General features: G+C 44.4%; 2 protein-coding genes across 2 annotated transcripts; both read right to left on the bottom strand.

The window, feature by feature from the left end:
• Positions 1–12,444: 12,444 nt before the first annotated feature.
• Positions 12,445–226,980, bottom strand: LOC138265295 (cytochrome P450 2J4-like). Its single transcript, XM_069212901.1, has 9 exons — positions 226,600–226,980; positions 211,231–211,393; positions 175,506–175,655; positions 153,361–153,521; positions 98,122–98,298; positions 86,298–86,439; positions 73,010–73,197; positions 56,844–56,985; positions 12,445–14,498 (listed from the first exon to the last, which is right to left on the bottom strand). The coding sequence occupies exons 1-9, from the start codon at positions 226,783–226,785 to the stop codon at positions 14,320–14,322; spliced, it is 1,488 nt and encodes a 495-aa protein (XP_069069002.1). The 5' UTR covers positions 226,786–226,980; the 3' UTR covers positions 12,445–14,319.
• Positions 226,981–333,639: 106,659 nt separating this feature from the next.
• On the bottom strand, positions 333,640–575,396 carry LOC138265294 (cytochrome P450 2J4-like). The gene is made up of 9 exons (XM_069212900.1): positions 574,978–575,396; positions 544,970–545,132; positions 511,343–511,492; positions 498,960–499,120; positions 412,121–412,297; positions 408,943–409,084; positions 388,847–389,034; positions 374,114–374,255; positions 333,640–337,048 (listed from the first exon to the last, which is right to left on the bottom strand). The coding sequence occupies exons 1-9, from the start codon at positions 575,146–575,148 to the stop codon at positions 336,870–336,872; spliced, it is 1,473 nt and encodes a 490-aa protein (XP_069069001.1). The 5' UTR covers positions 575,149–575,396; the 3' UTR covers positions 333,640–336,869.
• Positions 575,397–576,716: the final 1,320 nt, after the last annotated feature.

The raw sequence follows: 576,716 nt of genomic DNA, 5'->3' as shown, positions 1-576,716 counted from the left end.
ATTATTCAGAAACAAATCAAAGAAACCTTACAATATTAACATAATATCCAACATGGATGATGTTGACAAAGCTGACATTCCCATGACTGAAGCAAAATGTTGGTTTATTCTCTTAAGCCCTTCTTATCCATCTTGGGTCTTTGCCCCAGTAAATCATTTATCTTTTCCCCCCAAATCAAAGTTTGTCCCACTCACTTCAAAAGTATTACTTAAGGCTTCATCTTGTCTAATCATATCTAACACTAGCAAAGATAACTGGGGTGAGGAGAAGAGTTTTGATTCCAGCAAGTACTTATTCCAATCCATAAGATCTAGATCATTTATGCAAAATCAATCTTCACATTGGATTAAGCATTCAGTACTCTCTTAGTCAGTTCCTCCTTAATTTATAATATCATCCAGTGATTGAGTTTCATCTGCTTGTATAAGAATCTTCTTAAAATGTTTCTCCACATATTCTTTTATAGATTTAGTTACTGACATATTATTAGATCGGCCAGAGTCACGCTGGGCTGCTTAAACTTCTTCTTTATTCCTTTTATAGAGTAATTTATTCCTACCTCAATCTGATCCACGGATTCTCCAATGAGGTTTTCTGACCCTTTTCCTCTTCTCTTTCATTGTTTAGGCCATTCTATTGACTTATATACTCCTTCCTTACGTAAAATCCTTCAGCTGGTCTTATTGCAGAGGTGCACCAAGTAACCAAGGGCCAGAGTTATATTCGGACAGACTGAGTATTCCCCATTGGCCAGAAAGAGGACTTTACACCACCAGGCAAATCGTCGCAAAATGTTCAAAACTAGTTTGTTGCTCAATTCAGCAGCTATCCTGAACGTCTTCAGGTAATTCACCCCTGCCATGCACAATGTTCTCACCAATAATTTTATTGCAAATGTTGCAGTCAGAATTTCAATGATGCCATAGAAGATGTCATAAATGATGTACTGTATGTGGTAATTCGCAGTTCATGGTTAGGGTGCGAGTTACAGTTACCTTAGGACATGAGCTCTAGTTACTTGAAATAACATCAACTACAAATGCTGAATTTCATTGTTTTTTTACGAGTAAATTCAGAACCTAACTTTAACATCCCTGTAACCTTTGTTTTTTTCAGTGAATTTCTAAGGTTTTCGACGCAAAGTAATTTGAATTACTATACGTTAATCCAACTATCACCCTGTGCGTCCGGGGTTAGCCGTAGGGTCTGGCTTGTGGCTAGGCCCTGCAGCCAAGCCCTTATAACCACCTAATCCCACGCTGCTGTGACTTTTGGCCGTACGCAGAGGGGTTGGACAAAGGGCATGTCTCTGTCAGTGGATCTGTGATTGGTTGCATGAGTGTCTGAGTAAGTTTAAAAGTGGGTGTGTGAGTCTATGAGTGGATCTGAGTGGGTGTATGAGAGGGCGCATGAGTCTCTGAGTGTATGTATGAGTGAATTAATTAGCGTATGAATGAGTAAGTGAATGTTTTTTAAAGTTTTTTTTGCATATCCTCGAATATTTGAGGACATTCATGAATATTGTGCATAGTGAAGAAAAATCATTTCAAACTCATAATTTGACACTAAAACACACCCGCTTTATCCCTATATCACACCCCTTGAGTCAGGGCATCTTCACCCTGACCCCTTATACCACTGATCATTTCTATTGTCAGCCCCATGGACCCATTTCCATAACATAAAATGACGCCTGCAATTTTCTAGTCAGATTGTGGCCAGCCAATTACTGAACGTCTATTCGCATGTGAATTCCTGAGAATTCGTGAATATTTGCAATTTATTGGATTGTAATTCCGTCCAGCGGTTCGAGCTGTAGTCATGTCTAAATGTCCTATGGGAATTAACATGGGAAACACAACTTTTTTAACCCCCCCCCTGTTTTCTCAGCCCCTGATTAACAGATCACCTGAAATTTTCCACGTGCAACAAGAATCACCGGGGCCCTTTTTTTTTTAAGAAAATTGCCTCAAGGGTCATCAAACGGTGCCAAAGACGTAGGCAAGTGAAAAAAAATAAAAAATAAAAATTCAATGGAAACATGGTCCTAGCTATAACTATCTACTGGCAACCGACAGTTGGGAGAAAAAAAATAATAATATGTATATATATGTATATATATATATATATATATATATATATATATATACATAAATATATATATATTTATGTATATATATATATATGTATATATATATATATATGGCCTCATTACAAGTGTGGCGGTCCAAAAATCGTTGCACTCGAGCTGATGGTCAGACCGCTGCAATCTGGCAAATCCAGCTGCCCAATTACATCTAAGGTGGGCGGACCAGCTTAAAGCTCCCCATCCCAGCCAGGATCATAGATTCCAACAGGGTGACTGCGGTGGGGCTTGTAACCAGCCATGGCATCGCTGAACACAGCAACGCTTGGCTGATTACAACCCCACTTTCCGCCAGCCTTTTCATGGCGGGACCCTGCCATGAAAAGGATGGCGGAAAGTGAGTGCCGGGGGCTTCCTGCCCAGAACCACCTGGATGTGAACTGTCTGCTTTGCAGACAGTGTGCATCCCAAGGGTACTTGAGTGCTAGGATATCGGCCTCAAAACACTGTTCCCACCCATCACCCTAATGGGAGCATTATAATATGTGCTGGGGGGAACGCCACCACCCCACTGCTTTGGTGGGACTGCTAAAGTTGTAATCAGGCCCCTAGTTTCCATAGAAGGCAAAAAAATTCCATTGCAAATAACTTTGGCGCCGGCTGATTAATGTTCACAAAATTTTCAAAACTAGTTTGCCCATTACTTCAGCTGCTGTCTGGGAAGTTTTGGGGTGATCCATCAAGCTGGGTCCAAGAAAGAGGGCAGAGTCCCAAAATACATTTTTCCGTGCAGTTTCCAATAGAGACTTTCAACACAACTACTACCTGAACCACTAATGGGAATTACACCAAATTTGGCAGAAAGCTATATCTTGGTCTAGATCTCTGTTCAGTAGTTTTTCAGTTATTAAAGTAAAAAGATGTATGTATTTGGAGAGACAGAGATCCACTGTGATCCACCACAGCAGATCCATGGGTCCATGCAGCAACAGCAATGCCATAATTGGTTGGCAGCAACCTAAGAGGAAAGTTCAGCCACCATTTTGTGCATCAGGACCCAGTAGCCAGCGGGGGAAACAACATTTAAAAGTGATAGAAGGGGTCAGGATAGAGGTACCCTGACCCCATGGGACTGATGGAGTGGTCTGTGAGGAACCCCGCATGGGCAGGAAGTTGTGCACAATGTTATTGTTTTAATTGCTTGAAGATCCACCGCAGGTCTCAGTGCGACCCCCTGTGTGTTCCACTGTGGATCTGAAGATGTAGACCACAATTTAAAAAATACATACACCAACATAACTACTCACACACCCACTTACACACCCACACAATCAGTCACACACCCACTCACACACCCATACAGTCACTCACACACCCATACAGTCTCTCACACACCCACAAAACTACTCACACCCCCACACAACCACTCGTACACCAACTAACACAACCACCTACACACCCATACAACCACTCACATAGCATACAGCCACTCACACACACACTCAGACCCACAAAACCATTCACACAGCAACTCACTGACACACACAGCCACTCACACACCCACTTACATACCCACACACCCACTCACTCATCCATGCATCCAATCACACAACCACTCATACACTCACACAGCATGAACATACCAACAGAACCAGTCACACACCTACTCACACACCAATTCAGCCACTCACACACCCACTCACACACCCACACAGCCACTTTCACACCCAATCACACACTCTCTCATACTCCCACACAACCACTCACATGCCCATACTGCCACTCAAACACCCACTCACAGACCCACAAATCACTCACACACCCACTCACAGACCCACACAGCCACTCACACACCCATACACATAACCATTGCACACTCACATCGCCACTCACACATCCAGACAGCCACTCACATACCCTCTCACACACCCACAAACAACCCACACACCCACCCACACACCTACAAACCCACTCATACACCTACACACAGACCCACATAGCCACTCACACACCGATATAGCCCCTCAAACACCCACACAGTCACTCTCACCACTCACACACCCACACACAGGTGGTGATACACTTACCAAAATTACAGTTGCATTGGTTTGTATTAAATGTTTTTGTTTTAGTATTTAATGTGGGCTTTTGGTTGGTAACAGATCTGTAGCTCGGCCACAGATCATCCCACAATATAACCGATAGATGCTTATTAGTCCTAGGATTTGCGACGGATCCGCAGATCCATAAAAAGATAGACTTGGTCCATTGCTTTTATAGAAGGACTAGGTGAATTACATTGACTTACTCTTTCTTTTTTTTGGTTTTTAAAGTTATAATAAGAAGGAACATGTGAGTAAAGTGTATTTATAAACTTGTGAAAATGTATATTAGAAAACTGAACTTATGGCTCAAATTGTAGTACAATGTACACATACAAGACTGTGAAATTCACTAAAAAAGTAAAGGTCACATGGGCGTTATAGCTAGAAATAGCATTAAAAAAGGCTACAGGAACGCTATAGTTAGGAAATAGATTTAAAAGAAACTTTATTTTACAGATTATACACACAGAAAAACATAGAAATTTAGCAGTTATAGTTACATGAGCTAACTATAATTTACCTCCCCTGCCACCACCAGCACCCCACTCTTAAAAGTGTTCCTATTCCAGATTCCAGTAAATTTCACCAAGTTTGATGGACAGATTAATATGTTGGGCATAGTCACATATCAACAAGTGTGGTTAAGGTTTTGATGTTTACAGACAAATGCTGTTATTACATTAAAAAAATCTCCCATCTCATGTCCATTAAAGCTAGATGGATCACAAACGTTTGTCATTCTAAAAAGTACAAACATTTTGGGAAACAGTGATTAAGGCCATATGTTTTTCTATTTTCATATAAAATATTGTTCTTTTAGTTGTGGATACTATTAATTTGTGAATGTGTTTTGGCAACAGGGATTTGATCCGCCTGCTTTAAAAAGTGTGATACTAACACAACTAATAAAAACCTCATTTGTTGATCCAAAACTAGTTGTGAGTTTTACACCTATTTTCAATTTCTTGTTGCATATCCCTAAAATTATAGTAGTAGGACAACTGCACAATTATCTCTCAAGCTGTGCCGCTTTATACAATCCTCATTTCTTACATCTCCACCAAGTTTGCCACCATAGAAAGGGTGCTACGTCTGCCCTTTGCTGAAATAAATCTTATACATCTGCAGGATGGAGAAAGGGTTAGATCACAGTTTATGAATGCATACACACATGCATTTTAGTGGGAATTTACAGACATGCAAGGCTAACCATGCGCCTTGTTCCACCCACACCTCATCCCTTCTGCACATTTATGGCATACATTTATACATTAATAACAATTGGAACTATCAGGAATCCCTCTGTGAATTAATGACAAGCATAAATAAAGGGGTGCTTGGCTGAAAATGGCTGAAAATATCTATCAATAAATCCCTTGAATTCTAGTTGTTAATCAACTCTGCTTTTTAGTTTAATGTATTTTATGAGCTGGTTTCAATTTTTTACAATAATCTTACAATATCTATGGGACCAAGACTCTGCTTCTGACCCCAAACGTACACTCTCAACACAGAAAAACGTTTGGTGCAAAAAGGGATGCCTTGCCACCTGGACAATATTATCACACTCATAAAATGTCATACAAAATTTTTATGAGCTACCTCTTAACCTGCTTTAGCATTTTGCATAAAATGTATTCATCTGGATGACGTTTAGGCTAAATTGTGTATTTTCCCATTTTGACTAATTATTTAAATATTCTGTATGCCATGTGTTCACGGTGTTTTGAAGCATGTTTTGCCACAGTTTTATAAAACAGAAAATACAAGCACAGATTTACTGGATGTTCGTTGTCCTCCCACTCCATCGGAGGCCTGGAGAAAATGAAACATTTTTGTGCAAATACTTGTGAACTAAACTGAAGAAGTAGTGTGCACAGTTTTTAATAGGGAGGTTCACTAACCTTGTCGGAGCAGAAACCATTCATCATTGTTCTGTGAAGCTGTGCTATTCTACTGCATTATTGTACATCCATGATATTCCAAACTGGGGGGCCTATTCACAACCTGCACTTTGTAGTATGTTTAGGATTACTGAAAGGAAAACGAAAGAACTACAAAATACTATTCACTAACATAAGAGTGTAAGTATAAATCTTTACCTCCACGTCTTCTATTTTTTTCTTTGCACAGATCCTCATACATGTGAGTTTACAACTTAGTAGTAAACTTGGAAGTGGCCAGGGGGAGTGGCTGGAAAAAGGGCATATAAAGTAAATGGGAGGGATTTAGGCAAGGTTAGGGAGGGAGATGCATTCACCCACAAGAAAGTAAGGCCATGGCTATTTGTTAAATTGCACTTCTGAAGCTCAGAGCTGGTGTACGTTCAGCACCACACATGGCTAACCATTGCACTACATCACACTCTCGCTGAAACAATAATGGCAACATGGGGCTTAAATTACAACCCCAGGAAAAATAATGTTAAATTAAATTACATTATTGAAAATAGTTAAAATCTAAATAAGGATAATTTAATGTTAAAATAAATCTAAAAATATATCATTTATTATTTAATTCTAAAATATTTTGATAACCTTTTTGAATGTATTAATTTACTTAACAGTATTGTTTATTAAAACACAATTAATTTACTTTGAATTAATTCTATACAACAGCTTTCATAAATATAAAAAAATTCAGACAGCAATTGGTTTAATTTAGATGGCAATTTATATTTAATTCAAACTTGAGAAGATAAACATTTATTTAATTGAAGATATTTGAATGGATTTCATATTTTATAATATGTAAGGGGTTGCTGCAGCATTGTGTTAGATAATATGCTATGCTATGGTGAATTGTAGTGTAAATGGTGCTTATTATTTAATTTAGAAAAGAAAAAAATGATACAGCAATATTAACTTATTTTATATTATTTGTATGTAATTTAAATAAATTAAATGTAATAAAAATTGTTTTTGAAGTTTTAATAAAAAAATACATTCCCACCTGAATTAAAAATAGTTTTCTTATCTTCTAATAATTATTGAAAGTGATATAAAGTTATAGAAGCAACTTAATTATATTTTAGTAACAAATATTGTTACATTGAAGTATAAAGTCAAACAAGATTGCTAAATCCTACCACAAGGTTACAGCTGCTATAATTGTCCAGTTTCCTTTCTATAAGGGGTGGAGTGGGGCTGCAGATTTTTTCTCTGAATTGTTTAATAAAAAAGTTGTTATAATAGTCTAGAATTGAATAATAAGTATGTTTTACTTTTAGATTAAAATGTTTATTTATAGTTTAGCTATTTTATATAATTGTATATAATCTAATTTAATTTATTTTAACATTATTTCCTATGGTGTTTCATTTTAAGTCCATACGTCATTTTATTTTCTTATTAGGTGTTGCATTGCCAATGGTTGGCCATGTGTGGTGATGCAATTATTTGTGTTTTTTAGCCATACTTAAAAGTGGCACAATGCTTACATTGTGCCACTTTGTAACCCCTTGCACCACATTATTCCTGCGCCAGGCATAATGTATGCAAGGGGGTGTGCCAGCACTAGGAGGGCTGTAAAAATGGCGCAAAGGAATCCATGAGATTCTTTTGCGCCATTTTTATTAGCATTTTTTAAAACCTGCTAAGTACAAGCATTTCAAAGAGGCTCCCATTCTTTACAATGGGCCTCTGGGTGCTTTACAGGATTAGTGTCATAGTTTTTTACACTAATCTTGCAAAGCACTGGACTAGCATAAAAAATCATGACGCTAGTCCCCCTGACTACCGCCATGGTGCGACGTATGTTAAATATTGCGCACACATGGTGGCATTAGGGGGGCGCTAAGGGGCGCAAGTACAGTAGTGCTGTACTTTGTGCAGCGCCACTTTTCATAAATCTGCCCCATAGGGTCTGATGTACGAAAAGTCAAGTCACAAACAGGGATGCTGTAGTGCTTTCCTCTTATTTAGTTTCTAAGCACTAACATAACACAACAGAAATGCACTTCTGAGGTCAAAGAAGACTTTTATTGTTGTTATATGAATGACGAATTAGTAGCTTTCAAGTCCGCGTTAATCAAACAAAATATATCAGTTTGCAATATACACAGCAGGTTATATTTATAAGATATTGAATGCAAAGCAAAACAAATACTTCACCGTGTAGGAACTATTTACAGCTACATCTTTCTAAGGTCTGCAAGCTGATGACCCCTGTCAGCCACGAGAAAGAGTGTCATCTACCCACACGGGATGCTGGCAGCTGGCGCCAAGCTCCAGCACGAGGTCCGGCAGATTCGAATCTGCCGGACCTCGTGCTGGAGCTTGGCGCCAGCTGCCAGCATCCCGTGTGGGTAGATGACACTCTTTCTCGCGGCTGACAGGGGTCATCAGCTTGCAGACCTTAGAAAGATGTAGCTGTAAATAGTTCCTACACGGTGAAGTATTTGTTTTGCTTTGCATTCAATATCTTATAAATATAACCTGCTGTGTATATTGCAAACTGATATATTTTGTTTGATTAACGCGGACTTGAAAGCTACTAATTCGTCATTCATATAACAACAATAAAAGGCTTCTTTGACCTCAGAAGTGCATTTCTGTTGTGTTATGTTAGTGCTTAGAAACTAGATAAGAGGAAAGCACTACAATTGGTACCAGGAGTGGGGTCGGTCATTAAGAGGTGATGATTAAGAAGGGGTTTGACGAGTTAGTAGATTTCTAAGTGCACACTTTAAAAGTGTAATTGTTTTTTGTTGTTTGGAGAATTACAGAAATTGTTTTCTGTTTGGGGAATCACAGTAGCACGGCAGACCATGTCTGAGAATACATGTGTTGATGAACTGCCTGATGGTGCTAAGAAAAACTGTGAATTGTTTTCTGTTTGGGGAATTACAGAAGAAAATGCATGTGTAGCTAAAAGGCCTGATAATGTTTTGAGAAATAATTCCTGTTGTATATATGTAGAAAACGTGTCTTTTGGAAGTAATGATGACAGAAAGGTCTGGATACCTTTATCTGCTTACAGAGAAATGCAGGAGAAATGTAGGAAGTTGGAACATGAAAATAGGAATTTACGTGAGCAAATTAGCCAGGATACAATAATTCAAAATAAGACTGAAAGTTATAAAAGGGCTGTTTTTGAAGAATCTTTCTTGTCCCATTCCAGTAATGAGGGGGTTAAGACAGCTCCGAGCTGCACTGAGTTTCCATGTGAGCCAGGGTTTTTGGCAGACAATATGCATTCCTTAACTGATAACATGGATGAGAGAGCTCAGAATGTGATTTACGAGTTACCGTTGCAAAATGCACAAGTAAAACGAAGGATTTTAGAGCAAGACACCCCGAGTTTCATTAGCTTGTTTGATTTTTGGAAAAAGAATAGCCCTCATTTGAGAGAAATCCTAACACTTTTGTATATGGTCACTGTGAAAAATAATATGCAGCTGCGCGCTTGTGATTTGGCAAATGAAATAATGCAGACTTTAGGTTTCTGCGCAGTGCAAGAAGGAAATACTTATGTACATGTAATTCAAGAACAAGGGAAGAAAATACTGCCCCTAGCTAGAATCATACAATGGATCTGGTACTTGCAAGACAGGGCTAGAGTACCACAGATAAAAGAGTTACCAATGAAATTGTGTGCACCATTTGAATTCGTGTCTACTGAAGATAAAAAGCATGTTTGTTTTACTAATGATTCATTGACTGAAATGTTGCTTTCTGGCACAGTAGAAGGAACAGCGTTGTATAATGTGTGTCAGATTTTAAAGCAAGAGCTACGTGAGATGTGTCATTTTTATGCTGATTTTTGGTTCTTTGATAATGTTTTAGCCACATGGCTTGTACCTAACTGGTTCAATTACCTTGCAGATGTTAATGAGAAAAATGCAGAGAGAGAAGTGTTCACCCAGAATTCTGCCTTAGTGGGGATGGCTATGTGGGTGCCCCAGAAATGTGAAAAGGCCACTTACAGGTGGGCAGAGATGAGAGAGATGCCCATTCCCCTAGATTTGATAAAAACTGTGCAGCATGCACAAAAGCAATCTGTCATGCAAGCAGTCACAGAGCAGTTGGGGAGAGGAAAGTTACCAGGACAGAAATGGCAAAGTGATCAGGTTTTAGGGAGAGTGATTGCTGCAAATTACCAAGGAAAAATCGAAATTATGCTGATACCTAGAAAAGAATCTGATTTATTCATACAAATTGGAGACAGAATGGCCCAAATTGGCAAAAGTGCAGTGAATGGAGGTTTGGTAAAGAATGAGTCTGCCCCAGCCCTTCTGACAGTGCAAGAAAAGGGAAGCTGTGGCGCAGCAGATAAAAACCTCAGTACTGATGTGTGGGCTGAAGCCCCAAGTGACCCTCCAGAACCTGCAGAAAATATAACAAAGGGCCCCAAAAACGTCCTGCTGATTATAAAACAGGGAAAGAAAGAGGAAGGGTGCAGTTTAAATGAAAAATGTTATTTGCAAGAAAAGTCATACTTGTTTCTTTTGCAGATCCGACCACGTTTCGCCACTGTCCCTGAGTGCGCTGTGTGGTCCCCCTTCCGGTGTGTGCGTGTGGGGTCGGGGAAGGGACCGAATCCCCAACCTGAACCTGGCTGAGTAAAGTGCCAGCACCATGGATCCATTTTGCGCAAACTGCGCCTTCAGTTCAAGTTCAACTTGTTTGCTGTGTTTTTTTTTTTTCCCCTCTCGTATGGAACTCTGACTTTTGCTTACCTTCCAGAAAACCTTTCAGGTGGACCGTGCACCTTTACATGAGCAGAACTCATGCCACATCAAATTGCTAACACTGTTGAATTAGAGACTCATTCAGAAAAAAAAAAAAAAAAATTGCCCAGTCTTTTCTATGTAGATGTATCTGATGTGAAAGGTTATGAAACCAATGTGTTAATTCACTTCTATTGCTTTACAGGGATTGCTTTGATCATAATGTTTTTTTTTTGCTGATGTTTTTTTTTTTTTTTTTTTTTTTGTTTGTTTGAAATATGAGATATGTGAAACAAAAATTCATTGGTCAAAGGGCGGAATGTCCTGCCATTTGATAAAGTTTGTTTTGACCAATGACTTTGTGTTTCACCACTGCGCATATTAGTTGCTCAATGTTCACCAGTAGCACATGGTATGTTTTGTTCAGTTGAGCCGCCTATTGGCTTTGACATGCTGTATCCAGTCTAGCCGCCTATTGGCTTTGACATTGCATGCCTATTGACTTTGACATGCTATTAGATATTCTGCCTATGGGCTTTGACATGATATTATATATTGCATTTTGTATTCAGCTTAACTGCCTATTGGCTTTGACATGATATTCAGCTTAACTGCCTATTGGCTTTGACATGATATTATATATTGCATTTTGTATTCAGCTTAACTGCCTATTGGCTTTGACATGATATTAGACATTGCATTTTGTATTCAGCTCAGCTGCCTATTGGCTTTGACATGATATTATACATTGCATTTTATATTCAGCTCAGCTGCCTATGGGCTTTGACATGATATAAGACATTGCATTTTGTATTCAGCTTAGATGCCTATTGGCTTTGACATGACACTAGACATTGCATTTGATATTTAGGTTAGCTGCCTATTGCCTTTAACATGACATTGCATTTGATATTTAGGTTAGCTGCCCATTGCCTTTAACGTGGAGTTAGACATTGCAGTTAAGCTGTATTTTTCCAAGCTGTGTTTTTGCACCAGAGAACCAAGATGTTTTGCTCTCACAGTAGACTAGACCTGATAAGAGAGAGTACATGGGCGTTGTTTTTCCTCGCTTGAGCTTGGGAACAGGAGTAGTCTTGGAGACCTGGCCAGTCTCCAAAAGGCTTGCTCAGTTTCCCTGGTCTGAGAGGAGGGGGCACACCTTTGTAACGAATGTAACAGGCTGCAGAGAGTTAGATTCAAATCTGCCGGACCTCGTGCTGGAGCTTGGCGCCAGCTGCCAGCATCCCGTGTGGGTAGATGACACTCTTTCTCGCGGCTGACAGGGGTCATCAGCTTGCAGACCTTAGAAAGATGTAGCTGTAAATAGTTCCTACACGGTGAAGTATTTGTTTTGCTTTGCATTCAATATCTTATAAATATAACCTGCTGTGTATATTGCAAACTGATATATTTTGTTTGATTAACGCGGACTTGAAAGCTACTAATTCGTCATTCATTCATAAACATTGTGGTTGGGGAAGAATAAAATAACAATAAAAGTCTTCTTTGACCTCAGAAGTGCATTTCTGTTGTGTTATGTTAGTGCTTAGAAACTAAATAAGAGGAAAGCACTACAGATGCCAAATGCTCAATGACTTTTAAATACCTGCCATTCATTTTACTATGTGACCAATGCACTTATAGGTCATGTCACAAAAGATCGAATCAAAGTGGTCGCTGAATGACCCGCCTAGTGAATATTAATTAGGCAGATCACTATTTGCGACCGCCTGTGAAAGGCTACAAACACAGGACTGGTGAACTGCAAGGAACAGCGAACCACCATCTCTGTATTTAAAGACACCCTGGCAGCCTTTAAAAAAATATTTCCTTTTTGTAAAGACAAAAGATTGGCCCGTCTGACCACTGCCTACTCCGTCTAAGGCCATCTGACACAATTCTCCATGTGGATGCTGTCCAACAGGGTCGACTTTCCTTTCGTGAATCAGTTGCTATCTCTTTGAGGAGTTTTTAGATTTTTAATGGTTTGGGGCCTTAATTGCTGTTGCAAACCATTAATATATTTCATAGTGAATTGCAAATAGGAGAGGATGCCCTTTTTCATTCACCATCAAGGCTTTTTCAAGTTGAAAAATGGGTTTCATACATGGCAAACCACCATTTTGTTGTTGCAAACCCTATGATTTTGCAAATTGATGGGCTTCTTTCCATAAAAGGTCTGTACTATCAATCCCGGGGTCTATTTTATCCAGTCACAATCATAACACCTTTCTCTGAGGCGGCTTTGCTATATTCTAAAGGTGACAAACCTTAGCCACTGGGGCAAGGTCAGTTGGGATGCAGACTCCGTGCTAATAATGTGAAATATAAGCCTGGAACTGATGGAAATCTAGTTCTGATCAAGGGATCACAACATTACCATCTCCCTGGCCCAATTCTCCCATACAAAGCCCTTTGTCTTACCTAAAACAATGTCAGAGTTTACTCTGATGTACACAATTCAGTTGCCACTGTCTTCTGCTGTGTTGTAGCCCCGCATAATAAGCAGAGAAATGACACAGAATTTAGGCTAATACAGCTCTGAGTTTGTTCATTCCTTTATTCAAGTACTTCTGGATGATGAAATAGCTGTTTGACAAGCAGTCAATGCCTGAGTAGTTTGTCTTGTGTGTCAGTCTCTTTTACGCTAAGAAAATATCTGCCTGGTTAAAGCAGGGTACCCCTAAGTAAGGCAGAGGTAAAGCCTATTTGAAGGCCCTTTCAGTGCTGGGCACTGTAGAAAAATATGGGGGCTTCAGTCATTCCACTTTTTTAAAACCACCATTGTCTGGACTCTAAGGCTAGGTATAAAGAATATGTATCAGCAAGGTACTCGTCAGCAATTAATAGTTTAGCAGAATGACTGGCTCATTGATGTTCTCAGACACTCCCCCATAGTATACATTGCTGCTTGAGGGATCTTTCTGTGGATGAGCAAGCAGGAAACAGACTTCAGTTGAGCAAGATACTTGTCCTTGGAAATCGTGTTTTTTATTTGATCAATACTTTATCATTGTAGAGATTACCCCTCTGAGAATTATACTTGGTGCAAATATTTCGTGACACATTTTTCCATGCGCTTTGTAGAGATTTAAGGTAGAAACAATATCAGAGTTGCAGGAGGCACTTTTTGTAAAGTTACGTGCTAGACTTGTGACAGATAGGCATTCACTGCAACCACGTTTCTATGAATTTATTTAAGTATTACATGAGCTGGTGCCTGACTGACAGCACTTAACATGTTCCAGATCTAGACACATTTGTATATTGCTCTCACAAAAGAACCTTTGCATATCTAATCTGTGAGAAAAAGAAGTAATCATCAGAAAAAAGTCACCAAGGTTAAGTAACCTTATAAATTTTTGCAGGAACCTATGAATCCAGCCTAAACATACTAGTTTTCATAAACTGTTCCAGTCTTATGGGAATTTATGAATACTTCAGGATTCCCCACTTCTTAGCGGGGTATGGCACAAATCTTATATGGGTATGGCTTCAGTATAGAACCGGGCATGTAGTCCATGTTGATATCCACCACCCTCTCCGGGATCCTGAAGGTGAAGCCCCGGAGCAGACTAGTGAAGAAGATGAAGATTTCAGGCCTGGCAAGCTGTTCCCCCAGACACATACGATGTCCTGTTAAAAGACAGCAAGTGAGTTTAAGTAATTATTCTTCAGTGTAATATTGAAGAAGCAATATATTTAAGATTATGGGATGAAGGACACCATGAAAGAAGTAGGAGAAATTATAATGTACAATTTTCGTATTCCAAAGATCTAAAGGGAGGTTAATTTTAAATGTCTAATCCAGGACCTAAATAATGCAAATAAGAAGCCCACACAATCCCACCTCTATGCAGGCTTGGACAAAGCCTAGCTTTGATGTCATGCAATGAAACTTGTTTATCAGGACAACATACACAAGCTCTTTGAGACACTGTCAGCAAGATCTTGCTGGCAGTCCCAGAAGAATTTAAGGCATCACTGGCTTAAACCTTTAGGATGGTGAAAATGTGGCAAAATATGTGATTCGTGTTGGTCTCGATACTACTGATTGGAAGAAATGGGCAGTTTGTACTGGTGTGGTGCTTTTTATAAATATGTGGATGCGAGCCACAGTATCTGTATCATAGAATCCTGACTAAAATCACAAACAGAGAATATAATTGTGCATTTGTGGGGATCGAGAAACACTTTTTCTTCAAATATTGAAAGTCATTATTAATTAGAGGTATCCATCCCAATATTCATAGAATTGGAGTAACCTCCATTAAAAAAATGCAACAGGCCTGCTTTCATAAAAGGCATCTAATCAACAAAATGTGACCACATTGTAGCATTTGATAGGACACAATCCTGATTTTAAATCTACAAAACTCATACGAGCACATACAGAGGAAGAAAAATGTAGTAAAGGAGCTTGTCAGGTCAAATGTTCAAGGAGTGCAAGGAAAATACACTGTTTCTTTAAGGAGCCAGTGGCTTCTCTTCCCTGCGTGCACGGTACTGGCACTTTGCATTACAGCTTCAGTTCTTTTTTTCAGGCTCATGTTGAGAGCATTTCGTAACACGTTAGTGTTTCTTTATCCAGTGTTTTCATAACTTTTGTTTTATTCAACATTTTCTGAGGCTATACTAAATTTGTCACTAAATTTCCTTGAAAAAGTGATTAATATTTTTCTCAAATGCGAAATGTGAAATTCCCTTCATGTGGGTGAAAAAAGGCTGAATTGGACCCACATTCTATGTATGTTGTCAGTCTTTCTGCCTCTCACTCTGTTAAAGAGTGAGACGTTTGTCCGAAAATGACCAAAAGAGCCCTATAAAACCATAAGAGCATTCGCCTCCAAAGGAAACCTAATCACCTGTGTCAGTAAGAAGAGAGGAAAAAAAGGAAAAAGAACACAGAAAGGGCTTCTTCTTCTGAATCCAGAACCTTTTTACTCAAAAGATCCCCATAGAGAAAGATCTGGAAAGGGAGAACATAAAAAATATCATCATCACTCTGGGCAATCTCACCACCCTCAAGAATATTGGTCGATGTTGAGGCAGGTGTTGGCACCAACTTGCTCGCTTTTGTGGAGTATGACAACAGCACGGCCCATGACGACACCTCTGGTACCATTAAGTTTACCTTCGACATTGATTGCAGTTACAACACCACAACCGACAAGATTGTGGAGGGTGGAATACTCAACACTGATGCTTCACTGGACAACATCAAGGAGATCTGCCTCATTGATGATGATGTCAAGATTGCCATCAAAACAATCAACATCAAGGAGATCGATGTTGAGACAGTCAAAAATTGCAATTTTTCTCAGTTTTGGATACCCATCAACCAGACTATGGACACTAGACTAGAGCAACTTTATTAATCCCACAGGCTGCTTTGATTCAAGAACACAAGAGGATGGATGCTGTATGAAGAAAAATATGCATCTCTGCAGCTGTCACTTTTAAGACCTCTAATGAATTTGCCCTATTAGCAAGTACAATTGAGCCCAATGGGAGTCTCTCGCTGGATTTGCATGTGATCATCCTAAAAATAGGAGACAAGATTTTATGGAAATTTTAGAAGAGGGACAGACTGTCTCAACAGTCTATCCGCATAACCATAGATGAAGCAGATTTGGCCATTACACAATTCCATAGTGGTATACGTCTTCACAGGTTGTCTTGGCTAAGAGTGACCTCCCTAAAATCTGATGCTCAGTTGAAATTCATGAACCTTCCTTTCACTGTACAAGTCATTTCTGCCCTCACATGGATGAAGAGATGGAGAAAATGAAGAAAGAGGCATAAGCCATTAAAGCATGGGGGTTTAGAGGAAAGGAAGTAGTTACTATTCTTTCCACTACCATAGTAGGGACTTTAGATAGTAGTCCAGGCAGAGGGTTCTATCCCTTCAAAGGTCCTTCTTTTCTCAGTCCCAAAGTTGTCAATACCAACAATGACAATTTCATCCTAGGAATAATCGATGAAGAGGTCAGTAGCAAGAAAAGCAGATGCACCACCAGTACTCTTCCATATCACAACCAACATGAAAACACTGAGAATCACACTCCCCCTGTTCTGTTTCCCCCAGTGGGTGGGAGTGTCTCTCATTATCTAACAAAGTGTAGACTAATAATCACCAACGATTGGGTCCTACAAATTATCCAAAACGTCTAATCCATCCAGTTCAATCAAGCTGCACCTTCATTACCCCCAAAGTCAGTGCCAAAATAGCAAATGCTACAATTAGAAAAAAGGGTAAAGTCTTTATTCCAAAAACAAGCAATAGAACTAGTCCCTTTCCTCAAAAATAAAAAGGTATCTATTCAAGATGTTTTTGCTACCCAAGAAAAGCAAACAATTGGAGTTCAAATCTATACTCGACATAAGACAGGCAAACAAATACGTCAAGAGACAAATATTCCCAATGCTAGGCTTGCATTAGATCTACCCACAATTGTTGAAAGGAGACTGGATGTGTTTGGTGGCTCTCCAAGACACATATTTCCACAAACCCTCAGCAAAGAAACTGAGAAACTTCTTAAGATTTTTGGTGTCAAAAGCTCATTTTCAGTACAGAGTTCTTCCAGTTGGTTTAAAGTCTGCTTCCAGAACACTCTTTAAGTGCATACAGTGGTTGCTGCTCACCTCCGGAGGAAGACGATTTACATTTACTCTTAACCAGATGATTGGTTGATAAAGGATACCCTAGTCATCAAGCACAGCTGTATGTCTTCATAACTACTAAACTCTTGACAAGACTGGGCTCGCATATCAATCATGAGAATTCAATCAATTCACATCACCAACTTCTTGATTACCTAGGAGCCACGCTGGATACTATAAAGGGAGAAATATATCTTTTGGAGAAAAGAGTGTATACCATTTTTTGAAAATGTCACCTACTGCTTCAAATGTTTAACAGATCTCAATTAAGGTCCCCAGTGTCCTGCATTTACCTACTTCTGAAGGCAAGTCTACAAATGAGACCCTTACAGCAGTGCTTGAAGACTAATTGTCACAATGGAAGGACACCCGGGAAGACAAGCTCTTCCTCACCACACAAGCCAAACAATCTCTGATGTGGTGGTGCAAGAGAAGCAATTTACTGAAAGCAATCCCCTTTTTCCAGAATCTCCCAAAATAGACAGTGGTCACAGATGCCTCCCTGACAGGATGGGGAACGTATTTACAAAATCTCACAGTGCAAGTACAATTGTTGCTAAAAGAGCATTGTCCCATATAAGTATTCTGGAACTGAAGGCGGTCCCATGAGCCATGAAGGCTTTGTCACCATCTTTAAAGATCAGTAGGATTACTTTTCTAATTCTATGGACATTGAGGTGGTTACCTCCAATTAATAATGGCTTCCAATATTTGAATAAAACTGATCTGGGATCCATGGAACTGCACAGGAATATTCTAAGTTTATGACTTCAATGGGGATACCTATGATGCAGAACTAGGAATACATGTTCATAACTTTTCCTTTCTCAGAAAACAGACAGGCCTCCCTTATGTATATGCCTTTTGATGGCTCATGTATATTCTGCAACAAAGCTGTTGCAGGTTTAGGTGCCTTTAAGGATTAAGGAGTGTAAGGCCAGGGCAAGGTGTCTGGGTCTTTCGAACCCTGCAGAAAACGTCCTCACCAGTTCTGGAAACTCCAAGGCTGCTCCCTAGGGTTGGTTTATAGATAACACCAGTCTCTGGAGCCCCTCTGGAGTTACCACAGTCCTTTCTGTAATAAGGATGTAAATCTGACCGGAAGTGCACAGGCCATCCTGGACATCACCCTTCCCTGTTCCCCCCTCCAGCGACAGCCTCCAAACCACATTAGCTTGGCTTTAATGGCACACAATCACTCTGTGAGGGTCAAAATTCAGTACTTTTTTCCAGGATGTCAATTCATCACATCTGACAAATGGGTTCTTCTAATCATTCAGCATGGCTCCACCCTGACAATTTTTCCTAACCTAATACAGCTCCCTCCCTCACCAGACTGGCATTTGGAGGAAAACCTGCCCATTCTAATGAAGAACGTATTTGTTTTATTCTCCAAAGGAGCCATCAAGAGGGTTCTGGAGTCAGAAATAGAGAATCCCTCTATCCTTCTTCATTAAGAAGGATAGACAGCATCAGCCCATCTTGAATCTTTTCCTCCAAATTACTTCCTAATAAGGACATATTCAATCAATCAATCAATCAATCACTGCATTTGTAAAGCGCGCTACATACCCGCAAGGGTCTCAAGTCGCTGGGGAGGGGTGATGCTACTGGTCGAAGAGCCAGGTCTTGAGGAGTCTTCTGAAGGCCAGCAGGTCCTGGGTCTGTCGTAGGATGGTGGGGAGAGTGTTCCAGGTCTTGGCGGCGAGGTAGGAGAAGGATCTGCCGCCGGCGGTGGTTTTTCGGATGCGGGGGACTGTGGCGAGGACGAGGTTGGCTGAGCGGAGGCTTCGGGTGGGGGTGTGGAAGCTGAGTCGGTTGTTGAGGTAGGTGGGTCCGGTGTTGTGCAGTGCTTTGTGTGCGTGGATCAGGAGCATTCAACATGCTCATCCCCGTCCCAGATTCTGTCTGCCCTGGACTCGGATGACTGAATGGCAGTCTTGACCTGTAGGATGCAGATTTTTGTGTATTTGCCTTGCAGTCCCACAGATGTAATCTGCAGTTCAAGATAGGCAGGATCATTTTCAGTTTGCAATGCTTCATTTTGGCCTCACCAGTGCCCCATTGGATGTCCACAAAATTGATATAGCGGTCATCGCCCATCTGTGGAGGTTGGAGATGCCATTTTTCCTTTACCTAGACAACTAGCTGTTGAAAGCAGTCACAGTCAGTCATAGGCCACATTTAGATGATGATGAACACCATGACATTATTTTTTAAATTATTTTTATTGTAAGCAAAATAACATTCAAAAATTGACTAAATGATTTTGTGCAGCATCAAAATGGTAATCTTCCAAATAGTTCCATGTACCCCGTTGGTTGGGAAGTCCCTACTTCTGTAAATCTCTCTTACCGCCAACATACACCAGTCCATATAACACTCAGAAGTGGTGCCTATTCTGCTCTCCACTTTTGGGCAATGTTGAGTTTGACATTCATTAATCACAGCATCATCTATAGCTTATCCATGTGGCCCAGATCAGTAGTGTCTCAGATGCTGAGAAGACACTACTTTGCAGAGAGTTCCACACCACCACCACACGTCATTCAAACATTTCACCATGCTTTCCCAGTATTGTTGCATTATTGGACAGCCCTAGATCACGTGAAGGAAGGATCACTCCTCGCATACTTCCTAAGGCACATAGCGGTGTCTGTCTTGCCCATTTTGGCTAGGGTGGCACAGAAATAGTAAGATCTATGTTGGATTTTAGGTGTATGAGGCGGAACGTTAGTCTTATGGCCAACTCTCTTGGCGAGGCCAGGGCCTCGAGACATTCGTCGTTTTCAATACCATTGAGGCCATGTGCCCAACGTTCCCTGAGACTGATCAGTGTCTGGGGAATTATTTAGGAGTTTACGATAGGTGAGTGAGATCACTTAGTTGGACAGATAGCCATCTAGCAGTCTACCCTCAAGTGGAGATGATTTAGGAAGATCAACGTCCTGGGGCAGCATGTGCTGTAAGGCAGACAATGTTCTGTTGACCCCAGTTGATATTCCCTCTGTAGATCAACAAGGGAGATCATCCCATCTTAGGTCCAGAGGTCTCCCACTCAGAACAATCATATCAAGTTCCATTTACTGAAGCCTGGTTGTGTAACGAGAGTGCCTAATTGCACAGAGTCCCACAGGGGAGTGTCCATGGTGATCTTGCCCTCTCAGCCCAGGGTCTTCTGCGTGGTGGGCCAGAGGGTGAGAGTCACTGTGGTGGGTTCATAGAGGGAAATTATGTGAGCATTAACATAGAGGGCACTAAGGTATCTCCCTGGGAGCATGTTACATTTGTCCATTCGGAAAACTGGCTCGTCTTCTAGTGTTGTGTAGCCGTTTTAGTCATAGCTCCATGCACGTTATTTTAGCATACTAAGCCTGCCGCTGTGCACTTTAACCTAGATATATTTTATTCCGCTTTGTTTAGTATTCTTATAATAGCCAGTCTTGCGTTCTTGTTTTATTTCTCTAGCTGTTTTTGCCTAGGCCAGCACTATGTTAAAAAACAAGACATTCTTGTTCACTCTGTGCTTCTTTCAAGGCTGCAGTTAGATAGGTTGCCGTGAACGTGGTACAAGTTTTGTCTCTGACATTCATAGAAAAACACACATCTTTACTTAGGGACATTTTCTCAGAACATCAGCTGTTTTATTATAAAAACACTTCCTTGTCCCTTACATATTAGAGGGAGAATCCAGACAGAGAACCAAGACTGTATGCTGATTGCTGAACGCTTCGCTACAGCTGCTTATGCAGACTTCAGGCTTTTGCTCAGGTATGGGAGATGATGTCTTCCCATCGGAACCTGAAGGGCAGAATTAGAGCTTAACATACTGTGCTCTAATATAGCCTAGGTAGGAATTAGTCTATTGACTATAGTGACAAAATGGTAGAGTTATTTCTATGCTTTAATCTCCTCGTCACAATTTTAATCTTGTCATGCTGCATCGTCCTGGTTATTTCAACACATGCTTTGCTATCTAAGATTCAGTTGCTTTATTGAAATCATATTGAAACATATACTGCCTCTGTTTGTCATTGTGTTTGTGAGACTAATGTAACAGAGTGAAACAAATGAGACCTGAGTGACCACGGTTTCCCTGAGAAATCAATTATGTCATGTGCTCAGCTACCCAATCATCCCTGCCTTTGGGTAGAGATCAGTCACTGCTAGTTAGCCGGAGCAAAACACAGATTGGGGTGACAGGTGTCACCTGTAGTGGGTCAGACTCAGTCTCCCACACCGCAGGCAATTCTGTTGCTCAAAATCCAGTAGTCTCATTAGAATAATGAGAGCCTACACAACACTGGCAGGTATTCCCAGTAATTGATCATGACCAGTTGCGATGCACAGTAATATTTTTGCATATCTGGCAGGGCTATCCCATCCTCGTACCAACCCCTAGTCAACTTCTTAACGGCTATGCAGGGAGTGGCACAGTCTCACAGCAAAGACCATATTGTGTCATCTAGCATTCAAAATTAGCTAAGCGGGATGGTGTAAGGCATGTTCTACAGCACGTACAGAATGTGGGGGAGGGCTGTCATGTTGTAAAGGGTCACCCTCCCTAGGAGGGTTAATGGTAAAGTCTGTCAATGGTGTGCGTCTCTGCGCAAACACATGAGTTGAGGCTCAAGGTTGTGTGTAAAGAATACTTAGGGATCTTTGGGAATGTAGATACCTAGATAATGGAATCCCAAGGGTGTTTGTGGATTCCCTGTCTGGGCCAGTTTGACAGTTGGGCTGTTTGCACCTCTCCTCTAGACAGTGACACAAATGGAGCTGGGGTGTAGCCTGCGTATCCTGATGGGCCATCTGGGCTGAGGAGAGGGGGGAGTGGTCACTTACACCTGAAAGGAATGTGCCTGCCCTCACACAATGCAGTCTCCAACCCCGTGGTGTGTGTCTGGGCAAAAAGGGGTGTAAGAAGAGCACCCAAAACCCATGGAAATCAGATTTCCTCTGGAACCAAGAGAATCCTCTGCCAAGGAGAAGAGCTGAAGAAGCTGGAGGAGGAGTACTGCCCTTTGCCTGTGACTGTGCTTTGCTGGGTTGGCCTGCAGTAGCTGCTTCTGCATGAGAGAGGACAAAGGCTGACTTTTGTGTGACCTCCCACTGGTGAAGAATCTCCAAGGGCTTGAATTGAGCTTGCCTTCTGTTGTTGAAGTCTCAGGGACAACAAAGAGTTCTCTCTGCCAGCACTTGGGCTTTTTGCTGAGATTCCTGCTTGCCAAGCGGTGCCCTAACCTGTCTCTGGACCCTTGAAAGGTGCAGATGGTGGAAAAGGACAGAATTCCACGCAAAAACCGCCGTGCGGGGAAACTTTTGAAGCACCACCCGCCTTGCGACTGAAAAACTATGTGCCGCCGGCCTCGCGGCTAAAATCGACACTTCACCTGCATTGTGGCTGGGAGATCAATGCAACGTGGCTGGGGAAGTGACACACAATACCCACAGAGGCTGCTGTTTATAACACCAGCCCCCACGCATCACGGTTTCTTGACACTGTGCAACCAGATTTTGACGCAACATCACTGGGCATGGAAAATCAACACAAAGCCTGCCAGGATCCTGAGGTGCCCGACCGAATCAATGCTTCGCTCTCTTGCGGGAGAGAAGAAACGACACACACCGACCGAACCGGAGGAGGAACAACGCGCGCTCTCATTTGTGAGTGAGAAATTAACACATCGCTGGCCTTTTTCGACACACACTCGCCTGTGTGGCTTTATTTTGATGCTACCCAGGTACTTTTGTATGCTAACAACGTTCTCACTGTTTTAAAAAAGATTTAAGACTTTTGCTTTTTAAATTCAAACTTGACTTGTGTATGTTGAATTGTTGTTGTTTTGGTCTTGTTTTGTTTAGATAAATATTATCTACTTTTCTAAACTGGTGTTGTTTCATTTTGTAGCATTTTCAATGAGGTACTCTGTGTGTTGGTACAAATACTTTACACCTTGTGTGAGAAAACAGGGCTGATTGCAGAGGCCCCATAACTTTTTGCCCCCATTTTCCTCTTTTTGCTGGTGTTTTCCTGACTCTGATGGTGCCCTGAGTACTGCTAACCAGTCCCAGGGCCTGTGCTCTGTGTAAAATGGATATGCAAATTAAGCTAATTATAATTGGCTAAGTTAACCTACCTATAAGTCCCTAGTATATGGTAGGGCATGTAGGTTTAGGGACCACAGCATAGGTGGTGCACACCTAGGTGCACTGCTGAGGTGCCCAGTGTCATTTTAAAGGCAGGCCTGCCTTGCTGGCTGCTTTTAAATTAAAATTATATGCAAATTCGACTTTGGAATTAAAGGTACTTCCAAAGTCTTAAACTACCTTATTTTTACATATAAGTCACCCCTAAGGTGTGCCCTATGTGCCCCTAGGGCTGGGTGCCATGTAACTATAAGCAGGGACTTTATAAAAATAGATTTATAAGCCCTGGTGAGGTAAAAACAGCCAAATTCGTTTTTCCCTCATTGAAGTAAATGGCCTTCATAGGCTAGAATGGGCAGACTTTATTTTAAATTTTAAAGTCTCCTTAAATGTTGCATACCAAGAATTTGGTATCAAATTAATTGTTGTAATAAATCCTACAACTTCCAGTTGTTGGATTTAATATAACTTGTTCAGGTAAAAAGTTTAGACTTTACCTAAAAAGTTGCCAATTTCAGCTCTGCATTGTTTTTGCTGCTGTGCTCTGATTGGCCAGCCTGCAGCAGCTTCTGCCAGGCTGCCTTGATGAGGTGTGAAGTGGCCTGGCTTCACACAAAGGAATGTGCTTGGGGGAGAGAATCTCCCCTCAGCAGATGGTGAGGCAGGAAGGGGGAGGGCGGCCAAACTGGTCTTCAAAGGCAGAGAAGGACATTTGGAGCACCCAGCAACACCCCCACATCCTGCAACCCCAGACAATTAGGTGCCCCCTTGATTAGATTAGGAGAGGGCAGGAGAGGGGTGTGTTTATGATTTTTAGCCACACCAGTGGGTGGGCTCAGCCAGATGTAACCTCCAAAAATCAGATTCATCCATGTTGGATTTTTAGAGACTGTTGCCTTCTGGGATGGATTTTTGCCACACTTCCCAGGAAGTGGTCATCACAGGGGGACGACCCTGTCCCTGATTGGAGAACCAGGACCCCCCCTGCTTTTCATCCAGGAGCAAGGATAAAACTGGCAGACCTGACCCCACACCTCAGATCCCTGCCAGATTTCAAGAAGAAAAGAACTAAAGGAGAAGAAGGACTGCCCTGCTGGACCCCTGACCTGCACCTGGAACCTGCACTCAGAAGGACTGCACCAGCTGCACACTTGGGCTTCACCACAAGAAGGACTTTGCCTGGCTTCAACTGGTTCAAGGAGGGACTCCCTGTTTGCTACAGGTGAAAAATTGCTAAACCAGGGTCCCCTGCACCAACTCCTGAAGACAGCGACCAGCTGACCACTGCCCAGTGGCCAAAAAGGAGTTTGCGCCAGGTGCATTCTGGGAGTTGAAGTCCGCACCCCCCAAGGACCATCACAGAACTTCTGGACCCTTGGGGTGAGCTGTGGACCCCAAAAGAACCTTAAAAGAACATCTGGGTGAAGCCCCAGAAGTTTGGAAAAGATTCGAGAATTTTTGAAAAAAAGCTCCAGAGAGGGACAGACCCGCCGCGGAAATTCTAACCGGCTTGCCTCAACCGCGACCCGGCCTGACTTGGTGGTTCGTCCCGGTAAAGAAAAACCTCCGAAAAAGAGACTAAGTCCGAAGGTAAAGAGTTGACCGGGATCTCCCAGCCATCGTATCCGAGAAGGGCTCCATGGACGTCGGATCAAGATCCAGGTTTACCCCGTTCGAAGGATTTTCACCTCGAAAAAACGAATAAGTCCGAAGGTAAAAATCTCCACCGAAGAATCCAGCATCGCGTATCCGGACAAGGGCTCCAGGAGGTCGGATTCGACTGGCAAGTTCGTCCCGCTGAAGAAAATCTTCAAAATAAAGACTAAGTCAGAAGGTAACTTTTTAACCGAGGCCTCCCGCGACTTGTAGCCGAGCAGGGCTCCATCGCGGTCGGCCTGAAACTTTGACTTTGCCCCGGTCGAGGTGCAACCAGATGACCCGATTGGCGTTTTTTGTTTCTAAGCGCTAGAAAAATAATAATTCTTTAAAAATTCATATCTCCGGTTCCCTTTATCCGATTTTATTCGTTTTTGTGTCATTTTAAAGATAAAAATATAAACTATTTTTATAAATTGGTTTTGGATTTTTAAACTGTTTCCTGTGTTTTATTTAATTACTGTTTTGTGATATTTGAATGCTTTACACACTGTCTCCTAAGTTAAGCCTTGACGCTCGTTGCCAAGCTCCCAAGGGTTGAGCTGGGATTAATTTACTGAGACCTAACTGTACCTAGGTGGAGGTTAGTGGCTTGTTGCTAGGTGTAGGTACCTACCTGCCCTTACCAATAACCCATTTTCCAACACCTTGCTTCTGAAGTTAAGCCTGCCTGCTCGTGCCAAGCTACCAAGGGGTGAGAGGGGGGTTAACTGAGGGTGACTAGAGTGAGGGTCCTTGCTGGGACAGGGGGTAAACTGACTGCCAACCAAAGACCCCATTTCTAACAGTTGCAAAGACTTTTGAAATTTCCATTTTGCGTACTATTCTGTGTCCCTCAGAGTCTTTGATCATGGAGTCCCACCAGTCATCCGGCTCTTTCAGTCCAGCCAGGTCAGCAGTTTCACAGCCCTAATACCCACCTCGTAGAAGCAGTGCCACGTGGCACGGTACCTGGCCTTGGCTGCGTCCGTTACCACATCTTTTTATTCCTTCTGCTTCAGAGAGAGTTTATGTTGACAGTGGTGTGGGAGTTTAGATTCTAAATCTAAAATTTTGCGCTCAAGCATATCTAGGTGGGCTATAGTATCTTTTTTGTGTCCCACTATTCATGCCTGACTTTGACCTCTGATAACCGTTTTGTATGTCTCCCATAGGATTTCAGACGGGGCTACTGAACCATCATTGTCTTCAAAATAAGTGCCTGTGACCTCCTGGAGCCCGTGCGGATATGTGGCAAACACACTGACATTGTTGAGCTTTGCGATCAATAAGCTGTAGTCACATCTAACTCGTTTGGTTAGGCTCTTCTTCATTGGAACTTTTCTAAGGCAACTGGTCAGATACTAGCCAGGTTTAACTGCAGAGTTGACTGCACATAATCTGCTGTGGTGTTTGCTTGACCACAACTGGACCTCTGACAGACTCCTCCCTCAGAATCCAGACGGTGGTAATGGATGCGTCACTGCCAGATTGAGGAGGTCACCTGGAGGAGGTGATGATCAGAGGTCTCCAGCAGAAGCCCAGCTCTCTATCAATCCTTTTGAGCTGTGGCTATTCATCTTGTGCTGGTGGCGAAGACCTTCCTACTGTCAATCAAGGGGTGTCTGGTACAGGTCCTCATGGACAACACCATCACAATATGGTACTGCAACTAGAAGGACAGAGTGGGGTCTTTGGTCCAGGGCCAAATGGCTCTGCAATCCACGTGATACAGTAACGTCAGGGCATATTCCTGATTATCCATCACCTGGTGGGATCTTTAAACACCAGTGTGCACAGTTCAGCTGGTACCCTGGTGGATCATGAATGGCAGCTGCATCCAGGTGGTACAGAGCATCTTCGGCCAGTGGAGAAGACACTTGCTAGATCTCTTTGCCACCGCCTAGGATTTGCAGCAGCACAACATTTGCGTGTTGGAGTTCCTGCAAAAACTTTCACTACAAGATACATTCTTGCAGGAATGAAAGGTGCTTAACAAAAAATAATTTGATCATCAATTATGTCATTCTGTATTTGTCACGTTATTTGTTTAATTTGTTACTTTTCATAGTGGTGATTGTTTGGTTTATAGAGGAATAGGGTTAAAATGTATTGATAATATATATATTTTTAAATAATGATGATTATGCATATTATAAATAGTTTTTATCATTTAAATTAGTTTTTAAATTTTTTTATGTATTAATTTATCATTGCTTGTGTTTATATTTGTAAAAAACAATTATTATTTCTTCATTGTATTAGTTTAATTTAAGTAATTTTTAATTTAAATATGTTTTATTTTTATGGATATTAATGTTTTGTTTGGTTGGAGGGAGTGAAATTAATTTAGTTTTAATTAATTCACTTTTTTAAACTTTTTTTTTCTTTTTTAGTTTTGCATTGTGGGGATCTTTTAAATAAAAAATATCATTTACAAATGAATTGTGTATATATATATATATATATATATATATATGTATATATATATATATATATATATTTATATATAAACACAATATATATATTAACGTTTTTTGTGTTAATATTTTTGTGTTTTTTACTTGTAATTTTGCATTTTTGTTGAGAGGAGAGCAAGGCCGCCAGTCATCATTGCAGTTGGTGCCTGCGGATGCAGGGGAGTGACTCATTCACTCCAAGGGAGATTCCTTCTTCCTTCTCATGCAGACTGAAGACTTGCCACCCTCAGAGGATGCACAGCCAGCGAAATGTTGCAGAAGCTGAAAGGAGCCATGGAAACAATGTTGCAAACAGAGGCCCTCATTCTGACCCTGGCGGTCGGTGATAAAGCGGCGGCCAAGCCGCCAACAGGCCGGCGGTCTAAAATATGCAATTCTGACCCTGGCGGGAACCGCCAACACAGCCCGCCAACTTAACACTCCGACCGCCACAGCGGTACAAACAAACAGCGCGGCGGTTCCCGCCAACAGCCAGGCGGCAGACAATGTACCGCCCACCCTATTACGACCCACCAATCTGCCACCTTTTCCGGGGCGGGAGCACTGCCGATAAGAACACGGCGGAAACAGACTACGAACGGGAAAACGCTCACCTCTACGCACTCCACGCGAGATTCCGGCAGTATGGAACCAGAGTTGCAGGTCATCCCCGCACTCCTATTCCTGCTCATATACCAGGAGCACGCCCGGCGGCGCGGAAGACATCGGTGAGTACTGCACCTACGACACAGGGGAGGGAAAAGATTACCGGCACACACCCACCCACCCACACCCACTACAACACACACATCAATGCATTCCCACAGATCACTGTCACAACCCACAAACCACCCCCCTCCGAAATAATGCAAAGACCAAAAGAAGAGATCATAAACGGCCAGATATATTGAAATATGTACACCAGTAATCCCAATAAATAAATAAACTATGTACAAAATATATACAGCTACTAAATGTAGTCCAACCACTGTCCGTGGATCACAGGGGTCCTGTGTAAAGGGGCAAGGCCCAGTCCCACGACAAGAACTCCACGGAGAGAACACTGCAGGGGCATCAGAAAGAAAATAGGACAGGCACCTCAGGGGGAAGGGAAGGGGGGGCACCTCAGCCACTTGAGTACACGACGCCAGATCCACGAGGGGACTCCATGACCACTGGCCCATCCTGGGGAGAGCAAAGCCACAGTCCAAACAGTCCATACAGTGGGTGGCCTGCCCACTGGGCCATCCTGGGGAGAGCAAAGCCACAGTCCATACAGTCCATACAGTGGGTGGCCTGCCCACTGGGCCATCCTGGGGAGAGCAAAGCCACAGTCCATACAGTCCATACAGTGGGTGGCCTGCCCACTGGGCCATCCTGGGGAGAGCAAAGCCACAGTCCATACAGTCCATACAGTGGGTGGCCTGCCCACTGGGCCATCCTGGGGAGAGCAAAGCCACAGTCCATACAGTCCATACAGTGGGTGGCCTGCCCACTGGGCCATCCTGGGGAGAGCAAAGCCACAGTCCATACAGTCCATACAGTGGGTGGCCTGCCCACTGGGCCATCCTGGGGAGAGCAAAGCCACAGTTCATACAGTCCATACAGTGGGTGGCCTGCCCACTGGGCCATCCTGGGGAGAGCAAAGCCACAGTCCATACAGTCCATACAGTGGGTGGCCTGCCCACTGGGCCATCCTGGGGAGAGCAAAGCCACAGTCCAAACAGTCCATAACAGACCCCACTGCCACTGGAGGAGGCAAGTTGGCCAGAGGACATCCTGCAGCCCTGCCCGAGATAGATCCTGCCCTGCCACGTCTGCCAAAGGGCCAGCGGTTCTTGCCTTGAAGGGCCCAGTTCAGCGGTTCCTGAGACGGCGGGGCCCAGTTCAGCGGTCCTTGCCCTGAAGGGCCCAGTTCAGCGGTCCTTGCCCTGAAGGGCCCAGTTCAGCGGTTCTTGAGACGGCGGGGCCCAGCGGAGCGGTGCTTGAGACGGCGGGGCCCAGCGGAGCGGTGCTTGAGACGGCGGGGCCCAGTTCAGCGGTTCTTGAGACGGCGGGGCCCAGTTCAGCGGTCCTTGCCCTGAAGGGTCCAGTTCAGCGGTCCTTGCCCTGAAGGGCCCAGTTCAGCGGTTCTTGAGACGGCGGGGCCCAGCGGAGCGGTGCTTGAGACGGCGGGGCCCAGTTCAGCGGTTCTTGAGACGGCGGGGCCCAGTTCAGTGGTCCTTGCCCTGAAGGGCCCAGTTCAGCGGTCCTTGCCTTGAAGGGCCCAGTTCAGCGGTTCTTGAGACGGCGGGGCCCAGTTCAGCGGTCCTTGCCCTGAAGGGCCCAGTTCAGCGGTTCTTGAGACGGCGAGGCCCAGCGGAGCGGTGCTTGAGACGGCGGGGCCCAGTTCAGCGGTTCTTGAGACGGCGGGGCCCAGTTCAGCGGTCCTTGCCCTGAAGGGCCCAGTTCAGCGGTCCTTGCCTTGAAGGGCCCAGTTCAGCGGTTCTTGAGACGGCGGGGCCCAGTTCAGCGCTCCTTGCCTTGAAGGGCCCAGTTCAGCGGTTCTTGAGACGGCGGGGCCCAGCGGAGCGGTGCTTGAGACGGCGGGGCCCAGTTCAGCGGTTCTTGAGACGGCGGGGCCCAGTTCAGCGGTCCTTGCCCTGAAGGGCCCAGTTCAGCGGTCCTTGCCCTGAAGGGCCCAGTTCAGCGGTTCTTGAGACGGCGGGGCCCAGTTCAGCACTCCTTGCCTTGAAGGGCCCAGTTCAGCGGTGCTTGAGACGGCGGGGCCCAGTTCAGCGGTTCTTGAGACGGCGGGGCCCAGTTCAGCGCTCCTTGCCTTGAAGGGCCCAGTTCAGCGGTGCTTGAGACGGCGGGGCCCAGCGGAGCGGTGCTTGAGACGGCGGGGCCCAGTTCAGCGCTCCTTGCCTTGAAGGGCCCAGTTCAGCGGTGCTTGAGACGGCGGGGCCCAGCGGAGCGGTGCTTGAGACGGCGGGGCCCAGTTCAGCGCTCCTTGCCTTGAAGGGCCCAGTTCAGCGGTGCTTGAGACGGCGGGGCCCAGTTCAGCGGTTCTTGAGACGGCGGGGCCCAGTTCAGCGCTCCTTGCCTTGAAGGGCCCAGTTCAGCGGTGCTTGAGACGGCGGGGCCCAGCGGAGCGGTGCTTGAGACGGCGGGGCCCAGTTCAGCGGTTCTTGAGACGGCGGGGCCCAGTTCAGCGGTCCTTGCCCTGAAGGGCCCAGTTCAGCGGTCCTTGCCCTGAAGGGCCCAGTTCAGCGGTTCTTGAGACGGCGGGGCCCAGCGGAGCGGTGCTTGAGACGGCGGGGCCCAGCGGAGCGGTGCTTGAGACGGCGGGGCCCAGTTCAGCGGTTCTTGAGACGGCGGGGCCCAGTTCAGCGGTCCTTGCCCTGAAGGGCCCAGTTCAGCGGTCCTTGCCTTGAAGGGCCCAGTTCAGCGGTGCTTGAGACGGCGGGGCCCAGCGGAGCGGTGCTTGAGACGGCGGGGCCCAGTTCAGCGCTCCTTGCCTTGAAGGGCCCAGTTCAGCGGTGCTTGAGACGGCGGGGCCCAGTTCAGCGGTTCTTGAGACGGCGGGGCCCAGTTCAGCGCTCCTTGCCTTGAAGGGCCCAGTTTAGCGGTGCTTGAGACGGCGGGGCCCAGCGGAGCGGTGCTTGAGACGGCGGGGCCCAGTTCAGCGGTTCTTGAGACGGCGGGGCCCAGTTCAGCGGTCCTTGCCCTGAAGGGCCCAGTTCAGCGGTTCTTGAGACGGCGGACGGTCTATGGCCAACTGCTAATTGCCTGGTGGTGCCCTCCTGGGCAGCGGGGATGGTGCTCCTTCACTGCCCACCTGGGCTGTGGGTGGTGGGGCCCTCCTGGCCAGCTGGGCTGGGTCCTCCCTGGGCAGCGGCTATGGGGGTGGTGGGCTCTCCCGGGGCAGCTGTGCCGGTTCCTCCCGGGGCAGCGGCTATGGGGGTTGTGGGCTCCTCCTGGGCAGCAGGCCTGCTGCCTGACCTCTCCGACTTGCTGCCCTTGCCCTCCTTAGTCGTGGGCCTGTGGCCCTTGCCTCCCTTTGGAGCTGTGGCTGGTGACTGTCTCTGGGTGGTGTCCGGGGGGGATGTAGAAGGCGGGCTCCTGCGGCGCCCCTTCCGCCTTCTGCTCCTCTTCCCAGGGGGTGGGCTGGCTGTCCCCTTGCTGCTGGGCGAAGATCCAGACATGCGGGCTGCGGGCTCCAATACCCCTGCACCCTTGTCAAGGGGGCTGCAGGGCTGGTGGTGGCTGAGGTGCTCTTCTTACCCCGACGAGAAGGAGGGGGGGGCTCAGGGTCAGGAAAGAAGTTAGTAGTGGCGAGGAAGAGCTTCTTGGGACAATGGAGAGTGGTAGGTACAGTGGGAATGGGAGTGGAGGGAGAGGATGTGGTTGTAGGTGAGTCACGTTTGCTGTCTTTGGGTGCAGGTGCAGGAGGGATAGGCTGTCGTGAGGTGGATGGCTGTTGGGTGGGTGGGTGGCTGCGTTTGTGTGGTGTGGAAGAGGGGGTGACAGACACAGTGGGAGAGGACACAGGGGACGTGTAAAGGGCAGTGGGGGTGGTGACTGCACGTGTGCGGACTGGAGTGGAGGGTGTGCTGGTGATGGAAACACTGGCTGATGGTGAGGTGAATGGAGGTGTGAGTGTAGACGTCACAGGGAGGGAGGAGGGAGACGAGGAGGTGGGGGTCACAGAGGTGGTAGTGACTGTTGGCATGTCTGCATCGGAATGTTGCGTGTGTGAATGTCTGCGTGATCTGTGGTGCTTATGTTTGGATGAGCTTCTCTTGGGTGTTGAGGTGTGTGCAGGCTGGTCTGATGGTGTGGGTGGGACAGGCAGAGGAACAGGAGACTGGGAGGAGGGAGTTAGTAGAGGCAGGCAGGAGACAGGGACAATGGCTGCCGTCAGTGCTGAGGCCAGAGCCTGGAACGATCGCTGATGGGCAGCCTGACCCGAATGAATGCCCTCCAGGTACGCATTGCTGCAATGAACCTCCCTCTCCACCCCCTGGATGGCATTCAAAAGGGTAGTCTGCCCAACAATGAGCGTTCGGAGGAGGTCAATGACCTCCTCACTGAGGGCAGCGGGGGTAACAGGGGCAGGGCCTGAGGTGCCTGGGGCGAAGGAGATGCCCGGCTTCCTGGCAGAGCGGGCACGGGGCGAACGCTGAGGGGCTGCTGGGAGGGCGGTGATGGTGCGCTGGGTGGCGGCTGTACCTGTAATGGCGGGGGGCACGGATGGTGCCACCCCCGCAAGGGAGCCCCCTTCCGAGGACGTGTCCGTGTCGCTGCAGGGTCCAGTCGTCCCCGTCGTGGAGCTCCCCTCGCCCTCCGTCTCACTGGTCCAGTCTGACTCTGTGGCATGGCCCTCCTGGGCCATGTGAGATGCAGCTCCCTCCTGCCCCGATGCCACTTCTCCTCCGCCTGATGATGCTGATGCACACAAGCACAGAAAGACAAACAAAAAGGGGGGGGGAGAGAGAAATAAAGGGATATTGATTACATGGATCTCCGGTACAGTTAGCGGACATGACAGACACAGATGCCCCCTGCACTAAGTTGCGCACTTGGGGTCCGCTACGCATTCCGTGGAACATGCCCTACACACCTAGAGTTGACAACTGCACCCATGGATGACACGGCCCAGGGATGGCTGTACTGACAAACTACTGAGGGTGGTGGCTGGGGACACAGGGGCTTACGGGGGTGCCCAGCCTACAGATATCGCCCTGGCCTAGGGGGACCCCCAGCCCTCCTCCCCCAACCAGACACCTCCACTGCGCGACAACAGAGTAGATAATGCTTGTACTCACCCCCTTGTGTCTGCTGTGCTGCCCTCACGCGCCCATCCAAATCAGGGTAGGCCACCGCCAGGATCCGGAACATCAGGGGGCTCAGTTGACGGCAGGCACCCCGCCTACGTTGGGAGGCCATCCCCAGCAGAGACTCGGCGGTCTTCTTGGTCCCGCGGCGGATGTCCTCCCACCTCTTGCGGCAGTGGGTGCCCCGTCGATGGTGGACCCCCAGGGTCCGGACTTCCTTGGCGATGGCACGCCAAATCCCGATCTTCTCATGGGCGCGGACCTATGTGACACGTACAGGGAGGGAGAAATACCACGTTCAAGTTTGTCAGCATTTTCCTTGCCAGTGGCCCAACATGCCCCCCATCCCCGCCAGGCCCCCCGCCAGGCCCCCCGCCAGGCCCAACATGCCCCCCATCCCCGCCAGGCCCCCCGCCATGCCCCCCGCCAGGCCCAACATGCCCCCCCATCCCCGCCATGCCCCCCGCCAGCCCCAACATGCCCCCCATCCCCGCCAGGCCCCCCGCCATGCCCCCCGCCAGGCCCAACATGCCCCCCATCCCCGCCATGCCCCCCGCCAGGCCCAACATGCCCCCCATCCCCGCCAGGCCCCCCGCCATGCCCCCCGCCAGGCCCAACATGCCCCCCATCCCCGCCATGCCCCCCGCCAGGCCCAACATGCCCCCCATCCCTGCCAGGCCCCCCGCCATGCCCCCCGCCAGGCCCAACATGCCCACCCATCCCCGCCAGGCCCAACATGCCCCCCATCCCCGCCAGGCCCCCCGCCATGCCCCCCGCCAGGCCCAACATACCCCCCATCCCCGCCAGGCCCCCCGCCATGCCCCCCGCCAGGCCCAACATGCCCCCCATCCCCGCCAGGCCCCCCGCCATGCCCCCAAGCCAGCCAGTGGCCCCAAATCCAGATAGAATTAAACTCACTTGTTGGTCTGGAGGACCGTAGAGTAGCGCATACTGGGGGATGACCCCATCCACAAGTTTCTCCAACTCCTCTCCAGTGAAGGCAGGGGCCCTTTCCCCAGGTGCAGCAGCCATTGTCCCTTCCAGACCGAGGTCACAGCAACACTTGCAGTATAGGTCCTCTCCTGTGAAAGTTCAAGTCGCAAGTGGATAAGTAGATAGAAAATGGTGGTCACGTCCGCGGCGGTGCGTACCGCGGCGGTGCGTCCCGCCACCGCCGGCGGCCTTCGCCATTGGCTCCTGAAACCCATAGGCTTCAATGTTAACCAATGCGGCTTGGCGCCACGGTCTTGGCCCGCCGCGGTGTGCCACGCCAGCGCATTGACCTCACATCCCATTGTCACACTTCACAGGTCAGGCAGCCGCCATTTCCAGGGCCCACATGGCTCAATTTCAACTGCGTCACACAGGCCTAGGCCTTGCATAGCCACTCAGACACGCCATTCACTGCATAGAGAATCGTTTACTGTGCTAGCTGTGAGTACGTACCTGTGGGTTGCTTGACTGTGTGCTCCATGTTGTCCTTCCTAGGCACCGTCCGCTGGGTTGGGCGAGGAGACGGATGAATCCTCCCGTGTACCGACCGCTGGTGGACCTGTCGACAATGGAAGAACGCCACATTATCCTGACCTACCGTCTTAACCGTGCCACTATCCATGAACTGTGTGCCCAGCTGGAGCCCGACCTGATGTCCCCCATCCGCCAACCCACAGGGATTCCCCCTCTGGTGCAGGTCATGTCAGTACTCCATTTCTTGGCAAGTGGGTCATTTCAGACAACCGTGGGAATTGCTTCTGGCATGTCTCAGCCCATGTTTTCGAAGGTGTTATCCAGAGTGTTGTCTGCCCTGATGAAATCCGTGAGGAGCTACATCATTTTCCCTGAGGTGGGCGAATTGGCTACAGTGAAGGGTGATTTCTACGCCCTTGGACATATTCCCAACGTAATTGGTGCCATTGATGGGACCCATGTGGCTTTGGTTCCCCCAAGAGACAGGGAGCAGGTGTACAGGAACAGAAAAAATTACCATTCAATGAACATCCAGGTGGTGTGTTTGGCTGACCAGTACATCTCGCATGTAAATGCCAAATTCCCAGGGTCAGTGCATGACGCCTACATCCTCAGGAATAGCAGCATCCCTTACGTGATGGAACAGCTACAGAGACACTGTGTATGGCTAGTGGGGGACTCTGGGTACCCCAACCTGTCGTGGCTACTGACCCCAGTAAGGAATCCCCGGACCAGGGCAGAGGAACGGTACAATGAGGCCCATGGGCGTACTAGGAGGGTGATCGAACGCACCTTTGGCCTCCTAAAGGCCAGGTTTAGGTGCCTGCATATGACAGGTGGATCCCTAATGTACTCACCTAAGAAGGTGTGTCACATCATCGTGGCCTGCTGCATGCTTCACAACCTGGCTTTGCGTCGCCAGGTGCCTTTCCTGCAGGAGGATGGTCGAGACGGTGGTGTTGTGGCAGCGGTGGAACCTGAGGAGAGTGACGAGGAGGAAGACGACGGGGCTGAAACAGACAACAGGGACAGAATCATTGAACAGTACTTCCAATAGGACACAGGTAACATTTCAAAGATAATTTAGTAAATGTTAACTACTCTCCTGCATCTCTGCTGCCTGTCTATTTGCCCCAGTGTATGATGACTGAGTTTTGACTTTTCCCTCCCTATTTCAGATCTGGGGTCCCCACTACGAGTCCTGTGCTTCGTTTCCCCATGGACTACAGCTTTGTGGCAGCTGTTTGTTGACTTCACCATGTACAAGGACATATTTGCACTGTCATGTCAATTACAATCTATTGAAATCACAGCCAGACTCCAGATTTTTTGGTGCAAAATAGGTGTTTATTTAAGTGCTCAAAATGGGATGGGTGGTTTCAAGTGGGTGGGGGCTATGGTGAAGGAATGTCCATGGCAGAGTCCAGAGTAACAGTCACACAGGTGCATTGTCCAGAGGCCTGTGGAGAGATGGAGCATGGGCAGTTCAAGGATGGACAGGGTGACAATGTGGGACAGTGGGATGACATCAGGTGGTATCCATTGCTGGCGGGGGTCTTGACATCCTACTCTGTCTTCTTGCGAGATCTCAGGGCCCTCTTGCGGGGTGGTTCTTCTCCTGCAGGAGGTGGGGGTCTGGTGGGCTGCTGCTGTGCGGGGGCCTCCTGTCCACTAGCGCCGGCGGAGGTGGTTGGCTGTTCTTGGTCCAGGCTAGTGGCAGGGGCCCTTGGGTGTTGTTCAGTGTCCGCCCTGGTGTTGACGAGGTCCTGCAGCAGCCCTACCATGGTAACCAGGGTGGTGTTGATGGCTCGGATGTCCTCCCTGTACCCCCGATAGTGTTCCTCCTGCAGTGCCTGGATCTCCTGGAACCGGGCCAGTACCGTCGCCATCGTCTCCTGGGAGCGGTTGTATGCTCCCATGATGGTGGTGAGGACCTCGTGGAGAGTGGGTTCCCTGGGCCTCTCCTCCCCCCCCTGTCGCACAGCTGCCCTCCGAGTTCCCCTGTTTCCCTGGGCCTCTGCCCCCTGGCCGGTGTGCCCACTACCACTGCCCCCAGGTCCCTGTTGTTGTTGGGGTGGTGGGTTATCCTGGGTGCCCTGTAGTGGTAGACACACCGCAGATTGACGCGCCCTGGAGACAGAGGCATGGGCCCGCTGGGTGGGAGCTGTGCTGGTGTTCCCAGAGGGGTTAGGGTCTGTAGTGGCCTGGGCCTGTGTGAGGGGAACCGACTGTCCAGAGGTCCCCGATGGTCCGGGCTGGTCATCGGTGTCCAGGTCGACAGAGCTGCTGTCATCGCTGACGGCCTCTTGGGTGGGGGGTGTGGAGAATTCTGGCCCCTCCGCCGCGGTGTGTTGACGGTCGGGTCCTGCAGGGGTATAGAGGTATGGTTATAGTTTCAATGTGTGGCATATGGGTGTATCTGTGGGTTCTCGTGTCCCCAAGTGCTGGCATTCGTGTGTGGGGGCTTTGGTGAGGGTGGCTTGTGGGGGGGATGTGTATATGCATTGGGCATGCTTTGGTGATGGGTGTCCATGCTTAGTGGACGCATGCAGGCCTAGGTTTTGGGATGTGTGGGTTGTGATGGTGAGACATTGGCGGGGAATAGGTGTGCTGGGGGTGGGGGTGAGGATGGTGGTGGGGGTGAGGATGGTGGTGGGGGTGAGGGTGGGGGTGAGGATGGGGGTGGGGGTGAGGGTGGGGTTCGAGGATGGGGGTGAGGGTTGGGGTCTGATTTGGCATGCAGGTGGGGGGGAAGCAGTATTGAAGCTTCAACTTACCAGTATCCATTCCTCCGCCGACTCCTGCGAGGCCGTCAGGATGCAGGATGTTCAAGACTTCCTCCTCCCATGATGTGAATTGTGGGGGTTGAGGTGGGGGTCCTCCGCCAGTCTTCTGCACGGCGATGTTGTGCCTGGATACCATGGAACGCACCTTCCCCCGTAGGTCGTTCCATCGCTTCCTGATGTCTTCCCGATTTCTGGGGTGCTGTCCCACTGCGTTCACCCTGTCGACAATCCTCTGCCATAGCTCCGTCCTCCGGGCAATGCTGGTGTATTGTATCTGTGTGCCGAACAGCTGGGGCTCTACCCGAACGATTTCCTCCACCATGACCCTGAGTTCTTCGTCTGTGAAGCGGGGTTGTCTTTGGGGTGCCATGGGGTGGTGTGTATGATGTGTGGGGTGGAGTATGTGTATTTAAGTGAGTTGAGTGTGGTGGTGTGTGTTGTTTTGTGTGTGGATAGTGTGTGGGTGATGGTGTTGAGTGGCTGTGGCTGTTATTTTTTGGATGCTGGTGTCTCGCTCTTGCCTTCTTGACGAATTTTTTAGCGTAGGGGTTTGTGGGTGATGTAGGTGTGTGTTTTATATTGTATTGTGTGTGTGGGAGTGGTGTGTGTATGTGTATCAGGTGTGTGGGATTCAAATCGTCCAATGTGGCTGAGTTTTGTTCGTTTGCGTGTATTCTGACCGCGGCGGTGTGTCCCGCCAATGGAATACCGCGTTTGAATGACCGCCGCGTGGATTCGTGGGTCGTAATGGCATGGGCGTATTTCTGTTGGCGTGACGGTGGAGGTTTTGTGACCTCCACCTTTCCGCCGACCGCTGGTCTGGCGGTCTGTTGTGGCGGTCGGATTTTCGGAGGTTTGCCTTCTGCGGGTCAGAATGACCGTGGCGGGTTTCCGCGACCGCGGCGGGATTATGGAGGATTTCTGACCGGCGGTAGGCGCCTTTTACCGCCGAGGTCAGAATGACCCCCAGAGTCTTCGTCATGGATGCAGATTGTTGGTTCCTGGAGGGTCCAGTCGCGGTTTCAGTGGTTTGAAGTTGAAGTGGAGGTTGCAGAGGAATCCTGCTGGAATCTTGCAAGCTGAATCTGAGGACCCTCCCAAGAGGGAGACCCTAAATAGCACTGAAAGGGGGATTAGTCACGTAGCCAGGTAACCACCTATTAGGAGAGGGCTCTGACGTCACTTGCCTGACCTGGCCACTCAGATGCTCCCAGAGGTCCTTGCCAACCTTGGATTCAAGATGGCAGAACCCAGGGACCCTCTGAAGGAGCTCTGGGAACCCACCACCCCTGAGTGGTAATGGGCAGGGGAGTGGTCCCTCCTTTTTCCATTGTCCAATTTCATGCCAGAGCAGGGATTGGAGGTCCCTGAACAGGTGTGGACTGGTTTATGCACAGAGGACACCAAATGCGCCCTTCAAAGGATGCCAGTGGCTTGGGGGGCTACCCCTCCCAAGCCAGTTAACACCTATTTTCAAAGGGAGAGGGTATTACCCCCCTCTCCCAGAGACAATACTTTGTTCTGCCTTCTTGGGCTTGAGTTGTTGAAGAAGCGGGAGGGCAGAAATATGTCTGAGGGGTGGCAGCAGCTTGAGCTGTCTGAAAACCCCAGAAGGCTTGGAGGAGCAATGTTGGGGGTTTTCTAAGGAGCCCCCAGAGTGCATGGAATCATACTTCCAATACTGGCAAAGGTATTGGGGTATGATTCTGACATGTTTGATACCAAACATGCCCAGGTTCGGAGTTACCATTATGTAGCTGGACATAGGTAGTGACCTATGTACAGTGCATGCATAAAATGACATCCCAGCACTCACAAGGTCAAGGAAAATGGAACTGAAGTTTGTGGGGGCACCTCTGCTAGTGCAGGGGTGCCCTCTCACACAGGTACTTTCACCCTGTCCTCTGGGCTAGGAGGGCATGCCATAAGGATGACTTACAGTGACCTGGTGCACGGCATGTACCCTTTCACGCAGGCTGTAATGTCAGGTCTGCAGATACACTTTGCATGGGCCCCCAAAGGGTAGCATAATACATGCTGCAGCCCATGCGAATCCCCTGGTACACCAATGCCCTGGGTACCTGGGTACCATATATTAGGGACTTATGTGGGGGCACCAGTATGCCAAATGTGGGATGTAAGTGGTTGAAGTAACCAAGTATGAAGGGAGAGAGCGTAATCTCTGGTGTCCTGGTTAGCCGGATCCGAGTAAATACAGTCAAACAAACTGACAACAGTCAGAAAATGGGGGTAGCAATGCCAAGAAAGAGGTACTTTCCTACACGCTTTATATAAGCAAGGCGCACATCACTTCAGGTCAGGATTACGCCCCTGAGAGCCAAACAACATTACCACCTATCAGAACGCAGGGGTACTACTCTTACAAAATTTCTAGATCCAGTCAGACATCTGGAGATAATCTTAAGGGAAGGAATCGGCGGATAGGTAGAGTCTCTACTAGATAAGGTGTTACCAAAGGGAAATAACTTGTTCTTTGCTATCTGTAGGATTATGAATCCTCCAGGGATTGCTAAGGTCATACGTTTTGTGTAGATGTGTCATCAGTCTGTGTGATTTGTTTGGTAAAAAATTAAAGGCTTAGATCCTGGCATTTATTATTTCAATTAGAAGATTAAAATCACCCCATAGTATAAAGCCTGCATAATCAGGAAGCCTAGTAAGTGTTGTGTTCAGTTCAATCCAGATGTTTGGGCAATCACACTTAGGGGCATATCTATTGAGAAAGTAAAAGTCAACACCAAGTATGTTTAGTTTAGCAAATAGCTGTCTTCCAACATTATCGAGAACAGCTTCTACATAGGAGATCTCTGTTTTTTTAGATCAGTGTTACTACTCCATTTTTATCTAAACAGTCTGGGAGCAGTATCCAATATCAATCCATGTATTGCTCATGTGTATAACCTTCTTTAAGCCAATTATTATTTCTGGAGAAGGATAATGTCTCATTTAAGTTTTTGACATTAATCTAAAATGTGTCTTCTTTTTATCGGATGGTTAAGGCCTTTGACATTGAGAGATTGAACTTTTACAGGACTAATAGGCAGGACTCTCTCTGCATGATATTAGTAGATTGGTCATCAATACATGTAGATACCCTTTGGTTGATATAACATCCAGATAGATGGGGAGACAGTGTAATAGAAAAAATGAAGGAAAACAGAAGAGAAAAGGTAGAAATAATTAAAGATAGGAAAGCTTACAAAATATGCACCCTTATTTCCCACCTCCATCCCAACCCACTCAAGAAACAAGAGAGCAGTATAGGCTACTGAGGGATGACCTGCTGAGATCCAACAAATAAGAAACATTGTATTAAGATGAAATGAATAACAGAACATTACAGAAATCACTAATGTGCAATACATTCTGAGTCATAGGAAATAGATGGGCTGGATATGCACAGTCATGGATTTTGAGTATAGAGACATTAGCGTAACCTAACATAGCCAAGTATAGTCAATTACAGCCTCATTTGTCTTGCATAGAAACATCTCATCCTGAATGGAAGAAAGTATAGACCAATTAACTACAAGCACTTTGCAAAGAACTACAGTTTGTGATAAGGACCTAAGAGATACTTTATGAAAGATGGAATATTAAACAAAACCCGGATTCCTTAAATATGCAATGTCTCAACATATTAAACGTTCTCTTCTTTATAGGTATCATGTTACAACTGTTAGCAATATTTGAGGAAAGGACATATATATGAAGGTATATTCATTGAATATAGTCTCTCTCAATGACTTAACATTCACGTAACAGTACATATCTAGTTATACTTCCTGCATCCTGTTGCATCTTAATCGAGCACCAAAGACACACCGGAGGCACTGACATAAGTGAGGAGGGAGTGGAGCTACTTGCACCAATACGATTATAGTGCATACCAACCTCCAGCAATGCAGGACTTCCAGGAAGACATTTGGACATGCCTTCCCGGACGCACTCTCATACAACCGTAGACAGCTTCTTGGTTTGTGCCATGGATGCCATCTCAACAGAGATTGAGCTAGCAGATTGTAGGCTATCTCTTACATCTGTAGAGCCTTGTGACTCTTCTACACTTATGCCCTATCCGCTGAGTCTTGTGGTGATATTCGAGCTGTTGGTAACAACAGCAATCATTTGCTGGTGGACTCCTCTGGGGTCGTGCATGCTTGAGGCAACAATCCTATTGAAGGTCCTCATGAGGAAGAGGATATCAATGGGGCTTTCAGGGCAGCTTACTCCCTGGACCGTGCCCCTTTGTCTAAATGGAGGAAAGGTTAATCCAAATCCTAGTGGGAGGGCAGGGCAAATCTATAAATACTAGCAATCAACAGCCACCCTCAACATATAGTCCATCAAAATCCGTCTCAGCTCCAGGGGACCCTTCGGAACGCATTTATGGGAGACTAAGCAAATTGTTTGACCAGAAGCATCACCCACCTCACTAGCGCCTACCTGCAGTTGAGGAACACCCAAATACTCACAGAAGAATATCTGAGGAATGGCCACCAGATCCCCCTAAGGACCAGCCTTGTGACCAGAGAAGGTTATCATGTTCCCCAACCTTAACTGAAGCAATGGTAGACCTTGACAATGGGGATGGTCAAGAAAGGTGCCAGGCAAATTCCTAGCATGGGCCTATCGCCCCCAGAGGTCCGGTCAAGCAGGAGCCAGGGATTGCAAGACCCCCAAGTAAGGATGGTGGCCAACCCCTCTTTCAGTAATAAACCTGCCCCCTGCCACCGGCCCTTATGTGGTAGTGTTAGCAAACATTCCCTTTTTACCACCTGAGGCTACAGAGCCCTCTGATTGGAAAAACAAGGTGGCACACTGGATCCACAACAGTGGTTCACCCCATAACCTTCATGATTAAATTATTTTTGTGTGTAGGGTGGGGGGATCGGGCCATTACCCAATGTGCACAAGGGTGACTGTATCATTGTAAACTTATGGAGACCTTCAATTGTGGGAGAAATTTTGTTCCAAGCCAGTATAGGTGCCCCTAAATCTGAGGCAATAAATGCTTTTCCTCTGGGCTTTTTCTATCAACACCGGGCCTTGCCTAACACCCAGGTCAAATGGATATCATTTCCAACATCATCCTGTCACAATCAGCCTTTGCTTGGGAACAGATATGTGGTTCTCGCTAATCTTGAAGATATTGACGGACAGAGTATGGAAGTGTCCACCTAGGAAGGCACTGAATCCGAAGCACACTTATGTGGCTACCCCTCAAGCAGCAACCCAGTCAGTAATGCCATTCAACCCTAGGCAGGGCCTTTCTGAGCAGACTGTTATTGCATCTGAATTAACTCCTGAGCCCAGTAAGCCTAATGAACACCCTGCACAGCAGTTGAGGGTACCACAGGATCTGTTTGCCGTCATTTTGCACCTGGGATTAGCTTTCTCCACTGCAGCAACCACGGGATCTCTGATCCTGGCAGTTTCTGCAGTCTTGTAGTGGTCCAACTGCCAGCATGCAAATCTGGCAGTCGGACCAAGGATGTGGCGGTCGGACTGCTACCGTGGGTGCAACAGTCCTAGGACCGTCATACTCAAAATTTGGCCCTTAGTCACTGTACCAAAAATGTGGGAGAGAATGTTATTGACGTGTTTAAGAGTCATCTCCATTAGAGGGCTCTTATGCTTCACTCAAGGCCAATTTGCCCACTATGCATTGCTTTAAATGGGCCGGTACTTTTTTATTGTGGGAGGGAGAGTACCAGCACTTCTCAAGAAAAACATAATACTTTTAATTGGAGAGTACCAGCACTTCTCAGAAACAAGCTGATACTCTGGTACAGAGTACCTGCATGTGAGAAGCTGGCCTGGTTTGTAGTGGGTACCAGAGGTACTTACAACATATACCAGGTCCAGTGATCCACTTTAGTGAAATGTAGGCAGTATCTAGCAGCTTAGGCTGTCTAGAAGTAGCTGTAACACAGCAGCCAAGGCTGAACTAGGAGACATGCAAAGCTCTTTAGATACTACTATAGTCACACAATACTTATACACAAGTAAAGATAATACTCAGTGTTAGCAAAAATAAAGGTACTTTATTTTAGTGACACAAGGCCACAAATATCTTAGGGGCAATACTTCTTCTAGAGGTAAATGTTATACACTATATGTAGACTAGTAACCAAAATCAGGTAAATATGCAGTCATAAAATAGTGCAAACAGTGAAAAATACAATAGGTTGCAATGGGCCTGGGGGCAAGACAAACCATGTACTAAAATAGTGGAATGTGAATGTCGGATTCCCCCCCAGGCAAGTGTAGTGTGTAGAGGGGTGCTGGGAGTGTAAGAAAACACGCAAGGTATGTAAAGTACCCCACCCCAGAGCCCAGGAAAAAAGGAGTAAAATACAGCAAGTTTCCTCAGAACACACTAGAAGTCATGATAAAGGATTATGCAAAAACCAAGCAAGACTGCAAGAAGCCAAAGATGGATTCTTGGACCTGAAGATCTGAGGAGAGAGGAGACCAAGTCCAGAAGTCGATGAAGAGTCAAGGAAGAACAGGAGACCCTGCCAACCTGGATCAAGGTGCAAAAATGGATTCTCTGGTTAGAAGAAAAGAACAGAAATGCTCCAAAGTAGACAGCTATGGGTTCCTGCTTGGTGCATGAGATGTCCCACATCAAGTCATTGGATGCAAGCTGATTTTCATTGAAGGATTCCGCCGACAAGCCTTGGCTCACGCAAGGATGCGTTTTGCAACAAAGAGGTGCTGCCCGGGCCCAGGAGGGACCTGGTGGTCTCGACTCAGACTAAGGAGACAGAGGGGGCTCTCAGCACTTTAGAGAGCCCTCAGAGGACCAGGCAGCACCCACTGGAGTCCCAGGACACGGGGACAAAGGAGTTGCAAATTGCAGTTGTTGCAGCTTTACACAAAGGGTACCCACGTCGTCGGAGAACAACTCAGGGAGCTGAGCGTCACAGGATGGAGTGCTGAGGACCCGGGCTATGCTGTGCACAAAGGACTTTTGGGAGAAGATCACAGAAGCCCAAGGAGCTGCAGAATATGCGATGCACAGGGGTACTGTCTGGCACAGGAGGAAAGCCCTTACCTCCACCAAATTTGGACAGCTGGACCTTTAGACAGCCAGGATCACTTCAGTCCACCACCTGTGTTCTAGGGATCATGCTCATTGACAGGAGAGGAGTCCCAGAGTACCGGTCGTCATTGGAGAGAGGTGCCTGCTGAAGCAGGGAAGTGACTCCGTTCAGTACTTCTGGTGCAGAATGAAGACAGGCAATCCTCAGACCATGCACAACCTGGAAACTGTTGCAGTTGCTGGCTGGAGCTGAAGTTGCAGGATCACAGTAGCCTTCTTAGATACTTTGTTGCAGTTACAGAGTTCCTGGAGCAGTCTGCGGTTTATCCGACGGTCAGAAGCTGAAGTAGGGGATGCAGAGGAGTCCCGGAGGAGTCTTGCAAACCGAATCTGAGGAAACACCCAGAGGAGAGACACTAAATAGTCCTGAGAGGGGGATTTACTACCTCCCTACGTATTCACCTATCAGGAGGGGTCTCTGATGTCACCTGCTGGCACTGGCCACTCAGATGCTCCCAGAGGGTCCCCTCACCTTTGAATCCAAGATGGCTAAGGCCAGGGACACTCTGGAGGAACTCTGGGCACTACCCCTGTGGTGGTGATGGACAGGGGAGTGGTCACTCCCCTTTCCTTTGTCCAGTTTTGTGCCAGAGCAGGGACTGGGGGTCCCTGAACCAATGTAGACTGGATTATGCAAGGAGAGCACCGTTTGTGCCCTTCAGAGCATTTCCAGAGGCTCTGGGAGGACACCCCTCCCATTCCTGTAACACCTATTTCCAATGGGACAGGGTGTAACACCCCTCTCCTAAAGGAAATGCATGAATCTGCCTTCCTGAGTTTGAACTGCAGAAACCTGTCTATGAGATGGCAGAAGCTGGGGCTGCACTGGAAACCTCAGAGAGCTGGTTTGGCAGTACTGGGGGTCCATGGTGGAGCCCCCAGGGTGCATGGAATTGCCCCCCCAACACCAGAATTGGTCCTAGACAATGTGGGGGCATCTCTGCTAGTGCAAGGGTGCCCTCACACACATTAACTTTGCACCTAGCCTTCAGTAACTGAAAGTTAGACATATAGGTGATTTATAAGTTACCTGGTGCAGTGAAAATGGCTGTGAAATAGTGTGTGCACTATTTCACTCAGTCTGCAGTGGCAGTCCTGAAGGAGTGTTTGTATGAGCTCCTTATGGGTGGCAAAAGAAATGTTGCAGCCTATAAAGATCTCCCAGAACCCCGAATCCCTGGGTACCTAGGTACCATATACTAGGGACTTATAAGGGAGGTCCAGTGTGTCAGTCTTAATTGGAATATGGAGTCACTAGACCATAGTGACAGATTTGGGAAAAGAGAGAGCGTAAGCACTGGAGGTCTGGTTAGCAGAACTTCAGTGACACAGTCAAGCATACTGACAACACAGTAACACACATTGACATATAGAGCACACCCTATGAGCACTGGGGTCCTGACTAGCAGGATCCCAGTGAGACAGTAAAAACACACTAACAAAGAGGCAGAAATTGGGGATAACATGCCAAGACAGATGGTACTTTCCTACACTGCACTTCTATTTTTCCATTTCAATCACTGCCCCTATGATATGTTATCTTGCCCCTGTAACGAGACATACCCGCCAACCCTACTGCACTTTGTCTTTTTCTGGAAATTGTATCTCCCCTTTCCAAAAAGTTTTTCATCCCATTACTGAAAAAATATAAGTATAGCGAATGCAGAGTCACGCTGATCTTTTTGCAGCAATTGGAAGGCCCTCTTACTTTTCAGGCAGTAGGATCCTTTTTAAAGCACTCACTTTATCTGAGGAAATCTATGTTGTTCTGGATCATGATGTATTGATTATTAATTGAGTCCTTTGTATTTCTTTAGCACGTTTGCACTGATCATGCTGATGTATTATTTTGCCTCTGAGTGCTTTTTATTATTCGTTTTTTAACTTGTTTTTATTGGTCTCCTATATCTTTGTGATGTTTTATACATATTTCTTTCATGATCTTTTAGATCGAATAAAGAATATTTTGACTTTGACTTTAGAGCTGTTCTTACTGTCCGGACACCCTTTTGCCTCACTATGTGGCCTTGGCGTAATCTTGGGACATAACTATTTTAGCGCCATTCCAGTTGATCACTTTGATTCTCCACATACAGCTAAGAATCACCTCTGCTATCTGTGCAAGGGAAAGATAAACGGCCTTGTTGCTCAGCAATTAAGAGTTTGGCTAGAGGGTCCTCTGAGTGCACATTCAATTTGAAAGTTCTTCTGGAAGGCAATGCCTGGGGCCTCACAAGGTTGCTGGATGGTGGCACAATTATGGTCATTTGCATCAGAATTTTCTGGTAGACACAATTTTTTAATATTTCTTTGTCTTTTTTTGTCTTCTAATTCAATGAGATCTCTTTCCAGAGTTGCTTTTCTCAGAGACAAAAGGGAGGTTCGCTTTCCTTGCTCAGTTTGAAAATCACCAATTTTACTTCTTCTCAATTCTGCTTTTTCAAGGGAGCTAGCAAGAGATTTAACCAGTAGTGACTTGTGGGAGGGAAAAGGAGCAGGGGGAATAAAATAAAATCATAAAAAATAAAAACATACCTTAACTGCATGCTGCGCTGCTCCTCTGTCGTCGGTCCAGGCTGCAGGCACAGGCTCCCAGCCTGCCCTGCGGCCAATCGTGACACTGCTCAGAGCAGCATCAGGATTGGCTGGAGAGAGCCCTGTGCACATGTGTGCTTGGCCAGCCCAAGACGGCCTGCTAAACATACATGCACACTGAGGGGAGTGCTCATCACCCCCAATGCACTGCCCCTTTTAATACAAAACAATAATAAACATAGTTTTTTATCATTTTGTATTAAAAGGTTTGCAGCTGCTGCTGGCTTGGGGAGGGGGGGGGGCTTGCGACGCTCCTCCAGCCTAGCGGAGGAGCCGCACCTGGCTTTAACTTCACTTTGAAGATCTGGCATTTTTGTTTGCAATGTGCCAGTGTTTGTTTTGGTTGTTAACATTAGATCATGCAGCAAGTTCATGCGTTGTAAGATAATTTCCATATTTGTAGCCATATCTTGTTCATTTTTTAATGGGAGAAGCAGGTAATGGTGGTTTCTGTTAGATTCTCTTTGTACCGGATTTCTGATCTTTAAGAACTTTTGCAGTTTTGTGACTCTCATTTTGGTGTCCGCCATTATTACATTGGGAACAATGAAGTTTCCAATAAGAACTCAGAGGTTGAGGGGTCCTCAGGATATGCAATGAGGGAATGACTGGATCTGGAATATGTAAAGATAGGATAGTGAAAAAGGGACAACAGGAGTATCGACAATGAGGTCTGAGATTTTGATGTTGCTAATTCACCAATGGTAATTCACTGATGGCAATAATCTGTATACATTATCCTGTGGAGTAAACATGTGATGTAAAGAAATGCTGCTGTGCCTACAAGCCTTCATAGTGAGCAAAGTCATATACTATATAAATCAGAAGGATATTTAGGTGAAGTTTGGGAGCAATGGAGATGTCTTCAAGTATTGTGCATTGTATAAATTATACTAAGTGACATGCACGCTGTTTCAGCATAATATGGTGTAGGCAGATACCACAGTTCTTACAAGATTGAGTTGTAAGTAAAGTTCTATATTTATCCAATCTTAATGACCAGCCAATCTTGCAGTGAATCAGTGGATACTGCCACAAATATTGTGATGTGGTAAAGCCAGGTTACTTGGGGTGTATACTGTTCCATATCCGAGAGGCTGCCAATCTGAAATCAACAAGTATGATCATAACCAGAGTTGGAGGCAGCATATTTGCGGGTGTGAGAGATCAAAAGCCCACCATTGTTACATCGGAGAATGCTTCTGGGAAGGGATCCAGGGTGCATGTTTGCAAAGAGGGCCTCACTGAATGCATGAGAATCACTGGCATACATGCTTTACATTGTGAAGAAAGCGAGGTCAATGATACGGTATGGCTATAGAGTCAGGAAAGGCCGTAGAGTGCATTTTTTGTCTCTGTTTCTCGTCTTCCATGTGTTGCTCAGGGTTGTAGGTTGCGCGGTGTTGCACAGTGAAAAAACCCCGAGCGCGTGGGGCTGGTACGTTGGTTCGAAGATGGCAGCGTCAAAGTGCAGTGGAGAGCCAGGCGGATCAGATTCTCACTGCAACATTCCCTGACCCCCAAAACTGCAAAGGTCACCACTGCTGGGCTGAGGAGCGTTCTGCAGCATCGAACCTTCACTTAGGTGAGATTCTGTACAGATGTTCTCCAGATCATTCCCCTTCGTTGGAGTTCCGATCCTTGGCAGCCATTTTGCCGAGCAGTGGGCACGTGCCAGGCTTTCTATTGCTGTAAATGGCAAGGTTTAGGTAGCAGTTTAAATAAGCTTTTGCAATGCAAAGGGTCTCGCGTTTGCTCGAGTTAGAGTTATTAGTATTGTAAATTCTGAACTGGACTTTTCTAGCCACATAAGTTGAAAATGAAAAGTAGAATAGTTGACATAAGCGACCGAATTCAAAGCACCATCTCCACCATTAGCGTGAACATGAAGGAGACACACAAAAGGAAGAAGAAGTTCGCTCACAGCCAAACGTATTGGCAAATGTGCAATTATCCATGTAACAGGGTCAATCTCCAAGGCGGTAACAAAACTGCCCCAAGGAGGAACAAAGGTAAAGTATTTAACAATGATAACAAAGGATTATTGAAAGGCAAGCCCACGAACGAGTGATATTGATGGGCGTGCGGTGGGTGTGGTTAAAAGCCCACAGATAGATTACAACAGGCCACAGCGCTTGTGCACTCGACCTAAAAAGCTCTACCAGTCTGCAGTGGCAGGCAGGGCGACTTGCTTTACTTTATCACGTTTGTGGAGCACAATAAGTGCTGCAGTCCATGAGGGACACTGTAACTTACAGGCCTTAGTAACAGCTGGTACTGATAAGTAAGATATCCCATGGCAATTGGGTTTAAGCCAAATAAACATACACTTTTAAGGGTCGAGCACTGGCACTGAGTAGGGCCCAGTGCATCACAGGGTCATCACACCAGTACCTAATAGTCAAAAAATGCAGTAAAAAGTGGAGGTGAACCTGCTGTAAGCCATTTCCTCACATTGATTTTGGTATTTAAATTTAAACGGGAGTGATCTGATAAGATTATGCCTGCATATGTCATGTCTGGCACCTGCTGTGATTACTTGTTAACTACCAACTCATAATCTATTCTGGTGTATGTACCTGTTGCATGTGTGTAACTTGAGAATTCCTGTTTGTGCTAGTGCTGATCTTTCTGAATGTCTAACATGTCAAGGTCTACCATGGTCCATGATAGAGATTTTCTTATTCCTTGCTTATATGTTGGACTTGGAGATATTTTCTCCAAGGTGCCCTTTTTCACACAATTAATGTCCACCATCAGTAAGAAAGCAGATCCAGGCGAAAAGCCTGCCTATGTTTGTATAAAATTCTGTGTTAGGGTCATAACGGTCTACTATTATCAGGTTTCCTTCATTTAATTGTTAGTTTAAAAGGACATATCGCCCCTATGTGTCCGTTACAATCGTTTTCACAGCATTTGCTACTTTTGGTGCTAAGCAAATGCTTACTGCTTTATCATGTATCCCGTAGCCTGCATGTACCAATTTACGATTTTCCTCCCCACTTCTGTCATAGTTTACCTGCTTCCTCTGGTAATATGTCGGTCTCTTATAGACAGGCAATCTGCATGCGCCATTTACTCAAATATGCTCCCACCATAGCTCTATAAGTATAGTAATTTAATCCCTGACATTCCATCACACCATCAAAATAATGTTTGCCATTTTTGTATTTCTAAGTCTTTCCTCCACCATTCCTGCCCCTAGTCCTTTCCTGAGTATTTCCTGGCTTTTTATATTCTGTCCTGCTCTCTGACAGCGAACTCCAAAATATGTAACCATAATCTTAACACTAAACTGTTTTGCACACTAGCTCTCACCCAGGAGCCCATGCAATCATGACAGAGGTGTCCCCTCCCTTGGGTGCACCCTCGACCATTACTTTCAGAGATGCCACAGCTCAAGACCCCCAACATAGTTATCCTCTCTAAGTTTTGTTTGAATACTTGCTTTTGCTCATCCATTGGCATCCAAAGTCTTGTGACCATTGGGATGGGTCGCTTGTTTTGTGTTTGCAAGGCATTTACAGGCCCCTAAAATGTCACAGCTAGACTCTGAAATGTTCCCTTAGATCCCCACTCCCAGCTCACCCTAATACATAACCAGCTTAGTATACGCTGATTGTTACTATGCTATTTGTTCCACTTCTTAACTTCTGTCATCCTCTATAAACTCTTACTAGTATGTTCATTATATGTAGCCAATCCCTTGCCTGCTGGGCTGTCACAGAGAGGTATAAACCTTTCCTGTGTAGCCAGTGGCGGCTGATCCGCTATGGCGGAGGAGCTTCACCCCCAAAAGCAGCAGCAGCTGCAAAACCTGAAAAATAAAATGATAATACACTATGAGCTGTATTTACAAGAAAGTGGCGCATGACTAGTGATGCGCCACTTTTCTTGCATCTCCCTTGTGTCCCCTAATGCCACCATGGTAGCACTGTATTTAGAATACAGCGCACCATGGCACATCTTAGGGCTAATAGCATGATTTTTTGACACTATTGTAACGCTATACTGAATTAACGTTAAAAAAAAAGACATTAATCAAGTATAGTGTTAAGAGGCCCATTGAAATCAAAGGAAGCCTCCTTTTAATGCCTGCTTTAAGCAAGTGTTAAAATGAGGCTAGAAATGGAGCAAAGAAATCTTGTAGATTCTATTGCGCCATTTTTAATGACCCTCTAACGAGGGAACGCCCCCTTTGCATACATCATGCATATATTATACAGGTTGTGAAGCAAAGGGTTTACAAGGTTGTGCAAACCTAGTTTGCACCACCTTGTAAATATGGCACTATGGTAGTGGCCTGTTAGTGTCACATTTGCTGCAAAACCTTTGCTACAAGTGTGGTCCTAAGGGTCCCAAGGGCCTTGTAAATCTGGCCCAATGTTTATTATCATTTTATTTTTCAAGGGGGCAGGGCCATTGGGGATGACAGGCAGGGAGGGGGAGTGGTGTGCACTCTCCTCAGTGCACATGTGTGTTAGGCCAGCTGTCTCAGAATGGCCAAACACACATGTACACTGAGGTCTCTCCAACCCGAGCTGCGTTGCCGTGTTGGAGACAGCAGGCACAGGCTCCAAATCTGAATTGTCACACACAATCCAAAGTATCCTGTGACCACCCTCTGATAGCTTGGCACTGAGCAGTCAGGCTTAACTTAGAAGGCAATGTGTAAAGTATTTGTGCAATAAATCATCCAATAAGACAATATAACACCACAAAAATACACCACACAGTGTTTAGAAACATATAGAATATTTATCTCATTAAATGCAGGTCAAAACGATAAAGATTTGATAAGTACAGATTGAATTATCACTGTAGAAAATGGAAAAAGGAGTCTTTAGTCTTTAAAAAGCAACAAGTGTCTCTTGCAAGCACAAAGTACCTGGTTTGCGCTAAAATTCTCTGCAAGGGACCCCAGAGGAGGAGATGCGTGGAAAATGGGGAGATGTGCGTCGATTACTCCAGTGCACACAGACGATGGGTCTATAAGTCTTCATGCAGGGCAGGCTATACGTCAATTTCCGGTGCAAAGACTTGGATCCTCTTCGGATTGCGGGGTATTCGGACACCCCGGAGACGGTGCAGAGAAATCCTCAGTGTGTAGGACGAAGTTGCAGGAGCTGCGTGGATCCGGTAGGCGATGTGGGGAAATTTCTGTCCCACAGCAGGCGCTGTGTCAATGTTCCTCGCAGAAAGTCGGGCTATGTCATTCCGGTTTGGCTATGCGTCGATTCCGTGGGCTGTGCGTCAAAGTTCCGGTCACAACGCTGGCGCTGCATCGACCTCCACTCGCGGAGCCGGGCTACGTCATTCCAGTTCGGCGTGCAGTGATTTTCTCACCGTGATGCAGGCTGTGCATCATTTCTGGCTAGCTATGTGTCAAATTTTCACCACACAAGGAGTTCTTTTGCAGGAGGAAGTCTTTTTGCCCCTGATACTTCAAGGAACAGGAGTGAAGCTCTATCCAAGCCCTTGGAAGTACTTCTCAGTAAAGCCAGAGGGCAGCAAGGCAGCAGAGCAACAGCAGGGCAGCAGTCCTTTGCAGAAAAGCAGTCAGGTGAGTCCTTTGGGCAGCAAGGCAGTTCCTCTTGGTAGGTTGCAGGTTCTGGTGCAGAGTTTCTTGTCCAGAAGTGTCTGAGTTGGCCCTGTTTAAATACCAAAATGTGCCTTTAAAGTGGGGGAGACTTCAAATAGTGCACGAGGTCTCCTTTCAGTTCCATCCTGTCTGCCAGGGTCCCAGTAGGGGGTTTGGCAGTCCATTGTGTGAGGGCAGGCCACTGTCCTTTGACATGTACATGTCAGGCCCTCCACCCTCCCAGACCAGGAAGACCCATTCAGTATGCAGATGTGTGCAGGTGTGACTGAGCATCCTGTGTTTGGGGTTTGTCTGAGTGAAATGCACAAGGGAGCTGCCAACTAACTCAGCCAGACGTGGATTGTTAGGCACAGAAGGATGTAAGTGCAGAGAAATGCTCACTTTCTAAAAAGTGGCATTTCTAAAACAGTAATATTAAATCCAACTTCACCAGTCAGCCCCATTTTGTATTGTCATTCTGTCCATACTAAATGTGACCTTGTTACTCCTTTCAGATTAGAATCTACCACTCAAACAATATATGAGGGTAGCCCTAATGTTAGCCTATGAAAGGAGCAGGCCACACAGCAGTGTAAACCGAATTTAGGAATTTTACACTACCAGGACGTATAAACTACACAGGTACATGTCCTGCCTTTTACTAACATAACACCCTGCCCTATGGGTTACATAGGGCCTACCTTAGGGGTGACTTATATGTAGAAAAAGGGGAGTTTAAGGTTTGTCAAGTACTTTTAAATGCCAAGTCGAATTGGCAGTAAAACTGCACACACAGGCCTTGCAAAGGCAGGCCTGAGGCATGGTTAAGGGGCTACTTAGGTGGGTGGCGCAATCAGTGCTGCAGGCCCACTGGTAGCATTTAATCTACAGGCCCTGGGCACATGTAATGCACTTTACTGAGGACTTACAAGTAGATGAAATAGGCCAATTGGGTGTACACCAATGTCACCATGTTTTAAGGGAGAGAGCATATGCACGTTAGCACTGATTAGCAGCGGTAAAGTGCGCAGAGTCCTAAAACCAGCAAAAACTGTGTCCAAAAAGTGGAGGGAGGCAGGCAGGCAAAAAGTTAGGGGTGACCACCCTAAGGGTGTCTGGTCTAACATTCTTTGTTTCACTTTTTGCCCCATGGTTGCACATACGTTTGAGTACTACACCTTTTTATCAATAGTAATTAGGACTCTTAATAACACCTGGGTAAAAATACCAGATGTGCGTAAGATGGAGAATGGTTCGCAATGTTGAGTCATAATCATCAATACTTTTCCGTACTTCTCTAACACTTTATTCTCTCTTTGGTAAAGAAAGAACACTGCTGCAAAATGGGCAGAGGTGGTTACTGCTATTTGTTACACAATAACAGTAGAAATAGAAAAGAAAATAGATCGGAAAGCAGGCTGCATGGTTACAAATATTTCTTCAAGGTTTGTTAGTTAACATGCAGTCATTTGAGACTGAAGCATTGACTGCTAGGAAATGTCAATAAAATTTGATTTTTTTTTAGGTTCCACATGTTCCATATATTGTTATATTTTGATAACAATATTACTGTGTCAAGATTTAGACTGATTTAGGAGTTCACCTAATTTTGTGTGCGTCCCTTTCTGAAAACAAAGTTTTTACTTCAGTATTGTAAGGCATCTTGAAGGCTTAAATTAGTTGAAAATATGAAATCTACTCAAAGCTTTTCCAGAAAGGGGGCTCCAAAAAATATCAGAGGATCAAAAGTCTTTAAGATGGCACTGTTTGGAATAGAGTGGGACAGGGTGACCTCAATATGTTGGGACTTCAATATGATGGTTTGGCATTGCTTAGCTATACTGTTCTGTACAGGAAGTTGACCTGTTTTGCTGTGCGGCATGTTGATTTGTTACAATCATACATGGTCCTTTTTGTCCTCGATGTGCCTGTCCCACGTACTTACAACCACACTGCCCTTTCCACACAGTTGCTCTAGTCCACTACACCCTTTCCGACCATGCCACAGTGCTTCCTCCTTCTGAAGGAGCCTAATCCCTTTTGCTTTCCTAACTTTCCACCACCTGAACGGAGGCAAAAGCCCTATTTATGGCACCTAGGCTGTCAAGCATCTGTCTCTGCGTAGTATGAGCTGTGTTGGTACAAGTAACAAAACAAGCATTGGCATAGCCAATAGATCTTGCTTTTGAGATGTTATGAGTATTTAACCATGCAGCACATTTTCCTGGGCGCTACAACATCTACTGTTACTTCATGTGCCAGTGGTGAATACTTTTCTGTTATGATAGGCAAATTGGAGAGCAAGATGAAGACGTACGAGTTAAAGCTGGGAGGGAGGGGGAGGGGGAGGTGGCATTTACATCTGCACCAATAGCTAGGGCAGTCTAAATCTTTTCTGAATAAATGCGAAATGGGACATGGCTAAGAGATTCCCTCCCAAACAAACACCATCTCACTACAGCCTACAAAAATGTATCTGCAGTTTCTAACACAGAGAGTGCCACATTCCATTGACTGCACATCCCTTCTGAAAGCACAAAATCACACCTTCAGCCTATATAATTCCAGCTGGTCCAGCCGTGGCCCGTCCATTGGGGCGAAGGGGCCACACCCCCACACCTTTTGCCCCTCAAGAAGAGTGACTGTTAGGCCGAGCAAAGGTCAGCCTGACAGACATTCTTCATCTTCACGTCAGGCAGCCAGGAGCTAGACTTGCGCAATTTGTGCAGGCTCCTGGCTACTTGAGCTGAACTCTACTGGGCTGAAGAGGTGACAGCTCCTATGGGCATGACTTCCTCAGCTCTGCATAGGTGCCTCGAGGCCCTCCCTCTCGTTGACGAGGGGAAGCGTCACCCATTGACTCCGACTTGTGCGCTTCAGGTTTAAGCCCTGAAGCACCCAGGACAAGTGTCAATCAGTGACACCTCATCACAGAGTGGGGTGGGGTCAGAAGTCTCTTTGATCCCATTCCACTCTATGAAGAAGTTGGGACTGCTGCCTTCCCTCATTGGCTGACCTAAGGTGGATGATAAGATTGGCAACTTTCTCCTACAGATTTGTTACCCGCAAATAGAGGATTTGTGTAGAGACGCTAGTGTGTCTCATCGTGTAATAATGCTTCAATAAAGTTTTCCATCATGGGAGCTAATCAGATTTCCAGAATGTGTGAATCCTCTCTGGATCTTCACATGTTGAAATGGCCAACAAGAAAGGTTTTAGGTCCAATCACATTTGTTCACTTTTATAACCCCTGTTCCTTCTTGAATACGATTAACAATTGAATGCCCACAGGCACCTTCTAGTAACACAAGCATCTCAAGAACTACTAAACGGAGTTACACCATACCAGAAAAATAGTTTTGTGTGATTCAGTGAAGCAGAGCAAAAAATCCTGGATGATTTATTTTGGAAAACCAATCAGTGCAAAATATGTGATCATAAACTGAGCTAGACTTACCAAGCAAGTTCCAAATTTTGTGTAAATCTGTCCACCTCTGCCAAAGTTGTTACCAAACCACAAAAACATTGTTTTTTGAAAAATACACCTTATAAATATCTACATAGTCACTATTGCTTAATCTGTAAATAATTATAGATTACTGATTTATTGTGCAGAAGACACCAAGAATCAGTAGGGGCTGCCTATATAATGGGTATTTTGAACAAGGCCTTTTTTGTTTTTGACTGGATGTACCTGCAGAAAAGGGTAAGAAGGCTTCAGTGGTCACAAATTGTCCCTCCTTATCCAGGAAATTGGCTGGATTGAACTGATCGGGTGTCTTCCAGTATTCGGGGTCATTCATAGCAGAAGGTAGATTAGGAATAACAATGGTACCCTGCAAGAAATAAAATCACACCAGGTATCATAATTCTGATCATTAAAGTATTGCCCATTGTTATTTTTATATATGATGGCCAGCAGATAGATTTGTTTTTCATGTAACCATGTGAAACCACCATGATCTCATTTTACTCATAACCACCCTGTCCCTTCCTGACTGGTCACAAAAGGATTCTCAACTTACCAATCAGGTTCCAATAATATCTGGTCCAACTACCTAACCTAAGATGGATGCAGGGTAGTAGTCCACTGCCTTCCATAGAGGCTTTTTGCAATAATGGGCAACATTGTCAAGCAATAACTTCCTTTGCTAAAGCCTAGACACTTCAGTAGTTATTAGTGTACATCTGAGAAACTGTCCGTTACAGAGTGAAAGCCAATGCATTAAAGGTACCCCTCTAGGCACTTAAACAATTTGATGTATATGTTACTACCTCTCTGAATGTTAACACTAAGATTTAACAAAAATAGTTATACACAGGGCAGCTAGAATTGAGGGGGAAATGGAAGAGCATAGCATTCAGTAGGGGTGAGCAAGAAATTCCTAATTATGCATCATAATGTGCACATTCTGTGGCAGTATTATTTCACAATTTTTTACTTTGACATGCACTAACACTGTGTAAATGTTACAAATCACTAGTACCCATTTTATGCCCAAAAAGAAGCAACCACCGGAGAGGGGAATAGTTAACTTCTAAAAACAGTCTGCCACTATTAGGCACCGTGCACTGCACTCTTTTGTATGTTTTGAAGGGTTTCTGCTAGAAATGCTTTTTAAAAGCTAGAAATAATACAGTGAATTGTGGATAAGGTGGCAAATGCAGTAAATCCCAAATCATGAGGAAAAGTTGTCTGTCACTACAGTACACCATGCATGGCATTCTTTTTTTTGTAACTTTTGAACATTTTCGCTAGAAACATTTTTATGTTGTTAAAAGCTGCAAATTATGAAGCAAATGGTGGATTTTGTGGCACATGTGATATATTCAAAATTAGTCAGAGAATGCCACAGCTGCAGAATTGCAGTTGTAGATATACTTCAAGTATGGAAGCATCTCTTCTCAATTGTGCTATGGACCCTGCTTCTTTCACTGCAACAAAGAGAAACCATGGATTGTTAGATTAATTCCCAGCCACTCAATGCTGGTGTGAATGACCATGAGACCCCAAACCCTAATGTTATGGGCTATGTCATGGTAGTTTTTCTTAGAGTTTCTCGAACAGTAGAATAGAATGACAACCTAATCTAATTTCAGCTAGAAGGATGGGATGAACCCGATGAGGAGCACCTATTTGGCACTGTGTGCAGTATTAAAAACTGCTAAACCTCCCTTTAATTTCTGGTTAAGGATGAGCCGCCTTCAGTTTAGCAGCCTTTCCCTACTGTGATTGCCCCTACTGAGGTGTCACACTGCACCAAATCCATGTTTATGTAGTGGCTGTATTAAAAACTGCTAAACCTCCCTTTAATTTCTGGTTAAGGATAAGCTGCTTTTAGTTTAGCAGCTTTTCCCTACTGTGATTGTCCCTACTGAGGTGTCACACTGCACCAAATCCATGTTTATGTAGTGGCTGAAGGATTGGCTGGGCTATCAAACGTTGTGTGCGCACTGCCCTCACATGCTTTTGACATCAAGAGCCAGGTTCAATTCACATTCCCCACTGAGAGTGCCATGTTTTGTCGGAGGGTTACTGTGCCTTTGCCTGTGCCATCGTTTTTAACAATATTCATGTACCTCATGAAGCATTCAGCATGTATGGAAGTATAAAAGTATCTTTCACCATGCTGCTTTGGCTTCTGTGTCCAGCCCTGACAGACCCATGGATTGTGGCTGTGCTAGCTCCCACTTTGCCTTTTCTACTACTAGATGTTCCTAAAGTAAGTAAGATAAACAAAGAAGGCACAACATTGGATGATTTGATTGTATTCTTCTTTGGGATTGGGTTAATCTCCTGAGTTTGTTGAAAGCTAAGAGTGAGTATCATATTGGCTGATTCTCCTAGAGCAACTTTGTTGTAAACAAAGTTTGTGGGAGCTTAATTGGTGGACTTCCCCTTAATTTTATTTTCAAAAGCATTCCTTCAGGAACCAATTCTTACACATGGGGCTGATTTTTGCAAAGGTGGTAGAAAGCATTGTTTTATGATCACACATTACCATCAATCTATACTTGTTTAAAGTATTGTACACAGTCAACACTATTAAACAAACTATATCTCATATAATGGAATCCATAAAGTGAAATTAAAATATTCCATCCATTTACTTAGCTGAACCACACATGCAGAGATTAAAGTAGAAACAATGGTTAGGACTTTAGACAGGTATTTGATTGCCATTGATTGTTTAGAAAAAAAGATATGCTATGTAATTGCTTAAGAACAAAGGATCAAAACATTTTTTTTAATCCTTTAACTGTACTAGTTCCCCCAGCCCAAGATTTCTGGGATGAGTTTGAGGAAGCAGGGACCGGTTAGAATAACACTTCAAGGATGATACTAGTATAATAGTGGAAGGACACAGATTTTGACATCCCAGTAAGTTCAACATGAGTCCACTGATGGATTCTTAGCAAAACTGAGAATCCTTATTTCCACTTTTCAGTTCAGCTGAGCACTGGATAATTACTTAAGGGATTAGATTGTAGTTAACTGTTTTGATAGAAGAACACAGGGATGACTACTGTGCTGCAGGAATCCCAGTTTGGAAGAGATATTAGAAATTGCGAGAGGAACTGAACAATCAATAATGGCATCCAAGGAACTAAGGATGTGCAAGAAGTAGAAATTGTGAATGCTGTTTTATCCCAACCTAAACATCTGGCAAGTTCAAATATTGAAAGCATTAACCCTGAGATCTCTGGTTCAAGTACGGAGGAAACTTGTTTAATGTGTTGGTCACAAATCGTTGTCCTGCAGTAGGGAAGACTTGCATGAAATGCAAATAAGTGCATACTTTTATTGAGCAAATAACAACATGCAGGCAATTGTATTTGTAAAGGAGCAATGTCACACCATAGAAAGGTTTATTGAAATATGTGCAGAGAGCAGCAAATTAGTGTTGCGTGTCAGGATGGCCCAGTCTGTAGGACTGTTGGACAAGCATGGGGATCAAGCTTGCAATGTAACAAATGGTGATGTGGAAACTGAAGTCACTGTAGACTCAGGATATTCTGTCAGTGGAGTGACTGACAAGTTGTATGAATATGTAATGGAAACACATAAGCTTGTTGCCACTGGCATTCATGCTTCAGCATTTGGAGGGTTTGAAACTGATTTGGTGGGTTATTTTAAAGAATGCGTTAGGTATAAGGATTGAGGTTTGCACACCATGGTCTATGTAGCAAGGAGAAGTTACAACATACCACACTGGAGGGACCAAGGGGAGGTTGGTACAGTTTTGAGACCTTTGATGGCTTGCTCTAGCTCACTTGTTGCCAATAGTCCCTCAAACCTTATCTTTGAAGCACCTTTTTGACACCTAATAAATCATTATTTATAGATAAATTTGGAAAAGTGAATTGTTATGAACATAAAATTGACCTCAAACTAGGGGCTATTTCTATGTTTTATAAGGTGCAGAATGCTCTGTTGAGTATTAGGGTCAACTAAAAGAACATCTGCATTAAATTGTGGAAGGAAAAGGTGGTAGAGCCAGTTGACTCCTCTCAGTGGATCTCTCCTCTTGTTGTGGGAAAGAAGAAAATACGTTATAAGGTTATGTGGGTGTGTTAGACCTGACAGCCTTAGGGTGGTCATCCCCCAACTTTCTGCCTGCCTCCCTCCACTTTTCTGACACTGTTTTTGCTGGTTTTAGGACTCTGTGCACTTTACCACTACTAACCAGTGCTACAGTGCATATGTTCTCTCCATCAAACATGGTAACATTGATTCATACCCAATTGGCATATTTGATTTACTTGTAAGTCCCTCGTAAAGTGCACTACATGTGCCCAGGGCCTGTAGATTAAATGCTACTAGTTGGCCTGCAGCACTGGTTGTGCCACCCACAAAAGTAGCTCCTTAACCATGTCTCAGGCCTGCCATTGCAAGGCCTTTGTGAGCAGTTTCACTGCCACTTCAACCTGGCATTTAAAAGTACCTGCCAAGCCTTAAACTCCCCTTTTTCTACATATCAGTCACCCCTAAGGTAGGCCTTAGGTAACCCATAGGGCAGGGTGGTATATCGGTAAAAGGCAGGCCAAGTACATGTGTGTTTTATATGTCATGGTAGTGTAAAACTCCTAAATTCGTTTTCTACTACTGTAAGGCCTGCTCCTTTCATAGGCTAGAATTAGGGCTACCCTCATATATGGTTTGAGTGGTAAATTCTGATCAGAAAGGGGTAATCAGGTCATATTTAGTATGGCCAGAATGATAGTACAAAATCCTACTTCTTGGTGAAGTTGGATTTTATATTACTATTTTAGAAATGCCACTTTTAGAAAGTGAGCATTTCTCTGCACTTAAAATCCATCTGTGCCTTACATCCTGTCTCCAATCCACATCTGGCTGGGCTGGTTGACAGCTCCCTTGTGCATTTCAACCAGACAACCACAAACACAGGATACTCAGTCATACCGGAACTCATCTGCATACTGAATGAGTCTTCCTGGGCTGGGAGGTGGGAAGGTCTGACACTTACATTTCAAAGGCTAGTGGCCTACCCTCACACAATGAACTGACTAACCCCCTACCGGTACCCTGGCAGTCAGACCTGTACTGAAAGGGGACCTTGTGCACTTCAAAACTGCTCTTTGAAGTCTCCCCCACTTCAAAGGCATCTTTGTGTATATAAATTGGGTCTCTGACCACACCAACTCAGACACTTCTGGACCTGAACCTGCACCCTGTCAAGAGGAACTGCCTGGCTGCTGAAAGGACTCATCTGGACTGCTTTGCTGTGAAAGACTGCTGCCCTGCTGTTGCCCTGCTGCCTTGTTGCCCTCTGACTTTGCTGAGAAGTGCTCTCCGTGGGCTTGGATTGAGCTTGCCTCCTGTTTTCTGAAGTCTCAGGGCAAAAAAAACTTCATCTCTTCAAGGAACTCTGTGTGTCTGAAAAATCATCGCACAGCCTGCCGGAAACATTGCACAGCCCGTCTTGTGCGACAAAATTGCTACACAGCCAAACCGCAACAACGCAGTTCGACTTCCTAGTGAAGAATCGACGCAGCGCCTGCCTTGTGGCCGGAAGTTTGACACAGAGCCCTACCGGATCGACGCACATCCCTACCGGATCGACGCACAGCCGAAACGGGACAAAGCAGCCCGACTCCCGAGTGAAGAATCGATACACAGCGCCTGCCGTGCGACAGCAAATTTGATACATTGCCATACTGGATCGATGCAACACCTGTGACTTCGTCCCGTACCCCCAGGATTTCCACGCATCGTCCCTGGCCGTCACAAGATCCCCACTGGAAATCGATGCAGCGTGAAAAGAAACAACGCATTGCCTGTACCACGCAGGAAAATGTGACGCACACCCTATTTTTCCACGCATCGCCTCCTCTGCGGTCTCCGTGCATGTTATTTTTTACGCAAACCAGGTTCTTTCTGCTAACAATAGACAACTGTTGATTTCTAAGATTTAAGACTCTTTAATCTTGCAAAAGTGATATTTCAATTTGCGCATATTGGATCTTTATTGTTTTGACCTTAATTTAACCAGATAAATATCTTATATTTTCCTAAACCTGTGTGGTGTATTTTTGTGGTGTTTTCACTGTGTTACTGTATGATTTATTGCACAAATACTTTACAAATTGCCTTCTAAGTTAAGCCTGACTGCTTAGTGCCAAGCTACCAGAGGGTGGGCATAGGATCATTTGGATTGTACGTGACTTACCCTGACTAGGGTTGTGGTCCCTATTTGGACAAAGGTGTATACCTCTGCCAACTAGAGACCCCATTTCTAACAGGGTGGATCTGAGGTCCCTAAACAGGACCATCCCTAGATAAGATCATCCTGGTAGACTGTTTCCCCTTACCTAAGATTCGAGTAATCAAAGCGTAAGTAGGGGCCAGATGTAGGAAAGGATTTGCGCCTCGCAAACAGCGAAAAACACCGTTTGCGAGGCGCAAAAGCCTCTCTGCAATGCAGAAAAGCATTTTGCAAGTCGGATCCGACTCGCAAAATGCATTTCCGACTCGCAAATAGGTAGGGGTGTTCCCTTCCTATTTGCGACTCGCACGCTATGCAATTTCATTTGCGAATGCGAAAGCGGTCGCAAATGAAATCGCAGTTACCATCCACTTGAAGCGGATGGTAACCCAGTCACAAACGGGAAGGGGTCACCATGGGACCCCTTCCCCTTTGTGAATGGACCACTGCCTGCTCTGAAAAAAACCGAAACTAAAGGTTTCGGTATTTTTTTCCAAGTGCAGCTCGTTTTCCTTTAAGGAAAACGGGCTGCAGATGGAAAAAAAAAACTGCTTTATTAAAAAGCAGTCACGGACATGGTGGTCTGCTGTCTCCAGCAGGCCACCATCCCCGTGAGTGCCCATACTCGCAATGGGGTCGCAAACTGCGACCCGCCTCATTAATATTAATGAGGTGGGTCTTTGTGACCCCATTGCCAGTTGCAGAAGGTGTCTGAGACACCTTTCTGCATAGCAAATTGCGACTTGCAATTTGCGAGTCGCATGGATTCGCAAATTGCAAGTCGCAATTTGCTTCTTTCCTACATCTGGCCCTAGGTGAAGCAAAAGTGTTTGCGACCTTAGATCTGAGAGCTGCGTACCACTAGGATCAGCTCACTGAGAAATCTTTCTGACTAACAACATTTAATACCCCATTTGGATCATATAGATTCCTTTGTATGTCAATTGGCCTGGCCTCATCTGCCTCAGTTATCCCAAAAATTTATGTTATATACCTTAGGAGGAATTTACGTGTTGGCCTACTAGGATGACATCCTCATTTTTACTGATACTGAAGAGAATCTTTTGCAAGTATTGCACCTAGTTCGATACTTTACAAGCTCATGGTATTACACTTTGAAAAGAAGAATGTAAATTTTTGTTAAAAAATGAGGAATATTTAGGACATCACGCTTCTGTTGAAGGTATCAGACTGAAAACAGAATTGGTAGGGACCATAACGGAAAGCCCAACCCCTAAAGACAAAGACTAGGTATGATTTTTCCAAGGTCTTGCAAATATTATTCACATTTATGAATAATTTTGCACTACAAACAGCACCTTAAAGGAAATTATTATGAAGTGCCATTAGAAATTATTGCGGAAAAGAAGCACATGATACTTTTAAAAACCTGCAAGGATTAATTGTGAATACTCCTGCATTACATGCCTATAGGTTTGTCATATCTTCGATTGTAGCCAAGTCAAGTCATAGTACTTTATTCAGCTACCTTGAGCAATGAAAGTGCATGTCATAGACGAAACAATACATTTCTTACACAAGCATTAAACAAATAAAACAAATAAAATATAATGTACCATGAACAATACAATAAAACAAAGCTTCAATATTATCAGTCCAAATCAAAATCAAAATCTCTTTCTAATTGACATGGAGAATTTAACAAAATTAATCATCACTTAGCACACCTAACTACTCCCTAATTGCTGTAAAAATGCAGAAGCCACCTTATAGGATTATAGATTTAAGTAAAATTGGGATGAGAAAGTATTTGCTTTATGAGGTGTAAAGTGTACCGAATAATATAAGGTGCTTTGTGCTTTGCATAGAGATACCATCACGGGGCACGTAGGTAGTGATGCATACCGTGTCCCTGGAAAGGGAAAGGCAAACAAAAAAAAGAAATAGATGAAGCATCATCTAGTGAGGAAAACCCAAAGCCGCTTGCTAGGAAATAGTTTGAGAGGCAATGCTAGGCATGGCATGTGGAGTGGGTATACCAGAGCCCCTGCCCGGGGGTCCGTCCTAAGTACAATATGACATTGCTTATAAAATAGAGATTTCACCGAAGCCGGGGGCATGGGCAGGGGGTTGTCTGGCTTTAAAAACAATTGAGGAATCCCCCGTGCATGGAAACATTTCAAAACATAGGACAGTCATAGTATGCACACTGCATTATCTAGGGCAAGACAATCCAACATTTAAGATCTAGTAAAACAGGCTTCTGGGTTCCTCCAGATTTTTAACCATAATAGCAGGGGTTGTAATTTAATATACTTCTCCACAAAACCAAGACCTACCTTAGCATGACAGAATATAGTGGATGAGGATTGTGGGAATGCCAAAAGACTACATATAATTTTGTTTTCTACCTTTTGTAAGGAACAAACATTGGAGTACCCAAACATTCCCGCCCCAAATCTGATACCAATAAAGACTTTTTAAAAATCTGGACTAATTCCTACACTGGCTTGGCCCTTACTTTTTAGAAAAACGAAAATTAGAATCAAGAGCCCTTTGAAACTGCAGCACAATAATCTTTACCAAACATTTCCAATGAAAAGCAACGTAGAACGGAATTCCTAAGTATGTACAATTTTGGACTTTAGTGATTTCCTCTACAGACAGACTAAGGGCTTCATTTACGAGGAAGTGGCGCAGAGCTGCCCTTCATCAAAATTGGCAGCGCCGTGCTGCATCAATTCAGAAACGCATGGATGCAGCGTATTTACAAAAATATGGTGCACCCCTGTTTTCCTCTACCACTGGGGCAAAATGTAGCTGCCTAGTGCCCACTGAGGCACCCTTGCACCACACTGTAAGGATGCCTGCGTTGCAGGGAATAATTGTTTATGTGAAGGAATGTGTCCCTTCCCACCCATAAATAATCAATAGCGGCTATTTGCTGGTTCTATGTGTGTGCAGCACACATAGAAGTAGCAAATCGTCATTATTTAATGATTATTTATGTGCAGGAAGGGACACCTTCCGCACATAAACAATCATTCATGGTGTTTTATTCTTTCTATGTGTGCTGCTGTATTTCTCCTCATTGTGCATGCTAACGCCACCACTCAGTTGGCATTAGTTTTTGGCGCTGCCTCAGGCTTACGATTCCAAGCAAATCTGGGACAGCGTCAAAATGCAATAGGTGTTGCAGTGGAACGTCCACAGCAACATTCATTGCATGCCCCTTCCACGCTAAGTGATGCATGTCAAGAGGCTGTATTTACAAGGCATTGCACCATCGGAGCGTCACTAAAAGTGATGCTTTGTTGGTACAAGGGCCATGTAAATGAGGCCCTAAATTTCCGATATTTGGAGAACCTCAGTCCACACTTCATTGCAAATGATTTTGAGAGATTTGTCTTTAGCTCAAGGGTATCCATAAAAATTTTAAAGGCGTCCACACGAGTCTGGAGCCATTGGCAGTTCTATATATAAGGGCTGCGGCGTCTACGTACAAAAGTATGGGTATATGACGAGTGCAAATGTTAGAGAGATCGTTACCTCTAGATCTAAGAAAATATACAGCCCTGGGGTACCCCCATTAGAGAGTTAATTTTAGGTCTCCCTCGCTAGTATAGTGTATCGTGGCTGACGTTTGCCCATGTAGCCGGTGAAGTATGTCAACTAAGGCCCTATCTATCCCAGACCTTCGATGATGTGCCATAATTTGGGCCACTGGATAAAATGGAATGTGCATCTGAGGTCCATAAAAGCCAGGTGTATAGACCCCTTCTTAACCTGAACATATTTCTGAGTAAGAAGATAGAGATTTGATACACTCTGCCCAAGCCTGGACAAAACTCTAAATGTATAGCAAACAATACCTGGTTCTGTGTGACCCAATCTCCGAGTTTGAACAGTATTACTCAACTCATTTCTTCTCATCACTTCCAATAAATGGTCTTTCTCAGGAAATGCTCCAAGGATTTTGAACTCACTTACTAAGGAGCTCCCTTGTAATCTCTCCTATACTTGTTTCAAAGGAACTCTCAAATCTCTATTGCTGAACAGACTTCAACTCGCTCCATGATTTCGCCACACCAATAGCATCACTTGACATGCTCTACCCAATTCATCATCTAAATCCACCGACCTAGATTGTTTTATTATTCTATACCTTTTGATATATGTTATGATGTTTACAATGTTGCATTTTTTCCCCTCTGGACATACTATGCCAACCTTAAATCCTTGTATTAATTCTATGGACTCTGTTCACATAACGTGTAAAGTGCTCTGATAACGTTGGGTCTAGGCAGCGCTGTATAAAACTCTCAAATAATAAAAATAAGAATAATAAATATTACCCAATCTAGGATTTTAACACTACTGTCCAGTAACATGATGGGGTGATAGAAGCAAGATTAATTTTTAACACCCTATTTAAATATGGGTACCATTACTGTCTCATGCAAAGTTGGTATCAAAGGCCCTACAAAAGCTGCTCTTAAAACTTTTGTGATCAAGAGTGCCCCAAATCAGATATGCTTTTTAAATAAATCTGAGGTGATTCCGTCAGGGCCGAACACTTTCCCGAGGAACTACTTTTGATAGCCGAGATAACATCTGCAACTTCAATAGACTGACTCAAACGGACAGCCGCTTTACAATCATAAGAGATTTCTTCCACCAGAGGAGGTGCATGCGTCATGTTTTTAGGATCAAACTCATGGAAAAATCCTTAACTCAGACGTCAACTGATATGAGGGTGTTTATCTGTGGTTCATTAAAGCTAGTCAAAAAGGGATAACTTACTACTTTCAGAGGGCACTGGGGTTATTTAGACTACTTGATTTCTCCAGGTCCGCCCATGATGTAGTCCGGATCTGCTCCTTCCTAGCTAAAATGGCAGTTTTGTAGGCTTTCCTAGCAGCAGTTCTTTCAAACTTATCCAAGGGCATTTCTCCAATGCTGACTTCAAACTTTGTGCACCTTGGAAACAAGTTTGATTAAACAGGCCAGTTCAGTCAGAAATATAGGCGCTTAGGGAGGTGAATGCCTGAACAATATCTTTGGGAATGCCATTCTGCTGTAAACATTGGTTAATTAATACCTGATTATTCCTGCATAAATTGTTGACTATTCAGTTGGTTCTACCTAATGCAGACTCCCTTATTCTTGGCGTATTTAAAAGTTTTAAAAGAGACATGGGTATTTTTACTGGCAAGATCAATTGACAGCTGTAGTATTAGCGGATTATGGTCACTAATACTGCTAACCACCACCTCGTAAATCGGAAAAATAGGTACTAGTAATTAAAACAGCGTGTGATCACTTGTGGTGCAAGTACCATTGCCATTAAAGATCGTACTGGTTTACAAAATACAGAATTAAAATCTTGTGCATAAACCTATCTATTTGGTAAAATTATCCTGTTCAGAGCATCGCCATATGGGGTATGTCTGAACTGGGGGAGTGGTACATTGAAATCATCCTGAAGCCCACAAGCTGCCATTATTTTAGAATCACATGTGCAAACATTAAAATGTCAAACCACATCATCAAAGTCCCCTTTTCAGTTTGCTCTCTGCTTCCAACAGCTGGTTCTCCAGATCATCAGCATCCTTTGTCATAAACGGGCCAAAGATATTATGAAAAAAGTTTATCAATATAAGATCAAATCATTCTCTGAGCATAAACAATAATATTTGATAGTATGGGGTATGATAGAGCGCACAGTCAAGTTAACTAGTTTCACTGAAATAAATATTGATAGACCACATTTATCCCTTCCTGCTGGTGAAGGAATCACAGGCATAAAACAGGTGCAGTACCCATTAATGTGCTGAGGTTCTAATTTCCCATGTCTCCTAGCAACAGATGATATCATACTGCTTTTGTAAATACAGTCGGACAAGATTGTACAATTTAGATTGTAAACCAGCCACATTCCATAGATTACTTTAAGGCATGATGATTGTGGTCAGAGCAGGAGGATCACCCACATAGGGAAAGCAGGCTCCAGATGAGTGGGAACAATCCAGGTAGTTCTGTGTCATCAGTGCCTCAGGTCTAGGGATGAGAGGACCTCATACCTGTTAGACTGCCCAATGGGGTCACATTAGAATCACCAGGCTCCACAATTGAGGTTTGTACAGGTGATGATCTGAAAAGGCCACTCAGGGCCCATAAAAATAACCCTGAGGTTGTGCTTTGATGTTCCCATGCATAATTGTTAGGGGATGCAGGCATTGTAACATAGCCTGTATGAAGATGGATTTTTAAAAATTGTTTACTTTACAGTCCCTAGGAGAAATCTTCGCTTGTTGGCCAACCCAGGGGACTCTTCTTACAGATATTATCTTAACCTACAGGGTAGAAGTCCAGCCCGAGTGCATCTTGAGACAATTAACTACTTTGTTTAATAAAGAGGCATGGGTTTTGGGGTAAGAATTTGCCAGTTTAGGAACATTTTCCAAAACACTTATATAAGGGATACATTCTGTCTATATAGATATATATATATATATATAAGAGGTCCACCTGCCTATAAGGATGACATATCTCCAATAGTAACTGTAGATCTCAGTTCATTTGGTGTAGAGGTGATTCTGGTTCAGATGGAGGATGATAAAAAAAATACTATTACTTTCTCCTCAAGATGTCTGCCAAATACTGAACACAACTACAGTTCTATAGAGAGAGAGGTACTAGCTTGTGTTTAGGTCAATAATTATTTTTCAACAAATATGTGTGAAAGAGAGTTCCCCTAAGCCACAGATTATTAGCCTTTAATATGTTTTCTTAGGTGAATTAAGCCGATGCAAAGCAAGTCTATGACTATTCAGGATCCTATCTAACTGTACAAATGTATTTCTACTGGTAGACACGTTGCTGGAGGAAAGAATTTAGAGCAGGTTTTTTATCAAAATGCCCATTAGATACAGTTTCTCATGATAATGTTACTGAAGATCTGGAATGTGTTGTAGGGTCCATTCATATAGTTTTGCTGTCAGAGGATATTATCTCTCAAGAAGAATGGGAATTGTGTCTTGATTTTGTCATTATTGAAGATGTTATTGCTCAAGGTTGGCCCAGCGAGAATTCTTTGGAGAGAGATGTTAAACTCTATTCCAAAGATGAAGGAGGATTGGTACTGAGAGTGAATTTACTGATTCCTCCATCTGAGGAATCAGAAAGAACATGAATGATAAAGTTTGCACCTATTGGGGATGGTGGTTTGACAGGAACAAATAAAAGACTCTCTACCTATTATTGTTAGCCTAGGATAGATAGAGAAGCGGAGGTGTTAATGGCTGGGTGTACAGAATGGATAGTGTCTGATAACTCGTTAAGCACCTATAATATCTTGTTGTCTCCGGTTGACTACCCCAAATTTCCTTGGGAGAAGTTGGGAATTCATTTTATTGGTCCTGTGCATACATTGGAAGAAAATATGAGGTCTGCTCTAGTAATAGTTAAGTATCATTCCAAGTCGGTGGAATGCAAGTTTATCAGCGAAAACAATACTGGTATTGTCATTAGCTTCTTGAAAGATTTATTTCACATGGAAGGTCTCCTGAAATATTTGGTGACAGACAATGGAGTACAATGTAAATCTCATTCCATTCAAACCTTTTTGTCTTCTTTCGATGGCAAGCATTTTCCTGTAGCCTAGTATATTTATTTATTTATTTTATTTATTTAGATAGTTTTCTATAGCGCTGGCAAGACCCGAGGGTATCAGAGCACTTTACAACAGTATTGGTAATAAACAAACAAGTTCAAAGAGACAGTTATACATGTAGGTTTCACAGGGTCAAGAAGATAAAGTGACGGCAGTGGTGGGGTGGGGGGTGAGAGATTCTTTGTGAAGTGAAGGTTGGTTGAGGAGGAATTCTTTTAGTTGCTTCTTGAAGATCTGGTGGGAAGGATTGGATCTAATGTGGACTGGTATCGAGTTCCAGATTTTAGGGGCGTTGCTTGAGAAGGAGCATGTCCACGTTTTTTGCTTCTGGGTTTTGGGCAGGATGAGGAGGAAGGTGTTTGAGCTTCTTAGTGATCTTGTTTGACCTGCTTTCAGGAGTTTATTGGCGAGGTATTCTGGTTTCCCGTATGAAGGGCTTTGTGGGTTAGGCAGGCAGTTCTGAACTTGCAGCGGGCTTCAATTAGGAGCCATTTTAGACTCTTCAGAGCAGGGGAGATGTGGTCAAATTTTTTAATTCCAGTCACCAGTCTGGCAGCTGCATGAAGGATGGACCTCATGGGGGCAAGTTGGGATTTGGCCGTGCCGTTAAGGATGGAGATCCCATAGTCTAGTCTGGAGAGCACCAATGCTTGTGTGGCCTGTTTGAGATCGTCTTGGGGAATGAAAGATTTGATTTTGTTTAGCAGTTTTAGGCTGTGGAAAGCATTGTTGGCGTTCTTATTGATATGGTCCTGCCTAGTCAGGTTGGTGTCCAGAGTGATTCCCAGTGACTTGACCGTGTTCGTAGGGGTAAGATTGCTTCTGAGAGCGTCAATGGATTTCAGCCATTCTTGCATCTGGGGGAGCTGATTAGTTTTTCGAAAGGAGGAGTATTTCTGTCTTATCCTGGTTGAGTTTCAGGTGCTTGTGGGATAGCCAACATTGAGCTTCTTTAAGGGTGTTGTTCAGGCGGTGAATGTCTTCTATAGAGGATATTTCAATGTAAAGTTGAGTGTCGTCAGCATAGAGATGGAAGCGGATGTTGGCTCGGTTGAGGATGGTAGTGAGTGGGTCCATGTAGATGTTGAAGAGTGTGGGAGAGAGGACGGATCCTTGGGGGACTCCTCTGGTGATTATTGACGTGGGCAAGGTCATGTAGGAATGGAATGGTGGAGAGGGTGAATCGTATGTTGAAAGAAACCATTCCATTAGGGTTGTTGTCTGGTTTGAGCATATCAGAACTGGTCTTTTGACAGGTTATGAAGTTACCACAACAATCCTCATTCCACCACAGATGTATCTCTTTTTGAATATAGATATATATAGATATATACATATATTTAGAAGACTTTGAGGTAAATTTTCACATTGGGAATGTGGAAAAGATTAGGAAGACTCCGAGCCTCATGAGAGGTTCCTTGAAGTTTTACCCTAGTACACAAATTGTTCAGATCTCTAGACATGCCATTTCAGTGGAAAGTGGTAAATGGTGGCGTAAGAGTGGTAAGAGTGGTACTGCAGCAGTGAAAGCTGGGAGTGAAGAGGAGGGTGCTAGTCCATCCACCTCTAGGAAGTGGTTGGGTTTCTCTTGTTCTTCCAACTTCAGGGAGAGTTTGGCTTACTGGCCTTTCATTATGGCAGTACAAAGAGATTGGGCAGCAGAATTCCGAGGAAATCAACAGGTCTGTCAACACACCTTATCTGCCATTACGATTCCAGTGAGTTATGTTCACGGTTAGTTGAGCCACCAGCTGTCACGACTGGAATGGATAAGAGACATATTCAGTTCAAGCTATTTGTTTAACTATTATTTATATCTTCATTGAAAGTGTCCACAGTAAGTTTTTTTTTGCAAGTGCAAGGATGGGACGTGTGTTATGGGCTATGTCTTGGTAGATTTCCTTAGAGTCCCTTAAAGAATGCGATGTTTTGGTACATCTCTTGATGAGTGTTCCAAGCTTGATTTTTACTGCATGGTGGGGCTTGGAGTATGCCAAAATGATACTTTGTGCTGTTCTTTTATTAATTTATCATTAAACCTGATGCTTTCTTCTGCTTGTATGGATTCATTAATTTGACAAGCTAACACATACAATCAATGCCATTATGTCTCATGAAGGTGGTGTATCTATATATAAACCGTGTCAGATGTATGGGGTAGCAAGGGGACATATCTGATAGCATTTGTTTTGCACTTTTGTATTTCTGGGCATTGGCCTTTCTCTGCCATTTCTCAAAAGCCAAGAAGTCATCAGCAGGAAAAGAATGTAAACATGGATTTTAAATATCTGCAGTGTCTGCCCCGTGCCCTTTCCCTAACCCATCAACAACAATTGGGAGTTGCTAACGATGGGACCAGGGGCCACACAGTACTGTTATCTGAGATTAGGATACTTGATGTCACATCCACTTGCCCTGACATTTTGGTGATTGATCTCCAGAGATAGATAAAGACCCTGCAAGCCTACTCCATGGCATCAATTATCAACATTCTACCTTTTCAATGGTATATCCCAGCAGTGAGACTTCCTTTAACACCTGTCTAAAAATGCCAATTCCCTGAATGTTGCAGTAGCGATGGATCTCGTGAATCACAGCATTGGTATACGGAAGCCTCTTCCGGTCTTCGTATTGGATGGCCTGGGACTCATCAAGAACAGCATCCAACTCCTTCTGTACTTTTTCTGGGGAGGAATATTTTCACAACATAATCAATTTGACTTGGTTTTGAAGAAAAGATACAAAATAGCCCTTTCTGATATTTAATGACAAATCAGACCAAGTGGCAATAACCAAATAACATTTCACAAATAACTCTCAGTTATAGGGAAAAAATCTAGCTAGTTGTCCAGCATACATCCTTGCATAGAGTAGTGTACAACAGAGATACCTAGAAAATAACGATTATAGGCTCACTTTGAATGCACAAGTTTTGCGGGTTTCGAAATCCAAAATCCGATGCAGTGCAGTAGAATGCAATCCTATGCGGGGATACCAGCATTCCTTCAAAATTACATTCACATTTTCAATTCTAATGGGTACTCTGGCACCAATGGCCAGTCTGAATGCCAATATGACTTTTAACTGCATTCAACAGGCAAAAAAGTTTAGATTCTAATAGTACAAGTAATTTCCAATGAATCTATTTGTACTAGTAAAATCTGAATTCTTTTCAAATTAATTGTAAGATTAAAATATAGTTGTACAAGGACATTAAGTATGCCTGTTGAATGAAGTGTAAAATGGATAACTAATTAAAATACAGCTGAAATAAAACTTTCTATCTAGATACATGATTTCTTTTGTCCTTGTGTTATGTTACATTTTATGTTGTATTATGCTATGTTATGTTTTATATTTTGTTATGATTTGATATGTTATACAGAGTTGTAGAGTGCGTTATCACTCAGAAGGGTATCCTGGTGCTGAGCAAGTGTGAATCTAGCCACACCTAGAGCTTAGTGACTACTCAAAAGCCAGGTCTTCAACTAGTTATGGAATTGAAAAATTGACGAGGGGGCTCTTATGTGTAGCGGAAGGTTGTTCCACACTTTAGGAGCAATGTAGGATCTAGTTTTCTGTGTGTGTGCAATTTGTGAAGTAGCAGTCCAGACGAGCAGGGGTGTCTGGTAGGTTTAGAAAGTGGATGTTAGTATTGAGGTATGCTGGACCAATGTTATGTAGTGCCTTAAAAGTTTGGCTGAGGAGACTGAATTATACTTGATTGTGAATGGGTAGCCAGTGGAGCTCCTTCAGGTGTGGTGTTATGTATGCGCGGTCGGTGGTTTATTAGTCAATTAAAATGATAAACCATTACAAAATACATAGACATACCACCAATAAAATCCAATTGCAAACTCCTCATCCATAATCCATAATACTTCCATTGGTAAAAATCAAATCTTCTAGGTACCTATCACAATTGAGGGGCTAAGACAATCCTCTTTCCTGCCCAAAGCAAGTTATGGGTGCACTTACTGCTGCAAAGCAACTCAAGTAGGTTAAACCAAGTTCAAACTCGCATTGCTATGCTCCTAGACACACTAGCAGTCAAATCAGTTTTAAAACAAGCTAAGCCATCTAAGCCATAATCAAAAGTGTTGTGCGCATAGCTAATGTTATCATAGGTCAGCTGGCTAATCGAGTAAGCGCATAAAGTGCTGGAGTGATAGTGCATTTAGTAGGGCGCATAAAGAGCAGGAGTGCTAGTGCATTAAGTAAAGTGCAAGTGGTACATCTTGATTTTGACTTTAACTAAAGCCTTAAGGAAGCGAGAAAGGAAAGCTAAAGTGCAATTGCAATAAGTAGGTGCAAGTGATACCGCTTAAACATTTTTTTACTAAGTGCCCCAACACAGCGAGACAAGATAGGGGCCAGTTGATACTCATAGCCCCTAGCAACCTGTCTTGACTTTGGGGCCCTTCAGCTGATACGTTTTAAATAGTTAACCCTGGTAAGGAGAGGGAGGGCACAGGGTTAAATACATTTTACTAAGGGCCCCAAAGCAGCAAGATGGAATCAGGGCTGAATAGCGCTCATAGTCCATAGCAGCCCGACTCATCTAATGGCCCTTCAAGTGATGACTCTTCTATTATTGACCCTGATACGGGGAGGGAGGATACGGGGTTGAATGGACCTATTACTCCTCATTTAAGTGACAGAGGCAACTGACTTCCCGTTGTCCTTCTACTAAGGAAGTGACATCACCGGTTTGTGCCAAAACTATCTTTACAAGAGGATGCCAGGGAAGAGGACTTCATTTCTCATGATCTACCTGCACAGGAAATGACATAACTCGTTTTCTGCCAAAACCATGTATAAAAGCAGAAGCCAGCCATCTTTAATCTGCACATATAGTGACACCACTAGTTTCCTTCAAAATCAACCTTGCCTCACCCAGAACCCCATAACATCAATCCCCACAATCACACCCAGACCTAGAGGACTCAAACCCTCACATAGCAGTTTCTTATTTGAGACTTTGGTTGCAGGTGGGAGCTCATCTGCACTCATTTTCAGAGATAGTAACTTATTTTTAATCATCGGACTTTGACTCAGAACAAGGGAGTGAAAAATGTTCAGACTCCAATAGTACTAGTAATGTCCCCTGAAATTAGTTGCATTATTGGACTCTGAATGCTTTTCAAATAAATTAAGTAATAAATATACAGTTGTGCAAAAACATTATGTATGCCTGTTGAAAGAAGTGTAATATGGATTACTACAACTGCAAGAATACGTTATATCTATGATTTCCTTAGTACTTTTGTAGAAATATTAATCACAAATGTTTGTTGGTGCTTCAATTTTCATATTTACTTTGCTTTCAAACTTAAGTCAGAGAGGTAACTGACTTCTCATCGTCCATCTACAGAGGAAGTGGTATCACTGTTTTCTGCTGAAAACCATTTTGAAAGAAGGAGCCAGGCAAAAGGGCTTCATTTCCCATCAGTCACCTTCACAAGAAGTTGCATCACCGCCTTTCTCATCAGTCATAGAAACAGGAAGTGTCATAACCGGTATCCCACCAGAACCATCCTTAAAAGAAGAATTTAGCTATGAACACTCTTTTTTCTTCATCCAGCTGCACAGGAAGTGATATCACTGGTTTTCTGAAAAACTGTTGTGTAGCCATTTTAGCTATAGCTCCATGCACGTTAGTTTAATACACTAGGCCGCTGTGCACTTTAACCTAGATATATTTTATTCAGCTTCGCATTGTTATTTTTACAATAACCAGTTTTACAGTCTTGTTTTAATTTCTTCTATCTAGCTGTTTTGCTTAGCCCAGCACTGTGTTCTCAAACAAGACATTCTTGATCACTTTGTACTTCAGTCAAGGCTACAGTTTGGTACATTGCCGGTGAAAGTGGTAGAAATTTAGTCTCCAACATTCATAGAAAATACACATCCTTACTTAGGGACATTTTCTTAGAACATTAGCTGTGTTATTATAAAAAAACTTCCTAGTCCCATTACACGTTAATAGGGAGATTCCAGCCAGGGAACCACGACTGTATGCCGATTGCTGAATGCTTCGCTGCAGATGCTAACGCAGATTACAGGCCTTTGCTCAGGTATGAGGGTCTATGTCCTCCCGGGGGAACCTGAAAGGCAGAATTAGAGCTTAACATGCTGTGCTCAAATTATGACCTAGTCAACCTAGTCATTCTGGTTATTGCAGCTCACGCTTTGCTATCTAAAATGCAGTCGTTTTATTAAACCAGTCTTTAAAACTCATACTGCTTTTATTGTCGTTTATATATGAGACTGAATTGCGAATGAGAGAACCGATGCGACCTGAGTGACGACGACTTCCCTGAGAAGTATGATATGTCATGCGCTCGGCTGCCCAATCATCTCTACCTTTCGGGAGAGACAAGGCACTGCTAGTTAGCCGGAGCAAAACACGGATTTGGAGCGACAGGTGTCACCCACTGTGGGTCAGGCTCAGTCTCCCACACTGTGGGCGATCTTGCTGCTCAAAATCCAGTATTAGCCTACGCAACAAAACCATATTGAAAAGAAGAAGTCAGGCAAGAGGAATTCATTTCCAACAATCCATCCCCACATGAAGTGACATCACTGTTTAACCTCATAATCACATTTTAAAGACAGAACCAGACTAGAGGGAGTCAATTCTCATCATCCATCTGCACATGAAGTAACATCACTGCATTGCCTGTCATCCATATAGCTAGGAAGTGACATCAATCGTTTACCACCAAAACCATTTTCAAAGAAGCCAGGTAAGAGTGCTTTATTTCCCTTCATTAATCTACACAAGAAGGGACATCACTCGTGTCTCCCAAAATCATCTTTGTCTCACCCAGATTCCCATACTGCCGATGTCCACAATCACACCCAGACCAACACAACCCAAGCACTCACACAGCATTTGTACCAGTGTTTAATTTAGGCAGGTGGTTTCAGGTGGTACTCATTCCCATTAATTTTAATCACCTGACTTTGACCTAGAACAAGAGAGAGAAAGGTAGTAAATGGGGAAAATAAGGAGGAAGAGAACAACAGACAAAAAGTGGCAAAAGGATATAAATGTACCAGGAAGAGTAAGGGAAAGGGGCAGGAAAAATGTGTTAGTGGTTGAAATAAGTGAAATTAAAACTTTACAGGCTTGGTTTTTGGCAGTGCTGACATTCTGCATTGGTGCTGTGGGCTTCTGAGAAACATTTGGGCACTGCCACTTATACAAATTAAGCACACACCTCTTAATCACAAAACATGGTTTGCTCACACATCCTCCTAAATGTCCTTCTTCCCTCAGGCTACAGCATCCATTGTGTGGACGGCACACATAAGAAGGGAGAAACCCTCGCTGTCATCCATAAGTGCTCCTGGTCCTCTACCCTAGGCAAGCAAATAACACTCAACTCCATGAAGCTGCTTATATGCCATTTCCTACTCTCTGCAACTCAGTATGCCACCTTCCACCTCATCCAAAGGTCTCTGAGGCAGAACAAGGACTTGTCAGATCTCCTCACCCCTTCATCCGCCTGACATGCCCACACCACCCTCTAGGGTGACTTCAACCTACCTGAAAACACAAGCTTAAAAAAACAAGAAATGCCCTCCTCATCAATATTCTTAACTTGGTACAGCATCTCATACAACCAGTGCACTTCAAAGGCCACATCCTCGACCTTGTCCTTACCAACAATCCAATACAAAGCACCCATACCCTTGGACTGGACAGACTTCGTCATCACTATCTCCTAGATCAGTTTTGTACCCGCAAATACAAATCCATTGCAAACAACTGGCACCCCTGAACTGGGAAGACCATCCTTTTCTCCTTGCCTAGCGGTCAACTAAAAAGTGAAGACCCAACTTTCAGATCCTTCAGACTCAAAGATACTAACATCCAACTAAACAGCTTCAACATTTTTTTTTTAAATTGTGCGAACATTCACATCCCAATTAAAAGAAGGGAGTGTGAAACCCTTGTACTCTAAAGACCTTGCTACCAATAAATTATCTATCAACAGACAGGAAAGAAAATGGATGAAAAACAAAACTCTAGATGACTTGATAATACTGATGTCACCCTGCACATCACATAGACAGCTTTTTGCAGCAACCATAGCAAAGTATTATACCAATATCATTAATGAATCCACCAACAAAAGCAGCACACTTTTCAAAACCGTTAAACACTGCATCAGCCCCCTGCCAGACTCACCTATTTCTCACTTCACAAAAACGTGGAAATCCATCAACTTCTTCTTCAGTGACAAAACTGGGGCCATTACAAGTTTCTCGCTGGGTCACTGGGTGGAAACTAAGTTTCAGCCCACAGCATTGTCTCCGGCTCATAATAGAGTTGGTGGCAATGCTGTAGTGGGTAGGGTGCACCAGCACCCGTCTGAATGTTCACTGACTGCAAAGCAGACAGTGAACATAGTGATGGGGTTGGCCGGGGGAACTCTGAACTGCCCATGCCAAACAGAAGCTATAGAGAAGACAAACGAGAGTCTTTGTCGAGCCTCTTGTTTCATGATACAACTTACCAATTTTATTAAGTTTCATCATAGTGACAAGTATAGAGCAAACACAACAGTATTATTGTAAAATACATATGAAGACTGTATACATACTTATTCTTATAATTGCATTGCAAACTCATAATGCCAACAGGAGTCTCTTGGTCCAGATCTTACAACCAAACACTAGGAAAATTGTACAATAACCAGTCATGCAGTGGTATCAACACAATATGAATTACTCCAAATGCAGGGCATATGTTCATTTAGTTCTGAACGTCCTGCCTATATGCATAATGTTGCCACATCCAAGGCGGAGGTAATGCATGTTTCAGTAGGGCAATATTCATAGGTGGAAGCAATGTTGTGCATGCATATGGGAGAGGGGTGTACATTATCTGTGAGTGGGGAAGAAGAAGGATGATCCTGGACTCAAGCTTCCAGACACCTAAGTTAGGTACCGGCGTATACTCACTCTCAATTGGTAAGACCCTCTTTGTATAGGCCTATAGGCCCTACAGTAGCTTCCCAGTCTTCTGCTACGGGGAGCTTGCGCAATCCACAAATCTCCTCAGTGCTACTGCCTCCACCCTTCCCCACTTAAGCACAGCTGCACACCAGTGCTTGACATCCAGTAATACCTGCTTTTTCCAGTGCATGGGAATAAGCCTGCGCACCTTCAGTAATGCCAAGTCAATGAAACGGTTTGCAGCTGTTGCAGTTGATGAGTGCTTAAACAGAACCAGTAACAAGCCCTCTATCATGCATATGCCTCTGCGGGCAGTCACCTCCGCCAGTGCTTTAGAGACATCCTCCCACAATACAGAGGCTGCTGGGCAGCATCAAAACGTGCATCATATCTGCCTCGGCTTGGTGACAGCGTGGACAATCAGTGGATGATCCACACATCTGGTGGAGTGTTTTGGATTTGAGTTATGCTCTGTGCTAGAGGTTATAACTGAAAGTATAGAAGCTTTAAAAGCATTCCACACTATCTCAATGCTGGCACTATTATTATTAGTTTTAAAATAGTTCTTGATCTCTGTCTTCCTTTCTTGGACACTGGATTAATTTTTAAGTTTTACGCGATTAAATTACCACCTATGAGCGAGCGAGACTATGGCCCTCATTCCGACCCTGGGGCCGGGGACAACGGAAGCACCGCCAACAGGCTGGCGGTGCTTCCCTGCCCATTCTGACCGCGGCGGTAAAGCCGCGGTCAGAAAACCGGGTCCGGCGGTTTCCCGCCAGATTTCCCCCAGCTGGGCGAATCCGCCATGGCGGCGATTCTGACCCCCTTCCTGCCAGCCTGTTTCTGGCGGTTATTACCGCCAGGAACAGGATGGCGGGAACGGGTGTCCTTGGGCCCCTGGGGGACCCTGCACTGCCCATGCCAATGGCATGGGCAGTGCAGGGGCCCCCTAACAGGGCCCCAGCCTGCTTTTCACTGTCTGCCTAGCAGACAGTGAAAAGCGCGACGGGTGCAACTGCACCCGTCGCACACCTGCAACACCGCCGGCTCCATTCGGAGCCGGCTTCAGTGTTGCAGGCCCCTTTCCCGCTGGGCCGGCAGGCGCTAACTTGGCTAGCGCCCGCCGGCCCAGCAGGAAAGTTGAAATGGCCCCAGCGGTCTTTTTGACCGCGGAGCGGCCATATGGCGGTTACCGCATGGTGGGCGGCTACTGCCGCCCGCCGCGGTTAGAATGAGGGCCTATGTGTCTTCCAATACCCAACACAGTGATGTCTACTAGCAAGTGATCCAAAAAAACATTCAAAAATGGTGATATTTATTGACAAATAAATCAGAAGTAGTTAAAAAAATAATCTAGTCTAGCGGCATACTTTAACCTCTCTGAGATGCATGTGTATTTTCGTTGTGCCTCATTAACGTTCCTCCATGGATCAATAGGATTCAATACCTGCATATATTCAAGCATCATTTTGGCCTTTCGGGACTTATTTCGTTGAGTACCTGAGGAGGAGCCTAACCTGGGATTCTGAACAAAATTAATCTCCTCCACGGATTAATTTACCCGGGATTGTCATTACCAATTGAAAGAATTACATAAGTGAGGCCAGTTCATCTGCTAGGGGTTATAAATAGTAGCTAGAGTTATACAGGCCCAATTTATTTGAACGTTGACCCAGGCCCACCTGCCATCCTTATCGTTAAGGTAAGTACTCATTTCACACTTGACATTCTTGTGAATGTATAGTGCTACACACCTGTGGGCCACCCTCGATTTCGAGCTGCACTCATATCCAGCCCAATTTTTAAACATAGAAATCTGCTGATTTATGCCTTCCTTAAAATCAGTCTGTTATATCATAAAAATGTCAGGTGAATAAGTTTTAATCCAATCTTCAGTTGCTCTTGCTTTTCGTTTATTGTTCTGGCGATTAGTATTAAATGAAACAAGGCTCAATTCTCTGCCCTGATTCCCCTTCATCTTTGTCTGATGACCATGAATTTTACTAGCCAGCTCTGAAAAGAAAATCTCCTGATCTCCAAAGGGGCGAAAATTCTGGGTGTCAAAGCACTTAAATGCAAAAGCATTAAAACAGTAAAGTGTCTAAGTGCGTATGCGTTGCTGACCCTAGGAAGTCGTGCAATACCAATAAGAAGGTAAAGTAACAAACGTGTTTAACATGCTTAATTATGCCCTGCATACATAGCATTGGTAAAAAGTACCTATGATCCAGCAGCCTAAAGTGACATGTGCAAAAATGCACTAACACTAAGATGCCTGGGTACATGCATTATGCCTACTTTCTATGTAAACCATACTATTCAGAGTATTTTGAAACAAAGCCTTACCATAGTAAACTCTTCAATTTTTATCTCTGCAATTCCCCCCTCAACACTTTCAACCCTGCTCCTTCCCACCCAACTGCTGTAAGCCCCACCTGCTTTGCCCCCAATGCCACCCCTCAGTTTTCATTCGCAGGACTCCCTCCTTACCTCCATACCCCGCCCAATTAAATGATCTAAGCAGGGTCTCCTTGGCCTAATGACAGCTCTTTCAAGCCTCATTTGGCCTCTTCCCGGGTTGCAAAGACTTGGAAATGACCCCTGTGTATTACTTTCAGCTTTGTCGGTTGTATAACAGCGACCTGTGCACCACTTGGCTGGAAAAGAGGAATCATAGACTTGAAATCCTTACATGAGCACACTGAATAGATTGTCAAGTGTATGAAGACTTTGATTGAAAATTCTTTGTCAGTATCAAACGTTTTCTGTTGAATAGCCTTGCTAAGAATCCTCTCTTTGATTAGAAAGTCAGTGAAATTCACTAGTGAGATATGGGAACACTTCTCATTCGGTGGGAGATGGAACGGGACTTGATGCACATGCACAATGGTCAGGTCCTGGGTAGAATCCAGGAGGACAAACTTACAAATCATCTCATTCACATAGTTGTTGGTCCCAGTGGTGTCCTCCTTATGCTCTGGTATTCCTGTAATCCTTAGGTTAGATGGCAAGAATAGTTTTCTAAGTCTTCTTGCCTGCTCTGGAGGATCATCAGCTGTTTTTCTATCAGGTTGAGATACGTTGTTGCATTTTGTCCATTCTCTCCAGCGCCTGAGTTAACTTCTCTTCTAAGCTGAATTGGCCATTAACTTGGCAGCTTCATACTGAGTTTTCTTGATCTCTTTCACCTCCCGCAATATTTCCTGAAGATTTCGTTGCAAAGCCAGCAGGAGCTCGCAGCCGGGTGTCCCATTGGCAGTTCTGAAGTTTTGGTGTCCCCTGGATTTTGTGTAGCTGCCAGTGCTACGGAGGGAGCGAGTGTCTCTCTGTATTTGGGGGATTGTTCCTCCCCTTGGAATAATTGTCCGCCAGTGCCACAGAATCTTCTAACAAGGTCTGATCAGCTATGTCATTCAGGAGAGGAGATTCTACATCAACAGCTTCCCCAGTGATGCTGATTGTGTTTGCCCGGCTAGAAAAAAGGGGAAAGAGCTAAATGGTCTTGAAAGTCTTACTGTTCTTGGTTGTTGCCATGGACTTGGGCCTCCCATTTTCTGGTCTATCAGCCAACTTGGGCAACCAAGCCATTGTTCCCCTATTTCCCTCTGGGGAAGCACTCTGTGCCACTGGTAAGTCAGTGTCCAAACTGGATAGGATTCAAGAGATCCTTCCATTGATTTTGCTTTCCATTTACTGTGGTGGCTCCCCCGCTATCTTTTGGAGAGTCCCTTGGACTGGCCCTAGAGAGGCACACGTGGTTCCCCAAAGAAATGCCTTTGTTCCAGCAGGCCCCTCCTTTAAAATTTGCAAACATAGTAGGTATAGTTTATCTCCCTAGGAGTCAATTGTATTTAGGAGACCTTGAATCACCACAATCAGTGTCCAGGTGGCAACTTATTATAGATGATAGATCCCACATATCAATAGGCTTGAGTACGCCATCAGTCAGTATATAACAAAGGTGAAGGGCTAAACTGCGCTCAAAAAAGCTTCACAAAGAAGTAAAAAATAGCATCAATCCATATGGGCTGCGTTATGATTACCGGTGTCAGGCAGCAATCAACAGGCAATAATAAGAGATGGCCCAGGGGAGCCTGGGGAAGCCGAATAAGTTCTCTCACAATCTTTAAAAAAAAACAAGCAGGAAAGGGGTTTTCAATAATCATCACTGGTGGACCCCTGCATCTCTGGTGGACTGTGACGTGCCAGGTGTAGGATTCTCACTGGCGCCGAACACAGTCTTTCATCGGAGCTTTGGCGCCCAGTGCACCGTGTCCGCCATACGAGGAAGGAGGAGCAGAACGGGGGGGCTCTATGTGTTGCATCCACATGCCATTGTCCAACTCACTAAACTTGTCTCTTCAATTGTAACACCTAAGAATCCTCTGTTAACTGCCCCTGACTCAAGTCGTTATACTGTTATATCATAATTGCTATTGAATTTTTCATAGTTACAGACTGTGATCCTCTGCTTTTATACACAGCTGTCCCTGATTTCTACACTGTCAGTGAGCCTTCATCTGCCTAATCATGTTTGCAGCAATATCCATATGTATGATGTTGTGGCACTGAACCTACTTGGTATGTACTGAAACTGTTTTTATTCTCTACAGTGCTCTGCCACTGTCGAGGTTTTGTTTGCATTAAAAAATGCATAAATAAATGGAGTGTTTATGAGAGATGAGAAGAGTGTTTAGTGCCACAGCTAGTGCTGGGGCAATTTACTTAGGGATTGGGGGACCTGGACTGGGTAAGAGACTTCATTAGTAGTTGGTGCGGGAAACTGGCTCTAAACATATTTATGAGTACAGTTTTAATTACAAGGTAGATTGAGGGTGTTTCTGAAAACAATGGTGATGATATCACACAATCTGTGGGAAAGAATAGGCATTATCCAAATATTTTCTGTATTCATAAGCTCTTTTATTATCTGTCAGTAATATATTTATGGGGATATAAGTCTTGATTTTCCTGGAGAATTAGATGCATGTATCTCTTGTCATAAGGTATTTGTGGAAATGTTAGTACCTTTAGTAGCAAATTTTCTGGTTTTAACCATACAAAGCTCCTCATTCCTCTTCTTGTTTCCTTTTTTGATCGAGCCTAGGCAGCGCATGCGCTGTCTTTGCGAGACATGCTGTGTTTAGTATATGGGTTTTAACCACGCCCCCTCTTGCCATTCGTTCTTTGTTGTGCTTGTCTTAAATGCTTCACTTTTATTGGTGCATTGTGCTAAATGTCCCTCCGTTGCGCACAAAGTTCCCGCACAGGGAGCATTCAGTAAGACAACATTTTTGCTTGCCATCACACTATGTCAAGCTTCCTCCAACGTGCGATGGCCCTGCCTACCTCCTCCAGTCTGGTTTCGGTATTCCCTTTAGTCCAAGCCGCGATCCTTTCCCCTCATGGCTCAGTTCCATGCTTCATGTTCAATGGTATTATTTTTTAACAGTTGAGCCTTGTTGCAGAATTCCGTTCCTCCCATGTTGCTGTCATTTGTTTTGGCTTTATTCCAGTGCTGTCCTCATTTACTTCTGTCTAAAATAAGCTTATTTTACAGAAGAAACACCAGGTTGTTTAGCTCACTGCTCACAAAACCACAACATACCCTTTCTGGTAGAATGTAGCTAAACCTAGAAGCAATGATATGAAACTTGGCTAGCCCCACATCGCTTCTCAAGTCTCTCTCCAGGGCCCCTTCCTGCCAGCACTCATGACATGGCACACAGGGCTTTGCTTATCTCATTTATACAGGCCATAAATCTTCTCAGGCTGCTCTGCTTCTTGAAATGCGAGGCAAAAAGGCTTGCAAGACTTTTCATTCTGTTAAAATAAAAAGAAAATACTTTTCAGTCTTATTTTCCAATTTCAGTTCAGGCATTTACACAGCGCAAGGTAGTGCAGTCATCTTCCCACCTCTCCTCAAGGGCTTGTGATTTCTGATTTCAGTAGCTGCCAGTGACCACCAAAACTTGGCAGGAAAAGATGAAATTATGAGACAGGGTTAACCAATTTATGTGGCAAGAAAAGTCAATTTCTGAATTTACAATGCCAATAGCTTACTCAAGAAAATTAGAGACCTAGTGCATTGTAAATGCTTGTTAGGTCTTGTCTACGGACTGCCTTAGCTGCCTGTTGGAGAACTCATTTCAATTGCAATACATATACTTAGCACGGGCTTTGGTCATTCCTCGCACATACTAGATGGCTTTCTTGCCTGACTTACTTCCCTGGTTTGTCAAGCCTAGGAGCTTTTGAATCTCAGTTTTTTTGAGTGGATGATATATTTTTCCAATGCGGCTTGCTCTCAGCGATCGGCCTTATTAACATATTTTGTTTTATAATTACAAAGTGGCCATATGCACATATGCACACATACTCGACAGGCATCTTGTAATGCAAAGTTTTTATATCTGAACAAATCCCATTCAAATGTGGCTGCCTTGTATCCATAGTGGCTTTCGTTGAAGAGGCTGGCTATGCACATCCGTGGTGGTCATCTATGAATGAATTTTGTTACATTTGAACAAATTAAATTCCAAATCGGCCACTGTAAATGTGGGTGTGGGTGCATCAACCGCAGTCATCTTTATTTTGGGATTCCTAAATAGCACAATGTGGTGCATGAGTGATTAAATGGACAATGGAAGAGGCGATGGAGAAATATTGAAATGATCTGTTGTAAGCCTTTGATCAATCCACAGTGTTTAGATTAGTTTCAGCATTGTATAGTTATATTTACAATGATGATTAATTTTATATCAAGCACCATAAGGGTGTAAGGATATTTGTTACTTTCGCAGTTGCTCACCTTGGATATCTGGTTGAGTCATCATATACAAGAGGGCCCAGAGCAGGGTGGATGTGGTGGTTTCCATACCGGCCCCAAACAGCTCTATTACAAGGTACATCAAATTGTCCTGGTCAAACGTAGAGGTGGCATCATCAGATCCCTGGATCAGGTGGCAAGAGGCAAGTTTAGGATAGTGAAAGTAGCTTTGCAACATTTCACTTCTCATTCCATTGCTTACAACTCTTCAAAGGAATTTAAGATAAAATCTCATTATAACTTGCACTTTCATGTCTTCTGCATCAGTTCTCTTAAATACTACATCATCATAAAACCCTCATAATAGATGGTATAAACCTTTGGCTTTAGAAACACAAATGATTTTAAATTCCTAAACTAGTATCTACCATGCAGCATATTGGAACTGGTCCTTTTTACAGGGTCATTCCCCAAACTTTTTGCCTTCTCCTACTTATGCTGATCCTTGTTGGCTGACATTATGACTCTGGGCACTTTACCACTGCTAATTAGTGTTAAAGGGCATGTGCTCTACCTTGTAAACTTGGTATGATTGGCTTATACCTAATTGGCATATTACTTCTACAAAGTGAGCATTTCTCTGTGCTTATGACTCTGGTGTGCTCCAGCTTGACTCCAATCCACGTCTGGGCAGAGTGACAGGTGGACTTTGTGCATACTTTTCAGACAGCCTGTACACAAGGAGGGTGGAGGTGGTGTCACAGAGGTGCATCTGCATACTGAATAGTCTTCCTGGGCTGAGAGAAGGTTGAGCCCTGGTCTTACACAAAAGGGTTGTTTACCCCCAACTAATGTTTGGAGCCTGTGCTGGAGGAGAGAGGGGACACTCCCAGAACCAGTTGTAGCTGGTTAAAATCTCCTCTCCTCTCTATTGGAAACGCTTGACAAAACTGAGTATAAGTACAGGGGATTTTTCCCCACAATTTAGACATTGCTGGGACAAGGAACTTACTTGGAACTGGACATGGGACGCTGCTGAATAGGACTCACCAGGACCCACCTTGGACTGCTGCTGCTGTGCTGACCTGTGGCCTGCTGGGTCTCTAGAAGGTCCTGCCACCACCTGCATCCCTTGTGCTGGCCTGTTGTTGGGGGTCTAGTAGCCTTGTGCTCCCCCTCCTACTGTCTCCAGGCACAGGGTGTTGTGGCCCCTGACGCCTGTGACTACTGCAAGCACAAGGAGTGCTTTATTTTCCTGTTCTGCATAGCGCTGAGTGCAGCGCTGTGTTCCTGAGCCGCCAGGAAGTTCACAGCTGAGACCCGGCTCTGGCGAGTTGCCCGCAGTGGGAATTGTTCCTCGGGGCTTGGCACTCACCGCCACGGCTAGGGCGGATCTAGCACGTCTATGCCTCTCCGAATTGTGCCCCTGGGGGAGAGGAGCACTCTGAGTATCGCCCCCGGGGAACTACCAGGCTCCTGCTCGTCAGCCTCATCACCGCTGCGGCCTGGGAGAAGGGCTAAGGACGGGCTTGTGCACCATATCATGTGCAACTGATAAAGCGGGTGGGAAGCCTCATCAGAGGCACTTGCTCCACCAAGCCTCCAGCAACATCGAGGAGCTTGGGGTGGTGAAGGAGGCCTCAACTGAGGATCTCTGCCCCCCCCCCTTAGTGCCACAAGGAGATCGCAGGCGTGTGGAAGCCTCATCTGAGAGGCCCCCGCACCGAAGGGCCTCTCTGTTTACCCCCTTGTTGGCAGGGTTTCATTCTTCTTTCCCCCCTCCCTTGTCGGAGGACCCATAGTGGCCAAGGAGGGAATTCCGGGAATCACAGAACCCAGGAGCGGCCCTGATCTAAGAACCAGCGGGGGAGCGTACCGCCCCGCTCCTTCAGGATCAACACGTGACCCCTGATTTTGCACGTAGGAGCACCAAGGGCCCCCGGTTTGAGCTTCCTGGCACAAGGAGTGCCTTTTTCATCATAATGTAGGTACTTGTTGGGTCATACTCATGCTTAAGTCTCTGATGTGGACAGTATAGATTGAAATGTTGACCTGCTGAGTTTATGATGTGCTACATGTATGTGTTGAAGTTCCTCTTATGGGCATGGCATGTTAATGTGTGTTTACTACTTGCCAGATGTTTCTATACTGTTCCTGATATGGGCATTTAAGATTATTTTACGACAAGTGCATTTCTTTCTTTACTGTGATTCCTGACTACTACTTATGTTGCAGAATTCTGAGTACTTACATGTTCTAATGTGACTACTGCTTATTCTTGCAGAATATTAGTAACCTTTGTAACATTCTGACAACTGCTTAAGTAACAGGGCATTTCTGACATGTAATGTTTGGTCTAATTATGTTTTGTGCAATACAGTTTTTTTTACACAGCTCAGTGTTGTTTACTTTGTGGTGCATATATTTGGTCACGTTTGTTGTGCGTGTTGTGCAAACGCTTTACACATTGCCTCCGGGTTAGGCCTGACTGCTCGTGCCAAGCTACCAAGGGGGTGAACAGGGGTTATCTTGGACGTGTAACTCCCTTGCCCTGAGTAGAGTGGGTCGGTTCTGTCGGGCTTAGGTGCAAACCCTAACCAACCAGAAACTCCAATTCTAACATTGGTTGTCAGCGGTGAGAATAGGACTTGCGCTTGCAAAATACCATTGTGACTCATTGCTGCACCACAAATTGCATTTAGACCACTATATATTCTAATTCTCTCTTTTTTAATTACTCTCCTGTTCTCTCGAACCAGTCATTTTATTTAATACGCCTTTGTCATATACTTGCACTTGGGACTCTTGTTGTTGTACACCTGTGTTGCATTAATCAAAATGGAATCCCCCTTTGACATGGATGTGTTGTGGGAAAACACTCCAGAAGAGTTAGAGGGATTCTGCAGGGAAAGAGGTATAGCCATATGTGCAGAATCCAATATAATGGTCCTCATGAGAGTCCTGTATTATTTTGAGCAGGCGCACTGGGTAGCAATAGGAAAGGAGGCCCAAGAGGGGATGGTTCTGAGGGAGACCCTGAAGAGACCCATGAGAGTAGTGAGGACACTGAGAGGGAGGGTCCCCAGTCCACACCCCAGGGGGACAGTGACCCAGAGAGATAGACACTGAGGGATAAGATGACTGGGCAGGGACACCAGTAGAGAGATAGGACCCCATAGGTAGGGAGTCCCTTACTGGGTCCTTGCCTAGTAGGAGCACCAACCCTGATTCCCTGTCACCTGAGCTCAGAGATAGGCGGGGAAAGAGGGACCTGAGGCTTCAGTTGGCCCAGCTAGCTGTAGAAGAGAGACGGGTTGAGGTAGAGAAGGCCTTAGTCCAGGAGAGTATGGCAGAGGCTGAAAAGGCCTCTGCCAGGGAATGAGTCATTCTAGAGCGCAGTCAGACAAATCTGGACTCACAAGCACTGCAGGTGGAGTCCAGTGGTGGCGAAAATTGATTGTAGTGTTAAGCACAGTCCCTACATACCCAAAGACTTAGCGCCTGGGTTCTAGAAGGGGGACGACATACTTCAGTTGCTGAGGGACTATGAAGAAGCTCTAGTTGTGTGCAGGAACCCTGAGAAGGATTGGGTGACTAGCCTAGAGAGCTATATTCCTGAGATAGGAAGGGATGCCCTACTGGCCCTAAAAGGGAGTGACAGTCAAAGTATCCCCTCATCAGAAAGGCCCTGATAGAAAAGTATGGTCTCACCCCTGAAGACTACTGGTTGAGATTGAGAAGCAGCAGAAAGCAGACTCACCAGTCTTGGGAGGATTTTGTGGGGAATTTTTGCAAAGCACTAGAAGGATGGGTCGAAAGTAGCACAGCAATCACTTATGAAGGGCTGTTCAGTCTCATTGTAAAGGGGGCACATGATCCATTGCTGTTTTTCAGGGCTACGCCAACAGCTGTCACACAGTAAGTTCTCTGACCCCAGGGAACTTGCAAAGGAGGCCGACCTCTGGCTGAGTGCTAGATCAATCAATCAATCAGCGGATTTGTAGAGGGTGACTAGTCACTCGCTAGCGTCTTAAGGCGCTGGAGGGGTGGGCAGCAAATAAACGGTCGTCAATGATCAGTTGTGGGTCAGTTGAAGAGCCAGGTTCTGAGGTCTTTTCTGAATTGCGATAGAGTGGGAGATCTTCTAAGGTCGATGGGGAGGGAGTTCCAGGTCTTGGCGGTGCATTGTGAGAAGGATCTTCCTCAAGCTGTGGTCTTCAGGATGCGTGGGATGGCGGTGAGGGCGAGGTCGGCGAAGCAAAGCTGTCTGGTGGGGGTGTAGAAGTGGAGTCTGCGGTTGAGTTATTCTGTTCTGGTGTTGTGAAGGGCTTTGTAGGTGTGCGTGAGATGCTTCAATGTTATTCTCTTGTCTATTGGGAGCCAGAGCAGGTTTTTCAGTAGGGCAGAGGTGTGGCTGTGTCTGGGGGTTTTCTTGATGAGACGAGCGGAGGCATTCTGGATGCGTTGCAGTCATTGTGTACCTTGGCGGTGGTTCCGGTGTAGAGTGCATTGCCGTGGCCTAGGTGGCTGCTGACGAGGGCCTGGGTGACAGTTCTTCGGGATTCGGTTGGGATCCATTTGAAGATCTTCTGAAGCATACACATGATGTGGAAGCAGGCAGAGGAGACTGCGCTGACTTGACGGTTCATTGAGAGTGTTGAGTCCAGGATGAAGCCGAGGTTGCGGGCGTGGTTGGTAGGGGCCAGAGTGCTTCTGAGGGCAGTGGGCCACCATAAGTTGTCCCAGGCGGAGGGGTTGTTTCCGATGTCGAGGACCTAGAGGAACTGGTAAGGATTTGGGGAGTGACCCGAAAGGGAATGGTTTAGGTTCACCCCAGCAAGGGGGGGGGGAAGGTTCTGGGTAAACCAGGCCAAGTTCTGGCCGAGGAGAGTGCATGGTCTAGATGGGCCTGTACCCCAATGCTAGTCTTGGATGGTACCAAAGGGGGGCCCCAGGGCAGGAACTTAACTGACCCCAACGTGGTTCTGAGTAGGGAAGGTGCAGGCCCTAGATGATCTTGTACCCCACCGCAAGTCTTGCACCGCACCCAGAGGGGGCCCCAGGGCAGGAAACTACTCACTACCAAAGACCAATCCACTGAAAGGGATCCCCTAGTGTCAGAAGGAGTGGGAGGGAAGGCTGGAACCAGTGTCCCGCCAGCTCTGCTGACCAGCAGCACCACCCCGCAAAGGGGGGTGCGGATGCTTCCACTGAGGGGTTTGCGAGAGGGTGCCAACTTCTTCCTGGGTGGGAAGACCAGGTCCAGGGCAACCCCCTAGATCTGGAAAGTAGAGACTGCTGTCCTGAGCATCCCTACTGTTTTGTTCCCTAGGAATACCACTTTTGAGGGGAAGAGTTTGAGGGAGAGGGAGGACTCTCCCCTAATTCATGACCAGCCCAAGGGTACAGACCCTAGGTTGGAGAACCAGCTCCAGGGCAACTCCCTTGACCTGGAGGTAGAGACAGCTGTCCCCAGCCTCTCCACCATTACTTCTAGGGGTATCACTCCTGGTGGGAGGGTGCGCAACTCTAGAAGGAGGGGCAGGAGGAGGAAGGACTCTTCCCTGACCCCAGCTCAGCCTGAGTGGGAGGACCTTTGTTGGGAAGCCAGTTACATAGGGGCCCCTCTGAACTGGTAGGTTAGCTGAGCAGGACGACTGACACCAGTGCCCTGGCAGTTCTGGATTCTGGGGTTACCACTCCCAAACGGAGAGTGTGAAACCCTACAAGGAGGGGCAGGGGAAGGAAGGACTCTCCCCTGATCCCTATTCAGGTTATGGGACCAGTCCCTAGGCTAGAGGACTATAGGACCAGTCCCTAGACTAGAGGACCAGTGGAAACCAGTAGAATCCCAGAAATGGTGGGAAGTAGAGTGGAGAGAGGATGCTATGCACGTGGGGCTACTGTCCCCCACTCAGAGAGGTTTCAGAAAACAGACACCCCAGGATGGCCTGGGACCTGGATCTGGCCACAGACAACTGGGACACCTCCATGGGTTAGCTTAGATTGGCTGGGGAGCATAGACAGAGGTTCAGATTGCCATAGAACTAGATCATGCCCCTGCAGTTGCAGTGCCAGGGACCTTGTTCTATCGCCTCAAGCAGGGAAGTCCATCAAGGTAATGGATTGGTCACACCTGGCTTTAGGCTGGTAGGGGGTCTTGTTGGATCTGGCCCTTTTTACAGGGTCATTCCCCAAACTTTTTGCCTTCTCTTCCTTATTTTTCTGACCCTTCCTGGCTGACCTTATGACTCTGGGCACTTTACCACTGCTAATCAGTGCTAAAGTAGATGTGCTCTCCCTTGTAAACTTGATATGATTAGCTTATAACTAATTGGCATATTTAATTTCCCTGTAAGTCCCTTGTAAAGTGGTATCGCTATACCCAGGGCCTGTAAATTAAATGCTACTAGTGGGCCTGCAGTGCTGCTTGCACCACCCACTGAAGTAGCCTTTCAAAGCTGTCTCAGGCCAGCTAGCGCAGGGCCTGCGTGCACAGTTTTCTGCCACAGGGACATGGGATCTAAATTTACTTGCCAGGCCCAGAACACCTCTTTTACTACATGTAAGTCACCCCTAAGGTAGGCCCTTGTTAGCCCTATGGGAAGGGTGCTATGTGTGTAAAAGGCAGGACATGTGCCTAGTAATGTGACCTGTCCTAGTAATGACTAACAGCCTGTTTGGTTTCTCACTGCTGTAAGTGCTGCCTTTTCATAGGATTGCATAGGAAATACCCTGTCTTATGTCGAGGGGGTATTGTCTGATTTATGAGGGGTAGCGTAAGCACGTTTGGTATGGGTATAATGGTGGTAAGAAATGCTTTCTGGTGTAAGTGGATTTCTTATTCCTATTACAGAAATGCCACTTCGAGAAAGTGAGCATTTCTCTCTGCTTATGACTCTGGTGTTTTGCAGCTTAACTCCAAACCACATCTCGGCAGAGTGACAGTTGGGCTTTGTGCATACTTTTCAGACAGCCTGTACACAGGGAGGGTGGAGGTGTCACGGAGGTGCATCTGCATACTGAATAGTCTTCCTGGGCTGAGAGAAGGGAGAGGCAGGGCACACCTGCATCTCTAAAGGCTGTGCCCTGGCCTCACACAAAAGGGTTGATAATCCTCAACTGATGTTTGGAGCCTGTGCTGGAAGAGAGAGGGGGCACTCCTAGAACCAGTTATAGCTGGTTGAAACCCCCTCTCCTCTCCATTGGAAATGCTTGACAAAACTGAGTATCAGTACTGGGGATTTGTCCCCACAATTTAGACATTGTTGGGACAAGGAACCTACTTGGAACTGGAGGTGGGACGCTGCTGAATAGGACTCGCCAGGACCCACCTTGGACTGCTGCTGTTGTGCTTATCTGTGACCTGCTGGTTCTCTAGAAGGATTTGCCACCACCTGCATCCCTTTTGCTGGCCTGTTGTTGGGAGCCCTGTGCTCGCCCTCCTTCTGTCTCCAGGGCCAGGGTGCTGTGGTCCCTGACCCCTGTAACTATTACAAGCACAAGGAGTGCTTTATTTTCCTGTTCTGCATAGCACCGAATGCAGCGCTGTGTTTGTGAGCCATCAGGAAGTTCACCGATGTGATCCGGGCTCTGGTCAGTTGCCCTGCGCTGGTTAAATGCTCATCGGGGCTTGGCAATCACTGCCACGGCCCGGGCGGATCTAGCAAGTCTAAGCGCGCTCTGGATTATGCCCCTGGGGGACTGGAGCACCCTGAGAAGTGCCCAGGAGCTTGGGCTGGAGAATGAGGCCTCAACGGAGGCTCTCCGCCCCCTCCCCTTAGTGCCACACGGAGATCGCGGGCAGGTGGAAGCCTTATCAGAGAGGCCCCCGCACGACAGGGTCTCTCTGTTTCCCCCCTTTTTGGCCGGGGTTTAATTCTGCTTCCCCCCTCCCTTGTTGGAGGGCCCGTAGCGGCCAGGAAGGGAATCCCTGGAATCGCGGGCCTCAGGAGGGGCCCCAATCTAAGAATCAGAGGGGGAGCTTACCATCCCCCTCCTTCAGGATCAACAGATGGTCCCCGGTTTTGCATGTAGGAGCACTGGGGGCCCCCCGTTTGACCTTTCTGGCTTGAGGGGTGCCTTTTTCATCATAATACAGGCACTTGTTGGGACATATTAATTCTTAGGTCTCTGATTTGGACAGTATTGAGTGAAACGATGAACTGCTGAGTTTACGATGTGCTACATGTATGTGCTGATGTTCCTCTTATGGGCATGAATTGCTAATATGTGTTTACTAGTTTCCAGATGTTTCTATATTGTTCCTGATATGGGCATTTAAGATTCTTTTATGACAGGTGCATTTCTTTCTTTACTGTGATTCCTGACTACTGCTTATGTTGCAGAATTCTGAGTACTTACCTGTTCTAATGTGACTACTGCGTATTCTTGCAGAATATTAATAACCTGTGTAACGTTCTGACAACAGCTAAAGTAGCAGGGTATTTCTGACATGTAATGTTTGGTCTAACTATGTTTTGTTCAATACAGTTTATTTTTACATAGCTCAGTGTTGTGTTTACTTTGTGGCATATATAGTGTGTCATGTGTGTTGTGTGTGTTGTGCAAACGCTTTACAAATTGCCTCTGGGTTAGGCCTTACTGCTCGTGAAGAGCTACCAAGGAAGTGAACAGGGGTTATCTTGGACGTGTAACTCCCTTGCTCTGACTAGAGTGGGTGGGTTCTGCCTGGCTTAAGTGCATACCCTAGCCAACCAGAAACCCCATTTCTAACACAGCACTATTGATCCTCCTTGTGAATGGGGGTCAAACTTGATGCAGCATTTGTTAATACTATACATTTTACATAGTCTGAACCAGTCTCATCATTGTCACCAGATCATTCCAGCAGTGAGCCAGGCATTCAAAATTTTCTAAACACCCAAGCAGCAGTTATTTTATGTTTGATTATCTTTGTAAGGATTTTCAATACTCACAAACTCACAGTTTCTGATATATATTCTTATTGTATCAAGAGAACCTCAGAGGACAAACTTTGGGACCAATTTATATTTTGGCAGATGGAGGCTTGGTAGTCAGGGTGATGGAGTAATTGCCTCCTTTGCTTGCCCAATTATGAAGAGAACAAAAAGCTGGTGGTCATTTCTCAAAGTGTTGCCAGAAGCAACGTTCACAGTGGCTCCTGTCAATGCTTTACGCAATTTGAGGCACTGTACGGCAAACTGTTTTGTGTTTATATTAAAAAATAAATCCCAAAGCAGGATTTTCCTTTTGAAACTAATAACGTCAGTGTTCCCCTCACCATGTAAGTCTCCTCTCATAGTGAGGGGAGCGTTTTGTAGTTTTCACTGCCCCTTATCCAAGTTTATGGGCAAATAAAAATGATCTCCAATTGTAACATCGTGGATGGAATTAGAGGTCAACCTCCATCGGATTTTGGTATGTTGGGCCGACATATATTAATCTTGGCAGAAATAGAGTAGTATGTGCCTTAATTAAAGCAGAGTCCCCCGCCTTTAAATTGGGTGAGCGGACCACAGTCATGGTGGTATAGTAGCATGACAGTCCTGGCGGTATGACAGGATGGAGTATCCAACCTGCCAAGATATAAATCAAGCCTTCTGTGGTTTACAAATAGGCTAAAATGAATACAATTTGTGGTGTAAGTCAAAACGATATGTATCCATATTACGTACACTTGTACTTCTGCAAAAGGTAAGCAAATGCTCTTTTTGCACTATGTTTGCTCCTTGGAGAATTGAAAACAAAGCAAATTGCAGCATCATTGACACCAAATGTTTAAAACAAGATATGGTTCCTGGAGGCATACTACATTCTGGAAGACAAGATCAACCAGAAGGCAACAGCATAAAGAGACAAACCACATAAATAGCCACTGAAAACCTCAGAGGTTGGTCCATTGAGAAAATCGGTGGTAATTTTCTCAATACCACAGATAACCATCCATTAATGTTACATGTTCGTTGTGAAGTCAATATCGACAGAGGCAGTCCTTGCCATAATAGAAAAGATGCAAGTCAGCAACTAGATGCCCAACAAAATCAAAGCATATTATGGCAACCATGTCATGGTAAAGCATTTCCTAAATACCTCGTAAATTTAGCATCAATCCATCACACGCTGATGGCCATCAGAAAATAGAGAATTGGGCCATATTTATATTCCTGCGAAAATAACTGAGAACACCTCACACATGGATAAGTTTGGGATAGAAGTTACTTGACCTGATTGTAAAGATTGCAAGTGTCCCTTGATTCCCAAGGACTGAGAAAAAGCAGAAGTCTGATCATGGAAAAGTAAGCCAAAATCAAAGTGTCCTGACTTTCAGCCATAAACCCCTATGATCCAGCATTGGTTTAGATCATATATCCGGAGATAGGGGCTGATTCACAAAAGTAAAGTTAAACCAAAAGTCTAACTTTTGACCTGAAGTCTCAGTTTGGACCGAAAGTCAAAACCCTGAAATCTAAGTTTAGACCTGAATACTAAGTTTAAGCCAAAAGTCTAGTCTATACCAAAAGTCTAACTTTACTACTTTTAGGTATTCACAAAGGTACTACTGGTAATTTTACAGGTAGTAACTTTACAACTAGTAACTTTATTATTAGTAAACCTACTAGCAATAAGTTAGCTTTATGAATACCTAAAAGTAGTTTACTTAGGGGCATATTTACAAGTAAGTGGTGCATCATAGATGATGCATCACTTTTCTTGTGCCCCCTCTACTGGAGCCTAACGTCACTGTGGTTGTGCCATATTCACAATACGGTGCACCAAGGCGGTCGTTAGTACAACAGCGTTGATGCTAGTGCAGCAAAGCACGGGGAGGCCCATTGAAAATAATGGGTGCTTCATTTTAACGCATGCTCTGAGCAACAATTAAAACTGACAGGAACAATGGCGCAATTAAATGTTGTAAATTTCACTGCGCCATTTTTTCGGGCCTCCCTTAGCCGAAACGCCCCCCTTGCATACATTATGCCTGATACAGGCATAATGTGGTCCAAGGGAATGCAAAGTGCGTAATGCTTGCATTGCGCCCCTTTGTCAATATGGCGCAGCAGAAAAGACAAGTTAGTGTCACCTTAGCGTACAAAAATGACACCATGGCAGTGCTAAGGTGGCGCAAGGGGCTCGTTAATATGCCCCTTATACTTTTTATCTAAGTTACACTTTAGGTTTAAACTTAGACCTCAGGTCTAAACTTAGACTTTAGGTGTAAAGTTAACCTTCAGACGGAAAGTTAGACTTTAGGTCTAAACTTAGACTTCAGGTCTAAAGTTACACTTTTGGTCTAACTTTACCTTTGTGAATTGGGGCCATAGTGTTTAGGACACATTTTGGACCTTGGCCACTGAGGGCCTTGGAGAAAAAAGGTATGGGGTGACAGCCACACATGTCAATTGTAGAATTACCAGGAATGTGTCTCCATTCAAAAGTTCAACATGAAAGACCAGCAAAGCAGGTTAGATATGGAGTTAAGCATAGGTGACTTAAAGAATGAGCTGGGTGACTTCCATAATCACAAGCAGGATCTAACACGGTGGACTTATATCGATTGACACCCATGACTTTGCAATCACAACTGAAGGTGAATCCCAAAAAGATTTCAGAGAGAGGCTGAGTCACAGCAGGCTTCAGAGATTCCTTACTGTTACCAAGCGTGTGCTTCACCATACGTATTAAGTGGAAAACTGTATAACATAAATTGTGGAGACCCAAAGGCATCTAGGAAGGGAATACATAGTATAGTTGTGCACTAGGTATTATTTGTATATTGGGTCACATATGGAACCTTCAAGATTACTCTTCCATCTCCCTGATAAAACCTCCTGTTTGGACCAGAAGTGGATCCCGCTTCCTTGAAGGCACCAATACTTACTTTGGCTAACTGGGTCAGGTAGAAATCAATGAAGTCTTGAGGCTCCTCAGGAATTCCGTTCTCCCTGTGTTTTTCAATCTCTTCCTTCACAAATCTGCTTTGAAAATCGATAAGCTTAAATACAGTCTGATGAGGTCCTGGAAGGTGCTGCATAAGCCAGGGGAAAGCATCAAAGAGCTGGAAGAAGAGATATTAACAAACATTGTCAGTTCCATCTCTCAATAGAAATGTCAAGTTAGACACATGCTTAGGAGTGGGCAAAATTGCAAATTTTGCACAACATTTTGGGAACTGTTAGACCTGTCAGCCTTAGGGGCGTCTTCCCCTGAACGTTTTGTCTTACTACTCCTAGTTCTGCTGAATTAAATATTGTTGGCCTTAGGACTCTGAGCACTTTACCACTGCTAATCAGTGCTAAAGGGGTTTTGCTCTCTCCTGTAAACATGGTAACATTGGCTTACACTCAATTGGCATATTTAATTTTCTTGTATGTCCGTTGTAAAGTGGAACTAGATTTTCCCAAGGCAGGTAAATTAAATGCTACTAGTGGGCCTGCAGTGCTTATTGCCCCCTCCCTTCCCCCCTTAAGCAGCTCTTTATCTCAGACCTGCCATTATAGCCTGTGTGTGTGTGCAGTTGTAAAGTGCCATTTCTTTTATTAATTTTTAATTTTTTAATATTTCTTGGAATGCAATACAAACAATTATCTTGGTGTTAACCACATTCACAATTTAATGCTGCAAACGCCAGGGCCCATATTTATGAAAAACAACACACAGCTGCGCTAACACAGTTGTGCGTCAAAAAATGTAGTGCAAGCTAACGCCATTCCCTAGCGCCATCCGTGCACCATTTTTAAAAAACAGACGCACAATGGCGCTAAGTACTGCCTAGCATCTGAACAAAAGACGCTAGCCGGTGCAGAATGACGTTAGGGAAAAAGGTGCTAGTGAAGCAAAAATGACGCTAGAAAATCTGCTGCTAGTCAGCCTAGTGTGTTTTTTTAACAGCCACAAAATTACTCCTGTCTAAGTATAGACAGGGGTCATTACCAGAACCCTAATGCCCACCAAAGGGGACCAGTGTCCCCAGGACTTCCCCAACAGACCCAGTGTAGCCAGGGGGCATGTAAGGGGCCCCTAGTGGCACAAAACACACATACTCGCAAATTTACTTGGGATGGGCTCCCTCCTCCAGTAGTGTCCCTGTAGTGTGGGTGGTGGTGATGCTTGGGGTTAGGGTGGGCATCTATGTGCCCATTCCATGGTGTTTCCTCAAGGAAATGTGCCTAGCAGCTCTTTAATGGCTGGTCTGACCAGGCGTTAAAATTTGACGCTATTCGGCCTTAGCATCATTCTTTAGGTCAGCCTCCTTACTGTGCATAGTTTTAACTTCGGGGGATAAATATGGTGCTGGGGGGCTTTCTTCATTTTTATGAGGGGAATGCCTACCTTCCATATCATTGTCGCAATTCGACACAAAATGGGTTGCCGATTCCTAAAAATGGCGCTAACTCAGGTATTTAGATGCTAGACAGGTTTAGCATCAAAATATAAATATGGAGTTAAATTAGCGCCGCTTTTGCGCAAATAAAATGACGCTAAGGCGACTCTAACTTTCCATAAATATGGGCCCAAGTTCCTTGCAACAAGGTCACAATTCATCTTAATCCAGAATTGTCGGTTTAAAATTCTCAATCGGCGAGCCTATTCGCAGAGCACCTATTTCCACAATTTTCCCATTCCCAAAATGTGAAGCAATAAAATGACAGTGCGAAGACAATACTTAAAATATAGCTAGACAGACAGCACCTGCTTAAACTTACAGGGCAACGAATTGGCTAATAACAATGCAAAACAAACGATTAGCGGTCTTAATCCTAATCCTTTGATTAGTCATAATCGCATATTATCAAATTGTCTTCCACTTTATATGTAAATACACAATACAACAAACCACAAATAAAATAGATTGCGCAATATTATGATAGTGCAATAACAATTTCAGCATCTAACTGACAGATACTAAAGTGACATATGCCAAGCGGGCCTTATAGCCCCGCCCATTACAGAGTACATAACCGAAGTAAAGTGAAGGTGCAGGCCATTCTGTTTTTTAGCAATTTGGGTGCCCGCTACTAAAATCAGACAATGCCCCAAAAGTGGACATCCCCCAAATCACTAAAAATATAAAGTGACAATGCAAATAAAGGGTCTGTGCTGACCAAAATGCATAAAATAATTCAGTCAAAAGGCCCATGATTAATGACAAAAAGTGCCTTAAAAAGCAATGGCACCCAGTAGTCTGCCGTTATAAGGTGACTGTGCAGAGAATAATGAATTGAACTCTTTTTACCTTTTCAACTAAATAAACAAAGTAACAATGCGAATAGCTGTGTCTAGTGATCCAGCAACCAACCTCAGAATAAAGTGCATGTGACATAGCCATTCCCATCTAAAATATATACGAAAATGCCAGAAAGTATAAACCGGGAATCTATTTCAGTTTTCAATCCCTTCGTCTTGCGCTCCTTCCCCCCAAAAAAGCCTTGAAATTCTTTTGTACTGATGTATCTTATTAAGGTGAGTGACATTGTATTTTGACCAACTCTTGCCATTGATCTCAGTCTGAGCACATTCCACTTTATATTCCAGATTTTAGATTGTTTGGATGAATTTCTTTGTACCAGAAATTCATTAAAATTACCTGCCTGTAAAAGTTTCCCAGCCATCCCACCGAGTGATATACGTCATGTGGTGGGAGACTGTTAAGAACAGAGACCATCTGTCTATAGGGAAAACTGAAAAAGGCTGTTTACATGGGACTGCGAGAGCAAACCTCTGCCAGCGTCTTTACTGTATCTGAGGCTCAAAAATCTCTCATCTTACAAATTTGAAACCTTGCCCATTTCTTAATGAACACTGGCTGAAAACAAAGGGAAAGATTACATCAAAAATACATAGGATAGCGAGATGAATCGTGGGTATTTTCAATTTCCGAAAAAAGTTTTGCTTCATAGCCCTGTACATCAACAAGATCTTATTCCTGAATTACTTTGGCATCTTAGGTTCATGGATAACACTCGGGAGGCTTGCTATCTTTTAAAGATCTAACATATATCACCAGAGATTTATCAAACTGAGATCCCTGCATGGGAAACTGACACAACTGTAAGGCGATGGATGCGAAATAATATGCCCAAAACCAGAGATGGGCTAATTCTCTCCTCTGTCTTGGGGAGTTGTAATATTTTCAAGCTAACCCTTGGGGATTTACTTTCTCATATGAATGATGAAAAAATATTCCCCAGCTTGCTAAAGAAGCCTTCTCTAAACTTGCAGGGAACATGTATTAAAAGAAAGAAAAGAAGAGTTAAAACCAACATTTTTATGAGCGATATCCTCCCAATCATTAAGATTGGAAGTGATTTCCAGAAAGAGAATCGAGATTGGATCTTAGGCAATTAGAGGACGAAGTGCAAATAATAAATGTCCAGGGCAAGACAGGTGTTGGGGCACGGTGTCCTTAACAGATCTTAGGAACACCCTACTGGAGTCACAACCAGTAATTTAAGGATCAGTGTTGGAGAGTGACAATGCTATTAAGACGTGGCTTAGGATGGCAGCTGATTCAGTAGCCCGATCAGCAGCCCTATTAAGAAGGTTACTACCACTCTCTCCACACGATGGGTTTCACATGATCTAGCTTGGAAAGAGCAGCATGTAAAAAACTTGAAAGAGTCTGGCAGTGGCACTACTTGGAACAAAATAAGGCTTGTTATAGAATGGCCCTGTAAAAAAGTACCATAAGAACATTAGGAGAGCCCACTGCATCTTTTATACGCAATTTTTTGAGGAGGTGGATAATGACGGGAAAGTGATCTTCAAAATTGTCGCCAACTTTAAGTATCCCAAAGTTATGTCTCACCCATTAGAGTCTAGCCAGTCTCTCTGTGTCTGTCTTAGCTATTATTGTTAAGAAAATCAATCTAACCAGGTTAAATAACTTTTCTAGGCAGCCAGAGACTGGAGTTGCAACTGTTACCACAGCATACTTCAAACTGATGTCTTTTCAGTTCCCGTCAGTTTAAGAAGTGACAACTTCCTTCGCAAAATGTAAATCAGCATCTCCTACTGATCCCATACCACTTCATGTCCTGAAGTTGATAGCGGATATTGTTGGCCCGATATTCTGGGAGGTGTTCACTACCTTTCTTGAGTCTGGTACTCTATTGGAAGTAAGCCAATGCGATTCCCTTACTTAAAAAAGCCAACGCCAGTCTGAAATCCGTGTCTAACTTTAGACCTGTCTGTATACTAACAGCAGCCACGAAAGTCTTGGAAGGATTGGTAAATCAAAAGCTTACCTTTTCCACACTGATAACAACTTGCTTCATTTTTCCCGGTCATGTTCTAGAGCCCACCACAGCCAGAGACAGCTCTATTAGAGGTCTATAAGTCCATTAGGTGCAGCTTGACCTTGGGCCTCAATGTGGCCCTGGTGCTGTTGGACCTGTCTGCAGCATTTGACACAATCAGTCATAACATCTTGCTGCATATGTTAGAACATCTGAGAGTGACGGGATCTGCGTTTGGCTGGCTGGGCTCTTTTCTTGAGAGATGTGAACAGGTGGTCTGGATGAATCCATATGCCTCAGACACCAAGAGGTAGAAGTTGTGAGTGCCACAAGGCTCCTCCCTAAGGCCTACACTCTTCAACATTTAATATCCCCCTTGGCATATTTGGTGGACTCCATTAACATCAAAGTTATCTCATATGCAGATGATACTCAATTCCTCCTAATTCAGTGTATGTTTAATACATACAAGTTATCCATAGTACAGGCCCTAAACAGCCCATGTGACAGAGTGCTGTGTATTTGAAAGTGGATCATGTGCTTAACTTTTACATTTCCTGATAATGAAACACTCTTAATTTGTTTTTCACAACTGCAAGGCCTTCCTCTCCCACAGAACAACATTGAGTAACCTTATTAAATTTAATAAGTGACAACTTTCAATCAAGAGCAGGTAGGAAAGTCCAGGTTGTTCTTTAACAATTGTAATTTAAAACCCTGTTTAATAGTAAAGTTGGATTTTAAGTCACAATTCTGAAAATGCCACTTTTACAAAGTTGGCATTTTCATGTCCTAACCATTTGGTGCTTGCAGCCTGTATCTTCAGTTATACTACTAAGTATAGCCGGCTGGTGGTCGTTGTGTAATACTCCCAGACAGTGAGACAAACAGGGAATAGGTTTGGGCATGATGGGCATTTCTGACGAATGGGGGGTAGGGGCAGATAAGTCACCTATCACACTCACACATCACAAAGACTTCACCTCAGCACATTCACAAACTGGTTCCCACTAGTATTTTGTGCCCTAAAATAAGCTGAGTCCAAGAGGCAGGACATTCCAAACACTTCTGTAGATGGAGGAGTCTAAATTCTACTCCCACTTCAAAGTTGGCACCAGATATAAATAATGGACCATGAGATCCAGCTATTCAAATCACTTCAGGACCTATGGACTGTGTCAGGCAGATGGACTGTCCAGTTGTGAAGCGCGCTCCGCTGACCAAGCTCTGCTCTGCTAACCATAAACTGTTTTGATAGCCAAGGTTTGCTGTATGTTGCCATGCTGAATCCAGGTTGCCTGTGTGGACCCAGGACTCCTAGAAATCTCTTAGGGTCATGGGGCTTGCCCCTTGTTCAAGCAACAGGGACATATTAGGTTCCTTCGATGTAGCCGCAACTCCATGCATCTTGAGGCAGTGCAGCTCAACACCAGCACTAGCCCAGCTCAATGCATCTTGTCCTCAGGACCAATGCATCACAGCGCAAGTCTTAGCAAGCCCCAGTGGTTCCTTGGAAGCTGCTCAACGCTGGCAGTGGTCAGCGCATCTCATCTTGTCGTCAGCACCAGCGCAGCAAAGCTCTTCGCAGCTCCAATGGTTTCCTTAATGACGGATCTCACATCGAAAGATTCACCAACTGTCATCGACTTAGCTGCTCCACAATGCATATCAACGCCAGACCTCACATTGCAGCTACTCATCTACGGCTCTTCAATGCCAGCCCATGCAGCCCGATGCAAGGACTTCGCACCTCGATGCCCAGGACCACAAGATACTTTTCAGCTGACTGAATTTAGTCTCCATCACAATCGACCTGAACTTGCGACTTGGACCCAGTCTACTGTGACCAGATAACTGTGGTTGGCATTTTTCGCATCTCAGCACTTGAATGTTTCAAAACCTTTAATATCGTACATCTCCTGTTCCACTAATTGGATTTTTGTAGTTTTGATGTCAGATAATTTATTAAATTGTACTGTATTTTTCTAAATTGTTGTGAGGTTTTTCTTATGTTGTATTTTCACTTTGATACTTTTGGTGTGCTGCATAAATACTTTACATGTTGCCTCTAAGTTAAACCTAACTGTTTTTGTGACAAGTAACTAGAGAGTTGAACACAGGTTAATTTTGTGGTTTGCTTGTGTCTCACCCTGACAAGAATTGTGATTGCTGCTTAAGTAGGGTTTCATCCCCCTCAACCAGGAACCCAATTTCCTACAGTAATATTACACTAAATTAAGCAACATGTGATTTTCCGGTACCTTGATTGAAAACGTCATGCAAGGGAAGTTATGTAAGATACAAGCTGGACTATGGTTAAAGCATACATTTCTCTCAAGCAGGACATTTTCTGTGTTAACCGCTCTTTCGTTAAATCATGTAATGCAAAATTTTAGTAGGATTTTCTATTTTCATGTAACTGCCTTACTTAAAAATTCCTGAGTTCTGCACATGAGGGCATGTGCTTAAAGGTCTACATGTGAGGTATGAGGAGGATACATATTTGAAGGCCATGCTTCCTTTCACAAACATTTTATACAATATTTAGATAATTAGTACCCAATTAAGAAATCTAGTTTATTACAACAACTGTTTTATGCCAATATATACCTACACGTCTATCCAATCAGTATGTGCTAACAAACCTGGCACGTCACAATATACACTAGTGCATTTCTGCTGTGCTTATTCTCACCTGCACAGTAGTAGTCCTTTGCAAAGGAAGTGATACACTTTACATGAGACTAATGTCTCTTGTTGAACTAAACATTTTATACGATAGCTGTTAGACCTGGCATCCTTGGCATGGTTTCCCCTGACTTTTTGCCTTCTTACATGTTTTGCTGACTTTGTTTTTACTGGCTTTAGGACTCTGGGCACTTTACCACAGTTGATCAGTGGGAAAGAGCACATGCACTTTAGCATGCTAAAGCATGTGCTCTTTCCCAAAAAATGTGGTAGCATTGGCTTATCCTCAATTGGCATAATAAATGTACTTATAAGCCACTAATAAAGGTCACTATCTATGCCAAGGGCCTATAAATTAAATGCTACCAGGGGCTGGCAGCACTGATTGTGCCACCCACATTAGCAGCCTTTCAAACATGGCTCAAGCCTGCCATTGCAGAGGCTATGTATGCTGTTTTAAACTGCCATTTTGACCTGGCAAGCTAACCCTCGTGGCAGAGATAAACCTTCATTTTTAATAAATATATGTCAACCCTATTGTACGCCCTCGACAGCCCCAAGGGTAGGGTGCAGTGTATTTAAAAAGTTGGACCTGGACTTTTAAGTTTTTAACATCCAGGTAGTAAAACACTCTTAAATTTGTTTTTCACTACACCAAGGCCTAGCTCTCCGATAGGTTAGCACTGGTATCGTTAGCACTGGTATTGTATTAATACACTTTATAAGTGTAATTTTCAATTGGGACCAGATAGATATTTTGAGTTTGTTGCCTCAGGACTCACAATTATGAATCCCAACTTATGGTGAAGTTGGATTTTAAATTGCCAGTCTGAAAATACCACTTTTAGAGAGCTGGCATTTTCTTACTTTAACCATTCAGTGCCTCTGCCTGTCTCTGAATACGTCTGGGTGGGTGACAGCTGGGCTCTAGTGCATTCCCCTTAGACAGTCACACACAAAGAAAGCTGAGGTGTGACATGTACATCCTGATGGCTCATCACCAGGCTGATGGGTCTTCCTGGGCTGGATGGGAGGGAGGAGCTGACACTTGCACCTGAATAGGGCTGTGCCTGAACCCACACAAAGAGCTGCATAACTCCATGTAGTGTGTCTAGAGCCAGGGGAAGGAGGGCATGGAACTTGTGCCTCTCTTTGAAGTCTCTCCCAATTCAAAGGCACTCAGTATAAGTACTGGATCCCAACCTCACCAAGTCAGTGCAGGTATGGACCCAAGGACATTCTGCCTGGAAGAAGGACTGCTGTGCTGCTGAAAGTATTGTCACTCTGCTGGACTCTAACAGACTTTGATGGACTCCTGCGTTGCTCTACCTGCCCTGCTGCCTGCTGCCATCCTTACGTGGGAGTGAGAAGGACTGGTCCTGTATCTCTGTATCACCAGAACCAAATTGATTCTTAGGGCTTGCTGACTTGCCTCCTGTTCTGCAGTCTCAGGGACATCAAAGAGTGCCTGCAACTTCCCTACAGCACCAGGACTCTGTCACATGTCAGTCCTGCTCTGGCAAGTGGTGCAATTTTAGTCCTGGGGCCTTGGTAGTGGATTCATTTGTGCTGCAATCCTGCACGTCTATGTATCTCTACCAGTGTGCTGATCTGAACTCCAGCATACCTCAAAGCCCAATCATCGCCACTGAGGAAGAGGACTTTTCATCACCAATTGCACTGCTCTAGCTCAATGCATCGCCACCAGTCATAACGCATCACATCCGCATTGCCGGCTGCGTGGCTCAACGACAATGCATGGCCTTCATTGTATAGGGTTTAATGCAGAATCTTCAGGACATTGCATCAACTGCGCGGCTCAACAACAACACATCCCCTGACTGCATGGATTGCAACCTATGCATCGTCTCCTCTGATCCTCGCATCGGATCCTCGACATTGAAGCAAAGCTCCAAACAAGGTCCTATTTCACCTGGACAAAGTTGTTTCCTGAAGCAGGCCTGTGCTCCATCGCGGTGGGCCTAAACTTTGGATTTTCCCCGGACTGGTGTGACAGATCGCCTCGGTTGTCACTTTGTGGGGCAGATTTATGGAAAGTGATCTTCCCTGCGCGCTTTAGCGCCCCCCTACTGCCACCATGTGTGCGCCATGTTTAAAATACAGCACACCATGGCACAGGGTACGGGGAAATAGTGTAATTTCTCATAACGCTATTGATGTACTTTGCAGGAGTAGCGCTAAAATATTGACACTACTCATGCACAGTACATAGGGGCCCATTCCAAAGAATGGAAGCCTATTTTAACACCTGCTCTTGAGCAGGCGTTAAAAGTGCTGTAAGAAATGGCGCAAGGACATCTTATAGATTTCCTTGCACCATTTTCCAGCCTCCCCTAACAGGGGAATGCCCCCTTTGCATACATTATGCCTTGAGCAGGCATAATGTAGCTCAAAGGGTTACCGAGTGGCTCAATGCATGCATTGCATCACTCTGTAAATACTGCGCAAGGATTTTCAGCCTCGTTGGGCCACATTAACCTAAAAAATGATGAAGTTAATGTGGCACAAGGTGGCTCTAGGGTATTATAAATATGCCCCCAAGTTTCTAAGCACTACAGTTGCAGACATTCTGTATAAATCCAAATCTCGACTCCTACTTTCTGGATTTGTGTCATTTTAGTATTGTTTTGTTCATTAAATTAAGATATATTTATTCTAACTTGGTGTGGAGTATTTTTGTGTGGTGTTGTCACTCTTTTAAACTTTGCCTCTTGAGTCAATCCTGACTGCTCTGTGCCAAGCTACAGGATGGTGAACACAGATTAATTTGGGTATGCAACTGACTTACCCTGACTAGGATTGTGGTTCCTACCTGAACAGGGTGCATGCCTCTTCCAATTGAGACCCAATTTCTAATAATAGCTGACTTATGCTGTCAAGTGAGACTTTTATTATGGGACAAATAGCTACCTTTGACCGTCAACTGTGAGAAGAATGCAGCCAGGCACATCACTTAGAAGTGGGGAACATCTGGAACCCCTGGAAAACCAAGTACATAAATAGAAAGAGCCGATTTTCATGTGAGGTACTGACCTCTTTTATTGAAATTCTGATTTAGTATTTGCAACGGGTACTGAGCAATCTAAACACTCGGGGGCAGATTTACACTTTTTGCCGCAAACCTGCGCTAACGCAGGTTTGCGGCAAAAAGTGTTTCGCCGGCTAGCGCCACTTCTAGACGCCAGCCAGGCCCCATATTTAAGGAATGGCGCTATCCGGCACTAAGGCCCTGTTAGAGTCCTTTGAAAGTATGCAAACAGGGCCTGGGAGGCGTAGGGGGAACCATGACTTGTGTGTCGAATTATGGCACTACACTGTTTAGAGGCAAACAAATTGCAAACAAATTGCCTCTAAGCAGTGTAGCTCCATTTTCTGGCACACAAGCCCCATGCCCAACACCCTAGTGGCCATGCCCAGGGGACGAATGTCCCCTGGGCATGGCCATTGGGGCCAGCGACGTGCAGAGGGCCCCAAGTCAGGGCCCCTGAGTGGCATTGGATAGAAAGAAAAAAATACCTACCCGGACTTACCTCCGGATGGGTTCCCCCATCAGTAGGTGACCTCCTGGTGTGGGTAGGGGTGGATTGGGGTGTCACTGGGGACAGGGAAGGGCACCTGTGGGCAATTTCCATGGTCTACGACCATGGAAATCTGCCTCCAGATCCCCTTACGCCTGCCCATACCCAGGCGTTAAATAATGGCGCTAAGCAGGCTTAGCGTCATTATTTAAGGCCCTCCTCCTCCCGTGCGTGATTTTTGCATAGGAGGATAAATAAGGCGCTAGAGCCTTTGAGGCATTTTTTGCCCCGGAACGCCTACCTTGCATCTCATTGACGCAAGGTAGTTTTCCGCAAATCCGGCACAAACAGATTATAAATATTGGCCTATGTGGTTCAGGCCTCTTTCTGGTACACATGATGACTTTATTACTGTAAACAAAGAAAGTAAATGCTACATTGTCTTGTAGAAACAATGCTACATTCTAGAAACTAGCTAATATATTCATGCCATTAAAGATTTCGATAGTGTCCATCAGATGTCATAATCTCAAATTCATGGCAATTTAGGAGCCAGACAGCTGCCTCGTCTCCCTCCACTCCTTGCCAGAGTAGACAAGGGTAACTATCGTGAGCCAAAAAAACTGAAAAAAAATAATAAGGGATTTGGATACTGGAGGAAGCAGAGGGAAAGAGATCACAGAGGGATGACGACAGGGACGTTGAAAGTCTTTAGGGAAAGATGGGGTTGAACACCCTGTAACCTGGTGGAGAACAGTGCAATCCTAGTGCTCCATGGCCCTCAGTTATTCTCGCCTCACTAACAGCCCTGCCAAGTATCAGGGGTTGAACTGTTAATGCGTCCCAATCTGATTAATTTATTCACTCTGGGACTCGTTTTAGGCCAATGAATCTTTTGACCCTGATTGAAGACACCTTAGGACGAGATAACTGATCAACATGTCAATCAATATGTCAATAACATCATCAATAAGACTCAGGAACCACCATGACCGTGCAGTCATGAATAACCACACCAGATTAGTACAATTATATGGAGTTTATTCCCTAATGATTACAATTCTACTAGCAAGTTTATTAGTCTCAGGACCATAAAGCACATTAGCATTGTCATAATATGGCAACCCGAATAAGATTTCATCAAAGCAAAGATCACAAACATTAGTACATAGCACGAAGTCAACATTGGTTACCCTTAGCAGAGTAACATTAGCTCATCGGTCATCAAAGCATTGAACCAGTCATTTGTCTGATTTCATCCGTTGTAGTGAACCCCTTATCTAACCTCGAATTAGCACTGGCATGTTGGGCTTCATGCAAAACAATTTGGTAACACTAATTTAGAAAACATCAAACTATGGTCTCTGTCAAAAGAAGCAGTTGGTACCTAGAAAGAAAAGGCCATCAGACAATTACAGTTCATCATCATATAGTTACCCTCCATATTGGGTCAGCATACAGATTCAGTCTTCGTCTCAGGACATCAGTTGATTCGCCATCAGCCAGGGAATTCAGCAAGAACGGGTAAGAAGGGACACTTCCCTCATAAGGAGGAAAAGTATATAACGGGCAAGTAAGGCACGGATGGTTTGAAGAACCAAACAGCAAAGTCTCTATGCAGAGTGACAAAGTGTCTGGGTCATAACAAAGTTCGCAACGGCATCTCCTAATGGTTCCCCCTGTCAAAGGTTTTTATCCCTTTTCTGTTGTACAGTCCCCTAATTCTTGATTGGTTGGGTTTGGCACCCCACTATCTCCATCCAATAGGTTTGCAATGAGTACATCAAAATTGTCACCCAGTAACAGTTCTCACGTAGTTTATTGGTTCTTATGATTGACGTCTCCAGCGGGCAGAATGTCTGGTATGATTTCATACTCTCGTGGTCCTCTCGCATCTTCAGTCAGTAGGTCCATTGTCTGTACCGGTTCAAGCGACCTTGTACCTGCTATCAGTCTACAGTGTTGCATCAGCAAAAATGTTTCTTCTAACAAGTCGAATTTCATGAGAACGGATCTACTACGGTTACATTCATCCTTTAACTTTGGAAATGTACGAGTACATGTCCTTCAGCAAGTCAGCATACTGCACGTTAGAAAAACACATTTAATATGAAAACTGGGCAGCTAGGCCTCGACTCATGCTAACTAAGCCTAATGATTTATTAACAAAACCTTAACATATAGGGGGTCATTTCGACCTCGGCGGTCTTTTGACAAGACCACCGAGGGTCTGCCGTGCTGAAGACCTTTTTCGGACGGAGAGCCGCCAGCAGCCATACTGGCGGGTGGCGGGGAAGTGGAGGTTGCTCCACCTCCACCGCCACGTCAACAGAACACCGTCAACCGAATCACGTACTGTGATTCGGCATGGCGGTGTTCTGTTGACGGTGTGGTGGCGGCGGAGCAGCCCCCATGGCTCCCGCCCCCTCCCAGGGGATCAACGGACCAGGTAAGTTGATTGTCTTTTAGGGGAGAGGGTGGGGGGGTTGTGTGTTGTTTGCATGCAAGGGGGTGTGCGTGTGTGTATGTAGAGGGGGTGTGTGAGTGTGTGTATGCATGCGGGGGTGTTGTGTGTTTGGAAATTAGTGCGTGTCTGTCTGTATGGATGTGTGCATGTATGTCTGAATGTGGGGGTGTGCGTATGACTGTGTGTGTGGCTGTTGGCATGTATGTTGGTGTGTGTGCGGGTATGTGTGTTGGTGGTGCCTGCGTGGGTGTCAGGTGTGAATGTGTAATGTAATGTTGGTGGTAGGGGTTGGGAGGGAGGTCCTGCCACCTTTGGGTGTGGCAGGGGTGGTGGGGGGTTAAGGGGAAGGACTCGGTGGGGGTGGGGGAGACCCCTATCAGTACCAGGGAAGGAATTCCCTGGCACTGATAGTGCTCACCGCCATGGATTTCATGGCGGTTCCAAACCCCATGAAATCCATGGCGGTCAGCCAGGTCATGATACAGCCAGCGGTATTGTGATGACTGCCAGGCTGGAGACCCAGGTCTCCAGCCCAGCGGTCGTCTCCACCCTGGCGGTCGAATCGGAGAAGTGGCGGATGACCATGGCGTTAACCGCCATGGTCATAGTTCCAAAATTTTTACCGCCACCCTGTTGCCTTCTCCGCCAACCGCCAGGGTGGTAATGAGGGCCATAATTCTTAATATTAGTGTAAAAGGTATATTTTAACATATTATCTTTCATTATTAGTCAGTTTCATTATTCATTGTATACATTGGCGGCCACTACCCGTGGGCACATTTCAAGCGCACGTTTAGCAAAAACACATTAATAAATTTTCTATGCTGCATTATAAGGCATTAGTTCATAAACATTTCATGTTATTTTTTTAGTATAAGTGCTAAGCTCTCTCAACACTAACGCGAATCATTAATCATCTCTGCACTTAAAGTTTTTGTCACACAATATTGCGGGCTCCTTTGAGCTCAGTAATAGTTCTTTGTTTACCACCCAGTGGAAAAGGAACTTATTTGCCAGTGCACTGGCTATAAGTGTCCGCAGCCTGGATAGATAATATGGGGACAGGAAAAGTTAACTGTCATGGTTACACCCCCGAACAGTGTGTACTATTTTTTAAGGCTAATGATGGAAGTCCCTGCACTCTAGAGAAGCAGGTAACTTTAAATTCAGTGGCAGTCTGCTGCCAGAGAGCAGCACAATCTTAGTGCAAACAAAAGAAATTGAGCAAAAGCAAAGTGACACTCACTTCTACATCTTCGTGTTGCGCCAATGAGGATACTTTCTGATATGTATTTTATTACAGGGATTTTTCTGCTTGTTTTTAATCACTATTAAGTTTAATTTTAAGTGTTACACAAAAGGCATGGAATGTGACGGATAATGTCAGCGCACATACCTCACTTGGAAACTCTGCAGCTTTGCACTAATGCATGGCTCCAACAACAAAATTAACATTGCATTTCCTGGAGATGAGACATAGAGTTGAGCACATTATATGGACAGCATTGGATAAGCCAGAAGACATAAAGAATTTCCTATTCAGACACAAACAAAAATGGATAGACCGCATCCGACGCCATGAGATAGAACTGAACCAGAACACTCCATGGCATCAGTTGAGCTGTTGTTGAGAAAATAATCAGAAGGAGGGACAAGAATGCATCTATTTTCCCCTCCCCTTACAGCTACCAATAGGGGTAGCCCGCTGCCCCCTCCTTTTTTATCTGAGCGCTCCTGTGGAGCATGATTTAGGACCACCCCGGGTTGAGTGATAAATGTGGTGGACGGTAGAAGAGAGTAAACACACCAGGATTACATTATGTATACATCTATACTCCTCTTGGGCTAAGTACTATATGATAAGAGATAAATGTATTTGAGGATAGAAGAGAGTAAATGCATAAGAACGACCTCATCTACACAGCCATACTCCACTGGGGTTAAATACTCTGGGGTGGACTGAGAGTTCTCATCAATACATCTAAGCATATTGAATCAGATCTAATATGATGGCGCTGGACTCACACATCACAACACACTCCATCTCACACATCACCCACACCACATCATGGCACCTCAACAACACCCCAGGTTCTCTGACGAGGAGCTCAGGGTCATGGTGGAGGAAATCGTCCGGGTAGAGCCACAGCTATTCGGATCATAGGTGCAGCACACCTCCATTGCAAGGAAGATGGAGCTATGGCGGAGAATTGTCGAAAGGGTCAACGAAGTGGGAGAGCATACAAGAACACAGGATGACATCAGGAAGAGGTGGAACGACCTACGGGGGAAGGTGCGTTCTGTTGTCTCGAGACACCAGATTGCAGTACAGAGGGCTGGCGGTGGACCCCCACAACTAACAACATGGGAGGAGCAAGTCCTGGCAATTCTGCATCCTGAGGGCCTCGCAGGAGTAGCAGGAGGACTGGACTCTGGTGAGGCAAATCTTTACTACTTTATCACCACCACCCCACCTGCATGCCATCACATACCCCACCCTTACCCTCACACCCATCGCCCCAACAACCCACCGATACGCCACCAACACAACCCACACATCCCAAAAACAAGCCCTGCATGTAACACCAATGCATGGACACCCATCACCAAAGCATGTCCAGTACAGATACCCACACAGACCCCAAACCAACTATCACACAAGGACCAAGCCAATAATGCAAGCACTGGAGTAGAGTGGCACTCACCCATTGCACACAATGGCACACACAGATACAATAATTATGCATTTACACCCCGACAGGACCCCTAGCCAAAGTCATCGGACAGGAGGTGCCAGATATATCCAGTCCCCCCACAGAAGAGACCCACAGTGATGACAGCAGCTCTGCAGGCCTGGATCAAGAGGACCAGCCCGGCCCATCAGGGACCTCGGGACATTCGGTTCCCCTGACACAGTCACAAGCCACCACAGAGCCTCTCCACTCAGGAAACACCAGCACAGCACCCACCCAGCGGGCCCATCCCTCTGTCCCCAGGACACGTCAATCAGCAGTGTGTCCCCCACTACAGGGAACCCAGGCAACCCCACTAACACAGGACGATCAGGGACCTGGGGTAGTGGCAGTGGGCACACGGTTCAGGGGACCGAGGCACAGGACAACAGTGAAGCTGGGAGGACTGCTCTGCGACGGGGGAGGACAGGCCCAGGGAACCCACTCTCCACGAGGCACTCTCCAACATCATGGGAGCCTACCATAATTCCCAGGAGACGATGGCAACAGTACTGGCCAAGTTTCAGGAGACCCAGCGGCTGCAGGAGGAACACTACTTTGGGATCAGGGAGGACTTGAAGTCCATTAACAACACCCTGGTCACCATTGCAGGGGTGCTGCAGGACCTTGTAAACACTAGGATGGACACAGTGGCACAACAAGGGACCCCTGACACTAGCCTGGACGATGAACAGCCTTCCACCTCCGCCGGCGCTAGTGGACAGGAGCCACCGCCACAGGAACAGGACACCAGCACCCCACCCCCTGTAGATGGAGAACCACCCCGCAAACGTTCCCTGAGATCCAGGAAAAAGACAGAGAACATTGCCAAGACCCACGCCAGGAAATGAGACCCCCCTGAATGTCACCCTGAATGTCCCACTTTGTCACCCTGTCCATCCTTAAACTGCCATTGCTCCACTTCCTATGCCCCTTTGGACAATGCACCTATGAAAGAAATAGACAGGACTCTGCAATGGACATTCCTCCACCATCCCCCCAGCCCATTTTACAACCTCCTCCACTTATTAGCACAGAAATAAACACACTTCAATCACAAAACAATCTGGAGACAGTCTGTGCTTTCACAAAGGTGTAATTGCAATATCCATGGAATATAGCAATGTAAATTTACTTGTGCACATACCAATGTAACACAGCTGTAGGCCAGGAGGAAACATAGCAGAGGGCACAAAGTGGGACCCACATCTGTGAAATGGAAAGGCAAAGTGACAAGTCAGGGCCCATACACTGAGTGAAAATGACAGACTTATGCTAGCTCCAACAATAGTATGAGATGTGGGAGGCAGTGACATCCTCTTACCTGTGTCTCACTGGAAGTATTGCATGATTATGTTGTTTCGGTTGTCGATATCCTCTTCTTCTGCCTTCTCTTCTTCACTGTCCACAGGCTCCACAGCTGCCACAAGACCACCATCTGTCCCATCCTCCTGCAGAAAAGGCACCTGCCATCGCAAAGCCAGGTTGTGCAGCATACAGCAGGCCACGATGATCTAGCACACCTTCTTTGGTGAGTAGTATAGGGAATCACCTGTCAGATGGAGGCACCGGAATCTGGCCTTCAGGAGGCCAAAGGTGCGTTTGATCACCCTCCTAGTTCACCCATGTGCCTCATTGTAGCGTTCCTCTGCCCCTGTCCTGGAATTCCTCACTGGGGTCAGTAGCCATGACAGGTTGGGGTAACCAGAGTCACCTGCAAATATCGAGGGACAACTGTTAGACACACAATAAACCTTACGGGCAACCCCAGACCCAGACACCTATTCACACTGTAGTGAGTCCTTGGCCTCACCTATTAGCCACACACAGTTCCTCTGGAGTTGCCCCATCACATAAGGGATGCTGCTATTCCTCATAATGTAAGCGTCATGCACTGAGCCAGGAAACTTGGCATTCACATGGGAGATGTACTGGTCTGCCAAACACACCATCTGCACATTCATCGAATGGTAGCTCTTCCGGTTTCTGTACACCTGTTCACTCCTGCGTGGGGGTACTAATGCCACATGTATCCCATCAATGGCACCTATGATGTTGGGGATATGTCCCAGTGCATAGAAGCCATCTTTCACTGAGTGTAAATCCTCCACCTGAGGGATTACGATGTAGCTGTGCATGTGTTTCAGCAGGGCAGAAAACACTCTGGACAACACGCTAGAGATCATTGGCTGAGACATCCCTGATGCAATGGCCACTGTTGTTTGAAAGGAACCACTTGCCAGGAAATGGAGTACTGACAGGACCTGCACTAGAGGGGGTATCCCTGTGGGATGGCGGATAGCTGACATTAGGTCTGGCTCCAACTGGGCACACAGTTCCTGGATTGTTGCACGATCAACTCTGTATGTGATAATTATGTGTCTCTCTTCCATTGTCGACAGGTCCACCAGGGGTCTGTACACTGGAGGATGCCGCCATTTCATCACCTGCCCCAGCAGACGTGCCCTATGGAGGAGAACAGCGAGCAGAGAGTCAGCCAACACTGAGGTATCACAAAATGTTATTTGCTGAAAACTTATTAATCCCCAATGTGCCTGTAACTGTGTGTATTCCAGTCCTAGATAGGTACGCATCGCTGCGGACATGACCGCCATTTTCTGTCTGTTCACTCACTTGATACCTGACCTTCAACAGGAGAGGACCTACACTGCAAGTGCTGCTGTGACCTGTGTCTAGAAGCGACGATGGCTCGATTGTCTTGGGAAAGGGCCCCTGCCTTCACTTCGGAGGAGTTGGAGAAACTAGTGGATGGGGTCCTCCCCCAGTACACGCAACTGTACGTTCCTCCAGACAAACAGGTGAGTACACTGTGGGCATGCAGATTGGGCAATGCCTGCTTTGAGTGGTGTGGCTGGAAGAAACATGGGGGGGGGGCGGCTGAGGCCTACATGTGCGGATGGTGAGTGTATGTGCGTCATGGCATGGGTGGGAACTGGTGGACAATGAGTATGATGGTCCGGCCGGGTGAGTAATGTCCTTTCCCCCTGTACCATTCCTCTAGGTCAGTGCCCACCAGAAGAAGGCTATTTGGCGTGCCATCGCCAAGGACGTCCGGACCCTGGGGGTCTACCACAGACGGAGCATCCACTGCCGTAAAAGATGGGAGGACCTGCGCCGCTGGAGCAAGAAGACGGTGGAGGCCCAGCTGGGGATGGCCTCCCAGCGTGGAAGGGGTGCATGTCGCACCATGACCCCGCTGATGTTCCGGACCCTGGCGGTGCCCTTTCCGGAGTTGGCTGGGCGCTTGAGGGCATCACAGCAGCCACAAGGGGGTGAGTACACTCTCATTCAGCTGACTCTGCACACATTACGAGGTGTTTGAGTGGGGGAGGTGGGCAGTGGGTTCCCCTAGGCCAGGGCGATCTTGGTAGGGAAGGTCCCTTGTGAGGCAGGCTATGTGGCACCCCAACCCCAAGAGCCATCTACACCTAGTCAGGCTCCTGTGACTTCCAGGTGTGCAGCAATTGGGCTTAGGCCTCGTACCCCATGGGCATGTGAAAAATATAGGAACTGTAAGTGCATGGCATAGTGCAGAGGGCTGCTCACTGTCTGTTGTGTCCGCCAACTGTAGTGGTGTTGCATGCACTGAAAATGACTTTCTTCTGTCTCCCCCCCACCTTTATGTGGTCTCCCCTTTCTTGTGTGCAATTGCATCATCAGGCATAGGAGCATTGGCACCGGAGCAGGAGGGAGCTGCATCCCACTTGGCCCTGGAGGGTGAAGCTACGGAGTCTGAAGCCACCAGTGGGACGGAGGACGAGGGGAGCTCCACGACAGGGATAGGAGCAGAGACCAGCGACTCCTCCTCTGATGGGAGCTCCCTTGCGGTGGCTGGCCCCTCTGTACCCACCGCATCAACAGGTACAGCCGCCACCCCCCCTGCCAGCACCGCCATCCCAGCAGCCCCTCAGGGTGTGTCCCGTGCCCGCTCACCCAGGGGGGTGGGCATCTCCTTCACCCCAAACACCTCAGGCCCTGCCCCAGTCAGCCCTGCTGTCCTCAGTGAGGAGGCTATTGACCTCCTGAGATCCCTCACTGCTGGGCAGTTTACCATTGTGAATGCCATCCAGTGTGTTGAGAGGCATTTGCAAAAAACAAATGCATACCTGGAGGGCATTCATTCTGGGCAGGAAGACCAACAGAGAGCATTTCAGGCTCTGGCCTCAGCACTGATGGCAGCCATTGTCCCTGTGTCCACGCTCCCCCCTCCAACCTCCTCCACCCAGACCCAATCCCCTGGACCTCAGCCTATCCCAAGCACACCATCAGACCAGCATGCACACAAATCAACACACGACTGGCTCAGGCAAACATAAGCACCACACATCCCACAGGCACTCACACAAGCACCATACCCATGCACACATACCAACATCCACTTCCTCCACTGTGTGCCCCTCCTCCACGTCTCCCTCCTCCCTCCCAGCCTCGTCTCCACTCACACCTACATGCACTACATCCTCAGCCACTACCTCCATCACCAGCACGCCCATCACCACACACTGCTCATGTGCAATCACCACCCCCACTACCATTCACACTTCCCCAGTGTCCTCTCCCAGTGTGTCTGTGAGCCCACCTCCCAAAGTACACTAACGCAGGCACACACCCGCCCAACAGCCATCCACCTCACAACAGTCTCCTGCACCTTCACCCAAATTCAGCAGACGTACACCTCCTACAACCACTACCTCTTCCTCAACTCCCAAACCCCCTCCATCTACCCATCCCAGTGTGTCTAAAAACCTTTTCCTGGCTAACATTGACCTCTTCCCTACATCTCCCCCATGTCCTTCACATAGGGCCAGGCTTTTCAGGTCCCAGTGCAGCACCTCAGCTACCACATCCCCAGGCACAGTGCTGCCACCAACTGCGGGGTCATCGAGTGCGCCACCCATCAGGGCTGCCAGTGTGCCACGGAGCGAGGGCAAGAACATTCCGCCTCCTGCCAAGGTGAAAAAGGTTGCCACATCCCGGAGGGGGAAGCCGAAACTACCAGCCACCAAGGGCTCAGCGAAAACAAAACGGGATAGTGGCTAGACAACTGAGCTACCATCAAAGGTGGGGAGTGGCCAAAAACAGAAGGGAAGGTCAGGAGAGGGCATGATGGCACCGACTGAGGGACCAGTGTCACACCTTCTGTCCACGTCCACGCCAACCTGTATGGCGGCGAACACCGCTAGCTGCACCACCCTCTGCACTGCCACCTGCACCGCCTCTGGCACGTCTACAACCGCTGTGACAGTCCCCAGCCTCTTCCCCGATGGGCAGCCGTCCGAGGCTGCAGGAGACATCCTGCTTTCTCCCTCAGCAGGTGCTGACCCATGCACCGCCGCCAGCACCGCCACCACAGAGTCGGCCACAAGCCCACCGCCAGAGACACAGCCGCAAGCACCGCCAGTGGCCCCGCGATGTCCTCGGACAGTGGCACCACCGCTGACATGCCTACTAACCCCAGTGGTCAGTCGTCTGAGGCTGGAGGAGAGTTCCAGGACCCTGGGCAGCTTCCATGAAGCAGTACTGTCATCACTGTTGGCACCTGCAGGTGGAAGTCTAAGCCGCAGCAGTGTGGGGTATGTCGCTGCCTCCATGGCGTATCATACTACCTGTAACTCGCCAATGTCGTGCCACGCACACCCAGGTGAGTGAATTGTAACGGTCACACTGCACGTGAGCACTCTGGGCACCATGCCCCCTCCAGAACCAGTGGAGTATCACATCCACTACCTCAGTCCTTGGCAGGATGAAGCACTCTAGGCACCATGCCCCCTCCAGAACCAGTGGAGTATCACATCCACTACCTCAGTCCTTGGCAGGATGAAGCACTCTGGGCACCATGCCCCCTCCAGAACCAGTGGAGTATCACATCCACTACCTCAGTCCTTGGCAGGATGAAGCACTCTGGGCACCAGGCCCCCTCCAGAACGAGTGGAGACTGTTACCCACTTGAGAGACTGTGGCTTTGCACTCCCCAGGATAAAGCAGTGGGCAAACCACCCACTGGAGAGACTTGAGAGACTGTGGCTTTGCACTCCCCAGGATAAAGCAGTGGGCAACCCACCCACTGGAGAGACTTGAGAGACTGTGGCTTTGCACTCCCCAGGATACAGCAATGGGCATGGAGCCCCGTCGTGCAGCAGTGGCATCGTGCGTTCATCTGACTGAGGTGCCCCCCTCCCCCTGAGGTTCCTGTTCCATTTCGATCTGATGCCCCTGCAGTGTTCTCTCCGTTTCCAGTCAGGTATCTAGTGTGGGCTTGGCCCATGAATTTTGGGCCCAGTGGTCCACTGACAATGATTGGTGCACTATCCTGACTTGTGTAGTTGGTGTACATAATTGTATATACTGGATTTTGAACTTTGATAATGAGATTTCACAAGATTACATTCGTTCAAATAACTTCCTTTTGTCCTTGCGTTCTTCTAGGGGGTGGGGGGAGTGTATATGTAATGTTGCTGTATGTATTTGTCTGTATGGTGTTGTGGGTGAGGGTGGGGGTGTTTCGTGTTGCGTGTGTGTGTGTCACTCTCTTTTCCCTTCCCCCTCCCCTGTGTTGTAGGTGCAGTACTCACCGTGGTTGTGGCCGCCGTCTTTGGTGCTCCTGATAGAAGAGAAGGAAGACCAGCATCGGCAGTATCTGCAATTCAGGCTCCATGGCGTCCTGGTTTCTCGTGGGGTGTGGAGAGGTGAGTGTTTTTCCTTCTGTGTACTGTTTCCGCTGTGTTTTTGTTCGCGTTGGTTCCGCCCCGGAAAAGGTGGCGGATAGGAGTGTTGAAATACAGTGGGCGGTACTTTGTCTGCAGCCTGTCTGTTGGCGGTTACTGCCGTTGTGTTTGTTCTTTCGCCGTGGCGGTCGGAGTGTTAAAGTGGCTGTCTATGTTGGCGGTTTCCGCCATGGACGTGATTCCATTTTTTTTTTTCGCCAGACTGTTTGCGGTATTACCACCGCTTTAAAACCGACCGCCAGGGTTGTAATGAGGGCCTATGTCTTCTTTCTTGAGAAATTCTTAAACTACCAGGATGATGTAGAGCGCCAAACACATCACCCTGAAATAGCCACCATCTGACATGGCCTTACCTATGCTACTGCCATTGTCCATGACAACAAATCAAATTCAGAGATCTCTGGGTTTTAGCTATTCAGACACCTTGCTATTAAATTCATTCAAGAAGTTTGCATCTGTATGTGATTTCTCCATGGCAAACATGACTACTGTTGATTGCAGCCAGGCACTGTTAAAGATTTCTTCAGGACTAAGACCTGTAGTTAGCTTTTGCTTTACCCCTAAAAAGAGATCCAGTGTGCAGTGATGCACATGTAATCAGTTGCCTGACAACTGGTCCAAATGTCTGTCATCAGGTGGATGGTGTGGTCAACACTTGTCCAACTTATTGCAGCACATCTTTATGCAGTGCTGGAACAGCAGCTCTGGTAAAATAGGTCTGACTTGGAACCTTCCATTTCACGTAGATGGCTGCCACAAATTCTAAGAATTTCACTCCTTCCACAAAAGAAAAAGGGAGGAGGTCCAGCACTACCATTTTCAGCCAGCTTCCCATTCTATAAATTCGCCGTTGGGTGGTTGCAGTCATAGGGACCCTCCTGCCAAAACATGCCCATAATAAAAACGTGGATTTTCTTCTTTTGTGTGACCAATGATTCAGGTGACTATTGAGATGTAGGTAGTGGTAGACTCAATGTGTGTTGTGGTACGGTCACCGTACACCGTGGTGTCTCCATCTGACTCAGAGTCTTCCTGTGCCATTGTGATGTCGCTGAGGCAGGTGTATCTGGTGCACTGCTGGGGACAGGGCTGCTTTTTTTGAGGATGTCATCCTCTTCTTTCTCACCTGCTACTGGGATTTTTCCAGTTGTAGCTGATGTTTTGCCGCTCTGACCTTCTCCACTGCAACCATATTCAGGAATTTTTTTATGGTGGTCATACCACTGGATTCCATAATGTTTTTTCATATGGGCCATCTGGCCTCCAGTACCACGATGTTAACCAGGCTTTCTCGACGAACATTTACATGTCAAATGGAGCATATCACAATGTTCTCCACTTGTTTGCTAATCATATGGGGAGGAGTACTTTCTTACTGGGCTGCTGCCAATTCCTGCAGAAGATTTGGAGGTAGGTTGGTATGTTGATCATCTCTCTGAAGTGCATACTTCTTGAGGTACGGGTTGGTGCAGGTCTCTGCTGGTGTCTTACAAATATGGGAACTGGCGGTGCTGCCTGTGCCACATCCCTCGAAGCAGGTTGGATAGTAATGTCAGACTGGTGTTCCAGGGGAAATTGAATAATCATTAAAAACAAATTATGCTGCTGAACTATTTGCAGTGTTTTGCAGCCGGGGTATCCAGGACAAAAAGGAATTATTATACAAGTAAAGAAATCGAATGCTGTAGCACAGCTGTGCATCTTTGGTGGATGGATAAATGGATGGATATGGATGGATGGATCAAGGCAAAATGCAGAACTAAATAAAATGAAATAAAAATGAAAAAATAAAAAAATAAAATGACAAAATAAAACAAGAAATAGAACAATTAAAATAAACTATTCAATAAAATAAAAATATTAAATAAAAATAAAAATAAAAATATAAAACTAAAAGTAAACAAATTAAAATAAAAAACAAAATTAAAATAAAAAAATTAAAATAACAAAATAAAATAAAAATAAAAATAAAAAATGTAACTAGAAAATTTAAATGCAAAATTAAAACATAAAATAAACAAATGATCAATAATTGCCAATGTTTGTATACAAGCCTTTGGCAAAAGCACGCTGGCTGAATGAACAGAATGGCTGCCAGCTACATGGTCAAAAAACAGCAAGGAGGCATGGCAAACAGAGAACACATGCAAGCCTAAGGCTCAGACACACTGGCTGGATGCACAAAATACCTGCCAGCCACATGGTCACACAACAACAAGGAGCAAGGAGGCATGGCAAACAAAGAACACATGCAAGCCCATGGCAAAGGAACACTAGGAGGATGCACAAAATGGCTACAGGCCAAATGGGCAAACAACAAGGAGCATGGAGGCATGGGGCACAAGGAACACATACAAGCCTATGGCAAAGACACACTGGCTGGGTGCAGAAAATAGCTGCCAGCCACATGGTCAAACAACAGCAAGGAACAAGGAGGCATGACAAACAAAGAACACATGCAGGCCTATAGCAAAGGGACACTGGCTGACTGGAAGCCACATAGCCGAACAACAATAAGAAGGAGCAAGGAGGCATGGGGAACAAGGAACACATGCAAGCTTATGGCAAGGACACAATGGCTGAATGCAAAAAATGGCTGCCAGCCACATGGTCAAACAACAAGAATGAGCAAGGAGGCATAGCACACAAAGAACACATTCAGGCCTATAGCAATGGGACACTGGCTGGATGCACAAAATGGCTGCCAGCCACATAGTCAAACAACAACAACAAGGAGAAAGGAGGCATCGGGATCAAAGAACACATGCACGCCTATGCCAAAGGGACACAGGCTGGATGCATAAAATGGCTGCCAGCCGCATGGTAAAACAACAACAAGGAGCAAGGAGGCATAGCAAACAAAGAAAGCATGCAGGCATGTGGCAAAGACACCCAGGCTAGATGCACAAAATGGTCGCTAGCCACATGGTCAAACAAAAACAACAAGGAGCAAGGAGAACAAAGAACACATTCAAGCCTGTGGTAAAGACAAACTCGCTGGATGCACAAAATGGTTGCCAGCCACATGGTCAAACAACAAGGAGCAAGGAGGCATGGGGAGCAAAGAAGAACCCATGCTAGTCTATGGAAAAGAGAAACTGGTTGGATGCACAAAATGGCCACCAGCCACAGGGTCAAACAACAACTGCGAACAAGGAGATTTGGAGAACAAAGAACACATGTAAGCCTATTGACCTAGACTACACAAAATAGCCTCTGGCCACATGGCATGGAGCACAAAGACAACTGGTGGATGATGACAAACACACAGACATACACACACACACATGTATACATATGTTACCATCCTTGTGGGGACTGCGGTGGAAGGAAAAGGCTGTCTGCTGAAGTCCCGTGGTCAGGTTGTGGCAGGGTGTGGCTGCCTTCCCCCAGGCCCCATTAGGAGTTTCTCGCTGGGTCAGAGGCCAGAAAAGTTGTTCCCGCCTGCTGACACAGTGGGAAACAGCCCACAACTTTGACGCTGGCTCATAATTAAGCCGGCTGCAATGCTGCAGTGCGCAGGGTTAACCAGCACCTGTCGTGCTTTTCGCTGTCTGCAAAGCAGGCAGCGAGAAGCGCGATGGGGCTGGCCCTAGGGGCCCCTGCACTGCCCATGCCAATACACCCTGTCTCCATCAGCCTTCAGGTGACAGTGCTACCATCATATAAAACCTGGCAGAGAGGTGGGTTGTAATCCCCAGGGCAGAGTTGCTAGCAGAACTGCCCTGGAGGATTAGGATCGCCGTCCGTCCAGTGGTGAAAACTGGCAGTGCTGGCAGTCCGACATTTGTAGTGTGGCTGTTAGACTGCCACATTGACGGTGGTCCGACTACCACCAGCGACCTGCCAGGATCGTAATGAGGCCCTATATGTGGATACCTGCCTTGGGGGGACTAACCTTTCCCAATATTTTCAAAATATATCAATAACAGAAAAATGATAGGAAAAAATCATGATACCGGATCATGCTTCAATTGGACGCATAGAACCATGAACAGGTGCTACAATCCTTATGAGGACCTACTACATAATGACCATTGGTGATTGAAAAAAGTCAGAGACACACATCTAAATATTTATTTTATGACTAATATATCATCATATTTTATATATATATATATATATATATATATATATCCTAGAAGTGCACAAAAGATGAATTATGCAGCATAATACAGCATATTTTCTGATAGTACTAATTTAATATTTTGTCTTTTTTATACATGGTAACAATGTCTGGGCAAAGATTTCACCTCATTAGTGTCAATTTCACAACTAAATAAAGAAATAATCAAATGAGCGATGACTAGTTAGCATTTCAGAAAGGTCTTCCACTTAGCGTGAACACATGTCACTTTGGGGCAGATCTACAAGAAAGTGGTGCATCCGTTCTGATGCACCACTTTTCTTGTGCCCCACCTAACAACACCATGGTTGCGCTGTATTTACAATATGGTGCACCATGGACCTTGTTTCCACAAAAGCATCATAATTTATGAAGCTATTGAGGCACATTGCTGGATGATGGCATAAATTATGGTGCTAGTTCAGCAAAGCACTAGGAAGGCCCATAGGTTACTGTGGGCCCGTCACTTTAATGCCTGCCCCGAGCAGGCATTAAAAATGTCACAAAAAATGTTGCAGTGAAATCTTTCACTGCTCCGTTTTTTGCGGCCTTCCTGCGTGGGAACGCCCCCTTGCATACATTATACCTGGTGCAGGGGTTACAAAGGCTACATTGCACTACTTTGTAATTATGGCATGGGGCAACGGCCTCCTTAACACCACATTAGCATAAAAAAATGACGCTAGTGCGGCGCAAGGAGGAGCAAGACCCTTGTTAATCTGACCCTGGGTCTTTAGTAACTTTTGATCCATTTGAGCTAGAAACAGGTTTTTTGGTTAAAATCTGCAGATCATGCAGCAGATCATGGATTATGTGGCAAAAGTGACAAATCCTCAATTATGTGAAAAACCCACAGCCACAGAAACACAAATTCCACATACCCTGGCGATAGAGAAATTAACAGATGGAATCAAGCAATGTGGTCTAGTGGAGCTCAGAGTTGTTAAACGTACATGTTTGTTAAACTAGCTATTTGACCGCATCTCTCCATCCCTATCTGATATATATTGCTGTGATCTGCATAAGAATGTTGTGTAACCATGCTCACAGAGGTGATATGGGATGACTGCATAGGTGTGGAGCATGATGATGCCCACATAAGTGGTATGTGATCCCAATAGCACCATGGTCTCTACAGAGTTAAAGGCTACAGCTGTGGTAGAGGTAAATACAGAGGTAAAATGTGAGGATAATTATAGTTAAGCCCCCACAGCAGTAATGTATGTTATGGGCATGTACAAGTCCTCACATGGTGTATGAAGACAATTAAGTCCCAACAGAGATATTGTTGAATTACAGCACTGTTCACAACCCCACAGGGTTAGCGTGTGGTGATTAGGATGTTCAAGTCCTCCCAGAAATAGTGTGTGTAGATGAATGCTTTCAAGTCCCCAATGAAATAATGTTTAAAGACAATGCCCTTGGCATCATTTGGTTGTTTGGATAACCCAATTTCAGAGCTGTTGAACTACTATTCCTAAACTACCGGGCATATTTGCAAGCCCCTAGCACTACCGGAGAATCACTTTTTGTGGCTCTCCGGTGACCCTGTGCACTGGACCATATATACAAGGCAGCACTAAGCCACTTTTTGTGGTTCAACACCACCTTGTAAATATGGGTCCCTCTGATTCAGTTTTCTGAGGCAGAGGGATGGGCAGCGGGTGTTGCTGTGGGTGATCCGCTGCAATACCCATTGCTTCTGATGCTGCCCCAGATTAACAAGGAATCATAAATCTGAGACAGCGCCAAAAACTAATGCCACCCCACGGGTAGCCTTCGCATGGTGCAACAAGGAGAACTTTTATTTCTCCTTGTTTTTGTTTAGTTATGTGTGTTGCATTGTTGTATAGCTATTTTAGTCATATTTTAGACACGTTATTTTAGCAAACTAGGCCTGCCGTTGTGCACTTTAGCCCAGTTACATTTTATTAATCATCGCTTTATTTTTTGCGCAATAGCCATATTTGTGGTGTTGTTTTATTTCTCTCTCTCTAATTGTTCTTTTGCCTAGGAATGCATTCAGTTCTCATTAGGACATTCATTTCATTTTGGGCTACACTCAGATAGGGTTGCCAGCAAAAGTGGTATGCTGTGTCTCCAAAATTCACAGAAATATACACAATGGGGATCATTTCTTAGAATGTTAACTATTTTATTATTAAATACTCCCTTGTCCCATACACGTTAGAGGGAGATTCCAGCCAGATGACCACGACTGCATGCTGATTGCCTCACTGCAGCTGCTTGCTTACATGGCCGAACCCCTGACCTACATGGGGACGGTGTCTTTCTAGACTATAGGCTTCCTTACTCAGGTATGAGGTATGATGTTTTCCCAGGAAGAAAACTGAAGGGGGGAATTAGCGTTATTATGCTGTGATCGAGCATAGCATGCGTATCTGACTCCTAGTGACAGTATGGTGGGACTGTTTTTGTGTTTCACTCTGCTTGTCACCTTCTTGGTTTTACTATGTTTTATCATCCTAGTTATTACAATACATGCCATTTTATCTAAGATGCAGTTACTTCAATAAAAAAGATTTGATCGACCACAATTCCCTGAAGAGTCTTCCTTGCATGCACCCAGTTGCCACAATCATCCCTGCTCTTGGGTAGAGATGAGGAGCTGCTAGTTAGCAGGAAAACCCAGATTAGGCCGACAGGTGTCACATGCTGTGTAATTGTTCTTAGTACCCCACAGTCTATGCGATTCTGCTACCCAAATCCAGTAGCCTCATTAGCATAATGAGAACCTACGAGACAGCATTCTACAACACACATAGAAAGAGCAAAAGGCCATGAATGATTGTTTATGTGCAGGAAGGTGTTCCCTCCTGCACGTAAACAGTCATTCAATAATGACGATTTGCTACTTTTATGTGTGGTGCATTCTGCAGCACACACAAAATTGTCAAATTGTCATTGCAGATTGTTTATATGCAGGAATGGACACCTGCACATAAATAATCATTCCTTTTGAAGAAGACACCCTTGCACTATGGTGCAAGGGTGCCCACATTGGTGCTAGGCAGGTACATTTAAAGCCAGAGCTATGGGAAAACACAGGGGTGTGCCATATTTTTGTAAATATGGCGCATCCCTGCATTTCAGATTTGACACAGCATGGCACTGCTAATTTTGGTGCCGCACCATGCCAGCTCTAAGTAAAAATGTCCCTAAGTATCTTGTTCACATTTAAAAATGCATAGGTTTCCTGTAGACCCATATGTCATTCATTAGGAATTACCATATACCTCATAAATTGCTCTTATGGTTGATGTTCAATAAAACATCCCTGTAAGCTGCAACTCAGTTGTTGATTGTTTTTTTTGGAAAACTAACAAACACTATGGCGGTCATTCTGACCGCGGCGGGCGGCGGTTGCCGCCCGGTATGCGGTCACCGCCGAATGACCGCCCGCGGTCAAAAGACCGCAGCGGCCATTCCAACTTTCCCGCTGGGCCGGCGGGCGCCCTCCAAAAGAGCGCCCGCCGGCCCAGCGGGAAAGCCCCTGCAACAATGAAGCCGGCTCCGAATGGAGCCGGCGGAGTTGCAGGGATGCGACGGGTGCAGTGGCACCCGTCGCGATTTTCACTGTCTGCTAAGCAGACAGTGAAAATCTTTGTGGGGCCCTGTTAGGGGGCCCCACGACACCCGTTCCCGCCAGCCTGGTTCTGGCGGTGAAAACCGCCAGAAACAGGCTGGCGGAAGGGGGTCGGAATCCCCATGGCGGCGCTGCAAGCAGCGCCTCCATGGAGGATTCCCTGGGCCAGGGGAAAACCGGCAGGAAACCGCCGGTTCCCCTTTTCTGACCGCGGCTTTACCGCCGCGGTCAGAATAGCCCAGGAAGCACCGCCAGCCTGTTGGTGGTGCTTCCGCTGCCCTCCGCCCTGGCGGTCAGAGACCGCCAGGGTTGGAATGAGGGCCTATATGCCTGTAACCAGAATGGCCCAACAGAAGTAACTGTAAATTATTGGTGTAATTCTGCAATCCTTGGTGAATATTATAACTCCTTTCAAGATCTCCTTAGTCTCCTATGCAGATGGCACCCAGCTCGTTTTCTCCCTCACCTCTGACCCCTCATCTTCTAACTACGGATTGCTTCTGGAACGAGTTGGTGAGTGGATGAATAAATCCTGGCTCAAGTTTAATGGAGATAAGACAGAACTAATGATCCTTGGGAGCCTTTCTTTTTGTCAACGAGCCCTGGGGTGGCCAGCCTGTCTTGGGCCCAAGCATGCTCCCAAGACAATTATAAAAAGTTTGGGCATATGGCTAGATCACAAAGATCCTGCCAGCCCTTTTCTTCTTGCTCCTCTACCAGGAGCACGAACGCTGGCGGCGAAGACCACAGTGAGTACTGCACCTACGACAGAGGGGAGGGGGGAGGGAAAAACAGTGACACATGCACGCAACACGCAACACCCCCACCCCCACCCTCACCCACGACAACACACACACTAATACAGCATGATACATTACAGTTACACCCCCCAATCCCCCCGGGAATAATGCAAGGACAAAAGGAAATGTAACCATTGTAATATATTAAAATCCAGTATGCAAAAATATATCTATACACTATAAACAAAATATACACTAAGAATAGTAGTCCAGGTAGTGCTCCATTGAAGTCCGTGGAACACTGGGCCCACATGGTATGGGCGAGGCCCACACTCAATCCCCGAAATGACGAAGAGAACACTGCAGGGGCATCAGATAGCAATAAAACAGGCACCTCATGGGGAAGGGAAAGGGGGGGCACCTCAGCCGGTTGAGTGCACAATGCCAAATCCACGAGGGGGCCACATGCCCACTGTTCCATCCTGGGGAGTGCAAAGCCACAGTCTCTCAAGTCTCTACAGTGGGTGGTTTGCCCACTGTGCAATCCTGGGGAGTGCAAAGCCACAGTCTCCAAAGTCTCTACAGTGGGTGGGTTGCCCACTGTTCCTTCCTGGGGAGTGCAAAGCCACAGTCTCTCAAGTCTCTACAGTGGGTGGGTTGCCCACTGTTCCATCCTGGGGAGTGCAAAGCCACAGTCTCTCAAGTGGATAACAGTCTCCACTGGTTCTGGAGGGGGCATTGAGCCCAGAGTGCTTCATCCTGCCAAGGACAGAGGTAGTGGATGGGATACTCCACTGGTTCTGGAGGTGGGCATTGTGCCCAGAGTGCTTCATCCTTCCAAGGACAGAGGTAGTGGATGTGATACTCCACTGGCTCTGGAGGGGGCTTTGTACCCAGAGTGCTTCATGCTGCTCGTGACAGACTCAGTAGCGTCAGTGCCCTTGGCGCTCATGGGCCAGCAGTGCTTGTTGCGGCGGTGTCATTGGCAGCGGTGCTTGTTGCGGCGGTGCTTGTGGCAGCGGTGCCCTGTTCAGCGGTGCTTGTGGAGGCGGTGCCCTGTTCAGCAGTGCTTGTGGCGGAGGGGTCCTTTGCAGTGACTCAGCTGCTGGTGGTCCTGTCTGGTCCAGCGGGGCTGGTGCTAGCGGTCTTTCATGGCCCAGCGGGGCTGGTGCTGGCGGTCCTTCATGGCCCAGCGGGGCTGGTGCTGGTGGTCCTGTCTGGCCCAGCAGGGCTGGTGCTGGCGGTCCTTCATGGCCCAGCGGGGCTGGTGCTGGCCGTCCTTCATGGCCCAGTGGGGCTGGTGCTGGTGGTCCTGTCCTGGGCAGCAGGGCTGGTGCTGGCGGTGGCCTCCAGGGCAGCAGGGCTGGTGCTGGCCTCCTGGGCAGCGGGGATTATGGCAGTGGCCTCCTGGGCAGCGGGGATGATTTCGGTCGCCTCCTGGGCAGCGGGGCTGGTGCTGCCGGTGGCCTCCTGGGCAGCTGGGCGGGTGGCGGTGGCCTCCTGGGCAGCAGGGATGATGGCGGTCTTCTCCGCCATGCTGCTCTTCCCAGACTTGCTGACTTTCTTGTGGGCCTTCCCCACCTTGGAAGGTGTCGCAGCTGACTCCACACTCCCACCTGTACCCCTGGGAGCGGCTTTGGTGGCTGGAGTCTTCCCCCTCTCCCGCCAGGCACTGGCCAACTGTTGATGCTTGACAGGTGGGGGACTGTCTGTGCTGCGGGTCCATGCCACACTGGCAGCCCTTGTGGCCGGTGCACTCCAGATTCCGGTAACTACAGGCACCACTGGTCCCGGCGATGTTGTGGCTGAGGTGCTAGGTTGGGACCTGGAGAGTCGGGCACTAGGAGATGGACGGGGTGGGGGAGGTGAGGGAAAGAGGTCAAGGATGGGCAGGAAAAGTGTCTTGGGAACACTGGGACGGGTAGCTGGAGGGGGTTTGGGAGTGGAGGAAGAGGTTGTGGTTGTGGGAGGTGTTTGTTTGGTGACTTTGGGTGAAGGTGCATGTGCTGAAGGCTGTCGTGAGGTGGATGGCTGTTGGGTGGGTGTGTGCCTGCGTTTGTGTATCTTGGGAGGGGGCGTCCCAGACACACTGGGAGAGGACACAGGGGACGTGTGAATGGTAGTGGGGGTGGTGACTGCATGTGAGCGGGGTGTGCTAGTGTGTGTGCTGGTGATGGAAGTAGTGGCTGTAGATGTAGTGCATGCAGGTGTGAGTGGAGACGAGACTTGGCGGGAGGAGGGAGACGAGGAGGAGGGGGACACAGTGGAGGCAGTGGATGTTGGTGTGTCTGCATGTGTGTGATACTTGCGTGAGTGCCTGTGGGATATGTGCTGCTTATGTTTGCCTGAGCTTCCCTTGTGTGTTGAGGTGTGTGCATGCTGGTCTGAAGGTGTGCTTGGGATAGGCTGAGGTAGAGGGGATTGAGTCTGGGTGGAGGAAGTTGGAGGGGGGCGGCTAGACACAGGGACAACGGCTGCCATCAGTGCTGAGGCCAGAGTCCGAAAAGCTCACTGAAGGGCCGTCTGACCAGAATGAATGCCCTCCAGGAATGCATTTGTTTGTTGCAACTGCCTTTCTACACCCTGGATGGCATTCAAAATGGTAGACTGCCCAACAGTGAGGGACCTGAGGAGGTCAATGGCCTCCTCACTGAGGGCAGCAGGGGTGACTGGGGCAGGGCCTGAGGTGCCTGGGCGAAGGTGATGCCCACCCTCCTGGGTGAGCGGGCACGGGGCAAAGGCTGAGGGGCTGCTGTGAGGGCGGTGCTGGTAGGGGGGGTGGCGGCTGTACCTGTAGATGCGGGGGCACAGATGTTGCCACCACCACAAGGGAGCTCCCATCAGAGGACGAGTCCATGTCACTGGTGTCAGCTCCTGTCCCCACCATGGAGCTCCCCACGCCCTCCATCCCACTGGTGAACTCCGAGTCCGTTGTCTCGCCCTCCAGGGCCATGTGGGATGCAGCTCCCTCCTGCTCCGGTGCCACTGCTCCTCTGCCTGATGAGGCTAGTGCACTACGCCGCGCACTTGGGCTCCACAGTTCAATCCCTGGGACATGGCCTACAAGGCTATGGCCGACATCTGCACACATGGATGACACAGGAGCCTGACTAGGTGAACTTGGCACTGTACCAGGGGTGGGGTGGGGTGCCACAGGGTCTGCCAGAACAAGGGGACCTAACTAGCACACTCGCCCTGGCCTAGGGGAACCCACAGCACCCCCGACACCTCCCCTGCGCGCAAAATCAGCAGAATAAGAGTGTACTCACCCCCTTGTGGCTACTATGATGCCCTCAAGCGTCCATCCAACTCCGGGTACGCCACCGCCAGGATCCTGAACATCAGGGGGGTCATGGTGCGATTGGCATACCTCCCACGTTGGGATGCCATCCCCAGCTGGGCCTCCGCCGTCTTCTTGCTCCAGCGGCAAATGTTCTCCCATCTCTTACGGCAGTGGGTGCTCAGTCTGTGGTGGACCCCCAGGGTCCGGACTTCCTTGGCGATGGCACGCCAAATATCCTTTTTCTGGTGGGCGCTGACCTACATGAATTGTACAGGCGGGAAAAGAAAAGTTATTACCAACTGCACCATCACAGTCATTGGCCCCCATCCCTACCCTTGCCATGTGGCACATGCACTCACAGTCGTTTCATGTATGCCTCAATTTCCCCCCCCCATCTTTCATCCACCTCACTCCACAGAGGCATAGACCATACAGCATGCTCCCAGTGTACTTACCTGTTTGTCTGGAGGACCGTAGAGTAGCGTGTACTGGGGGAGGACCCCATCCACGAGTTTCTCCAACTCCTCCGATGTGAAGGCAGGGGCCCTTTCCCTAGACGCACGAGCCATTGTCTCTTCCAGACCGAGGTCACAGCAGCACTTGCAGTGTTGGTCCTCTCCTGTCGAAGATCAGGTATCAAGTGATTGAACAGATAGAAAATGGCGGTTACGTCCGCGGCGGTGCGTACCGTCACCGCCGGCGTACATCGTCATTGGCTCCTGGGACCCATAGGGTCCAATGTTAACCAATGCAGAATTGCGCCGCGGTCTTCGACCGCCTACCGCAACGGTGTACAACGCCAACGCAGTTACATTACATCCCATTGTCCCACTTTACAGGTCAGGCAGCCGCCATTTCAGGGGCCCACATAGCTTAATTTTTAACTGCGTCACCCATACCTAGGCCTTGCCTCAACACTCATACAGGCCAAATTTTGGATTATGATTCGTGTTCTGTGTAAGCTGTGGGTACGTACCTCTGAGTTGGTTGACTCTGTGCTCGCTGTTGTCCTACATAGGCACCGTCCGCTGGGACATGTGAGGAGATGGCGGCATCCTCCGGTGTACAGACCGCTGGTGAACCTGTCGACAATGGAGGAAAGACATGTGATCATCACCTACAGGCTTGATCGTGCCACAATCCTGGAACTGTGTGCCCAGTTGGAGCCAGACCTGATGTCAGCTATCCGCCATCCCACAGGAATCCCCCCTCAAGTGCAGGTGCTGTCAGTACTCCATTTCCTTGCAAGTGGGTCATTTCAAACAACAGTGGCCATAGCATCAGAGATGTCCCAGCCTATGTTTTCCAACGTGTTGTCCAGAATGTTGTCTGCCCTGCTGAAACACATGCGGAGCTACATCGTTTTACCTCAGGTGGAGGATTTGCCTACAGTAAAAGGTGACTTCTATGCCCTGGGACATATCCCCAACATCATAGGTGCCATTGATGGGCCACATGTGGCTTTGGTACCCCCCCCGCAGGAGTGAACAGGTGTATAGAAACCGGAAGAGTTATCATTCCATGAATGTGCAGATGGTGTGTTTGGCAGACCAGTACATCTCCCATGTGAATGCCAAATTCCCTGGCTCAGTGCATGACGCCTTTATCCTGCGGAATAGCAGCATCCCTTATGTGATGGGTCAACTCCAGAGGCACCGTGCGTGGCTATTAGGTGAGCACCTGAAAGCAAGTCAGTGGGAATGGTTGTCTGGGTCTGGTGATATCCCTACAGGTTAGTTTGTATCTAACAGTTGTCCCTCGCCATTTGCAGGTGACTCTGGTTACCCCAACCTGTCATGGCCCCAGTGAGGAATCCCAGGACAAGGGCAGAGGAACGCTTCAATGAGGCCCATGGGCGAACTCGGAGGATAATATAGCGGACCTTCGGCCTCCTGAAGGCCAGGTTCAGGTGCCTCCATATGACAGGTGGATCCCTATTCTACTCACCAAAGAAGGTGTGCCAGATCATCGTGGCCTGCTGTATGCTTCACAACTTAGCTTTGCGACAACAGGTGCCTTTTCTGCAGTTGGATGGTCCAGATGGCGGTGTTGTTGCAGCTGTGGAGCCTGTGGACAGTGAAGATGAGGAAGCAGAAGAAGAGGACATCGACAACAGGACCTCTGTGATCCTGCAATACTTCCAGTGAGACACAGGTAAGAATACAAACCTGCCTACTACATGTACTTTAACACTAACTACCTCCCTACTGTCTGCCGTTTTCACCCAGTGTATGGTCACTGAGTTGTCACTTTCCCTTTCACAGATGTGGGTCCCACTGTGTGACATCTGCTGTGTTTCTTCATGGACTATAGGTGTGTGACATAGGTATGTTGACATTAAATTAAAGAGCATTTTGACACTGTAATTGCTAATACACTATTTTGAAATCACAGACTAACTCCAGATTGTTTTGTGCTTCAAGGGTGTTTATTTAAGTGCTCAATATTGGAGGGGGTTGTAAAATGGTGAGGGGTGATGGTGGAGGAATGTCCATCGCAGAGTCCAGTCTATTAGTCTCACAGGTGCAGTGCCCAAATGAGCATAGGAAATGGAGCTGGGGCAGTTTGAGGATGGGCAGGGTGACAAAGTGGGACATAAGGATGACATTCAGGGTGGTCTCATTTCTTGGCGGGGGTCTTGGCATCGTTCTCTGTCTTTGTCCTGGATCTCAGGGACCGTTTGCGGGATGGTTCTCCCTCTGCAGGGGGTGGGGTGCTGGTGTGGTGGTCCTGTGGCGGGGCGTCCTGTCCACTAGCGCCGGCGGAGGTGGTGGGCAGTTCATCGTCCAGGCTAGTGTCAGGAGCCCCTTGTTGTGCCACATGTGATAGCATGCAGGTAGGGTGGGGGATGTAATAGTTAAGATTTGACTTACCAGAGTCCATTCGTCCATCTACTCCTGCGAGGCCCTCAGGATGCAGAATCACCAACACTTGCTCCTCCCATGTTGTTAGTTGTGGGGGAGGAGGTGGGGGTCCGCTGCCAGTCCGCTGAACCGCAAGGTGGTGTCTTGAGACCACGGAACGCACCTTCCCCCGTGGGTCGTTCCACCTCTTCCTGATGTCATCCCTATTTCTTGGGTGCTGTCCCACTGCGTTGACCCTATCCACTATTCTTTGCCATAGCTCCATCTTCCTAGCTATGGATGTGTGCTGCACCTGTGATCCGAATAGCTGTGGCTCTACCCGGACGATTTCCTCCACCATGACCCTGAGCTCCTCCTCAGAGAACCTGGGGTGTCTTTGCCGTGCCATGGGGTGGTGTGGGTGATGTGTGGGGTGGTGTGTGTAGTGATAAGTGGGGTGATATTTAGTGGTGTGTTGTGTGAGGTGCGTGAAAGTTCTGTGGGTGATGGTATTGTGTGCCTGTGGATGCTTGGTAGTTGTTTGTGGTGTCTCTCTCTGGCCTTCTCTCGGTGATTCTGGTCGTCGGGGTTTGTAGGTGATGTGGGTGGGTGTTTTATATTGTAGTGGGTGTGTGTGAGTAGTGTTTGTATGTGTATCAGGTGTGTGTATTTTGAATTGTCCAATGTTGTTGTGTTTTGTAAATGTGTGTGTATTTTGAGCGTGGCGGTGTGTACCGCCAGTGGAATACCGCTGTTGAAAGACCACTGTGTGGATTCGTGGGTCCTGATAGTGTGGGCCTATTTCTGTTGGCGTGACGGTGAAGGTTTTGTTTTCGCCAGTTTATCACTGACCTTTGGTGTGGCGGACTTGTGTGGGTGTCTGAATTTTGGCAGATTCCGAGCTGTGGGTAAAAAAAGCTGTGTGGATTTCCGCAGCTGCCGCGGTGTGTTGGCAGTCTTCTGCACGGCGGTAAGCGGCTTTTACCGCCAATGTTGTAATGAGGGCCTTATTCTTTAAAAATTCATATCTCTGGTTCCCCTTAACCGATTTCAATCGTTTTGGTGTCATTATAACTTGGTGTTGGATTTTCATTTTGTTTTGAGTTTTACTCATTTACTGTTTAGTGATTTGTAAATGCTTTATACACCTGTCTCCTAAGTTAAGCCTAACTGCTTGTTGCCAAGCTACCAAGGGTTGAACTCGGATTAATTTATTGAGACCTAACTGGACCTATGTGGAGGTCAGTGGCTTATTGACAAGTATAGGTACTTACCTGCCCTTACCAATAACCCATTTTCATACAGGGGTGTTTTTAGAATTGCTAGCCACACCAATGGGTGGGCTCAGACAGATCTAAGCTCTAAAAATCAGTTTCAGCCATGTTGGATTTTTGAAGAATGTTGCTCCCTGGGACTGATTTTTGCCACACTTCACAGGAAGTGGTCATCCAAGGGGGAAGTGACCTGCCTGCAACTGGACAGTCGCCCCCCCTGCTTTTCACCCCAGGAGCAAGGATAAATATGGCAGAGCTGCACCTACACCTCAGATCCCTACAAGGAACAACAACAGATGAAGGAGGACTTTCGTGCTGGACCCTGCACTCTGAAGAACTGCACCAGCTGCACACTTTGGCTTCACCACTGAAAGGACTCTGCCTGTCTTCCACTTGTTCAAGAAGGGACTCTCTGCTTGCTACAGGTGAAAAATAGCTACTAGAGTCCCCTGCATCAAAACCTGAAGGAACTGATCAGCTGATCAGTGGCTAGTAGTCATTTTTGGATTTGAACCAGGAGCATTCTGGGAGTTGCAGTCCTAACCCTCAAGGAACAACTCAGAGCTTCTAGCTTCGGGTGAGCTTTGGACTCCTAAAGGACCTTCAAAGACCTTCTGGAAGAAGGTCCAGAAGTTTGGATAAGTTTGGAGAACATTTTTGAAAAAAGCTTCATAAAAAGACCGACAAACTGTCGAGAGTCAAGCCGGCTTACGTCAACCGCAACCCAGCCTGACTTGCAGGTTTGTCCCGCTTAAAAGCTCTGTAGTCCCAGACTTCAAGGATTTCACTGGGGGCTCCTTGAAAGGCAATCCAACGATATCAACTTGAAAATGGCTTGCTGTGGAGGTTCGCCCAACGTTGGTGAGAAAAAGCTCCAGAAAAGTAACTAAGCCCAAAGGTAAAAAGTTGACCGGGCCTTCCCTCGCAGCGTATCCGAGGAGGGCTCCAGGGATGTTGGATCAAGATTCAGATTTGGCCCAGATGAAGATTTTCGTCCTGAAAAATTGTCTAAGTCTCAATGTAGATTTCTTCAACCAGGTCTCCTGCAATGCGTAAATCTTCAAGAAAAAGAGTACATCTGAAGGTAAACTCTTAACCAAGGCCTCCCGCTTGCTGTGGCCGAGCAGGGCTCCATCGCAGTCGGCCTTAAACTTTTACTTTGCCCCGGTCGAGGTGCGACCAGATGACCAGATTTTCGCTTTTAGTTTCTATGCAATAGAAAACACACATTCTTTAAAAATGTATATCTCCGGTTCCCCTTATCTGATGTTATTTGTTTGAGTGTCAAAATAAATATAAAAATATATATATATTTTTTAATTGACTTTTGATTTGTAAACTGTTTCCTGTGTTTTATCTTATTACTGTTTTCTGATACTTGAATGCTTTACACACTTTGGTGGTCATTATGAACCTGGAGGTCTTCTGATTGCCAGGTTAAAGAAGGCGGTTTTGAAGACCGCCACATTATGATCTCTGACCCGGCGGTCCACAGAAGACTGCAGGCAGTCTTAGGAGCCGCCTTTCCACCAGGGTTTCTTCGGCGGTAGCACCGGCACGAAAACACTGGCAGAAAGGCTACCAGTGACAGGGAATTTCTTCCTTGTCACTGGTAGATGACTCCCCCCCACCTAGCAACCACAAAACCCCTCCCCGTCCAAGTACAGTACCCCTCTCCCCCCACCCTCCACCCCCTCCAACTACAGCACTCCCCCACCCCGGTCAGTGGTGTCCTTCTGGCAGGGCCGGTGCTGGAATCGCCCATGCGCTCCCACCGGCCAGCACGACTAATGCTGGATTTCCACCAAAAGTGTGGCAGAAATCCAGCAGTACCCATAATATGGTGGGAGGAAGACCACCAGTATTGGCGGTCTTCTGGCTCCCGCAGCTTTGGCGGTCTTCAAGGAATGTGGTTAGGGCAGGGGTCAGATGGTGAGCCGAAGTGGGTCATGATTTCGATGGTGTTGTTGACGTGGGTCCAGGAATGCAGGGGGCTGGTGGGTGGTGAGTCTGTGGTGTTGGTGGTTGATGGGGGGGGGGGTCTTGGGATGTCTGCGATCTTGCGGTAGAAGAAGGTAGCTAGGGAGTCGCAGAAGTCTTGTGATGGTGGGATGTCGTTGACGTTGGAGTCCGGGTTGGAGAGCTTCTTCACGATGTTGAAGAGTTCCTTGTAGCTGTGTGCGTTGTTGTCGATGCGTTTTTGAAGGCGGTTCGCTTGGCAGTTCGGATGAGTTGGTGGTGTCTGCGGTTAGCATTCTTGAAGGCTGTGTGGTTGTCCAGTGTCCGATCTTGGCGCCACCTCTTTTCGAGTCTTCGGCATGTGTGCTTGGATTCTTGGAGGTCGGCAGTGAACCAGACGGACTTTCTGTTGGTGCGTCTGTTAGAAGGTTTCTTGATCGGGGCGAGAGTGTTGGCACAGTTGTCAATCCATTGCCTGAGGTTGTGGGCTGCTGTGTCTGTGTCTGTGGTGTCGATAAGTGGGTTCCGGGAGAGGGTAGTGATCAGTTGGTCTTCGGTGACCTTGTTTCATCTGCAGTGGGGAATCCATTGCGGGTGACGGTGGGTTTCTTGAAGAAGAAGTGGATGCAGCGGTGGTCGGTCCAGTGGAGTTCGGAGGTGTGGCTGAAGGAGACGTGCTTGATGGCAGAGAAAATGGGGTCGAGAGTGTGTCCTGCGGAGTGGGTGGGTATCGTGACGAGCTGCTTGAAGCCGAGGTTGTCGAGCAGGGTGGTAGAGTTGTTGTTGCTGGTGTTCTCGAGGTAGAAGTTCAAGTCCCCGAGAAGTATGTAGTCTGTGGATGCGAGACCATGCGTGCTGATGATGTTGGTGATGGAGTCACTGAACTGCTGTTGGGGGCCGGGGGAGGTCTGTAAACAAGAGTCCCTCTGAGGGTAGTGTTTGGGTTGGTGTGGATCTGGAAGTGCAGATGTTCAGCAGTGCTAAGGGTGTCTTTGGTGCTAGTCGTGATTCTGAGGGCATTCTTGTGGACGATGGCGATGCCTCCTCCTGGTCTGTTGGTGCGGTCCCTGCGGGTGATCTTGTAGCTGTCTGGGATGGCTATAGCGCTGTCGGGTGCTGAGGAGAGGTTCATCCAGGTCTTGGTCAGGAAGGTGATGTCTGGGGAGGCTGAGTCGAGTAGATTCCAAAGTCCGACTGCGTGTTTGTGGACAGAGCGGGTGTTGAATAGGATGCATCCGAGATGGTTGCGTCCTGCCTTGGAGGGTGGGTCGTTGGTGTGGAGGCTGGTGAAGGTGCAGTTCCGGCAGGTGAAGGGTCCACTGGTGAGTTGCGGGGCAGCTTGATGGCAGGTGGATGAGCAGCCAATGTTGAGTGCGTGGAGGGTGGTGGTGTCGTATCGGAGTCGGGTGTAGCGGCGGTGGAGGGCCAAGAACCAGGGGTTCTGGCTCTGGGCTTGGTCCAGGCATGGATGGGCGCAGACGGGCTTCCCTTAGGCACGGCCACACAGCGGCCGCCATTAAGTAGGGGGGGGAGGAGAGGACACCTGGGAAGCGGGGGTGAAAAATGACAAGAAATAAGGGGACAGGCCGCGGGGGCAGCAGTGGTGGGAGTGCAGCGCGAAAGAGAGGAGGGGGCAGAGCCACAGGGCAGCAGCCGCGGGAAGAAAGAGAGAGGGGAGAGAGAGAGCAGAGTGGAGGGAAAAGCAAAGAAAGAGTGTAAAGCAAAAGGCAAAAGGAGCACTGTGGAGAGCGAATGGCAAAGGGGGCACAAAGGGAGCAGACACGGAAAATAAAGCTCACAGTCAGCAAAGCAGATAAAAGGAGGAGAGAGGCAGAGGGCTGCCTAGTACGAAAGCAGAGCTCTCCCACTAGACACCAGGGATGAGGTGCAGGCAGAAGCCTGCGGGTGGAGGAGGGCCTTGAACTCCTGAAAGGGGTCAGGAGTTCAGAGGAATGAGGGTTCTACTTACAGGTGGAACTACGGGAGGCAGAGCAGTTCACTGACCAGGTCAGTGGCTCAGCCTTAAAGAGACCTGTCAGGATCCATCTAAGTTTTGAAGTAGACTGTGCAAGACCGGCACTGGTGGCTGCTTGACCAAAAGTCAACATGCATCAGTCCCCTCTTACTGGAGTTGTGAGCAATTTGCTTGGTGCTGAAGAAGTTTTCTCCGACCATCAAAGAGGAACAGATCCACACAATCCACATGATCACCATGTGGTACTGCAACAAACAGAAGGGTGTTGATTGAGGTCCTTTGTCATGGGGTTCTATGTCTCCAAAAATGGCTGAATGGTCAAGACACTTCCCTGACATCGCCCTGATAGCCCAAATACAGGATCTTTAAACACCAGGACGGACAAACTCAGCTGACAGTGCTCAAAATATCATGAATGGCAGTTGGTCTCGGACGTGACATAGCATCTTAACAGTGGTGACCACTGGCTTGATCTATTTGCCACTGTAGAGAACGTGCAGGTTCAAAACTTTAACATGTTGGATTTCTCAAGGTGTTTCTTTCTTAGAGACACCATTTGTCTGAACTGTGGTGCTGGACTCCTGTATGACTTTTTGTTCTTAACCTTACTGCCTACAGTACTGCAAAAAATCATGATACACCCAGCACAAGTTATCCTAGTGGCCATGAGAATTTGTTCTCTGAACTGGCTACTCCTTTGGCAGGACCTCCTGTTGCAGGGCCGTGTCCTGCACCCAAGCCTGCACACCTAACACCTACATGTGTGGAGACTCTCGGAAGGTTGTACTGTGACAGGTGGGGGTATTCAATCTTCCCCTAAAAATGGTTGGTGTCATCTGGCAAGCCAAATGTCCTTCTGCCAAAACTGCTGATGCAGAACGCTTTGGGAAGTTTCTGGTTTGGTGTTCCTCCTGTTACATCTTGCCCTTGAGTGCAAAGTTGTCATATATTCCCTTGTTTTGTCTCTAACTGACTCAGAAAGGCCTTGCAGTGACAACATTTAAAGGATACACTTCTGCCCTTTCGGCTTTTTTAGGTTTGCCATGTAAGTCCCCCCTTCCAAGTTAACGATCTGCACACTGGTATTCTGTTTTATATTGGATCCAGGCATCAGACAGAAACTAATGTCAACATGGAGTTGGCACAGATATAGTGGACCCAAAGTCACATCCGGGGTGGGATGGATCTGTGGGTGCAGCTGCATAACATCATCTGCTGATAAGCAAGGAAATTGCTTTCAAAGTTTCTAGGTCTAATCTGGCACCTGGGGAAATTAACAAGGTGAGGAATATGTGGTTAGATATTGTTTCTACCAGAAAAGGCATTGCCCAAGTTAAGTAACTTGCTCATCGAAGATTTTTCTTGCAACTTAGTGTATTCTCATCAAGGCATTCGGACAAGCAGTCCAGTCAGTGAGTCTCTTTTGTCATCTGAGCTCCTCAGGCTACCACTCATTTTCTTGAGTATGTCTTTCACGTCCTTTTCTTTGCGTCATTGCTAATAGCTGTCTTCTTGTGGCTGCTGTCTCTGTCCGAAGCCTATCCTGCTCTCCTAACTTAGATTGGGAGTTTTACTGGCTTGTGGTCCGTCTTCCTCAAGTTATGTAATATGCTATTAATTTATGTTGGTTACTTGTTGCTATGTTTCCTTGTATGCCAACCATGGCATCAATATTGCCAGTGTTGCATTGTGTCTACAGCTCCATCATTTTACTCTCTGTCAGCAATGATGCAGCATTTATATTTCTGTTATGCTGCACTCATGATGGATTGACTGTTTCAGTCTTTATGTGGTGGATTCTCGAATTCATATTCACTCTCTCTGTCTCTCTGTATTTGCCCTTGGCCCCAGATTACCATTAGTGGATGTGCTTCGATGCAGCACATCCACCAGAGACTTTAGCTTAGTCACTCCTCTGAATGGAAACCCACCTCGGAATCTCCTTGCTTTCCTGCACCACCCCCATTGTGCACCTAGTCCTGTCAGTTTCTTACTGCAGTCATATCTTCTTTTGTGGTGCATCTTATGACAGGACCAGCTCCTCCATCATGTTCAGTGGTGGCCAGTTGTTCTTTTTATGTCACTAATAGCCACAGTGATGTCCTTTGTCACTTTTGTTTTCTTCTCTGTACCAAACAGTGCAGTGCTTTGATTTGTGGTTTCTGACTTATTATTGCAGAATTTAAGGCATATTTTGTCAGATTGTTCAAGGTGGCTTTGAGAGCCACCACCATGCTTGCCTTTTAAGTATGTAATCTGCCAGCCCACTTTGAAATATATTTCATTTGTGAAGGTGGCCAGGGATCTTTGGTTTTCTGACAAGGTGCCATCTGGGAATTGGATGGACATCTCCTTGGAAGACACATTCATTTTGCATACATAGTCACAGGTATAGGTTTTTCAATAGAGCAAGACCAAACAATCAAGGTTTTAGATCAGTTGGCTACTTCCAGGGAGGTGTTTTCTTTAACAGGAACCCCATAAATCAGTCGAAACTTTAGGTTCATAGTGTTGCACTTATAGCCTTTGTCGTTACCCAATTGCTGGTTTCTCCATCTAAAATTATGTTTATCCCATGCATACCCAGCTTTGTTGCTACAGTCCTCTACTGATGAGCCATAATACATAACATTTGGAACAGACCCAGTTAAAAGGATTAAGGCCCTTAAAGTTGTGTTGCCTACTCATGTAGCCTCTTCCACAGGGTATGTTTCTGTAAAGAGTTTTACTGATGGGACAGAAGGTATGTCTTCTAGAAGGGGGGTACCCTTACTTCATGAAGATAAGGAAGTGATTTCTAGGCACTGGTAGTCACCTGGCCTCATTTTCTCACATCTCTGAGGCTGCAAGTGGTCTGGTCTACCACCCTATAGTAGTAAAGTTCCATAAGTTTTCATGAAAAAGTCCAATAGACTGGAATGGTGCTAAATACATGTAGAGTGTGCAAAGCTGTGAATTGAAGACCTTTAACTATAACAAACTATAACAAACTGTTGTATTCATGTGTTCCGATGGAGGCAACCTGACCCAATATAGTTCAAACTCTTACAGGGCCAATCTTTAACATAGTTTTGACAATTAAATGGCTTTCTGCTTGGCTTGTCAATTGCTAATAACTCTTCTGAAGTTGTGGGTCTCTTCTGGACAACCTAGGATTTCCTAACATCAGTGTTCAGTTGGCTACAGGAATAGATGTACAGCACACTGGCACAGACCAGACAGAGTTCTCCCAGTCTAGATTAGGAATTATCATACCACAGGCTACTCATCAGGATTCCCAAGATTTATGTGGAAGTGAAACAAAGATCTTCTATTACTTCTCACCAAGGTTAATCCTTAGTATCAGAAGAGAAAATTGACACCAACAACTGACCCTATGGCATGAAATGAGCAGAGCAAGAAATAGAGGTCTTTCATTTGTATAATTAGTCAGCAGCCGGCGTACAAAGAAAAACAATATTACAGACACTCCATTAGGAAACAAGGATGGTGGAGATAGAGGTCTTTGATTGCTCATCAATGCATGCTGTATTAATAGAAAATACAGACATGTACTTCATTAAACAGACTTGCATATAAACTTTAGTGCATAGCATGTCTCTTTAATTAAACACTCAGTAAAACATGCAAACATAGTAGAGTATATGGCAACTGCCTAATTAAAAAATGGTGATGGCAACAGGGAACATACAGCACAAGCACTCGAGGGTATGGCAGGAACTATCACTTGCACACAGCATCTTATTATTTACAAACCATGTAAAAATACCTACTCTTTGTAATTTCCATCAGCACTACACGCAGTGACTTTGGAACGGAAGCCTACTTTGGACATAAGCTTCATGCTAACCACTATCTCATAATAGCTGTAGAAGCACAAACAATAACGCACCAATAGCAACATCTATTTGAAGAAAGCATCTGGCTTTCAGAAGCATATCTCTGGCTTACAACAATATAACCTTATATGTTATGGGCAGGATCTTATTCCACTAACTCCACGTAAGGTATGTCAAACTGATTCTCATTTTCTGCATTCTCCTTTCCTTAATAGTATGCTGTGCTCTAGCTACAATCTGGAATGCTATCATTTGAGAGAATCTGGTCAATTGGCTCTGGTATATTCTGGGTCAGAACTGCTGGGTTATGGGTTTCTGTAATTTGCCATTAAACAATGACTTTTGCCATATTGCCTCCCTCCTGGCTACAAACATCACTGGGATAACCCCACATTCGTATGTTGAGGACAGTATGTTGTATGATTTCTCCCCTTGTCTGTTCTTTTAATGGTAATTTTGCGATTCTGCACAGAGGTATCAGCATGGGAGATTGCAGTGATGTATAATGTCTGTAGGAGGCTGGCCTGGTTTGTACTGGGTACCCTGGATACTTACACCTTATACCAGGTCCAGTTATCCCTTATTAGTGAAATATAGTAGTGTTCTAGCAGCTTAGGCTGATAGAGGTAGCTGTAGCAGAGCAGCTTAGGCTGAACTAGGGGACATGCAAAGCTCCTGCAATACCACTATAGTTACACAGTACTTATACACAGTAAAAGACAATACCCAGTGTTACCAAAAATGAAGGCACTTTATTTTAGTGACACAAGGCTAAAAATATCTGAGATGCAATACTCCTTCTGTAGGTAAGTATTATACACAATATACACACTGGAGACCAAAATCAGGTAACTAAATAGTCACAGAATAGTGCAAACAACAGAAAATACCATAGAATGCAGTTGGAATACGGTTGGAAGAAGTCTGCAGAAGGACACCAAAGAAGATGGCTGCAGGGTCCTGCATGATGCAAAGGACGTCCCATGGGGAGATGTTGGATGCAGGTGAGTTGCAGTACTGGATTTGCCTAACAAGCCTTGATTCAAGCAATGTCGCGATTTGCATCAAAATGGCTCTGCTTTGGCCCAGGAGGGACCTGGGGGCCTCAGCTCGGACAGAGGAGGCAGAGGAGGCTTCCAACACTGAAGGGAACCCACAGATGACCAGGCAGCACCCACGGAGGTCTCAAGACACGGGGACAAAGAAGGTGCAAATTGCAATTGCTGCAGCACTACAATAGAAGGTCCCACGCCGCCGGAGAACAACTCAGCGAGTTGAGCATTGCAGGATAGAGTGCTGGGGCCTGGGCCAAACTGTGCATGAAGGATTCTTGCAAATAGTGCACAGAGGCCTCAGGAGGTGAAGATGACGCAGTGCACAGGGGTACTATTGCAAACTGGGAAGGCAAGGTCTTACCTCCTCTAAATTTGGACAGCTGGACCTTAGGACAGTCTGTGTCGAAGGGGTCTACCACCTGTGCTCCAGAGAGCATGCTCATTGCCAGGAGAGGAGTCCTGGAGAACCAGTCGTCGTCTTAGAAGGTGCCTGCTGCAGCAGGAAAGCGACTCCGTCATTCCACAGGAGATTTCTTTGGTCCTTCTGGTGCAGGGTGAAGATATGGAGTCCTCAGAGAGTGCACACCTTGGAAACTGTTGCAGTTGCTGGCTGGAGCTGAAGTTGCAGAGTCACAGTAGCCTTCTTGGATACTTTGTTGCAGTTACAGTGGGTCCTAGAGCAGTCTGCAGTTGATCTGACGGTCACAGGATGAAGCAGGACTTGCAGAAGATTCCTGGTAGAAACTTGCAAGCCAAATCTGAAGAAGAACCTAGAGGAGAGACGCTTAATAGCCCTGAGAGGGGGATTGGCTACCTAACCAGGAATCCACCTATCAGGAGGGGTCTCTGACGTCACATGTTGGAAATGGCCACTCAAAGATCTCCAGTGTCTCCACACCTTGGAAAACAAGATGACTCATGCCAGGGACACATTGGAGGAGCTCTGGGCACCACCTCTGGGGTGGTGATGGACAGGGGAGTGGTTACTCCCTTTTCCCTTGTCCAGTTTCACGCCAGAGCAGGGACTGGGGGTCCCTGAACCGATGTAGACTAGTTTATGCAACAAGGGCACCATCTGGACCCCTCAAAGCATTTCCAGAGGCTCTGGGAGGCTACCCCATCCCAAGCCTGTAAGACCTATTTCCAAAGGGAGAGGGTGTAACACACTCCTCCCAAAGGAAATGCTTTGTTCTGCCTTCCTGGGACTAAGCTGCTCAGATCCCAGGAGGGCAGAACCCTGTCTGTGAGGTGACAGCAGCTGTAGCTGCAGTGCAAGCCTCAAAGAGCTGGTCTGGCAGGACTGGGGGTCCATGGTGGAGCCCCCAGGATGCATGGAATTGTCCCCAATACTAAATTTGGAATGGGGGGACTCCTGTGGGCACTGCCTGGTCTTCTGAGGACTCTCTAGAGTTCTGAGAGTCCACTCTGTCTCCTCAGTCCGAGTTGGGACTCCCAGTCTCCTCCTGGGATCGGGCAGCTCCTCTTTTTTAAACCACATATTTGCGTGAACTAAGGCTTGTTGGCAGAATCCAGTGACACAAACTGCCTGCATCCAATGACTCAACATGGGACATATCCTTCACCAAGCAAGAACCCACAGCTATCTTCTTTGGTGCATTACTGTACTTTTCTTCCAACCGGAGAATCCACTTTTGCACCCTCTTCTAGGTTGGCAGGGGCTCCTATCCTTCCTGGACTCTTCATCATCTTCTGGACTTGGTCTCATCTCTCCACAGGTCTTCAGGTCCAGGAATCCATTGTTGGTTTCTTGTAGTGTTGCTTGGTTGTTGCATTATCCTCTATCACAAATTCTAGTGTGTTCTGACAAAACTTGTTGTACTTTACTCCTGTTTTCCTGGGCTCTTGGGTGGGGTACTTTACTTACCTTTAGTGTTTTCTTACACTCCCAGCGCCCCTCTACACACTACACTTGCCTAGGGTGGAATTCGACATTCGCATTCCACACTTTTAGTTTATGGTTTGTGTTGCCCCTAGGCCCATTGCAATCTATAGTTTTTCCCTGTTTTCACTAATTTATGACTGTGTACTTACCTGATTTTGGTTATTAGTGTATATATTGTGGACAATGCTTACCTCCACAAGGAGTATTACCTCTAAGATATGTTTGGCCTTGTGCCACTAAAATAAAGTACTTTTATTTTTGGTAACACTGAGGTCCATATTTATACTTTTATAGCGCCGCATTTGCGCCGCTTTTTGACGCAAAAACAGCGCAAACTTGCAAAATCCAATTCTATTTTGCAAGTTTGCGCCGTTTTTGCGTCAAAAAGCAGCGCAAATGCCGCGCTAAAAAAGTATAAATATGGGCCTGAGTAGTGTCTTTTATTGTGTATAAGTACTGTGCAACTGTAGTGGTATTGCAGGAGCGTTGCATGTCTCCTAGTTCAGCATTGGCTGTTCTGCTACAGGTACCCTTAGACAGCCTAAACTGCTAGACACTACCAACATTTCACTAATAAGGGATAACTGGACCGGGTATAAGGTGTAAGTACCTTAAGTACCCACTACAAACCAGGCCCGCCCCCTACACACAGGAATGACAGTTGAACATTTATTAGCTTCACTTAATCACATGGGTTTTTTATGGGCCTTGTAAGAAGCTGGCCTGGTTTGTAGAGGGTACCTAAGGTACTTACTCCTTATACCAGATCTAGTTATCTCTTATTGGGGAAATGTAGGGAGTGTCTAGAAGCCAGGCTCTCTAGAGGTAGTTTTAGCTGAGCAGCCAAGGCTTATCTAGGAGATATGCAAAGCTCATGCAATACCACTGTAGTCAAACAGTACTCACACACATGAAAGAAAATACTCAGAGTTACAAAAGTAAAGGTACAAATGCTAAAAATGGCTATTCCAGCTTTCTGAGGCTTTCCAGGCAGCCCCAGCTGCCGCCACCTCACAGAAAGGTTTCTGCCCTCCTGTTGCTTGAGAAGCTCAAGCCCAGGAAGGCAGAACAAAGGATTTCCTTTGGGAGAAGGGTGTTTGTAGGAAAGTACCATCTTGTCTGGCATGTTACCCCTATTTTTACTTCATGTATGTTTGTTTTTGCCTGTGTCACTGAGATCCTGCTAGCCAGGACCCCAGTGCTCATAAAGTATGCCATGTATGTGTTCCCTGTGTGGTGCCTAACTGTATCACTGAGGCTCTGCTAACCAGAACCTCAGTGTTTATGCTCTCTCTGCTTTTAAAATTGCCACTGCAGGCTAGTGACAAATTTTACCAATTCTGATTGGCACACTGAAACACCCTTATAATTCCCTAGTATATGGTACCTAGGTACCCAGGGTATTGGGGTTTCAGGAGATTCCTAAGGCTGCAGCATTTCTTTTGCCACCCATAGGGAGCTCAGACAACTCTTACACAGGACTGCCACTGCAGCCTGAGTGAAATAACGTTCACTTTATTTCACAGCCATTTTACACTGCACTTAAGTAACTTCTAAGTCACCTATATGTCTAAACCTCACTTAGTGAAAGTTAGGTGCAAAGTGTGTGGGCACCATGGCACTAGCCAAGGGGCCCCCACATTGCTCAGGGCAAATTCCCCGGACTTTGTGAGTGCAGGGACACCATTACACGCGTGCACTACATATAGGTCAATACCTATATGTAGCGTCACAATGGTAACTCCGAACATGGCCATGTAACATATCTAGGGTCATGGAATTGTCACCCCAATGCCATTCTGGTATGGGGGGACAATTCCATGCATCCCCGGGCCTCCAGCATAGAGCCCGAACACTGCCAAACTAACTTTCCGGGGTTTTCTCTGCAGCTACCGCTGCTGCCAACCCACAGACAGGTTTCTGCCCCCCTGGGGCCTGGGCAGCCCAGTCCCAGGAAGGCAGAATAAAGGATGTCCTCTGAGAGAGGGTGTTACACCATCTCCCTTTGGAAATAGGTGTGAAGGGTCTGGGAGGAGTAGCCTCTCCCGGCCTCTGGAAATGCTTTGAAGGGCACAGATGGTGCCCTCCTTGCATAAGCCAGTCTACACTGGTTCAGGGATCCCCCCACCCCTGCTCTGATGCGAAACTGGACAAAGGAAAGGGGAGTGACCACTCCCCTGACCAGAACCTCCCAGGGGAGGTGCCCAGTGCTCCTCCAGTGTGTCCCAGACCTCTGCCATCTTGGATGCAGAGGTGTGAGGGCACAATGGACAGCTCTGAGTGGCCAGTGCCAGCAGGTGACATCAGAGACCCCTCCTGATAGGTGCTTTCCTTGATTTGTAGCCAATCCTCCTCTGAGGGCTATTTAGGGTCTCTCCTGTGGGCAACTCACCAGATAACGAATGCAAGAGCTCACCAGAGTTCCTCTGCACTTCCCTCTTTGACTTCTGCCAAGGATTGACCTCTGACTGCTCCAGGACGCCTGCAAATCTGCAACAAAGTAGCAAGAAGACTACTAGCAACATTGTAGCGCCTCATCCTGACGGCTTTCTCAACTGTTTCCTGGTGGTGCATGCTCTGAAGGCTGTCTGCCTTCACCCTGCACTGGAAGCCAAGAAGAAATCTCCAGTGGGTCAACGGAATCTTCCCCCTGCAAAATCAGGCACCAAACTTCTGCATCACTGGTCCTCTGGGTCCCCTCTCATCCTGACGTGCGTGGTCCCTGGAACACAGGAGCTAGATCCAAGTGTCCGCGACAGTCCAGTGGCCCTTCTGTCCATATTTGGTGGAGGTAAGTCCTTGCCTCCCCACGCCAGACAGTAATCCTGTGTACTGCAGCTGCTAGGGCTTCTGTGCACTTTTGCAAGACTTCCTTTATGTACAGCTTAGCCCAGGTGTCCAGCACTCGATCCTGCATTGCCCAACTCACTGAGTTGGACTCCAACTTCGTGAGACTCCCTTTTGTTGTGCTGAGTTGACTGTCGTCCTCAGATCTTCTGAATGCCTGTTCAGGTGCTTCTGTGGGTGCTGCCTGCTTCTGCATGGGCTCTCTGTGTTAATGAGTGCCCCCGCTGTCTCCTCCTCCAAGGGGGGACCTCCTGGTCCTTCCTGGGCCCTGGCAGCACCCCAAATCCTCAACTGCGACTCTTGCAGCTAGTAAGGCTTGTGTGTGGTCTTTCTGCGTGCAAACAGCTCTGCATCCTTCAGCACGCCATGTGACATCTTCTGACCAAAGGATTAGTTCCTGACACCTTCCGTTGTTGCAGAATCTTTGGCTTCTTCCACCCAGAGGCAGCCCTTTTGCAGCTTCATCCGGGGTTTAGTGGGCTCCTGCCCCCCTGGACACTTTTGTGACTCTTGGACTTGGTCCTCTTCCTTTACAGGTCCTCAGGTCCAGGAATCCGTCTTCAGTGCTTTACAGTCAGTTGTTGTCCTTGCAGAGTCCCCTATCTCAACTTTACTGTCTTTCTGGGGTAGTAGGGTAACTTTACTCCTACTTTTCAGGGTCTTGGGGTGGGGTATCTTGGGCACCCTTAGTGTTTTCTTACACTCCCAGCGAGCCTCTACACACTACACTAGGCCTGGGGTCCATTTGTGGTTCGCATTCTACTTTTGGAGTATATGGTTTGTGTTGCCCCAAGGCCTATTTTTCCCTATTGCATTCTATTGTGTTCTACAGTGTTTGCAGTACTTTTCCAACTGTTACTTACCTGATTTTTGGTTTGTTTGTCCCTGGTCTGGCGCGAAACTGGACAAAGGAAAGGGGAAAGACCACTCCACCACCACCCCAGGGTTGTTGTGCTCAGAGCTCCTCCATAAGGTCCCTGGGTTTTGCCTTTTTGGATTCCAAGTTGGCAGGGAACTCTGGGAGCATCTGAGTGGCCAGTGCCAGCAGGTGACGACAGAGCCCTCCCCTGATAGGTGCTTACCTGTTGAGCTGACCAATCCCCCTTTCAGGGCTATTTAGGGTTTCTCTTTTGGGTGGTTCTTCAGATTCGGATTCCAAGCCTCCAGCAGGAATCCTCTGCATCCTCTACTTTACCTTCTCACCAAAGATACTGCATCTGGACCCTCCAGGAACTCTACAAAATGCAAATAAGAAGCAAAGATGACTTCTGCAACATTGTATCTCCAGCTCCTGCCAGCAACTGCAATTGTTTCACGATTGTTCATCCTCAGAGGACAACCTGTCTTCAGCCTGCACCACAAGAGCGTCAGCAGGTATCTCACTGCATTGACTGGCTGCGTGGATCCCCTCTCCTGATGAGCTGCGTGTATCCTGCATCACAGGTGGTGGACTGAAGTGGTCCTGACAGTTCTGACTTCCTACTGTCCAACTTTGGTCGAGGTAAGAGCTTGCCTCCCCATGCAAGACAGTACCCCTGTGCACCGTGTGTTTTGCAGTTGCCAAGGCTTGTTGGCATCTTTTCACAAAGTTCTTCGTGCACCCTGCAGCGCCGGCCCCCTGCATTCTATCCTGCGATGCACATCTTCCTGAGTGGTTCTCTGGTAGCATGGGAGCCTTTGCTGTGGTGCTGCGTGGGCCTCCTTTTGCACCTCCTTTGTCCCCATGCTGTGGGAATCCTGTGCGCGCTGCCTGGCCTTCTGTGGGCTCTCTGAGTTTCTGAGAGCCCCCTCTGACTCCCCCTCCTGGGTAGAGTCCATCAGGTCCCTCCTGGTCCCAGACAGCACCATTTTTTGCTAACTGTGAGCTTTGCGTGTGCCAAGGCTTTTTGGTGGACTCCAGCAACACAAACCAGTCTGCAGTCTTCCATCTGACATGGTGCATCATCTGCACCAACCAGGAGCCTGAATCCATCTTCTTGGGTGCAGTACTGACTGTTCTTCTTCACCTGTGGTTCTTCTTTTGCACCTTCATCTGGGTTAACAGATTCTGTTCTCCCTGGACTCTTTTGTGCTTCTTTGACTTTGTCCTCTTCTTCCACAAGTCTTCAGATCCAGGAATCCATTGTTAGTGTGTGGTAGTCTGTTCTGGTTCTTGCATAATCTTCTTTCTCGTGTTTCTGTGTGTTCAGGGAAAGTTACTATACTTTACTCCTACTTTCCTGGGCTCTGGGGTGGATTCTACTACTTACCTTTGGTGTTTTCTAGTACTCCCAGCACCCCTCTACACACTATACTTACCTAGGTGGAAAACCAACATTCTCATTCCACTTTCTTAGTATATGGTTTGTGTTCCCCCAGGCCCATTTCTAACTATAGTGATTTTTACAAATTGCACTGTTTTATGCACATTTGTGCATACTAGTGTGTATAATTTGTGAATTACTTACCTCCTACGGGAGTATAGTCCAATGGTATAGTCCAATGGCAGTCTTGCAGAAGCCTTTGCATGGGCTCTTTATGGGTGGCAAAAGATATGCTGCAGCCCATAGGGTTCCCCTGTAACCCCAATGCCTTGGGTATCTAGGTATCATATACTAGGGAATTCTAAGGGGGCACCAGTATGCCAATTGTGGGTGAAATACTGGGTTACAAGTATGCAACAACCAAATTTAGAGGAGAGAGAGCATAATCACTGGGGTGCTGGTTAGCGGGATCCCAGTGAAGAGTCAAGCACACTGACATCAGGCAGAAATTGGGGGTAACCATGGCAAAAAGAGGGTACTTTCCTACAGGCCTCCACCAAAACTTTGGTGTTTGAGTAGCTGCCTAGGCAATTCGTTTTTGATAATAACCTTAAAACCTTGACATGATTGAGACTGTGATACCAAATAGCTGTGGAGGTCCAAATAGGTGACATAGCTGTACGTCCCCTTGAATATGAAGTTCCTAGATGAGCTCCAGACATTTAGACAGTGAACAGAGTTACTGGGGGAGGTGAGAAGCATTTCACTCCAGGGATGTGTGGAGTACAATGCACCCCACTGGCGGAAATTTACCTTGCTGGCATTAAGGCCAGGTACTCCTTTGCTAAGACACTGCCACAGAACAAAAATAGGGCATCACAGGAAGAATGAATATTACTTTTTGTAATGTATTTGACTGGCTTCTTCACTCCCTTGGGTCAAGGTTTGAAACAGATTATGCAAGCTTAGCAACTACAGTGAAGTGTAATCATTTATTACAGGTAAAAGGTACTCACCCTGGCCCACATGGAACCTAGTAATCTTGCTGCAGAATTAGTTCCTTTAATGAATTGGTGGAAGCCTTTGTCGCCACTAGAGAAGCGGTGCCCAAAAACAACAGCAGAGATCACACTGGCAACTGAATGGGTGAGGATAGGTGCAGGATCCATGGCTTTCCCTGAGAAGACAGAAGAGAGAGCCATAATTTACAGAATAAGCCTAGTGATTATATGTGTATTAGAGATAGGGATCAAGACATGAAGTAGGACCTGATTCACAAAACATCTGAGCTAAAAGTCACACATTCACTCATGTGGTCTAATGCCTACTTTGTGAGTAAATATATAACTTGTATGGAATTATAGAAGTACAAAAGTACTGCTTGGAATCTGTTACTGTCACTTTTCCTGGAGTGATTACATGCATGGATGTAATTTAGAGGTTTCCTAAGGTAGGGCTGTGACCCCATACTGTCCCCTTGTTACCCTTGGCACTGCCTTTGCGTTCCCCGGGCTTCAAAGGTGGCAAAACAGAGTCAAGAACACCGGGGAGGCTCTGCATTCCTTATTGTTCTCTGACTTTTCATTGTACCAATAGTGAATAATATGTTAATATTGTCTATTAGTAAAATAAAATATAGAGCACATTTAGCTGTTACAGGGCCTTTGGTGGCAACTGTGGTAAATAAAAGTGGTTTTATATGTATGTTTACTGTGTGTGCTTCCATGTGAGAGTGCGTTTATGTGAAAGAGAGTGTGTGTTTGTGTGAGCACGTGTGTCTATATATGTGAGCATGTGTGTGAGTGGGAGTCATTGACAGGTAATAAGTGAAATTGTGTGAGATTGAGTGTCGGTAAGTATGAGTGAGTGACATTAAAAGTGAATTGGTGAGAATAAATAAGAATGCATTTAAAGTGGTGTAATGGAGTCTGGATGAGAGAGTGTGAGTAAGAATGAATGGATGAGAGTAAGTGTGAGAGAATAAGGTTCTTATTACGACTTTGGCGGATGGAAAAGACTGTTCACGAAGTGCCAGTGCGGTCCCCTTCCCGCGGGCCCCATTACGAGTTTCCCGCTGGGTCAGCAGGTGGAAACAGAGTTTCAGCCCACTGGCCCAGCGGGAAACAGCCACTACATTGACGCCGGCTCATAATTGAGCCGGCAGCAATGCTGTGGTGTGTAGGGTGCACCAGCATCTGTCGCACTTTTCACTGTCTGCAAAGCAGAAGGTGAAAAGCGTGATGGGGCTGGTATTGGGGTCCCCTGCACTGCCCTTGCCAAGTGTATGGGCAGTGCAGGGCCTCCCATGGGGCACCCTGTCTCTGTCAGCTTTTACATGGCGGGGCTACCACCATGTAAACGTCGGCGGAGAAGGGACTCATAATCCCCAGTGCTTGCAGCGCTGCCCTGGCGGATTAGGACCTCCAGCACCGCCAGGCCCTCCAGTGGATGAGAAGTAGCAGTACTGGTGGCCAGACGGTGGTGCAACTGCTAATGTCATAATGTGGTGCGGACCACAACTTAAGACCGCCAGAGTCGTAATGAGGCCCTAAGTGTGAGTAAGTGAATGTGAATGTGGCTGAGAATGTGATATAGGCCCTCATTACAACCCTGGCGGACGGGGGAGAAGTGGCAGTATTGCCGCCAACAGGCTGGCGGAAATAAAATGGAATTATGACCATTGCGGTTACCGCCATGGTTATCTGCCACTTCTCCACTCCGACCGCCAGGGCGGTGACGACCACTGGGCTGGAGACTTCGGTCTCCAGCCCGGCGGCCGTCACCAGACTGCCGAAGGTATCAGGGCCCCGCATACCACTATGGATTTCAGTTGGTTTGGAACCGCCATGAAATCCATGGCAGTAGGCACTATCAGTGCCAGCGAATTCCTTCCCTGGCACTGATAGGGGTCTCCCCCACCACGAGTCCTCCACCCACACCCCCCTGCCCCACCAAAGGTGGCAGGACCCCCATCCCCCCCACACCCCCAACACCAACATACGCACACCCCCTCCCCCCCACCCCCAACATGCACATACACACACCCCTACACGCACACATACACTACAACACATAACCGCACACATACAAACAGACATGCACACAGACCGACCCTTACACATTTCCCATACACACAACACACCCCCCACATGCATACACGCACTCACATACCCTTCTACACACTCACACGCACACCCCCATGCACGCACACAACACCCAACACCCCCCAACCCCTCCCCTAATGGACGATCAACTTACCTTGTCCGTTGATCCTCAGGGAGGGGACAGGATCCATGGGGGTTGCTCCGCCGCCAGCACCCCATCACCAGAACACCGCCACACCGAATCATGGAACGTGATTCGGTGGGCGGTGTTCTGATGACGGGCGATGGAGGTTGAGCAGCCTCCACTTTCCTGCCGACCGCCAGTATGGCTGCTGTCGGCTTTCTGTCCAAAAAAGGACGGAGGGCTGTCAGCAGTCATAATACGCTGCGCTGAAAACCGCCTGCACTGGCGGTCTTCATCACGACGGTACTTCGGCGGTCTTTCAAAAAGACCGCCGAAGTCGTTATGAGGCTCATAATATTTGTGGATTTTGTGCTGCCCTGGCATTCTGAATGTAATTATTGTCTTATAGAGACACCCGGAGTAACATTCTGGCACTGGCATAAATTCTTAGCATGATAGACACATGTGACAAAATACTGCCTCAAGTACACTAGGGGTCATTCTTGACATAAAGGGCGCTAATTGTAAAAAACTACTGACATACTAGGATTAATTAATGGCATAAAGGGCTCCCATGTAAAGATACTGACATACTTGTGGAAATTCTATCATGCTGTCCTGCCATTTGATTAATTTAGTTTGACCAATGACTTTGTGTTTCACCACTGCGCATATTAGTTGCTCAATGTTCACCAGTAGCACATTGTATGTTTTATTCAGTTGAGCTGCCTATTGGCTTTGACATTGCATTAGCCATTACATTCTGTATTCTGCCTATTGGCTTTGACATGCTGTATCCAGTCTAGCCGCCTATTGGCTTTGACATTGCATTAGCCATTACATTCTGTATTCTGCCTATTGGCTTTGACATGATGTATTCAGTTTAGCTGCCTATTGGCTTTGACATGCTATTAGATATTCTGCCTATTGGCTTTGACATGATATTATATATTACATTTTGTATCCAGCTCAGCTGCCTATTGGCTTTGACATGATATTATACATTGCATTTTATATTCAGCTCAGCTGCCTATTGGCTTTGACATGACATTAGACATTGCATTTGATATTTAGGTTAGCTGCCTATTGCCTTTAACGTTAACTTAGACATTGCAGTTGAGAATCCAAGCTGTATTTTTCCAAGCTGTGTTTTTGCACAAGATGAACCAAGATGTTTTCTTCTCACAGTAGACTAGACCTGATAAGAGAGGGTACATTGGTTGTTTTTCTCTGCTTGAGCTTGGGAAGAGGAGCAGTCTCGGAGACCTGGCCAGTCTCCAAAGGCTTGCGTAGTTTTCCCGAGTCTGAGAGGAGGGGGCACACCTTTGTAACGAATGTCACAGGCTGCAGAGATTCAGATTCGGATCTGCCTGACTTCGTGCTGGAACTAGGCGCCAGTTGCCAGCATCCCGTGTGGGTAGATAAATCTTTCTCGCAGCTGACAGGGAGTCATCAGCTTGCAGACCCTAGAAACATGAAGCTGTAAATAGTTTCTCACACGGTGAAGTATTTGTTTTGCTTTGCATTCAATATCTTATAAATATAACCTGCTGTGTATATTGCAAACTGTGCATTAACGTGTGCTTGAAATCTACTGATTCGTCATTCACGATATTGCGGCTAGAAAAGAATTAACAACAATAAAAGTCTTCTTTGAACTCAGAAGTGCATTCCTGGTATGTTATGTAAGTGCTAAAAACTAGATAAGAGCAAAAGCACTACATTTGGTACCAGAAGTGGGGTCGGAGAGGTCGTTAAGGGGTCGTTAAGAGGCGGTTAAGGTGTTGACGAATTGATAGATTTCTAAGTGCACACTTTAAAAGTGTAATTGTTTTTGTTGTTTGGAGAATTACAGAAATTGTTTTGTGTTTGGAGAATCACAGAAGCACGGCAGACCATGTTTGAAAATGCATGTGTTGTTAAACTGCCCGATGGTGCTATGAAAAACTGTGAATTGATTTCTGTTGTTTGGAGAATTACAGAAGCACGGCAGACCATGTTTGAAAATGCATGTGTAGCTAAACTGCCTGATAGTGCTTAGAGAAATATATGTTGTGATAAAGCATATTTAGAAAACGTGCCTTTTGGAAGCAATGATGACAGAAAGGTTTGGATACCTTTATCTGCTTACAGAGAAATGCAGGAGAAATGTAGGCAGTTGGAACATGAAAATGAGAATTTACGTGAGCAAATTAGCCAGAATACATTAATTCAAGATAATGCTGAAAGTTATAAAAATGCTGTTTTAGAAGTATCTTTCTTGTCCCATTCCAGTAATGAGGGGGTTAAGACAGCTTCCAGCTGCTTTGAGCCTTTGTGTGAGCCAGGGTTTTTGGCAGCCAAAATGCATTCCTTAACTGATAACACAGACGAGAGAGCTCAGAATGTGATTTACGAGTTACCGTTGCAGAATGAAGTAAAAAGAAAGATTTTAGGGTTGTTTACTGTTTGCACTAAGCAAGAGACACCGAGTTTCATTAGCTTGTTTGATTTTTGGAAACTGAATAGCCCTCATTTGAGTGAAATCCTAACACTTTGGTATATGGTCACTGGGAAAAATAATATGCAGCTGCGCGCTTGTGATTTGGCAAATGAAATAATAGACTTTAGGTTTCTGCGCAGTGAAATTGAGTGTAAACACTGATGTACATGTAAATCAAGAACAAGGGAAGAAAATAGTGCCCCTAGCTAGAATCATACACTGGATCTGGTACTTGCAAGACAGGGCTAGAGTACCACAGGTAAAAGAGTCACTAGTGAAATTGTGTGCACCATTTGAACTCGTGTCCACTGAGGATAAAAAGCATGTTTGTTTGACTAATGATTCATTGACTGAAATGTTGTTTTATGACACAGGAGAAGGAACAGCGTTGCACAATGTGTGTCAGATTTTAAAGCAAGAGCTACGTGAGATGTGTCATTTTTACGCTGATTCTTGGTTCATTGCTAATGTTTTAGCTGTTTGTTTTTCCAGATGGCTTGCACCTAACTGGTTCAATTACCTTGCAGATGTTAATGAGAAAAATTCAGAGAGAGAAGTGTACACCCAGAATTCTGCCTTAGTGGGGATGGCTAAGTGGGTGCCCCAGAAATGTGAACAGCTGGGAGAAAAAGACACTTACAGGTGGGCAGAGATGAGAGAGATGCCCATTCCCCTAGATTTGATAAAAACTGTGCAGCTCGCACAAAAGCAATCTGTCATGCAAGCAGTCACAGAGCAGATGGGGAGAGGAAAGTTACCAGGACAAATGTGGCAAATTGATCAGGTTTTAGGGAGAGTGATTGCTGCAAATTACCAAGGAAAAATCGAAATTATGCTGATAACTAGAAAATAATCTGATTTATTGATACTAATTGGAGACAGAATGGCCCAACTTGACAAAAATGCAGTGAATGGAGGTTTGTTAAAGAATGAGTCTGCCCCAGCCCTTCTGACAGTGCAAGAAAAGGGAAGCTGTGGCGCAGCAGATAAAAACCTCAGTGCTGGTGTGTGGGTTGAAGCCCCAAGTGACCCTCCAGAACCTGCAGAAATTATAACAAAGGGCCCCAAAAACGTCCTGCTGATTATAAAACAGGGAAAGAAAGAGGAAGGGTGCAGTTTAAATGGCAAATGTTATTTGCAAGAAAAGTCATACTTGTTTCTTTTGCAGATCCTACCACGTTTCGCCACTGTCCCTGAGTGTGCTGTGTGGTCCCCCTTCCGGTGTGTGCGTGAGGGGTCGGGGAAGGGACCGAACCCCCAACCTGAACCTGGCTGAGTAAAGTGCCAGCACCATGGATCCATTTTGCGCAAACAGCGCCTTCAGTTCAAGTTCAACTTGTTTGATTGCATTCTTCCACTGGAACTAAGCTGTGTTTTTTTTTTTCCTTCTCGTATGGAACTCTGACTTTCACTTATCTTCCAGAAAACCTTTCAGGTGGAACGTGCACCTTTACATGAGTAGAACTCATGCCACATCAAATTGCTAACACTGTTGAATTAGAGACACTATCAGTCTTTTCTGTGTAGATGTATCTGAGGTGAAAGGTTATGAGATCTATATGTTAATTCACTTCTATTGCTTTACAGGGATTGCTTTGATCATTCAAATCTGATTTGCTGATAAAGTTTTTTTGTGCTGATGTTTTTTTTTTTTTTTTGTTTGAAACAAGAGATATGTGAAACACAAATTCATTGGTCAAAGGGCGGAATGTCCTGCCATTTGATTAATTTAGTTTGACCAATGACTTTGTGTTTCACCACTGCGCATATTAGTTGCTCAATGTTCACCAGTAGCACATTGTATGTTTTATTCAGTTGAGCCGCCTATTGGCTTTGACATTGCATTAGCCATTACATTCTGTATTCTGCCTATTGGCTTTGACATGCTGTATCCAGTCTAGCCGCCTATTGGCTTTGACATTGCATTAGCCATTACATTCTGTATTCTGCCTATTGGCTTTGACATGATGTATTCAGTTTAGCTGCCTTTTGGCTTTGACATGCTATTAGATATTCTGCCTATTGGCTTTGACATGATATTATATATTACATTTTGTATCCAGCTCAGCTGCCTATTGGCTTTGACATGATATTATACATTGCATTTTATATTCAGCTCAGCTGCCTATTGGCTTTGACATGACATTAGACATTGCATTTGATATTTAGGTTAGCTGCCTATTGCCTTTAACGTGAAGTTAGACATTGCAGTTGAGAATCCAAGCTGTATTTTTCCAAGCTGTGTTTTTGCACAAGATGAACCAAGATGTTTTCTTCTCACAGTAGACTAGACCTGATAAGAGAGGGTACATTGGTTGTTTTTCTCTGCTTGAGCTTGGGAAGAGGAGCAGTCTCGGAGACCTGGCCAGTCTCCAAAGGCTTGCGTAGGTTTCCCGAGTCTGAGAGGAGGGGGCACACCTTTGTAACGAATGTCACAGGCTGCAGAGATTCAGATTCGGATCTGCCTGACTTCGTGCTGGAACTAGGCGCCAGTTGCCAGCATCCCGTGTGGGTAGATAAATCTCTTTCTCGCAGCTGACAGGGAGTCATCAGCTTGCAGACCCTAGAAAGATGAAGCTGTAAATAGTTTCTGACACGGTGAAGTATATGTTTTGCTTTGCATTCAATATCTTATAAATATAACCTGCTGTGTATATTGCAAACTGTGCATTAACGTGTGCTTGAAATCTACTGATTCGTCATTCACGATATTGCGGCTAGAAAAGAATTAACAACAATAAAAGTTTTCTTTGAACTCAGAAGTGCATTCCTGGTATGTTATGTAAGTGCTAAAAACTAGATAAGAGCAAAAGCACTACACATGCAGACACTAGGGGCAAAATGCTAGTGCTAGCACACGGGAGCTATTTTTTATTATAAAGGTGGGCAACCCGCCACATGGATGGGTGGCAACCACAACAAATTTCTGGCCCTGACATGCTCAGGTATTTTTGACATAAGGGTCTTCTGTGCATGGACAGCATATATTGCAACATTTTGGCGCTAGCATATTTGGGGTCATCTTCATATAGAAGCTCACCCATGGCATTGGCGGCCATCCATGACAATTTGCTGGCTCTGGCACAGGTGAAGTAATTTATGACATATGGGGCACCCACAGAACATTTTTTTTAAATGTAGTCAACTCCTGGGGAACGTAAGGTTTTATTGACTTTGCCTACTGTGAAAAGATTTGAATATTTATTCAGTGCTCTTTCAGCTCCAATAGCATTTTAGCTAACCCATGTGAAAATTGTGCTTTGAAATGCAGTATTTCACCACATTCTTTTCAAATTTTTCTTGTGGGATAAAGCACCAAAAAGATGTTTTGCATACAGACTTCACTCGCTCTCTACCATTCATGATATCATTCTCCAGAACTTTCAAAGATCTAGTGAGCACCATAATATAGTTGATAACCCAAATAGATATTTGTTTGTGTCATGTTATACTAACATTTAAGCCAAAATGGAACTTAAGCGATATCATTAAGTATGATGTTAGTGTCTTGTGGCATTCCATCCTGGAGGAAGTAAGGGTCAAGGATTATATGATGTCACTCCCGCCAATGTTGTTAAGCACAAGGGATATGTGATGTCACTTCAACTACCCCTGGCATTCTAAATGACATTTGCATCATCTATCTTTATTGTTTTTGCCTGCACCCCAGATCCCAGTTGTTCCTGAGAGCAAACCACTTCCTGATGGACATGGCCCTTCTTAGGGGATGTCCCTGAAACTTTTTGATTTCTCCTCCTGTTTTTTTTGCTAACTCTTTTTGCGTGGCCTTAGGACTCTGGGTACTTTCCCTCTATACTGCATTGGGAAAGTGTTACCGCCCTTCCTACACATGCCAGGCAGTGACTTCTGATCCATGATTGGTTTAGGTGCTGTACACAGGAGTGCCCTGTAAAAGGCATATATCTCGCGCTCAGGGCAGGTATGGTCCTGGCTAGTGGTGGGATATATCACTCAATGGGCTCTCCACCACAATAGCCTGTCAAACATGTATCAGGCCCACCATTGCAAGCCTGTGGAGGCACAATTTTACTTGTTCATAGGGTGGCATGACTTACGCCTTAGCCAACTCTGAGTGAGCCTTCCACTATCCATAGAGAAGAAGGCAGAGCAAGTGGGAAATGAAAAGCCAATCAGGTTCACATAGGTGTTCCATGCCCCGGTAGTGAGGAACTCTCACATGGTTTTTCTCTACCTAGGAGATCAGCTCTTCTCATAGGTATGGCTGATTCTCTTTTAGTGGCCTTAGGGCTCTGGGAACGTTCCCACTATAAGTACAGTGTGAAAGTGAGCACACCCTTCCTACAGGTTAGGAAGTGGCATTTACCCGAGCGTGCACACTTGTACCAACAGTGTTTTCAGATGTATGCCAAGCCTGCAATTCCAGGCCTGAGTGTGAATGTTTGCACCATGGTGTTGTAAAGATGTGTCCATCCTGCCATTGAAGGCCAATGTGTGCACACTTGCACGAAGGGTGTTTTTAAACATGTGCTAAGCCTGCTATTGCAGGCCCGAGTGTGTGTGCTTGGACCATGGTGTTTTAAACATGTGTCCAGCCTGCCGTTGCAGGCCTGTATGAGCGCCATTGCACGTATGCTCAGGTTGACCTTTCTAAATCCCTACCCAACCCCGAGGACACCTTTCACTGCCAATGTAGGGCACCCTTAGGGTAACTCGTTAAGGAGTGAAGCCCGTGTTAGGTGAAAGGCAGGGCAGGCACACAGAGATGTTATCTTCCCAGCTAGTGAAGAATACCCATGTGTGTTTTCCTTGTCTCTGAAGGTTACTCTCCCCATATTGCTAACATGGGGGACTGATTGAAATCACTCCAAACTGCAAAAGTGGATTACCGTGGAGCAACCCCATAATTTTTCTTACCATTGGATTCACAATGACAAATCCCTTCATACGGTAAATGTGGTTTTAACATTACTAGCTTAGAAATGCCACTTCTGGAAAGTGGGAAAAAGAACATTTGAGGGCCTGGCTGAATAAAGTTAAGGGAGAGGTTTGGGCAATTGGCATGTGGGAGCCAGATCATGGCCCCACTAAAGATTAAGATCTTCATACCACAGCCCCATGGAAGGCAGGGCTGAAATTTAGGGGACACATCTGTGGTTCAAAGCAAGAACCGCTGAACCACCCCCAGCTTCAAAGGCACACTATGGTTTAACTACTGGTGCCATACTTCAGCAGGGCAGAGATACACTTGTTGGGACGTGGGACCGGAGAACCTGGTCCGCGTGGTTCACACTGCCAGAGGAATCTGTTGTGCACAAGGAGGATTCCTGCTATTGGAAGGGACTGAACACCCTTCCTGAATAGTGGCTGGCCTGGATGGACTACCTGCTACTGTGTGACGCCCTGAAGTGTGCTCTCCAAAGGTGTGCTTGCCCCCTGTTCTCTTGTGAGGTCTCAGGGACATCAAAGACCTCCAGCGAGGGACCCACACTGACTACTTGTGACATCTGGAGAGCAGTGCCCTAGTAAGAGGCCACATCATCTGCTGAATCCCAGCAGGTAGCACAGTGTGAGCATGGAACTAAGAACTGTGCCTGGAGACCAGATTGCCTGGTGCAGAGCCCCAAGAGTAAACACACATCTAAGGAGTGCGGCCCCCACATTTTGGGGCCTCAACACACATAAGCCTTGTAATGGTGGTGAGCGGATTCACTGGTTGAGGTTACCCCTCGTGGCCTGCTTCATCGAATATGCCACATCTCTCTTGTACGACACGCTGACTGCATGCTCATTGTGCACAGTGTAATATTTACAGGCAGCGACCCTTGGGGGTGAGGGCACACCCATAGTAGTGCCTCATTCTATCTCATCTGGCACTGCTGAACTTGCGCCTCATTTCCAGGGAGGCACGAAATCTTCATTTCTTCGCTGTGTGTTATCAGAAATGTCTGGTGCGAACCACAGCAACGTGCACTAGGTGTTGTGTCTCATTTCCCTTGAGGCTCGGAATTTATAACTCTTCGTTGTGTGTTATCAGAACTGTCTAGTGGGTCCTGTATCAGTGTTCACCAGGCATTGTGCCTCATTTCGAAGAAGGCACAGAAATAATAACTCTTCATTGTGCATGATCGGAACTGTCGAGTGCAACCCGTATCAACGTGCACCAGGCATTGTGCCTCATTTCCAGGGAAGCACTGAATTTATACCTCTTCATTGTGTGTAAACAGAACTGTTTGGTGCGACCCCGGTCAATGCACACCAGGTGTTGTGTCTGGATTACCTGGGTGTGACTCTGATCGACGTGAACCTGACAGGGTGCCTCTCTCTTCCAAGAGGCTCCCCTACTACATTCCCTTTTATTGTTAGTTCCTTTTGGGCTTCCTCGCGATGAACTATCTGCCCTCTTCTCACCCCGCACTGATGACATTGGGTTGCTAGGTAGTATTGCCTGGATTGGGCCTGGGTGGTGAGAGCAATTGACTGCGCTTTTTAACTGATGTGTGGGAACTTCCCCGAGGATATAAAAAGCTTATCTTCAGGTTGATGGTGCTAGGTTATACATCCACTAAGGATCTTTAAACGTACAACGGAGTGCGTGATACGTATTCAGCAAGACAAAGCGTGAAAATATATGTGCCTATGAAGCCTTCCTGGGGCATTTAATTTTATTTTGTGCGTAAACTAGATGCCAAGACGGGTGACCTCAGAGGTTGGAAGGATTGTATCATCAGGCCCTGACTTGATTTGGAACCATGTAGCATGTGGCAATCCTGAAGAAGGCGATTGACCGAAACGCCTGTAGATATATATTTAATGAGCTATATTAAGAACAAACACTGGAGGACTCTATAGAATATGATGGGGTTCTAAATGCTGCTGTCGGAAGGGACTCTCCTTCCCACAAAACATCGCACCAGGAGGCACTGCCATCTGGGGGAGGAGCCATCGAACTGCGCTTTATAGCGCTGATTGCACACCCACTACGCAGGTTCTAATTACTGCTGTTAGAAAGGACACTTGGTCCCACAAAACATTGCACCAAGTGGTGCTGCCATCTGGGGGAGGAGCCATTGAACCGCGCTATATAGCGCTGACTGCACACCCGCTGCATGGGTTCTAAGTACTGCTGTCGGAAAGGACTCTTGGTCCCACAAAACATCGTGCCAGGAGGTGCTGCCTTCTGGGGAGGAGCTATTGAACAGCGCTATATAGCTCTGACTGCACACCCGCTGTGCTGTCAGCAACAGGAAGAGGCAGGGCAGGGCCCCCACTGGTGCTTTTAATATTTTATTCTTCCATTTGACCGAGCCCTTAGTGTGAACATTGTTTGCTAACCATCGCTAGTGAAAGCGTTTCACATGTCAATGAAGTCAAGTGTAGACAGACGCTGCCCGGCGATCTAGTTGAGTTCCGAGCTTGTCATAAGTCATAGGAGTTGTGCTTCCTGATCTTTCCCCATTTGTGGATCCTACTACAACTTAAGAAATGCAGGCCATTCCTGCTAGCTTAAATGCTGTCTATTGAAACTAGGGCCACTAGTAAAAGATATTAAGGGAATGCGCAACAGGAAGGCATGTGATAAAACAACTGGAATGGATGGAGCTAGAAAGACTCCCAGGAACACTGCGGAGAACTGTACTATGTCCCAAATTGACGAACTAATAGAGGAAGTGGAAGGTTTGCTCGTCCCAAAGACTAAAGATATCGTTGGGTGAGGGAGGGCGGAGGGGCACCAGCAAAAGGCATTAAGTCTTAGAGTCTTTGACCCCCTTGACATCCTTGAGTCCTTCATCGGTAAAATTCACTTTGCTTCATTGAATTTTGATGGAACAAATGAGACCCCTGTTTACGGTGGTAAGACGCAGAGAGACTAGTAAACATACGTTGCTGAGGTGGTTTTCAAAGACTTGCCGTCATGTAAAATCCCTGCTGTTAGGTTCATTGGAAAAGGGGAATCTGATAGAGATAAGAACAGCAAGGGTGGGGGTTACAAAAGAATGCTAAGTGATGCTAAAAAGAAGTGGGAGAGTGACCAATGGGATAGTCGAACTGCCGCCTTGCATGAGGCGGACTCTAAATTATTTTGGAAATTGGTAGCAGACAGGGAATATGCCAAAATCAATGATTGTGATCCAACAATCCAGCCTGAGAGATGTGTTAACCATTTCGAGGATCTCTATAGGGAATGGCCCAGCAATGAGACTCAGGAATTAGTACCCAAGGGTAGAAATTATATCCTATATCTCAAGGACAAAGAAGTTAGACCATATGGCATAGAGCTGTCCAACTTCACCACTGGGGAAACTGCCCAGGCTTTACACTCATTGCACAAGGGGAAGGTCCCAGGCATTGAAAGTATCCCGGTAGACCTGTTCCTGTCTCACCCTGAGGTTTGGGTACCATACCTAAATACTCTGAGTAATGCCCTTGTGAGGGGAGATGGTATCCCCACCTCGTGGCGGGGAGCACTTATAGTCCCAATATATAAGAAGGGTGACAGAGATATTCCAGGGACCTATAGACCAATAGGTTTAATTGACATCAGTCAAAAGGTGTTTTGCAGACAAGTTTCAACTAGGCTGCATTCTTGGATCACCAAACACCAGATCCTTGTAGAATGGCAGGCGGGTTTCAAGAAGGGGTTTAGTACGGTGGATCAAGTACTCAGGTTTAAAGTACTGTGCTGGAAGTACATAACTTAAAAACAAGATCACCGTTATGTCACCTTCATTGAGCTGAGGGGCGGCATTTGACCTGGTCCCAAGGAAAAACCTTTGGAGAGTCTTAGAATCCTATGGTTTAGATAACGACCTTCTAAGGTTAATAAGATTCCTTCACGAGGATACCTATGCCAGGGTTAGATGGTCCACAGGGGGCAACCTTAGTGCCCCAATCCCCATAGCAAGAGGGGTTAGACAGGGGTGTGTTTTGGCCCCAACCTTGGTCAGACTCAACATTAATGGTGCGGTGGACCAGCTAGCCCAGTGCATCCACAATGCTCCTAAGATAGCGGGAGCCTCCGGACCTATTTTAATGTTTTCTGGCTTTACTCTCCTTATCTCACGTACCCCAATGGGCCTCCAAAATGCTTTAGACTGCTTTGCAGCATTCTGTGTGAGTAGGGGACTAGAAATAAACCCAGAGAAATCCAAGTTTATGGCATTAAATCCTCATACATCTTTTAGGGCAAGATGGTCGTAGGGGGAGTCCTTATCTAACAAGTTAGAAAGTTTGACTGACAACCAAACCTACCCCCCCCCCCCCAATTGAGAAAAGTTCCACCATTTTTCAGCAGCGGTCAGCAGCAACTGGGAGAAAGTGTAAATCCTCTGTGGGATGGCCCCTCTCTCCCACCCTAGCGGTGTACAAGGTTGCAGCAGTGACAGCTGCAATGTTTGGTGCCGAAAATACGTTTATCCGATCTTTGCTAAATTTGTCCACTAGTACGCCTCTTATTCCCCTTAGATTCGATTTATCTCTTAATCAAATCCATGGTGCAATCTCCCTAAAACCATTATTATACTGGGTATGTCTATGGGCCTTTGAGGAATTGAGTTCCTGTAGGGTTGCTTTGTCAGAATTACAAACAATAGACAAAGCGGCATCAGCTCCCTGGCTTAAGCACATTAAGATTCTCTGGCAGTGGATTAAAATGGACGATGTATGGCACTCCCCCCAGGAAATAACCAGAGGCATTGTACACCGTATAAAATGACTTTACTGGGCGGCACTACTGCTCCAGATTTGGCGTTCCCAGGGAATAGGTAGTAGAACTGAGATATTTTTCATTCACAAGTGTTCTCCCAAGTTTGAGCAATATTTGGACAGCATCCACCCTGCCCAGGCCAAACATTTGTTTATAAAATTTAGATTGGGTATTTTACAGTTGAAATTTGTTACTTCCAAATGGAAAATTGATGTTTGTAATAGCAGCATTTGCCCACATTGTCCTTTGGAAAATGAGTCCATGGCACATTTAGTTTTTTTTCCTGCCCAAAGTATCTAAGGCCTAGCAGGAAGTGGATTATGCCACTGCGCAGGCTTTTTGGCATCCAGAACCATCAAGAGACGCTTCGGATTTTAATAAGTGACACAAGCGAAAGGGCGGTGTTTGCAACCACCCAGTATTTGCAATGGGCTTCGACTGTGAGAACAAAAGAGATTTCTCCTCCTGTTGACAGTGATCTGTCACACCTTGGCACTTAGTTGAATGGTAGGAGATCTGGTCAGGGTTTTCCATTCACTACCCCTAAAGATTTATAGCCTTTTAATTTAACAGCAGGAGACTAAGCTGTATAGGAGATTTACCTGTGATAGAAGGATTATCTTTGATGTGAATTTCAAATCCAAAAACTGAACTGCTAAAGGGCACACTGCAATTGAAAATTTTAACTAAACAGACGCATTTCATAGTGCAAAGAATTCGATTTAACTATACATTTTATGAGCTGTAAATATGCTTCTTTTGGGATATTATGATACGATTTTATTCTATATATGCTGCTTTTATGGCTTACAGCCGAAATAAAGAATGTATTGATTGAATGGCTGCGCTGAAGGAAGGCTTCCGATCTCGATCGAAGCGGGTCAAGAGATGGTGCGCCCTCCTTCCCCGGTGCTTTGAGGAACTGGGCTGGTGCCGGAAGGACACTACAGAATCCTTGGGTTTGAACAAACTATTGCCCTCAGCCGCTTTTGCTCTGCATCCTAGGTATGAACTTCCTGAGTGGTTGCGAAACCCCCCATTTGTCAGCTGCCTCCTAATTAGCCCTGCTACCTACCCCCACCTTCTCCCCAGAGATACTGACTAAGGGGGTCATTCCGACCCTGGCGGTCCATGACCGCCAGGGCGGAGGGCAGCGGAAGCACCGCCAACAGGCTGGCGGTGCTTCCTGGGCTATTCTGACCGCAGCGGTAAAGCCGCGGTCAGAAAAGGGGAACCGGCGGTTTCCCTACGGTTTTCCCCTGGCCCAGGGAATCCTCCCGCCAACCTGTTTCTGGCAGTCTTCACCGCCAGAACCAGGATGGCGGGAACGGGTGTCGTGGGGCCCCTGGGGGCCCCTGCACTGCCCATGCCACTGGCATGGGTAGTGCAGGGGCCCCCTCATAGGGCCCCATACAGATTTTCACTGTCTGCTTAGCAGACAGTGAAAATCGCGACGGGTGCCACTGCACCCGTCGCACCCCTGCAACTCCGCCGGCTCCATTCGGAGCCGGCTTCCTCATTGCAGAAGCTGGGCCGGCGGGCGGCCTTTTGGCTGTCGCCCGCCGGCCAAGCGGGAAAGTTGGAATGGCCGCCGCGGTCTTTTGACCGCGGGGCGGTCATTCGGCGGTAACCGCATGGCGGGTGGCGACCGCCGCCCGCCGCGGTCAGAATGACCGTCTAAGTGTGACTCTGGCCGTGATCGGCCGAGTGTCAGGAGGAAGGGTGATTTCTCTCCAACTTGTGGGTGTGGGGTACTTGGGGTGAGCTGGAGGGTGGAGAAGGGCTTGGGCCACGGGGTCTGCATTGTGCTATCAGTTGACCTGCTGAATATCAGCTGCACTGCATTACAGTGCTGCATGCGTGTGTATGGAATTGTGCTCCATAGTAACCTGTCTGATAACTGTGTCACTGAGTGCCATTGTTAATGATTACATCAGCCGGCCGGTGCTGCTTTGCACATTGTTTTCTTGCCAACAGAATACCACGTTTGACATTGGTTTTACCCATGAAGCCTTCGCCCACAGTACTACTTAAAAGTGTTGTCAGTGTCTCTGTGTGCACATTTCTGATATCATTGTGATCAGGGGTGCACCCTAAACTGTGTGGTATTGCATTATAGTAATTGCCAGGGTGGGTCCAAGGTTGACAACGTTACGCACTGTATGTTGGGGGATAACATAGGCTCTCTCCCCAGTGTGCATACTACTGATGTCATTCTAACATGGTTTGGTCCTAGTACTGCTAGTAATATTTACGAGTGTGATATATGCCCAGAAGTTCGCAATGTTCATTTATTGTTAATCAATGTGTGCGTTGAATACACCCTTTATTTACATACCACATGTGTAAAGTCTCTTTTGTGGCGCTCAGTGTATTTATTGTGGGAGTGATTTGCCAATGCTCTACACATTGCTTCTGTGATAAGCTTGACTGCTCAGTGCCAAGCTTCCCAAGGGTGAGCGCACATTATACAGTGAGTGTAATTACCCACCCCTGATGGGAGTGGTAGGTTCTGCCTGGGTAGGGCACAGCCACACAGAACAGGCTGCTGCCAACACTTCCCTAGTGCCTCATCATTATTGTGAACGTTCCCACTGAATCCCACCCTGAAAAAGGTTTTACACTAACTCCTGTTACATGCACACACATTTGGTGGATACCCCAAATCTTGAAAGGGCGTTCACTAACTTCTGCAGATTTGTTTCTCCACCTCTCTGAATGCATTTTTGAATCAGACTCATACTGATTATGCACTCGTTCTTCATTAAGCAGGTTATACATTTTCTTATGGTGAAATAAAGCAGCGGCCGGACACTGCGACGATTAGGTCAGCCAAATTAAACCATAAGGCCCCAAATATGCTTTTTTGATAGATTATGGATACTTTCAAAGGCAAAATGGCACATGAAGCGCAAAAACTCATTGCAATGATTCTGTGACCATTTAGATCTACGGACAAATATGTGAGCTATTGTAATGATCGTAACAGTATGCGCACTAGGTGACCAAATGATAAAAAAATATCCCTAACTACTTTCTGGGTATGCTGTTCACGTAATTTATATTATTGTATAAGCAAGAACATACAAAGGAAACCAGAAGTATTACATTGAGCAAATCTTGTATAAATGCGTTATAGATGAGTGAAGTGGGGCTGAAAGTTTTTTAATTTCACTACAAAATTGATTCTGTGTAAACCAGTGGTTCCCACCCTTTTGACTTCTGTGGACCCCCACATTATCATTACTGGATCCCCCGGACATCATTGAATAATTATTGGAATCCAGAGGGCCCCCCCCAATGAGTCATTACTGAAAGCTGGGGACCTAAACTGCTAACCTGATTTAATTTTCTAAGTAGTTGCGGACCCCCTGAGGAGGCTTTGCGGACCGCCAATGGTCCCCGGACCACAGGTTGGGAACTAATGGTGTAAACCATCCAGGCATCTCAGTTTAGTTGCTTCTTTTCCAAATTTAACATCAACTCCAATTTCCCTAGAGGTTACATCTTTCACCAAACGTCTCTTCGATGATCATGGAGGGTTATATTTACTAAGGATTGGCTCAAGGCAGCGCCACTTGCCTTTCTGCTGCGCTACCCTATGCCAACTCTAGAAAGAAGAAATGCACCATAATTACAAGATAAGGTGAATTTATGTCCTTTCCTCCTGCGCTAGGACCAACGCAGGCACCCTTTCACCATTGTTTTTGTGCAGAAAGGGACCATGTCCTCACCAGAAACAATTCTGAGAGGCATTTGCCTCCTTTTATAGGCGCTGCATTCTGCAGCACACATTGAAAGAGGAAACAATGAGATGAAATAAAGGTATTTCTCTTAGTTTCACCTGCCCTGGGGAGGTGTACAGTTTTGACGAATTCCCAGGTTTACAGATTCTTGTAAATCTAGGAATGCATAAAAAGCCATGCAGCCACTGCAACACCCATGGAACGCCTCCCTGATGCAGTGTAAGGCAATGACTTGCACTGCGTTGCCTTACACCATAACTACAAGGCCACGAAAAGCCACACAAAATGGGTTTGCATGGCCTTGTAGATGTGGGTCTGCACTATGCACCACCAGTGCGTCACAAAATGTGATGCACCATTGGGCCCTGGCCTTGGAAATATGCTCCCAATTGTTGTCTTTGCTCAATCCCAGGATCAAGCATCAGAAATCTAGAATTTGTTCAACACAGATCAGAAAGTACACAGAATCAAGGCCAGAATTTGGAAAGGCTTTTTTCTTACAGCTGTTTCATTTCTGACATTACACATTTCGATTGACCCTACCATCCATATGTTCTATGATACATGAATGTGCTATAAAGTAGACCTTAACCTGCTGCAAAGGTTGTCCTAACTTGCTTTTTTAAGTGTTGAGCAGGTAAAACCCCGGGCTCAGAAACTGTTGCCTTCCGAGAAGATATCAAAAGATCCATTCACCATGAAAACTATGAAAAATTAAGATTCTACCATTTCTCGGCCATTTTTGAAGGGTGTGAATAGCTCTCGTCAGCTAAATGATGTCAGGAAACAGTATCTGAAGATAAATGTTATGCGAAAGAATTCAAACTGTACCAACGATGCAAATGATCATAAGACTTGTAGGGAACCTTTCATCATTCTCCAGATGCTACAATGGTATTGTCTGCAATCCAAAATTGGAATAATTGGTGCTAGGTTTAACACGAATTCACTTCTAAAACTCAGATTAGAATGAATAAATGGAGCTTACCATTTCATATTATTTTTGTTAGCTTTCCCAAGTTCTATTAACTATATTAGTTTTTTTCTAATCTTGCTATTTTAACATATTTATTTGTTATTAGAGTAGAGTGGAATGAAGTTGCAACAAATATATTTCTACATTTATGCAAGTAATAAATGTACACAATGGGGCCTGTTTACAAACTGCACTTACCATTATTATCACTACAGTAGTACTACTCGTGTCCTACAAATCTAGGTGTTGAGATCTACACCTCCATCTCTTCTACCATTTTATGTGGAGCTATCTTTTCCAGATTGTGGAGACCTCTGTGCATGTACGCCTACGTTATTGTAGTAAATGTGGAAGGACAAGAAGGAGTAGCTGGGAAATGGGACATACTTATTACAAAATGGGAAGGGCTTAGAAGGGATAAGTATGGGTTAAGTGAGGGTTAATGAGGGGTTTATGGGGATACAAGTACCCACACACAAAAGAGTAAGCCCACTACTATTCGTAAATTACTCTTCTATAGGTACTGAGGGCAAAAAGGTCCCAAAACAGTAGCACATGTACTCCACCTCTGATTAAGTCCAGAACAACACATGGCCAACCACTGGTACTGTAACACCCTACCTAAGAAGATAATGAAAGCAGCAGCTTAGTTCAACACCCTTTTTGAAATGACATTAAAAAACTATGTTGACCCTTGAAAATAGCTAAAAATGTAATTGAATATTACATATATCTATCTATTGCTATATATCTATATATAGAAATATATGTATGTTTTAGCGTAAAATATTTTAATTATATTTTTATCATTTTAAAAGAAATGTTACTTCAATTAAAACAATAATTGAATTAGTGTAAATGAATTCCATACCTAACTTAGCAATGTAATTGCTACTACATAAGAAGAAAACACAAACATTTTACTTTCCACATATATTACAATGATATAAAAGTTAATTTACATTATTAACTTAAAAACATTTTTATTATTTTTTTAAAGTAAACTAAACATTTTAAAAATGTCTACTTTTTACTATGGGGAGATCATAGCCCTGGGGAGGCAGGGGACTCCATGTGAAAAATTACTAGTAGTAAATTACCACTTGTAAATTTGGCTCCAAACCCTGTTTCCATGGGGCAGGGATGGGGTTGCCTACACTTTGCAGTAAATTTACTGTCAGAAATAGTGAATAGCGAAAAGCAGCAAATTTACTACAAAGTTTGATTACATTTGCACTTGTAGATTTGCTCATGTGTAAATTTACCTTTGTGAATAGGCTCCTTACACTTTGAATGTCATCATCAGATCTTAGCTAGCTTGGCTTAGCTTCGAGATAGCTGTTGGCTGGGTCGCAGTGCAGCATGACACAAAGAGGCTTGACTAGGTGTTTCTCCTAGTTTGCGTCCATACACCGTTCCGGCACGGTCTGAGTATCAGGCCCAAATTTTTAAAAAAGTGGTGCTGCATTATATGCAGCTGGACTTTTCTTGAGCCACATAGCACCCCCTTAATGTCATCATGTGCATTGCTCCACTTTGTAAATATGGTGCAGCAAATTTGGCCTTGTTGAGTCACATTACCGTGATAAAAATGATGCTAATGTGGCGCAAGGAGGCGCTAGGCCCGCTTAAATTTGGGCCTCAATGTCTGGGAAATACCGTAAACTTGCACTGCTTCCACCTTTCCTTCTTGTTTCTTTTGAAAGAGTTTGCTGGCGCATGCAACATTTCCGTAACATTGCATGCAACAGGGGAGCCTTGTTATTTTCTTCCTCATCATTTTACTTTCTCCACTGATAATCCAGTCCTGATTTTCTTTGTTGCCAATAATGCCTAAAATGCATTTTTTCTTACTTTCAGTCCCTAAGCAGCATGACAGAAATCACTTTCATTGTCTCTATGGCTAATATTCCTGTTTTAAAATTATTTATGGAGACCTGTGACGTTTCTTTGTTCAAGGTGCTCACTCGCAGTTCCTGTTTAAAGTCCTTGATGCTGATTTTCTGCTCTTCATCCTGAATGATTCCAGCTGTTCTACAGCCATTCATTGCACACCCATGTCCTTTGGGTTGAACCTTTGAAGGTTTTTTTTCTGTTACTTTTTTATCCTTTCCAAGAAGTAATGCCTGGAGGGATTTTGTGCACATACAGTCTAAATCTGGTGCCAGAATTTGCCACTGGTAGCTATAGACTATACCTAGACTCCTTTCTCAGTCTGTACCTAGATTCCTTTCTCAGTGGCGCAGGGCAGATCAACCATGTACTTGCTGTGCCGCCCTTAGCCACCGGCCTTACAAATGAGCCCCTACATGCAACAGACATCAATGTCAAGGGCTGATCTTGGTGACAACTTGATGGGTCTCTTGGTACATAGGTATAGACTCCTTCCTGCACACAAACAATCACAAGAGGTGGATATTTCTCCCTGTTGCATCACACTTACCCCACCCATGAGGTGGCATAGGAATCTAACATATTCCCAGATTTATAAATCTGGGAATGCGTCAGATTCCTTCGAGTTCCATGGGTGTTGTGTGGGACCAACCCAAGCAACACCCATGGAAATGCCCCCTTCACGCAGTGTTGTGCATGAAAACGGTCCATATTTACAAGGCAATGAAAAGCCACACAAGATGGCATTGGGTGACCTTATAAAGATGGGAGCATCAAAATAATTGATGTTCCAGTGGCACAGTGTGCTGCTAGGGCATAGAAAATGAGGCTCCAAGTGTGCTACATACTTATACAAAATAAAATCATCTGCTCATCTGGAAACATTAGCATTGCAGTGCTTACTCCTGTTCACTTTTGCAGCTATTTTGCCATCATGTGTATTGCTGTTTTAATTCATTATGCTGCGATATCCACAACTATGGGTTCCTCTTCAAGACTTACAGCATGGATAGACACTTAAAATACCACATTTCTGCATTTTTGTATTTTTAAAAAGTAACTACAAACAGGGAACCAGGTTGTTTTCTACCCCTTTTATGTTTGAAAATCAGTCAAAATGGTAAACTTAGACCCTTACCAAAACTATTTACCTTTATTTGAAGCTAAAGACTCCACCAGATTTTGCACCTCTTCCTGTATCCGCCTTTCAATCGGTGTCTTTCCTAATCCCAGGTTCCGCAAAGTCATCAGGCAGAAGCGTCTTTGTTGCTTCCATGTCTGTCCAGATGAAAAAACTACACCTGAGAGGAATAACTCAGGTTAATGTTTCATTAGAGTGCATTTTTACATATGATTCACTTCCATCTACTGACATTAAAACACTCTGTGATGCACAAGTTATTCTATTTTAAAAGATATGCTGCTACTCACTTCTACTGGCACAAAAGTCAATCATTATTAATTCAAAAGCGAAAAAGTAGGAAAGATAATGGGTGATAAATTCAAGAACAAATAAATCTGCTGCTTAAGGCACCAAAGAGCTTTTTGGCATATGAGATCTGTGAGTGTTTGCGTTACTTACCAGTAACCTTTATTACTTTAAGTCTCCCTTCCGTACTTCAGTATTTGTCAGTGAGAAGGTATCCATCAACACAGGGTAGGAATTAATATAGGAAGTCTCTAAAAATGTCCTAATTTTTACATGGTTAAGTTTTACAGATGGCCCTTCCCACTAGCTTCATCTCATAGAAAGTGTGGATCCATTACACCAGCAGGAGAAATTGAATGAAATACAGGGTTCAGCAAGTTAAAGGAGTGGAGTAACTTTCCTGCAGGGGGTTTCATGGATGCTTCTCCCTTGCATGGCTGCCTGAAGGTATGGCGAGTTCCAAACAGTACACAGAGTGTGGCCAGTGTCAGAAAACACCAGTATGGGCTAAAAATGCAGGCAAAAAGTGAGGGGCTGCTTTAATCAGTCCAGTTTCCCCACACAACCCCACCCCAGCCAACACACCCAGGAGACTCAGCCCAACCCTTGGAGAGTCTTCCTGGCTTGTCAGGCGAGGAATTCAGTGAGGAAAACTGCCTGCATAATTGAGGGGCCTACTCTGCCTCACAACCTCCTGTCAGGGTCAGTCCCTCTGGGCAGTTGACACAACTCAACAGTGAATAGACCCATTCCAACTTGAAACCTCACTCTAGGGTTGTCCTTCTCCTCTCCCTCTGCTGGTTTGGGTAGTGAGATGCCCACCTCCCCATCCCTAACTTTGCTAGGGAAACACCTAGCTTACCCACAGAGGTTACCCAGCACTTGAGTAACCACACCATGACCAATAGGGTCTGTGGGCCAAATTTGCTTTTGGCTATGGGGTCTACCTCTTATACCAAATGCAGTGTTGCCATGAAGGCCAGCACCCAGCAGATGCTAGTGACAGGTGTCAGAATCGAGGACCATACCCTAAGCCCTCCAATGTCATGTGGGTGAGCTGCTTTAGGGGCAACTGTGGGATCCTGGCATCTCTTTGCTGTTCAGAGAGGGGGACTACCACATCTTGTGGCAGATACCCTTCCTACGCACTCCCTTCTGTCAGAGCTTCCTGGGAGTCTGGTGAAGCCTTATGAGTGCCAACTCTGGACTGGGTAAGTAGGCCCATGGCTCACTGAACCTCTGTTTAAGAGTGGCCTACCCTTCTTCTTCTTGTTTTGCCTTTTCTTGTGACCCCTGTCTCCTATCTGTAGGGGCTGGCTTCCCAGAAACGTTGGTTGAGGGGAGCACCCTGGGTGACCGCCCCATCTGGGATCAGACTAACCACTCGGAGGTCATTGCTCAGGATAAAATCTAACAAGAGGTCACCACTGACCACCACCACCTTGTACCAGTCAAGGGTACCCTCCCTCTCTAGGGGCACCATCGGCACAGGTTTGGTTGTGACCTCACCTGAGGTTACCCTTACCCTCCTTGTTTCTCCTGCCACAAAAATGTCTGCGGTCAATAGCCTGTCACTCACAATGGTGTCCCTCAGGCCAGTGGTAGGGATCCCATTCACCTGATTCGAGTGAAAGTGCCTACTCCCACCCTCAGGGATCACAGGCTTACCATCTGGACCTATCTCCCAACAAGGCATCATCATCTGAGGAGTCCTCCTCTATGGCTACATTGGACAGCCCAGTGCTAACCACCTTCTGGGAACAGGCTGCCTCACCCCTGAAGTGACCTGTATACTGACAGACAAAGCAGACCCTGTTATCCAAGGTCTTTTTTAACAGCGGGTCCATCTGCCTCTGCCTTGTCAGAGTGGGGATAGGATCTACTCCTCTCCTTTTTATGGTTCTGGGGTACTGAGGGAGTTTCTGTGATAGGCCTACTACCTCCTTCTTTGGGTTTTGTGGGACCTGATTCCCTCTTCTTAGAGTCTCCCCGGGACTTGGTAATTACTCTGGCCCTCAACCTCTCCCAGATCTCTGTATAGCCCCCTCATAAGTATTTACCTTGTTACCCTGTATCCAGCCCTTTAATGCCTTAACTAAGGTGTCTACAAAGTCAACCGAAGACTGGGTATTGACCTTCTGGATGTCCCTAAACGTCATCCTTTACTGCTCTATCTATCCTTGTTCCTCGAGTGGGAAGCAGGGTGGTGCATCTGTCCAATGGGGTGCAGGCCAAAACCCTCTGGGATGACCACTTGCTATGAAGTGTGGAAACAATCAGTGCTAGAAAGCAACATTCTTTGAAATTCTAACATGGAGGAAATCTCTCCTTGAAGGTTACATCTGGCTGAGCCCACCCACTGGTGAGATCAAGTTTCCCTATCTCACCTCCTCCAGTCCCTCTCCTGTCTAATTAGTGGGGCTCCTATCTGGCTGTGGAAGCAGGAAATGGGGAGGTCAAGTTTCTGTCCTAGGTGGCTTTCCCCCCACTGAAAGCCAGTTTGGCCACTCGCCCACATCCTGCTTTGCCATCTGCTGCAGCAGTTTCTCACCCACCAGATACCTCCTTTGTCTCAGCCCAGGCCACTTCACACGTCATTAAGGTAGCATGGCTCAGTTTGCCAGAGGCTGACCAATGAGGAAAGGGCACAACAGGGATGAATTTGGTAACTTTCAGAAAAAGTTCCAAAACTCTTTCGCTGGGTTAGGTATATTAAATTCAACATTGGCACATTGTTGGATTTATTATAACATTTAATTTGTTACCGAATAGGCTATATTTAGATAATCTCTATTGAAAATGAGACTTTATTATTTTAGCCTTTGGTGTATATTGACTACAATGGGGAAAAACAAATGTGGCTGTTTTTTCCCTCACCAGGCTTATAAAACACCTTTTATAAAGTCCCTGCTTATATTTACACTGCACCCAACCCCTAGAAAACCTAGGGCACACCTTAGGGATGACTTATATGCAAAAATAAGGTAGTTTGGGACTTTGAAAGTACTTTTAATTCCAAAGTTGAATTTGGGGTTAATTTTAACTTAAAAGTAGTCGGCAAGGCAGGCCTGTCTTTACAATGCCACCAGGATTTAAACAAAGTTTACATTTACAATTACATTTATATTTACCAGAGACCACAGAAGTGCCTAAATCTACATGTCTTACCATATACTACGGACTTATAGGTAGGTTGTCAGAGCCAATTATGCCTAATTTGCATATTACCATCTTACACAGAGCACCTGCCCTGGGACTGGATATCAGTGCCCAGGGCACAGTCAGAGTCAGAAAAGACCAGTGTCAGCTAAAAATGGGGGCAAAAAGTGAGGGAGCTTCAGCCTGGTTTCCCAACATGGATGACCCCCGGAGAATTGTATTTCCCAATCAACACAATCGCTAAACATAATATACAGCACTGAATCATTCCATGCTTGAAATGCATATTGCGGAAATATACCATCCCCAGCGCTCCACAGATGGTTCTTGAATAAATCATATCTAGGTTAAGAGTTCTGGGTTGCAGAAATTGTAAAACATTTTTGAGCAAGCTCGGATGTAGGGTTGAATGCATTTAATGCTATTATAATGGCGATCATAACATCTAAAGATATTATAAGGAGGGCAAACTCCAAATGACAAAGGGAACGTTTAGTGAACCAATTAAAACAAGATAAAGGGCTCTAATTGTCAGCATCTTGAGCAAGAAAATAAGAAGATTTGTGAGTATTACTAAAAGGAAGTTAATCAATGTAATATATGTGTCAGGTCTACTAAGAGAGTGAATATTTGGGTTGATTTTTTGCATGAGAAGTGCACAAAAGAGCAGCTAGAAAAGTAATTAAATCACTTGTGGATACAGAGACCATTATCTGGGTCACTGACATCAAAAGGACGCAAAATAGAGTGTTTCAATATTATAGCACTTTGTATCAGCAGCAACAATCTTTGAAATCCATGAAATTACAAGTCTTTTTTAGAAAATCTTTCAATTTAAGCTTTAGGTCCACAAGTTGGGGAAGTCTTGCTGAATATGGTTTCGTTGGAAGAAGTGGCTAATGTTATTAAATCTTTATAAAATGGAAACGCATGTGGAGAAGATGGCCTTACAGCTGATCTTTTCAAAGTTTGTGAAAATTTGAAATCCATATATTTTACAGCTTGCAAACCACATTTTACAGGGAGGAAGCATTCCTTCTTCCTTTAATACTGCGGTGGTTGTAAGCTTTCATAAAAAGAATGAAGACCCAGAAAAGTTGAACTCTTATAGACCAATCATTATAATGGAATTGTTGGTTGACAGAATAGATCAGAGGGCGAGTCTGCTGATTGATAACTGCAAAACAGCTTTATAGCAGTAGAACAGCTGTTCTAATACACACTATAAACTTGAAGCCTCACATTCCTTTAAGAGTTAGTTGATCCCAACTCATATTTTATTTCTAGATGCTGAAAAGGCTTTTGATTTAGTTGACTGGGTCAGACTCTTAAATCCAAAAAGATTTTGGATTTCCATCACAATTTAACTCAGTATTAAGGCATATCTATGAAGGATCACATGCCCAATTGGTTGTAAGCGCTAATGAAGCAGGGTAGTGTAAAGTCAATCGATGCACTAGACACGGTGTCCATTGTCACCAATTTTATTCACTTTTTCTATTGAACGAATTAGCAGTTGTTAATCAAAAAGATAACTGAATGAAGACTTCAATTAACAAAATGGCCAAAATCAAATCAAATCAATCTATGCTGATGTCATTATGCTTTTTTAGGGCCAGAGTTGGATGTGCAGCGTATAGATTTTGAAGTTTTTGGGGGATTTCAACAGCTAAGTGGTTATAAAATTAAGAAAGTGAAAACTGAGATTTTATTAGCCAATTGCACTTTAGGCACTTTAACCCAGGATCTTATACCAATTGGTGAATTGAGCCTGAAATGTTATTCAGGGATATGTACAACAGCTACTTTTGAGGAGGATTTGAATTATCATCTTTTAAAAGACAAGATTTAGGGCCTCATTCGGACCGCCACATTCATGATGATGGTCGGACTGCCGCACTCCATGAGGTCTGACTATCACATTACAACCCTGGTAGACGGACCCACCAGGGGAATGCCATCCCTACCAGGAACATTGTTCCTGATGAGCTGACAGCGGTGCTGAACTCAGCGTCACCTCACTGATTACAACTCAGCTTTCCAACAGCCTTTCCATGACGGGTACCCCGTTGCGGAAAGGCTGGATGAATGCCGGTTTCTTGGGGCCACATGGAGGCCCCTGCTGTGCCTATGCTCATCGCATGGGCAGTACACGGCTCCCCCTGGCTCAAAACCATTAGAGTGCTAACTGTATGCCTTGTAGACAGTGCACATCCCGATAATGCTGGTGTGCTACTAATAGACCTCAGGTTCTTTAAAAGAGCTGAGGCTAATATCTTATCACTATTCCCACCGGTCAGCCTGGCGGGAACACATAATACAGTTTTCCCGACGGCAACATTGTAATACGCTTGGGGGGGTGCCACCGGTATGACGGTGGTGTCCTCCCTGCAGCTTTGCCGGTCCTTTGGTGGGACCTCCAAAGTCATAATGAGGCCCTAAATCTTTGTTTTCCAAATGGATCACTCTTCCAATTCCAATTCTAGGTAGAGTAGCACCAATCCGGATGTGGATATTATCACTTTTTCATTTTTCATTCTCCTCACTTTTGTGTTTGTAATTTGTTTTTTGCCTGATTTTTTACCCTACTCAAATTACAACACTTTCCCCAACTTGCAAAGATAGAAGTGGAATAGTAAATCTAGAGCATCAAAGTTCAACGGTTTCCCTATTGTGACTTAGATGGGAGGGGAAGAAGTACAGCTAACCTCCCCACCATTGATTAGATTGGAGTGGGAATAGTAAATATAGTCCACTGAAAGTGCACCTCTTCCTCTAAGGTGGTTTAGGTTGGAGTGGAAATAGTAAATGTGTAACTTATTTGTATTTTAAATAATGAGACAATGGTTTTGGTAACAGAAGGTGTATTTTTACAAAAGTAGCAGATTTTTTTCAAAATCATTCATTGTTACCAACAAACATTTTCCACTTATTATTTTGCATGTTTGATACATTTTCATATTTTACATGAAGTGCATGTTCTTCAACATATATGTTTACAGTTTGCACATATTTTAATATTTTTGAAACATTTTGAAACAGTATTTTTTCAAAAACTCATATTTTTAACAAATATTGTTATAGTTTTTATAAATCAGTAATTTATTCTCATGTAATAACAGGTACCATAAATGAATAAGGTTAATTTCTATAGTAATTTATAACATATTTTTTCTGCTCATAAAATGATATATTTTGCATGCATCTAAAATGTAATTTTATTCATTTGTTTAAACATTTTTATCTTAAATAAAGGTAAACATAAACAATAAGCTATCATTTTCTATTATTTTCCTTAGGGTGTTAGGGTTTTTTTGTGTGTCAATTTAGCAGCAGTTTTCTCTAGCACTTTTATTATTTTTTAGTCTATCTCCTCAATTTGGGTTGTTAAAGCTTCTACTTTGTTGTGGCTTCATGTTCCTGCTCCCCGTGTTAGGTAAGAGTAATTTTAAGTTCATTTTTGGGGGTTAGTACGTGGGGGAAGTGTTTATGTTCAATTTAGTTAGTTTTTGGATACAGCTGCCACAATCACAGTCATACAATGACTTTTGCAGATCTTAAGGGCAGATGTTTGATTTGTTAGGCCCATAAGTGGACATAGAGGGACAACCCACCTGACTCTGGGTTTGGCATATTTTGGACAAAAAAACAAATGTTTTTCAGTTTCACCCAAAAGCCTACATGATTGACTCAGAGTAAAACCAAATTTCACGGAGTCCCATGATGAAGTGTAAGCAGCAATTGGAAGAGTCCCATACCTTAACTGCAAGAACAATTAACAGTCACACATAGGTCAGATGTAATTTAGAAATTCCTCTGCCATAGGCACAAATTTGTGCCATGAACAACATCTTGTAAGGCTCCCTGTGTGGCTAGACAATTCAAGTTGAGCAGCCATTCGCTCCAAATATCTAGATTTAATCACTGCACCCACCGCTGCCGCGATAGATGATGGGTCTTCAAGGAAATTGGCTAGGCCTAACTCATACCATGTTGTTTTAACATAGACCAGCCACTTGATCTTCCTGGAACATTGTATTTTAATGAGACAAATGAGGCCCACTCAATAGGGGCGTAGCTCTTTAGTGGCCCAAATGCACACCTAGTAGAGTAACAGTCTTTGGGCAACTAGCTCAGAGGCAGGGTTAAGGTAAATGTCAAGTGCTAAATACATCAGAGGTGTCACCCTCCCTAGACCAATGAGGGCTCTGATAAAGTTGTTTTTCCCAGTACACAAAATACATGAATGGCAATATCCCCATAATTCAGAATCTTGGCTTGCTTGGGTCTTGTAGATCTCCATTGCAGGAAAAACTGGGAACTATGAGGCCTTTTTAGCAAACCTGAGGATTGCATCTGCTCCATTACCAGATGCAAGCTTTTGGGATCTGCGGGGCCCAAGAGCCAGAATCTGCCAGATGGAACCTGAGGTAGTCAAAGTCCATGAACATTTCTAGTACTTTCCTTACCAGGTGTACAGTGCCCTTCACCCTTTATTTACTGGAATAAGTCATTTGCTTTGTTTTTGAAACATTAATGTCAAGACCATGCTCAGAGTAAAACAGATTAAATGAGTCCTCAAGATGTTGGAGGGCCATCCTAGTTTTAGTCAATAAAAGGGTATCCTCTTCTAAGAAAAGACTCAAAACATTCTGTCCTGAAAAAAGTGGGGCAATCATTACCAGAATTAATCAGAAACATGACACAATTGTTGATATAAATGAGAAAAAGAGTAAGAGACAAAACACAGCCCTGATGCATACCCTAGCCAATAGAAATGGGCCAGGTTAGTTCTCCTTTCGAGCTACATCAGATCCTAGTAAAATTCTCCTTGCGGAGGTGCATAATAATTAGCAAATTACAGGGAATCCCCATACCAGAAAGGACCTTGCATAATTTCTTCCTAGGTACTAGGTTGAAAGCAGCACAAAGATCAATAAATGCTACAAACAATTCTACCCCTCCAATATCTACAGTCTTCCACTTAACCAAAAAGAAGCAGAAGACCTAGTCAATCACCTGGTCTTAGATTTAAATCCTGCTTGGGGTTTTCGTTGATCCAATCCTAATGTATTTCCATGACATGTTTGCAGAAAACCTTTCACAGGTTATCCAAAAGGCTAATTGGGCTGTAGTTAGTTGATATGCTTGAGCTTCCCTTCTTGAAGACGGGGACAAACTCTGCCTCTTTCCAAATAGTGGGCATTCCTGCCCCTGCTGCATTTGTGTTTGTGACAGTATTAATGTAGGGTACCCATATATTAGGGTCAGATTTAAGGTCAGCTGGGATCTTCTGCATGTGCAGTCGCCGCTAAGGTAAAAACTAAGGGAGTAGGAGCGATGTACGTACATTAGCTCCCTCTGTACTGGGAAAAGTCTAGTCAATTTCATGCAGACATTGGTAAAGATTTGCAAAATGGGTGACTCACTCATAGGGCAAAAATGGACGTCTAGGCTGACATCCCTAAGTACCCACGGCTTAGACTTACTAATTGCCAAAATGTGTTTGGATCATTACTAGAAGAGGTGTGTAAAAGGTCAGACCATTTTTTATGCTCACCTGCTTGTTTGTCTTGCCTTACTTCATGCCGATATGGTACTCTACAGGCCCTTACCTCCTGGCTAGCTCCTTTGTTGATTGCTCTAAGTAGATTTTTCTTAGCTTCTCTACAAGGCTGTGTAAATCAGCGATTCATAGGACCCCTTATAGGAGCCCTCCTGGGCTCTTTGAGAAAAAATCTTTAAGCCCATCAAATAAGCTACAATCATTTTGTTGATCACTCAGTTGTTGGACATAAACTCCATTTGCAAAACAACAACCACATATATATTCGAAAGTACCTCTGTTGAAGAACACCCCACCTCCCATTTCAAATTCTTCCGATTATTTGTGACCTCCAATTGTTGAACATGCAGCTGAAAAATAGGGGGTGAAGCGTGGGAGACCAACGTTATCATAGGCAATACTAGGACATTATGGTTGCTCTTGTCCTTCTCAGACCCTTTTCATATCATCCATCAGCCTCTATAGTTTTACATCTAAAATGATATAATAGATAATGCTTACATATAACTGTCTTCTAAACTTGAGAACAGGGATAGCATCAGAAGGTGAGCGACTATTGCAGTCTCACAATCCATGGGCTAAACTGAGGTCTGCCACTTGGAGAGCAGCCCTTGTAAGCTTTCTGTTCTCTGGAGAAATTAGTTCAGGGATTCCCCATATTAAGTCGTCCTCATGGCACAAATTCTGAGTTTTACCATTGGTTTCATGTATGAGATTTAAATCACCTGCCACAGTAACATACCGGGACTCTGAGTGATGGACTAATATCTGGAGTGGTGGAGCAAAGATAATTCTTGCTGATTACTAAAACTTTGATTAAATATTAACAACAGAGAAGTGGCTTTAGTGAAGGAGAAAATTAGCCCTTGGATATCTGGTGATCCTTTTTGAAGTTGTACTACAGAAAAGGAAAGTGTAGTGTTCACCACGACAAGTACCTCAGCCGGACGGTGCCCTGCTAAGGACCTAATTGCAGGGACACAGAAACTCTTGACACCACTTCTGTGAACATACTCAGTCACCATGTTTCCTTGAAGAGACAAATTGTGTGGTTGTCAATAAATTGACCCCATGCAGGGTCACAAGCTTTGGCTTAATCCCAGCAATGTTCCAACTAACAACAGCCATGGAATTGGGAACCAAACTAGCAGAGGGAGTACATTTTCAGGGTAAAACCAGTAGCTGCTGGACAGTAATCATATGTTAAGCCTTGTCCTTAACTGACTGCTGGGTGACAACAGCTGGAAGTCGCACACTGTCAGCTATGGATTTGGGAACATAATCAGCAGCTGTCGATAGCCGAGTTCTAAAAAGAGGAGTAAGAGTGTTAGGAAGAGTGACCTTGGAAGGAAATACCAGCTGTATGGACAGAAAGGCACAAGGTATTTATCAAACAATTTTCTACCTGCAGTCAGTCAACCTCACAACGGATCGAAGGGGCCTGGTGATGGGTAACTCTATTGCTGCTTGGGATCAATGATCTAGATAAGTGGTTCCGGGTACAGACCTTGGCCACAGATGGTGGTAAAAAAAAACAGTGGAAGAAGAGAGATATTAGAACAGGGTTTGTTAGGGAAATGGCGACTGGCCATTTACATCCGCACAATAGCAGGACACATGAAATTAACAATACCGCAATCGCCCAAGGAACTTTTTGCAAAGGGTCCAACCCAACCCATCCCTCCCTCCCAACAATCAAGATATCAGGTGTGTGTGGCAGCATGATAAGTGGGCACTAGTATATAACCAGTAGAGGACCTTGTTTTTGAGCTGGGCAAAATACTCAAAATTGTTGGGTAGCAAGCACAGCACATTTGATAGTACAACCACATGGTACAAGCCTTGGGTGGAAGATTAATTGAAATGGAGTTGGATAGCGTATATAGATGAATGTCCCACTGGCCTTCCTGGTTCTCCTCTGTGCCCTTCGGAGGCCCCACCTGAACAGCCCATTAATTTTCCAAGGATTCATTATTAACTTGCATAGATTGTTGCTTTGCCACCCTTTCCAGTAAGCAGTTTTGTACAAAGTTAATGTTGCCTTCCCTTGTAATGAAGGGGTTGGTGGAAATGATTTTTACAAGGCCATGAGTAACAGATAATTACTTGTTTGGAGGCTGTCCTTTTAATACCAAGTTTAGTTACATAGTTCAGCCTCAATTACACCCAACGGCTGATAGACTACCTTTAGTTTAACATCCATGACATCAACAACTTTATTGTAGAAAGCACCCATCATATCCACAAAGCTGTCCTCATCACGGTCAACATAATCCCTACTAGAGCTATTTGGGGTTAAGCGTGAAAGTTTGGATATGGTACACACTCCAATCTGCTTTCCTTTTGCTGCTGGGCCATTGGCTATGGAACTTGGCAATTTAAGATATGGCTGCAAAGGCACCATGGGCACTAAAATAGTACTGGCAAAAGGACTGAAGGAACATGTTCCCAGAGTAATAGCAGTATTTGTGCTTCCTATTTCAGTGTCTGTTAGAATGGAAGGAGGAGGGTGAACAGGAGAGGAAGAGGTAAGGGATAAAAGTGCTCTGCCAGTTCGAACGCTTTATTTAGGACACCTACCGCATGCTGAAGGAATCAGTCAAGGAGGTGCCAGACTGGGGTTTGGATGAGTTTGCAGTTGATGTATGCTTCCCGATTTTAACGGTCTAGGCAAAAGTGGACTGACAGTACCTTGCTTAAATACAAGTAGCTGGTGGGGATGTAGGTCCAGGCGAAAGAGAGGTGGTCCAGCCCAGCATCTTTTGGGCGAAGACGGGCCTACTCTTAGCGTGGTCTTCATGAGGCTGTGCACATCCTGCACAGTGGTGTCTCTCCTTACGCTAAAAGCACCTTTTTCTTAGCACCGGGCCAGCAAGGGATTGTGGGCAATGGAGTGACCTAGTCTCCTCCAGCAATAACTTAATATCTTGTGTTGATGTATCTTCTGTAGTTTCGGCTAGAACGTGCCTGAAGCTCTGGGGTTTAGGAACACTGCTACAGATTTAGTTTTTTAAGTAATTTTTTGTAATTTGTGATGTTTGTGGGCTACTTTTGCTCTACTGGCCGGGACTTGATGTTTTTTGAACAGGTGTTATGTTTGAGTACTCTTTTCAATTACTTTTTTAAGGGAAACAAGTTTGGTGATATAATAACCACAATTCTTGTTAAATGTCCTTCTTATTTCATTTTTCCTGTCTTTTGATATTTCATTTTTTAGTAATATTTATAAATACATATATTTTATGCTTTTGTTGTTCAGGGTTATTGTTTGTATTTAGTTTGTTAATTTAGATTTTTAATATACAGGAATAATGTCCTAGCTATAGAGTCTAGGTATGTTAGGTCTGGATTATTTGGAAATAGTAGAACTTTGCATTGTCAAATATTGTGCATTTCCTTGGTTTGTTTTGATATTTTAGGTTTCAGTTGAGGTATTGATTACATTACTCTTACTTGCTGGTGGCTTTTGTTTCTTTTTTAACATTTGCAGAAATTGGTGGAAAGCAGGGTCACTTTGTCCAAATGTCCCTTGGAAAAGAGCTGTGCCACCCTTGTTCTGTGTTATTCATTTTTTCTTATTGTGTCATGGTTATATGATACTTGGGTTGGCGCCAAAGCCCATGTCCGTGTAGTCTGGCAACCCAAGTATCTTCAGAGTAGTTCTTTAGGGGACCCAATTTGTCTTCTTGTTTTTTATAGTAGTGTACTGTTTTTGCTACTCTACTTTAGTTACTGGGACAGTACTCAGCAATTTTTTTTTATTTCATGGGCAAAATCAGCATTTGGCGAGTAGTCAACACTTAGGGCCTCATTACGAGTACAGCGCTCCATGGACTGCCGTACCCACAATGGCAGTTGGATCACCGCAACCTTGGTGGTCCAACCTCCTCATTATGATGCTGGCAGTTGGTCCACTAACACACCACAACCAGGATCATGGATTACGATGGATTTGTGGCGGTGCAAGTTGTGGTCAGCCACAGCGATGACAAGTTCGGCACCGACATGCTGATTATAATTTTCCTTTCCACTGGCCTTTCCATAGAGGGACCCCTTTTGTTTTCAAACCAATGTTCATAGTAATTCATACATAGATACACCTAGCAAGACATTGAGCCCACCCCCTTCAGCCATTGGTCACTTGAAGTACCACAGATGTGATTTTTCAGCCCTTAGCGCATCATATTTAGAATGGGGCAAGGGGCTTGTCATCTTAAGCTATTAATGCTGTTGCCACTGTCACACAACATCTGGATCAGCCCACTAGGCAGTTTTGCTTGACAACCTGTTAAAGTGATAGCATGTTGCCTGTCTACTCAAACACACTCTAGCAGCACCAATAAGCAGAGTATTACGTACACAGCCACCACCACAGTAAATGTCATACATGCCCGCTAGGGTTCTATTGTATAGAGCGATGGTGGTGGAGAGATAGTCACCGGAACTTCACAGATACTTTGTCATTTATGATGCTTGCCATCGCTGCAGCAGAAAATAAAACTTTGATTCCCATTAGGTGGAATAGGAAAGGGATGGATCCAAGAAGGCTGCCTTTGGCTTACTAGTTTCATCGTGAGCCTATGGAACCTAATTTGTGGATCTCCTACCGCTGGAGTCTGTTCCTTGTGATTCCTGGGCATGTTATGGTTTTGTAGTATGTATTTACAATTGTGCAGTTACCTGACCCATGGATGTACTACAGTAATCACTTGTCTGCATTAATATTTTTTTTAAATATTTTGAACACTGCAAATCTATTCACGTACACAGTGTGTAGTTATTAAACTTGTTATGAGATCATTCTAATGAAGCATTGTTTTTTTCCTCATGCATTGTATTCTTGGTGTTTTTTTCCTTTTCCACTTACTTTGTGGCATGATATTCCAAATTGGCTCCACTTAAAGATGATTCTTCCTTCTATTGCATCTGGGTCTGATTCTGTTTTCTAAGCTGCTAACCACCGGCCCTCAACCACAGCACCGTAGTGCTTAATTTGAGCCAGTGCTTTCTGGTGCATGGCACCAGCACTTATTTTGTAAGGCGGGCACTTGTATGGGAAAGATGGAGGAAAAGAAAAACGAAAAAGCGTCACAAAGGAAGAAAGCAAAAAGGTGCAAGAATGAGCTAAAGGGGCAGGAAGTGGCTGTAAATGGATAAAAGAGGCTCAAGATGGATTTAGAATTACACTGCCTCGTACATTTAACTGCAACAACCACGTGTTTCAGAGGAGAGCTTTGGGCACTGGCATGCTTTCATTGACAAATTAAGTAGAGCCGCACCTCCCCTGTATGCACATTACCACACACGGTGCATTTTAGGAAACAATGATTGACGGGGGTGTGATTGCTCAGTGTGGATGCTGTTCCTTTTTGTTCACCAAAACTTTATAAGGTTGCAAAAATGAATGTCAGACACTGCAGTAGATAGCAATTAGATATAAGCATAAACTCTTCCTAATGAGACTCGTCTCAGAGATAAAAAACAATTAATGTTAGAGATTACATATGTCATCCTAAAAAAGACAGAAAATGACTACATTGTATGTGGGCACTTCAGAAGATTCCTCATGCCTTGTAACTACGGCTTTGAAAAAAAAGTCTTTATTTCCTAAAATCATCTTGTAATTTCACATTTAATGTTAATACACATTTACATTTTTGTGGTTTAAACAGCTGAATGTGTGCATTTGTCACAACTCACACTACTAACTTTGTTAATTCTGTTTTTATCATCCACGTCTTTCACAATTCTCACTCTACTTACGTATCTGACACCTTGCATGACTCACACCACTTACATAACTCACACACCTCGTATCACCTGCATCACTGACACCACACTGATTAATCTCTTCACCCATAACTCACACCATTCACATCACTCCTAGCACATGCTCTTTCACTAATGCATTTTGTTAGAATTTCAAAAGTGTCACCCTTTTGTGTTTAGTATGTTTGTCTCTATTTCCCAATGACCATGCTGGCAACAGAGCTATTCAGAAGTAACGCTCATCTTTTCCAGTAACTGCTGCACCTTTATGTTTCCGGATTTAGTATAGCACTGACATTGCATTGCCTCTAGACGTGAGTCTGGAACCTCCGAATACCAACCTAAGAGACCCTGGCCATAGTAGGAGCGAGAACAAATTCATTGGTGGATTTAACTGTCAGATCTAAAGCATGTGCAAAGGACTTACACATTTCTTCCCTTATATTTCCCATTAATTTTCATGCCAAGTTGGGTAAGGCTGGCTGCAGCATTTCATCCATAACATGAATACAAGAGGTGTATATGAGGAATGCATGCTGACAGATGAATTTGTACTGATTATGATGATGAGATTTGTAAAGTGCTCGAATACCTAAGGGCGTCTTGGCGCTGTGTGAGCAAACTAGGAAAGAAGCCTGTTAGTAAGTGGGTGATCTCAGTAGTGCCAAAAAGTATGCAACGTGGTTAGGAGCTAAAGAGACAGGTTTTAAACATCTTTCTGAAGGAGAGTAGAGATGTGGCCGAGTCCAGCTTGGTTGGAAGGATATTCCTTTGCAGAGAAGTGCACCTAACAAGCCTCTGCTCCACACAGAAGAGCGGTTAAAAAGAGGAACCGACACATTGTTGTTAAAGCCAGAAAGTAAAGTTCTTGTAGGCCTATACTAAGTAAACCTTCTACGCACATATGCTGGGACGTTTCCATCTAAGGCCTTGAATGCAAAACATAGCGCTTTGAAGATGATACAATGTTTGACAGGGAGCCAGTTCAGTTTCTTCAGACCCAAACCTGCAGATTGAAACTTTGGGATCTGAAATAGAAGCCGAGCTGCTGCATTCTGCAGGACTTGTAATTTAACAAGCCGGTGAACATATTCTGATACAGCCCATTGCAATATTCTAACCGGCCAAAATTAGCGCCAAAATCACTGTCTTCTGTTGTTCAGAAGGAATGAACTGCATGATCTTCTTTAAGGTTTATAGCATCCTGAAGAAAAAGATGATTGCATTGACCTGATTATCAAAAGTGAGTTTGTCAGCAACAATGACACCCAGGTTTTTTATCTTCATAGCTGGCATAGGGAGAATTCCGAGATCTTGAGGCCACCAGTCTGGGGACCTGAACGAGATGTTGTTCCCTAAGAAGAGCACTTCTGTATTAGAAGAATTTAATTCCAAACAGTTGCTGCTCATCCAATTACTGACTGCGGACATACAGTACCAAAACGTCTCCCCCATAATCTGAATGTAGTTAACGAGGGAGACCACAATCTGGGTGTTGTCAATTTAAGAAACCAGAGAAAACCCAAATGACTTGATCAGAGAGGCAAGGGGTGTGGCATACAAGTTAAACATGGTTGGGCTCAGCAACGAGCTCTGAGGAACCCCCCAAGGCACAGAAAAAGTCTCAGAAGTGAATTCCCCTAATGAAACCTTTGCACACAGCCAGACAGGAAGGAGTGAAGCAATTCTAATGCCGTCCCTTTGATTCAAAGTTTACCTAGCCGGTCAACCAGGAGGTCATGGCTGACCGTGTCAAAGACCACAGACAAGTCAAGGAGGATAAGAGCTGTTCTACCTCCTATATCCAACATAGCTCTGATTTCCTCAGTGGCCATGATCAAAGCTGTCTCTGTACCCACCCAAGCATACACTTCTTTTCTAATTCACTTTTTTTCACATTCACCAACCACTTAAGCCCCACATTTCTTGGCTTGCCTGTTCATACAATTACACACAAACATACACATAAATTCACTCATTATTTAAGGACTTTCTCTCAGAAATGGCAACATATATTGGTTTTGCTAATGCTTTTTTCTTTATTGGTATTGTCATAGAGGAAAAGTACATTAGTGTGTGTTAAAATTACATTTTCAGGAGAATTATACCTTGGAATTTTTTTCAAAGCAACACTGATTTTCTGTAGTGGCTTTTCTAGTTCTAGCAATGAATACTTTAAAACTCCAGATACCTGGAGTTGACCTGTAGTGTAATCATGAACATTAGGTATTATGTTTTTTAAAACCTATAGGCTCTTGTGATATAATGCTTTCTGATATCAATTTCCATAATGTTTTGGGGATGATTGCGCTCTCCAGGGGTTTCAATCATTTAATTTGTTCTTCTAGTTTTCCCATGCTATGAATTAGAATAGTACTTTGTACCTTTCCAGTGCTTTCCTTTATGATTTAATTTAATTTTCTGTTCTGAGATTTGATATATGTGTCTCTTTACCCCATGCGTGGGATTTAAATTAATAAAATAATTATTATATTTGAATATTTTCTTGTGTAACATTATTATTTAAACATGCATTACGTTATTGTTACATTCATAATAATGAATTAGATGTAGATGTATATTTTCAGAGATGTTTGCTGAGATTTTCATTTGTGCAGCGTTATTATAGTCTAGATAATTGATGTTTTCTATTGATAAAGTTACATTTGCTAATGTTGCATTTGTATTAATTATATGTATTGTTTTTAGGGTGTATGCTCTTCTAGGTTAATTGTTAAACTACACAGTGTTTTTTTATTTTTTATTAAATTAGTTATTTACGTACTGTTTTAAGTTATGTCGTTTGAGCTTACCGTTTTGGAATGGTGTTCTTTTTATTTTATTATTCTTGCAATTTGTGTGTTGAGTTTGTTTTAACTATATTTAAGAAACATGCGTAAAACATATATTAAATATTTTGTTGAATTATCAGTTTTGACCCTTATTTTTAAATAGTTAAGAATATAATTATAAGCAATCTACTTTATTTTATTTATTCCAGAAAATCAGTTTCTGTGTTTTTGGAAGTGTTTTTCTTTTGTGTCAATAGTCTGGCAGAGTGTCACTTTCATGCAGTTTTGATTTTTGTGCTGTAATTTCTTGCACATTTTGTGTTTTTTTTGTAGTTGACTTTTAATCAGTAATCCATTTTATTGATGAATTAACTTTAAGCCTAATTACCTTTCTTGTTTGGGTTGGTATTTTAAAGACCAAATACACAAAAGGTGATGGGAGAAATGCTTGGAGTCTGACTAACCACTAGCAATTGCATCCCATCAGTCTTTTGCTCTCCATGCCTCCTCAGGTTGGACCCAGCCATATGCAAATCAGTTTTTACTTTGTTCAAGTAGGGAAAAGTCCAGCCCTAACTGCCAGCCAGGTCCTACCTGGAGCAGAACGCAAACAAACCTAGACCTAATGGACTGTTCCTGTATGGCTGTTTTCAAACTCTACACCAGGTCCTACATTTTTTACCTTTCACCACAGAGATCTGGGTTAAACTCCCCAGTTTGTGACTGGAAAATTGTTTTACCTACTTGTTCTTCAAAGTGTAAACATATGTGATGTACTGTAAATATGTATAATTGTGTAATGTATAAATACATGTGATGGTAAAAACAAACATGTTCCCATCCCCCCTCCCCGTCACATTCTGGTCTGTGTAATGTAGCCTCCACCATGCTGCTCTACTTACACCTCCTTGTGTTTGAAAGCCTGTAATAAAACATTCTACATAAGGCACCCACTTCTCTTGGAGCTAGGTTTCCACTATATGAAGTGCCTAAAATGAAAAAAGAAGCCATGACCTTTGTTGGACACTGTCTAGTTGGACTATGCATGTGTAATGAAAAAGTAGGATCAAGATTTGTCTCCCAAGAAAGAGCGCTGAACAAGGTAAAAGTTGATTTCTTTAAGACCATGACTTTTTCACTATTCTGTCCAATCAACAAACATCCGTGAACAACAGGGCTGACAAATCAGAGCAATGGAGTCCTGCGTTTTCTCCCTCGTCCCGTTACAGCCTTATCTGTTTGCATCACTGGCCCTGGAAGAGTACACCACTACCACTGGTTCTGTGAGCAAGGTCAGTACATCCTGATGTAACCAAGAGGCACTTTCTCAAGTTACTGCTCACAAACTGCAGAGCCCGATGCAACTGTTCTTGTCTCCAACAGCCATCATGGATCTGCACCCTTCAGCAATACTATATTAGCATCTGTCATTGATGAACTCATGCACTATAAAGGGATTCCCCGCAATATGGGGAGTACCTAGTATGCACCAATGAGAATAGACTTTAGGGTATACAAACTTGGTTAAGAATTGCAAACAGCATGAATCATCAGTTTATTTCCCCAAAAACTACTAAGCCACACATGAGGCTGGCACAAATTCCAATCTCCCAACACGCTCAACCCACATTGAAAGTGGTAGCAGCTGCTATCTAGTGCACGGCAAACAGTCTGATATGAAGGAATGAGCCCCTCAATCTATCTCAGTTAAAATATTTGGCAAAATATTTGGCTTTGAGAGTTGATGAGCTTCTGCATATGCTAGGAGAGGACAAAAATGACTGTTTGGAATGATGACTGAATGGGTCTGGAGTTACTGCTGCATTGTTAAACGAGCCAGATGCCGTATAGGCAGCTGTATGTTATAGTAAAAAGGACTATATATATATATATATATATATATATATATATATATATATATATATATATATGTATATATATATATATATATATATATCCACTTGCCCTGCTTTATACAAAAAATGTTGCTGACCCTGTGAAAATGCTGTCAATGCTAGTTCTATTCATTACCTCACTATATACCAAATCTCTAGTCACTAAATAAAAACAAATATTGTAAATACATTTTTCAAATCTTAAAGTCACGACACAGCCACAAGTTGAGCATTGGCTCGTTATTCAATGCAAGCTTGGCATGTATTCCATTCAACCCGGAAAGATATCATTGTATGACTGCTAAATTATCATAATTATCAAAACCCGGAGGGAATTGCATGTATTAATTCTGTAATTAATTCGTCATCACAATTGCTCATATGGCTTTATTTCTCCTACTGGTGATTTAGTGTTCTGTGAAAAACTTGTCCTACTTCAAAGAAGATGCTGGGCACAAAAATCAGACCCACTCTTCAGTTCACTTTCTGGAACAGCGGAAAGACTTTCAGAGGACTGTCCGCTGTAGTGGCCTGCTTTGTATTTCAGAAGACCACTTTGCTATACCTGGAATGTTTGCTTTGCTGTCTAAAGCCTGCTTTGAATCCTCAGAGGTCTTTCTTGCTCCTTGAGTCCTCTTCCACTGTTTGAACCCATGACTACCAGAGTGACTCCAAGGGCTAGAGGGCCGGCCTCCTGATCAGAGCTGTCATCATTTAGGCCCCAGTTTTCTCCTTAAAATTTAAAAATTCATAACTCCGGTTCTACTGGTTGTTTTGGTGTCAAATAATTTATTACAATTTACTCTATGTTTCTAAATTGGTGTGGGATTATTCTTGTGTTGTGTTTTCACTTTGTTACTGAGTGTGTGTTGCATAAATACTTTGCACCTTGCCTCCAAGTTAATCATACTACTTTTGTGCCAAACAATTAGAGGGTTAAGCCCAGGTTAATGTGGTGCCTTGTGTGGTTCATCCTGACAGGGAATGTGGTTATTGTTTAAGCAGGACTAACAACCCATTCAATTTCTAATACCATTCTTCTCCTGAATTGTTTGTGAAGACCATTAGATGTGTCAGATGACCACCTCCAAACTGCTCCTCATTGCCACAAAAACATTAAGACAGGAAAACCTTCTGGTCAAACAGTTAAAAATTGACAGTCATATATTTCTGAAGTGCTCTTCCTCCCAATTTTAATAGTATTTCGTCTCTGTCTTATTTTCACACTACAATTGTTTGTTCTACCTCTGGGACTATTAATTAACCTTCCAGTAGACCAGTGTTCTCAGCTTTGTGTTTCAGCTTTGTGTCCATATGCACATCATAAAGTCACAGCTTTAATTAACAGAACAGCACTCTTCTATTCATCAATGAGCAAGGTCTATTCTTGACAGAAAATGAATGTATATATACAAAATGCTTTAAAGGTAATTGTAAAATAGCAGAGGAATGGGAATGCTGTAGATTTGTTATATGTATATATATATATTCACTGAAGAAACCAAAGGTTACAGGGACATTATTGTTAGGTTCAGAATTTACTCGTACAAAGCCATAGAAATTCACAAGTTATAGCAAGAGTTCTTTCAAGTAACGAAAACTCGCACCCTAAGGTAACTATAACTTGTGCCCTCGCCATGCACACTTGTCTTATCAAAAATGTTATTGCAAATGTTGCAGTGAGAATATGAAGGATGGCATGGAATACGTCATCAATGATGTAATATGTAGAGTAATTAGCTGTGCATGGCAAAGGTGCGAGTTAAAGGTACATTGGGGGCGAGTTTTCATTACTTGTGTCCCTACCCTGGCCCCTTTTATTTTACTTTTTTTCTGGGGTTTCTGAGCACCCGGGGCGTAGCAGGAGCTGGCCCTAGGGGGTTGGCAGTCCCCATGGCCATTATTGGCTCCATGAAGGGGGCCGCGTGGCCCCCCTCCAACATTTAACTTAGCCATGGGGAGGTGGCGGTCCCCTGGGCTGTGGGGGGACCACACGCCCCCCCACATAAATTTCAGATTTATCCCCATTCCCTCATTTCAAGTTACAATTTTGCCCTAGGGAGGTGCCAGTCCCCAGGGCTTTTGGCCCCACATGGGCCCCCGCATGTATTTAATTTTCAGCCTCGGGAGGTTGCAGTTCCGGGAAATGTTGGGAGGCTGTACCAGCCTCCCCCATTATAAATTATTGGTTTGCTCCGGGGAGGTGGAGGTCCACGTGGCACATGGGGCCAAGCCCCCAACATATTTTTACATAATTTCCACGGGGAGGTGGTGGTTCACAGGGCTCAATGAGCAATAGAGGCCCTCTCCTTTTTATAAATAATGCCCCCATGGGCTGGCTTACCTGGTGGCTCTCTTCAAAAGAAGCATGGGGGACTGTGTTTTTTTCATTTTTTGCTGCATTTGAAGATCCTTTGTAATTTTTTTCCAAAAATTAAAAAGGCTTGTTTTTGCCACGTTGGGGTCCCCCTGGGACCCTAAAGCCAGAGCTAAGGGGTCAGGGTATCCCTACCCTACCCCTTTACTTTTTTAATGTTTTTTCTGGGACTTGGCTGAAGTCAAGTCCCAAGATGACTGTAAACAATGCCTGGTTGAGGTGATGACAGTCAATCAGATCTCAGCACAAGCTCAGGAGTATTGGCAAAGCGTTCGCGGCTCCAGTTATCTATATTTCTTTTTCATTCACTATCTCAAAACTACTGAACGGATCCACAATAAAGGACATAAAAGCTTCTTTCTGGACCACAAAATACTTTTCTGCCAAATTTGGTGTAATTCCATTGAGCAGTTTGGGCTGTAGTCGTGTTCAAAATCCCTATGGAAGCACAGTAAGACACACACTCTTTTTGACCCTCCCTTTTTCTTGGCCCCCGCTTGATGGATCACCCCGAAACTCCTCATGTACAACAAGATTCTCTGGAACACTTTTTTGGGAAACGTTTGTGAAGAAATGTCAACTAGGTAGTTATAGTTAGGATCTAGTTTCTATATAAAAAGTGTTTTTTAGTTTTGTTAATATCTTTGGCGCCGCTTGACAAATCTGCACAACATTTTCCCAAAAACTTCCATGCTCACTTCAGCTGCATGGGGGGTCCTAATACACGTTTTGACCATTCATTTTTCTATAGGGATTTTGCACAACAATAGTGCTGAAACCACTGGATGGAATTACACCAAATTTGCCAGAAAGGTAGCTATTGGTCCAGAAAGAACCCTTTTTAGGTCGAGCCTCGACAGGGCGCATGAGCTGTTTGGAAGAACTGTTGTTGGAGATATGGCATTTTTTGTCCCACCTGTCGCTGGCTGCCACGTCCAGTAGATTGATGGCAGTGTTGCTCTTGTTGTGCTGTCTTCTAGTGGTTTGGCAGCCGATACGTCACTTCCTGCACTTGGCCGAGGTGCACCGGCCAAGTACAGTTTACTTAAGCCTCACATGTTTTTCTCTTGTTTGGATGGACTATTTTTCTTTGTTTTCTGTCTCTCGTGTTTGTCAGCAATCATATTCACGTGCGCAATTCATTTTCCGTGTTTGCCTATCACTGGGTCCTTACTCTACATAGTCAGCAATAACAAGAAGTTGTGTTATACCTGCGTTTTGTACTTTTTTGTTGCTATATAAAACATGAAATCGACCTAGGAATGAATCCTCAGGCTCTCCGGGCACAGCAGGCGAGCCAATGCTACAATATTCACTGCACTCACAACACCTCAACCCATAATGCTTTGCAAGCATTCGTTTTACAACACATTTGTGCCCATAACTCAGCCTGTGGTGGTCCTAGGGCAATGGGACCACCCCCAAAACATTTATAACAATGTGCTTTTTCTGTTCAAGCAATCTTGTGGGTCACTCTAGGAGAGAGGGGCCCAAATATCATAATCTCTCCATCACTCTATGTTTACTTAAGCGCTTTCATAGTTGAAACGTTTGTTTTTTTATAGCTTAGAGATATTTGTGGAATAAGGGTCTTGTTAGTATTCTGACAATTCTGCCTGGTCTGTAGACGTGTTATGACATGTAAGAATAACACTTTATTTTCTGTAAAGGTTTAATGTATTCATGGAAACTCCTCCCATAATGCCTTGCAGGTATTTGTTTTACAGCACATTTGTGCCTAGGGCAATGGAACCACCCCCAAAACATTTCGAATTATGTGTTCTTTCTGAGCAATCTTGTGGGTCACACTAGGTGAGGGGGGCCCAAATATCATAACCTATTCCACCACTCAGTGAGTCTTTAAATTCGCTCATAGCTGAAACTTTGGTTTTTATAGCTGAGATGAGTTTGTGTTACAAAAACTTTGTTGATGTTAATATTCTGATAGTTCTGTTTGGTCTGCAAGTGTGTGACGCACAAGGTGTTACTCAAAGGGATAATTGGCCCCAGGCATTACTAATTCAGTTGGCTCAACAGAAACATTTAGGTCCATATTTATACTTTCTTAGTGCTACATTTGTGTCATTTTTTTATGCAAAAGCAGCGCAAACTTACAGAATATAATTGTATTTTAGTAAATTAGCGCTGCTTTTTTGTCAAAAAATGATGCAAATCTGGTGCTAAAAAAGTATAAATATGGGCCTTAATCTACAGGGGCCTCTAGCCATGACCAGTGATACTGCACTTTCTGCTATTGATTCTACAGGGGCATCAAAAAATGATCTGCGGCATGGCACCCTTGTGCCACTAAATCCACAGTTGAATGATATTTAAAAGGCCTGCTAGGCCATATTTCCTCTAAATGCTATTTCTACTGTGGTGCTCTGTTGGGGCTGTTCAGACCTTCACAGTCTAATTCCAATTGTATGAAGGAATGCACATTTTTGATAAAGGCTTAATGTGCTGCAAGGCTAAATATTTATAAGGTCCCAAATGAGAGGATGTCATTATCACTTACAACGCCAACAGCTCTAATGTGAGACCTATTGCATTGCAAATACTTGTTTTTATTTGGTGTAAACCTATTCAGAGGTTTTAGAGAAATGAAAGGAAATTTGAATTTGTATATATAGGGACATGAAGGATTTGCGACCCCTTCCGTTCTCATGCTGAGATCTGATTGACTGACAACACTGTAACAAGGAAGTGTTGTCAGCTATTTTAGGACTTGTCTTCAGATGAGTCCCAGACAAAAAGAATAAAAAATACAAAAGGTGCCAGGTTAAGGACACCCTGATCCCTTAGCTCTGGTGCTGGTTTGGGACCCCTAGGGCAAAAAATATATTTGTTTTAAAGAAAATTCCCACAGAATCGTCATTTTGAAGCCCCTGTGTGGGCCAAGTCCTGGGGGCCTATTTACTTAAGTTGTGGGAGGCTGCCTGGCCTCCCGCAGCACCAGGGACAACCAGCTCCCCAGGGCATTTATTTCATAGAGTGCATGGGGCCATGCAGCTCCCCTGCAGCCCTGTGGGTCCGCTTTTCTAAATGAATTTGTGGAGGGTGCACCCCCCGCAGCCCCTGTGGCCACCACCTTCCATGATGGAGGGGTGGGGCCATACAGGCCCCCTCGAGAACCATTGATGGACCTCGGGACCGCACCCCACAGTGTCAGCTCCTGCTATGTCCCCGGGCGCGAACCCCCCGGACATAGCTGTTTGCTGCGGTTTAGCTGCAGCTTTGATATAAATCATTACTTACTGGTAAAACGCCAACCCTCTCCAGTAATGACAACGCACACTCCAGCAGTGTGTGCTTGAAGTTGATTTTAAAACACAGCAAACAGATGTAAACACCCAGCGCATTTCAGTTCTCTTGCGCCTTGATCATGGGTGAGGTAAAGTCAGAACGCAAAGCTTTTAACTCCCAAAGTACAACATAAACACAGGACAAATACGTTGCCCAATAGGGGTACATTGTGAGGCGACCATCCTATTGTGGATAAATTATAAAACAAGAAAGCTCACAAGTAAATAATAATTCCACAATGGCAATCAAATAAACAACATAAGGTGGAAACTGCACAATATGGAGTTAACGTCATTTTAAGGATGCGTGAAACCACCTTGCATCCATGAGATGCAAGGTAGGCATTCCTGTCCAAAGAATGACTCAAATATCCTAGTGCCATATTTATCTAACAGGGCAAATATGACGCACGGGTGGGAGGCTAACCCCGATGTGCGTTAAATGTTAACGCCTGGTAAGGGCAGGTGTTAAAATGAGGGAAACACACCACTATTTAAGGAAAACATGCACAAGCAACATTACAGACCAACTGGACAACATGGAGGTGCTACTATTGCAGCTTGCAAGACAATGCCAAGCACAGGACCAACGGCGGCAGCCACCATCACCCCAACGTGGCCCACAAAGGCAATGCAGAAGGCAGGAGAGACTTTTCAGAAACAGGATAACCCTCCATGGCCTCAGGGAACAGGACATCATTCGGAGGTATTATTGTGTAGCCATTTTAGCTATAGCTCCATGCACGTTATTTTAGCACAGTAGGCCAAGCCGCTGTGCACTCTAACCTAGATATATTTTATATTATTGTTACAATAGCCACTTTTACGGTCTTGTTTTGTTTTCTGTTTATCTAACTGTTTTTGCCTAGGCCAGCACTCTGTTCTCAAACAAGAAATCCTTGCTCACTCTATGCTTCTTCCAAGGCTACAGCAAGGCACATTGCCGGTGAACTTGGTATAAGTTTAGTCTCCGACATTCGTAGAAAACACACATCCTTACATAGGGACAGACATTTTCTCAGAATATCAGCTGTGTTATTATAAAAACACTTCCCTGTCCCTTACATGTTATGGGGGATGATGTCTTCCCAGGGGAACCTGAAGGGCAGAATTAGAGCTTAACACGCTGTGCTCTATTATAACTTAGGTAGGAGTTAGTCTACTGACTGTAGTGACAATATGGTAGCGTTATTCCTATGCTTCACTCTGCTTGCCACAATTTTAATACTGTCATGCTGTGTCGTCCTGGTTATTGCGGCTCACGCTTTGCTATATAAGATGCAGTTCTTCATTAAAAACATTATTGAAACATATGCTGCCTTTGTCTGTCATTGTATATATGAGACTAATGTAATTGAGAGAAACGGATGGGACCTGAGTGACCACGGCTTCCCTGAGAAACCAATTATGTCATGCGTTCGGCTGCCCAGTCATCCCTGACCTCGGGTAGAGATGAGTACTGCTAGTTGGCCTGAGCAAAACCTAGATTGAAGCGACAGGTGTCACCTGCAGTGGGTCAGACTCAGTCTGCCCACACGGTGGGCGATTCTGCCGCTCAAAATCCAGTAGTCTCATTAGAATAATGAGAGCCTACGCAACAGTATTGACACAACTGGCAAGCCATACAGCAGCTGCTGCACCATATTGAGCCACAACTAACAGCTAGCCTGCAGACACTACACAACATACCAATGGTGACCAAGCTGCTAGATGTCCTTCATATGTTGGCAAGTGGCTCCTTCCAGACAATGAGTGCCCCGGTTGCTGGGGTATCACAGCCCTCATTCTCGGCTATCCTGCCCAAGGTGTTAGATGTCATAATCTCCCTCAACCCCGCCGCCACATCAGCTTCCCCAATACCCAACAGAAGCAGCAGGAGATAAAACAGGGGTTTTATCAAATCCATGGCTTCCCGCATGTGCTCGGTGCAATTGACTGCACCCATGTCTGGATTGTCCCACCTGCAGCAACAGAGCACCTATTCAGGAACAGAAATCACATGCATTCTATCAATGTGCAGGCCATAGTTGACCACCAGGGATTGTTCACAAACATCTTGGCCAGGTATCTTGGGACTGTCCATGACTCATTTATATTCCGGCACAACAGGATCAATCAGCACTTCCACGATGGACAATATGGCAATGACCTTCTTGTCAGTAAGTCAATAAACCGAGCAATATACACACAGCACAACAACCCTGTAGGACACACAAGACATACACCACTACATTGACACATAGGCAGGGTGGCACTGAGGTGACACAGGTAGTTATGTTGTACACCCTGACACAATGGGATACACACCTCTGGACAAACAACGGCTGCCACAAACATTAGCTGCCACTCTAGAGCACCAAGGGACCAATGTCAAAACCCACAGTGACAATGGCATTGCCTGCACTGTATGTACAACTTGGAAGATGAATCATTTACAATTACATTAGGCCACAGAGTCAATTGGACACCCTCCCAAGCAGTATGTAGCGTGGAAGGGGTGTGCAATGTATGTTGCAGCAGGTCTAACACCATGAGGCACATAGTGTGGTGATGCTGACTCAGATGTAGGTGACACGGAAATACTGAGGCAGTCCCAACATCAAACACCACTCCTGGGGTGCCATTTGCAGGTTGCAATATGGAAGTGGACTGTGCTATGAACACATACACCACCAATGCAAACTGCACACTTCTGAACACACTGAAAGAGGCAATTGTCCATCAAAATAGCATATGTACAGGGAGAGGACCCTTCCTGCACAGAGACATCCGCCTCCACAAGGCAGTTAGCCAGGTTCCCTGGAGCAAGTTCAGTAGTGTAGGTGCACTGTTGCACAGAAGCTACTGGCAGAGGGAACAATAAAGGCTTGCCTAGAAACAAGCCACACATGGGACAATCATGCATTGTCAATACTGAACAGCTCAGTGGTGCCATGTTATAGAGATGTGTTGTGCATTGTCACCTACCCAATTCAAAGGGCCTCAGTGTTGCATTTCATCTGCAATGACATATGTCTAAATGGATGGGATGTCCAGGCCATGTAGTGCAACCATGTTACCACAACATCTGAACCCATTGTGTGTGGATGTATCATGTCCCCTCCAGTGAAAGCTCCTGATACATAGGGGACACTACACAACACATGGTACATACATACTGACCAACAGTTAGGAAACCAAATCATAGATCCCAGGTCCATGAGCCAAACACAAGTTGTCATGTCAAACAACCCAGTGCTGAGAACACCTCACAGAAGCTCAGGAACTCACACCATACCACAAACACATATGAGTCACAGACAATACAAGATATCAGCTGCCATGCTACATATTATCTTTTGCAGCGGATCAGGGTTATAGGAGCCAGCCATGGATCAGGACCCCATTACCCAACCCATGCACAGCAGCAGAGCGTGCCTATAATGAGCCCCATCAGAGGACACGCGCCATTATGGAAAGGAATTTTGGCATCCTGAAGTCCAGATTCAGGTGCCTGGACATCACAGGAGGCAGCCTCCTATATTCCTATATGCCCCACACATTGTGTGTAAAATTATACTGACTTGTGCTATCCTGCACAACATTTGTGTGAGGATGAACATCCCATTATATGAACCGGACCAAGAACTGCCTGAGGAGGAGGAGGAGGAGGATAGTGGCAGGGAACATTAGGGTGAACAGCAGAACACAGCTTCAGGAATGCACTGCAGACAGCAAATTGTAGACAACTTTTTCACTTTATAGTCACTCTACACACCTTGTCAAGAAATGTAAATAAACACCTTACTTCAATTTGCAGAATTGAGCCGTTAACGACCAGAGCTTTTTCCCATGCACAAACCCAATTTTGCCATTCGGTAGTCACATTACCGAATCGCAAAAAGGGTTTGCGAGTCGCATTTAGGAACATATATGTAGGTAGATGTGATGGTCACAGTGTAGATGACAGCCATCTCATTCAGGCTTGCATGTGTCCCAATCATCACTGGTCCCTTATGATTAGCAACTGCATACCATAGTCCCAATGACTACTACTAGGTACTAGTGTTGTGTTCTTTAAAGTTGACTCAGATGATGTAGATTAGTGGGCCTGGACCATGTGAAGTAGTTGCTGCCTTTGCATTGTGACACATAGCACAAAATCAATGCACAGATTAGTTTATTTGCTTCCAACTCTTGTTGTGCCTTGCTTTGGTGTTAATGACATGATGCATAGACAGAGTTGCCGTTACATTCATCAGGGACAGTATATTATCTGGACTGTGATTTGGAGTGCATGTGCAAATCGAGGCAGAGTGTTAAAGTATCATCTGTACATACATTACACATTGATGACACTGATGGTTGCCTGTCTCAGTTTTTTAGATGCCAACATGGATGTTGCGGAACTCAGGGCATTCCAGAAGAGGGCAGTGCGCTATCGTCACATATTGAATGCGGAGTCTGGGTACTGCAAGATGGCACAACGCTATCGAAAAGAGAGAGTCACCGGTGAATGGCGGGCGTTCAGCCAAGGGAGACCCGCATTGGCCACAAAGAGTGGACCGAGCACTACTACTACACAGGGGGCCACATCCGCCACTGTCACATCTGCCCCACCTGCAGCACCCTCAACATCAGCACCACAGCCCACCATGCCTGCTGCAATGGACATGTCAGCAATAAAGGACTTACAGAGGGACATGAAACAGGTCCTCAAGCAGCTAGACAGCATAAAGAAGGAGGTGGACCGCAATACAAAGAGACTGAAGGCCATCAAGAGGACACTGAAGATGGCTAACCTCTAAATAGATGCCTCCCTTCACCCCTAGTTCAGTCCCCTCCCTCCTCATTCTTTATCATGTTTTGTAGTGGGGTTTAGGGGGTTAGTGATTACGGTAGTTGTTTAGATAGGAAAAGTAGGTTTGGGGGATGGCTGGGGGTTAATGTTGGGACACTTATGTTTAAAAAAATTATAAATAAATATGAGAAAAATAAAAAATATATATATTTGTTTAGCATTAGATAGTATATGTTTAGGTTAGCCTATGTTGTCCTGCATGTGTCTCTCGATATGAGGGGTGGGGGGCAATGTTTAGAGTGTGTTGTTAAATGTGGTAAGTAAGCTTAGCAGATGGTAGTTAGGGACACTTGTGGGTAATGTATTGGTAGGATAGATTAGGTTAGGATAGGTGTTTAACATAGTTTTCTACATATATGATAAAACTTTGGGTACTCCCTTACTGCATGTGTCATATGTCTGGGGCTCACGATCTTCGTCTGAGTGCACAGTGCCAATTGTCTGTTGGCCTGGGGATTCCGTCCTGCATCCAGATCCCTCACTTGACATGTTCATTCCCACTTCCAACTGAGCTGTGACATTGGCAGCTACATCAAATCTACTTCTCAATGCATCTGCCATCCTATGTACCCACCACACAAGGTGACAATGGTTCCCATGCATTGGATAGGTAGGTGTAGTTTTTCATCTGTCATTGTTTGGGTCCTGTGTCGGAATGTTGGGCACTGTGGGACGTCTGCCTGCAGTCTGAAATTCATGTCAACACTGCTAAACTGAGCAGTGCCAAATTCAGATGAGGTCAAGTATAACTAATTCACACCAATGTGTTTCACTAGTACTCCTAGCTGATGCTATTGCCCGAGCACTTTTTCACAGCCATTCCTGCTGTATGTAGTGGGTGAGGCTTAAATGTGTTAAACAAATGTCACATACACAGTGACTTGCTTGTAGGGGATGTGACCAGCATTGACGTTCATCATGTAGGTACCTTGGGGCATATTTATACCCTGTTTGCGCCAGATTTGCATATTTTTCGACAAAAAAGTATAAATATGGGCCGTTGCCCACAATATTCTGCACTCTTGTACTGACACTCTGTGACTATAGACATGTTACATGCATCACAAATCTACAGCAAAGTAGATGTATCACATTACACAGAGATAACGTGGCTGTGCAGGTGCTGTTTATTTCAAAGTGCTGTAGTGCAATATTTACACTGTCCAGGTCTGTGACCCCATTAGTAAAAACCATTCTATTGTGACACAACACAAGTGCAGGGTTGGGGAACATGTCATTGGACATGCTGGGATGAAGTGTTGTTCAGTGCAGGGGAACATGAATTGCCAATGGAGTAGTGAGAGACCATTGCAGTCCATAGTGGAAAGCGTTTGCATCAAACAGTATACATCTGCGCCTGAGTAAGTCTGTAAGTGGGTGTGTGAGTGTCTGAGTGGGTCTGTGAGTGGGTTCATGAGTCTCTGAGTGAGTCTGTGAGTGGGTGTGTGAGAAGATATGTGAGTGTGTGTGAATGAGTTTGTGAGTGCGTGCATCAGTGTGTGAGTGAGTGAATGTACATATTTTTTTTTCTGGCAGGGTTCGTGACTCCATCGCAGCGTCACATGAGGAAGCCGTGTTGAGCATCACGATGGAGTCACGTTTCCACGCATGTGAAAAAGGAAAGGTTTTGGGCATTTTACATTTCATAAGCAGTTCCTCAGAGACCCCTGAAATGGCTCCATGGGTCAGGGTACCTCCACCCTTAACTCTTCTATATTTTTTACCCTCTATTTCCATCCCCCGGGACGTGTCCTGGTTCATAAAATGGTGGCCTCAACTTTCTGCACAGGTTTGCTGCCAGCCAATCACAGCACTGCTCCTGCCGCATGTGTTTGTGACACTGTGCAGGGGTCACAAGGGAACCACGTCCCTATACATAGAAATTTGGTTTTCATTTAATAACTAGAAAACTACTGATCGGATTTACACCAAATAAAAAAAGGGTGCCTTCTGGACAAGAACTAGGGGCCGTATTTATAGGCCCCTAGTGCCACCCCAAAATCACGTTTTGTGATGATCCTGTGGCACTAAGCACAGCGCACTAAGGCACTAATCTTAACGCCACCTTGTAAATACGGCCCCTTCCCACACAGCACTGTGCGTGTAAGGGGTGTGCAATGGGTGTGTTGCAGTGGGCGTGCCACAGCAACACCCATTGCATTTTGATTCTGCCTCAAATTTATGAAATTTCATAAACCTGAGGCAGAACCAAAATCTAACACCACTCCCAGGGGTTGAGTTAGCAGGGTGCTATGAGGAAGAATACTTTTATTCCTCCTTGTTTTTTGCTTTTTATACACGTGCTACATGAATAGAGAAAGCAGTATGTCAGAAATGATTGTTTATGTGCAGGAAGGTGCACATAAACAATCATTTGAAAATGACGCTTTGGCACTTCTGTGTGTGCTGCATTGTTCAGCATAAACAGAAGTGCCAAAGCGCCATTAGTGATTGTTTATGTGCAGGAAGGGACACCTTCCCGCACATGAACAATTACACTCCTCAACACAGACATCCTTGCACAATTGTGCAAGGATGCCTGCGTTGAGGCTGGCAGATAAATTTAGCCCCAGTGCAGGGGGAAACGCAGAGGTGCGCCGTATTCCCTTAAATACGGCGCATCCTTCTGCTTCTAAAATGACGCAGTGTGGTACTGCCAATTTTGGCGCATCACCGCGCTGCACCACTTTTCTTTAAATCTGGCGCAAGGTTTATGACAAATTTGGTGTAAATCCGTCAGAGGTTCGGGCTATAGTTGTGCTCAAAATCCCAATGGAAATTAACATGGGGTAAACGTGTTTTGGGACCCCCCCCTTTTTCTCAGCCCCCTCTTGACGGATCACCCTGATACTTTCCAGAAAGCAGCTGAAGTAAGCGTTAATGTTTGGGGTAAATTTTGTGAAGATTAGTCAGACGGTGCCAAAGATGTAGGCAAGTCAGAAAAAAAAATCAATGGAAACTGGGTCCTAACTATCACTACCTCCTATATATATTACCTAGTGGCAGTTGCCACTAGGTACTTATAGTTAGGACCTAGTTTCCATAGAGTTTTTTGGTTTGTCTATAACTTTCGATCCGCTTGACCAATCTTCACAGAATCTTCACGACTCAAACTTTAGTTTAGCTGCTTTCTTGACTGTTTTGGGGTGATCCATCAATCTGGGGCCAAGAAAAAAGGGGGGTCCCAAAACACATTTTCCCCATTCATTTTTCCATAGGAAGTTTAGACATGCCTACAGCCCAAACCGCTGAAAGGGATTACACCATATTTGGCAAGAAGCTAGATCCTGCTGTGAAGATCAAGCTTTTTGTGGTTTGGTGCAAATCTGTTCCTTACTTTGAGGCCAAAAATTATAGATATCAGCCATGGATCTGGATCCGTGGATTTGGGTTTGGATCTCCTAAAAAGCCAGGCCCATATTTGCTGGCCGCAACCTGGCAGAAAAGTTGCGCCCGGTATTTTCTTTTGTCCCTCGGCCGGGGGGTGAGAAACTAGCAGTAAAAAAACACATTACGGGTTAGGATCAAGGTTTCCTGACCCCAGAGGAGGCATAGAGGGACCCGTCATGGGCAAAAAAATTCACTTTTTTTCACATGATCCGTGGATTCATGGATCCAAGAATGGATCGGTGGATCCACGATTCCACGGGTGGATCTGCGGATCATGAAACAAATATGACCAAAAGTGGTTCACAGGTTGAGTTTGGGTGCATGTAGGAGGGTTGGCCGCCAGGCCTGGCCGTAGGCCAGACCCTGTGGCCAACCCAGCTGTGCATGGGTGAAGGCCCCGCGCAGTGCAGGGTTGGGTGGTTACAGTGGTAGGCCAGGCGTGGTCGTTGTTGGATTAATGTATAGTAATGAAAATTACTTTTGTTAAAAAAAACATTGAAATTCACTGAAAAAAACAAAGGTTACATGGACGTTATAGTTAGGAAATAGAATTTAAAAAAACATAGAAATTCACTTAAAAAAAACAAAGGTTACAGGGACGTTAAAGTTAGGCTTAGATTTTAAACATACAAAACCATGGAAATTCACCTGTTATAGTTAGAGTTATTTCAAGTTGCGCCCTCGCCATGCAGTCCTGAATACCGCACAACTTACAGCACTGAGGACATTGTTGATGACATAATTGATAACGTCACTGTTGCATCTGAAGTAATATTATTGATCCCATAACTGTGCATAGTGGGGAGCTGTCATTGAACTTGGAAACATGAAATATGTGATTGAATATTTACGTCAATGGACAGCTATTGTGAGACAAACATGATATGAGTATTGTATCTAATTTATAACAATTATTTGGTTATTTGTTTATTTTGATCATTACCGTTTAAGATTTGTATGACATATATGTTTAATTTTGTTCAGACTGTATAAAACAAGCTATATTATTATGAACACTTGGCAGCTGTTTCGGTGGATATTGTGATGTTACATGTGAGGACTTTGAAGAAACTATAACTCGTGCCGGGAAGTAACTTTGGACAACAAGTTATAGTTTCTTAACATAAGTATAACTATAACTATAACTGCAGAATTTCTTTGGTTTTGTTTGGGTACAACACCAACCTACCTATAACATCCCTGTAACCTATGGTTTCTTTTCAGTGAAAATAAATATATATATATATATATATATATATATACATATATATATATATATATATATATATATATATATATATATATATATATGTATATATATATATATATATATATATATATATATATATATATATATATATATATACACGTTTTGACATTTCTTACTATGGGAATCCAGTGGGAGTCCCACAAGAGTCTTGCAGCAGTTCTCAAAAACTACTGAATGGATGTACACCAAATCACAAAGCTTGCTTTCGGGATAAGAATCTGGCTTTCTGCCAAATTTATTGTAATTTGAATGTAGCTGTATTTTTCTGTATCACTGTTCAATTTGCCTTACAGAATTTCCATGGGGAAAATGTGTTTTGGGCCCCCCTTTTTCTAGGCCCCCTCCTTTTGACAGCTCACTCCAAAATATTCCAGAAAGGAACTAAGGTGGATGTGCTATTTTATTCAGCAGGTTTCGTGAAGATCCATCAAACTGCACCAAAGTTATTAGTAAAACAAAAAGCACTCTTCCTTTGGAAACTCTGACTCACGTAAAGCTACACAATGGCTACTACCATTGTGTAATATCTATATCAATATCAATTTATATATCATTTTACACATATGTGTGTGTTTGTGTATGTTTGTGTAGTAATGTAAATTTATGAATGGCCACTTATTCATAAACCTTTTATAATCCTAACTTGAATAGAGCAAGCTCTGTGAACAGTTGAACATACCATTGCCATTGTTGGTAGTGTATAAGGAGCGTACATATAATATAGATTTGGAAATATTTGTAAGGATATTCATGACCTAAGAACTCAGGGTCACAACCAGCCTGGCTGTATTTAGCTAAAACATATTTTAATGCTATCTTTTAAGATATGTGTTTTTTTCACAGTTATTAAACTCATATTTATGCATTCCATAATTATGCTCACCTACTCACTCATATTTTCTCACCATTTCTGAAGCATGTTTTAGCAGCTATGACATTCACAGTTATGTAAGTACTGAGATCACATATCCAGTCATTGTATCTCATCTAATGAATTTCTTTGCCATTTTTTTAACACTTTCTTTTCTTGTAGTCTCATGTATTTGATCAGAAGCTGACTAATTCCTACAGAAAAGATACTTACCCTTTCCTCTTGATAGTCTTTCAAAGGTGGGTGTTGCTGGACGTCCAGCCATTTCCTCTGAGTGTGTAACTAGTGTGTATCTTATTGCTTGACATCCATTCAGTACAATTGCAGGCGTCTGTCCCAACCACAAAGTGAAAGTATTCCCATAGGTCTTTGCAAGCTGGGGATGGAAAACAAAAACACTGAATGTAACACTACCAAAAAGGGGAGCTGCAAGTGCCTAAGACTGTTGATTTTGGCAGACAAACCTAGAAATAATGTCACATTACAATGTTCAACCTATTGGGAGTACACACACAAGTGGCCAACTGCTATCTTTGCCACGTCAACCACTCATCTTGATTATCTTCTAAAGGTGGTGAAGTAGGATTTCCTCTAATGAAAACTTTGGTTGCCTCCTCAGCAGTTCTTAATTTTAGCTGGTAGTGGTTGGTGGAGGCCACCAGCACTTATTGTTGGTGACTGGCAATTATGTTACCCCTTGTACATTTCCTGAGAGCAAGAGGGAAAAACACACAAACTATAAAGATGGAGGTTGAAAAAGACTGAGAAAAAGTCACAAAAGGAGAAAGTAGGAGCATGCAAAATGGCAGGGAGTATTTGATAGAAGATTATTGAGAGATGAGATGGATTTAAAACTACCAGCCTTGATATTAGGAGCACCAATGTTTAATTGCACTAGCCCCTTCCGAACAGAGTTTCCAGCACCTGCGCTCTTTTTTTTTTTTACAAATTACTCACTGCTCCCCACTTCAAACCAAGGGTGTGCACTCTAAATATCGACACTAGAATATTAATTGAACAGAATTTTGAGGACACAATATTAGAACTAAATACCAACAGTTAAATATGTCTAGGTTTTCTAAACACAACTTCACATTTATGTTTTATATGTCCCCTTGTGACATATATATATATGTATACATGAAAACAAAGTTGACCTCAACGAAAGTGCACTCCCAAACAGGTTAAAATTTATTTTGGAGTGCAGCAAAGCCAGCAGCATACAGAGAATTCCTTAACATTTCTCCAGGCCTTACGTGTTTCAGATATCTCTGTCCTTGTTCATAGGCCGAATGCTTGGGTTCAGCGACTAATTGCAGCCACCTGATTACTTGGTTAAATATCACTTCTGCGCTCGGTGGGCTTCTAAGTGAGTTACAAAGTGCATTCTAGTAAAGGCAGTCCTGCGCATTTATCTTTCATCTTTGGTAGATTTATTATTCATCCTTGGTAAGTTGCTGCAGCCAAACCAAATATTATTACATATTTAAACACCTTAGTGAGGGAATTGAAAGTACAATTACTGGGTTTTGCTGAAAATGGTCCATCCTGTTGCTCTATATGTGACAATGTAGTAAAGTCACATAGACCTGCTTCCTTTATGCAGTGGTGCTGCCTTCACGGCTGGACAGGACGCTAATCATGTGCAAACAAAGTTGTCCTCAAACGAAAGTGCACTCCCAAAGAGGTTAAAATGTATTTTGGATTGCAGCAAAGCCAGCAAAGCCTTTTACATTTCTCCAGGCCTTACCCATTGCAGACATCTCTGTCCTTGTTCACATGTCGAATGCTTGGGTTCAGTGAATAATTGCAGGCACCTGATTACTTGGTTGAATATCAGTTCTGCCCTCGGTGGGCTTCTAAGTGATTTACAAAGTGCATCTTGGAAATGGCAGTCCTGCGTATTTATAGCTCATCTTTAGTAGTTAGAGGCAGTTCTAAAAGGGTGGGGCTTGTAGGCCATTTTACATGCTCGTAGTATTTCTACATAAGATATTGTGTTTAGCAAGAGCAAGGATACAAACTGCTTCACCGAGGATTACAGATAGATTTTCAAGGTGGAACTGCAGAGAAAATACACCTGTCTTGTCTTGGCCATACACAAGTAGTAAGGATGATTTGTACTTTACATAAGGGAGTGCTTCTTAGTTTGGTGGAGATGCAATCATATTCCTGTGCATAAGAACAGGTCTCTAAATTCATTGGGAAATGTACACAGGGGACCTTTTAGTAAGGTATCCATCACCCTGGGAAAAGAGCGAGAAGAGGTTGCATACTACTAATGTACATGGGGAGGGCTTGTAGGTCACTTTATATGCTCGTAGTATCACTGCATAAAATATTGCAATAGAAAGAGCTATGATGCAAACACCTCCATCAAGGATTTCATTTAACTTTATGAAATGGAACTACAGAAAAAACACACTTGCTTTACCCTTGCCATGTGCAAGATGTTAGAATGATTTGTATTTTGCAGAAGTAAGCGCTTCTTTGGTGGAGATGTGATCATATTCCTGTGTATCAAGAACGCATCTCCAAAGTCAGCAACCAGGAGCACTTTTCACACCCCCTCTTGCTGGGAGCAGAGTTAGTGTTTGCTTTTGCTTGGCAGGAGCTATAACAGTTCAGGCCAAGCAAAAACAAAGAACATGTCTACTGAGGGTGGGCACCACAGGAGATAGCAGAAGCTGGCCCTAGGGAGTGGCAGTCACCAGGGTCATTAATAGCTCTTGGAGGGGGCCACGTGGCCCCTTCTTTTAATTTGCTTGGGCTGGCCCCAGGAAGTTGGTGTTCCCTGGCCATATATGGCTCAGAAGGGGGCGTGTGGACCCTCTCACAGATTTTTATTATGTCTTTGGCCCTGGGGAGGTGGTGGTCCAGGGGGGCCAGGAGGTCGACATGGACCCTCATGCATTTTTTCTTTCTAGTCCTATGGATATGGTGGTCCACAGGCTCAATTGAGCCCTAGCTGGGGGGCCCTTGCACCCTTCCTTTATTTTTTTATAGCTGCATTTCACCGTGACCTGGCCCACTCAAGGCTATGATTTAAACAAGTGTGGGAGACCGCTTATGCACTTTTCTTTAATTTTTGGCGACTATGTGGATCCTCCGGAATTTTGCTGAATTAAAAAAAAAAATGTTTCTTTGCCCTGGCGGGGTCCCAGGGAACCCTAGCACCAAGGCTAGGGGTTTAAAGTGTTTCTACACTGCCCCCTTTTCTTTTTTTAAACTTTTTTTTTGTGGGACTCGGCTGAAGCCAAGTCCTCGTTAAAGTGTTGGCAGCCAATCAGTTTGAGATCTCCGGGATGCACAAAGCCTCTGCCTCCCTATGTATCTATATTTCTTTTTCCTTTAGTATCTCCTAAACTACTGGATGGATTTACGCCAAATCACAAAACACATGCTTTCTGTACCAAAAGCTAGATTTCTGCCAAATGTGGCGCAATTTCCACCCAGCATCTCAGGCTGTAGTCATGTTCGAAATCCCTACGGGAATTAACATGGGAGACACTTTTTTGACACCCCAGCTTCTCAGTTGAATCACCCCGAAACTTACCATGCACAATAAGACACAGTAGGACGCTTTGTTTAGAGAATTTTGTTAAGATTCGTCAAACAGCGCTAATGCTGTCAAACAGCGTTCTTGGCAAATAAAAAATGCATTTCTTTTTTAAACTAGGTCCTAACTATAACAACCTACCTACATTTTTATTTGCCATTAACTTTAGCACCGCTTGACAAATCTTAAAGACATTTTCAAAATTAGTACATCAGTCAATTCAGCTGCCCCCTTGTTTGTTCAGGGTGATGCGTCAAGCGGTGGCAGAGAAAAATGCTTTTTCCCGACACAATTTCCCATAGGGATTTTGGACACAGCTACAGTCCAACCACTGGATGGAATTTCAACAAATTTGGTAGGAAGGTAATGCCCGGTCCAGAAAAAGAAATGTATATATTTGAACAGTTGGTCTTCATATATGCTCTGACTGGCCAATATAAAGGAGACTAGCCAATACTGATCGGTTGGTGACAACCTGAACAATATGTTTTGACAGCCATTACAAGACTCAGGACTTGATCCCTGTGTCCTGAAAGTGAATTCAAACAATTTAAATGGGCAGGGTGAGCACACCCAGACCCCAAAGGGCACATGTGGGGTTCCAAAATGCCCCCCCACCCCTCAAATGTTGCTGATCACAACATGGACAATGTGCTGGGGCAGCATTTATAGGACCCTGAGTCATGGTCCCCATTGAAATGCATTGTAGTGAATGGCAGGTTTTGAGGGTCACAAAAAGGAGAACGTGTAAAGGGCGATAACAGACTTTAGTTACAATATAAATAATTTGTTGATCGTACCATACTAATTTTAGGCATTGTGGTGGGCTCTAATGTGATTTTACTCTGTGAAAAAGCCTACTGATATAATTTCATGAATCACATTTGAGAGAAGACGCTTTTTTCACGATTTTCCCATAGAGGTTATGTAAGGTGCTCCAGAAGTTAAAAAAAAGAGAGCACATTTTCTGTAAATTCACTCTATCTTTCTCAGCAATATGAGAATGACGTCTGACATTCTCAGTAAAACATGTACTTTCAATTGGAGCAGCCTTTCACTTGATTCTCCTATGTTCTACTGCAGCCTCCCACAGTTTTCTAAAGAACAGGTAGAGCACTAACAGTCTCATATATGACAAAAGTACGGCACTCCAGAAGCTGTCTTGACTGAACTAAACTGGTAAAGCTTAAAACAATTAATTTAGAAAGGAACAAATCAGGGGGTTCATTTTGTCATATAAATTATGGTTAGTGCTTCATAAAGAAGCATTAGGACATGTTTTAGGTGAGCTCTCAAATATCGTCTGCTTCTATCTCATTAAAACATTCTGGAATGCAGACTGAAACATGCACTTTCAACATCAGCAGCTTTACTAATCTGTTCTATTGCTCAGTTACAGTGTTAACATTCTGAATTTATGTCAAACGTGGTTATGTCAAACGTGTGGCACATCCGAACACCATTTTAGTGGAAAACTGAAAACATTTTCTACTGAGAATACTTTAGTAAATGAGGAGATTAGGGAGCTTTATAACAAATAAGTCTCCCAGGATGGCCACTATAGAAAAATAGCCCAAATGTAGCACACATATCACCCACATGTAGCCCATGTACAGCCCAATGACCAAAGTGTGCACAACACTTAGGCCCAAATTTAAGAAGGGCCTAGTTCCAACTATTGCCACATTAGGATAATTTTTTTACGCTAATGTGGCGATAGCGTGGCAAAAACGCTTTGTCATATATCCAAAGTGGTGCAATGCACGCATTGCGCCACTTTGTAAACCCTTACGCCACATGATGCCTGCATCAGGCATAATATATGCAAGAGGGGGCGTTTCCCTGTTAGAGGGCTGGCAAAAATGGAGCAGTGGGATATGTAATATTCCACCTCGCCATTTTTAGTGGAATCTTTAACACCTGCACAGAGCAGGCCTTAAATGGAGGCACACCATTATTTTTAATGGGCCTCTATGTACTTTGCAGGATTAGCCCTAATCCTGCAAAGTACAACAAGGGTGTCAATAAATATGACGCTATTGTCCATAACCTGAGCCATTGTGCGCCATATATTAAATAAGGTGCACACATGGTGGCGTTAAGAGGCGTAATGGGCCGCAAGAAAAATGGAGCTTCCTGACATGAAGCACCACTTTTCTTAAATCTGGGCCTACATTTCTTTGTGTTTTTTGCAGTTTTGCATAGCACAGACTTGACCTGAAGGTATTGGAGTTCTTTACATGAAAATCAGTTACATTACACAAGGACACATGCATTTTGGTTTTAGGCATGGGGACAGAAAGTGATTTTCCCAGAATCACATGATGTCAAACTGACGGGAAAGCTCAAATCTGGTTCCCCAGGTGCAAAGTCTGCAGCTCTGGCTGCAACGTCACACCCTTTCCCCTATGTGTAACATATAATCAAGTGATCAACAGGATGAAAAACATAAAGATAGAAAATCATTTTCAAGTGTTTTATCGCTATTTGAGAACTTAGAAAACATGTCCCGATTTTAGTTTTTTAGAGCACTAAACATAAACTCTAGGGGAATAAGACCCTTATCATCTTTACATTTTCGAAAGGAAATTAGTTAGCTATTACAGTTTTGGGTACATCAAGAAGACATCAGGGGTGCCACACTTTTGTAATAAATATACAATGTTAGCAATCTAGTTGTTCATTAGAATACTGTGGATAGGTGGAGGTCAGGGGCATAGTTTTAGATAATTGAGGGCAGGGAGAAGGGTGCAGAGGCAATAAGTCACCCACGCTGGGCAAGCGGGAGGGGCAGGTGGCAGCACAACAGACCATGGAGGGCAGGGGAAAGGGGCAACAAACCAACCATGCACGACAGGCAAGAGAGGCTGTGGCAAAACAGAGACATTTGAGGGCAGAAGAGAGAGGGAGTCTCAGTACAACCATACATGCCAACAGACCCAATTCAGTCAGGAGACGCCCAATGTTTTTAAGCCCATAAGGGATTTATTTTGTTTGTCTCCTGCCTAAAATCTCCTCTTTGCCAATGTAGGCCAATAGAGAAAATCAATTCCCCAGTTTTTTTTTTCTCAAAATCTCATGGAGGGCAGGAGGAAAAGGGTAGTGATATGGAGTGGGATAACAGAGGGCAGGAAGGAGATGGAAAGGTGCACGAAACTGACCTTGCAGGGTAGGCGTTAGGGGTTGCAGCAGCACAATACACCACATAGGGCAAGCATGAGGTCAGTGCAGTGCAACAGACTATGGAAAGCAATAGGGAGGGGACAGGGCCATGCACATGGAACAAAGAGCAGAGGCGAAAGAGTTGAGGGGAGCAAGCTGAACATACTGGACAGACAAGAGGGACATTTGCAGCAGAACTGACCTTGAAGGGCAGAAGGAAGGGGGCGGAGGCAGAACAACGGACAAAGCAGGAGGGAGGGGTTGGGGCCTGCAAATGGAAAATGGAGGGCAAGGGGCTAAGTGGCAGGGGCAGCAAACTGACCATGCAGGCCAAGGGGGATGGACACTGGAAGCACAACACACTATGGAGGACAACAGTGAGACTATAAAAGCATCTACACAGACCACGGAGGGAACTGGAAGGGGGTCATGGGCAACAAGTTGACCCACAGGGCAGATAGGAGGGGCTATGGCAGCACAAAAGACCATGCATGGCAAGAGGGAGGGTTAGTGGCAGCACAAAAGGACCATGGAGGAGAGGAGGGAGGGGAAAGGGCTGGACATAGATGAGAGGGCAGGTGAAGGGGCTTCACAACTGACCACACAGGGCAGACAGGAGAAGCAAATGCAGCACAACAGAGCATGAAGGGCTGAAGGGAGGGGCACCAAAATGGCCCATGGAGGACAGGAGGGAATGGATAGGGGCATGGATGCTGACAGGGTGCAGGTGGCAGGGATAGGCGCATCCATCGGACCATGCTAGGCATGTGGGAGGGTCAGTGGAAACTCAACAGAACACACAGACTAGATAGGAGGAGCAGTGGCAGGTCCATGGAACATGGTGGGCAAGAAGGAGGGAGCGAGGCACACACACAAATATTGGAGGACAGGGGGAAGGAGGGTAGGGACAACAAGGTAATCACAGAGGCTAAGCAGGAGGGCAATGATGGGACATAGAATTGGGCAACGGAGGAGTGGGCAGAGACATCAAGCTAAATGGAGGGCAGTACTAGAACATCAGACCATGCAGGGCAGGAGGGAGAGGCTGGTGCATGGACTTGGACAATAGAGGGTATGGAGGAGGTGGATGGAGCAGAAAGCTAACTGTTTAAGGCAGGGGAAAAGGGCAGTAGCAGAACAATGCTAACACAGGCTGTAAGGGGGGAGCAGGAGCATGGAATTGGACAATGGATGGCAAGGAGGGGGCAGAAGCAGAAGGTTTGGGTGGAGGCAGCACAATGCCAGGCTAGGCCCTATGTCCAGCGCCCCCCACCGTACATTGTGATGGGCATCTTGCTTAACGTTAAAAAACCTCAGAAGTTCACTGAAAAAGCACAAAGGTTATAGGAACATTATAGCTAAGAATTAGGTTTTAAAAAACCTTTATAAATTTACTGAAGAAAACAAATGTTACAGGGACGTTATAGTTAGGTTCTGATTTTACACGCACAAAACCATAGAAATTTGGCTGTTATAGTTAGAGTTATTATAAGTAACTATAACTTGTGCCCTAAGGTAACTATAAATCGTGCTGTCACCATTCACATCTAATTACCCCATATATTATGGTGCCCATGAACCAGAGTCAGCCAAACTAATCCCTAAATATTCAGTTCCTTGATCCTTTCCTGCACTTCCTGCCCCACATTAATGGTTCCCCTCTCCCTCTTGTAATAGATCATCTGCTTGGTTTTTGATGCATCAGTTCTAAGGCCAAGAACCGTGTAAAACATGTTAAATCTGTTGACAGGAGTTTGCAAACAGCCCTAGTATTAGCAAGCAAAAAAGTGTTGTCTGCAAAGAAGAAGGCTGGGTTTTTCTGGCATGCTAGCCTTGGAGATTTATTAGTTCAAGCAGTCAAGAACTCCACAAAATTGTTGATATGCAAAGGAAAGGGGGTTGTAGTCAAGACACAGCCCTGGTGGACACCTTATTAATAGCAGTACCCCATTTTAGTTCAAAATTCACACCCTAGGGAACCCTGGCACAGTTCCCCTCATGCATTCCTTCCATGATGATTCCCAGGGTCCTTTCCCAGATGGGGCGTCAGAAAGCGGGGACAGTTCTGGAGACTCTATTTTGGAAGGCACAGCTTGGTTCCCAGTCCTTACTGAGTTGGCTTCTGCTTGCCCATTACTGATCCCATTCTGTTCAAACCTGTTCCTGGACCAAGTGGAGCAGCCTCATCTGCTAATTCTTTTGGAACATCTCTTGCTGTTGGCATGGAGGGTTTCTGGGAGAGATGGAGTTTTTCCAGGTATTTCCCAGGACGCTGGGGCCTACAACAGACAATCTTTGCCCTCCAGCAGTAACCTTTGGAACACTAGTGACTTCAAAGCACTGTTTTCACATTTAGGGCCTTATAGGCCCTAGTGCCACCTTAGTACCACCATAGCATCATTTGTTTTATGGTAAGGCAGCGCTAAAGTGGCTTTTCACATGCACCATATTTACAAAGTAGAGAAATGCATGCATTGCACCACTTTGAAAAGCCTTGTGCCACATAATGTATGCAAGGGGGGCATTCCCCAGTTAACGGGCCCAAAAAATGGCACAAGAAAATCTAAAAGATTTCCTTGAGCCATTTTTTTCAGCACTTTTAACACCTGCTCAGAGCAGGCATTAAAAGGGGCATCCCATTGAAGACAATGATGCCCTATGTACTTCTAATACAGGAGTAGCATCAAATTTTTGGCGCTATTGCTGCAATGTACATCAATAACATCAGGAATTCTGACACTATTGCCCCCTACCCTGCGCCATGGTGTAATGTATTTTAAATGCTGTGCACACATGGTGGCAGTAGGGGGGTGCTAAGAGTGCATAGATAGTGGCGTTTTGTTGTTTTGGTCTAGTTTTACTCAGGAAATTATTGTGTATTTTTCTAAACTGATGTGGAGGCTTTTTGTGTTGTCTTTCACTATGTTATGGCAATTAAGCGCTGCACAAATACTTTACATATTGCCTCTTAAGTTAAGCCTGACTCCTCTGTGCCAAGCTACCACAGGGTGAGCACAGGATAATTAAGGTTGTGTATCTGACTTACCCTGACTGGGATTGTGGTCCCTACTTGAACAGGTTGCATACTTTTGCCAGCTAGAGACCTAGGGCCATATGTACGAACACATTTTCCCCTTGACACAGAATGGGAAAAAACCCTTTCCTACATCTGGCCCCCAGTTTCTAACATAATCGGAGCCTCGGGTCCTGATACAGATTAACATATTTTCCAGCTTATGCAGTAAGAATTTTCAGTTCCAATAAGGACGCAAAGGTGAGAATTATCCCACCCTGGACTACGTTTGTATAAATAAAATTGTGCATATGCTGATTACTGTTAAGCAGGGGTGTTAGGGCATATCCTCTCATAGCATGCCATTAAAAATGTCCACTCCACAAGCCTGAATGGGCATTTAGATAATTTTCCAGCACTAGATACCACTGTTTGAATTCCAAACACAGATGGAAACATTGGTAGAACTGGGGAAATCAATTATGAGAAATGCCACATGGCTTCTTTTTGCAACGTGTGTGGCCCAGTTGGATGGAGGATAGCGTAAAACAAAACAGACCAGCCGCAACATGTGCCTTCGAATTATGGCCACCTATGTTTGCAAACTCTACCAATTTTATTCCCAGTGCCTCTCCTCAGTACTACCATCAGCACTAACACACCTTCACATTAAAAGGATTATATGGCAAAGGAGAGAGGAGTGCTTTTGTTGATGGGGGGATGCCAACCTCTGGGCAACTTGAAGTCTCCATGAGTTCAAGCAGAACCATGACAAATGTGAATATATTCAATAGTTGAACAGGTTTAATAAGGTTTCCTTGGATACCACACTCATGCTACAAGAAACATGTCTCGGCCACACTCATCTGATAAACCTGGAGGTGGGAGATTTAACTCTTAAGTAATTTCAAAGATCAGTTGGGGATTTCCAACATCCTGAGGAGGCAGGTGATACAAGAGCCCTGAGTTTCTGTGTGATTGTGTCTGAATTTTTATAAGAAAAGAGCATTGTCATTGTCATTAACAAAGGTAACATCCCTACCTCTAAGCATATTCTCTCAATCTGCATTGGTCCTGTGTGAGGCCAATTGTTCATCAAGGGGTGTCCCATGGGTTTTACCTAGGCAGTCCCATTTTAACACCGATGTTTTTTTATGACAATACCTATCAGCTAAAAAAAAGATGTATATAAGGCTTTGTGCCAAAATACAACACCTCCTCAAGGCTGATGCTAACAAGGAGAAATGTTTTCTTTTAACTTTAGACACATTGCATGAATGCTGCACTGTACAGCACACATGCATGGTAGAATAATATAAAGTTTGTCTAAGCATAACTTTAAAGTTCTGAACCTATGATAGACATCACACACACTTTTGCAATATTGGGCACATGTGTGTGCATCGTGCTAGGCAGGATAAAAGAGTGCAAACACTGAGGAAAAGAGCAGCAACACCATATATTAGATGTAACATCAGAGCTTCAAAGTCAAATAGCTTTGCCCTGCTGTCTATTACTAGTGCAATGCAGTAACTTTGGTTGTTGTTTTCCATTGCTCTATAAATCAGTAAATTTCCACATTTGCCTCACCCAATCTTTTACCCTAATCACCTTCACATTCATGGAGCACTCCTTGCCGTCCCTTGCTCTTTAATACTTATATCACCAGGACAGATGGAATAATACTTTTTTGCCAGTGAAAAAGGCAACCATAGTTCTAGAGAAGGGCATCTGCTTTGCAGGCAGGGGACATTTTACACTAGTCACAACTGTGTGTGCCACATTATATACCATAGTTTGTGATTATTTGTGCCATCATGTTGTCATTTTATATTGTTCAGATTCACAAATTGAACACTTTCTGCTTTCAATTAACATATAAGCCACAGGAAATAAGCCAGCCAACTAAGTATTTGGTTTTCAGGAATTCTATCATTTCTATTATTTCATTATCACATTAAAACCAGTTAACTAACAATTAATTTTTCTGTTTGACCATTTAACTCTAGGGAATCAGGCCCCTGGTGGTTTTCTTCAAGCTAAATAAAAATTATTTTTCAATTTGACCATTTAAGTCTAGGAAACCAGACCCCTACTGTTTCTCTTCAAGCATTCTGAGGAACCATCTCCTGGTTTAACAAAGGTGAAAAAGTATGAGTGAAGGTAATGGTGGTGCAGCCGGTGTGTCATGCGTCCTAGTGAAAGGAAGTAAATGGCCCTAGCTACTGTTTGAACTGTGAGGTACAGCAATAATCGGGTTTCAGTGGTCCCTCAGGCCTCTGGGCCCAGGTACAAGTGAAACTGCTTCACCAGTGGAAGCTACAACCCTGGAAGGTAATGATGAGACACTGGTAACTTCTGTTTTCACTGTTCTTTAGGTCTGACACAATCATTATTAACATCAGGGGCAGTTTATCCTGTGAGTAAGTAGAATATGCAGGATAAGATCCAGGACTGAATAACAGCAGGGGCAGCCAACTTGCAAAGCCTTGGCTTGACTGAGACTTGACAGATTCGATAAGCGAGACCTGGCATGTTGCTACTATAAAATGTATATTTTACCTGGAATACTGATACTGAAGTCTGAATGAAGTCAGGAAGACTGACACTCATCCTCTTCAGACAGTGGATGACCTTGTGGACAAACTTGGCAGTGCAAAGTAATGCAGCACCTTGAACGTGAGCTTTGAGTACTGGCATAGCACACTGACCTTTCTTAGGAAAATGCAGGAAAGAGCTTTTGGTGACTTTCATAAAGACTGTATTAGGGAATATTGAAGCCAGGATATCGAAGGGTCACAATTATGTGACCAAAAGGGAGGTGTGGATTTACTTTTCTTAACCCCACACATGCGTACCTTGAAGATCTATCTATCTATCTATCTATCTATCTATCTATCTATCTATCTATCTATCTATCTATCTATCTATCTATCTATCTATCTTATTGAAATGTTCAGTAGCAATGCAACATTTTAAATAAAAAAATACCCCACAGGCATTCACAAATTAAAGTTATAGTTATCTCAAGATAACTATAAATCGGATCCCGCCATGCACAGTTTTCTCATTAATAATTTCATAGCAAATAATTCTCTATGGAGAGATTTTAATCAGTAACACACTGTTTGCAGAGAATGAAACTCTCATGGGAAATAATCCACTGAGTATTAAAAAGTATCTGTTAAGAACAGTGTACACTCTGTGCCAAACTTTTCCGAAGTACGAACATTCACTTAAAATAAGCAAGGTCTGAAGGTGCTAAATACCATAATACTGGCACACTTCATACCGTGGTAAAAGCTTTACAGCTAGCCCATCTTCTGAAGCAAAACAGGCACATGTACATAGGTTAGTCCCTAATGCATACTTTTAAAAACTATAACTGTGGAAGTTAATTAACTTTATACCACAAATTATAGTTTCTCAAAGTAAGTATAACTACAACCATAACTGCAGGATTTCTGTGGTTTTGGTGCAGGTAAAACGTGAATCTAACATAACATCCTTGTAATCTTTGTTTTGTCTGGGTATGTCATGTATGACTGTCTATCTCACCAAGGTATGTGGAGTTAGGTATAGAAAACCTACACAAACTTACTTTCGATACTTTCAATATTTTGTCCCATCAATATTCTGGTATTGATATTGTGACCATTCAAAATCCTTCCTACGATACTCCTGATTCACACCTTTCGTAAGCCACTGTAACTTATTTAGAAACCTGGGAAGCGATCAGGTTCTGCCCCTATTCATTCAAAATCACCTCACAGCCCAGGTTAATCACGAACCTTTAAGAAGGTGGATGGCCACCAAGTTGCTATGGTAGTTCTTTTCCTTGTAAAGTTTGCACATTGTCATGGAACATATGTTGGAGCTGTCATATGGAGCTGCGGATGTACGGTAACCCCAATCATATGACACATGAAACTAATGCCATCCCAGAGGTGGCATTAGAGTGGTGCAACAAAGGAGAAATACTTTTATTTCTCCTTGTTTTTTGCTCTATGTGTGCTGCATTCTGAAGGTGTCTCTTCCTGCACAACAACAATCACTGCTGCAAAGCAGGCACCTTTGCATCATGGCGCAAGGGTACCTGCATTGGCGCAAGGCAGCTGATTTAGCCCCAGTGCAGGGAAGAACACAGGGATGTGGAGTATTCCTGTAAATATGGTGCATCCCTGCGTTCTGGAAATGATGCAGCTCAGAGCAGCAAAATTGCCTGCAGCACCTACCTGCACCATTTCCTAGTAAATAAGGCCCATGGTATCCTAGAAACAACAATAGGCTTTTGCACTGAAAATTCTAATGAAGTACCCTGTGCTGGCCTCCTCCATATTGCTTCATTTCTGAAGGAATCATATTCTTTACCCTGGAGACAAATCACTAGAGTTCACTGCCAGGTTCTCTGCATGATGCTGAGTTTGCCTCACAGCTGACTCTACTGGAGATGGGGTTCACACAAAATCATCCTCTTTCCAATGTCAGTCTCTACTGTTCCATGTAGGCTGTATGACACTACTGTTGTTTGGAGCCAGATGATCGACAGAAACAGGTTGTTTTGGCATCACCCTCTGTCTTGGTACATCTATGAAACCTGAGATGAAAGTGACCCCTTCTCCTAGTGTGTTGGGTGTCTGTGGGGACATCAAAACAAAAGGAGTTGATGTACTCTTGTCGGTAGGTGTGTATTCGTGCAATGTTTAGCAGTGGATCTTACTGGTGGCTGATCTCCCTTTGTCCTTGCAAGGTCCCTGGGCTGCTCCATCCTCTCCCGATATCTCTACATGCTTCTGAGGCATAGGAAGTTGTGTATTTGGTTCAAGTCATCAAACCCTTTAATGAAACAGAAGCAGATCCACCAGACGTGCCTCCGGCCTTGAGACAACGGCAACTACAGCAAGGATCAACCATTTGCCTGAGCTCCTTATTGGCCAAGTACTATCTGAAACAGATACACTATCTGTAGAAGCAGTATGGGACGCATGACATCAGAATGAAGTTAGAGATGCTGGTAAAGTTATGGGGTTTTGTTTACCATGGGACTCAGGTATGTACCTAGAAGAATGCATTTGGATTTGCTTGGTTTCTCTCAAATGCTGAAGCGCAACACAAAATTAGTTGGTTTGTTGGCTTGTCACCAATAGACTCTTATTCTTTACGTATGGTAGCCCTTTGAGCCAGAGGAACAGTTCATATTTCTAAGTACTGTGTATCTCTGTGGACCCACAAGGAAGATAAAAATAATTATGGAATAGCATTTTGGAGTAGCCACCTTCTCAGGAACAAAATGCTGTTGTCCTAAACCGTGGATAAGAAGGAAGACTGCGCTGTTTGCTGAGAAACTGTCATAACTTATCTCAAAGAAGTGTAAAGCATCAGTGAGTACTAAAACTGTCCTATATACCTGCTAATTGAACATGATCAATCTGCTGAAGATCCAAGTGATGTTGCCACTCCCCAACCTGGTCATAATGCACCTCCTTCACTAGTGAGGTGCTGGCTGTATGAATGTCAATGCTTCCTCTTTTACGGAGATCCAGTTCTACCTGCATTCACTCCCATATAGTAAGAGAGAAGAGCAGAAGAACTGTTGGCTGCTAATGTGTGAAGATTGCCAAAGCATACTTACTTTACCATCAGCATCTCAATTTGGACCATGAAATGTGAAACACACATTTATACACACTCGCCTGTAAAACTGAAATACGAGAACCTGCCTTTAGTCACAGTGCAACTGATGTGTTCTCCCACTACAGCAACCATTGCTGTACTGTCTCCTTGAGGCTACATGTCCATCCTGGATTCATCCAATGCCCCTGGAACTGCCATTCCCAGCTAGTCTTACCTGCATGAGGGTCTCATGGCGAAGCTCAAATTTCAGGGTCCACAGGCTGCCGATGATGGGGAGCGGGGTTGGCCCAGGAGGATACCGGCTTCTTGACAACTGAAGCTTGAGATATTGTGCTGCGATTACAGTAAGCACCAGGGTCAGTAACACTGCACCTAGGAACAGCATTGCGGAAACTGTCATTTACCTGGTGTATAGAACAGGCTTAACTTTCACTTATATTCCACCTTGCTCTCTATTTTCTCTTTGTAAAACAGATTTTTTCCTCATCCCTTTCCTTCCTCTCACCGTCTCTCTTTGCTCAGAACCACTGGCTCATCTATCATTTGATGACTCCTGACAGCAAGTCCTAGTACTGATTAACCCACCTCAACCCTCCCCCTCCTTCAAATCACTCCCAGTTCCTCATTGTCTCATTTTCAGTCCATCCTCCTCTCCTCCTCACGGGCAGCCAGTCTGAGCCGGCGCCATGCAAATAAATCAGAAAAGCCATGGGCATTTAATTGTGCACAGAATGTTCTGCTCAATTACTCTGTCTCTACTGTACTTTTGCACAGCACACTCAGTTCTGGCACTCGTGTTTCCTAAGAATTAATTTTATTACAAGAGGCAAGTAATTTGTCTTATAATTTCCTAATAAGACCTGTGGACATAAATAGGGCAACATTATGCTCTAAGGGACAAGCACACAGAGACTGGGGCACTTCATTGCCCACAATCCCTTGCAGTTAGAGTGTTTTGTTACCCACCTGGAGGAGGGGATGGCGAGGCAAATGGAGAAGGCGCTACTTAGACCGTGGAGAGCTACCACTGTGAGGGACATTCTTACTGAGACTGTGAGTAAAGAAACTGAACTCTCTGCAGATGCCCCACTTTTTGCCCCCATTTTGGACCACTAGATGGTGTTTTTCGACTCAGACAGTGTCCCTAGTATATGGAACCAAGGGTACCCACGGCATAGGTGGTAAAGGTGTCCCCAAGGTTCCAGCACAGATGTGTGCCACCCTAGAGGACCCAAGCAAACTACTGACAGCATGCCCGCCATTGCAGACTGCAGGAGCAGTGCAAACTGCTCGAACTCAACTGTGTCCCACCATGTGTTGCACAGATACATGCACTTTTTTTAGTCTGTGTCAGTTATCCCTAGAGAATACTTGCTGTGCCCGGGAGGCAGAGTGCAGTATATTAAGACTATAGACATGTATGTGCAAGCTTGTAACTCTCTAGTGCGACTTTATCAGTAAATTACAATATAAGTGATAGGTGGTCCATAGGATAACATGGGACTTGAACCCAGGCAGACTCAGGTTGCTTGCTCCATTATGGTACTACCTAGTCATCCTACTCTCAAGATTTCACAAACAAACTGGCAACACATTACACAACCAAGGCAGACACATTGGTGTCCTATTTAAAACAGAAGAAAACCATCAGCACCAACGCCGTTCTTAAAATCGCCTCCAAGAATAAACCAACCCAGCATCTGCACTCCTTCCAACAAATATCACAAGGTGAATTTATGGATTTGGTCAAAGCAAGCAGGCCGTCCGGTTGCCTTTCTGACTCTTGTCCACCACACATCTTCAAGAACATTATTTTATCTACTCCTGCTGCCACACCTGTAAGAAGAATCATCAATAACTCTTTAACTACAGGAATGTTTCCTGAAGACCTGAAAAGGCATACATATGTCAGTTATTAAAGAAAACAAACTTAGAACCACAGGACCCCACCAACTACTACAGACCAACCACAAATTGACCTTTCCTGGGCAGGCTGATAGAAAGAGCTGCATTCACATAGATGTCACAATTCATTGAAGACAATTCCACACTCTCAGACTACCAAACTGGATTCTGCCCAGGAAGAGGCACTGAATCGGCACTCATAGCAATCTGGGATGATCTTAAAACACAGCCAACTACAATGGAGTTGCTGCACTACTTCTCTTGGACCTCTCAGCAGCTGCCTTTGATACTGTTGACCATGACACCCTAATTCAAAGACTCCAGAGAGCATAGAAGGGACTGCTCTCAACTGGATTACATCCTACCTTCAAAACAGAACTAATATTATCTATTCTCCCCCTTCTCGTCCAAATCCCACCTCACAAAAGCAAGGGTCCCCCAAGGATCAATCATCTCATCTGTGCTTTTCAACATCTAAATGATGTCATTACCAGAATTGATCAATAATTTTCAACTCACATGCTACAACTATGCAGATGACACACAAGTACTACTTAAATTGGGATGCCCCAAAGACATTGAAAACTCACAAAACTTCAGTTGCCTCTGAGCCGTTGATCAGTGTATGACTTGGAGCCATGTCAAACTGAATGCTTCCAAAACAAAAATGCTCACATGCGGCAACTGGAAAAATGATGACCCATTGTGTGCTTGGCCTGACGATCTCGGACCACCTCCTCAAGTATCCAAGGAAGTTAAAAACCTTGGAATTACCATGGACTCCAATTTTGTTTTTTTTAAACTCTGTTATTGAGTTTATAACAAAAATTTAACATAAAAACAAAGCAAAACAAGCTGTGCATTGTCATACGAGAAATCATAGACAAAAACATGGAGCATATCCAATCAAACCAGCAACAGCTACCTCCACTCCCCTCCCCAAGGACCTCCTATGTAACCAAATCATTCATACACCATGGTTACCAGTGATACACTATTACCATGGTTGGTTGTCACCTATGTGTATAGCATAGCATCCATGCTCCAGTCAGAGCTGGAATCCTGGGTTCCTGTGAAGTGTTCTAACATTGTACTCCAGGTCGTTCTGTCTTCCAGTGTCCCTTCTTCCCTGCGTGTCAGTCTCATGTTTTTTTCTTCAGCCACACACCATTTCAAAACATGTGGGACTGGTTAGAAGAGGATGGGCTTCGTGTACCCATCCAGCCCATAGCCACCCTTCGCTTAGCCAACACCAAAACAAGCTGCGCAAATCTGTATGGAACATGCCTGCCCCGTGGTCTCTGTATTATACCCAGGAGGCAAGTCAATGGTGTTGCCTCAAGTCCCAGATCAGTGACCTTTTCCAACTTCCGAACCACCACACACCAAAACTGCCGTACCTCCCTATAGGCTCAGACCAAGTGGATAAAGGAAGCACCTGTCTCACCACACCGAGGACACCATGTCTCCGTTGTTGGGTCCATCTTATTAAGACGAGCAGGCGTGATGTACACATGGTGGACAAAGTTAAAGTGCAACAACTTGAATCTGTGGTTACAAGAGACCATGCGTACCAGAGACAGTGCCAAATTCCAGTCCACATCTTTTATGGGGTTCTCCAACTCTCGATCCCAGGCCCTATGTGCCACACACTCTACTCCTACACTATCTCCACACAGCGTTCTATAAAACAGAGTAACCAGGTGGGACTCATCTCTCCAATTTATTAACCCTTTCAACATCTTTGATGCTACAGGAGTCACCGGGAACCCAGACCAGAACTCCCGGGCCACACTCTCAATCTTGACATATTGCAAGAACTGGCCAGCACTTAATCCAAACGTATCTCGTACTTCCCGAAAGGAAATAAAGTCACCATTGGGATATAAATCACCTTCCACCAAACCGCCACCCATTGACATTCAAGTATCTATATCCCGAAAGGGGGCCAGCCTCCAGACCTTCAGTTCCCTGTCAAAGGTGGCATGTTGTAGTATTTTCTTAACCGCCTGTTCCCATATCCCAGCTGTATTCTTAACCAGGTAGGGGACAGGAGTCACCCACCTACCGCCTGAAATTAATGCATGCACCAGTGCCTTATCTGTCAACATGCCAGCAAACAGCTGTTTCTCCCAATTATCCATTTGTGTCATCCACTTACCAGCATGTTATAAATGAGCTGCATAATAATAGAGTCTAATATTAGGGAGTGCCAAGCCTCCATCTTCCATATTCCTTTGTAACACAGACAACGCCACCCTGCTACGACGGCCAGCCCAAACCAAGAAAATCAACAAGTTATCCAGGCAGTTAAAAAGTCAGGCTGTCAATGGAAACAAAGATTTCTGGACCAGGTAAAGACACCATGGCAAGAACACCATCTTGGCCACTGCCGCGCTTCCTATAACAGATAGAGGCAGCTTATTCCAGAATGATACAGAGCGTCCAAACCCTTCACCACCCGTTCCACATTGTGCATCAGATGTGCCGTTGTCGTATGTGTAACCCATATGCCCTGATATCGAAAACGTTCAAGTTCCCACCGGAGCCCCACATCAGGCAGATCCTCTGACAGGGTGTCACACAGCAAACCTAGGGGAAACAGTAGTGACTCCTCCCTATTTACCCGTAGATCAGCTACAGCCCCAAATTTTTCCATCAACTGCAATAACAGAGGGACCGATACTCATGGCTCTCCGAGGTACAGCAACGCATCATCAGCATACAGGGAGACATGATGAGTGGCCCATCCCACCTGGACACCAATTCCCCACGCAGTCAGGCTGCTAGCGGCTCAACCACTAAAGCAAAGAGGAGCAGTGACAATGGGCAACCCTGCCTGGTACCCCTACCGATCGTCCAAACATCCGAAAGCTCACCGCTCATCCGAACACGTGCAGTGAAGCAGTGTACAATAAACAAACCCAAGGACAAAATTGAGGGCCAAATCCCATTCCCTGCCAAACTGCCAATAAGTACTTTCACTCCACAGCGTTAAAAGCCTTCTCTAGATCCAGTGAAACTAATACCAATTTGCCTACCACCCCTGCTGCTGCATGTAAAACATGTGCCAAACAGTGTAAGTTGTACTTCGACCGGGAATGAATCCGCATTGATCTTCGTGTACCAGACCCCGGATCACTCCACGCAGTTGATTAGCCTAAATTTTGGACAGAATCTTGACATCCATATTAAGCATAGTAAGTGGGCGATATGAGGAAGGGTCATCAGGATCCCCCCAAGTTTAAGCATTAGACAGACAACACCCTGTTGCATGTTCACAGGAAGAATACCCCGATCCTGAGCTTCTCCAAACGCCGCCAATAACCTCTCCCCCAGAAGGAGAGGAAACGTCTGGTACAATTCGATCAGGAAACTGTCCCCACCAGGCGATTTAGACTTCGACAATACCTTCAGAGCCGCACCCACCTCTTCACCTGTTATCTCAACCTCTGGGCTCTCTATACAGTCCCGCTCCAGCTGCGGAAGTCGCATCCGGCCATAAACTCACCTAATCTAACATCCAAGAGAGGAGGACCAGCCCTGGACATAACCTGCAAATGCTCCACTAATACCCAAAAAATATCCCTGCGATTAGTGACCTGTACCGCCTCTGTATTCCTAATACGCAGGATGGGAGGAGAATCAACCCTCCGCTTAAGGAGCAAGCCAACAATTTACCGGACTTGTCACCCTCCCTATGAAGACACTGTCTATACGATCTAAGGGTAACCTTATCCAGCGTGTCCCAGGAGTTACTGACCTTCTCAAACAGCCAAAGTTGCTCTTGCTCAACCTCTGGAGTTACCGGTGTCTGATGCTGTGCTACCTCCAGTTCACCAACCTGTAAGCTCATGTTCCATTTCTGTGGATACACACTCCCCTTAAGACCACCTTCTTGGCGTCCCATTCCATGCCCCTTGAGATTGTTTTGCCTTTTTCTCACGACACCCAGCCTCCATTAGAAATGTGGGAGGCACAAGCCACCCACAAGACACATTAGCATCAGATCCCCATAACACATGCATTAGCACTAGTGCATGATCAGACCAAAACCTCCCTAAATGCTTGACATCCATAGCCTGTGAACAAGTCAGTCCGCCCAAGAGGAAACGATCCAACCAACTAAATGTATTGTGTGTCGTAGAGTGACAGGTGTATTCCCTAACCTTCGGATGCATTTCTCTCCATCCATCCCAGAGTCCTAGATTATGCATAATCTCTGTGAGGGATCTCGTCATCAATGGTTTGGTTCCCCATTTAGGAGGAGAACGATCCACCTCACCATCCAATATGCAATTATAATCTCCAGTCCATATCAAAGGGGAGACTACTCCCTCACCCAACATTTCAGGTATGGTGTCATAAAAGGAGGGATCATCTATGTTAGGTGCGTAAGTATTTAGAATTGAAAGGCGCATTCCATCCAAAGTGCCATGTAAATGTATTTATCTCCCTTCCATGTCAGCTTCGCTGTAGATAAGTGTAAACGAGACCCCAGGGGCAATCCAGATCAATACTCCCCTTGCATACGAGGAAAAGGATAAAGAGAACACCTGACCCCACCACTTTCTAGCCAACTTATGTGATTCCTCTACTGTCAAATGAGTTTCCTGCAGACACTCATATGAACCCCATGCCATCTCAGGAAGGATTGTACTCTGTAACGCGTAGTGTAGCTCTTCAGACCCCTAACATTCTATGTTAGTATATTAATCTGTCGACCCATGTTAAGTTTGCACATCCACCCCTCCCGCTAGGGACCCTCCTCCAGCCCCATGCCCAAAAGAAGAAGGCAAGCCCAGGCCCAACCACTCATCTCACACTCACCAATGTACTGCCATAATAAACATCAAACTGTTGAGAACTTGCGCAAACTTTGCACCCCTGTACCCACCCCGGATGAACACTAAAACATACTTATCAAAATATACTGTAAGTCCATATATACATAAGCTGCAAGGACAACAGCCCAAAACCCAACATCCAAGAAGCCTACCACAACTGTGGAAGTGAACACCCTCTGTCCCCACCAGTATACACTGTGCCTTCCACCCCATCCAAACATCATCTAGGATCAACATTTCCCCCGCTCAACCTTATTGTACACAGATATCTAAAGCCTCTTTAAACAACATCCGTAAGAGTTTCATAACTCCCAATCAAGCAGGGCGCGAACCACAGGGTGCCCATAAGGCCCCCAGCCAAGAGCACAAGCAGAATCCCCTAAAGGTCCACATATTCAAGAATCAACAGACAGCACCCCATCCTCCATGTCCGATGGGCCAGCCAGCACAACCGCCTGCTCAGGATCCACCACTGCCATAGTACCATCCTGCTGGATTTCAATTCTGCTGACAGAGTCAGAGTCAACACATCGCTGCGGAGAGACCCGGGACGGGCCCTCTCCACGCCTCCTGCAGTCCATACCATCCACTCCAGAAGTACGAGCCAAACCGACTCCATACTGCCCGGAAGGACCCGGCCAACCCTGTCCCACATGTCCAGCCATCTCCAGACTTCCTCTGGATGCTCAAAGGACTGCGATTTACCTCCAGAGATCACCTTCAGCCGTGCCGGGTACAGTAACATGTATCTGATGTTCATGGCATGAAGCTTGGCCTTCACTTCCAGAAATGCTTTTCGGGAAGACTGGACATTATTCATATATTCTGGGAAGATGGAAATCTTGCGATTCTCAAAGACAGCCCTATCGGTCTCACGGGTTGTCCGTAGGATACAGTCCCCGTCTTTATAGTTCAGGAGGCGCGCTATGATGGCCCTCGGCAGCGCCCCAGGCCGAGGAGGAGCCGTCAGGGCCCTATGCGCACGTTCCACCACAAACACCCTGGACAACCCCTCCGGCTGCAATACATCTCTGATCCATTGTTCAACAAAGCTTTCCACTGTGGGGCCTTCCGCCCGTTCCGGGTAGCCAAGGAGGCACACGTTGTTCTGGCGAGATCTGCCCTCGGAATCCTCCAGCTGTGCCTCTAATGTCCTGACAGTAGATGTGGCCTGAGCCATCTGCTTGTGGAATGAGCCCATCTCTGTTTGCAAGTCCACAATAGACCCCTCCTCCACCTTGACCTTTTCAGATATCTTGAGGAGGTCAGCTCGCAGAAGGTTCACCTACCCAGCCACAGCCTCTATTTTCCACTCCAGAGCCACTCTGGTGCCAAATGTGGCTGCTAACAGTTCCGCATGCATGGGTTCCCCGGCTGTGGCTGGCTCCTCCAATGCCTGTCCCGGCCCTCCCAAGCGAGTCTGTCTCTGTGGGAACGGAGAAGTGGTAGTATATTGCTTCATCATGTTCCCCTGCGACTGCGCAGTCTGCTGATGTCGCCCCCATCTTACCTCTGCAAAGGACATTGGGATGTGGTAACACCAGGGCAATGCAGATCCACTGTTCAGCCCAAATGTTCACCACAGGGGCCCCTAAAGGCCCGCGCACCTACTTCAGCCCAGCATTTGTCATTTGTGAACACTGCACTTAGGATCACAGGTCAGAGTCCTCTACTCCTACGCTCACACTCCAGTAGTGGAAAAACTAATATCTCACCGTTGAAGGAAAACCATCTGGCAGGGCCCAGATTGGCCTCCCTTGTTGCCGCTCACCAGTGGGCCCTGCAGGATAGCGCGCTATCCCAGGCCACACAAACATGACCCAGCCGAGGCCCTGGGCCACCTTCACTCCCGTCCCTGCAGCCCACTGTCCTGCAGAACTAGTCCTCTGGGCATACAAGGTAGCAATAGATGTGCAGGCAATCCAGAGATGGGGGCAGAACGGGCCGCCCCTCTCCTCCTTCACCTGGGAGCATTGTTGCAGGGCGAGCCAACTCCAGCACCCACCCCGGTTCCGGCCGTCCTCTCCTCGGACCCCGGGGCGGAGGAGAGAAGCAACAAGCAACCCACGCACTCCAGCCAGTCGATCGCAGGCCGGCGGACAGCCGAGCCCGCCGACAAAGGCAATGAACTCAACACACGCACGTTGGTCGCGAACGTACGACCAGGCCCGACCCCACCCCTCAAGAGACTGGGAGCTCCAACCAGGGCAAAAAACAGGGAAGGACCCACCGACGCCGTCGGGGCACCTCCACACGCCGTTGTAGGAGGTTGCACTACTGTCTGGCACCTAGGAACCCTGTAAGAGAAATCGGGACGGCGGAGCGCACTAGAGACATGTCCCGCCAGCCATCTTGGTTGGCAACACCCCCCACCATGGACTCCAAGTTAACAATGAATGCCAAATTGAACAAATTACCACGATCAAGCTTCATCACCTTGAAGACTGTGCGATGTATCTTCCCCCATCTCGGTTTTCCACACAAGTTGCAGGCTACTATCCCTCTTGTACGTTCCAAACTGGATTATGCCAATGGCCTCTACCATGGATCATCTCTATCTATTATGAAAAAACTACAACGTATTCAGAACTCAGCTGCCAGACTACTATTTCACGTAAAGCCACAAGCCCACATCTCCAGTGCCTTGAGAGCACTACACTAGTTACACATTGCCAGAAGATCCACCTTCAAGCTGTTTTGTATCACCTACATAGCTATACATAGAAGAGGACTGCTTTTCATCGGAAAAAAAAATAACCAAATACATTCAACCAAGAAACCTCTGCTCAAGATTGGCACCCCACCTTTAAGCACCACCATAAAGAAAAAGACAATAGATGATACATCATTCTCCGTTCAAGCAGCCAAACTATGGAATTCATTACACCCACATATATAAGATCCACAGATAACTATCTTGCTTTAAGAAGACTACTCAAGCGTTGGTGCTTTCCTTCATAACCACCATATTCATACAGCAATGGAGTGCATATGTCTGTGTTGATAAATATTTCTAATCTGGTTATGTGTATATTCTAAATATGAATAGTTCTGAAAGAAATATGTATTGTTACTATTTTCATAATAATACATTATACACATAGGGGGTCATTCCGACCCTGGCGGTAAAATCCGCCAGGGCCGGGGACCGTGGATGCACCGCCAACAGGCTGGCGGTGCATCCCTGGGCATTCTGACCGCGGCGGTACAGCCGCGGTCAGAAACGGGAAACCGGCAGTGTACCGCCGGTTTCCCGCTGCCCTGGGGAATCCTCCACGGCAGCGCAGCTTGCTGCGCCGCCATGGGGATTCCGACCCCCTTACCGCCATCCTGTTCCTGGCGGTTTTGGCCATGCAGACACTGAAAATCGCGACGGGTGCAACTGCACCCGTCGCACCCTTTCCACTCCGCCGGCTCCATTCGGAGCCGCCATCCTCGTGGAAGGGGGTTTCCCGCTGGGCGGGCGGACGGCCTTCTGGCGGTCGCCCGCCTGCCCAGCGGGAAACTCAGAATAGCCGCGGCGGTCTTCTGACCGCGCAGCGGTATTCTGGCGGCTCCCGCCGGCCCTGCGGTTACCGCGGCCGGCGGGAGTCAGAATGACCCCCATACTCTGTAAGCCTGTTTAGCAAATGTATATTTACTCACTTTTAAATATATATACATATATATATATATGTATATATATATGGGTGTATATGTGTGTGTGTATGTGTGTGTGCACGTGTGTATATATATTTATATATATGTGTGTGTGTATATACATTTATATGTGTATATTATGCTATGCTTAACATGTTCATAGGTCATTGCATAGCTGCTGGATAAGTTGTTATATTAGATACTTATGAATCTCTGCTTTTGTGTTTATATCACAATGATCAAATGTTATCTTATCTATTTAACAGCAAGCATTTCACTATTCAAAAGTTTAGGAAAGATAAATGAATGTTAGAAAAGTACACTTATTAATTGACTTCAAATATTGCAAATCTTGAAAGTCTGAGTATATACAATACTACCTTTCATCTCATATTATTATACCCATTGCTACATTCCTTGCACATATATTCCCTTACTATGTATTTACATAACTATTTAGAGAAAAATAAATAAAATAAATAACATTAAATCTATAAATAAAATTCAATTAAAAAAAAAAACTTCCCATCACCCTATGTCTCTATCAATCTATCCTACATCCCCACTCTGATTTCTACCAAACCCATTCTACTACTTACATCTCCAGAATAATCCTGCCTAATCTCTTCCCTCCTCTACTGCATCTAGCTAACCCCAAACCCCAGTTTACTACCATGATCTCCAAAACAACCATACTAAATTCTCCCTCATTTATCTCACCTTTGACTCATCCAAAACCCCTACTGCCACTATGATTTCCCTAACCCTATCCACAGACTCTTCCTTCCTCCATCTCTCCTTAACTCCCCCCCAAGCCTTGCCCTATTATTGTAAACTCCCAATTAACACTTCTGGATTCTTCCCTCTTCTATCCCTCCATTACTCCAGTCAATCCCACTAACAAACTCACATATATTTTGCCCAAATTATCTCATTATAATACTAATTCTGGACTCAGATTTCCCTATACTAATCCACCACCAATTCCTCTTGGGTTGCGGAGTAGTGTGCCACTAGCCGGAAAGCACTTTGATGCCTCTTCAGGGGTAGTAAGCACTATATAAATACAATTACAATTACAACTACAATATGTCGAGTTTGGTGTTAAATAGCGTGCCTTTTCTCCCATGACACAAATCTGGTATCAAGGGAAAACTGCCATGCACCCAGGTGGCACCTTAAATGTTGCCCACCTAGTATCCCAAGCTACATTGTGTCCTGGCTTACCAGCCCATGCTTTCCTGCGCCTTGACCTCCTGTCAGGCAGTGCGATCACCCCCGGGAGTCAGAACAATGGCCTGGATGGGAAGGTCACAACTCCCTCCCTCCATCCCTCCCAGAAAGGCCAGTGAAGTGGCACTTCAAGGTTTCTGATATGCAAGCAGTCTCTCTCCTAGTGGAGGACAAAGATGTCCCCCAGCCCCAGGTACATTTGCACCTGGGCTAGCAGGACAGGAAAATTAGTCAGTCAGGAGATGTACTCCCCCTAACCACACCTCTAGGGTTGGCAGTCTGGTCTGTACAGCTGAGGAAGACTTATGCCATCTTGGAGAGAGTTCTGTGTAGAAATGGTGCCACAACCCACCAGATGTGGCAAAATCAGGGTTGGATTAGCTGCTGGGGCCAGTAGCCCATTGAATACTTGTACCCAAACCCCTAACATTCCTAATTCTAGGATTTAAGGGGCTCTCCTGGTACCAGAACCTTCAATGTGCAACAACTGCAACAGCTTTTGATAAGAGGACATGAAAAGAGCCACATCAACAACAACATGGACCTTTACTAACAAAAAGCGTGATACCTTGAAACTTTGGCAACCCCCTGGAACTGCTTAACTGCGGCTCCTCCTAGCCAAAGACTACTTCTCCCAGCAAGAGGGAACCCTTTGTGAGCCAAAGACAAGGACAGACTCCCTTGAACTAGTGGCACTAGTCCCCTGCCCACTGCAGGTAAAAAGTACTCATTGGATCCGAAGTAGCACTGACCTTCGTGCCCTCCGAGGGATCACCCAAAGACAGGTGGTCCAGTGCCATGCCAAGTTACAGTCAGCTACCATTTTCCACTGGACCTTTGGAAGAAGAGATAGTTCTCCTCCACCTTATCACTGCCACTGCTGCTTTTTGGTGACTATTCCAGTCACCACCACCTTTATTCGCTGCTACGACTCTGGGGCACACTGCAACACCCTCATCCGATGTCTCCTGTGGCTCTGGTGTCAAGTTCTGCCATCTGCTTCCTCACCTGAAGCATATTAGTGGTTAAAACCATCAACTGCAGCTCCCTTTCAACACCAAGGGTAACAAAGCGGACCTCTGCTTCTGAGACACCATGAATTGGTAAAGTTGTTCTGCCTGGGAAATCCTGGTCCTGGGGCCCACACAAGCTTAACCCCCAATGAGCTCTCACAAACTCGACCTGCAAGTGACCGAGTGTCACAGGTACCCTTTTTTTTCAGCACCAGCTTTTCATGCGTTCAGCACCATTGGCAGCCAGGAGAGCTCTCCACCTGGCCCCATGAGCCAGGTAAAATTGATTTGACTGTCACAGCTTGGTCTTGGGACCAGCACAAACTTAACTACCACTGGGTTCCTCTGAACTCCCCCCGCCAGAGACTGAGTGTCACTAGTGGCTTTTCCCATTGACCACAATATAGAAATTTGGTAGCTTGTAAATGCACTTATTTTATTTCTGCTTTAAAAACCATACCTCTGGTTATACCTAACTGATTAGGTTGCATTGGTGTCTACATTTATATAAAAAACTGCTTTATTTTTAGGGTCGAGCCTGCGTCTCATTTGCTTGCGCATGCGTTTCGATTGCGAGGCGCTTTAGTAGATAGGAAAGGGCTCTGAGCCCCGTCCATGTCACGTCAGTGTTTTTCATTGGTTCGTGGGCTTGCCTTTCAAAAATTGGCTTGCTTTCATCAGTGGAAGGCACGCATACTTCATGCCTTTTCAGGTGGTTAGCCCTCCTCGAGCGCAGCGACCAAGTACTGGAAACATGCGAGGCTCGCTGTTTTCCGTCCGGTTTGTGGACTACTTTTTATCTTTTTTTCTCAGTGTGATCTTGCTTGTTTAGCAGCGCGATCTCACTTGGTAGAAGTCGAGCGCTTTGCATGACATGGATCCTGTTACATAGTTAATTGCACTTTTGCTGGTTATGTAGATAATTGCACTTTTGCCGATAGGTTTCACTATGAGTGAACTGTAACACGCTGTTTTTTCCATTTGATGTGGCAAGAAAAGTCCGGTTGGGAGTTTAAAACTGCTATTAGCTGTAACTCTGAAAAATGCGAGACCCTATTGCTTTGCACATGCTTGTTATAAATTGGTGTCAAATTTCTTTCAAGTCATATCAATTACTTAACGTGCATGTTGGTACTCTGAACTGCTTAACACATGTTTGTCTATTAAAGTCTGAACATGTGTTCGTCCAGTAACGCCTAACTGTTATTGGCCACACTATCAGGACTGAGCTAAGGGTTTACTATTGTGAATCCGAGGGACTATATTAGGAGTATTGTGAGAGTATTACACAGTAAAGCCTAACTAGCGTCACTGCAAAATACTCCACTTTCCTACACTGGGCCACTTCATTTCCCACAATCCCTTGCCGGCCCAATGTTGTGCCGCTCACGAGGAGGTGGAGCAGACAGGGCAGATGGAGATGGTGCTATTTAGAATGTAGAGAGCTGCCGCGTACAGGACACACACACATAGACTGGGGCACTTCATTTCCTACAATTCCGTGCTGGTGCAGTGTTGCGCTGGACACCAGGGAAAGGGTGGACAGATGGAGAAGGCACTATTTAGTATGTGGAGATCTACCGCTGCATGGGACATGCACACAGAGACTGGGGAACTTCATTTCCCATAATCCCTTGCTGGCCCAGTGTTGTGCTGTCGAGGGGGAGGAGGAGAAAGCGGGAAATACAGGGAAGGTGCTGTTTAGCGAGTAGAGAGCTACCACTGCACTGAACATGCCTGGGCAAAAACTGGGACAAGAGGTGCCATCTTTGCCCATCATTGCCTCAATGAGGCTAGGCTGGGCCACCTCTTCTTTTCCTGGATCCATATTTCCCATGGTCACATGTATGTAACCAAGTTTCCATCAGTTAACCTGTTTTTCTAGAACTCCTTCAAACCTGTATCAATGGAGAAGCGTAAGCCAACTGCTAACTTTGCTAAACCTGAGACAGGCACTTCTTTGGTTGGATTTCGCTAAAGTGAAGTAGATGTCCTAAATAAAGAAACTGAATCTTTTTGAGCGCCGTTTATCCATCATCTCCCCTCCTTGTGCATCCTGCCTATTCCAATCCAGCAGACCCTAAAATAGGCAGCACAGCCACATACTATTACTCTGGGTACAGGTCTTCCACATCTTTCTCCCATACTCTTTCTTTAGCACCTCTAGCACCCTTGGAGCCACAAAAATAAACTGCCTATCTCTAAAGTCAAAAGCCAGGCAGTGAAAAGAAACAGGATGGAAGGGTGTGCTAAATCTAAGCGATCACGTTTACCCCCTAAATTTTGAACAGGGATTATGTGGCCTGCGGTGAAGACAAACCTATGGAAGTAATAGGCGCCTTGTGTGATACCTTCCTTGACACCAAGGAAGCTAAATTAAAACCTATCAGCTGGGTGTAATTGAGGCAGAAGTATGTTAGCTAAATTTGACCTTTAAAGGATAGCCTCTAATTTTGCTCCCAACTGTCACCCATTGCCCTGTGGAAACCATTCCCATGAACCCCTGTACCACTAGGGAGGGCAACATTGGCTTGATTCAAAATTGTTTTACCAGATAAGGTGGATAAGCAGCAATTCACTACTCAGATGTGCCTGATGTTTTGATGGTCTAAAGGGTGAGATTGATTGGTCCCTTGGTAAAAGCTTTCCAGGTAATTCTGTGATTGCTCATTTGGTCAACTGCTGCTCTTCCAGTGGATCTGCTTTTGATATTTCCCTTCTTCCATTGGACTTTTTCTACCACCATCTGCAACCCAGGTTGGTGCCCTTGACCTAATAACCTAGATGATTGATCCCTACTAGTGATAGCATAAACCATCACCTTTCTCCTTCTAATATTCTCCTTCTAGTATTATTGAGGTTGATTGACTCCACATAGGTATTTACCGCCATGGAAAGGCTGGCAGTAAGGGGAGTCGAAATTCCCCAGGGCAGAGCTGTTTGCAGCGCTGCCCTGGTGGATTACGACCGCCAGGACCTCCATGGCGGTATACTGCTGGCCCGGCGGTGTTACCGCGGCGGAACCACAGCGGTCAAAATAAGGTGACGAGTACCGCCAGGGTTGAAATGAGGGCCATAGTCTTGAAATCAATGCTTCTAAAACAAAATAGATGACCTGTTCTAGGAAGAAAGGAGTGAAAGGCATCATAAACCTGGGAAGGGAAGCTTTGGAAAGGGGCAGGAAATGTGACTATTTGAGGATTTTTTGGGCTGACACTGGCTCCTGGGCCCCACAGGTCCTCAAAAGTATGAACCTGTTAAACCATAGAGCAGGGGTAGTTCTCAGGTTTGCTAACAAAGGCTTCATGGTTCCCGATCCTTGCTACAATGGAGATTTATAAACCCTAATCAAGGAGTGTGACACTATATGGTGCGGAGTTATAGAGATATTGCCATGTGGGTATTTTGGGTACTAGTGAAAACAACTTTATCAGGAGCCTAACTGGTTTAGGGAGGGGAACTCTTTGTTGGCACGAACATTGGCTCTTGATCGTAACCCCGTTGGTCGCCTTACGGCTGTTACTCTATTGGGTGCGCATTTGATTACTGAAGAACTATGCCCCATTAGAAAGGGCCTTATCAATGTTATTAAATTACAATTCTCCAAGAATGTTAAGTGTCTGGCCTATTTTAAATGAATAGGGAATGAGCTATGCCTAGCCAGCTTTTGGGACAACCCATCCTCTATCCCGGCCACTGTGGGTGCGGCGGTCAAATCAAGATTGTGGGAGAGAATTGCTGCTCAGAATGAATTATCTAGCCACACAGGTAGCTTTATAAGACTTTATTGCACAAAGTTGTGCCTAGGTTAGAGGATTTTTCAACTTATATTCAGCCAGCGGGTGCTTGTTCATTGATTTTACAGTTCAGGTATGGGGCCATTCCAATTGCTGCTTTCACTTCATCATGGGACCCTGTAAAGTCTGGACGCACTTGGCCCCATTCATGTATGCTCCTGATAAAACCAAGTAACATTTGTTGTTCTTTTGTCCAAAATATGCTAAACCCAAGGTGGATTATACCCCTATGTCACCTTTTGGGTCTAAAAAATTGAATACACACCCTTAGGATCAGTAATAGCAATTTCTCAGATTTGATAGTGGTGGCTGTATCCAAATTCACTCATGTGGCATGATTTATTAGACGTAATTTGTTAGTTCAATTTTAAAGATCCTAAGTGCACTAGGACCACTTACGTAGGTTTTTAGGATCCTTTTAACATTTTTATTAATGCTTTATTCCTGCACCTGTTGGAATTGTTGAGTATTATTTATCCTGACCAATTTGTTAATGGATTTCATTGAAGTATTTTTTATGCTTGTTTTTATGTTTTAATTATATATTTTTTTTCAATTTGTCAATAAACTTTGAATTGTGCATTGTATGTTCTGCACACTCTTTATGTCTCTTCTGTACTTTTCCACAGCACACTCAAATCTGGCTTTCATGTTTCCTAAGAATTAATTTTATCAGTGACACAATAGGCAAGTCAATTGTCTTATACTTCTCTTACAAGGTCTTTTCTGTGGTAATAAATGAAGCAACATTAAGGTCCATTAAACTACAGAGAGGAGAGATTTTTGTACAGTGCACATCCTGAACTTAGAGCCTGATTTAATTTATGATGGACTGCCCGCCATTCTGCCATGGGGATGAAGTAAATTATTCTGTCCCCATGGCAGAGGGAACCCCATCAAATTTATATATGACTGCCAAGCAGGGGGTCATTTAAAATTCATTGGCAGGAACCACCACCATATCTGTTCCTGCAAAAGTATACTGCTGTTTGGTGCAGGGCTGCATCAGCATAATGCAACCCTGCACCAAACAGTTTGCTTTATTTTCAAAAATAAGATGTCCAAATGGGATTTTCTTTTTGAAAATCAAAAAAAGAAATTTAAGAGTCATCTCCCATGGTGGGGGGAAGCATTGTTTGCTTTTTACTGTACCTCACCTCTAGGGTTTGCCAAGTGGTGGCGTACAGTATAAATTTGGCAACATGCCCACCCATACTGAATGGGTGGATGAACACATAGCCATTTCTCTGATAGCCCCTAGTCCATCTGTCTGTCAAAGAGGTTTGGCTATATCGGTGATAGAGTAGTCAGTGCCACAGCCAAACCTAAGGTCTGCCTGCAATTGATATGGGCCGGCTGGCATTCTGTTGGCAGTGTGTATACTCTATTGCCATTGTGAACAGGTGTGCATACTTCTATTGTATAAATCAGGCCTTACATTATTTCATGTTGCTCTCAAATGTGATGATCACTGAAAAAGAAGCAGAGGGGAGAAAATTGCCATGGGTGGCGCATTTTGGTCATGCTGGTAAGCTGTAATTGAAACCAGGGTCTCTATTGCTATTGTTTTATTTTTCATCTGCTGGCTCAGCCATGGGGGGTGACGCCCCTCCTCCACTGCGGAGGAGCCGCATTGCCCATTATTTGTTCCTGCCTTTAGCTAGCTTCACCGCTGGCTCCCTAGTTAACTATCTTTATAGCACCGTGAAGCCTTTGAAGTTCATTTTATCTGCCTAATGTGCGAGCGCTGTGTTCACCACAGTGTCCCAGGCTGTGCAGGTTAGATTTGTAATTACACAGTAACAGTTTCTGATACAGCGCTTGGTGCTGCTGCATAGAGCTGTCCATGAGGTTTCAACTAATCCAACTGGACTAATTTTGTCAACATCGCCAGGAGGAAATGATAATCCAGGTCGCAAGTTTTATGCCCTGTGACCTGCAGGCAGATTTCTGAGGCGCACATGTTATCCCAATATGCAAATTAACCAGATTTTCAATATTGTAACTATTCTATAAATGTGCTATGGAGTCCATTTTTTGGGTTCACAAGAAAGTGAAAGTAGTATGTTTAGCCAGACACGTGTAGCATGTTTTGTGACGAAACCTGTTTTGTCATGTTTTAAGAAAGGGTTTCCTTAAGTTGGTGGGATGGGTAGAAATGAGGTCAAACGTCTCAGTTTATGAGAAACATGTTTGTTATTCTTTTACATTTTGCAGAACTACAAGGTGTTTTCTATTTGTAGTAATATGGCATAAAAACATATACAAAGAATCCATATAATTATTATTAGAAGTAGGCTCAAATTTGAATGATTTCCCAAGAGTCTGCTTGGTGAAAGTCACAATCAGCACGTTCTTCTCGCACCCATACATATACATTCCTATAATTGCCAGTATCACGCTCTAATTTCCACCTTTTGGATAGTGCCATCTACCTGTATTTTCTGACATTCGCTGAACTTGGCCTAAAGGGATAAAGGTGCTATGACGCATTCAGCGCCAACCGCCTCATAGTGCTTTCTCTCTTTATTTTAGCTCAAATCAATGTCGCACAGCAGCTTGCACTGCAGTGCAACATGTCTAAAATAATATTGACAAAGCTAGGGCAAAACCTACTGCCTTTGACAAAGATTGAGAGGTGGAGCGCACAAGCTCTTTGACCTGTTGTAAGTATTGTGGGATTTTAACCACGCCCACTGCACACCCATCACTTTCACTCGTTCGTTGGCTTGGTAAATGCTTTGCGTTTGTCCCTCCTTGGGGCACTTTTGTTATCGCCTTGCACACTGCCCCGTCACATGGATAATGGCACGATTGCCGATACGTTTGCCTGCGAGAAAACTTCTTTTTCTTTTTGTGTCTCTCATTCGTGCTCATGCTCATGGCGGTCATGGTGCTTTGAATCGGCTCGCTTGTGTCAACTGTTTTACTTTTCATTTTCAATTTATGTGGCAAGAAAAAAGTCCAGTCAGGAATTTACAATACTAATAGCTCTAACTCGAGCAAATGCAAGACCCATTGCATTGCAAATGCTTGTTTTTCTTTGAAGTCTGACATTTGGAGTCACGTTTATTCAGTTTCAAACTTTGTAATAACTTTTTAATACAGGTACCAAACTGCATGGAAGCCAGGTTCACCTAATTGTTGCTGGGGCCCAACCACAGGTCATATGAGCATCTCCATTGAACCACAAAGTCGAGCATAGCGACAGGAATGTTTGCAATCATGTTGGCTATGTTAAGGCCCCCGAAACAAACAAAGGAATCCAGAGCCATAGATAAGCCACTCATTCATTAATTTTGTGGTGCACCAATCACCCAGTGATAGACACAGAGGCTGCCCACATCTGAAGCCTCATGTACTAATATTCTGAATAGGAAAATGTACATTGCTAATAATAACGATTCACAATTTTTGTTCTTTTATTTGGAATGTACCAGTGGATGCAATGTGCGCACGAACTTCTACTAAATGCATTGGGGTTGCTTTCTGTACATGAGTCTGTTTGTCCTGCTAGGTTGGCTTTGGTGTAAAAAGTGGCAGAGAAGGATTTCTTTGTCGAGGGGATTTTGGATATAGAACATTGAATGTGACGTGAATGTGACAAGCACATTATGATTGAGCAAACTTTCAGATGTAAAGCAGCTTTACATGCCTTCCACCAGGAGCATTTAGGTAGAATGATACACCTCAGAGACGAGAGCATGGACCGGAGCCAAAATCCAATCAATGTATACTTTGTGGAATTGTAACAACGGGCCTGATTTAGATCTTGGTGGTGGGGAATACTCTGTCACAAAATAACAGAGATCCTGTCCGCCATATTACGATCCCATTATATCCTATGGGGATTGTAATGCGACAGATGGGATATTTGTCACATTTGTAACAAAGTATTCCCTCCACGGACTTCTAAATCAGGCCCAATGTGCTGCACCAGACCTAAAAATAGATGTGAGCGGAGGCGGTTCATCCGTAGAAGCGGAGGAGCATCGCCCCCTCACACTGCTTCAAAAAGAGTGAAAAATAAAATTATTTTATTACCATTTTATTTTGACTCTCTGCCCAATGCAGTGTGGGGATGGTGACAGTGCATCATTGCTGCTGACTGACAGGAATGAGGAGTGGCCACTTCAGTTTGAAGTCTGCATGTAGGTTAATCTTTCTATCTTACTACAGCCAGCACAACATGCACAATTCAAACCTCTCAACCCAGCTGTGTTACATAGCTGGGTTGGAGAGCAAGCACATAGCTCCAGTGCCTTTCAGAGTGCTGAGGCAGCCAGCTCCAGCCAATTCAGATGCTTCACTCGTGCTGCTTAACATCATGAGAGCAGCATCTGGATTGGATAAGGCTGTGTGAGGTCACATCATGCTCAGAGAGGCCTGGTGCCAGGGACGGAGAGCATCGAGGATGTGCTACAGGATAAGGTAACTGAAACTTTATTTTTTGCTCTGCGTTAATTATTGATTGCAATGTGTCTTTTTAATATAATATTGCACTGTATGTTTGTTTTAATGTATGAAGTGCCCCGCCGTTTTTTAATATAACCAACCACCACTAGATGTGAAACTAGTTAACATAAGCAGTAATGTTTGTCACGACCTAATAATACCCATCTTCACATTCACAGTTGAGATACAAACTGTGCCCTGTTTATGAGATGTCCATGTAGATATAAGGTTCACATATATGTTTACAAATATAAACCACACATTCAAGACTGTCTAACTGCCACTGAAAAGCAGTGTGAAGCAATACCCACACCTACATTTAAAAAATATTTTAGACATTTATAAAAATAAAAACCAGCATAGCTGCATTGAATTGAAGACAAACTCAGTAATACCACTGTTGTTTGATAATGCTATTCACTACTGTTTACAATTGGGACTCATCAAATTATGATTATTGAGGATGTACCATGGCAAGTGGATTTTTTTTAGATAAATTAAATATTGTCATTAATGGAAATGCGTAAAGAACTTGTAAAATGATTTTACCTATTTCAAATTACAGGCATATTCAAGTGGTAGCAGACCTTATAAATAACACAAAATTAAATCTTTAAAAAAAAAACAAAGGAGAGGTAAGCTTGATGGGTACATTTCAAATGAGGTTGTTTGTGAAGTAAGTAGACACATGTTCTGTGATAATTGTGACTGTTGTGCAGCCATGGACGTCATTTAGGGGGTCACAGCTGCGACCCCTGGCCTGCGACCCCGGGCAGTGCCTCTGCGACGCTTGTCTTCAGAGGTGGCAAAATCAGTGCCAAAAACACAGGGTCAGCTTATGGAGGTTGTTTGGGGCTCCACTTCCTTGCTTTCAATCAGTTTTTTAATTACACTAATAGTGAATAATATATTATTCGTTATTAGTGTAATAAAAAATGGAGTACAGTTAGCTGGAACATGATCTTCCTTGGTAGCTGAGGTAAGTAAAAAAAATCCTTTTAAATGTATGTTGTGTGCATGCTTGCGGGTGAAACTGTGCTTATATAAAAGAGAGTGTGTGTATGAGTGAATGTATGTTTGTGTAAACGTGTGTGTAAGTGAAAGTAAAGGTAAAATGATTCATAGCTGCCAAGGTTTCATATTGCTATGTGTGACAATTTCATAATGTCAGTGTAATTATGAGTGACATTTCAATGACTATGAGTGACACTTTCTTGCAAGCAAAATCAAACAATGAAGACGAGGGAACTATGTAAATATCGGAATATATTGAGAATCCTGTTGCATTCATATCCCGTTGTACACTAGCGCCACTTTGTGGCATTTGATGAACACTCACTCGGAGCTTACCTAGCAAAGTGAGAAACTGGAACAAGAAGGTTTTACCACACTTCAGGACTTGGGTGACAATAAAAAAAAATCTAACTATTGCGTCAAGAATGTTCAATTCTATTAAGGACACGGAGGTGAGGATTATGCTTCCTCTTTCTTTATTGAAACAAAACAGCAGCCAATCAAATACAAGTAACAGAAAAATCTACACATCCCAGGATGCCTAACATCCTATCACATGGTCCAATCACTATCCACGTCCTCGGCTATAAGTCCTTTGACCTTTGATGTCACATCCTCTTTTTTTAGTCAATACAGATAATATCAACTTGAAAACGAAACTTCTTACGCCATCACGAACTCCGATGACTTAACATCCATTCTTCCAGGATAACCTTCTCCTGGACAACTCGATACCGGGCATCAGCCGAAGCAGAACATGAAAACCAAACTATTCCAGCTGAAAATAGCTTCAGGATGTTTTCTGATCAGATCCTGTAAAAATAAAACAGGCAGGTAATATCCCAACAAATTGAAAAGTCTCAATAAACCGATGGTTCAATAATAGACAATCAAACGGGAGGGAAAAAATGACAATAATAATAATTATTCACAATAATTGGCATTCAATATTCATTATATTTTAAAGGGGGGGATAATCCTCGCCTCCGTGTCCTTAATAGAATTGAAAATTCTTGACGCAATAGCTAGAATTTTTTTTATTCCATGTCAGGACCGGAGGCTCTGATTATGCTAGTTTAAAGCTGTTCCATTACTACAGTAGCTACGTCCAATACTGGTTTATGATAAAACATACGAAAAGTGTTTTCTGAAGACCAGTCTGCTGTCTTCATAATGTCTTCTAACCGGGAACCCAAGGCAAATGATTTGGAAGCCATAGCTCCTCTCACAGAATGAGCCCCGAATATAGAAGTGTCAATGCCTGCTTCACTCATCAACCATCTGGCCAGAGTGGCTGAAGTCACTGGTTTAAATGTTTTTTGCAAAGAAATTAATAATTGCCCTTTAGAATCTTGTTGAAATTCTTCTGTGACTACTTCATAATCCTTTAAACATTGGACTACACACAATTTTGAATTTTCCGTTTAAATAGGGTAGGATACTGACCTGTAATTTGTTTTAGTTCTTCTTGTAACAGAAAAAGAGACCCCTTCTGGGGAAAAAACTCTACCAGCTAGATCCAGAGCTCTGACGTCTGAAACCCTCTTGCAAGAGATAAGGCACAAGAGCATGGTCAGTTTAGCCGAAATCTATTTGCGAGATAAATACCTGTTGGTAGGCCAAGAATTCAACATTTTTAAATAATGCTAACATCCCATAATACAGAATATTTAGCTTGAGGAGGTTTGGAAAGACGTATACCTCTCAAATGTTTGCAAATTAATGGATGTTCACCATGGGTATACCCTCAAGAGGAGCGTGCCCTGCTGATATAGCTGATCTAAAGTTATTAATTGTCCGATAAGCCAGACCAGAACTTGCTAGTTCTGCCAAAAAGTTAATAATCATACCAAGGTGTGCTTCCACTGGATCGGCACCCCTTCCATCACACGAACTAGACCATCTGCGCCAAGCTGAGTCATATCATTTATGGGTACTATCGGCCCAGGCCTGCTTAATGAATTCCGCAGCTTGCTTCGAAACATCTGGGGTACTACATCTCGACCTGAAATTAACCAGGCTAGAAGGACCAACTTCCCTGACAAGACCAGTGGATGTTGAAGGCCCTCCGGACTCAACAGAAGATTCAGACGAGGGGGAATCAGAAGAAGAGAGGCACAAGCTAAATGAAGAGCTATAGGGAACCAAGGCTGTGCTCTCCAAAATGGGGTCACCAGAACAATTTCTGTCTTCTGTCTCCTCACCTGACACAAGACCCTGGCAATCATCAGGAATGGAGTGAAGGCATAACCTCGAAACTGGGACCAATCCTGAAGAAAAGCATCTGTCTTTAGCGCATAAGGGTCTGGACGCCAACTGTAGAATTTTGGAAGTTGGCAATTGATCCTCGAGGCAAAGAGATCTATCTCGCAACTGCCCCACTCCCTGATTATCTGTGAGTAAATTAGAGGGTCCAATTTCCAATAGCTGGAATCCGAGAGGTATCTGGAATTCCAGTTTGCTATGATATTCTGATCCCCAGGGAGGTATTCCGCTATGACCACTAGACGTTAGGTTAGGCAATAATGCCAGAACTCTTTGGCAATTTCCGCCAGAATTCTGGACTTCGTGCCTCCTAGTTTGTTGACATATCTTACAGCTGAGACATTGTCCATCCGTAAGAGTATGCAACAATCTGTTTTCTGAGGGGAGAGGCTCTTTATGGCAAAAGATCCCGCTAGAAGTTCCAGGCAATTGATATGTAGAGTTTGCTCCCATTCTGACCATCTGCCCCCCGTCACTAGGGAGTTGCAGCGTGCTCCCCTACCCCATCTGCTGGCATCGGATTCTATCACCACTTCTGGATGGGACCTGAACATTGCCCTGCCATTCCAAGCCTCCATGTGATGGAGCCACCACTGGATCTCTGAGCGTACTTTGGCAGTCAAGGGGATTTGTTCCGAGTAACTCAGACCCTGTTGCAGATGTCTGATCTTGAGCCTTTGAAGTGCTCGGTAGTGTAAGGGTGCAGGGAAGATTTCCTGAATAGATGAAGCTAGTAAGCCCACTATTCTGGCAATATTCCTCAGTGAGACGGTCTGTCTGGATAGAACTGATCTCAATTCCCTCTTGATGTTGCGGATCTTCTGAGAGGGAAGAATGAGTTGACAAGATATGGAGTTTATCTGGAACCCCAGGAACTCTATCACCTGAGAGGGTTTCAATAATGACTTCTGCACATTGATAAGGAAACCTAAATCCTGTAGAAGATTGATGGTCCAATCGAAGTGAGATAGGAGAACTTGAGGGGATTGAGCCATCAGCAGAATGTCGTCCAGATATATAATCAATCTGACTCCTTTGGCTCTGAGCCATTCCATCACAGGTCTCAGAAGCTTCATGAAGCACCACGGGGCTGACGACAGACCGAATGGAAGGGCTAGAAACTCCAAGTACTGTCCCTTCCATTGGAATTGTAGAAATCTCCTGTGAGGAGGAAACATTGGGATCGACAGGTAGGCATCCTTTAGATCCAGACGAACCATCCAATCTCCTTCTAAAAGGATGTCTCTTAACATGTGGATGCCTTCCATCTTGAAGTGTCTGTAAAGGATTCAATGATTGAAATCCTTCAGATTCAGTACTAATCAGTGACCTCCTCCTTTCTTGTCTACTACAAAAATAGGACTGATGAAACCGTAAGGGTGAGGGGAGGCAAACTGGACAGCTCCTTTGTCTAAAAGTGCTTGTACGTCTTTGTCTATAAAATTTTGATTTGCTAGGGAAAAACACATTTGTACAGGAGGGAGGAGCTGTTGGGGAGTGCTGATAAATTCCAAGCGAAAACCCTCTACTGTTTGGAGAATCCAAGGATCCCCAGAAATCCGCTTCCAATTTGTCAAGCATAATGCTACCCTGCCCCCAAGTTTGACCTGAGAAAAGTGAATAATGCTCACCTGTGAAACTTGAGTCCTGTATGGCTCCTTTCTGCCCTCTGCATTGACTTCTACGGAAACGGGGGCGTCCTCCCCTAGAGCGTGTGGGGTAGAAGGTGGGGTCTGGAACTCCGTACCAGCCACCTCTGCCTCTCGGGTAGTAGTTCTGGGGACTATTGTAAGTTCCCCGGCCGGGCATACATCCCCCGTAACGACCGGCCCTGAGAAAAAGGCCTCGTTTAAAGACCTTCTTGAGAGACATTTGAGCCTTATCCAGCGTAGAAAAAGTGGAGCAAAACTTGGACAAGTCTTTGATAAAAGAAGTTCCAAAGAGCAGTCCTTCAGCCGAAGGTCCTGCTTCCGAAGACGCAAGATCAGACAACTTAGGGTCAATGCGCATTAACACAGATTTTCTGCGTTCTGCAGAAATAGCACAATTAGAGTTCCCCAGTAGACAAATGGATCTCTGTGCCCATCCTATTAGGACATCAGTGTCCACCGGAGATCCAGATTCCTTAGCAACATACACCATTTCAAGAATCTTGGTCCAGGGTCCTGAAAGGTCCAACAACTTGTCTTGGCAATTACGCCAGGAGCGATCCAAACCTTTTTTGAGGTCCTTAGAAAATTTCCGCATAAAGGTGACCATTGTGGGATCTATTTCTGGGGTCTCGGACACCCTGCCCTCTAGGTCAGGTCTAGGGCATTCCACTTTTAAGCGTGATCGGACTTCCTTGTCGAAGCTTTTTCGTAAATTAGATTGTACATATTGAGCCACCTCGGGTGGGGGAACCCAATTAGAAGCTCTGGGATGAATGATTTCCGTGGGATCAAAGTCTAGAACCTGACAGGGAGGAGGCGCTTTCCTAGCTTTTTCACTAGGTCTAGGAGCGTCGGAGTCATCTAAATCATCAGAGGAGGAATTTTTATTGGAAGACGAGGAAGGGAGGAAGACTTCCTTTTTTGAGCTGTAATTATGCTCTCCACTACGTTTTTTATGTCGTTTTTCAAATGCGTCTGCGTGCAGACTACTAACCTCTGCTGTAGGGTCCAAGTTTTTTGCTTTGTCCTTCACTTTTTTGGACTCGGGGAGAGGTTGTTGTTCTTGTGTCCAGCCCTGTGCACGAGCATTGTCAAATAATTGTCCTGATAAGGGGCCCAAAGCTCTCACCAGAGCATCATTTACCGATTGTTGGACTCTTGAATCAAGGGCTTCAACTATATCAACTTCTAGTTGGTTGCTCAAATCATCGGTGTAATATTCTGCTCCTTGATCATCCCACTGAGCCATGGTCAGATTAATAAGGTAAAATACCTTTAAAATGAAACAGCTAGAGATCAAGAAAGGGGGGAGTGAAAAAACCCCACTTCAGGCAATAGAGAAATATGAGCCCTTAATAGAGTGTGGAGGGAGCTGCCTGCAAAGCACTCTCGGCAGAAGCCTGATATTGATTTTACTACCCACGCAGTCCTACTGCTGGGCGTCAGGGAGCAAAGGTTTTAGAAACAAAAGGGCATTGAACGCCCTCGCTGCACCTCTCACGAGCCGATCGATTCTGAAACAGAAAGGAATCAGCTCATCGAGACGTGCGCGCGCGCGCTCCCAAGTAAAAATGAAAAGGAGACTGCTAAAGCAGCTCCGCTCCCGCTCCCACTACACGAAGTATCGGGCCCGTGAAAATTGGCAAAAGGCCAATAAAACAGAGCGTACAAGCGCTCAAATCAACACAAATGAAGTGTGCTGAATCGCAACCCTGGCTAATGAAAAATAACGTTCTAAATCAATTAACAAACATGCAGTTTACATAAGAGAATTAAATCGTGTACTTATCTGCTTCGAAGCAGCAAAGAAAGAGGAAGTGGCATTAAAGGTCAAAGGACTTATAGCAGAGGACATGGATAGTGATTGGACCATGTGATAGGATGTTTGGCATCCTGGGATGTGTAATTTTTTCTGTTACTTGTATTTGATTGGCTGCTGTTTTGTTTCAGTAAAGAAAGAGAAAGCATAATCGGAGCCTCCGGTCCTGACATAGAATCTCAGGCATTGCGGTAATGCGGGGAAATGACCGGAAATGCGTTATTCCACTGAAAGATGCGTGGCACTTGGCGGGGCTGGAAATGGCGCGTGATGTCACTTCCGCTACCCCTGGAATTTTGGTGAGTTGACACTGTTTGTGCCGCTTATGGTTTGAATAATAAGAGAAGGCATAAAGGGCACAAAGCCCCGATCTGCGCCACAGCACACCTTTAAGTTGAATGAACTTGTTCTTACACTGGTAACAGTGCATTAGTGAAAAGCACACTGGTTCTTCCAAGACGCAGGTCTGCTTTTCACGATGCAGGCGGCAACACACCATGAGGTTTAAAGGTGAAAAGACATCATCCCTGCAGGTGGGTGGAGTGTATGAAGGCGACCGCCCGCAGGGGCATGCCAGAAAGGGCAGCAGGACACCTATTCCCCATTTCAAGGGGCCCTCTTGGATGAATGGGTGCTCCCTCTGTTTGGCACACAGTCAGTGGACCTCCTAAAGGTCTCCTTGCCTATGTGCTCGCATATGCAGTATGGTGGGAGTGCAAGGGCAATGGATGACTATATTAGCATAGGTTCACGCCAACATGGAACTGACATCATGTTCCCATGGGAAAGCTCTGGTGCACATTTTGAACTGGGATGATCTGTACTAGAGAAGGGTCTGCTTAATCATCTGTAATAACATGGTGCCCTGAGTGTGCAAAAAGCAGGCACACATGCCTATTACACCCCTGGGGCACTTTCAATAATATGGCTCCTGGACTTTTTCAAAGCTGCTGCCTGTCATTGCATTGAGTAGGCAAGGATAAATACTGTGAAATCTCCTGTCCTTTGGGATCCTAACATAATTCATAGGAGGGGCTAAGGTCCCACAAGCTATTATAACTTGGCACCTATGCAAAAAAAAACACGGATTGCATAAGCTAGTCACCAGGGGAAACAGGGATATTGAAAGGCCTGTGCATTGGTGGAAGTGGCGGCGTGATCATAGAGGGCTCTCTGTGGCTATCAGAGAGTCTCTTCTATCTAAGGGCCAGATTTACAAGTCCCTATCGCCACCAGAGGGTCACTTATTGTAATGCTCCAGTGGTGCAATCCATGCGTCGTATTTACATGGTGGCATTAAGCCACTTTTTGTGGCTTAACAACACCTTGTAAATAGCCCCTTCACAGGCAGCACTTTGCGTGGAAGGGGCGTGCAATGGGTGTTGCTGTGGGCGTGCCCCAGCAACATCAATTGCATTTTGATGCTGCCTCAGATTCACCAGCTTTCGTAAAACTGAGGCAGAGCCAAAATCTAATACCTCTCCAGGGGTGGTGTTAGTGTCGCAATGGGGAGAAATGCTTTAATTTCTCCTTGTTTTTTGCTTGTAATATGTGTGCTGCATTCTGAAGCACACATAGAAAGTGCAAATCACCATTTAAGATTGTTTTTGTGCAGGAAGGTGCCGCTTCCTGCACAGAAACAATCTCTCCCTCAACACAGCCATCCTTGCACCATGGGGCAAGGGTGGCTGCATTGGCGCAGGGCAGAAAATTTTGCACCAGTGCAAACACAGGTCACCGTATTCTAGTAAATATGACACATCCCTGCATTTTGAAAATGGCGATGCACGACGCTGCCAAATTTGGCATAGTGCCACGCACCGTTATTTTCCTGTAAATCTGGCCCTAGATTCACAAAGGCTCACTTTCACCTGAGATATCATGATATCCTATTTCAAAGGGATGGAGAGGAGCACTTTGCATTTTTACGTTTTGCTTTTCTCATTCTAGCACAGTTTGTTCTTCTCTTTGCACGGAAACAGAGCCCCAGGGCAGCGCTCAGCTCCCTCCCAAGCAGGCAGAACAAGAAGAGGCACAACCTGTGCTGTCAACATGAGAGGGACTCCTATTGCTTCGGGGGAATCGCACAGTGAACTGTGTGGACATGATGCACAGTCCTCCATACCTCACTGTTTGGAACAAACATGACAAGTTTTAAGCCTGACTAGGATAGTATACAGCAGAGTGATACAGTGAGGACATGCACTCTTCTTATTGCATCAGGGAATGAGTCGTGGTCAGACTCTCAAGACAAGTCTAAGTCATACCAGGGGTCAGGCAGTCCGATCCACTGACACACATATTAGGAGATCAGGAATTATCAGTCCCATAGAGGTCCTAGGGACCTCTCATTGGAGAACTAACAAAATGCAGTCAGTCATTCACCCAAATCTAGAAAAGCATTCCATTCCATATGTTCTGCTAGGGAATACCTTTCTGCTCCCCTACCCCCTCTAGGCCCTGTACAGAACAGATAATGTACACAGGCTGAAAGACACAAATCCCTTTCTAAAAAGTGAGTTAACTGCTGAAATTAATGACACTGACAATTACTCTAGGTGTGCTCCAAATCCATGTTTCAAACTGCTCTTTGCTGTTACGAAAGAGGTCCTGCCAGACGCTGGTCTGCTGCAGCCGTAGTCCTGAAGGAGCAGTCCAGCAAAAACTGCTAGTGCACGTCTTCTCTGAACCGTAGAGCAAGCAGCCCAATGCCTGTTTCTAACTCTTTTTGTCTCGTGGCTGATGTGCAGCTCAAGTTCCTTTGGCACAATTGATTGGGATCATCAAGGCCAGATCCTGCGCCCAGAGCCTGCTAGTGATTGCTGAAGCTGGCTTTAGTCTTAGCAACATCTCCCACCTAACATGTGCTTGTCTGATGAGTTCAGTTTCCTTAGTAATATGAAAAGTGATATCCCAGTGTTGATACTGAAATTACATCTAGCACATGTGTGAGGTCATAAGCAGTACTTTTTGAGAGTTACGGTCAGTTTGCTCAAAATAAAAGGTGAATTTCAGTAGTTTTTAGGTTTGCATTCTAATCATAATGTCCTTTCAGTTGATTTGTTTTTGGGGACTCATAAATATGTATGAGTTGGTGAGTTCATAAGTAATTATTATTAAGGATTGCTGATAACTTTGTATCTACTACATTGCCCTGTCCAAGTTACATCCAGGGAGCAGGCAGGAGGTCCAGCATCCTCCAAAAAATAGGTAACTGATTATTTGATCATTTAACTTTTCTGATTGCACAAAAGGGTCTGTCAAGGCACCTTGTTTTGGGTCTTACCTTGAGCACGGTTCTTCCTGACTCTTATATTCCTCATAGGCATCTTGCCAAAACACCTACTATTTTCAGGTGAGGTCAGATACTAATAGAAAGTAAAAATGTTGCCATAAGTGGTTACTGTAACGTTCTTCACCTGACACAACCTTTAACAGCATCCTGGCAATGTCACCTGATAGTCCAGCTTAGGCCAAAATCCGAGTTTTAATATATTGACCGCTGTTGACAATGAAGGCATCATTTAGAGGTCAGCGTGTTCTTCATCACGTCTTACTCCAACATAACACACGAGCCAAGCCTTACTATAATGACCCTTCATTGTGGCATACTGTGTGTAAGTTGGACTCAAGTCATCATACAGTTACTCCTACTCTCATTTATATTGTTTTGGCAATGTATCTCTTTTGTGACAGTAAAAAATGGTGGATGGTACAATTTGCCTGGCTGTGTTTCCCCTCACTTGTCTGCTGCCTAGAGCCCAGGGGTGCCCTCCTCGTGAATGGGCATCTATTTTGTACATATTCTGCACCCCAGAGCTTTTACTTGGAAGGGGTGTGAGTGGATTGGCTGGTTTAGGCAGAGGGAGCTGGAGTGGGTCATGTGGTCGTGTCTGTATATGTGCCACCTGTATGTGGGTCTGATGATTGTTATGTATGTTTGGTTGTTTGTTGTTTTGCTTTGTGCAACATTCAGGTGAGTGTTGTTTTGTTGTAGTAGTTTTTTTAGAAGTGCGTAGTTGTGCTTTTGTGTGAGTATGAAGATGTGTGTGTCATTGTGTTGGTAGTTTTGGTTGTGTTGTATTTGGGTGTAGTATCACTTGGGTGTATGTTGTGTTTTGGATGTATGGAATTGTGTGTTTTCTGCATGTAAATGTTGTGTTGGAATGGCAAAGGATCACAGTGTGTATGTAGTGTGTAGTGTAGTGTGTTAGGAAGGTGGACACATATGGCTAACGTACATGATGGGTGCACTACGTGCATGTTTTCCATAGCCACTGACATTTTACAATGTACATTGGCTCCCACAACTGGCTCCCTCCATCAGGAATCCACCACTTATACAATTCCCTCAGTACTGTAACATCTAATTATGGTTGGGGGGAACCCACCATCCTAATGCCCAGGGACTGCACTCTGTCAAGGCAGACGGCTGCTAAGCTGCAATACATCTAAATAAGTCAGTCGGAACTCCATTGACTTGGCGGAGTACTTGGGTCTGCCACCACTGCGGGACAGTGGTAATAGCGTCCATATCTAAATCAGGCCCATATGTTTGAATCTACAATCTCACCAATGGCAGACCTGAATTTTATGTGGTCTCCAGACACAAAGTCAGTTCTGGGAGACTGTCAATGTTAAATGTAAAATGTAATGTTCTGGAAATCCTGCTGGATCTGTGAATTGGCATTCTCTTGGAGCACTGGGCACCTCATTTCTCTTCTACAGCATCACAAAATGTGGTAGAAGGAATTTGGTGGGGAGCCAGGAAATTACCTGCAACAACTGCCTTCATGTCGATAAGTGTGATTTATTTTTAGAAATTAATTTTTCATTTCATAGCATGTATGCAAATATAATTCTATTAAATTAATCCAATTAAAAATATCACAGTACGTTTTCAACAACTTGGCATTGTCAGGTCAGGTGTTGGTTGGTCTTAAGTCTATCAGCAGGAGGGATGTTAGTGAGCACTGATTACATAGTATGTATGCAAGGGTCACAGGCGCGTATGTCTGGGTGGTGGGGGTTATGATGACAAAGCATTGCTATCTGTTCTGGGGGAGGACAAGTCTCAAAGCTGGGATCTACGTAAAGCATTGGACATAACCAAGGGGTCCCTCCCAAAACACCTGGTTCCACTCAATGTATGATGAATGGACACCACACTCCATCATATTTCTAAGCCTTATTGTGTAATTATGGTGGACAATTTCTTCAATAGCAAAAAACACTCAGATTTTTCTACTGCACATATTGAGCAGCAGAGTCATGGGTTGTTTAAACATTTGAGCAATAGACAGCCTGGCTGCAAGCAACGAATGCAAGACAAGTTTTCCCAGGAGTGTTGTTATTGGAAAGAAGCTATTGTCCCCCAGGTCTCCCAGTTCAAAGACCAGTGGCTGAAGGGGCAGGTAAACTCCAGGTATGGTTTTGCTATGGGATAAGACTTTGCGCCAAACAGCTTGATATGTTAACACAACCACCAAACATTAATAAGAGTGCCTCTTTCTCCACAACCCTTACAGCAATTGTCAGAGCCCAAAATATTGCCTTTATCTTGATTAGTAGGAGGTACCAGTGCGGAAATGATTTTGTAAGCATCTTCTCTGTGTTGGAAACAAATCAAAGATTTAATCTCCCTCTGCCAATTTGCTGACCACATCTCCTCTGAGATATCTTTCTATAAATCCCTTTCCTGTTGTAGAATATTTTTATGTTTCGAGTGAGACGGAGCTGCTGCTGAGCCTTATAGAGCCAAAAGATGTCCTTTTTTCTGATTCTGTCACGGAACCCGGCCTCCAGTGTAGTATGTCCTCAGCTGAGCTTTGCCACAATGTCCATATGAAGTACCTGTTGCAGGGTAATTCAAAACTTAAAAAATTAAAAGAAAGACAAACTCCTCTTTGGCAATGTAAAGACAGCCCTTTACCATCACGCCAGGTGGATCGATCCTCCTTACAAATGCAGGCAGCTGGTCTCAATTTGCTGTGGCACAGACACTGTCTTATATACAGAATCACACAATGCTTTACTACAAAACAGTAATTAGTAATTGACTGGCCAGTCATAAATTGAAACTAAAAACGATTTGAACACCTGTGACTCTGTAACCCCTTAACTCTAAACTAATCTTCTACACATTCTTCACTTGTGGCTCTAACAATGCTCGGCAAGTTAACCTTTCTTCACTCTAGAAAACATACATATTTGTGGTAAATGCAACTTTAATACCATGTGTGCCTTATCATTGTAACCCTAAGACCCCTGCTGTAGTCTGAAATGATTAGATTTCCTGCACGCATTGTCTAATCAGGTTCCACTCTGGGTGTCATTACGACCTTTGGCGGGCGGCTACCGTCGCCCGCCAGGCGGTAACCGCCGTGCGGCCCCCATTATGACATTCCCGCTGGGCCGGCGGGCGCAAACCAAGTTTGCGCCCGCCGGCCCAGCGGAGATGAGGCCGCAACATAGGAGCCGGCTCCTAATGGAGCCGGCGGTGTTGCGGCCGTGCGACGGGTGCAGTTGCACCCGTCGCACTTTTCACTGTCTGCTATGCAGACAGTGAAAAGCTGGCCGGGGCCCTGTTAGGGGGCCCCTGCACTGGCCATGCCAGTGGCATGGGCAGTGCAGGGGCCCCCAGGGGCCCCAGGACACCCCTTACCGCCAGCCTCTTCCTGGCGGTGCAAACCGCCAGAAACAGGCTGGTGGTAGGGATGTCATAATCCCCAGGGCAGCGCTGCTTGCAGCGCTGCCCTGGCGGATTATCACTGCCGGGGCTAAAATGGCGGGCCTCCGTACCGCCAGCCTGTTGGCGGTACGGACGCTACATTACCCCTGGCGGTCGTAATGACCACCTCTATTTGGAAACATGACGTATGTGCCAGTAAGCCTGTGTGCTGAGTCATGAATACCTACATGCTTGCTAAACTCAAGCTAGCTTTTAACTGCAACCCTTTCAAGTTACTTATTTCAGTATGTCCTCAATTGAACTCTTCACCCTATTCCGGTCAGAATTGGTTTTGGGCCTGCAATGTTATTTTACTACATACATCTGCGTAGAACTTTTGGCCCATGTTTGTTGTTGCGACTTATATTTTCACTTTCATATTCTACATTTCCCGTAAGATTTTCCTTGTCCATTTGTGGCCATGGAATGTAATGAGGTGCTGCAGGTCACTTGCATATCAGGGCCATAATGATGTAAAGGAGTGGTAGAACACTGGGGATTATGCTGTTTAGCATAATTCTGCCATACACGCAAACACTTCCGCATGTAGAGATAAGCACAGTCTGGGTTTCCCGCCCAATTAAGGATGCAATCTTCTGCATTCACCATATCATGTTGATCAAAAGATCTTTCTTGTGGCCAAGGACTCAGCGATGATGCTGTTCGTTCAGTCCAATCAAATAAATTCTCTACATTGGCACAACATTGTATCAGCTATTTTCTCCTTGTGCAGCTATCTCTCAAGGGGTGAGATCTGTGCTGCTCAAAGCTGTCTGAGCACTCATTTTCTGCACTGGTCGATCCTGTAGTGTCAAGCCTCTAATAGCCTCACACGATCCCATCTCTGGGTCTGGTTTGCCATGTGTTCCTTGAAATCGCAATCTCTCAAGTTCTGCCCCTCACAGTTTCCTAACTCTGGAAAACATCTCTTCTTCCTAATATCAACATGATCTCATAATCCCCTTGCACTTTTTGTGTGATCAAGATCAATAGGGGGTCTTTCTTGAATATCAATATCATAGATAGAGTGCCCAACTTTTGAGGGTCGAAGAAGCTCACCCATGCTATTCACACACTTATGTATAAACTTTATCCTATTTGTAACTTTCCCAAAACATCTCTGAATCTGTCCTGAAAAGTCATTGTGCTATCCTTCTTTCCTCACTTCAATTACAGCTCCCCTACTCTCACTTCCCGATAACCACGCTTGAGCACTCTGTGGTGAAACTATTACATTCTCTGTCTCCTTCTGCCAAGGTGGTGGACTACCCTTAGTCCTACCTTTTTCTTGGGATGCTGGCCATCATGCCATACTAGCGGTTCTGTCCACATAGTCACTCCATCTATCATCATCTGCATTTCTTCACTGTGAGGTAGACATTTGTTCCCTAACTACCCTTCCTATTGTGTCTCTCCTCTGCAACAAATGTAATGTTGCTGATGGAACATGTGACTGGTCATCACTATCCCCTGGACTTTGTTCTTCACTTCGGTCCTCCTCGGGAGAGGCTGGGTTTTAACGTAGGGTGAACTGTGCTTCTAATTGACTTGAAAGCTGGGATTCACTTATCATTGTTTGCTGCCTAGGTGTTCTCACATATTTTGGTTTTGGCATTTGAGGAGCAACATTAGGGGGAGCGTTTGGGGATTATGAAGTGGTCTCTGTTTTGGGGTTCTCAAATCCCACTGCAGCTTTTTGTAGCTGCACCAGTGGGTAAATACTGGGCACCTTGGTAGAGGTACTCATAGAATCATATGGGGGTGGGGAAACAGATAGAGTACTAGGGTTATTAATTTTTAAGGGGTCCTTAGATTTTTCACAAATAACTAGACTTAAAGCTTGAATAGTTTCTCTTTTTTAAAATATGGTTTCTTCATATTTACTCCTAAGGTATGTAACAATATGCTCAATTATTCTATCATCAAATGTCTCTTCTTTTGGCCAGGGATACATATGTTTTGGATAGCTTTAAACCGCTCTCAACAATATTGTTGTAATTTTCCCTGATTATTGGGAAAACCTTCTGCATATGTACTAACAGAGTCTCAATAATTACTTGTCTTCCCAATATGTCTAAATTTAACGTTTTTATCCATCTGGTCAAATACTACTCTTCTTTTAAAACTTACACAAATATTTTTGAAAGCAGGAAAATGTAGCAATGTTTGTCTTTTTCCAATATACAATCCACTTTAAAAGATCATATGGCAATATTACACAACAACATCACACATTGTTCACTTCATTCATACACACACGCACTTACCATCAGCATGAAAAATAGGAACACACCAACTATTTCCTAAATATGAATCACCATTTTTTCTAACTCTAAACCGTAAATGCAGCTAGAACTTTCCTCTGTGCAAAGTGTGGATAACCTTTTCAAACTATCCATCTCTCAGACCATAGAATGCCTTCTGGATATTATATCAGGGCAGTAATTCAAGTGTCCATATTGTACTTAGAGGTAAATTTTAACAACATCAGTCTTTCAGTTGTCCCTAGACACACATTGGCAACCCACAGTTTTGAACTACTCAAAATGACTTGGTCCATCTTGTCGTTGGTATTAACAAGTTAACCAGTTATGCAGTGCTCAATTAATCAATGCTATTCCACACTAAACAGTAAATGCAACTCGTCACCCCTGGTCACTATTCTCCGTGCTCGGAGAAGATAACCTTTTCGAATGTGCGTCTTTTAGACCACAGAATGAATTCTAGACATTAAGGTGCCTGATTATGAGTTCAGATGACGGGATGACCCGTCCACCAAACTTCCAACATGGAGGCCGCCGTCATAGTGACTTCCTCCCTGCCGGGCCCATTATGACTTTCCCACTGGGCTGATGGGCGGAAACCTTAGTGAGCCCTGCGGGAAAGTGGCGGCAGCATTGTCGCCGGATCGTAATCGAACCAGCGGCAATGCTGCCGCCCACAGGTTGCTTGGTCAGTGCAGGGGTCCCCCTATCGAGCTCCCTCACAATGCTCACTGTCTGCTGTGCAATAATCTTTGCAGCAGGGGGTAGGTGGTCGTCCGGTGTCAGCAGTCAGGTGGAAACAAAAATGAGACCTCCTGTCTGGCTTGCCAACTTTTGCAGGGTAATTCAAAACTTGAAAAATGTAAAGAAAGGCAAACTTGTCTTTGGCAATATAAAGACAGCCCTTTGCTGTTGCGACAGGACGGTCGACCCTCATACAGACAGGCAGGAGGTATCAATTTCCTGTAGGACAGACAGCTTCTTATGTACAGAATCACACAATACTTTATTACAAAACAGTAAATAATAATTGAGTGGCCAGTCATAGATTGAAACAGAAAAACATTTGAACACATGTGACCGTGTAACCCCTAAACTCCAAAGTAATCTTCTACACATTCTTCACTTGTGGCTTTAACAATACTCGGCAAACTAAACATTCTTCACTCTAGAATACATACATATTTGTGGTAAATAAACTTTTAATACCATGTATGCCTTGTCATTGTAATCCTAGGACCTCTGTGTAGCCTGACCTGATTAGATTTCCTGCACTCATTGTCTAACCAGGTTACAATCTATTTGGAAACACTGAGCATGTGTCAGTGAGCATGTGTGCTAAGCATCGTAAATACCTGCATGTTTGCTAAACAAGAGTTAGCTTTTAAGTGCAACCCTTTCAAGTTATGTATCTCAGTATGTCCTTAAGTGAAGGCTTCACCTTATTGCGGTTAAAATAGATTTGGGGCCTGCAATGTTCCTTTACTACATACATCTATGTAGCGCTTTCTGCCAGTGTCTGTTGCAGCATTATATTTTCACATTCATGGTCTACATTTGCTGTAATATACCCAGTCATGCAGTTGGGTTAGATGGAAAGTCTCTGTGTATGTATATATGTGTGTACAGTGTATTTATAAAGCGCATTCCGGCCCAACGGCATCGAAGCGCTAACTATGGTGAGGCTGTGCAATCTCTGCAGAGAGAGTTAGGGTCCAGGCTATCGTGGGAACAGCCAGGTCTTAACCCGTTTCCTAAAGGTAAGGTAGTTGTGCTCTTTCCTGAGTTCCAATGGGAGTGAATTCCACATCTTTGCGGCAGCGATAGTGAAAGCTTTGTCTCCCCACTTCACCTTTTTGGTGCGGGGACTTGAATTTGAAAGGTGCTGGCAGAACGCAGCCATCGTATAGGTCGGTGCCACGGTAATTTGGTAGTCAAATACTTGGGACCAATCCCGTGTGTGGCTTTTTGGGAAATACAGAGGGCCTTGAAGGAAATCCGTTGGGCTACCGGAAGCCAATGTAGACTCTTAAGGCTCTCCTTAGCGGAGGCTGATCGTGGCAAGAGTCGTAAATACCTACATGCTTGCTAAACAAGAGTTAGCTTTTAAGTGCAATCCTTTCAAGTTATGTATCTCAATATGTCCTTAAGTGAAGTCCTCACCTTATTCCGGTTAAAATTGATTTGGGGCCTGCAATGTCCCTTTACTACATACATCTATGTAGCGCTTTCTGCCAGTGTCTGTTGCTGCATTATATTTTCACATTCATAGTCTACATTTGCTGTAACATACCCAGTCATGCAGTTGGGTTAGATGGAAAGTCTCTGTGTTTGGCAAATTGGGCCATCTCCTACAGCATCAAAAGGTCATTGTTTCCAAACAGGTCACTCAAGGTTGAAGGAGATCTTGAGTTCCATGTGTGAAACATGGGGTCAACCAAACCTGGAGGGAAATTTGGGTTGAAGGTGATGACACTAAGTGGAGGTGGGTGGGTTGCAGTCCCTTTGAATTGAGTCACCTGGTCCCAATACTCAAAGAGGGTGGAAGTGGCTTGTAAAAGCGGTTGAACCCCCGGCCTGGCCATGCATGGGAACCACAGCAAAAACTGGAGTGGAATTGCTATATGTAAATGTTGCACTTGAATCTAGGCCTTCTGACCAGGATCATAGTTCCAGTCCTGGTCTTGGTGGACCTGGGCTGCCTGAAACTAAAGCAGCATTTTAGGGACACCCAGACCTCCCCCCACTGTGGGACGAATCAAGGTTGCCTTTGGAATCATGGACTTCCTCAGCTTGTTTATAACATGTTTCAAAGTAAAGGTGGAAAATCCTAAAGATAGTGTTTGCGCTGTACGTAATTAACAATGTCCAGATTTAATTTTTGCACTTTCTATTCTGCCCATCCACTAAATCTCCAATCTGCCCCACTGGTATAGACCCTTGAAGAGTGTCTGGGGGAAGGGTGTAACATTACATGCATATAGATTTTTAGATTTGGGAGGCAGATAGATTCCCAGATATTTTGCTGGGGCATTGGACCAGACAAACACTATCATGGCTACACTATTGTGAGCCTCCTGCCAAGGGTTTGAGACTAGACTTGGTATAATTGATCTGGAAGCCCAACACACACATTCACACAGGTTGCTCCATAATGCCCTCAGTGAGATTTCTGGTTCATTGTTGAAGCATAGAATATCATATGTGAAAAGCACCAGCTATGTGGGAAAAGGTCTGCATAGAATTGTTCCTTGTTTTCATTGTTTTCATTCAAGGCATAAATAGTTATGATCATGAATACCAAATGCTTCAACTCACCCCGATGCCCATCTCCCCAGCCTCCTCATCTGAGTGTGTTCCAGGGTGTCTCCAAATAATTTGTTTTGGAGTTAAGAAGTAATTACTCATTTACAAACTTTTCTGGGTTGAAAATTTTCCCAGGGCTAATTTATCCTGTTCTGAGTCTGTCCCTCATAAAAGTAATTTGATTGATTTACTACCTGGAGGTCTGTGGTGCTAAACCACTTGCTACTGCTTTGCTCAAATCCCCAATTTGTACAGTTGCTAATTCCCCTTTACTTGTATTTTGTAAAAATGTATTTACAGTTACCATGTGCTATTCGGAATACCTCCATAGTCAAACGGCCGTGTACAACTTCTTCTAGGTCTTGCCATTGAGACAGCATGTCTATTCTTTTTTTTAAAATCATACACAAAATACCTACTTTGATGGGCTATTGGGCATAGGTGTTTATCCATTATTTTTTGTAATTGTCACTCACACTCCTCGTATCATAGTTTTCTACATTATGCAGTGAGCCAGACCAGTTTACCAATCCGGTCCCTTTACTTTGAGTGACTGCACAAAGCCTGTCACATTGTTCACTTCCCCCTAAAACAGTTACTTTCTCTTCAGTGACAAAGCTGGTTTGAATTGTGCTTCTTTTTGTGTTTATATTGTATATTAATATTGCTTATGAGCTACTTACAATTTTGGGCCAGATGTATCAAGATATTTTGCATTCGCAAACCATGCGAATTGCAAGATTCCAGCGTTTGCAAATGCAAACTCGCCTTTCAAAATGTATGAAAGACATTGGAGAGCAATTTTAGGGAATGGCAATTTTCAGCAAATCCCTAAAATTGCAACTCCCTAAATAGGAAATCACACATAGGGAATTCCTTTTTGAGATTTCCTAAGCACATGTCTCATGTATTTCCTAAATGCGAACTGGGCATTTAGGAAATGCAATTACCACCAAATCCAATTTGGTGGTAATCATGTGCAATTTTAAAAATGCAATTTTAAAAGTGATATGTAGCGCACAGAAGCCTCTGGGTCCTATGTGTGCTTTACATGTGCACACTTTTTTGGGGGGGTGCCTCAAAGGGGGTGTTAGGCCCCCAGCACCCTTGGATTTGCATTACCCAATTTGCAAATTCCTAAAAGGAATTCGCAATTTAGGAAATACAAAACCATTTGCACCTATGGGCCTTCAGGCCCATTGGGGTAAATGGAGTCCCATTGCCTGATAGTGATTCCCTCATTGCAATTGCTAATTTTAAAAAAATCGCTATTAAGGATTCGCAATTTTCTCACATACCATTTTGCATGTCTCAAATAGCAATTTCTTAAAATTCGCTATTTACGAAATGCAAATGGGTACTTTGATATATCTGGCCCCTTGTTTCTTTTAGTGTGCGTATATTTCCAATTATTCTGTGCAATTATTCATTCCTATAATTTCTTGTGATAAGCCTTCTTACAGTGTCCGCTGCCACCTGAGACCGGGGCAGGAACGGGCGTTGGGGCATTTCTTCTTCAGCCCTCAACCCCATTTATCTGATCACTTGCACCCCTGGGAACTGCTGGCATTGGCTGATCCTGGTTAATACTTCTTACATTTAGCTAGCGCCTGAACCACAGTAGCGTGTTCAGATGTCCCGAATTTGCCCGGACAGTCCCAGTTTTTGGACATATGTCCATGGGTCCATGTTATGATTTTGAAGGATGTCAAGTCAGTCGTCACTCTTGTCCTGCCAAACCTGCCAGATGGTTTGCAAGGAAATTTTTCAGAACTGCTATTTGACAGTCAGGGTGCAGCTAAACAAATCATTCAGTCGGGACTGGACATTGCTGACTCAGTAGTCAGGCAATGGGGATATCAGTCATCATGAGAAGGCATGCCTGGCTAAGGGGTTCTGGATTTTCCACCAATGTGCAGAATACCCTGCTGGGTTTACCTTTTGATGCTTCCAAGCTGTTTGGGACAAAGACAAATGTGGCCTTGGAAAGGTTTAAGGAGAGCAAAGCCACTGCAAAATCATGTGGGCCTTCAATCCTTCACCTCAACCTACAGTCCTCTGTGAAGATTTAGGGGGTTTGGAAGAAGTTACACTTTTCATGGGAGACAGCAGCAGCAGTAATCAACCATTCCCCTGTATATGGCTTATAAAGGACGTTGCATAGCGAGACAGAGAGGAGGAGCCCGGCAACTTTCCTCCTCCTCCTCTTCTACCTCCCCAGCCTATAATGCTGAAAAGCAGCCCTAGTTCCCTCACCTTACAGCATGCTTTACCTGTGTGTGTGTGTGTGGAGGAGGAATGGCTGATTCATTTCTGACAATAATGGATGTCCAAAACATCGGACAATTGGGTGTTGGGTAGTGTCGAAAATGCATATGCCCTACCCTTCCAAGAGTCTCCCACTCTCTCTCCACTGCAATACAGTTATTGTTCGCAAGAACATCTACTTTTGCTCAAGTAGGAAGTCCAAATCCTACTTTTGAAGGGCGCAGTTGAGTTAGTTCCAGAGCAGGAAAGGAGTCAGGGTTGTTATTTGAGATATTTCCTGATTCCCAAAAAGGACAGGCATTGAAATGTCCAATCCTGGACAAAAGGATTTTGAATTCTTTCCTCAAGCAGGAAATATTCTAAATGCTGAACCTGGCTCAGGTTCTTCATGTGCTGGACAAGAAGAATGGATTATTTCCATCGACTTGCAAGATGCGTATTTTCACATCCCCAAACTGCAGTCGCACAGGAAGTATCTCCGGTTCACAGTAGGGTCGATACACAATCAGTTTTCTGACCTTCCATTTGACCTGATTTCTGCACCTTGAGTCTTCACGGAGTTGATACCGGTGGTTGCAGCATATATCAGAAAGTGGGGAATACCAGTATTCCCTCACCTAGATCATTGGCTCCTCAAAGCTAGGTCTTCAGAGTTGATGCTGCACCATTTGCAGTTGATAACACAGTTGTTGTTCAACCTGGGCTTTTCTTTAATCATGCGCAAGTCTCACCTGGAGCCCTCTCAGCACCTCCTGTTCATAGGGGCAGTACTGGACCCAACATTGAATTGTGCCTACCCTCGTCCTCAGAGGATTCGGGACATTCAGGCTGTGATTCCAATGTTTCAGGATGTAGCGGTCTACGCCTGCTCGCTCTGTTTACTTCCTGTATCCTGTTCGTCACTCATGCATGTTCGCACATGAGGACTCTCCAGTGGTGCCTCCGCAAGAAGTGGTTTCAACACAACGGAGATCTCAAGAAGTCAATAAGGATCACCAGGGACACTGCAGTGGATCTTTAGTCATGGCAACCTGACGCAAGGGAAACCATTTTGCCCTCCACCTCCGGTGACCACAGTAATAACAAGTGCCTCCACTCTAGGGTGAGGAGCACATCTGGGGGATTTGGAGAACAAGAGTCTTTGGTCTCCAGAAGAAAAGGTGTTTCATAGCAATCTGTTGTAATTGTGGGTGACACGTCTGGTTCTCAAGGCCTTCCTCCCTTCCATTTGCGGTCAGTCGGTACAAGTCCTGACAGACACTACCACGATGTGGTACATAAACAAGCAGGGAGGAGTAGGGTTGTATCTTCTCTGCAGAGAAGCTCTTCGACTCTGGTCCTGGGCTCAGGACAATCGGATTTGCATAGTAGTAAACCATTGGGCTGGAGTTTTCAATGTACATACGAACAGTCTCAGTTGGCACTTTTCAGCTGACCACGAGTGGCGTCTCCATCCAGAGGTGGTACTTCGCATCTTTTAGTTATGGGGGATGCCTCAGATACATCTGTTTGCCACTCACAAGAACGCACACTGCCTGTTTTTCTGCAGCCTCCAGTATCTGTAGGGAGCGCTGGTCGATGCGTTTCAGTTGGACTGGAGCAGCCAGTTTCCCCCATACCCTTGATTCCTTGGGGTTTGAGGAAGATTTGCCAAGACCGGGCACAAATCATATTAATAGCCTGGATTGGCCACGATTGGTCAACTCTTTCTGTGCCCTCTGCTCTGTCTCCCTCACAGGGAAGACCTCCTCTCGCAGTCACAGGGGCAGGTTCTACACCCCCACCTTCAGAGCCTGCACCTACATGCCTGGAGATTCAACAGGGCAACCTGAATTCCTTTTCTCTTTCTGCTGATGTGGTGGATAGTATTCTATGGGGCAGGCGATACTCCATCAAAACTGTCTATGCTGGTAGATGGGCCAAGTTTGTCAAATGGTGTGATGAAAACCATGTTTACCCTTTGAAAGCCCACTTATCCAATGTTTTGGAATTTTCTCTTTCTTTAGCATGACAAGGTTGTGAAGTTGCGACAGTGAGGGGCTATTTGTCCACACTGTCGGAGTTTTTTTTTTTGCCTGACCAACCCACTTTGTTTAAGTCTCCTATAGTTTTAAGGTTTCTTAAAGGTTTGACTGATATGTATACTCCCACTCCGTTCATCACGTTTAAGTGGGATTTAAATGTGGTTTTAACGTACTTGATAGGTACACTGTTTGAGCCTTTACATAGTTGCCCATTGAGGCTTCTATGAAAAAGACTATTTTTGGCGATCACATCAGCTAGATGTGTTAGCGAGCTGCAAGCTTTGAGTGTTAAACCCCTGTTTACCACTTTTCATGCCATCAAGGTGGTTATGAGAACCAGGGAGGCTTTCCTGCCTAAGGTAGTGACTTCTTTTCATTTAGAGGAGTCCAACACCCTTCTGACCTTTTACCCTGCTCTCCATCCCTCTAAGGAGGAGGAAAGGCTGCATCGTCTGGATCCAAAGAGAGAGTTGAGCTTCTACATGGACAGGACAAGCAAATTTAGAACGGACGATCAGCTGTTCATCGGCTACTTAGGCAAGATGAAGGACAAAGCCGTCCACAAAAGAACATTGTCAAGGTGGGTCATCCTTTGCTTCAAAATATGTTATACTTTGGCAAAGAAAGAACCTCTTGAGGGTATAAGAGCTCATTCCACATGAGATAAGTCTGCTACTTCTGCTTTGGCTAGAGGTGTACCTGTTGTAGAATTTTGTAAAGCTTCCCTCCACACTTTCAAGAAGCATTACTGCTTGGACTCAGAAGAAAGGAGGGATGTCCATTTTGCCCTTTCAGTGCTACAGGATTTCTTGGTGTAAACAGATGAGCACCCACCTCCGAATATGGAACAGCTTTAGGACTCTATTCAAAAGGTGGGGAATCCACAAGTAGATGTATCCATCAGAAGAACAAGTTACTCACCTTTGGTAACGCTTTTTCTGGTGGACACAGAATCTACCTGTGGATTCCTCACTGACCCACCTGCCTCCCCATTGCCTGTCTGGATATACCAAGAAGGTATTTGTTTGTATATATTGTATATTTGTTGCAAATTGTGTATACAGAATATATGGTTACATATATGTAGATGTATATCAATCTTTGAGTTGAGTTCACACAAGCTATGCTTGCAATGTTGGTGTTCACCTGTTTGCCTCAAAAGAATGGTAAAAAAAAGTGGGCAAAACTGTTGTCAGCATACCGGCGAAGACTTCTTATGGCTCTGATGACTTCAGACGGAGTCGCGTGTGGAGCCATTCCATTCTGACATCCTCGTCGACATGGAGAGCTATGTGGAAGGGTTCTGTCGGGTTCTGCGCACTGAGATATTCAAAAAGGTGAGAAATCCACAGATAGATACTGTATGCACCAGAAAAAGCATTACCAAAAGTTAATAACTTGTTCTTAGGGTTTTAAGACACTCAGAGAAATTTACAAAAACCTGCTTCAATCTGATGTACAATGAGAGACAGTCCTCAGACTCCTGTTCTGTAACTGCTCTCCCAGCCTTAATGTTTAATTAAATGAACCATTCCTGTTTTGCCAGATGCCTCTTGTCTTTTGTTTTTAAGGTAACTTCTCATTCGAGCAACATTTTGGTGAGCCAGCTGGGGGCTGATTGGTTCCTTGGACCTGGCTGCGACCGAAGGAACGGGACCCTGCTCGGACGGATTCACATTTGTGCAACAAGAAAGACTAGCAGATGCCACAATTGATTGGAAGGTCTGCTGAATCTGCAGGGTGGAGTTCTGTCCTCAAGCCACCATCAGAAGGGTAGAAGACTACATCAGAGCCTTAGTCCTAGCATTTGATGTGAGCCAAACTAGGATAAAAGTATACCCTAATGACTTGTGAAAGTCACTGTTTTTCTGATCATCAGGGAAGGTAAAAATTGTTCTTATTTTTATTTTGTTATTTTAGGTTGCTGATCGCATGGACCACTGGGCGTGAAACCGATGGTACGCATGAGGCTGTGGGTGTTATATAGGGTCAACACCTCTTTTGTAAGAGGAGTCTTTCACTTGGACCGCTGGGCGTGACACATATGGTACGCATAGGTTCTGGGTGCGATACAGGGCACAAACTTCGAACTTACTAGGCTAAACAAATGTTCTCAGTGCTACCAGTTTCTTAGTCATAGTATCTGAAAGAAGTGAAAGGTGTGTTCGCTTGGAACACTTGGCGTGACATAGATGGTATTCAGGACCCCTGGGTGTGAAATAGGGTGTAGTTTGTACGTTAGGGAATAAGAACGACTGGGATCCAGGAGATTAGGCATAACTTGTATTTAGCTGAGAAGGGCCAATGGTTATTGAAGTTATTCCTTTTTTTCTGCATAAATTAATGTTAAGCTTGCTCCGTAGCTGATATCGACAATATTATCAGGCTCACTTAGTCCATAGCACTACGCAGAGCTTCCTCTGGTCACAGAATAACATTTGCTAGTAGCAGGCTAAGGTATCTCTAATAGGCTGTTCCCTTTATTTATTTTTTTGTGCCATGTCAGTTTTTCTTTGTGCCAGTTGGAAGTGTATTGTTTTGATAATTAATATGACTGTGTTTTTGTCTTGAGTGTTCTGTTTGTTAGTGACCCAACGTGCTGTACCAGTAAATGTTTTGTAACTGTCTTTTGCTTTGTGTTGAGTGTTATGTTTTGTCAATGAATACGCTATGAAGACATTGTTGAGTCTTACAAATTGCTATTTGATGCCAAAGTAAGGCTCGCTAATTTTATACCGAATTTCAAAACTGTTCTGAGTTTACAATTGCACTTTTCCTAGGTTGTGGTTCTTCATATGCATTGATGTTTATGCTGGTTAAAATGTTAAAATGCATCTGTGAATAATGTTGAGCTCATTATATCTAGCAATTCCCTTGTGTATACTTTCCCTCTACCAGATGACATCCAGTAATCCTTGTGTATATATTCTCCACTATCAGATTAAATTTAGTTACCCCTGTCTACATATTTCCCGGCCACCAGAGTAATTTTTTTTCTAATAAAAATGAAAAAGCTAGAAGTAACTATCCCCTAAAAAACTACCCAAACTTATCATGGATACGCCACTAAAGCATATGCAGGGTAAATTCCCCACAGAGGCTAAAAAGCTTGACAAGTTCTGCCATGAATGCCATGCACACACCAGGGCACACATGTTCCCCTGGCCAAAAGAGGGAACCTTTGACTCCAACATAATTAAACACACAAGAATGCACATACAGGCAAAGCACACAGGGAAGAAGAAGGACAAACAGGAAGCATTATTAGAATTGTGGGTTGCCTTTGAGGAGGCTGATAACATTGACCTGCAATCAAAGATTCATAGCAGTTCTGGACAATGAGGCAACTAGTCAGAGTGAGGAAAAAGGTCCCAGCCCTGAAGGATCTGGTGGGGAGGAGGAAGCCACAGGGTATGAACAGGTAGCTGAGAAAACTGCAGAAGGAGAGCTTGAGGGCAGGTCCCGACTTAGAAGAACAGAACATAGTTCAGAGCGAAGGAGGCAATCTAGATGGGAGTCAGAGGAAAGGTGTGAGCTAAGGAGATAGAGAGAGAGAGAGAGAGAGCACTCCGAAAGCCCAATGAGAGAGTAGAGAGGCACGCACTCCACCTGAGGAGAGCAGGGGTAGATACAGATCCCCAGTCACAGAGGAATCTGAGGTAGAACCAGAAGGGAAGCTTTTAACTGGACTCTGTATCTCAACAGAGTGCCAGTGATGGATAGGGACTGACCAGATGTTTAGGGACCAAGGCAGCCTGGTGCAAATCCAGCTTAGACACAGAAGGACAAAGATGACACTTTGCGTACGCACGAGGAGAGCAGCGATGATGACATCTGCCGCTCCCCCTGAACTCGCAGGGCAGGTAAAACAACCCTAAGGGATATAGTAGGGCACGAGGAAGGCAAAATCTTCGCACTGCTCTTTTGCCACCTGCTTGCCAGCTGGAAAGAGAGAAGTGAATGTGACAGACCCTGCCTGGAGGATAGATCCTTCAACCCAGAGGACCTAGCGATAACCGAAGACCACATTCGGCACAGAGGGGGAGATCCCAAGTAGAACTTCCCTTACATGCTGTAGTGTCTGAGGATATGGAAACCCTATGTCAAGGGAAAACCGGTGGAGCTGCCCAAAACAAGAATGTGCCCGTTTCTACAAAAAAGCACGTCAGTGACCATCTATGTGCCGTGGGCTCAGATGGAGAAGGAAGGGCTAGGAGATGAATTGCCACCTTTGTTGGATGAGGCCTCAGGACTCAGGATTTAGGACTCTGCGCACTTTACCACTGCTAATCAGTGCTAAAGTGCATGTGCCCTCTCCCTAAAAACATGGTGGCATGGCTCATACCCAATTGCCATATTTAATTTACTTACAATTTCCTACTAAAGTGCACTACATGTGCCCAGGGCCTGTAAATTGAATGCTACTAGTGGGCCTGCAGCACTGGTTGTGCCACCCACATAAGTAGCCCCTGAACCATGTATCTGGCCTGCCATTGCAAGGCTGTGTGTGCAGTTTCACTACCACTTCGACTTGGCATTTAAAAGGTACTTTGCTGTGAGGCCTGCTCCTTTCATAGGATATCATTAAGCTACCATCATAGAATGTTTGAGTGGTGGATTCTGATCTGAAAGGGGTAACCGGGTCATATTTAGTATGGCCAGAATGGTAATGCAAAATCCTGCTTATCAGTGAAGTTGGATTTAATAATACTATTCTAGAAATGCCACTTTTAGAAAGTGGGCATTTCTCTGCACTTAAAATCCTTCTGTGCCTTACAGCCCGTCTCCAATCCACGTCTGGGCTGGGCTGGTTGACAGCTCCCTTGTGCCTTTCACCCAGACAACCACAAACACAGGATGCTCAGTCACACCTGCACGCATCTGCATACTGAATGGGTCTTCCTGGGCCAGAAGGGTGGAGGGCCTGACACTTACATTTCGAAGAACAGTGGCCTGCCCTCACACAATGGACTGCCAAACCCCTACTGGGACCCTGGCAGACAGGGTTGTACTGAAAAGGGACCTTCTGCACTTCAAAACAACTCTTTGAAGTCTCCCCCACTTCAAAGACATTTTTGGGTATACAAACTGGGTCCCTAACCCCACCAACACAGACACTTCTTGGGACAGACATTTCTGGACCTGAACCTGCAACCTGTCAAGAGGAGCGGCCTGGCTCCCCAAAGGACTCATCTGGGTTGCTTTGCTGTGAAGGACTGCTGCCCTGCTGCCCTCTGACTCTGCTGAGAAGTGCTTTCCAAGGGCTTGGATTGAGCTTGCCTCCTGTTTTCTGAAGTCTATGGGCTAACAAGTCTTCAGCTCTGCAAGGAACTCCTTGTGTGCAAGAAATTGACGCACAACCTGCCAGAAACGCCACACAGCAGTTTTGGGACCAAGAAATCGCCGCACAGCCGAACCGGAACGATGCAGCCCGACTTCCTGAGTGAAGATTTGGCGCAGCACCTAACTTGCAACAGAAAATTCGCCACACAGCTCTATCGGATCGACAAACAGCCGAACCGGAGCAACACAGCCCAATTCCCCAAGTGGAACCTGATACAGCGCCTGCTGTGTGATAGAAAATTCAACGCATCACCACATCGGATCGACGCAATGCCTGTGACTTTGTCATGCACACCCAGGATTTTCCCACATCGTCCCTGGGCATCCAAAGACCCCGCACCTGAAGAGGATTTAAGCCTGTGTGCCAGAATCTGACACAAAGCCCTAGCCACATGGAAAAGAATCAACGCATCGTCTGTGTGCGCCCGGAGAAACAGACACACACCTGCCCTTTTTCCGCGCATCTCCTCCTCTGCGGTCTTCGTGCGGGTAATTTAGACGCAAACCAGGTACCTTGTGCTTGCAAGAGACAATTGTTGCTTTAAGGAACTTAAGACTCTATCATTTCAAAAGTGATATTTCCACTTGTACTCGTTTTGACCTGCATTTAATCAGATAAATATCTTATATTTTTCTAAACCTGTGTGTTGTCCTTTTGTAGTGTTCTCACTGTGTTATTGCATGATTTATTGCACAAATACATTACACATTGCCTTCTAAGTTAAACCTGACTGCTAAGTGGCAAGCTACCAGAGGATGGGCACAGGATAATTTGGATTGTGTGTGACTTACCCTGACTAGAGTGAGGGTCCTTGCTTGGCAGGGGGTAACCTGACTGCAAACCAAAGACCCCATTTCTAACAGGGCAATATTCTTTCTTCTATAATGACAAAACATAGCTCATGCCCAACAGATCTGTAGAGTCACTAAGTGCATCACCTCTACACCGGACCATCATCTTCTCAGCGGCCATACGAGTACCTCCAGCTGGATCAATATCCACACACTTCTCCAAAGAACTTCCACATCCAACAGGTGTAAGAGCCACAACCCACCCTAAGGACTTTCCACAGCCATACCCCCAATGAGATCTCGGTCCACACATTGCTCCACAGACTTTTTTCTTAAACTGTTTTCAGCTGCTACTCCCATTAACAAGGGGACCAGGGACACCTCCACCGGAATCATCTCAAGGCCCACAGTGTTTCATAAGTTATGCATTTTTATGCATTTATACATCCCCTGTTTACTAGGGATGCTACCGCATCCATGCGTTTCCAAAGGACAGTCTAGTATAATGGAGTCTATGCAGAGATCACCACGGAGCTTGCATAGGGACCTCTCCCACATCACCTATAATTACACCACATTCAACACTAGCATTCCACACGCGCTACACAGCACCCTTATACACAACATGTGATATCAGCACATGACCACTGTGGGGTCCAAGACATCAACCGGGTCATGTTATGTCTGTTCGCTGATACCACATGCAGTAGGCACAGATAGGCCTTACTTGTCCCAAGAGATAGCCCGTGAAAAAGCAAAATGCCTTCTCATCTCTACCTATGTAGAATTAGGGCCCAAATGCAACCTAATAGAATAGGGCCACATAGGGTAGTAGTAAATCTAAGCCGCTACAAGAACACCCCACAGCATTGTACCTTCTCACCAAGTCTAGTGATATCCAAGCTGAGCTAGACAGGATGAACAGAAAGGGAGCTATAGGGGAGGACACCGTTTGGCCCCAAGATTTTCCAGAGAAGATATTCTTGGAGGTGGCTAAATCACCTAACCAGTGCACAAACCTGCCGCTCCCACTTCCATCTGTGGTTCCTAGATGGCCCTTAGCGCGTCTGGAGCTGTCTTTGTTAACAACAAATGGACCCCAGACATGGAGTTTCAGTGCAGGGCTATCCACTTCAAAAATATGAAGGGAAATGGGTCTCATAGGGGAGGGTTGAACAACAGTGTAAATACCCAGTGTCAGGAGATCTGGGACACTGAGATAGATAGATATATGTGGATAGAAGGGAACAGGCAACCCCTCATTGTACGGAAAATCACACTGTATTCTTTATGTTTTAGTGGCAAAGAAACAATCTGTTGGGCACCAGCAAGAGCTGTGGCACAATACTGCACATTCAGACATGCAAAGGGGCACCTCCATGCAGATGGACACCAACTGGCAGTGCAGCAAGTTTGCTTACTCCCAGCATATCCCTGGATGGCGTGGCCCCTGGTCTCTCATGCCCATTCACACCCCAACCCTGGCCATCTGTTGTGGGTACACTAGCATGTCCAAGAGCTCGATTACAGTGAGATGCTGTTGCCTGCAACATTCAGACTTATTTGGGTATATTCATTACATCCTTGAATATCAAGTTTGCAATAACCAATGCATGTTAAATATCTCATTTATTACAACCAATGCTTGTTGATTGTGCACATTGTATTCCACCTGCTCCAACTGTAACTGCCAAAACATGTGCTCTTCATAGTGATCTGTATTGAACATGTGCTACAATCAGGAGGATAATTGCTCTTTTCCCTTAACAAGCAACCAACTGCCCAAAGGTGCATGCGCACATTTGATTATTTAAGGATGCTTGTGAGCCTGAGGCCTTGCTTCGCTTCATACCTATTGCTCTGCTTACCTGTTTCCAGCCAAGTCAAGTTCCTTGTCCTCCAGCCTGCCTCCAGTCGAGTCCCAGTGCAGGTCAAGTTCCTTGTTCTCCAGCCTGCCTCCAGTCGAGTTCCAGTGTTCCTGGTTCTCCGACCAGCTTTCAGTTGAGTTCCAACATTACTCATCCTCCTGATAGCCTCCAGTTGAGTTCCAGTGATCCTCGCACTCCGGTTGGCTTCCTGAGGAGTCCCGGCCCTCCTCTTCTGTCTACTGCCCACGATCCTGTATTTCCTGTAAAAGAGAGAAAACAAGAAAGGTGAAAAAAACCAGTTTGGGTTCTTCTGAAATTTTCAAGCAAGTAACTTCATTTCAAGGTAAAAAAAAATGAATCGCTTAAATGAAACAAAACAGGGCTCTGTCTTTTAAATAATTTATGACAATAAGAACTAGCGTGATTTATCGTTTGGGTGGGAATCCAAGATACCGCTAAACAGACATTTATGAAAGATGTATTTCCTGTAACAAGCGCTCCCCTGAGAATTAGGATATTGCAAATAGAGCAAGTTTATGGCAAGAGATTACGTCAGAACACAAAGAAGCCCTCTAGTCAAGTTGATTGTTTTTGAGTTTGGAAATTACTTCAGAGACTCTGAAAGTATTGTAATAAGAGGAAGAGACTTGTTCAGACTGATAGAAAAGTATGCACAATGTGTCAACAATACCTGACAATAGGTAATGTACAATGGTTTCTGCAAGTTCAACATATTAATGGTCTAATATTTTGCAGCTCAGAATCCTAAAAAACCAAGATACCAGTATTTTGAGAAATCAGACGTCCTGGCGCCCAACACAACCCGCAGTCCAGGCTCCAGCATTCCGATTCTATAGTCCACAAAGCAGATACTGGTATTTTCTCTTTTTCTTTTCCCAAAACAGCCTTCCCCTTGAGGACTTGCAAGAAGGCAATGTACTCTTCATCATCCCCGGGATTCGGGAATTGTCATCGCCCCATGAAAACGTCTGGAATTCAGGTGAGCGGCTTGCACAGAACAGAAAGCCAAACCACAACATTAAAGTTCCCTTGGGGCGAAGTCATCATGGATCACGAAGTCTGTAACTGATTCAGATCATTTAACCCCTACTGAGCAGTTGGCAGTTCTAGCACAAAGTTTACAGGAACAAGTACTGAAATTACAATCAAGAGCCCAGGGAGACCCTAACATTCCACATCCTTCACACAATGGAGGGATCCCTCAGGTCCAAGGCCCATTATTAATCCCCCAAAATGTGGTACACAACCCTCCACTTCCACTCCTTCTAAGCCCTCTGACCAGAATCTACATGTAACAGTGACCAGTCTAACATCTGTGCCATTGGCCAATCCTGAAAATTCACTGGGGATAGTTCTCACTTTGCTGCTTTCATGAGCCAAAGACAATTGCATTTTTTGTGTAAACCTCAAATATTTACATCTGATGCTGCTAAGGTAGCTTTTGTAGTTTCCTATTTAGTTGTGTTACTGACAATTGCTCTATTCCACTTATTGAAAACAATGGACCTATCCTATATAATTTTGCTACCTTTAAGGCAGCCATAATGCGATTGTTTGTGAAACATCTTTTTATCTAGTCTTGTAATAATTAATTATTACATTTGCGACAAGGGTCAAAGTACCTTCTCACTTACATTACTTCCTTTAACCAATTGATTACTGACACTAGATGGCCTGAAGGAAAACGTACCTCATATTTTTTACAGAGGCCTGAGGAATGATTTAAAAGATTGTTCATCCCATATTGTTGAATTACCAGACGATTGAGATGAATTTTTAAATTATTGGTTAAGAGAAAGGAAATCTGAACGTCCTCGGAATGAACCCAGGGTAGTTGTTTTAAAAACAGATAAAAAATAAATCAAATAAAAAGCACAGGAACCAGAACTCATGCAGACTGGGGGACTTTGAGGTCCTTTATCTATTGAAGAGAAGGAACGACACTGTAAGGCCAATCTGTGCCTATATTGTGGTAAATGTGGTCACTTTGCATGAGACTGCACAGTTAAACCTAAAAAGAAAAAATCTGTCGCTAGTTTGTTACATGAACTGCAGCAGGAAAACTAATGCTCTCGATGAGAACTGAGATTGCCTGTCCGAGAGGGCCCCTTAACCAGATCTTCCAATACTTGATTAATGTCCTAAACCATGTATCCAGACACATGACCATTAGAGTAACCCTCATTCTATTCACTCAGGATAGACAAAGTCTGTCAGTGCTCATAGACTCAGGTACTACAGGTAACTTCCTTGATTTGGCCCAAGCGGCCAAGCTGGGAGTGTCACGTGTTACCAGGACAGTACGCAAACCAGTTAGGGCAGTTGATTGCTCAGCCTTGTCCTCTGGCCTTATTCGGTTTCACACTAATCCATTGACCATAGTATGTGACAATGGTCATACAGAAGATACAACCTTTAACCTCAGTGATACCCCTTTATTCCCTGCCTGGAACGCCATAATCCTAAAATTGATTGGGTTTCTCAAACAGTTACCTTGGACTTCCTCTTCTGTACGACTACATGCTATCAAGAAGCCTGCTGTCCTGTGACACCCCTACATTGTGCCGTAACATATGAACCTTCTACCACTGTTCTACCAAAAGAATATCAGGATTTCCAAGACGTCTTTGACCCTGTCAGAGCAACTCAGTTGCCACCAAATAGGGTTTATTTTTGTCGGATAGACCTAGTTCCTAGAGCAGTCCTTCTTTGTAGTAGAATATATGCATTAACAGAACCTCAGAATCAATATCTGTGCAAGTATTTGGGTGAATTATTGGATTTGTGGTTTATAAGACATTCTGCTTCTCCCATTTTGTTGCCTCTTTTCTTTGTGGCAAAAAATCTAGAGATTTGCGGGCTTGTATTGATTACAGAATGGTTAATAAAGCAACTATCAAAATCGTTACTCCTTGTCTCTGATACTGGTCCTGTTGGACCAAGTCCGGGGTCTACTATTTACACTAAGCTAGAATTACACAGTGCATATCACTTGATCCGTGTCAAGGAGGGAGACAAATGGAAGACTGCCTTTCAGACAAGGTTTTGTTTGTTCAAATACACCATGATGTTCTTTGGGCTTTACAACGCCCCAGCGACATTCCAGTACTTTATCCATGATGTATTACATCCTAGATATCTGCGCTTTCATCTATATAGATGACATCTTGATATTCTCTAAAAATAAGCAAGAACACACTCAGTACAAGAGAGCCATTCAGCAACATCTACATGAACACTCCCTGTATACAAAATTAGAAACAAGTACCTTTAACACTGACCCAGTAGAGTTCCTTTGAAATCACTTATCACCCACTGGCATTACCATGGACCCCAAAAAGGTAGACACTATTCTTTCATGGCAAGCCCCTATATCTGTTAAGGATGTCCAAAAGATTCTTGGTTTCGCCATTTTATATAGACCCTTCATCCCACAATTCTCACAAATAGTGGTCTCTTTAACCACCTTATTAAAGAAGGGATAACCATTTATGTAGTCTTGAGCAGCAGAACAGGCCTTCACAACTCTCAAAAGAAGTTTCACGTCTGCTCCCATTTTACGCCACTCAGATCCTGAGCAGCCATTTTATGTTGAAACTGATGCTTCTCCATACGCTCCGGGACGTGTGTTATTGCAAAAAGATCCACAAACAGGGCATCTCCATCCAGCCTTTTATGCTAAAAAATTCCTTCCAGCTGAACAAAATTATACTATTGTTGAAAGAGAACTATTGGATATTAAAACAGCATTTACTGAGTAGCAACATAATTTTCTGGAAGCAAACAACATTGTCACCATCTACACCGACCATAAGAATTTGCAATTCTTTAGTTCAGTTAAAGCTTTGACTCCTAGACAAATGCGCTGACTTCACTTCTTTAGCGATTTTTATTTTATTATCACATACAGACCAGGGATCAACAAACTTCAGTCAGATATCTTTCATGTTTGGGGCACCCAGAGGATGCTAGTTCTTCTAACCATACCAGTAATATACCAGTAGACAAAGTGGTAGCTCTAAGCTCAATAGATGCATTAATGGATAATGTCAAGATGGCATCTCATGACCTCCCCCCCAAACACTGGCATTTTGAGAAATCCGAAATCCTGAAACCCAACACAACACGCAGTCCAGCGTCTGGCAGTCCGAGTCAGCAATCCATGAAGCAAAAGCTGATATTTTCTCTTTTTCTCTTCTAAAATCCCCTCCCACTTGAGGACTTTCGAGAGGGCAATGTACTCTACATCACGGTCACGTTAGTCCTCACCAGGATTAGGGAAATGTCATTGCCCAATTGGAACGCCTGGAATTCAGGTGATTGACTTGCAGAGAACACCATCCCTGGAGAAAATCTGTCTGAAGTGTACTGGTACACGCTGAGGAAGAAAACAACACTGTTGCATCAGGCTTGAAGTGAGAAAAGCTGATTACTTTGACTGGGATCAGAACAAGGACGTTCCCAAGGAGTTTAGATTGTTCATTGATGCCCACTTATCGATGGAAGGGTTCATACACTTCACCTTACAGACAAAAGTCAATGCCCGCTGGTTGCAAAAAACCTGTTGGGAAATGCTCAAAATGATGAACAGCAGTGAGTTCAGCCTTAATGGAATCAAGGAGGAACTTAACCTATAGCCCTCATGGTGATGCAACATTAGTATGTGTTAGACTTGATGACCGTGCTGGAGAGTGGGGTGTTCGCGAACATTAGTGCATCTTGCTGCACTGTTATACCTGGCAATGACACGGACAATGGAACTCTGACACTTGCCATTCTAGCATTGCACCGACTACAGAAAGACATCCGTGAAGAGGGAGGTGTCCCTGAGCAGGAGTGGTCCACAAACTGGTTCTTCTGGCTCCCGTGGGGGCTGACTGGTCTGTGCACGTCATTGTTGCCCGTTTTCATCGTACATAGTACAAATAGTGAGGGAAGTGGGACAATGAGGTACCATCAATGTGACTGTCAGGACATGCATGTTTGATGGTGTAGTTCAAAATTCAACTAGACTGGAGAACGTTAATATTGCATTAGTCAATGTTGATTTTCGGAGTGATACATTTATATACGTGAACCAAGTTGCATCACCATTATTGGATTCCCCCGTTGTGAACTCTCCATCATACCCAGCATGTAGGTACTGACTGGCAGGTCTCAGGTGGGGTAACACATAGCTTACAGCCAAACACACAAACAGGAACACTCCAATCAGAACCCACAGATAGGCAGCAACACTATAATAGTCCCTGGAGATTTGATGCATGCATTCCCAAAAAACACTATAAAATTAGATGCCACATGTAGTTAGGTACACTTAGGTAATTGGGACAGAGCACACACAGCACACTCAGTAACCATGTGCTGCTCAAGCGGGACATCTGGACTCAAACTCACTGGCCCACCTTGTGTCCATGCCAGGTCAAGGCCCACCTGCATTCCCTAGATGCAATTATATTTATAACTCCATGACAAATTTTTTCACATTTTTAACCAAGAAAAGAATATTTATGGTTTTATTACACTCAGAAAAATGTATAAAAACCTGCTTCAATCCGATGTACAATGAGAGACAGTCTTCAGACTTAGGTTCTGTAACAGATCTCCCATTCCTGTTTTGCCAGACGCTTCTTGCCTTTTGATTTTTAACATAAATTCTCATTCGAGCAACATTTGTGTTTGGTATGTGGTTGTCCCAGGACCCAATCAGATATCCCCGTTCCATACCCCACCCCAGAAAAAAGTGCAGTCTCTCCCTTGTCACTTACCTGATGGCGTGACTCTGTCCTAGAGCCGCGGCAGCTTCGGCCACAATGCCTTTTTACTGGGTCGCTCCGGATCCCTGGGGCTGGGGCTCACTAGTCGTCTCCTCCTGCTCCTTGCCATTCTACCTCCTCTCCGATGTTCTGTCCTGGGTGCCACAGCAGGGTGACGACATTCCTCACTCTTGTACCACCTGAGTTGCCTGCATCCTGATCTCCTTCAGCAGGGTCTGCTGGCGTCTGGCTGTCTCCTCTCGTCTTGGCACTATCACCTCCCTCACTTCCTCCTTCTTTCACTAAACTAATGTGCGCTTCCTCTTTCGCCATTGCCACCCTCATAAGGAGATTAATGCAGCACACATCAGAGTCAGCAGCAAACACTAGAGTGCCAACCAGTGTGTTTACGGTGCCCCTGGGGTTTCCTCCTGAGACAGCTTCTGATGCTGGCTCACTGTGCTTGTCACACAGACATTGTGATATGACATCATAATGAAGAACAACTGCAAACAAGTCACCAGTCACATTTTGATTAGCTGATGGAGCATTATTATTTCAGTTCTAAAAAACAGGCCTTTATAAACAATTAGAACCCTCATTGTGAGCATTCTGTCCATTGGACATAATGCTTAATTTTAGCTGGTGGTTACCGATGGAGCACACCCCCACTCATTTTTAGGGACTGACACTTACTCTTCCACATCAGAAATATACCAAGAGCAAGAGAAGAAAAACACACTAAGATTGAGGAAGGGCAAGATGGAAAGGCCGTCACAAAGGGAGAAAGCAGGAACTTGCAAGCATGAGACAAAGGGTACAAAGAGTACAGGTAGTGTCTGGTGTTGGATTAAAGAGGCATGAGGTGGATTCATGGCTATGTAGCCTTTGTACTTGGCACACCGATATTTAATAGCAACGACTAATGGATTCTGAGTAACACTTTGGGCACCACCTCCCGTTCTTTTACAAATTAAGTACTGCATAGACAGTGTGTTACAATAATGCTGACTACCTAGCCAGAGGTGTTTCTTTGTCATGGAACACTTCTGTATTAGACATCTAGAAAATAGAGGTAAGCTGAACACAGTGGCGGCACTCATAAGATTTAAGCTGTTAAGTAGTTATGATCTCAATATTTTAACCTTCACAAAAAAAAGACAGAATTGAGCTGGCAGCTTGCAATCTCTTTCTGTTTGTTGAAATGTGGTATGTTGGAGAAATGTTGCTGGATATCTTTGCTTCTTCCATGAATAATACATCATAATTCTTTAGGGTTCTCGGCTTGTTGTAGCTATAAAGGTTTCTTTTTTATTTGAGATCATTTTTATTGAGATTTTAATTTAAAAAAATCAAAACAATACAGCGAGCGAGGAAATTGTGAGGCGTAGCAGGTTTGGTGGGTAAGACAACATATTAATATGAGTTATTGTTGGATAAATATAGCATAACTTCCCATCTAAGAAAGCTGTGTACTAAGTTAGTATGGGATCAGTTACAGAATGTTGGAAACAGATATATTCCATAGATATATTAGGTTTGCAGTAGCTTCTACTGCTTATTGTGGAGTTACACATGGTCCCTGCATTCTGTTACACTTCTGTGAAGAAACAAATGTAAACACAAATTCAAATTTATCATTGGTGCACAGTTAATTAAAACCATTACATATATATCATTTTAAAATTGATTTAGAGATTGCATATATATTAAGAGCATGAAGAAGTTAAAAAATTATGCTCTTGGACTGTCCTAAAAATAAGAAACGCTAATTATTCTGTCCATTTTTCATGTAACTTTTTCTCAGCCTAGATAACATCTTTATGATCTGTCAATTGAGTCTTATATTTACCCTGTTGTGAAATGAAATGATGGCTTGCCGGCATGTTCGCACTCCTAGGCTGTTAAGGGTTGGAGTAGAAAGTATAGTCGCTCTTTAGGAGTGAGCGACAGTCACGGCTGCTGCCAGGAAGGGGTGGAGGGGCTGGGGGCAGTGCGCGGAGGAGGGTGTGTGGGGGGCAGTACAAAATTTTAAAAAATAAACTTACCTGCCCCTCTGTGATCCGCTGCTCTTGCTCCAGCCACCTCTTGTCTTCTTCCCTCCCCAAACAGTCCCAACACTTCACTCCTGCTATTACACTGCATGAAAGAAGTGCTGCGATTGGCCTGAGTGGGTAGAAATGCAGCTCAGGGAGGGAGTAGAGTAATGCGCTTGGTCTCCACCCAGATGTAAAATACAGCCGAGTGGAGAGTTTCTAAGTAGCCATGTTAGTTTGACTGGCCTCGGGTGGCCGGCCAAACTGACATGCGAACTTAGAAGCGCACCACTACTTCTCCTCCACTTCTTGATGTGGACAAGGCTGACCCTGCCCCACCCTATGAAAGCATAAAAATAAAGGGATAGTAAAAACTATTATTATCCCTATAATTTTCTGCTTTCAGCATTGGGATGACGCTCCTCCGCCATAGCGGAGGGGCCACTATTGTGAACAATCGACTAGTGAAAATGATGTGCATGATAGTTTCTTGGGTTTGTTAGCACCATTTGGAAATTGTGTTATTTCCCTTAATGAGCCATTTTGGGCAAAATTCCAGAGTCAAAAATCCTCCGGAAGGTTGGAAAATAAATTTTATGTTAGTATAAATGTAGTAACAAGTGCTTAAGTACGTCTGTTGCGATAGAACTTTATACAAATATGTGATGAATCATACAGAAGAATGCTTTGCAAAGGCAGTCTTGCCATCAAGAAACGACAGCTTCAGCATGTTACTATTAGCAGCATTTTTAAAGACATGAAATAAAATTGGCTGCTCCCACAACTCGGTTATTTGCAGGTTCCATATCCCATTTTGTAGACAATCTCTGAAAAATGCATAGTTCTGTATTGGTAGACAATTCTAGCCAAAGCCTGTGGTCTAGCGAACCATCTTAGCCTATGACAGAGTTTAACAAATGCACACTGTCTTGCGTACATTTACTTCACAAGTCCAAATTACAACCCAATTTTATATGGGGATGCGTTGCCTGGAAGAGCTACCTAAATGTAATGAAACTGAGGGCTTCTAACCACTCAGATTCACTACTATAGAAAGCTTCACAACAATACGGGATTGTGGGGAGAAACTTGGTGCTGATGACTTCAGTGTATATAGGCTGGAGGGATTGACCTCCAAGCCTGTTATGAAGTGACACAAAGACTGCTAGTCATAGCCTCTGCTTTGGATTTCATTTGAGCCTTATGGCCAAGGTAAGTACCTGTTGTATGAATTGCAGCAGCCACAAATGTGGGGGAGATGAAAGGGATGACGGAGAAGTGGAAAACAAATTTTAAAAAAAACACTTACCTTTCCCGCTGCCGCCTCCTGCCATCTTGCTCACTCCTCTGTTCTTCTGGTGTCCCAGCATTCACTGGGACACTAGCACGAGAGCAGTGTCAGGATTGGTCTGACTGGCTTGGTCTGTCCCTCAGACAGTGCACTGGGGTCTGTGCAGTTTCTCCAGCCTGGCTGTGCAACACAGCAGGGTTGGTGAAACCTAAGTGCGCATGAGTGTGTGGCCGGCCTAAGACGGTTGGCCAAACACACATGCGCACTTAGGTGCACTCTCTCCTCCTCCCTCCACCCATGGCCCAGCCCACTCCTCCCTTCGCATGCTGGCTGAGCCAGCAGCAGAAAAAAAAAACAATAATAAAATATCGTTTTATGTTTCTGCTGCTGGCTCGGCCAGTGGGGCGATGCTTCTCTGTCATTGCGGAGGAGAACAATGTTTTTGGCTTATAGCTTACCTGGTAGCATTGTTCTCTCTAAGTTAGGTGCATGGGCTTTGATCATATCTAGATCTGCTATGATGATATTATATAGCATAGGTACTCACAAACTTTTTCCTGTGGGCAAAATTGCAGTCTGGTTTGCGGCCGAGGGTTGTACTGATGGGCCTGTGGATGGGGCCCAGTCAGGGAGGAGGGGTGAGTCAGGGGCATGGTGACAGGGGTAAAAAAAAATCACCCCTTTTCAAAACAAAAACATTGCTAGACTATGCTGTATTTCAAAGCCAGATATAACTACAAAGCTACAAGGAGGACATTTTGCTAATACATTTTTATTATAAGACAATAGCAATCTTAAGAGGCATTGCATGCTAATCCTGGTTAACCAGATATTCAGCACAGGTATAACTGAGTCCGAAAAATAGGTACATCAATGAAAGATATACTAAGAGTTTATTTTACCCTTCATATCTCCTCTTAGTGCCCTGTAATCTGGTACTATGTAGGAAACAGCAAGCCTTAAGAGCTGATCCAGATGTAAGCCTGTAAACTTATTTCTGAGTTTACTCTTCAACAGTCCCATTGTGGAATACAAATGTTCACAAACATATGTTGACCCAAACATACAAATTACTTTCTGGGCCTCTGTAAACAGAACAGGAAGTTTGTAGCAGGCACAATGTTCCAGACTTCTTCTGGTGCTTGCCCCAAAAAAGAGGCTTTGAGAGCTGAATTGTTCTGCATATCTATCAGCTCCATTTGTGCTTGCCAATAAGTTCAACAACATCAACATTTTGTGCACTCACCATCCAGGGGGTTTCAAACAGCCTGAACAGAGTAGTGAGGGATCTGAATTGAGAAAATCACTGTTTGATCTCCACATAAATTCCCTCAAGACATGCACCAAGGTTTAGCATTGGCAGCATTTCCTGTGCATTTGGAAACCTCAGAGTTACAGCCAACAGTTTTGGGAAGTGGGTGAAGTGGGTGAAGTCAGCAACATCCAGTTGTTCTTGGAATAGTGCAAGCTTACTTTCAAATGAGTAAATACCATTTATCTTGGGGCACGCAAGCTGTTATTTGCCTTGCAGCATCAAATTGAGAGCATTGAAGTGTGCAAATAGATCTAAAAGGAAATGGAGCATTATAAGCCATTTCACATCCTGGAAATGATTGCCCCTACTGTTTATACAGTGCTCAATTTCAGGGAGCAAAGCAATGAACTGCTCCAAAACTTTCTCTTTGCTTGGCCATCGCAATTCAGTGTGCATCAAGAGGTCTGTACATTCATCTTCGGAATCCTGCAGCATAGCTTTAAAAAGTCAGTGGTTAAGGGATTTGGCATGAATAAACGTAATAATTTTCACTGCAAGTTTTAGGACATTATACAGGTCTCCGTGCTTCAATTTTGTACACAAAACATCTTGCTGAATAATGCAGTGTAGTCTATCATTTTTCTCATAATTTTTAAAGCCTGCTCAGTGCAAGCGTAAAATTGGGGCACACCATTGTTTATAATGGGCCTCTCTGTACTTTGCGGGATTAACACCAAAATCTTTGGCGATAATCCTGCAAAGTATCACAATAGCATCAGAAATTATGACGCTATTGATCCTAATGTGTGCCATGGTGCACCGTAACATTAATACGGCGCACATGTGGTGGCGTTAGGGGGGCACAATGGGGCGCAAGAAAAGTGGCGCTTCATGTATTGGAGCACCACTTTTATTAAATCTGGGCCAAAGTATTTCTCCTACAGATCCAGAGCTAATGTGTTAGCTACTAAAAGTCAATATACATACAGTCCAACTTTAAAGGCCATTACCGGAAGTGTACCCCAAATGACATTATGGGGTTTCTTAGGAACCCTAGTGTAGACATCCTAAAGCTTTATAAAGAAATCATGGAAAGGTATGCACTTGACAGTAGGACAGGATGTTTAAATTACACTCAACAATAGTTTTCCATCCACCATTGACAAAGAGTGCACACCAGCCTGCTCAGACAGTGCTACATTTTTATTACAACAGGGTAACAAAACTGTACATTTGTCAATAACGGTACATTTCCAATAAAATCATTCACACAGCTTTCCCCTCCTCCCTTACAAAAGCACTGTTGTCTCCAAGGGCGGTCTGGAAAAAAACCAAAGTACACTAATCTAAACGGAGAAGGGGCCCAGATGAAAGAGGGCTATTGGAAAAGGGAAGGAGTAACTCCAAAGAGGGGGAGATGGGTGATACCGGCAAACAGGAAGTGTTGAGAGTACACAGTGGAAAAGGGAATGGGAAAAACAAGAAAGAAGCAGCACAGAGGATACTTGATAAAGGCATACTGAGTATGGTAACTGAAAGGCAAGAAGTAACCCACCTGAGGAGCCAAATGTGTGCAAGAGGATGAAGGGGCAAGCCAAGGTTCATTGACTGACATCCATACTTTTGCACTGGTTCAAATAAACAAAGAACAGTTATTGCACTAGTTTTCTTGTCTGTGTAACCAAGAATAGGGGAATTTACAATTGTAGTACCTGGGGCAAACTGATTACACACATGTTTTTTCTGGAAGAGCAAAAATGTTTACTCCATTTATGAATATTTATGAAATCTGGAAATTTGGCATGTGTTTTGTTAGAAATGGGGTCTTTGGTTGCCAGTCAGGTTACCCCCTGTCCAAACAAGGACCCTCACTATAGTCAGGGTACGTCACACACAATCCACATTATCCTATGCCCACCCTCTGGTAGCTTGGCACTGAGCAGTCAGGCGTAACTTAGAAGGTAATGTGTAAAGTATTTGTGCAATAAATCATGCAATAACACAGTAGAACACCACAAACATACACCACACAGTGTTTAGAAAAATATATAATATTTATCTGATAAGCAGAAGGCAAAACGACTAAGATGAAATAAGTATTTGTTGAAAATATCACTGTAGAAATTATATAAATTGTCTTTAGACTCTTAAAAGCAACAAATGTCTCTTGCAAGCACAAAGTACCTGGTTTGCATTCAAAATCTCTGCAACGAACCGCAGAGGAGGAGATGCGTGGAAAACAGGGAGGTGTGCGTTGATTTCTCGGGCTGCAAACGGCGATGCGTAATTTATTTTTCATACAGGGAAGTCTTTGCGTTGATTTCCGGCGCTCAGTCTTGGATCCTCTTCGAGTTGTGGGGTTTTTGGACGCCCTGGGGATGATGCGTTGAATTACGGCGCTGGCAGGACAAAGTCACAGGGGCTGCGTCGATCCGGTGGGCGTTGCGTGGAAATTTCTACCACACGGCAGGCGCTGCGTTGATTTCCCTCAGGAAGTCGAGTGTCATGACCACACAAACATGCCAAGTCAAAACAAAGAAGTGCATGAGAAAAGCAAAGAGATATCCTCAGTGGAGACAGCAAAGCCCAAACTGGAAGAAGGTTTGCAGAGTAATCTTGCGCTTATTTCACAAGAAGAATCAAGAAGAGAAGATCCAAGATGGCCGCTGTGAGTCCTGAAGGTTAGTTACAGTTCTATTCTTGCAATCGGTTGGTTGCTAGGTTACGAGCTCTCCAGCTGGAAGCCTTGCACTTCAACTGAGGTCTGACAGGAATCAGCTGTGTGGAGAGAGAGCACGCTTCAGAACAGAAACTCCTGTGAGGTAAAATTACATTTGAAGATTATATTACAGAAAAAATATAAATATTGTGAAGGTTTATTCAAAGAGTTTGATAGTAGACCGTTCCCGTGGAAGTCGGCAAGGCTACAGAGTTAATGTATGAATTAACCTTATGTTTACAAGGTTCTTGTTTAAGATATTAAAGTCAAAGAAAAAATGAACTTTAAAAGAGCAAGTATCTACAAATGTCAAGGTTATAAACAAAGGCCAAGTTTAAAGGAGAAACGAACTGTTAACAAATAAGCATTTACAAATTCAATGGTAATAAACCAAAACAGAGTTTAAAAGAGAAACAAACTTAAATAAACAAGCATTTACAACTACAAGTTATCGACAGATGTCGAAGTAAGGAAGGAGAAACTAACTGTAATAAACAAGCATTTACAAATACAAGTTATCAACAAATGTCAAAGTAAGAAAGGAGAAACGAACTTTAATAAACAAGCATTTACAAATACAAGTATTGACAGAAGTCACAATAAGACAGGAGAAATTAAATAACATCAGCTGATTTGAAGAACGCATTATCACCAACTATATATATATATATAGCAACGTAAAACCAATCTCTAACAAAGGTTGAGAAGTTCTTCCAGAATCAGTAATAAGCATTTTTTTAAGAAGAGCTATCATTTATAGAGAGAAGCAGGGCTACAGAGAACTCAGGGTGAGTGAAGAAATAATAGAATTAAAGAGAATTAAGTGTTGAGAGTAGAAAGTGAAAAAACTGATGTTCTATGTCCCTAGTAATTGCGACTGTGACTCTTGCAGGTGCTGTATCCAATCTTAGATGTGAAGAGGCAGACTGAGTACTGGCGTTCATCATCTCTGGGGCAGTCTCTCTACCATCCCATTCCCCTTTCCCCCTCCGGGGTACTCAGCACGAAGGATTAATATTAGTTGTGAGTAGCTCGGGTCGGGACTGAGGAGTTGTCTTCTGCTTCTGAGGAAATCGAATAGAAGTATCCTGACAGATTGAAGTGCTGTCACCCTAATTTTAGGGAAAAAACTGATTTCCTCCTGAGCAGAATGGCAGAAGGAATTGATATAAAAGCATTAGCCACCGTTTTGGAAGGGTTACAGAAACAATTAAATAACACCATAGAAGAAACAGTCCAAATAAAACAGCGAATAAATGAGTTAGAGAACACCGCTAAATCAAATGAATCTGTGTTTTCACAAATCCCTAGCCCTTCACAGTCTGCAGGTATATCCACTCAAGTAATTCATGCGGTTTCCCCTATTATTCCTTTGGCTCAACCGGAGCGCGTCGGTGGGGATCCATATAAGGCGCAGATTTTTCTGACCCAATGCTCATTGCATTTTTTATGTAGACCAGTCATTTTTTCCGAAGACCAGTCCAAAGTGGCATTTATATTGTCTTATCTGACAGGAGATGCGGCCGCATGGTCCATGCTAATAATTTCCAGAAATGACCCTGTTTTATATAATTTCCAAAATCTCAAGGAAGAGTTCTTAAGAATATTTGATCAGCGAACTGCAGCTCAAGCCACTGACAATGAACTACTGGAAATCAGGCAAGGTAATAAAGATCTAGTCTCTCTACCATCCCATTCCCCTTTCCCCCTCCGGGGTACTCAGCACAAAGGATTAATATTCGTTGTGAGTAGCTCGGGTCGGGACTGAGGAGTTGTCTTCTGCTTCTGAGGAAATCGAATAGAAGTATCCTGACATCGAGCTGCGTCATTCCGGCTTGGCTGTGCGTCGATCCAGTGGGCCGTGCGTCGAATTTCCGGTCTGTATGCTGGTGCTGCATCGATCTTCTCCTTGCGAAGTCGGGCTGAGTCGTTCCGGTTCGGCGTGCAGTGAATTTTTCACTGTGATACAGGCTGTGCGTCATTTCTGGCAGGCTGTGCGTCGATTTTCACTGCACAGGGAGTTTTTCTTGCAGGTATTAAGTCTTTTTGGTCCTGAGACTTCAGGGAACAGGAGGCAAGCTCTATCCAAGCCCTTGGAGAGCACTTCTTCAGCACAGCCACAGAGCAGCAAGGCAGCAGGGCAACAGTAAGGCAGCAGTCCTTCTCAGAAAGCAGTCAGGTGAGTCCTTTGGGCAGCCAGGCAGTTCTTCTTGGCAGGTTGAAGGTTCTGGTCCAGGTTCTTCTCCGAGAAGTGTCTGAGTTGGTACCCAAATGTGCCTTTGAAATGGGGGAGACTTCAAAGAGTGGCTTAGAAGTGCACAAGGCCCCCTTTCAGTTCAATCCTGTCTGCCTGGGTCCCAGTAGGGGGTATGGCAGTCCTTTGTGTGAGGGCAGGCTGCTGTCCTTTGACATGTAAGTGTCAGGCCCCCCACCTTCCCAGCCCAGGAAGACCCATTCAATATGCAAATCTATACAAGTGTGGCTGAGCATCCTGTGTTTGGGGTTTGTCTCAGTGAATGCACAAGGGAGCTGTCAACTGAACCTAGCCAGACGTGGATTGTAAGGCACAGAAGGATTTAAGTGAAGGGAAATACTCACTTTCTAAAAGTGGCATTTCTAAAATAGTAACACTAAATCCAACTTCACCAGTCAGAAGAATTTTGTATTACCGTTCTGGCCATACTAAATAAGACCTTCCTACTCCTTTTATATCGGCAGCTACCACTCAAACAGTATATAAGGGTAGCCCTAATGTTAGCCTATGAAAGGAGCAGGCCTCACTGCAGTGCAAAACGAATTTAGGAGTTTTACACTACCAGGACATGTAAACAACACAGGTACATGTCCTTCCTTTTGACTACACAGCATCCTGCCCTACGGATTACCTAGGGCCTACCTTAGGGGTGACTTATATGTAGAAAAGGGGGAGTTTTAGGTTTGGCAAGTACTTTTAAATGCCAAGTCGAATTGGCTGTGAAACTGCACACAGAGGCCTTGCAATGGCAGGCCTGAGACATGGTTGAGGGGCTACTTAAGTGGGTAGCACAAGCAGTGCTGCAGGCCCACTAGTAGCATTTATTCTCCAGGCCCTGGGCACATATAGTACACTTTACTAGGGACTTATAAGTAAATTAAATACGCCATTTGGGGATGATTTATTGTCATCATGTTTAAGGGAGAGAGCATATGCACTTTAACACTGGTTAGCAGTGGTAAAGTGGGCAGAGTCCTGAAACTAGCAAAAACAGTGTCCAAAAAGTGGAGGGAGGCAGGCAAAAAGTTAGGGTTGACCACCCTGAGGTTGTCAGGTCTAACATGTTTCAATCAATTTTTTTTAATTTATTTTACATAAATAATAGGAATGCTGTTTACTCTTTTTTAACGATGTTCTTAAACTACCACTCACATAACATTATGTATGTGCTCCATATATTCTCGAAATCGGCTATCTGTCTTGGAGCAAAAATCTTTTGTTTATATGAATTCTCAACCATCCCTTTTAAATTCTGTGCAACACAAAATAACACAGGAGGCCACTTACTGAAGGGACAGAAGGAACGTTGATTGAAGTAAGATCACATCAGTGTTTCACTTTACTGCACCTTACCTTTTTAAGAGATCCCAAAGGGCTGGCTGCAGGCTGTGGGCGGACACGGTGTCGGCAAAGTCGGGGGAGTGCTGACTTCAGGCTTCAGGCAGCAGGCTTCAGGCAGCAGGAGGCAGGTGGCTGGGGAAAAACGGACTGCAAAGGTAGCAGGAAGCTTACCAAAAAGCCCTGTAAAAGTTAGCTGTGAACGCTGCCTTTTAAAGGGCCTTTGCTTCCCACCAGTGGCCAGGTGCGTGATGTCAAAACAGCACCAGTAAACACAGGAGAGGGCCACTGGAGCGGGAGCATGTGCAGTGCAGCTGCTATCGCACCTGCTCCAGCGGCCCTATTTTGTGTTTACGATCCCACTTGTGCTTTAGGGCCAGATGTAGCAAAGGGTTTTACCCATTCTGTGTCTATGGGAAAATGTGTTCGTACATATAGCCCTTGGGGCCAGATGTAGCAAACCGTTTGCGGGTCGCAAACGGCGAAAATCGCCGTTTGCGAGTCGCAAACGTGGGTTTGCCATGCAGAAATGCATATTGCGAGTCGTTACCGACTCGCAATATGCATTTCCGACTCGCAAATAGGAAGGGGTGTTCCCTTCCTATTTGCGAGTCGCTGTGGGATGCAATACCAATGGCATCGCAGTTACCATCCACTTCAAGTGGATGGTAACCCACTCGCAAATTGGAAGGGGTCCCCATGGGACCCCTTCCAGTTTGTGACTGGACCCAAAAATATTTTTTCAGGGCAGGGAGTGGTCCAAGGGACCACTCCCTGCCCTGAAAAAATACCGAAACTAAAGGTTTCGGTTTTTTTTAAGTGCAGCTCGTTTTCCTGTAAGGAAATGGGCTACACTTAAAAAAAAAAAAAAATGCATTATTTAAAAGCAGGTCACGAACATGGAGGTCTGCTGACGTCAGCAGGCCTCCATGTTAGCGAGTGCCTATACTCGCTATGGGGCCGCAATTTGCGACCAATCTCATGAATATTCATGAGGTGGGTCATTGCGACCCCATAGCGAGTTGCAGTCGGTGTCTGAGACACCGTACTGCATAGCAATTTGCGACTTGCAAATTGCGAGTCGCAGGGACTCGCAATTTGCAAGTCGCAAATTGCCGTTTTGGTACATCTGGCCCTTAGTCCGGTAACCAAATAGCGCAGTCTGCGGCCCTCAAAGGAAGATCAGCCTGGACGCTGGCAGCCTGCGGGCCGTACAATGAGTTCCACAGATATATAGGACCAGTGCCATCACGCAGCTCTGCTTAAGACTTGTAGTTGTACGGCTCTTGACACATCTCCTATTTTTTACCCCTATCAATGTTCAGGGTGAAGCAGTTGATTTACCTTCAATAGGTTTGCAGGAATCCCCCAAGCTGGTAGCTTGAGCCAAAGTCATGACCTGTTGACCTAGCTGAAATCTGCCTTCAGGTCCACGAAACAGGCATGCAAGGTGGTTTTAGATTTCAATGCTCTATTTATCATATTATTTAAGGTTGTCAGGCTGGACAATATTCCCGTCGCTGGGTGAAAATCTGTCTGGTTGTATGATATTATACGCCCCTCCTCCACCCACCCATTCAAATCTTGTAGTAAAAACCATGAGTAGTATTTAGCCTTGTTTAGTAACAGTGCTATGAGGCAGTGATTGACAGGGTCACTTTTACTTTCGCCTTAATATATGAGGTTTATAACTGCACCTCGCCATGAATCTGGGATCGTATTGTGTGTGAGGCTGAAATTAAACAATGAGGTTCGGTAACCCACCCAACTTATAGGATTTGGTTTGAATAGAGTACGCTGCAAACTGTTTGGCCCCGGACGCCACCAGATTTGCTTTTTATGATCAGCTTCTATAGTTGCCTGGATGGTAGAATTTTGTGACCAAGTTGACCATGTCCTGCCTGAACTGGCATAAAATTAATGCATTCATTTTGTTTGGTTTTGGATCTTTGTCTGACACAATGGTACGGTGAGTTGTGATGTACTGAACCCACACTGTCTCACTGATGTTGGCATTATGACGGCCTCTTTCTAGATTGTTTACAGTTCTCCAGAATTGCCATGTTTTTACTCATACTTCCATTGAGGATTGTCGCTGCTCAGGTTGCTTTTTTGTACCCTTGTCTGGTTTGTCTGAACTTTTCAGCCAAAATGTGATTAGCTGGACATTTCCTCACAGCTTTTTTCTGACAATTCATTGTGTTTTCCATTTGTCTTGGGGCTTTTGTGTACCATTCAGTCTTCAGCTTTCTTGGCCCTAACTGTGGACCTTTTAGGCATGCCGAGTTTGGGAACTTTTTTGAGAGCTTTTCCACAAATGATTCCCAAGGTTGAACTTAATTACTGTCCAGTTGTAATTGAGGGTGCAGAAGTACTGCGCACTGCTTCATTATGTGATTTGATTTTTGACCTTTGTGTTGCAGTCTTTTTACCTTTTCAGAAGTTGTGGGAGTTAATAATAACATTGAGGCATGAGGATGTAAATGGATCTTGGTCCTCACACCCATTAGTCTTGGACAGTAATCGCTTTCCAGCCGCATGTTGATCTTAAAAAATGAAATCAAATTGGTCAATCTAAGAGAAGACAAAGTGATTAATTTCTTTTGCCTTAATAGCTTTTTTTGGAGTAATACACTGTCGGAAATTGGGTTACTGGTTGGGGGGGGAGGTAAAACTCTACTTAAACAGAAAACCACAATCTCTGTCATGGCAAAATACAAGTAAACCCGAAATTAACCTGTGTTTAACCATCTGATAGCTTGGCAAAACCAGTCAGGCTTGACAATCAGGCAAAGTATTTATGCAGTACTTCAAACAGTAATAAAGTGAAAACCCAATTCAAGAAAAAGCCCTACAAAGTAGAAAAATAGAGTAACATATAATAAATTATTTGACCCCAAAACAACAAAAATCCAATATGTTGAATCAGAAATATGCAATGCAAAGATTTCAGGTTAGTAAAGTGCATAAAAGCATAAAGTGCCACTCATGGTTAACTGGTTGTGTGAGACTTGGTGAAAGTCACAAGTTCAACTGACTGCAATGGAGCACACGTTGGATACAGGGAGCAGGTTAGACCTGCTGAAAGAGCTACCTTCAAAGTTCTGTGCGAAGAGTTCTGTTCTCTGTAGAAGGGACCACAAGGAGCAAAAATAGCATTGTGAATTGCTGTCAATGTAGTATGAAGAGCAGGCTGGGCGTTGCAGACTCGAAGATCCTGTCAAGCATCATGGACAGTCATTGCTGGAGCATGGCATTGGCGGTCACCACGAGTGATGCTGTAGCACGAAGTGCATATCTCTCGCTGCTGGGTGTCATGTGTAGTTGCTGTGGTCCAGGTAGCAGGTCAGCTGGGCAGTTGCAGGGAACCTTTGGAGCTTATTATGCCCTTACAGCACAAAAACAGGAGGCCAGTCACCTGACCCTTGGAGTCTGGGATAAAGGATGCAGGTTTAGCCTTCCTTCTCAGCAATCATGGCAGCAGGCAACAGAGCAGCAGAGTAGTGGAGTGGCAGTCCTCCTACAGCAAAGTAGTACAGCAGTCAATCTTCTGTAGTATCCACAGCTCCAAGATATACTGAAGAGTTGGCTCCAAGGGTCCAATATTTATATATGGTGCCCGCTTTGAAATAGGGGAAGTTTATATAGAATTCTCTCTGATGTCTTTGAAGTTTCCTGCCTCCCCTTCCCTGGCTCTAAGCTGCCTGCATTAACAATGCAGTGGTGACAATTCCATTATATGAAAGCAGGGCACAGCCTATTCAGTCAAAAGCGCGGCAGTGCCCAGCTCCATCACCCCCGCTTGCCAGTTGATGGCTCCTCTAGACTCACCTAATTCCTCCATTGTGTAGCTGTCTGGGAGCAATAAACAAAGACCACCTGTCAACTACACCCAGTCATGTGACCCAGAAACATGCTGCAGGCACCAAGTTGTTAGGGCACTAAAATGGCAACTTTCTTAAAGTGATATTTTCAAAATTGTAACTTAAAATCCAACTTTACCATTAAAGAGGATTTTTTATTGCAATTCCTCATACACCAAGCATGAATTATTTACCTGTTCCCAATCAAATGTTAGCACTTTGTAAATGTAATAAGGCAAGATTATCCTGAGGAAGTGGTAAGCCTTGCACTAGTGAAAAACCTACTACCAGGATATGTCAAAATTAAAAGTGCATGTTCAGCTTTTTGAATACGCTGCACCCTGCCCTATGGGCTGTTTAGGGTGTACCACAGGTGTGATTTATATATTCTAAAAAGGAATGTTTGGCCTGGCAGAAGGTTTATTTTGCCAGGTCGAAATTCCAGTTTAAACTGCACAAACAGGCTGCAATGGCAATCATCAGACATATTTAAACAGAGGCGTAGCTAAAGGGGGGTGTTTGGGATGTTACACCCCGCTAATAAATGTATTTTCTGATGAGTAGTTGGGTACAAGTGTTTTCATTTGGGTATGGTGAGGTGTCTTTCGGATTTCACATACGATTTTAGCATACACACACAGACAAACACACACTCTCGCTCTCATCTCTGTTCTGAAAGTCCTAAAACTGTGCTAGCACTTTTGTGCGTCAAAAATGTTAACGTCGGCTAAAGTTATTTCTCACCATCATGCTTGCGCCATATTTACAAAATGGCACAGGATTGTGGTAAGAAATGGTTAGCGTAAAAATAATTACACCCACCTTGGTGACATGTTGCAAAAAAAAATGAAGCTAGTGCCTCTAGCATGATTTCCGCCATATTTTTTTACTATAATCGTGCTAGTTTCACTTTTTCCTTTAAAAGCATAAAAAAACAGTGATACACCAAGGAAAAGCCATGGGGTATAGAAATGGAGAAGTCAGGACAGGAGAGACCCCAGAGAGACCCCAAGCAGCCCAGTACAAGCCAGGATGGACAGAAAAGTAGGTTCAGTGAGGAGGAGAATCAGATCCTGGTCAAAGGGGTGACAGAGCACCAACACCAGGTCTTTGTCACCTCTAAAGTGCCAATAGATAGGAAGGAGGCCATAGAGCAGTCCATAGTTGATAAAATCAACAGTGCAACAGAGGCAGCGATGTAATGAAACTTGAGGGTGTCCTACTGAAAAGTACCTGGAACGGGCCCTCTCGACCCAATCAAGGGGCTGCCATCCGTGCACAGTGTTCTATGCTGAGGGACCCCCGGAAGCTCGGAGGCCCGCCCGCACTGCAGGAGCTGTGGGGGCCTTTGTTACGCCACTGGACAGAAATGAAGAGGACTGTGATGTTTGTAAAAAGCGCTGGCACGATTGCAAGCGCAGAACATAAGAGAAACTAGCCAGCAACTGAGAGGCAGCACTGCAGACGAGAGGTAAAAGTCCAGCACCCCAGGAGGAGCTGGATGAGCTCAAGGAGATGGTGGCAGCAGTCATCCTGGAGGAGTTGGTGACCGGAAGCCCAGGACAGGACCCTGCGGCACATGATGAGCAACAACAAACACAGGGTATGTTGCTGTGGGGGGCAATGTGGTTGATAACTAGTGGCACAAGTGGGGGTTCCTAGGAGGCACACTATGCATGCAAAAAGGTTGCACGGGGGCATAATTAGGGCAAAACACCAAACACATGTAATGTGCACTGACCACCGCACTATATGCACAGACAACTTCACAACCATTACACCACTCCCTTCACGGTATCAACTGAACCATCTGGCCATGTTTTACTCTCATTGGCCATCATGTACCAGGCCTTTTGCCCAGGGTGGGCGAGCAAGGGAAGGGATACGCCTTCCTGCACCACTAGGAAAGGTCACTACTATAAGATGCACACAACATACTGGGCATTTCTGTCATTGCCATTTGTGCTGGTGCAGAATTAGCTGCCATGTGCCTACGCAGGCACACCTGCACCATGCTGCAAGGTCGCCTATGATTTGGGAATGATTGCTGTTGTGCATCAAGGGACACCTTCCACGCAGCATCAGGCACAAGCGGTATTTCTGTCTTTGTATGTATGATGGACAATACAGCACATAGAGAAACATGACATTGCTGGGACAAACAAAGATTACATTCACCCCATGTCACTACAATGCAAACCTTTAGGTGGTGTATGAAATTGCAGCATTCCCAGATGTGAATATCTGGGAAGGCCTCAGACGCTGGGTGGGTTACATGTGTGTTTTGTGGGAACTCCCCCAGCAACACATATGGAATAATACCTACATGCAGAGTGAGGTATGAAAGGCAAATAATACCAGGCCATCAAAAGCCATACAAGGTGCCTTCTTTGGTCTAGGAAATATGGACTGGCACTGTGCCCCACTGGAGTGTAACAAAAAAAAATGCTCTAGTAGGGCAGTGTGCAGTCAGTGTCTGGGAAATCGGCACATTGTTAGCCATGCATGATGAAATCATGCAGTGCAATACAACAGCCCTGCCTGCTGTGCTATGCTGCATCTTGAATGTGCTTGGATGTGTAGTTGTCACTAACATGCAATGAATCCCTGTACTTACCTTTGTCATGGGGCACTAACTGCCTGTGTTGCAGGTCTGGTTGCACTTGTACAGGAAGGGACACATCCTGCAGCATCAACATTCAGTAATGCTGTCTGACACTTCCAATGCCTGTTGCCAATTGCAACACACATTGGAAGATGCAAAAAACAGACCCTTAACAATGTTAGTCATATGTTGCACAACTACAATGCCACCCCTGAGGCAGTGAAGCAACCTGATGCATTCACATATTGACATGTTTTGCAATGTGTCAGATCCTTATGCCAACCCGTGTGTGTTGTAACAGTGTTGCAAGGGGGAGAACTGTCTACATTCATTATACTGTCACCTCTTATCATGTGTGCTGCATCCTGAACCACACATAGTAAGATGCAACCATCTCTTGTGAATGGGATTGTACAGGAAGCTGTCCCTTCATGCACAACAACACACAGCCTTGCAACACAGGAACTTGTTCCTGGTAACCATGTACCCTTACACCATGACAGAGTTGTGTCGGCATTGGTTTACATCAGAATTTAGTGGCAAAACCCAATGGACAAGGACGTGACTTAGCATTTTGTCTCCTTAATGGTTCAGTGTTACCATTGTCATGGTGGCTTTTTTGCACCAACACAATACTTACAACCCTCCCTTTGCCTTAACTTTATAAAGGAGGCCCTATGGCCAAAAGACATGTACTTGCAATTGTCAAACAAGAGTCAACCACAAGACAGTGTACTCCCAAACACCACTCTATGAGACAGCTCTCAAAAATGCCACTTCTCACCAAGATGGACCAAAAGAATGTGACTGTTAAAGAAAGTGAAAGTAATTTTGCAGTTACTGGTGTGCATGGTAGATCCAATACCTCACTTCCTGTGATGATGCATTACATTTTTGATGATATATATTTTTTTTTATGTTTCGCTCCTGTGTGTGTTTTTTATGTCACATGGAAATAAAACATTAGACAGTTCCGACTCATCACATGGTATGCATCATTTTTGGTATACCCAATGCCATAAAAAACAAGCATAGCAGCAATGCATTGAATTTTTTGACGCAAGGCATGTTAAAAAATACTAAAATATATTTTGTCCTATGGAAGATGATTTTTTACATGTGATCAGTCATGTGTCGGGTTGCGTTACCAGTGGAAATTTCAGATCAACATCCTGCTCTCCTTCCATGTGTTTAAGGTATGTCCTGTAAGTGTACATGTGTGATGCTACATGCCTTACAAGCACCAGACAATACATAGGCTATACTTCCCAAGAGTCATGTCAATGGCAACTTCATTGGGTGGCCTTATGTGCCAACAATTGGGCACATTTAGAAGGCCCTTGACCACCTTTGTGCCTCTGTAGTGTCATACAATTTTACACTACAGTGGCACTAAACAGGCCTTCACCATGCACCGTATATGTACAAAGTGTCACAATGCTGGCATTGTGCCACTTTGTGAATCCATTGCGACACATCATACCCACGCAAGGTATGATGTGTGCAAGATAGACATACTCCGCAGGGAGGCCCAATAGCTATTGCACTGGGGAAGATGTAATTGCACCACTCTTGCATCATTTTGTAATGGCTGCCAATGGCAGGCTTTTGACTGATGTTAGTGCTATGTCCTATGGGTCTTTCTGAACTTGAATTGCCTAGTGCAACATTTTTCAGTGCCAGTCCAACAAAGCGCCACACCTAAACCCATTTTTTTTGGCACAGTTGTGCTAACAAGTGCCATGGAGTACTGTATTGTGAATACAGTGCTACGATGGTGTTGTTAGGGGATTGCAGGGCAATTCATTGAAACTTGTGCATCATAGTCAATGCATCAGTTTGTTGTGAATATGTCCCTACGTATAGCTACCTTAGACCATTGATCAGGTGACACACAGGGTTGCCATGAACTAGCCAATGAATGTGGTCCATACACCCACATGTAGTACTGCGCACGTCATACAATATGTGCTTTGTCTCAATGTACAGACAGCAGGCTGTCACACAAGGATCGGTGTTTTTTAAATTGTATGGTGATAGCAAGTGTGGTCATCTGATTGACGACCCACTTGCTTGACAGGAGCTTTACTATTTCACACCTTCCTGTCTTCCCATGTGTGCAATATGTTTTCTGTAAGAATACATATGTGGGGTACATGCAGTCTTAGGACCTGACTACACAGATGGGACATTTCCACAGTTTGTGTGGCCACCAATGTTCCCTTTAAGGTGCATGCGCGTGCGCGCGCATGATGTCTTTTCCCACAGCGCACACACGTCTACAAAGCACGCACTTTTCACTGCCTCCATCATGCGAGAGCATGAATCAGTTCACTAGTGCTGCATTTAAAAACACGCAGCGCGAAAATATGCTTTGTTTGCAGCAGCACAGGGTAAGCAGCATCCAGAGGAAAAATCGCAGTGAACAAGGTTTGTGCTTTTTCAGGAGTTACAGCAGGTCACGGAGTGTAATTAGCTTTGTCTGGCTGGAAGGCACCGGGCTGCATTCAGGGCAATAAATTATGCTTATCAACAGGCTGGCTGGCTTATACAGCTGGGGTGATATCTTGCTAAATAAAATGTTTATTTTGTCACTGAGGGCATTGTGTTCTCTCCAGTGTGAAATTTGCAAATAAAAAACTTGCTGGTGCCCAAAGCCCTCTTCTCAAACACGCGACTGCTGCAATTGAAAGTGCAAACAGAGAATACGTAGGCAGCATAATACTGAAGCCATCTCCTCTTTAATCCATTTAAAGCCAGTCCCTGGCCCTACATCTCACTCTTGCAGCTTTCTGTTTTCTCCCATTGTGACGCTTTTTTGTTTTTCTCTTCCTCCATCTTTCCCATATGTGTCTTTTACTCGCTGTAAATGCCTGAGTAGGAAAAATAAGCATCAGCCCTCAGAAATAAGTGCTGGTGCTCCGGAAACAACAACTAAAGCGTTTTTCTTTAAATCAGTGCCATCTTTTTTATGGGAATGCATTTGAAAGTGCAAACATCAGGATAGTGGCCAGCTGTCCCTGAGAATCTTGAATTGCGACATGTCTTCTTAGTATTCATTAGGCAGCACTTATGCTGTGCAAACTGTGTTTTTGCAATTTAACCTCATAGTATGTGGGTTAGTTTACAAAATCAGATACTGGTGGCAAAAACTTGATGTATAATTTGTGACCAATTTTGGCAACTAATACAATATTACATCGGGCCTTTAACCTTTTAATCCTTTAAGTGAACAATGGCACAGTCATTTTACTTTGCGACAGATTATTTCTCATTGTTATGTATCTTATTTTAGTTTTGAGTCCACAATAGCACACAAAAAAACATAGGCGCTCATTTCTTCCTACAGCCGCGGCGACGGCCGCCAAAAGACTGTCGCCGTGTCTACCAGCCGTCTTCCATATTAGGACCACAGCCGGATTCCCGCCACAAGAAGGGCGGAAAGCCGGCTGTGGCCATACTGGTGGATGGCAGTAAGGTGGCGTTGCTACCACCACCAGCGCCATGCCAGTAGAACGCCGGCAGATGTATTATGATACAGGGGAGGGGGTTGGGGGCGTGTGCATGAATGTGTGAGTGTGTGCGTGAATGCGGGTGTGTGTTCAGTGTTGATTGCGTGTGTGAATGTATGGAAATGTGAGTGCATGTATGTATAGAAATCGGAATGCTTGTCTGGGTGTCTGCGTGTCTGCGTGTATGTTTTGAAGTGTGTGCGGATGTGTGTGTGGTTGGATGTATGCGTGAATGAGTGTGTGTCTGCTTGTGTGTGAGTGTGCATGGGGGCGTAGTTGTAGGAGTGGCGGGGTGCGGGGAGGTATTTGGAGAAGTAGGGGGTGGGGAGGTGTTTGGAGAGGTAGGGTGGGTGGGGGCATCCTATCAGTGACAGGGAAGGAATTCCCTGTCACTGGTAGGGCCTACCTCCATGGTTTTCGTGGCATTATGAACGCCACGAAAACCATGGCGTAGGCGGGGTTATAATCCCTCAGGTGGCACAATGGCAGCTGCTGGGCTGGGGATGGTTATCTCCAGCCCAGCGGTTGCCACCGCCATGGCAGTCTGATGGCATGGCAATTGTTTTCTTTCTTAAAGACTCTGGCGCCCTCAAGGCTTGGACCGTACGATTTAAAGACTATAAATAAAGGCAATAAACATAAGGGGCTTACAGCATGGGATGTAAAGATGCTTTTGGCTATTAGATTTTTAGATATTTTCTTAGAGAAGTTTGAACTTCTATAACTACAGTGCTTTCTGAACTGGGTTATTGGTTTTTATATACTGTCCTTCTAATTGACTGATTTGGAACCGCACTATGGATAATCAGAATGCCTAACCTTAATAACATGCTGCAAAACTGGAGAACACAAGAAGGATAAGTGCCAAATGCGGTACTCTGTACTGTAGGTCATGGATTAGGTAGCTGGTTATTCTGAGGAATACCCAGGGTTATGGATGGGCTAAAGTCACTGTCTGCATTAATGATCCTGGGACTAAGCAATCTACCCCTTAATTTTGTCTGTTTGTTGAGCCCCCGCCGTGACTTCAGTTTGTAGGATGCACTATATTTAGGGCCACTAAAATTATGCAATTGTGTGGCCGCAGCATGTTTGTATAGTTGTAGATTTGCCACATAACCAGAAATCTGCAACCAAAATACATTGTTTACAGCTCAAACGGTTCAAATATTACTAAAACGCACCGCCATATGAAGATGCACAGTGGAAAGCCGTTTTTGTCACCTTTCTGTTGCTTATAATGCTATCACAAAATGTGCTGCATTATGCTGCATAATTTGCCTTTTCTTGCTGCATAATTTTCTCATCTCTGGTATATAATTAGTCCCTCCCATACCACATAATTTGTGTGAACGGTCAATTTCTTGGCGCACGTATCCTTGGCTGCAGCGCACAGGGAACTTACACTGCTGCACACCGTGGAAAAAAATTTGAGGGAACGTTGTTAGCTACACAGCTTAGGATAAATGACCCATGTGTTTGACATGTTCACTTACAAGATACCCTTGCTAAGTTATTTCCTGGGATGCATTTGAATTTCCCTAGATTGTGGCCAGCTAACTCACCCCTATACCAGTGCATTTGTGTAACAGTCTAATGTGTGTCCAAAGGAGCAGACATCAGCCTGTCATGCAACATCGATAACGTACTGATCCCCATGCAGGCACGTTTTGGGATGTTTAGGATAGACATGTGCCATGGATGTGTTTGTTATGCCTTGCATGTGTTTGGTTTGTGTTCTTCATGTGTGATTTCTTCTGCCTACTACAGTGGTATGTCTGGGATATCAGTGCAACAATCTACATGATCCAATCATGGGTCATAGTGAACTTGCAGTAAGATATATTCATTCATGTCAGTGACTGTGATCTTACTCTCTGTAGGTACATCACTGCGGTTTGTAAGAGTTAGGAAGTCTTTTTACCAATACAAAATTGTCTATGATGATATTTAGCATTAGTCAATGCGCACAATTTTGGGCCACCTAGGGGAGACATTGGGTTCCATATTCTGAAAATGTTTTCTCAAGGTAAACATTGACAGTACAATTCCTCACCATGGAGTTTTGCACAGAATTCTCTTCTACTTACATGGTGCTCCTGAGTATGTTCCTACTAGTTTTCCCACTGTTTTGGCCTAGTCTCACTTTCCTAAATGTGTATGATTTGCTGTTGCATTTGCATGTGATTGATACTCCAAGACACTTGTGTGATAAAGTGATGTATTTACGAATATGTATGTGATTTACAAGTTAATTGAAAGTGAAATTTTCAGTGCAAAAGAGTAAAAATGGTCAACAATGTGTGCACGCCTGCGTGCCCCAGCAGTGGTATATTGTCCTTCGCCATTCTGAGGTGGGGGCATCATTGTCCTCATTCTCCTCCTTTGGGTCCTCCACCAGTTCCTCCTTGTGGACATTAGTTCGCACACATATGTTGTGCAAGATTTCACAGACAACAAGCATCTTACACTCCAGTGGAGGTAGGTGCAGCCGTCTTCCCCCTGAAACATCTCTGCATCAGAATCTTGATTTGAGGATGCCAAATGTACGCTCCACTACGTTCCTGGTGCAGACTAGCTCCACATTGTAGGCCTAATTGCCAACACTCCGTGGATTTACATAGGGTGTCATCACCCAAGGCTGGATGCCATAACCTTAGTCAGCTGCATGGAAGAGGGGAGGCAGTGCCAGACTTGTCCTTGTGTTTTGTACCAATTGGCCTTGCATAGTATGTGTAGTACAGATATGCTTGCATCTGGCATTGTGTGGTTTCCTGTTTGCATGTATGACTGTAGTTGTGTGTGATGGTGCACCTCCCAGTCAAGGATACAGGCTTAGGGGCATGGTGATAGTGTGATTTGTGGGGCATGACAGTTCACCCATGTGGGATGTGTGTGATGTTGTAGATGCTTGTATGTGTCCAATAACATGGGACCTGCCAATGAGCCATGTTGTGTGTGTTTTCTTCTAGTTTGTGCTATGTATGCCATGAGACAGGTACTGTGCCCTGTGTTTTGTATGCCCCCCTCCACCTTCTAGGGACATTGGTACACCTCCTTTGCAGACAGAGCTCTTATCCATATTTACTGACAGACATGCATGTGTATGTGTAGACATCATGCAAAGTGTGGCATAGTAGCTTAAGATCTATTGCAATGTCTGTGGCTGATTTACAAGGCCCTGTGGCACAGGACAGGGCAGGAAATGTGTTGCTGCGCCACCCTGCACCACTGTGAAAGGCCAACAATGTGCTGTATCCATCAGATACAGTGCATTTCTGTTCTCAGCCCCTGCACTAGCACAGAGTCAGGTGCCAGGCTGCAACATGGACACCATCGCACCATGGTGCACAGATGTCTGTGTTGTGGCTGTGATTGATTATGTGTAGGAAGATGTCCCTTCCTGCACATGACCAATCAATGATGGATATGTAGTCTTCCTATGTGTGCTGCAGAATGCATCGAACATAGGAAGATGGAAATTACTTTTGTGAAATCAGGTATTTCTCCTGGTTGCACCTTGGCAATGCCACCTATAGGGTGATATTAATGTTTTATATGCTGCAGTGCGTTACCATGTTTCCGTAAATGTGGGACTGTACCAAAATGCAATGGGTGTTGTGGATGGAACACCCATAGCAACACCCATTGCACACACCTTCCACACCAAGGGCCATGTTGTTAGGAAATGGTGCACTGATCCCAATGAGCTCTTCTTGCGTCCCCGTTGCCCTTCCTAACAACACCATGATTGTGCGGTATTCACTATCTGGCATAACACGTCTGTCATCACCACAAGAGTCAGAATGTTTGATTATGTTATGGCCTTTGCTGGACTAGTGTAAAAAAAAAATTGAAGCTAGTTCAGCAAAGGTCTGGGAGACCCATAGATTATGATAGGAGATCACTTTTTTGCCTGCCCTGAGCAGACATTTAAACAGAGGGAAAGAAATGCACAGTGAGATCTTGTGAATTTCATTGCACCATTTTTTCTGACATCCCTGTGTGGGAATGCCACCCTTGCATACACTATGCCTGATGCAGCCATGATATGGCACAAGAGCTTGCGAAGTGCCACAATGCATGCATATCACTACTTTGTTACATGACACAGGTGAATGGTCACCTTAATGCCACCTTAGCATCATAGACATGACACTAAGGCCCTGATTTATACTTTTTGATGCAAACCTGCATTAGCGCAGGTTTGCATCAAAAAGTTTTCTGCCAGCTAGCGCCATTCCAGGACTCCAGCCAGGCGTCATATTTGAGGACTGATGCTAGCCGGCGTTAAGGCCCGAGTAGCGTCAAAATAAATGATGCTAACTGGGTGGGGGAGGCGTAGGGGAAACAGGAGGTTGTGCGTCAAAGTATGGCGCCAGTCAGGTTAGAGTCAGAAAAATGACTCTAACCTGACTGGTGTCATTTTTTGACGCACAACCCTCATGGACATGACTCCTGTCTAAGTAAAGACAGGAGTCATGCCCCCCAGCCCAATGGCCATGGAGAGGGGACCAAGTTAGTCCCACCTATGGCACTTTAAAAAATAAAAACAAAAAACTGGACTTACCTGGGATGGGTCCCCTATCCTTATGTGTCCTCCAGGGGTGGGTAGGGGTGTGTGGGAGTGTCCCTGGGTGCAGGGAAGGGCACCTGTGGGCTGCTTCCATGGTCTCCGGCCATGGAAATGAGCCCCCAGGTCCCCTATTGCCTGCCCGGACCCAGGCATCAAATAATGGCGCTAAGCAGGCTTAGCACTATTATTTATGGCCCTCCTCCTCCGGTGCATGATTTTTTGCATGGGAGGATAAATAAGGCGCAAATACCTTAGAGTAATTTTTGGCCCTGGAATGCCCACCTTGCTTCTCATTGACACAAGGTAGTTTTTCGCAGGCAAAAAATGACGTTAACTCCAATGTTTTGACGCTATATGGGTCTAGCATCAAAATATAAATATGGAGTTAAGTTTGCACCGGATTAGCGCAAAATAAAATTATGCAAATCTGGCGCACAAAGAGTATAAATATTCCCCCAAGGCGGTGCAAAGGCAGCACAAAGGACATGTAAATATGCCCCTAAATAATGTGTGTTAAGGTGCGGCATTTAAAAGACAGTGTTAAGATAAAAAAAAGTCACTTGAAACTAACTAGTAAATGCGGAGTGGGCTTTGCTCCACCAGAGCATCACTAAATGTGATGCTCTAGTGGTGCAAGGGTCTTTTACATGGGCCTTAAGTGTGGGTGATGTGCATTGGATGTGTGGAGTGATGCATGTTGCATATGTGTTGATGAGCAGTCATCTATGAGTGATTATCAATGTGTGTAGAGTATGGTGTGTTCTTTGTTTGGCCCATGTGTCTTATTTGCTGTATGTGTTATGTAGTGTCTGCTGGTTTACCTAAAAGCAGACCATTTCCATATTGTCCATCCTGGAAACGTTGATTGATGATAGAGTGCCTGAAGATGAAGCCATTATGAATGCTTTCAGGATATTTCGCTAAGACTTTTGTAATTAGGCTCCGATGGTCCACAATGGCCTGTTTATTGAATGGGTATGCATCCTGTTGTGGTACAGGTGGCACCCAAAATGTGAGGAAACCCAGCAATGGCGTAGAACCCTTCTTTGATCTCCTGCTGCAGTTGTTGGGTGTTGGGTGGGTTTTGGGGAAGAGGAAGTAGCAGGGAGTTAGGTAGATGATGGCATCCAGTACAGTAGGCAGGAATGGCGAGAAGGAGGGCTGGGATATTCCACCTACTCCTGCTTCAGTTGTTTGGAAGGACCCAGAAGGAAGCATGTGCAGCTCATCCAGGAGCTTTGTGAGGGTTGGAAAGTTGGTTTGCCTTCCTGCTCTTACAGTAATAGTTATTTTTGGAGTAGCCGGATAATTGACTCCTACTTGAAATGGTAATATCTTATGATATTGTCTTCTCTGACCCTAATAATTGTTGTTCTTTGTCGATATGTGAAATCCCTCCTCCTGCGCTGCCTTTCTGGTTGCTGTGGTGGTGATGGTGAGTGATACGGTGGTGCTGGTACAGCTGGTCCTGCCTGGCGTCACCACTGGCATCGTCTGCAGGTTTCAAGTTGGAGTAGTAGTAGGGTAGGTCCATGGTGTCCTGTAGGAGGTTGCCAAAGTGTTTTGTGAGTGTTCTCCTCATATACCCGTGTCTGTGTGTCATTTTAACACCTGTCTAACTAGATCTTAAAATTTTGATGTAAATGCAAGCTAGCGTCATTTTTCCTTACCGCGTCTTTTTTTGTGAGGCTTGTAAACATGACACTAGAAAGCTAGCATCATTTTTTACGAGGGAACCCCTACCTTGCTTATCATTGTCAGTAAACGATGCAAGGTGAGACGGTGCTCTTAATAAAAGATGCAAGCCTTGTAAAAGTGGCATTAGACATGTCTAGTGCCACTTTGTAAATATGGCGCTGGGTTAGCGCCACAGTTGCGCCAAAACAAATGGCACAATGTCGACGCAAACTCCTTGTAAAAATACCCCATTGTGCTTCTCACTTAATACTCGTACCAATCCACATACCTCTGCCTTTCCACTGCCTGTTAAGCCACTCTCATTCGCCCTGTTTGTTCTATAATGTATTTTAATATTATATGTCAGTGTGATTGTTGGGAAATCTGAAGCTCACACAGAACCCCTCAGGATTATTGACCAAGCTATGCCCCTGAGCTTAAAAGGCTGTGTTTAAAAGGCTACTTAACTGGTTGGCACAGTCAGTGATGCAGCTGTAGGCCCACTAATAGCATTTTATATACAGGCCCTGGGTACATGTTGTATGACTTTACAAGGGACCTATAGGTGTATTAAATGCACTAAATAGGTGTAGGACAATTCTACCATGTTCAAAGAAGAAAGCCAAAGCACTGTAGCACTGGTTAGCGTGGGTTCTTCTTTGTTCCTCATGCCTGCTTGTTGTTTATATATATAGTTTCGAATTAAATCTCTGTGTTCACTGGTTTCCTGGGTGAGCGTGTATCATTGACAGTATAGAGGAAATGTACTGCCAGTGTGCTCTGCCGGCTCACTCTCCACCACCGCCACCCCCACCTCCGGTAGCAGGCCAGTTTTGGAGCATTGCTGCATTCGTTTACATATCTATAGTTTCCATTCAAAAAATTTTTTTTGACCTGGCTGTATCTACTATACACGCCACCTAATCTCCACATACATTTTCCATAAAAGGTGTGCTCGAGAATCTTGTTGTGCATGGGAAGTTTTGGGGTAATCAATCATGCTGAGAAAAAAGGGGGGGGTCAAAAAAGTTCATTTCCTATTTTAATTCCCATTGGGATTTTAGACACGACTACAGCCCGAACTGTTGGATGGAATTACACCAAAATTGGTAGAAAGGTAGCTCTCTGGCCAGAAAGAGTGTTTTTTATTTATTTGGGGTAAATCCGTTCAGAAGTTTTTGAGGTATTGAAAGAAAAACAAATTTGTATATCTGATGGCGCAAAGACTTTGTGAATACTCCAGATCTTGTGCAAAGATCTAATTGCTGCCAACACTTCAGCCACGAAGTGTTGGTAGCTTTTCTTGAGACTTGGCTTCAGCCAGGAATGAAAAAAAAAAAAAGGGGGCAGGGTAATGTTACCCTACCCCACCTTGCTTTGGTGCAGGGGTATCTCCTCAGGGCTGAAAAGCATTTAAAAAAAAAAAATCACAAATTTTGACGTGATTTAATAAATCTGCCACACTTGTATTAATGTTCCTCCTGGGAGGGCTAGGTGCAAGTGGCATTGTGTGGTTGTCTTATATACATCTTATTTTGGCCCCCTTTTTCTTAAAAACATATTTGTTTATTTGCTGTGCAGCTCTCCAAAAATTATATTTGTGGTGCATAGCAACCTGAGGCTCCTGGACGCGGGCTTTTGTATATTCCTCTACCTCATCTGTAGTGTCTTTTGAGTTCTTGGATGGAAAGGAGGAATTCCCACAAAGGACATTGATTTCAGAAAATCGATTGTCAACATTTAATAGAAACAACAGAGAAATGGGTGAGGTGGCTGAGCCCTGGGTGTATGTGTCCTGAAGGCAGTGATAGCAGTGTGAACAAGGGGAATCTCTGGGGCAGAGACCACCTCTCAGAATGACTGGTGGAGAGTCGACGCAGACTGCTTGAAGATCCCGTGGATGACCTCCACAGATCCCTGAGTATACCAAGACAAAAAAATAACTGTGCAAAACACATCAAGGGGGCAACACCTGACACAGGACTAACAGTTGGTGCCAGCTCACCCAAACACCCCCGATATGGCAGAGCACCACCAGGACACCCTGTCTGTACACAGATTGCACACTATGAAGAACACTAAGCCCACTTGTCTTATCTAGATGAAAGGCTGCTTTCGACAGGAGAGCTGCAGCCCAGGTTCTCCCTGCTCCTCTGTGGGAAATTTGCTAAAATTGGGGCTGAGTGGAGCCTCCCTGAGATCAAAGGCTCCAGGTCTGGAAAGCGTCACCTGAGCAGCCATGCTGGAGCTGCTAAATGGCCACCCTCAAAGCAGGGGACCTCTGAAAGTAACATCAGCTGTCCTGGAGCTTGGATCCAGGGGGGCTGCTCAGCTGGAGTGTCCCAGACATATTAGAGTGTACCCCACTTCTGAGGGCGTGTGTGTCTTCACATCACTTTCACACATGGACATGGGTGGAGTTCAAACAGGCCAGCCCAGATTTTATTCTAAGCATGCAGCAGACCGGGTGCTGAGGGAGAAGCACATAACAATGCAGGAGGAGTCATCTGCACAGCAATGTTTCAAAGTTTAACAGTAAAATGAAAGTGCAATTACAAGCCTCCTTGACTTTCCCTCACCATGTGTGATGTTTACAGAAGTATTCACTCACTCAACCCTAGCCTAGCCTACACAGCCCTGCAAGGCACAGAAGACACTCACCAAAAATGACCCCTTCGGAATTTGGACAGCTAATATGCTACTATTTTGTCTGGCAACCATTTGCTCACAGTGACACGTTAAGTTTTGTTTTCTTAATGTCATGCCCATGACAGTGTGTCTCTGTGTACCTAGGTGTGTGGACAGGGACGGCTCCTCCGCCAGGGTGGAAGAGCATCGCCCCCGCCAGCAGCAGCAGCTGCAAAACGCTTACATTAAAACAATAATAAAAGGAACATGGCCCTGGGGGAATGACGGGGACTGAGGAGGAGTTCAAAGCACTCCCCCTCAGTGCGCATGTATGTTTCCGTCTCGGGCCAGCCAAACACACATGCGCACTAGGCACTCTCCAACCCGGCAACGCAGGCACTGCATTGCCAGGCTGGAGACAGCAGGGAGAGACTTCCACTCTGCCTCGGAGTGCCCTGGCTGGGCACTCCGTCCAATCCTAATGCTGCTTTCATGCTATTCATGCCAGCAGCATGAAAGCAGTGTTAAAATTGGATGCAGGGCAAGCTAGGAGCCTGTGCCTGCAGTGGAGGAGAGGCGCAGAGCAGATTAGAGCGTAGCATAAGGTACTTTAAAAAAATTATTCGATTTTTTGTTGCCCCCCACCACTCGATTCAATGCTAAGACCCTTTTCCCTCCCGCAAGCCGCCACTGTGTGTGGAGTGTGGGCCGAGGGAGGAGTGAGGTGATTTGAGTGTTGCTTAGGCTTCAGACCCCCAACTCTTTTGTGACAGGAGATGCTGTAGCTTTAAAAGATTCTGGCCACTAGTTGAAACATGGGCGACTATAAAAGAGGCACAGATTCAAATAGTGGAACAAAGACAATTAACCCCTGCTATGCCACGCAGCGCACATCACAACCTCCACCCCAGTTTGCCTAAATTTTGTCAAAAGGGTGCCCCACTCAAGCTGGAAGACAGCCCTTCCTTACTTTGGATTGGAAGTTCTTCTGCAACACTACAGGGCATGTAAAAGCTTCAAGAAGAGGTGCATTAGAGTAGATGAAATTTATGCACCATCCCAACAGGAGGTAAAGTTACACCACATGGCAAGCGGCAGCCTTGCCAAGTGTCACGTATCTTCCATTAGAATAACCAATTCCGGTTATTTTCCCACATTGGCGCAATGCTTGAGATTGTCACACAAAAGAACAGCTTCCTGAACTGCGGTAAATCCTTCTAATTTCAGTTTCTCACTTTGCTAGGTACGCTCTGAGTAATGTTTTTCAAAGGCCATAAGGTGGAAAGTGTAGGATTCTCAATATATTACGAAATTTATATGGATCCCTTGCCTTCATCCCTTGAGGACTTTCAGACCATTAACCCCACCCTGATCACCATAGCAGGGGTCCTGGTAGACATGGCCAACATCATGAGGGAGGCAACAGCGCAGCAGCGGGCCAATACCACTAGCCAGTCCATTGACCAGCACTCCACTTCCACTGCAGCTAGTGGGCAGGAGGCCCCGCCAGAGGACCCACAGGCCACCAGCACCCCTCCCCCTGCAGAAGGTGAACCACCCCACAAAAGTTCCCTACGACCCAGTCAGAGGCCAGAGACACTTGCCAAGACCACCGCCAGGAAATGAGACTCTCCTGACTATCCCCCTTGTGTCCCACATAGTCACCTTGTCCACTTTGAACTGCCTTTGCTCCCCTTCCTATGGTCACTTGGACACTGGACCTGTTCTACAAACAGACTGGAACGATCCCTGGACTTTCCTCCATCGTTACCCCATTCCATTGCACTTTTCTCCCAACTTCATAGCACTACAATAAACACACTTGAACACAACTTGACTACTAGCGTTTTATGTTTTGAAAATGTGCATTCATGGAAACAGTCACATCTAGTGCAAATGATCTGAACACCATGAGAGCATAGAAATAAGGACCTGTAGTCAGCACATCAGTACACAGTTGTCATATCATCAACATCTGTAGAATGACAAGCCATAGGTGACAGTAAGTTGATATGCAATGGAAGTTAATGCTATCATGCTACAGCCACACAGAATATACCACTAGTCATAGGAATGGTCAGTTGCTCTGTGTCACCTGTGTGTCATTGAAAGTATTGACGGATAACTGGTGTTCTGTTGTCCTCATCCTCACCCTCAGCCTCTTCATCCTCACTGTCCCCAGGGCCTACTGCTGCCACAGGGGCATCTCCAGTCTCCTCCTTCTGCAGAAAGGGTACATGCTGTCTGAGGGTCAGGTTGTGCACCATGCAGCATGCCACTCCCATCCAGCAGACCTTCTCGGGTGAGTAGTACAGGGATCCACCTGTCAGATGGAGGCACCTGAACCTAGCCTTCGGCAGCCTGAAGATCCTCTCAATGGTCTGCCTGGTTCGCCCATGTGCCTCATTATAACGTTCCTCTGCCCCTGTCCTGGCATTCCTCACAGTGGTCAGCAACCACAATTGGTTTTGGTAGCCAGAGTCAACTGTAAGACCACATTTAGCCTCAAACAATGATTTGGGGATGACACACGAAGGCATACACTTACATACAGTGGGTGGAGACCAAGGCTCACCTATTAGCCATACCCTGTGCCTCTGTAGTTGGGACATCACATTTGGGATGCTGCTATTCCTCAGAACAAAGGCATCACACAGCGACCCAGGATACTTAGCATTGACGTGAGTGATGTACTGGTCCGCCAGGCACACCATTTGCACATTCATGGAGTGGAAACTCTTACGAATCCTGAATACCTGTTCATTCGGGTGGGGGGGACAATTGCAATATATGCGTCCCGTCAATCACCCCAATCATACTGGGGATATGTCCCATTGCATAGAATCCGGCCTTCACAGTGGCCAAATCTTCCACTTGGAGGAAAGATGTGTAGTTGCACTTGTGTTTGAGCAAGGCAGACAAGACTCTTGCCAGCACGACTGGGAACATTAGCTGTGACATTCTTGCTGCCAAGCCCACTGTCAGTTGGAAAGAACCAGTTGCCAAGAAATGGAGCATTGATAGCACTTGCACAAGATGGGGGATCCCAGTGGGATGACGGATGGCAGATATCAGGTCAGGCTCCAATTGGGCGCCCAGCTCTGTGATTGTGGCCCTGTCCAGTCTATATGTGAGTATGATGTCCCTGTCCTCTATTGTAGCCAAGTCTACAAGGAGTCTGTACATGGGGTATGTCTCCACCTCCTCTTTATCCACAGCCGTAGTTATCTAAGGGACACAAGAGTGAGTAGGCTGTCACAATGTGAACACTGGAACCACAACTTCAGTGCACATTGTGCATTTATGTTATGGGACAGTGGGAATGGCGAGGTATATGCTAATTCAGTCTGTGATGCAGTTAATGTCAATATGACCGTTGTCCCCCCCCCCCCATGAAATGGCGACCACCTGTCCTGTATGTCGGAACAGGTGGAAGTGAGGTCATTCCGCTGACGTTGGGCGTTGTGGCCGAAGGCGATCATGCACCGCCGTGCAATTGCTCATTGGATAATATAGTAGGGCTCTATGGAGTACAGTGGCCAATGAGGATCTGCTCCGGCCGTGACGGTGTACACCGCTGCAGACGTGACCACCATTTTCTATCTGATTCCTCACTTGTTTCCTGACCTTCAACTGGAGAAAACCTACACTGCGTGTGTTGCTGTGACCTGTGTCTGGAACCCACCATGGCCCGTGTGACCGGGGAAAGGGCCCCTGCCTTCACTTCGGAGGAGCTGGAGTGACTGGTGGATGGGGTCCTACCTCCCTAGGGACTGCTGTATGGGCCTTCAGACCAACAGGTGAGTACACATTGGGTACCATGCATGTGGGAAGGATGCATGAAGATGTGTGCGCAAGCATCGTGTCATCGGGGAGGGAATGTCTTGTGGTGATGTACATGGTGGGTGCCGGACGATGTGTGTGCCAATGGTGATGGAAACAGGATTGGTGGGCCATATATGTGACAGGCTGGACTGTTTGTTCAATGGTGTTCTCCACTCTGTATTGCCTCTGGTAGTCAGCGCCCATCAAAAGAAGGGATTATGGTGTGCCATTGCCAAGGATATGCGGATCCTGGGGGTCTATGGCAGACGGAGCACTCACTGTCGGAAACAGTGAGAGAACCTGAGACCCTGGGCACGGAAGACCGCGGAGGCCCAGCTGGGGATGGTCTCCCAATGAGGAAGGGGTGCCCGACGGAGCCTGACTACCCTGATAGCCTGCATACTGGCAGTGGCCTACCCAGAGCTGGATGGGCGCTTGAGAGAATCACAGCAGCCACAAGGGGGTGAGTACAGTGGGTATAATTCTAAAATTTGGCAGGTGGGGTGGGATCTGGGTGGTGGACATGGGTTAATGGGTGCCCCTAAGGCCAGGCCACACATTGCAGTGTGGTCAACTCTAGGGGAATGGGTGTATGGCAAATGCTGGTAACCTAGCTTGTTAGCATTCCATTTCAGGCAGGGCTTTGTGGGTACCAGGAGGGGTGCAGTTGGCGGTGTGTGGCCCTCATCTTGCCTTAGCATACAGCCAAATCACTGGCAGTGCAATGCATAGTGCTTAAGCCTGATCCCTGTGTGTGATGGTGCTGTGTATGCCAACTGTGGTGTTGGTGCACTAATTGACCCAGTGTCCCCTTTTTCTCTCTCCCCTCCTTTTTTCTTCTGGCATCCTGTCAATGTGTGCATTAGCGTCATCTGGTGTTGGTGTTCCAGGTGGAGCATAACATAGAAGATCATCGGAAAAACTTGCAGTTCGAGTTCCATGGCGGCGTTGTTCTTCCCTGTGTCTCCGATGGTAAGACTTTTCTCTTCTGTGATGCGTTTTCGCCAGGTTTTTGATGGCGTTGATACCGCCCCGGAAAATGTGGCGGATTGTAGGGTCTTAATATGATGGGCGGTACTTTGTCTTCCGCCTGGCTGTTGACGGCTACCCCCGTGGTGAGTGTTGTTAAATCCCTGGCGGTTGGTGTGGTACATTGGCTGTCTATGGGAGGTATCACCGCCATGGTCATAATTTGGCGGTAGTTACCGCCAGCCTTTTGGTGCTATTACTGCCACTTTATCACTCAACACCAATGTCATAATGAGTGCCTAAGTCTGTTCTATTTATTTTACCACAAATGTGATGATGCTAAAAGTGACTCTAAAAACTAAAAAAAAAAAAAAAAAAACAGCCTCACAATTTCACTTCTTTGTCCTGCATAGGCTGAGATGTTTACTAGCATGCACACAGACACATTACACACACACACACACACATATTGAATAATACAACATTTCAGAAACATCCGATACAAACACTGTCATGCCCCAAACGGCAATCTGGAATTTATAAAACACATGTCCAGGGACTGTTCCTGAAAAAGACTACTTAAAATATACAATGTGCATTTCACATGGTTTGACACCATTTCCGGGTAAGTAAATGTAAATCTCCACACTATTTCATAAATGTGGATAAAATACAATGCTTACTGTACATAAGCTATCCATGGACTGAATCCCTGTGTAAAAATGTGAGCAGCAATAAAGTCTAATGACAGTGTTGTGTGACCTGCACAACATGTGTTTTACTTCAGGGCAAGTTCCCTTGAGGTGGAAGCAGGCCATTGTTGTGAAGTTACTAGAAAAACCTTCCCTAGACCCCGTTAAACCAGAAAAATGTTAGGCCTATTTTTCTGCTTCAGTTTTTTTGTCAAAGTGGCTGAAAAACAAGTGAATGATCAGCTGATCAACTTTCTTGAAGCAGAACACCGGTTACATGTGACCCAATCGGGCTTTCGCCTGCTGTTTGGCATGTAGTCGGCACTGCTGCTAGCATCTGAGTCCCTGAGACAAATAGCGGACGGGGCAAAACCACTGCACCAATCTTGCTGGATCTAAGTGCAGCTTTTGATACTGTATACCACAGCCTTCTGTTGGAGCGGCTGTTGATTAACAAAGTTGGGGAGATGGACCTACGTTGGATACCCTCGTTTCTTCAGAAGTGCACCTTTCAGGTGGTTTAACAACCGTTTTTCTTGGAGGCTGTGTCTCTGCAGCAGAGGGTACCGCATGGCTCTGCTTTGAGCCCCACCTTTTTTAATCTTTATATGTACCCACTTGCAGATGTCATTGAGCGCCACACCTTTAACATCATATCATACACTGATGACATACAGCTTATTATCACCCTATCCCAGGATGAAGGAGCCTCTGCAGCTTGGCCGATCTTTTGTCTGGGTGACCTCGCAGAGTAGATGACTCAGTGTTGCCTCAAGTTATATACTGGAAAAACTGAGGTCCGAACTGTTGGGAAACAACCATTGATTGGGCCCTCTGTGTGGTGGCCAGATGTATTAGGGCCTAGACCGATGCCTAAGCCGAAAGTGAAGCATCTCAGCATATGCTTTGATGCCAATCTACCCTTTGATAGCCATGCTGGCCGGAAAGCGCTTTGGAATTCTGAAAATTCTGAATGAAATCTTAGACCTTCTCCTGGAGGAGACCAGGAAAGTAGTAGTCCAGCCACTAGCCATCTCCAGTCTGGACTAATGTAATGTGCTATATCTTGGTGTCTCACAAGGTAGACTGGCGAAACTTCAGAGTCCAGAATGTAGCTGCACGACTGCTGCTTAACATCTTGAGCACTTGCCCATTGTGTCCGCTCCTGCCAATTTACACTGGCTCCCTGTGAGGAAGAGAGTTTGTTTCAAGGTTTTGTGTTTCTGTCACAAACTTCTGAATGGGAAGTCACCTCGATACTTACACTCCTTGGCAAAATTGTATGTACCGAGCAAAAGTCTAAGATCTGCTGGGCTCTTGCTCATTGTTACTCCCAGGGTAAAAAAAGCTTGCCTGTGCAGATGATCTTTTAGTTTTCGGGCCCCTACTGTGTGGAATTCTTTGCCTCTTGATCTGAGACGGGAAGGCTCTGAATTAGCTTTCCAAAAGAAATTTAAGTAGTGGATTTTTAGGCATCCTTAGGGGCTAGCAAGCTGCTTTTTGGGGGTGTTAGGGACACTGTACGCTTAGCATGGGGACACTCCAGTCAGAATAATCAGGCACTTAATAAATCATTTCTTATTATTTATTATTAATAATAACACATTTTATCTGAGCGGCCAGTTAGTAGGTGAAATTGTGTGTAAACACAACAAACCCGGTAGGTACACATGAGGTAGAAGAGCAATGCCTCAAGCTGCCTTTAAAATGTGTACCTGCTTGTGACAAACACCTCGAAAACATGGAAGAACATAGCTGTCATGTCATCCTCTTTCTCCTCTGTATTTTCACAGGGAGGTGAGACCCCACCATAACCGCCACCTATGTTTATGGGGGAGGGATAATGGGAGCGCAGCAAACGTGAGTCCATGGAATCACTATCCTTGTCACTACAGCCTCTTGGATGCAAGGATGATGTTGCTTTACAACACAATGCAACATCACAAACCAAAATAAAATGATGGCCGGAGTGTTGAAACTTTTCAAACACTCACCCCCAGTCACAGATCTGGGTTTAATCCATTGTTATTTTGCTCGCCACATGACCCCAGTCTGGAGCCAGCCATATGCAAATCAGTCTTGACCCTGTTCCCCATGGCAACAGTCCAGCCCGAACTGCCAGGCCAGGTCCTCCCTGGACAGGAAACAAGCACCCTGAGACCATTTTCAGGGTATTCCCCTTCATCAGCCAGACTAGCTTGTATCCAGTGGCGCAGGGAGCAAGGGACCCACGTCTGGGCATACCCTAGCCACTAAGGGTGCACAAGGCAACATCACAAAACAAAATAAAATGATGGACGGAGTGTTGAAACTTCTCAAACACTCACCCCCAGTCACAGATCTGGGTTTAATCCATCATTATTCAATCCAAACTGAGGTGGTATGGTGAGAAAAAGAACAATGGCTTAAACCCAGCTCTGTGACTGGGGGTGAGTGTTTGAGAAGTTTCAACACTCCGTTCATGATCCTTTTGTGTTGCCAACGTTGCTTTACAATAGTCACACAGCTCAGAAGCCCAGAGGAACTGAAAGTTAGTGGGGATCTTTGTAGCATCCTGCGTGTCATAGTTACCCTGCTGCTGACAGCAGATGCCCCTGTGCACAATTCTACACATATTAAGTCGGCGCAGAAGTAACTCCAGGATACACAGGCAACAGAAAAATGCCACCGGTGAAGCAACCACATATATGAGGTTGGAGTGCACATTGCGTTTTGAACTGCACTACGGGATGACTTTTTAAGGGTCAATTATTTGTCTTTTTGTTTTTTGATGGGTAACCAGGTTTTAACAATTACTGGTAAAATGGATGTGTTTTCCAAAACCTGAACTGAATTATCATAATTATACACAATTTGTACTTTACAGCTAAATGGCTGACCCTGCGCGTGCTTCCAAGAACGAATGCCTAAATACATAATAATTAATGATGAAATGCTAGTGTACAATGGAGTATGCTTTAGGAAACAAATGTCCTTCTGAGTGTTTTCTGCTAGGTTTTGAAACAGAGACAAGCAAAAGCGGACCGATGCGTTGCAGCAGAGGAGCTGGACAAGCACAATCAGAGGGGCTTCCTTGCAAAAATACAGCGCTCTAAAGCATGGTTAATTAAATCATCCATCAAAAGCTTCAAAGGTGGTGCTCATAATCCAATCTGGCTAGGGAGCATCCTACAGGAGAACAAGCATTCGGTCTTCCATTTCTGAAAGTTAGAGGTATTGGCGTTTGTTTTTTTGTATGCAGTGTAATGCTGATATTTGCATAGCACTAATTCCAGTCGCATGACCTGGGGGCACTGGAGAACCGGATAATGGGAAATAGGTTATGAGGGAGGGGAGACAGGAGTAATATGCTGGCTCTGAAAAAAAAATATTAACAACATTCTGGGAAAAGCAAACAATCCTAGAGAATGCAAGATTAAGTAAAGCATGTGAAAAGTAAGCAGGAGCAACATGTTTATTTTATCATTTTTATACATGTAATATGCTGGCTACAAAAAGCCTGTAACATTTACTGCTGTAATGTGCACGAACAGCGAAAGGGTGTAGTGCCACAGGCTGTCCTTAGGTGTCCTTTGGAACGTCTTTTGGCCGCATAAGGTACAGCACCCTGCAATCTTCAATTATACACATCCTCAGTGACCTTCGGGCGCTGTGCTGAAAAATGAAGTGGGGCGCCTGTTTTGCAAAACGTTTTATGCTGTGCATTCAGGTTATGAGGGAGGGGAGCCAAGCGTATTATGCTAATTGAAAAAAAAAAAAAAGTAGGAGGGGGTGCTATATGAAACTTCACGTAGTGATGTTAAGCGCTCTTTCGTTTCAGTTTGCGCTTTATGAAACTTCACGTCCTCATGTAAAAAAAAAGTAACAACATCTTGAAAAAGCAAACACTGATAGAGAATGCAAGATTAAGTAAAGCATGTGAAATGTAATCAGGAAGAACATGGTTACGTTAACACTTTTACACTTATAATATGTTGCCTGAAAAAAACCTGCAACATTTACTGTTCTACTGTGCACGAAGCAGGGAAAGAGTAGAGTACCACAGGTGGTCCCTAGGTGTCCGTTGGGACCTCTGTTGGCCACATAAGGTACTGCACCCTGCAATCTTCAATTCAACACATCCCCAATGACTTCTGGGCACCGTGCAAAAAAATTAAGCGCGTCAACCGTTTTGATAAAAGATTTACACTGTGCATTCAGGTTATGAGGGAGGGGAGACAAGAGTAAAATGTTGTTTGAAAATAAAAATAGGTATGAGGTTGCGCTATATGTAACTTCAGGTAGTGATCGAGTTCACGATATATGCATAGTCTTCTGATCAAGTTTGCGCTATATGAAACATTACGTCCTCATGTAAAGCACTCAGAAACCAAAAAGAAACAGCAGTATGCCCACAACAAGGAAGAGGAAGAAACAACATATGGCCATGCAGCATAAAGCGGGGAGGCAAAAGGTAAAAATAGTGCACCACACTGAGCTATATGGCCGATCGCGCAATCATCCATGTAACAGGGTCGGTCTGCAAGGCGGTAACAAAGCAGCCTCAAGGCAGGACAAATGTGAAGCATTTTCCTAGGACATCAAGGGAATTTTAAAAAGCAGGCCAAGGAACGATTGAAACTGGTGGGTGTAAGATGGGCAGGGTTAAAGCCCACAGATCTAGATTACAACATGTTGAGACAACGCTTGCGTGGTGCCTAGGCTCGACCTAAAAAAGACTTTCTCAGCATCTGGAACCTAGCAATATAACAAGGATGGCAAATGATTAACAGCTACTGACCCGCCTCCGAGGCAGTCACGTCTCGCCAGGGTTGAAGGCGGCGAGGCGGTGTGCCGGGACAGGGGGTTGCCATCAGGGAAGGATTGGGGAATATTAATAAAATAAAAATAAATAAATAAATAAAAAACTTACGCCTACTCCGCCACTCCTTCTTCCTCACAGGAGGCACAGGCTCCCAGACTGCCCTGCGCCAATCCTGACACTGCTCAGAACAGCGTTAGGATTGGCTGGGAGTGTCCAGCCAGGGCACACCCAGGCAGACTGAAGCCTGTGCCTACTCTCTCCAGCCCGGCACACAATGCCGAGCTGGAGAGCGCATACTGCAAATGTATGTTTGGCCGGCCGGAGACAGCCAGCCGAACATACATGCACAATGAGGGGGAGTGCTGAGCAGTCCCCCTCAGTGCTGTCATCCTCAATGCCCCGTCCCTTTCACAACAAAACAATAATAAACGTTCAATTCAATAGTTTATTCGGCCTATGTTTAGGCCATTTAAAAATTAGAAATAGTCATACATGCAAAAAGATAGAAATCGTAAACCATCACATATAAAAGAAGGATCAACAGTTATCACACTGTTTAGCGAAACGGGCCAGAGGTTATATGAGAGTTCCATAGTTTGTACCTCCCAGAAAAAAAGAAGAAAAAAAATGCCATTTACCAGAACGGTTAAAGAAGAAACAAATGATATGCCAAAACCTTTCACAGTGTGCTTAAGGAAAACTGTTCTAGAGCAAATTATACTTTAAAAAATGGTTCATAGTGCTTCATAAAAAAAATCATAAATAATTAAAACAAGACATTTAAAATGGTACCTAAATCTTACCATATGCAAAGTGCTATGTGCTAAGATAATACAAATCAATTTAGAATAAAAGGTTGCATACCCAATCTTTTCTGATAAAACATATACAACTATTCTAAAACAGATTTATACATAAAATAGATCATAAAATTAGAAGCCAAACTGTGGAAAAGGGTACCCTAGGTTGGCCTGTTCACTTAAATAAATTGGTCAAATTATTTGTGTTGTGCAGTTTACAAAATAATATATGCTAGGGAACTATAAATCACTTTAGTTGGGGTAGCCCACTGGAAAACATGCAGGGAGATACAATCTAATATCCTCAATAGATCAGCACTAATAGTTATATTTAAAATCCCAATCTATTGTAACAGACCACATCCACTAACTTCTGGACCGTTTTTCAACCAGTGGATTGAGATCTGAAATAATCCTACTATGGATTGTCCATGCTGCTGACAAATATTTAGAAACAGAGCTCACTATCAGCATGGAAGTGTCATATTTACATAGTCTGTAGACACTGGTTCGGTTTTGTGCTGGCAATGTTTTGCACAGAGGAATAATCCACTTTCCTCAAGGGCATTTGTACAAGGGACAGAAAAATAGGACATGCTCTGGAGTTTCCTTGCATAGATGGCAATTTATACATTTGTCAGACATAGGACTATTGGACGGCCAATGAGCCGTGAAGCTGTTGACCGCCAATGTTCCGTATCTGAACTGAAGTAGTAAAGAACGGGCACGGGCTGGTATAGGGAGATCCAGGAAGCTTTCAGGCAAAGGTTTGTGCTTGACCAGCAGGAACTCTGCTGTCAGCCGACCTGACCCATTTGAGCCGAGAGATTCCTCATAGATTTTCCCCCAATATCGGTCTTTAAGCAGCAGTCTAGCGTTAGCAGGGATCATCTCGGGATTCTCCCAATAATGGGATAAACCCAATTTGACCCAAGCTGCTTTCATCTCCCTTAACCAGTGAACTTTTTCCCATCCATAGCAAGGTGATAATAGATCTTTAACTGCTGTCCTAAAGGGTTCGAGTTCTTCCATTTTCCATAGTCGAACCCAGTATAGAAGTGGCCTTAAGTAAGCTGTATCTTTAATGCTGTTTAAACCCAAATCTAGTCTAAGGGGGAGCATCGGCGTGCCCTTCCCTAGTCTAGATATGTGTCTGAGGAAATTATTTTCTTTGGTTTGAAGGGTGTCCAGTTGTCTATTTGAACCCCAGAGTTCCACTCCATATAGGGCAGCGGCACGGATTTGGACTTTATAAATTTCAGAAAAAAGAGTCAAAGGGGGGCTTGCTGCAGTGCTAGCCTTCCGTTCTATCACTCCACATCTTTGGCTGATGGTAAGTGCACCTTTCCTTATAGCTGCATCCCAGCTGCCCTTATCAGATAATCTAATGCCCAGGTAATCGTATTCCATAACCCTCTCCAAGTGAACTGAATCCATCTTTATATTAGCTCTAAGCTTCTTGTTCGGGGAGCTATATATCATGAGTTTGGTTTTCTTAACATTAATATCCAACCCGTAATCTCTGCAAAATGCACAGAACTGGTTGACCAGATTTTGGATTAAACATGGCACTTTTATCCCAGCCAACTTTGGGGAGTCATTAGTGCAATTTGTTAAATACTTAATACAATTATTTATGTATAAAAGGAAAAGGGTAGGGGTCAGGACACAGCCCTGTCTGACTCCTCTCTCAATAGGCACTGGATCTGTTAAGTCACCATCCTTACCGCTCCTAATTTGTGCGTAGGTGTTCTCGTGTAATCGGGCGATAAGTTTCAAGAGACCATATGGGATGCCCATGTTGGCTAATGTCAGCCATAACTGGTTTCTGGGGACCAGATCAAATGCGGCTCTAAGATCAATAAAAACTACAAAGAGGTTGCCCCCTCCTACTTCCACAGTCTTCCATTTGATTGTTAGAAATCTTAACACTTGATCTATGGTACTGACTGCTGGCCTAAACCCTGCTTGCAGGTCGGAAATGACATTAGTTTCCAGAATCCATTCTTCTAGGTGGGACAAAATTTGCTTTGCAAAAAGTTTTTGGGAGTTATCAAGTGAGGAGATTGGACGGTAGTTGGCAGGGTCGGAGGGGCTGCCTTTGTTTATTATTGTTTATTACTGTTTTGTAGTAAAAAGGTTTGCAGCTGCTGCTGGCGGTGGGGAAGACGCTCCTCTGCCATAGCGGAGGAGCCGCCATTGCTGCCAGGAGAGGCGGTGTGAAGTTTAAGTGTTCTTAGCAGATGTTCCCCTCTTGTTCGACAATGAGCCGGCGCTGGGCATACGTTAATGACTTCATTGTGTGTGCTTATCAATATGTAAGTATAATAGAATTGTCTATGCGCGTACATAAATGAAGTTATACTTATGTAGCAAGTGTATTCTGAAAAGTATGCCTAACTTCCAAATAAGTATGTATATAAAATATGTGTTCCGACACACTGCCTTTGCATTTATTTACCTCAAGTAAAGATCTTTGAGTCAAGAATTCAGTGTTTCTGCTTCCAAAGTTTTGCACAGACCACCGCACCCGGGTCTTCTAATTTCATCTGGGGGTGTTCTTGTGAGTGGTTCCCCTTAAGGTGAGTGCTTAGAGTTAAACTATTCTCCTAATTGAAAATTAAAAGCTGATAATGATCTTTATGAATTTGCAGTTGCATAACGTGGCTTTTGAAAGCTGGGCTGGTGCATGTAATTTGTATATGTTCATAACTTAATGATATTGTCATTTGGTAACATGGCACATTTGAAAAGCAATTACATCGCAGCCAAATCGATGTTTGGGTGCGGCACTAAAACTTGATGTGAAAAGAAGGCACCTATCGGCAGACTAAACACACAGGCGGTCATTACAAACATGATAGTCTGGACTGCCATGCCGGCGGTGGCTACCGCCATATAATAAATGTGGGCAAACTGCCACTTTTGTAACTCCGCCACCAGCAGACTTCAGCCACCAGGCACCCTCACCTGCAGTGCTGCCCACTGGATAATGTGTCTGGTTCCACCAGCCTTTCCCTGGTAGTTTACCCTACCAGGGAAAGGCTGGGAGAATGGGTGACTCAGGGCCCCCTGGGGGCCCCTGGACTGCCCATACACAGTGAAATGCGCAATGGGTGCTGCTGCACCTGCCGCCCTGCTACATTGCTACCCTTCTACATTGCCGCTGGCTCCATTGGGAGCCAGCGTCAATGCTCAGGCCCTGCATTCAGCTGGGCCAGCTGGCAGAAACAGTTTCCGCCCACTGGCCCAGATGAATGTTCATTATGTGGCCGGCGGGGGCTTCTGCACAATGGTGGTCTTTCGTTGACTGCCAGTGCCGAACTCAGCGTGTTTTCCCGCCGAGTTCATAATGACCACCACAATTTTTATTTCTTAAAGCTATCTAATAGTCTCTTCTGAGAAAAATTCGAGGTTAAACTGTAAGCCTTTTAGAGAACCATCCCATCAAACATACTCAGGGTGCTTCGCTTCTTCCTTTCATTGGCAATCACATTCGAAGCGCTGCGCTGTCATACTGTTGTAGAAGGCACTAAACACATACTATTTCTATCACAACATAACCTATTCCCCTCCTCAGTGACTGGCCACCCCGAGGGTATATTACCTGTATATTACCATGGGTGAAAGGTACAATTGAAAGAAGCCCTCACTTACCAATGTCGCCAATGGAAGGGAAAGGTGAGTTCCCAACTCTTTAAGAGCATTCACCTACTCACAACACAGACGTTGCACATCTTTTACCAGATCAGAAAAGAGGTTGACATTTGGTAAAAGTTACTGGAATTCTGTAAGTTACACACAGGGTACACAGGTGCTAGACCTGTCAGCATTAGGGTGGTCTTCCCCCAAACTTATTGCCTGCTTGGCTCCATTTTGTCTGGATTTTTGGTCTGTTGGCCTTAGGACTCTGTGCACTTTACCACTGCTAACCAGTGAAATAAAGTGCATGTGCTCACTACCCTAAACATGGTTTGATTGACATATACATGATTGGCATATTTAATTTACATGTAAGTCCCTTGTAGAGTGGTATACCATATACCCAGGGCCTGTAAATTAAATGCTACCAGTGGGCCCGCAGCACATATTGTGCCACCCACTTACTTGGCACCTTAAAACTTGTCCAAGGCCTGACATTGCAGCTTGAAGGCAGTGTCTCACTGCCATGTCGACATGGCATTTAAACCCCTTGCCAAGCCTTAAACCCCCCTTTTATTGAATATAAATCACCCCTAAGGTAGGCCCTGAGTAGCCCATGGGGCATGGTGCTGTGTAGTTAAAAGATAGGACATGTACTTTTTAGTTTTACATGCCCTAGTGGTGAAAAACTCTTAAATTCATTTTCTCACTACTGAGAGGCCTACCCCTGCCATAGGGTAACATTGGGGATTCCTTACTAAAATTAATAAGTCGTAATTTCTAAACCAGAGTTGGTAGATATGTCATGGTTGGTACCTATGAACTTGTAATGATAAACCCTCTTTAATGGTGAAATCGGATTTATCATCACAAGTTTGAAAATGCCACTTTTAAAAAGTTGTCCTTTTTCTGCCCTTAGACCTCTGTGCCCGTAACTTGCCTCAGGTCACATGACTGGGTGTAACTGACAGTTAGGACTTTGTGAATTCACCCCAGATAGTCACACAATAGTGGGATTAGCAGAGCCTGAATGGGCCATTGACTGACTTGATGGGGGGGTGGAGCTAAATACATCCCCACTTCCAACTGAATAGGTTGCCACCACACAGCAGGCTTAATGACCTTGTATTGTCAGTGCAGACAGCTAGGAGCCAGGGCAGGGGAGGCAGTAAATTCCTGGAACTTCAGAGAACCCTTCTGGAAACTTCTCCCAACTTCTAGGAGCAGGGCACCAGTTATAAAAAAAGTGCTTTCAGACCTGCTCCTCAGTTTACTACTGGGCCTGTTGAAGGACTCTCAGGATTGCCAGCTGCTGTGACCTGCTGTGCACTCTGCCAGACTGCTGCTGTACCTGGAAGGACTGTTTTGCTGCCTGGAGCCTGCTTGGGACCTTCAGAGACCACCCTGCATTACCACCTACACCCAGGGGCCAGAAGAGACTCCAAGGGCTAGTTCAGCTGGTCTCCTGTTTTGAGCCACAGGGACATAACAGGCTTCCACCATCTTAAACTGGCACACAGACCCAGCCTGAGTGAGTCTTGCACCCCCCAAGAGATCTCCATCCAATCCAAGACCCTTGATTGTGGTGCTAAAGGTGCCCCGGTGGCCATTTTCTAAAAGTGAGGACTTTTAGGAGGAAGTGAGGAAGTTTGAACCTTAAACTTTAAAAAATCATAATTATTCTATTGATTGGATTTTGATGTTTTGGAGTCAAATAATGTATTAACATTTTCTCTATTTTTCTAAATTGGTCTGAGATTTGTATTGTGTTGTGTTTTCACTATGTTGCTCTTTGTGTACTGCATAAATACTTAACACATTGCCTCTAAGTTTAGTCTGACTGCTTTTTGTGCCTAGCTACCCAGGGTTAAGCCAGGTTAATGTAGCGACTTTTTGAGGTTCACCTAGCAAGGGATTGAGGCTGTTGTTTGACCAGGGTTCACACCCCTGTCAACCAACAACCCAATTTCTCACACCAGGGATATTATCTTGTTTTTGTGAATGTTCTCAGAATGGACCCACACCATCTTGTAAAGGTGTGTTTGTGTGTGAGCGTGTGGCGCAGGAGTCCCGGGTGCAGATGTGCAGATTCTTTGATGTGCCTGACAGTAAATGTTTAGATATGAGTAGATGTATTTTAGGCACTCTCAACATTTTTCCAGTCCAGTCACACTGACACTGGAGAGTATGGATCTACAGGTTCTGCATGCAGCAACAAATGTGTCCAGATATTATGGCCCTGGCGGTCAGGGCGGTGTTACCACCAACAGGCTGGCGATACATACAGCCACTTTGTGAGATTGGCGGGTTGGCTGCAGCAAACCCGCCAACTTACTACTCATACCCCCATGGCAGTTTGAGCCGCCGGGCCAGAGAATTCCATCTCCAGCCTGGCGGCTGACAGAGTACCGCCCCTGGCATTATGAGCCAGCCTACCACCATGGTTTACGTACCATTAGCAATGCCACGAAAACCACGGTGATAGGCCCTACCGGTGACAGGGAATCCCTTCCCTGTCACCGGTAGGTGGCTCCCCCACTCCCCCAAACACTCACCTGAAATCCCCTACCCACCTCCATCCAAACTCACCCCTCACCCACCCTCATACACACAGTAATCCCCTCACCCCGACATTCAAACTCACACCTCAGCCCCCTCCGATACATGCACACACACCCCACCCTGATACACAAACTAACACCCCCTCCGATCCATTCACTCACCTCCCATACACTCACACACCCGCACTCACCACACAACTGTCCCCACAGCCACACACGCACACATCACCCCCTCCCTCCGCCCCCACTAGAGTCACAGCGCCCCTCACCCCACTGCTCCCGCATACATGCACACAGACAGCCACACGCACCACACATATACCCATTCACTAACACTGCCATACACGCATTCATACACACACTGCCATACACGCATGCAAACATGCATACTTCCAGACATACTCGCACATAATCTTTCACACATTCACACTGACATGCATTCACTTCACCATTATTACACCCATTCACTCACATGCATACAACCACACAAACAACACAACACACACTGACGCATTCACACACGCACTCACACACTCAGACACACACAACACCCCCCACCCTTCCACCCTTCCCTGTCAGACGCCCGACTTACCTTGTCTGGCGAGGAGGTCATCGGGAGGGAAGGGGCACTGCTACCGCCAGCAGCATCCCGCCAGCAGAACACTGCCAGGCCGTGTTTATGTTCATAATACAGCTGGCGGTGTTCTACTGGTGGGGCGGTGCAGGTGGTAGTAGTGCAACCTTACCACCGTCCGCCAGCATGAGCACTGCTGGATTTCCGCCCTTATTGTGGCGTAACTCAAGCAGTGCTCATACTATGGCGGACGGATTGTAGCCGCGGTGGCGGTATATTGGCGGCCATCGACGCAGTGGTAGGTGGTATTTACTGGAAAAGTTAAAATGAGGGTCTATGTATGTGCAATCATGTCTTGATTCATTCACTCATTCATTCACAATGATGCGTGTTGGCACCAGAGTGCAAAAAATGTGAAACATTCATGTCAAGCTTTCAGTGCACATTCTAAGAATACTCTGATCCCATCACAGATGTCTCGCATACTATTCACACACTCTTCAGATTACTTGAGGACATGGAACAGACTTTAAATACACCTTTAATGAGTGTTTGACTCCACCTTTAAGCATTAATCCCGTCAGGATTAGCCAAGGTATCCCCACAAAGATGGTTTGCGCTGCTTAATATGTGTGTGGAATTCTTTCCAAAAATTAAATTTACGGCCACTGTTGTCACATCATGATCCACTGAAGTCCTTGGAGGTTGCACTGCACAAAATGCTTGAATAATGTATGTGCAGATGGTAAATATAATCAGGGCTTCCACAAAACAGGTGATTTGACTGCAGCATTTGAAAAAAATGGAAATGCTACTGAACTGCAGTGAGTCTGGATAAGAAAAATGTATTTCAGGGAGATCACGATAGGAGTTAGATGAAGTCTATGAAACCCATAATATTTTTTTCCTTCTCAGTATGATTGCCAAATCATTGGATATCTCTCTCCCCACCCTCTCTCGCTCAATTTCTCTCTGTCAATGTCTTTCTCTCAATGGCTCTCTCTCTCTTTCTTTCTCTATCTCTTTCTCACACTGTCTTCCATCCCATAATGGAATGGAATAGAGAGAGACTAGTATTGCAATGTTAGATTTGAATGTCATTGTTATGTTTTGCTGTTTAGTAGTACAGAGGCACTTGCGGCCTGCTGGTAAAGTGCATGAACTGTCACTCCAGTGGCTGAAGGTTCAAATCCTAGTATTGCAAGGTAGTATGTCTTTTTATTGACTAGTTTTTTTAAATATTACAAATGCCATGGGAAGGAATAGTTACATGTTATCATATCAAAATATTTGAGTCGAACGTCATAGCTATGTCTGGACACTGCATAGTAGGGAGGCACCTGTGGCCTGGTGGTTAAGGTCTCCGACCTCCCCCTTGAAGATTTAGGCCCTCATTGCGAGTGTGGCAGTCTCAAAACCACCACACTCGCGATGGCGGTCGGTCAACACCCGACATGCACAGCCGAAGGCCGTACACGGTGGTGGTTGGATTAACATACAGCAACTAAAAATACTTTCCATTAAAAAAACATAGAAATTCAGTGAACAAATTAAAGGCTATAGAGCAGTATTTTTCTCTTAAAAACCAAAGGTTACAGTGATTTTATTGTTACGAAATAGAATTTAAATACATTAGAAATTCACTGAAAAAAACAAAGGTTACAGGGACGTTATAGTTAGGAAATAGAATAAAAAAATAGAAACTCACTGAAAAAACAAACGTTACAGGTATGTTTTAGTTAGGTACTGAATTTACTCACACAAAGCCATAGAAATTCAGCAGTTGAAGTTACCAGCCCTAAATTTAGATTACGCTCCCACAATGCATTGCTTATGACCTCACATACTACATCACTCACGATATGGTCAGTGACGTCACTCATGACATCACTCATGACATCTCAATAACATCACACACCAATTCACAGACCCACACATCCACTCATAAACTCACATACCCACTTACACACCCACAAAACCACTCACACACCTACGCACTGACCAACACAACCACTCACACACGCACTCACACCCACTCACACACTCACTTACACACCCACACAACCACTCACACACCCATACAGACACATTCACAGCTACTCACCAACCCACAAAACCACTCACACACCCACTCACAGGCCCACACAGCCACTTCCACACCCACTCACACATCCACTTACCCACTCACACAACTACTTACACACTCACACAACCACTCACGCACACACTCTCACATACAGCTACTCACACACCCACACAGTAACTCACACCAACTCACACACCCACACAGAGACAGTGGTACCCTTTTAGAAATTGCAATAGCATATGTTTGCATTAAATGTGTTGTTTTTTTAGTACCTAATGTCTGCTTTTCATTGGGCCAGATCTGTAGATCTGCTACAGATCATTACACAATATAATCGGCAGACCCCTTATTTGCCCGAGGATTTAGGATGAATCCACAGGTCCATAAAATGAATAAAAAAAAAAAAGACTTGGTGCATTGCATTTATAGAAAGACTGCATAAGTTATCTTACCTTAATTTTTTATTTTTTATTTTTTTATTTTTTATTTTTTATTTTTAAAACATATTGTAAGAAAAAATGTGTGAATGAAATGTATTTATAAACTTGTGAAAATGTATAATACCAACTTCAACTTATGGCTCAAATTGTAGTGCAATTTATATAAAAAAATGAAGGTTGCAGAGATGTTATAAGTTGGAAAAAGAATTAAAAATAAACTCGAAATTCTCTGAAAAAAACAAAGGAACATTATAGTCAGGTTCAGATTTTACACATACAAAACCATAGAAATTCAGCAGTTATAGTTACCTGAGCTAAATATCACTTGCGGCCCCTGCAGTGCAGATGCCGCGGCTAGCATCCCACTCTAAAAAGTGGTCTTGCTTCAGACTCCAGTACATTTCACCATCTTTGATTGGCAGAATATTATCTTGCCCACAGTCTGATATTGACAACTATGTTTAATTTTGCAATGTTTAAAAACAAATGCTGTTATTACATTAAAACATCTCCCCACCTCAGTTCAATCAATCCTAATATCAATTAAAGCTATGTGGTTCACTAAAGTTTGTTGTTCTAAAACATTGTGTTATGGTTCTAAAAGTTTCGGAAGCACTGATTTGGCGTACAATTTTCTATCAGAGTCACATGCTATTCTCATATAAAATATTGATCCTTTAGTTGAGGATAATACTAATTTGATAATTGTGTTTTGACAAAAGGAATGTGATCCGCCTGCTTTAAAAAGTGTCACGATAACACAAGTAATGAAAACCCCATTTGTTGATCTAAAACTAGTTGTGAGTTTTACACCGATTTTCACTTTCTTTGTGACTATAACTAAAATGATAGTGGTAGATCAACTGCACAATTATCTTGCAGGCTGTGCTGAACTATACAATAAAACCAGTATGCAGTCTAAAAAATTTAGATAATTTGTCTGTTCAGCAAATGCCCCTAGATTGGGTGCCCTTTAAAGGGACGATCCACTTTAGATTATTGGGGCCCGATTGACAAACAAAAAATTGCAGCTATACATTTATAAATTTTCTTTCTCTGTTGAAAGTACTTTCGGGCTTTACATTCACAATATTGCTAGTGATATGTCCAGAAGGGTGCAGAAGCATATTGCAGACATATTACTTGGAAATGTCATGCACATATTCCCTGGAATCCCATTTCCCCCCATGCTTAAGTGTTTATTCTGTGCAATTATGCACTGGGCAAATGGAGCCTGATGTGCATATGACACTTTGTTCTTTTCCTTTTTTTTACCAATGGGAAAACATTGGGAAAACCTTATCTCTTACATCTCCTCCAAGTTTGCCACCATAAAAATAGAGCTACTTATGCTCTTTGTTGAAGTAAATCCTGTACATCTGCAGGGTAAGAAAGGGTTCAATAGCATTTTAGATCACAATCCAAGTATTTCAATGTGTTGAAATAGCTGTTTGACAAGCAGTCAATGTCTGAGTAGGTTGTCTTATGAGTCGGTCAGCTAAGAAAATATCTGCCTGGTTGAACCGGATGCTCCCTAACCAAGGCAGATGTAAAAACTATTTGGAGGACCTTTCAGTGCTTGGTATTTTGTAGAATGATATATGGGCTTCAGTTTTTCCACGTATTCAAACCCACCACTGCCTGGACTCTGAGGCATATGTCTAAGCAAGGAATTCACAGGCAATTAATGGCTTAGCAGAATGACAGTTCTCATTGATGTTCTCAGACACTCCCCCATAGTATACATTGTTGCTTGAGGGATCTTTCTGTAGATGAGGAAGCAGGAAACAGACTTTAATGGAGCATAATACTTGTCCTTGGAAATCGTGTTTTTGATTGATCAATACTTTATCATTGTAGAGAATACCCCTCTGAGAATTACACCTGATGCCAATATTTTGTGATACAGTTCCTTTATGCTTTTTTCAATTACTTCTTCCATTTGGTGTGTAGAGACTTACGGTGGAAACAACATCAGAGTTGCAGGAGGCACTTCTTAGATTACATGCTTGGCTTGTGATGGATAGGCATTCACTGCTCCACAGAGCTCTATGAATTCATTCAAGTATTACATGAGCTGGTGCCTGACTGAGAGCATTAAACCTTTTCCATATCTAGACACCAGTGTATATTTCTCTCAACAAAGAACCTTTGCAGATCTAATCTGTGAGAAAAAAGAGTAAACATCAGAAAAAGTTACCAAGGGTAGGTAACCTCTTTGGCTATAAATATTTACAGGAGCCTTTGGCCCACCCAAGACATCCTAGTTTTAATAAACTGTTCCTGTTTTAGGGGAATTCATGATTCCTTCAGGATCCCCCACTTCTTAGCGGGGTATGGCACAAATCTTATATGGGTATGGCTTCAGTATAGAACCTGGCACGTAGTCCATGTTGATATCTGTCACCCCCTCTGCGACCTTGAAGGTAAAGGCCCGGAGCAAACTGGTGAAGAAGATGAAGATCTCAGTCCTGGCAAGTTGTTCCCCCGGACACATACGATGTCCTGTTAAAAGACAACAAATGAGTAAAATAATTTATTCTTCAGTGTAATATTGAAGAAGCAATCTACCTAAGATTATGGGATGAAGAATATCATCAAAGAACTAGGAGAAATTATTATGTAAAATTTTCGGATTCCAAAGATCTAAAAGAAGGTTAAGTTTAAATGTCCAATCTACGAACTAAAGAATGCAAATCAACAGCCCACACCTTCCCTCCTATATGTAGGTTTGGAGAAAAACAGGATTTTGAATTCTACAGCATGCTGTGCCTTAATGTTCCTGTGGTCTCACATTGCCAAGAGTAATACAATGCTGAAAGGCATTTCTGACTGTAACCATTGGTTCAAGAGATACTGGTCTTTGAAAGTTGTCCAGTAGTCCCAGTTATCAGCCATCAGCCCATGGGAAGCCATATATTTAGAAGGAATCAAAATAGTTTAAGCTCAAATAAACTATTTCAAAATAACGTCCCATGAAGATCCAGTACTCCAGGGTATCAAAAGAAACATACCTCTTACTTCCCTGAAGCGTCCAGATTCATCCCCACCAATCCAGAGCCTCATGAAGCAACACATTCTATAATCACTGATGGTAAACCTGGCCACGAAATTCTAGTTCTGTGTTAAACCTTTCTGATAGATACTTCTAACCGCTGATTCCTCACATTCAGAATAATCCACAGCTGCCAGACTGGATTGTAAACTATCCAAAGGTGGCCCTGTGTGACTCTCTGTGGGCTTTGTTCTGGCTTCGAAAAATAAGTCAATAGGGTGTAAATGTGTCAATCTGTCTCGCTCTTAATCTCTCATGCAGTTTATGTATGTGTGCCCCAGGATTCCTGCGCATTGGCGATACTGCAGCAGGTTTAGACCTTTTTGGAGGCCATACTATATATCTTTGACTCTCTTCCAGCTACCTCTGGCATGCTGGATCAGTGACATAATATAGAGTCTAAACATATTGTGATACAGAAATATTGTGTCACAAATATCATTGACACAAACATAATTTTCCCAAATTTATAATGGTAAATACTAAAATATTGAGAAGAAATATTGTTTCACACTAATATCATAACAAATATGGCACAAATATTGTTTTTAAATACAGGTTAAAATAGTAAATGTTAAATATTTTAACACATAACATTAATTAATATAAAATATTGCTACAAAAAGCATATACATGTAATTTTATTGTACTTTATGATCAATAGATTTGTTGAAGTATTGCACACAGTCTGATGTAGGGAGCTTCAGTGGTTTCTTCTGTATTTCAGGTGCATATGCGAGTACTTTACTAGTTAGATATGTGCATTAGGCCATACATGAGACCAGGCACCTGAACTGGTGTTGCTGCCATAGATGCACTTATGCTTATGAGGGGAACAGTGAGATTGAATTTCAGCATTAGATTTAACAATTATGCTTTGATTGCTGAGCTTACTCTTGAGGCTTATAAATTTACAATGGGATCTGGGTTTTTTCCTCCTTATACGGATTATGTTGTGATACTTTACCACTGAATGTTGTTAATCAGTGATGTGTAGAAGTTCAACATGGCAGGCACCATGTAAAGAAATGGATAGCTTTTGAGCAGTGTAGTTGTTTATTGTAATGGTTTAGGATCTGTTTCCCTTTAAATGTTATGCTCTGCACACTAGAACTCGATGACCCAATACAAGGCTACATTCAAAACATTTTGGTCTTGTTTGTAGCGCATTTGACACCTTGGATTACAAATAAAGAAATGTGATTTTTGCCTTGGGAGTCATGCCGCAAGTTTCTTTCCCTCTGTGAAATGCAAGAACACGGGAAGTAATTGCTAGGTTGAGCAGAGTGCAAATGCAGGGATGCAGGAAGTGATTGCAAGGTTGTTGGAAGCAATGTACTTTTATATTTAAGTGTATAAGAATGTAACAAAATCCAATACAAAATATTAAGGGCCTCATTACTGCCACAGCAGTCCAACCGCCACATTACGAGTTTGGTAGGCAGACTTGCCTACAAACAGCCGTCCCCGCCAGGATCAAAGATCCGGATGGGCTCATGGCAGTCCTGGTTGTAATCAGCTATGGCGGCACTGAGCTCAGCGCCGCCCTGCTGACTACAACCTTGTTCTCCACCAGACTTTTCATGGTGGGTTTCCCACCATGAAAAGGCTGGCTGGCTGTGAACAAGTGCAGGGGGCCCCTGCAATGCCCATGCCCCCCTGATCAGCGTCATCTGTGCAGGTAGTGTGCATTCAGAGGGTGCGGTTCTCCCCCCTCTGTGCTACGGGATAGCACCCGGCTCCTTTAAGAGAGCTGAGTGCCATCTTGTAGTACTGTTCCCGCCAGTCTGCCCGGGTGGAATCCTCTGTTTCAAGGTTTCTGCCGGTCAGCCAGATCAGGCCAGCGGAAACCTTGTTATGTGGCTGGGGGGACATGTGGCGGTCCCGCGTTGGGACCTCCAAACCAGTAATGAGCCCCCAATAACCCACCAAAATAATGAAAATCGAAAACACATTTACTTAAAATATTATACATAACAGACACCCACTATGAATCCAAATCACTCTCCTTCCAACAGGAAAATGCTGTACGGCTGATTTCAAAGAGTTAAAACACGGGCGCTTTATTAGATCTCAATATGGGGCAAGGATCATGGATGGGCATCTCGTCCACATCCTCCATTCAAATAAGCACTCTTTTTTCTCAGATCATCTATAATTGGGCGAGAGCGCAATGTATATACTATGATAAAAATATTTATAAACTTGTGCAATGATCTTATAAAGTGCCTGTGTTTAAACACTTTGAAAACAGGCGTACAGTGTTTTTGTGTCGGAAAGAGGGTGATTTGGAGGTATATATATATATATATATATATATATATATATATATATATCCAGAAGAATGGTGTATTTAAATCGCACACCAAGGGCTGCACATCATTCAATACCAGCTGGTAAAATACTCAGAAGTTAATTCTTTGAAGACAATTCTTTGGAGGTATTTTAAAATGTAAATAGTTATTGTTTCTTGTGGAGATGATGATTTTTATGGGACATGTATCATGTATTGTGTTATTTGTTTCTATTCAGTTGGTAGTTTATTGTGGTACTTATTTAATTTTGGATATTCCTTTCAGATACGCTGGGTCGGATGGAGATCAATTAAACTCTACTTTACTTGTGTTTCTTTCACTCATTCTCCTTAATTTTGTCACTAAACACCGTTGGGTGAATCTCTTTGCAGATACTCAGATAAGAATTTCTAAATTATTATTATAGATGAATTTTTACCCTGATTAAGCTTTTGTTGATATATTAGCAGTGTATATGTTTACTATCTAGTCGATTTTCTATTTTCTTAAAACCTATAACAATATAATATTTTATCATAGACATTGTGTTTTAGAAAGAAATACGAATTTTACTATGTAATAACACTGTTTCTTGATGCGTTTGTATCCCCTTTAATAGATTACAAAATAATGAATTTATGAAAAATATGTATCTAGGAAAAGTTGTGGAATTGCAAACGATGGTCTGAATCATGCTGTTTACATGTGGGGTATTAATTTATGATATAAATGTAATTTTTAGTAGTTCTGGTTGTATAATGGTATCTGTAAAGAAGTTGTGGTTTGGTCTTTATTTAATTCACAGGATGTTAGTCTTACTTTTATGTTTAATTTAGGAGGGTATTTAAAGGTATCTTATTGGTGATACTTATCACGTGACCAAGGCTGCTGTGTCAGTCGAAACGCGTTGTGTGTATGGATTAAATTGACTTTTCTTGCTCCTGAAACCTGAGTGTGCGATTACTATTTTTTCTCTTTTTTTGCTTTACATATTACCGGTTTGCTCGTACCGGTTGTCGCACCACCCCTTTGGGCTGATTGAGATCTGCTTTCGAGTATTTTTGTTTTTATATATATATATATATATATATATATGATTAATTAAAAATGATCACATAATAATATTGCACACATTTACACAATATTAATAAATGTATGTCTGGTAATAATAGCATTGTACTTCATATTTGTAAAATGTACTACTCCCACTCCATTCTATGCAGCAGTAAAGTAAGAAGTTCACTTAATACACATAACATGATTTAATAACTCAATTTACAAAAATAGAAACATTGTAACATAAAAATGATATATATACATTTTTAAAAAGGTAAAATGTTTATAGTAATATTAATGTCTTAATAATTAATGTCAACTAACTTGATTATTCAAATAACTTCCTACACTATACTCCCACAAACCTAGCTGCCTAGATTAAAATGTAATTACAATACAAAAGTCTAACACAATTAACATATTGAGTAATAAAAAAGATAATTAATAAATATATAAATTATTAATTGATAATTATTACTTAACTTCCTATTACCCTACAAAACACAAAAACCTACAAATAATGTATAACACTAAAAATATAATAATTAGACAATTTACATCATTATAATTCAATTAAGTATTTCAATAAAAATGATTAATTAATTGATAATTAATTATTATAGAAACTAATCAATCCACACCTACAATCTAATTGCAAAAATATAGTAATTACACAATTTGCATGTTTAATTATGAATTAAATAGTTAATAATACATTAATTAATATTCAAGTATTACTTAATTAACTGCCCATCCTATACCCCTACAAACCCAACAACCCACCACAACTATATAAAATAAAAAATATAATTATTAAACAATTTACATCATTATAATTCAATTAAATATTTTACTAAAAGTTAATAATTATTTGTTAATTAGTTATTAATTAATTAACTTTCCATCCTATACCCCTACAAACTCAACAACCTGCAGCTAAAATATAACTTAAATAATATATCTGATAGAGACTTCTAGCTGCAGATTCCTCCTGTTTCAAATTCCCAGGCACCTCACTGGATCCGAAAGATTTTTGCCTGAGCAGTATCTCTGCATGCTGTTGGGTGGCTTTGGTTGGTTCCGTTTGTCGTCATCAGCGTCGTAGGCGTTGGAAGTGATGTTGTGGTCACCTATATAGGCAACACCCAGGTGCGCAGATGTCAGTTCTTATCTTTGCGTGCCAGTTAATGCTGATCTGGGGAAGAGCTACCCCTCTCATTTTGACGAGTTCTTTTGACTTTTTGTTGATTATTTTTCAAAGTGAGTCAAGTATATCTTCTAGGAAGGCAGATTTTAAGCTGTGTTGCACCTGTCATTGCATCATGTCAGTAATAGATCCCCATTTGGTTTGTTTGTGGTGCCTCGAGTGATGCAGTGGATGCCACTTATTGTGACTCCTTGGAGGTCACAGTCCTGATAAAGAAGAAGGTTGCAGGATCAGTCCAGGAGCCGCAAGTCCTCTTCGTACCAATCCAGGTCATCAGGTAATCAGGCCACTCAGGGAAGAGGCACAAAAAGCACAAGAAGTTGAAGCGTGCTTCGACTTCTCCTCGACCGATGTGGTGACTACGGAACATCAGCGTTCCAGGCGAGTTCTGCGGAGACATTTCCAGGTCTGACGTTGAGCCTCCTACTGTTTCCAGGAGCGGAAGTGACCACCCCTACTCACGTAAGGGAATTTGCGAAGGCCAGGCGCCATGACTTTGAGTGGGCCATCCCCACCCACGCCCGCTTGGGCTCCATGGGGTCAGAGAGGACCCCATCAGGTTCTGGGCTCGTAGCTTCGGCCTCAGCTCTGATTGGCCTCCTTGGGTATGATCACCGATCCGGACCAGCACAGGTCGTGCCAATGCAACCTTCTCCGGGTGCTGGTCCTGATGCCCACTGATGGCACCAGCCACATTATCATCCCTGACAAGTCAGAGTCAGAAAGGTGTCACTCAGCCCTGGCAGGGCCCATTGGTACTTGGTAATTCCCTGATCATTTGTTAGAGCAGCCAGGGGTAGGGGATGATTACTGGATCCTTTAGACTAACAATTAGGTACATCATTGGACTGGTATGAGGAACTTGGTGATGCCAGAGGTCTGGACACATCTCCAAATACTGGTTGTCTTTCTGTCCCTATCATGGCTACCGAGAAGGGGGCATTAAATGCAATGGTGGTGAAAAGGGCAGCAGCGGGCATCTACCTTAAACTTCCCTCAGTGGCGGTCAAGACTAACCTCTTGACAGAAGTGCTTACCCTGGAGCTTCTTCTTCAGAACCACTCCTCATCTTCAATGAAGCACTGACTAATGTCCTTCTGAGAACCTGGTCCAAGCCCAGCACAGGGGCTCCTGTGAACTGGCTAAGAGGATCATCTATGTTTGCTCCAAGAGGAAGTTATGACTCTCTTGGCCAAGGCAGCTATAGAGAGGATTCCGATATCAAAAGTAGGCAGTGGTTGTTATTCCCACTACTTTTTGATTCTCAAAAAAGAACAAGGGGCTTCCCCCTATTTTAGAACACAAAACTGTCAATTTGTTAATCAAAATGAGAAATTCAAGATGCTCACTTTGGCTCAGGTCTCATCTGCCCTAGGCCAAAGAGATTGGCTGGTACCATTGGGCTTGCAGGATGTGTATTTCCACATCCCCATTTTGCCTGCCCTTAGGCGTTATCTGTGGCAAAAGGTAGGCCATGAGCACTTTGTTCATGGTGCTCTCCTTTGACCTTCGCATACCCCTCGGGTGTTCACGAAGGTGATGGCGCTTGTCGCAGCTTATCTGCGGAGATTAGGGCTATCAATCTATCCTTACCTCGATGGCTGGCTGTTGAAAGCATGCTCGAATCAGGCTGTTGTCTCCCACTTTCAGACTACAGTGAACATCCTGCATTTGCTGAGGTTCACTGTAAACGTGCTGCAGTCACACCTGACTCATTAACAGATGCTCCCATTTATCGGAGCAGTTCTGGAAACTTTACAGTTTTGGGCTCATCCTCCGAGTAGCGAGTTCAGGACATTCAGGCTATGATATCGATGTTTCATCCTCTGTTCTTGATTTCAGTGAGAATGACTCTGAGGCTGCTGGGCCTCAAGGCCTTCTGTATCCATTGGTGAATCATGCCAGATGGCATATGGGGGCATCACAGTGGGACTTGTAGTTCCAGTGGGTGCAGCATCAGGTGAATCTCTCTGACATGGTGTATATCTCAGAGAGAAATTCAAAAGACCTGCAGTGCTTGCTGTCGAACCATTGTTCCTGAGGTGGGGTGGCCATCTGGGAGAGGTGGAGATCAGGTGACTCTGGTCGGTGGAATTCAGACTCCACATCAACTTGTTGGAGCTTCGTGTGATCCGGCTATCTTTCAAGTGGAATTTAGGGGAGGTGTTCATGGTCAACACCACCACAATGTGATACTGCAACAAGCAATCTGGGTTGAGATCGTGGAACCTTTGTCATGAGGCCTTGAGTCTCTGGACAGGGCTGGAACAGCAGGGCATTTTCCTGTTGGTTCAACACCTGGCAGGTTCTCTAAACACCAGGGCGGACAAACTCAGCTGTTGATGCTTAGCAAATCATGGGTGGCGTCTCCATGCAGAGGTGGTGCAAGAACTCTTTCAGCAGTGGGAAGCGCATTGGTTATATCTGTTTGCTCAGAAGAGAACGCGCAATGTGAGCAGTTTTGTGCTTTGGAGTTTCCAAGATGGCTATTTCTCAGAGATGCTTTTTGTCTTGAGTTGAGTTCAGGCCTTCTGTAGGCCTCATTGCCCATACCACTCCTGTCTAGAGTTCTCAAGAAGATCAGGAATGACCGGGCCCAAGTCATTTTTGTGGCTCCAGACTGAGCATCGATTCTCCAATCAGGTAGCCCATTCGGGAGGATCTTCTGACGCAGAAGCAGGGGAGGGTCCTTATCCCTGGAACCTGTCAACTCTGTGACTCCTTGCGTGGTGATTGAGTGGCAACAGCTGATAGCTTTTGATAGCTTCTGCCTCTACCAGGGTGTTATATGCCTGCTGATGGCAAAAATGTGTCAAATATTGCACAGAAAGGTTTATCAACCCTCTTTCTGCCTTTTTTTCTGATATTCTTCTCTTCACTTTTAGTTTTGACAAGCAGGGCTCTGCTCTGGGCACTCTTAAGGGTTATCTCTCTGCTCTGTCCACCTTCCTGCAGCTGCCTTACCAACCATATTTATTTAAGACCCCTATTGTAAAAAGGTTTCTCAAAGGGCATGTACCCATCTTCCCCCCACGCCCTTTATCATGCCTCTGTGGGATCTTAATTTATTTCTCACATAACTCATGTGTGCTCCCTTTGAGCCTCTACACAACTGTCCCCTCTGGTTGCTTACCATCAAGACTGGTTTTCTAGTGGGGATAACATCTGCACAGAGGATGAGTGAGCTGCAGCCTTTGTCATCCAAGCTTCCCTATTTGACTGTGTTTCTAGACAAAGTGATGCTTCGCTCTTTTTCCTTCCGAAAGTGGTGACCACAACCCACTTGGGACAGTCTGTCCCCCTTCCCACCTTTGATGCTTCTCCACATCCCTCTAAAGAAGAGGAGCGACTCCACTGTCTGGACCCAAAAAGAGCATTGGCATTGTACTTTGACCGCACAAGAGTTCTGGGTGGATGACTAACTCTTCTTTGGATATTTTGGAACAAAGAAGGGTCGGTCAGTACAGAAGCAATCCATTTCACGCTGGGGCATGCTCTGTATTAAAATTTGTGAGGCATTTCACTCATTCGGTCCTTTAGGACTTTTTAGTCAAGGTAAATTTGTCTGCAGCCCACCCCTGGGATGGTGTTCCTTGGGTATCTATTCAGAGGGAAGGAATTTGCAGCTAGAAGTCTATCAGATAAACAAGGTACTTAACTTCAGTAACGCATTATCTGGTAGAGACAATATCTATCTACAGATTCCTTACACCCACCCATGCCTCCCTCCTTTCGGACAGATTTCTAGGGTTAGGGATCATCCCTTTCACGGCCCTAGTTTCGACACACAAAAGTCAGTACACTTCATAGCTCTGCCGTCCTGGCATGAAAAGTCCTGAAAAGTAACTGATGTCCACACGCCTGGGTGGCGCCTATATAAGTGACTGCAACATCACCTCCAGTGCCAAAGATGCCGCATGAAAACGAAGGAGGCCACCTGACGGCGCACAGGGGTACTTCTCACTCTGAGAGGGTGATCCACTCTGACGCCTGGGAAATTCAAAGATAAGGAATCTGCAGCTAGATATTGTCTCTACCAGATAATGCATTACCGAAGGTAAGTAACTACACAATTTACATATTTAATTATCAATTAAAAAAATATTAATGAATTAATAATCAATTATTACTCAGTTGACTTCCCACCCTAAACCCCTACAAACCAAACAAACGCAACTAACATATAACAAAAACAATAATTATAAAACAAATTGCATAGTTAAAATTCACTTAAATATTTAATAAAACATTATAACGAATTGATTATTAATCATTACTTAATTAACTTCCCTCCCTATACCCCTGCAAACCCAACAACCCACACCTAAAATATAACTTACAAAATAAATAATAATTACACAATTTACATAATTATTGATCACATAAATAATTAATAATATTAAAATTAAATTATTTATTAATTATACTTAATCAACTGTCCACCCGGTACCACTGCAAAACTCACAACCCGCTACAACCCTGTAAATTAATATTAGCAATTAAATTAAAAATGATAAATAACTTAAAATGCTAAACTATATTTAAAAATAGTAACAATCATGCAAACAATATAAAACATATACACTTAAAAAAATACTAAAACACATAACGAGAATTAAAAAAACATTATTTTTACAACTATATTATTGAAAACTATATGAATTACAAAGTTATTATTAAAAACGGTATTACATACCTAAAAATCAATGTACATGTCAACAATATTTCTGCGTCGCAATATTTTTGGTTCATGATATTAAAAACTCAATATTTCTGTAATTCAATATTTTTAATCCGATATTTTGTCCAAATATTGGCATGCCTTTGGGCCCCAAGGAATAGGCTCCCATTAGTATTATTGTGGCCTATCAGTCCTCTGCTCCATCTGAACTCCGTGGACTGATTATTGTTTCAGACCAGACTTTGGTGAAGACTTCCATCATTATCTCCAAGACCCACATCAGCCCCTCCTTTATCAAGGCTGGTGCTGATGCTACTGACATCAGAGGAAAATCCAGTGCCAGCTCTGATGTCTGACCCAGAACCAGCAGCTGCCTGAACTGAACAAGTTTGTGATCTGAACCTGCTTGATAGCACTTATTTGCCATTTAGTTTGAATGTGTTCCTATGCTACTGCTACAGGAAAGGCACCACAATTTGTTATCTATGACCCCTCCACCCACCCCCCAATCCCTGGTCCACCCCCTCCCCTGGCAGGGAGTTAAGTAGGACTGCGGCATTAAGGAATTTAATGTTACCCTTCACCAGCCTAGCTTTGATGTCATGCAGAAAAACTTGTTTATTGGGACAATATACACACACCTTTTGGGACATTCAGCAAAATCTTGGGCTGGGCTCGCATATGAAACATGAGAAGTTGATCTCTTCACCTCACCAACTTCTTGATTACCTAGGTGACACTCTGAATACTAAAAAAGTATATCCCTCGGAGGAGAGAGTGTATACCATTTTTTGGAAATGTCACCTCCTTCTTCAAATTTTGGGTCCATCAACTCGACAGATCTCATATTTTTGGGGGTCAATGGTGTTTTGCCTTTATCTAGTTCTGAAAGCATGTCTATAAATAAGACCCTTATACCTTACAGTGCCTTAAAGACGAATGGTCTCAATGGAAGGAAAGTTGTCACCAGACAAGCCAAACAATCTCTGATGTGATATGCAAGAGAAGCAATTTATTGGAAGAAATACCCTTTTTCCAGGATCTGAACCAGACAATTATGACAGATGCTTCCCTGGCAGGATATGGAGTGCATTTACAAGATCTCACAGTACAAGGTCAATGGTTGCAAAGATAATGATAGTAGCACATAAATGTTCTGGAACTAAAGGTGGTCCGTCTAGCCTTGAAGGCTTTTGCACAATCTCTAATGTGTAGCAGGATTCTTTTTCTAATTCTATGGACATTGAAATAGTTACCTCCAATCAATAATGATTTCAATATTTGAATATAAAGTGTTTTTGGATTCCTGCAAATGTACAGAAATGTTTTACTTTTATGACTTCAGTGAGGAAACCTATGATGCAGAATTAGGAATACAAAATTTAGCTTTTCCTTTCTCAGGAGACACACATGCCCTCCTTATGAATGTGCCTTTTGATCGCTCATATGTATTCTGCAACAAAGCTGATGTTGCAGGACTCTTGTTATTGGAACAAGACTGCTGGATTCGGGTGGCAGTACAACCACTTGTAGATAACTCAGTCAGTCCCAAACCAGTTGGCAACTGTCAGACTAATCCTTTCGGCTAACTAGCAGCACCTCACTCAAACCTAGAAAGTAGAGGTGCTTTGTGGCAGCCTGATTGTTGACCCTTGGTGACCCCTCAGGGACGTCGTGGTCAACAACTCTCATCCCTTTCTCTTGTTAGCAACAGGTCTTATACACACACGCAGACAAAAGAAAGAGATGCAGAGTAGTTTTCAATATATGTATTGAAAAGACTGCAATCCACAATAAAATATATAAACTGCAATTATTAGGGCAATGAGACATAGCAAGATTAGGATTATTACAATCTGTCAAAAGAAAAATAAACAACCCAAGCATATTAGAATAACAAGTGCATAGGACTCCTACCTAACACCCAGCTTCCAGCGATATCATAGAGGTGATACCCAATCTGCTCATACTTAGTCAATGGAAGAAGCACCCAGTCCCACTACCTGAGAACAGAGGTGTGAGAAAACAAGGCTGATTGCAGAGGCCCCCTAACTTTTTGCCCCCATTTTTAACTTTTTGCTTGTGTTTTCCTGACTCTGAGGGTGCCCTGGGTACTGCTAACTAGTCCCAGGGCCTGTGCTCTGTATAAAATGAGCATGCAAATTAGGCTAGTTATAATTGGCTAAGTCTACCTACCTATATATCCCTAGTATGTGGTTGAGGTTGTAGGTATAGGGATCCCAACAGAGGTGGAACCCCCATAGGTGCACTCCTGAGGTGCCAGTGTTATTTTAAAGGCAGGCCTGCCTTGCTGGCGGCTTTTAAAATTAAAGTTACATGCAAATTCTACTTTGGAATTAAAAGTAGTTTCAAACTACCTTATTTTTACATATGTCACCCCTAAGGTGTGCCCTAGGTGCCCCTAGGCTGGGTGCCATGTAATCATAAGCAGGGACCTTGTAAAATAGTTTTATAAGCCCTGGTGAGGTAAAACAGCCATATTAGTTTTCCCTCATTGTAGTGAATGGCCTCCATAGACTAGAATGGAGAGACTTTATTTTAATTGATAAAGTCCCTTTAAGTGTCAGATACCTTAAGTTTGGTATCAAATTAATTATTATTATAAATCCAACAACTAACAATTGTTGGATTTAATATTTAACTTGAGAGAGTTCTAAACTCTACCTAAAAAATTGCCAATTTCATCCCTGTAGTGCTCTGCTCTGATTGGCCTTTTTCTGGCAGCCTGGCCAGGCTGCCTTGATGAGGTGTGAAGTCGCCTGAGCTCAGCACAGAGGAATTTGTCTGGGGGAGGAGAACTTCCCTCAGCAGATGGAAAAGCAAGTAGAGGGGAGGTCTGGCAAATTGGTCCTTAAAGGCAGGGAAGGACATTTGGAGAAACCCAACACCTCCCTCACACCTTGCAAACCCAGACAATCAGGCGCCCCCTGCTTAGATTAGGAGAGGGCAGGAGAGGGGTGTGTTCAAGATTTTTAGCCACACCAGTAGGTGGGCTCAGCCAGATGTAACCTCCAAAAATCACTTTCAGTCATGATGGATTTTTGAGGAATGTTTCTCCCTGTGATTGATTTTTGCCACACCTCCCAGGAAGTGGTCATCACAGGGGGAAGGACCCTGCACCTATTTGGAGAACCAGGATTTGGTTTTTCACCCAGGAGCAAGGATAAAACTGGCAGACCTGCAACCACACCTCAGAGGACTACACCAGCTGCACACTTGGGCTTCACCAGAAGAAGGACTTTGCCTGGCTTCAACTGGTTCAAGGAGGGACCCCCTGTTTGCTACAGGTGAAAAATTGCTAACCAGAGTCCCCTGCACCAAATCCTGAAGAAACTGAACAGCTGACCACTGTCTAGTGGACAATATGGAGTTTGTGCCAGATGCATTCTGAGAGTTGTAGTCGGCACCCTCAAGGAGCATCTCAGAGCTTCTGGAACCTTGGGGTGAGCTGTGGACCTCGAAATACCCTTAAAAGAACATATGGAAGAAGATCCAGAAGTTTGGAGAAGTTGGAGAACTTTTGTAAAAAGCTCCATAAAGGGACCGTCCAGCCGCGGCATCTCTAGCCGGCTTGCCTCTACCACGACCCGGCCTACTTGCTGGTTCGTCACAGTGAAAAAATCTCAGAAAAGGGACTAAGTCCGAATGTAGAAAGTTGACCAGGACCTCCCAGGCAGTGTATTTGAAGGGGGGTCCTAGGATGTTGGATCAAGATTCACGTTTGCCCTGGTCGAAGGACTTGCATCTCGAAAAAACGACTAAGTCCGAAGGTAAAATTGTCCACCGAGGACTCCTGAAACGTGCATCCGAGGAAGAGTTCCAAGAGGTCGGATTTGAATGGCGTCTTGGTCCTGCTGAAGAAAATTTTAAAGAAAACAACTAAGTTCGAAGTTAAACATTTGAGTGAGGCCTCCCGAAGGCTGAAGCCGAGCAGGGCTCCATCGTGGTAGGCCTTAAACTTTGACTGTGTCCCGGTCGAGGTGCGATCAGATGACCAGATTGGCTAAAAAGCATTCATTCTTTAAAAATTCATATCTCCGGTTCCCCTTATCCGATTTTAATCTTTTTGGTGTCATTTTAAAGATCAAAATATATTCTATTTTTATAAATTGGTGTTGGATTTTTATTGTGTTTTGTGTTTCACTTATTTACTGTTTGGTGATTCTTTAATGCTTTACACATTTATCTCCTAAGTTAAGCCTTGTCGCTCGTTGCCAAGCTACCAAGGGTTGAACTAAGTTTAATTTATTGAGACCTAACTGGACCTAAGTGGAGGTTAGTGGCCTATTGCTAAGTGTAGGTACTTACCTGCCCTTACCAATAACCCATTTTTCAAAAAGGAGTCTGTCTGCGGTCTCCTTGGCTGGTTGTATAGGGAAGGTTGAGATGTTTTAATGAAATGGCGTACATGTGGATGGATGTTCTGGCCAGAGTGACCTCTCTGCCCTTGCCCAGCCTGTATGGTGTTTTATAAGAAAACATGTTTGCGTTCTGTAAAACAGGCCTGACATGGGCATGTGCCCAAATATTGGCTGTCTGCAAACTCTGGTGGCAGCAATACTAGATAAGTTATTATGTACTTGTTTTTGTCAGCCTTGGGCAGAGCTACACTGTGAAATGTTGCGCACAGAAAATAATAATAACACTTTCACAGAATTACAGCTGATTATAAAAATAAAAACGTCCCGCTGAAAAGCATGCTGAACTAAAGCAAATAAAATGAATAAATGAAAACAGAGCACATATATAGGTAAAAGGGCATAGTCTGCAGGCCTAAGCTAAGCAAAAATATGTGTGCCCAAACAAGAACCCACAACACTGATGCAGGCTTAGATGCCTTTAAAGAATGGAAGGACTCAGCAAGCACTCTGGGTCTTTCGATCCCTGCAGACAATTTCCTCACCAGTTTTGGAAATTCCAGGGCTGCTCCTGGGGGTTACAGGCAAAGACAGTGTCCGCAGCCCCCAGAAGTCACGACAATCCTCTCATTGATGTGGATGTGGATCCGGCAGGAAGCGCATAGGTCTTCTGGGTCTGTCCTCACAGTTCTCCTCCCCTCTGGCAACAGCCTCCAAGTCAATTTAGCTTGCCTTTACCGGCATACAATCACCCTGTGGGAGGCAAAATCTAGTACTTTCTACCAGGGTGTCAATCCATCATTACGACAAATGAGTTCTTCAGGTCATTCAGCATGGTTGCACCCTACCAATTCTTTTTTGTCCCAGTACACTTACCTCCCACACCAGACTGACTTTTGGAGGAAAACCTTTCCATTCTAATGTAGAAAGCATGAGTTTTATTCACCAAAGAAGCCATTCAAAGGGTTCCAGAGTCAGACGTAGGGAAGCCCTCTGTCCTTCTTCGTAACAAAGAAGGATAGAGGGCACTGGGTCATCTTAAATCTTTTCCTCTAAACAACTTCCTAAGGAAGGACACATTCAACAAGCTCACCTTGACCAAGTTTTTGTCTGCCCTTGGTTCTAGTGACTGAATGGGGGCCTTGGACTTGCAGGTTGCGGGTTTTTATGTATCTGTCTTGCAGTCCCACAGACGTTTTACTGCTAGTATTGTTAGTATAAATGTTATTATTTCTTTTATATTCATATTGTAATTTTAAATGTGCATTTTGTAGTAGTTGAGTTTCTAGGGCAATTAGTTAGGAACATAATCAAATTTATAATGAATTGAATTTTAACGTTAATTAATTTTCACTGATCATTAAATATTTAAACAATTAATAATTATGTAATTGTGTATTTGTTACGTTATTTACATTTAATGTGTTACTTTTCATAGTCATAATTGTTGGGTTCATAGGGGAATGGGGTGGAAATGTATTGATAATATATATTTTTTATTCATTGTTAATCCTAATCATCTTTGAAAATAACTATGTATATTAATTGTTTTTATTATTTAAATTACTTGTTTTAATTGATGTATATATTAATTATCATTACTTGTGTTAATATTTGTAAAATGCCTTTCGTATTTTTTTAATTTTATTAGTTTAATTTTAGTTAATGTTTTAATTTAAATATGTTTAATTTTTTAATGGATATTTATGGCTTTTTGATTGTAGGGAGTGAAATGATTTAAATTTTAATTAATTTGAGTTTTTTAAACAATATTTAGCATGCTTTGATTATTTTGTTAAATTTACATTTAAGCATTTCTATATAAAATAATATAAAATATGATTTAAAATATATACTTCTGTTAGTTTCAGTGTTTTGCAGAAAATGTTTACAAATGGGAAGGCTAAATGTAATACTTATGATGTTTAACACCTTCCTTTTTGCTGAATACATTGAAGTGGGAATAGTAAATGTAACCCCTCCGAAGTCCAACACTTTCCCTTCTCTTGCTAACACTAGGGATGACATAGTAAATCTAATCCTCCTCCAAAGTCCAATGGTTTTCTACTGTTGCTTAGATTGGAGTGGAAATAGTAAATCTAACCCTTCCGAAGTCCAACGCTTTTTCTACTACTGCTTTGACTGGAATGGCAATAGTGAATGTAATCCATTCAAAGGCCATCACTTCCCCTACTTTTACTGAGGCTGGAGGTAATTGTTTATTTTTTATATTTATTGTTTATATTATTTTTTTATATATATATGTGTGTGTGTATATATATAATATATATATATATATATATATATATATATATATATATATATATATATATATATATATTATTCTGGAAGATAAAGGATCACAAGAAAACAACAGCCAGCCAGGGCAAAAATCTAGATCCGAAAGGATGCAATGAGCACAAAGAAAATGTAATATTCAAGAAAGAAGTGACTCAAACAGATGATCTCACCAAAAAACAAAAATATATTTCTACTACAACGTTGCTCAGTGGCTGTACAGCTGACACTGCTGGATTTTCAAAAGGCATCATGAGAAAAGATTCCAATTGGAATGTGGAATCAATGCAGTGCTGAGAAGTTTTCCGATATGCAGAAATCAAGTGGTATTATCAGTGATGTTCAGTACATCTGGATGCAGTGATTTTAAATGGTACATCCAGAAATTTTCTCTGATGTCCAGTAGTTCTTCCTTTAAAACATGTTCCACAGGGAAAATCTTCAAATCTGTAGTAAATGGTCCACAAGTCTAAAATGATTGGCTACAGGCTGATCACGTTTCTTGCTGATTTGTTGTTCCTGAATCGTTTCCGGAGGTCATTCACTGTTTGGCCTACGTATTGTTTTTTTACAGCTTTGACGTTGGCACTGAATCACATAAATAATACATGCTGAGAGACTTGTAAGACGTTGTTTTATTCAATAGATCCTTCTTGTAACAGAGCTAGTTAATGATGATGTTTGTAAAAGCTATTCACATGTGATGCACCTTTTAGAATCACAGCAATGAACTTCTGCATTTTTTACAGCTTGCTTAAGTTCAGCTCTCACAATAAGTGATCGTAAATTGGGAGCTCTGCGGTAAGCAATGACTGGTGGTTTTGGAAAAAGCTTTTGCAATTTTTCACAAGTGGATAGCAAGGAAAAAGTTGTTTGTATTATATTTCTGTAGTTGGGAGCTGATGGATGATAGTCAACCACAAATGAGATTCTGTCACTTTTGCTTCTTCTGTTGGTATTCCACATAAGTGCTTCCCGGGTAACTGCAAAGAAATGTCAATTTGTTGCAGAATGATATGCAGAGGATAGCCTCGTTTTTTAAAACTAACAAGCTCCTGTAGATGGTCTTCACAAGTTTTTTCATATATATATATATATATATATGTAGGCCACTAGGTATTTATTGTTAGCACCTAGTTTCTATAGAAAAGGTTTTTTTGTTTTGCTAGTAACTTTGGCACCTTTTGATGAATCTTCACAAACTTTTCCAAAAAACAACGGACATCAATTAAGTTTCAAGGTGATTTGTTATTATCCATAGGTAAAGATTGATCATTGTTAAGTATCACTTATGATTTTTAATGTCCTTCTCTAATATAGTTTATTGAGGTATTTTGATCTATAATTTTTTATGCTCACAGAATTCTATGAACTTGATTTTGAGTGGATATTTAATTAATTGTGTATGCACACTGTAAACTTTATATTCTATACAAAGAACTCCTTAGACCACAATGCATTGTAATGGTATTGGGAAAAGTAACTTTGGCACCTTTTGATGAATCTTCACAAACTTTTCCAAAAAACAACGGACATCAATTAAGTTTCAAGGTGATTTGTTATTATCCAAATGTAAAGATTGATCATTGTTAAGTATCACTTATGATTTTTAATGTCCTCCTCTAATATAGTTTATTGAGGTATTTTGATCTATAATTTTTTATGCACACAGAATTCTATGAACTTAATTTTGAGTGGATATTTAATTAATTGTGTATGCACATTGTAAACTTTATATTCTATACAAAGAACTCCTTAGACCAAAATGCATTGTAATGGTATTGAGAAAAGTAACTTTGGCACCTTTTGATGAATCTTCACAAACTTTTCCAAAAAACAACGGACATCAATTAAGTTTCCAGGTGATTTGTTATTATCCAAATGTAAAGATTGATCATTGTTAAGTATCACTTATGATTGTTAATGTCCTTCTCTAATATAGGTTATTGAGGTATTTTGATTTATAATTTTTTATGCACACAGAATTTTATGAACTTAATTTTGAGTGGATATTTAATTAATTGTGTATGCACATTGTAAACTTTATATTCTATACAAAGAACTCCTTAGACCAAAATGCATTGTAATGGTATTGGGAAAAGAGTACTATAAATAGAGTTGATAGAGAAAGGACTATACAACCAAGAAGAAGACTGCAAAGTCGAAACGCGTTGTTGTTTTTTCTGCACCAAATAAACCTTCAAAAATGTTCCTATGGCTGAGCAGAGAGCGCGGCAATTATTTCTTTGTTTGTAAAAATATATATAATATATATATATATATATATATATATATATATATATATACACACAGACATAGTAGTTTCAAGGCCTTCGAGCTTCCTGGCCTCGATCCTGCTTCTGTCCCATGCCATGTGGCACATGCAGGCGCTGCAGTGGGATCTGCAATCTCAGTGGGCTCATCATCACAGGGACTTGTCAGAGTCCATACAAGGGTCAATGGGGACTAAAAAAGATCAGCAGTGGTGGCTGCTTGACTGCAATTGGAATGTTGGAAGACCCCTTTCCCTACCACTCCCAGAGCTCCCAGTCACGTCAGATGTATCATTGCAGGGTTAGGAGGTTAAGTGCGAAAGGTGGAGATCTGAGGACTCTGGTGACTGGTGAAGGTTTGCATCAACTTCAGCTAGTTGGAGCTGCGAGCAATCTGCTTGGCACTGAAGGCGTTCCTCCCGACCATCAAGGGGGAAAGGGTACAGACTCTCAGAGATAACACAACTACCTCAACAAACAGGGCGGCATGGGGTTGTGGATACTGTGCCAGGAGGCTATGCGCCTCTGGAAGTGGCTGAACGCTCAAGGTGCTAAATGGCTGACATTACGCAGGAGGGATGCATTAAAGCTCTGTAAAATACTATAAAAAAGTCAGAGAGTAAGTTGTGATTGGCCATCCCTGATCCTTGACTGATGTTGATAAAAGGGCTGTGGTGGTTTTGATTTCCAGTCTTGTTGGAATCAGAAGGGTTGTTGGTGGGCTCTTGAGAATATTATTGAGAAGGAATTTTTGCATGCGATGGAGACACTCACAAATACACAGGTGTTGATAGATAATTGCATAGTAAATGCACAAATAGAATGATCAAGCAAGTGTGCAGAGAAGAACATCTCCATCAGCATCACCACACACAGGAGCGATATCACAAAGAAGCCCCAAAAAGAGCTAAGCCAAGCTTTTTTTCCTGCTAGGTGAACAGATCTGGAGCATCATCCTGAATTAGGAAGAGATGCCAATTCATAGTATCTCGACGATTTGAGAATACTACCTTTCCTGTTAAGCCCTTGCATCTCCCATGTCACATGCTTTGATGGAAGGAGATCATGCAACTATTGTCTTTTTGCACCTGCCGTGCGTCCTGGTCAATGCCAGGTAGATGGGAGCATGCTGGGAAACAGGAATATTTCAACTTCAACTGCTTGGAACTTCATAATACCTTATTTAACTAGCTCTCAGTTCATTCCTTAATCATCATTAGAGACCTTGTCTCCCTGATTCCACCTCTGAGTTGTGACTACACAAACATAATAAATTGGGAAAGACTGTGAATGTAGGGCAGTGCCATGTGTCCAGTGCTCACAACATTTACACCACCTAGTGTTTGGCACTAGTGTGAACACAAGGATTTCTATTCCTTAGTAATAACTGTATTACTTCTGTGATCAACCATGCATATCTTTCTCACCTCAGTTCCCAAACACATTGTAAGACCTCTGAAGGGGGGGGGGGCTTGAATATGTAAAATTTCCTTTAATAAAAACAGATGTCTTTCTTATTAATTTATTCAGCACAGTGGGCGGTAGTGTCCTGAAGAACACTGCAGCATGGTGAGAATCGTGTAGACATGTATTTGCTAGGAATAAAACCTTTTTTTTTTTAACTCCCACCATTGGAGAACTAGTAAAACCCTCATTATCCACGAATAGCTAGTTTTAAGTTTAGGTACATAACCATTCCCCTCTACAACTCGCTTCTTTATCCCTTACACCATGGATGCTCCCCAGCACTACGGTAGTAGATCGAACCTTTCAGACCAATGCCTGGATGGGCCAAATGATGTAGCATACCACCCACTGGGTGGGTGAGGGTGTTTTGTCCTGAACGCTAAAGAGCCTTCGGAGTGTCCACAGTTTACAGAGTTCTGTTAATCAGCAAGGAGTACTCTTTTGCTTGAATACTATATATAATGGAGGACATCCGTCCTCACTTTCTCTGTTCTCTCCCTCTAGTATGATAAGACGCATTGATCACGCTTCACCTCTTCTGACATTCTGTAAGGATTTGTAGACATGTTCCTTCAAAAAAAACCTCATCTCTGGCTACCGTACCCCAGCGTTAACCTCAATGTTTCTGAACAAGCAGTCCACTGCTCTGACTAAAGCATCTTCTTGAGTATACAGTACAGAACTTTACAGCTTGGTTTACACGTTACAAACATATAGCTGGAGGTTCTTGCCTTGCTTGCACTTCTTTGACCTATTAAGTGTGAAAGGAAAGCCTAATTTGTTAAACCAGCTGAGTGTTGGATAGAGTACTTGAAGGTCTCAACCGCCTTAATTTACACTGATTTCTCCTCTCAAAAATCAGTTTTCTAGCAATTGAAGCCAATTCAGATGCAGGCGCAGAGGGTGATGTGTGTCCACATGAGAGCACCAAAGACCGAATTAAGTTCATAGCTCTGTATTAGATTTTTACTCAGATGCCTTTCGGTGCTTGAGAGTCATATAAAGAAAAAGAGAGCTAATAGAACCAAAATACCTCTGAGGATTCTTTCTGTGCAGGAGGGTGCCACTTGCTGCACAAAAACAAACCTGTTTGCAAAGCAGGCACACTTGCACCATGGTGCAAGTGTGCCTGTATTGACGCTAGGCATCACATTGTGCACCAGCGCAGGAAAAAGACAGGAATACGCTGCAAAAAGTTCAGTACAGTGCATTCCTGCCCTTTCTCTATCACATAGGGCAGTACAGCAAGGTGACCAGCTGTGCTGCATTATTATTTGACAAATATTACCCTAGGTACATAGTACATTCGAAAACGGTAAAAGCAGTAACAATAAAGAAATTAAAAATGAAATCCTATACTTATTTGCTATTCATTGATGTAGGGATTTCACCTCCTGACAAAAAAAAGTTAAGGGTAGGGGGTTCAAGGAAATATAATTTACCCGTAAAAGTGTCATAGTGGTGGTGTGATGTGAAATGTGTGTGGGACATTGGGGATGAGCCTGGCTGCCGAGTATTGGATAGTTTTCAGCCTTCTAGAAATTAGGGTGTGAGCGATAGTGTTTCTGGTGTTGCTTGGAAACCATCTCATTAGCATCTTCAGGAGGCAGTGGCATCGTTGACTTGTGTGGTCATGTGCAGTTTGCTGATGATGATCATTCTGAGGTTCCTGGCATTGGTTCTGGGTGTGGGTCCGAGGTCGGCTGGCCACCTAGGCCGGAGTCATATGGCGAGGTGTCCTTGCTGAAGATCACTACTGCCTCTTGTTAGTGTTGATCTTGAGACAATTGGCTTTCATCCAGTTAGCGATATTGGTCTGTGGCAGCAAAGAGCATTGTATATGTACTGTACTTGGATCTGAACCCAGACTGAAGCGCCAATTAGCCGGCAGTTAGTGAGGTGGTTGGTGAGGCATTGGTTGATTAATTATGCTAAAATTTTTCCGAGGTATGGTAGGAGGGAGATGGGTCTGTATTTGAAAAGTGTGGCAGGGTCAGTGGATGGCGTCTCGAGCAGAAGCATGACAGTGGCATGTTTCCAGGTATCTGATGTGGCTGAGTCAATAGAGGCATTGAGGATGGGTATTAGTGCTTCACCGATCGCAAGAAGTCCTTTAGTGACGGCATGGTTGGGGCAGGGGTCAGATGAAGCCCCGAGTGGATGTTCTTCACGGTAGCAGCAATTTCTCTGTGGGGATAGAAGGCTACAAGGTCAGGGTTTGTTCATCTGCACGTGATAAGATGGTGAGTTGTGACATTGATGGATTTCTTTTTAATGGCGTTCTTTCATGTTCCTTACTTTGAGAATACACTGGAACCAGATCATTTTTGCTATCTGCACATTTCACTTCTGTCACTTGTTTCCTCTCTTCCATTCATTTGTGCTGAGAAAAAATGCATGAATGTGACTGCAAAATGTTTGTATTAAAGCGTTGCATGCTCCAGCTGGTTGAGGAGGAGGCTCTGGTGTGTTGAACTGCAAATGTCTTGCTTAAATTTGAATGTGTGGTGGTTAATTTGCATTAAACAAATGTTAGAGTTATGTCGCTTATCCCAGGTGTTCTGCTTTCTTTCTTTTTTTAAAGTGTGTTTATTAAACACATCATAAATGCTTAAAATACAAATTACAAGTCAATCATACAAGTGAACACAACTATGTGAATATAACCTTTCTTGTTTTTGCTGAAACTCATGTATTACTATACTAACAATAACTTCAACTTCAACTTTGCACCAAATGGTTACACTAGAGTCTTAGAGCCAATAGTTGACTTTAATGTCACTTCTCATTTGTCACAGCAGGTCTAAAGTTCCAGGTCTTAGCCTGAACTTTCGCCTGCTATTGGGGAGGGTGGGTCAGTGTCTTTATACTTTTCCTCGTTTGTGTACTTCTCTAGCAATCTTAAACAGACAGCATTCATTGTTGGGATGTGAGGTGCCAGTATGTTGCCTGGTCTTCCTCAGATTTAGAGCATTGCAGGCTTTTGGCATTGTACAAATTACGCAGCATGGCAAGTGTAATATATGTCCTCTGTACATAATTGTTTTTTATCATGTAGAATTGACTAAACATGAGAGCTACCTACCATTATTTGTCTTGAAAGGTTTCCTTGCAGTCTGTTTCCCATTTCTGCCTCATAGCTAATGGAGAGATGGTCATGTCCACCCAAACTTCCTGATATAAGTGTGATGACCCTCTGACCGAGCTTGCTTTAGTATTATTGCCAATGTATTGGAGTTTAGGGTTTCATCTTTGATCATTCCCCATACTTTCTATGTCTTACTCTTCTAATAGTGCAGAAATTGACCCTGCTCAGATGGAAGAGTCCAAAGCCCACACCCAGTTAATCACCTTGCCGTTCTCGTATAAGTCACCTACCTCCCGCCAATTCCCTTGCCTCCATTTTGCCATGTTGAGCTCTCTATATTTTCTTTCAAACATTGGCATTTACCATAATGGCTCTACTTGAGTGAAAGGTAGCCTCACTCCCATCTAGCTCTGTACCGGGCCCAGATTTGATTTGCCAACATGGGGAAGTTGCCTAGATGGCGGATGTGATGGACGAGCTGTAAAATGCTCTGCGCCAGTCCTCTGCCTGACATTATTCTGCAGTACAAGGGCCTCAATATTGACTCACTTGGGGACCACCGATGATATACTTGGGAACACCTGGCGCCACAGTGGGGCTGAAGAGTCGCTCGTCGGTGGCAATTGCAGCTGGATGTAGCCAAGGCGTATCGAGAATCGCACCCTCCTTGAGCTTCCTTCAGTGGACAGTGCCAGGACCTGCTAGAGCGGTTTGTGGCCCATGTGACAGTGCAGAAGAAAACCAGCCACCTTCTTCCACTTTCAGTCCCAATGGACCACACCTGACACTGGGGTGGATCAGACATCAGCAGCTAGAGTTAGTACTGGGAGCCTCCTGCCCTCTCAAGTAATCACTCCTAAGCTAACACCCATGGATCCTGAAAGGGTTCAAACTGATTGCTCCTAGGGCTCCCTCCTCCTACACACTGGTCACCTGAGAGGGATGGCGGCTGGGATCTACCTACTGCCTAAGCGAGTGCCTTACATCAAGGATCTGTTTCATTCTTCTCGCTAGTGGTCTCTGAGAGGGGCACAGGGGTGAAAGACACCATCAGGATGCTAGAGATTGACCAGGACGACTGCCACATGGACCTGCCCAGGTGCATTGCCTGGGTATCAGGTTGGGCTGCGCCTGTGAAGAACTCGGATCTGGCACCTTGGACTTATTTGTCCAACAAACATGTTAAGCAAGAAAGTCACAATTACAGGCCCTCCAGACAGAAGTGATGGTTTTCTGCACAACAAGGCATTGTGCAGCTCCCGGAGGAAGTGGAGGGCCCCAAAACATGGACCTTTTCATTGATGACTGGTTAGCCGACACTGTGCTGGTGGGGGGAAGGGAAATCCACCTTTTCTTTCTTTGAGAGGGCCCAGATAGTTTGTGGTAGAGCACCTCCGCTAGAGGCTCTGTTGTGACTGGCGGCGGCACAGCTCTTTAACTATTATGACCGAGATCATATCCAACAGGTCTGCCATGCGAAATGTCCTTGGCAAGTGGAAAACAACATAGCGAACATCTATCCTGACAACACAACAGATGTGCAAAATCGTCAAAATCTTTCATGTCTATTAAGCAAATGCTTGAGTCCAAGACACTATGATGTTCCCAGCCAAACTGTGCATTGTGGACTCTGGGCGCACTACTTTCTTCTTGACTTCAGCCAAGGCCTGGAATGGCTGAGGACCTCCACTACATGACTCACAGAGATCTAGCGATGCCTGTCACCCAAACCTCAGATCCCTTCAGCACTCAACAGACGAGCAAAGGACTGCCCTGCTTTTCCCTGAATACGGTAAAGAGAGGCTGCACTAAAGACTGGACTGCACGTATTGCTCTTTGAGTTAGCTTAGAGGACTCTGTCTAAGGTGCCCTGCTTATTCCCTGCGGGAGCTGGTTACCCAAATCAGACTGGGGTAAAAAAACACAACTTTACAAACGTTTTCACACTTTCAAACTAACTTCTAACTGTGGTAATTGCCAATACTTATTTGCATTTTGAATGGGAAGATGTGATTTACGATATCCTTAAATATATATGTCCCCAGAATCCTCTTGTGGATTTTGTTAATAAAAATAAGATCTATTTTTATGAAAGGGTGTTGATTTCCTTTGTATCATGTTTCTTTCTTCTTCAACTGTTTGGTACTTCTAAATGCTTTACACTTCTCCCTTTGACAACGCCTGACTGCTTGAAGCCACAGCTGACAAGGGTTGAGCTAATGTCTTGCAAACAAACCTTGCTGGACCCAAAACAGGTTTGGTAGCTTAATACACGGTGAGGTTGCACAGCCACACCATATAATAAATGGCAATTTCTCACATGCCCCTTTTGGAATACAACTGATTTCCCTTTATTGACCCTCAGTCCAGATTGTTAGCCAAGTCAGCAGTACTGTCAGTGATTCCTCTGGGTTTGTCAAATAGACTCATAAGTCCTCCGCATAGAGCAATACTGTAGGTTTGTACTCCCATGTTCGGATTGCCCAATTGTTTATCACCTTAAAAAAATTATAAGTTATTAGATCTGTCAGCATTCGGGTGGTCTTCCCCCAACCTTTTTGCCTTCACTCTACTATTTTCCTGAATTAATCTGGTAAAATATAAAGAGTGAAAAATGGGTATCAATTAAACCTTTGTATTTCTGATATGGGTTCACGATAAAGAGTTTAGAAGCAGTGACTATTTGCACATCTCTGAATTTGTAGGGACTCATACTAGCATGTGAATTAGAGGGCATATCTCGAAATGACTTATTTCTTACATACTGTCTTACATTTGGAAAGCACACCACTTGTTCTACTAGTCCATGTTCCCCTTAGTTTCCCAATAAAAATGGTACCTCACTTGTGTGGGTAGGCCTAGTGCAGATGACAGGAAACGGCCCAAAATGCCACATGGACACAGCACATTTGTCCACAGAAAACTGACCCTTTTTTGCAATGTGCGTACCAGTGGAGTTTGGGTCCTACCTCAGTTGGCACCTAGGGAAATCTAGCAAACCTGTACATATTTGAAAAAATAGACTCCCATGGAAATCCAGAATAGAGTGACTTGTGTGGCTCACACCAAATTTTGTTACCCAGAATCCCTTGCAAACCTTAAAATTTGTCGAAAAAATACATTTACCTCACATTTCTCTGATGGAAAGTTCTGGAATCGAAGGGAAGCCACAACCTTCCTTTCACCCAGCATTCTCCCAAGTCTCCTTATAAAAATGGTACCTCACTTGTATGGGTAGGCCTAGTGCCCTCAATAGGAAACAGTCCAAAACAGTCCAAAAAGCAACAGAGACACATCACATTTTTCCACCCAAAACTGACCCTTTTTTTTTGCAATGTGCCTAGCTGTGGATTTTGAGCCCTGGCTCGGCTGTCACCTAGGGGAAACTAGCAAACCTGTAAATTTTTTAACGCTAGACTTCCTTTATTTTTTTGTTTTAATAAAACACACTTTTTATTTATATTACTATGAATGGACAAGTAGCTTATTGTTTTCTGTTTTATTCTTATTATCATTACTTTCCTTTTTTTTTATTTTTATTTATTTGTATTATTGGAAGGAAACATATAACACATATATTCTTAAGTCATTATACACTGAAAGCTTACAATATAATAGAATATAGGGTGGAAGAGATGAGAAGAAAAACATCGCCAAGTTAGATCATACGTAATACAAAACACAAAACCTAGCCACCCCTCAAATTCTATCTAGGAGTGGTGCCCATTAATTCAAAAGGGGGTGGCCCCGATCATTATGGGCCGGTATCCAAGCCTGAAACAGACCCCATATTGTCTTCCCTTTCCTCCTGGCCTGTCTCCCCTTCCGTTTATACAATGACATCTCCAAGTGATATACAGACAGCAGCCTAGCCAACCATTGTTGCCAGGACGGGGGTCGTAGATCCAGCCATGCTGTTGATATACAGATTCGAAACACCGCCATGGCTACAAAGATAAACGCTCTATGTGGTCCAGCGATTTCGCCATCAGTCCCACAGACCATGATCTCAGGTGTAAGGACATCATAGCCCACTACCTCCTTCAAAACAGATTGGATACCTTCCCTTGAGGCTTTTAATTCCCCACATGTAGCCATCATATGTATGATATCTGAACCTTGCATCCCACATCTTGGACAGTTTGTTCCTGACACACATCCCCATTTGGCGAGATGGGCTGGTGTATGATACAGATCAAACATAGTCTTGTAGTGCTGCGCTTGTAAGGAAGATGATAATAGAATAGTGCATCCCAACTCCAGTGATCTCAAAAAGTTGTTACTACCATCTGCCAACTTCTTACTCCACCTCTCCTTGTTCTTTTCTAGATCATCTGCTTGTTCTACCATTAAAATAGGGTAAATTGACCTAATAGTTATGCTGGGCTTAGCCAGAATATCATTTAACAATTGGTTACTTTTAAATCCCTGGACCCCCCTGGTTTTTCCCCTAAAAAGTCCCTTATCTGTAGATATTTGAAGAAGTCCCTTTTCTGTAGACCATACTGTTCCTGTAGATCTCGAAACGTCTTGAGCCCCGAGTTGTCAAAAAAGTTTCCTAACCTGGTTATACCTGATGTACACCACTTTGCCATATATTTATCATGAAATATTTCAGGGAGTAGTGGATTCTTCTCAATCATGGTATAATAGTTGTATCTACCAAATCCTTTCTTGTTGTACCATAATCGCCAGCACTTGTGAGCCGCTCCTAAGACTTTATACCTAGTTTTCTTATAATATCCAGGCTCATGGTATGTTACCAGACCCCCATTGGCTGCAGTTCCTATCTGCAGCTCGTATATATTGGGGCTGTCAGCCTTTATAGCTCCTTCTCTGTCAGGTCCCAATAGCGGGCGTATATACTGAAAGGCTGCTGCCATTTGATATAATTTTATATTCGGTAGGGACCACCCACATCTTTCACGAGGAAGAGACATAAATTTGCTCGATCTCCTACACTTACCATATGCCCATATAAATCTCAGGATTATTCTATCAATCTCTTTAAATTTTAAGTTAGTAAAGTTCAATGGTATAGCACGAAATAGATACAACAACTTCGGGAGGAAGATCATCTTTATCATATTGCATCGCCCTACAATGGTTAAATGTAGGTTATTCCATCTGCATGCATCTTCTCTAAATTTGGCAAGTATAGGATCTATATTTAAATTTACAACTTCATCTGCATTTGGTGTAATATTAATACCTAAATATACTGCATGATCCACCGTCCGTGTATCTTTAATATTTGTATATTGATTAGCCAGCAGCTGTGTCTTAGCTCCATTTAGCAGATATCCGGAAAACCTTCCGAATTTTTTCGTCACCACTTCAATCTCTCTCAGTGCTGAATCAGGAGAGGGGGTTAGTATGGCTATATCATCTGCATATGCTAAGACTTTGGTATCCCATCCCTGCCTATGGATTGGTGGAATCTTACTATTTTCTTCCAATTGTCTCAGCAGAGGATCTATATACAAAGCAAACAGAAGAGGAGAGCATGGGCACCCCTGCCTGGTGCCTCTCCTAATCGAAATAGTCTCAGATTGTCCTCCCATTAGATGTATTTTCACAGCCGGGGATCTATATAAAGCCCTTACTGCTGTAATAAATTTCTTCCCTAGCCCATAATATTCCATAACGTACCACAAATACTTCCAATTCACCCGATCAAATGCCTTCTCTGCATCCAAAAAAACAGCTGCCATAGGCTCTTTTGCAACTTCCGTAGAATCAAAGAGTGCTAGAACTCTCTGGATATGATTAGTTGTATCTCTTCCTGGGATAAACCCATGCTGCCGCGGAGAGACCAACTTTTTAATCACCAATGACAATCGGACTGCCAAGATCTTTGAATATATCTTAGCATCACTATTTATTAATGTGATCGGGTGATATGAGGCTGGATTTAATGGGGGTTTTCCCTTCTTCTGAAATATAACTATATTATCTAGATCCCAAGATGGGGGGATTTTCCCTCCATTTTGTACCTGAGTATACAGCTCTAACATAACCGGAAGCAGAGGTAGTTTAAAAACTTTATAAAATTCTAGAGGGATCGAATCAGGACCAGTAGCCTTCCCTGTGGGCAGGTTGCTCATTGCCATTTCTATTGCTGAGACATCTATCTGTTCTCCAAGGCGTGACTTGTCACTCTTATCTAGTTTTCCCATCTTAATGGGGTACAAGAACTCTAAAGCATCTTCATCCGAATATGCTGATGTTTCATCGTAAAGTTCCTGATAATATCCATGGAACACCTTTCTGATTCCGCCCACTTCTGACGTTACCCGTCCTTGCCGGTCTGTGAGCTCCCTAATTACCCCAGCCGCTGTTTTCTGGGTTGCCCCCAACTTTTTCTCCAAACTCAAACCCTTGTGCGCGCTGCGTTAAATATTTGTCTGCTATTTTTTGGCCTGTAGCCTCATTTGCTGTCGCTTTTATTATGGCAACCTCTTCCTGTGCTTTCCTTATATCTACTCCAGCTTCTATATATATAGCCAACTGTCTTTCTGCAAACCGCAGCTTCGCTTGGGACTCTATTATTCTCCCTTGAGCCTCCTTCTGCCTTTTAATATTAAACCTTAATGTTTCTCCACAAATACCAGCTTTCAGAGTGTCCCAAACAATCTCTACTGAGGCTGACCCCTGATTGAACCCCAAGAATTCAGTTATCCACTTACTCATATGCTCACAATATTCTGGATTTTTTAAAAGTCCCCTTTCGAATGTCCATCTGCTGACTTTTGGTTCTAACCCATCCAGTTCCACATCCAGCACAAAAGGATTATGATCTGACACCATCCATGAGTATAACTCAATCCTGGCTTGTTTTAAAAATACAGGGCAGATTAGAAAATAATCAAGTCGTGCTAATTTCACATGAGGAGCCGAGTAATAAGTATATCCGGGGTTGGGTTTGCGCAACTTTACCCAAGCATCCACCAGCCCTAATTCTTGCTGAATAGCACCCATTGCCTTATACACCCGAGGTTTACGCCCTTGATACTTCTCAGTTGTGGGTGCTAATAGATCCTGTAGTCCCTCCCACGAGCCATTAAAGTTAAAGTCACCACATATGATATAGGGAGGGGCTCATCCTGTTAGCTCGATAGCGAGGGTATCAATTACTATCGGATCATCCGTAACTACCCAATATATGGAACATAATGTAAAGCTATTATGGCCGTAGCTACATTCTACTATTACCCATCTTCCACCGGTATCGGCCTTTTGCCGAGTAAATTTTAATTTACTAGTCTGGTCTAGAATCGCCACTCCTTTAGTTCTAGCTTCTTGTTTGGACCAAGCAATTGCCTTCAAACCAAGTGAGCCGAGGATCCCAGAGTTTTTATATTCCACGTGTGTTTCTTGCAGGCAGAAAATATCTGCCTTAAAAGTTTTCAATTCTTCGGCAACTCTCCTTCTTTTATGAGGATCGTTCAGTCCACATATATTGATTGACATAATTCTGAGTCTAGCCATACCCCTTCCTTTTTGTAATTTCAAATCTTTTCTCTTTGAAATCCCTCAGGTTAACATATCTGACTGCATCAACTCTTAAGTTCCCTTTCCTTCCTTTTCCACTTCTTTGCCCCATATCTCTTATCTCCATTAATCGTTTCCTTTCCATTTTCTTCCCCTGATTTGCCCCTATCGCTCCTCCCCCAGCCCCTCCTACTTTCCCCTTCCCCTTCCCATTCCCCTTCCCTCACCCAGGGCCAGTCGCCCCTTGCCCCCTCCCTGGCCCCCTCCCTCCCCCCCTGATACTGGCTCCCCATTCTGTTGAGCAATCAGACCCCACATGGCCTGAATGTTGGTGTCGTGCGTGCATCGACCTACCCCCACCCACCGGTACCCCGAGTGCCTATGCCTTCCCTATTTCTTCTATACTCTATACATTCACCCCCATCAGATATTCTTTTGCCTTAATTTCTGACGTGAAGACTCTTACTTTTCCACTCATTATTGTTTTTAGCCTAGCGGGCGCCAACAGATAAGCCTCCCCTCCTTTCTCGAAGAATGGTTTAATAAGCTGCCGGAGCCGCCATCTCCGCTCCACTGTAGCGTGACAGAAATCGGGGCGGGTAAAGAAGGTAACGCTAGACTTCCATGGGAACCCAAGATGGGGGGACATCCAGAATCTGTTCTCCAGAATCCCTTGCAAACCTCATAATTTGTCCACATTTTTTTTACCACCCAACGTTCCCTTAGGTCTCACGATAAAAATGCTATCTCACTTGTGTGGGTGGGCCAAGTGATTGTGACAAGGAAGGGTCCAAAATTTATTGTGGATACATCAAAATTATCTATCACAAAATGGCCTGTTTTTGCAAGGGGGGGCGCTCATGTTTTTGGTCCCGGGATCTGGGACCATGTAGGGAAACCTACCAAACTCAGACATTTCTGAAAACTGGACACGTGGGGGAATACAGGGAGATGTGGTTTGTGTAGATTCTCTCAATGTTTTCGGACCCAGATTCCCCTGCAAACCTCAAAGTTAACTTAGAAATCACATTACTACCAGGGCTCCCCTTAATCTCCCAATAAAAATAATACCTTACTTGTGTAGGTGGGCCAAGTGACAGACAGGGAAAGGCCAAAAATGTGTAGAAATTGAGGGGGAACCAAAGTGGGTCCAACAGGGCTGTTATTTTCATACGTGGCTGTCGCTGCTTTGGGCACCCACACAAGTGGGCCAGATTTTTTTTATCAGTGCAGATAAGGCAATGCTGGGTGGTAGGAATTTTGTAAATTCTTGCAGATTCTGGAAGTTTCTATCACAGGGATGTATGGAAAATGCATGATTTCAGGCAAGGTTGGAGTTCTGCAGGACATTGTGGGTACAAAAATGGAGTGCATGTGAAGTACCCACCCAGTGGCATAACGAAGACTTCCTGCACTTTAGCAGTGCAGAGGAGCCCCCTCAGCACAGTACACTGTGCACGGGCCACAGACCCCTGCCTGGGTCCAGTGGGGAGGGGATACCCTCAAGGCACTTCGCTGCCCTGGACACCACTCTGGACTCCCCCAGATGCTTAGTTTTCAGAAGTGTCTGGGTCTGGTAGGTTTTCTAGGTGGAAGTGTACCCAAGTCCCAAAAGTGCAGCCGCTCACATTGACAAAGACTGTGTCCCCATTTATTTGGGTGGGGGTATGCCCATGGTGAGCCGCCCCTACCCCTCTTTTAAAACAAAATGATTCTGTGGCATCTAGTAGGCTTTATACTCCCCTACCCCTCTTTTATTTTAAAAAAATCCTGGTGCCTAGTGGACTTTCTGCCCCCCATGGGCCTATTTTGGGGGGTGGGGTCGTTGTCGTGCCCATTCCGGGTAGCCCCCAACCATAGAATTTTCTAAAAATAAAAATACAAATAAAAAAAAATCCCTGGTGCGTAGTGGGCTATCTGCCCCCATGGAGGGCAGATTGTGGCAGTAACCCCCATTCTGCCCCCAGAGGAACAGAAAGACTTTGCCTATTTTTGGGGTGGAGTCATTGCCATGCCCATTCTGGGCAAGCCCCACCCCTATATTTGTTTCAAACAAAATAATCGCTGGTGCCTAGTGGGCTTCCCCCCTCCCCTTGGGGGGGGGGGGCAGATCAGGGGTAGTTACCCTATTTGTCCCCAGGGGGGTAGAAACAGTTTGGTCTCCATTCATGTGGGGTGGGAGCATATGGTGGGCAGCCCTCACCCCCAAGGTGGGCAGAAAGACTGTGCCTATTGTTGGGAGTAGTGGGGGTATTTCTACACCCATTCTGGGCACCCACCACACTTTCCTAGATACAAAAATAGGTCCTGGTGCATTGTGGGCTTTCTGCCCCCAATGGGGTAGATTAGAGGTTACTGGCCCCCTCTATCCCCCAGGGGAGGCATAAAGACTGAATATTAAGCGGGGAGCAAAAGCCCTTGCCCAAGGGGCCACTCTCCCCCTCCCTGGTGTCTCATGAGCGGATCCCTGATCCAGTGGCAATACCCAAAACAGAATCCACTAGAGAAGGGTACCATTGGAAAGGGGAGATTCTTCCCTTTCCAATGATACCTCTCACGTCTGCCTCAGTGCTCAAGGGGCTGAAAGAGCTCCCTGAGCACTGAGGCATTGCGCACTGATCACCATTTTAGTGAAAACTTAAAACTCTTTCCCAGCTCCTGAGGCTGTTTTTTGGAAAAAGGAAATTCCTCTGCTTTGAACAACAGAGCGATTTCCTGGACATGTGCAGAGGACGGAATAGTTCCGTCCTCCACACATGACCACCATGGCTGAGAATGGAACTGTTCCATCCTCAGCAAAGAAGCAGTTAAACCATCCAATTATAACATATGTGTCACCCCTAAGGTAGGCCGTAGGTGGCCCAAAGGGCAGGATGCATTGTAATTAAACGGTTGACATGTATTTTTAAGATGTACATGTCCTGGTAGTGAAAAACTCATAAATTCATCTTTATTTACTGTGAGGCCTACCTCTCCCATAGGTTATTTGTGGATTGCCTTATTACATTTAGTAAGTGCTAACGTTTGATTGGGAATAGGTAAAATGTCATGTTTTGTGTCTGAGAAATCATAATTTAAAATCCTCTTTTATTGATAAAGTTGGATTTTAAGTTACAATTTTGAAAATGACACTTTTAGAAAGTTGGCATTTTTCTGCCCTAACTACTTGGTGCCTATAGCCTATTCTTGTTTCACATGACTGGGTGTAGTTGGCAGTTGGACTTTGTTTATTACTCCCAGACAGCCACACAATAGAGGAATTACATGTCCTGGATGGGCCATTACTGACAGGATCGGCCGGAGCTGGGTAAAGCCCTACTTGCAAATCAACAAGCTGCACCCTGCCTTCAACCAAAGGACTTGTTAATACGTCATTGTTCATGCAGCATGCCTTGAGCCAGGGCAGGGGAGGCAGGAAACTTCAAGCACTTCAAAGGTAATTCTCTAGAAGCATCTCCTACTTCAAAGAAGGCACTGGGTATACAACTAGAACCCTCACACCTACTCTTCAGTTCAGCACTCTATGAGGACTGTCTTCTGCTGGTGTCTGCTATGTACTTCAGAGGACTGCTTTGCTGCACCTGGAAGGATTGCTCTGCTGCCTAAAGCCTGCCTTAAACTCTCAGAGGCCTGTCCTGCTGATTGAGCCCTGTTCCATTGCTTGAACCCAGGACTATCAGACTGACTCCAGGAGCTAGTCGGCTGGCCTCACGATCAGACAGAAAATGCTCCACCCATCTTAAATCTCCACCCGGACGCAGCTTGACTGTGTCCCACGTCTGTAAGTGGTGCCTCTCCATCCTGGATCCATGTGAGCGGTGCTAAGATGTCAGGATAGCCAAATCCTAAACTTCTGACTAAAAACGGCTCTGAGAAGTAAGAGGAGAACAGGACCAACCTGCTTGTATATCTACCCAAGGTGCATCGCCAGTCAGCCTTACTCTGCAGCACTTTGCAAGAAGTTCTCCAGAGCAGCAAACCTGTTCCAGGGACCTTTGTGGAGCTCTTGTCGGCTATTTCCTCAAGCCTTGTTCCGCTGGAGATTTTCCAGTTCCATAAAAAAGACTACGGGCCAGATGGTGAAAGCTTTTTAGCAGTCGCAAATGATCTAAATCGCAAAATCGGGCTGTTTGCGCTTGCTAAAAAGAAGTTTGGTGTGTTCCAATGCAAAATTGTCATTTGTAACTTGTTACATAGTCGTAATTTGGCATTGAGATTCAATATTAGGAAGCAGTGTGTTTAGGGCATCCCTTCCAAAATCCAAATCATAGTAGTACATTTGAATGTTTTGTGACCTAAAAATGGTGGCAGAACATTCACAGGCTACCACCAATTCCAAATTGGTGATAACCCATTCGAAAATGGGAAGGGGTCCCAAAGTGGTCCCATTAATTTTTTTCATTTTCTTTTTTTAAATGCAGCCCGTTTTCCTGTAAGGAAAGCAGGCTGCATTAAAAAAAGATTGCTTTATTTAAAAGCGGTCACAGACATGGTGGTCTGCTGACCCCAGCAGGCCACCATCCCTGTCATTTTGTGTAATTCCCAGTGGGTTTCAATGAGGTAGGTTTATTTGTGACCCACTGGGAATCACAAATGAAACTCAAACGAGTTTCGAACAATTGAATGTGCAATTTCCATATTGCAATTCGGATATAATCGCAATTAGGAACTCGCAATTTAAAACGTACAGTCATCTGACCTTATGTACGAGCATGGAAATCTTCACTGCAACTTCGTCCAGCAGCTCCCTCACAGTAACACCTCCTCCTTGTCCAGCAGCCTTGTCCCACTGAAACTCTACCTTCTCAGAACATTTTTGTTGAAATTTCTTCTAAGCATGAAAGTCTGCGCCAACTGGCCCAAATCCACTTTTTGTATCTGACTCTCGGTCTTGCACAACTATATGGCCACAGTTGGACCTTTGCTTGTTTAAGTTCTAGTTTTTATCTTATTATCAAACTTTTAAAAAATCATTCCTCCGGTACAACTGATTGGATTTTTGTTGTTTTGGTGTGAAATAATTCAATAAAATGTACTTTATTTTTCTAAATTGGTGCAGGGTTTTCATTGTGTTGTGTTTTCACTTTATTACTGTGTAGTTCAGTATAGTTTTAAAACATTGTGGGCCATATTTAATACCATTTAACGTTCTGAATGCTTTAGTGGCTGAGCCATGATACAGAAAATGTAATTTTTGATTTACAGGTATTTGGTTTGAGTTTTTACCAAAAGTAACTCAAGGCAGCACTGACTCACATTATGTAGTATTTATAGAAAGAGGAAATGCCTTTAAGGATTGTTTTTGTGAATGAGGGTTTTGCTGATTTAAAGGAAAATATATAAACATTGACACATTCTTGGAAGGATCTGCCTTTCCCTTTACAGTTTTATTGCCAAGTTACTCTGTCTTATATTTCTTGCTCTTTCATTCTGCCTTTCTTTCTCTTAATGTGTCTCTGATGTCTCATTCACCACAACACGTTTGTGAATTTTTAATTTCCCCCTCTGTTGATTCCCAGTTGGTAAAGTTCCCACATGGTTACAGAGACCAGTCATATTTCACTTTAATCACCTCTGATTTTCAGATGCATTTTGTGATAAGATCAGCATGTTTACCCTACAGATTTTTTACCCACAATACAGGATTTGTGTATAGCTCCTAGCCCCTCTCATCGTGTAATAATACCTCATTAAAATTTTCTGGGATGGGAGCCAATCAGATCCCCAGAATGTGTGAATCCCTATGTGAATCCTCTCTGGATCTGCATATTTTGAAATAGCCAACAAGAAAGGTTTTAGGTCCAATCACAACTGTCCACCTTTATACCCTCTGTTCCTCCTTGAATAAGATCTGTGCATAAGTTGCAGATTAATCGTCAAGATATATGTCGAATTAACAATAGAATGCCCACAGGCACCTTCTAGTAACACAATGATCTCAAGAACTTCTCAACAGAGTTACACCATACCATAAAAATATTCTATCAAGTTTTGTGTGATTCAGTGAAGTAGAGCAGAACGTCCTATTTGTTTCTAATTGAAAAAAGCTACTTTTACTTCACCACGTTTAACTAATCAGCACAAAATTTTAGATCAGAAACTGAGCTACAGGTAAAAAGCAAGTTCCACATTTTGTGTAAATCTGTCAACTTGTGCCAAAATTGTTAATCTGAAAATAATTATATATTACTGATTTAAGTGTGCAGAAGATAACAAGAATCAGTATGGACTATATGGGGTATTTTGAACAGTGCTTTTTTTTTTTTAACTGGGTGTACCTGCAGAAAAGGGCAAGAAGGCTTCAGTGGTCACAAAATGTCCCTCCTTATCCAGGAAATTTGCTGGATTGAACTGATGGGGTGTCTTCCAGCATTCAGGGTCATACATAGCAGAAGGTAGATTAGGTATAACAATGGTACCCTGCAAGAAATAAAATCACACCAGGTATCATAATCATGATCATTGAAATATTGTCCACTGTTATGTCCATACAAGATGACTAACAGATAGATTTGTTTTTCATGTATCCATGTGAAACCCCCATGACCTATCATTTCTCATCACCACTCTTTCACTTCCTGTCTGGTTAGAACCGGATTCTCAACTTATCAAGTACGTTCCAGAAATATCTGATCCACCTACCTGACCTAAGAGGGAGGGCAGGGTTATAGTCCACTTTGGCAATAATGAGTAACACTGTCAAGCTATAACTTCCTTTACTAAAACCTAGACCCGTCAGTTGTCGTTAGTGTACATCTGAGAAACTGTTGATTACAGAGTAAAAGTCAGTGCATTAAAGGTGCCCCTCTAGGCACTGAAGCAATTTTATGTACATATTACTACGTCTCTAAATGCTACGTTGAGACTTTAGTCATGATAAAATTTTGCGAACACTAAGATGTAACAAAACTGGTTATACACAGGGCAGCTAGAATTATGGGGAAATGGAAGAGCATAATATGCAGTAGGGTTGAGCAAGAAATTCCTAATTATGCATCATAACATGCACATTTTGTGGCAGTATTATTTCACAATTTTTCATTTTGACATACACTAACACTGTGGAAATGTTACAACTCATTAGTACCAATGTTATACCCAAATAGAACCAACCACCTGAAAGTGGAACAGTGAACCTTTGAAAATAGGCTGCCACCACTGGGCAACATGCACTTCACTCTTTGTCATGTATTTTGATGGGGTTAAGCTAGAAAGATTTTTTATTCTGCAAATAATGCAGTAGATGATGGACAAGGTGGCAAGTGCAGTAAATCAAAAATTATGCAGAAAGGGTATGTCACTACTGGATACCATGCATGACATTCTTTTTTTTGTAACATTTGAACATTTGTGCTAGAAATATGTTTTATTAAAAGCTGCAAATTATTCAGCAAATAGTGACTTATGTGGCAAGTGTGCTAAATACAAAATTAGGCAGAAAATGCCACAGGTGCAGAATTGTGGCTCTAGACATACTGCCAGTATGGAAGCATCTCTTCTCACCTGTGCTATGGCCTCTCCTTAGTTCCTGTAACACAGATAAACAATATATTGTTGGGTTCACTCACAGTCCCTCAGTGCTGGTGTGCACAACCATGGGGCCGTAAACCCTAGTGTAATGGGCTATGTCATGGCAGATTTCCTTATAGTCTCTTCAAGAGTAAAATGTTTTATATGCATCTCTTGGTGAGAGTTCCAAGCTCAATTTCGGTTGCCTGGTGGAGCTTGGAGCTGTCGCCAACCGGGCTTTGAGTGCTATTCTTTTTATTTATTAATAACTCGATATCTTCTCCTGCCTGAGTGCATTTGTTTTATCTGAACCTAACCTAATGTTGGCTAAAAGAATGGGCTGAACCTGTAGAGGGAACCTGAAGAGCAGCACCTTCTTGGCAGTATACGCAATATTGAAAAGCGTTTAACCTTCCTTCATTTCTAGTTAAGCGTGAGACATCCTTTTTTTAGCAGCCTTCCCCTACTGTGATTGCTCTATGGTGTCACACTGAACTGAATCCATGCATATGTAGTGGCTGTTGGATTGCCTGGGCCTTCAAACATTGAGTGTTCGCTCATGTGCTTTTGACAGCGACAGCCAGATTAATTTCATATTCCCCACTGAGAGTGCCAAGTGCTACATTGGCTTTTCCTGCGCTGCTGTTTTCAACAACATTCACGTTCCCCATTAAGCATTCATCATAAATGGAAGCATAATGCCATCCTTTTCTGCTTTGGCTTCTGTGTCCAGTTCTGACAGACGCATGGAGAGTGGCTGTGCTAGCTCCCACTACTGCTCTGTTACTTACTGCGGCTAAAGTAATTGAACAAAATAAAGCAGATACATCATTGGCTAGTTTGGTTGGATTCTTCTTTGGGATTGGCTTAATCTCCTGAGTTTATTCAAAGCTAAGAGTAAGGATCCTCCTCAAACAATTTTGTTGTAGATAGAGCTAGTGGGCACTTAATTGTGAACTTTTCCTTAATTTTCTTTCTGCAACATTCCTTTAATAACCAAATATTACACAAGGTCTTGATGTTTACCAAGGTGGTATAAAGCATTGTTTTGTGATTACCATTAATCTGAAATTGTTTAGATTATTGTACAGTTAACACTATTAAATAAACAATATCTTATATTAAGGAATCCATAAAGTGAAATTAAAATCTTCCAACCACTTTTTTAGGTGAACCAGACATGCATAGATTAAGGTGGAAACAATGGTTAGGACTTTGGACAGGTATTTGATGGTACTAAATGTGACCCCTTAGGGAAAAACATATGCTATGTAATTGCTTTAGAACAGAGGGTCAAATAATATTTGATCATTTACCTGTGCTAGTTACCCGAGCCCAAGTTTTCTGGGATGAGTTTAAAGAAGCAGTGAACAGTTTGTAAATACACTTCAAGTAGGATACTAGTATAATAGTGAACAAAACACAGATTTTAAACACACCAGTAAGTTCAAAATGAGTCCACTGATGGATTTTCAGCAGAGCAGAGAATCCTTGTTTCCACTTTTCATTTCATTGGAACACTGGGTAATTACTTAAGGGATTACATTGTAGTTAAGTGTTTTAATAGAAGAACACACAAAAGACTACTTTGAAGCAGGAATCCCAGTTTGGAAGAGATTTTGGAAATTGTGAGAGGAAGATCCATAATGGCATCCAATGAACTAAGGACGTGCAAGTAGTAGAAACAGTTAATGCTGTTTTGTTCAAAACTAAGCATCCAGTAAGTTCAAATAATGAAACCAAGAAATTTGAAATCATTGGTGCTGGTGCGGAGGAAACTTGCTACATATGTCCGTAAAAAATCATTGTCCTGCATAAAGTGCAAATAAAATGTATGATTTTTGAGCATGTAAAAACATGCAGACGATTGTATTAGCTTATGAAGAAAGTGACACCACATAAAGGTCTAAGAAAATATGTACAGAAAGCAGAAAAGTAGTGTTATGTGTCAGGATGGCCAAGATCGTAGGACAGTTGGACAAGCATGGGGATCAAGTTTGCAATATGACAATTGGTGATGTAAAAACTGATGTCACCTTAGACTCATGATATCCTGTCACTATAGTGACTGACAAGTTGTACGAGAAGGAATGAAACACATAAGCTTGTTGCCCTTAGCATTCATACTATAGCATTTGGAGGGTTTGAAATTGATTTAGCGGTTATTTTAAAGAATGTGTTAGACATAAGGATAGAACCATGCACACCATGCTCTATGTAGCAAGGAGAAGTTACAACATACCAGACTGGAGGGACCAAGGAGCAGTTGGTATGGTTTCAAGACCTTTGATGGCTAGCTCAATCGAACTTGTTGTCACAATAGTTACTCAAACTTTATCTTTAAAGCACCTTTTTGACACCTATAAATCATTATTTGGAGATAAATTTGAAAAAGTGAATGTTATGAACATAAAATTGTCCTCAAACCAGGGGCTGTTCCAGTGATTCATAGGGTATGGAATGCTCTGTTGAGTGTTAGGAGTCAACTAAAAAGAACATCTGCATAAATTGTGTAGTGAAAATGTGATTGAAACCAGTTGACACCTCTCAATGGCTTTTTATATGGATCTGAGGTCCCTAAATAGATAGAACCCTAAATAAGAACATCCTGGTAGACTGTTTCCCCTTACCTAGGATCCAGGTAATCTTAGCTCAATTAGGTGAAGCAAACGTATATCTGAGAGCTGCCTACCACCAGGCTCAGCTCAGTGAGGAACCTTTCCTCACTAACAACATTCATTACCCCATTTAAATCATATATATTCCTTCGTATGTAATTTGACCTGGCCTCAGCAGTCTCAGTTTTCCAACAAAAATGTATGTATTATATCTTAGGCGGAATCAATGTGTTGGCCTACCAGGATGACATCCTCATATCTCCTGATACTGAAGAGAATCTTTTGCAAGTGCTGCACAGTATTTGATACTTTCTAGATCATGGTCTTATACTTTACAAAAAAAGAATGTCAATTTTTGTTAAAGGATGAGGAATATTTAGGGAATCGTATTTCAGCTGAAGGTATCAGACCAAAAACAGATTTGGGAGAGACCATAATAAACAGCCCAACCTCTAAAGGCAAAGGCCAGTTAGTATCTTTACTAGGTTTTTGCAAATATTATTCACATTTTGTGAATAATTGTGCATTACGAACATCACCTTAAATTAAATTATTATGAAGTGGTATTAGAAAATCTTTGGGAATGGAGGAAAATTATACTTTTAAAAACCTGCAAGGATTAATAGTGGATATTCCTGCATTACATGCTTATAAAGCTGACATATCTTCAATAGTAGTCAAGTCAAGTCATAGTACTTTATTTGACTGCCTAAAGCCATAAAAGTGCATATCATAGTCAAAAATAATAAATTTCTTATACCATTGTTAAAAGAATAAAATAAATAAAATAACATATACCATGATAAATACAACCAAAAGGAAGAATCAATATGAACTACCCAGTTCAAATTCAATATCTCTTTCTAATTGACACAGAGCATTTAATAAAATTAATCATCACATAACACACCTCAGTACCCCCTAACTCCTGTAAGAAAGCAAAAACCACCTTGTAGGATCTTATATTAGTTTGTATAAAATTGGGAGTAGAAAGTGTTTCCTTTGGTGATTTGCAGGGCTAAAAAAAGGTGCAGTACCCATTATTGTTCCGAAGTTCTAGCTCTCATGTCTCTGGGCAACAGATGATATCATACTAATTTGTTAAATACAGCCAGTCAGGATTATGCAATCGTAAACCAGACACATTCCATGAGATTACTTTAAGGCACAGTGAGACAGCAGGGCTCTTGGTCAGAGCAGGAGGATCATCCACATGCGGAGAGCAGGCCCCTAGAAGAGTAGGAACAGTCCTGGTGGTGCTGTGTTGTCAGTCCATCTGGTCCAGCCTCATACCTGTCAGACACCTGAAGATTGTACAATGGGGTCGTATTAGAATCGCAGTATCCCACAATTGAGGTTTGCACAGGTGATGATCTGAAAAGGCCACCCAGGGAAGATAAAAATAACCAAGAGGTTGTGCTTTGATGTTCCCATCTATCAATCAATCAATCAATCAGCTTTTATATAGCACAGCACTGGCACACCTAGTGGTATCTGGGCGCTGAAGGTGCGATGTCTCATTTGAAGAGGCAGGGTTTGAGATTCTTTCTGAAGTCCGTTATGAAGGGTGCTGTTCGAAGATGGAGGGGCATGTCGTTCCAGGTCTTGGCAGCGATGTAGGAGAAGGTGCGGCCTCCACTGCAGCTGAGATAGAATTGGGGGTTGTGAACACGGGCTGATGCGAAGGAGCACATGTGCTTTGCGGGTGGATGGAAATTCAATCAACGGTTGATGGTAGGCAGTCCTTGATTGTGTAGGGCTTTGTAGGCATGTGTGGGGATCTTGAACTGGCATCTCTTCTGATGGGGAACCAGTGGAGGTGTCTGAGGTGGGGAGTGATGTGGGTCCAGTGGGGTGGTCCATGATGAGTCTGCCTGCCGCATTCTGTATGGTCTGAAGTCGTCTGAGTACATAGAGAGTGTTGCCATAGTCAAGGTGGCTGGTGACGAGGGCCCGAGTGACAGTTTTAATGGTGTCGGTTGGGATCCATCAGAAGATTCTGAGGAGCGTGTGAAGGGTGTGGAAGCAGGAATAGGTGACTGCATTGACTTGCCATTTCATGGTCAGTTTGCTTCGCTGTCGAGGATAATGCCAAGGTTGCGTGCATGGTCTGTCAGTGTGGGTGTAAGTCAGATTTCTGCTGATCACCAGCTGTGGTCCAAGATGGAAGTGTCCTTTCTGAAGATCAGTACTTCTGTCTTGTCAGAGTTGAGTTTGGAGCAGCTTTCCCTCATCCAGTTGTCTGCGTTGGTCTTGGCATTGCAGAAGTTGGTTCTGGCATTGGAGGGGGTCTTCAGAGAGCGACAAGTTGAGTGTTGTCTGATTATGAGATTATGTTGAGGCCGTGGGATCTGACAATGTCTGCGAGGGGGGTCATGTAGGTGTTAAAGAGGGTGGTGGTGTAGGATGATTCTTGGAGTACACTGCATGTGATGTGAATGGGTTGGAAGGTTAAGAGAGGCAGCCGGATGCTCTATGTGTGACCTGTAAAAAAGATGCAATCCATTTGCACGTATGCTTCTAAATACTCCTAAGCAACACTCCATACGGGCAGGAATCGCGTCCCTACACTGGCTCCCAGTGGAGAAAAGGATTCAGTTCAAGGCCCTATGCCACATTAATAGAGCCATATTCGATAATGGTCCTGAAATGCTTAAAACGTTGGCATATGTCTACATTCCAGCCAGGCCACTCAGATCCTCCTCAGCTAAGCTGGTCATAGTGCCAACGGTGAAGAAAGCAAGTTGGGGAGGAAGATCATTGGCATATCAAGGTGCTTTGCTTTGAAATAACCTTCCTCTCAATATTAGATCAAATTCACAAGAGACTTCTTTTAGGAAGGATCTGAAGTCTTGGTTATTTAAAACTTAAACTCCTGCACAAACATAAACAGTACAATCCTGCTATCACAGTATAAGCGCTACAAGGCCTCTGGGCAGTTTAGGTGCTATATAAGCAATTATAACATAACATTTGAGGGCCTTGTTTTGCATGGCAATGTTGTAGAGTCTGTTTATAAGGGTCTAGTGGGAGACAGTGTTGAGGGCTGCTGAGAGGTCAAGGAGGATTCTGGCTACAGTCTCTCTGCAGGTGAGAAGGGTTCTTATGTTGCTGTGGAAGCTATCAGGGTAGTCTCGGTGCATTGGCTTGCACAGAATCCTGATTGGGAGGCGTCAAGTAAGCGGTTTTGTGCCAGGTATTCGGTGAGCTCTTGGTTGATGGCCTTCTCGAGTACTTTGGCAAGGTAGGAAAGCAGGGAGATCGGGCGGTATTTTTTGTGTCCGCTGGGGACAGTAAAGGGTGACCCCCAATGACATCAACTCCATAGATCTGACCTCTCTGTGTTTCTAACTGCCCGGGAAGGCTGCTGGTAGAAGGAGGTATTGAAGATGCTGGTTAGTTCTGGGCTGAATGTGTTGGCTCTGAGGTTGAAGAGGGGTGGGGACAGAAGCCAGTGAGTGCCCCAGAGTGGATAAATGACATAATGGCCGTTGAGGTCAGGGTGGTGAGCAAAGACCAGGTGGTGATAATTCAGCTGGTGTGCGCTGGTTGGTTGGAGCTGTTGAGGTTGTGAACAGTGGGTTGTGGATCAAAGTTGTTGTAGATGGTTGCAATCTTGCCGAGGAAGTAGTCCAAGAGGGTGTTGCAGAGTTCTTGGGAGTGGTGAATGGTGTTTTTTGTGGCTGTAGGGTTGGAGAATTATTTGACTATTTTGAAGAGTACTTCTGTGTGGTTGGCTGCTGTGTTGAAGCAGAGCAGGATGTAATGGATGTTCTATTGGCTTCTTTGATGCACATGCAGTAATTGCTGATGGCTGCTTTATGAGGGCCTCTGTCAACTGGATTATTTGAAGTGTGCCATAATTTCTGGAGCTGGTAGCAGTAGTGTTTGGTGGTTCTGAGCTGTGGGGTGTACCAGCTGGCTTGTTTCGAGGTTTTGTTGGATTTTGCTGGTTTCATCGGGTGACTCCGTTAGTACGTTTGGTGATCCAATCAGAGAAAATCTGGACAGCAAGGTCAAGGTCTGATGAGGTTTCGGGTTCGGTGGTGCTGAGGGCCTGTGTCCACTGTGTTTCAGTTGCCTTGCCCCAGTTGTGGTCTGAGGAGCTGTGGCACTTGTTGATGGTGTGCTGAGCGTTGGAGATGGTGAAGTGGATGATGGCATGGTCGGTCAAGGTGAGTTCTGCGGTGTGACTGAATTTGATTCTGTCCCCAGAGGTGAAGATAGAATTGAGAGTATGCCCAGCTTTGTGTGTGGGTTTGGTGACCAGTTGGATGAGGCCGATGTTGTTCAAATTCGCAAGTAGGGAGGTGGAGTTGGTGTCGTTGGGGTCATCATTGTGGAAATTGAGGTCACCGAGTAGGACATTGTGGTAGGAGTTGATGGCTGGGGGGGATGACATTGGTGATGGTGTCATGGAAGGCCAGTCAGGGTCCAGGTAGTCTGTATATGAGGGTGCCTCTGAGCATGGTCTTGGTGTCGGTCTGTGGCTGAAAGCTGAGGTGTTCGTGTGACATGGGGTCGTGACTGGTGACAACGCTTCAGGTGGTTTCTTTGAAGAGGATGGTGATGCTCCCACCGTGTTTGTCCATGCAGTCTTGGTGTATCATCTTGTAGCCTTCAGATGTTGCTGTGGCTATGTCAGGGTTCTAGGAGGGGTTGTGCAATGTTTTGGTGATTAAGGCAACGACCGGGGAGAGGGTAGAGATGGTGTCCCAGATTTCCATGGCCTATTTGCAGATTAATAGGGCGTTGAGCAGGATGCAATGGAGAGGTTCCGGGTTGTTTGTGGTTTTCTGGGCAGTGGCAATGCGGGCTCCAGTGTGGAGTGGGGGTCCTGTGTTGCAGAAGAAGCAGCAATTGCAGCAGATGATTGTTGTGGGGTCGGGCCCAGGGCTAGGAGCTCCTTGGTAGTGTAGCACTGAGTGGTGGGAGGGTCAGGGGTCCTGATGCTGGGTGCGGTCCAGGCACAGACAGGCGCAGGCGGGCTTGCCTTTGGTGCTCCATTGACGCATCATAGGCACACCTACTGCACAGAGCTACACAATAGCCTCCATAAATAGTCGTGGAAGGGGCTCGCCGGGAGGCCGGATGGCAGGAACGGAAGAAGCAGGAAAATTGGCGTCAGCAACTCAAAGACAAAATCTAATTGCTATGACAAAAGAGACAATAGAGAAATAACATGGTAAAAAGAGGGCAAAAACAGAGACAATAACCAAGGGGAAACACAATGTGAGAAAACAGGGCTGATTGCAGAGGCCCCATAACTTTTTGCCCCCATTTTCCTCTTTTTGCTGGTGTTTTCCTGACTTTGATGGTGCCCTGGCTACTGCTAACCAGTCCCAGGGCCTGTGCTCTGTGTAAAATGGATATGCAAATTAGGCTAATTATAATTGGCTAAGTTAACCTACCTATAAGTCCCTAGTATATGGTAGGGCATGTAGGTTTAGGGACCACAGCATAGGTGGTGCACACCTAGGTGCACTGCTGAGGTGCCCAGTGTCATTTTAAAAGCAAGCCTGCCTTGCTGGCTGCTTTTAAATTAAAGTTATATGCAAATTCGACTTTGGAATTAAAGGTACTTCCAAAGTCTTAAACTACCTTATTTTTACATATAAGTCACCCCTAAGGTGTGCCCTATGTGCCCCTAGGGCTGGGTGCCATGCAACTATAAGCAGGGACTTTATAAAAATAGATTTATAAGCCCTGGTGAGGTAAAAACAGCCAAATTCGTTTTTCCCTCATTGAAGTAAATGGCCTTCATAGGCTAGAATGGGCAGACTTTATTTTAAATTTTAAAGTCTCCTTAAATGTTGCATACCAAGAATTTGGTATCAAATTAATTGTTGTAATAAATCCTACAACTTCCAGTTGTTGGATTTAATATAACTAGTTGAGGTAAAAAGTTTAGACTTTACCTAAAAAGTTGCCAATTTCAGCTCTGCATTGTTTTTGCTGCTGTGCTCTGATTGGACAGCCTGCAGCAGCTTCTGCCAGGCTACCTTGATGAGGTGTGAAGTGGCCTGACTTCACACAAAGGAATGTGCTTGGGGGAGAGAATCTCCCCTCAGCAGATGGTGAGGCAGGAAGGGGGAGGGCTGCCAAACTGGTCTTCAAAGGCAGAGAAGGACATTTGCAGCACCCAGCAACACCCCCACATCCTGCAACCCCAGACAACTAGGTGCCCCCTTGATTAGATTAGGAGAGGGCAGGAGAGGGGTGTGTTTATGATTTTTAGCCACACCAGTGGGTGAGCTCAGCCAGATGTAACCTCCAAAAATCAGATTCATCCATGTTGGATTTTTGGAGACTGTTGCCTTCTGGGATGGATTTTTGCCACACTTCCCAGGAAGTGGTTATCACAGGGGGACGACCCTGTCCCTGATTGGAGAACCAGGGCCCCCCTGCTTTTCACCCAGGAGCAAGGATAAAACTGGCAGACCTGCATCCACGCCTCAGATCCCCTCCAGAATTCAACAAGAAAGGAACTAAGGAAGAAGAAGGACTGCCCTGCTGGACCCCTGGCCTGCACCTGGACCCTGCACTCAGAAGGACTGCACCAGCTGCACACTTGGGCTTCACCACAAGAAGGACTTTGCCTGGCTTCAACTGGTTCAAGGAGGGACTCCCTGTTTGCTACAGGTGAAAAATTGCTAACCAGAGTCCCCTGCACCAACTCCTGAAAGAAGCGACCAGCTGACCACTGCCCAGTGGCCAAAAAGGAGTCTGCGTCAGGTGCATTCTGGGAGTTGAAGTCCGCACCCCCAAGGACCATCACAGAACTTCTGGACCCTTGGGGTGAGCTGTGGACCCCAAAAGAACCTTGAAAGAACATCTGGGTGAAGCCCCAGAAGTTTGGAAAAGATTGGAGAATTTTTGAAAAAAAGCTCCATAAAGTGACCGACCCGACGCGGAAATTCTAGCCGGCTTGCCTCAACCGCGACCCGGCCTGACTTCGTGGTTCGTCCCGGTAAAGAAACACATCCAAAAAAGAGACTAAGTCCGAACGTAAAAAGTTGACCGGGACCTCCCAGCCATCGTATCCGAGAAGGGCTCCATGTACGTCGGATCAAGATCCAGGTTTACCCCGGTCGAAGGATTTTCATCTCGAAAAAACGACTAAGTCCGAAGGTAAAAATCACCACCGAGGAAACCGACTTCGCGTATCCGGACAAGGGCTCCAGGAGGTCGGATTCAACTGGCAGGTTCGTCCCGGTGAAGAAAAACTTCAAAATAAAGACTAAGTCAGAAGGTAACTTTTTAACCGAGGCCTCCCGCGACTTGTAGCGGAGCAGGGCTCCATCGCGGTCGGCCTGAAAGTTTTACTTTGCCCCGGTCCTGGTGCAACCAGATGACCCGATTGGCGCTTTTTGTTTCTAAGCGCTAGAAAATAATAATACTTTAAAAATTCATATCTCCGGTTCCCCTGAACCGATTTTAATCGTTTTTGTGTCATTTTAAAGATAAAAATATACGCTATTTTTATAAATTGGTTTTGGATTTTTAAACTGTTTCCGGTGTTTTATTTAATTACTGTTTTGTGATATTTGAATGCTTTACACTTTGTCTCCTAAGTTAAGCCTTGACGCTCGATGCCAAGCTACCAAGGGTAGAGCTGGGATTAATTTACTGAGACCTAACTGTACCTATGTGGAGGTTAGTGGCTTGTTGCTAGGTGTAGGTACCTACCTGCCCTACCAATAACCCATTTTCCAACACACAAGAACAGCGGCAGTGCCCAAAACATGGTAATTCCCTCAGTGGGACCATACCTGGGCTTGGGGAACTGTGCCGCAGTACCTTGTCAGGGAGCCAGGCAGGGAATGATAGGCAGCAGGGGAGCGGTGACCTTGACCACAGGGGTCAAAAACTGCCCTATGCATAGTTATTTGGGGATACAGGCAGGGTAACATAGCCCCCATTAAGTTGGATTTAGAAAGATTGTTTAGTATACAGTCTCCAGGAGAAATCTCCACTCGTGGATCAACCCAGGGGATCTTCTTGCAGATATGATCTTGGCGTACATGTTATAAGTCCAGACCATGTGCTCTTGAGCCAGTGACCTACTTTGTTTAATAAATAGGCATTGGATTCAGGATATGAATTTGCCAGCTTAGGAACATTTTCCAATACAATTATGGAAGGGGTACATTCCATGTTTATAAAGTTGGCATATATTGAATAGTAACTGTAGATGCCAGATCAGTTGATGTAGAGGTGGTTCTAAGTCAAATGGTGGATGGTAAAACAAAGCTACTATAGCTTTCACCTTCAGATATTTGTCAAAGGCTGAATGCAACTACAGTACTATAGAGAGAGAGGCACTGGTTTCTATTTAGGGCACTAATTATTTTTCAACATATTTGGGTGAAAAAGAGTTCACTTTAGCTACACATTAGTATATTTTAGTTTGTTTGCTAGGACAAAGAAGCCTTTGCAAAGCAAGTCTGAGACTATTCAGGTTCCTATCCAAAATGTGCGAATGTATTTCTACTGTAGACACATTCCCGGTGGAAAGAATTTAGAGCAGGTTTCTTGTCAAAATGTCCATTAGAAACAGTTTCACATGATAATGTAATTGAAGGAATGGAATGTGTAGTAGGATTAATTCACAGGGCTTTGATGACAGAGGAGATTATCTCTCAAGAAGAATGGAAATGTTGTCCTGATAAGTATACATGTCAACTATTATTGAAGGTGTTCGTTGTTTAAGGTTGGCCCAGGAAGAATTATATGAAGAGTAATGTTAAACCCTATTCCAAAGAAGAAGAAGGATTGGTCCTGAAAGTTAATTTACTGATTCCTTCAGCTGAGTTAAGAATATGATATAACGTTTTCACATATTGGGCATGTTGGTTTGACAGGAACAAATAAAAGGCCCTATTATTGGTGTCCTAGGATAGATAGGAAAGTGGAGGTGTTTCTGCTGGGTGTACGGAATGAATAGAGGCTGATAAATCTTTACACACCTATAATGCCCTGTTGTCTCCAGTTGACTACCAAAAATTGCCTGGCAGTGGTTGGGAATGAATTTGATTAGTCCTGTGTATACCTTGGAAGAAAACATTAGGTATACTCTAGTAATACTTGATTATCATTCCAAGTGGGTAGAATGGACGTTTATGAGCAAACACGACACTAGTATTGTCTTTTGCTTCTTCAAAAATGTATTTGAGAGGGAGGGTCTCCTGAAATATTTGGGACTGAACATGCAGTAAATTGAAATTTCACTCCTTTGAGACCTGTTTATTTTGTTTTGATGGCAAGCATCTTTCTGTTGCTTTGTATAATCCTCAAGGGAACGGAATGGTGGAGAAGGTGACTTGTATGTTGAAAGAAACCATTTCATTAAGGTTGTCATCAGGTTTGAGTGTCTCAGAACTGGTCTCTTGACAGGTTGTAGAGTTATCTCAACACTCCTCATTCCATCACAGATGTATCTCCTTTTGTGCTACTGAGGAGTAGGCGCTCTTCTGATATATTCGGAAGAAATTGGATTCTAGAGAAGGCAAGTGTGAGTGGCATGTACCAAAGAGTAAAGGATACGCAAGGCAGAAGCAAGCAGAGATATGATTACCTGAAAGACTAAGACATACATTTTCACACTGGGGATGTGGTAAACATTAGTAGACTCAGGAGATGTTTCTCAAAGTTTTACCCCAGCGCACAGATTGTCCAGACCTCTAGACATGCCATTTTGGTGGAAAATAGTAAATGCTACAGTAAGAGTGCTGCTGCATGGGGGGAAACTGGGAGTGAGGAAAAAGAGTGTGAGTTCATTCACCTCTAGGAAGTGGTTGGGTTTCTTTTGTTCCATATAGGGTTTGGCTTACTGGTCTCTGGATGGGGCAGTGTAAGGAGATTTGGCATCACATTTTGAGGCAATCAGCAGGTCTGTCTACACACCTTCTCTTATCTTCCATGAAGATTCTAGTAGGGTAATTCACAGTTAGTTGACCCACCTGCTGTCACAATTGAAAGGGATGATAGGCATACCACTGCTCCCAGGTATTTGAGGGATTATGAACTGTCTTGAGTATCCTGTTGTTATTTCTGCATTTTTATTATCTCAGTTCAAGATTTTCTTTCAACTATTATGTATACCTTCATTTTAAGTGTCCATTCTAAGGGTTTTTTTTAAGTGTAAGGATGGGAGGTGTGTTATGGGTCATAGCGTGGTAGATTTCCCTTTATGAATGGAATGTTATATGTGCATCTCTTGATGAGTGTTCCAAGCTTGATTTTGTTTTCCTTCTGAAACATGAAATATTTTGCTATAGAATTTTTAACTTTTATAAATGTTTTTTATCTTTGTATAAACGTATTTATCAAACCATTTTTTTCTTTAAAATAAATGGGAAACGTAAACTGTCCATGAAAGTTTTGGTTTTCTATTTGTATGGTCTTTTTATATGTTTGTTTTATGTGGACCTCCAGGGAAGTTCTGTACCATAAATGAAAAATAAACTTGAAACTTGTTTTCCTTGTGAGACTTGGAGCAGTTGCCAAAAGGTCACTTTAGGATCTTCTTTTATTCAACTATTATTAAAGCTGAAAACTTCTTCTACTTGTATGGATTAGTTGTCTTGACAAGCTAAAACATACAATCAATGCTATTGTCTCTCATAAAAGTGGTGTATCTATATATACTTTGTCAGATGCATGGGGTAGCAAAGGTCCATATCTGATAGCACCTATTTTTTAAACGTCAAGAAGGCATCAGCAGGAAAATAATGTAAAAATTGAGTTTTAATATCCGCAGTGTCCAGTCCGTGCCCTTCTCCTTACCTCCCAACGGAAAATAGGGGTCTGTTAATGGTGGGAAAAGTGCATTAATATCCGTAGGTAAATAAAGACAGTGCAATGCCTACTCCAACATCCTACCTTTTCAATGGTATATCCCAGCAGTGAGACCTCCTCTACCACCTGTCTAAAAATGCCGATTCCCTGAATGTTGCAGTAGCGCTGGATCTCGTGAATTACAGCATTGGTATATGGAAGCCTCTTCCTGTCTTCATATTGCATGACCTGAGACTCATCAAGGACAGCATCCAACTCCTTCTGTATTTTTTCTGGGGAGAAATATTTCCACAGCATAATTAATTTGACTTGGTTTTCAAGAAAAGCTGCAACATAGCCCTTTATGATATTCAATGACAAATGAAACTCAGTTACAATAAACAAATAACATTTCACATATAACTCTCAGTTATAGTGCAAAAAGCTAGCTAGTTGTTCAGCATACATCCTTCCATGGTACACAATAAATGGCAATTAGAGACTCACTTTGAATACACATGTTTTGGGGGTTTAGAAATCCAAAATCCAATGCAGTGCAGTAGAATGTAATCCTATGCAAGGACATACCAGCGTTCCTTCCAAACCACATTCACACTTTCAATTTGAATGGGTACCCTGGCACCAATGGCCAGTCTGAATGCCATATGACTTTAAACTGCCTTCAAGAGGCAAAAATGTTCAGACTCCAATAGTACAAGTAATTTCCAGTAAATTTAGTTGTAGTAGTCAAGTCTGAACTCCTCCTCAAATGAAATACAAGATAAAAATATTCTTGTACAAGAACATTATGTGCGCCTGTTGAATGAAGTGTAGAATGGATAACTAATTAACAATGCAGCTGAAATGAGTGATGTGGCCAGCAAGATGGCCGATTAGACTGGACTGTGAAAAGCTCTGGTGGCCCATTACTAATCCTGCCATAATTCTGCCACCTGTCTGCAACTGACTCACTCTCTTTTGCTGCTCAAACTTGCCACACTTTGGGGACAGCTAACAATCACAGCTCATGGGCGGAGACAAGAATATTGTGGTGACTGCAGCCTGTGGTGTACAGAGAGAGGCGGGGGATAAAATGGTGTTGGCCACTTGCCTGCTTGATCACAGGTGAAACTGCACCAGAAGGGGAGGCCTTGACCTCACCGGTGACTCTGGAGGCCTGAGTCTGCAGTGGGCTCACTCCAGCAGTGACACTGCCTGGAGAAGAAAGGCGCAGACATACTTACCCAGCAGTTGGGGTACAGCAGCGCTCATCTAACAGAGGGCGGTGAGGATGGAGAGACCGCTGCGCGGATCAAGTAGGTGTTGGCTGAGGTCCTGAGCTGATGGAGAGAGGTGCGGGAGAGGCCCCTGCCTGGGTTTTCAGACACTCGCCGTTGCGGCCTTTCCTGCCTCCTTGGCTTCCTTTTCCTGGGCAGACCTACCGGATTGGCACACACAGCCTCAGAGAACACAGGTTCCACGGCCTGCTGCAGCTGGGGACTGGCACAAAAAGATGACCGACCAGACGGCTGGTTACTGATGTGACACATGAAATGGGACTGTCTTTGAGGGCCACCAGAGAGACAAGGACCATGGGAAGCTACCCTTGAGGCTACAGATGTGACCGAGAGAGTGAGTGGAACACCCTGCAGGCCATAGTCCCATCCCACCGCCTGCAGTAGATTCTAACATGGGGTCCGCAAGCAAGGGACTGCTGCGGCTGGGATCTCTGCCACCCAGACATTCAGATGCTATTTCTGCTCAGGTGAGAGGGACTTACAGGAGAGACCCCTGGGAATTAACAGAAGTGCTCAGGTCTCCCTGTAGTGGGCTTACCTAGCTAGAAAGGAGAACTGCACATCCAATAGCCACAAATCACACATCCAGTGGTCTGAGAGCCCACCCCACTGCCTAAACACCACCTGAACACCTGGCTTTGCCTTGGGCCCATCTCACTGCCTCCAGTAACATCTGAGCACTGTGACAGTGAACCAGGAACTGCTGTGGATGGGACCCGGCACACAACCTCCAACACCCAGCCATCCTGATGCTGTCGACACACAGGTGGGAGGGACCGATAGCAGAGACCCCTGGGGGAGAAAACAGAAGTACCACAGACTCTCGGTGTGGCTGGCCTGGTGGGAAGGTGGGAACGCTCATTAATCTGCCAAACATCATGTACCTAACGGCCTTAGAACCCGCCTCACTGCTTACACACCACCCAAACACTTGGCCTCACCTGGCAGGAAATGAAGGGAGTGACTACATCAAGCCAGCACTCACTCCGCCCTGGGTAGACCCCCCCTTGGCATCTACATCCTGTCACTGATTATCACCAAATACAGGGTACCCCCAGAACCCAGGGGAATCTGGCTGAGAATTGGCCCGGGACTGGACTGCTCAGAGAAGTGATATCCTACTTGACTCAAGGCTGGGTCCACAGGGTACACAGATTTCTCGATAATATCTTGATGGACTTCCTGTGCTAGTGTTTCCTAGAAAGAGCCTAATGCAGCCTTGGAAAAGTGGACACTCAATTTATGGCCAAAGACAAGGTCTACAAGCACTCCAGACACGGCAAGATGGACTGTTTTGCTAGAGTCGTGTGCCCCCAGAGGGAAACCCAGTCGCCTCACCGTCACTGTCAGACATTGCAACCTGTCAGAAATTCACTCTTTCCACAAAGCGCTAGAGGGGAAGATAGGAGAGGTGCGATCTGAGGTGTCCCTACTAAGACAGGATCTTCAGAAAGTAACAAAAAGAGTGACAACAGCGTAGACAAGGATTTCAGAAGTGGAAGACACTATACAGGAACTGCACAAGGAACTCATAGAACCCTGTGCTTTAACCCAAGATGTATTGTGGAGGTAGGACAATACAGAAAAACAGGCATGGAGAAATAACATGTTTTGTAGGATTCTGGAAGGAGTGGAAGGGACTAAACTGACTGGCTTTTTGGATAAATGGCTGAGGGCTTAGTTCCCACAGGAAACCTTATCCCCCTGCTTTATCACAGAGCAAGCCCACTGAGCTTTAAATGCCAAACCTCTGCTCAGGCCGCCCGAGACCAGTAATAGCCTGCTTCCTCAACTTGTTAGACTAAGACATGATCTTGAGAGAAGTGTGACGTCTGGGCGAGATCAGCATTGAAAACACTAAGACCAAAGTGTTCCTGGACTACTTGCGAGACGTCCAGAGGCAACATCGTACATTCGATGCCGTTAAGGCAAAACTGAGGGCCATCCAACTACAATGTATGTTACTGTACCCGGCAAAATTCAAAGTTCCGTTTGTCCACTCGCCCAGATGAGGCATGGACCTGGATAGAGGAACGGCCACCTTGACGACCTACCTCGGGGGGAACCCCTGACCAACCTACTCTGCTTGTGGGAGAGGCATGGCTTAAGGTTCACCAGACTGGCAGACAGTGAAGGAAATCATAACAACAGTTAAGGTGCAAGGGAACCCCACTGACTGACCACCAGCAGTCACGCAGACATGGCATCTCCTGAGGTATTGAAGAGGAACCACCCCCATTCAGGAGAAAGGCTGAAGTAAATATATGAGGCTAGGTCAGACGTCCCTGAGCTGCCTGACAGATGATTCCCCTCACGGGCTTCGAGCATGACCATCCACTGATAGCAGGGATTGCCTGCCTGGTACAAGATCATTTGGACGTTGCTTCCCAGGGTGAGCAGCGGCAACAAACTCAAGGCGGGACTGGCACCTGATAACGGGCACTGAATCACCATGGGAGCAGAACACAACTGGTCACAGCTAACTTTTTATCCCCCTTTAGCTAGTTAACTTTCTTATTTTTAGTTGGTTTTACAGATTGGTAGTGTTTTTTCCTTCTTTTTGGGATTTCTGAGTTTAAAATAATGGATGGGCTGCAGACATCTCTCCCTCTCTGTAGGCATGAACTGGATCTTCAATGTGGTTCTGTATTGGGGAGGATTTGGCGGGTGGGGTGGAGGAACAACTGTTATGATGGGAAATTATGTTATTTGGTTGCATTACCTGACAATTGCTGTGTTTCTTACTTTATAGTTACATATCATATAGCGGTGGGAGTGAGGGAAGAGACTCAGTGGTACACTGTGACATCAGACAGCCAGAGAGAGGGCTCCCCCCTAACGATACTGACATGGAATGTCAACAGTTTGGGAAACAAGATAAAAAGGGGCCTGTGACAAAATATATTAGGTGACTTCAACCTGAAGTGGTTCTCCTCCAAGAGACACACCTATGGGGAACTCATTGCCATTTTTTGGGGTGAGAGGCATATCATGTACTGGCACATGCAGGGTTCACTAGAGGGGTCCGGGTAGTAATGATACTAGTGAGGAACCCTCCCACACTTCCAGGTGATGAAAACATGGGTTGACCCCAGTGGAAGATACTTTTGCATGCAAGGCCACGTGGATGGATTGAGATAACCACGGTGAGCATATATCCCCCACCCCGACTCCAGGTTCCCATCCTGGCCAAAATCACAGATATCCTTTTCAAATCCACCTCCATAATTTAGGTGGGAATCCTAATGGCTTCATGACTGTGGGCTTAGGTGCCTCCAGAGCACAAACTACCCCCCCTTCAACATAGTTTGGACAATTTGCAGAAGTAATGGGCTTGACAGACGTATGGTGCAAGGTACACCTGACAGAACAGAAGTACTTCTACTTTTCAGGGGTACACAAAGTTTACTTACACCTTGACTATATTTAGTGCCTATGGGAGACATGCGAAAGGCAGAGTATCTGGCCAGGTGCCTATCAGACCATTCACCATTGTTAGTTAAACTGGGAAGGATCACAGAGAGATGAGACACAGATTGGAGACTGAATGCCTGGGACTTAAAGGAGAGCGATGTAAACCGCGGGCTCCGTGCAGGTACAGAGTTTTACTTTACTGAAAATCAGGGGTCAGTGTTATCCAGGGAGACACTGTGGGAAACTTATAAAACTGTCATGTGAGACAGGGTGCAAAATCTAATAGCACAGAAAAAGAGAATGGAAACACACAAACTTGAAGAAAAATAAACACAGATACTGCAAATTGAAGCTTCCCTGGGTGCAACATCTGACCCCTTCTCCTCCGACAGATCGCTTCCTTCTAAGCAGAATATAGAGATTTAACATAAGAAAGAATCAGAAAACACATGTTGGCAACACAACATCCGTTATATGAGTCTGGTGACAAGGCCGGTAGGGTGCTGGCCTGGCTTAGCAGGAGAGAAGCGAAAGCCAGATGGGTATAGAAGATTAGGGCCAACACAGGAGAAACTTATTACACAGATGGCCAAATAGTGACAGAATTTTCTTGATACTACGAGCAGTTCTACAAGGCTCCTCCCCTACATGGCACAGACTAATTTGCACATTATCTCATGGCAATACCTTGCCCCCAAATGAACGTGACGGCACAAGATTCCCTTGAACAGGATCTGACACTGACTGGCTGTAATAACCAAATGAAGCACCGGGAAGACACCAGGGCTCCCCACTGAGTCCTTCAAGGAATAAGCCAACCTGCTTGGGCCCCACCTGTGTGGGACTGTTCCTAGAAGTGATAGAATCCCCCACTGATCTCTGCGAAGCAGTCAAAGTAATGATACCAAAAGAGGGGAGCCATGAGACAGATGTGATTCCTATCACCCAGTTTCTTTGTGAAATTTTGAAACTAAAATACTTGCCACGGTCCAGGCCACATATCCTGCAGGTTATATCTTCATTGATCCATCATGATCATTTTGGATTTATGGCAGGCTGGCCAACACAACTTAATTTTCAGCGCGCGTCCAATTGGCTTGCCCTGGTGTGATGCCATTGATTATGTTTGACCAATGACTTTGTGTTTCACCACTCCGCATATTAGTTGCTCAATGTTCACCAGTAGCACATTACATGTTTTGTTCAGTTTAGCCGCCTATTGGCTTTGACATTGCATTAGCCATTACATTCTGTATTCTGCCTATTGGCTTTGACATGCTGTATTCAGTTTAGCTGCCTATTGGCTTAGACATGATATTATACATTGCATTTTGTATTCAGCTCAGCTGCCTATTGGCTTTGATATGATATTATATATTACATTTTGTATTCAGCTCAGCTGCCTATTGGCTTTGACATGATATTAGACATTACATTTTGTATTCAGCTCAGCTGCCTATTGGCTTTGACATGATATTAGACATTGCATTTTGTATTCAGTTCAGCTGCCTATTGGCTTTGACATGACATTAGACATTGCATTTGATATTTAGGTTAGATGCCTATTGCCTTTAACATGGAGTTAGACATTGCAGTTGAGAATCCAAGCTGTATTTTTCCAAGCTGTGTTTTTGCACAAGATGAACCAAGATGTTTTCTTCTCACACCAGACTACACCTGATAAGAGAGGGTACATTTGGTGTTTTCCTTTCTGCTCAGACTTGGGAAGAGGAGGAGTCTAGGAGATCTGGCCAGTCTCCAAAGGCTTGCGTAGTTTTCCCAGGTCTGAGAGGAGGGGGCACGCTTTTGTAGGGATGGCTCGGGCTTCAGAGAATTAGATTCTTTTCTGCCTGACTTCGGACTGGAACTTGGTGCCAGTTGCCAGTCTCCCGTGTGGGTAGATAATCTCTTTCTCGCAGTTGACCGGAGTCATCAACTTGCAGACCCCAGAAAGATGAAGCTGTAAATAGTTTCTCACACGGTGAAGTATTTATTTTGCTTTGCATTCAATATCTTATAAATATAACCTGCTGTGTACATTGTAACTGAGAAGTACTGTGATATATTTTGTTTTAATGCTGTGACTACTTTTGTGCTCGAAATCTAATAATTCGTCCCTCAAGAACTTGTGGGTGGGGAGGAATTAACAACAATAAAGGTCTTCTTTGAACTCAGAAGTGCATTCTTGATATGTTCTGTAAGCTCTGATACGAGATAAGAAGGAAAGCAGAACACCTGGTCAAGACTCGCCCCATATCTTCCTGTTCCCAGACGTTGAAAAAGTGTTTGACGGAGTCCATTGGCCTTTGCTGGACCAGACGCTATGTAGGGTCAGGTGTGGTCCCCAATTTAGACAGTGAATTGCACTCTTATAACCCAACCCTGTTTCGTTCGTTTATCAGTGTTAACTTGCAGACTTCTGCTGAATTTCCAATAGGTAGAGGTACCAGACAAGCATGTCCTCTATCACCCATTCTCTCTGCCCTGAAGCTGGAGCCATTGGCTTGTGCAGTGAGACAGAACCCCAACATACACGGATTCTGGGTCTCTGAAACTGATTGGGAGGAGGAAAAGATCGCTTTATGCAGACGATATCCTCCTATATATCACAGACCCAGAGAATACTATCCTGTTATGCTTCCTGACCCTGCAGGAATATGGGGCCCACTCAGCATACAGAATTAACTAAAACAAGTCCATATTATACTCCTGAGAATTGGGCTACCCTCTGCCGACTCCACAGGAGCTCAAGATGGTCAAGGAGGTGTTCAAATACCTAGGGATATTCATAACGGTGCAGACTGATCTGTACGCTAGAAACAATGTGGGCAAAGTTATAACAAACGTCCAATTCGATGTGGTGAGATGGAGAGGCCACCCACTCACATTAATGGGACCTTCCCAAGCTACTCTCTGCACTTCAGAACACATACTACCGGTCCCTTAAACGGTATTTAATAAAAATCAATGGAGAACCGATGACGCTTTTGTGGGATGGAGGCCCCCATGAATAGCGACTCAAATGCTACAAAGAGTGGAGGCTAGGCCCTCCCGGGTGTTGAAGGCTACTATTGGGCAACACACCTGGTAAAATGTAATGATTGGATTTTTGCCCTACAGGATTGCTCAACCTTTCATCTTGAGTGGACACTACTGGGGCGGAAATCTCACTTACACTACATGTATGGAGGTCCAGGTTCCCCTTGCCTCCCCCTGCCATGCAAGTGGCACTTCTGGCCTGGGACAAGGTAACATGGGCAAGGAAAATTACTAGATTGGCATCTCTATGGGAAGGTATATGGTTGAAGGAACTGGCTAAATTGCGGGGCTTTTAAAGGTGGGACACAATAGGCATCTCCACTGTAGAGGACATCCTTGCCAATGGAGATATTATTCCCTCTTCAGTAGCGCTGCGGGAATGTTGTCTTCACCAGTCTCAGTTCCTCAGATATGCATATCTACACCGTGCGTGGCAATCGGAGGGGCTGAAAGATATTGAAATCCCAGAATATGCCCCACTGGAGGGGAGGATATTGATGGAAGAATTGGGAAAAGGCACCATTTCATGCACATACAAAACACTGAGTAAAAAAAATTTCAGACATGCTGGGTAGGCTTAGAGACAGGTGGGGGCACGACAGAGGGGAGCCTGACAATGCTACATCCTTGAGAAGTAGCCATCAAGTCACACCTATGCTTGATTCAGTTCAAAATTCTCCACCAGGCATATTATGATTGTCATAGACTACACCACATAGGAAAGGCCCCTACATCACTATGGGGGTGATTCCAACTCCAGGTGGAAACCGCCATTTGGCCGCCACGCGGCTGAAATTCCGCGGCCCCCATTCTGACATTCCCGCTGGGCCGGCGGGCGCTAACCAAGTTAGCGCCCGCCGGCCCAGCATGAATGAGGCCGCAACACAGGAGCCGGCTCCAAATGGAGCCGGCGGTGTTGCGGCGGTGCGACGGGTGCAGTTGGACCCATCGCGCTTTTCACTGTCTGCCATGCAGACAGTGAAAAGCAGGCTGGGGCCCTGTTAGGGGGCCCCAGCACTGCCCATGCCAGTGGCATGGGCAGTGCAGGGGCCCCCAGGGGCCCCAGGACACCCGTTACCACCAGCCTCTTCCTGGCGGTGAAAACCGCCAGAAACAGGCTGGCGGTACGGGGGTCAGAATCCCAAGGATTCTCCCAGCCGGAGCAAAAACGACGGATGACCGCCGGCCCCTGCAATCCGACCGCGGCTTTACCGCTGTGGTCGGAATGGGGATTGAAGCACCGCCAGCCTGTTGGAGGTGCTTCCGTCATTCGTTGCCCTGGCAGTCCAAGACCGCCAGGGTCAGAATGACCCCCTATGTCTGTGTTGCTCAAAAGTGACAAGCTCCCTTATATACACACTCTCGGAATGCCCCAACATATAAGCCTTTTGGAAGCCTATAGTTGAGGGACTTACAGCCATAGTAGAGCTACTCATCCCACATAAGCCCAGATTCACGTTGCTGGGAATCCCAAATGATGTTGACACCCCTGATCAAAACTTATATTTGGTGCACCGGACTTGGTGGTGGCAAAGAAGGACATTGCCAAATACCGGGGCACAAGAAGTGCCCAATATACACGAATAGTGCAAGGGCATGGACCTTTATATGGCAGCGGAAAAGGTGGTATACTGCAGTAGAGGCTGTCCACACAGGTTTAACAGAATCAGAGGTTGGTGGAAGACATATTATGAGCTAGGCACAACAATGGACACCCAAGACACTAAATTGACCTCTCTCCAATTCACAATAATTCAGATAAAATTGAATGCTTTTATGTTCCCAAAATGGTACCCCCCACTATTTATGTATTGATTGTGTAACACAATGTATTGCTCACCACTCACAATGTATATTATCCTGAACACTGAACTTAAAGATATTGGCGCTCCTCGTGTGTGACTGTAAGGTGTTTCTTTTGTTGGTTTTAAAATAAAAAATAAACATATTAAAAAAAAAAGAATGCAGTTGAAATAACACTTTCTATCTACATCTATGATTTCCTTTGTGCTTGTGTTATGTTTTATGTTATCTTATGTTATGTTATATTACGTTATGTTATATTATGTAGCACGTGCTATCCTTTGTCTTTGTGTTATGTGTCATGTTATGTTACGTAGAGCATGCTATCACTCGGAAGGGTATCCTGAAGCTGAGCAAGTGTGAGTCCAGCCACACCTAGAGCTTAGTGGGACCACTCCAAAAGCCAGGCCTTCAACTTCTTATGGAATCGAAGAAGTGAGGAGGAAGCTCTTATGTGTAGCACAAAGTCATTCCACTCTTTAGGAGCAATGGAGGAGAAGGATCTACCTCTGCATTTAGTTTTCAGTGCGTGTGGGATTTGTGCAATTAGAAGTCCAGATGAGCAGATGTGACTGGTAGGTTGGTGAAAGCAGATGGTATTGTTGAGGCATGTTATGTAGTGCCCTGAAGGCGTGGATGAGGAGATTGAATTACTCTTGTTTGTGAATTGGTAGGTGTGGTGTGAAGTGTGAGATAATTATAAATGTCAGTCGGTGCTTAACTTTCAAATTTACTTTGCTTTGAAACTTAAACCAGAGAGGTAACTGACTTCCCATCGTCCATCTACAGAGGAAGTGACATCACTGGTTTCTGCCAAAATCTTTTTAAAAGAAGAAGCCAGGCAAATGGCTTCATCCCCCACATTCCACCTGCATCAGAAGTAACATCACTCTAGTGTCCATCATTCATATAAACAGGAAGCGTTATAACCGGTATCCCACCAAAACCATCCTTAAAAGGCAAATTTGACAAAGAGCACCTCATTTTCCTTCATCGATCTGCACAGTAAGTGGCATCACTGGCAACTTTGCCTCACGCAGATCCCCAAACTGGCAATTCCCACATTCCCACCCAGACTAAGACAACCCAAGCACTCACACAGGATTTGCACCAGTGTTTAATTTAAGCTGGTGGTTTCAGGCAGGACTCATTGGCATTATTTTCAATCATGTGACTTTAACCTAGAACAAAAGAGAGAAAGGTAAATGACGAGGAAGTGAAAGACAGACAAAAAGTGACAAAGGGATGAAAAAGAATCAGGAAGAGTGAGGGGAAAGGGGCAGGGGAAATGTGTTGGTGGTTGAAAGAGGTGAAATTCAAAGTATTCAACTTTGGATTTTGGCAATGCCAACATTCAGTAACAGTGCTGTAGGCTTTTGAGAAACATTCAGGGTCTGGCACTTATACAAATTAAGCACCAATTCGCACAACACATACTCAGTCCCCTACACATACAACTTACTGCCACTTACCCTCAAACCACGGAACACATCTTCAAACTCAACCTCATTAATGCTCATTCTGCAGTACTACACGCATCAGGCATCACAGACCTCATCATCCACCATACACTTGATGCCCTCTCCATCACAGACAAATGTTTCACCCACATATCCTGTCACGTAATATATGTCCTTCTCCCCACAGGCTAATGCATCCATCATGTGGACCGCGCACATAAGAAGAGAGGAGCCCCCACTGCCATACATAAGTGTTCCTGGTCCTGCGCCCTAGGCAGGTAGGTAACACAACTCCATGCTGATATGCCATTTTCCACTCTCTGCAACTCAGTTTACCACCTTCCATCTCATATAAAGGTCTCCGGGCAGAACAAGGACTTTGTTTGATGGATTCTCAGATCTCCTCATCCCCTAATTCATCTGACATTCCCACACCACCTACAGGCTGACTTCAACATGCCTGAAAAGAGAAGCTTAGAAAAACAAGAGACACCCTCCTCAACCTCATCAATATTCTTAACTTAGTACAGCATCTCACACAATCAGTGTACTTCAAAGGCCTCGTCCTGAACCTTACAAAGCGCCCATACCCTTAGACCAGACAGACTTTGCCATCCCCATCTCCTTGGTCAGATTTGTACCCACAAATGCAATCAATTGTAAACCACTGGTACCCCTGAACTGGGCAGACCATTTTTGTTTTCTTGCTCAGCGTCGTACACACAAAACAAGGTCAACAAAAAATTGAAGACCCAACCTCGAGATCCGTCAGACTCACATACAGTAACATCCAGCAAAACTTTGTGAACATTCAAGCCCCAATTGAAAGAAGGAAGTGTGAAACACCTGTACTCTAAAGATCTTAGTGACAATAAACTATTCATCCATAGACAAGAAAATATATGGATGAAAACAAAACTCCTGATGACCTCATGATACTAAGTGTCACTGTGCACATCAGACAGACAGTTCATTGCAGCAGCCATGGCAAAGTATTACACCAATACCATTAATGAAGCCACCAACAAAAGCACAATGTTTTTCAAGACAGTTCAGCACTGCATCAACCCCCTGCCAGACTCACCTATTTCTCACTCCACAGAAAGGTGGAAAACCATCAACCTCTTTTTCAGTGAGAAAATGCAGGAGATCCAACAGCACATCAACAACATCAGGCCTGATTCTTATCTTTTGCCCAATCTTTCCTGTAGAGTTTTGCAATCTTTATCCTTCAAGGCTCTATCTGCAGATCTCACCAAAATGCTCAACCCCCTCAAAGCCACTTCCTATAAAGACGATGTCTTACTCTTGTCTTTCATCAAAGCACTCACTGGGAACACCCTCTCTCACCCCCTGCTTCCCTGACTCAATGTATCTTTCCGGATACACATCTCTACTTGAAAGTCTTCTCTGCTCAGCCGAAACAAGAAAGAGTTCCTGCTATATGCAAAGAACATACCAAATAACAGTACAAACCTGACTCTGTGACTTAGATCTTGACAACTCCAAACGTTAATTTTCACTGAATGCCAAGTCCCTGGTATTCACCCTCAACACCACCCTTATCCTCAAGGAACATACTGCCAAAAACAAAGGTGGGCTGGTATTAGTTTTCACAATTTCTTCCACAAAGTGACTTCAGAACTTCTGTCAAGCCCTTATACTCTAGCACAGGGGTCTCCAACCTTTCCTATACTAAGAGCTACTTATGTTCAATAAAAGTCATCCTAAGCTACTTATTAGTTTTGTAACAAGTCATCAGGTCGGACAAGATTACATTTGTGGCCTCCTTATGCACGAGTACTAGCAGTGACCACTTCGGTTCATCGGACATGGTTGCCAGAAGTTACCTAAAAAAGGCTTTGTCAATGTGGAATGCCTCTATGAAGGTAATATAAAACAGCAATAATTGCAATTCCCCTAGCGTCAAGGTAATAATATTAGTAGTAAGTCCCTGAAACTCTGAATGATTTATTACTCAAACACCAGCTTTAAATGTATTTTTGGCTATTCATTCATTTTTCGTCAAACATCAGCATCTGAGTTCTGAAAATGCACACATTTTCGTTTAAATACACACTTTTCAATTTTGGCGAACATGTATTAATTAATTCAACCAAGGAAAAGCTTCTAATTTAGGAAACTGGATGCACATAAGAGAGCTACATTTAGTCAGTTAAAGAGTTACCAGTTGCTCACGAGCTACTCGATGGAGAAGCCAGCTCTAGCAAATGGATGGTGATAATGCTGTGTTATGTAACCTTTTAGAATCCACACTAGCACTCCATAATGGCATTCTACAGGCCACAGGGCGGCATGTATCATTCAGGGCCTGAAGAAATATTAGCACATACTGATTGAACTCCATTGTTTCCCCTTGATAGCCAGCACCATCTTGAAAGCCAGCTGCATCAGTTACAAAGTGATCACAACCAGCACACCCCCTTGTCTTACAGAAGAGTTCACCATGTTTGATGGTTCTTGCACACTCACAGCAAGGACACCATCAAATAAAGAATTAGCACAGGAGTAAGCTTTGAGTTGTGGAGGAGCACACACCAACCCCTAGAGAACTACTAAGTGCAGAATTGAGAGAAAGGAGGTAGAAAGGGACAATATTCAACAGCAAACAGAAGCCACAGAGTAGACAAATTAGAGTCTGTGTGGAGTCTGTTGTTTTAAGATAGGGCATACCAGTTAGTGGAGCAGTCAAAGGATGCTTTAAGAGAGGCGATGTAATCTAGGGAATAATTGCTCCCCCTGAAATCAAGGAGCTTTAATGACACAAGAATTCGAGGACAGAGAGTCAATTGACAGCAGGATCGGTAGACACAGAAACACTACTCTCAGTATACACTCAACTGTAGTCTCAGGACAGCCAGGTCAACAGAATATCCACAGCCTGCACCAGAAATTCATGATCAGCCTCAACTGAGCTATACATCCTATAAGAAGTTCATAATAGGACTCATACCCCAAAAAACAGCCCATGAGAAAGCCTGTATTGCATCATGTTAGTATGTCTTTTGTGGTGAGAGGCATCTGCCTCTCTGTGGCCTATTGGAGTCAAGATAGAACCTTCAAGGCCATATATGAAATATGGCACACACATGGTGGCGATAGGGGGTGCTAAGGGGCACAAGAAAAATAGCTCTGCATTGGATGCAACGCCACTTTTCTTAAATCAGGCCCTTAGAGCCACTTGGACAAAATAAGGCTATTGTGCTAGCCATAACAACTGGGAAAGCCTAGGATACATGCCCAACATTGGAGGACAGACTTTAATGTCTAAATATTTCATGTAACTTTCATAAGATTCATCATCTAAATATGATAACTGCATGGCAGGGCTGAAATCAATACAAAGGCACCCAGTGGTATTCTTGTGAAATTACTCCTCTATCTTCTAGAAATTGTTATGCACCGTAATGACCTGCTTATAAGTCTTAGGTCAAAAAAGTGTTGTGATTATGGCATGATTGACATTCACTGATGTCGAGTAAAATCATTGCTGTAAAATTGTTAAAATCTGCATCCCATTTAAAGATAATGCAGGATGGTAGTAGCTGACATTTATCAGTACAGTTTTAATGGCAAGGTAGATGGAGATTGTTTCTGAAAATGGTGGTGATGATACCACACAACCTTTGGAATATAATGAGCATTGTTCAAATATTTTCTGTATTCATAAGCTCCTTTATTATCTGCCAGTAATATGTTTGTGGGGAATATAAGTCTTGATTTTGCTGGAGAATGAGCTGCATTTTACTCTTGCCATAAAGTGGGAATGTTAGTGCCTTTAGTAGCACATTTTTCTTGTTTTGACCATAAGAAGCTCCTTATTCATCTTCTTGTTTCCTTCTAGGTCTTGTCTATAGATTGCCTTAGCTGCCCGCTGGATAACTCATTTCCATTGCATTCACATATACTTAGTGGGCTTTGGTCATTCCTAGCTCATTACTGGATGAATTTATTTCCTGCAAAGGGGATATCCCTGTGTTTATATGGGGAGTGTTCGTATTGCCCATAACAAATCTTCAATTGGGTAATCCATTGATAAGAGCAAGCTGTAGACTGGCCTTAATAACACAGTTTAATCTTTCTACAAGGCCATTGCTGCGTGAATAATAAGGTGAAGTTAGGATGGGTATTTACTCCAGAACAAGCTAGAAAACAGGCCTTCTCTGTTGCAATTAGTTGGGTAAAAATGTCAGATACCATATCTTTAAGGAAACCTTCCCTCAAAAATGCTTCTTTAAAAAACCTTATGACAGATTCTGAATTTACATTGTCCACAAATTTTACTTCATGTCATTTGGTCATGTAGTTTACCATTACTAAGGCACTTCCTATAACACCAAAGTTCCAGACACATCAAACGCCACATTGCTACATTGCACATTTTGTAACCACAATGGGATTAACTGCAGATTTTTATGTCACCTGTGACTTATCGCTGAGTACGCACATGCAACAATCATGCGCATAGGGGGTCATTACAACCCTGGCGGATGGAGGAGAACCGGCGGTAAGACCGCCAACAGGCTGGCGGCCTTACCTTGGTGTATTATGACCATGGCGGTTACCGCCATGGTCAACCGCCTGTTCTCCGTCCCACCCGCCGGGCTGGAGACCTGGGTCCCCAGCCCGGTGGCCGTCAGTATACTGCCGGTGGTATTTGGACCCGGCTTACCGTCGTGGATTTCCAGCAGTGTGAACCGCCATGAAATCCATGGCGGTAAGCACTATCAGTGCCAGGGAAATCCTTCCCTGGCACTGATAGGGGTCTCCCCCAACCCCCACCCCCACCCCGACTCCCTCCCCTACACCCCCCACCACCCCTGTCACCCCCCAAAGGTGGCAGGGCCCCCCTCCCCACCCCGACCCCCAACATAACATTACTCACGCACACCCGACACGCATGCAGGCACCACCAACACACACACGCACACACCCCGACATACATGCCTACATCCACACACACAGTCAGACACGCACACCCACATTCAAACATACACGCACACATCCATACAGACATACCCACAGACATACACGCACTCATTCCCATACACACAACACCCCCGCAAGCATACACGCAGTCACACACCCCCTCTACATACACACACGCACACCCCCATGCATCCACACAACACCCAACACCCCCCACCCCCTCCCCTAACGGACGATCGACTTACCTGGTCAGTCGATCCTCCCGGAGGGGACGGGAGCCATGGTGGCAGCTCCGCCGACACCACACCGCCAACAGAACACCGCCACAGCGAATCACAGGACGTGATTCGCTGGGCAGTGTTCTGTTGGCGTGGCGGTGGAGCAACCTCCACTTCCCCGCGGCCCGCAAGTATGGCTGTTGGCGGCTCTCCGTCGGAATAACGACGGAGAGGAGCCAACAGTCATAATACGCCGAGCGGCAAACCGCCTGCACAGGCGGTCTTCCGCACGGCGGTCCCTCGGCGGTCTTGCAAAAAGACCGCTGAGGTCGTAATGACCCCCATAGTGTTCAATTGCCTTGTCCACCCCAGGCCACCAAAAATCCTCTCTCACTTTTGGTTTCATTGCGCAAATTCCAAGATGCCCTCCCTGGGCTAAGTCTAATACTCTTTTACCCAAATTTCTTGGTGGAACAACCAGTTGTCCAGTTCTATGCATGATGTCCTCAACCATGGGCAATTCCTCCTCCACTCTTCTGTAGGGAATTAATGTTTCTGGGGTATTTTTTTACAGTAGGCGGTCCATTCACCACAAAGGCCCATATTAATACTTTTTGATGCAAAACTGTGCAAAAGCAGTTTTGCGTCAAAAAGTATACCACAAGCTTGCACAAGCCGGGAGCCATATTTATGGAATGGAGCAAGCCATAGGTAAGGATCGGCTAGCGTCAAAAGAAAAGACGCTAGCCGGGGGGTGACAGTAGGGAAAATGGTGCTAGTATAATATATATGGTGTTAACCAGCCTAGCGCCATTTCTTGACGCAATAGCACCCAAAAATGACTCCTGTCTTAGTAAAGACAAGAGTCATGCCCACCACCACAATGGCCATGCCCAGGGGACCAGTGTCCCCTGGGCATGGCCATTGGACCCAGTGTCATGCAGGGAGGCCTTGACAGGGGCCTCCAATGGCACAGAAAGTATACTTACCTATACTTACCCAGGATGGGGTCCCCCTTCCTCTGGTGTGGATGAGTGTGTTGCTGGGGCATGGGGTGGGCATCTGTGGGCCCATTCCATGGTGTTTAACCATGGAAATGGGTCCACAGCTACCCTAACACCTGGTCAAACCCAGGCATTAAATAAAGGCGCTAAGCAGGCTTAGCCCCATTATTTAGGTCCGCCTCCCACCCGTGTGCCATTTTTGCATGGGGGGATAAATATGGAGCTACGGGTTTAGAATCATATTTGGGACAGGAACACCTACCTTGCATCTCATTGACACAAGGTCGGTTCACGCATCTAAAAAATGGCACTTACTCCAATATTTTGATGCTAGAGGTGTCTAGCGTCAAAATATAAATATGGAGTTGAGTTTGCGCCGTTTTAGTATCAAAATAAATGACGCTAAAACGACGCAGAGTATAAATATGTCCCAAAATTCCCTGCACCCTGCAACTCCCTGTCATTGAATACTGCTTCCATCCACTCTCACTCAGTCAAGGTCCCGTTCACAACTTCACTAATGGAATTCACTACATGCACCATTTCTAGATCATCAATCGCATCTTGTTTATCCTCACTCTCTTCAAAAGGTTATCTAGAAAGACAATTAGCTACCTTATTCTTCGCATCTGTTACATACTCTAATTTGTGATGAAATTCTTGTAATCTGTATTGCCATTTGGTGATGCGAGGGGTAGATCTGCCACCCACCCTTTGTGGTGAAAAGATCCACTAAGGGTTTGTGGTCTGTTCTCAAGATAAATTATTTTCCCCACAAATAAGTTTTAAAGTGTTTTACTCCACACCACATGGCTAAAGCCTCCTTTTCTATGGTAGAGTGTGTGGATCCAACTCCCCTCAAAGTTCTCCATGGAAATGCAATCGTTTCCTCCCTTTTGTCACTCCTTTGTTACATAAGCACTGCCCAAGTCAAATATTGCATACATCGGATGAAATGATACACAAATCATTTATATCAAAAGCTTTGAAGGGATGTGCTTCCATAATGTTATTCTTGATTAATTCAAAGCTCTCATTGCATTCATTGTTCCACACAAATTTGATATTCTTCTTCAAGAGATTGCGTAAAATCACTGTTTTGTCTGAAACTTTGTGGACAAATTTAAAAGAATATTCCACTAGGCTGACAAATGACCAAAGTTGGTCTTTATCTGTAGGTTTTGGTGCACTTTGGATGGCGTCTAACATCTTCATTTGGGTTGAAATCCTTTTCCTGACACATGATGTCCCAAGTAATCCACACCTTTTTCTAAGAATTTGCATTAATCTTTTTTTCAAAGTCAGCCCACTTGCTTTTATGACCTCTAAAACACTTTTCACTCTTTCATTGTGAACTTCTTCAGTTTCCCCAAATATTAGAATGTCATCTTGAAAATACATTACCCTCTTTTTCCCATCAAATAATGTATTCATTAATCGTTGGAATACTATAGATGCAGATGCCAGGTCAAATGGAAATTAGATGTAGCTGTAATCCCCCTCTGGAGTGACAAATGATATATAATATCTAGAACCTCGGCTCAGCTTTATCTAATGGCAGGCTAAGGATACATCTAGAGAAGTGAAAAATCTTGCACTATCCAAAGTCGCCAGCATCTTGTTAATGTTGGGTAGTGATTGGCAATCTACCCAAATGTTGGTATTTAAATCTCTCAAGTCTCAAGGAATGTTCTGTAAGTCCCCCCACAGGTCACCTCATGGATAGAGTACTTGCACCAGCACTGTTTTTGCAAGTAGCAGGAATACCCCCTCAGAGCTGGTAAGTGTGGAAGGAGTCATTTGAGGCCTATTTGGAGGCAATAGATAGGGACACATTTATGTCAAAAAAGAAAAAGGCACTATTAATATGCAATTTAGGTACAGAAGGCAGAAACAGGGGCAAATGTGATTATGTGTAGGACAAAGTCAAGTCCTGCAATGTTTAAGGTTTACAGCAGGTACTAGCTTTATCACATTTGATAACATAGAGAAGTATTAAATAGTTATGGCATAAAGCTTACTTGGCAAAGTACCTATCTAACAACTTATAGTTAACCTGTTCATCTGTATTTTCATTTTCTTGCTGTTGTTTTTAATTTTTTCTTACATTCATTGTGAAGGAAAGAGGATATGCAGGGATGGTAGTCACCTAGAAATATATGGAGGGCAAATAGAATAGTGAATCATGAATGTGCTATTTCCCTGCATAGAACTTTGGGGGAGTTCTGTAGGTTGGCAGTTGCCGCCAGGTCGTTGAACTGACCGGAAAAAACTTACTTGATGTTATCCTGGCTATCACTTCTTTTCACTTTAGTTGCACATTTTCTTGTTTTAACCATAAGGAGCTCCTCATGCCTCTTTTCCAGTATTACATATACTTAGCAGGGGCTTTGGTCATTCCTTGTCGATGGCTTTATTACCTGTCTTACTTCCATGGTTTGTCCAGCCCATGAGATTTTGGATCTCACAGTTTTTCGAGTAGATGATATGTTTTTCCACTACTGCCTGCTATCAGATGGCAGCCTTTAAAATTATTTTTTGAACATTACAAAATGGGCATATGCACACATGCTGAACAGGCATCTTGTAATGCAATGTTGTTATATTTGAACACATTCCATTCAAATGTGGCTGCTTTACATCCATGGTGGCCTTCCTTGAACAGGAGTTATTAAAATATATCACAATGCTTCAAAGATGGCTGCAGTGGATGAGCACATCTGTGGTGCCTATCTTTTAATGCATTTTGTTAAATTTGTACAAATTAAATTCTAAAACAGCCACTATGAATGTAGGTGCATCGACAGCAGGAATCTTTGTTTTGGGTTTCTTAAAATAGAACCATGTGGTGCATGAGTGAATAAATGGACACCAGAAGAGGCTGTGGTGAAATATTGAAATGATCTATTGCAAGCCTTCTATCACTCCACAGCCTTTAGATGAGATCCCAGATCACTCATTTTATATCAAGCACCATAAGGGCCTAAGAATATTTTTGCCTTCTCAGTTGCTCACCTTGGATATCTGGTTGAGTCATCATGTACAAGAGGGCCCAGAGCAGGGTGGATGTGGTGGGTTCAATACTGGCTCCAAACAGCTCTATTGCAAGGCGTATCAAATTGTCCTGGTCAAACGTAGAGGTGGCATCATCAGACCCCTGGATCAGGTGGTAAGAGTCAAGTTTAGGATAGTGAAAGTAGCTCTGCAACATTTCACTTCACATTCCATTGCTTACATTCTAACCACTCTTCAGAGGAATTTAAGCTAAAATCTTACTATAACTATACCTTGCTCTTTCTTTCATGTCTTCTATATTAAATCTCTTCACATATTACATTGTAATAAAACCCTGATTATAGATGATATAAACCTTTGGCTTTAGAATCACATTTTGTGTAGGACAAAGTCAAGTCCTGCATGGTTTAAGGATTACAGCAGGTCCTAGCTTTATCACATTTGATTCCATGATTTTAAAATATGCTAACATAAATACAGTTTTGGGTGTAAGTGAAAAGGTATGTAACCAGATTACGTACACTTGTACTGCTGCAAAAGGTAAGCAAATGCTCTTTTTACACTATGTTTGCTGCGTGGAGAATTGAAAATGGAACAAATTGCAGCATGTATGATACCAATGAATGTTTAAAATGAGCAACATGATATTGTTCCTGGAGGCAGACTACATTGTGGAAGACAAGATCATCCAGAAGGCAGCAGCACAAATGCCAAACCACATAAATAGCCACTGAAAAATGCAGAGTAAGTCCAGTGAGAAAATCAGTGCTAATTTTCATGGCCGTTGTGTAGTGAATATCAACAGAGGTAATCCTTCCCGTAAAGGAAAAGATGCAAGCCAGTAACTAGGGGCCCGATGTCTCATTATTCCCAATAGCGATAACCAAATTGTGATTTTTTGTGAATCGCAATTAAGTAATCGCTATTGGGATGTATGAAGCTCCAGGAGTTTCATATAGCGTTTCGCAAGGGCTCGCAAATGGACCTACCTCATTAATATCCATGAGGTAGGTCCCAATTTTGGACCCATTGCAAATGGCTACAATCACAGGGATGGTGGCCTGCTGGGCTCAGCATACCACCATGTCTGTGATTGCGTTTCAATAAAGCAATCCTTTCTTTTTTTTAAATGCAGCCCGTTTTCCTCACAGGAAAATGGTCTGAATTTAAAAAATGAAAAATTAAAAGTGGGACCACTGCCTGCTCTTAAAAATGTTTTAAAATGTAGTCACAAAGAGGAAGGGGTCCCTTGGGGGCCCCTTCCCCTTTGCAAATGGGTTACCTCCAATTTTAAATTGGTGGTAACCGCAATTGTTTTGCAACTGCATTCACAGTTACAAAACAATCATACATACCTCTGAGGTTCGGCATTAGGAAGGGACGCCCTTGACACGCCCCCTTCCTAATACCGAATAGGTAATTAGTCGCAAATCCAATTTATGATTCAGTAACAAGTTACCGAATCGCAAGTTGGATTTGATACATACCAGAATGCATTTCTGCGATTGCAAAAATCTGTGATACATCTGGCCCTAGATGCCCAACAAAATCAAAATATACTATGGCAACCATCCCATGGGAAAGCATTTCCTAGGTACCTTGCTATTGTAGGCATTCAGCCTCAATCCTTCACACGCTGATGGGCATAAGAAAATAGAAAATTGGGCCATATTTAGATTCCTGTGAAAATAACTGAGAACACCTCTCACAGGGACAAGTTGTGCATTGGGATCCAAGTTCCTTGGCTTGATTGTAAATATTGTAAGTGCCCCTTGATTCCCAAGGACTAAGAAAAGCAGAATTTTGACAATGGGAAAATCAGCTAAAAGCATAGCGTCCTGACTTTCAACATAAACCCCTATGATCAAGCATTGGTTTAAATTATACATCTGGAGATAGGGTCTGATTTACAAAGGTAAAGTTAGACCAAAAGTCTAACTTTAGAGCTGAAGTCTCAGTTTAGATCGAGAGTCCAAATTTACACCTGAATTCTAATTTTACACCTGAAATCTAAGATTAGACCTGAAGTCTAGGTTTAGGCAAAAAGTCTAGCTTAGGCCAAAAGTCTAAGTTTACTACTTTTAGGTATTCACAAAGGTAAGTTACTACTCGTAATTTTACTACTAGTAATTTTACAAGTGGTAACTTTACTACTAGTAACTTTATTCGTTGTACACTTACTATTAGTAACTTACCTTTATGAACACCAAAAAGTAGTGAACTTAGACTTTTGGTCTAAGTTGGAATGTTGGTCTAAACTTAGACTTCAGGTTTAAAGTTCGTCTTAAGGTGTAAAGTTAGCCTATTGGTCTAAACTTGAACGTCATGTCTAAAGTTAGACTATTGGCGTAACTTTACCTCTAGTAATGTTACAAGTAGTAACTTTAATACTAGTAACTTTATTAGTTGTACACTTTCTATTAGTAACTTACCTTTATGAACACCAAAAAGTAGTGAACTTAGACTTTTGGTCTAAGTTGGAATGTTGGTCTAAACTTAGACTTCAGGTTTAAAGTTCGACTTAAGGTGTAAAGTTAGCCTATTGGTCTAAACTTGAACTTCAGGTCTAAAGTTAGACTATTGGTGTAACTTTACCTCTGTGAATTATTTAGTATACATTTTGGACCCTGGCCACGGAGGACCATGGAGAAAAAAGGTATTGGGTGACAGCCATACAAGTTGATATTAGAATTACCAGGAATGTGTCTCTATTTAAAAGTTCAAAGTGAAAGACCAGCAAAGCAGCAATCTTAATGAAACTGCTCAGGTTAGATATAGAGTTAAGCATAGGTGACTTAATGAATGAGCTGGGTGTCTCCCATAATCACAAGCAGGATCTAACACAGTGGACCTAAATCAAAAGAACACCCATGACTTTGTAAACAAAATTGAAGGTGAATCCTAAAAAGATTGCAGAGAGAAGCTGAGTCAAAGCAGGCTTCAGAGATTCAATACCGTCAGCAAGCATGCGCTTCATCTCAATATTGAGTGGAAAACTGTAAAACATAAATTGTGGAGACCCAAAAGAATCTAGGAAAGGAATACATAGTATAGTTGTGTCCTGGGTATTATTAGTATTTTGAGTCACATATGGTCAAGGTTACTTTTCCACCTCCCTGATAAAACCGCCTGTTTTGACCAGAAGAGGACCTCATTTTTTGAAAGCACCAATACTTACTTTGGCTAACTGGGTCAGGTAGAAATCAATGAAGTCTTGAGGCTCCTCAGGAATTCCGTTCTCCCTGTGACTCTCAATCTCTTCCTTCACAAATCTGCTTTGAAATTCGTTAAGTTTAAATACAGTCTGATGAGGTCCTGGTATGTGCTGCATAAGCCTGGGGAAAGCATCAAAGAGCTGGAAGAAGAGATATTGACAAGCATTGTCAGGTCTTTCTATCAATACAAATTTCAAGTGAGACACATGAGTAGGGGTGTGCAACATTGCAAATTAATTTTGCACAAGATTTTGGTACTGTTAGACCTGTCAGCCTTGCGTTAATTTTCCCCCAAACTATTTGTCATACTACTCCAGTTTTTGCTGAATTCGTTTTTGTTGGCCTTAGGACTCTGCACACTGTACCATTGCTAACCGGAGCTGAAGTGTTTTTGCGCTCTCCTTAAACATGGTAAAATTGGCTTACACCCAATTGGCACATTTAATTTACTTTTAGGTCCCTAGTAAAGTGGGACTACGTTTACCCAGGGCTTGTATATTAAATGCTAACAATGGTCCTGCAGTACTTATTGTATGCCACCCTTTAAGCAGCTCTCTATCTCAGACCTGCCATTGCAGCCTGTGTTTGCAGTTGTAAAGTGCCAATGTTTTATTTTTTTATGTTTTATATTAATGCTTGGAAAACAGTGCAAACAATTATCTCCGTCTTAGCCACATACACAATTTCATGCGAAGAATACCAAGTTCTTTGCAACAAGGTCACAATTCATCTCAACCCCGAATTGTTGGTTTAAAATTCTCAATAAGGCATTCACAGAACACCTATTTCTACAATTTCCCCATTCCTAAAATGTGACGCAATAAAGTGAGAGTGTGACGACAATACCTAAAATATTGACAGACAGATGGCCACCTGCTTAAATCTAGAGGCAATGAACTGGCTAATAACAATGCGAAACACACCATTAACGGTCTTAATCCTAGTGCCCTGATTAGTATTAATCACATATTATTAAATTGTTTTTCCACTTAATATAATAATACACAATACAACACACTGCTAATAAGATAAATTGAGCAATAATGTTACAGTGCAAAAACATTTTCAGCATCTAACTGACAGTAAAGTGACATAAACCAAGCGGGACTCATATCCCCGCCCATTACAGATTACATAGTATTAAAGTGACAGTGCAAACCATGCTAACTTTTTTTCAACCTGGGAGCATGCTAATGAAAGCAGACAATGCCCTCAGGGCACCCAGCCTGCAATTGACCAATAATATAAAGTGGCAATGCGAACATAACATAATGCAGTCGAAAGGCCCATGATTAATGACTATCAGTGCCTTTAAAAGCAACTACACCAATTGGACTGTCAGTATAAAGTGACTGAGCAGAGACTAGTGAAGTGAACTCTTTTTACCGTTTCAACTAAATGAATCAGAGTAACAATGTGAATACTTGCGTCTAGCGATCCAGGAACCAACCTCAGGATAAGGTGCAAATATAATAGACATTCCCATCTAAAATATATGAAAATGCAAGAAAGTCTAACCCAGGAATCTTCTTTCGTCCACCACTTTCTAAAAAAAAGCCCCCAAATTATTTCGTAATGATGTAACTTATTTAAGAATACCATTGCTCCCTTATACTTATTTTCCTAATTTACTTTAACCATTTCTCATATGTAGGTTTCAATGGAGACTTCCAGTGACTAGTAATAATAGACTGAGCCACCAGAATAGAACTATAAATAAGTTGAACACCCTGTTCCTCAGTTTTTGAAGTAATGGTAAGGCCTAACAGCATGGTACTAGGTTTACCTCATAGCTCATCATGAATGTGATGTATTCAAAGATCTGCTGCCAAGAAGTGGAGATGAATTTACAGGTCATAAACATATGCTCCTAATCTCACATGCTTTCACATCTGGGACACCTTCTTGTGGTTGTACGGAAGATTCTGTTGAGCCTTTCTGGGGTATAATTGGGCATCCAGGTATTAAAAAACATCATCCTGTGAAAATGAGCCCTCCACAACAGTGTAAATCCATACTCAAAGTACTTTGACCCACTCTCTGCATTGATCTCAATCCAAGTATATACCCAACATTTAATCCAGATTTTAGGAGGAGCAGGAGAAATGTCCTGATGAATCTCTTTATCAAAGAAACTCAGAGAATCATTAAAATTCCCCGGCCGGAAACGTTTCCCAGTCAACCCGCTGAGCGATAGACGTCATATAGTGGGAGACTGTTAGGAACAGAGACTATGGCCCTCATTATAACATTGGCAGTAAAAACCGCCTACCACCGTGGCCATGGCTGCCAAAAGACCAGCGCCGCGGCTACCAGCCATCCCCCAAATTATGACCGTAGCCGGAATTCCGCCAGAAGGACAGTGGAATTCTGGCTGCGGCCATGGCGGCGGATGGTGGCGGATGGTGGTAAGGTGGCGCTGCTGCCAGCAGCAGCCTCACGCCAGTGGGATGCCACTGACGATATTATGACACATGATACGGCCTGGCGGTGTTCTGCTGGCAGCAGCCCCCTGTCCCGTCTCCTGCCAGAGGACCCCCTGAAACCAGGTACGTTGGGTGCTCCAACAAGGGAGGAGGGTGGGGGGTGTTGTGTGTGTGGGGGTGTGTGTGAATGTTTGTGAGTGCATGTATACGGGTGTGTGTTGCATGTTGTATGTGTGTGCATGTATATAATGTGTGAGTGCGTGTTTATTGTGTCGTGTGAATGCGTGTGTGCTTGTATGTATGTCAATGTGTGTGGATGTGTGTGTGAATGGATGTATGCATCCGTGGGTGAATGTGGGTATGAGTGTGTATATGAGTGTGTACGATGGTGTGTGAAGTTGCGTATATGTTGGGGGTTGGGTTTGGAGTGGGATGGGGGTCAGAGGGAAACCTGGGGAGGGGGACGGGGAAGACCCATATCAGCGACAGGGAAGGAATTCCCTGTCACTGATAGTGCCTACCACCATGGTTTTCGTGGAGGGAAGGAAGCCACAAAAACCAAGGCGGTAGAAGGGTTCATAATCCCATTGGAGGGCTTGTGACGGCTGCCTGGCTGGAGACTGAAGTCTCCAGCCCAGCGGCTGTTACCGCCGTGGCAGACGGAGTGGTACATTGGCAGTTTGGCTTGAGCCAAATCACCAATGTCATATTATGGGGAAAAGTACCGCCAGCCTGTTGGCAGTACTTTTCTCCGTTTTACCACTGTCTGCTAGGACTATATCTGTCTCTAGGGAAAACTGAAACAGGCTGCTTGCATGACACTGCGAGAGCAAACCTCTGCCAGCATCTTTATCCAAGGCCCAAAAATCTCTGATCTTATAACTATAAAAATGGGAAAGATGAAAGTAGAAAGACAGAGTGGCAGTGAAATGAATCGTGGGTATCTTAACTTTCTGATTTTTTTTTTCGTAATAGCCCTGAAAATGAACAAGGCCTTATACCTGACTTTCTTTGGCATCTTAGGATCATGGATAATAATCAAGATCCTGCTATTTTGTAGTAATTTCACATACATTTTACCAGAGAGTTCTCAAACTGAGATCCCTGCATGGAAAACTAACGCAACTGAAAGGCGATGGACGAGAAATAATAAGTTCTAAGACAGGGAAGGACTAAGCCCCTATCTGTCTTGCAGAGTTGGAGTATTTTCAAGCTAACCCTTGGGGATTTATTGCCCCATACGAATGGGAAAGAAATTACTCTCAAGCTTGCTAAATAAGCCTTCTGTTAACTTGCAGGGAACATGTATTAATGGAAACAAGAAAAGAGGTAAAACTCACGTCTTTATGAGCGATATCCACCTGATCATTGAGATAGGAAGTGATTTCCAGAGACCGAATAGAGAGAGGATCTTAGGCAATTGGGGGCGAAGCTTAAACAATAACTGTTGAGGACAAAACAGCTGTTGCAGCAGATGTCCATGGTGGATCTTAGAAACACCCTACTGGAGTTCAATCAAGTAATTTCAGCATCAGTAATGAAGAGTGTCAATGCTCTTAAGATGTGGCTTAGGAGAGGAGCTGATTCAGTAACCCTGATCAGAGCTATTAAGATGGTCACTACCACTACCCCTCACTGCGCACATTGGGTTTAACATGACCTAGCTCTCGAAAGAGCGGCATAAAAAAAACTGGAAAGTGGCACTGGCAGTACTTGAAACAGGGATAAGGGTAGTTATAAAATGGCCCTGAAAAACAATGATTAAGAGAGCCCACTGCATCTTTAATATGCAATATATTGAGAAGGCAGATAATGAAGGAAGGCGATCTTCAAAATTGTCACAAACTTTATTGATCCCAAAGTTAAGTGCCCCCCATTAGAGACTAGCCAGTCTCTCTGTATCCCCCTTAGTGATTTTTTTATGTATAAAATCCTCAAAATCCAGAACAATCTAACCTAGACAAGTAACCATTCTAGGAATCCCAGAGATTGGAGCTGTAGCTGTTCCTTCAGCATACTCCAAATTGATGTCTTTTCAGGTCCTATCAGCGGAAGAAGTGACATCTTCCTTCACAAAATGTAAATCAGAATCTCCTACTGATCCCCTACCCCCTCACATCCTGAAGTCAATTGTGGATATTGTTAGCCCAATATATTGGGAATTATTTGCTACCTTTCTTCATTCTGGTATTCTACCGGATGATAGGAAGCAAGCCATTGTGATTCCTTTAATTAAAAAGGTTGACGCCAATCCTAAACCCCTGTCTAACGTTAGACCTGCTTCTATACTCCCAGCAGCCACGAAAGTCTTGGAAAGATTGGTAAATCAACAGTTTACCGCTTTCTTCCCTGACAACAACTTTCTAAATTTTTCCCAATCGAGGTTTAGAGCTCTCCAAGCACCGAGACAGCTATATTAGAGGTCTCTGAGTCCATTAGATGAACCTTGGACTCAGGCCTCAACATGGCCCTGGTTCTGTTGGACCTGTTTTCAGCATTCAACACGGTTGATCATAACATCTTGCTGTACAGGCTAGAAATCTGGGAGTGACAGGCTCTGCACATGGCTGGCTGGGTTCTTTTCTTGAGAGACATGAACACATGATCTGGATGAATCCATATGCCTCGAACACTAAGAGGTTGAAGTGGGGAGTGCCATAAGACTCCTCCCTATGTCCACTTTAGCATATTTGGTGGAATCCTTTAACATAAGAGTTACCTCATATGCAGATGATACTCAACTCAGCTCACATATGACGAGGACTCTGTAAAGGCTAAGTAGGCATTTGCTTATTGTATGATAGCACTGCTGGACTGGTTGAAGGACAACAAATTGCCACACAATCCAGAAAAGATTTAAATGTATCTTATTGTGTGGGCAGAATCCCCTTCCCGGATGTGTAGGTGCATGGCCTAATAAGGTGCCCCTAAAGTCTGTGGTTAGAAACTTGAGCGTTATGTGTGATGCCCAACTTTCCTTTGGGGCACAGGTTTCAGCAGTTGTAAATTCCAGCTTTGGGATTCTCCTCATGCTGAGGGAATTTCTTCACCACCTTCCACACTGTGCACAGGTTACAGTGGTGAGGACACTGATCCTCTCCAGGCTGGATTATGCCAATGCACTATACCTGACCCAACGGTTACAATTTATACAGAACATGGCAGTCCGGCTACTATTTAAAATTTCAAGGTATTCCTCAGTGTCCCAATTTCGTAAAGACTACACTGGCTGCCAGTCAACAGTGCATACTGTATAGGGCTCTGACTAAGACCCATCAAACATTTCATGATAAGGAGGTCAAGTATCTCAATGAAAGGATGAAGGAGTACCATCCTGGGAGATCCTTGCGGTCTAGCAATGCCGGTCTAATTGTGGTTTCTTGCTTTAAAAGACAATGCAGAGGAGGTTCCTCCTTCACTGTCAAAGCAGCAGGTTTGTGGAACCAACTGCCTAAACAAATTAGGTCCATAATAGAGGAAGACAAATGTATGATGGAGCTGAAAATATTTTTGTTCAAGCTCCAGGGATGAAGGGACTTGAGTGGCCCTCAATTTCCACCATTTTTAGTACCAAAAAGCACTGGGATACTCTTGTTGAGTAACCTTTGTCATTCAGGACAGAATTGGAATAATGTATCCCCAAATACCTTTCAGGATGTGAATTATAATTATTGCCTGACACCCGGGGTAATACCTCAGTAGAGATATTAAACAGCAATGACTTCATTTTTGATTCATTGGTTTTACATCTCCTCAGGCAAGTGTACCTCTGAATTGCTTGCAGGGTTGTCACTATATTCCTCACATCCCAGCACAATTCGCACTTTTGCATCCTGGTAATTGCAGTTCAGAATTAGGTCTTACTTCAAGATTAGCTGCAGTTTTTCACCAAAGTTGGTGCAGACATTGCTGTCTATCTCTAGACGTGTTTCTGGGTTTAGCCCTTCATCAGGAGGGAGCAGTACTGTGGTACTGTGACCTGAGAGGAATTTGGCAGCATTTCCAGCAGCCTCAGATGAATTTTCTTTGCTCTCTACTACTTGTGCTGTCTCAGAGAGCAGGTTTACAGGTAATTGTTTGAAGGTTTTAGCTCAGCCGATGTCCATTATGAAGTGTGAACCTCCCCAGTACGTCGGCGGCAGCCTCCGAAGCTTTGATGTTGATGTTGTTTTTTAGCAGGAGGAAGATGAAAGTGGGTGTAGGAAAGTCGTCTCTTTCTAGCTTGGTTACCCACACTTTTTGTCTGTTTGTCCGTTTGGATGTGTTCGCTGGGATACTGCTAATCAGTACCCCAGTGATTATGCTCTCTTTTTGTAAACTTGGTTGCTGGAACCTTTTTCAACTCACATTTGGCATACTGGTGCCCCAATGTAAGCCCCTAGTATATGGTACCTAGGTGCCCAGGGCATTGGGGTACCAGGGGATCCCTATGGACATCAGCATGTATTATGCCACCCATAGGGAGGCCATGCAAAGTGGTCTTGAGGCCTGCCATGGCAGCCTGCATGAAAAGGTGCATGCACCCTTTCAGTACCAGGTCACTGTAAGTCACCCCAAAGGTAGGCCCTCCTAACCCAGAGGGCAGGGTGCAGTACCTTTGTGGGAGGGCACCTCTGCACTAGCAAAGGTGCCCCCCCACAAACTCCAGCTCCATTTTCCTGGCCTTCGTCAGTGTGGGAACGCCATTTTATGCGTGTACTGGATATAGGTCACTACCTATGTCCAGCTACATAATGGTAACTGCGAACCTAGACATGTTTGGGATCAAACATGTTGGAATCATACCCCAGTACTATTGCAAGAATTGGAAGTATGAATCCATGTACTCTGGGGGCTCCTTAGAGGACCCCCAGCATTGCTACCACCAGTCTTACAGGGTTTTCTGGGCAGCCGAGGCTGCTGCCACCCCTCAGACATGTTTCTGCCCTCCTGCTGCTTGATCTGAACAAGCCCAGGAAGGAATTACAAAGGATTTCCTTTGGGAAAGTGAGGTAACACCCTCTCCCTTTGGAAATAAATGTGACTGGCTTGGGAAGGATAGCCTCCCCAAGCCACTGATATGCTTTGAAGGGCACAATTGGGGCCCTCTGTGCATAAACCAGTCCACACCCATCCAGGGACCCCCAATCCCTGCTATGGCACGGAACTGTTCAATGGAAAGGGGAGTGACCAATCTCCTGTCCATCACCACCCCAGGGATGGTGCTCAGAGCTCCTCCAGAGGGTCCCTCTGTTCTGCCATCTTGTTTCCAAGGTTGGCAGGGCACTCTGGGAGCATCTGAGTGGCCAGGCCAGGCAGGTGACATCACAGGCCCTTCTTGATAAGTGCTTACCATGCTAGGTGACCAATCCCCCTTTCAGGGCTATTTAGGGTCTCTCTCTTGGGTGGGTCCTCAGATTCGGCTTGCAAGATTCAAGCAAGACTCCTCTGCAACCTCTACTTTGACTTCTGAACTCCGGAACTGTGACTAGAACCTCCAGGACCGACAAGCTGCTTCCTAGAAGAAGAACTCTTCCGCAACATTATTTCCAGGGATCCTGCCAGCAACTTCAACATTTCGCCCAGCTGTGCATCCACTGAGGGTGGCGTGTCTTAAGACTGGACTAGAAGAAAGAAGGAATCTCCCTTGGAGTGAAGGAGTCACTCCACTGCATCCTCTACCACCTGCTGTAACAACGACTGGGTTTGTCGATCTCCTCTCATCTTGAGCTGCGTGGATCCTGCATCACGGGTGGTGATCCAGAGTAGTCCTCCTGGTTCTCTCTGCCAGCTATCCAAATTTGGTGGAGGTAAGCCCTTGCCTCCCCACGCAGGATAGTACCCCAGTGCATCACATCTCTTGCAGCTGCCAAGGCGTATTTGCATCTCCTCCAAGGGATCTTCAGGCAACGTGTAGCTCCAATCCCCAGCACTCCTTCCTGTGACGCACAGCCCTCTGCCTGGTTGTCCTGTGGCGTGGGATCCCTTTCTCTAGTTCTAGTGCTGCATGGGCTCCTTCTGTGACTTCTGTGTCCCTGTACTGTGGGAATCTTGTGGGTGCTGCCTCCACTCCTGTGGGTCCTCCGGATCCCCTGTGACTCCCCCTCCTAAGTTGAGTCCTCGTGGGCCTTGCTGGTCCCCGGCAGCACCACTTTTCCACTAACCACAAATTTGCCTTTGCCAAGGCTTGTTGGAGGAAGTCCTGCACCAACACCCATCTGCAATCTTCATTCCACAGGGGACATCTTCTGCATCCATCAGGAACTCTTCTGCAGCTCCAGGGCCGCAGTGCTGACCTGTTCTACCTCACTATCGACCAACTCCTGCAAGTACAGCTGGGTGGGTAGTAGCCCTATTCCTCTTGGACTCTACTGTGACGTTTGGAGTTGGTCCCTTCTCTCCACAGGTCTTCTTCTCCAGGAATCCACTGCTGGTTTCTTGCAGTCTTGTCTGGGTGTCTTTTCTTCTTTTCCTTCCCTTTGGGTGGTTTGGGGAAATTCAAGTGATTTACTCCTGCATTCCTGGTCGCTGGGGGGGTACTGTGTTACTTACCTCAGTGGTTTTCTAGTACTCCCAGCTCCCCTTTACACATTCCACTTATCTAGGTGGGGGTCCTGTGTTCGCATTTCATTTTTTTAGTGTATGGTTTGGGCTCCCCCTAGGGTCACTATTGGTTATTACTATTTGCACTGTTTTCTAACCTTTTCTCTGCTTATTACTGTTTACTAATGTATATCTTTAGTGTATTACTTACTGCCCTTCTAGTTCTTAGTGGTATTGTGTTCCAAAAATAAAGTACCTTTATTTTTGTACAACTGAGTGTTTCTTTCATGTGTGTATGTGCTGTGTGACTACAGTGGTTTTGCGTGAGCTTTGCATGTCTCCTAGATAAGCCTTGGCTGCTCATCCACAGCTACCTCTAGAGATCCTGGCTTCTAGACACTGCCTACTTTTCACTAATAGGGGATACCTGGATCTGGTATAAGATATAAGTACCATACGTATACACCAGGCCAGCTTCCTACACTGGGCATCGTGGGAGAGGTGGAGGCTTACCATGGAGGGGGGGAGGGCTGTGAATTAAGGAGTGTCTCAGGCTGTTCTCAGCACTAAGCCCCGCTCCCTTCATGGCCTCACCTCCTCATCACATGGCAGAAATTCACAAGTTGGTAGCTCTGTAAAGGAAAGCATAGCTCAACTGGTGTGACTTCTATGGTCACATGCCCTCCCCCCGTCCCACCGGCACTCTGCAATTCTAGATGTTTACTGCACAAGTGGTTTGCGTGATAAAGAAGGTGACCAGAATTTTAAAGACAAAAAACTGAAAATTTCACAAAAATAAAAGAAGGACTACAATTTACTTCAACCTAGCGCACAGAATGGCAGCACTCAACGGCATAGACTCATAGAATAGGCACTGAGAACATAAATAAAATGCAATTTTTAATACTGGTATTATGTCTGTTAATGAAATTGCTTGCTTAGAACAGCTGCTAACTATCCCTGCTTTGGAAAACAGAAAAAGGCTTCTCCCACCGTTTTCCATTTTTAATCGAGCCTCTCTAAAACCTGGCTCATGACCTAAATTTCCTGAAACTTGCCGGGACAGCTGGGAAAAAAATGAGACTCTCCCGGGCAATCTGGGATGCCTTTTACCTTAGTGATAACCGAGGTGCCCAAGTCCCAAAAGGGAGCAGCGGTCAGAGCAGTGGGGGTACAAGGAGATGCAACTCAGAGACCCATCAGACCAGCGAGACATTTCAGTTTATCTTAGGCAGCAGTGGGGAGCACTGAAACAATTTTGTGGCTTGTGTAATTAAATAGGCAACTTGAGGAAGCCAAAAAAAATTGAGGGACATCAGTGGGACTCCTCATCTATAGTGCCACCAGCTATGTCATTCTACCTCAAAAGAACTAATGGCCAGATTTTGGAGTCCAAGGCAGTGCACAAATTGTCCAGGGAATACATACATCACCGTAGGGACTGCACATTCGAATTGAACAGATCCCCCTCCTCATCTTTCCTGGAATAGTTAAATGCTGCATTCCTTTCATTAAAATACCATTTGAATTTGACACCGGTCTTGGCACAATTCGATGAGTACCCAGAGCATCATAAGAACCTTACTATGTTTGTTATGTATGTACATAACGGTTGTACATTAATGTAGCAGAGATTTGTGAAGACTTGAACATGCTGCCCACATGAGACCATTAGGCTACTAATGCCAGTCATATGATGTGAGTGAGTGGTACACAGTGAACCCAGCAAAGCAAACCCTTAATAACAGCGTTCAACCAGGGAAGATAGGGTTTTGAGAATACTGCACATCTAGCCGGAAGGGATCACTAACCCCATCCACGAAGAGAACTATATTCAACATGGGAAGTCTCAAAACACTGAGAGACCCCTCAGGCAACTGGGCACAGTTCATACTGGAACACGACCTGCAGAGCAGACTCAGAGACCCATCCACATGGCAGAAAGTATCCAACTAAGATATTTCGACAGGCTGAAAAGCAAGCACGCAACAACCACAGGGAGACCCTCGTAGAGACATCTGTTAAACCAACCAATGATGCACGTACGTGTTACCATGTTCAGAACCCACTCTAACAAGATTAAAAATAGTATCAACTAACACTACCCATTTTTAAACACAGGCTCATGTGATATGCCACGCCCCAGCTTTGCATTCAGATGTACCCAGAATTTATGAGACCTTCTTGTTCATACTAGACCTTGTAGTAGTGGAGATGGGGTCCATAAGACTTTATGGTTGCTTCTCCAGTTAGGGGACACTATCCTTGTGAGTCCTCTGGTGTTTGCTGTCTCACACAACATTTAAAAATGATTACACTTAACTCGAACTTTGTTTGGAAACAGATACATCACACTAATTGCAACAGGAAGAACTGTATCTATGTCATCACTTGTCCCTGTGGCCCTCACTATGTAGGGATGACCACCTGAGCTGTGAAAACCAGAATGGTGGAGAACCACAGCACCATTCGCTGCTGTAGAAATGAGACCAGAATTTGCAAACACTTCTCTACTGCTCAAAACTCCCATGATGTTCTAAGATGGACACTCATGGAAGCAAACCAGGACAAGCAAACCTATACTTTTCAAGATGGCACAACACTGGCTTTTTCTTTCTATACTCTAATAGATTAGGGCTGAATGATGAAATCCCTTGGAGCAAAGTATGAATACTAGCACCTTTTGACACCATTCAGATGCTCTCTTTTCAACCGCCACTGTGACATTGACTTTTTATCCCATTGTAGGGGGTTTCCTCATGTCTGAGCCTAGTCTTCAATAATCTTGCAACCTTTCTGCCTTATCTATTGGGGATATTGGTTTCCTTTCTGAGTTTTTAAAACATTTACTTCTATACAGCCCTTCCATAATGGTTACTTTCTGATACATGTGGGCAACTAGCTCTAGACGTGTGAGCATTTTTTGGGTAACTCATTAATCTGGATCGCCCATGATTTCATGATGACAGCTCATCTGTCTCTTGATCTCTGATTATGTCTATGCCAGGGCTATGGAGAGCACCCTGTACTTCATAGCAATCCAGCCCTAGAAGAGCCATTTAAGGCTACGTATTCACTCTCTCTAAACTAGTGTGTTGTATTGACACATTGAAATCATTTTTCCACAGCACACATGTACATTCTACATTGGGAGTTCCTTCATTAAGGTAGCCACAAGATTTCCTGTTCAACCAAAATGTGTTGGTAGATCCATGCCTTCTTAATTTACCCTACTTTTGTTGATTACCCAGAATATGAGGGTTTCAACTGGGCTACGTGATCTCTGTAATGTCTCTCAGTTTATTAGGGCCACAAAGCCCTTTCCATACACTATAGCAGTTTACTCCTTACTAGTCCAAGATGGCCACCACTAGTTCTCAGGACGAGATTGACTTGCCTAAGATGGCCACCACGTACACTAACCCCTTCTTGGTTTTCATGTCACCTTAGTGAACAATATACTGACATCCACTTTACTATAAGAGCACTTGTGCACAAGGTAGATGCTGTTACTAACATGGTTACATAATCACAGTGATGTTATTCAGTTCATGGGGCTACTGAGCCTGCCTCTTCACTGTAGCAGTTCACTCTTCACTAGCTTAATATGGCCATCAGGAGTTCTGACACAAGGTTCCCATTAGAGGCTGAAATGCACCACTTCACACACCTGTGATGCATCCCGACTGGAGTAATCCTCTTTAAAATGAGACCTCCCACCTCTCTCTGTCTCTTTTAGGCGAGAATAGAAGGGTAGGGCAACCGCACTCAGTGCAGGACAGGCCTTTGAGTACTATTGCTGGTTTCTCGTATATATATATATATACACACTAGCAATTAGAGATAGGTATAGAAAACAATTGGAAAACAGTGTAAAACACAATAGTGAATAGTGACCCTAGGGGGAGCCCAAACCAAAAACTAAAAAAATGGAATGCAAATATAGGACTCCCACCCAGGTAAGTGGAATGTGTAGAGGGGAGCTAGGGGTACCAGGAAACAACAGAGGTAAGCACTACAACACCTCCCAGCGACCAGGAAGGAAGAGGTAAACCAGTGGATTTTCCCCAAACTACCCACAAAGAAGAAAAGAGAAGAAATGTAAGACCCAGAAGAGACTGCAAGACCCCAGTGGCGGATTCTTGTGAAGGAAGACCTGTGGAGAGAGGGGACCAAGTCCAGAAGGCATAACAGAGTCCAGTGGGGGTAAGAGCCCCTACCCACCACACTGAAGATGCAGGAGTTGGTCACCAGTGGACACAGGATGGTCAGCACTGCACCCATGAAGATCAAATTCTTGGAGGATGCAGGTGATGTTCCACGCCGTGTAGAAGATTGCAGACTGGGTTGGTGTCTGGATTCCTCCAACAAGCCTTGGCAAAGGCAATCTTCACAGTTGGAGGAAAGTGGAGCTGCCAGGGGCCAGCAAGGTGCTGGAGGACTCATCCCAGGAGGGGAGGTCACAGGGGGCTCTCAGCGATCAAGAGGGCCCACAGAAGCCCAGGCAGCACCCACAGGAGTCCCACAGGACACAGAAGGTACAGGAACGAGCCCACGCAGCACTACAAAAGGAGATGCCACGCTGCAGGAGAATCATGCATAGGGCTGTGCTTTGCAGGAAGGAGTACAGGGGGCTGGAGCTGCACATTGCCTGAAGAACCCTTGGAGGAGATGCAAACAAGCCTTGACAGCTGCAAGAGAATCAGTGCACGGATGTACTGTCCTGAGTGGGAAGTCAAAGGCTAACCTCCTCCCAAGTAGGACAGCTGGTAGAGAGGACCAAGGGGACCACTTCAGACCACCACCCATGATGCAGGATCCATGCAGCTCAGCAGGAGAGGGGATCCACGTAACCGGTCGTTCTTGCTGTAGGTGCCTGTGGATGCAGGTGAGTGACTCCATAACTCCGATGGAGATTCCTTCTTCCTTCCTGTGCAGGCTGAAGAGTTGCTGTCTTCTGAGGATGCATGGCTGGCGAAATGTTGCAGAGCTGGCAGGAGTCTTGGAAACAATGTTGCAGAAGAGTCTTCCTTGTGCATGTGCAGCTTTGTCGGTTCCTGGGGGGTCCAGTCATGGTTCCAGTGGCCAGAAGTCGAAGTGGAGGTTGCAGAGAAGTCCTGCTGGAATCTTGCAAGCTGAATATGAGGACCCACCCCAAAGGAAGATCCTAAATAGCCCTAAAAGGAGGAGTGGTCAACTAACCAGGTAAGCAGCTATCAGGAGGGGGCTCTGACATCACCTGCCTGACCACTCAGATACTCCCAGAGTTCCCTGCCAACCTTGGAATCAAGATGGAAGAAGCCAGGGACCCTCTGGAGGAGCTCAGGGCACCACCCCTGGGATGGAGATGGACAGGGGAGTCACACAAGAGCAGGGACTGGGGGTCCCTGAACAGGTGTGGACTGGTTTATGCATGGAGGGCACCAAATGTGCCCTTCAAAGCAAAACCAGTAGCTTGGAGAGGCTACCCCTCCCAGGCCAGTCATACCTATTCCCAAAGGCAATCCTTTGTTCTGCCTTCTTGGACTTGATCAGATCAAGCAGCAGGAGGGCAGAAACCTGTCTGAGGTGTGGCAGCAGCTTGGGCTGCCCGGAAAGATTTGTAAGACTGGCTTTAGCAATGCTGAGGAGCCCCCAGCGTGCATGGAATTTTACTTCCAATAATTGCAACAGTATTGGGGTATGATTCTGACAGGTTTGATACCAAACATGCCTAGGTTTGGTGTTACCATTATGTAGCTGGACATAGGTAGTGACCTATGTCGTACCCGCACAAAATGGCGTCCCTGCACTCACGAAGTCCAGGAAAATGGAGCTGGAGTTCATGGGATCACCTCTACTAGTGCACGGGTGCCCTTCCACACAGGTTCTTGCACCCTGCCCTCTGTGCTAGGAGGACCTGCTATAGGGGTGACCTACAGTGACCTGGTGCAGTGACCTGGTAGTGAAAGGGTCCATGCACCCTTTCACGCAAGCTGCAATGGCAGGCCTGATGAACAGTTTGCATAGGTTCCCTATGGGTGGCATAATACATGGACTTAGGTACTCAGGGGATTGGGGTACCAGGGGATCCCTATGGGCTCCAGCATGTATTATTCCACCCACAGGGAGCCTGTTCAGCAGGCCTGCCATTGAAGTCTGCGTGAAAGGGTGCATGCACCCTTTCACTACCAGGTCCCTGCACCAGGTTACTATAAGTCACCCCTTCATAGAGGTGCCCCCACAAACTCCAGCTCCATTTTCCTGGACTTCGTGATTGGGGGGATACCATTTCATGCGTGCACTAGATATAGATAACTACCTATGTGCAGCTACATAATAGTAACTCCGAACCTAGACATGTTTGGGATCAAACATGTTGGAATCATACCCCAGTACTATTGCAAGAATTGGAAGTATGATTCCATGCACTCTGGGGGCTCGGTAGAGGACCCCCAGCATTGCTACCACCAGTCTTACAAGGTTTTCCGGGCAGCCCAAGGTGCTGCCACGCCTCAGACAGGTTTATGCCGTCCTGCTTCTTGATCTGATCAAGCCCAGGAAGAACAAAGGAATTCCTTTGGAAGAGGGAGGTAACACTGTCTCTCTTTGGAAATAGGTGTGACTGGCTTGGGAGGGGTAGCCTCTCCAAGCCACTGGTTTTGCTTTAAAGGGCACATTTGGTGCCCACCATGCATGCACTAGTCTACACATATCGTCTTCAGCTGAGCACACGTCTCAGGCCATTGATTCCGCCAATGGGGAGCTATCCTTCAAGGAACTGAGAGAGGTGTGTCTTGCTAGGAAGCTGAAGATGAGGACGAATCCTAACAGGGGTCTGCTCTTGGGCTTGCTCCTCCAGGATGACTAGGACAAAGCTGGTAGCCAGGGGAAGGAGGAGGAGGGAATAGATTCTAAGGAGGGATAGACTTCTCACTGTCAGAGAAGAGGATGCAGATAACTACAAAATCCTTAAGTCTGCACGCTTAGATGGTTTTGGTCTCACAACTGAACACTACAGGATAAAGTTCAGGGAGACCAGAAAAGAGTCCTCATAGGATTGGGGAGATTTTGTGGACTGTTCTCTTAAAGCATTGGAAGGCTGGTTACATGGTAGCAAAGTGTCTGATTAAAAGGGCTTAGACAACCTAATTCTGAGAGAGCATATACTTAATAATTGTGTGTCGGATTTGTTGCACCAGTATCTAGTGGACTCAGATCTGACCTCTCCCCAAGAACTGGATAAGAAGGCCGACAAATGGGTGAGAACTAGGGTGAGCAGAAAAGCTCATACCGGGGGTGACAAAGACAAGAAAAAAGAAGCAGGTAAATCACATGACAAAGATGGGGACAAAGATAAAAAAGAGTCTTCATCAGGCCCACAAAATTCTTCTAGGGGTGGGTCTAAAACCTCTTCCTCTAGCAATCAGGTAAAAAAGCCTTGGTGTTATTTTTGTAAAAACAAAGGCCATAGGCCAGGAGACAGCTCCTGCTCCAAGACAAACACCAAACCACCCAACACTACAAACCCCACTCCTACCTCCAGTGCCCCTAGCAATAGCAGTAGTGGTGGGAATAATAATAACAAACAATCCAAGGGTTAGCAGGGTTAACTCTAGAAAGTTTAGTGGGGGCTGGACTAGTTAGGGAAACAACTGAGGCTGTTTAAGTCTCTCATGGGGGCATTTATTTTGTCACCCTTGCTACCTGTCCCCTTAACATGGGTAAGTACCGGCAGCAGCCCTTGATAAATGGTGTTCAGGCAGAGGCCTACAGGGACACAGGTGCCAGTGTCATCATGGTGACTGAAAAACAGGTGTCTACTGGTCACCAGTACCAAGTGACTGACGCCCACAACAACACTGTGAGCCACCCCATGGCAGTTGTTAATCTCAGCTGGGGAGGGGGGTTACTGGTCCTAAAAAAGTTGTAATGTCCACAGACGTACCTGTAGAGTGTCTACTAGGGAACAACTGGGCTGAAATAGAGTTGGAGGACCATGCAGTAATCCTGGGCATTCCAGGGCATACTTTTGCTTTGACAAGGGCTCGGGCCAGAAAGCAAAAAGAACAGAGAAACTTGGAGCCTGAAATAATGGCCTATGAACTTCCTCAAAGCAAGGATAGGAAAGGTAAGAAATGGTCCTCTACTCCAACCTCCACTGAGGAGTCCCCCTTTCAGATGACAAACCTCTGTTATGGTTACAACAAGTGAAAGGAGAAACACCCAAATTGCTGAGGTGGTTCATTTCCCTACAGGGGATGGACTATGCAGTAGAACATAGACCTGGGAGTAACCACTCCAATGCAGATAGACTCTCCAGATACTTCCAATTAGACAATGAAGACTCATTTGTGCAAGGTTAGCCTTCTGGTCCTTTATTTAGCAGGGGTTGTGTAGGAAAGTACCCTCTTTCTTGCCATGGTTACATCCCAGTGAACACAGTCAAACACACTGACATCAGGCAAAAAAGGGGGTAAACATGCCAAGAAAGAGGGTACTTTCCTGCACTCAACAATTAACTTTTGACCCCATACACATACATCTGCTTTTACTCCCCCTTCCGACTCTGCCTTGACCTGCTTTTCCCACTGCTTCGCCCTGGTTTGACCCACCATCCATACACCATGGTGTCAACACCCTTGATTTTTTTTTGTTTTTATCCCACAGCCTCGCCCATTACAACAAACATAAAAAGACCCTTGCCTATCTGAACTCCACTCAGGTGGACATAGCCCTTCTGCATGAAACCAACCTCACAGGCACTGAGACGGATAAGCTCAAACATGACTGGGTGGGCAAAATCATCCATAGTAGTCAATCATTCCAGCTGACCACTGGTGACAGACCCTCAGAGTAGAGATGCCTTTCCCCCGGACAAGGTACTGTGAGTGGGGTATATCTATGCTTTGGTAGGGATAAAAGCAGCATTCTGTCTTCATCTCACTTGCAACCTGACAAGAATGGGCACTGACACTAAACTCCTCGGTAGGGACTGGAACCAAGCTCCAGATGCTGTGTTGGACTGCACTGGCCTACGAGGTAGGGTCAGTAACATGGAGAGAGTGATTCTATGGGATGTATAATCGGGTCATGGAATCCTTGACATCTGGAGTCTCCTCAACCCAACAGAAACGTGATATACCAATCTCTCACGTATCCACAGCACCCAGTCTAGACCTGATTACTTCGCCATCTCCCAAACCCTCACGCCGATGGTGGTGGATGCATACATCTTGGAGGGCTCACTCTCTGATCATTTTCCGACCAGCTTATTGCTTGACTCAAAAGTCTTGGGGCCAGATGTATCAAAGGGTTTTACCCATTCTGTGTCTATGGGAAAATGCGTTGGTACATATGGGCCTTGGTGTCTCAACGTCTCTTATTACACTAGTGCTACTCGAATCCCTTCTCAAAAATTATTTTGATGATAATGCAGGATCAGTCACATCCACACAGATGCAGTGAAGGCCACCATCAGGGGCCAACTCATGTGTGAAGCAGCCCTCTACAACAAGCTGAGAGCGGACCAACAGGCCTGTCTGGAAGTAGCAATCCTTGAGCTGACCCGGTCATACTCATCCTGCCCCACTTATTACATTTGACTGCAAATAGAGAAGGTGAAGATGGACCTTAATAGCCTATTCTTACCATCATTGTGAACAGGGTGAAAATGCTAGCAGACTGCTTGCAGCACAGATCTGACAACGGAAGCAGTATCTGCCATCCCAGCAATAAAAGACTTGTCTGGTCACCTTGTCCACATCCTTGGGGATAGCGGACAATATCGAGAGTACTACAAGATCCTCTATGCCCCGGAAATCATTACTGATAAGGCCAGCATTGACATCTTCTTCAGCACTGTTTGCCTTCCCTAACTGAATAATGATGGGCTGGCATTAATCTTGGGTGAGATCACCAATCAGGCGCTTGCACTGGCCAAATATGTTGTGCCCTACAGTAGTGCCCCTGGGTAAGATGGCTTCCCTGATGGGTTTTACAAATGGATGACACCCACTGTGGTGGACTTCCTCTGCACTGCCTATGAAGAAGAGGATCAGATGGACAGCTTGGTGCCTATTTCCAACAAGACCCTCACAACAGTGCTTCCCAAGCTGAGTACAGACCCACTGTCCTGTGGCAGTTACCGACTTACATCCATCCTTAATGAAAACGTAAAAATCTTGGCCAGCATACTGGCAATCCATCTCAAAAAGATAATCCCTACAGTCATTCATTCCGCACATGTAGGCTTCATTCAGCTCAAACCTCTCGCAGTCATCTCCAAACCATGTCCCATGTTCTCTGGCTAACCAAGGATATCCTGGAAGAGGTGCTGGCCTTGTCCTTCACTGACGAAAAAACAGTCAACTGCACAGAATGGAGATACTGCTTTGTGGCTCTCTACAGCTTTGGCCTCAGTGATGATTTTGTCAACTATGTTTGATGATTATAGGATACTCCCACAGCACAAGTAAATTGTAGGGGTTTTCTATCAGCTCTCTTTCCAATCTGACACGGGACACAACAAGGGTGTTCACCCTCCCTGCATCTCTTCCTCCTTGCCATGGAAACTCTGGGCACAGCTCTCTGCCAATTGACAAGCACTGTGAGTATCCGTATGCTGGTAAGTGCTTATCTGTACTCTTATATATGGAAGATATCCTGGTGACACTTAAGGACCTCCCAAAATATCTCCCAGCTCTCCTGAGTCTCATCACAAAGGATTACTTGGTCAATTGGACAAAATCGATTGTCTACCCATCTTCACGACCACAATGATGACTTCCATGGAGGGCTTCTGATTTTGCTGGACGTCATCTCACCTTAAATACATGGGTGTTTATGTTAACAGGGGTCTAGAATCTATGACAATGGATAATTTGGAACCGTTCATGGATTGACTTGGGGTACTTCGCTAAAAAGACTCACTTAAACCTTTCTTCATGGGTAGGGTGCAAGCTGTCAAAATCGTCACCCTCCCTATTTTAACATATGTCCTTGGTATGCTCCTTTTCCCGCTCCCCTTCTCACTACTGCACTCTAAAGAAAAAAAAATCACGAGTTTCATTTGGGGTGCCACCAAATCGTGAGTGGCACTACCCAAGCTGATTGCCCAACGGAAGGTTCACAGACTAGGGCTCCCCTCTGTTGACTTCGAACCCTGGTGCTGCACTTTACTCAACTCGCCTTCATGCTCCAGGGGATATCTGATCCCTCTTTGGATAACGATTGAGAGGAACATTACCCAGAGCCAGCTAGCGTTCTGCTCACGAGGGGTCCCCCTTTGACGTAATGCTGGCGTCTGTGTAGGAGGAGCCTTACCTAACTGGCCATGTGGTGTCTATGCGGATATTGACTCCTTCTCTCGGGTTCTTGATCATAGGTCTCCCAAATCTTTTAAACCTCTGAGAGAGGAATCCTATCTCCCAAACTAGAATGGCAGCATTCCCAACTCCACCATTGTCTTTTCATTAAGCTAGGCACCCCCACATGGGTTTTGGCATGCTCCCCAGTTGCCTCCTCTCTTGCTTTTGGGGCCGCTTTAAAGGGGTAATGTCTCATCTCTGTAATCTTTTAATATGATACAAGTACTCACTGCCTCGGTTACAAAGACTACGAACAGTGTGGCAGGAGAAACTACACATACACTATTCTAGACTATACATGGTCAAAAGCTTTGCCTGTGTCTACTGCAACTAGTGCTAGAGGGGGATTCAATCGGGTGGCTAGATATATTGGCCCAGATGTCAGAAACGATTTTGCACTTAATATTGGACCGAATTGCAATTTTGGGCTGTTAAGAAATGCAAAATCCACATTCGTTATGTACGAATGCAGAAAACCCAGTTGCAAAATGCGATCCCTACACTGTAGGAATCGCATTTAATAAATTCCAAAAATAGGGAATTGCCATTACTGATTCCCTATTTGCGATTCGAAATTGAATCACCACTAACCTGACCCTGGTGGTAACCATGTGCAAACTATAAAAAAAAATCCCCAAAATGCATTTGGCTCATTCACAATGGCAACATTATACATCCTACCAAGGAGGATGAGGATCCAGGCGCTGAGCGACATGAGCAGGAGGAGTCAGGAGAGGAACTGACAGAGGAGGAGATAACAGACAGATACAGACTGTCTAGCCAGGTCACATTTGACCTGATTGCTGACATACAACCCGAGTTGCAGGCCCCTACAAAGCGCAGCAACCCATACCACCCCATGTGCAGGTGTTATGTTGCCTACATCTCCTTGTGTCAGAGAGCAACCAATCAGTCATAGCAGTGGCATGGGAGGTGTCAAAAAGCAATTACCAAGGTTCCTCCACAAATTTCTGGATTTAATGGTTGGTAAGCTGCACTAGTACATCTATTCACCAAATACCCCCGAACATTGCAGCAGACAAAACGTAGGGGCTGATTTAAGAAAAGTGGCGCTGAACCCAGGGCAGTGGCACTTTTCTTGTGCCCCTTAGCGGCCCCTACCACCACCATGGGCGCACCGTATTTAAAATACAGCGCACCATGGTGTAGGGTAGGGGGCAATAGCGTCAAAATTCCTGACGCTATTGATATACTCTGCAGGAATAGCACCAAAATGTTGGTGCTACTCCTGCAGAGAACATTGAGGCCCATTGTATTCAATGGCATGCCCCTTTTAATGCCTGCTGTGAGCAGGCATTAAAAGTGGCGAAAAAATGGCGCAAGGAACTCTCTTAAATTTCCTTGCCCCCCTTGCATACATTATGCCTGGCGCAGGCATAATGTGGATCAAAGGTTTACAAAGTGGAGCAATGCATGTATTTCACCACTTTGTAAATATGGCAAGTGTAAAAAGGCACTTTAGTGCCACCTTAGCGTAAACAAAATGACGCTATTATGGGGCTAAGGTGGCGGAAGGATCTCTTAATTCAGGCCCTTAATTTCTATAGGATGGCACAGTTCCCCAATGTCATTGGCAGCGTGGATGGCACACATATTGCAATATGCTGTCCTTCAGCATCAGAATATATCTACAGAAACAGGAAGAGCACACACTCCCTGAATGTGCAGGTGGTGTGTGATTCTTCCTCTCTCATCATGGACCTTGTGGCCAGGTACCCAGGTAGCACACACAACTCATTCATGTTGCACATTCTGTTAGGAGATTACCCATTAAATCAAACTTCCACAGGAGCATATGCCTTTTACCCAACTCCCTCCAACAGATGCGTGCTCATTATAAGAAAGGGGGAAAGGGAAATGGGAATAGAAAAATAGAGACCGCCTCCAGATCCAGTTCAGCCTGTGTTTCACCCTTGAAGATAGGATATTCAGTGTGTGTCTCTGTAACCTGCACCTTTCTTCTTACTGGGATTTCTTTAAAGGAAGGACCTGCAGTCGGGTGACAAGAGCATAGATAGGTAAATTCCTACTGGGCATTCAACTGCTCAGCCATTCACATTCACCCAATTCTATTGTTCTCCTAACCTGGATCTTTTGAGAGACTAGCCTCTCTCTAAGAGAACAATGTTAACTTAATATTTTTTCTCCAGGAGTCAGAGGTATCCAAGGTGTTCTGGATAACAGTTCAAAAGTTCACAAATATACAATCTCCTAAAGTCTTTTACAGGAAATGAAAATTCTGTCTCAAGGTTCAGTTTTCTCAATCACAGTCTCTAGGAATTAGTCTGAGCACTGAGGTTTGTCTCTAAGAATGACAAGTCTGCAAGGCGAAGAGTTCTTTGAATATATACGTACTCTATAAATATATATATATATTTATATATATCTATATATATATATATATTTATATATAGATATATATATAGATATATATATAGATATATATATATTGGAAAGTCTGGAAATCATACAAAAGAATTCCTTACTGCAGTTGCTTGAAGTTCTGTTAGGCCAAAACAAATTCTCCACAGAAAGCCGATAGCCAGTTTTTGGAAGAAGGAAGAAATTCAGCTTCTCCAAAAGGGAAAAAGTAGCTGGCGTTCAGACCGTAACAAGAAAAATAATTACTTATTCAAAACTGGAAGAATTCTCTATGAAACGAAGCGCCTCAGGAACACTGCTCATTCTCCTCAGGGTGACAGTTGAAGTGCACAGCTCCCAGAGAGAAACAGCTGGAGGGAAACTTCAGCATGAGACTAAGGTAGAAACACTAGAACGCTGACCTCACAAAGATTTGTGGCCACCATCTTGAGTGGCAGTTAAACCTGAAGAAGCTAGTTCTAAGAACAGCCTCTGCAAGAGCCACCGGGAGTGAGGACGCCGCTGCAACCAAGGTGGGTACAAGGAAAAGGGGAATCGTTTTTGCTGAGGGAAGAACTAAACAACGCTGCAGTATTTTTCCTGACACATACTAGCCAGGAGTGTTTGTGTCAACTGTCGTAATGTTTCCCCATGCATGCCCCATAGGGGACAGTGCATATGCCTTACGCCCATGGATCCTCATCGGACACCTTATCTGACCGCCCGGACACCAAGTGGGAGACGGTACAATCTGGCACACAAAGCAACAAGCTCAATTATTGAGCTGCCATTTGACATACTCAAATTCCGCTCCAGGATTATCCATAAGACTGGAGGTGCACTTCTCTGCAGGCCACATACATGCTGTAAGATAATAGATGTGCCATTTTGCATAACATAGCAGTGCGGAGTGTACTACACAATGTCAACATTGAACCTGAAGCTGATGAAGACTCTGATGATGAACAACAGCCACAACAGGGACAACAGGATGACAGCCATGTGGCTGAAGGACGGGCTAGATGCACAGAAATCACAAACAACTACTTCTGAGGTAAGGCATGACATGTTATGGTATCAATGAGACAACTCACACCTGGCTTAGTGCTTGATGCACAATCTTGTGCCCACCTTTTATTCAGTGGGCAACATACACAAAACAAAACTAAACCTGTTTAAACAAATATGCTGCATTTGTGCCAAACGTACTGGAACTGGGATGCTTCATGTGGGCTTATCTTCTCTGAGCCCTTTCTGCGCTTTCAATGCACCCTGGTCCTGCGGCTGTATAGGATTACGACTATAGCTGGTATAATCATGCCCAGTGGAACAAATCTCCTGAGCAGACATGCTATCCATACTGGAACCATCTCTGCTCCCTGGTGGGGATGGGTTTCGTGGCAAACATAAGTTGTGTGTCTGATTGATTTCTAATGCCGATGTCACCTTCACCAGGGCCCTGGCAACATCCTGGCAGCAGTGTGACATATCCATTTGGATATTGATGGTATGCCTTGCCAGGCTTGAGGTGGCATTGGCCAGCTGGTTTATTGCCCTGGTGTGTGAGTCAAAGTGGGCCATGAACTGTCTTTGCTGCCTGCCCTGCAGCCTGTGGTGCTGCTTCAGTGCACTGTACCAGAGCTCCTGCCCCTTCTTCACTGTTTTTGTCAGGCACTGCAAGTCCCTGATTACCACGCTAAGTTTCTTATTTTGCAGGCGCTGTGTCCTAATGATCGTCCTCGCCAGGCCACCATAGACACCTGGTGTTGTAGCAGCTGCAGCAGTAAACACTGTGGGCCTGCTGATGGGCCTGGGGTCAACTCTGGTGTGGTCCTCTGTGGAGGAGTGCTTAGCATCACTCTCATGAAAGCTGGTCAGTGCTGTGGACCTGCATCTCATGGCTGTTTGCATGGTGATGCATGGGATGGGTGATGTTGCAGTTGCTGCCACCAGCTGGGCATCACTAAATGCTGCTGGTTCTGTTACTTCTGGGCTGCTAACTGTTAAACACATATGTACACATTAATAATGAATAAATGTTACTGGTTTGGTCAGAACAATGTTGTGACATTGTTACATGTGTGTACGTGCTTTAGGAGATGTGACTGCTTGCTAAATGTGACCATTGGAACACAGTAGAGCATGGTTAATGAGTGCACTACAACTCCCCATATGTATTGGATTAGTGGGTGAGACACCTGACTGGAGTTGTCCACACTATGGCCCTCATTATGACCCTGGCGGTGTTGCACCGCCAGGGCCAACGGGTGCGGGAGCACCGCCGACAGGCCGGCGGTGCTCCCTTGGGCATTAAGCGCCGCGGTCAGAAATGGAAAATCGGCGGTCTCCCGCCGGTTTTCCGTTGCCCATTTGAATCCCCCATGGCGGCGCAGCTCGCTGCGCCGCCATGGGGGATTCTGACACCCCCTACCGCCATCCTGTTCCTGGCGGTTCGCCCGCCAGGAACAGGATGGCGGTAGGGGGTGTCGCGGGGCCCCTGGGGGCCCCTGCAGTGCCCATGCCAATGGCATGGGCACTGCAGGGGCCCCCGTAAGAGGGCCCCGCTAGTATTTCACTGTCTGCATAGCAGACAGTGAAATACGCGACGGGTGCAGTAGCACCCGTCGCACCTTCCCACTCCGCCGGCTCGATTACGAGCCGGCTTCATGGTGGGAAGGTCGTTTTCCCCTGTGCTGGCGGGCGGCCTTTCGGCGGCCGCCCGCCAGCCCAGGGGAAAAGTCAAAATACCCGCCGCGGTCTTGCGACCGCGGTACGGTATTTTGACGGCGGGACTTTGGCGGGCGGCCTCCGCCGCCCGCCAAGGTCCGAATGAGGGCCTATGTGTTATGTGCTGTGGTTTGCCTAACAGTATAGCCTAAAGAAATCATAAAGGTATGTCTCTTACCCTGGCTGGAGCCTGCTGTGAGGGAGGTGTAAATGTGTCTGCTCCGGCGACACCAGCAGGTTCCGAAGTCACCTCAATGAAGTGCTCCATGGGAGTCAGGGTGGGTTGGTTAGATGGTCCGCCTCCTGTCCCACACTCCTCAATCATCCTACTGGTCAGCTTCTCCTTTTTCCTGGAGCGTAGGTCATACCACATTTTGAGCAGCTCTGGAATGGTCCTCTGGGTGAACCCCAAGGAATTTACCTTTTGCTTAATCTCCATCTAAATTTAGGTTTTTTTTTCGGGCCTCTATACGGAAAAGGATGCCTTGCCAAAGAGCCGGTCGATATTGGACAGACATTCCTCAGTGAGGACCTGCAACTCCATCCCAGAAATTTTTATTTTTCACTTTCAGCTACCTCTAACTTCCTTGCTCTCCTCTGCAGCTATGCTGTGGTGTTCTCCCCGTTCCCTGTGTTTGCAGCAGTATGTCTGTGGCATCTTGTATTTACTGTGTTGGTTCATCCCTGGCCCAGGTGTCCCCTCTGAACCTTATCATAATAGGCTCTCCATCCAAGATTCCAGGAGGAGCGCTTAGACTGTCGTGGAAGATCTGAGGGTGACAAGGACTGTGATGTGAGGTGGCTGGGGGCGTTGCATTATTAAACTTAGAATTTCACCGTCATCGTTTTCCTGTGTGATCATTGGCCATCCCTACACTGGCGACGAGGATGGGATCCTGTGATGCAAAAGAAAACACGCCCCAACACGGCTAATTGTGAACAGCACATACGAACTGTGAAGAAGGATTAATTGAGCGCTGTGGTCCTGAGACAGATTCCGGTGAGGCAGTGTCTTTTACTTTTCACGAGGGATGGTGAAATTTAAATGTAACCCTGCAGTGTAGAGGCAAAGTCATTGGATGTGAAAGCTTGCGTGACGACACAAGTGAACATCGATCCTTTTAGCCAGCACTCTCGGACTGCAACATTTAGGCAGTCTTGCCACATTTAATTAAGGGACATTACTATTAATGTCCAGCTCAGCGTGTGAGGAAAAGTTTAGTGGCTACGAATGTCAACTGTTTGTTACCTGGAAGTCTCCATATCTACCATCTAAATCGTGGCAATAACTCTCCAGCTAAAGATCAAAGGTGTAAAGTGGTTTAAGTCTGAATCGGCTGTGAGGCATGCCGATTATATCAATAATTATGTCTCGGGGAATTCACCACAAAGGCCAGCAGCTATAAATCTGCAGCGCGCTCTGGGCGTTTCATTTAGAATGTTCATATCACCTCAGGGAATTCTTCTCAGCTGAGGCACAGTGCACACACTTTGCATGCATAACCTAGGAAGAAACAAATAGTTCAAGGAATCTTCATGCCAATATGACTTAAACAACTGCTGTATTTCAAAAATGGGTTACATTTTATAGAACTGAACCTCAATAAGGGACATCGAGTCGTTTTTCTCAGGATACAGCTGCCATTTCTCCTTAATAGAATTTATGTGCTATTAGCACCATCTAGTGGACACACTTGAAAGGTGTCAGGCACCAAGAAAATAACATAGGAGGTTTCAGCAGACCTCTGTGTCTGAATCGAACACATTAGAACAGTGGGTACTAAAGAGATACAGTGATCCACACACTAGAAATATTCAGAGTACAAAGGAAATAAATGTTTGCATAGTTAACAACAGTTGTGACACTCAAATTACAAATAATAAGATTGAAGGCACCCTTATGTATTACAATATAATTACATATGCAGTGTGTATTGATTACTTCAGAATTTAATAATAGAATATTCATGTGAAGTGCAAATAAATGTAATCAATATGTATATTTAAAATCTAGTGAAGAGCTACAAATGGATAAAATATGAGGTTGTAGGTGCATATATGTGTCAAATAGTTTAGTACACAGGGATTTGACCAAGCACATAACTCGAATAGCATCTAACCACATAGTCTCCCACCATGCAAAACATCACGGAACCTCTATTCTTCTTAAACACCCCAGGGGAACCATCAATGACATGGAATAAGTGGCAAAAGGTTTTTAATAACTACCTTATAGTGTGTGGTCCTAATATAAATGTTGAGAGAAAGGTTGCGCTACTAGCACACTGCTTGGGAGCGGAAGGACAAAAAGTCTTAGAACACCTTCCAGATTTGTCAGATGATGAAGGAAACAATTTGAATGCATATGAAATATGTATAAAGAAGCTAGATAAACACTACCTACCCAGAATTAGTACAATTCTAGAGAGGTATCATTTTGGCAAACACTCACAGAGGGAAGGGGAGAGCATAGAGGACTTTGGTGGTCATTCTGACCCTGGCGGTCTTTGACCGCCAGGGCGGAGGACCGCGGGAGCACCGCCGACAGGCCGGCGGTGCTCCAATGGGGATTCCGACCGCGGCGGTAAAGCCGCGGTCGGACCGGCACCACTGGCGGGGTCCCGCCAGTGTACCGCCGCCCCATTGAATCCTCCGCGGCGGCGCAGCTTGCTGCACCGCCGCGGGGATTCCGACCCCCCCCTACCGCCATCCAGATCCCGGCGGTCGGACCGCCGGGATCCGGATGGCGGTAGGGGGGGTCGCGGGGCCCCTGGGGGCCCCTGCAGTGCCCATGCCACTGGCATGGGCATTGCAGGGGCCCCCGTAAGAGGGCCCCTACATGTATTTCACTGTCTGCTGCGCAGACAGTGAAATACGCGACGGGTGCAACTGCACCCGTCGCACAGCTTCCACTCCGCCGGCTCGATTCCGAGCCGGCTTCATCGTGGAAGCCTCTTTCCCGCTGGGCTGGCGGGCGGTCTGAAGGCGACCGCCCGCCAGCCCAGCGGGAAAGTCAGAATTACCGCCGCGGTCTTTCGACCGCGGAACGGTAATCTGACGGCGGGACTTTGGCGGGCGGCCTCCGCCGCCCGCCAAGGTCAGAATGAGGGCCTTTGTGTCTGAGCTAAGGAGATTGGCTTCATCCTGTCAATTTGGTGCAACCTTGGAAGAACACATTCGTGATCAGTTCTTATTAACATGCAACATTGAGAGGGTCCATGAGGAGTTATGGCTCAAGGATGACCCCCCTCAATGAGGTATTAATAGTATCATAACAGGTAGAACATATGCTTTTGTGTGTAAAAGAACTTAGAGTTCAGAGTAAAAGTGCGACAGCTGAGAATAAAGCAGAAGTAAACGTGGTGAAAGAGAAGAAGAAGGAAACTCAAAAAAATTCAGATAAAGAGTTTAGAGGACAGTGCTTCAGATGCGGAATGATAGGTCACATGGCCAACTGGAAGGCGTGCCCAGCATGGAGGGCAGTATGTAAAGTGTGTGGCAAGAAAGGTCATTTTGTCGCATGTTGTAGATATAAGAAAAATGATAAAAGAAATAACACTGTCAAAGTTTCTGAGGTTTATGATGAAATTGTGTTGCAAGTGAACGATTCAGGCAAAGGTAATCCCAAAGACATCATAAAAATAGATAACACTGAGGTTGAAGCAATGTTTGATTCATGTTCGCATCTAACAATCATTTCTGACCAGGTATTTTGTAGAAATTTTGAAAACAAAGTAAAATTGTATGAAATGGGTATACAACATGGCGGGTATGGGGGTCAGCCAATAGCCATGAGAGGATACTTTTGGGGAACTATTCAATATGGAGAAAGAGAAACACAAACTAAAGTCTATGTAGCAGAAAGGAGTGACAACATTTTAAGCTGGCCTATTAGGAGTTATCTAGGACCCTAATGCATCACCTCAAATCAAAGTTCAAGAAGTACAAGAAAATTACTTTGTAAATACACCTTTCCAGACGTTTTCACTGAGAAACTGGGATGCCTCAAAATATACATTCACAAAATAAAACTGAAGCAGAATGCAATCCCAGTTGTTTCTAAAGTTCGACGACTACCAATAATTATCCTAGATCCTGTGAGGGATGAGTTAGAGAAACTTTGTAAGCAAAATGTCATTGAACCTTTTGAAGCTACGGAGTGGCTTGCTCCGATTGTAGTGGCTCGCAAAGTGGATAATAAAGTGAGATTATTTGTGGAATTGCATGCACTAAACAAGGAAGTGGTAGTAGACAGAATTCCTCTACCTACTATTGCAGAAATGTTCACCGCCCTAAAAGGAGCAAAGGTCTTTTCAACTCTAGATCTGGCCTCAGCATATTACCAAGTCAGACTACACCCAGAGTCCCAAGACCTAACCTCTTTTATCACACCTATGGGTGCATATAAATTCAAACGTATGCCTTTTGGATTAATTTCAGCATACTCGGACTTCCAAAGAGCTATGACGGAAATCCTTAAAGGTATTCCAGGTGTTTTCTACTACAAAGATGGTGTGCTAGTTTGTGGAGCAACCAACATGAAACATCAAGCTAGGGTTGAACAAGTCCTCAAAAGATTTAAGAAACTTGGCCTCACAGTGAGATCGGACAAATGTCAATTCGCATGTCCAGAGATATCCTACCAAGGTCACAAAATTTCAGGCAAAGGGATCGAACCGAAGGGAGATCTCGTGAAATCAATAATAGACTTATCAACTCCATCAAACAAAGATGAACTTCGATCATTTCTTGGGATGGTGGAATTTTACAGTAAATTTATTTCTAACTTCTCTGAAAGAACATTCCACATGCGATCACTTTCGAAATCCAAAACAGAATTTATGTGGGACTCATTGTGTTATAAAGAATTCCAGGATGTGAAACAGTGCCTCAGGAATGCACCCAACCTCAGTGCCTTTATATCAGGAAGGAAAGTAATAGTGACCACAGACGCCAGCACAAAAGGTCTGGGAGCTGTCCTATCCCAAGTTGATAGTAAAGGAGAAGTCACCATAGCGTTTGCCTCAAGATCATTGAGAAGAGCAGAAGCAAACTACTCGGTGATAGAAAGAGAGGCATTGGCTGTATATCGGGCTGTCCAAAAATTAAAAACTTAATTTGGGGTAATGAATTCAAGGTCAGAACTGATCACAAACCACTAAAGGAGATATTTGAGAAGAAAGGTCTAGATGCTGTATCAAGTCGCATTAGGAAGTGGATAATCAATCTGCAGGAATACACATTCACAGTTGACTACATCCCAGGTGTAAAAAACAAAGCAGCAGACTGCCTATCCAGATTACCTCCCAGCACAGATAGTTTCGGGGATGACAAACAACTTTCAGAGGAGGAAGATGTTGTGCTCTCGAATGTCTGCGTAATATCTGAGGGGGTGATAACAGAAGCAGTATGTAAAACAAACTTCAGAGAAGATGAGGATCTGAATTTGGTCAGGCAGTACTTGAACGGCAAATGGCCGTCTAAAACCCAAATCAAAGACAAGCTGAAGGCATTTTGGTGTGTGAGGAATGAATTAGCAGAACATGATGACTGCTTGTTTAGAGGTACAAAACTGAAACCCCCAAGTAATCTAAGACTGAAACTTATAAACAGAGCTCACAAGGATCATTTTGGTGTGTCCAAAACCAAAGAGAGAATACGAATGGACTTTTGGTGGCCTGGTATGGATATCCAAATTGAAAGATGCATAAGGGAGTGTGTACCCTGCAATAAGAGTAACAAAATTCTAATTACAAGAAAACCACCAATGCAGTTGGGTAAACTCCTAAAACACCCCTGGGATGAACTGGCACTGGACATTATAGGGCCCCCTACAAGGTGAACAGGCCACACCATATATCATAGTTGTAATCGATTTGTACTCTAGGTGGCCTGAAATAAAAATCACAGCCAACATCAGCTTCAGTAGTGTCTTAAAAGTTTTAAGCAAACTATTTGCAAGAGAAGGATTACCATCATTAATACAAATGGACAATTGTGTCCAATTCTGCTCAAATGAAATGCAAACATACATGAAAGAGAATGGCATACCACATTGTCGTTCAGCTTTATACCACCAAGAGACCAATGGAGGCATTGAACGATTTAACAAAACTTTAAAAGAGATCATTCAGCTTGCTAAAGTAAATTCCCTCAACTGGAAGATGGAAATAGCCAAAAGAATTATTGAATATCGCCTGACTCCACACCAAAGCACTCGTAAAACACCTTTCGAACTACTTAAAGGGAGAAAGCCCCATTCACAACTACTTCCATCATGGATGAAATGGGGAAAAGGATGGGTCACGATAAACACGAAACAGACATGGAGACAGCAGGACATCCGAAAACAGGAGAGAAGAAAGGAGAAGTATGACAGAGATAATCACACAAAAGACAATAAGGTTTCGGTAGGTGCCTGGGTAAAGGTCAAGGCTCCCGCGGGAAGCGCAAAGGACTCGGAATTCACAAGAGCAATGACAGTGGTCAAATTGTTCCGCAATGCTGTGAAAACTGATGATGGCAGAATATGGAACCTAGGGAGGATAGCTCTAATCAAGCCTTCCTACATTGGATATACAACCCACAATGCCTGTAGAGGAGGATCAAATAAAAAAAAAACACATGGAATTGTGGAATCCTCGTCAACACCGTGTGAAAGTGAAGGCACCTCATGGAGATATCCCTGTAGAGTACGAACATGACCTGTTCGACCACCGAAATATTTAATGGACTATGGGCCTCATTATGACCCTGGCGGGCGGCGGAGGCAGTAAAACCGCCCGCCAGCCCAGGGGAAAACGACCTTCCCACGAGGATGCCGGCTCGTAATCGAGCCGGCGGAGTGGGAAGGTGCGACGGGTGCAGTGGCACCCGTCGCGTATTTCAGTGTCTGCAAGGCAGACACTGAAATACTTTTCGGGGCCCTCTTACGGGGGCCCCTGCCGTGCCCATGCCATTGGCATGGGCACGGCAGGGGTCCCCAGGGGCCCCGCGACCCCCCCTACCGCCATCCTGTTCATGGCGGCTTTCCCGCCATGAACTGGATGGCGGTAGGGGGGGTCAGAATCCTCATGGCTGCGGAGCGCGCTCCGCAGCCATGGAGGATTCCAAAGAGCAGCGGAAAGTCAGCGGGAGACCGCTGACTTTCCGCTTCTGACCGCGGCTGAACCGCCGCGGTCAGAATGCTCATTGGAGCACCGCCAGCCTGTTGGCGGTGCTCCCGTGGTCGGTGGCCCTGGCGGCCACCGGCCGCCAGGGTCAGAATGACCCTCTATGTCTGTAACTAAAAAGAACCTCAGATTATTCTCTGATTTGTGCATGGTGTCTATTGTATGTGTTCCTTCATTCTTCATTATATGTTAACAGCCGTGGTTATTTGATGTATTACACATATGGTTAAAAAGCGTCACATGTTCCTTTTAGATTTAATTAAGTTCTAGTTCTTTCCCCTGTTCACCCCTTTTCCCTACTCTGTGATCATCGGTAACTAACTTGTTTCTGTAATGAAAGGGGGATGTGTGGTATCCTGTATTTCCTGTGTTGGTTCATCCCTGGCCCAGGTGTCCCCTCTGACCCTTATCTTAATAGGATCTCCCACCAAGATTCCAGGAGGAGAGCTTAGACTGTTGTGGAAGATCTGAGGGTGACAAGGACTGTGATGTGAGGTGGCTGGGGCGTTGCATCATTAAACTTATCATTTCACCGCCATTGCTTTCCTGTGTGAACATTGGATATCCCTACAGTGCCTCAGCCACTTCCTGCTTCCTGTAGCTGAGTTAGGCCTCAGGATGTGGCCACGCCCTTTTAATCACTCTCGCCTGGGCTTTCAGTTTCATTTGGGCCTGGATTTCTAAAAATGCAATTTCTTATTAAGGAATCGCAATTTTGCGATTTCTTATTTACCAATTTCTTATTTGCAATTTCTTCTCTGTAGAAATCGCAAATAAGGAATAACCAATCCAGCCCGGCAATTGCGACTCACAAATAGTGATTTCTATTTAATCACTATTTGCAAATCACAATTTTAGAATTTTGTACATCTGGCCCATTGTTCCTATCATCTGATGAACCAAATGACCAAGTTGTCTTCTGGCAATAAAGCCTTTGCGGTCCTCATTGACCAGCTTTGCTATCAAACTCGAAAGTCTTGTGGACAATATCCCTGCAAAGAACTTATAATAGCTATTTAGTAACGAAATCAGCTGGTAGGATTCACACTTAAATGGGATCTTATTTGGCTTTAAAATAAGTACTATGGTGGTTTCTCCCCATGCTAAAAGTTGTACTTTTCCTTTAAATAGATCGTGTTTATTTGTCCCAGGATGCCATCTGCACGAGCGACTTTCACTTTTTTATCTTTGAAATTGCTTCCTTCAATAATTTTGGGATTAAGGTTTCCTGGTCATTTAAATCTAGTGTAGAACGTAAAAGGGAATCAAATCAAGTACTTGATTCTTGATTATTTTGAGGTAAATTTTCATTATATAGGGCCTGATTCTAACTTTGGAGGACGGTGTTAAACCGTCCCAAAAGTGGCGGATATACCACCTACCGTATTACGAGTCCATTATATCCTATGGAACTCGTAATACGGTAGGTGGTATATCCGCCACTTTTGGGACGGTTTAACACCGTCCTCCAAAGTTAGAATCAGGCCCATAGTGTTTAATACCAAGTTTGAATCGCTAATCCAATCTTTTAATTCTGAGACAATGGTGGACTACCCGTGGGCCCCTGGATCCAAGTAATATATGCTTCCTGAAGAAGTTTCCTTCATTATTCTCTATATTCAAGGTTGTTAAAATGCTAAGCTTACAATTTTCTTAATCTTTTTGTGCAATCCTGCTCCTACATTGCTCCTTACAATTTTTTGAATCAGCGCTTATCTCCACATGATTTGATTCTTGCTGAGGATCTAACCAATGATTTTCCAAGTTATCAATCTGCTTTTCTTCTGCTGTTTTTAACTTTACATGATTAAAGGTCCACTCCGTGATAATAATCCTCAGAAAATCTTCTACATTGCACTTAGAGGATATTTGATGAGCAGCTGTTTAAATTAATATTGAAGAAAGTCTAGGGCAGTTTTGTGAATTCCGAAACAACTGTAAACTTACACAAGGTGTAAATTTACCTTTGTGAATTAGGCCCCTAGCTTAAGCTCCAGCTCCTTTTCCTAACCCGGAAGATTTGGTTAAGCTATCTGCTTTTTAACAACCATCTACTAGATTGACGTTTCCCATCTAATTCTGACACCAGATTTACAAAGGGATAGTCCAAAAGGAAAGATGTGATGTATTTAACTTGGCTTACTAGAGCTAAGCAGTTTTGATCAACAAACCAATAGTCGATCGCAAACTGGTGATATGTCAATCTGTACATGTATGTGAGTCACTTTCCTGCTCTCTCTCTGTTTCTCTCTCTTTCCACATGCACCCTACGCCCAGATCCTGAGTTATGTGTTTCAAGCATCATGCCATCTTTGTGGAATTACAATGTGGGCGGGCAGTAGATTGATCATGTAAGTTGTTTATTAGGGTGTTAAAATTGTCTCTATACAAATAGGAGGGTTATATTCCAGAGTGAAGCAAACACCTTTCTTAGGGGAGACAGGTCAACTATATCCGGCCTGTAATATCCAAAACACATGAGCTGATACTTTCTGCAAAAGGACTATATCCCATCTTTCATATTTGTCTACCTCAAAACATTTGACTTGCTTATTTGCACTATTCCTGATAAAAAAGCTACACCCATATTGGAGATGATCTGAGTGTTACAAATCACTGACCAGAGTTAAGGCTGTATGCAAAATAAGAATACAAATTCACCCTCATCCATATACTTCTCTTGTAATAGGTATATTTACACACTGTTCCCTTTCAAGTACTCTATTATATATGTATGCCTTTCCTTACTTCTCAACCCATTTATTCTCCAAGGACTTAATCAAATCAAATAGTTGCCCATATTACACTTGGAACTATTGTACAAGGTATGACCTTACCATCTATGCAAAAGAAAGGACTATTAAAGGACTGTAAAAGAAAAGATTCTGAGAACAATTTTTTGTGTTTTTGCACATCTTGCTCCTCACCCTGTGCTCATCCTGTTTGGGAACCCTCCATTGTCTATCTGCTTAGCTCAGCCATTTGAGTGTCCTCTCCTGCCCAGGAGTGAGTCATAAATATTTTCTGTAGGTTACTTATGTCTCCATGAGTATATACAGATTTGAACTGTAACAAGTAGTGATTCACCACCTCTACATGAGGCCTAGGTGTACAAGTTTCAAGTATCTTTGTCTGATTTCATGTCTTAGATTAAAGTCTCAGCTTCTTCCTCACTTCACAAGTGCCTTTTATTCTTCCACTTTTAGTGGAGCTGGAAATTTCAGTCACAATTTAGCCCACCGGCCCTGCAATCCAACCATGTTTTTTAACCCAACAGTCATTGTCTTTCCTCTGTACCCCAGAGCTGATAGGATTGTGCAGGTAAAATTAAAGTATGATATGGTCTTAGATGTTATGGTTGCAGAAAGAATGAGACCCTTTGCTAATTCACCAGCATTTTTCTTGGTCTCTTCCTAACAGGACTGGGCCTAAAGGCATCCCTATGCACCGTTTAGATCTCCAAAGCCAAATCCCCCTATAGACCAGTCGTATTAACTTTGAAAAAGCCCACCTTTGATAATACTGATTGTGACTGTTTTAATGTCAGTGCCTGCTTCTCCCACTGCAATGCTCCCCCTGGCCTTATTTTCAAATCTGAGAGTGTCTTCTGTGCTATTCTATCCCGGCCTTGAAGGTGGACGGTTCTGAAGAGTTATGTTTGTCACTGCCTCTTTAAGTGTGGAAGTGCAGCTTACTAGTTCATCGAATGTCTCATCGAATGACCTCAAGTGTCTAGTATCTCAGTGTGATTGCTCCCAGAGATAGTGAAGGTATTTTGAGCTCTTCTTATATAGTTTTCATCATGTGTTCTACTCTCCCCATGTTAGAGGATTTTATCTGCAATATGTATTGGATTATACAGTTTATAGTCTATGCCTCTCCTATACTCATAAAGGTTGGGAATTGAGGAGCCATTAACTCTGTTATGAGAGGATTCTGCTCTATCTCAAAATGAGCAAGGACCTTAAATATAATAGTGAGTTGGAATTTATTTGGGAACACTATGGGGTAAATATACAGGCTCTTGTCTGGACAAAACAAATCCTGAATCACAAGACCGCTGAGGGACCGCCGTGCTGAAGACCGCCAGTGCTGGCGGTTTTCCGCTCGGCGAATTATGACTGCTGGCAGCCCTCCGTCCTTTTCCAGACAGAGAGTCGCCAGCAGCCATACTGGCGGTCGGCGGGGAAGTGGAGGTTGCTCCACCTCCACTGCCCCGTCAACAGAACACCGCCCACCGAATCACGTTACGTGATTCGACGTGGCGGTGTTCTGTTGACGGGGTGCTGGCGGTGGAGCAGCCCCCATGGATCCCGTCCCCTCCCAGAGGATCAATGGACCAGGTAAGTTGATCGTCCGTTAGGGGAGGGGGGCGGTTTTGTGTGTTGTGTGCGTGCATGGGGGTGTTCGTGTGAGTAAGAAGAGGGGGTGTGTGAGTACGTGTATGCATGCGGGGGGTGTAGTGTGTTTGGAAATGTGTGCATGTCTGCCTGTATGTATGTCTGTATGGATGTGTGTGTGTGTGCCTGAATGTCGGTGTGTGTGCATGACTGTGTGTGTCTGTTGGCATGTTTGTTTGTGTGCATGCGGGTATGTGTGTTGGTGGTGTCTGCATGCGTGTCAGGTGTGTGTCTGTATAGTGGTGTCGGGGTGGGGAGGGGGGCCTGCCACCTTTGGGGGGTGGCAGCTGGCTGGGGGGTGTTGGGGAAGGACTCTGGGTGGGGGTGGGGGAGACCCCTATCAGTGCCAGGGAAGGTATTCCCTGGCACTGATAGTGCTACCGCCATGGATTTCATGGCGGTGCCCAACCCCATAAAATCCATGGCGGTCAGCCAGGTCATGATAACGCCGGCGGTCTTGTGACAGCCGCTGGGCTGAAGACCCAAGTCTCCAGACCAGCGGTCGTCTCCACCATGGCGGTCGGTTTGGAGAAGTGGCGGATGACCATGACGGTAACTGCCATGGTCATAATTCAGTTTTTTTTACCGCCAGCCTGTTGGCGGTAAGACCGTCACTTCTCCACCAACCGCCAGGGTTGTAATGAGGGCCTTTATCTCTGTTTAAAAAGTGTGGTCAGGCCAATTTAAATAGAAAATCTAGATCTATCCATAACCCTAAGCCTCTAAAAGAATGTAAATTGCAAAGACAAAACCAAAAGCAGTACCAAGGGCTCCGTTAACGAACACCCTCGCTCCGGTCCGTTTTCAGGGTAGCTAAATTCGCTCACAAAGGATTTAAAAGTGATCCTTAACTACTATCACAGAGCACACAAACAAATAACTTTCTTGTCTTGGTTTCCTTGGTTCGCCCCCACCAAAATAGAGATTTGAGTAAGAAGAAGAAAAGTGTGATAAGTACGAAAGGTGTAGCTATTAATGGAGCTATGACTGGGAGTGATGAGAAGAGAAGGGGAGTTCTCCAGATCTCAATAAGAACAAGTTTCCTGCACTTACAATTGGAACAAGAGATTCAAGGTGCAACTGAACTCTGTCTTGGCACTCTCTTTTCAATAGCGTTCTAGAGGCTGTAGAAGTTAAAAAGAGGAAGGTAGCTAGCCAGTGTTTCCAGACAGGCATTTGTTTCTTACAGAAGGGGTTGGTGATGGCATGCTTGATAGAGTAAGGAATAATTCCTGAAAGAAGTGAGACAATAACCATGTGAGTTTTGGCTTCACAAGATGGGGGAACTATATATTCAGGCATGCAGCTGAATAAGGATAAGTTACATGTCACAACTAGTTAGACAGGTACATCAATTGCTTCATTTTAGGACCAGGTCTAGTACTGCAATTGTTTTCACTGGTTTTAACCCCATGAATGAGGAGGATGTCCTATTAATTACTTATGGAATTTGGAGGACATTAATGTTGCATCTGCCTCATTCTGTAAGAAAATCCTTCAGGTGTGAGCAAAAGGAGGATATTCTCTTTTTAAAATATTGTTGGGATGTGAGTTTAGAGCTTCTCTTGCATTTCAAACATTATATTTTTTTCATATTGTGTGATGCATGTGCAGTGTACTCTCACACTGACTGAAAGTGAAAACAGGATCAATAATGCACTTTGATCAATGCTCATGGGATACTGATCCAAGTGGGAGATGTTCCACTGGAAATCAGGCAACATCCCCTTTCCAGCGGGACATCTCTATATGGGTTCCAAGTTTGGAGATTTTAGCAGGAGGGCATTTCACCAAGTGGAGATCCACCCACTTGGTACCTGGTTGAGGTCAACTAGGGATAGGCGTGTGATCCCTCCACTAAAAGAAAAAATAACCATCTTTCTGCCTCTTTCGTGGGTAGACAGAAAGCCCACTAGATGCCACAGAATATAAAACAAAAAGTGGCATCGCAGCCCACCCTTGCATTGGGCCGTGTACTCAGCCATAAATAGCCCCAACTATCCTTCTGATCCTCCTGGTGTTCAGATTGGGGGTTTAGTCTCAGGCTCCTCCAAAGGGACAGCAGAAAGTCCACTAGAGTCAAGGAAAGTAATTTGAACAAAAGAAGAGATTGTGCAGCCCACCAAGCATCAGGCCATGCCCCCAACTTATAATGACCTAAGGATTCTTTCTGTCATTTTGGACAGCAGATTTGTTTGTTTTTTACCCCAATCTACACTCCAGATAGGGGGCGGGAAGAAGGGAATATTGCCCCCTATTTACTAGGGATATTAGTTTAAAAAAGCATTGGCAAACCAAGGCGTCAGGACAAACTCTACCTCACATGCTCTAACCTTTCTATGCTCACAGAAGGGCAGATTAGAAAGGTTTGCCACAAATATGCCAGAAGTGGAGAGGAATCCCAGAAATGACTAAGAATATATATTTTTAAGGCCAACATTGGACTGTACACCCACCCCATAATGGGCCCAACGGTTTTTCTGAAGTTGAGATGACAGGAGAGGTTTATCCATTATCTGCTTCCCAGGGGTTCAAAAACTCACTAGGCAACAAGAAAAATGGTCATATAGAAAAAAAGAAGTGGAATAGGCAGCTGCCAAATCATGGTGCAGTACTTGAATTCTATAATGGGCCCAACAGCCTTTCTGCCCCTCGGGAGGCACATTGGGGGATTTACTCCCGATATGCCCCCTAAAGGGCAGAAAGCTTACTAAACCCAGAGATTCCAGAATGCTCCCTCACTGAAATATGAGAAAAATGTGTGATTTTAGCTAAAGTTTGGGGTTTGTGGGTTTTTCTGGGTAAAATACTGACATGGGATCTTTGCAAGTCACACCTTCCTGGACTCTTGTGTGTGCCTAATTTTTTCCATGTCTAGTTTCAGTATGGTCCCATGAGTGGTGGCTAAGCTCAAGCCTAAATATTGCAGCTACCTACATAACCAAAATGGGTACATTTCCATGGCAAAGCCCTGCCACACAACTGGGGTACCATTTTATTGGGAGAAAAGTGGAAATACAGAGTAGTCAAACATTTGTTATTAGCAATTTATTTTATCTACGTTTCTGTCTCCTGAATGTAGGCCAGAGGAAAAGAGAGACCTCTTTTCAAAATGCCCTCTAAATCATTTGGTTGTTTGGATGACCCAAATCCTGAGTTTTTGAACTGCTATTCCTAAACTAAAGGGCAGATTTAAGGAAAGTGGTGCTACACTAAGTACAGCACCACTTTCCTTGCAACCTTTAGTGCCTCCCTACCTCCACAATGTGTGCACCAAACCAAAGAGGGGAGGCAATAGCATCAAACTTTTTGACGCAATTGATGTAGTGTTCAGGCTTAGTGCCAAAATGTTGTCGCTAACCCTGAACAGTACAAAGGGGCCCATTGTAAACAATGGTGTGCCCCCTTTTAACGCCTGCTCTGAGCAGGCGTTAAAAGTGCCAAAAAAAGACGCAAAGAAATTTGCAATTTTTTCAAACCCCCTTAACGGGGGAACTCCCACTTTGCATACATTATTCATGGCGCATGCATAGTGTAACACAAAGGGTTACAAAGTGGCACAATGCATTCATTGCACCACTTTGTAAATATGGCATGGCGTTTTTGGCCTTCAAATGCCACATTAGCATCAAAAAATGACGCTAATGTGTTGGTAGATGGCGCTAGGCCCTCTTAAACCTGGGCCTAAGTATCAGTATATTATTGTTGTAATTCTGCAACCCCTGGATAATATTATAACTCCTTTCAGGATCTCTTTAGTCTACGCTGATGGCACCCAGCTGGTTTTATCTCTCACCTCTGACTCGAGTCCCTCATCTTCTACTCTGTGAACTGTTTCTGGAGCGAGTTGGTAGGTGGATCAAGAAATGCTGGCTCAAGCTTAACAGAAACAAGACAGAACTAATGATCGTTAAGAGTCTTTCTTCTCCTCAGCGAGCCCTCGGGTGGCCAGCCTGTCTTGGACCCATGCCTGTTCTCAAGACAACTATAAAAAGTTTGGGCATATGTCTAGACAAAACCTTGTCTATGGCAACCCAGGCCACCAAACCTTCAGCAAGCTGCTTCTGAGTCCTGCGGATGATACGCAAGGTTCTGCCTCTACTCCCCCAGTCCACGAGAAGGCGCATTGTCCAGGCACTGATTTTATCTCACCTTGATTACGGCAACTCACTCTACCTTGGTACTCCCAAGGCAGTCAATCGGAAATTGTAAGTCATGCAGAATGCTGCTGTCTGCACTTTGCTATCAATCCCCAGGTCTGAATCTGCCAGACAAGACCTGTTGCACCTACATTGGCTCCCAGTTGCTCAAAGAATTGCATTCAATGCCCTTTGTACTGCCTCTAAAGCTTTGGTAGTCTGTTCTTTTCACATCAACTCGTTGTCGCTTACACCCCCAAAGACTTCTAAGATCCACCAACACCCACTTTCTTACCATACCCATCATTAGAAAAGCAAGAAGTGGAGTTCGGTCCTTAAGTCATAATGTGGACAAGCTTTGGAACTCCCTCCCCTTGACCATCCGAGTTAAGGAAAACAAGCTTTGCTTTTGAAAATCCCTTTAAACGCGACTCTTTATGAACTACTGAGCCTATGTCCAGGTGGTACTGTGGCGGGGAATGGATTCACTTTCTCAACTAGCGCTGAGATGCCCACCAGTTGCCATGAGCTCTATAAATCTGATAGTATAGTATAGTATACAGTATAGAATATCAATTGGTTGAAAAAAATACAGATGAATATGTAACACATTTCTATTTTATCCTACTTTTTTTTTTTTTTTTTTTTAATTCAACAGTTAGTTTATTTTGGAAAACCATAAACAATCCACACCAGTGGCTCACTGCTGAATATCAGTTGACCATTTCCAACTGGACCTGCCCTGAACCCTGCTGGTGGCTTCTGCTTCAGTGAATCGTGACTCCCAAGTGCTGTTTCCCAGGTCCTGGGACCCCTAGCTCTGTCAAAATGTACACCTAGCATCCCAAAAAACCTGCAACACAAAACATATACTAAAATAGTGCAATGCAAATCACAAATTCCCCTCTAGGCAAGTGTAGTGTGTAGAGGGGCGCTGGGAGTGAAAACCCTACCTAAGTACCCTACCCCAGAGCCCAGGAAAGCAGGAGTAAAGTACAGCAAGTTTCCTCAGAATACACTACAAGTCGTGATGAAGAATTATACAAGAACCAAGCAAGACTGCAAGCAACCAATGATGGATTCTTGGACCTGAAGACCTGTGGGGAGAGGAGACCAAGTCCAGAAGTCGATGAAGAGTCCAGGAAGAACAGGAGCCCCTGCAAACCTGAAAGAAGGTTCAAAAATGGATTCTCGGGTTTGAAGAAAAGTATAGAAATGCACCAAACAAGATAGCTGTGGGTTCTTGCTTGGTGCATGAGATGTCCCATGTTGAGTCGTTGGATGTATGCCGTTTGCGTCTCTGGATTCCTCCAACAAGCCTTGGTTTGCACAAGAACACCTTTTGCATCAAAGGGGAGATGTCCGGCTCTAGGAGGGACCTGGGTGTCTCAACTCAGACTGAGGAGACAGAGGGGGCTCTCAGCACTTCAGACTGCCCTCAGAAGACCAATCAGCACCCACGGGAGTTCCAGGACGTGAAAACAAAGGATTTGGAAAGTCTGGTCATCACAGCACTACACAAAGGGATCCCACGCTGCTGGAGAACAGCTCAGGGAGCTGAGCATCGCAAGAGTGCTGGGGACCTGAGCTACACCGTGCACGAAGAACGTTTGGAAGAAGTGCACAGAACCCCAAGGAGCTGCCAAGGAAGCGATGCATAGGGGTACTGTCTGGCTCGGGAGGCAAGTCCTTACCTCCACCAAATTTGGACAGTGGGACCTTTGGATAGTCAGGGTCACTTCGGTCTACCACCTGTGTTCCCTGGATCAAGCTCTTTGACAGGAGAATAGTCCAGGAGTACCGGTCATCGTGCAGAGAGGTGCCTGCTGAAGCGGGGACATGGCTCCATCACTCCATGGGAGATTCCTTCGGTCCTTCTGGTACAGAATGAAGACAGGCAGTCCTCAGACCATCCACAATCTGGAAACTGTTGCCGTTGCTGGCTGGAGCTGAAGTTGCAGGTCACAGTAGCCTTCCTGGATACTTTGCTGTAGTTCCATTGGTTCCTGGAGCAGTCTGCGGTTGAGCCGATGGTCAGAAGCTGAAGAAGAGGATGCAGAGGAGTCCTGGTGGAGTCTTGCAAACCGAATGTGAGGAAACACCCAGAGGAGAGACCCTAGGTAGCCCTCAGAGGAGGATTGGCTACCTTATCTGAAAAGGACCTATCAACAGGTGTCTCTGACATCACCTGCTTGCACTGGCCACTCAGATGCTCCCAGAGGGACCCCACACCTTGGAAACCAAGATGGCTAATGCCAGAAACACTCTGGGGAGCTCTGGGCACCCCACCGGTGGTGGTGATGGATATGGGAGTGGTCACTCCCCTTTCCTTTGTCCAGTTTCATGCCAGAGCAGGGACTGGGGGTCCCTGAACCGGTGTAGACTGGATTATGCAAGGAGTGTTTCCATAGACTCTGGAAGGCTACCCCTCCAAAGCCATGTAACACCTATTTCCAAAGGGAGAGGGTGTAACACCTTTGTTGCTTTGTTTTGTTGTCCTGGGATTTAGCTGCTCAGTCCCCAGGAGGGCAGAACCCCGTTGGTGAGGTGGCAGCAGCTGGGGCTGCAGTGGAAACCTCAGACAGCTGGATTGGTATTACTGGGGGTCCATGGTGGAGCCCCCAGGGTGCATGGAATTGGTCTCACAATACCAGATTTAGATTGGGGTTCAATTTCACAATCTTAGACATCTCACATGGCCATATTCGGGGTTACCATTGTGAAGGTACATACATGTATTGACATTTATGTAGTGCACGTGTATAATGGCATCCCCACACTCACGAAGTCTGGGAAATTGGTCCTGGATAACGTGGGGGCACCTTTGCTAGTGTAAGGGTGCCCTCACACACGGTAACTTTGCACCTAGCCTTCAGTACCTGAAGGTTAGACATATAGGTGACTTATAGGTTACTTGGTGGAGTGGAAATGGCTGTGAAACAGTGTGTGCACTATTTCACTCTGGCTGCAGTGGCAGTCCTGAAGAAAGGTTGGTATGAGCTCCTTATGGGTGGCAAGAGAAATACTGCAGCCCATAAGGACCTCCTGGAACCCCAATGCCCTGGGTACCTAGCTACCATATACTAGGGACTTATAAGGAGGGTCCAGTGTGCCAATCAGAATTGGAATATGGAGTCACTAAACTATAGTGACAAATTTGGCAAACAGTGAGAGCATAAGCACTGGAGTTCTGGTTAGCAGAACTCCAGTGACCCAGTCAAACATACTGACTACACGTATAGGTCACAAACTCTGAGCACTGGGGTCCTGACTAGCAGGATCCCAGTGAGACAGTAAAAACACACTGATAAACAGACAGAATTTGGGGGTAATGTGCCAGAAAGATGGTACTTTCCTACACTCATCAAGGATCCTGTCAACGGAGGCTGGCGTTGTGAAGTCCTGCGTTGGAGCTGCGTTGCGCATAGGATGTTACAATGAGCTGCAAGATGCGATGTGAGGTCTTGCATCAGAGATGCGTTGCACAACAGTGGTTCTAATGCAAAGCTGAGGTGATGCATTGTGTTGCATTCATTCTGCCACAGCTGGGCTTAAAGAGCTCCTTCGGGCCAGCTTCCAAGGGTCCAGGACTTGGGAGGCACTACTTGGGGGGCAAGAATCACAGCAGATGGTGGGATGAAGGTGGTTGGAGCTTGTTCTGTCTCTGTGGTTCTGATCAAGAGGCCTGACAACTAGCCCTTAGAGTCACTCAGGTGGTCCTAGATTCAAGATGCGGGTTTAGTCCTTTTCACTCAGGCAGCAGGGCAGCAGAGTAGCAAGTCCTTCCAGCGGCAGAGCAGCACAGCAGTCCTTCTGATCCTCCCAAAGGTCTTGATGTATACTGAAACGTTGGGTCTGAGGGTCCAATATTTATGCCTGGTGTCAGCTTTGAAGTAGTGGGTGGTTATGGATGTTTCCATCCCCAGAGGTGTTTGGAATTTCCTACCTCATCCCCAGCTTTCATGGGAGCACAAGAGACTAGGGTCAAAACCTTTGTGAGTGTGCTGAGGCTGAGTGTTTGTAATGTGTAAGTGCATTAGGTGATAGCTACTCCCCCTATCAAGCCAAATAGGGCCTATCCTGCCAATACATATTCCCCTTTATCTCACTGACTGGGAGCAATACACAAAAAACAACTGACAGCTAAACCTAGTCATTTGACCCAGGATATATAATACAGACACCAAGGGGGTTATTCTAACTTTGGAGGAGTGTTAATCTGTCCCAAAAGTGATGGTAAAGTGACGGATATACCACCAGCCGTATTACGAGTTCCATAGGATATAATGGACTCGTAATACGGCTGGTGGTAAATCCGTCACTTTTCCGTCACTTTTGGGACGGATTAACACCTCCTCCAAAGTTAGAATAACCCCCCAAATGTTTGGGACAGAAAGCAACAACTTTCTAAAAGTGGTATTTTCAGAGTTGTGACTTAAAGCCTGACTTTACCATTAAAGATAGTTTTAAATTACACTTCTTTAGATACCAAACTAGACATTGCTGCTCCCAATTAAAATTGAAATCACTTATTAAATGTAATAAGGTAACCCAAGGGGTGAGGCAGGCCTTGCTGTAGTGAAAAACAAATTTAGGAGTTTTTCACTACCAGGACATATTAAACTTAAAAATACATGTTCATACAGAATACACACTGCAACCAGCACCGTGGGCTGTCTAGGGCCTACCGTAGGAGTGATTTATATGTATTAAAAAGGAAGGTTTGAGCCTGAAAAGATGTTTATTTTGCCAGGTCAAAATTACAGTTTAAACTAGGCTCACAGGCTGCAATGGCACACCTGGGATATGCTTAAAAGCTACTGAGTGGGTGGCCCAATAAGTGTTTCAAGTCCACTAGTAGCATTTAATTTACAGGCCTTGGGTGCATGCAGTACCACTGTACTAGGGACTTACAATGAAATTAAATATACCAACTGGGAGTATGCCAGTATTACCATGTTTCAGGTAGTGAGCACACACACTTTAGCATTGATTATTATTTGTAAAGTGCACAGAGCCCTACGGCCAAGAAACACAAGATCAGCAAAAAATGGAGGAGTAAAATGATTTAGTTTGGATGAAGACCACCTCAAATCTGAGAGGTCTAGCACAACCTCTACCAACCTCTTGTACTTTACTTGTTACAATGAACCTGTTGCAACATGCGGCATACCTGCTCTTGGATATAGATGACGACCGACCACATTAGTGCCGTAATATGAGGTATGCGCACCTAAATGTACATTTTCGTACTAACATCTCCATTATCTTGGCCATATACATATGCAATGTATTCAGTTAATTGTATGGCAAATCTCAACCTTAAATTGAAAATGTAAGTGCTCATTTTGATGTCTGCCAAACTCACAAAAATTGTATTTTTAACTTGAACGTGAATAGAATAAAATAAAATGTACATATGGTCAGACTTATTGGGGAGTCTGCAATCTCAGACAACCAGGTGCCCCTTTGAGTAGATTAGAAGAGGGCAGGAAAGGGGTGCATTACGGAATTTTAGCCACACCAGTGGGTGGACTCAGTCAGACCTAACTTCCAAAATTCAGATTCTACCATTTTGGATTTTAAAGAATGTAGCTCCTGGAATGGCTTTTTGCCACACTTCCCAGAAAGAGGTCATCCAAGAGGGTGGTGTCCTACCTGTGACTGGACGTTTGCCCCTACTGCTTTCCACCCCAGGTACAAGGATAAATATGGCAGAGCTGCATCCACATCTCAGACCCCTTCCAGGAACGAAACACCTTAGTGACACCATACCGTAATTTTTTTCGACGCTAAGGCTGAGCTAAAGTAGTATTTTCCTCACGCCATTTTCACAAAGTGGTGCAATGTATGAATTGTGCCACTTTGTAAACCCTTACGCCACATTACGCCAATGCAAGGGTGCTCATAGCAGGTATTAAAAGGGGGGTTCCATTATTTATGTACCAACATTTTGCTGCTACTCCTACAGAGCACACCAATAGCGTCTAAAAGAATGACGCAATTGCCACCTTCCCTGCGTCATGGTGCGCTGTATTTTAAATATGTCGCACACATGGTGGCGATAGGGGGCACTGAGGGGCGCAAGGAAAGTCTTTCTTAAATCTGCCCCTAAGTCCGAAGGTAAACTTTTGACCAAGGCCATCGGCTTGCTGTAGCCGAGCAGTGCTCCACCTCGGTCAGCCTCAAACGTTCAGTCGAGGTAACACCAGATATCCCGAGTGGCGCTTTTAGTTTCTATGCACTAAAAAACATTAATTCCTTAAAAATTCACATCTGTGGTTCCCCTTATCCGATTTTATTTGTAATGGTGTCAAATTAAAGATGAAAATATTTCCTATTTTTATAAATTGGTTCTGGATTTTTAAACTGTATCCTGTGTTTTATTTTATTACTGTTTTGTGATAGTTTAATGCTTTACACACTTTGGGCCTTATGACGACCCTGGCGGTCTTAAGACTGCTAGGGTTGGAGTGGGGGTCGGACTGCCACCAATGTGGAAGTCCAACCTCCACATTCCGACCATGGCGGTACCACTGCGGTCGGACCACTAGCACCACCAGATTAAAATTTAACGTTGGTCTGGGGTGCTGGCAGTCCTAATCCACCAGGGCAGCTCTGCAACCGGACTGCTATGCGGATTACAAGTCCCTTCTCCGCAAGCGGTTTCATGGCAGTTGCACTGCCATGAAAAGGCTGGGGCAGACGGGATGCTGGTGGCCCCAGGGTGGCCCATGCACTGCCGATGCACTTGGTATTGCAATGTTTACTGTCTGCTTTGTTGGTGCACCCTACACACTACAGCATTGCCAACGGCCCTATTATGAGCCAAAGACAATGCTGTAGGCCTTTTTCCGTTGGGCCAGTGGGTGGGAAACTCATAATGGGGCCTAAGGGGAGGCAGCTGCACTTGCGGCAACCTGCCTGTTGGGACTTTGGCGGATAGGCTTTTCTGTCTGCCATAGCCATTATGACCCCCTGAGTCTCCTAAGTTAATCCTTGTTGCTCATTGCCAAGCTACCAAGGGTTGAGCTGGGGTTAATTTATTGAGACCCAACTGGACCTAGTGGGGGTTAGTGGTATATGCATAAGTGTAGATACTTACCTAACCTTACCAATAACCCACTTTCCAACACTGATGTCTTCTCAAATGATGTCGCCAATGACATCATCCAGTGAGTTTAAGTGGTTGTATAAATCTGTAAGTGGGAGTGTGAGTGGCAGTATATGTGACTGCTGTAGATGGCTGGTCTGGTTTGTAGTGGGTACCTTGGGTACTTTCACCTTATACCAGGTCCCGTTAGCCCTTATTAGTGAAATGTAGTAGAGTTGTAGCTGCTTAGGATGATAGAGGTAGCTATAGCAGAACATCTTAGGCTGAACTAGAAGACTTGCAAAGCTCATGCAATACCACTTATAGTACAACAAACAGCACTTATACACAAGTAGAGACAGTACTCAGTGTTACCAAAAATAAAGGTAGTTTCTTTGGGTGACACAGTACCAAAAATATCTTAGAGGCAATACTCCTTCTGGAGGTAAGTATTATACACAATATATACACTAGACACCAAAATAAGGAAAGTAATTAGGCATGGGATAGTGCAAACAATAGGAAATGGTATAGAATGCAATGGGAGAAAATAGGTCTAGGTGCAACACAACCCATTTACTAAGAAAGTGGAATGCGAATCACAAATTCCCCCCTAGACAAGTGTAGTGTGTGCAGAATTGCTGGGAGAGTAAGAATACAGTAAAGGTAAGTAAATTACCCCACCTCAGAACCCAGAAAAGCAGGAGTAAAGTACGGCAAGTTTCCTTAGGACACACTACACCTTGTGATTGTAATTATTGCAAGAACCAGCCAAGTCTGCAACCAACAAACAGTGAATTCCTGGACCTGAAGGCCTGCAAAAGAAGGAGACCAAGTCCAGAAGTCAAAAGAAGTTCTGGTAAGGACAGGAGCACCTGCCAACCCAGAAGAGGGTGCAAAAGAAGAGTCCCCGGTTGGACGAGGACTGCAGAAATGCACCCTAGGAAGATGCCAGTGGGTTCCTGCATGATGCAAAGGATGTCCCATGTCGGGAAGTTTTGGTGCTGGATTCCTTCAACAAGCCCTTAGTTCCGGCAAATTCGCATTTTGCATCAACTAGGTGCTATCTGGACCCAGGAGGGACCTGGGGGCCTCAACTCTGTGTGAAGAGGAAGAGGAGGATCTCAGCACTTCAGAGAGCCCTCAGAGCACCAGATATCCCCCACAGGAGTCCCAGGACATGGGGACAAAGGAGGTGCAGAATGCGGTTGGTGCAGAACTACACAGGAGAGTCCCACACCACCGGAGAACAACTCAGCGAGTTGAGCATCACAGGATAGAGTGCTGGGGACCTGGGACAGGCTGTGCATGAAGGAATTTTGCAAATAGTGCACAGAGGCCTCAGGAGGTGAAGAAGACATGGTGCACAGGGGTACTGTCGTTCTGGGGGAAGGCAAGGTCTTACCTCTTCCAAATTGCAACAGCAGGACCTCAGGGCAGTCTGCGTCGATGGGGTACACCCTCTGTGTTCCAGGGAGCATGCTCATCACCAGGAGAGGAGTCCAAGGGAACTGGTCATTGACTTAGAAGGTGCCTGCGTGAGCAGGGAAGTCTCTCTGTCACCCCACAGGAGATTTCTTCGGTCCTTCTGGTGCAGGGTGAAGACAAGGAGCCCTCAGAGCGTGCACACCGTGGAAACTGTTGCAGTTGCTGGCTGGAGCTGAAGTTTCAGAAGAAATGTATCCCTTGTGGATACTTTGTTGCTGTTACAGCAGTTTCTGGAGCAAGCTGCAGTTGATCTGAGGTCAGAGGATGAAGTAGTAGTTGCAGAGGATTCCTGCTGGAAACTTGCAAGAAGAATCTGAAGAGAACCCACAGGAGAGACCCTAAATAGCCCTGAGAGGGGGATTGGATACCTTATCAGGTAAGGACCTATCAGGAGGGTTCTCTGATGTCACCTGCTGGCAATGGCCACTCAGAGTCCTCCAGAGTGCCCCCACACCTTGCAAAGCAAGATGGCTGAAGTCTGGGACACACAGGAGGAGCTCTGGGCACTGCACCGGGGGTGGTAATGGACAGGGGAGTGGTTACTCCCCTTTCCTTTGTCCAGTTTCACGCCAGAGCAGGGGACAAGTGGTCCCTGAACCGGTGTAGACTGGCTTATGCAAGGAGGGCACCATTAGTGCCCTACAAAGCGCTTCTAGAGGCTAGGGGAGGCCTCCCCAGCCTGTAACACCTATTTCCAAAGGGAGAGGGTGTAACACCCTGCTCCCAAAGGAAATGCTTTGGTCTGCTTTCCTGGGACTGAGCTGCTCAGAACCCAGGAGGGCAGAACCCTGTCTGTGAGGTGGCAGCAGCTGTAGCTGCAGCGCAAGCCTCAGAGACCTGGTTTGGCAGTACTGGTGGGGCCATAGTGGAGCCCCCAAGATGCATGGAATTGGCTCCCCAATACCATATTTGGAATGGGGGACAATTCCATGATCTTAGACACCTTACATGGCCATATTCAGAGTTACACTTGTGAAGCTACATATAGGTATTGACCTATATGTAGTGCACACGTGTAATGGCATTCTGCACTCACAAAGTCCCAGGAATTGGCCCTGAACTATGTGGGGGCACCTTTTCTAGTGGAAGGGTGCCCTCACACATAGTAACTTTGCACCTAACCTTCAGCAAGTGAAGGTTAGACATATAGGTGACTTTTAAGTTACTTAAGTGCAGTGAAAATGGCTGTGAAATAGTGTGTGCACTATTTCAGTCAGGTTGCAATGGCAGGCCTGTGGAAGGGTTTGTCCGAGCTCCTTATGGATGGCAAAAGAAATGCTGCAGTCGATACGGATCTCCTGGATCCCCAATGCCCTGGGTACCTAGGTACCATATAATAGGTACTTATAAGGGGGTACAGTGTGCCAATTGAAATTGGTAAATGAAGTCACTAGCCTATACACACCAGACACATTAGCCCATAAACTATGAGCACTGGGGTCCTGACCAGCAAGATCCCAGTGAGACAGGCAAAAACATACTGATATACAGGTAAAAATGGGGATCACATGCCAAGAAAAATGGTACTTTCCTACATGTGCATATTTGCTTGTATGGTTTAGTGACAAAGGACCTCATTACAAGTCTGGTGGTCACTAGACCACCAGACTCATGGTTGGTGGTCGGGCTGCTGCCAGAGTCACGGTTGGTGGTCGGACTGCCACAAATGTGGCAGTCCGAGCGCCTCATCACAATACTGGCAGTTGGACCACCAGTGAACCGCCAGCTCCCCCAGGATCAGAAATCCCAGCGGTCTGAAGGTGGCAGTGGTCCTAATCCACCAGGACAGCACTGCAAGCAGCGCTGCCCTGGGGATTAGGGTACCACCGTCATGAAAATTCTGGTGGAGAACAGGTGCAGGGGGCCCCGGGGGGGCCCTACACTGCCCATGCACTTGTCATGGGCAGTGCAGGGGTCAAGCTGGCCAGCACTCTCACAATGTTCACTGTCCGCCTTGCTGGTTCAACCAGCACTCTACAGCATTGCCACCCGCTCGATTATGAGCTGGAGACAATGCAGTAGACTATTTCCCACTAGGCCAGCCGGCGGTAACTCAGGTTTCCACCTGCTGACCTAGCGAGAAGCTCTTAATGGGGCAGGCAGGGAGGTAGCCTGCATGGCATCAACCTCCCCACCTGAACCGTCTGCTGAATTCATAATGAGCCTCAGAGTGTGTTTCTGACTGTATCATTGAGTGAGTGAGTAAGTGAGTGGCTGTAGAGGTGAGTGTGTGAATGTATCACTAGGTTTTCCATAAATGTGTGGATGTTTCAGTGTCTTTATGGAAGAGTGAATGGATCTGTTTGCAGCTATATTGTTTACTCACTGGGTGTGTCAGTGTGTGTATTAGTGAAAAATTGGGTGCATGACTCACTGCATGGGTTAGTGAGTGGGTTGTGATTCCTTGCATGGATGACTAAATTGATGTGTTAGTGAGAGTATTTGTGTGTTTATGGGTGAGTGAGTAACTATGTGGGTGATTAGGTGGGTGTATACAGAAATGACGAGGTACATCAGTGACTGTATGGGAGAGTGAGTGGATGTGTGAGTAGTTCTCAGTACGTGAGTTGGTGTGTTACAGTCTGCTTGGGTGACTGACTGGGTGTTCTTGTACAAGTGAGTGACTGGGTGTGGTAGTTATTGTACAGGTGAGTTATTTTGTGTGTAAGTGACTGTGTCAGAGAGTGAGTGTTTGTGTTTGTGAGTGGATAGGTGACTGTGTGGGTGTGTAACTTCTTGCATGGGTTGGCGTATGGATATATTAGTAGTTGTGTGGGTATGTTATTTGTTATTTTGAGTAATTCTACAGGTGTATGATTTGGTGCCTGATGATTGCATGAGTGTGTCAGTGGGTGTGTAAGTAGCTGTGTTGGTGTATGAATAACCGAGTTAATGATGTATGGTGAGTGAGTCGAGTAAGTGTGTGTCTGTCAGTAGTGTTATTGGTGTATGAATGAGCGTGTGGGTAGTTTTGAGTGTGAATGTGCAATTGCTTGTATGGGGTATGAGAGAATGTTTGAGTTTTTTATGGATGATGTCATCAGTGATGTCATCACTAATGTCCCTTGAGATGACATCAGTGATATCACTGACCATGTCATGAGTGATGTAACATGTGAGGTCATAAGCAGTGCATTACAGAAGCACAAGTTATAGTTAGCTGAGGTAAATATGACTGCTGAATTTCCCTGCTTTGTTTGTCTAAATGGCGTTTTTAATTCCATTTCCCAGCTATAACATCCCTGTAACCTTTGATTTTTACAGTGAATTTCAATGTTTTTTTTTTCTCTATTATCTAATTATGACGTCTCTGTAACCTTTGTTTTTTTCAGTGCATTTGTTTAATGTGTAGTAGTTTTAATTTTATACATTTACCAAATATAGGACCTGTCTCTGTGCGTGTGAAAATAGCTGTGAGAGGGTGTCTGTGGGTGTGACTAGGTGTGATAATGCATTGTGAGTGTGAGAGAATTGGTGTGTGTACGTGTAACGTAAGTAAGAGGAAGCCTTCTTTGTCCCCTCAGGTGCCTTGGACATAACGGTAACGTCCTGGGCAGCACTGCTCGGGTGCCCAGGACGTAACCGTTAGGTCCTGCACCCGGCCCTCGGTGAAGCGCTAGGGTTCCCCAGAGGGACTCCCTCCCACTCAACCAGGGTCTCCCACCCCGCCTCCCCACCCGCATCCAATGACGTCAGCACGCGATTGCGCACTGACATCATTGGAGGCTGCCAGACGTGCTGGAAAGCCATTTGCTTCCAACGAGTGCAAGAGGAAGGGAAGGAAGGATTTTCCTTTCCCTCGATGTCTCTTTCAGCATTCCTGCTGCCCAATTGCGATGCGATTGAGCGGCAGGAGTGCCCACTAGGCACCAGGGATTTTGTGTGTGTGTGTTTTTTTTTTGTGGGGGGCAGCCCCTTGGGCAAGGGTTGCCGCCCAAAGGGGGAAAACACTGTTGGGCAGTTCTGCCCTATTTTTTTAGGGCCATCTGCCCACAAGGGGAGCAGAATCAACTTAGCACCAGGGATCTTGTGTGTGTGTGTGATTTGTGTGGGGGTGGCCCCTTGGGCAAGGGTCTCCCCCAAAGGGGGCAATATATTTTATGTCATTTCTGCTCCCCTTGGGGGAAGTTTAGACTATTTTATTTTTTAGGCCCATCTGCCCCCAGGGGAGGTAAAAGCCATCAAGACACCAGATATGTTTTTTTGTTTCCTTTGGTTTTTTGTGTAGGGAGCACCCCCTTTGGCAAGAGTTGCCCCCCACAAAGGGGTGCAGTGCACTGTTGGGCAGTTCTGCCCTCCAAGGGGGCAGACTCCACTTAGCACCAGAGATCTTGTATGTGGTTTGTGTGGGGGTGGCCCCTTGGGCAAGGGTCGCTCCGTAAGGGGGGGCAATATTATTTACACCATTTCTGCTCCCCTTGAGGGCAGAGCAGCCTATTATTTTTAGACCCATCTGCCCCCAAGGGGGGCAGAGGCCACTAAGGCACCAGGGATTTTTTTTTTTTTTTTGTGTGGGTGGCGGCCCCTTGGGAAAGGGATTCAGCACAGTAGTGGGGGCCATTTCTGCCCCCCTTGGGGGCTGACCGGCCTAGTTTTTTTTTAGGCACATCAGCCTCCAAGGGTGGCAGAGAACACTAGACACCAGGGAAAATTTCAAAATGTTTGGTGGCGGGGTGTTTGTCACTGGCGAAGTATTTGCATTTGTGATTGTAACAGTTTATTTCTCCTTTTTGTTCTATTTCAAAGCTTTTGCTTCCTATGCTGTGGCTCGTTGCGGTTTTGGTAGTGGCTGACCTGCGGTTTGCATAGTTGCATGTTTTAGGTAAGTAAAAACAATTTACTCCAAAGAAGTATTGTTGCCATGCATGAATGACGTTTGTAGGTGGTGTACTAAATGTAGGATTGTGTGTGAAATTGTCCTTAGATTTGTGCACAATGATATTTGTGTTGCCTTATGTCTAATTTACTTTTCTTTTTTCTTTTTAGTGGGCTATTATTGGTTATTGCTGTGTCTGTGCAGAGAAGTTGCTGGTGAGTCTAGCTTTTGCAGGCAAGTGAGTGGTATAGTTTTTGAGTAATAACTCTTTTGATAAAGCCACACTTTGTTTGTTACTTATTTTAGACAGTGCTAGTTGCCGTTTGCACATTTGTTAAGTTACACTTCTTAGAAAGGATCATGGTTAGCCATGGAGTGACCGCTCAGAACGTTGTTGGCATGCTTTTTGAATCGTCTTCTGATCATGACCTGAGGCAGAGGAGGACATGAGAGATTCTGGCAGTGAGTTTTCTGTCCGAGAGGAATCTTCTCATGAGGAAGCCACTCTGAGTGTAGATGAATGGCCTGTTTTAGAAGAGGACACTGATGTGCCAAGAGTGCAGCAGCCTGGGCCTGAAAGGTTCCCGTTGGAAGACCTGACACCTGGGTTGCCCCAAAAATGGAGCAGCCACAGTTGCCTGCCTTTATTGGTCTCCCAGGGTGTGGAGTAAGTACGGAAAACTTTTTGCCTCTCAATTTCTTTGAGTTGTTTATGGACAATGTATTTTGGGAAGAGATTGTTGAGCAGACTAATTTGTATGCGGAGTAGTATTTTGCTTCTTCTTCGGATGCTGAATTTTGATGACAATGCTTTAGACTTGCAACGAGATTACCCTGATTGTGACCGTCTATTTTTGATTAGGCCTGTCCTTGATCATTTTGTAGATCGATTTTCAGAGGTGCATGTTTCAGGAAAATAAATTAGTGTGGATGAGTCTTTGGTCTTGTTCAAGGGGTGTTTGGTTTTTAAGCAGTACATTCCTAGCAAGAATGCACAGTATGGAATTAAATTGTATACGCTATCTGAAAGTAATACAGGATATGTTTATAATTTCCAGGTCAACACTGGTAGGGTTTCCAGTATTGACCCCCCTGGTTGTCTGCCCACTTCTAGAGTTAGTGAGAAAATTGTGTGGGAACTTGGTAGACAACTGTTTACTAAAGGTCACCATTTGTATTTAGATAACTTCTACACTGGAGTGCAGTTGTTCAAGGAGTTGTTCAGGGTGGACACTGTTGCTTGTGGCACAATCCGTTCTAACCGGAAAGGCTATCCAAGGGAGCTTGTCTGTAAAATTCTTGAGAGGGGACAGTGCAGTGCCCTGCGTAATAATGAGCTGCTAGCTCATGGAATTTGCATACAAGAGGGATGTATACATGCTACCATCCATGATGAAAGTACTACTCCTGTGACTGTTTAGGGTCAGGTTGTGTAAGTGCGCAAACCTGCGTGCATTTTGGACAACAATAAGCACATTGGTGGTGTTGATAGAGTAGATCAGAGGTTGGAACCTTACACTGCTCTTCGTAAGTCTTACATGTGGTATAAAAAGTTGGCCATCCATTTGTTTCAATTGGCAACTTTTAATGCTTTTATTGTGTTCAAGGATTGTTCCCGAGTCAAGGATGAAATTTGTTAAATTTCAGAAGTCAGTGATACCGAGCCTTATTGTGGTGGAACAGGCAAGAGTTCCTAGAGTAGCAGTAGTGGAGGATGTGGCTAGATTGAAAGATCACCACTTTCCTGATCAGATTCCTCCTACTCCTAAAAAAGATTTTCCCGCTAAGAGATGTAGAGTCTGTGCCCGAAGAGGTATCCGGAGGGAGAGACAGATGTACTGCCCAGACTGTCCTTCAAAGCCTGGGCTGTGTCTGACTGGCTGCTACAGTAGTTACCACACACAGAAGAATAACTGGGAACCACCATAAGCATAAACTGCCATTTTATATTTTTGTATGATCAGTTTTGCGGTTGGCATTACTGTCATGTATTCAGTTAAAGCTTTCGTATTTGTAGTTTTGTAAACTTATTTATAATTAGTTAGTGGTTCCTTTGTTGTTTGAAAACAACAAAAAATGATGGCGGTGTGCTTGGAGTGGCGCTTGGCTGGCAGTGTGCGTGCAGTGGTGCTTGGCTGGCAGTGTGCATGGAGTGGTACTTGGCTGACAGTGTGTGTGTGGGGTGGTGCTTGGCTAGCAGTGTGCATGGAGTGGTGCTTGGCTGACGGTGTGAGTGGGGTGGCGCTTGGCTGGCGGTGTGCGTGGAGTGGTGCTTGGCTGGCAGTGCCAGCCAAACCATAGTCCACACACTCCCATCAGCTAGTGTGATTGCTGTATCAGGCATATGGGCGTATGAAAGTTAAGGGCCCCTGAATGGCGCTATCTGTTGATGCGAGTGTTGCAATGTGCTGGCCCCGTGGCTCGTGGCGTGAATGGTCTATTGCATGTCATGTATGAAAGGTGTGTGAATGGACTGTAAAGCGGTTGGTGCCTTGATGCAGCATCACAGCTCACGAGCTCTGAGTCATTGGTTCAGTTTTTTAGCCTCAGTTATTAACAGTGCATTTCATTTTTGTGAAATCTCTTGTTAATAAAATGTTATCTACTGTACCATCACTTCACCCTCATGCCAAATCCAACCAGTATGTGTGGTAAAAATGACAAAACCTGCTCCTCTGTAATCAGGCGTTGCAGCACACCCGTGACATGCTAGGTGTCTCGGGTGGGACCCTGATAATGAAGCATGCCACCAACCTGGTTGGTGGGTAAGGTATCTTTTTAACATAACCTAAGTGTGTTTCTTTTCCCAATTTTAGTGCTTGGAACATCACAGAAGGATGTGGATTACATCAAAATGATCTATTACAAAACAATCTCTTTTTCTGGGGGCATCTGAGTGTTTGGTCCCCAGTGCAGCAGTCATCTAGAGAAACGTACCAAACCCAGAGATTTTTTAAACTAGACACCTGGAGGAGTCCACGTAAGTGTGGCTTGCGTGGATCCCCCAACATTTTCTTACCCAGACTCCTCTGCAAACTGCAAAATGTGCTTAAAAAAGCATATTATCCTCACTTTCCTCTGTAGGATCACCGCACCTGCACAAATGTCCTACCACCCAGTGTTCCCCTCAGTGTCCCAAGTAATATGATACCTCACTTGTGTGAGTTCCCAAAGCAGAGTCAGCCTAAAAATGTATAAAAGAAAAAATTGTGCTTACCAATTTGCTGTGCTATCCACTCAATCACTACACATTTTTGGTCTTTTTGTGGCCCATCCACAAAATTGAGGTATCATTTTTATTGGCAGATTGAGAGGAACATTGGGTGATAGGAAATTGTACCGGCACAGAGATCCTACAAAGAAAAGTTTGGAAAATGTGATTTTTCCAGCTATATTTGAGGTTTGCAGAGGAGTCTGGGTACGAAAATGTTGGTGGATCCACGCAAGCCACACACCTCCCTGCACTCCCCCAGGAGTCTGGGTTTGGTAGGTTTCCCTAGATGACCGCCGCACCTGGGACAAAAAACGCAGGTGCCCCCCTGCAAAAACAGTTTCGTAATACATCATTTTGATGTGTCCACATTGTGTTTTGGGGCATTTCCTGTCGCGGGCACAAAAGTGAGGTACCATTTTTATCGGGACCCTTGGGGGAGTGATGGGTAGAGGAAATTTGTGGCTCCTCGTAGATTCCAAAACTTTCCATCACCAAAATGTGCAGAAAAAGGGTTTTTTGCCATATTTTGAGGTTTGCAAAGGATTCTGGGTAACAGGAACCTGGTGACAGTGCCACAAGTCACCACATTCTGAATACCTTTAGGTGTCTAGTTTTTAGAAATGTCCAGGTTTGGTAGGTTTTCCTATTTGCCGGCTGTGCTAGAAGCCAAAATCCACAGCTAGGCACTGGTCAGTTTTCTTTAGGAAAATGTGATGTGTCCACGTTGTGTTTTGGTGCATTTCCTGTCACAGGCACTACGCCTACCCACACAAATGAGGTACCATGATTATCGGAAGACTTAGGGGACGCCGGGTGGAAGAAAATTTGTGCCTTCTCTTAGATTCCAGAACTTGCCAGCACCAAAATGTGTGGAAAAAGTTTTTTTTTTTTGGCCAAATTTTGAGGTTTGCAAAGGATTCTTGGTAACAGAGCCTGGTGAGCACCCCACAAGTCACCCCATTCTGAACTCCCCTAGGTGTCTAGTTTTTAGAAATGTCCAGGTCTGGTAGGTTTTCCAAGGTGCTGGCTGAGCTAGCGGTCAAAATCCACAGCTAGGCACTCTGCAAAAAACAGGTCAGTTTTCTTTAAGAAAATGTGAGGTGTCCACGTTGTATTTTGGTGCATTTCCTGTCACGGGCACTAGACCTACCCACACAAGTAAGGTACCATTTATGTCGAGACACTTGGGGGAACGCTGGGTGGAAGGAAATTTGTGCCTTTTCTTAGATTCCAGAACTTTCCATCACCAAAATGTGAGGAAAAAGTGTTTTTTTGTGCCAAATTTTGAGGTTTGCAAAGGATTCTTGGTAACAGAACCTGGTGGGCACCCCACAAGTCACCGCATTCTGATCTCCCCTAGGTGTCTAGTTTTTAGAAATATCCAGGTTTGGTAGGTTTTCCTATGTGCCGGCTGAGCTAGAGGCCAAAATCCACAGCTAGGCACTTTGCAAAAAACAATTCACTTTTCTGTAGAAAAATGTCACGTCTCCACATTGTGTTTTGGGGCATTTCCTGTCACACGCACTAGGCCTACCCACACAAGTGAGGTACCATTTATATTGGGACACTTGGGGAAACACTGGGTGGAAGGAAATGTGTGGCTCCTCTTAGATTCCAGAACTTTCCATCACCAAAATGTAGGAAAAAGTGTGTTTTTTGCCAAAGTTTGAAGTTTGCAAAGGATTCTGTGTAACAGAACCTGGTGAGAGCCTCACAAGTTACCCCATTCTGAAATCCCCTAGGTGTCTAGTTTTTATAAATGTCCAGGGTTGGTAGGGTTTTTCTAGATGCCTGCTGAGCTAGAGGCCAAAATCCACAGCTAGGCACTTTGCAAAAAACAGGTCAGTTTTCTTTGGAAAATGTGATGTGTCCACGTTGCATTTCTGTCGCGGGCATTAGGCCTACCCACACAAGTGAGGTACCATTTGTATCGGGAGACCTGGGGGAACACAGAATAGAGGAACAAGTGTTATTGCCCCTTGTCTTTCTCTACATTTTTTTCTTCCAAATGTAAGATAGTGTGAAAAAATGACATTTGTTTGAGAAATGTCCTGTAATTCACATGCTAGTAAGGGGACTCTGGAATTCAGAGATGTGCAATTAACCACTGCTTCTCAACAACTTATCTAGAGCCCATTTTGGAAATACAAAGGTTTCCTTGATACCTATTTTTGACTCTTTACATTTTACCAAATAAATTGCTGTATTCCGGTATACAATGAAAATGCATTGCAAGGTGCACCTTATTTATTGGTTCTGGGTCCCTAGGGTTCGTAATGAACCTACAAGCCCTATATATCCCCGCATCCAGAAGAGTGCAGCAGATGTAAAGGTATATTGCTTTTGAAAATCTGACATGGCAGGAAAAATTTACATAGTAAAACGTGGAGAGAAATGCCTGTTTTTTTGTCTCAATTTCAATGTTTTTGTGTTTCAGCTGTTATTTTCTGTAGGAAAACCTTGTAGGATCTACACAAATGACACCTTGCAAAATTCAGAATTTTGTCTACTTTTCAGAAATGTTTATTTTTCCAGGATCCAGCATAGGTTTTACACCCATTTCTGTCACTAACTGGAAGGAGGCTAAAAGCACAAAAAATAGTAAAAATGGGGTATGTCCCAGTAAAATGCCAAAACTGTGTTGAAAAATGTGGTTTTCTGATTCAAGTCTGCCTGTTACTGAAAGCTGGGAAGATGATGATTTTATCACTGCAAACCCCTTGTTGATGCCATTTTCAGGGAAAAAACACAGGCCTTCTTCTGCAGGCCTTTTTAACCATTTGTTTTTAAAAACTAAATGTTCACTGTATTTTCGCTAATTTCTTGGTCTCCTTCAAGGGAACCCACAAACCCTGGGTACCGCTAGCATCCCTAGGATGTTGGAAAAAAGGACGCAAATTTTGCATGGGTAGCTTATGTGGACAAAAAGTTATGAGGGCCTAAGTGCGAACTGCCCTAAATAGCCCAAAAAAGGTCTGCCACCTGTAGGGGAAAAGGCCTGGCAGCGAAGGGGTTATAGCAAATCGTATTTCAGTATGTTGCTGTACAAGCATATATTTATATGATTAATTCAATAGTGAATTTCTTTTTGAGAGCTTTTTCAAATAATCACTTATTTGTGGAAGTGGTGTTCTTCGTGATTAATCACGATGTCGGCTTATTTTTTTTAATTTTCAAGTAGTTTATACAGACTTTCAACTCAATCGGTGGTTTAATATCTAGACATTGAAAATATTGACTGAAAAAGGTGCATTGGCTTTAGGTTTGTTTACCCGCGTCGAGGTTGGTTGTTGTGTTGATCGCGACTAATCGCGACGTTGGCGTGTTTTCAGAGAGTTGCAATTAGTACTAAATTAACTTCCTACCCAAAGTCTGACATGATTAGTTTAATATTCAGGTTTCAAAATTGTTATCTGTGGGTCTTATTTAACTAATAAACTTGTCCTTGGATTGATATGTTTAATCGTGACATCGTCGGTCGAAGCGAGGCTCGCGATTAATCGAGATTTTAATGTTGTTTTTAGAAAGTGGGAACTGCTTCTAAACTGATTTTCCATGTCATTTTATATATTCAGTATTTTATTATAATGGTGCACATTTTTTTAATAGTGTGAGTTCTTACATTTTAAACATTATCTGTGCTTTCATTTTTGTTAAATTGCGACATCGTCGCTTGTCGCAATTACGCCATTATTCGCAACAGCTGAACATCTCGAAATGAAGAGCTTTGATTGGACAACACCAAATTCAGTTATATTTTAATGGAGACCACACCCAGACTTCCCATTTGGTTTCAACCTGCAGTGGGAGAGGAAGCTGTTTTTTGCTGTGCTCTATCTACTGCTGTATCAGGTGGCTTTTGTTTAATTATTTTGTTTATTTAATAATAAAATGTTATCTACTTCTTCTCAGCATTCAGAGGAACAGCTAGATGAGCAATCTTCTTCCGATGAAGAACTTCCCTAGAAGAAGCAGTCAATTGCCTGGAAATTCTTTGTAATCCCTTCAGGAGAGAAGAAGACAGTGGCCAATCTGGTAAAATGTACTTTTTGTAAAAAAATACTTTCAAGGGAAACAAGCGAGAAGTATTCATGCCCAACAACAACCATGCTTTGCCATCTGAAGGTTTATCACAACAGGCAATACGTAGAAGTAGTAAGGGAGAAAAAATGGAGAAACTTCACCTTCCAGTGGACCAAGACCATCAGTAGGAGAAGTTGTGCCACCACTGTTAGATACTCAGCTTGAAGATATTGTTTCAGAATTTAATAGAGTGAAGAGCTTTTGATTTGATTGTAAAAACAATACTAACTGTAGTTGAGCAGGCGGTGACTGATTTAGAATGCTGCAAAAAAAACACACGTGCTAATCTCCTTTTCTTTTGCTTCTTTAGTTTAATTTCCAGTTTTTGCAAGTTTTAAAGACCTTGTAATGGTCTAGTTGCCAATTTGTTTAAAGCAAATACCAGAAAAATTTACAAAAGTTTTTGAAAATCTGCAAAAAATGTTTTAAAAGATCTAGAAAAAGAAAAAAAGAAATAGCGCTCTTTAGAACCACCTTTCTTGGTAAAAAAAAAGATGAGCTATATGTGTGCATGTGTGCGTGTATGAAGAAGAATGAGGAAAAGAGTGCATCAGTGATTGAATGAGTGAGCATCTGCGTGGTACATGTGTGAGTGCATATGTTTATGTATGGGTGAGTGAGTGAGTGCATGAGTCTGCATATGAGTGACAGGCTGAGTGTATGTGTGTATGTATGGGTGATTGTATGACTGGATGAATGAGAGCTTGAGTATATGCATGATTAAGTGATTAAATATATGAGTGTGTGTATGGATGATTGCATGATTGCAAGTATGAGCGATTTAGTGAGTGCATTAGTGTGTGCATGAGTGAGTGACTGAGTGTATGCATTTGTATATGGTTGATTGAGTATATCAGTTCCTGTATGAGTCAGTAAGTGAGTGCATTACTGCATGTATGGGTGAATGAGTGCTTGAGTGCATGAGTGATTGACTGAGTGAATGAGTGTATGTGAATGGATGGTTAACTGATTGCACATGTGGCTGTGTGAGGGCATGAATACTGCATGAGTGAACAAATGAATCTGTGAGTGGTGTATGAGTGAATGAGTAATTGCACAAATTGTCCATGGGTAACTGACTCTGTGTGTGTGTGAGAGTGGATGTATGGATGAGTGAGTGAGTGCGTGAGTGGTGCATGGTGCAATCAGTGAGTGAACAAGTGCATGTATTGGTGAGTGAATGAGTGTGTGAGTGGTGTATGGGTGACAGAGTGACTGCAAAAGTAGTGTGTGGGTGAGTGAATAGATGTATGGCTGGTGTATGCATGAGGGAATAAGACTACAAATGTTGCATGTGTGTGTGTATGAGTGCATGTATGGATGAGTGACAGTGCATGTGTTGTGCATGGTAGCTTTAGAGAATGCATGTGTGAGTGTATGGGTGAGTGAGTGATTGCATGCATGTATGGCTGTATGAGTGAGTGCTTGAGTGTATGCATGAGTGAGTCACTGATTGTATGAGTGTGTGGATGATTGACTGAGTGTATGACTGTATGTATGGGTGAGTGAATACATGTATAGGTGAATGAGTGATTGAGTGGTTTATTACAAGTATGGGTGAATAACTGAGTGCATAGGTGCATGTATGAATGGAACAGTGTGCATGATTCTCTTAGTGGGTCTGTTAATGGATGTGTAAGTGTCTGAGTGGGTCTCTGTGTCGGTGTATGAGGGCTTGAGTGAATTTGTGGCTGGGTGCGTAAGGGTCTGAATGGGTCTGTGAGTGGGTGCAGGAAGTTCTGTTTGAGTCTGTGAGTGGGTGTGTCGGTGTCTGAGTGGGTCTGTGAGTGGGTGCATCAGTGACTGAGTGGGTCTGTGAATGTCTGTGCCAGTGTCTGTGTGGGTCTGTGAGTGGGTGCATGAGGGCCTGAATGGGTTGGTCACTGCCTGTGTCAGTGTCTGAGTGGGTCTCTGAGTGCATGTGTCAGTGTCTGTGTGGGTCTGTGAGTGGGAGGGTGAGTGTCTGAGGAAGTCTGTGACGGGGGTGTGAGGGTCTGAGTTGTTCTGTGAGGGGGTTAATGAGGTTCTGACTGGTCTATGAGTGAGTGTATGAGTGTCTTAGTGTGTCTGTGTGTGGCTCCATCAGTGACTTACTAGATCTGTGAGTGGATGTGTTAGTGCCTGTGTGGGTCTGGGAGTGGGAGAGTGAGTGTTTGAGAAGGTCTGTGACTGGTTGTGTGAAGGTCTGAGTGGGTCTGTGAATGGGTGCATCAGTGGCTGAATGGGTCTGTGAGTGGGTGCGTCAGTGTCTGAGTAGGTCTGTTAGTGGATGCGTGAGATTGTCAGTGGGTTTGTAATTGGTTGCATCAGTCTGAGTGGATGACTGTATTTTTATTGTTGTCACTTATTTTCGCAAAATCATCATGACTTTACACAGGAGGGCTGCGCTGAGCATTGTGATTTATTGGCGTTCATCACAACAGTCAACAAAAAAATATTTTAATGTCTAAGTTGGACCACTATAATTTCCTATATAACAGCCCTGGAGTCAGGGTAACTTCACCCTGACTTCTTATGCCACTTTCCATCTAACATTTCAGCCCTGGGGACCATAAACTGTTCCCTAAAATGGCAGACGTCATGTTCTAGACAGCTCAAACCCAGCCAATCACAGCATATCTGTTGTCATTTGCATTTGCGAATACGTCATGATCATCGCAAAATCATCGAAAGCCCAGATATACAAATTTGTTTTTCACTGGACAGATTTTCACCAAATAGGCCATAGCGCAATCTGCGTATTAAAAGCTAGCTTTCTTCCAAAGTTTGTGTAATCCAGTCCAGTGGTTCGGGCTGTAATCCTGTCTAAAGATCCTATAAAACTTTACATGGAAAACACAACTTTTTTGACCCCCCCTTTTCTCAGCCAACGCTTGACAGATCACCCCAAAACTTTCCATGCGCAACAAGTATCACCAGGGGACTTTTTTGAGAAAATTTCGTAAAGGTTTGTCAAACGGTGCCAAAGATATAGGCAAGTCAAAAAATGCTTATTCTGTGGAAACTGGGTCCTAACTATAACTACCTACTGGCGACCACCACTACATATATATATATATTCGTGCCCCTCCATGCACAGTTTTCTCATCAATGATTTTACAGCAAATGCAGCTCCGATATTATAAATAATGTCAAAGAAGGTGTCACGAGTGACGTAATGTGTGGGGAATTATTAGTGCATGGTGAGGGAGCGAGTTATAGTTACGTTAAGGCACGAGTTATAGTTACTTGAGATAACTGTAACTATAACTGCTGAATTTCTATGGCTTTGTACGTGTAAAATGTGAACCTAACTATAATGCCCCTGTAACCTTTGTTGTTTTAGTGAATTTCTACTTTAAAAAAAATTCTATTTCCTAACTATAAAGTCCCTGTACTGAAACAAAGGAAGGGGAGGGACCGGGAGATTGATGGTCCAGTGTACAGTCTCCCACTGATTTGGAGAAGCTTAATTTTTCTTTGGTCCTGATGAAGAGTCAATGGATCCTGCTGGGCCACTAGACACAAAACATGTTGACCCTGGTTTAGAGGTACCACAGTAGTTGTAGTCCTCGCTCATTGTTTTTTGAGAGTAACAGAGCATCACAACTCAATTCGTTACTCTCATTTTTGTTTTTAATCTTGGTCTTCATCTTACATGTACTGATTAAAATTATTGATGTATATCATGAGATGAATAACCAATTTTAATGTTTTTTCTGTTCTCTCCAATTTCGTGCTGGTGCCTAGATTCAGGTATCCCTCTCTGTATAGTTTGAACCCACCAGTCACTATTAGAGCAGTGCTGCTTAGAGCCCCCATCTGGGGAGCCCGTCAGGCGTTGCAGCGCCGGCCTGGCGAGGAGCATTCCTGATGATGATGCCAGTCATCCACTGTGATGCATGAGTGCTCTTGCTCCTGAGTCACTAGGTCCCCTAGAACGGTTTTGTTATTTTGGAACAGTGTACCTATGATTATTATAAAGTCCCTGTAACCATTGTTTTTTTCAGTGAATTTCAAAAAAAATTTAATTCTATTTTCGTACTGTAATTGCCCTGTAAACTTTTTTTTTATTTTTTTAATGCTTGGTTTTGTACTGGTATTTGTGATTATGTAACATTTGTTTTTTTAGTAAATTTGTACGTTTTTTTAATCATATTCCGTAACTGTAACTGTAACTCTAACCTTTGCTTTTTTTACTTAATTTGTGAGTTTTGTTTACAAGAAAAGATATATTAATAAAACACACCAAATTGTAACATTAGTTTAACCTTAAATGATGCAATAGGTGGGTGTGTCAGTGTGTGTGTGTGACAGTTGTGTGGGTGTGAGAGTTGTTTTCTGGGACTGTGAGTTAATGTATCAATGTGGGAAACTGGTATCATGTTGCAGTACCCCCCACTTTTGGCCTGGCTTCTGGATGCATCTTGTTCTGGGGTGCACTGGGATCCTCCGAACTAGGCTCCCAGGCCAGTGTTTTTTCACTAAAACATTATAAAAGCAATTAGATACACCTTTAGCTACCAGTATAAGTCCCTAGTAAAAGGTACTTAGGTACCCAGGGCATGGGGTACTATGGGTAGGCCCCTGAGAACAGCAGCACTGATTGTGCCACCCATTAGGGCCATGCACCCAGATGCACCCAGCACTGCCATTGCAGGCGGAGTGTCCTGGTGCAAACCTAAACACAAGCTCAACATGGCACACTGCCTGTGTGCCCAGTCCACCATACACTGTATTTACTATGGATGAGACACCCCTCTGGCAGGCCTTACAGCACTAAGGCAGGGTTCTCCATGTTATATATGAGGGCATAACTGCATGAGCAATATGCCCCCACTGTGTCCTTGCCAAACCTGGGACAGAGTGAGTTGACAGAGAATCCATTTTAATGCACGTGTTGGACCCTGGTCAACACGAGTTTCCCAGCTACATGATGGCCACTCTGAACCCTGGGTTGTTTGGTATCAACCAACTCAGAATGTTAAATCCAAACTGGTACCACTATCGGATTTATCCCTAAATGTTCCCAGGGGTCACTTTAGAGGTGCCCCCTGCAAAAGCTAAGTATCCTGGCATGGTTGTTGACTGGTTATACCCAGCCTGCCACTCCAGACAGCCAATATAGAAACTTTTGGGAGAGCCCTGACTCTCTGGTTTGGAAAGCAATGCCCTTCCTGGGTGGAGGAGCTAACACCCCTCCCCCAGGCATCTGCACTGCCCTGCTGGTGAGCTTCAAAGGGCATACCACCCTTGAAACTCGACCCCCAGTCCTGCTGCTAGCAGTAGATGGCCTCCCCCTTTGAAAATCACCCCACTTCTGGTGGGAGCAAAGGTGGGAAACCACACAAAGTGTAGGAGGAGTGGCCCCACCTGGCATGCACCACCACTAAGGTGTTGCCTGCTAAGAGAACACTCAGTTTCATTTTCCTCCATCTTAGATGGAAGGAATATAGCCAATTAGGTTTAGGAAAGTGACACTTTCCACAGAAAGTGGTCACTACAGTGGTTGTAGCCACTCAAGGGTAATTGTCTCATTGGACACTACAAGTTTCCCCTTAAAACACCCACTAAATTCAATATTTAGTGGGCATTCCTAGGCCAGGAAAACAGATACAAAGGACACAAAGAAGACCAGCACAAAGAAGATCCAAGGCTCAAGAACTGTGGACCTGCTGCATCAAGAAAAGGCACCAAACCCTGCCTGCTGCACCCAAGACCCGACAATCGCCGCTGCGGAGAAGCTGGACAGTGGACTGACCTCAAGAAACCCAGAGGCCCTCCAGGCTTCACCAATCGCTCAAGAACTCCCTCCTGAGTGGAGGTACCACTCTGCAACAATCCAAGAACCAGCAACTCAGTGAGGGTCACTTTACTGACTGGCCAATAATTCCCGAACTGGAAGTTGCAGCCAGCCCTGACAACACACTAATGATCATGAGGACAAACCCTGAAAGTGTGCCAAGTTTGATGGCACTGCGCCCTCCAATGGCCATACCATACTAATATCCTGGGTACTAGTCAGCTGACATCAGACACCAGGAAAACCAGCTCTCCCAGAGCAGAAAAAGGACCAGGAGGAAGCCCTAGTCAAGGGACTTAAGGAAAACCCCAGACCTCCCGCCAGAGTGCCTGTAAGTGACCAACAAAGAGACCAACCTCCAGCTCCAAATGCCACCTTTGTGCACAACCTCTGGCTCTCCGACTTGCTCTGCACCCAGCTGCCCTGTTACCTGCAATGAAGAACCAGCTGTGCCCCGAGGGTCCCTCACCCCTTGCGACCTTGACACTCCAAGGGGACCCCAAGGAACCACCTTTAAAGCTGCAAGAACAGATCTTTTCCAAGTGGTCCCACTCAGTGGCCCTGCACCAGCTACAAGAGACATTTCACTACTGCTCCCACCAGAACTGGGAGCCGCCTGTAGTTATCCAGATGGCACGGCATGCCCAGCGATGATCTCGACCATCCTGCAAAAGTGGAACTTGGTAAAGCAAATGTGTGATTTTATATGTATTTTTAAGGGTGACTTCCTATTAATTCTCATGGTGCATAATTAAGCACAGAAAGACTGCATTTATTAGAGACTCAAAAATCAATAGCTTCAAAATTATTTAACCAATTTTGATAATCTTGGTCTTAAAATGTATATAACATTTGGAAGTATTTTTATAAATTGGTCTTGAGTTATTCCTTCCAATGTGTGGGTTGCATGAGTGATACTGTGAGTACAACAAATCTTTTGCCTTTCTCTAAGATTGCAAAGCATTTCTTAGAGAAATTAGTGCATTAGGTGATCTAGATTTTACCTCTGGAAACCAACATGAGGTTGCCTGGACCACCTGCACAGTGAACCTAGCTTTGTACACTACATAGAGGGCCAGCCTCCTAAATCAGTGACGGTATGGGTGTGTGAGTGGGTGTGAGTGGTTGTGTGGGAGAGTATATGGATGTGTGAGTGTATGAATAGGTGTGTGAGTGGTTTTATGGGTGTGTGTGAGTGGTTGTATGGGTCTATAGGTGAGTGTGTGAGTGCTGTGTGGGCCAGTGAATGTGTCTTTAAGTGGCTATGTGGGTCAGTGACTCAGGCCCTCATTACAACTTCGCCAGTCTTTTTGCAAGACAGCTGAAGCCGCTGCCGCCAACAGACAGCCAGTTGCTTTGGATTTCCGCCCATTTACAGGTGGAAATCTGACCCTGTGTGCCTGGCCGACAGATGAAGAGAGGCGGTGCCATTGCAAGCACCGCCATGCCAACAGGACTCTGCCCTCCATATTACGATACATAATATAGCGCAGCGGTGTCCTGTATGGCGGTGCGGCGCTGGCAGTGGCAGACGCCAGATTCCATCCTCTCCCGGATGACCACCTTGCAGAAACAGGAAAGTGGACCATCCGAAAAAGGGGGTGTTGGGTGCATGTGTGTGTTGTGTGCATGTATGTGTAGAGCGGCATGGGTGTGCATGAGTGCGTCTGTGTATGTATGTGTGCGTCGAGGGTGTGTGTGTCTGCATGCGTGCAGATGAGCAGGGTGTGTGTGCCTGCATGCATGTGGATGAGTAGGGTATGTGTGTCTGCATGCATGCGAATGAGTAGAATATGTGTGGCTGCATGCATGCGGATGAGTAGGATGTGTGTGTCTGCATGCGTTCGGATGAGTAGGGTGTGAGTCTGCATGCGTGCGGATGAGTGGGGTGCGCGAATGGAGTTGTGCGGGAGAGAGGGTGCATTCAGGGAGTTGTGCTGATGAGTGGGGGGGTTGCATGGAGGTGTGCGGATGGGTGAGGGGTTGCATGGAGGTGAGTGGACATGTGGGGGATGTGTGTGCCAGTGACAGGAATGGGGATTCCTGTCGCCGGGTGCGTTAACGCCAGGCTTTTTGAGGCGGGGCGACAGCCGCAGGAAGTCTGGTGGTATGCTGTCTCCTAATACGGCCTGTGGTCTGAGGCCTGCCGCCAGCCTGGAAGAGCTCACTGCTGGCCGCGTTGGTGCAACCGCACCGGCAGGTCAGGCGGCATTGTGGCAGTTTTGCTTTGGCCAAACTGCCATATTTGTAATGCAGCGGTCTTTACCGCTGGGTCCACGGCAGTAAGACTGCCAACGTGGGTATGGCGGCCTTAAGACTGCCACACTCTTAATGAGGGCCTGAGTATGTGAGTGGCTGTGTGGAGTGGCTGTGTGGGTCTGTGAGTGAGTGTGTGTGAGTGTCTGTGTGGGTCTGTGAATGACTGTGGGAATGTGTGCGGGTCTGTGAGTGGGTGTGTGAGTGTTTGTGTGGGTGTGTGAGTGTGTGAGTGGGTCTGAGAGTGGGTGTAGGAGAATCTGAGTAAATTTGTGACTGGGTGCATGAGGGTCTGAATGGGTCTGTGACTGGATGCAAGAGGATCTGTGTGAGTGGGTACAACAGTGTATGAGTGGGTCTGTGAATGGGTGCATCAGTGGCTAAGTGGGTCATGAGTAGCTGGGTCTGTGTGGGTCTATGATTAGGTGCATGAGGGTCTGAGTGAGTCTGTCAGTAGCTGTGCCAGTGTGTGAGTGGGTCTGTGAGTGGATGTGTTAGTGTCTGTATGGGTCTGTGAGTGGGAGCATGAGCATCTGAGTAGGTCTGTGACTGGTTGTGTGAGGGTCTGAGTGGTTCTGCGAGTGGATGCGTCAGTTCTGAGTGGGTCTGTGAGTGGGTGTGTCAGTGTCTGAGTGTGTCTGTGAGTGGCTACATGTGCTCAGTGGTTCTGTAAGTCGTTGCATCACTGTCTGAGTGGATGACTGTATTTTTTTTTGTTCTCACTGATATTCGCAAAGGTGTCGTGACATTAAACATGAGTGCTGAGCGTCGCAATTTGTTTGTGATCACGACAAATACAATATTTTAAGGTCTTAATTAGACCACTATAGCGTCCTATATATATAACACTTTAAATATTTTGTATTACAATGTAATCCAAATAAAATAGAATGTAACTCTCAGTTGCTAACTACAACCTATGAATATGTATAGTTTCTCATTTATAACATTGTAAATATGGAGAAAAAAAAGTTTAGGTATGTCTCCTTATCCTATGTACCTGTATCTCTAGGCCTGTGTGTCCCGTATTCTCTGTCAATGTGTATTTCCTTTAAATGGTGTGCTGATAGTATGATGATGTACTAAATGTACTACAGAAGTTCATGGCAGTGATGTTGACCCACAGGAACAGCTTCATCCAGTTCCCAAGTAGTGGAGATCAACTGAACAATGTGAAAGCAGACGTTTACACTTTAGGCGGCATTTCGCCTGCCATATGTGACATTAATAGGACACACATTGCCTTAGTATCAACACACAACAGGGAGTAAGCATACCGCAGCAGGAAAATCTTTCATTCCATAAATGTGCAAGTGTCTTGCCTACCTGATATGTATATCACTAGCTTCTGTTCACACTTTCCTGGGCCACCATTGATTCTTTTGTGCTATGCAATAGCAGCATAATCAGCAAATGGCACAACTTAAAAATGTCAGGGCCTCACTTGTTGGCAAGTGCTCCGTGTGGCTATATGTGATAATCTTATAATATTACTATGTCAACTTTGCAAACTAACTTTTCTAAAACTTATGTTATGTTCATATGTTATGTTTTCTAGGCCACTCAGTATATCCTAATAGATGATGGTTGTTACCACCACTGAGAAGTCCAACATGCCAAGGAAAGTCTGCTTTAACGAGGCACATGGTGGAACTTGTAGACAGGTGGACCTGTGAAGCAGGTATTTGGGTTCATGAAAGCTTGATTCCATTGTCTGGATAAGTCTGGTGGAGCCCTGTTCTACTCACCTGTGAATGTGTGCAAGATAACAATGTTCCGTTGTATGCTGCACAGCATTGCCCTGGGGCAGAATATTCAATTTATTCCTCATGATGACTATAATGAGGAGGCCCAGGGTAATATAGAAGAGTGATAGAGAATAATTACCAAATGAAGATGACAGTGATGAGGGAGAAGTAAGGGCCAGATGTAGCAACTTTGCAAATTGCGAGTTGCAATTTGCGAGTCCGAGCTATGGGGTCGCAAAGACCCACCTCATTAATATTAATGAGGTGGGACGCAAATTGCGGCCCCATAGTGACTATGGGCACTCACGGGTATGGAGGCCTGCTGGGACCAGCAGACCTCCATGTCCGTGACTGCTTTGAAATAAAGCAGTTTTTGTTTTTCAAGTGTAGCCCGTTTTCCTTAAAGGAAAACGAGCTGCACTTAAAAAAATAAACCGAAACCTTTAGTTTCTGATTTTTTCAGGGCAGGTAGTGGCCCTTGGACCACTGCCTACTCTGAAAAAATATTGGTGGGTCCACTCACAAAGGGGAAGGGGTCCCATGGGGACCCCTTCCAATTTGCGAGTGGGTTACCATCCACTTCAAGTGGATGGTAACTGCGACTCCATTTGCGACCGCGTACGCGGTCGCAAATGGAATTGCATACCACTGCGAGTCGCAAATAGGAAGGGAACACCCCTTCCTATTTGCGACTCTGAAATGCATTTTGCGAGTTGGTCCCGACTCGCAAAATGCATTTCTGCATAGCAAACTCCGGTTTGCGACTCGCAAACGGCGATTTTTGCCATTTGCGAGTCGCAAACTGGTTGCTACATCTGGCCCTAAATGATTTATGTCAGATGTCATCAACAACTTCTTGTCGTAAGGGTAAACTTCAGTTCATTGACATGAGTGTAAATGTAAAAATCTTGGTCTACATGTGGCTCACTTGTGAAGTGGTTGCTTAAATAATAAGTTTGAGTTGTTGTCTACATAAGGTGGTTTTAAATGGTGACTGACTACACTACATGGCAGATTGGAAATTCTAGAATACGATACTGATATTATGTTACTATCAGCATCAGTAGAATGTGTTTCTGAATTTGCTTGATAGTGGTACAGTCCTTTTGAGTGTACCTAAATAATATATTAAGTTCACATATTGATTTTGAATGCTCATCTTTTCCCATAGATGAACCTACATTGTTATCTTCGGAAAAGAAACAGTAGTGACTTATTGAATAGGTAAGTTACCTTATTTTGGTTATATAGTTGTACAGTTTTACATGCTGTGTGACTTTCTATTGTTCTAACATTTAAATATGTTGTCAGTACTGGCTTCACTGCTTAATAGGAATGGCTACTACTCCTGTGTAAGGCTATACACATGTAATGATTTTGGTGATGATGTATACCTAAAATACGAAATCTGCATACATTGTAATACATAGATCACAGAACTGGATGATTTTGTTAAATGTAATAAACCTTTTTCATTCTAAAAAAAACAAAGTATGTTTAATTTCTGGACATACTGTAAATATGACTGTTGAACCATAAATATTGTAAAATGATTCATGCAAATTTTCTGTGGAAAGTTTCCAATATTAGAACCCTTCAAACACTTTTGAGAATACCAGCAAAGAATATAACATATAAGTTAACTGTAGTAAAAAATATAAACCTTATTCAATTTGACACATATGATGATTAAGGTGGGATATGAAAAGGAAGAATTATGTTGATTTTCACAAAACTAAAAATCAACTATCAAACACAGAACTGACTATTGTTATGGATGAGATTCTTAAGGTCCAGCCACAATTATTTGGAGAACATGTCTAAACTAAATATCAATCCCAGGAGGCAAATGTGTTGAAAGAATAGTCCCTAGTATCACTGTTGTACTTTCACCAAAGCAAATTACTTGCAACTCTTAGTAGTAATTTTGGTGGAATCATATCCCACTGGTCCTGGTGATCACCTCCTCTTATGGGTGACTGTTAGTTCAACAGTTGGAAGATTAGAGGGAATCGCAGGTGCCTTTTGTGTTTGCAATGTCTCCCTCTCTGTAGAAGAGCCTAGTGCATGTTCCACGGATTTCTATGGGTCCACGGCAAGGGGTTGATGATTCACAAAAAGTCCTGAATTGTTCCCTAAACCTCCCCTGCACCTCCCCAGACAAGGAGCACAAAGCAGATATTTGTCTCTCAATTAGGCCAGTGTGCTCCCTATGCAACTGCTTAATGCCACCCATAAGCTCTTTGTTATCTCTGAGGAGCTCTATGTCCTGCCCTATCTGTTCTTCATTCCAGGAGGTTTCTCCAATGATGCTTTGGCCCATAGATTTCCTGAAACTATGGGCATCAGTGGTCTCAATGTGATATCCAAATGGTGACATCTCTCTACCCACACTGCCCTAGGCCCTTGGCAGGCCTGGCACAATCGTACTGGGTCCTGACTCATCTGCAGTTGTTGGTGTTGATGTTGCCAGGACTGTGGTATCCACTGGAGCTGTAGATTGTGATGTTGGGCCGCCGGAACCAGTGACAACTACTGGCTGTTGTGGAGGCAGAGACATAACAATGGTAGTGTAAGTAGTGTTAAGAAGAGTGAGGCTCACCCTTTCAGCCTAGCAAGTCACACCTGTTGAACAAGGCCGTTCAGGACCAGGAGGAGCTGTGTCCTTACTGAAGGCTCCTGCAGTAGTTCAACAAGTTGTTCAAATTAGAGATGTGGTTTTAGGACCATCTGCTTTGGGAGCTGGTCCTACACTATGATATGACATGATGATTGTTAGTACATCTGTATGTAGTAGTGTAAGTGTAATGGTAAGTCTCAGCCTTTTTACACTCTGGATACATATGTACAAAATCTGAAAGTTGAACACAGCATTGATAACCAGGATATTTTGTGGATTTTAAGGGAGGGGACAGTTAAATAGACCTTTGATTCTACCTTCAACGTATACTTCTTCGTTTCCTAAGTATGATGAAGTAATATGGTCAGTATTTCTATCACATCACACTTGTAAGTCATCTTCCTAGAGTGATATCCAGTCCTTCATCATATCAAGCTTCCTTACTCAATCATTTATTGTCTTTGTTATTTTATTTCTGAAAATTACAAAACATTCATTTAAAATTTATATGACATGAACCTTAACTTGTACAGGGAAGCAACCACATAACCCATATAAACACTTCAGATTGTTAAATGCACAATAGCCACTAGGATACATACAAAAATACAGTGGTTACACATTGGAAGCATGACACCACAGACACAAGTAACCCTCCTTAAACTATCCTTTGAAGAAGGTGAACTTTGATTGACTTAAGAATATCACACTTTAAGAGATGCTTTATGAGTCCAGTCTTTGCCAATCCGCATCTGCTATCGGCTCCTCCAACTCACTCACCCGCACGGCACGTGCCACACACTGGGGTAGCACTTGATCACCTCTTACAGCTTTATAGAACAATGAAATGAGGTGTCCCCCCTCTCCCCATCGGAGCAAGCCTCCCAGCACTTGGGATGGGTGCGGGACATCCGTGAATCCAACCCAGACCTCCCGTGCCACACTTTCCAACTTGGCATACTACAGAAACTGGCCTGGCCCCATTTCAAAAGTTTCCTGAGCCTCCGGGAACACAATGAATACCTCCCTGGGCTAAAGAACCCCTCCAGTCTGGCAGCCACCTGTCCTCCAATGATCCATAGACATATCAGCGTTGATCGCACCAAACGGAGCAAGATCCCAGATGCGCAGCTCCCCGTCGAACGGTGCCCTACCCAGCACTTTACTCACAAATGCCTCTCAGATTGCTGCAGTCTGCCTCACCAGATAAGGAGCTCCCTCTGTCGACCTTCCTCCTCTCATCAGTAATTGCACCAGGGAGGCACCACACAACATGCCAAGGAACAACCTCTTTTCCCAACTATTTGATACTGTCAGCCACTGTGCCACGTGTTGTAAGTGGGCCGCATAATAGTAATGCTGCACATCAGGCAAGACGAGACCACCATCCTCCATGTCCCGTTTAAGAACCGACAATGCAACCCTACTACGATGTCTGGCCCAGACCAGGGAGATAAGCAAACTATCTAACTTCTGGAAAAAGAAGGAATGGATCAGGAACATGGCATTCTGAATCAGATAAAGGCAACGCGGAAAAAAACCCATCTTCGCCACAGCTACTCTGCCATCACCAACAAGGGGAGGCTACTCGAAAATGCCACTGACCCCTCGAGATTGGTCATAACCTTATCCTCGTTGAGGCGTCTATATGTTTCCTCCATATGGACCACCCATATACCCAAGTATGGAAAACCTTCCAATTCCCAGCGGAGGCCAAGCTCAGGCAATTGATCAGCAGGAACCCCCACCAAGCTACCCATTGGAAACTGGAGTGACTTCCCAACATTTACTCGGAGACCCGAGCCACTTCCAAAGGCCTCAAGGAGCCCCAGCAAGACGATACCGCCCGGGAAGGGGTATGGACATACAGCAGTGCATTATCCGCGTATGGAGAGAGAACAGGAGTAGAATCACCAAGCTTAATACCCCATTGTTCCATCTCCCCATGCAGCAAAATCACCAATGGCTCAATAGCAAGGGTGAATAGTAGTGGTGAGAGAGAACAGCCCTGTCTTGTGCCCCGCCCTACCTCCCACTCATCTGATAAGTCTATCCTAATTCAAACCATAACTAAAGGGCAGGTATACAAAAGGTGCACCCAACTACAAAAGACAGGACCAAAACCCATTCCCCGCAGCACAACCATAAACTATGGCAACTCCACTGTATCAAATGCCTTTTCCAAGTCGAGTGATAATAAGTCAGAGACCCAGTCCATCGTTTTGTGTAGACTTACACTTAAATTAAATATGCAACTGGTTGTAGGCCAATTACACCATTTTAAATGACAGAGCACAAGCTGTTTTTTACTTATTAGCAGTAGTTATGTGCGCATAGTCTTAAGATCCAGCTTAACTGGGTTCAGAAAATAGGGGGTGAAGAAACAAGCCTGGGGATGACTCTGCAGAAAGGGCCAAGTCCAACAGTTATGTAATTATTAAATAACGTTCTTACATATAAATAGTAATTATTACTTTTTTGACCATTAATGATGTTTACAAGGACAATAGAAATAAAATATCATGCATTTTCTTACTTTATGTGCTGGGAAAATAGAATTACACACAATAGTTACTCGTTAATTCAGGATAACAAATATATTATCTAGTGCCGTTCACCACTAAGTAGGGACCATTTTTACCATAGATGGAGCATTTTTTGTTTTGCCAATTACTTTGGAGTTGTTTAATGATTCTTCACAAAATTGTCAAAACTTATACTTTCTTCAGTTCAGGTGATGTCTTGAAAGTTTCAGGGTGATCTGTCAAGCAGCGGCCAAGAAAAAGGGGGAGGTGGTATCCTAAATCACTTTTTTACCATTCTATGTAAATGGGATTAAATTTGAACATGACATACAGCCCGAACCGCTGTACGCAATTACATCAAAATAGGCAGAAAGGTAGTTTTTTGTGATTTGGTGTTAATCCCTTCGGTAGTTTTGGGGAAATTAGTGTTAAAAAAATATACATACATCTAAGGACGCGGATCCTCCCTGGATCCATCTGGCCCCATGCTGATTTCTGATTGCCTGCCATCACTTCAATAAGGAAGTGTTGGCGGCCATCTGCTGAGTCCCAGAAATATAATTTAAAAAAAGAAAAGGGGCCGGTGTAGGGATACCCTGATCTCTTTGCTCTGGTGCTGGGGTGCGACAAGGACCTCACCAGAGCTTAAAAGCATGTTTGTTTTTTAAACATCAGAAAAATCCACAGATCCAGATCCATTTATTTTTCCAATGTTAAAAAAAACAGGTGTTTTCCTGCCTTTTATAGAAGCCCCAGGGTGGACTACGTCCAGGGGCCATGTCAAAAACTGAGGAGGGGGTGCACGGGCCCCCTCCTGGGCTTCCCAGAGCCCTGGGGACAGCCACCTCCCTGAGACTGAACTAATAAGGAATGGGGGGCAGCCCCTACACAACCCCAGGGACCACCACCTCCCTGTGGGGGGGGGGCACATGTTATATTAAAAGTAGGGGGGAGTGCTGCCCCCTGCAGCCCGGGGGGCCACCACCTCCCCGGGGCTACAATAAAAGAATGGAGGGGGTATGTCACCAACCCCCGAGCCCCAGGGACCACCACCTCCCAGGGTCTGTATAGATTGGAGGGGGGGTGTGCAGCTCCCCTCATGGAGCAAATGATGGCCCTGGGGACTGCCACTTCCCAGGGCCTGCTCCTGCTATGTCCTGGGGTGCTCACCCTCAGACTACAAACTTGTTGCTGTGACTTGGCAGGAGCACTGACAGCCCCCACCAAGTCAGGACAAACACTTCACTTTCTGGAAGTGAGAACTGTCAAGCAGCTCTCATTTGCAGAAAGTAAAGTTTTAATCTGTTTCCCTGCGTGCAAATACGCATTGGGAAACAGATGAAAACATTGTTCCCGGAAGCAGGGAGCTGCTATTTAAAGCTTGGACCAAGTGGGCCTTCAGGCACCCCCCATGATCCTGTCACTCTCTTCCATCCCACAATGGGATGGAAGAGAGCGAAAGAGAGATTGTCATTGCAGTGGTCACTCCATGCAATGACTTCATAGAGTAAGATTAGAAAGATGTTTGGTACAAATTCTTTTGTTACGTTTGGATGCAGAGCAGAACTGAGTCACTTCTCGCCTAATGGTCAGGGTCTTGTGCTGTCACTCAGTAGGTTGAAGGTTCAAATCCTAGTATCACTTGGCAGTGTGTTTATTTATTTATTAGTGTTTTGACCGTTAAACCTTCCTTGTGATGGAACATGGATGGGATTCCTGTCATAGGTATGTCGAGAAGCATCACAGTTAAAAGTCATCTATGGCCTTAAGGTTAAGCTCACTGAAAATGGAGGGTTCTACTCCAGGTGTGTCTGTAGTCATTTTTCTTCTTTATTTTTTTTTAAACTTCAAAAGTTTAAGGTTCATACTGAAAGGTGATCTCACTCTTTTTGATTGATAAATTTGTCCAGAAATTTCTCATTCAGAGTACATAGTTCATCAAAGTCTGGAAAACTCTGTCTCTCCCCTTCTCACTCTCCGTCTATCAATTTCACTCTTTCAATCTTTCTCCCATTCATGCACCCAATCAGACCCTTACACACCCACTCACAGACCCACACAGACACTCATGCACCCACTCACATATCCACTCAGACCCTCGTGCACCGACTCACAGCCTCACTCAGACCCTCACACACTCACTCAGACACTCACGCACTGACTTGCAGATCCACTCAGAGCGTCACCCACCAACTCACATTTCCATGAAACCCTTGTGCACCCATTCACAGACCCACACAAATACTGACACACCCCCTCATAGACCCACTAAACACTGATGCACACTCTTTCACACCCAGTCAGGCACTGTCACAGACACTCTCACACCTATTCTCACACCCAGAGAGACAGGTTGTGTCAACTCCTACTGTGCATGGCCAAAGGCCAAGAGCAGTGTAGGCTTGAGTGGTTAGGAGGGTTGGCTGTAGGGCCTGGTCGTAGGCCAGGCCTTGGGGCCAACCCCCTCCGCACAAGACCAAAGGCTTGCTCAGCATGGGTTTTGGTGGTTATAGGGGTTTGGCCCTTCGTGTAACATCAAGACGAATATGTGAATATCGCTGAAAAAAATAAAAACATTCACACTCATTCAGACACTAATTCATTTGTCCATAAATGCGCTCAGAGACTCATGCACCACTCACACACCCATTCAGCGACTCATGTACCCGCTTACACACCCACTCACAGACCCACTCAGACACACACACCCACTCACAGACCCACTCACACATGCACGCATCAACTCACACCCTCACTCAGTCTCATGCGCACACTGTCAGGCCCGCTCAGTCACTCACACACCCACTGACAGATCCACACAGACACTCACCCACCCACTGACAGATGCACTCAGACCCTCACGCACTCACTCACAGACCCACTCAAACTCCCACTCACCCATTCAGAGACTCACTCACTCATTCACCCACTCACAGACCCACTCATGCTCCCATTCACAGACTCACTCAGACACTCATTCACCCACCCACTTACAGACCCAATATGACACTCATGCACCCACTCACAGACCCACTCAGACACTAACACACCCACTCACAGACCCACTCAGACCCTCACTCACCTATTTACAGACTCACTCAGAGACTCATTCACTGACTCACAGACCCACTCAGCCACTCATGCACCTCCTCACAGACTCGCTGAAAGTCATGCATCCACACACTCATCCACTCAGAGACTCATGAGCAACTCATGGACCCACTCAGAGACCCATTCACCCACTGTCAGACCCACTGCGGTACTCATGCACACACTCACAGACCCACTCAGAAGCTTATGCATGCAGGGTTGGGCCAACCTCCATTGCGAATGGGTGAAGACAGTGCATGGTTATAGGGGGCTGGCCACAAGGCCAGGCCACATGCTAGGCCCTGAGGCCAACCCACGCATGCATGGCTGAGAGCTAGGCATGGTGTAGAGTTGAGAAGTTATAGCAGCCAACGGCCAAAGGCTGCAGTGGCTGCATTTATGTACAATAATTACAATTACTTTACATTAAAAAAAACATAGAAATTCACTGAAAAAAACAAAAGGTATAGGGACAGTATAGTTAGGAAATAGAATTTAAAAAACTTGGAAATTCACTTAAAACGCCAAAGGTTACAGGGACGTTATAGTTAGGATTTGAATGTATGCTCACAAAACCATAGAAATTCAGCAGTTATAGCTATAGTTAGCTCAACTAACTATAGCTCATGCTCTAAGGTCACTCTGACTCGTGGCCTCACCATGCACTGCTAATTACCCCACATATTACTTTGCTCATGACAGCTTTGATAACATAATTGATAATCTCAATGGAACATTTGAAATAAAATTAATTAGCAGAAAACTGTGGCACGCCTCTTGCAGTGATAGCTTTAAGTCTGGGTAAAAGGTTAATGGGGAGCCATTGAGAACCTTTGTTCTTGCCCTAATTTCAATACCATGTCTCTGTCTTTATAGCTGAGTATTCACACAAATATTGGTCCCAGTGGTCTACCAGGTACTGGCCTCGGATCAAATTACCTGAGGCCTTTTTTTATGATGAAGACCTGTGAAAAGCTATCTTTGCCAAAAAGGTAAATTATTATGTTTTCAATTAATGTCTTGAAGTTCCCTGTGTTCTGTGACTCTGTAATGCCTACAGTTCATGGTTATCCCCTCAGGAACTTATTTTTGGGTCTCTATTTTTGTCTCTGATGGACTCTAGCATTTTGTCCATTCTTAAGAGTTTCTCATTTCGGGTGACTGGGTCATCTGGTATTTCTGATTTAGACTTCTAACTCCACATTCCTCACCATGTGAATTTATCCAAGCACCAGATTTGATCCAGAAACTTTTAATAGCAATTCTTTTGCAATTGGGTAGGTGGCATCATGCAGCTCTGCATCAGATACGTTCCATTCTAAATGTGACATCGGGCCACTATATCTCTTTTTCATCCAGGTGACTGGTTGACACTTGTTCGGTATAAGTCAATAAGGACGCTCAATGAAGGACCACACGCCAATTATAAATACAATTTAGCTTTACTAGAATTGCAGGTAAATGTAGGTATTTAGCACATTAACAATAGTAGAATACGAATAGCAATGAAAAGCATCTATTTATATATAAGTACACTACAAAGAGCATCTATGCATATATATATATATATATATATATATATATATATATATATATAAGCAAAGAGTTAATTGACAGATATAAGTTTTGATTAACTGTATACCAAAATGCATCACACTACGATGTTCAGGAAGCAGAATATAAATGAGTTGAATACTTCAGATAAACTTTGATTTACTGCACACCAACATGCATGTTTCAATTACTGCAGCAGGCTCTCACTACGATGTTCAGGAGGCAAGATATAAACAAACTGAATACTTCAGATAAGCTTTGATTTACTGCACACCAAAATGCATGTTTCAATTACTGCAGCAGGCTCTCACTACGATGTTCAGGAGGCAAAATATAAACAAACTGAATACTTCAGGTTATAAACACAGTGCAAGCATAAATAATCAGTCATAATGATAGAGCAGAGAAACAAAGGCCTTTCATCCCTGTCTGGATCTTAACTTAGTCCACGAAATGCTGGGAAGCCCTCTACCGCCTGCTTGGACCTCTCTCCCCCTCAAGCATCACGGTCAGCAAAACAGGGAGGCAGCGCTGGGCCATGGCAGCTTTCAAAACTCCATCAGCGAGCTTCAAATCCCTCACCCACACTTCAGTGCTTAAATAACTCGAAGCTTGGATACTATCTCTTTCTGGCAGTTTCTAGCTATGTTATCAGCACTTGGCTGCTCGGCCCTTCTCCAGCTTTTGTTTTCACTCCATCTTCTCCCTGTACTCTCATTCTCAAGGTTGAGACAGAGGGGGTTAATACAACTTTGGAGGAGGTGTTAATCCGTCCCAAAAGTGACGGTAAAGTGACGGATATACCACCAGCCGTATTACGAGTTCCATAGGATACAATGGACTCGTAATACGGCTGGTGGTATATCCGTCACTTTACCGTCACTTTTGGGACGGCTTAACACCTCCTCCAAAGTTGTAATAACCCCCAGAGTCTTCTACACAAACAAGCTTGAAAATAATATCATGAACTTTTCCACGTTGTTTGGGGGGGGTTTCAACAGGCATCACACTCATCTACACTGCTCAAGCTAATTAACCCTTCGTGTCACAATGTCTTCCGCACCTTTCCCTATACTGATCAATCTCTGTCACCTCAGGGAGTTGATGTTAGTTTATTTCCACGCCTTCTAAAGTGAATCCCCAGCTCCTCAAATTCTGTCAACAGTGACAGAGATTTCTTTTCAACTTATATTTTTACAGTGTACAATATGTTCCCTCCTAAAATGACAGGTTTGAAACAATGTAGGGACTGCAACCATCTGATGTTGGTGACAGGCAACCATGATATCTCTCTCTGTAGCCTCGGCTCCAGACACAACTTGGCATTGTGAGACTTCTGAGCCAAGATGAAAAAACGGGTATAAGCAAAGCAAAACCTGCTGTTGCAGAACTTCAAAGTCAAAGAAAGCCCGGTTTTGGCTGAAGTTTAAGGGCCTGATTTAGAGTTTGATGGCAGGGTTACTCTGTCACAAATGTGACAGATATTCCTTTGGCCATATTACGATCCCATAATAGCCTATGGAGATCGTAATACGGCGGACAAGATATCTGTCATGGTTGTGACAGAGTAACTTGTCCGCAAACTCTGAATCAGGCCCAAAGTTTGGGAGTTATGTAATGCTCCGGGTACCGATGAAGTCAGACTCAGACTTTGAAACATTCAGTGAGAGCAAAGCCACTGCTTGCACTCTAGCCCTACTCCATAGGTTTGCCAGACACCCCCAACCATTTTGTCCCTTTCAAAACTTTGGAAGGGAATACCAGCAGTGGCAGCATCAGTATGGGCATCAGTATGGGCCTCAGAAACAATAGACCTTTTAGTCCTTTGGGGTAAAAGGTCAAGGATCTTGATCTACAGAATTCAGGACCCCAAGGACAATGCTGTATTTGCACATTTCTGTCCTGCACTCCCCCAGGTGTTACTTGTGGTTTCAGATAGGGCAAGAGCACATAATTCTCTGTGTTCCTTTTAGGCCTTACCAGGGCACCATGGGTGTTCACAAAGGTGATGGTGGGGGCGGGAGTCCATCTACAGAGTTTGGCAATACAAGCCTTCCCATATCTCATGACCAGTGACCAAAGGTAGATTCACTTTAATCACTGTTGACATTGTTGGGTTGCTACATCAACATGCCTAAGTCACACCTGGCTCCTTCACAACAACTCTCCTTTATGAGCCCTTCATGGATATTGTTCTCATCTGAGCAATCCCATCACCTCAGTGAGGACAGAACATTTGGACTATAATCCCAATGTTTCAACCCTTGGCCTGGGTCTCAGGGAGAGTGGCTGTGAGGTATCTGGGTCCCTTGAACACCTGCATTCTGCTTCTAGAGTGTACCAGGTGAGATGTGTGGACTCTGCAGTGGGACTGAAGTCTCAGTGGGCTTAGCACCAAGGAGACCTGTCAGAATCCATCCAAGTGTTCAAGGGGATTGTGCAAAATCTGCAGTGGTGGCTTTTTGACCAAAATTGGATACGCATCAGTCCCCTATAGTTGATCCTGCAAGTGTTCGGATCCACCATCCTATAGTAGTAAGGTTTCATAGGTTTTCATGGAAAGGTCCAATAGATTGGAATGGTGCTAAATACATGTGGAGTGTGCAAGGTTGTCAATTAAAGACATTTAACTATAACAAACTATACCAACATCTGTATTCATGCGTACGCATGGAGGCAACCTCACCCGACATAGTCAAAGCTCTTACAGGGTCAATCTGTAACTTATTTTGGCAATGAAATGGCTTTCTGCTTGGCTTGTCAATTGCTAATAACTCTTCTGAAGTTGTGGGTCTCTTCTGGACAATCTAGGATTTCCTAAAATCAGTGTGCAATTGGCTACATGAATAGAATGAATGCCCACTGGCACAGAGTTCTCCCAGTATAGATTAGGAATTGTCATACCACGGGTTACTCACAAGAATTCCCAGGAATTATGCAGAAGTGAAGGGAAGATCTTCCACCACTTCTCCCCAAGGTTACTCCTTAGTATCAGAAGAGACAACTGACACCAACGACTGATCCTACGGCATGAAATGAGCAGAGCAAGAAATGGAGGTCTTCAATTGCTCAGCAGAGTATAATTAGTCAGAAGCCGATGTTCAAACTAAAACAATATACCAGACACTCCATCAGGAAACAAGAACAGTGGGAGCAAGAGGTCCTTGACTGCTCAGCAATGCATGCTGTGTGAATAAAAATACCAGGCATGTGTACTTTATTAAACAGACTTGCACATAAACTATAGTGCACAACATGCTTTTTAAATTAAAAACTCAGTAGAACATGCAAACATAACAGAGTATATGGCAACTGCCTAATTAGAAAGTGGTGATGACAACAGGAACACGCAACATAAGCAGACTGGGGTATGACAGGAACCACGACTCGGACAAGTATCTTATTATTTAAAAACCATGTGAAAAATACCTATCCTTCGTAATTTCCATCAGCACTACAAGTAGTGACTGTTGCGTGGAAACGTACTGTGGACATAAGCTCCATGCTAACCCCTAACTCAAAATACCTGCAGGTGCATGAAAAATCATGCACCATTGTATACACCTGTTTGAAGAAAGCATATGGGTTTCAGAAGCATATCTTCGGCTTGTATTTCATGGACAGCATCTTAATGCAGTATCTCCATGCAAGGCATGCCTTAAATCAACTTGAACGCTGTTGTTACATATCCTTTCTCAGTTCCTGCATTCTCTTTTTCTTAATAGTATGCTATGCTCTGGCTACAATCTAGAATTCTATCATTTGAGGGAATCTGGTCAACTGGCTCTGGTAGCTTCTAGTTCAGGACTGCTGTGGTCTTGATTTCTGAAATATACTATTAAACATGACTGTTACCTTATTGCCTCCCTCATGGCTTCAAATATCACTGAGACAACCCCACTTTCTTATGTTGAGGACATTGAGTTGTATGAGTGTCCTCCATGTTTGTTCTTTTACTTGTAATTTTGGAATTCTGTACAGAGAAATTAGCTTGGGAGAAAGCAGTTATGCATGTCGTCAGAATAGTTCTAGTCTGAAAGCCAAGTTAAGCTAAATCTTAACCCCATAAGTGTGGACACGGTACAACAATAAAGAACACCAATAGATAAAATAATGTGGAAAAGGCTGATATTACTTTTCCATCTCAAAATTTAACTGGACTTTGGCAGTGTCTCTTTGGATTTAATTTGTTTAAAACAGTGAATGGTTGATTTTTTGGGTTGGAGTGTTGATAGGTGTGGACAGTTCCCAACCTATTTATGTTTTATATTTTTAGGGCCATATAAAACAATAAAAAAGTTTCAAGTCAAAACACAATTTGCTTGTAATGCTTTTACCCTCTGCAACTAACACCTTCAATTATGCAGGGGGGCAGGGCACATGAGCATATATCTACACACAGACCCGGGAGGTGGGAGGCACAGTTCTCACCACTCCTACCTCTAATGAGGCATCCCCCTCTTTTCTGTTTTACCCTTTGATGCTGAAATATAATGTCACAGTTTTCTATGAGTGGCATGAGCAGACTCTGCTCATCCACCCCCCCATACATTACTGCAGACAAGGTATAGGAAAAGTTTAGGACCATCCTAAAACATGTGGTACTAGAAGGAAGCAATATAATATTTTTGTATGTGGTAGTAAAGATTTATTTCTGTAATTAGGGAATGGAATTTTAAATGGATTGGCCACAAGGATACATAATTGATTACATTAAGTTTGTGTAAACTGTTTTAAGGCTGAAGTATTTTACATGTGTATAGAAGGTGACCATGTATCTAACGATACTTCTTATTGTGTAGTATGCATTGGACATAGAAGAAAATAATTCAAGGTCTAGCCACAACCCAAAATCTGGATTAGCAAATAGGATAGCAAGACATACAGAAGTAGTAACACAGGAATGACAGTTTGACTTTTATCAGTTTCACTTCATCACATGGGGTTTTAATGGGCTGCTACCCAAACGTTGGTGTTAGACTAGCTTCCCAGTCAAAACATTTGTGATAATAACCTTAAAGCCTTGACATGATTGAGACTGTGACACCAAATAGTCCTAAATTTCCAAATATGCAACATGGCTGTATGTTTCCTTGATAATGAAGTTAACAGAGGAACTCCAGACATTCAGACAGTAACAGAGTTACTGGAGGAGGTGAGAAGCATTTCAGCCCAGGGATGTGTGGAGTACAATGCACCCCACTGGTGGTGACTTACCTTGCTAGAATTAGAGCTAACTCCTTTGCTAAGCCACTGACACTGAACAAAAATAGGGCAGTGCATGAAGAATAAATATCACTTTTTGTAACATATTTGACCTGCTTCTTAACTCCCTTGGGTCACGGTTTGAAGCAGATTGTGCAAGTGTAACACTACAGTGAAGTGCAAAACATTTATTACAGGTAAAAGGTACTCACCCTGGCACTCATGGAACCTAGTAATCTTGCTGCAGAATTAGTTCCTTCTATGAACTGGAGGAAGGTTTTGTCACCACCAGAGAACTGGTGCCCAAAAACAACAGCAGAGATCACTCTGGAGATTGAATGGACGAGGATACGTGCAGGATCCATGGCTATTCCTATGAACACATGAGGAAGAGTAATAATTTGTAGAATAAGACTAGTGTTTATATGTGTATTAAGGATACAGATCCAGACATGAAGTAGCACCTGATTTTTGGCTAAAGGTCACACATTCAGTCATGTGATCTAATGCCTACATTGTGAGTAAATATATAACTTTTTTATGGAATTCTAGAAGAAGTCCAGAAGTACTGCTTGGAATCTGTGACTGACATTCTTTTCCTGGAGTACTTACATGCATAGACATCATTTAGGGGTCCCATAGGGTAACATCTGTGACCCCAGACAGTCACCTTGTTACCCTTGGCACTGCCCTTGTGTCCCTTGGGCTCAATGTTGGCAAAACAGAGCCAAGAACACTGTGGAGGTTCTGCATTCCTTACTGTTCGCTGACTTTTCATTGTACCAATAGAGAACAATATGTTATTATTTGCTAATAGTATATAAAATATGGATAACAGCTAACTAATGCACAGCTTTTGTGGCAGCTGTGGTAGGTAAAAATGGTTTAATATAAATGTTTATTGTGTGTGCTTTCAGGTGAGGTGTGTTTATGTGAAAGAGAGTGTGTGTATGTGTGAGCATGTGTGTCTGTACATGTGAGCATGCATGTGTGTGAAAGTGAGTGAAAGTCCAAGTATTGAGTGAAATTTTGTGAGATCGAGTGTCAGTAAGTATGAGTGAGTAAGATTAAAAGTGAATGGATGAGAATAAATAAGAATGAGTTTAATGGGGTGTTAGAGAGTGTTGGTGAGAGAGTGTGGGTGTGAATGAATGGATGGGAGTGAGTATGAGTGAAAGAATAAGTGTGAGCAAGTGAATGTGAGTGTTACTGAGAATATGATATCATGCTTTTGGGTTTGGTGTTGGCCCTTGCATTCTGAATGTAATTATTAGCTTTTAGAGAAACCCAGAGTAAAATACTGGCACTGGCATGCTTGAGTCAGTTCTTAGCATGAGAGACACCTGTGAAAAAATACTGATTCAAGCACACTAGGGGTCATTCTTGACATAAAGGATGCTAATTGTAAAATACTACTGACACTGATATCCTAGAATGTGTTAATGGCATATGGGGCACTCATGTAAAGATACTGACATACATAATATTCTAGGCATGTGGACACTAGGGGCAAAATGCTGGTGCTAGCACAATGAGGTTAATTCTTATTATATAGGTGGGCAACCTGGCATATGGAGGGTAATAACTATAAAAAATTGCTGGCCCTGACATGCTGATGTAACTTTTGACACAAGGGTCATCTATTGTGTATGGACAACATAAATTGCAAAATTCTGCCACAAGCATATTATGGCCCTCATTATGACATTGGCGGTCAGTGATAATGTGGCAGTAGTACCGCCAACCGGCTGGTGGTACACACCACCACATTATGACATTGCGGCAATATACTACATTGACCGCCATGACAGTAGCAGCCGCTGGGCCGGAGATAAGAATCTCCAGCCCGGCGGCTGCTAATGTACCGCAGGCATTTTGGCTCTGTCTACTGCCATGGTTTCCGTGGCATTTGTAATGCCGCAAAAAACAGGGTGATAGGCCCTACCAGTGACAGGGAATTCCTTCCCTGTCACTGATAGGAGGCCAACCCCCCCAAACACTCCCCAGACGCCACCCACCCCCTCCTCCATCCACACTCCTCCCTTCCAATCCTCCACCCCCCAAACACATACACACATGCAGACACGCACCATGCATATACACACTGACTCACACAGGTATACATGCATTCATACATGCATGCATCCATTCATTCACACACACATCCGTACCACATTCACAATGACACGCATTCACATATCCATTCATACATGCATTCTCACACATGCATACACACACGCAAACAACACTACACATACATTCACATTCACGCACACAATCACACATTCATGCACACACCCCCCACACCCCCCACCCCACTCCCCAGTCGGAAACCCAGCTTACCTGCATCCAGGGGTTCCTCCCGCAGGGGACGGGCGCTGCTACCCCCCGCAGCATCCGGCAGCAGAACACCACCAGGCCGTATTCTTTTTCATAATACCTCTGGCGGCGGTCTACTGGCGTGGCACTGCTGGTGATAGCAACGCCACCTTAACACCATCCACCAGCATGGCCACGGTCGGATTTCCGTCCTTCTTCTGGCAGAAAACCTGCTGTGGTCATAATTTGGTGGATGGCTTTTAGCCGCGGCAACGGTCTTTTGGCAGCCATCACCGCAGCAGTAGGCAACACTTACTGCTATTGCTAAAATGAGGGCCTATATGTCAATTTTTAATATAAGCGCTCCCATAGCATGCGCAGCATCCATGACAATATGCTGACCCTGGCACAGTGAAAGTAATTTATGACATATGGGGCACCCGCATGACATTTAAAAAAAATTTGTGTCAACTCCTGGGAAACATCAGGTTTTATTGACTTGGCATTCCATGAAAAGATTTCAGTATTTAGTGAGTTTGCTTTCAGCTCCAATAGCATTTTAGCAAACGTATGTGAAAATTATGCTTTGGAATGCAGTATTTCACCCCATTCTGTTCCAATTTTTCTTGGATACTCGCTTCACTCGCTCTCTACAATTCAAGGTTTTATTCCCCAGAAATTTCAAAGATCAAGTGAGCACCATAATATAGATAATAACCCAAATAGTTATTTGTTTGTGTCATGTTGTACTAACAATGCAGATAATATGGAACGTCAGTGATATATTTTGTTATGAAGTTAGTGTCTTGTGACATTTCTTCCTGGAGGAAGTAAGGGTCAAGGATCACATGATGTCACTCCCTGTGATGTGTGATATGGGTATGCGTGCCCTTCCTACAAATGCCAAGAAGGGGCACTTACATGATTGGTTTAGGTGCTATACCCAGGAATGCCCTATAAAAAGTATACACCACATACTCGGAATGTGTACAGTCCTGGCTAGTGTTGGGACGTGGTACTGAGTGTGGCCACCACCAGAATAGCCTGTCAAACATGTGTCAGGCCTGCCTTTGCAGGCCTGTGGGTGCATGGTTGCCCTTGTACGTAGAGTGGCTTGACTCACCCCTTAGCCAACCCCGAGAGGGCCTTCCACAACCCATAGAGCACCCCCTTAAGGGCAGAGCAGGTGGCTGATGTACGGTTGGGCAGGTACACATTGGTTTTCCATTCCCCAGTAGTGTAGAACCCCCACACTGGTCTTCCCTATCTAGGAGATTTGCTCTTTTCATAGGTTTGGCAGATTCTCTTTGCCCTTGCAGGCCTGTGTGAGCCCTCTTGCAAGTATTCTTAGATTGGCCTTTCTAAATCTCAAGCCAACCTTGAGGAGACCTTTCACTGCCAATATGGCACCCATAGGGCAAATACTGAAGGGGTGAAGCAAATGGTAGGTGCAATACAGGGCAGGTACACAGAGGTGTTGTCTGCCCAGGTAATGAAGAATACCCATGTTTGTTTTCCCCACCTCTGAAGGTTGCTCACCAAACATGGGGGGCCGATTGAAATCTCTCCAAACTGCAAAAGTTGATTGTAGTAAAGCAGCCTCAAAAACGATTCCTATTGTTGGATTCACACTGTCAACCCCTTTCCTATGGTAAAGGTGTATTTTTCCATTAACAGCTTAGAAATGCCCCTTCTGGAAAGTGGGTGTTTCTCTGCTCTAAAATTCACTGGGTGCATTTCTACTTGGCTCTAGTTCACACAGGAGGCTGGAGGACCATTATTGTGCATTCCCCAGCAGCAGCTGTAAACATTGGGCATGCAACTAGAATGACAGACCTCTGCTATTTGAGGGCCTGGCTGGATACATTGGACGGATAGATTTTGACATTTGGTCTCTGGGATCAAGATCACAACCCCACTAAAGATTAAGATCTGCATTCCATGCCCTCATGGCCGACAGGACTAAAATTTAGGGACGACATCTGTGAGTCCTCCGAACCACACCCAACTTCCAAGGCACACTACAGTATAACTACTGGAGCCATACTTCAGCAGGGCAGAGATACACTTGTGGGGACATGGGACTGGAGAACCTGGTTCACATGTTGCACACTGCCAGAGGAATTTGTTGTGCACAAGGAGAATTACTGCCATTGGAAGAGACCACTCACACTTCCTGAATAGTGGCTGGGATGGACGGGCTATCTACTGCAGTATGGTGCTCTGAAGTGAATCTCCTAGGTCTTGTTGGCTTGCCCTCTGTCCCTTTGTAGAGGTATTAGGGACATCGATGACCTCGACGAGGGACCAACACCCACTAATAGTAACGTATGGAGAGCAATGCACTCATAAGTGCCCACATCATCTGCTGAATGCCAACTGGTAGTGATGTGTGAGGCTGGAACTAAGAACTATGGGCCACATGTACAAAGCATTTTTGTAGTTGCAATGGGACGATGTGCAGAATTAGCCCGTTTGTGAGTAAAAATGCTTTTTGGGATCTACAAAGCCCAATTTGTGATTCGGTAACTTGTTCATGAATTGCAATCTGGGTTTAGCCATTTGGTATTAGGAAGGGGCATGTTGAGAGTAACCCTTCCTAATACAGAATCTGAAAGTTATGTATGAAGTGTTTTGCAACCAAAATACAGTTGCAAAACATGCTCAGATTACTACCACTTTCTAATTGGTGGTAAGCCATTCGCAAAAAGTAAGGGTGGTGGAGAAAATATTTTTTAAGAGCAGGCTGCACCACTGCGTACTCTAAAAAAATGAAACTTAAACACTTAATTTTATTCTTTTTAAATGCAGCCCATTTTACTTTAAAGAAAACAGGATGCGTTTAAAAAAAGATTGCTTTATTTAAAAGCAGTCACAGACATGGTGGTCTGCTGACCTCAGCAGGCCACCATCCCTGTGATTGTAGCCATTCCCAATGGGTCGCAAATTGCGTCCTGCCTCATGAATGTGAATCGCTAGCAATCTTAAATACATTGTTGTACATCGTATATTGTGGTTGCCTAATATTGAATTGCTAAAATTCACTATTAGGAAATCGCAAACCTGGGATTTTGTACATCTGGCCCTATGTCTGGAGACCAGATTGCCCGGTGCAGACCCAACAGAGCATTTACCGCATCTAAAGAGTGTGGCCCCTGCATTGTAGTGCCTCAACACCCAGCGTCTTGTTGGTGGTGAGTGGATTTACCATTTGCGGGACACAGTCTGGCCCGCTTTGACGAACATGCCGCATCTCCTCATGAGACATGCTGACTGCACCCTCATTGTGAGTGTTGCCAGATTCACAGGGAGCAACCCTCAGAGGTGATGGCGCACCCATAGTAGTGCCTCATTCTTCCTCGTGAGGCACTGCTTAATCTGCACTGTGACCGGAACTGTCTGGTGTGACCAGTATCAACGAGCACTACACGTTGTGCCTCATATCAGGGGAGGCATGGAATTTGCATATCTTTGTTGTATAATATCAGAACTGTCTATTGCGACTCATATTAACCCGCATCAGGTGTTGTGCCTCATGTCCCTGGAGGCACAGAATTTATAACTCATTGTTAGATATAATCAGAACTGTCTGTTGCAGCCAGTATCAATGTGCCTCATTTCCTGGGAGGCACAGAATTTATAATTCTTCGTTGTGTGTGATCAGAACTGTCTGGTCAGCCCATATCAACACACATCAGGTGTTATGCCTCGTTTCTGGGGAGGCCCAGAAAATACAACTCTTAGTTGTGTGTGACCGGAACTGTATGGTGCAACCTGGTGCAATGCAACCCAGGCGTTGTGTCCGGATTGCCTAGGTGAGACTCTGATTGACATGTACCTGAAAGAGTGCCTCTCTCTTCCAAGCAGCTACCCTGCAACATTCCCCTTCATTGTTAGTTCTTTTTGGGCTCTCCTTGTGGCGATTTACCTGCCCTCTCCTCACCTGGCCCAGAGGACATTGTGTTGTCTGGTAGTATTGCCAGGTGTTAGGAATGGATTTTCTGGTTGGTTAGGGTATGCACCTAAGCCAGGCAGAACCCACCCACTCTTTTCAGGGCAAGGGAGTTACACGTCCAAGATAACCCCTGCTCACCCCCTTGGTAGCTTGGCACGAGCAGTCAGACCTATACCAGAGGCAATGTGTAAAGTGTTTGTACAGCACACACAATACACGTGACACACTATCCCCACCACAAAGGAAACACAACACCAAGGGCCAGATGTACCAAAGGATTTTACCCATTCTGTCTCTGTGGGAAAATGCTTTAGTACATATGGCCCCAAGTTATGTAAAAATAAACTGTATTGCACAAAAAATAATTGGACCAAACATAACATGTCAGTAATACCTTGCTACCCAAGCAGTTGTCAGAATGTTACATAGGTTTTGATTACTCTTCAAAAATAAGCAGTAGTCATAATGGAACACATAAGTACTCGGTATTCTGCAACATAGGTATTAGTCAGGATAAACATTACTATAGAAATGCACTTGTCATAAAAGTATCATATTGTGTTTAATAAACGCCCAGGTCGCTGCAGAGATTTTTAATAGCAGGAGTGCTTGCAGGGTCAAAATTAGGAAAAAGAAAAGCGCTCTCGACGTGCTCCCTCAACGAAGCAAAGGTGCTCAGATCCAGCATCTCAAAGAAAAAGGGGAGCTCTCACAGCACTTAAACAGAGTGCTCTCCAGGCACTAGTTCAGAAGAAAGGAAACACTCCTTATGCTCTTTGAGCAGTTGCAGGGGTCAGGGGCCCAAAGCACCCTGCCGCTGGGGGACACAGCAGATGGATCACAGGTTGGCAGGGCCAAGCAGCAGGCCAGCACAAAGGGTTTGCAGGCAGTTGGCAGGCCCTCCAAGTGACAAGCAGGTCACAGGTAAGCACAGCAGCAGCAGTCCTAGGCGGTCCCTGATGAGTCCCTCCAGCAGCATTCTGTGTCCAGTTACCAGTAAGTTTAGTTCCAAAGTATCTCCAATTGTGGGGGAAAATCCTCGGTACTTATACTCAGTTTTGCAATGGTTTAACAAAGAAGGGGAAAAGTATGCACAAAGCCCAACTGTCACTCTGCCTAGACGTGGATTGGAGTCAAGCTGCAAAACACCAGAGTCATAAGCACAGAGGAATGCTCACTTTCTATAATAGTAATACACAAATCCACTTACATCAGTAAGCATCATTTCTCACTACCATTACAACCATACCAAACATGCCTACGCTTCCCCTCATAAATCAGACAATACCCCCTAGACTTAAGGCAGGGCATTTCCAATGCAATCCTATGAGAAGGAAGCACTCACAGCAGTGAGAAACCAAACAGGCTGTTTATCACTACCAGGACAGGCCACGCCACTAGGCACGTGCCCTGCCTTCTACATACATAGTACCCTGCCCATAGTGCTAGCTAGGGCCTACCTTAGGGGTGACTTAGGGGCAAAAGGGGAGTTCCTGGCCTGGCAAGTAGATTTAGATGCCAGGTCCCTGTGGCAGCAAACTGGGAACGCAGGTCCAGCGTTAGCAGGTCTGAGACATGTTTGAAAGGCTACTTCAGTGAGTGGCGCAAGCAGTGTTGCAGGCCCAGTAGTAGCATTTAATCTACAGGCCCTGGGTATAGGGATACCACTGTACAATGGACTAACAGGTAAATTAAATGTGCCAATCAGGTATAAGCCAATCGTACCAAGTTTTACAAGGGGGAGCACATGCACTTTAGCACTGATTAGCAGTGATAAAGTGCCCAGAGTCATAACGTCAGCCAAAAAGGGTAAAAAAAATTAGAAGGCAAAAGGTTTGGGGGGTGACCCTGTAGAAAGGGCCAGGTCCAACACCCGGACTGGGCGGTGAGATTTATTGACTGGGCAAAAGGAAGTTTCCAATAACGTTCAGAAGCGGTCACAAGACTGCACAACCTCCTTCCCCGGTGCTTTGAAGAACTGGTCTGGTGCCAGAAGGCACAATATGGAGTCCTTGGGTTGAACAAAGTATTGCCCTCAACCGCTTTTTCTACGCATCCTGGGGGTACATTTTCCAAGTAGTAGCCAAACCCCCTATTTGCCAACTGCCTCCTAATCAGCCCTGCTAACTACCCCCACCTTCTTCCCTGACTAAAAGTGACACTGGCCGCGATCGGCCTCGTTTCAGTTGGGAGAGTTATTTCTCTCCAACTCGTGGGTGTTGAGTAGTTGGGGTGAGCTGGAGGGTGGAGAAAGGCTTGGACAATGGGGTCTGCATTGTGCTATCAATTGACCGCTGGATATCAGTTAAACCACATTACGGTGCTGCGTGCATGTGTGTATGAGTGTTTTACATACGAGCCTGGCTGATATCCTTGGCACCATATACCAGTGCTGAGTAAATGCGTGCGTGTGGGAGTGACTGCCTGAGGATCACCTGTTAGCAATTACATCGGCTGGTGGTGTTGCTTTACACGTTGATTTCTTGCCAGCAGACCACTACTTTTGACATTGGTTTTACCCGTGCTGCCTTGAACCACAGTGCTGCTTAAAAGTGTTGTCATTATCTGTGTGTGCACATTTCTGATACTGTTGTGATCTGGGGTGCACCCTAAACCATGTAGTATTGCACTATAATAATTGCCAGGGTGGGCCCAGGGTTGACAACATTACGCACCACATAATGGTACTAGGGGGTAACATAGGATCTCTCGCCAGTGCGCATTCTTCTGATATCATTCTAACCCAGTTTGGTCCTAGTATCACTAGTATATTTCTGAGTGTGATTTATGCCCAGAAGTCCACAATGTTCATATTATGTTAACTAATGTGTGTGTTGAACACAACCTTTATTTGCATACTAAAAGTGTGAATTCTCTTTTGTGATGCTCAGTGTATGTATTGTGGGAGTGCTGTGCCAATACTTTACCCATTGCTTCTGTGATAAGCCTGACTGCTCAGTGCCAAGCTACCCAAAGGTGAGCGCAGGTTATACAGTGAGTGTAATCACCTTCCCCTGCAGGAGTGGTAGGGTCTGCCTGGCTGGGGCACTGCCACAGCCACTCAGAAAAGGCCGCTTTCAAAACTTCCCTACTGCCTCATCAATATTGGGGCTGTTCCCACTGATAGCCACCCTGAAAACAGTTTTATTTTAACTCCTGTTACATGCTCAAAAACTTGGTGGATACCCAAAACCATGCAAGGGCATTCACCTACCTTCACAGATTTTTCTCTCCACCTCTTTAAATGCATTTTTGAATCAGATTCATAATGGCTACCTTTAGGCACTTGTTCTTAATTAAGCAGGTTATACATTTTCTTATGGTAAAAAAAAAGCAGTGGCCAGACACTACAAGGATTACACCACAAGGCCCCAAATATGTTTTTTAATAGATTATGGATATATTCAAAGGCAAATTGGCACATGGAGCACAGAAATCCTTACAATGATTCTGTGACCATTTAGACCTGCGGACAAATATGTGAGCAAATGAATGATTGTGCAACAGTATGCGCACTAGGTGACAAAATGATCTAAAGATATCCCTAACTACTTTCTGGGTATGCTGTTCACATAATTTATATTATTGTATGAGCAAAAACATACAAAAGTAACCAGAAGTATTATATTAAGCAAATCTGTTATAAATGCAATAGAAATGAGTGAGGAGAGGCCAAAACATTTTAACTTTCACTGTAATGTTATCTTAGCTCAGTCCCAGGATCAAACATCAGAAATCTAGAATTTGTTCAACACAGATCAGTAATAACCCAGAATCAAGGCCTGAATTTAGATAGGCTTTTTACTTCCAGCTGTTTCATTTCTGACATTGCGTCTTTTGTTTGACCCGACCGTCTTTAGGTTCATGATACTTCTGCTAAATCTGTTTATTAACACTCTATTAGTACATTTCATGACTTTTATATAAAGTAAATCTTAACCTGCTGAAAAGCCTATCATATGTGACTTATTTGAATGTTGAACAGATAAACCCCAGCCTTGGAAGCTGCTGTCTTCTAAGAAGTTATCAAAAGATCTATTCACCACACACTTGAAAATTATGAAACATTTAGATTCTAAAAATGATCTGCCATTTTTGATAGATGTGAATAGTTTTCATAACCTAAATGATGTCAGGAACCCTATCAGAAAGTGAACACTATGCGTAATAATTCGACCTGAACCAAAGATGTATAGATGATGAACATAAGACTTGTATGGAAACTTTCACTATTCTTAAGACCATACAATGTTGTTGCCCGCAATTCAACATTGAAATAATTGGTGCAAGAAGGTTCAACGCAAATTCACTTCTAAAAATGGGACTAGAGTACATAAATGGGGCCTACAATTTCATATTCATTTTTTGCCTTCTCCAATTTCTTTTAACCATATTTAAATCATAGTTTTTTTTCTAATCCTGGTATTTCAATATATTTATTTTTATCCGAGTAGGAATGAAGTTGCAACAAATATATTTTCACATTTATGCAACTAATATATGTACACAATGGGCTTATTAACAAACTGTACTTACCATTATTATTACAGTACTACTACCCTTGTCCTACAAGAATTTATCTACAAATCTCCATGTGGAGATCTCCACTTCCATCTCTTCTACCTTTTATAGCAGGTATCTTTGCCTGATTGCGGAGATCTCAGGGCATGTACGTTTAAGGTACTGTAGTAAATGTGGGGGGACAGGGAGGAAGAGCTGGGAAATGGGGAATAGTTATTACAAAATGGGAAGTGCATAGAAGGGGTATGGATGGGTGAAGTGCGGGTTAAAAAGGGGTTAATGGAGGTGCAATGCCCTCTGCTATTCACGGTTTACCCTTCTACAGGGACTAAGGGCAAAAAGGTCCCAAAACAGTTGCAAGTGTACTCCACCTCTGAGTTATTTCAGTACAACACTTGAGCAACCACTGGTACTGCAACACCCTCCCTTAGAGAATAATGGAAGCAGCAGCTTAAAACAACACCCCATAAAAAATAATATTTTTAAAAAAACGATTTTGTCTTTTAAAAATAGATGAGTTTAATTGAAAATTAAAACATATATGGAGGTGGAGACCTCCATGTGGAAATTACCACTAGTAACTTAACTCTTGTAAATTTAGCTCCACACCCTGTTTTCATGGGGTAGGGATGGGTTTGCTTTTACTTGGTAGTAAATTTACAGTGGGAAAGGGCGTATAGTGAAAAGCAGGACATTTACAGCAAAGGTTAAGAGTGAATTTGCACTTGTGGATTTGCTCACGTATAAATTTATCTTTCTGAATAGGCCCCTAACAATTTGAATGTCATCATTAGATCTTAGCTAGCTTAGTTTAGTGAATGCTGTTGGCTGGGTCGCCGTGCAGCGTGACATAAACAGACTCGAGTGAGTGTTTCTCCTACTTTCCGTCCAAACAGCATGTTGGCATAGTCTATTTCTCAGTGTCTCGGTAACACCATAAACTTGCACCGCTTCCACTTTTTTTCTTGTTTCTTTTGAAATAGTTTGTTGGTGCATGTGGCATCTCCCTAACATGGCATGCAACAGAGGAGCCTTGTTATTTTTCCCCCATCTCTTCTGATAATCCTGTCCTCATTTTCCTTGTTGGCAGTAATGCCTAAAATACATTTTAACTTACCTTCAGTCCCTATGCAGCATGACAGGAATGACTTTCTCAGTGTCTCTATGGATAATCTTTCTGTTTTATGGAGACCAGGACATGGTGTTAATGTGTCACAACTTTTCTTTGTGCAAGCTGCTCAACTGCAGTTTCTGTTTGACTTCCTTGATGCTCACCCATGTCCTTTAGGTTGAACCTTTGAAGGTGTTTTTTGCAGTTACTTTTTTCCTTTCCAAGGAGTATTGCCTTGAGGGGATTTTGCTCCACTTACAGTCTAAATCAGGTGCCTGAAATTTCCACTGGGAGCGACAGACTATACCTATGTACCAAGAGACCATTCAAGTTATCTCCAAGATTTGCCCTTGACATTGATGTTTGTAGCATTTAGTGTGCTAAATACGTACAAAATAAAATCATCTGCTCATCTGTAAACATTAGAATTGGGGTACTTGCACATGCTCACTTTTGCAGCTCTTTATGCATCATTATTATTGCTGTTTTAATTCCTTATGCTGCCTATGTCCCCAAATATGGATTCCTCTTCAAGACTTACAGCATGGATAGACACTTAAAATATCAAATTTTTGTAGTCTTCATTTTTAAAAAGTAAATTTAGACAGGGAAACAGGTTGTTTACTACCTCTTTTATGTTTAGAAATCAGTAAAAATAGTAAACTTAGAGCCCTAACAAAACTATTTACCTTTATTTGAGGTTAAAGCCTCTACCAGACTTTGCGCCTCTTCCTGTATCCGCTTTTCCAGCGTTTTCTTCCCCACTCCCAGGTTCCGCAAAGTCATCAGGCAGAAGCGTCTTTGTTGCTTCCAGGTCTGTCCAGATGAAAAAACTACACCTGAGAAGAATAACTCAGGTTAATGTTTCTTTAAAGTGCATTCTCTCGTGATTTGCTTCCATCTACTGACATTATAACCCTCTAATGCATTGTACTGTGATGTAAAGCGTGTGCCATCGAAAGCACAAGTTATGGTGTTTTAAAACATATGTTGCTACTCACTTCTACTGGCATAAAAGTCAATCATTGTGAAATCAGAAGCCCAAAAGAAGTAAAGATAATATGTGAAAAATCCAAGAACAAATGAATCTGCTGCACAAGGCACCAAAGAACTAAGTGACATATGAGAACTTTGAGTGTTTGGATTACTTACCAGTAGTCTTTATTACTTTCAATCTCCCTTCTGTACCTCAGTATTGATGTCAGTGAGATGGAATCAATCAACACAGAGTAGGAATTAATGTAGGAAGTCTCTACACATGTAATGAATTAGCTTTTTACATTTTAACATTTTACAAATGGCCCTTCCCACCAGTTCCATCTCATAAAGATGGTGGACCCATTGTCTCTAGTTGACAGCCTCATTGCCAGCATCAACACAAGCAAAGAAACCTTCACCATTGTTAAGGATTCCACCTCACCTCTGACTGTCTCAAGCTCGATCACCCCCTCGCAGGACCTAAGCAACAATCTCTCTCAATTATACAGCAAAAAAATCACTTCCATTTACAGCAAGTTCAACCTGCAATCGGACCCAACAGACCTAGCCAAATGCTTTCTGATCTTATCCAAAGAACCAATGTTAACCACTCCCCCAGAAGAAATAGCTGCTACCATGAAGTCCATCCACTAAGGGGCCCCACCCGTCCCATTCCCCACCATGCCTATTCCATAGGCCTGCAACGCATTTGAACAATGCTCACACCCTTTCTGAATGCCTCCACTTCTTTCCTGACCTTGCCAAACACTTGGAAAACATGCAACTGTCCTACTGCTGAAGAAATCCTTTGTGGACCCTTCAATGCGCTCCAACTACAGGCTGATATGCCTTCTACCATTCCCGGCCAAGGTCGTAGAGAAAATGAAAAATAGACACCTCACAGAATACCTCAACGAATGCCAACTCCTTAACAACATTCAGTCTGGTTTCCGACCTAATCACAGCACAGAAACGTCCCTCATCGCTGCCACAGATGACATCCACATGATTCTGATCAGAGGCAAAACGGCGGCCCTCATCCTCCCATGCCTCTCCCTATCGTTAGACAGGGTCTCTCACCCCATTCTCATCCGAAGCTTAACTGTGACACGAATCCAAGGATATACACTCCAGTGGATCTGCTCCTTCCTGACTGGTAGGATCCAGTCAGTTAGCCTAGCATCATACACCTCCGACACCCACAACCTTATCTTTGGTGTTCTGCTAGGATCTTCTCTGACCCTGACCTTCTTCTACTCATACATGAGCCATCTAGTCAGCATCACCCACTGTCAGAACATCAACAACCTCTCCTAAACTGACAACATGCAACTCATTCTCTCCCTCACTGACCGGATGTCCATTACCTGATGACCCCTTCATCAGACTGCTGCTAGCTGAAGCCAGTGGGTTGGGCCTCCCCCTATCACTGGCCCACAAAGAGAGGAAGGAAAGACTTTACAGGCAAAGGGGAGCAACATGACACCTACGCCAGCCCTGTGTGCTTAGGTCCCTTTTGTAAGCCTCAATTAGGAAGCAAGGAGCTGTTTAACAGCCAGCCATTGCTTCGTTAAACTACCGATCAAAGGTGTGGCAGCAATGCAGAGTCCACGACTGTGATTTTCTAATGAGGGATCCCCAGTGTAGGCAGAGTTGAAGAGACAAGATATCAGCATAAGTTAGTTTGCAGTTTTGCTTGATGGTTTCAGGCGGGGGAGCAGTGGAATGCCTCAGGATGAAACACTGAGAACAATACTTGGGGATTTGCTTCTCTCAACATGGTCTGGGATTGGTGCTAGGGGACATTTAACTTGCATTTAGCCCTATGGTAGGTTGTGCTATTTTTACTCCAAATACATACAGAGATATTAAAAGACATTAAAGGAAAGTCTATTATTAATGATCCAGTTGTAATATTGGTTTCATGGGTGCAATATAAGGATTAAAGGGTAAGTATATAAGGAGTTTCCAAGTTTGTTTTTTCAGATTATCATTTCACACCTCTCAGGGTATAATATTACAAGTTATAAAACCACATACCTGGTGCAATTCTCCTAAACAAATGAGCAGCATATGCCTAATACCGACACAAGAAGAGTTTCTGTCATACCTGGGCATTTGGAAATCTGTTCCAACACTGGAAATAAGTCTATGAGTTCCAAGTAACTCTCCAAAGGACAGTACGTGCTTTGTAAGCTGTGTATGGTGTTTCACCTTTTAATAAATTATTCAGAAATTCATTGGACTCCGACTTTACACTTGCCCTTTCCTAAAAACGACCCCAAGCCCCCGCCCTAAACCTTAAGACCTACCTTGTCCTAAAAGCTACCCCATCCTGTCCTAAAAACTACCTCGCGCCCGTCCTAAACTGTCCTAAAAACTACCCTGACCCCCGCACCAAACTGTAAAACCTACCCCAAACTGTACTTAAAACTATGCCACCCTGTACTAAAAAGTACCCCGAACCTCCACCCCCACCCTAAACCCTAAAACCTACCCAGCCCTTTCTTAAAAACTAACCCTGACTCCCACACAAAACTCTCAAACCTACCCCACCTTGTCCTAAAAACTACCCTGACCCTCCACCCCCTGACTAAACCCTAAAACCTACCCTGCCCTGCCCTAAAAACTACCCTGACCCCCGCCCCAAACCCTAAAATATACCCCACCCTGTTCTAAAAACTATCCCGACACCCTGCCCCTACCCTGAACCCTAAAACTTACCCCACTCTGTATTAAAAACGCCCCCGTCCCCCCGCCCTGAACTCTAAAACTTACCCATACCCTGTCCTTTATGGCAAAGTTCTTTAGGTTCTTTAGCAGAGTAACTTTTTCTGTGGACTTTGGTTCCCTAAGAGCCAGCTGAACATTAGGTCTGATCCCACACTAGTAGAGCAGGTAGTTTTCATGTTCATATTGTCAGTTCTTCTCTGACTCAAATTTGTCCTACTGCCATGGGTAATGCTAATCCCATGCTTTTCAATATCTTTATGACTTTATTTTCCTGTGGTCCTTTCCACATGTCTTATGGTGTAGAACATGTTATAACTAACCACAGTCCTTAACAGCCTCTGCTCTCTTTCTTTTGTTCTAGACCTGTTTTGTCCTAGTTAGAGATTTTGTGTAGAATCAGTTTGCAGACCCAACTCCGGGGAGAGTATTAATCTATTTCAAAGGTTTCAAAGGTAAGGAATCTGTAGCTAGATGTCTCTATCAAATGAACATATTACTTACCTTGGGCAACGCGTTATCAATTAGAGACAGGATCTAGCTGCAGATTCCTTACAGATCCTCCCTTCCTCACCGATGTGCGACCTGGATTCTATTTTCTCAAAGATCTCTTTATTGACATGAATATACCTTCATTGGAATTTCGTAATTATTTTAGACAAAGATGTCTCTTTTGGCACACTGTTTCCATAGTGAGTTTCTATAAGTGTCTCTGAGCTTTTAGCGTGACATTGATACGGAATCGCGTGACACCCTCCTTTGACGTCCAGATGTACTAGGAGAAAAGAAATCCCAATCCAGTCTGGAACCTTCGAGAATTCAAAGGTAAGCAATCTGCAACTAGATCATATCTCTACCAGATGATGCTTTACTGAAGGTAAGTAACTTGTTCTTTAAGTTCGTTTTTGGCACTTGGTGTTTGGCTGATGTGTTTATGTTTAGTTAAGTTCGTATAGGTCAGTAGTTCTCAAAATGTGATCTGGGTACCCGTTGGGGTACCACGAAGCCTCCTCAGGGGTTATGTGGTGGCTTACAAAATGAAATAATATTAACAGATGAGGTCCCCAGCTTTCAGTAATGACTCAGTGGGGGGGCCCCGGAATCCAATAATGATTCAGTAATGATAAAGTGGGGGTCCACAGAAGTCAAAAGGTTGGGAACCACTGGGTTAGTGTTTTGAGAATGTTTAGCAGTTAAATTAGGTTGTTGTTTTAGTAGTAGTAGTCAAATGCAGGGGGCCTTTTTGTATAGTGTGTTTTAAATAATATTTGATTTAAGTGTATTATAAGTAGGGGTGTGCGGCATGCTCTGCTCCGCTGGCGGAGCTAACAGAGTTGTTAGAAATCTGCGCTCCACTGCGCAGAGTTGTCCAAAAAACTCAGTTAGCCCCGCCAGCAGAGCGGAGCTCACCCGGTGTGTGCTGCAGCCCAGTTGGGCTGCACAGCACTAGCGCACACAGACTGAGATTGCTCTGTGCAACCCATATCTGGGCTGCAGCGCACACCGGAGCAGAGAAGGAGGCAGCCGTTGGAGGGGACGATCCCCCGGGAAGACCCAGGTAGGTCCTTTACTCCTCTCCTTTTCTCTTTTTTTTGATGTTTTTTGTGAACACCGGTGCAAAAACAGTGACTGAAACGGCAGCTTTCACTGCCTACATCCTTGGCCTGACTTTAGGCCAGAGCCGTAGGAAGTGAAAGCTGCCGTTTGAGGCCTCTTGTGTACCGGCCTGTCCCGTGTGCAGTGCACATGGGGTAGGCTGGTGCACAACAGGCATGGCAGCTTCCGCTGTCTACAGCCCTGGCCTTAATTCAGGCCAGGGCTGTTACAGTAAAAACTGCAGTTTGAGGCCTCTTGTGTACCGGCCTGTCCCATGTGCAGTGCACATTGGGCAGGCCGGTGCACAATTGTCCCATGTGCAGTGCACATGGGGCAGGCCAGTGCACAAGAGGACTGGCAGCTTTCACTACCTAGGGCCCTGGCCTGAATTCAGCCCAGTGGCACAGGTAGTGAAAGAAAGCTGCTGTTTCAGGCCTCTTGTGCACCGGCCTGACCTGTTCAGCACACCCAGTTGTTTGATAGAAAGTCCATGTGCAAAACAACTGAGCACATAGTTGAAAGTAACTTGGGAGAAGAACACACCGCTTCCCCCTTCACATTTCTATGATTATTCATTAACTTCAATTGATGATCATGAGGCTGAAGAAAAGGGGGGTGTCCCCTTCCTAATTGCGACTCGCACCACAATGCTAAATTGCTTTGTGACCTCGAACGCGGTCACAAAGCAATTCGCAGTTATCACCAGTGTCACACTGCTGGTAACCCATTCGCAAAAGGGAAGGGGTCCCCATGGGACCCCTTCCCCTTTGTGAATGTTGCCATAAATGTTTTTTCAGAGCAGGAAGTGGTCCAATGGACCACTGCTTACTCTGAAAAAACGAAACCAAATGGGTTCGTTATTTTTTTGGTATTGCAGCTCGTTTTCCTTTAAGGAAAACGGGCTGCAATACAAAAAAAAAAAAAAATGCTTTATTTAAAAAGCAGTCACAGACATGGAGGTCTGCTGTCTCCAGCAGGCCACCATCCCTGTGAGTGCAGGGAATTGCTATGGGGTCGCAAAGTGCGACCCAACTCATTAATATTATTAGGTGGGTCTTTGCGACCCCATAGTGATTCGCAGACGGTGTCTGAGACACCCTTCTGCATCTGATTTTGCGACTCGGAAATTGCGAGTCGCACCGACTCAAAATTTCTGAGTCACAAAATCGGACATTGCTACATCTGGCCCCAATCCTCTTCATGGCACAAGTCCTGAGTTATACCATTGGGTTGACATGCGAGATTTAATTCACCTGCAAGGATAACATAAGAGGACTCTGAATGGCCGACCAAAATCTCATCCAACAGGTGGAGCAAAGGTGGTTCTTGCTGATTACCAAAAAAGGAGTGGCCTTAGAGAAGGAGAAATTAGTCATTAAATATGTGTCAATTCTGTTTGAATTTTTACTACAGAAAAGGAAAGTGTGGTGTTCACCCCATCAAGCAACCCACCCAAAGGGCGCCCTTCTAAGTATTTTATTGCAGGGACACAGAAACTCTTGACCCCTCCTTCTGTCTACATGCTCAGTCGCCCATGTTTCCTGGAAGAGATAGATTGCGTGGTTGTCAATAAATTGGCCCCATGCTGGGTCAGCCTGCTTTGGCTTAATTCCAGTAATACTCCGACCAACAGCAACTATGGAACTGGGCACCAAACTAGCAGAGGAAGTAACGGTTTGGGGTAAAACCAGTAGGTGCTGGACCGTAATTATAGGTTGGGCCTTGTCCTCAACAGACTGCGGAGTGACATCAACTGGTAGTCGTTCACTGTCAACTATGGATTTGAGAACATAATCAGGAGCTGTCAATGGTCGAGGTCTGAAAAGATGAGCAAGGGGGTTTGGAGGAGCTGACCTTTAAGGCTCTGCCATTGAAATACCAGTTTTACGGACAGAAAGGGATAAGGTAGCTACAAAAAAATATTTTATGTGCAGTCAGTCAACCTCAGTAAGGGTCGACAAGGCCAGGTGATGGGTGTAAATGGCAGAAAAAAAAATGGAAGAAGAGAGATATCAGAACAGGGTTTACTACGTGGGTGGCTACTGGCCAGTAACATCCACGCAATCGTGGGAGTCCAGAAATTACCAATCACACAATCGCCCAAGGCACTTTTTGCCAAGGGTACAACCTATACCACCCTTTGAACCATCAAGATATCGCACCTGTGTGGGGATGGGAAGTTGGTGCCAGTATGCAACTGGTGGAGGAACTTGTTTTTGAGCTGGGAAAAAGACTCACCTGTGTTGGGTGGCAAGCACTGCACATTTGATACTACAACCACATAGGTGCAAGCCTCGTGGGAAGATTAATTGAGGTGGAGTTGGATTCATAGGTAGATGTATGCCCCACTGACCATACAGGTTCTCCTCAGTCTCCTTTCCTGGCTCCACCTGAACAATACTGTGCATTTCCCAAGGATTCATTATTAACTGGCACAGATTGTTGCTTTGCCACCCTGTCCGGAAAGCAGTTTTGCATAGAGTTACTGTTGCCTTCCATGGTAATGGAGAGGTTGGTGGAAATGATTTCCACAGGGCCATGAGTAACAGGTGAGAGCAGGTTTGGAGGCTGTCCTTTTAAGACCAAGTTTAGTTCAGATAGTTCAGCCTCGGTTTCACCCGACTGCTGATGGATTGGCTTCCATGATATCTACAACTTTATTCCACAAAGCCCTCAATACATCCACAAAACTGTCTTCATCACTGTCAACACAATCACTACTTTTGCTATTTGGGGTTCAGCGTGAAAGTTTGGATATGGCACACACTTAAATCTTTTTTCCTTTTGCTGCAAGTCCATTGGCTGTGGAACTTGGCAATTTAAGATATAGCTGCAAAATGCACCATGGGCACTAAAGGTGTACTGGCAAAAGAACTGAAGGGACTTGTTCCCAGAATATTAGCAGTGACTGTGCTTCCCATTTCAGTGTTTGTTAGAATGGAAGAGGCAGGGTGTACAGGAGAGGAAGAGGTAAGGGATAAAAGGTGCTCTGCCAGTTTGATTTCTTTATTTAAGACTCCTATAGCATGCTAAGGGAATCCATCCAAAGATGTTCCAGACTGGGGTTTGGATGAGCTTGCAGTTGACATAGGCTTCCCTATTTTACCAGCCTAGGCAAAAAGTGGACTGACAGTGCCTTGCTTAAATGCAAGTAGCTGGTGGGGATGTAGGTCCAGAGAAAGGAGGGGTGGCCCAGCCCAGCCTCTTCCGGGTCAAGACATGCCCGGTCTTAGCCTTTTCTTTGCTCAGGCTGTGCCCAGGCACTCCCCGTGTGTGTCCCATTCAGCAACGTCTTTCCTCACACTAAAAGCACGTTTGCAGACTGTGCCGCCTTCTCCTCAGCACAGGGACATTATAACAATATCTTAATACCTCAGGTTGATATATCCTCTGTAGTTAGGGCGTAAACATGCCTGAAGCTGATGGAGTTCAGAGCGCTGCTACAGGTTTTGTTTCTTAAGTTACTATTTAATTAGGATGCGTGTGGGCTACTTTTGTTTTATGGGTTGTGATTTTGTGTGGTTTTTTTAACAGGTGTTAGATTTGGGTCCTCGATTTTTTTCTCTTTTTAGGTACTTTTTGTTAAGGGAAAGAAGTTTGGTTATATAATAATCAATATTATTTTTTAATGTCCTTTTTTGAGTTTGCTTGTTATTTTACTTTTTAGTAATATTTACAAATAAATATATTGGTGATATTGTTTTGATGTTTAGGGTTATTTTATGTTTTGAGTTGGTAATTTGGATTTTTAGAATAATATCCGGGCTATCGAGTCTAGGTATGTTAAGCCTGCTTTATTTGGAAATAATAGGCCTTTGCACTGTAATATGCAGTGCATTTCTTTGGTTTGTTGTAATATTTTATGTTTAGTTGAGATATTGATTCCATTTTTCTTAGCTGCTGGTCGCTTTGTTCCTTTTTTAGTTTTTGTAGAAATTGGTAGAGTGTAGGGTCGTTTTGCCTTTATGTTGATTTTGTGTTATTCATTTTTGCTTGTTGTGCCATGGTTATTTGATACTTGGCATCAAAGACCAGAACGGTGTGGTCTGCAAACTCAGGTATCTTCAATTTGTTTTAGTGGTTTTGGTAGTAGTGTGATACTGTGAGTAGATTGTAGTGTTTTGCTCCTTCAGCTACTGAGACATATGACTAGGCAATTCTTTTATTTTATTTCATGGGCAAAATCAGCGTTTGGTGATTCTGGCCTGATTTAGAGTTTGCGGGACATGCTACTCTGTAAAAAACATGACTGATATCCCGTCTGCCGTATTACGATTCGCATAGGATATAATGTGATCATAATATAGAGGACAGGATATCTGTCACACGTGTGACAGAGTAACCCCATCTGCCAAATTCTAAATCAGGCCCAGAGTGTTGATAACTGCAGGTGTCTCTGTATACTTTGGTTACACTAGTAGTACCTTCCCTGTATAACTTTGTGCAGGTATATTTTTAAAATAGTAGAACTAATTGCATGCTTATATTCAATGATTATTTTTTGGGGATTCTAATTGTTAGTATCGTATTTTATTTTAGTTAGTAGTTTGTGGTATGTTGCACTACGTTGGTAAAAGTGCATAGACTAAAGGGATGTTTGTTTTGGGGAGGATTCTCTGTAGATTGTTTAGATCTGTGTGAATACTGGATGGCATGATTTGAATGTGCTATCTGCCAGCCCCTTTTTCTCAGTCTTAATAACAGTAGGTTGTTCATTGTTACATACATAATCATTTGTTTTAGTTCTGTCCTTGAGACAGGATTAACTCTCAGCAGTCTCTTGTTTTCAAAAAAATATTCACAGTAATTCATACATCCATACACCCAGAGAGGCATGGAGCCCACCCCCTTTAGCCATTGGTCACTTTAAGTACCATAGGCATGATTTTTCAGCCCTTAGTGCATCATATATAGAATGGGACAAGGGGCTTGTCTTCTTAAGCTATTGATGTTGTTGCCACTGTCACTCACTATCTGGATCAGCCCACTGGGCAGACAGTTGCAGTTTGGCTTGAAAAGCTGTTGAAGTGATAGCATGTTGCTTGTCTACTCAACCGCGCAGTAGCAGCACCAATAAGTAGTACCCATGTAGCCAGCACCACCAAAGTGAATTGCATACTGGCCTGCTAAAGCACTATTTTATGGAGCGATGGTGACGGAGAGATAGTTGTGGAAATCTCACACATACTTAGTGTGCTAAAACTGGGCTGCTTGCAGAAGCCCCCTAACTTTTTGCCCCTATTTTTCTCTTATGCTGGTGTTTTCCTGACTCTGGTGGTGCCCTGGGCACTGCTAACCAGTCCAAGGGCCTGTGCTCTGATTAAAATGATTATGAAAATGAGGCTAATTATAATTGGCTGTGGGAACCTACCTGTAAGTCCATAGCATCTGGTAGGGCATGTAGGTTTAGGGACCCCAACATTGGTAGTGCCTCCATAGGTACACTTCTGTGGTGCCCAGGGTCATTTTAAAGGCAGGCCTGCCTTGCTGGCTGCCTTAAGATAAAGTTAACCCCAAATTTGAGTTTGGAACTAAAAGTACTTCCAATGTCTTAAACTTCCTTATTACATATAAATTACCCCTGGGTGTGCCCTAGGTGCCCCCTGGGTTTGGTTGCAGTGCAACAATAAACAGGGACTTTATAAAAGATGTTTTCTAATCCCTGGTGAGAGAAAAATAGCTAATTTTATTCCCCCCATTGTAGTGAATGGTCTACATAGGCTAACATGGGGAGACTTTATTATTAATTAATAAAGTCTCAAAAGGAGCTAGATATTTCAAGTTTGATATCAAACTTATTGTTAAAATAAATCCAACACTCCAACAACTTGCTATTGTTGAATTTAATATAACTAACTCAGGGAAAGAGTTTTAGAACTCTAGCTGAAATTTGCTAGTTTCAGCTCTGTAGTGCCCCTCTCTGATTGGCCAGCCTCTGGCAGCCTGGCCAGGCTGCCTTGATGAGGTGTGAAGAGGCTTGGATTGAACACAAAGGAAGAGTCTGGGGGAGGAGAGCTGAATCAGCAGATGGTGAAACAGGATAGGGGGAAAGCAGCCAATCTGGACTTCAAAGGAGGAAAGGACATTTGGTCCTGCAGGTGGACCGCCCCCATTTCTTCGAAACCCAGACAGCCAGGTGCCCCCCTGATGAGATTAGGAGAGGTCTGAAAAGGGGTGTGTTAAGGGAACTTTGCCACAACACTGGGTGGGCTCTGCCAGATTAAACCTCTGAGATTGTATTTTTTACATCTTGGATTTTGGGAGAATACTGTACCCTGGGATTGATTTTTGCCACACTTCCCAGGAAGTAGTCATCCAAGAGGGTGGTGGCCTGTCTGTGATTGGACAGTTACCCCTCCCCTGCTTTCTACCCCAGGAGCAAGGATACATATGGCAGAGTTACCACCACACTTCAGATCTCTACCAGGAACAAAGACAAGAAGATGGACTGCCCTGACCTGCACCTGGACATTGCACTCTGAAGAGCTGTACCACCTGCACACTTAGGCTTCACCATAAAAAGGACTTTTCTGAAAGGGGAACTAGAGCACTTCAAAACCACTCTTTGAAGTCTCCCCCACTTCAAAGGCATTTTTGGGTATATAAACTGGGTCTCTGACCCCACCAATTCAGACACTTCTGGACCTGAACATGCAACCTGTCAAGAGGAACTGCCTGGCTGCCCAAAGGGGTCATCTGGACTGCTTTGCTGAAAAGGACTGCTGCCCTGCTGCCTTGATGCCCTCTGACTTTGCTGTGAAGTGCTCTTCAAGGGCATGGATTGAGCTTACCTCCTGTTTTCTGAAATCTCAGGGTCAAAAAAACTTCATTTCTTCAGAAAACTCCTTGTGTGCTAGACATTGACGCACAGCCTGCCGGAAACGATGCCCAGCCGTTTTGTAAGAGAGAAATCAGTGCACAGCCGAGCCAGAATGATTTGGCCTGACTTCCCGAGTGAACAATAGATGCAGCGCCTGCTGTGCGACCGCAAATTTGACTAACTGCCTGTGACTTCTTCCCGCACCCCCAGGATTTTCCCTGACTCAACGCTGGCAGTCAAAAAGATCCCCACTTCACAGTAAGGAACCAAGACTGCGTGCCAGAAATCGACACAAAGCCCTTGCAGCGTGGAAAGAAACAACACATCGTCTGTGCCGTGCCGGAAATTCTGACGCACACCCTATTTTTCCACGCATCTCCTCCTCTGCGGTCTCCGTGTGTGTTATTTTTGGCGCAAACCAGGTACTTTGGGCAAACAAGAGACAACTGTTGATTTCTAAGATTTAAGACTCTTTTGAAACTTGCAAAAGTGATATCTCAACTTGTGCTTATTGAATCTTGATTGTTTTTTACCTTAATGTAACAAGATATATATCATATATTTTTCTAAACCTTTTGTGGTGTATTTTTGTGGTGTTTTCACTGTGTTATTGTATGATTTATTGCACAAATACTTTACACATTGCCTTCTAAATTAAGCCTGACTGCTCAGTGCCAAGCTACTAGAGGGTGGGCAGAGGATAATTTGGATTGTGTGTGACTTACCCTGACTAGGATTGTGGTCCCTATTTGGACAAGGGTATATACCTCTGCCAACTAGAGACCCCATTTCTAACACTTGGGAGTTGAACTGTTATATAATAAGGAACATTAGGTATTATGCTTTTGAAAATCATTCCTGTAGGCTCTTGTGTGCAAATGCTTTCTTAGATCAATTTCCATAATGTTTGGCGATGATTATGCTCTCTAATGTTTTCAACAATTTAATTATTTCTTGTATCTCTCTCGTACCATGCATTAGAATAGTACTTTGTACAATTCCAGTGTGTTCCTATATGATTTATTATTAATTTTCTGATCTAAGATTTGATATATGTGGCTCCTCACGGCATATCATCTGTGGTCTTTAAAACAATAAAATAATATTATATTTGAATATTTTCTTGTGTAACATTATTATTTAAACATGCATTACACTATTTTTACATTCATACTTATGAATAAGATGTTGATTAATATGTTCATAGATGTTGAGGTTTTCATTTTTGTTATGTTTGTTAATGTTACATTTGCATGAATTATATATATTTTTTTAGGGTTTACTTCATTCTAGTTATGTTTTTTGAGCTTCGTGTTTCGGAATAATGCTCTTTTTTTATTTTTGTGTTGAATTTGTTTTAACTATATTTAGGAAGCATGGATAAAATATATATTAAATCTTTTTTTAATATTTTGTTTAATTAACCATTTTGACTCTTGCTTTTGAATAGTTATGAATAATGTGCTTTATTTTGCTTACTTTGGCAAAGTCTATTTCAGTTTTTTGGAAGTGGCTTTTTTATTTCTTTTCTGTCAGTAGTCCGGCAGAGTGTCACTTTCATGCAGGTTGAATTTTTTTGCTGCAATTTCTTGCAAATGTTTGTGGCTTTTTTGCAGTTGATTTTTAATCAGTAAATAATTTTTGCTGGTTAAATAACTTTAAGCTTAACTACAATGGTTATTTGGGTTGGAATTTGAAAGACCAAATGCACAAAAGGTGATGGGAGAAATACTTGCAATTTGTCTAACCACATGCAATTGATTGTGGTAGCATTCCATCCCATCATTCTTTTGCTCAGTAGGCCACCTCAGTTGCACCCAGCCACATACAAATCATTCTTTACCTTGCTCCAGTAGGTAGAAGTCCAGCCTTACCTGCCAGTCCAGGTCCTCCCTGAAGCTGAACAAAAACAATACAAGACCCAATGAACTGTTCCTATATGGCTCTGTCCAAACTCCAAATCCGGTCCTCAATTCCTTATCTTTCACCACTGAGACCTGGGTTAAACTCCTCAGTTGGTGGCTCTGGAAAATTGCTGTACTTACCTGTTCCTCAAATTGAAAACATATCCGATGTACTGTAAATATGTATAATTGTGTGATGTGTAAATAAATGTGATGGCAAAAATGAAAATGTTCCCATCTTCCCTCCCTGTCATATTTTGGTCCGTGTTAGGTGGTCTCCACCATGCTGCTCTGCTTACACCTCCTTGTGTTTGAAAACCTGTAATAAAATGTTTTACGTAAGGCACACACTTGGAGCTCGGTTTCCACATTATGAAATGCCTAAAATGAAACAAGCATGTGCAATGCAATAGGTCTTGCATTTGTGAGTGATTAATGTTGTAAATGACATTGGCCCTCATTACGACCCTGGCGGTCCGAAGACCGCCAGGGCCTCGGTGGCAGTCTCACCGCCGGCGTGCCGGCGGCAAAGAGCACCAAATTACAAGTTTGGTTGAAGCCAAACCTCCGATACTCTTCCCATTCCGTCTCTTTTCTGCTGTCCGCGAGGCTGGAGGTGAGCATCTCCAACAACACGGGTGCCGTAATACCACTAGCGGTATTACAGTGGGGGAGACCGCCGTCGTACTGCCAGAAAAAGCTGGCTGTCTTGCATCCTGGCAGTAGGAATAAGCATTCATGTCGCCAGGATACACTCGCACACATCCACACACAAACATCCCTCCACTCACCCGCGCACTCGCTTCTTATCCCCCATTCACACTAACATACATACACAAACACTGCCCTCACACACGCATTCACTCCCTCCTCCCCAGCACATACATACATTCACATCCCCCTTCTCCTTGCACCGCATACACGCACTCACCCGCTCTCCCTGTTCACTCACACAAACACACACCACATTCCCCTGTCCACTTACATACACATGCACATGCATACACACACTCACCCCTTCCATCCGCTCAATCGCACTCACGCACTCAATCGCTCACACACATGCACTCACACACTCACCCCCTCCCCATCAACAAACACTCACTCACCCCCCACCCCATCCACAAACAATCTCACACCCCAACCCCATCCACAAACACTCACTCATCTCCTACCCCATCCACAAACACTCACTCACCCCCACTCCATCCACACTCACACCCCTCCCACCCCATCCATAAACACTCACCCCCCCTCACCCCATCCACAATCACTCACAAATGCAGACACGCACTCACAAACACCCCTCTGCATTCACAACTTTCACACATGCACTCACACATCTACATACACACCCCCCCTGTCGGACGATCCACTTACCTCGTATATAGAGGAGGATGTATAGGAGAGGACGGGTCCCAGTGCTTCTACCGCCAGCAGCGCCCGCCATCAGGACACCGCCACACCGTATTACGGGTCGAAATACGGCGTGTAGCGTCCTTTTGGCGTGGCTGTGACGGCAGTGGAACTGTCAGCACGACTGGTGTCAGAATTCTACCTGATTTCAGGTGGAATTCAGAAATCAGTTGTAATAGGGTGGTCTTGTGACCACCAGCACTGGCAGTCTTTAGGCCCCCGCAACTTCGGCGGTCTTACATAAAGACCGCCAAAGCCGTAATGAGGGCCAATGTCTTTTACATATGTGTTTTGGTTTGGTTTCAGACAAGGTCTTCGTACCCACCTCGTACCTGCAAAGTGATCTGAAGAAATTATTTTGGTAAAAGAAGTTAAGAGATCTGTTTTCTGGTTAGTTCAATTATAGCTTAATTCCTGAATATGTGTAAGGCTATATCAAGCCCAAATTGTATCCACTAATAACCTGCATAGAGAATAATAAGTGCATGCCAAATTGCAGGCACATGAGGTGTATCCCTCAGTTTGCACTACTGTCGCTATCTAAGTGTAGCTCTGTACAGCAGAGCTATACTTAGTTTACATACACCTTGGTAGTACGGAAGTCAGCAGAGCTACCCCACAGGGGTCACAGTTCTCATTAATGTCTGAGTCAACACAGATCTACATCAGGTTACACTGCTCTCATCAAGGCCTTAGACAGAAGAGCTACCTCCTTGGTTGCACATCTCCCAGTAATGTTTCAGACAGCAGAGCCATCAATTGGGTTACATCAATCTTATTAATGCCTGAGCCAGCATGTACTGTTAGTCCTTCCGGAGCTCTCCTGAACATTTGGGACAGCAGAGCTTCCTCTTAGCTTACACATGTGTAGGCAAAGCCATGGACTGCACTGCTGTTTCTTAACATACACACATATCTCAGTAGCAATTATGATGACATAGCTCTGTAAGGCCTGTGAAAACAGAGCTACCCCTGGGGTTACAATGCACTCCGTGACTGCCAAGACTAAAGAGCTTTCCCCCAGTTTCCATTGCCATCACTAACAACTGAGAGAGCAGAGCAATACTTAATTTACACACATGTAGATAGTACAAGAGTCAGCAGAACTACCCTGAATGCGTCACAGCTCCTATTAATGTCTGTGTCAGCACAGATCTACCTCAGGCTACACTGTTCTTATCATGGCCTTTGATAAAAATGTCTTCTCTTGTTGCACATCTCTCAGAAATGCTTAGAACAGCAGAGCTATCGACTGGGTCACATCACTTTAATTATTATTATTTTTTTTTAATGTGTTTTTTGACATTTTTCTCAGTAACTCACATCTTCATTCAGTTAACAAGTCATGCTGGAATGCCTCAAATTCACGATACAGATATCACAATATTCGTCCCTTTGTAAAAGTAGAACAGGCATTTGATTATTATGTTAACAGTTATATTCTACCTATCTTGTGAATGCCTTTGTCCTCTGATATTGTAACCCTCTTCTTCTTCCCGATCTACAAAGTGTCACATTCTGTATCCAATCCTCATGTCTTATAAACCATAGTAACTAATAAATCTAACTTTGCGCTGGAGAGATAATCCTGATACTTGCATGAAGGTCAGAGTCATCAGGGCCACAGGCCCACCATCCCAGTAGGTAGGCCCCCACCCATCCTTGTCTTTTCCCACAGCTTTTTCACATGTGTTTAATCACAAAGTTCAACAGCTGGTTTCTCAGCACATCATGTATTTGGATCGGGGTACTCCTAACCTCCATATCGCATTTCCCTCAGTTATTCCCATCGCTGGTAGCATCCTTCATTCCTTTCCACACACTCCAGTTCAACCCTATTCATCTCCTGTGCCCTGGCCTGTGTGGGTCGTGTCAGCTTCTTCCTCCCCTGTCCCTGGGTTATCTCCTGCCACTGATGTCCCTTACTCCCAAGATGCCAGTAATTCCGCCCAAAGTGGGGCAAATGGGCACTGACGGACCCCCCCGGTCCTCCTCGTGTTGCAACGCATGCAGCTCAGCCTGCGCCCAGATCGATACATCATACCTCCAGGCCACCACTGAGGGGCCCCCAGTCGATTTCCAGTTCATGGCAATCCGGTGTTCGAAGGGCGCCAGTGCTAAGTCTAAAAACCTATCACCTATTTTTCGGGAGACCGATCTGGGGCCCAGATCCAAAAGGCAAACAGAGGGGTCCATCTTCACACACACTCCTAGTGTCTCTTACATGTTATCCACCACCGTCCGCCAACAGTGCTGCATCGCTGGGCAGTGCCACAGCATATGATCCAAATCCGCATCCTCAATACCACATCTGGGGCACACTCGTGGTTCACCCCCATATATCACCTGTATTCTATTTGGCAAAAGGTACGTTCTATGCACATAATTGTATTAGATGTATCTGAGGCGAGTGTTCCGTGACACCCTACGAGGGTACGCCACCGCCCTCCACCACTCCACTTCAGTCCTCTCCCACTTTGCCCTAAGGCTCTGAAGGGATTGCATTGTGCCTTCATAATGGGCTCTATTTAGACTAGTGATAAGGTGAGTGTCTCCCCCCATTTTTAGTAAGAGTTGAAGTACTGTATGAACCTCTGGTTCCACATTCACTGTGTGCAAATACTCCTGTATGGAATATGTCAGCGTTTGGTAAAGAAGGAATTGTCCCCTCGGAACCCCACTCTCCTCCATCATACTAGTGAGAGATCTCATCACCCCGTCACGAAAGAGACCCCCCAGGGACTCCACTCCTGGCTGGACCCAGGCCCAACCTGCGATCTCTGTATCACCCAGCCTGGCGAACCCTGAGGCAATGCCGTCAATGGGAGTGCCAGTGAGTATGCTGTCCCAATTCCCATGCGTTTCAGGCATCTCTTCCAATAGGGGAATGCCACTTTCAGCAACATGTTTCCTCCTGGTAACGGTATCCGCCTGTCAATCATTCGCGCCAGTATCAAGTCTCCCCCAATCTCTCCCTTGACACTGACCCTGTCCAATCGCCCTTCCCCTGCAAACCATCTGACCATCCATTGTAGTTGGCTCGACAAGTAGTAAAGCTCAAAGTCCGGGACTCCCAGTCCACCTTCTTCCACAGGGCGACGTAAGACAGATAGAGCAGTCCGCCTGTGACCCCCATCCCATATGAGCTCTCTAAGCAGTGTATTCAATTCCTTGAACCAACTCGCTGAGACCATCACCGGTAGGTTGGAGAAATAATAGAGAAGGCGAGGCAACATAATCATCTTAGAGAGGGATATCCGTGCCATTTTGGACAGTTTCAGAGAGTGCCAGAACGTCACAGAAGACCTCAAAGATCGGAGTGCCCTGCCCAAATTGCCATCACGAAGGTCCCCCATGTCATGAAACACCTGAACTCCCAGGTATTTAAAGGTGTGGGGTGCCCGTCCTATATCCAATGGACAAGACAGCTCTCCCACCCCCCATGGAAATACGTACATCTATTGAGTCGCAAGCCTGAAATGTCTCCAAACTCCTCCAGTTATCAAGCACCCACAGGACCCCAGAATCACCCTCTCTCAAATAGATTAATATATCATCTGCATAAAGTGAAATGTTATGATCTGTGCGGACCCACGTCACCCCCCCTGCCTCGGCCCTCCACCTGAAATCTGGCCACCAGAGGCTCAACAGCGAGTGCAAACAATAGAGGAGACAACAGGCAGCCCTGTCTGGTGCCTCTAAAAATGGGGTAGGTCACTGACACCATCCAGCCCATCCTCACCCACGCCATCGGACCACTGTATAGTAAGTCGACCCACTGCACCCATCATTCGCCTAAGCCCATCCTGAGCATCACTGCCGTCAGGTATTCCCACCTCACTGAGTCGAACGCCTTCTCCAGATCCAGAGAGAGAAACACTGCGACCTGCAGCCGCTCAGTTCGTGGCATATGTAAAAGAGCAAACAAACGCCTAAGATTAAGAGACGTTCTACGTGCTGGTATAAAGCCATTTTGGTCCTCGTGTATTAAGGAGGGGATATGTTGGAACGGTCTGTTGGCCAAAGCCTTACTCAGTATTTTAAAGTCGCAATTCAACATCGAAAGCGGATTAAAATCGGTCATCGGTGCCTCCTGTGACTCTATCTTGGGCAATGGGACCACTAGCGCTTCTCTCATTGTCTCGGAAAGCATGCCCCACTGGAGAGCCTCTACGTAGAGTTCCACTAACACAGGCGCCAGGATATCCCAGTACGTCTTATAAAACTCCATGGGGAGTCCATCTGTGCTGGTGTCTTAACCGCCACTAGTTGTGAGATGGCGGTCTTGACTTCCTCTAATGTCACCAGGCCCCCCGGTTGTTCCAGGTCCTCTATCGTCAATGTGCTCAATGGCAGCGAGTGCAAATGGTTGCCCAGCACCCCTGGTAGGTCCACCGCCAGTCGACCATAAAGGGCTTTATAGTAATACATAAATTCATGAGTTATTTCAGTCGGTCCATGCACGCAAACCTCTCCCACACCACACACGCTCGTTATTGGCGCTCCCTCCCCCTGGGGTCTCACCAGCCATGCCAGCATCCTGCCAGAACCTACCCTCCTCTGCATGCACAGCCGCCAGGTGTCACAGGTAGCTGTGTCGTCGCAGCTGTTACTCAGCCAGGCTGTGAGATTCTTTCACCTTAAGGAGTCTGTTCCGTGCTATCAAGTCCATACCCCCCACCATCTCGCTCTCATGTGTTAGCATTTCTAGGCGAACAAGCTCACGCTCTAAGACCCTTGTGATCCCCACTGTTTGTCCCATGCAGTGTCCCCGGGTCACTACCTTAAGGGTCTCCCATTCTACCTGTCTGGAGGCCGTGGAGCCCTGGTTGACGCGGATATGCTCCAATAGGTGTGTTCTAAGCGTTTTCCCTGTGGGGTGGGTCCTCCAGGGCCATCGGTCCAAGTCTCCACATCGGGATGGGTGCTCGGGACTCCGTAGTACGCCAAATAAGGAGTAATGGGCTGTGGTCTGATAGGGTACGTCCCAAGTACTCAGTGTGTGTTATTTTGTGTACTAGGTTCCAGTTTCACACCACCCTATCTATTCTAGTGTGCACCTCGTGCAAACCAGAGTAGTAGGAATAATCCCTCACTCACGGATGCTGAGTCCGCCATACATCCTCTAGTCCCCAGTGTGCCATCCAGTCTCATAGTCCTTTAACCAGCTTATGTGCTGATGCCTCTGGTAACGGAGGAGTTGATCGATCTAATTCAGTGTCTATAACACCATTAAACCCCCCCACCACTAATTGTCCCCCCAGCAGCCTAGTGAATCGGCCTGAGAGATGTTGCAGAAAGAGCACCTGATCCTGATTAGGGGCATATATACAACTTAGTACCACCTGCTTTCTATGCAGTCTTCCCTCCACAATCACAAACCTACCATCTTGGTCTATTTCAACAGTTGTAGCTTCGAATGGGACCCCTGCTCTTATCCACACTAGCGTGCAAAGGCTGAGTATGTGGTGGGGAACACTTGTCCCCTCCATCTGTGCCTTAATTTGTCTACCTCACTGGAGTTAAGATGGGTCTCTTGCAATAGTGCTATATGCAGTCCCCTCCTCTTCAAATATGTCAAGACTCTGTGCCGCCTAGTCAGCGTCCCCATCTCACGGATATTCCATGTTATCAGGTTATAGTCCGCCATTGTACTTGCATTATCCCAGGGAAGGCTGCCCACCCGTTCCAGCATCCGCCCCCTCCTGTATTCGCCACTCCATCCCCCGCTGCCAGCATCTGCTTCAGAACAGGACGATCCATCTCTCTCGCACTCAACACAAAACATGAGACTGTAACCCCCAACTCCCTGTCCCCAGGGCACCTCTACAACTGTAAACATTGCATAAGCACCACCAAAACAGGAAGTCATTCTGTGTTCTCACGGCCAACAGGGCCCAAAAGTCAATCCAAAATCCCCATCTCAGGGCTGGGGCAGCTTAGGAAGTGTCAACCCAAATCATCGGCCGTTTGGGGAGTCATCCTGGGGGCCCCATCGGGGCTGTGAGAACCTGTCCCTGTTGCATCTGAGGCCCGGTCAGACTCCCTTTCACTGGCCTCTGCTGATGAATCTGTACTCTGCAATGATGCCACCGCCTCCAGCGCCGCTTTCCTGGTGGATTCCTGTTGGGCCTGCGTTTTTCCCACTCTCCATCGGAGCTTACTTCGTTGTCTCTTGAGCCCTCTACGACTCTGGCATCCTGTGCGTCCCGCTCTGTTCCCAGGGCCCTCCCCTGTTTTATGCGTCTCGGGCCATTGCCACACTTCATCTGGTGTCTGGAAAAAGGTGGTGTGGCCCTCGGCGATCACCCTCAGTCTAGCCGGGAATAGGAGGGAATATTGAATACCTTCGTCCCTGAGCGCTCTCTACACCACTCTGTAGGAGGCTCATTTATTCTGTACCTCCACAGTGAAATCCAGAAATAACGTTACTGTTCCATTGGCAACACAAAAGGGTCCGGCCTCTCTTGCTCGCCTCAGCAGTATGTCTCTGTCTCGGTAGTGTAACAACTTGGCCACGATCACTGGAGGGGGTCGTCTTGAGGCCAACGCCCCCGATAGCACCCGGTACGCAGGCTCCAATGCAAAGAATGGGGTGAGTAGTTCCAGGGCCACGTCCGATCGCAGCCACCCCTCCAGAAAAGTCACCATATCCGCACCTTACACACCCTCCGGGAGACCTACGATTCTCACATTATTCCTGCGATTGCGGCCTTCTGCACCCTCCGCCCTGTGCTCCAGCCACTGCACACGTTCCGTCAGCTGGAGATCTGTGGCCTTGAGCTCCTGTTGCACCGGTGAGATCTCCGCAAGTACTATTTTGTTTTCTTTGACTCTATACGCCAGCTTCTGGTGATCTGCCCTAAGTAGGTTTACTTCCACCGATACCTTGCCAATGTCCCACTGAAGAGTCATCTTAGTGTCCTCACTGCCCCCCAGAATCTTGTCTGACGTGACTTGTAGGGGCGGTGTCACCTGTTCTGCCATTGCTCCTCCTGCTGAGCCGCCCATGTGCCTGCGGCCTGCACTTTACTTCTGTTCCTGCCCCTTGAGGACATCCGTCATGTTGGGGTGGCAAGCTAACAACCCCCACTCCGTCTCAACGAGGATCTGGACACACAGCTCTCTCATCAATTTTTCTTGTCCTGGGGTCAACACTTAAGACCCTCAGACTAGGCCGCTGTCCCCTGGTGCTCACCTGGGCTTTCAAAGTATCAGTCCTCTTCCTTCAATGCCGCTCATGAGGGCTGCGTTGGGTTCCGCGGTACCAGATTCCTCTGCAGGGGCCCCCGCGTATCTCCGTCCGAGCCAGGGCCCCTCCACTCAATTCTTGCCGCCACTGTCGCTCCTCGTCCAATGCTCAATTCACACTGGCCCTCAAGTGCCAGCCGAGCGCTGCCCCAGGGGCGCTCCCACTGCTCCCCACCAATGTCTGTCGGCTCCGAACTGCGTGGCCGGGCCACACACTCAACCTATTTCACTGCTCACTCCGCACTCCGTTCTCCAGGATTGCACCGCACTCCCCCGGTGTCATGTCTCACTGATCCCCAGGCTCGAGTCACTCGCCGTCCCAGGCACTCTCTGCCCGCATGCCGCCGGGAGTACAGGCTCTCCCTGTCTGTTGGGCCTCTTCCTTCTGCAGCCCACAACCGCGCCAGGTGATCCCTTGCCGGCTGCTACTCTGCTTCAGCATCCGTCAGATCGCTCCACCCGGCAGCGCGCCTCCTGATCCTCACCAAAGGGCTCGAAAACAGCCCCAGGCTCCAGCCCAAGGGGTCCCCGCCACTCCCCCAGTGTTCTTTGCTGCCTTCAGTTCCCGGTGGGTTAGGGATGAAAAGGATAATTAATGGGCCCTGGCGGAGCCGCGATTTCACGTGTCCGCCATTTTGACCATCCAAGCCACGCCGTCATATCACTCTCATTAATGTCTGAGACAGGAGAGTTCTATCAGAGGCCTCAAAGCTGTTTTCAACAGTTGGGACAGCAAAGCTATCCCACAGGTTACTTTGAATTTATGATTCCAGCAACTGCTATCCCTCACAGGTAATGCGTATAAGGAGTTAAGCATCAGGGTACACAGCTCTCACTAGGCTATGAAACAACAATGCTATTCAACAGGTTACTCTCGGCTACACACCTCTGAGTAAGAGTTGAGACAGCAGAGCTGTCCCTCAAGTGAAACAGTCCTCAATATGTCATGTCCTTGTTCTAAAAGTGCTCAGAACCACCTAAAGCGGAGAGTTTCTTCAGGTTACACACCTCAACCTTAAAGGTTAAATTCTAGAAACATCCATAAAGGGACCCAGTTGCGAGTAACACTTGAGACTGCAAAGCTGCTTGTTAATCTATGCCAAACTACTGAAAGTAATACATTTTTTGGCCACAAAGTTTCCCACATAACTATGGAATTGGCCCATTCCCACATGATCCATCTTCTGCTGCATGATCGGCAGATTTCCACAAACATGTTTGTAGCACAAAAGGATGAAAAGTGTCTAAAACGCGGAGACACCAGATGCGACACAGTGGACGGCCCTTTGCAAAGGTTGACTGTTCACATTTCAAATTCGTATTGTTTTATTGGAATATTAAACTGGTACAAATGAGGTGAAACCTCTGCCCACACAGTGGCGTTAGTGTGTAGAAATGACAAAATAATGAAGTGAAGCTATCAAAAAATTGCCGCACAAATGACATATGATCTGGTCTCATATGTCAGAGATAGCCTGTGTTAGAGTAGCAATCTCAGTATTGAGTGAACAGTAAACCTATCCACAGCACTATGGCCTTAAGCGTCTCTCACTGACATCATGTTCGATGGCTCTCACTGACATTATCTTCGCCTCAGCACTCGAAACCATTCAAGTCATTCAGACCCGCTTTGACAACACTTAATTCTGTTTCTAACCTCTCATTCCTTCTTTAGGGAAGGCGGTTCTGAGCATTTCGCAGAGTGAAAAAGAACAGTCCTATGGTGCTGCCCATGTAAGCCTCCCGCCTCAGGAGTGTCAGCCCCTCTGAAGCATGTTAATGCCACCCTTATAAGTTGAACCCTCTCTGAAGTAGGTTAATCCCGCTGTCACACATCCCAATACAGTGATGTTTGAGTCTGGAAACAGTAAGGATGCACGCACACAACAGTAAACAATCAGACACACACATGTAACGGTACACACAAAACCCACACAGGAATGTGCAAACACAAAAGACCCTGTTGCAATCAACACAATACACCTCCTCCAAAAGCATACATAATTTATTCAAATATTAACTCTTAATATTTTAACCTTTAAGAGCACATCTGAAAAGGAAGTCAGCAGACATAACTATTTAGAGACAGGTGCTAGGAAGTGCCAGCTCTTCTGTTTCCTGCCCAGTCGGAAATGTAAAGTGGTTCTATACCAGGGACACTTTGTGAGAAGCCCAGGGGCTGCAGACTACATTTCTTTGATTCCTTAGCGGCAGGAAGCCACCCCTGCTGCTCTCTTCGCGCCTGGAGGCACTTATCACTGGACTTTTGCCCCACTGCACAGGACGTGCGTGGGCGCACCTGGGCGAAGACCGGGCCAAGAGCGGGCCCGTCTGCACCCGTCAGAGCCCAGAGGAGACGGCTGGGCCACCCCTCTAACATTAATGGTAATGTCCTACTAATCCATGCATTAAGTCTGATCTATATTGATTTCATTGGTTTCATTGACTAGCGTCTTAACAGGGGGTTAGTGTGGCAAAAAGTGGGTCAAATTAACATCAACTGGGTATTTTAGTGTACGACCGAAATCCAGAGATGGGCAAGAAGAAGCAATCAAATGCAAAGAACACATCCTCTCATAAAGATCATACATCAATATTAAAGTATATCTCAGGTGCAATGGCGGTTATATATAAGCAGAATACAAATGTAGAAGAAAGGCTACTATCAAAAGGTAGCCCTATAGAGGCTTTACCCTTGCATAATAATCCCTCAAGCTTAGACCCCGACTCCATACATTGATCTAAGGTTATAGAGAGTAGGAAGCAAGTTGAAGTCCTAAACGGCTGTATTCAATATGCAAATGAGTCCATATTAGAGGTTGATGATTTCCCCCTCCATCTAAACGTATACAGAAGCCTCGAGTACTTTAAACGGGAAGTGCTTCAAGCCTTTTGACAGCTGAACCTCATAATAAGGATGATATAAGCATTCAACCTATCGGACAGTAGCAAACTAAAACCATCACAAAAAAACTCCCCAGAAGATAACTACAGCAAAAGTACATGTAAACATTCTAGACACAATTAAACCCTTCGAACTCACAGTCAAAACATCATTTGATATTTTACTAAACCGTTTAATTCAAGTGGAGAGTAATGTGGCGTCTATCCTTGACCTAGTGAAGACACAATCAGTTGATCCAGTCTCTATAACCCCTCAACTTAATGGTACAACCGATTCAAATTTATGTTCAGTAACAGAGCTGCAACCCCCATCGATTACACCTTTAGCCAAGCAGCCTCCCACAAAGTCCTGTACACACGCAGGTCACACCTTTAGCATACATCAAACTACGACGGTGCATACAAACACAAGTGGCTCTGAGATCTATAACACGTCCCACCCCCAACGGATACGCCACTTCTCCCGAGTGGCATTTTACAATTACCCCCTGCAGCGACCCCCAATGTAGTAGTCTTTGCAAATGTTCCTACCTTACCCAGCGAGAACCAAGAAACATGAGGTAGATCTTGCTGCCTCCGATTCATATGATTCAGGGGTTGCAAGACTAGGCCTCAATCTTTTGTTTTGGAATGTGGCAGGCCTTTGCAATAAAATCAAAATAACTGAATGATTAGGCTTTATCGGACCATTTTCCTGTTTGTGCCTCCAAGAGACTTGGTGTACAGATCCCATACATATAAATGGATATAGGGCATTCCATACTCCCGCGATCCCTTCCACACATGGCAGGTCGAAAGGGGGCTTTGTACTTACATTTCAAATAAGCTTGATCTGATAAAGGCGATTAGCCTAACTTCAAATGTTTCTTTAACAGTTGATTCTGTGTAAACTACAAAATTTATTACAGTTGGTTATCGGAAATTTTTACAATAACGCCCCTTTGGGTAAAATCTCAAATATAATTAGGCAATTGCAGGATGACCTGGTGCAACTCCACCAGGAGAGAGACTTTGTATGGGGAGGTGATTTTAACACACATTTATGGACACAATCGGCTGAGAAAGTCGTGGCCTATATTAAGGGGGTAATGAGTTCCAAGTTCATTTCAGTCACAATCATTATGGTAGCACACTGAATGACACTATGTTCAAGTTTGATTTATCATTTTCAAATGGAATTAATGGCAGTAATTTGCAATTTAAACCCACCTAAAATGGCAGATGCGCAAACACAACAATTCATTTTATTTTAACATCTAAGAATTTCTCTTACAGCGTATCTAATCACCAGATTTACAATATTGCACTCAGCGATCACTATCCTCAAAGTATACATCTTGCTTTGCCTCCAGATAAAAAGCAGCACATGGGAACTGTGGATAATCTTAGTAATATAGAATTGGGCTCCAGAAATGGGTATTCTCTACGCTGGTCCCAGATTGAACCAATAGGCTTTATGAAGCAGCTGCTCAGTGACCACTTTAAAGACTTCGAGATTTGCCTTGATGATCATATAAACCCACAAGAATGTATCAGAGCTTTCACTGCAATCACATGTGGGATTAAAAAGTCACTTAGTGTTAACACGAAAATGTCAGGACCCCAGAAAAAAATAAGGTTGGTTTGACTCTGAATGTACACAGGCCTATAAAAATCTTAAGAAGGCCCTACATAATTCAAAAAGAAGTAAGAGTGAGATTTCCATACTCAGACAGGAGTATAAGAAGACCGTAAAAAATAGGAAAAAATGTATAAAAGAAGAGACTTCGAACACCCTGTGTGAAGCAAGCCTTCAAAACAATGTCATATTCTGGAAGGTAGTAAATTCCCCGTTGCTGGAGAGAGAGATTCTCCCAGCATAGAAATTAGCTATTACGGAAGAGGAATAGATTGCCCATTTCTCCGAAATATTCTGCTCAAGAAAGGTGACTCTAGGTACAAATATCTATGAAGGCGACCTGCTGACTATTACTCCACTGTTTAGTATAAATGAGGTTATTGAAGCCATTAATGCAAGTAAGAGTGGGAAAGCACCAGGCCCAGATGGAGTCCCAGTGGACATATACAAGTCCAATATTGTTCTTTGCGGCCCTTTATTGACACAGGTTCTTAGAGCTTTTTGTTCAACAGATTTTATCTCAAGCTGGGGAGAGTCCATTATAGTACCAATATGGAAAAAAGGTGATAGTCATAATCCTGCTTGTTATAGACCAATCTCGCTTCGCGACACTCTTGCAAAGATAGCTGGATGTATTATTTTGAACAGATTGCAGGAGTGTGCTGAAACAAATAATATCCTAACGGACTTGCAATATGGCTTTCGCTCAGGGGTAGGAACAGTGGAACAGGCTCTAAATCTAGATATTCTGATTGGTAAATACTCTAAGGTCAAGAAAGGAAACCTATACATGGTCTTTGTAGATTTGACCTCGCCGTTTGATTGTGTGATCCACAGTGAATTATGGTCCACCCTTTTGCGACTGGGGGTAGATGAAACAATAGTCCACTTCATAAGGGAGTTATACTCTGCAAGTAGAGCAAAGGTACGGTTTGGGGTGCACAGGGAATGCACCAGCTCATTCAATATATATCAAGGGGTACAACAAGGCTGCATATTAGCGCCTTTCCTTCTTTCATTATATATAAACAAACTTGAGTCGGTTTTAGTCAATGAATGTAAGGATTTACCACAAATTGGTTATCAACCGATACCAGCTCTTATGTATGCTGATGATGCCGTTCTTTTGGCATGAACCCCACTAGTTTTGCTGTGTCTTTTGGCAATCTTTGCCCATTACATGGAAGAACTAGGCCTTAGAGTTAATCGCTCTAAAACATATGTGATGAAATGTGGCATTAAGACTACTAAAAATTGCCGCATTATAATAAAGGGCGGGAAAATAGATGTTATACCAACATTCTCGCACCTAGGAATCCTGTTTGACAATAAAGGTACCTGGTCCCAATGTATTAGCTCTAGGAAACTACTATTTATTAAAACTGACATGGCATAAAAATACATTCTAAACGAGGATCACTCCAAAAGACATGCTGACAATTTATAATGCTAAATGTGTCTCTGCTGCATGGGGCAGGGCTACGGGGATATAAAAAGTGCAATGTGTTGCAGATAGCGGAAAAGTATTTATTAAAGTCACTTTTAAGTGTCTCAAATTCCACTTCATCATTTGTGTGTCATTCAGAACTGTGGGTTACGCATATTGCAGATTTAATAAGGATACAACCAGTATTGTTATGGCACAAAGTCTGGTCTTCAGAATATGCGAGTATGAACAGGGCGATTATAAAAGATTGTCAAACCTTAAATTATTCACTGCGAATTCCTTGGTTGGAGTACATTAGGAACTTTTTTATGGACTTGGGTCACCCGGACTATTATGTTGCACCAGAAATTATGGAAACACTGAACGGGAAAGAACTTAAAATGGAATGCCTTACCCATCTGGCCGACTTAAGGTGGGCTATAGAAGCACAAAACCAAGTGTTATGAGAACTCAACTGATGCAGATGATGGCCGGCATGGAACCAAATCTACAGTATGTTTTGAATCCTAGGCATTGCTTTGTTCTCATTCGCATAAGACTAGAGACATCCCATTGATTAGTCAGTTTTCCTGTAATGAATGATTGGAGTGCTGTACTGGAGAACTGTCCCTGTGATTCAGTCTCAATACAAAGTACAATACATACAGTTTATTTTGTAAATTGTATACTAACCAGAGAAATAAATTTTAATACCATTTTTAAAATCTTTACAAATACGTCAGTGTCGCCCGGCCTTTCTGTACGTACAGACTCTTCCACCACTCAAAATCTGGAATGGTATTGCAGTTTATTTTTGTGCTGTATTGAAGGTCAGAAAGAGCTTTTAGATAATTTTATAGATGTTTTATTAACAGTTTTTGTAATGTCTTGAGTCTTTTTAATAAATCATATGAGAATATGTTGCCGTGTTTTTATTACCATTTATTGATGTAATCCACTTTTGGATTTTGAGCCAAATAAGTAATGTTAACTTTTTATTTGTTTATATATGCTTTTATGGTTGTTGATAGCAACCGAATAAAGTATCTTCTACTGCTATACCATTCTTACACCAAAACTACCTGCTATCAAAGACAAGTCTGCATTTCATCCCTGCACACTTGACGCAATTGATTAAAAAACAACTCTCACTTCGCACTTAGGAGTTACCCAAGTTAATGGCAGGTTATGTTTTTTAACTGCACGTGGGGTTAGAGCGAAAAACACCGCAGTGCAGCTTTAAAACCTGGGATCGGGAGACCCGGTCCATGGAAGGAAAGCAACACTGTAGCACTGGAATACTCTGTATTGATGATTCAAACAAGCACTGTTAAAGCTAGCGAGCAGCACCTGAAAATAATGAAAACTGGATAGGAAATAAATTGCTATAGCGTGAAAGCAAAAATACACACCTGGACAAAGAGGGCATGGGGAATGGGAGGGAAAAGAAGAAATAGTACCTGCAATGGAGCGGACCGTCACTAATTAATCTGTACTTGGTAGGTGCTCCAAACCAATTAGGAGGCAGTAAAAAAGAGTGACACTGGATTCAACCTGTGGTAAGCAGCATGCAAGGTCAAAGCCCTATAATGAATACAGCATGTCTCCAAGACAGGGCATGTGTGCTGCCTAGGCTCAACAAAGGAGCCATGACCATTGTCAGACACAAGCTTGTTGAACTATGCACGTGGATTGGGGTGGTAGGATCAAGATTTGTTCCTGGGGAAACAAGACAGCTAAACGTTGATTTCTATAAGATGATTAATTTTTCACTACTTTCTCAACCCAACAAACATTCTTGAACAACAGGGCTGACAAATGAGAGTGGTGCAATCCTGTGTCTCTGTTTTCTTTCTCATCCCATTCCAGCCTTACCCATTTGTATCACAGGCCCTGTAAGAGCACACCACTCCCACTGGATTCCGTGAGAAAGGTCAGTACATCCTGACAGAACCAAGAAGCATTTCCCATGTCACCATTCACCAACTGCAGAGCCCAAGGAAACTGTTCCTGTCTCCAACAGCCATCATGGATCTGCACCATTCAGCAATAGAATATTAGCATCAGTCATTGATGAACTCATCCACTATAAAGGGATTCTCCACACTATGGGGAGCACCAAGTATGCAACAACAAGAATAGATTTTAGGGTTGAGGAATCTCTTTAATATTTGCAGACAGCATGAGAGATCAATGCTTATTTCCCAGATGACTATTAGGCCACACATGAATCAGATGCAAAATCCAATATACCAACTCGCTCAATCCACATTAATTGATGTTTGGCCACTGCACTGGTTGTTGCCAAGTTGGGCATTCTGTGCTGTTGAAAATCCAAACCTCACACATTGTTGGTGAATATGTATGAAATGGCATGATTTGAAAGATTACTTCATAATGTCAATGAAAACTGGATTTGTTTGAAGGAGCCAGGGAATCCTTTAAAATACGTTGAGATGTATGGGTACAATAGTGTAAAGGTAATGCGACCAGTATCATGCTAATTTTAATTGTTGGTCATGATCTACATTATATCTCAGCCGCCTTAAAATGTGTTTAACATTTAGTTTTAAAAAAAAATAGTTGAATATTCCCAAATGACGGGTAGCAGTCATTATTATTATTACCATTTTATTACTTTCATTATGATTGAGTTTGCTACATTCATATTTCCCTTCATTTCCATTCTATTTCACTTGCGATAATAGCGTGGGGGACAGCAATATTAGACTCCGAGGTCAAACCCTTAGGACATTGATGCATGCTTATGAGAAAAGAGGGTGATATATTATATTGGTACGTAATACATTTGGGGAGTGGGAAGGGGAGAACTGATTTTTAACCAGGAAAGAGATACCCTTGATAGTATGGGATAGACAGTGTATGTTCTTTTGTTATATAGTAAGGACTCACTTTCTTCAACGGTCGTTATACTGTTTGATGAAAATGAACTATTAAAGAAATGTGAACAAAAAAGATGACACAAAGTTTTGAAATTTGAACATTGGGTGGTTTTAGGTAAGTAGTGTAGTTGGTACAGATTTTGGATATTCTTTCCTTCAACTGCTGCAAAGAGGAATTCAGACATGGAGCTAATTTAAAAATTCTTAGCGCCATGTGTATCATTGGGAAAGCGTGTGTTCTCCAGAACTTGGACAAGACATCATGAGTCTTGGTTTGACTGTCGTAGTTAACTATTAGTCACATAGACTTAAAAATACCAATGTAGGATTTGCAATTTAAAATATATGTGTCACTTTAATTGAGGGACTGGATGGTCAACCAGAATTTGCAAAAAAGAAGTCACCAATTGATAAACTGTTTGAAGACAGATTTTTATGAAGAATTGGTCTTATTCCTTTACTTAATTTTAGAAAAAGATGGGCTCCATGACTGGTTCTATTGTAAGAACATAGGAGAAAAAGAAAGTAGTAACATCTGTTTTCTCGTGCATGGCAAACAATCTGACGTAAAGGAGCTAGCCCCTCACTCTAGAGTGAGATAATGGAAACTCATTCTGATGTGAATTTCTGAGTTAAAACATTTAACAAATGTTTGGCTTTAAGAGTTGATGAACTTCTGCATATGCAAGGAGGGGACAAAGGCGACTGTTTGGTATGAGAACAATTTAAATAGGTCTGAAATTCACAGAAAAAAGCAAAGGTTACTTGGACATTATAGTTAGGAAATAGAATAAAAAACGTAGAAATTCCCTTAAAAAACAAAGGTTGCATGCAGGTTGCATGGATATATATACATAAGACAGCATCTTACAAGTCGCTTTAGATGCATTATTTATGTTATTTAGTGCCAACGTCAAAGCTGTAAAAAACAATATGTAGGTCAAACTGTGAATGACCTCCGTACACGATTCAGGAACCACAAATCGGCAATAATTAACAAGAAACTTGACCAGCCTGTAGCCAACCATTTTAACCTTGTGGACCATTTACTATCAGATTTGAAGATTTTCCCTGTGGAACATGTTTTAAAGGAAGAACTACTGGACATCAGAGAAAATTTCTGCATCCAGATGGACTGAACATCACTGACAATACCACTTGATTTCTGCATATCTGAAGAGTTCTCAGGACTGCATTGATTCCACATTCCAATTGGACTCTTCACTCATGATGCTTTTTAAAAATCCACCAGTGTCAGCTGTGCAGCCACTGAGAAAACCATCTTGTACTACCTGAGGAAGGCAGAAGCTGAACCGTTGTAGTAGAAATATATTTCTGTTCTTTAGTGAGATCATCTGTTTGAGTCACTTCTTTCTTGGATATTACATTTTCTTGTGGCTCTTTGTATCCTTTGGGATCCAGATTGTTGCCCTGGCTGGCTGTTGTTTTCTTGTGATCCTGCATCTTCCAGTATATATATATATATATATATATATATATATATATATATATATATATATATATATATATAGTAAAAAATGTTGTTTCCCTCATGTCAGTTATGTTTAACTAAGACCACAATGAACCTAAAACAGTTTTCCCCCATTTGTCTGCCCTGAAGAGTGGGTCCCTCAGGGAGTTAACCATATGTGCTAAGGGTCATTACATCCCAACTGTGACTCCTTATATGTTTTTTCATTTTATTGTTCAAGACTCTGGACTGAGTCCCCAAGTCCTATAATGGCAGCCACTATGTTTTTGTTGGTTAGAATCAGCCAGTCACCTCATTCGGACCGCAGCAGGACCTGCCAATCAGAACACATATTTTGATATATCTTCCCACGGAAACCTTTGGGAGTCATGCAAGAGTCCTACAGCAACAGATTTATCAAAAACCACTGAATGAATTTACACCAAATCACAAAAAGTATGCTTTCTGGATAGGTATTTAGCTTTCTGCTAAATTTGTTGAAATTCATTTTAGCTGTTTTTTCTGTGTCACTGTTAAAACTGCCCTATGGAAATTCCACAGGAAAAATGTACTTTGGTGCCCTCTTTTTCTAGACCCCTCTTTTTGAATGATCATGCAGAAACATTCCAGAAAAGAACAAAGGTGGATATACTATTTAGTTCAGCAAGTTTCGTGAACATTTGGGAAACTGTGCCAGAGTTATTGGCAAAACAAAACAAAAAGCACACCTCCTTTGGAAACTCTATCTGTGTGTGTGTGTCTGTGTGTGTGGGTGTGCGTGCCTGTGTGTGTGTGAGTGTATGCTAATATAAATTCATGAAATGAGCTGTCATTCCTAAACCTTTTATGATGCTAACTTAAATAGAACAAGCTCTACCAATAGTTTAGCATAACATTGCCATTTTTGGTAGAGTATAAAGAGAGTATACATACTATAGATTTGGAAACAAATGTAAGGATATTCATGACCTAAGAATTCAAAGTCACAACTAGCCAGGCTGTATTTAAATATTTTAATGCTAATTTTTTTATATATAAATTTTTATTATAAAGGGCTTTACAGTGATTAAACTAATATTTATGCATTCCATAACTATGCTCACTTACTCACTCATATTTCCTCACCATTTCTGAAGTACATTTTAGCAGATATTACATTCCCCGCTATATAAATACTGAGGTCATACATCCAGTCACTGTATCTCATCTAATGAAGTTCTATGCCATTTTTTCAACACTTTCTTTTTTTGTAGTCACATGTATTTGATTAGAAACCATTTTCATGGAAAAGCTGCTTACCCTTTCCTCTTGATAGTCTTTCAAAAATGGGTGTTGCAGGACGTCCAGCCATTTCCTCTGAGTGTGTCGTTAGTGTATTTCTTATTGTCTGGCATCCATTCAGTACAATTGCAGGTGACTGTCCCAACCACAAAGTGAAAGTATTCCCATAGGTCTTTGCAAGCTGGGTATAGAAAACAAAAGCACTATATGTAACAGTACCAAAAAGGAAAGCTGCAAGCACCTAAAACTGTTGATGTGATGATACAAACCTAAAAATAATATCACTATAACAACTTTCAACGTGTGGGGAGCACATACACAAGTGGTTAACTGCTATATTTGCCACATCAGCCCCTCGTCTTGATCCTCCTTTAAAGATGGTGAAGTAGGATTTTTTCTTTTGAAAACTAAACTTTGGCTGCCTCCTCACCAGTTGTTAGTTTGAGCTGGTAGTTGCTGGTGGAGGCAACTAGCACTTATTTTTGGTGGCTGGCTCTTATGTTTCCTCGTCGTACATTCCTGGGAGCAAGAGGGAAAAATACACAAACTGAAAAGACAGAGAATGAGAAAGACTGAGAAAAAGTCCCAAAAGGAGACAGTTGGAACATGCAAAAGTGAGATAAATGGACAGGGAGTGTCTGATAGCAGATTACTGAGACATGAGGTGGATTTAAAACTGCCAGTCTTGATATTCCAAGCACTGACTTTTAATTGCACCAGCCACGAGTTTCGGGCACAGCACAGCCCTCTTTTTAAAAATAAGTTAAGCACTGCTCCCCACCATAAACCAAGGGTATGCAATATTGCCACCAGAATATTAACCCCTTCGCTTCCAGGCCTTTCCCCCCCCCCCAGGTGCCAAGCCTTTCTTTGGCTGTTCAGGGCAGTTCGCTCTTAGGCCCTCATACCTTTTTGTCCACATAAGCTACCCACGCCAAATTTGCAACCTTTTTTTCCAACATCATAGGGATTCTAGAGGTAACAAGACTTTGTGGGTTCCCCTGAAGGAGACCAAGAAATTGGCCAAAATACAGAGTAAATTTTGTTTTTTTCAAAAAAATGGGAAAAAGGGCTGCAGAAGAAGGCTTGTGTTTTTTCCCCTGAAAATGGCATCAACAAAGGGTTTGCAGTGCTAAAATCACCATCTTCCCAGCTTTCAGAAAACCCAATTTTTCAACACAATTTTGGCATTTACTGGGACATACCCCATTTTTACTATTTTTTGTGCTTTCACCCTCCTTCCAGTTAGTGACAGAAATGGGTGTAAAACCAATGCTGGATCCCAGAAAGCTAAACATTTCTAAAAATTAGACATAATTCTCAATTCAGTAAAGGGTAATTTGTGTAAATCCTACAAGGGTTTCCTGCAGAAAATAACAGCTGAAATACAAAAATATTGAAATTGTGGTGCAAAAAACAGCCATTTTTCTCCACGTTTTACTCTGCCTGCAATGTCAATTTTTTTAAAGCAATACACTGTTACATCTGCTGGACTCTTCTCGTTGTGGTGATATATAGGGCTTGTAGGTTCATCAAGAACCCTAGGTACCCAGAGCCAATAAATGAGCTGCACCTTGCAATGGGTTTTCGTTCTATACCGGGTATACAGCAATTCATAAAATATAAAGAGTGAAAAATAGGTATCAAGGAAACCTTTGTATTTCCAAAATGGGGACTAGATAAGGTGTTGAGAAGCAGTGGTTATTTGCACATCTCTGGATTCCGGGGTGCCCATACTAGCATGTGAATTACAGGGCATTTCTCAAATAGACGTCTTTTTTACACACAGTCTTACATTTGGAAGGAAAAAATGTAGAGAAAAATAAGGAGCAATAACACTTGTTTTGCTATTCTGTGTTCCCCAAGTCTCCCAATAAAAATGGTACCTCACTTGCATGGGTAGGCCTAATGCTCACGACAGGAAACGCAACATGGACACATCAAATTTTTACATTGAAATCTAACGTGTTTTTTGCAAAGTGCCTAGCTGTAGATTTTGGCCTCTAGCTCAGCCAGCAACTAGGGAAACCTATCAAACCTGCACATTTTTAAAAACTAGACACATAGGTGAATCCAAGATGGGGTGACTTGTGGGGCTCTCACCATGTTCTTTTACCCAGAATCCTTTGCAAACCTCAAAATGTGGCCAAAAAAACTCCTTTTCCTCACATTTTGGTGACAGAAAGTTCTGGAATCTGAGAGGAGCCACAAATCTCCTTCCACCCAGCATTCCCCCAAGTGTTCAGATAAAAATGGTACCTCACATGTGTGGGTAGGCATAGCGCCCGTGACAGGAAATGCCCCAAAACACAACCTGGACACATCAAAATTATCAAATACAAAACTACCTGTTTTTGCGGGGGGCACCTGCGTTTTTGGTCCTGGGCTCAGCAGCCATCTAGGAAAACCTACCAAACCCAGAAATTTCTGAAAACTAGATACCCAAGGTAGTACATGGAGTAGTGACTTGCGTGGGTCTCCAAATGTTTTCTTACCCAGAATCCTCACCAAACATCAAATTTAGCTAAAAAATCACATTTTTCCCACATTTCTGTGTGAGATCACTGCACCGGTACAAAGTTCTGACCACCCAACGTTCCACTTAGTCTCCTGGTAAAAATGATACCTCACTTGTGTAGGTGGGCCAAGTGCCTGTGACAGGGAAGAGCCAAAAACATGTTGAAATTGAGGGGGAACCAATGCAGGTCCAAAAGGGCAGTTTGAGACAAAAACAATTTAGGCTGACAAGTACTGCAGAATTGTTATCGGTATAGATGAGACAATGCTGGGTAGTAGGAATTTTGTGGATTCCTGCAGATTCCGGAAGGTTTCATCATAAAAATGTGGGGGAAATGTGAGATTTCCAGCAAAGTTGGATGCTTGCAGGGCATTGTGGGTGAGAAAATGATGCCGGGTGCATGTGAAGCACACCACCTTGGAATCAACCAGATGTTTAGTATTCAGATGTGTCTAGGTTTTGTGGATTTTTCTACATGGTAGCGTCATGTAGAAAAATGAATGCAGCGTCCAAAAAGTGCAGCCCTCACCATTCCAAGTGGGACGATTTTGAGAGTTAGCCAAGCTCTCATGGCCTAAATGTAAACCCAAAACCCAAAATAATCAAATGTCCTCTTGCGTGCCATGGGATAAGATGTTTTAGTGTGCGGGGGGAGAGTTGAAAGAATGTTACCCCCTTCAATTGGGGTGGGGGCATAACCAGGCCCAAACTGGTTGTTAGCCACTACCCCACTATTTTTTTTTTTAATTCCCTGGCATCAAGTAGACTTTCTGCACCCCCCAGGGGTGTGGATCAGGGGTAATTGCCCCATCTGCCACACTGGTGGGCAGAACAATTTTGGCCCCATTTATTTGGGGTGGGGGTATGGCCATACCCACATCCTCTTATTTTGAAAACAAAATCTTCCCAGGTCTCTAGTGGGCTTTCTGCCCCCTTGTGGGCAGATGGGCCTTCCAAAAATAGGCCAATCTGCCCCCAAGGGGGGCAGATATGGGCAACAGTAATGTGTCCCCATGGGGAGCTACCTTTGTCCAAGGGGCCGCCCCCCCAAACAAAACACTCACATACATATACACCAATCCCTGGTGCCTAAGTGGTTTCTGCCTCCCCATGGGCTAAAAATAATTTACCCCCCTGGGGAACGGCCCTTGCCTAAGGGGCCGCTCCCCTTATGTGTCAGTATCATTCAAAAAATTCCCTGGTGTCTAGTAGGCATTTCTGCTGCCCGATCGCATCGCGATTGGGCAGCAGAAATGCTTGCAGAGACATTAACGCTGGACCCCTCCCCCAGAGTGGAAGAGAAATGCTAAGCATTTCTCTTCCGCACTGCGCTGGAAGCATGCTTCCAGCATGATGGGAGGTGACCTCTGATGAAGTCAGCACGCGATCATTTGCTGACGTCATCAGATGTCACTGGGGTGGTCGGGAGGGTCGGGTGGAAGGGGAAGCCATTCCCCTTCCAGCCCTGCCCCAGGTGGGTCGGCCCTCTGGGGGAGGCACTAGCGCTTCTCCCAAGGGCCGGTACCAGGACATAATGGTTACGTCGGTGGCGCCTCCGCGCCTCAGCCACGGACATAACCATTACATCCATGGTGGGGAAGGGGTTAATGGAACAAAGGACAAAATACCAAAATAAAAAATCAACAGGTAAATATATCTTGATTTTCTAAACACAACTCCACATATATGTACCCTGGTGGAATATATATGTTAAAGATACATTGATGTGGAGTTAGGAATTGTAATGCACCCTGGCAATATATGTTTTGAAGTTACATTGATGTGGCGTTATGAATAGTAAATCGCTTTTACCTATATTCACTTACTTTTCAATATTTTGTTCCTCTACATTCTGGCCTTGATATTCTTGTGACACGATATTCTGGGGGTTGATATTCAGGAGTACAACCTACACAATATTATGAATGCACAATTACATAAGTATAGATTTTCTTAACTCCTCATCTATGGTCCTTGAAGATATATGCATATGTCTATATATCTATTCACTGAAAAATCCAAGGTTACAGGGTTGTTATAGTTAGCTTGACGTTTTACCAATACAATAACATAGAAATTCTTCAGTTATAGTCATACTTATAGTTATACTTATGTTAAGAAACTATAACTTGTTGCCAAAAGTTACTTTTCAGAACGAGTTATAGTTTCTTCAGATAAGTATAACTGTAAGTAAAACTATAACTGCTAAATTTCAATGGTTTTGTATGGGTAAAATGTTAACCTAACTATAAAGACTTGGAACCTTTTGTTTTTTCAGTGAATTATTATGTTTTTATTTAAAGCAAACATTCGTATTTCTGTCAGGTTGCGGCTGCCATTCAGGGCCTTGCTTTTCCACGGGATCCGAGGAGGTTCCGAGGAGGATCCTTGAGTCCAGGGGTCTGCTGTAAACAAAAAAATTTACTTGTAAACCACAGAGGGTTACCCATAAACCCAAAGGGGCTGGGTGGAAACTGAATATCAAAGACAACAATGCCCCCAAAGGAGAACAACAATTATTTATTTACAAACATTATAAGCAGTATAGGTGGAAGATGCGCTAAGAGTAATCTTTTATTTGTTCACACATAAACATTAAAATCCTATTTATATAATCGTTCAGTAGGAACAGCCCATCATAAAACCAAAAAAGGAAGGACAAACCAGTGCAAAAATTAATAAAAAGTGCTCGTGTGTAACAATAAAGAAAAAGAATATTCAATATCCCCATGTTCCACAAACTGTATAAAGTTAAAAAGGTTGGTTACTCTTTCACTGCATTGAATCAATCTAAAATTTTTGGAGATATATATCTGCTTATTGAGTCCTTCCTTGATATCCTAAGCAAAAACCAATCCAGGCTGAAATATTCACGTCAACGTTTCGACCCCTTTCTGTCCTGGGTTAATTCACCGCTCCACAACGGGTCTTCTTCAGGACTGACTGATGGGAGTCTCCTATCTTGTTAAATCTTATGGACACCTCCTTCTTCCTAGAATGTAAACATGACAACCGACTGAATCTATTTGTTTATTCAAGGGTTAATTATTCCAACTATATCCCGGATGCGACGCCTCTATCGTTCATTTAGTTCAATCTCCATACGGGTCGTGTCTTCTTCCGGATAGCGTGTCAGGTCACTCTATGTCAACGAAAAAATTGGCAATTTTTTTTGCCCATGAGGGGACCCCTCCATGTGTCCTATGGGGTCAGGATACCTGTATCCTGACCCCTTATATGCTTTTCACACTGTTCCCACCCTAATCTCTGGGAATGCGAGAAACAAAATGAAGACTGCAACTTTTCTGTCAGGTTGCTGCCAGCCAATCAGGGCCTTGCTTTTCTCCAGGATTCGAGGAGGATCTGAAGAGGATCCACGTTTTGATACATACAAATTTGGTTTTCATCAAATAACCAGAAAACTACTGAACAGATTCACACCAAATCACAAAAAGGTTGCTTGCTGGACCAGGATCTAGCTTTCTGGCTAATTTGGTGTAACTCCGTCCAGTGGTTTGGCTGCTATTCCTGTTAAAAATCCCAATGGAAAAATGGGAGGGAAGAAAAAACCTTTTGGGACCCCCCCTTTTCCTCAGCCCCCGCTTAATGGATCACTCCTATACATTTTATACGTATGCTGAATTCAGCATCATATTTTTGGGGAAAGTTTCGTGAAAATGTATCAAACTGCACCAAAGTTATTAGCAAAACAAAAAACACTTTTTCTATAGAAACTAGGTCCTATCTATAACTACCTACCTACTTATATATATAAACCCCCTCACCTTTTGCCTCCGTCTTTAACTGCTACTGCTGTTTTCTGACTCTGACTGTGCCTTGGGCACTGCTAAGCAGTCTCAGGGTCAGTGCTCTGTTCAAAATGGAATATGCAAATTAGGCCTAATTATCATTGGCTCTGACAACCTACCAATAAGTCCCTAATGAATTGTAGGGCACGTAGGTTTAGAGACCATAGTATAGTTAGTTCAGCCATAGATGCATTGCTGTGTTGTCCAGTGTCATTGTAAAGGCAGGCCTGCCTTGCTGCTGCATTTAAGTTAAAATTAAAAGTGCTTCGAAAGTCTCAAACTACTTTATTTTTGCATATACGTAATCCCTACGTTCGTTCTGCCCTAGGTGCCACAAGGGTTGAGTGCAGTGTAAATATAAGCAGGGACTTTATAAAAGTAGTTTTATAAGCACTGGTGAGGCAAAAACGCCAAATCCATCTTTCCTATTGTAGTCAATGGGCTCCATAGGCTAACATTGGGAGACTTTATGATAAAATAATACAGTGTTATTTCCAATAGAGATGAGCTAAACATATCAAATTCAATATCAAATTAAATGTTATAATGAATCCAACAACTTGCAAGGTTGAATTTATTATAACTAGCACAGAAAAAGAGTTTTAGAACTCTTTCTGAAAGTTACCAAATGCAGCTCTGAAGTGCCCTTTCCTGATTGGTCAGCCTCTGCCAGCCTGAGCCAAGCTACCTTAATGAGGTATGAAGTGGCCTGGTAACAATAACTTGTGCCCTAAGGTAACTATAACTTGCACCCTCACCATGCACTGCTAACTACCCCAGATATTTCAGCACTTACAACAACTTTTATAACGGCAATAAAAATATCAATGAAACATTAGCAGTCAAATTATTGAATAAAAAACTGTGCATGGCAGGGGTTCGAGTTATAGTTACCTTAGGGTACAAGTTAAAGTTACTTGAGCTAACCATAACTATAACTGCTAAATTTCTGTGGTTTTGTGTGAGTAAATTCAGATCCTAAATATAATGCTCGCTTAACCTTTGTTTTTTTTACATGATAGATAGATAGATAGATAGATAGATAGATAGATAGATAGATAGATAGATAGATAGATAGATAGATAGATAGATATATGGATGGATAGTTAGATAGATAGTGTACATCTTTAAAATACACTTTTGAGTCACTGCCTCCCCCACTTGCACTGTCTGTCTTCTCACAAACACAAATATATCCAGCGATGCTGCTAAATTTGTCCACTCTAAAATACACATCAGAACCATACTGTCCACACTGTTTACAGCATGGACACATCCTTAATGCTGTCTATCCAATCCAACAACGGATGCCAACTACTATAGATCTTTTCTCAAACCTGAGATACTGAATATTTCCTGACATGCCACATTAAACTATGTACATTCTCCTACAGTTTTCTGCTACCTTTTTCAAGTGCTCAGGGCCCTACTTCTCTTCTAGACGCCAACATTTTAGAAAACATCACATTGCCATAAGCCATAACTATCAACAAGCAGTCGACATGCTATGCCAAACTGACTCATGATCAGCTCATGAAAGTGCTGTATGGTGTCAATATCTCTTTCAAGCGCACAGGTAGCCCCTCAACACCTTATCTGAGTGAGAGCATGAGGAAGAGGGTATTTGAAGGACCGGTCTCAGATGGAGGTCCGTATGCAAAGCTAATTCTGGTGAAATCACTTATTAAAAGACAGATCTCACCTATTGCAAAATGTGTGCAAATATATTGCCCAGCACTCTATCTATCTAGCTATAGATATATATATAAATAGATAGATATATTATGCATAGATATACATATAATAATATCCAAGAAAGAAGTGACTCAAACACATGATCTCACCAAAAAACAAAAATACATTTCTACTACAACGTTTCAGCTTCTGCCTTCCTCAGGTAGTACATGGTGGTTTGCTGATAACTGCACAAGGAATGTTTTGGGGGAATCTGTCAAGCGAGGGCTGAGAAAAAGGTGGGGTCAAAAAAGTTGCGTTTCCCATGTTAATTCCTATAGGACCTTTAGGCACAACTACAGCCTGAGCCACTGGATGGAATTACACCAAATTTGGAAGAAAGCTAGATTTCAGTACACAGATTGTACTTTTGTTTATTTGGTGTAAATCCATTCAGAAGTTTTGAGAAATTAAAGGGAAATTCATTTGTATAGCTCGGGCCACTAAATGTTTCTGATGATCGTGGCAAATTCACAAATGCGTGCGACAAAATGAATGCTGTGATTGGCTGCCTGCAACCTGACTAGAAAGCTGCAGCTGCCATTTTATGTTATGGGAGAGGGTCCCCAGGGCTGAAAATTGAAATGATAAGTGGTATAAGGGTACAGTGTGAAGGTGCCCTGACCCGAGGGGTGTGATATAGGGATGATTGAGGGTCAAATTATGGGTTAGAAATGATTTTTCTTCACCATGTGCGATATTCGTGAATATCCTTGAATATCTCTGAATCTTCAAGAATATTTGAGGACATTCGAGAATATTCGAAAATATGCAAAAATAAATAAGAAAACATTCACAGACTCATTCATACACAAATTCATTCACTCATACATGCTTTCAGAGACTCATGTGCCCACTCACACACCCACGTAGACCCTCATGCACCCACCCATAGAATCACACACCCCCTAGGTGGATAAAATGTGAAAGTTTCTCAGCCTTAGACATGCTTTTACTAATAAAAAAAAAGGTCCTATACGGCTACCTGTGGTGCTAAACAACTCAATTTGGGCTATAACTCTCTCCCAATATCTAGCTTTAACCTCATTAACCACAGTAGACATTATGGAGGAAGGCTCTTCCTGGTGGTTAGCTAAACCGAGGTCATAAAACGATTTTTTAAAGTAGGCTGCCACTCAGTCTTGTTAGAGATATTAAAGCTAAGGAAGTCACATGACCCTCTCTGTAAAACTGTAGTTCCCTGACAGTTCATATGCTACCCCAATAGAGTAGTGGCCTTCATGAAGCCAATGCAGACACAGCTTCAAGTTTGTGGTCCAATGTAAATGGAACCAAGGGGGTGCCTCTCCCCATACCTGTACCATCTCTGATAAAATTGTTCTCACTGGTCCCCAGAGAGTCCGTGGGACAATGGCCCTGTAACTCTGCACCATACAGAGATGCGCCATTTGTTTGAGAATTACAAATTTATTTTGTGTACCACAGAGTCTTTTTTGGCGAATCTAAGGATGGCTGCCACTCTATAGGTTACCAAAAGAGAACTTTTTGAGATCTATGATGTGTATAATCCAGAGTCAGACAAACTAATTCCCAAATATTCAAATTTCCTGCACTTCCTGACCCAAGTTAATGTTTCCTCTCCCCCCTCTTGGAATAAGTTGCTTGCTTGGTTTTTGATGCATTCATTTTAAGGCCATGTACCATGGAAAACATGCAAAATCTGTTCACAGGACTATGCAGACCAACCCTAGTCTTGGCGAGCAAAACAATTTTGTCCGTAAAGAAGAAGGCGGGGGAGATTTTTGGCTTGCTAGCTTAGGGGGGGTTATTAGTACAATCAGTAAAGAACTCCACACAATTGTTGATGTCACAAAAAAGAGGATTGGAGCCAAGACACAGCTCTGGAAGACACCTTATCAATAGCAATTTTCTAAGTTAGTTTACCATTCACACCATAGCAAACCCTCCCCCCTTTGCAAAGGCACATTGATGTTTAATAAATTATGAGGTATCCAGCCGTTAAAGTGCCTCCCAAAGTTTTTTCCTGGGGACTAAATCAAAAGCACCTCAGGGGTCAATAAATGCAACAAAAAGAGCTTTTCCACCAATATCCACAGTCTACCACTTGGGAATCAAAAAGTGGAAGACCTGGCAAATGGAGCTGGCTATAGACCTAAATCCTGCCCAGACGGGAGAAAGGATTCGGTTATGATCAATCCATTCTAGTAGTCTGTTGGAAAGTGGATTATTGGTAAGGGCAGGTAGGTATCTACACTTAGCGATAAGCCACAACCCCCCACTAGGTCCAGTCAGATCTCAATAAATTAATCGCAGCTTAACCCTTGCTAACTTGGCAACGAGCAGTTAGGCTTAATTTAGGAGACAGGTGTGTAAAGAATTTAAAAATCACAAAACAGTAAATAAGTAAAACAAAAAACACAATAAAAATCTAACACTAATTTATAGAAATAGATTATATTTTTATCTTTAAAACAACACTAAAATGACAAAAATAAAATAAGGGGAACCAGAGATATGAATTTTTAAAGGATATGTGTTTTTTTTGCGCATAGATAACTAAAAGCGCTGAATGTGATGGAGCCCTGCTCGGCTACAGTGAGCGGGAGGCCTGGGTCACAGTTTTACCTTCGGACTGTGGGCCGGATTACGACCTTGGCGGAGGGGATTACTCCATTCCTAATGTGACGTATATCCCGTCTGCCGTGTTACAAGTTCCATAGACTATAATGGAACTTGTAATAAGGCGGTGGGATATCCATCGCATTTGGGATGGAGTAATCCCCTCCACCAAGGTCGTAATCAGGCCCTTAGTCTTTTTCTTTAAGATTTTCTTCACCGGGACAAAGTCGCAAGTCGGATCCGACCTCCCTGGAGCTCTCTTCAGACACGAGCCTCATGAGACCTTGGTGAGGAATTCTACTTCTGAACTTAGACGATTTGAAATTGAAGCCGACCTCTCTGGAGACCTCTTCGGATACGCTGCGTGGGAAGCCTCGGTCAACTTTTTAAGTTTGGACTATTCCACTCTTTTGGAGCTTTTTTTGTCAGATGTTGGATAACCCTCCACAGCAAACCGATTTTGAGTCAACGTCGTTGGTTGGCCATTAAAGGAGCCCCCTGTTAAATCCTGGGAGTCTGGTGCTCCGGAGCTTTTCAGCGGGATCGACCTGCAAGTAAGTTCGGGTTGCGGTTGATGTAAGCCGGCTTGACTCACAATGTCGGATAGCCCCCTTATGGAGCTTTTATTCAAAAGTGCTCCAATCTGCACCAAACCTCTGGATCTTCTCCCAGAAGGTCTTTGAATGTCCTTTAGGAGTCCACAACTCACCTCAAGGTTCCAGAAGCTCTGACTTGCTCCTTGAGGTTTAGGACTCCAACTCCCAGAATGCACCAGGCTCAAATCTAAAAATGACCACTGGTCAGCTGGTCAGTTTCTTCAGGCTTGGTGCAGGGGACACTGGTCAGCTATTTTCTACCTGTAGTAAACAGGGGGTTCCTTCATGAAGCAGTTGAAGACATGCAAAGTCCTTTTAGTGGTGAAGCTCAAGTGTGCAGCTGGTGCAGTCCTTCAGAATGCAGGGTCAAGGTGCAGGTGTGGGGTCCAGTAGGGCAGTTCTTCTTCTTCTTCTTTGTCCTGTTCCTTGTAGGGATATGAACTGTAGGTGCAGCTCTGCCATATTTATCCTTGCTCCTGGAGTGGAAAGCAAGGGGGCCAACGGTCCAATCACAGACAGGCCACCAGTCTCTTGGATGACCACTTCCTGGGAAATGTGGCAAAAATCAATCCCAGGGAGCAACATTACTCAAAAATCCAAAATGGCAGAAAGTTAGGTCTGACTGAGCCCACTCACTGGTGTGGCTATGTTTCCCTTAACACAACCCTGTGCTGCCCTCCCTTAATCTAATCAGGGGTTGCCTGGCTGTCTGGTTTTGCATGAAATGGGGAAGCTCCACTTGCTGGTCCAAATGTCCTTCCCTCCTTTGAAGTACAGTTTGGCTGCTCTCCCCCATCCTGTTTCACCATCTGCTGAGGAAGGAAGTTCTACTCCCCCAGGCACTTCCTTTGTCCTTAGCCCAGGCCACTTCACACTTTCAGGGATAGTTCTAAAACTCTTTCCCTGCGTTATTTATATTAAATTCAACAATGGCAAGTTGTTGGATTTATTATAACAATGGGTTTGATACCAAACTTGAAATACTTAGTGCCTTTTGGGACTTTATTGATTAAAAATAAAGTCTCCCCTATGTTAGCCTAAAGAGCCCATTCACTACAGTGACTGAAAAATGAATTTGGCTATGTTTCCATCACCAGGGCTTATAAAACATCATTTAAAAGTCCCTGCTGATAGTGTACATAACAGCCAGCCCTAGGGGTGATCCTTTTGCAAAAATAAGGTTGTTTAGGCCTTTGGAAGTACTTTAAATTCCAAAGTAAAATTTGGGGTTAACTTTAATTTAAAAGCAGCCAGCAAGGCAGGCCTGCTTTTAAAATGACACTGAGCACAACAGAAGTACATGGGGATACTTTCTATGCTGGGGTCCCTAAACCTACATGCCCTATATATACTAGGCACTTATAGGTAGGTTGGCATAGCCAATCATCATTAGCCTAATTTGCATATCCATTTTACACTGAGCACTGGCTCTGGGACTGGTTTGTAGCACCCAGGGCACAGTCAACAGTCAGTAACCACCAGTGTCTGTCCACAAAGTTTGGGGGTGACCAGGAGGACTTTCCTACATAGTCTACCCAGGACCTGTTTACAAATAATCCGTTTGGAGGTTATCAAGGAGGCAAATGGGGCAATAATTAGGCAGGATGTTTGGACTTCCCTTTTTAAAAACAGGAACCATCTCTGCCCCTTTCCATGAGTCAGGTATCTCTGCATCCGCCAGGACTAAATTGCAGACAGCATTGATGTAAGGGACCAAAATACTTAGGTGAATGTTGGAAAATTGCCCTCTTTGAAGGATCACCCCAAACTTTTTGTCTTTCTCCTCCTCTTTTTCTGACCTCATTGTGACTCTGAGCCCTTTGCTATTGGTAATCAGTGCAAAAGTGCATGTGCTTCTGCCCTTAACATGGTTTCATTGACTTATACACAATTGGTATATTTATTGTATCTGTAAGTTCCTACTATAGTGCACTCCCTGTGCCCAAGACCTGTAAATTAAACTCTACTAGTAGGCCTGCAGTGCTAATTGTGCACCCACACAAGTTGTCCTTTAAACATGTCTCAGGCCTGCTACTGCAGAGCCTGGGTGGGCAGTTTACACTGCTATGTTGACTTGGCATTTAAAACCCCAAGCCCTAAACTCCCCTTTTATTACATATAAGTCACTCATATGGTAGGCCCTAGGTAGCCCATAGGGCAGAGTGTTGTGTAATTAAAAGCTAGGACATGTACTTTTAAGCTTTACATGTCCTGGTAGTGAAATACTCCCAAATTTGTTTTTCACAACTGTGAGGTCTACCCCTCTCACAGGTTCACACTGGGAATTCCTTATTGCACTTTTAAGTTGTAGCTCCTGATGGAGAAAGAGTAACTCTGCCATATTTCATATCATTGGAATGACAGTGATAAATCTTCTTTGCTTCTTTGCTTCTTTAACAGGACTATTTTAGGAATGCCACTTTTAGGAAGGTGCAAACACAGTAGGGCTACCCAATATTCTCCCGGGCGACTGGGTATGAACTAGAACCTAAAGTAAGGGGCTCCAGAAGGTGTCATTTAACATATTCATAATCCAGTTGGTTAAATAATCCAATTTGTACAGAATCAAACATTCATTATTATTGAAAAGGCGTATCAAATGAATTCTGAAAAAATATATTTTACTTTATCCAAGAAACTAACAAATATTCATATATTCCACATGTTCACAACTGAATGCATTACATATAATCAGCTCCAACAGCGTTCAGTCAGGGCCCTTAATACAGTGTTATAGAAAACAAAACTAACTTCCATTAATCCCACAAATTTAATTGATGGGTCTGTTATCAAGATCAATAGAGATTGATACCTTCACATATAGTGATACAGACTTCCTGATCACGATACAAACAACACCCAAAGTAGGTTTGCAAATGATTGAAGTCGCTTTTTCTGACTCAGGGGCAAATATATGAGAGACTTGCGCTGCCGTTGCATCACTTTTAGTAAAGCAGCGGCACCACAAATATCTTCGTGTGGCTTTGAAGGGCCTCATAAATATGGAGTAAGGCAAGGTAGTGCAATTCTCTACTCTGCATTAGGAAGGCGTTCCATGGGCACTGAGGTGGGTTTTCCCATGCAAAACCCATGGATTTTGATGCATCCCCAGATTTAAAAGGGTCTGCAAACTTGGGGATGCGGCAAAACCTTATGCCTTCCTATGGAAGGCTCAACAAGGAGAAATATCTTTATTTCTCCTCGTTTTTCTTCTACTTTCTATGTGTGCTGCAATATGCAGCACATATAGAAAGATGAAAATGTCTCCCAGGATTGTTTTTGTGCAGGAAGGTGCCCCTTCTTCTACTAAAACAATCCTGCCTACAACATAAACACCCTTGCACCATGGTGTAAGGGTGCCTGTATTGGTGCTAGGGGGAGAGGACAGGAATGTGAGTAGGCCATAGATACTGCACATTCCTGAGCTTTCACTTTGATGCAAGGCAGAGCAGCAAGGTGATTTACTATGCTGCCCTGCTCTAATTTCCCCAAAAATTGGGCATTAGTGTGGATGCACTGTCAATGTTTTGGCCTCAAATGTCCCAGAGACCACCATCAGGACTAAATGACGTAAAAAGAGCCAAAAGGACATGCCCCTTAGGTACCTAATTAAAACCCACATATCAAAACAATCATAAAAGAAGATGATAAGTATGCCAAAGAGACATTAATGTGGATCAATCACCTTGTTGGTGCAACCTAAACCTTAAAAGTGCCACCAAACAAACCACCACAAGTTTGAATGTGTACACATTCATTTTATAGTATTTAGGCCGAGTAATATAGCTCTAATCAAAAAGGCCCGGAACCAAAGTACACCAAAAGTGTCTTAATCAAAACACAATGTCAATCAAAAGTGCCAATACTGAACTTACCCACAATGCCAATTAACAGAAAGCCAGAATCTAATTTAAAAAAAAAGAAAAAGAAAAAATATGTATATATGTAGGATGCAAAAGAAAGAATGTTACATTCTAAATTGCTTCTACGATTATAAGCAATAAATGAAGATAATAGTGACCTCAAAGTTCTGTAATCATTCCACAATCTATAAGGTTACAAGGGAAAACCCCCTTCGAGAAAGGGGCCAGTCAACAAAGTTGAAAAACTATAAAAACATCAAACCGCAAATCTACTCACTTCAAAAACTAACACTCGGACCAGAATGCTCCCCAATTGATCCAGGAAATTCATTGAGCTCCGAGCCAGAGATACACTATAAGTGCATGCATCAGGTGGGACTGGTAACATGATATATCTAAAAAATGTCAGCGCCATCTTGAAATAGTCAAAAAGTACTACAGACACACACTTTAACCATGGGATAAATCTCTCCTGAGGCGTACTCCTGGAAAAATCCGTCGATGTTAAATTAAGTTTTCTAAAGAGAAGGAATCCACTTGTTCTACAAACATTCCACAAAAAGGACGCTATACATCACAACAATTAACTCACAAGGGTATGCATGAGTACCATCAACAAACAACAATGCAGTATATATATTTGGAGTATCCTATAGGAATAGCCATTGTAAAAACAAATATACAAATAGCTAAAGTACATCAACAAGTATTCCATAAGTACACCAACTCAAACATATATATAAATGAGGTTCTGCAAAAAACATTTGTACAGCAGGACGACTTTGGGGGGCAGAACCAGTCTTTTTCTGAACAATTGGCAAGAGTTAACTCACAGCCCATGGGTTCTAAAATCAGCACAGGCGTACAAACTGGAATTTTATGATTTTTCTCATCAGTGCTCCCTTCCTGAAGAGATGTATTTTTCCCAACAAGGGCAAGTTTTTTTCTCTTCTGAAATACAAATACTTCTAGAGAAGGGAGAGATAGGTTGGTTGTTCCCTTCACTCAAGGCTTTCTCAGCCCCATCTTCTTGTGGGAGGAGAAAGAGAGTGGTTCCTGTTTAGTTCTGAACTTGAAAAATTTTGATGCCTGGATTATTTACCTTTAGCAATCTGATCGGGAGACATTGCTGAAAAGCGTTCCCCATTGTCATTCCTAAGTCATTCAAGGCCACATTATTGAAATGGAAGGTAACTGACTGTCACAGTGAAATGGAATTGATGACAAAGTATTGGATATTCATGCACAGGGCCAAGGTGTGGTCTTGTATCCTTTTCAAACCAGAACTTAGAAACTACTATTCCCCAGGTCACTGTTTGTCCTGATGAGACCATGGTATCTTCCTTTAGTGTCGAAACGGTGTCGACAATCTAAGACAGACCCTACCCTTCATGATTTAAATGAAGAAAAGTTATTGGATGGGCAAATATTTTGTGAAATTTAAAGAGGCTGTCTTTATGAGATACACCAGATATTAAAAAAATTTAGCAATTCTTTGTTCTTCCTTCTTATGTGGTGTCCTTTTGTCACTGTCACTGTCACTATTGTGTTCTGTTCTCTACTGTTTGTCACAATAGAGATGATGCCATGATGATAGATAATAGTGATAAAATATGTCTTTATTCAGTTGGGCACTGGTTGTAATGTATATAACTAAGATGCTTATTACAGATTTCTAACTGTCCACATAAATACAATTTGGTTGATTAAGTCAGCGGCAAGATATTTTTGCCGAAACAAAAATTTGTCTTAAAGTGAGCTTCACATGAATGTGTGCTTCATTATATATGGATTATTTACTGGCATTTCACAATGGAAGTCATCCATATTCTGTGAGGTGTCCTTCGGGAAGTGAACTGGATGGTGCATCTAGATCTGAAAGACACATCCATAACTATTCCAATTTTTTCTCCTCATTAGCACTTCCTGCAGTTCATGTGCCTGGGACAATGTTAGGAATTCAAAGTTCTCCTCTTTGGCCTGTTCTTGCATCTTGGTGCTTCACAAAAATAATGAAACCATTTGGGAACGCCCTACAAACAAAGACAGTGTGCTTTATCATTTACCTAGAAGACCTGATTCTTATGGCAGAGGATCCTCTGACTATGTTAACATAGCTGGAATAGACAATCCGGCTCCGGCGGGAGCTGGGGTTCATTATCAATGCTCAGAAGTTTCTTTTTATTCCGGCTCAATGCATGGAGTTTCTGGGATTTCAAATAAATCAGGCACAATTGGTTCTGCCCCCTCAGAAAGTTCAGACTATTAAAAAGGAACAGTGCAGCCAGACAGTATCATTGAGATTAGTAGTACAGATTGTAGTGCTTCTAACCTCTTCAATTCAGGCCATCTTTCCGGGTCCTCTTCGCTACAGAGCTCTTCAATGGCTCAAGATCCAACACCTTCAGAAAGGCCTCAATACTTGGATCAGATCAACTTGTCGGAAGAGTCCAGGACAGAGATGGCTTGGTGGTTAGACCACATGGAGGCCTGGAATGGCAAGGCGATCTTTGGCTCTTCTCTGGAGATAAATATTGAAAAGTTGATGGGGATAGGGTGCAGTATGCGGCCTAGTCTCCAAATAAGGTCATTGGTCGGAATCGGAGCTCAACCTCCACATAAACTCTTGTGAGCTCCCAGGGGGTTTGTTTGCAATAAGGGATCTTTGCCCAGTGAAGAAGGACTGGGATTTCAACGATTGGAGACTTAACATGAAGATCTTCAACCCTGTCTGTTGCCTTTGGCATCTCTTGAGGATAGATATGTTTGCCTCTCGCCTCAACTGTCAGATCCCATCATTTTTCTGCCAGCTCATTTACCTGGAGGCCCAAGTAACGGATACATTTTCTACAGGATTGGTCCCCATTCCTGAGTTTCGCATTCTTCGATGATAATTCCAAGGGATCTTTCACAGGTGAGGCATCAGAAAGAGGCGATAGTTCTGGTGACTCCATTTAGGAAGGCACAGCCTTAGTTCTCAGTCCTTCTCGACTTAGCTTCTGCTTGCCCATTACTGCTCCTGTGTCAATGGAACCTGTTGTTGGACAAAGTGGAGTAGATTCATCCACTGATTCTTTTGAGACATCTCTCATTGTTGGCATTGAGGGTTTCTGGGAGAGATGGAGTTTGCCAGGCATTTCAAAGAATACTGGGGCCTACAACAGACAAGTTTGATCTTCTAGTACTCATAAATGCTATGCCTCCACATAGTGGCGCTGGTGTGGTTGGTGCTGTGAACGGAGTGCAGACCCCACTGGTGCTGATTGTTGTCTAGTTATCAATTTTATATCTTCTTAGGTGTCTGCTGGTATGGCTTAGAGGCCAATTAATAATTTTAGATATGCTATTTCTCCCAGACATCCTGCTGTGGACAGTAAACCTGTTGGTGAACATCAGTAGGTTTGCAAACTTATGAGCGGTAGTAGAATATCCAATCCTTCACAGGCCATGGATTCAGTCTTGTGGAATGTAAATATCGTCCTTAAGTTCTTAAAGAATTGGCCGGACAATAAATACTTGTCCCGTAACCAGTTATCCTCTGAACTCACGATGTTGTTATGCTTGATATGTTGCAAAAGAGTTTCAGATGTGCAAGCTCTTGATCTCTGGTAGAGTTGTCTCTCCTGATGGAGTTTCTTTTGCTTTTACGAGGTGAATGAAGTCTGAGTCCAGGATGGTGTCTTACCGAGCGTTTCCGGGAAATAGTGAGCTTTATGTACTACAGTACTTGAAACCTTATGAGGTAAGTACCAATGATTTTCATTCTGACCAGGGTGACCGATTGTTAGTTGCTGTACAGAAGCCCTATAAGCCGGTGGCGGCTGCCACTTTAGCCAAGTGGATGCGTTGGCTCCTATATGAGACAGGGATTGCTCCTTCACTTTTCGGCGCCCATTCAGCCATAGGGCCCATGGCCTTGAAGTTCTTTGCATGAGGTTCCCATTTGGATGATATTCCTATGGCGGTGGACTGGTCTTCTGAATCATCGTTCAAGTCTTTTTATTACAAATCTATTGTGGATGTTGCTTCAGTGATGGTGGCACAGCTTTAATCAAGCATAAACAGAACCTCCAGACCAGACATAGAATAAAATATTTTCTAACTTACGGGACAATAATTTTCAATTCTTTTAAGGACACGGACGTGAGGATTAGCCCACCTGGGATTATGTATGAGAATATATATACATATATATGAAAATATACATTTATACATATATATGTGCATGTTGAATTCCATGATTAGTGCTGATCATAAGTACCAATTCTGTTCTGAGATATGGAGTCTTATTCCTAGTGAACTGTGATTATGTCTTCAGGCTTTTTCTTTTCTCCTAGGGAATGACCACAGGCAATTATAAACCAGGCTGAGTTTGAGCAAAGGCTGGATGTTCTTGTTCATCCGCTGATGGCCTTTTTTCAGCTGATTTCTCCAGAAGAGGTTCTGCAATGCCCTAGAACAATGGTGTTTGAGTTGGACTCCAGCTGAGTCCTGTGTTATTCAAGTTGGTTGGAAGTTCTTCTTGCTGAAGGATTTCAGAGTTAGAAGGGGTTGATTCCCAGTGTTGATGGGCAAAGAAAGAGGACATGAGATGGCATTTTACTCTTATGCAGGGTGTGAGGCACTCCTCACAGAGCCTCACAATACTGATGGTTTACAGTCCAATGCCCTTGAGGTCAAGAGCTATCAATGCTGCCACCACTGCCCAACAAAGAAGGACAATAAGCATGGTTGTTAGGACATATCCTTTCTTACAGCTTGCCATTAAAAATGTCCACTGCACAAGCCTGATTGGAAAGGTATACCATTCCTCAGAACTAGATACAACTGTTGTGAATTCCACACACTTCTGGAAACATTCGTAGTACCAGGGAAAGCAATTGTAAGACCTGCCACATGGCTTCCATTTGCATGGTGCATCATCCAGTTGGATGGAGGGGGGATAGAAAAAACAAAAAACACTAGCTGTGTTCCTTTGAGTCATGGCCGCTGACGTTTGCCAACTCATTCAAATTCTCTCTCAGTTCCTCTCCTCAGTATGACCATTAGCACTAGCACACCATCATATTAGAAGGATTATATGGTAAAGGAGAGAAGAGTGCTTTAGTTGGTTGGAAGATGCCAACTTCTGGACAACTTGAAGTGTCCCTGAGTTCAAGCAGAGCCATAGGAAATGTGAACATACCCAATAGTTGAACAGGTTTAATAAGGTTCTTTTGGATACTACACTCATGTTACAAAAAACATGTCTCGACCACACTTTTTGACAAACCCGGAGAAGGGATGGATTACTCTTAGGTGAGCTCAAAGGCCAGTTGGTGATTTCAGTCATCGTGAGGAGGCAGGTGACACTAGAAGCCTGAGGCTCTGTGTGATTGTGTCTGAATTTTTATAAGAAAAGAGACTTGACATTTGCTTTAACAATGACAACTTCTCTGCTTTACAACACATTCTCTCAATCTTCCTTGGCCCTGTGTGAGTGAACTTGTGAGTCAAGGGGCATCCCATGGGTTTTACCTAGGCAGTCAAATGCTAACACCCATGTTTTGTTGATGAAAAGACCTATGTACTGAAAAAGGTATACAGGGCTTTGTGACAAAATATAGCACCTCCTCAAGGCTGGTGCTAACAAGGAGAAATGTTTTAATTTCTCTTAACTTTAGATGTATTGCATGAGTGCTGCACTGTACAGCACAAGTACAATATGGAACTAATTTTAAAGTTTGTCTAAGCAAAACTTTAAAGTTCAAAATCTTTGCTAAACATCACACACATTTGTAACATTGGGGAAATGTGTATGCATCATGCTAGATAGCCTGAGAGAATGAAAATGCTGAGGAAGAGAGCAGCAGCGCCATATATTAAATGCAGCACATAGCTTCAAAGACATTGGCCCTCATTGTGACCCTGGCGAACTTCTGACAGCCAGGGCCACGGTGGTGGTTTCACTGCCGAATGGCTTGCGGTGAAAACCGTCACATTATGAGTGTCGCTGGTTGGCCTCTGCCAACCTGCCACATCCCCACTTATACCGCCAGGGCGGTTGGACCCGCCGGGCAAGAGGTTTGCATCTCCGATCCGGCAGTCTAATGAAGACCGCTAGTGGTATTAGGAGCCAGCTTTCCACCAGGGATTCCGCGGAGGTAGCACTGCCACGAAAACCCTGGCAGAAAGGCAACTGGTGACAAGAAATGTCTTTCCTGTCACCGGCAGACGCTTCCCCCACCCCCCTGCAAGCCCTATACCCCCCCACTCTCCCTCCATACCAGAACCCCCACCCATATCAGAACAGCGCCCTCTCCCCACCCCCCTTCTAGTACAGTGCCCCACCCCCACATGTACGCACAGACACCCACATGCACCCTGCATACACTCATTCACGCACCCCACATACACTCTAACACCAACACTGACATTCACACATAAACTCACAAGCATCTATACACGCATTCACTCACAAGCATTCATACAGTCACTCATTTCAACATTCATAAATGCACTCACCTCAACATTCATACAAACATGCAACCATGTATACACACATATATTCACACACTCATACACACACCCATACACACTCGTACACACACAAAGACAATACACACTCACACACAACACCAACACCCTCCCACCCCCTCCCCTGTCGGACGATCGACTTACCTTGCCCGGCGAGGAGGTCGTCAGACAGGGAACAGGCGCTTCCACCGCCCCACCATCAGGACACTACCAGGCCATATTACAGGTCTTAATACGGCTGGTCCGGTTGGAGAACCGCCCTTTCGCATCTGACCGCCAGCAGGACTACTGGAGGATTTCCACCCAAAATGTGGAGGAAATCCTTCAGTACTCGTGATATAGTGGGTTGAAGACCGCCAGCACTGGTGGTATTCTGGCACCCGCGGCTTTGGCCGTCTTTGCAAAAGACCTCCAAAGTCATAATGAGGGCCATAGTGTTTCCATGCTGTCTATTACTAGTGCAATGCAGTATAGAAAATGTGGTTGTTGCATTGCTCCATAACTTAATAAATGTCCACATTTGCCTCACCCAATCTCCTGCCTTTATCTCCTTCTCATTCATGAACCACTCCTTTGCCTTCCCTTGCTCTTCGATACTTAATTACCAGGACAGATGGACTAATAGTTTTTTTAAAGTGACAACGACTACCATAGTTCTTCATTATTGCATCTGATTTGCCAAAAGGGAAGATTTTACACTGATCACAACTGTGTGTGCCACATCATACACCATAGCTTGTGTTTATTTATGCCATCATGTTGTCATTATGTATTGTTACAAATTGAACACTTTCTGCCTTTAATTAAGATATAAGACACAAGATATAAGCCAGACAAATAAGTATTTGACTGTCAGATATTCTATTATTTCATTCTCACAATAAAACCATCCAAATACAAATTAATGTTTTTGTTTGACCATTTAAGTCTAGGGAATCAGACCCCTGGTGGATTTCTTCAAACTAGATAGCAATGATCTTTCTGTTTGACCATTTAAGTCTAAGGAATCAGAACCCTGGTGGTTTTCTTCAAACTAGATAACAATTATTTTTCTGTTTGACCATTTAAGTCTAAGGAATTAGACCCCGGGTGGTTTTCCTCAAGTTAGATAACAATTTTTTTCCAGTCTGACCATTTGAGTCTAGGGATCAGACCCCTATTGCTTTTTTCAAGCAGTGTGAGGAATCGTCTCCTGGTGTGACAAAGGTGTAAAAGTATGAATGAAGGTGACGGTGGCGCAGCCAGTGTGTCATGCGCCCTGGTGAAAGGAAGTAAATGGCCCCAGTTACTGTTTGAACTAAGACATACAGCAATAATCAGGGTTGAGTGGTCCCTCAGGCTCTGGGCACAGGTGCAACTGCAACTGCTGCACCAGTGGAGGCTACACCCCTGGAAGGTAATGCTGAGACATTGGTAACTTCTGTTTTCATTGACCACAATCAATATTGACATTTCAACTTGTGATAAGTGTATATATATATATGCCTAGATTAATATATATATATATGTGTGTGTATATATATATATACACACACACACACACATATATTTATATATGTATATATATATATATATATTTATATTCACTTAAAAAAACAAAGGTTACATTATAGTTAGGAAATAGAATTTAAAAGCCTATAGACTTAAAAAATTAAAAAAACAAAGGTTACAGGGTCGTTGTAGTTAGGCTCACATTTTAGCTGTAGCAAACCATAGAAATTCACCAGTTACATTTAGAGTTATCTCATGTAGCTAGAATGTGTGCCCTAAGGTAACTATAACTCGAGCCCCCCATGAGCTGTTTGTTTTGTCAAAAAATTTACCAGCAACAATTACATTGATATTATCAATGATGTTATCAAAGATGACATGAGTGCTGTAATTTATGCTGTAACTATCGGTGCATCGGGGTGTGAGAGTGGCTGTGAGAGTGTCTGTCTGGGTATGAGAGTGGGTGCATGAGTGTCCCAGGGGGTCTCTGAGTGGGTGCGCCAGTGTCTGTGTGGGTCTGTGAGTAGGTGCGTGAGAGTTACAGTGGGTCTGTGAGTGGGTGTGTGAGAGTCTGAGTGGGTCTGTGAGTGGGTGCATATGTGTCTGAGTGGGTCTGGGAGTGGATGCCTGAGGGTCTGAGTGTGGCTGTGTGAGTGACTGCACGAGGGTCTGAGTGGGTCTCTGAGTGGGTGTGTGAGGGTCTGAGTGGGTGTGTGAGTAGGAGAAAGAGATTGAAAGAGAGAGAGATAAATAGAGTAAAAGGGAGAGAGAGAGCTTTTAGGCTTTGATGGGTGATAGGTGAGATCATCTTTCGGTATTGTCCTTAAACTTTTGAAGTTTAAAAGAAATTAAAGGAGGGAAATGATCACGAATATACCTTTAGTAGAACCCTCAATTGTCAGTGCGAGCGTCTGTGACCTTAACCAGTAGGCCACAGGTGACTGTTCTGCTCTGCATCAAAACATAACTTTAACATTCGAACCACATATGTTGCTAGTCTATCTCTTTGAAGTCATTGCATGGAGGGTTCATGCAATGACAATCTCTCTCTCTCTTCCATCCCATTATGGGATGGAAGAGAGAGCGAGAGTGACAGGACTGGGGGGGGTCAAGACCTCCCTGGTCACAGCCAGCCCCCCACATCCTGTGAGACCAGGCATTGCTCCCACAAGCAGGGAGCTGCTTTTAATAGCAGCCGCCTGCTTGTGAGAGCAATGTTTTCATCTGTCTTCCCTGCACGCGTATTTGCATGCAGACAAGAAAGATGAAAACTCTGCTTTCTGACAGTGGGAGGTCTTTGACAGCTCCTACTGCCGGAAAGTGGACTTTGTAAAAGCTACCACCAAGCAAAAGCAAACCGCTATGTCCCGGGGGTGGCAACCCTGGACATAGCAGGAGCCAGCCCTGGGCGTTGGCAGTCCCCAGGGCCATCAGTGGCTTCACGAGCCGGGCCACTCAGCCCCCCTCCAACATGCATAGCCCCAGGGAGGTGGTGCTCCCCAGGGCTTTGGGAAGGTCCAAATCAGACCCCCTTCACTCTTTTAGTACAGCCCCAGGGAAATGGAGGTCCTCGGGGCTGTGTGTGGGCCCCCACATTAAATTACTCTTATGTCCTGGAAAGGTGACAATCCCCAGGCCTGCAGGGTGGCGTGCCTTCCATGCACACAGTGTACTAAAGGTAGTGGTCCCCAAAACTGAGGGGGGTGCACAGTCACCCCATATTGTTTTTCTTCATTGCCCCAAGGAGATGGTGGTTCCAGGGTCGGTGGTGGGCCCACATGCCCCCCAGATGATATTAACTGTAAGCCCGGGGAGGTGGCAGTCCCTGAGACTGTGGGGTGCTGCACAGCCCGCCACACACAGTTTAATGAATGCCCCAGGGAAGTGGTGGTCCCTGGGGCTGCATGGGGACCATGCCGCCTCCTGCATGATATTAGTTGTAAGCCCCGGGGAGGTGGTGGTCCGTGGGGCTGCGGGGGAGTCCGGACCAGCCCCCCCAGCATTATAAATATCTATGTCCCGGGGATTTGGCCCACCCAGTGGCTTAGGGATTCAGAAGTGCAGGAGCACGCATTTCATTTTTTTTTTTTTTAAAGTGCTTTTTAGCCCTGGGGTTCCTTCTGGGACCCCAGCACCAGAGCTGAGGGATCAAGGTGTCCCTACACTGGCCCTTTTTATGTTTTTTTAATGTTTTTTTCTGGGATTCAGCTGAAGCCATGTCCCAACATTGCTTCCAACACTTCCTTGGTGAAGTGTTAGCAGCCAATCAGACCTCAGCACAAGATCAGGAGTGGTAGCAAATCCTTTGCGTCCCTATATATACAAATTTTGATTTTCTTAAATTGATCTAAAACTACTGAACGGATTTACACCAAATAACAAAAATTTGGTGTAATTCTGTCCAGTGGCTTCAGTGTTATCGCTGTTCAAAATCCCTGTGGAAAAATGATTGGGGAAAACATGTTTTGGGACCCCCTCTATTTCTCGACCCCGCTTGACGGATCACCCCAAAACATTCCAAACAGCAGCCAATGTGACGCCATTTTTGGGAGAACATTTTGTGAAGATTCATCAACCACCACCAAAAAGTAAAAAAAAACACTTTTTCTATGGAAACTAGATCCTAACTATACCTAGTGGTGACTGCCTCTAGGTAATATATATGGATATAGCTATAGATATGTGTATGTATATATATGTACACATATATGTATATATATATATATATACACACACAGGCACACACATATTCACTGAAAAACCCAAAGGTTAAAGAAACGTTATAGTTAGGGGAAATGTTCAGTAACAATTTAACGTTTGAACTACAAAAACACAGGAATTCACTAGTTATACTTATACGGCCTGATTTAGATGTTTGCAGATGGGTTACTCCATCACAACGATGATGGATCTCCCATCTGCCAAAATGGTTGCAGGTCCTTTGGCCAACTACCCCCTGCCGGCAGCCATACCCACGCTGCACACGGTCTTCAGTTATGCGCACTGTTGGGTTGGCCAAAGGGACTGGCTCACAGCCAGACCCTGTGGCCAACCCATCTGCAGATTGCCAACCCCATGCTGCGCACACCTTTGGAATGTGTGGCATAGGGTTGGTCTTCGGGCCCCAGTGACCCCATGCCCTGGGGCCAAAACATATATTGAGGGCAGGGGTTGCTAGATGGAAGTAAACATATGTTTCCCTGTCCATGCTAGTGCGAACAGGGAAGCCACTGTGTATATGGGGTGGGCTTCCTGGGACACAGTCACTGAGCCAGCCCTGGGGATGAGGTCCCGTGGGCCTTTTCAAGGCTCAGGGAGGGAGGGGGACACATGGCCCCTCCTTTTTATTTATTGTGACGGTTCCAGGGCATTGGGCCCAGAGTCTAATTAGTCTCCAGACGGAGGGCTGAGCGCCCCCCTCTCATTTAATTATGTAGCACCAGAGAATGAGGTCCCTGGGGCCCCCCAAAGGCTCAGGAAGGGTGCCTTTGCCTCCTCCCGAAAATAAACTCTTACCTTTGCCCCCCGGTTCTGACCCACCCTGGACCACGTCTTTTTTTTTTTATATTGCTGCTAATTTCTGGATTGGCTGCAGATTTGGAAAAAAAATGTTGGGACTTGACCTAGGAGATCTCAGAGTATCCCAACTCCCTATCTCTTTTTTGCATTTTTTTGGACTCTGGACTGAGAACCAATTCCTAAGACGGCTGCCACCAATTCCTGGTTGATGTGGTGGCAGCCAACCAGATGTTAGCTTGTGATCTGTTGGGTCAGCACATCCTCTGTGGCATGATATATACAATATTTTGAGCATTTATTGTAAAGTGTAAATTTACACAGATGCAGATGAGTCACCAGACCATGGCTCGCTTGGCAGGCGTTACTGCCATTACACGTCTAGAGCACTCCTCCCAGGGAAAAAGAATGAGCTACATCACCGAAGTCAGTTCAATTCAGTTTTACTTGATGTGGAAAAACAAGGAAACAATGTGATTTTGACCAGTCACAGTCTTGATCACATGACTCATAGTTCGAGCACACCAATATTTTAAGAATTACTATCGCAATGAAAAACAGACTTCCATTCAAATATATCATATCCAAAGGAAATGTGCACAGTGAAAATGCAAAATTAATCAATTTCTAATTTGTAATATAGAAAACAATAGTAAAGAAAATACTGGTTAATAAAAAGGGGAAACAGGAGTCATGACTACAAATCAATATAGCATTGATATGGCATCATATATATGTTTGTGTGTTTATATAAATATATATTTATATATAGTATTAAATATTAGTGAGAGGTATTTAATTTACTTAATATTAATAGTATATGTAAAAATATGTAAGATGTACTACTTTAACCGATATATATATGTGTGTTAAGAAAAATAAATTGAATATTTTTTAACAAACTTAGTGTAAATCATAATTTGTAAAATATTTATGTACCTACCATTATAAGGATAGAGAAACAATATTTATGTAAACGATATTTTTGACACAATATTTGTGTGACATGATATTGTTGATTCTGATATTGTGATCCAAGCAGTCTAAGGAGTCATCTCCACAATTGACAAAGGGACAAAAATACAAGTGAAGGTCCAGCAAAGTACTGCGCCACCTTGGCCCTGACCATTGAGCCCTGGCATAGCACACTGATATTTCTTAGGGAAAGACAGTTAAGAGGTTTGGCGACTTCCATAAAGATTGTATTACAGAATATCGATGGGCCACAATATTGTGACCGGAATATCGATGGAGAAAATATTGAAGAGGTAAGCACACAGAGGGAGGTATGGATGTACTATTCCTAGCTCCTCACCTATTTACCTTGAAGATATACACTAATGTATGCATATATGCAGAGTTAAATATAGGAAATCTATACAAACTTATTTTTGGATGTTTTATCCCTTGATGTTCTGGTCATGATATTGTGAGCATTTGATATTCATGACCCGCATTGCCCCCCCTACAGAGAAAGGAAATTTACTTTGTGAAAGAAACCTGCACCATACCCTGCACATTCAAGAGGTTGTGCGCTGTTTGTTCAAGATGACCTTCATAGTCCAGTTAAATCACAAACCTCTAAAAAGGTGGATGCCTTGAAAGTGACCACCAAACATTTCTATGGTGGCCCTTTTCCTTGCAAAGTTTGTACTTTACCACAGAACATTTGTGAGAGCTGGCACATCAAGCTGATAATGGAAGGTAACCACATCATATGACACAATGTCCTAGAAATAAGGATCAGCTTTGCACTGAGCGTTCTTAATGCTGTAACCCTGTGCTCTCCTGCTCTCTGACAGAATCAGTTTCCTTGAGGTTGAGAGACAATTCATGAGATCTCCATGGCAGATTCTCCGCATGATTGTTGACTTTGTTTCTCACCTGAATACATGACTCTACCTGGAAATAAGATTTACCAAAAATGATCCTCCTTCCAATATCTGCGTTTATCATGCCCATGTCCAGGGCATGACTTAAATGTTTTTGGGGGGTAGATCATCACCTGATGCAGGTTACAGGCTGTTTTAGCTGCACCCCCGGTCTTGGCACATCTGTGCAGCCTGACATGAAAGGGACCTCTTCTCCCTAGTGTGGCAAATGGTTATGGAGACTTCAAGGCATGAGAAGTTAAAGTACTCTTGCTGGGGGCCGTGGTGTATTCAGTTTTAAGTTGTGAGTTACAACTGTGAATGTCATTGGTATCTGTTTTCCCTTTGTCCCTGCAAGGCCCCTGTGCTACTCCATCCACACCTGCTCTCCCCTCATGCCTGTGTAGCTTAGGTTGTTGTGTATTGGGTTAACATCTATAAACCAATTGATGGAATTGAAGCAGAACAAAGCAGATCTACCATGGGCCTAGAGGAAAATGCACCAAAACCAAGGCATTACCATTTGCATGAGCCTGGACCACATAACCTCTTTTCCAAACTTTTCAGCACAGAGTGTAACCCATCAACAGCTCCTTAATGACCAAGTACTGTCTGAAAAAGATACACTATTCCTGGTAGCAATATGGGACGCATGCGATTGGAATAAAGGTACAGACGCTGGTAGAGTTATGGTATTTTGGTTGCCATGAGACTCAGATATGTACCTAGAAGAATGAATTTGGATTTGTTTGGTTCCTTTCAAATTTTGAAGTGCAGCACAAACACTAGTTTTTTTGGCTTGTCACCAACAGACTCTAATTCTTTATATATTGTGTCCCTTTAAACCAGAGGAACAGTTCATATTTCTGAGTTCTGTGAATCTATCTGCATCCACAAAAAAGAAAAACATGGATATGTTATTGTATTTTGGGTTGCCATCCTTAGGAAGGCAGCATACTGGTGCTTCAAACCGAGGATGAGGCGGAAGACTGCCCTGTTTAATGAGAAACTGTCATAACTTATCTCAAAGAACTGCAAAGCCTCAGCAGTGCCAGTGCTGCCCTATAGATCTGCTGATTGAAGATAACCAGCCTGCCCAAGAACCAAGTGATGCTGCCACTGCCCATCCTGGTCATGATGCACTCCCTTCACAAGTGAGATGCTTGTGTATGAATGTCAGTGTTTTCTCTCTTACTGAGATCCAGTGCTGCCTGCATTCACCCCCTATACAGTAAGAGAGAAGAGCTGAAGAACTGGTGGCTGCTAGTGTGGGAGGGATGCCAAGGCACTCTTACTTCACCATCAGTGCCTCAGTTCGCACCATGAAATGTGCAACACATCAGTTCTCCACTCCCCTCCTGTAACACTGAAATACACCACCTGCCTTCAGTCACAGTGTGACTGATGTGTCCTCCCACAGCAGCAGCCAGTGCTGTAGTGTCTCCCTGAGGCAACATGTCCACCCTGGATTCACCCGATACCCCTGGACCTGCCATCCCAACTGGTCTTACCTGCATGAGGGTCTCATAGCGAAGTTCAAATTTCAGGGTCCACAGGTTGCCGATGATGGGGAGCGGGGTTGGGCCAGGAGGATACCGTCTTCTCAACAACTGAAGCTTGAGATATTGCGTTGCGATAAGAGTAACCACCAGGGCCAGTAACACAGCACCCAGGGGCGGCATGGCGGACACCTGCTTTTACCTGGGGTACAACACAGGCTGAACCTTCACTTATATTCCACCTCGCTCTCTGTTTCTCTTTGTAGCATTAATTTCTTCCTCGCCCTTTTACGTCCTCTCACCGTCTCTCCTGTCTCAGAACCTCCTGCTCATCTGTCACTTGATGACTCCTGACAGTGCGTCCTAGTTCTGATCGTCTCAACTCATCCCTCCCTCTCCTGGAAACCACTCCCAGGGCCTCGCTGTCTTAATTTCAGTCCATCCCCCTCTACCGGGCACTCAAGGAGAGTTGGCTTTAAGTAAACCAGTCAGAGAAGTCATGTGTATTGAACAGTACATATTAGTTTCTCTCCGACCTATGTGTCTCCTGTGAACTTTTCCAAGAGACGCTCAGTTCTGGCACACGTGTTTACCTAGAATTACCGCGCCGTCGCCCAGATGTTATTAAGGTGTGTCATTGACAGCTCTTCATTCTGGGAGGTGATAACTATTCTTCTGGCTGATAAACTATTTGCTGCCCTGCAGCTCGGGTAATCCTCCTTCTGTGAAAACTCTTGGGGCAGGGAAAATCAATCAACAGTCGCCTCGACCTCTGACTCTCGAGTGCTCTCTGAGATGACGAACGAAACCGCTCACGTGCACATGATGGTGGACAATAACATAAAACAAATTGTATTCTCCTTCTGAGCATGACGTCTCGAGATTCCCTATTCCATGCTAGGATTTCGTCCCAGTTCTGGTTCTAGGATGCTGGAGGCCCCGGGCAGAATAGGAACATGCCTCCCTGAAAGATGTAACCACTGGCAGTGACCTCAATTCACCATTAATGTTTGGTACTGTTGAAGCATCTGAAATATAAATAAGTATAAATATTTAAATCTGTGTTAATTTGGACATACATTCCATTAATCAAACTGGGCTAAGAAGCTAGAACTAGGTTTCGTCAAAAGGACATGATTACTCAGATGTTCTCTAATTGTTTCCAGATTAGTGTATGATTAAAATTCCACAACAGATTGCCCAAACGGCAATTGAATTAACTGTTACTCCTACCTTCCTCTACAAAATACTATGCTTAGTCTAAGGGCCTGATTTACAGTTTGGCGGATGGGGTTACTCCAGTGGTTCCAAAACTTCTTCCACCTGCGGCTCCCTTGACCTATTGGCCATTGTCTGCGGCTCCCCATGATGTTATTTTTGTTTTTTGGAGGTTCGGGGGATGTGAGCCCAGCCTCAAGAGTACTTCCATTTTTCTCCTTGAAAATAATTGGGATGAGGCCAATGAAGCTAATATTATCATAAATGTAACAAAATAAAAATATAACAGTTATTTAATAAAGAAACCTTAAAAGGATCAGCAGTGAGCTATAACCGGAGGGGTTACACTACAGGGTCACCAGACACCAACCAGAAGATCTGACTCCAGACCAGTCTGTTCTTGGTCTAAACTTCCTTACTTGCGTCTTGAGAAGAACAGAAGTATTAGAGATAGAAAACTTTTCTCTGCACCATGATGGAGTGGGACAAGTCACAGGATATATAGATGGCATAGGATACGCTTAAGCCACACA

Source organism: Pleurodeles waltl, chromosome 11 (genome assembly GCF_031143425.1).
Source record: "Pleurodeles waltl isolate 20211129_DDA chromosome 11, aPleWal1.hap1.20221129, whole genome shotgun sequence".
In the NCBI taxonomy this organism is placed as follows: domain Eukaryota; kingdom Metazoa; phylum Chordata; class Amphibia; order Caudata; family Salamandridae; genus Pleurodeles; species Pleurodeles waltl.
The sequence above is the reverse complement of the archived record's forward strand: the minus strand, read 5'-3'. Positions and strand labels throughout refer to the sequence as shown.

Bases quoted from the DNA above. Each gene is read 5' to 3' on its own strand.
- LOC138265295 (XM_069212901.1), bottom strand. From the start codon at position 226,785: ATGACAGTTTCCGCAATGCTGTTCCTAGGTGCAGTGTTACTGACCCTG. The intron at 86,440-98,121 runs GTAAGTATTGGT...CACCTGATCCAG, and splicing joins ACCTGACCCAGTTAGCCAAA to GGATCTGATGATGCCACCTC. The intron at 56,986-73,009 runs GTAGAATGTTGA...TATTTCTTGCAG, and splicing joins TGGGATATACCATTGAAAAG to GGTACCATTGTTATTCCTAA.
- LOC138265294 (XM_069212900.1), bottom strand. From the start codon at position 575,148: ATGCCGCCCCTGGGTGCTGTGTTACTGGCCCTGGTGGTTACTCTTATC. The intron at 511,493-544,969 runs GTAAGCAGCTTT...TATTCTTCTCAG, and splicing joins AAGACTATCAAGAGGAAAGG to GTGTAGTTTTTTCATCTGGA. The intron at 499,121-511,342 runs GTAAATAGTTTT...ATGTGTTCATAG, and splicing joins GGCTTTAACCTCAAATAAAG to GAATAGCCATGGATCCTGCA.